Consider the following 576716-nt stretch of genomic DNA (forward strand, 5'->3'; position numbering starts at 1 on the left):
GCAAAATGCCTGAGAACTCGTCTGGAAAGGGATGAGGGCAGGAGCTGATGGCTGGGAAGGAGGGAATGAGAGACCTGGACAGCTGAGGTGTGAGGCAGCGTGGGATGGGTGAGCTCTGAGCAGCTTCACCTCATGGGGACGTGCCTGAGGCTGCCCATAAATTTGAAAAATAAATAAATTCCCTAGAAAAATAGCTAAACCAGGTACCTACACAAGACAAAGCAGGTTGGTGTGAGCACCCCTCATCTCCTTGGCAACAGAAGCAGGCAGGGAGTGTGGGAAAGGTTGTGTGTGATGGGTGAGTAGGGTCAGCTGGGTGGGCAGTGGCCCTGCAGGAGGTGAGGAAAGGACTCATCCCCCCCAGTGCCAATATCACATTCCTGAGATGGGAACTGCTGTCTTGGGGAATTTACAGGCCTGGTTGGATTCTTCTGTGACTTCAGCAAGGTGCTTTGTAAGTGTGGAGGAAGGTCAGGATGTGCTGGGAGCCCCTGGGGCTCTTCCTGGCATGGGGTGCCCCCCAAGGCACTGCCCCTGTCCCAGCCCACCTAATTTATGGACAGATACATGCACACATGGAATATATGTGTCTGTATGTATATATTATATATATTTGTATATAAATACATCATACACTATAGATATTTATAAAACTCTGCCTTATATGTATAAAGTCTCCTCTGCAGGGACACTCCTCTCTTCCTGCAGCGGGGCTGGCTCTGTGACCCACCAGATCTCCAGTATTTCTGGTCCTGACAAAAGCTGATTTTGCAGAACTGGGACGTGTAAGTGTCACCCAAAGCTCCTTGGAGGTGTAAGAGGGAATTGTTTTGTAATTGTGCAGCAAGGCCCACTTGGATGTTTCATGCTGGGCATGGAAACTGCAGTGGGATGCTCACTGAGAGGGTGGTGGTGCCAACAGCTACTTCGAGGAAAGCTCCTGGTTTTTCCACCCCCTGTATCCAGTGAACATTTCTGTTGCACAGTATTTTGTGGCTGGATTTGGAAAGGGAGTGGGGGGAGGAAGTGTGAGAAGCTGAGAGGAAAAAAAGAAATAGAAGTGTTGACAAAGTGGTTCAACACTCAGCGTGAGTTTAATGGCAGAGCCGGGGTCAGTGTGGAGCCAGGTGGGAGGGAGTAAAGAGGTCAGTGCTGGGCACTCCCTGCCCTATGGTTGGGGGAGAAGGAAATAATGATTTCTGGGGAAAAAAATGGATTGAAAAAGAGGAGGATCATGGAGGCAGCTGGTCCTTGCTGTCCCGTGCCTTCACCTGTCAGAGGGGATTAACACCGACCGCATCCCATCCCTGCCTCAGCTGAATTCCTGCTCAGGGAGCACGTGGGAACCCTCAGCAGGGAGACGGTAATTGGTGTTATGTCATTAATAAGGCACCGTATCCGTTTCTCCTGGCTCAGGGAAGGGCTAGGCTGGCTCACCTCAGCAGGCAGCAGATGGTGCTCTGAGCTTGGTTACGCCACGACAGAACCCTCCATCCCCGCTCCATCCCCACTCCATCCCCGCTCCATCCCCACTCCATCCCTCCTCAGGGAAACACAGCCCTGCCCAAACCACAGGCCGTGGTGGGGGCAATGCCCTTCTGTTTAATGCAAACTATAAATTATTTATTTGCTGAGTGTTAAATAATAGAAAGTGGGAAGGGGAGAAAAGCTTGGATGATGCAGCAGGAAAGAAAAAACAACCCAACCTCCAATTAAAAAAATAAATTTAAAAGAAAGGAACGAGGAGAGCCCCGTGTGCTTCAGCAGACTTTGATCAGAACGGCTGCCCTGGACTATTTATTTATGTATTTAAGTCTTTTTGGAGGGCAGAGTTGCTGAGTGGAGCAGATGTTGGTGAGCTTAGCAGTGCAAAGGCAGGTACAAGCAGGAGGAATTAGTGGAGGTGCAGAAGGAAGTGAAGCTGCCGATTAGAAACGTTTACAAACAGGACAGAGATGTTCAAAGGGGACTTCTGGCGATGGCAAGAGGAGAAAAAATCAGTATCAAAAAGCACTGTACACAAAGAGTCAACATTTTAACCACTGCCTCTTAATTTCCCTTCTTTCAAGTGCTGCAATTCCTACAAGTTACAAACCCGTAAGGTTCCACGAGAACTGTGTTTGGAGAGGGTGGAGATAAGCTGAGCCAGAGCTGTGGCTGCTGGAGGTAAAAAATCCCAAATATCCCAGTAATGTGTTTTGGGAGTGCTGTCAGGCTGTGGAATTGGGGGCTGTGGAGCAGGGTCTGTCCAGGCTCCTGTCACGACTGGGTTTGCTGCTGCCTCCTACCATTGTGGGATTTCCCAGCTGCCTGGATCCAGCCAGGATCCCTGTGGCTCTTGGCCCTAAATCCCAGTTAATCTGTGTTGAGCTGAGCTTTGGTGGGATTTCTCTCCCTTCATCCATCACCAGGGGATGCAGTGATGGAGAGAGATGGATGCAAGCCAGGCTGTGGGGTCGGCAGTGGGATGACCCTGCTTCCAAACCGTCCCTGCTCCTGGCCTGCCCCTTCTCCCAGCTCCCTGGGTGCCCAGGTCACTGCAGACCTCCAAGCTGCCCCCAGAGCCACACTGTAATGTCCCCATGTGTCTCAAGGGCTGGCCTGGCCCTGGCTGCCAGCGCTGTCATGTCCCAGCCCCGACTGCTGCATCGATTCCAGGTCAAACCACCCCACGGGCAGCGCCGTGCCAGGGAATCGCTGCGTTTCCAGGTCGTTAAGTCCTTTGCTCTTTAATTCTTTGCCTCCTGAACACCCCCAAGGTGTGTTATAATCACCCCAAAATGCAGCCACTAATTGTTTGGTGTCCCCGGGGGGGAGGAAGAGCAGAGTCACATTAAATCGCAATAATCAAGAGCTTCTGTAACAAATGAACTCGAACCTGCTTGACAGGAGGAAGCCGAGGTGGTGCCTCGTGCTCTGTGAAGGGCTGTGTTTAGTGGTAATCTTATTTGTAATCTAATCAATATGTTTACTGAAGGAGAGAATATCATCAAGTATTACTTTAAGACACTTAGAGGATGTGACACCTTTCACAACTCAAACACAAACACGTTTGTTGACTGCGTTTGCTCACAGGGAAAACACGCTGCGTTTTGGCGGGGCTGGCAGAGGGGATTATCTGGGGAGCAGAGGGGACCCCACCTGCTCAGGGTGGGCTGTGTCTGAGCCCCTCCTTGGCTCCCCATCCCACCATCTCCACGTGAGTGTCTTGGCCCTTTCCCAGGCTCATGGGCAGGCAGTTCCCTCCCTGCTGTGGCTGATGGTGATGACTGCCCTGAGCCAAGTCTGTCCCGTGAGACTTTTTCTGAGTGTGTGTGTTTTCAGGAAAGTTTGGAGGTTTTATTAAAAACTTAGAGGTCACCACATGACATCCATAACAATTAGGCTCTAATGCACCCTGTGGAGGAGTTTCCTCCTCGTCCCAGGCAGTTAGAAGGTGCCTTTTACCCTGAAACATGAGGGTTATATGTATAAAAGTGTATAATGTTTCCCTTATAAAATTTTTATCCTGTCTAATGTATCCCAAAGCTCTTTGAAAACTGAAAGCAGAAGCTCTGGAGGTTTGGCTGCATTTGTGGGGAAAGGGATGGCTGCTGAGTTCAACACAGCCCCTGCAGGCTGACAGTGAGCGGGGACATTGTGTCCTACCAGGGCAGAAACATCACCCAAGACTGGCAGGATGGGACCATTCTCAGGGGTCTTGACAAGATGTGCCAAACTCCTGAAGCATCTTTTGGGGGCCAGAGCCCATGGCATCACACAGGCATGCACCCAGCCCACCGCTGCAAAACCCCTCACATCTGAGCTGAACTGACAAGGAAGCTGGTAAGAAAATAAAAATGACACGAAAAATAAATGCTGCCTGTTTAATTATTTAAATTAGGACTTATTTGAAAGCTGTGTTTGCAGAAAACACCCCCCCTCCCCTTTACTTTTTAATGAGCTCTAGTGCATTGAAAGTGTGGGGGGGAACCAATAAACTCCCCCTTGCAGTTTCGTAACATGTTTAATTAAACAGGTAGGAAAAACCCCTTCATCCTCCACTTCCAGAACAGGCAGCATCAGCATTCCTTGCCAGGCACAGTATCCCCTGCTTATGGACAAAGCTCCAGGGGATTTCCAGTGGGGTTGGGGTAACCCAGGAGGGGTTTTGGATGCAGAGCAGAGAGCTCAAAGAGCTTCTGCTTGTGGAATCCAAGGGTCACTGCCAGCCCTGCTCATGTGAAGGTTTTCCTGCATCTCTAGCACTGATACTGCAGGGGAATGGGCTCCTCCCTTTCCTAGTCCAAAGGAGAAAGCTCACCACATCTCTCCCTGTATGGACCTCACAGGGTGAAACCCAGTCCTGGGGGAGCTGGAGGGCAGGACTCTGGGGCCAGCAGTGCCTCAGTGGGATTCCAGTGGTGGATGGACTGGGCTGGCACTTTCAGCCCAATCCCAGTGGCTCTCGGGCACTGCTGTGGCTGCAGGGGCTTGGCTCTGGTTTTCCAGCTGTGCAGCCAGTGAGAAACAATCCAGGAAGGTGGGAAGGACTGGATGAACCGGTCCAAGCATCCTTAAAATGGCATTTTTCCTGGTCAGAGGGAGGCTGTGGGGGCACAGGCACCTGGGCAGCGAGGCCATGGCCACCACCTGGGTGTCCATGCAGAGTGAATGTGGTTAAGCCTTGGAACAGGCTCCCCAGGGAAATGGTGGAGTCACCATCCCTGGAAGTGTTCAAAAAATGAGTGGATGTGGCACTTCACAACAGGGTTTAGTGGGCAGGGTGGTTTTTGGTCAAAGGTTGGACTTGATGGTTTGTTTTCCAACTCCAATTTGTGATTCTATAATTCTATGAATGCACCCACTGCTGTGCTGTGTGGAGCTGGCACTGGGCTCCTGAGGTGGCTTTTTGTGGGATTTTCATTATGGTGTGGTTGTTTTTTTTGTTTTTTTTTTTTTGAAGTGGAATAGGTTTTTTTGAATAGCATAAAGAGTGATTTAAAATAGAGCCCACTCATCGTAGATGGCAGGGTAGTTATAAAATCCAGTGTTTTAGGAGAGAAACGCCAACACAACAACCCGCAGGCAGTTGGAAAAGCCGGTGGATAAAGGGTGGGTGGCTGTGCTGGACTGGTGCCTGGCACCGTCCAGGGCTGGGAAGCTGCTTCCCCCTGCCAAGGAATGGGGGCAGGGGAGTAGGTGATGGCATTTCTGGCACAGGGAAGTGCGAGCCCAAGTGCCTTTGGCTGCCCAGCACGGGTGTGTGGGATGTGGACTGGGAGCAGAGGAGAACCAGGAGCTGTGGGTGGGTTCCCTCAGAGCACGCTGCAGGGATGCTCTGGGGCTGATGCCTCAGCCAGGGCATCCCCTGCCAGCTGCTGTCTCTCCAGAAAAGTTGGGTAAGTTGGCAGCTTGTCCACCTGAACACCCAGCTGCTGTTGCTGCATCAGAAAGCTTGGGGGTGCTGGTCCCTTAACTTAAGGGATACTGGAGGGGATAACACGGGAGAGGTGTGTTGTTTTGGGATGTTTTTCCAGTGGACCAGCTGGAGACAGGTAACTCCTTCCCCCATGCTGCCTCAGATATGCTCAAGGTCTCCAACCCCTTCAAACTGAGGCTCCCCGAGCTGGTGCAAGGGGGCCCTACAACCCCGAGGAATCCCTGAGGAGCCGCTGGCATCCCACGCAAGGCAACAGCACGGAGCTTGTGCTCCTGCTGCCTGCAGGCAGGGAGCAGTGTCCCCACGCTGGTTTCTCTGCAAACCTTCGGCTGCTGTGTGGTGACACTTCCACATCAGAAGCGCTGTCCCTGGATGCCCCGAGCCCTGTCCCTCTGTCCCTGCCCATCCTCGCAGCGCGGATGTTCTGCTGCTCCCGCACCCACTGACCGGGAGGAATTGATCAGGATCTGGTGTGTTCTCCTGTGCAGGGAGAGGGCTTTGCTTTCATTCTGTTATTATCAGAAAGATTGAGTCACACCAAGATAAATCCTGCAGATATTACAGCCTGTGTGTGCCTTAAAAAGATGTATGTGGATGTTAACACTGCCAGTTGTCACCGTGCTATGAGGGATGTTGTAGAAATAGAAATGGAGAAAATATAATAGATACTTCAGATTTGCAGCCTTAATAGCTTTACAGCACATCTAATTATTATATATCTATCACATCAATATACTGCAGCACTCGTGGTATTTTTATTTAGCTCCATCTGGTGTATGATAACACACTTCTGGTACCAAAACAAGCATGAATTGGAAAGGAATTTAGTGCACAGTTCTGCAGAGAAGTCCCTTAAAAGACATCATAAACCAAGCACGTGCCATGTGAAACCAATACTGCAGTTTGGACAGAGAAGGCACTTCTGGGTGAAAAGGAGGGATGGGAGCAATTGCAAGTACACTGGGATGGACACACTGCTCCAGGTTTCTTGCCTGAAGCCTCCAAATCCAATGTCAGTGCTGTGTTTGCTGATCTCTCGGCACTTAGCACGTTCTCTGGGGTACAGAAATGCAGAACGATTCAAGCATTCCTCTGGCTTTATGAGAGATACAGGGGTGAAAAGGACAGGCACAGGAGCACTGGAGACTGAGGGATGAGAGGGGAAGGGGCCAGCAAAGCCCCCTGTGGAGGTGGGAATGGTAGGATGGAGAAATACTGAGCAGCTAAAGAAATCCTGCTCACTGGGGGCTCCTTTGCCAAGAGTCTTTGACCTCCCGAGCTGTGTGGAAATGAAAAGGGCTTTACTTCAATGGCAAAACCAACAAAATAAATTCCCTGCTTGCTTCCTGCTCTGTTCCCCAGGCGAGGGGCAGCGGTGAGGGGATGTGCCAGCCTTGGTGGCCCCATTAACTGCAGATGGAACAACACTGGGGAGCATTGGAGAATTTATTTTAAGAGGGAGAAAGTGGCTTTGTGGGGGGTAAAATCCATTCCCAAGCAGTGTGGGGTGAAGGAGAAGATGCATATTCTGCCAGCATCCCTTGCTGGGAAAACCACCTGCAGAGCCCCGGGATGCATGAGCACCGAAACCCTCCTCCCTCCTGCTCTTGCAGAGATTCACCTTCGTTCTCCCAGACGAGCCCTAGAAAACATAATTGTATTGAACAACTCCGGTAATGAACTCCTGGGTCTGCAGAGAGTCGGTTTACAGCCGGGCTGGCAGTGAGCAGGTGTTAAATCCTTGGCTCCGCCTGGCCCCGGGTGCCCCTGGAGCACTTTGGCACAGTCCACGGACCCTCCGGGCTGTGGGACCGCTTGGATAGAAGCACTGAGCAAACAGGGGCTGTGTTTGTGCAGTCAGGGAACCACATGAGGCTTCGAGGGACAGCCCATGACACAAGGTGGGAGATGGAGGTGATACAGGCAGGTGAGCAAAGACCTCTCCATTTCGCCGTCTGTGAGTTCAAGTGGGATTTTCCAGGGAAATCTCACATCGATGGAAGCACAGACCCCAGCTTTAGGCTGGAAAGGACAGTTATATCACAAGCTCCTTTACAAAACTGACCTGTAGCTCAGTGCAGCTGGTCCCACACTGGAGGCAGAGACATGCTCGGCCATCCCACAGCAGATGATGGAGGGGCTGCTCTGTATTTACTACTGGATTACTTTTAATCATATGTTTTCCCCCAAACAAAGAATTACCAACTCGGTACTTAGAGATCAATGCGTTTTATTTATCATCTCCAGGCAGGCACTGTTTCCTATTAGCATTTTCCACACTTTACAGTCTAATTAAGGTCATTCGACCAGCAGAATGCTGCTGTGTGTGTTTTAAACTGCTATACCTAATTATTTCTTTCAAACCTTGTGTGGAGTAGCCTTTGTCAGACCAGCAAGTCCCTGATGCAGGCCAGAGGCTCAGCATCCAGCTCCCTCCTGCTCCTGGGCAGGAGTCAGCACAGGTGGGGACATTGCACATGGTCTCTGGTGATGTTTGTTTGTTTGTTTGTTTAATGGTTTGGGAGCTCAAAAAAAGCCCTGGAAACTGCTTGACATGTACACAGACTTTTAGCTGTGAGTGGCACCAGGGCTTCTTGCCATAGTGTGACCTCTGAGCAGTGGGAAGGTCCCACCTGAGCCCAGTCCAGACACACCTGGACAGTGGTGCATCTCCAGCAGTTTTCTTTGATGTCATCCCAACACTCTCAGCACCGGTGTCATTGAGCTTGGCTTGGTGTCACATCTGATTTCAGTGCAAATAACCTCAAAATCCTTTGAAAGGCACTGCTCCCCCTAAACAGACTGTGGGACCTGCACCTACCTGTCTGCTACCTTTAAATCAAACTTCTTTGAATACATTACACCACAGAGCCATATGTTCAGTGCCACTTCCCTCGGTGTGTCATGTATTTCACGGCTTTCTGAGATATATGGACCTTGCCAAAAAAAGAAACACTGGACAAGCTCTCCTCCCTTCAGCAGAAACACACTTTCAGCTGGCTGGGGAGGAGGGGGGTGAGAGTGGGCTTGAAAGGTAAACCACTAATGCAACACTCAACTGAATGAAGAAACTGGACTGCGTTGGGCAAAAGGCACAATAATAAATTTTTGCTGCCATGGGGGAACAAATGTGCTCCTTTCCCATCTGAGCAGAATAGGATCTGCCAAAGACCTGATAGGTTTCATCTTCATTAATATTAACAGACTTGACAGGGCCATCAGTTCCCTGTCACCATGATGGGGACAGTGGGTCCTGGTCTTCTCCCAGTGTCCCATCCTGGAATGAAACATAGAATAGTTTGGGTTGGAAGGGACATTTAGAGGTGAGGCCCTCCCAGGTTCTATTTTCCAGTGTCCTTTCTATCCCCCTTGGTTTTTTTCCACCCTCTGGCTGCAGCTGAGCGGGGCTGCCAGCCCCATGGGGGATGCAGGTTTTGGGGGGTGATTTTGGGGATGCTTGGTGTGTACAGAGGTGCTGCACCCCGGCACATCCATGGGGGCTGCCCTGGCTCTGCCTTGGCAGCGGCTCCAGGGCTGGCAGGGCCCTGCTGAACGGGCACCACCGAGTGCAATTACGGCTCTGCAATGCTCTTTCCTGTGAGTACGTTCCAGTACCAGCTAATATATGCTCTGATATTGGCACTGCTCTCGCTAATATTCCTGCCAGCGAATTCTCTGCTCTGCTTGAATATTCATGGGAAGTGAATGTGAGGAAAGGCACAGCCTAAATGAGGTGAGTTCGTTTAAAAATTCAGGCTCCGAATTCAGTGGCTATTTCTTGCAGCGCTCACCCAAGCGTTAGCTCCCACACTATTAATTTTAGCCTGTGTTTCGGACTTCTGAGCAAATTCTCTGTGTTTTTCCCTCATCGGATCTGCAAACTCTTCCCCCCTTGAGATCAGTAGCTTTGTACAAAAACAGCAACTCTCCTTGATGAACTTTACAGTCAAAGGATTTGGTTTCCCTGACTCTTACTTAAATTATTCTGCCTTCACCTCCCCGTGCATGGTTCAGAGCCTGTGGTGGCTCTGGGCTGGGACTGAAATGAGTCTTGCTTAGGCAAACTCTCATTTGGGCTTGTCAAAGGAATTTGGTGTGTTTGTAATTAAGTGCCTCTCACACCTTCTTTAACCTCACTTACACGAAGTCGAAGTGCTAGAAAAGCCTGTAAGAGACAGGAAAGGCTCATTTGCACCTTGAAATGCCCATGTTTTGGGAGATCAATGCTGTCTGTATGGAACAAAACCATAGGCAACTTTCAAGTGCTTTTTTTTGTGCAGTGCCTCTTTTGCATATTGGATTTATGTCTGATTATATGGTGACTAAGGTGCGAGATAATAGGAAGGCAGCCTCTAATGCATTAACTCCTTCACACGTGCAGTGGCTCGAGGACAGCTCAGCTGTGCTTTCTTGTGCTTCCTCCCTCCTAAATATAATCACACCCGACCGGATGATGGAAAAGAAACACTACTGTTACAAAGCCAAGCGTGGGAAGTTTAGACTGTATCAAAATTAGGGTAATTAGTGTTTGCATTAGGCTGTTTCTCAGCCATACAACTGGTTCCAGGCGCGGGAGCGGCAGGGAGGCAGGAGGGGCTGTGCTCTCCTCATCCTCCTGGGAGGTGACATCAAGGCAGGACGACCACCTGACCTTGTCCTTGCCCTCTGGCTCCGTGGTGGCCTGAACCATCCCTGGGTCCATGACAAGCTGGAAAAGAGCAATCCCACACTTTACCCAGCTGCCACTCTGCCTACAGCACTGCGGGGGTCAGAGGAAGCAGGTACCTCAGTAATCGTCCATGAGCCACTCCTGAAAAGCTGTGAAATTTCCAATTAGCCTGGAAAAAGTGTAGATAAGCATGTAATTTTCAGCCTAAATTAAATCAAGCATCCAGGCACGCTCTTCCCTCACTGCTGTGTTACATCCACCACCGCCATCTCCTCCCTGCATCCTTTGGCATAGCACATTTTTCTTTTTAATTGGTGGCAGACATTATCCTTGGAGTTAAAACTTTGCTAGCTGATGGAAGCAAGGGGCTGTTTCTTTACTTGATTTAGAGGAAGGTTTTGCTGTTGAGAGGATCTAATGCATCAGCTTTTGGGGGGTTTCATATCCACTCCCTGTCTGTGTCAGGCTGGCTTTGGTCTGACGCAGCAGAGGAAAGCGGGAAGCTTAGTTTGAGATACAGGGGGTGAGCCCTGGGCCTGGCTCATTTGGGAAGCTCTGCCATGGGGTTTGCATCAGAAACATGTTGATGCTGCTGAACATGGAAAACCGAGGGAATAATAATAATGTTCCATTTATTAAATATCTCAAAGTCCATTTAGGATCCTGTAGAGACTCCGAGTAAATTAAGAGTTCAGGAGGCAAACGCAACATGGAATTTGTGTGGCCAGCCTGCTGTGGTGAGGGACATCCCCTGCTGATGGGTGCCCATCAGGAGGGCCAGACCCCAGGATTCCTGTGCCTCTAATGGCTCCCAGATAGCTCAGGAGACGCTGGGCATGATACAAATTGGAAAACTTGCTACAAAAATAAATAAATGATGCATCAGGTCTCAGCTTGCCCCATTGGAGCAGTGTTTTGGGTGCTTGGAGGTGGCATTTATAGAGGTAGTGCCCACTGAAACTGTCCTCACTCAGCACAGAGTCATCCCAGTCCTTCCCACCTGGAGTAAGCATTTCCCAAGGATTCCTGATTTTTCTGCCTTTCAACAGTTAGCAAACAAAACCCAGAACAGATCCTTTTTTATTTAACTCTATCCCAATATAAAACTGAAAAATGCCCAAATCACAGGGATGTCCAGGGAGCCTGTTCCACCCCAGCTCAATTGCTTTCCCAGGACTGGGCTCATCCAAAGAAATACTGACCAATTATTTTTCTGTCTATGCAGCAATTGCTCCTAATTGCTGCCTCCATTGTGTGCCTTCTGGTTTGGAGCATGGTGAGGGAGAGATTTGTGCTTATCTTGAAAGGATGCCTGCTTTAATGATCGGAGAGAGCGTCAGTGAGCTGGAAGTTCACAAAGCAATACCCTTATTCTCTGATTTCCAGTGTGAACTTCTCCCATCTGCAGCTCCTGCAATTTAATACCGGGGGAAACCCAGAGCTGGGCAGAGAGATTGCAAGATGGATGGCAGTTCAGCTGGAAAACCATGGTGGGGATGTCAGAGCTGATTTTTGGGGACAAACAGTATTGCACAGGGGCTGCTGTTCATGGTCAAGTGCTTTGGGATGGTGCTTAGAAATCTGCCTGTAAAAAAACACGAGTCATGTGATGAGCTCAGCTTTCTGATGTACAGCAATCCCACCTCTGCATCTCACAGATCCACCAGCTTTTCCACAATGATGTATTAGCAACTACCAGGGCAGGTGGGAGAGTCAGGCAGACACACAAATCATAGACTCATAGAATTATCATGTTTGGAAAAGACCTCCAAGTCCAATCTTTGAACAAATCCCCCATGCCCACTAAACCATATCATGAAGTGAATGCTGATTGTGTACAGCAACGACGGGACAGGAGCTGGACTCCATGATCCCTGTGGGTCCCTTCCAACTCAGGATTTTCTATGATTCTCTGAGCCCATTGCTCCAGCACAAGCACAAGACAGCAGGATCTCCTCCCCTTGCTGCAGAGGCTCAGCTTTGCTTCAGTGTTTGTGTAACAGCAGGAGAAACCCAAACCTTGTGAGAATGTGCTCCGTGTTGCAAGGGAATTCAGCTTGGGCCAGGTGGGAGCAACTGATCCCTCTGTCCCACGGTGATGTTTGGCAGTGAAAACAAAGATTCTTGGAGGGACAGCCTGGTGAGACAGCCAGCAGAGATGGTTGTGGGCCATGGTGGGGATTCCAGGTGTTTTGTCTGGGTGGATTTGGACATGGTATTTTGGCCTGTGCTGCCTGTGGAGGGACAGCAAGAGGCTGGGAAGGGATGGAGGAAGGGAATGGTGCTCTTACCTGTGTGCAGGAGGGAAACACCACTCCTGCAGCCACACATCCTCATTTTCCTGTGTAATTCCATGGAAATGGGGATGATTGTCTGTGATTAGGTGGGTTTTGGTGGAGAGCTTTGATCCCGTCAGAAGAGTCAGCAGAGTGATGGAAAGAGAAGAGAGTGCAAAGAAAGGAGAGGGAAGGTGAGAAGCACTGCAGAGATGGTCCTGACAGATGGGGAGGAGGTGAGGGGAGTGGGGAGAGTTGTTTCCCACCACTGGTCAGACAGGCAGGGGGAGGGTGAGGGCTTGGTCTCTGTCTCAGAGAGAGCTTTCTCTTAAACCTAAGCTGTGATTTCCATTGGTACCATCCGATCAGCCCTGAAACACTGGCAGAAAGGGCAGTTTGACATCAATTACTGCAGTCCTGTCTCTGCCTGGTCTGGCAGCAGCCCGGGAGTGCACTTTGGAGACAGACGTGTTTGACTTGCAGACGTGATGTAGAGCAGAATATCAGGCAGTGCACTGGGTTTGGTGGTGCTCCGGGTGTTTCGGTGGGAACTAAGACCCCGAACATGCTGGATACAGTGACCTCAGCTAGTGATGCACTGCCCAAATCCCTCTTTGTGGGGCAGGGATCCACGCAGCCACAGGGAGCTCTGGAAGTCACGACTGGCAGCACTCAGAATGTGGGGACAGAGCAGGCAGGGGTGGCAGTGGGCAGGACCTGTCTCAAGGCCTTGTGCTTTATTGAATCCTCCCAAAACAAAGCATCAGATATCCATGGGCTCGTGGATGCTGGTAGTAGCTCCATGATAATTGCTGATAGGTGTACAATTCCCCTGGGAACTGAAGGATAAATAAACATAATGCAAGATAATTAATATCATCTCTCCCTTTTGACCTTCCTCTCTTTGCTGGGGAGAGCTGAGGAGTGCCGTGTGTGGGGTCTCACCTGCACCTTCCTCCAGCACAAAGCCAAGGGTTGTCCCAGACCTGTCACCACCCTGCCTCCCCCTTGGCTTCCCCATCCATGGTGGATCCCAGAGGATGAAGCAAAACTTGTCTGGATCAGTTCTTTTTGTAAACACAGCCCCGACACCCCCACGCTTTAATACAGCACTTCCTGTTCTCTGCTGGAGGTTTTGTAGTGGAGGCTTCTAAAAAAAGGAGAATTTCTGGCATTATTTACAGTTAAAAAGATTGGGTTTGACACATTTATGGCTGAGACAGTAAATATGACTTATGGCAAATCAATTTACTGCATTTGACTGTGACATCCGTGCTGCCAGGGATTTGATTGGGAATTGACGGGGTTATTTGCTGTAGGGCTGGGAGATGCCACTGCCGTCGGCATTGCGTCTGTCTGGGGTCTAGGCTGGAGAACCAGGGACTCTTGCAGAGTACTGAGAGCTCAGCCCATCCCTGCCATGCCTTTCCTGCTTTTCCCAAACCCTGGGAATCGCTGTCAGGGGCTGCAATGAGGCTGGTGCGGTCCCTCTGTGCTGAGTTGGCATTTTCTCAGCTTCGCCAAACTTTTGGGTTTGTTTTCCATCCCTCCCCCTTTTCCTCAGAGCCCATTTGGATGTCTGAAAACAGAGATGTTGAAAACTGAATTTATGCGACAAGGCAAAGTGGTATAGATAGAGGGGGGCGAGGGGGGAGCTGGAAAGGCAGCTTTTTTTTTTTTTTTTACATTTTTTTTGCTGATGGCAAGTGGTAAGCATGTTTTATTTATGTATTCACAGATCCGCCAACGTTATGTTTTTCTCCTGACTGATGCATTGGCTGCAGTGACAGCTTACACCGAGCAGGCTGTGCACGAGCCTTATTTACCCTCCACAGGCGCCTTCCCGAGATTGACAGCGAATTATTCTGCACCTTGAACTGCTACTCAGTTAATGCAATGCAAATTTGGCCTCTTTATTAAAAAATGATTGTTTTTTTTCAAATGTGCAGATTATTTTTTTCAATGAAAGGGGGCTCGAGGCTTTTCCGAGATGGAAGAAATAAAGCTATCTCAAAAAACTTTAGCAAACTCTGCCTTCCACGTGCCTTGTTCCCTGACTACGGTGGCAGTGGAGAGCCTGTGTTAGGTGAGAGCTGAAGGATGGTGATTTCTTTCTCCCTCCTTCTGCTGTTGGAGGAGAGGTGGTTTTACCTGTGAGAGCCACCCTGTGCTTTTCCAGTGCCTGCTCTCCTTTCCCATCACATCGGTGAAAACTCATTTGTCTGCTTCTCCCCAAAACACTTTTTTTGGGTGCTGGTGGCCAAAACCAGGTCAGAGCAAAGCTCAGGGTATAAAACTGGAGAGAAATGAGAGCGTGCTGCCAGGGCAGCTGCCAGGCTTTGTAGGAGATGTTCCTATACGTGTGTCCAGGAGCACACGTGTGTGTTTGGGAGAAACTTTTACCAGCAGGAAAGTTCCTGCCAAGGCCGTTTTGCTGGTGCCAGGCAGCTCTCCCTGGCGGAGCACGGCCTCGGCCCCGCTTCAATCCCAACTAGGAAACTACTTTGGCAAAAATCATCGCTAAACGAGGCTTTTAGCAGCGTGTGGTGTGGAAGGCATCCAGGATTGTGGTTTTCCAAGGTAACAGCCAAAGGAAAGAAAAAAATTAGGGGGGAAAAACAAAAAAAAAGAAGGTAAGACTGAGCTTTTGTTAAGTAATTAAAGAATTCCGACTCACTGGAAAGCCCCAGGGCTGTGCTTCTGCAGCTGATCGGAGTCTTTGTTTGCACGAGGCTGGTAAACAATTTGCAGTTCTTGGCAATAACCTGAATTATGTTGTATTAAAAAAAAAAAAAAAAAGGAAGAAGTTGGAAATGCTGGGTTTATATTGTTATTTCAGGGCAGGGAGAGGAATAAGGGAGGGAGTTCTGACGGTGCTGGTGTTCACTGAGGTCTCTGTGGAGAAGCCCTCACTTCTCTAGCTCTGTCCATGGGATGCTTTGAGGTAAAAAAATAAAGTTCAGCAAGAGCAGAGAGAGACCAGGATTACTCAGTGCTGGAGCTTCTTCCCTCAGATTGAGTCTTACCACTGCTTTTAAGCACAAAACATTAATATGCTCCGTATGTATCCTGGCTCTGTGCTCATAGCCGGGAGATTTGCATGCGAAATCTCTGCTCCTGGAGCCTCTACACCCACATCTTTAATTAGGCAATGCCCCATGTTCCTGCTCTATAGGATAAGTGAATGTATGCAACTCGAATGCACAGGAGAGAATTTTGCAGTGATTTTGCTGTTTGTTTAAGTGAGGAGGGAAGTTAACTCGGTGGGTTCGCCTGACCGCCAGCTACACTTGGGTGGAAAAATATGTAAATAAAGTGAGCTGCAATCTCCCAGCTGAGGTGAGCTGCCAAGATGGCTCCTTCATGGGCACATGGGGGAGAAGTGGGAGCATGGAGGCCTTAGCACTGCCCCCATCTCCTGCTGGCAGGACCAGCTGCTGTCTGGGCAGGGTTAACCCACACCCAGTGGTCGGCAAAGCTTTGGGCTGGGGTAAACTGAGGTGAAGGCAAGATGTGAAAGTTGAAATAAAACCAAAAAGCACATCTAACACATCCCCTGCCTTGCCCAACCATCCAAGGGTGAGGTTTGCAGTGGAGGCTGGGGGAGTGCATCCCCCCTGAGCTGGGGGCACTTGGTGTCCCAACCCCTCAGCTCCACGTCCCTGCATCACACTACACTGTCACTGCTGCCTGGCCTGCCTGCTATGGGGATCCTGCCTCAGGGATGGGATGGAAGGCAGGAGGATGCTCACTTAAATCCCCTTCAGTCCTGAAAATGAATTGAGAAAGTTTTGGGGGGAATCCTCCTAGGAGGAGCTGCTATTAGGAGAGTCTCTTTTAAACACTGTTGACTACCCAACCTTGGGTCAAGTGGTGTTTGATAGCGTGGTAAAGGACACATACTCCATGGCCTTTGCAAAGCCACAGGAGATATTTTTTTATTAGGCACAACCACTGAGACTCAAAAAAAGCTTCTAGAAGAGGCTCCACTCCTCACTGCGCTGCAGGAAAGATCATCTGAATTAACATGAGCTCCTTGGCTATTAAACGGAAATTTTAAATGGGGAGAAAATTCTGCAGTGACTGCTAAATTGTGTGTCAGCAGAAAGGGGAAAAAGCAACGTGTGTCATTCCTATTATCATCTTGAAATCCATCTTCCCTCTACACGCCATGACGGTGGATAATCCCCCAGACGATGCCTGCATCGCTAATATTTGCAGAGGCACAATTCCTGTTTTGGAAGCCTCTTGCTCTGCATATCTTATCCCCCACCTTGAAAACATGGTTTGAGATGATGGGAAATGCTGAACACACTGTTCCTGGGGGGATGAGTTTTGCCACTGGTGGCAGCAAACTGGCCTCTGAAGTCCAAGGAGTCAAGAGCTTATTGGAATGCTGAGGCAGTGCTGGCGTGCTGGGGTGTGAGCTGTCGTGTCCCTGCGTGCTGCGTGCCCGGCTGGGGGTTAGACCTGCTGCAAGGACAAGGGACATTTTCATAACAAGAAAATGGTGCTAAGCTCAGTCAGGGTGAGGGTGAAACGGCAAATGTGTGTGTACCCAGGGCTGCAGGAGTGCATCTTCAAAAGAAAAATAAAATCTGTGCTGCTGCTTTATTGCCTGTGGATGAGCACAGAGATCAGACAGGGATGCCAGGGCATGATAAATTTTGCAGCACCTGCGCTTTCTTTAACCCCTTGGTTGCACTGGATGTGATCAGGTGCTTTGCTGTGGTGGGTTTAGATGTGAAATGCATGAAGGTGGTGAAGGGGTCCCTGTTTCCAAGGTGGAGTTGCACCTCCCTCAGCAACTCCTCAGGGAGGGGACCCGGGGCTATTGGTGACACCTCAGTGGTGGGACAGCCCAGCTGCAGGGTAGTCTCACTGCTCTGTGGGGTTTATCATGATCATTAGCCAAGTGGCATGGGGTGGTGGATAGGCTCATGCTGGAGGGAATTTAAAGCAGTGTCACAAATAAGTGGTAATGCACAGTTTGTTAGCCTCGGGACTCAGCTGTGGTCCATCACAAGTCTGTTCTCCAGCAGATGTCCCAGGGGGTGGAGGGAAGCGATGGCTGCAATCTTGGCCACAGGTTTGGTTTTTCAGGCCAGGCTTTGGTGCTTTGATGGTAAAATGGGGCTGCCTGTGCCAGGTATCAGTCAGTGGGCAGATTTTGGAGACAGCTGTGTATGTTCAATGCCTTTGCATTGCTGTTCCCACAACAACTCATGGGCTATGGGAGAGGAACTGGGATGGGTTTGTTTGCAGTTGAAGAGTCAAGACATGGGAATGAAGTGAGTGGTGGAGAACTGGACCCTGTGTGTGCATATCTTTGTATATGGTACTGAAAAACTCTGGACCAACTCACTCCCTCAGAAAAATAACCTCAGCACTAAGAAATCTCTCCCTCCATGTCCCCATCCCGCTCTGCCTGACAGGGGACAGGAGCACAGGGATGCCCAGGAGGAGAAAAGTGCGGAGGGGAGGGTGATACAGGACAAAAAATAAACCAAGCTAATGATGTAGGCATTTGTGCAGAGGTTAAAAATGAAGCAATGAAACCTTTACACAAACCTCCAAATGCTTTGGCAGCTGCACACCGCGGCTCAGAGCGGGGAATAAATAAGGGAAGGCACAGACAGGCAGAGGGAGGCTGACAGAGCCATCACTCCTCCCCAGCGCAGCTTTAGCAGCAGCAGCATGAGAAATATGTCCCCACAGTGTCCCTGTGGCCCCCAAGACATGTGGCCTCTGCTCCCACTTCTGCTGACTGGAGGAACGGAGGCTTGGGGTGCCTCCTGATGGGTTTGGGCCATACTATGGGGAACAGGAGGGATGATGCATGAGCTGAGTTTACCAGGTGTCTGAGCTCACAGCCTGGCCAGCACAGCGCAGTGGGTTTATGTTTCCTGGCAGCCTGGCAAGAGGGGAATCAAAGCCTGTGTGTGGAATGAAGGACTTATTGACCTCCCTTTCAGAAAACCTCCAAGAGGAGGTCTTGGGTGAGAAGTAGGGTGGTGGGTGAAGGGTTCCCACCAAATCCCACTTGGATTTGAGGAAAGGTGGAAAGCCACCCACAAAGCCAAGCAGGATTCCTGGGCAGGGGGAAAAATGTTTGCACAGTTGTGGGTAAAAGCCCCATGAGCTGAATCCCAGAGCACGTGCTCCTGGAATCAAAGTAAGTAAATATGAGGGGAATTCCCACCCCTGTGCAACCACCATTATCTTTGAAATGGCTTTAAGTGGCTCAGTGTAATGGGACTGTTTTTATCCTCTTACTCTTTGCCTAGGGGAGGTTTGAGCTTTCTCCTGCCTTGTGAGCTGGAGAAATTTGTGTAGGTAACTTCCTAATCTTTGGGCTGACTTTCTTGCCTTTGCCAGCCTTCAGAAGATGTTTTTCCTTCATCATTTCCTTCCCTGTCACTGTGCTCTCCTGCCCTGAAAAGCTCCTGTCGTTGTTGTGCTGGAGGGGAGCAATGATGAAAAATGATGTTTCCTGAGCACATTCTCGTTACTAAGGCTGATGCACAGAGGATCCCTCAGCCCTGCCTTTGATTTGGCTGCGTCTGGAATAGGGGTGCTGTGGCAATGAGCTAAAGCCCAGTTAAAGCTCAGCATTTTGGTGGTCCACAGCAGCTCTGCATCGTGGACTCCTCCACAAAGATGTTACCCACATGGCAGGTGAGAGCAAGGAGCAACTCCTGGGAGGACAGGGATGATGCCACTTGCTATCTCCTGAGGCTCTCATGCAGTTTGCAGTGATATGAGGCTTTTATTAACTGTGTCTCTGATTAGAGGTGCTAAAGACACAGATAATTCATCATGAGTTTCCAAAGGCTGCCAGGAATGCAGTCGGACCTCCCTGGTGGGTGTAGCCTCCCACCTCCCATCCTGCTGGACTTCCTGAAGATGAACCAGCAGCCACAGACATTGCCAGTGCTACAGCAGCATGAGGATGCCCGGAGAAGGCAGGTGGGAAAAAAGGCTTTTTATCCAAGTGAGCTTCAACATAGGGTGTGTCTCTCTGTTCCCTGTGGAAAGTCCCTCTTGGTAAAGCAGGCAGGAGCACTGGGTCATCCTGCCCACAGCATGCTGGGGCTCCTGACCGTGAGCCACATCCAGCCACATCCATCTGCCTTATAAATGAGTGTGCAGAAGGAATGTGAGCATAACACAGCTTCCCAGGAAGCAATTCTGCAGCCTCTGCAGATGAACCCACCATGTCCTTAGCTTAAGGCCTGGGTAAAGAACTAATTATTTGGACCTAAGCTTAAATCTGTATCCACAAAGATGGATTTGTGACTCTTGCCAGTTTCCCCTAGAGGATTGCAACCTCATTTTGTTCCTCATGAACTTCTGCTGAGGTGTAAAATAACAACAATCTTGAGAACTAAAATCGCTGAAGGATGGATTAAATTATAATGCAATCAGTCCAAAAGACCTTCTGTCTGCAAGGAGCAGCATTAGTCTGTCCCGGAGCGGGCAGCTGAGCTCTGCCTGTGCAGGATTACCCAGCCTGGGCTGGCTGTTTTGTCTTCACCAAGAAACTGCATTTCCTGGGCAGAGTGATTTCGTTATCATCTGCTGAATGTTCCTCGGGAGCCTTGGCATCACCCTGCCCAGGCCAGGGCTCACTCTGAGAAGAGCTCCATAAACCCACGACAAAAAAAAAAGACAGATGGCAATGAATATTTTGAGGTCTGCAGCATATTCCTGCGGAAGGATTGCTTCCGACCTGCCATCTCCACGCAGACTTTAAATCACAACTTGAGCAGCAAGCTCGGTCTGGGGTCTGTTAATATGTGTTTGGAGAGGATTTAGCATAGCAGGGCTCCAATCCCCACTGAGACTTTCGAGAATAAGCTCCTATAAATAACTAGGACGGAGCCCTTGGGATGATTGTCAGGCATTTGAAATACCCTGGGCCATGGCCTCAGAGCCCTCACACAGCACGGGAAGCAGCTGGGAGAGCAGGAGCTGCCTGGTTGGGACTGACCCTGCCATGTCCTGCCCTGCTCCCTGTCCCACTAAGCCCCTCACCCCACTGTCCAAAACACTGCTTCTCCAGCTGCCCTGTGCCACCACATCTCTCTGTGGCAGGTGGAACAGGGTTCATTCCTCCAGCACCTGGTGGGATGTTGGACGGTGACCTTGTAGCAAACGAGGCATCCCACAAGTACCAATGCAAAGAGTTGGGTTCCTCATAATTCCTTGTAGCTGGCTGCAAAAGCTGTTGGAGGTTTTATCCCTATTTGGGGCAGGTGTAAGGTCTCCTTGCCAGGGAGACTTTTTTTTCCTATATAAATTCTTTTTTATCTGCTTGAACCAAGCACCTGAGCTGACAGAGCACTCCTTTGGCCCCTTATTTTTCACAAAAGGTAGAGAGATTTAATTATCTTTCTGGCTCTGTCCAATTTAGCTTCTCCTTTTCAACAAGTTCAACAGTCTGTGTGGAGCAGGAGGAAAAGCAGGGGAGGGCAATGCAGGCAGAGCACAAGCTACTTTTGTTTAAGAAGCCCTGCTAAAATGATATCTCCTTTCTGGAGATAACCCTGTGTTGCCCTCTGCTCCATGCTCAGCCCACTAAGGAGCCCCTGCATTGTTAGGCCACGCTTATTAGGATCCTTTGGGAAAAGTGATCCTTGAGAACCCTGCTCTGATACTCTCCTGCAGAAGGTAGGCTGAGCCTGGACTTGACCCTTTGGTTCTTCATCTGTGTTGTTCCCAGGTGATGAAATGCAGAGTTTCTCTTAAAAAAACACCTCTTCTGCTTGGGCTGAAGTCTATAGGTTTACTGCAGTCTGCTACAAGAACGAGGGAGCCCACACGATGGGGGCTGAGTTTCCATCTGCAGAGGCGTGGCATGGCCAGGGACTAATGACTGGATATCATTTCCAACATGTCTGAAGTCTCACTGTTTTTTTCTTTGCTACCTCTGGATGAAAATATTTTGATCTTTCTGTTTGTTTGTTTTAGGGCTGTTCCTCTTTATTTTTTTTTTTTTTTTTGTAAAGAGATTGCTGTGCTGAAATACTGTTTCCTTTGTGAAATGGCAAGTTGAGTGGGTCCCCCCCCGTTGCACGTGCAGTTGCCTCCGTGCCACCAGGGTCCTTCTGCAGCTGCAGAACCATAAGAACAAATGGGAGAGACAAAGCATGAACAGAGGCAGAACAAATGGAAAACCAAGATGCTGAGTGAAATATTTAGAGAAGCATTTTAAGCAAGGAAAAGGTTGTTCCTTTTCTATTTATTATATGGTTTGGAAGCCAGGCACTACCTGCTTGCAGGGGGCTGGGTACCTGCAGCAAAGCCCTGCTTTCTATTTGCACATTTCCTTGCATTAAGGCAGGGAAGATGATAAAATGCTTTTGATCAGAGGCACTTAAATAGCAGGATTCTCCTGTACAAGCACGTTTTCCTGCCCTGATGTACTTAGGAGCGTGTCTTAACGTGGGCTTGGGGGCTGTGGTGATGCACAGCACGTGGTCATGATGGCATCTCACACTGGGGCAGGAGGTAATGCAGATTTCGTGTCAGCCTTGTCCCAGGTCCCCTGAGCCATCACGGTCGTGGTACTGCAGTGATGTTTGCTTGTTCTGGGATATTTGCTCTTGTCTTCATGTCTTTTGCAAGAGCACAAATGTAATGCCAAAAGAAACCACTTTGGTAATGTACTTAAAAGTTAAATATTTTATACAGTACTATAGTAATGTGATGTATTGCCTTCCCGACACCGCTTTTTGCCTGAGGTCTGGAATTTTGGGTCATCTGTGGGGCTGGATTCCTTCATCGTCTCCTCTCCAGGGTTTCAAGTGCCTTTTTCACATAGTGCTGAATTTCTTTCTGTCGCTAAAAAACCACTCAGAGCAACTCAATCCCAGTTCCTGGTAAAACGTGGGTTCTGATTATCCGGTGGTTATTGTTGGAGTGATCAGGATCGACAGCACTATATTAAAGCAAGGTTCTTACTCCTTCTCGAGGCACAATGTGAAGGAAAATTCCTGATGAATGTATGTCAGCCTCTGTACTGGGTGCCAGGACCTCAGCTGGGGAACTGCCAGGAGACACAGGCCAGGGAGTCCTCACATAAACGTGTATATCTACATGTCTAATTTGCACTTACCAATACTCCAAATGTAGTAGTTGGATGATGAGCATCTGCCTTAGTGACTCCACAGGCGTTTGCAACGGTGCACTCTGGCAATCTTGAGCTGTACACCAACGTGTAAAAATACAAAATGCATCCCCCAGCTTCAAGCAATCAGCAAAGTGTTGGTCTTTGACCAAAACCAAAGCACACACACAGCACCAACATCACTGTCCTGTTGGCGCACGGCATCATCAGTGGTGTCTGGCACTGGATTTTATCCTGCCCCAAACATCTGCCTGGGGATATATATATAGATATATATCCATGGGATATAGCAGGACACCCCATCCTGCCCTGCCTGTGGCATGAGGGCTGATGATGGGCTGTTCAACACCTGAAGCAAAGGGCTGGGTGTTGCACAGAGAGCAGCGAGCGCTCACTGCACGCGTTAGCAGAGGACTATCGATGCTCTCTCCTCACCTGGCGGCTGTGTTCCAATCAATATGGTTTTCACAGACCAGGATTAGTTGTGTCACCCTTTGTACTCTGAGGCAACTCAAAGTGCTTCATAAAGTAATGAATTTAGCTATAGATAGCACAGGTTAATGGCATGGCCGTTATGTACTCGGTGATAAAGCTTCCAAGTGGCCTCAGATATTATAAATCTGGTTCATGAAGAATGGAAGTATTGATGGAGATCTGACCTCTGCCTTATTCCTTTTGCAGCCTCCTGGGAATTTTTGACAATCCATTTCTGTCAGTTTCCAGCACAGGTAGAGACTTTTACCTCTCAAAGGAAAACTGTTTTTTGGGGTGAAAATTAACCCATTATTTATATTTGCAAACATTTGTGAGTGTTTGGAGGTTAAAAGAGAGCCAGGATAAGCATACACCAGAGGGACTGTGCTACTTCTCCAAACCAAAATAGGTTTGAACTATTGTGAATGATGCTAACTGGACATGTCCAGTCCAGATATCCATCCTTCTCTTCTCATCTCCCAGTTGAGCATCATTCCCGGCTGCCCAGCTCAGTTCGGCAGCTGCTGAGCATTAAATGATGATTCTTCCATATTTTTATTACCAGATCTAAAGATAGATTTTTAAAGGTGCAAATGACAGGTCAGCACCCAGCACCAGGGAATCCCATGGCACTGGATCTTGCTCAGCAAGGCGAATGTATCAGGAGCCGCCTACACAAAGCAAATCAGTGACTGAAAATGCCCCGAGTTGCAGCTGCTGCTCTAAGTGAACTTCTTGTAAGGGTCAGTTTGTGGTTTGGGGTTCACTGCTCTGCACACAGCGAGACCCTGACCCCAGGGTGTGAATTCCCAATTAGCTGGGGAGGGACTGTTTCACTGCAGGTGGAAACAACCCTTCCTGAAGCCACTGGTCACTAATTAACACAAAACCACAGCGTTCCTTGAAGCAAGGTTTCCCTTCCAACCCTGTCAGCTGAGCACGGCTCACCAAAGCCTCCAGGCATTTCAGCAAAGGTTTGGGGTCATTTGGGTTAGGCTGGCATAAAAACCACCTTCCCAAGGAGGTGGGATGAAAGGTGTCAATGGAGATATCTCTCCTCCCACTCCTCTGAACTCCATGGAGAAGGGGCTGGATAAGGGCATCAGTGGGGAGAGCAAACCTGCCAGCAAGTCATGGCTTTTCAGAAAGCCCCAGGAGTAGCCAGAAGGGTAGATTAAAGTTTTATCTTTCAGCCCTGGATGTGGCATGAGGCCCTTGTCACCACATTGGAGGTGTCCTGGACTGCAGCCTGGTCCTCATGTCCCATCATGGGGACACTCTGCCATTACTCACAGCCACCCCTTGCTGCTGTGTGACCACTTACAAAGAGCATTGCAGCAAAAAAAAAATAGAAAAAAGAATATTTTCTCATTAAGAAAAGAAAGTGGAGAGGGGGAAGGTGAGGCGAGGAGCAGGAGAGATGGATTGTGCTGGGGCGCTGAGAGGAGTGCGGAGCAGCCCTACATTAATCATAGCGAGAGGGGAGGGGGGAAAATCCTACAGCTCTATCCAAAGTGTTTGCTGTTGGGAAACGATGCTGCTGCCCATGTCCAAGCTCTGCCTGGGAGCTGTTCCAGCCCTGCTGCTGGTGGGGAATTGCCAGTTGCCAGGCTCGAGTTCAGGCTGGGAGCACCCGACCCCCTCTGCTTGGCATCCCATACCCTCTCTCCTTTACACCAACATCCAAATCCTTAATGTCTCATTAACTCTCTTCTCCCATGCAGGATCTGCTGTGAATGGGAATGGAGAACACCATAAATAATAACCAGAGCATTGCTGGGGCCATCTGAGCAGAGGGCAGTGCCCATGTGGCTCCTGCTGAAACCTGTCCTCTTTGGGTGCCCTTGCTTGTCCTTGGCACCTTTCTGTTTGTTCCAGGATTTAGAAGGATGCTGCTGCTTTGGCTCATGAGTGCTCAGGGCATGGTGCTGCTGTTGCGGTGGCTGGAAGAAGTGCTGTTACTCTCAAGGTAAGAAGTGAAAGGGGCTACTTAGCTGGGCATGGGCTTCCCACAGGTTTCTGTGTGTTCCAGTGTCCCTTGTCTGTCCCTTCTTGGTCCTTTGCACCAGTTCTGACCTTACCACTACTAATAAATGTAGGAAAAAAGGCCAAAGCTCAGTCTCAGGGCTCCTGCTGGCACCTGTACACAAAAGCACGGGGCAGAAGGCATGTGCAGGCCAAGGGGTTGTGAAGGTGACAGTGCTCAGCTGTACCAAGGACCTCACCGTGCCATCAGAATAGCTGAGCACATTTTGCTTTATATGTGGAAGGAAACTGGAAAAAAAAAAACACACCAAAAAGAAAGATGGCATTGGATTATTTACATTTTTTTTTTTTTTTGAGACAAGGAGACTTGTCTCAAAAATAAAACCAGTGGTTAATAAAACATTTTGTCTTCCCAGTGCTTTTTCCGCCCCCACCCAGGAACTGTTTTGACAGTAGTGCAGTATGGCATATAGAGTTTGGGTGGGTCCTCTCTTTGTTTCAGCTTAATGTGTCTGTTAACTCAGTTTTTGGTTCAAAAATTGGTTCTGCATTGAAAAAATGTGGGAGAAAAAAGGTCTTGGTTAAGTAAAAGTTTTAGTCTGGAGAACAAAGAAGAGTTCAGTTATTTCACTTATTGAAAAAAAATCATAATCCCTGTGTGCTTTGGTTTGGTCTGAAGCAAATTCTATTTGAAACTCTGGTATTTGACTTGGGAGAAAAAAAACCAACCCAAGAGCCTATAATAATAACTGTAATAGTAATTGTTGTTATTTTTAATTTTGGTACAAAAGTCCCTGGATTTTGGGGAGGGCGGCTGTTTCCATCAGCTTAGTAAAACCATTCACATGGTCAAAGTTAAGCACGCAGCTAAATCATTTGAGGAACAAGACTTTCTGCAGGCAGATAAGAGTCTAATAACATGATGATGAGAGCCCAACCTTCCACTGATAGCAGAAACTAATATTTGTGATGCAACAGTCTTGCATTATTCAGTAGTTAAAGATAATTCTCAGAAACAGAACAGCTTGAGAATTAGCAAAACTAGCAATAAAATATTCTTAGCTGACTCCGGGGGGAAGTAAATTGCCATGTACAGGATTTGCATTCATCTTAATGTTTATTAAAAACGAGGCACCGCTGCTTTCCACGTGCTTGGCTGGAACGGCTCCATGGACCGCTGGAACCTCGTGTCCTCCCAGCCCCACTCGGCCCCAGGACCTGCTGAGGCCTTGCTACCTCATGGCATATGAGGGTTGGTGTTGGGGTGAGAGTGATGGAAACCCAGCTATCCGCTCAGGCCCTGCAAAAGTCCCAGGGGTGATGTGAGTGATGGCTGCCAGTGCTAATTGCTAATTGTATGCTCTGCACTTGCTGAGCTCAGCCTGGCACCCGGAGGTTGCCCCCTCTGAGGGCTCTCGGTGAAACCTCCAGGGAAAAGCAGGTCAAGAAAACAGGAATGGTGTCCCTGAAGGAGGTGCACACAGAGAGGTGCTGCTGTGCTCTGTGGAGGAGTTTGCACACTCTGCTATGTGCACAGCAACAGTTCCAATCATGGTTTTGCTCCTGCACAGGCAGAGGTGGAGAAATACAACTGGGAGAAGCAAGGTCAGGCTTCCCCTGCAGGGCATCAGCTGGGCCAGGGTGCTCAGTCATTCCTTAGACATTCCTGAACAATTCCCTGGTAGTAAAAAGGCTGGTGGTCAGAGCACCAGCCTTGGGACAGCGTGCAGGTGGAGAGGCTGGTCCCAATGCAGCAGTCAGGGGGTCACCAATGTGTTAGCAGCAAGTGAAGACCACTGAATGTGCTGGAACTCTGCTAAGGAACAAAGATCAGGTGTTGAAGAGTGAAATTGCACCCAGCTGATTTGCACCAACAGTTTGATGCAGTAAGAAACACACCCGCACTGGGATGGAGGAGGAACATGTACCACCTCATCCATCCTCAAAGAATTGTGGGCTGGGGAGGAGCCACACTCCTGCCTTTAATGAATGCAGATTTCTGCAGCAGCACCCAGGATCTCCAAAAATCCCACTGATGTCTGCATACCTGGCCCCATACCTGCAGCCAGGACACCCTTTACTGGCTCAACTGATATGAGCTGTGAGCAGTGACTGAGCTGGGGTGGGCACGTGGGGAAGGAAAATGAAATAAAACTCTAAAAATAATGATAGTAATAATTAAAAAAAGCAAATGAGACTATTCAAAAGGGGGACTTTATTTTTTTATTACACTGGAGCCAGGCGTCAGTGCGCCAGTTCAGCTTTGATACACAATAAATCAGCAAACCCGTCACTCAGTTTGGAAACCAAGATTGCAGTGGCACTAAAAACACATTGAAAACATTTACTTTCTTCCCTTTCTTTTTTTTTTTTTTTTTTTTCCCTCTTTTGTTTTTGGTACAAAAATGGTACAAACAACAATACAAAATATTTGTGCTGTTGACGGTTACAAAAAAAGGTTTTTGAACTGGGTTAACGGGCGCAAAAACTGCTTTTGCGCTTCAGCGTGAATACAGCAGAACAGCAGAAGTCTTCCTTGAGAACAACCACAGTCATGCGGGCTGCTACACAGCTTCTCCATCGTAAAGGAAACATGCAAAACCATTGCTCAAATTAAAAAAAAAAAAAGAAAAAAGAAAAAAAAAGAAAAAAAGAGAAAGTGCTCCAATTATACATCTATATGTTGTTTTTTTTTTTTCTTTTTTTCCCCTATCGATCTGTAGCTTCAAGCACTAACTACATTATGTACACTGTGTGTGAGCAGTTGTATGTGGGGTTGGTGTGTAGTGGAAAGAACTTTTATTTTCCCCATGAAACTGATTTGTGTGGGAGCCACCTACATTGTCTGGCTGCTGTTTTGAACCCACGCTTTCATCGTTATACGACATCCCCCCCTAATAATTTTTTCACACTTACAATGAAGAGCTCCAAAAGACATCACAAATAAAAGTCCCATATTTTACCTTTAATATGTTGTGTTTTTTTTTTTTTATTAAACAAAGTTGCAATCTTGGCATATTTTGTGGTGCAGACTCTGCACTGTCCATTACCATTCTCCCATGCCCGAGTGTCTGTGCTATGCGAAGCAGTTACAGGTGATACGGCCGCCTCCAAAGTCCCACTTACTTCCAGAGGCTGGATTTGGACCTGACTATCCCTAAAAACCCATGAGGAGAGAATTTCCCATCACTGCTGTAGAACCCCCAATGGCATCATCTGGTCCAACAAAAAAGGAAAAAAAAAGAAAAGGGAAAGGAACCACAAAATCCAAGTGGAACTATGCCTAGTGTGTAGGACACCCAGAACAGACTTGCCTATTTACTGTCACTAATTACCTGGTGAATCTCCTCCCTGCTTTGCAAAGCATTTCCATGCTGATGGTTGTCCCAGTTATTAGGCTACATGATAAACAGAGGGCTGTGGTCATGCTCTGCTGAGGTGGCTGTGGGTACAGCAGTGACATTGGACCTGCACAGTCTCTGGCTTAGGGATGTGCAATCCTCAACCTTAGGAGGTAGGGAGGCCACCAGGGGTGTCCAGCATGCCTCAATCTCCTGGGAACTCCCTCTCTCCATCCCTTAGACAGCAGGGAGAGCTGTGGTGGTGTGCCCTGGCAGTGCTACGGGGTACAGGATAACAGGGTGGGACAGCGGTGTTTCAGGGATGGGATCCCCTCCACGTGCCTGAAAACAAGTCCTTCCCCACAGCCTTGTGGTGTGAAAGAGGTGGGGACTTCTTTAACTAGTTTAATGCTTTAGGTTAGATTAGTCAGGGAACAAGGACTCTGGTCTCAATGCACTGATTATCTGTGGCCTGTAAGAATTAACAGCAACTGTACACCAGCCAAAGTGGTTGTTTGCCCACCCCAGCTCCTTGCAAGTCACTGCCACCTCCAGCTGCAATTGGCAATGCCGTGTCACATCCATGAGGATCAGAGGGGGACAGAGGGATGGTACAGTCACCTTCTCAATGGGACCCTTTGGATTAATGTAAGTTTTCTTAGCTGGGCTACAAAGCATCAGTAACACTAAGAAGCAAACAGGTTTGTAAAAAGCGATCTGTTTTCATTGCTGGATGTGCCCCTTGCTTACCTTCTGCCGGTCCCACTGCAAGGAGATGATGCTGCTCCCTGTGGGGCTGTAAAACTCAGTGGGGGAAGATGAAGGGAGGAGGAGGAGGAAGAGGAAGAGGAGGAGGAAAAGAAGGAGGAGGTCCTGCAGAGGGAGACTGAGCAGAACTGGGTCAAAACACAATAAAGTGGTTGGTTTGATTTATAGGCTCGTGGGGCTGGAATGGCTGGATTGCAAATGCTGCAGAAAAAATATCCGCTGATTTAAAAAAAAAAAAGTCGCCAACGGAAACAGGTTGGTTTATTTTTAATCACTCAAACAGTTCTGTTTGACTCAGGTTGCATAAATGTTTTTAAAAACCTGAAATGTTTATAGACAAGCTGAAGTCTGACAGCATCTCCTTTCACCGCACGGCAGGTCCCCTGGGGACAGTGGGACGATGGACACCGCTGATGGACCCGCAGCCGCTGTCCCGCACCTCTGCCAGCCCCTTCCCTACCTGGAATCCATCATCCAAGCCAAAGCTGCAGCAGATGTCACACACCAAGTGCTGTGGAGCAGGGATTTAGCTGCTGCTCCCAGGTAAGCCGTGCCAGGTGGACTGCAGGGCATAGCTTACAGCGGAGACCTGGCTGGCACTGCAGGATCCGCACGAGCACCCCAGGAGCTGCACAGGCAGCGGCAACAACCCAAGGGATGGAGAACCACTGGCATGACCCAGCCCTTGAGCTGATTCTTCTCCTGTGCTGGTGGCAAGGTTATGGTGACGGACACAACGCAGCAAGAAACACCAAGTGCATTTTTATTATTCACCACTGTTGTGCCTGGGCAGCTTCTGCGGAGGTGCAAAGCCCAGATGGTGAAATACTTCAAGCCTGTGGCTTTTCCAAAAGAAAAAGGGAAGAACCAAGAGTGCCATGGGTAAAGAGCAGAGGTTGTGGGGCCATGCAGCCTCTGTGCCAGGCTGCTGGGGATGAGAGCTGTGAGGACTGCCAAGAGTGGCCAGGAGGAGGGGGATGGCACATGGCAGGAACAAACTAAGACTTTCATAGTGGTCACACAAGACAACTGAGTTCACAGCTATGGAACACGAATTTGGAAAAGTGTCAGGTGCTGGCAGTTTGCCAGGCACTGCCCTTCATCCCGGCCAAGGAATGTGCTGCCAGCCCATGCCTGTGGCGTGATATCCTCGCCTTGCTGCTGCCATTGGTGCCATCCCTCTCCTGAGGTCCAAGCCATTGCCTCCTGGTTTCCTCAGGAAACTTGGGTGAGAGTGAGTTTGCTCTCCGAGCCGTGAAAGACAAACTGACCCATTGACTGACCAACTGACCGACCAAGACAGAAAGAAAGATCGCATCCTTGGTAGTTAATAACATACCAGTAACACCGGAGTCCCCTCGGGCAGACTTTTTACCACATTCCACTTCATACAAGACACATTTCAAATGCTCATTAATTTACAGAAATTGCATTTTATAGAAAATATGATACAATGAAATATAAAATGCACTAGGAGCATTTCAAAAATCTATAGAGACGATCTTGCAGCCCAGTATACCCTCTGAAAGGCGCCCACTCATCACCGCAAGCTCTCGTCCTCTCATTCTCGCTCTCGTGTGCACGCGCTCGCTCCCCCCGCCCCCCCTTTTAACTCTTAGCATTCAACTTGAGAATTAATAGAGATATCAAAAAAAGCATGATTATCCCCTGGATAATCACCTTCCAATACTGTGCACATTCTTGGATTTAAATGAAAATATATCTAAGCACTTTTACAAGTTTTAGCGAACCCACTGCAAAATCGTCTGCAGAATATAAAACACAGGTAATCCAAGATTTCATAGCACATTAATTAAGTGGCTCATAATCCATTAAATGTGGTTTATATTACACATCCATGCAGTCTAAATCATTTTACAAACATTAGACATAAACCCACTAGTCCAAATCAGTAAAGGAAAAATGTAATAAAAAAAGCTAATAACTATTTGTTATTGGTTAAACTGACCCTACATATAAACTAGGTAGTTTGCTACCATTTATAATACTGATGTTGAATTACGCCTGGATGCTGCGAAACCTCTTGCTTACTTGGCAATGCTTGAGCATATTAACCACAAGATACTTAATAGGCCCTTGTTGCACTTCTTCTCCAAAAAAACACATTTACTACAGATAGCAGCGCCTACCCATCGAATAGAAAGGACACACATTAGCTGAGTTACACGATGTTGTTGAGCTTTGGCTACTAATGCTCCAAGGCATTAACGTGATACTACACTAACTCCATACTTACGGATGGGAAAAGTGTGGATAACCTGTCCCTGTCCTTCGCACTGCCTCGGCCTCGAGCGGAGCCGCCACACAAAACCCTTGCCTCACCCCAGGAGAGCAGCACCAGTGTTGGGCATCCTCGGGGATGCGGGACACCACCACCTCACCCAGCTGGTACGGACATCACTCGAGAGGTCGTGGGAGCCAAAACACGGCGATAGCATAAAAACAAACAGATGGGCCTTTGGTCATGTCAGGATTTACTTTGTAGGGTTTAGGCAAGGGCTGTTGGAGATTTCTGTTGCAATAACCAAAGGCTTCATCAATGCTATAGTTCTATGCAGCTACATTGAGTGTGACCAGGGCCCAGCAGAGCCCCTGGTCGGTATTTTGCATCTGATAACACTGAATTATATACAACATGATGACTAGTTCACCACCTGCTGAGGCTTAAAGATGGCTGTTAAGATTTTGACTCAAAACATCTTCCCCCCTCCCCCCCTTCTTTTCCACCCCAGAATGAGTCACCCCCTTAAAAAAAAAAAAAAAAAAAAAAAAAAAGGCAAAAAAGAAACAATCTCCACAGTTCCTTTTTGTTAACTCCTTCCCAGCTAGAACTGGCTTAGGGTCACAGGGAGTGCTGCCCAGGATGGTTGTATGTTTGTTTTCATCACTCCTGAGATTGAAGGGAATCTGACACATGCACCAAAAGGCACTTTCAAATATATATATATATATATATTTTAAAAACAGTGCTTCTGTTCTAAGAAATTCAAGTTAAGACAGAGTGCCTTTCACTCTCTTTAGTCATAAAGCAGGTAAACGAGCAATATCCCAGCTGACATTAAAAAACCAAAACAACAAAAAGAAACCTGCAGCAGAGACAAGTGTTCATGCGAGACAGCTCAATATTCTAAGAAAAAAAAAATGGAAAGGAAAAAGAAAGAAAAAAAAAAGAAACCTCCTATATCACCACTAAAAATAACAATACAGTCAGCAGGGGATATTAATTAAAAAAGCTGCCACATCTGTACAGTTCTTGCTCCTGCATCGGCTCTTTTTGTTAACGTTGTCGTCTGTGGGTTTGTTGTGTTTTTTTTTTTTTCTCCTAAATTTTTTTCTTCTTCTTCTTCCTTTTTTTTTTTTGTTTCCTTTTTTTTTTTTTTTTAAATTTTTTTTTAAATTTTTTTAAATAAGATGAGGTCAGTTTAATCTTCCTCGCCTCCCCCGTACATGTCCGCCAGTTTCTTGAACCTGGGCCCCCAGTCATTAAGGTAGTCGTAGTCCTGGTCCCCGGAGCTGGAGGAGTTGAGGGAGCTGACGGAGCCGGCGGTGGAGCCGCTGCCCTCGTAGTCAAAGACGAGCAGGGAATCGTAGGGAGGGGCTGTGGGGTCGTTGTCTGCTGCCCGCAGGCCCTGGGGGGAGCAAACACACGGTGTTAATACCCACCATGTGGGTTTTATGGCGCTCAGGAAGGGTGTCTGGGCTGCTGGGATGTTGGAAAGCTTCCTGTTCTGGCCAGTGGGTCCTTTCTGGGGTTGCCTGTTGAGATTTCCAGTGAAAGAAGCAACAGCACACACTTTCTCTCCTACAATTACTTTAATTCTGATGGGTTTCTTTCCCTTAGGAAAACAAAATAAAAAAATCACTCCTAGCAAAATTCTGCGATTAGGACAGACACGGGTTGTGAGATCCTGGGCGGAGGGTTGGGAAGCATCGCTGCTCCTGTGCGCTGTGGGCAGCAGCGTAGGCAGGCCACGGAAATGGCCTCGGGATATGGAGAAAAAGAATTGCTTTTCTGCAGCCCAGCATCAGGAAAAGCCTGGTGGAATAGACCCACAATAAAGCAAAATGCTCCACGTTTCCACCTTCAGAACCCTCAGCCTCCGTGTGGGGAGACGGAGCTGGTTTCACTGCAGTGGAAAGAGTTGGGATGTGTGTACGAGCGAGTCTTCACGAGCATGGATGTGTGTAAGTGTGAGTGAAGGATGGGCAGGAACAAAGGAAGAAGGGGTTTTAATGACGAAAATGAGAAAAAGCACGGCAGGAAATGCATGTAATAATAGAATTAAATGGCTGTAACATTTATTTTTCTGGCTTTAGAAATGGATGGTATGCTTTGTCTCGGAGGAAATAATGCATTGATTGGTTTGTAACCACTCAATCACTCAAAACTAAAAATGAGATAAGAAAATACCAAATGGATAGATACTTTCTACAAGCAGATAAAGGAGCAGTAATCTAACATAAAATAAAGAAACCCTCTCTGATCTGAGATGAGCCTTTCTGTGCTGCAAACTCTTTGAGGCTTTACACCAAACAGAGCTTACAAGGAAGGCACAGACTGCTGAAATAATTACAAGTCCAGGAGCCACAAATGGTTCCTTCTGCCTGGATGCTGAAAAGCGTGGTGTTTGTGATATCCACAAGACAGAAATCTTGGGCCTTTTGCTTCCACTTTGGATTTTACACGTTCAAAGCCTTTATTAAGCCAAGTCCTTTGCTCGTGCCAATACTTCCCTGGCTTGCATCAGACTTCTGATGTGAGCAACAGCATCACTTGGTCCATGCAGTCAGGGAAACCTGACTTTAGTTGGCTGCTCAAGCTTTTAAGATGTGACACAGGACACCCTGCAGAACATACCTCATTAATAAAATCACCAATATCCCCTGGATGTGGGATTACTGGTCTGATAGGATACTGTGGTTCAGCACCAATAGGTCTTTCATCCACCCTTCTGACTCCGGGTGTCTTGTTCAGCACGTGATCCATGGTCTCTGGCTGCTGGAGCTGGCTTAAATCATAATCCTGTGACAAATAGGAAGGCACGGTGTGAAACCAAGGGCTTTTTATTCAGATCATCTACTCACCCAATGTGCAAACAAGTCGAGAGGTGTAATTCTGTTTCAGCTGAAGTTTGATGGCAAATCTTATCCACAGGCATGCAGCTCCTCTATCTAAATTACAGATGAACCTGAACTCTGAGTAGCTTATAAAACTGCCCTCCTAAGAGTGTATCTTGTAACATAAGTTAAATCAAGTATTTAAATATTTTCTTAATATTTCACACAGCATCTAAATATTTAGGACAAAAACCGGGCTTTTGTGTGCATGTGCAGAGGTGTATCCGTAACTTTTTGATGAAATACATAATATAATGTAGAGACACAGTGTTGGTAGACATATTATTGCAATTACATTTCTGCAGAAGCAAAAACATTAAAATGTGTATTGCATTTATGCATGTAGGCCTTTCAAAGTAATTATGCTCTTTTTGCTTGTGAAAAATCCCAACAGAATAGGTTTCTATCACGGAATAAGAACCAGGTAATATTTCATTAAAAATGTATTCATGTAGGTAATGGTGTTTTGCTGTTCTTCCTTTGCTGTTATTTTTAACGAATCCTTCCTAAAATATTTAAGCCTACAGTGTAGTTGCCTGACACCAGATACTTCAGCTAGTTGGAATGCTTATAACAGTACTTTGTTCCACTGGCAAAACTATCCCTGTGCTCAGACGGGGATGATTGAAACTCCAGGAGCAATATTTATAAATAACTTGACAGTGACAAGAAAAAAAGAAATGCTAATTGCGAGGATTTTTCTGAGGAATAAGAACTTCCCAAGGTTTGGCTAAGTCCCTGCCTCAGCTTGTCATGGCAGCTCTCACCAGGCTCACCCGTTTGCCTTCGGATACCACTGGGGCCTCCACGGCAGGATGTGCTGCAGTGGTTTCGTGGGCTCCTTGAGCACCAGCCCCAATCACTGACCTTGAACCACTTAGTCCAATTCAACAAGCAAGAATAAAGCCATTATATGATGCAGAGTCACACAATTTGCACGGCCATCATATCTGGGAGTGTCCCAAGCTCTTTACTGGTCTTAGGTAGGAGTAAAAAAACAGCGACTTAAACATGAGCTACCAAATGTTGCTATTTTAGCAGAGGAAATACATCAGTAGCAGTGGAAAAGCACACCCCAGGAGTGCAGGCCAGGGAAGTTTTTGTGCAACATCAGCCTCGGTGTCTGTGAGAAGCGGCACCGCAGAAAAGCTGACGTGTTCAGGCAGCCCGTGGCTCAGGGCTCTGTCACCCAGCAGAGCTTTGCCACCGCATGCTCCGTGGTGAAAGAGAAAATCCCCAGATCTGTTTGGACATTTCTCACAAACCACATCCAGAAATTAAAGGAAATTAAAGGCACATTAGAGATGACTAAGTAAATGCCGGGAAAACCCACAGAAGCTCAGGGTTCAAGCAAGCCAAGCGCCTGCAGCCACAAGGCTGGGGAGGGCGGTAACTGCTGGCTTTTTTTATGAAGGTCTCTGATGGGGAATGGTAAAATACAGTTTCAATGACTGAAATAACAGAAATACTATTTGAACATGAGTGTTAATGGACTGATTTACAGTCCTTCCTCCAGGAAGCTGCCCAGGGGGTAGAAAAATCCACGTGTGTTGCAAAAGAGTGGGGGGAACTGGATGCAGCATCACAATGTGCACCAGGCTCCTGGCATGGTCCTGCTTGCACAGGAAGGTGTCCCAGTGACATGCTGAATCTCCTGGACTTGCTGGCTCTCACCAATGTCCACACCACACTAGGGAGGCCAGTAAAGCTGCCTCATCATGAACAAGGAGACACAACCCTTTGAATGTGCTGTAGTGAAAATAACATGGTTTCTGCCTTTTTGAGCGTATAGATTGCACAGCTCCTCCTCAGCCACAACCCACAGGCTCCTCTCACCTGGTCTTCCTCTCCACCTCCCTCTTCGTCATACTTGAGGATGTTGTCCCTGACGTCGTCCTCGGGGTCGATGAGGAGCTGCTTGGTGTGACGCTCCTTCTCGCGGCGCTTCATCCACACCACGAACAGCAGGACCATGGCTGCAACGGGGAAGAAGGGGGGTGAGCTGGGACCTCCCGCACCACGAGGACAGGCTGGAGTGTCCCAGCACCTCACCTGCCCTTGTCCACTATGGAAAACCTCACTGGCTGCTGGTAGGAGGAATAAAATATTACTGTACTGCATGTTCTGATTTTTCAAAGAGAGATCAGTGAGAGATGTAAATGCTGTGACAGGTCTGCACTGCAAACATTTCTTGAAGATCCTGTCACCAACGCTGATTGAGATGATGTTTATCAGGAGTAAAACACACAATCAAAGGGAAAGAAAACAGAAAGTGTGAAAACCGCAGCTTTCTGAAAATATTCGATCTAAATCCTGAATTTTTAGGATTAGATTTCCACCTTTATTTTATTCAGGGGTATAAAATAAAGACAGAAGGAAGAGAGTTGCAGAGAAGGAAATGGGTACAGATACCCAACACCTGTGCACAAGGGGCTGTTCCAGCAGTGTGACACAGGTTCAGCCTGTTCAGGTCACAAGCCCTGAGTGTGACAGTCACTTTGCTACTGTCTACAGTTGGCCAGGCAAGACTGGTCTGGGAAGGTTGCACCACACTGGGTCCTATAATCCAATTTGGACTCCCTTATATTCTTCTTTGGTCCATGAGGGAAGCTCTTTAGACTTCCCAGATCACATTAGCCAGGACATTAGCTCGTGCATTTGGCCATCGACTTGCAAAGCAGATCTCAGATCATCTGAAATCCCTTCAGAAAGCAGGGACAGCTTTGCAGAACAAGGGAGAGCAAATCTGGTAGCACACAGCCAAGCTCCTCAGGCATCAGCATTTGCATGCCAGGCTTGGCTAATCTCTCTCAGTACAGTAACAGGGACAGATGATCAGTTCTTGAATCATGAGAAATTTTTTCCCTCCTTGAACAGCTTTACCCACAGGGAACACTGGCTCACTGCTCCACAATCTCACCCTCCAAAGGGCTTTCCACATCCCAGGGGCTGTGTTCTCCCTGGGAATTACTGCATGGAAGTTGATATGGGAACTTAAGTCTCCATTAACATAAGGCAGCCAGACAGTGTCTTCTTCAAGAACCTGTTAATATGTTCGTTTTCATTCTCGTACTCAGTAGCTGCAAATAATGTAATTACAAATGAAGTTAAGCCTGGGCAGCGGATGCAGTTACACCTCTCACCGTCTGCTTTACCCTCCATTTTCCATGCAAGCCCCACAACAAGCTGCAAAAGTGGCAGTCTGCAGGAGAAGGGAGCGATGGGTGGACAGTGGAAGTGGGAATGTGTGGCCCAGGCTCATTTCAACCTGAGTCAATCCTCAACTGTGCCAAGCCAATGCAGCCAACACAAGCAAACCCAGGCAGGATGTGAGATCCCAAACTTTGTGGTTCTCAGCTGAGACCAGACCCCTGGGGACAGGGCTGGGCAGCCCAGCTTGCAGCTCCTCCACGGGAGGAGGTGGTTAGGAGGATCCCAGCTGTTCCTCGCAGCACTGAAGTGTTTATACCCAACAGGAATTCAGGGAAGTGAGCAGAAAAGGACTGGACAGCTAATTACTGCCATTGTGTGCCAACTGGCGGCCATCCCCACCTGCCAGCCAACAGAATTGTTTCCAGATACTTTAGCATTTCTTTAAGGCTTATCTCACATCTATTCAAGACAGTAAAAAAGAAAAGGAAAGAAAATGTAACTCTTATCTGCAATATAAAACCTCAGCTATTTAGCAGACTATTGAAGTCCCTTGCTCGTTGTTCCTTTTCAAGTCTCTCACAACAAGATACCTGACTGGTCCACAAAGACAATATTATAATGGTTACTGAGGTTTATCTTTTTATTTCTTTTTTTTTTTTTTTAATGATACTTTTCTCATGCACTTGTGGAAAAACTGTGCCATTAACGCCTTTACAGCTACCTTGGAAAAAAAAAAAAAAGACCTTCAAAGTGTCAATGGTGGATGTAGTGCACTCTCCTTCCTTTTATTCACTCTGCAGAATGGGAAGTGCTATTACTGCTGTTAGACCCATTTTCACTCTGCATGTAGTTTTCCTTGAAATCTATTGTCTTCACCCTTCACAATTTTTTACTGCATTGCTCTTCTAAACGTGTTATTTGTGCAGCTAATACATCAGGTAGCAAGAAGAAGAAAAAACCCCTTTGAGCAAAGGTAAAGGCAGAAGCTTCCTTCACAGGAGCAATCTTGGATCTGTCCCCTTGCTGCTTCTTCCTTTTAAAGTTATCAAACTTTGACCTGCTGACTCTAAAATGGACAAATAGCACAAAAAAGTCCCACATCTGCCTTTTTCTAGGTTATTGTTTAGAGGTCATGATACGAAACAGATAGAAAGGAGGCCAAACACTGGGAGGATGTAACAGTAAAACTACTCATTGCAAATTACATTTTTCATCACTGATACAGTGCTTTGCAGCTCTTGAAGATAAAAGAAAAAGTCAATTAGAATTACAATGAATGTAAAAATAAGCTTTTGTAATAAAACCCGTAATTTAAAATGGGATAATGTATCTGAAAATGGAAAGAGGGATCTCTTAAATCAAATGTCCTTCAGCTGAAGTTAATTTCAGTCAACAGGATTTTCAACTGTTCTAAATCGTATTTTAGCACTGGATTTATACAAGAGCAGCAAAAAGAAGACCTGTGTTTAATCACTTCTGTGGCTCCAGTGCAAACTTCGAGCCCAGGGGTCCCATCACACCTGCACTCCCCAGTGTACTGGAGGTGGTGGGGCTGACGAAATTCGTGTCTTCATCTGATGTGCATTCACCATAAAACCCCCTCTGCTGAAGGGAGCAGCCAAAGCATTTTTCTACTGGGACCCCACACCCAACAAAGGACAGGAACTGAACATCATGGCATGCACAGGGATGGTTCCATGGGCTTGGCTGGGCTGGGTGAGGAGTGGGGTCTGCACAAACACCCTGTTTCTTGCTCAATCTCCAGCCTGATCCAGTAGATCAATTACAAACCAATACATTCCCATCACTGGCCCAGGAGGGTGGATGTTTGCCCAGGGATGACCCATTCTCTTAATGCACCGTATCATGTCCCCATTAGGTGACATTTGCAGCATACGTCGCTCTGTCTGCTCTCTGTTCAAACACACCGGGGGTAAATATTAAATGTGATTTAGCACCATAACTCCTATTAGCTTTAATGAGAGTCTCATGGATTCATCCTGTGTATCTTGATGAATATTTACCTCACTGTACATTTCAGCTCTTGTTTTTATCTATTCCTACTGTGCCAACTCCTGCTTGAAGTTATAATGATATCATTTTTATTTTTAAGTGTGTGCACACATGGCTATTGGTAATGCTCAGGACTGACAGCATTGCTGGGCAAAAGAGATGGTTTTGCCCCAAGCAAAGGGATGGTCACCCCTTCTCTGTGATCCACCCCCAGCCTTCCATTGCTCCTGACAAGCTGGGGATCCTACCTCTACAAACACTCACAATCCTCCATGATTAACCAATATCTGAGGTCATTTTACAGGCAATGGGAATACCTACTGTTCTTCTTCTCCTTGGAACAACCAGAAATCCACAATTCTGCACTGGCTCTGCCAGGGACTAGCCAGACTCTCATAACCAGTGGGAACCAGCATAACCATAGCCAGACAGGGACCTGAGAGCTATGGGGGAGTCTGCAACAGGATTTGGAAGAGTCCATCACCTTTTCCTGCAAAATGTGGAGAATCTTATCACACACACTCCCTACAAGTTGCTGTCAGGTATAATGAAGTTTGTAAAGCTACTGTAAGTCTTAGAAAGACAAGTCTGACACAGGCAGAGCTCATTTTGCTGATGCTGCAGGGAAGGAGGTTCGAATGCAGATGTATGAACCAACCCCACAGCCCAAAGCTCAGGCATCTGGCCTCTGCACGGAGCTTGAAAAATACCAGATATAGGAACAGGACAACAGGCAACAGGCTGGGAAACATGAAGGAGGATAGATTTAGAGTAGGTATTAGGAAGAAGTTCTTTACTGTGAAGGTGTGAGGCAGTAGCACAGGTTGCCCAGAGAATCTGTGGCTGCACCATCCCTAGAAATGTTCAAGGCCAGGCTGGATGAGGCTTGGAGCAACCTGGGCTAGTGGAAGGTGCCCCTGCCCATGGCAGGGGGTTGGAATGAGATGACCTTTAACCATTCTGGGATTCCATGCCAGCCCCTGTGGTACTTACTCAGTAAGATGATGATGCAGATCAAGATGGCAATGATGGCCCCCGTGCCCAGCCCTGCAGCGGCCACGGCCCCGATGGTGGTGCAGTCGCCGTTCTCGTCGCATGGACACACCTTCACCTTGATGACAGAGGTGTTGTACAAGGGGGGGTTTCCTGAGTCTGTCACGATGATGGGCACATCATACACACCCGCCTCCAGGTACATGATCCGTAAACTGAGCTGGGCGTAATCACCTGGAGAGACCCAGATGGACAGACAGATGACAGACACTCGTAGAGCCTTGCAGTCACACCTGTGCAGGCTCCTCTGCTAGACTAGAGTCCTGAAGAAGAGGCTCTCAACAACACACCCAGGCAGGACAGCTTCAGACTTTTGCCCTTACAGTCTGGTCAATAACCAGCCTGTGCTTTGCAAACTGCCGTGTGTTTTCACTGCTGCACTAACCTACCTCGGTGCCATTTGCAATTCCAGTTGCCCATGTTCAAAATGGCATCAAATGCAAATAGTAACACATGGATAATGCTCCCTGAGGCTGGGCTGCCCCTGGCCACTGTGGAGGCTATGGTTTCACCCACTCTCCCACCTCAGAATTTCTGGGAAGCCCACTGATGACATGCTCAGCCAGGTAATCCCACTGTGATACAGCAGGGATTGAGCCCTGAGCTGTGAGGGCACAAGCTGTTGCCCCTGGTCTGGCAAAGGGTGCCAGACCTCAGCAAGAGCAGCCAGTTACAAAGCCAAAACCAGCCCATAACTCCATGGTATTTTCCATCCTCTGCTGAAACTACCAATAAGCAGAGCAATTAGGGCAATTTGTGGTTGCACGCTGCAGTATAAAAATCCTTCACATACTGGTAATCTTCACACTTACCTAGCCCTCCTGGTTCCATGGTAAATTAAAAGGCTGCCTTTATGCAATTATGGTCAGAGAAATGAACATTGATCCTGATTGTGGCTTATGACAATTACACTGGAGGAACATAAGGAAGACTGATAATAGCTTTTTTCCCCTTGGCCATTATGGATGATTTATACTGTGTTCACCACTGATAACTGTTCATAATTATGAACTGCATTAAAAAAAGCCAAGTGCCAAGGCTCTTAGAGTTATGCTGCAGGTCTGATACAAATCATTCCTGATTAACTATCTTGTCTATAATGTCATCCATAATGTGCTTTGAAAAACAAAAATCGGATGAAAAAAAGTAGCGAAGTTTGGAAGTTGGAAACCGCACGTGGCCTCATTAGCGAACGAGAGCCCAAATGTCCTCAGGATTGCCTGCCCCATTTACCATTCAGCCGTGTTATGGTCCAGTTCTTCCTCACCGCAGATGGCACACTTGGCAGCTCGAAGACGAAGGGCCCGACGTTTGGATCGATGTCAGCGTCCGCGGCTGTGATGTTGATGACATTCAGGTTTGGCTTTTCACAGATCTGCGCCTCCTTTGGCAGGAGCTCGGGAGCGTTGTCGTTGATGTCGATTAGGTAGATCTGCAGAGTGCCCGTGCCGCTGGCGGGGGGGATACCTGCACGGGGGGAGGCAGAGCCAAACACGGACGACCCGTGGCCATCACTTGGGAAGCACCGGGATCAACGACACCACGGACCCGCCCCCTCTCTGCCTTCCCATTTCAATAAACCAGGCTATTCACCTTCCCTCCTTGGACCTTATTAGGGACATACTGCGCTTTCATGGTCCCTTGCTTTATGAGGTGTTATTAAGACTTCCCCAAGCCTCCTCCTAATGTTGTTTTTCGCTCCTGCAGAAAGTGGAGGTTGGGTCCTGTGGATCTGTAGCCTACAGTGATGTCCTTAGTCAAACTAAAGTTACAAGCAGGTGATGCCAAGCTGCTCCTGCAAATCTTGGTAATGGCTGTTTTGAAGAAGAAAAAAACATTAGCAAAATAGCTGACAAGAGGAAGAAGAGGGCTTGGAGGGGCAAAACCCCGAGTAGTATAAACTTTTGGTTGGCATTTACTGTAGCACCTGCTGGCCAGTTACAGATCTGCAGACCATTATACTGCTTTAAAGAAAGCCCAGCTCTTCAGCACGTCCTACATCCAGCTCCAGCTTTAGTGGTGAAAGGTCCTTGCTGGCAGCCTACAGTAAGAGTCAACTACCACTGAACATGTTGGGTGATGCAACTGACCCCTGACAGCAGCTGATGTCCCAACATACAGTTCTTCATCCTCTCTACGTCTGTCCCAACCAGCAGGGATTCTGCAGCACAGCAGTCCTGGTCCTCCAGCCCCTCCTTGATGGAGAGCCAAATTTGTCTGACTAACGACCACTTACACAAATAATACCTGTCCTGGCAGGAGAGAGCAGCCTTCCCAGAAAATGGCTCAGTATTTTTCATTTCTCTCCCCACACATTTCTCTGGCAGCTCTGTGTTGGCCTGCTCACTGCCTGCCTCCCTTCCCACAGTGTTGCTTCAGCAATTATTTTTTAAGTATGTATTTTCAGTCCTGGCTTTTCCTCCCAGTGCTGGATATAAAGCTACAAACACCACTTCCCCACCAGAATTCTGCTTCCACAGACTTTCCTTCCTATATTCCTTTCTCCATTTCCCAAGGGAGCCCTGAAAATTCTGAAGGAGCCCTGGAAATGCTTTTTTCATGGTTCCTACAGTTCTTCAATTACTGATCTCATCCTTTCATCTAGTAAACACGGGGGTAGGTGCTTACCCTCCAAAACAATGTCTTTTGATCAGCCTTGAAAGGTTCTGGAGAGACACACAGACCATCAGGACACTGGGGCTAAACATGAAAACTGACTTTCAGGATGAAGCAAAGTGATTTTAGTGCTTTCACATTACCCAGAATATCTTCTGGGATAAAAGCAAGGCCCCCACTGTAACCTCTGAGACAGACTGAACACAAACCCTCGGTCCTGAGAGGCACTAACTGGCACGTGGCTGAAATAACCTGCAATTGCTGCACATACAAATGCGATTTTGTGGGGCTACTGAGTATTGTTGGGCTCTGTGTCCTGGTACTTTTGTTTCTTTATGCTCCTGAGTGCAGTTCTGGGGCAGTTTCAGGAGAAATGAAAAGTAAACAATTTTTTAAATGGCCAAGTGGAACCATGGAACATTTCACATTATTTCAGCTGCCTTATGTGGAAAGAGCAAGGACACAGATAGGGCAGGTACCGATATAAAGTGAAGGATTCTTTGATTTTATGCTCAAGATGAGGACTACGACAGCATCCCTGACTCCAGTGGAGAAGTTGGTCTGCTCCCTGAAATTAAGACTGAAATACTAATGACAAAAGAAGGAGGAATACACAACCTCTACATCTACATTTAACTTTTGCATTCTCCTTCACTGCCTTTTTTACAGTGCCAGAGTCCACATTTCTGCAGAAAGGCATAAGCCAAGGTTTTCATGTTCAGCTGCAAGCAGGAGTCACTCATATCCTGCCTGTGCAAAAATTTCTAAGGAACTTGGGCCACTGTCCTGACAAATCATGGCAGAAATGAAGTAAGCTGTGCCTGTGGTTGACCAGCATCTTCCTGTCACTGAGTGCAGAGAAGCAGGAATGTACACTCAGCCTGTTTTCCCACAGTGCTGGGCCCCATAGGTGAATTCCCATGAGGTCCTCTGATATTGAGGAAGGGGCAGGAATGTCTTCCTTCAGAGACAGACTCTCTCTCCCCTAATCAGCTTCCTATTTCATGAAACCTGTTGGAATATGATACATTCAAGTTCTGTGAGCTTCACTGGGAGACTGGCTGAAAGGTTCAAACACTGCCAGGCTCCACACTTGTGTAGACACAGTGTGGTCCAAGAGACTCTCCTGGGAAACCAGGTTAAAACTGTGCTGTCAATTAGGATTCCCCTTTTACCCCCTTACACTGCAGCCAAGACTTTCCTAAAGCGAGTATCTTTGCACTTTAGCCCAGGGAAAGAAGGAAAACACGTCCAAGGAGTATTTGGCTAAACTTTTCCATGTACTGAGAAGCAAAAAGAACTTCAAGGAAAGAAGGCACTGCTGCTTCCTCCAGAAAGAAAGAAAAATCCCCACCAAAACCCTTGACCCAAACCCTTTCTTTGATGAGTACGTGATGCTGGAGAACCTGGAACTTGGGAGAAATGTGGTAAGAGTCTATTAGCCTAGATGAAACTTTAGCTGTTATCCTAAGCACTCTAGACAGAATTTTAAATAAGGTGTTGCTTTATGTGCATTTTAATGGCTGCAATATACCAGTGATAGATTAATTTTTCAGACTAAAGAGATTTATCTAGGTCCTCACTTTCTGAGCTGCTGAATGATGGATGGATGTGGAGGCGCTGATGCGCTGCAGCATCAGCACCGAAGCCAAGGAAAGGGGTTAACTCCACATCACATTGTAGTAAATGCCCAGGATTTGCAAGGTCAGATGGTGAGGATTTGGCTGATGGGTTCAAGCTCTACCAATGCTTTTGTGAACAGCCTTGGCCAACTCATTTGACCTGTTTTACCCTGTGGCTCTTGCAGGTGAACACCACTAGAGCAGCTTGAGAATATTTTAGATTTCGCTGTCCTGTCTGCCTTTGTGGAGGTGAAGCTTAAGACGGGGCAGTGGGACCAGTCCTACCATTCACAGCACAAAGAAGGGGTGAAATGCACTTCTTGGTACAGGTCCTCAGCCCTGGAACTCTTCCAGGAGTTTCCCTCGCCCCTGTGACCTGGGATGCAATGACTGAAGTGATCTGTGGAACCCCAGAGGGAGGAAGCTTTCAATAGCCCTGCGAGCACCACCATATCAGCTCATAATGGCCATGGCACCCCCAGCCTGAGGGACCACAAGATCTAACACAAACACTGCCCTGAAAAAACCTGCAGAGTTGGAGCAGTACACAAGGGTGCTCACAGCCAAGGCCAGACTTCACTGTGCTGCTGAAGGATGGCTCTGGTTTGAGTGAGTGCTCAGCACCCTGCAGCAGGAAGGAGAGGGTGGGAAAGGGGGAGGAAGGCCCTCTTGTTGCCCTGGGAAACTCCTGAGCCCTTGACAGAGCCTTTTCCAGTTGGAGGAAGTGATGAATGAAATACCAGCATGGCCACGTTTAGGTATGGTTAGCAAAAATCATCAGCTTCTCCTAAACAGAATTAGGAGGAGAAATACAGGGCAGCAGACACGGGCTGCTTGCCTTGAGTGAGGCCAGTGCTGAGGTCCTTAGTGCTAATTTGACCAAAACCACTGAGTGATCTTTAATGAGCAGAGAAGAACAAGCTTTAACAGGACTTCTCCAAGAGAGAAGACACTGACTGGCCTCAGTGGCTCTGGTGATAAAGCACACCAGCACCCAGATGGGCAAGAAAGTGATCAGCTCTGATGACAGACAGACAGACACACAGTTCAACAGCTGGGCTTAGATTTAATACCCTCCTGTCATCCCCCTACAATTATTTCTGGTTTCCTGATGGGAGGGCTTCCTGAGCTCTGATCAGCGCCTCTGGGATGATCCCCAGGACTGGTGTGCTCGGCAGCCCTTGGAGTGCCCATCCCTTTGACATTTTTTTAAGTTCAGGCTACACTGCTATACTGAACTCCCCAAATCGATTTTCCATTTGTCCTCCCTCTCCCTTAATAACACTCTCCGTATACTGTGCACATTTAATTTACTCCAGCAATTTCCCGTCCCACTTTCACATTTTTGACCATAAAAACCTGGGAAAAAAGATAACTTATACTGACAACTCTGTCAGGGCATCATTTCTCTTAATGCATCACATTAGAGTCTTATTGAAGCATGAACAATGTGAAGCCTGGGCTCACCGTTGTCAGCCGCCAAGAATGTGGCCTCGTAGACATTATTCTTAATGTAGTCTGACTCTCGATCAAGGACAGCAGCAGTAGTGATCTGACCATTTGTGGCATTAATGTTCAGCCAGTTTGCAGGATCTGACAGCTTAGAGTATCTACAGAGAAAGGAAATAAATACATGGTAGTCTTTTCACTGACATACCCTTAATATTGCTCGAGACATGGTTTTTCTGGACTCCTGACCTGTGATTCAAAGGACCTTTGGATAACTGGTTTTGTTGACAAACACAGCGCTTAATTGAGTATATGGTTTTTGACCTTTACAATTATTCAATTTCTTTCATTTTAAAGGTTTTCCTTTCCACTCTCTGCCACTTACACGCCAGTTTCCTGCTGCTAGGAGTGGTCACAGCCTGAGGTCTCTGCAGCCAAGGAGAAATGGGGTCTGCCATGACCATTGCATTTGTATGCCTGAGTTTGGGGATGGATCCCTGTGCTCTCCTTCTCCTGATCTTGCCCTTCCTAAAATAGGTATTGCTTTAAAGTCAAGGATATTCCTGTTTTCTGCCTATGAACAACAGTTTGGGAATACCACATTGGAAGGATGCCAGCTTTCAGGCCACGCTTTTGTATCAGAATTGCATCCTCATCAGCAATTGCCTTGGGGACACTAATCAGAACTCACAGCTGCACTGAGGTGTGGACTCAAGGGTGAAGTAGATTCAGGCCTGCTCTCCTGCAACATTTTTACATGTTCCTGAAATAGAAGGGAAGATGATCCCATGCTATTGGTCTGAAGAGAGCAGCAACAAGGAATTCCCTTGGCATTCCTCAGTATCCCCAGGGCTGGAAGGACTAGTTGCTTCCCAGCTACTCAGCCAACTCAGAGCCCATGTCTGTTCATGCCCTACAACTTTGAACGTGGTTTGTTTTGGGCAAACTTTTTCCGTGTTCTCCGCATCAATGTGTTCTGTTAATCTTTCTCACTTGTTTTCTTGCTTTATTCATTGCTCTTGATTTCTACCTCTCAGTTTTGTACAGTTTGAACTAGATGGACCATTGCTATCCAACTGGAAGCTAATAAATGGCTGAACTAATAAATGACTGAAGTAAGCAAACAAAAGCTGAGCTTATTTCATGGGTAACTCAGGCCTGCTGATAGTTTTATATAATTTTTTTGTAGTTAGATATGCAGGTGAGAGCACTAGTGGCTTCTGGTGAATATCCCTTTCCAGAAATGGGTTATTTGAAGTAAAAATTCACAGGGAAACTTGAGCTGCATCAAATGTGAGTGGGAAAGTAACACCCAGCTGCACAAGCCCCTGCCAAAGGAAAGAATTACATTTTATGGAGCTAGACTCTTTGGGATGTTTTCATTTCATTTTAATATCACTGTTGTGAGTCTCCTGCCCTTTCTCTGCTAAATGACCAGGAATCCAGTTTCAAAGCTGGCTTTGTGAATGTACCTGTGGCTAATGAGGATAACTTGAGGTGTGACAGTGGCCATGCCAAGCTGTGCCTCACTGGAGATGCTCCTGCTTCCTTATCTTCTATTTGTAAAAACTCTATTTCATCAAAGACTATTTAGAGAGAGACTGAAAACTGTATGCAAGGCTCTAGCAGCTGGATCAGTTCTGCAGAGTGCTTATCATGGATCTGTACAAGCTTAGCTTTTTGGGTATATTTTGTCCTAACTCACCAATGGCAACTGTGAAGTAAAAAATAAAATATCCTTTGCATAGCTCACAAAGACAGGACCCCAAAAATGCCCCACTGCTTCTTGCAGAGCCTGGGCATTGGTTGTCCTGATGCAAAGGGAGAGAGACTGTACTGGGTTTGGAAACAAAGGAAAGAAACAGTTCACGTAACTGGCTGTTCACATTCCCAGAAAGTCTTACAAGACCCTACATGTGCGATGACAGGAATGGTAGGCACTCGTTTGGATTACAGATCACCCACCTCCACCTTAGAGGGAGCACTCAATCAGAAAGGAGCTGCTCTCTCCTCTGAAAACCAGCCTTGGTACAGACATCAGGGAAATAAAGACCCTTCAAAGGCCAGTATTTCAAAAAGAACATAAGAAAAATGGGCTTGTTAGTTAGGACAGTCTCTCTCCTCCAAAGTCACAATACCTGTCTAAAGACAACAAGATGAGGCAGTGAATAAACTATCATTTTCTAGACCAGACAGCTCTGTGCCAGGTGAAATATTTCAAACTGTTCCTGACACAAAATGTCACAACTGATGTAAGTTTAAGTGGCCCCAGCTGTGGTCACATCATCTACTTAGGTTTTGCCAAAAATACTACAGCCCTTACAGGTTGGGAGTAAAAAAGAAAAAATTTCTATGGATACAGAAGTATCCAAAAGCAGGAAATGCCATTTCCCATCTGCACAGACAGAGCTGAAATAGTCGTGGAAGTGTCACAAGGACTCTCATTTTCACACACGCTTTTCTGCCAATTATTTCCCGGTGGGAAGGCCTGTGAGTCTCGTTCCTGGACTGTGGATTCAGTCCCCCGTCCGCCCAGGTGGGACAAACAGAGTGAGTGACACCCTCCCGGTCACAGAACAGACTAAAAATGCTCTTAAAACGCTTAGATCTGACTTCTACAAAGCTAAAATTTTGCCAGCTAAATCCCTTTCAAAGGGAAAGCAGCTAAGGAGGAGGTTGTGTTTGGCAGCTTGTCTGAGGAGAAAGGGAAGGTCAGAACGAATTGTACTTACTGAGAGCAGGGAAGGGCTGCTGGGGAGCGTTAGTGAGACACAGACCAAGTGCCAGTGGCCTGTGAATGGGCGTTTGACTGCTCAGGCAATACTGAACTATATGACACCTTAAAAGCCTGCCCAGCAGCTGTTTGTAACCTCCCCAGCCTTGCTCTGAACAGGGCTGACAGCTCTTCCCGCACTGCACTTTTAAGCCAGGCTGAACCTAAATCCTCTGAAAGCAACACAAGGCATGATTAAAAATCCCAGCCATTCCCTTCGAAAATCCAGGCCTAGCCCTTTCTGTGCCTCAGTTTCCCCACCTGTAAAACAGAAATAACAAAGCTGCCTTTTTCTAAACCTCTGTGTTATTGAAGTGCATGAACAACACAGGTCAGAGCATCCTGGGCAAGGCAGAGACAAAGGGTACAGTGCAGCCTTGACCTCTGTACCAACTCAGGAACCTCTTGTTATCACCTGCTTCATCTAAAGGTGTGATCTGCCCTATGGCAAGCCAATAACATGGGATCCAGCTCTGTCTGCCCCCCCAGACCCAGCTACTCACAGTCCGGTTTATCCGGAGCAGGCAGGATTGTGAGTTCACAGGCTTGGGGGATATTCTGCAAGCACTCAACTGCAGTCAGGCCCTGCCAAGCATTTTATTCATATCACATCAGTTAGTTTGGAAATTAGCTTTCAGCTGCTTGGCTCCCCAAACTTCTGCAGCTGAACCCCCCACCTGTACGGGAGCGCCCTGGGCTGCCTGGTGTCCCACCTTACTGCCTGCTGCATGAAGCGATCGGGATCCACCGCTGAAAACGTTGTCAGGACTGTTCCTGTTGGCACCCCTTCCTCCAGCCTGATTAACTTGTGGTTCGTTGGGAAATATGGTGCTTCGTTGACATCTGTGACTGAAATGGTGACTCCTGCTGTCGACTGGAAGGACATCTGGATGCCACTGGCCAGGGGAGCTTGGTTTGATACCATCACTGTCAGCATGAAAGCTCTGTTCATCTCGTAATCGACTGCCTAAAACAAACAAACAAGCAAGTACAGAGCCAAGCAGAGAATGAATTCTACCTTCTGGCTGAAAGCTGCAAGATTAGAAGGCAGATACCAAAATCGTTGCCTCATCTTGTTTTCTCCTGAGTTCAGTTCTTTTGAAGGTGCAAATCCAGACCAGCTTCAATCCAGTGGAGGTTCTGGCCTTCCAATGTTTGAATGTCAAATATTAAAAAAAATACACAAAGGAAAAATTGCCAACAGCAGGGAGGATTTGCCCTGTTTTTCGTTCCAATGCTAAGTGGTTTCCAAAAGAGAACCTTCCTGTGAGAGTGGAGTGGAGCATCAAATGAACAAACCCACCCAGGGCTGGTCTAATGCAACAGGTGAAGCCTCTTAAGAGGGATGGGACAGGTGCTTAGCAGTGCTATTAGCACTGAAAACTGCTGACTATGTAACTAGGACAGTCTATGTGGACTCATGAGCCTGAAGGGTTCTTTATTTTCCCCCTTAAATGAGTTTACAAGAAATGGTGGAGCTGCCAGGAACAACGCCTGGCCTGGTTAAGCAGGTGGTCCTTCCCGTGGGACCTCTGGTCCTCCTGCAAGGCACCTCCCTCATGCCCCGAGTTTTCCTGCACACTCCTGCAGCTGGGTATTGCTGCTGGGAGGTCACAGATCTCTTCTCAACAGGCACATGAAGAGGATGTGTCTCGGGAGCCAGACAGAGTGAAAAGCCTTTGCTGGCACGACTGACTGAACCCAGTATAATAATAATAATTTCTAAGCCATCCCACTAATTATTACGAGGGAAGTTGCTAATCATCTGCCAGGGAGCCTTGAGTTATGCAGGATCACACCTCTGCTTGTTAAAAAACGCTTTGCCGTGATTTATAAATTTAGAAGCATAACCACTCTCCTTAATACCTTCTCCAGCGCTGAGTCTGCAAAGCAAACACTCACGGTGTAAAACACCACTGACTTCGGCAGGGCTGGGCTCATTTACATCAGCAAGATCTGGCTGCCATGTCCTGTTTAATACCCAGTATCGTCAGGAGAGAAATCAAATCATAGGAGGCTACACGAGAGAAACAAATTCCAGGGGCAAGAGGTAAAACAGCGGAATCTCTATTCGATTGAAGTGCAAATGTTCCCATTGCTAAATGATTTCCTGACAGGCAGGGCCAACATTTAATAAATAAAAGGAAGCATAAAGATTCCCAGTACACCCACCCTTGCTGACTCACAGACTTGTACCGCATTCAAAAATGATGCATTGTAAAAGTTCCCAGTTAAACACTATTCAAGGCCTTGAAACAATTTGATTAATGCATTTCCTCAATTTCTTTTCACACCCCTCAAATTTATATTCCTACAATATTAATTCTTTATTTATTTATTTATTATTTATTTATTTATTTTTTTTTTTAAAATTTTTTTTTTTTTTAATGCTCACCTGTTTGCTAACTTGACCTCAGCCAATCTGTACCTCCACCTGTTCTGGCAGCATTTGTGCTATTGACCCCTGTGGGACAGCAGCCCCTTGAGGCAGACATAGTCCAGTCCTAAAACAGAAATTCTTTCACACCATAATAAGCAATTTCTACCTGAACAGTTCTTATTTCTGCTCCCTAAAACTGCCTCCCTCTGAGGATAATAGCACACAAAGCACTCTGTGTTCTTCACACCGCTCTAATCCCTTCTGCCTCCCTGTATCTCACTGAAAAAAGCTGCATATTGGTCATTCAACGTGGTTTTAGGGACACAGTGGACTTGGCATTGCTGGTTAACTGTTAGACTTGATGATCTTAGAAGTATTTTCCAACTAAAATGATTCTTTGATTCTATGACAACAGGATCCTGAAAAAGCCCCCAGACTGGCTGCATTTGGGACAAGGACTTGGACACTTGGGACAGTGTTGGGCTGTTGCCTGCTTTTTACTTTCATGTCCAAGAAGCACTTGACATGAAATTAAAAACAGCACTTCTGCAGATCCCTCCTTGCTGGATGTTTGTTATCTGATGTGGCACAGGCGGCTGTGAAATATCCCCCTGGAGATGCAGCACATCCTCCTCCTTCATGAGCATCTCCGACCTGGATGCAGCAGCGGGATGACGAGGGCTTGCCACGTGTCCTCCTTTTCTCAAGGTACTTTTAACTGAAGTGAACAAATTTGCCTGATGTTACAGCTGAGGCAAATAATAACTGAAGCTTCGGCAGGATCTCCATTAGAAATTCACAGCTCTGATCCATGCAGAGTTTATAATAACATTTTACTTAGCTGGCTGCCACAGGGCAGCCACTGCTGCTCTGGGAGATTGTCTTCAGACTCTGCAGTGTCTCATCTGAGTGGGAAGCTTCTCTCTCCCCTTGATCAAGGCTTTCTTTGAAGATTAGGGTCTTGCACAGTTATGGAAATGGTTTGGAAAGGCAAGAACAGAAAAGGGAAATGTTACATTTTTGGTGATCGGACTGGAGCTGCAGCTGGGGTTTTGCTGAGGGCAGCTGCAAAATGGCCCCCATGAGCATCATCGAACTCCAAAGGGCTTTTTGGTTTGGAAACATTTCTGGCCCTCCATTTCAGGCCCCCAAATGCTGGTGGAGTGGTGGGATTCTTCACAGAACACCTTTCTCTGCTCTGTTGCTGTGACTGCTGTGGCCCAGACATGAGCCCCTTTGCTTGCAGTAGTGAGGAGTTATATGTAAGCAGATTTAAAGAGCCACATTAAAATCCAGCCATGTAGGGTCTGTAAACAAATGGATCATCACTTGACTTAATTTTTTACCTGTGTTTTCAACCTACATCAGTAATCAAACCAGCCAGACACTGCTCCTAAACTGTGAAGAACAAGCTCTGACTGGCCACCCAGGCTGGTGCACGTACATCGCCCAGATCTTTAAGCATATTCACTTATTAACAGAGAACAAAATATTTCAAAGAAGAGGGTGGAATCCAAAGAGTCTTCCCTTCTTCACCATGAAAATTTAATCACAAGCAATTTCACTCATACTCCTTGCTGAAAATACACCAAAAAGCCTCCCGGCTTGACAGGGGTAGGAAACTCTGGGTGCCCAGGAGGATCAGGTGAGGTGAGATAGTGAAGACATCCAGTGCAATTTCAAGCTCTGAGCTCAGCTTGACAAGATGGGATTTTCATGTGGTTCTCTGCATTGTGATCACTGTGGGTTACACAGCAGTGGAAAGTCAACACCAACATCAGTGGTGTCTTGACAAATCTGCCTTGCGTTTTGCCTGCAAGTCCCGAATAAGGGATGGTTCATTATACACAAGTCCTTGTGCAGCAGTGATGATCATGCAAATCCCCTGTTGTTCACTTTGATATGCCTTTAAACTACAGTCCTGACACTTTGCTATATTAAAAATAAGGGGTCCTCCTCTGCTTGCAATGAAAACGTTGGCATTCTGATTTCAGACTGACTGCTGATGTCAATGGAAGCTAAATTCTAGCATTTTACTTTGTTGAATGTTTTCTGTTTAAGCAGAACATACAGAGATATGTGTACACTTACATATGCACCCACATACACGTGTCTAGAGCCACTGCTAAGCTTGAAGAGGATTCATAATGTTGTACCAGCTAAGGTTGTCAACCATTATTACAGAGCAATAAGGAGTGATAAATAAAAGGACCCTGCTGAAATACCATCTGGCAGGTAAGATGATGTCTCCCTTGAAGTTTCAGCAAAGCAACATCTGCAGACACACACACACACATAGCCTAAGGGTCAGACAACAGGACAGACTCACAAGCTCACACGTGTAACCTCACTGGCATTTCACTGATGTCATTTTTCCTAATACCCAAACTGTGCACATTAGGAATGACTGCAACTTGTTTAGCTAATAAGAAGGAAGCAGGGCTCTTTTTTCAACAAAGAGCTATTCTTAAATCACATTGCTCTTTAAACATTAGTACTTCATCCTAAGTTTGTGATTAAAACTTTTTGTTAGAGAAGGCCAGACTTCTCAGAAGGTGATGATGGCTTTATCCATCACAGTGGGTATTATCCTTCCCAGGTGCAGTGCACGGTGTTGTGCAGCTCTTACACATCACAACAGCCTAGGTGTGATGTCTTTGGTTTTTTCTGTAGTTAGAGGGAGCATCCACAGGCATCTTATCTGGGAAGGGCTTCAGTGAATGCTGAAGGGATCCAGTGATGTCCTGGCTGTGTGTAATGACTGCAGAAACGCTCCCTAGCCTCAGAAATCAAAAGGGAAGTGAATGCTCAAGTGAAGATAAAGTCATGTTCTTTGGAGGCAAGGAAGGAAACACAATCTGATACTTGCTGCAGATACCTTGAGGCTTCCAGCTCTTGTAGGAAATGGAGGGAAGCAGGGATGGTGGATATTTACAGTCTTATTTCTCAGAGTTTTTAGACAAGATCCTCTGCTGAGGATCTAACTTAGGGGGGTGGCTTTCACTTGAGTGGAGCTATCCTGAGCTGAGGGTTTGTCCCATGCTGTGTGTTTATCAATTAACACCAGGAAAAGGAAAATTTCTCTACATTTTTTTCCTTCCAAGCAACTCAATCAGAGGGAAAATCTCCTTTCCTTCTGTTACCAGAAAATTCACTCCTCCTGGTATCTCTCCTGTACTCCCTGCTGTCACAGAGGATCACTTGACTGAGCCCTGCAGTGAAACACTACCCTTGATTCACAGCAAATCAGGGGTTTTCTGGCTCAAGAAGGGCAGGGCTGCACAGCCCAGGTCTGTTCCCTCTTACAGTGCTCTAAGAGCTGTGGAAAAGCAGGAGGTGGAAGTCAGGCTTGGGTGCTAGGAACACCCTTCAGTATGTGAGGCTTTTTGAAAGCTGATTGTGAGCTGGGCTGAGGTGGGAAACAGAAACAGGGCCATATGCTTGAAGTGAGACTATTCAGGACTCCTGCACAGAGAGATGGGAAACAACAGATCCAAGCACTTATCTTTCCAGGTAGAGGAGGCAAGAAATAACTGCAGGCTCCTGGCAATCCCTGTAGCCTTAGGTAGCTGAAAGGGTGATAAACATGGATCTGCTTTGGCTTCCCCCTTACCTTCACCACGGTCACCATGCCCTCGTTGGTGACGGGGTCTGTCCGGATGGTGAAGTGTCCGGAGGGGTCCCCGCTGATGATGCGGTAGATGGCATTCCAGTTGGGGGAGTGAGGCTGGTCCCGGTCCATCACTGTCAGATTTGCCACCACAACCTCCACTCTATTCTCAGGAACCTCTCCTGAATACTGCAAATAAAAGACAGCAGTGGTCACGGTGGGAGCTTTCTGTCCGTCCCTGTGGCCACCTTCCCTCTCCCCTACATCACCAGGCTGACCGGAAAACCTGTCCCGTGGAGAGGACTGTGGGGTTATAGGTAATGAGCAACACATCTCCTTTTCACATCCCTTTTTTCTGATTTTTCTATTTTTTTAAACTATGAATACTTTTCCGAACCCTTCAAAGTCTAGTTTCACCTCTCAGCCCAAAGGAGAGCAAGCCTGCTATCACACAGTCACTGCACAAGCTTCAGCCGATGCTCCAAGGAAGTAAACAAAAAAATGTTCTTGATATGCTTGTTCAGTTACAGCAATGAGAGAGTTAATTGTCAACAGTAGGGGAAAATGGCAGACTAAAACATCTAAACTTTTTAGGATGACTATGTCTCTTTATCCCAAGGTATTTTGCCTCACTCAGATTCCAGTGATGTCATTTTATTGCTTCTTCGGTGATTCTACTTCATTTTCCTTCTTTCTTGCCCTTGATTTGATTTTGTCTCATTATTTGAAGTGTTTCTTATGATTTTGCCACAGCCTTTCCTAGTGCTTAATTCTCTCATTTAGTACTGATTTTTATGGAGCATGTCCTGTTCAGGCATATCCTGACACATTAGCTGCATTCTTTCCTGCTTTCCAGTCCCTGATTTATCACACTCCTGATCAGGGATCCTGGCCTGTGAATACTTCCAGTGTTTGGGGCTCAAAAGCTGCCAGTTAAGACACATTCCCAAATTTTCAACTGTCCTCATCTCTCAGCATTGCCTTTTAGCAGCACTTGCAAATCAACACTCTGATTGGCATATGGCAAATTAAACACTGGGGAAATGCTGGGAGCGGCTGGCTCGGAGTCTGTAACCGAAATCCTGGCCCCAAACTGCAGGAGCAGAGCACTTCTAAAATCTGGCCTTTGGTGTGCACAAATGCCAGGTTGTGTAAATGATAATAAATCATTCCTTTGTTAGCACAAGAGTCTGCTTCCCCTGTAACCCATCTCCATCCACTGGTATCTTCCAGTTATGGATGCTTATATTTAGTATATATTATTTCACCACTGACAGGAAAAATATTCAAGCTGCCTTATGCTAATGTAAATTTAAATTTGCCCTTTAGTGGTATCCTGGATGGCATCTTGCCCTCTTTTCTATTATGCACCTGTCCTAAACAAGTTTTCATTAGTGAATGCAGATGGCATCTCTTTCCAGCCATGCTGAGTGGTGGGAAAGAACAGTGGGAAGCTGCAGGATAATTCAAATTCCAGTGCCTGTTACAGCTCTTCTTTTCTCTTTATTTCCCATGATTTCACTTGTTCTTTACCCATTCTCTTGCCCAATTTGGAGTCTCTGCGGCACACAGCTTAAGCAGGGGAAATATATGGAAATTTATCAAAAGCCTCTTGAAACATCCATTAGATTATGTCATATGTACATTCTATTATCAACCTCGTTTGAAACCTGCTCCGAAGAACTGAAGGAGATTAGTTAAACAGGATAGTCTCTTCCTAAATCCACACTAGTCATTGCCCATTACATTAAATTAATGTTGTGACATGGCAGCAATGACAAGGTGATGAGCCCCTGATCTCTTGGAGGAGGTGGCTGCACTAATGACAACACAGTATCATATTGTAATTCCAAAGGAATTAAGGAATTTGTGAAACCATCTCAAATCTTTGACCCAGCATCTGTTTTATGCCCTGCAGAATTAACTCACCAAGAGTAAGGCATGGGGTGTATCTAAGATGTTTGAGAGGGCTAGTCCTACAGGCTGCTGAACACCTTTTGTACATCTGAGCCCAGGTGATGCCAATGGGTTTGGGTTACACGGAAAAGTCCCCCACAATCACCAACAGACTTTACAGCAGCTTCTCTAAGAGCCATCCCAGCACTTGTTTTCAGCCCATAGCTATGAAGCTTACATGACACATTTTAAATTATGAGGTATATTAAAAATCATAAATACACAAGCTCGTGCCAATATAAAGCCTGGAGGAAGATCACACCGGTCTGTAGAGGTTTTCCATTAGGGTAAATACCACAATGCTCAGTATATACTGGGCAATCCAGGAGTTCATCCACTTGTTGATCTCTATTAGGTATAGTCAGGAAATTATCAGTCCTAAGCACCACTGAGAGGGGACATTGCCTATTATGCTTACAAAGCAAAGTATTTTTCTGATGAGAACAGAGCATCTTCACTGGAATTAAAGGAGCCATCCAAAGCTACTCAGGGTAAGAAGGGAATCTTGGAGAGATGTGCTATGAAGAACAGAACAATTTTCATCAGGTACCGATAAGCAGCTACTGGGAATTCAAACCTGATCCTGAATTTCCGCCTTCTTACACTCCCCCACAACTATTATTAGAGGTAAATGCTGTAATGTGTATTGTCCACAATTGTCTTTACCTTTAATAAAATTAAGTAATGGCAGTAAATTACACCTGCTAAAGGAAGGATGGCAGCACAAAGCTACCCACACTTCTTTAATGTCATTCCCTCCCTACCCTGGAGTAATTCAGGATAATGAACATCTTTCACTATGCTGCTTTCCAGCATTTCCTCTGCTGTAAGTTCTCTTTCATAAGATTACAATTGATTTTCAAATAAAGAGAAGCATATCTATTCAAACAAGGTAAAACAATGGGCAACGGAGGAGCTGCTGGAGTAAACACAAGATTGATAAAGCAGTGCTTGACCTATACCTGTAGCATTTACTCATATTCCCCTGTATTTCATTTAGCTTCACTTTCAATGGTTGCATTTGAAGTCCTTAATTTCCAGAGTGCTTTCTAAAGACCATTCACCAGGATTTCTATGGCTGATTGTTACACACTTCGCTTCCCTTCTCAGATAAGGATTTGTTCTGAAACTGGCATGTTCTAAAATCCTTCAATTCTGTAGGGTCTTTTTTCCTCCCCTCCTATAAAAGCCTGTGCTGGCAAAAGTCCTTCTCCCACTCCTTGGGAGTTGGGCTGTCTGAAATCATGTCTTGCTGAAAAGGCAATAATTCATTCTGATTTTTGGTTTGGTACTAAAATTGGTTAATCCCAGAGTTTGTCTTTCATCTCACTCGGACCTGACAGCACATAAACACACAGACAAATATCATTCTAGAGGAGAAAGAGATTGATGTGGGGGACAAATGATGAATTCACACCATGACTTGACTTTGTGCAATAAATCTGGAGTCTGGGCCGTGAAGCCACGCACAGCCAAGTAAAACCAATTAGCTCACTGCAGCCACTCCCAGGGAGGTGTGGAATTGAGACAGATGAATATAAAGATTATTATTCAGGTTTCCTTCTAAAGGGAATTCCTTTTTTCCATTGTTCTTCCCCCTGCCCCCCCCAGCTGGTTTTGCTAAAAAGCTGTGAAAGCAAAGACCTGCTCACATGAATGTCTGCAGGAAAGATCTTTCTGTCATCTCCAAAATTTGCTAATGATGACGCAACATTTGTTCCAGGCAGCAGCAGTTTACGAAGGCAGAATTGCCTGGAGAAACAGTGTTTCATGACCTATAGCTATGGATTAACACAGAAGAATAAGGGCAGCTCAGTCCTCTTATTAGACTTTGAGCCCTTCCCCTGACAGCTCTGACTGCTGCAAAGTGCTGAATATTCTCTCTGGGTCCCTCAGGCTGAGAGAAACCAAAATGAGAGTGAAGGAGTGCACGTGGTGGTGAGGAGTTCCATCCCTCCCCAGTTTCTGCTCCCAGCACTCAGAGGGCCACACTTGCCCACGCCAACTGTGGGATCAGCACCCAGCCTGGATACAACCCCCAGCTCCTCACACTTCAGGGCATCCACCCAACCCCCTGCTGGCACTCCAGCCAAGGGTTTACCTTTTCTGCATGATATTTTTAACAAAGATGCTCGAATAGAAGGCAAGTTAATAAACAACTGCGGTCTGGTTGCAGCAATCTGTGTAAAATGGGGAAAAAAAAAAAGTGATGAAAATCTCCTAATAAATCATTAATTGTGATGTGCCTGCCCAGCCGCAGCACGGAAACAAGCAAATGCCATCCTAATTGATTGCTTCTTATTCCATCTTTATAGGCCTGCATTTTTTACTGTGGGGGTTGAATAAGCCCAGAGGTGTAAAAAACCTCTAGATTGTACTCTGTGTATCTGCCAACTTGATATTTAGATCAATAATCCTCTTTTTTCTCCCCCCTACTACTCCTACTACTGGTAATTTAGCTTTTCTTCCTAGCAGCCTAATTGCTGTTTTCTTAAGCCTTACTATCAATTCTCTGACCTTTAATTTCCAATATTGTTTGCTGTAAGGATCACTGTGCTGGGGCTGCAAGTTATCCCAGCCCCTCTGCACCGTTTGGGTCAGACTTGGCTCTGAGCTGCTGTGACAGCTGAACAAGGTGCCAGGTTCCCCCCTCCACTGCTGCCATTGTGCAGTAGAGACCAAAAGCTCTCTCAAATCTCTACAAAACCTCCATGAAGTCAACCTTATTTTGCAAATCAGGTTTTGAGATGCTCATTTTTTGTTTTATTAAAGAACTATTCGCTCTGGTGAGGTCTTGAGTGATGACCACCGATGCCCTCACTCCTTTTTGAGGCTGGTCTGCACTACACCAGCCAGCAGCCCCCTGTGAGCTTCTTTCCTGCTGTTTTTTCAGGCTCATGGCCACAACCTCCCCTGCACTGCAGCATCCCTGCTTCAGCTTCATGTCCACTTGGATCTACTCCACAATCCAACCATGTACACATTCATACTTCAGACTAGTTATATGGCATGTGGCAAACACTTCCCAAAACGTGATCTATAAAACCCAAGGTGCTCTTGCCAGCTCGCAGCTCTGCTCTGCTGGTACAAGGCCCAGCTGTCACAGAAAGCTCATTCAGAAAGGAGCTGCTTGGGCTGCAGGCACCGGCTCGTGGTGGTGGGGCAGGAGCCAGCCTTGCCCAGCCAAGCCAAGGGAAGCGGAGGACAACAAGCTCACCAGCTTTTAAAGGATGCTTTGGAAGTTCTGCCTTTGTCCTCAGCAGTTTGTGTTATTAAAACACCTCACCTGCCTGCGAAGGAGCCCTCTCTGCTCTGTGCATGGTGTGGTGGGGCCAGGGCACCCACTCGCTCACAGGGAGTTTGTGCAGGAACCTTGAGTGATGTTTGTGCTGGTTTCGCTGCTGCTGGGTGAGTCTGACAAACAACAGCAAGCCCTAAGTTTGGCATTTCTGAAGCTGATTTCATGATGGAGCACAGACAGCCTCCATCGTGCGCCTGCCATGGGTGACAGCCACGGGCTTTACGCTTTACTGCTGTGACTTTTTCAAAATCTCAGGTAATGTCTGGTTTTGGATTAATATACAAGTTTTACTCTTTGAATATGACGACAAAGCAGGAACAGAGGAGAATAAAGTAATACCCTCTCTTTCAGAAGCAGCAAAAGAAAACCCTCTCACTTCAGGCTCCGGTGTGTGGAAGGAACGTGCAGGTTTCACCTTGGTTCAAAGACTCTTGGAGTACTTGCCAGGAGTTCAGAGCACATAATAGTAAAAGGATATTAAAAAAAAAAAAAAAAAAAAGAAGTTTGCATGTCTGACAATGAAGACTAATTTTTTTTTCATTATCAGATGTTACATTCTTGTGACACTATGAAAAGATGCCACCAAAATGATGACACAAGACACCATTCTGCTGCAAGATAACCATTTCTAGATAAATATATCTTAAGAAACGAGGTTCAAAGTTTGCATAGAAATTTAGAATATTTTAAAAAAATGCATTACAACACAAAGAAGCTTTTTACAATGTTCATATGAAAGGTTTAAAAAAGAGATTAAAATTATGTCCTTGGGAAGGCATATATAGCCTTGTCAAGTAAAAAAAAATTCTACATTAACCCAGTGTAGGAAAGCTGTACTTTATCTGTATTTCAAAGCCTATAAAGAACCACTTTAATCAACCTACTTGACTTTGGGGACTTGCACATCTCACCGAAACTCGTGAAATCTGCCATAGTGTGGTTTCCAGAACACAAAAGCCTTTAATCTGTAAACCGACACTCTCATACATTCAAATCCTGATACTATCTCCTTGTTAGGAACTAAAATTGTGAATTTATCCAAAATGGGATCTCATCTCATCTAAATGATGTAGCCTTTGCAACAGTGACCTTTAACAGTGGTTATACTCAACAATGAAAGATTTTATGTCAGGAGCCAGTGGAAACAGTATAAGTTAGAATTCTGATCTGATAGCACAACCTTTTATTTTCCAGTTTTAGACAAGGATCCTTTGAACATTTCATTTGCTCTCTTGTCTAACGTACCTTTGTTTCTTGCCTACGGAATGAACAGCAGGAAAAGGTGGCTGATACTTTTCTGCAGACTGTTTGATTGTCAGGTGTAATTAGTAATGCTCTCTTTTAAATAGAGACATAGATTTTAAAGCAGCTGGAACTGCCTGAAAAGCCTCATTCTTAAAAAAGCCCTTATATACATACATTTATATAATGGAACATTTTTGCACAGATGCATCATGGCTTTACAGTGGTTGACAGCCCTATGCCTCCCTTCAGCTAAAGTGACTTGCCTGTCTCCTGAGCCAGTTGCAGAATGGGCTGGAGCCATGCTCTGTGCTGGGGCAGGATCCTGAGAACATCATTAATTCATGTGTTACTTGATAAATCCATTAGGTCAGCCTGGCTTAGTCTATTGATCTCCCCAGTGCATTGTCACGTAGCCCTGTGATCCTCACTGAGCTCCCGAGACAGAAAAGCTCCTGGATGGGAAGGCAGGCAGAGAACTCCGTGCTGGGATGAGCTGGATCACCAGCACAACTCTTCGCCAGCATTGCACCTGAACGGGATTGTGTGGCTGGGGAAAAACAGGCCAAAAGAACAACCAGTTGGGAAGCTCCACCACCTCAAAGGCCAACAACAATTTGGATACACTGACCTCGAAGTGCCAAGGCAGTGCCAGCACCTTGTGCATCTTCCCAGCACGGCAGGGAGAGTGTTCCGATGTAGAGCTCTCCCCTTCACCATTACTCTCTAAAATAACCATTTTCCTTAAGAGAGGATGAAATTCATCTCATTTGTTGCCATATCAAGCCTCACATTTCCTTTCTTCAAACTGCAAAGCACCAAAGAACTGCTCTGTTTCAAACAAAACTTTGAAAACCCACATTTTTCCTGATTTACATGTAAACCAGAGCGACAAAGACTGTGAGCTCAGCTCCTAAGTGAGCAAAACATGCTCCACAGGCCTGGCTTTGTATCTCTTGGTGAAATGTGTAGAGAAGAGGATGTTTCAATTCAGGCACCTGTAATAAAGTTTCATAAAGAAGGGCCTTAAGCTGATAAATCTGGTTTAGGATTTTCTTATTAACTGTCCACTCCTCATAATGAGTTTTTAATTTTTTTTTTTTTTTTTTTTCCCAGATTTTAAGGCATATAAAAGCTTCTCATGTACCACTGGGATCTGAAGATGGGTGTTTGGAAAAGGGAGAATTTTAAGAGTACTGAAACTGAATTTTTATGTACACCATAATTCTGGTATTGAGATTTTTAACAAGTTTCCTTCTCAGCCTGTCTGCACAGCGGCTCCTCCTCAAACCTCCTCTACACTGCAAATGAAATCTCTTGTTGTTTCCAGATAAGAATCAGCACAAAAGGGGCTTTTTTTTTTTTTAAGTGAGTAGATTAGAATTCCACAATCAAGCTCTGGAAAATGCACAAGGCTGGCCATAAACAGAGTTCCTGACTGGACAGGCATCCTTATAGGAGAAATCTACTAAAGCAGATGTTTTATTCTAAAAGTGTGGTTTATTCTGTAGTTTAAAGTGGTTTATATCTTCTGTGCTGGTGCCACAATGGACAGTTTTTTATGCCCCTACTGATGCTTAAAATGTAACAGCAATGCCTACCAGTGGTGTGAGAGCTTGTACCAACAGGAGATCTTTGTGTCAGGGTTTCTAAGGGAAGGGGTGGAGTCTCTTAAAATCTCAGAATCATAGAATGGTTTAAAGGTCACCTTGTCCAGCCCCCTGCCATGAGCAGGGACACCTTCAACTAGTTGAGAATCTGGCATTCCAGAGAAATGCCTGCCTGCCTGTTTATGGTAACTCAGAGCACTGAGAAGACTATATTAAATGCTGTGCAATTCATCAGACTTGCCATGAAAAAGCAACGTCTTGCTGAAATTTTGTTTACAACATTTCCTGTGGAATGGAGCAGAAAGATGTAGTGAGAAATGGGAGGATATTGGGTCAATGAAAAGATGGAGTCACTATATATTTGTAAATTTAGGAAAGTAAACAGTATTATTTCTTCTCTGTTATTTTTTAGCTATTAAAACCTGTTATTGCACTAAGCTGAACAGTATGAAAAACTCTTGCATGTTCAAGAAAACTATGTGAAACCTTTCAGCCATTCTCTCTGATTTTAACTCTGGCTGTTGTCTGCATTCTGACCCTTTCTTCCACAACCGGGAAGTGTTAAGACATCCTGGACAGTTAGAAATATTTGATAAGAGAAACCTCACAGCACTATCAAATCCTTTGCTAAATCTCATTTCTTCTTTCCCCCTCAGCATGTCACTAAAGATTTCATAAGTGAAATGTGCTTAATGAAATTCCAGATACATATCCTCTTAAAATGACATCCCTCAGAAGCAACTGTTTTTAAGGCAACAGAATATTGAAGAATTAAAAACCTGCCGACCCAAGGAAGTTAGCCAACCTCAGGAGGGGATTTATTTCAGTGCTTTACAATAATGGAGTTACTGAATGCATTTAAATTTCTCAGCCTCGCAGCAGTGCCTGAGATGCTGTGTACTTTTAAGATAATGAAATAATCCACCACAAATGGTGCATTTGCCTGGGACATCTGGCAGACGTGGAGATGGACCTGCCAGAGCTGTGTGGATGTCCAGCCTAACCAGGGACCTCGTAGGTGTCTATGTTTAGACAACTGGACTGGGCTCAGGAGGAGGATCTGGATATCTAACAAATATCCAAAAGCAGAAAGAGGCACAAAATCTAGAATAAACCAACAAAATTTGAGAAAAATGCTACAAGTGGATAAATGTCAGACAAGAAACACAGTGTGGGTAGATACATGATATAGGAGCATCAGTGTCTGATTTCTCCTTGAAATTTTAGCTTGACTGACACCCCAGAGATGATGGAACAGTGTCTAATCCACACACACGCATCTGGTGGTGGAGACCACAGCGATTTCCATCAGAGCACATCACAGAGAGTTCTCTAATAACACTTCCTTTGACTACAGAGACTCTGTCAGTGACACCAGTCTGTGTCACACCCTGCTGCACACAAGTATCACAGCTCCCCTGGAACCCCCTTCTCACTGGACAATTCCTCCACAGCACTAAGGGAAGCACAGGGTGGGGGTGTGGTCTGCAGCCTCCCCCTCCAGATATCCCATACAGATTAAACAGCGGAGGAGAAGCAGGAGAGAAGTCCCTGCTAAATGAGACATTGCACCAGGAGACAGCACTGCCAGATGCTGCAAATGAGCCAGTCCCTGACAAATGGGACATGGCAAGCGAGGGCTGACGGGTGCTGTGGTTCTCCTTGGGCTGGGGGTGGCCATGCCAGGGCACAGGTATTGTCTGTGCTTTCATAATATTAACCTGACTGCACAAACCAGCAGCTTAGAAACCCAAATGTGCGAAAGGAGCTGCTACATATCACCACAAAGCTGATGATGGATGTGCATGTGCCGCTCAGCCCCGGGAATGACAGCTCTGAGAGGACAGCCGAGCATCCTGCTGTATGCTGGAGGTGCACAGATGCATGAAGTACATGGGTACAGAAGCTGTGCTCTCTCTCCTGGCTATCAAGGACATGAGCAGCACTGTGGGCTCTGCCTCCTGTGTGGAGCTGCAGCTCTGGCTGAGATTGCTCTCCCCAGCATCGAGGGCAGGTTGTATCATTCTTGATTTTACACCAAGTAGTACACATGTCCAATCTGAGGGAGACCAATAGAGTATTTTTTTTAATAAACCCCCCCCTTTCTTTTTTTTTGTGACAGAAAATTGAAATTCGTAATGAAACTATCATTCTCATTTTTTTTTAATCACTGGTCTTCAGCAATTTTAAACTCTGAGGTCTGAAAAATTCATTACTACTAACTTCCATCAAGGGTGTTCCTGAAACCAAAATTACTTAATCAACTCAATTTAGCTTCTTGTGTAGACCTAATTCAGAAAAACTTTATCTTCTTGAATTGTTATTGCAATTAATTTCCCCCCCCTTCTTATTCTGCAGCAGACGACATTTCAGTAATTAGATATTTTATAAAAATGAGTTATTCATTCAGAATAGCTTCACTTTTATATTTGATTAATCATATTACCACTGAGGTCTGGGTTTTGTCTCCAAGGAAAGTTTAATGACCTCATTTTAATCCTTCTTTTAACCACCAGGCAGGTATCAATGAAGAGAAGTAAAATTATCTTCTTTTTTTCTTTTTATCTGCCTTTTATTTTTTTGCAATCTCAAGATTACATTTGATGCTTTTTCTGTGTGACTGACCCATTTACAAGGAAGAATCTAGCTGATTCCAATTAGGTTCAGGACAGAATCAGGCTAAACAGAGCCTTGAACTGTGCCTTAATAACTAATGCTCAGTGTAATGGAGAGGAACCAGAACTGCTTTACCACGTGGCAGCCAGTTTCAAGAACTGTACATGATTAATTTGGTGATAATTTGAAAATGAATGTGCTGAAAGGAAATAAACAAAAAAAAAAGCCACTGCAAATTTAGGGTTTGATTAATGGGGTCTATTAAGAAGAGACTTCTATCAAGGAGATGACATTTTTTTATATCAGTGCATGTGTGCCCACACAATGTAATGGAATAATTCATATAAACCACAATTTATCTGGAAGTAGAGACTTGGATATGATTGATGACTGTTTGCCTTACATCAGCATCTGTCTATGCTCTGGATCCAGCTATGTGCACATCTATATTTGTGTATTTATGCATATACATCTCTGTATCTCTATCCATTTTGCAGACTACAGTAAGCAGTCTCAAAGGCATTTCATCCTTTCTGTCACATGTTACACTGGTGTAAAGGCTTAACAGACATCACAGAAGAGGCTGATGCTTTTTTCATTAAGACATGAGGAATTATTGTTTTCTCATAAAGTGAGAAACATCTTTCATTTCAGATGAAAGAGGTGATAAAACAAAGCACAAAAGTTGAGTATCCACAAGAGAGCACGAAGCGTGTCTTGTGTTCCACAGCACTGCATTGAAAGAGACCTTCAGGCACTTGAAGATGCTGTGTCTGGGAAAGCTCACAGGGAACCTGCACCCTGAGCTGGGGATCACCCTCATTCTTTAACAGAATTAGACTGTGTAGACATCACACTTCCTAAGCTCCACGGGACAGGCTTTGTACTGAGGGAGGATCCATCTCCAAAGGTCAGCTGGACTCGAAAGACAGGTCAAGATGTAAATAATTTCTATCAAGACCTACATACTTTTCTTACCATGGTTAACCTGCATATCTGCCATGGTAAAGCCCCTGGAATTATTGCAGTGAGTTCTGCACAAGGCTGAGACAGGATGGGAAGAAAGAATATTATTTCTGCTTGTGCTCTGTTTGTTACTGCTACCTCTTGACCTAACATCCTTAATCTAATTCATTGTTCATGGCAAAGGTTTTCATCAGGACTTGCAACAAGAGGCAGAAAGCCCATTTCAGTTTAGAAACACTGCACTCTTATTTAGGAAAACTGGACTGATTTGCAGGTTTGAAGACTTCACCAACTACATATTTAATGGAAACGCACACAGAATTAGGTAGATGCTCATGTACCCAAATGCTACTGGGCATATTCAATTCACTTGAATACAATAATTTATTTCAGTTAGATGATGACAGTTCTGTAACAGCCCAAGCTTTACTGGGTAGTTGGGCTGAGCCTCGTTTGGATTGGAAAATCGTAAGTGAACACAGTCACTTGGGATTTTCCATGAAAGCACAATTGATTTTTAACAATAAAGCCTGTCTGCAGGACTGTACAGAACTCCTGGTTTGTCCTCAGCTGTTAAACCATGCAGTCCTGTACATTCTCTCACCGTGGTGTTCAGTCTCTCCCCTTGCCAGCTCTGACCCGTGCAATCAACTTGATTTCTGCCACTTGTGACAACTGCTGCTAAATTATGCCACAGGCATAGTTTTGATGACTTAAATATACTGTAGGACCCAGGCTAATCTACGTTCAAATGTCACTGTAGGCTTTCTGAATGGCACAGGTGTAGTGATGGCGACCGTGAGATCTGAATGGGCAAGTCCATATGCAACTTTAGACTACACACTGGCAAATCAGGTACACAGTGCTCAAGATTTAAGCCCTTGATCTTTTCCAGGGTCTAGGAATGGGGAGAAGGGAGACAGACACATACCCAGGCCCTGGCAGATAGCTAGCTACCCACCATTTCCACTAGTTTTTCCTGGAGCAGCCTGGTGAGATCTCTTTTTAGGAAGCCCTTGGCAGGCATCCTGGTCCAATTTTCTGTCTGCAGGAAATCCCACTGACATCCTGTTCCTGCTGGGCTCTCCCTTCACAGTGTAAGATTAATTTGTAAAACATGAGCATGCATGTAAAAGGGATGCCTTATAACACTCACATGTGCCCAATGCTTCCGGATACCTCTGCCTATAAATCTGTTTAGGAAACCCCAAGGCAGCTGACATGGATTCTGATTTTGGTTTCCTGCAACCATTAAACGTAATTTCTCCAAAGCAGACCTATTTACATCTTTTCATCACAGTCCTTTGGAAGTCACAATCTTTCAGCCTGAAGGAAAAGCTGAGGCTTTTTCCTGCTACTTTGCTGTTTTGGAGCTCACTGCTAAAAAACAGAGCTCAGCAGGATTCGACTCGGGGGGCTGGAGCCCAGGTAAAGCATTCATCCCAAGCTTTGCCACTTGCAAAAAAATCCACACTTTTACAGTTCACATCAGCTATTTCTGCAGCTCTGAGCAGTGCTGCATCCATCATAGGTCGATGCACAGCCATACTTTGTCCTCAAATAAACAATGAGCATAAGAACAAACATACAGAGAACAAGGAATACAATTTTGGATTATGCTTGTTTGCTTTTCCACAATTTTGGCAAGTTCACAGAGCAGGAGGCGAACTGAGGGCTACACCATGGCTGTGAAAAACGAAATACTAGTGCTCTAGTTCAAGGCACTGAAACTGGATTACTATATCCAAACTGGGTCAGAAGCAAGGAAACTGAGCAGACTGTGGAGCACAGCAGGGTTAGCGAGATAAACAGGGAATGGGAAGCTGTAAAGTAAAAGGGGTTGGAGGATCTCGGCTTGTTTTGTTTCACAAAATGATGCACATTAGTAAATCAGGGTGGAGATGGGAGGGAAAATGGGAAAGAAACACCAAAATGGAAAAGGGAGAACTATTTCTGGTAAAGGACAAGGCCAGCATGGTAGTGAAGCTCCAAGAGCGTGCCTCCCTCTCCAATTCCAAAGCACTTCTCAGAGTGGGCTCATTAGCATCTCCCACTGTACTCAGAGGAACCAGGATACCTGCACAGACACAGGTCAGACGTTTTTGGCAGTGTGGTGCCAAAAACTAAAAAGCCCTTTGAACTTGGATTTTTCTGTGTACTTTTGTTCAGGAAGTGCTGAGGCTCTCCACTGCAGATTCCGCTGCTGCCTGATCCAGCCCAGCACGAGCCAGGTCACTGCAGCAGCCAGAGATGGGTCTGGTCTGACAATATTAATTAAATTGGCCAGTTAAAATGTGGTTAGAACTGCTTTTCCTGAGGCACTTGCAACAAGGACCTCCACTGATTAGCCAAACCCACGTTGTAACCAGATTACCCTCACCCAGCAACACATCCCCTCCTGCTCCAGTACAGCATCTCTGAACACAGGCTACTCTGTACCAGCTACCCTGCTTTGAGTTGAGCCATTCTTTGGCCAGATGGCCATTGCCAGGCCAGCAAGAGCCACCACTGCCCAGGCACTGTGAGCTGGGGAGCACCCACACATGCCTGACAGTCCAATCCTAAACTTTTGCAGCTGTTCCTGGCTGGAGTCAGTGTCAGGATGAGCCGGCAAGGCAGCGCAGTGGGGAAGGGAATGCGGTCCTAGAGCTGCCTCTTTAAAACAGACTCCACTGGATTCAGCTTTGGAAGAGGAGATTCTCAAAGCAGTGCCAAAGGGCAAATTTTAAAGTAGCTTTAAATAAGACCTCCTAAGGCTCAGAAGCTTAAAGAACTTGAAAAGCCCAGTTTCTTTTTTTTTCCCTTTTTTTCCACATCACTCTTTTTTTTTTTTTCTTTTCTTTTCTTTTTTTTTAAGGAGATGTTGATTGCCAGGCAGGTTTTCCCAAGAATCCACAAGCTCAAGTACTCACGAGCACTTTAGCCCTGGGAAATAATATTTCCTTTACACGGGCTACTACAAAAACAAGTTCTGCACAGTAGGCAAATTTAAAATAACTTTTAATTAACATTTCAGACACAGAAGTCTGATCATGCAAATTCATCTGCGTCTCCTCTCTGCGCCTGATTGTTCCTGATTGAATACGATAAAAATAGACTTTGTATGAGTCAAGTGTAGGCACGGATTTCTTTCACTTCTCCTCCCCTCTGATTATGCATTTTCTTAGATAAAGTGGAAATCCTTGGATGGTTATTAACAGTATCATAGGTCAGACTGGAAAGGGCATCCTGCCTGAGAGGAGTTAAAGATTTCACTGGAATTAAAGGCGTTCCTTCTGTGAACAAAAAAGATGCTTCAATCTCACATAAAACCTCACCTGAGACTATCCAGCATTGTTCTGTCTCAGTTGACTTTTAATCTCTGAAACACCAACACTAATTTCATTGCACGCCCTGTATCTGAGGTGAGCATCTGGCCAGAGGCTACAGATCTATATTAATATGGAAAACCCACGACTCCCTCACACACAGGAGATAAATATTTGAAGGGAGGCTGAGGAATTTCCACGTAATTAAGACATGTCAGAGGACATGACCCTGTTATGAGTACAAGGGACTCTGGATAAGGGAGGGCACATTGATACCTGTTATCTTTTAACAGTAATGAAGCCAGTTTCCCAGTAAAACTTCCTGCAAAGCCTTTGTAACACAGTCCAGTTAAAATGCCAATGATTTGCCAGAAACAAAACCCACCAAAAATGAACGAGCACAGCTACCACTCTCTAAAAGCCATGGAAAACTTGGGCATGGAATATGTGGAGTTGGTGTTACCTCTGCTCTCTGGCAGAGGGAAGAACTGTCTCCCTCCGTTTATCTTTGCAAGCAACAATGTCACACGAAGAACACAACACAACCAGCAGGCTCAAGTCCCTTAGCTGGCCAGAAGAGCATTCCCTGGGTCACAGTCCTGCACTAAATCATTGAAATTGCTCCAAACAGCTGCCTGTGATGTTTAGGGCATTTGAGGGGATGTTTCACTTTCCTAGTGTCTCTAATGAGACACTTCCCCACTGTTGGCTGCTCTCTGATGCTTCTCAGCTCAGGCAGGTAGCACTGCAGATCAAGAAAACATTAATCATCACAAAAAAACAGAGCTGGAAAGGACTAGAGAGGCACCTCACCCTTGCTGTGCCCCAGTGCCTCATAGCTTGATGCAGAAAGTCCTGGACACAACTATGTGGACTGGCCATGACTCCTGCTGATGGAGACTGGACTTGGAGTTGACAGCAGACCTGAGCTCAAAATTGTTTCATCCAGAGACTGTGATTTCCTCCCTCCCATATAATTTCAGACTCCTTTGTATGGGAAAGTGGGGCTGCTTCTTCCCCAGCTGTTGTACAGGATCTTCCCCAGCCTTTCAGGTGATGGACCAAAGGGTGTGAAACCCACAGCAATCCATTTTCACAGAAGCACCCAAGCATTTTGGAGTTTTACTGAAGTGTCTTCATTCTTTACCTTTAAGGATCTTCCATGTGATTTTATTGCTCTTTTTCCCCTCCTCACCTAGCACTACATTTTGATGACAGCCCACTTGGTATTTTGGATGTCTGCAGGTCACCCACTCCAGTGGACGTGTCATTTTGGCATATCTGTGCCTGTCTGAACTTCCACATGGTCCATACACTCAGCTTCTCCCCCCCTGCACTGCGTGCTCCACTACAGACGTGACCTGACTTTCTCGGCCATCTCAGTGGCTGTTTTCTTCTCTCCCATCCCGTTGTTAAATTTTACACAGCAACATTAATTCCTGCTGCTGAATACATGAGCTGTGACACCAGCATGGTGCAGTGTCCTCCTGAGCTACATTCCTATCCAGAAACGATTAAGTCTAAAACCACCCTGGCTGAATGACAGGTAATTTAGGAGCGCTATAGGGTGGGCCTTTGTATCTGTCTGGGATGAACGCAGTTCCTGAGCTCCTCTCATCTGGCAGCTTTCCAAGGGCAAGCCACACTTTGAGTTATTCAGCCTATTTTGTTTTTACAACAGCATCTCAATACAAGTATTTAAAATAAAAATATACGGTATCTCTCCAAACAGTCCACAGACTTAAAAGAGACCATGGGCTTCCTTACCCTCTGAGGAGCTATAGATTTCCTGGAAAGCCATTTTTGCTACTTTTTTAGAGGTGTTAAAATGCAGATCAGACTATTTGAGGACAGCAAGGAGATTCAGCTCAGGTTTATAGAGACTGATGAGCCTGACACTGTTCTCTCTGCCAGTAAGGGAAAAACCATATTATACTTTCATACTCACACGGAATTCATCCTGACTTTACCCGGGACTACATCAAAGATATTTGTTTCCGTTGAATCAGAAAGTATTATTGTAAAACACCCTTGGTTTTCAAATCTTCAAAAGAAGTCCCATGTGCCACTGTGTAAAGCCCTTTGGCCCTTTCGAAACTCTTTCTTCGGTGATTGAAATTAGAGAAATAATGGTACACATCAACTCTGCTTAGAGCAAGAGCAGCATTTTCTAATCCATTTACCACAATTCTATGGGTAATTCTCTTGATGGTTTTTATTCCTTCTAGGTTTAACATGTACCGAGACATTAAATACTCAGAATTCACCTGAAAGCAAATTTCCATTATCCCACCTTCCAGCAGATTCAGCTTCGGAAAGCATTTTGGAAAGCCATTACAATATACCACATCTGGAGGGATGCTGCTCTCCAGAAGGCACTGATGTGCTCATACAACTAACCCTGACACAGCTCATCCCCCACTCCCAAAACCCCCCAACCTTCTAACTTGCATCTGGAGATAAGGACCAGGCAACCTGGGTCATCTGGACAACCTGTGCTGAGGTGACATGGCCACTAGATGTCATTCCTTTTTCACTCAAATGGAGGGGAAAGAAGTATTTACCTGGCAGAATAAGGCTGTGGCCCCCCTCCTGCTGTGGTGCAAGGTCCCATGGCCCCACAGACACAAACTTCTCTAAGACTGGCAGCTTTCCAGAGAGAACAACCCTGTCTTGGTAGGAGAAAGGACCACACAGCCCACGACCTGGGCCAGATTTTTATGGCTCTTTATAACTGTATGTATCATCCTGAAGGGAGATACTGAATCACAACTTTACAGCACAAAGCGTGGTGTATCCAGGATGGATAGGAAGCACAAGTGTGCTGTTACACCCACACTGTCCTCGCTGGAGCAGCAGCACAGCCTGCAGATTGATGCCCAGACCTGAAAACGTGCTGGGTGACCGTATTACTGTGACTCAGTAGGAATTCAGTGCCTTTCTTCTTCTGAGAATCCAGGTTCAAGCCACTTGGTCAGAAAATGCTGGCACTGTTTGGGAGCTGAGCAGCCCAGTCCTGATGGTGATGGGAGGACTCAGACTCTATAGCTGGCATGGAACTAATCTGGGTCCACGAGGGCATAAAGTGGGCTCTCCATGACCTCCTTGAGCTCTGCTACATATTTCCAGTTTGTAAGGGTATAACTCAGGGGAAACTTTGGTACTACATTAATAAATATTTAGAGACCCTTTAAGATGGAATGAAAATTCAGAATAATATAAATAATAAAAACGTCCCTCAAAGGATGTTCAGTGGCTTGAGCACAATGCAGTTAGACTTTCTGTATTTGTAAAGATTTGGTGCTCATTTAAGATACATCATTTAGTGCTCCTTGTTGACCCTCATATGAATACAGATGGGGGATGCACAAGGATTTCTCATTTTATTAGCATCTAGACCTCTGCACTGCGATTTCCAAAATTACTATGCATATTTCAGATGTTCTACATCTATGGATTATTAAGGCTGGAATGAACCAGACCACATCATTTCACCTTCCAATTCTTCATTTTTACAGTAAACAGCACTGAAAATTTGTCATTTGCATCTCTTTACTTTTTTCCCCCTTGCCTCCCAGTAATATCTTGGAGCACATGAGAACAGAATAGAGAAAGATTGCGCTAATATAAGAAAAATCTTAAACTGATTAAGACCAGATGTACTGAAGAATGTCTACACGTTTACTGCCAGCACACACAAATACATCTGTTAGAGCTATCAGGGAAATACAAATTTTACCAGTTACCTGTTACCACTCAGAGCACTTACTGCCTCCTTGAAATCATATCCCAGCTATAAAACCCAAATATCTTGTACTGCTCAGGTTCTCACTCATAAGTACTAATAACTCTGATACGTCTGCAGCCAATTGCTGTGAAACAACTGCATCCTCTTCGGTGCAATCAGACATGGTCTGTTTGCCACGTTATTTCAGCTCCTTTAGCACCTCGGAGAAATCGGTCACCAAAGAGTTTTGCTGCTTCATGAATCAATCTTCTTTTCCTTCTCCCTTTTTTCCTCCTCTTTCCCCCACCAAAAGTCTTTGTTCCAGTGTTATCCATCAAAGTTCCTCCTATCTGCCCAAACCAGCTCAGAGAGAGACAGTGGATATCAACATCCATGAGTTACGAACACGCTGTGTGTCCGCGCGTCCTCGTGCTGACGGATTGATACTCACAGTGCTGGTGGTGAATTCAGGGGGGTTGTCATTCACATCTGTCACCGTAATGATCGCTGTTGCCGTGTTTGAGAGACCATAGTTAAGATTTCCTTCCATATCCGTGGCTTGAACAATGACTATATACTGCTGAACTTTCTGGAGAAAAAAGAAAGAAAAGAGAAAGATGAGAAACAAAAAAAGGCATCCTGTAAAATGCCTTGATTTATTTTCCATATACAAGTGTGATCTTTAAGCAGACTCTTTAAAGAGTTAATTGGATTAAAAATGTTGGTAAAAAAAAGGCAGATAAAATTTTCTATCACGTTAGAAAGGACTTTTGCATATATTGGTGGACATCACCTGCTTTATGGGAAAATAAAAATCTTATGGGCAAAATTCCTTGCTTGAAGTTGATGCGTTTATTAATTTTTAAGCATTTCAGCAACATTAGTCTCTTTCTTCTGAAAACCAGTCAAAGTTTTGTGCATGTGTTCGCACTGAAAACATTGCTCAGAATATTATACCCCCAAAATTGACATCAACATCGCCTGGTTGCCTTTCAGCTCATTCTGCTCACACAGTTTGATGCCCACAAAGCATTTTGGCACTTAAAATGCTCTCCATGTTTCAATCCTTAACACAATCTCGGTAAATAAGGAGAATTTAAGACCAGTATGGAAGAAAAAATAATTCAGTGCAACAAACAGAAGTTCAGTGGAACTTATTTAAATTCCTGAGCACCTCCCACAACACGGCTCTCAGAGAAAAAAGCTTCACAGAGTCAGCCATAAAAATCACACAGTGAAGTTTTAAAAGATGCTGTACGTCAATGCAACTGGAAAAATAAACCTGAATAAAACAGAAGAGGCCATCTGATCTCGCATGTGGATACGTCTCCCTGGGATGTCTCTTTACTTGGGAATATCTGTCTGCACTGAGAAAAGTCTCCTAATCTGTAAAACTGTCCTTAACAATAAATTTTCATCTGGATCTGTAGAATTTACTGTTGATCTCAATGTGTGTCTTGCTCACAGAGCACTTCACAGGCAGATAGGAAAGCAAAGCTCCTCTCCTGAAACATGGGCAAAGGGATGCGCCGAGAAACATGGAGGGATCCAGCCAGAACCAAGAGGTGTGTAAACCAAGCGGAGGCACAACTTTATGCAGGAAAAGCTTTTTGTAAAGTGGAAGGACTTTGATGCAAGGAGAGACCAGCCACATGCTGGACTGCTCCTGCTCTCAGAACACAGCTCGGGTACTCGGGGCTGCTCCTTCCAGGTGCTGACGCTGCAGGCGTGTGGAAAATGTCAAATGTCCTCTGAAATTTCAAAGGGCAAGAATTAGGTCAATTAGATCTCTCAATTCCCATACATACATTCTCAAAGTGCTGTAATTGGCTCAATTCTTTAATTCTTCTGAGTTGCCAGAATAAGAGATCTGAATTTCAGCTTTATCTTGATTTCAGGACTTTTAATTGACCTGCTAAATTGACAAGACATCACACTCAGGGATCCATCAGCACCTTGCAACTGGAATATATTATGGAAATGCACTTTCATTATCTCTTCCTACCTTGTATAATAAAACATGAGGGAGAAACTATTGTTAGCCCTTGTTTTGCCTCATGCAAGAAGGTGCTGTTCATTACTCCATTTGTAAAGCACCAGGTAAGGCTGAAATGTCCTTATTAGTGAATGTAATTTCTATTTCATATTTAGCTTTTCCTTCCTTATTCTCCCTTATAGACAACTTGGGAGGTTGATTGAAGTATTCCCTAACAGGCCAAATACTTGTGAGCCAAATTAGGTTTAAACCATGTAAGGGGGGAAGATATTTAAAAAAAATAGCAGCAATCAGATTCCACATAAATTAGAAAAACAGTCTAGAGGCCCACATGAGAGACTCATTTCAGCAGTGCATTTAAATGGAAAAGGCACTTTTAATGTTCCTGGCTGCAGTGGGAGAGACCCATAACCCACATTGCTTCTGACCTGACAGGGTGGCTGTCACAAGTTCTTGTCAAAGCCTCAGTGCTTTGGCAGCAACTGCAGGAAAAAAAAGTCCCTTCTCTTCCGTCAGCTGAGAGCGTGATGGAACAGCTCCCATCAGCAAGTGCTTCTTCTTACCCTGGTGTTTCACCATTTTTCCATGTATTTGCAGAGCGACTCCTTCCCATCTCCCAGGTCCTGCTCCCACATGTGCCCACCACTGAGCCCCCAGCGATGGCATGGCAAAGGCAGCTCTGTCTGTGTCAAAAGCACTTCTGAAACCTGTGCAAACTTCAATCTGAACTCTGAGAATAAACCACAGACCTTGGCTAAGGTCATGCTCTGTCTGCACTTACTCATCCCAGGACCAGCCTGCACAACTCCCAACCCCCTTCAGCTCCTTTCAGCTGCTCAACCAGCACTTCCCTTGGAAAATGAATCCTCTTAAGAGATGGTAAGGAAGTTTAAAGTCTCATTTAAGCTTGGTTTACTTCTCCATTTTACTGTTTATTAAATTACACACACTGATGACATGTGCGTGTGTGTACTCACAGACCTCAGGTTTACAGCAGAGTTGTTTTATTTAACAAAATGCCATTCACTGAGCTCTGTAGCCCAGTGTTAATAAAAACCCCACACAAATCCAGAACACTGAATTAAAGAAGTTTAAAAGCCAGATGATATCAATCAGATCATACAACAGTAAGAAAAAAAACAAAAGGAAAATGACAGGAATTTAGTAATGTGCAAATGTACCAGTCACAAAGAGCTGGTGCAGAAGGATGGGAAGAGGGGAAGGATGGCAAAGGAGCACAGCACTCGTGCAGCAAGAGCAGGGAGTCCAAGCCTGGTGAGAAAATGTGAGGATCTCAAGTGGATGGAGTGACCAGACAGGACCATGTTGGGAGTGCACATGCTGGAAATGGGTGCTGCATCCCAGGATACCAGAGACAGCTGCAGCCATCAGGTAACACACCAGAAGTGAGCTGCTGATGGAATCTTAGAGACACCACCCAAGTTGCACTGATTTCCATCAGCTGAAGACAGAACTACTGTGTTTAGAGCAAAAGTGGAATCTGACATGGAGAATGGCCTTGATGGGTATGCAAAGTTGTAAAAGATTCAGACATAAGAAACCACAGAAACATTTAGGTTGGAAAACACCTTTAAGATCATTGAGTCCAGCCACAAAGCCAACACTGCCAAGTCCACCAAATGGAAATAGCCTGAGATCTGCCATTCACATCCAGTTCCATCTGAAAGGCTCGAGCACTGTGGGCATATAAGGGTGCTCCTTTTAAGTACCTAGTTTTAGTTTATAACTAATTCAATCTCCAGTGAGATTGGCCCCAGCAGATAACAAATTACTGATTTTTTTGTTTTTCTGTAGCTAATCTTTTTCCTTTTGTGCATTAAGCTGATTTTATTGAACTATTCAATCAATTTCAATTTCAGCATGTCCTTCCAATTTGTCACATCATCTCCAGGGGCATCTTAGTTTGTTTCCTAATAGTATTATTATTGTTACGACTATTAAAAAAAAAAAGGCAGTCTCATGCCCCCAAGCACGAGAGACATTTTCTCGATGGCATTTTGATAATACAGAATAATTCTCCTATTCTCTTTCTTTACAAAAATGACATTTTAAACAGCACAGGGCAGAAACTACAGCATAGAGGTAAACCAAAATGGTCCTAACATTTGCTATATGTTTGCTCTGATGGTGATGCTTAGGAACTAAGGAAATGAGCCTCTGCCCCAAGGGAGTCTAGACTAAACCCCCCTGAAGCCTTTAGGAGGTCCTGTGGCCAGTATTTTTAATAAATCTAACAAATCTTCATGCTATGGCAAAGTAAATGTGCTGCTTCTACTTAAGCCAAGGAAAAAAAGACCTCATCTTGATAAGTGCAGAGCTTTTAGTCTGACCTAAAAACTAAGAAGGATTCTTGAAGGAAAAATTATGAAGGAAGGAATAATTAAAGGAACTGTGGCAGATCTAATCTGTCTGCTCTTTTGTCAATCATCTGATACAGTGCCTCAAAGAAATACATCAGCTAAACTACAGAAGATGGGAATTAGTTGAAGAAATTGGTTAAGCTGGTTAATAGGAAGCTGGTCAAGGGCTTGGCTAAAAAGGTATCAGTGCCCTGTACAAGAGGAATGACAGCCTGGAAGAAGGGTAACCTGACAATTAGGAAACAGATGTGACTTAATAGCACCAAATACAGGATAATGCAGCAAGGGACCAATAACAAAACTTTTCTGGAAGTTGGTTTATGGGACACGGGAAAGGAGAACCATCACCACGCCCCACCAGCTCCCTGTTGCTGAGCAAGACCCAAACGCCGTCGGCAAACTCACTGCTTGCAGTATCAGCACTGCAGATACGGCACCACCGACTCCTTGTGCCAAGCACTGCGGGCTCATCGGGGTGCTGGGAGCAATCCAGGCCCTTGTACCCACTGCTGAGCAACCCAGATCCAACCAGGTGCTGGCAGTGAAGAGCCCATCACCGGAGAAGAGCCTAGAAGAGCTTGGCTTGTTTAGTCTAGCAAAATGAAGGCTGATAGCAGATATGATTACTGTCTATAAATACATCAGGAGGATAAACACTAGGAAGGCAAAGAAGCAATTTAAACTAAAGGACAATGTTGACACAAGAACAAATGGATATAAACTGGCCATGAATAAATTTAGGCTGGAAATTAGTAGGCCCTTCACCACTAAAGGAGTGAGATGCTGGAGCAATCTAATGTAGGGTCTGGGAGGCAAAAACATTCAAAAGAATGTATTAAATTAAGGCTAAAATCCTCTTGGTCTAGGTAGATATTATGACAACTTGAGCTAAAGCAGAAGCAGATCTCTCAGCATTCTCTGTATACAAACAACTTTTTGAAAAGAAAAAGAAGAAACCCCCTTTCAGTCCAAATACCACAGAATGTTTGTGTGGAAATGGGTTAAGGCCCAACACCGACTGCTACCACTGAACCAGCCCATTCCATTGGCACACACAAAGGAACAGGTGCCCTAAACAAAATTACAGCTATTGCAAGTGGCTCTTCCCATCAAGACAGAGTCTGGCATGAAAGGCACCGGCTCAAATCCCAGCTGAGCAGAGCATGGTCTTGCTGAGAGAGGTTATAAACAAAAGTAAATCATGTTCAGAGACAGAGTGGAAAAGAACAAAGTATTTTAAAATGATGTCCTAGTAATGAAGGGCTACCTGTGATCCCAATTTTCCAATGCACATGCACAGTGTTTGAGAAATATGGCTATTCCTGGTTTACACATGCAATTATTATACATCACACACAAGCTGGGTAGCTGTGCATTACGAAGTCCAGAAATGCAGTAATTATGTGATTAAATTAATCTGCATTACGGACAAGGGGTTTGCAAAATTAGGACCCGCATTTTCAAAGCTCTGTACAAATATTGTCCAATTAATTACCACTTCCTGGGAAATGTATGACTAGCTAATTTTAGCATCACGTCTGGTAAAGCAAATAAGGTTACCAGGATGTAGGATGTATTAGTAGGAAACTACTGGTGAAGGAGACAGAAAATCTAAATCCTATTTCCTCCCATGGCTATCCTCACATCTTCTTCTTATCTATGTGTTTTGTCATGTCCCCTTAATTGTGCAGTACTGATGAGAAGAACATGAGATTTTCTTCTGGTTTGTTCTTGAAATAATTTCTTTGCATGGTAGTGAAGTCTTGATGTTCACTTTTTTGGGTACCAGACAGTTGATGGTGAACATACCATTAATAAATACTGCACCAGAGCCAGGAAAGCCAATTTAAAAACAAATAAACAAACTCCCCCAAACATAAATTTGACTCCAGCAGAAATATTTTTCCCCAAAAAGACTTAACTAGCCACCATTTACACAAAGCCCACAGGCAGACCTTTCAAAGCATTTATCCCTTAATACTCCCTACTTAGCCACGGTTAATTCCGAACACAGATTCCCAGCAGAAAGCCCTGTTCTCAAAGCTCTGGGAAGAAAGCAGCTTGCACAGAACACCCAGAGCACACACCACCTTTCACAGCCCCCCCAGAGGTGGTGGTGAGTGAGCTCCATCCCTGTGCCAGATTTGAGCAGAGTCTTTCATATACCTTGACCTTTTTATTTCTTACACGTAACGCAGCATCACACCATGTCTGCAGCATCCTTGGCAAACATCAAAACCTGGACCTGTGAATCTTAATGTACAGGCTGTTTCCTGAGCTAAAATGATGCAGTTTTGCTCCATCTCAGCCTCGCTATGCAGGACCAGATACTACCAGAGGTGTTCATGTTTCTGATAAGACAAGTGTAAAACAAGGGAGGGGACCCAATCTTTAAAACTAACTGGGTTACTTGGTGCTGCACAGCCATGGACAGTGAAGCAAACAGCCAGGTTTATTTTCTCCACCTAGCTGGGGCTATATTGGCTTTTCTTCCAGCATGGCATGGTGTTCCCCACCCACAAGCCTCTGGTGTATTGGATTTTATGAGCTACTTGTGATTACAGAGCCCCCAAGCAGGGGCAGTGCTGGTCTATCTCTGTTCAGCAAGGCACAGTTTACTCCCCTGGAGACAGCAGGGTGTTCATCAAGCTGCCTCTCTTCCTTAGCAAAGGGGTTGTTGTGAATGCTCTGGCCCCTGACATGCTGGTCAGACCCCCTGTATTCCTCAGCCTGCCTGTCATCCAGCTATCAATAAATGCCTCCGTCTCAGGAAAAGCCTCATCCCACCACCCACAGCTCTCCCTCTCGTGCTCCGTATCACACTCCCACATACTGAGCTGGGCTTTAAGGAGGAGGCAGGGAGAGGATGACTTCTGGTGCCAACTCCCCACACAGCATAGGATTTCTGCCAGCATCACTGAGCCTGCCTGACTCAAAGAAGGGAAATATTTACCCAGGAGTTATTTTGTTGGCACTGTCAGTGCCTGCTCTGACTCACTGGCCAGAGCACCCACATCTCCAGTCTGCAAAAGCTGTTCCACACACCTTCAGAAACCAGCCTAACACATACCATGTTTTCTGAGACAAATGAAGGTCCAGAGGTCACAGGCCAACCTCAGTGAAAATCCTTAGCACTGCAGCTACATTGACATCCACCTTTAATGCTTCCTTCTTGGCTGCCTGATTACCAATCAGCAATTAAACTTATTAACACTTTCCCTCTCAGCACCTGAGACCTGTAACCAGTGGGATCTCCATCTTATACAACTCATTCTCTCTTAAGCTACTGCTCTTTAAGATAGTATATTAATGTGTTACAATTTACACCTTTTAACCCATTTGGAACCACCAGACATGTCACCAACATGCCATCCAGTTTCTGCCAGGGTGGGTGTTGAGTCTCCCACATAGGTGTCAATGGCACCTGCTCCAGCTTAGCAGCTATTTTCTCTTTTGTGTAGCAGCTTCTGAAAGACAAACAGCTTCAGGTGGTGGGTACAGCACTCAGCAACAGCGAGCTGAGCTTTCCTATGAAAGCACAAGGAAGTGCTTTAAAAGTTACCTGAAAGAAAGTGAATGTGATCTTTTTATCACACAGAGGTTACAACATCAAAGAACGCTGGAAAGCCTTTCAGGAGTCTACTCTGTTTGGCCTTTCAGTAGCGTGAGACCAAATAGTTCAGTGACTGTTGCCCCTGGCTGCCTTTTCTTGTGTTATTCAGACAGTGAAAGTGGTGAAGTGGAAACCTTTCCAAAGGACGCGCTCGGTACAGAGCAGACCCCAGCAGGCATCCCAAAAGCCTTCCAGCATCCTGGCCATATCTCCCTGGAGCCTCCTGAGCAGAAGATATGTGAACCAAACAGAATTGCTCATCCACCTCATCTCATGGTGAGAGCCAGGACGTTGCTGAACAGCCAGATCCAGGAGCAGGGGCTACTGACTGAGCATCTCAGCTCCGAGAGCGATCTGCCAGTTGTCAGGGATACACAGGGAAGCTCAGAAATAGAAACTCCAAGCACTAAAAAGCCCCGAAACAAAACCAACCCAACAGCAGACAAATAACTGAAAACGGTAGCACAGACTGGGGATCCTGATGGATCATTTTAATGATTTTCTTAGTAATGCCTGGTGCCAGCAATACTGTGCATAGGGTATTCAACAGGATCAGAGTTGCTGCAACCACATTCATCTAAGATACATATGTGTGTATATATATATATATTTTTTTTTTTTAGTTTAACCCTGAGGGATTAGACACTGAGCCTGGGCTATCAAGGTTGTGAAAAAACACCCAAGCTGAAACCCCACTGTGGTGGAATATCAGTGCAGCAGCTTCTGCCTGAAGAAAGGGACCTATAGGAAAATACACCACCAAAACAGCCTAAACACACCTTGCAGAGGGTTTGCCAGGCTCTGACCCCAGCTGGGCACCTCTGATTGCAACAGCATGTTTTGAAGTGTGTTGTGTGCAAGGTTAATAGCAGGGTAGGGTCTGTTATTAACCTGATACTTGTTCCAGATTTCAAGTCATGGAGTGTGGGCATCAGAGGTCACAACAGTTTTTATCTGATATTTGAGCACAGACATTTGTCAAAACTTGAATGTATTTGCTTAAAAAAACTTTTAAACCCAAGGAATGTTTTTCATATCTGAAATAGTGCTTTGAAATTGTCCTCATTCTTTAAAGCTCATCCAGAATATAAGCAGTACCTCTATATTTAAGACTGTGACAGTATTTTCTGGTTTGGGGAAATTTTATAACATGAACATAACATTTGTTGGGATTTTTTTTTTTTTTTAGACTGAGCCTTGGCAAATAAGACACCAAGCCTGGAGCAAACAGAAAATAAGGACTGGGCTGTTTTGAGAAGATAAGTGAGAAAAGAACACCACCACCAAAAAGAGACCAGCATTCTGCAGCATTTCTTTTCTAGTCTTGAAATACTTTATATACCAATGTACCACTTCAGGACTAGATAGATTTCCCCACCTCAAGAAGCCCCATAAAGGCACCTGAGTTGGGCACAGCAATATTGAAGCTATTGAGGTGTTATGAGCGCTGACTTCAAAATTATTCTCAGAAACTCTGCTGAAACAGTATCTCTGTCCTGGGATAGAATCAACCTTCCTGTTCAGAAAGACTGTCAGTTAATGAGCTTCTCATGTGGTTCTCTCATTTAATGCCAACATTAGAATGACAGAATCATTAGAAATTGGTTACATCTCTCTCTTCAGTGATCCAAACTACAGATCAAACATAAGTCCACAAGGAAGCTGAAGAGAAATGAGGAAAATTAATTCCATGCTTCTGACAGTCATGCAAGGGAGTGGCAGTGAGCTGGTATGAGCTACAGATAAATTTCATTAAAAAGAAGAGGTATGATGAGTGTCTTGGATAATGTATTTTGATTCTGACTACAGCCACTGTGCCAAAACAGAGGAGGGTTGTGATTAAGGCTGCAGGTGCAACTTGGAAGACCTGGAATTTTCCAGCATTTTCCCAAACCCTCCACAAGTGACCTTTAATAGCTCATTTAATTTTTCCGTGCCTCAAAGAAATTGAAAATAACACTTCAAAATTAAACTGAAATTCTTTCTTGTGTCACAGTGATATCATGAGAATAAAAATCCACTCATTGGCTGAAGCACTCAGACACTGGGATGAGGAGGTCTGTAGAGCATCTCCAGCACCCTTCCCTCTGCACAGGGAACTGGCACAGAGCTGGGATCCATCTGTATCCCATAAAAACAAGAACCAACTCCAACCCTGCTTTCAACTCCCGTCAATATTTTGCAGCCTTTGTGCCCCAGAGATGCCAGGTCATCTCACAAAGAGCCCTTAAAAGGAGACCCAAGGAACAAGCCTCCTAACTCTTGGCTGAAGCAATTTTTGTAAAACCATGAAATTACATTTGGCTTTTCTTGGGCAGGGAGAGACGAGCAATAGTTCAATGTCTGGGTGGTCACACAGCTGGAGAGAGGTGCCCTTTGGTAAATATGCCAGCATTAAATTGATGCTGCTTCCAGATTGTGTTTGCCACTTACTGACAAAAAGAGCGAGTGCTGTGACAGAAAAAGTCCAAAATCTCAAGGCAGACTGCAGAGAAGGGAAAGTAAACAACAACCTCAGAAACATTTTTTTTTTCTAATAAAAAACAACCTTCTTTGGACTTGTGCAAACCAAACTCTTCCTACAGCGTGTAACTTCTTGGTGATTACCCAAAGGCCAGGCTTTAGGATAAAAAAAATATCCTAGTTATGTCCATTGCACTCTTATAATCCACAAAAACCTTTGCTGTCAAATGCTGCCAGAGCAATTTAATAAACAGGGAGAATGCCTTAATGTATTCTGAAACCTGAAAACCACCCATCATTAGCCCCACATGCTGTTTTCCTACTTTTCCTGCTTTAAGCCATTTAGCTGTTACAGCTGTTTTTCTTGTAAGCCTGACTTCTGTTTTTATCAGCCTGATTTGTTTTCTGGTATATCACGCTTGATTAGAAAGAGGAAGAAAAACCTTTCACAATTCAGGTAAAACTGCCTTCTTAAGCTCTGTCAGGCTGGAAGCTTGAAAAAGATCATCAGGAAGATCAGTGTAGGTGAATAAATATTCATAATATTGCTCATTATTTATACTTGGTCTCATTTTTGCAGAAAGGCTTGAAATGCTACACTCACTCACTGCTATAGTCAGATCTTTTTATTCTGAGGAAGATGAGGGTTTTTAAAACCCATCAATGCAGCAATTAAAAAAATAAAATCAATGTAAAACATTCAAACCATTTCATCTAATCCTGTATGTATACATATGGTATGTACAATACAAGGATCCTGAATTTTAAAATTACTGGCAGTCAGGAGCACAACACAAGTCTCAGGAAATCTGTACTGTATTGACTCCTTATGGTCTGGATAAAATAAACTCATGTGCTGTCATTTGTTATTCTTTGGTGAGAATTGTTTTAAGAAAATAAGCTTGGCCAAGTCCCTGCTAGGTGCATATCATATGTGCCTTCACTGTTATGAATTGAAGGGAACATCCAAACAGTGAAGGAACAGGTTATAGCTGGAAAAGCAGCTGATTTAATTAAATTTGGCAGAATGAAAGGTTAGTGGAAAACAGTCAAATAATGGAGAAGAGATTAATGTGAGATGTTCCCTATTGTATTTCGCTTAAGAGCTGTGTTACCCAGTATGGGCAGGGTCACGTTGTGTCAATTTGCTGAGAGAGAATGTGATTGACAACTACTGGAAAAGAAATTTGGTTTGGCTGTGAAGTCAGAAATAATAATGGGGGCTTTTGTCCAAACCAGCTCTGCCTGCAAATGGCTTTGTTTCCCTGGCTTGGAAGGGGGCAACGCTCAATGCCCCAGTCATGATCAACTGCCCAGGCTGAGTCAGTGCAGGCTCAGCTGGAACTCCCTCCCATCTGAAAGCCATCGTGGGTACCACGCCTTGTACCACGCTGATGTTGGTCTGCTGGACCAGTGCTGGGGACTGAGCAACATGGGACATGCAGCAAAAAGTCCTCCCTGCCTCTTCCATCACCCTCCTCTGCAAACTCAAGAGTCATGGAAGTTTGCCAGCTCTTGAGTTGCTTTGTAGGGCACTGACCCAGCCCTGCTCTGGCTGCCCTGTGGATGGTAACCTGAGTTAATCTGCAAGACCTTCTAATTACAGGAAAGTCAATTTTTAGGTGCAAACAGGGGCAAAGGAAAAGATCTCCGAAAGATCTTCAAAGCAGTGAGAAAATTAACTTAAAGCTCATCCTGGGAGGGAAGTATTTTGAGCTGGGTGGAGGCCCATGACATGAAACAAAGACATTTGAACATGAGCAAGATTTGATCTTTTCCATTTTCTATACATCAATAATGCCAAAGATGTAACATACAGGAAATAAAACATGTAGTTGATTCAGTACTTGATTGTTGTGCTACATCTTGGTGTAGAAGAAGAGCTACAATTCAGACTGAATCTGACAGAGAAAGCACTTAAGTCCAGAGCAAAATATGGTAATAAACTTTGTGATAACTTACCAAGTGCTACACAGCTACAATCATCTCGATGGTACAAATCACTCACTGAACAAGATCTAGGATTAATGGAGGATAAAATGCTGTACTTTTCAGAATGAAGCATCTCAGATTTTTTTACAAGCTAATGAATGTAATGTTTATATCTAGCTGTATTAGAAAAATATAAAAGAAAGATTTTTTATTAAACATTTCATTAATGGATTTGAGTGAAGTCACAAATGGGCAATTATGTGTACTCTTACAAAAGAAAGGCCATCAAAATGAAGAAATATTTGCAGAGAGAGCAATCTTAATAGTGCAGAGCTTCCTGTGGAGCTTCCTGGTGGTTGTCAGCACTCACTGCTCTCTGGGGTACAGCATTTGGGGAGCAAGAAACAGAGCAATGCCAGAAAAATATTGACTGCTATATTGAGCAGTCATGGCCCTATTGCAATAGGAAGTGGCTGCAGGGCTTTTGGGCAAACCTAGTTTTGGTGATGCTGCATCCTTTGGGTTCAGTTGTACCCAAAGACTCAGCAGAGAAAGAGCATGATGGGCTCTGAGCCCCAACCTCTGGTGGCTCACAGGCTTTGGAGACGCCTTTCGAGGGTGCGACAGCAGCTCCAGCAGAGCTTCACTGCCCTCCAGAGTGCCTGCTCTCTGCTTTGGAGAGTGCAGACCTGTACAACTCAATACACTGCCTGCTCAGAGGGTTTCAGACAAGAGATAAAACTGGGGAAATGAGGAACAGGAACAAATGACTTCATGATAAACTGAAGAACTGCTGATAAATGAAATGACTGAGACGCCGGGCTGGCAGAGTGCCACTGTGAGAGCTCGCTGTGATGAACAGGGACGTTTTCCTTCCCATACTGGGCCTGTCAGCCTTAATCAGATCTCTGTTAGCAGAGTCCCTGTATGTCCAGGTGAGACTCCAAAGAGAGCAGTCACTACAACCCAGAGACAAACTGCTCCATGTCAGCAGCAGGAGAAAGTTCGGTCAGAGCAGTTTTCTAGAAAGTGCTCCAGAAGAGGCACACTGGTGTACAGAGTGTGAAACTAAATGCTGTGTTTATTAATTTGCAAGAGGAGGGAGCAGAACAAGAAGGATTTTTAATAATCCTAAACCATCCCAGCTGTACAGGGAGACCTTTGGGCCCTTTCTGGTGACCATGTGTGACAAGAGGATGGAGCAGCAGCCACAAGCCATTGCAATAATTGAAGGCACAATTTAATTTTCTCAGATCAGGGCCTTAATCAAGAAGCATTTAATTTCTATGCTTTTTGTCATCTAAGGGGTGTGCAGGATCTTTGCAAGTGTCAGAGGCCTTTAGGTTACCAGGAGCAGGTTCCATTGTAGCAGGGGAAATTTTATAAAGGAGTCGGCGCCACAGAGACCCCTTGACAACCTCCCAAGTTCCTGTAATCCAGAATTAACTTCACATTGCCACAAGGTATGAAAGAAGAACTTGCCAACCGTCTTTATGTGATAAAATGCAATTCTTGCAGTTACAAAATTGGAGGAATATAGCAGCTTCTTGGCTATTAGCTGCAAGAGGAAATTTCAGCACTTCAGTTCTCTCCAATTCTGGCTACATTTCCTCTTAAAAAACATTTACGTATGGGAGTGCTGAATTTCATACAAGAAGTAGAATGACCCTGAATTTAGCAGGCTACATTATCAAATACTCAAAAGTAACAGACTGAAATGAAAAATTGCAAAGCATAATTCTGCCAAGATAATTAATCCTTGTTAACCCATGACCTGATCATATATGATCCTGCTCTGACAAGCTTACTGAAATGCTATAAATAATTCCAGCATATTTTATTTTCTTTGTAGGCATAAATATTGACAAATTCATACTCATTAAACTTCCTCGAGCTGGGAATTATCCACGTTTCTCAAATGAGGAACATGCAGAGGAATTAAGACTCTTTTTTTCAGAGGCATTCATCAGTTTGGGGAGTCCAGCTGGAGATGCTGAATGCAGTTTTAAGCCTTATTTATGTGCATAAGTAAAACTGTATTGATCAAATCCACCCCCCCAACATTACTTCCTTTACCTCCACCCTCAGCTGAGACCTGTTTCTAAGTGCAAGAAAGTCCTTTTGCTGAGTTGCACCAGTTTCCTGAGCAGAATTACTGCAAAAAGAAGCTTTCTGCCCCTCTAACCAGATTGACAAGTTTTGGGCAGCAATTCATCCATTTTAGACTCTAGCCCAGCAAAACCTAACTTCAGACTACAGATATAGGTGCATAAAAAAAATTACTCTGAGACAAGCTGGGGTATGGATTTACAGTGCCTTAGTCATTCCACAGGATCTGCTTCATGCTACCTGCATTAAGTCTGGGATATCTTATCCCACTTCAGGCTACCATGTGCTACCTGTTATTTTTCATTGCAAACGATATCTTTATTCTGCTATTGATACTTTCTGACAATTACAAAGGAAAGAAGACATTGTGGGATAAAGAACTCCCTCAAACCTAACTATTTCTGCTTTAGTTGTGATGTGGAATTCAAATAAAACCATCTCAGCTGTCTGTGGTCCGTGTTCTAAAATCTCAGCTGCCTGAACAAGTCAAGGGAAATGTCTCCAAAACCGCATTAACTTTTTCTTCAGAATCCAGTTTAACCTCTTAGCCCTGTAGAAGATTTAGAAGGAGCTGATGAGATTCTAAGTTTAATACTCTCCAAAATACTGGTGAGATGTGCACTTCTGGAAAAGAAAATTAGTATTTATCCTACTCCTACAGCAGAATGTAATGTTAAGCTTCTGTAGAGCTGCTCACCTCAGGTTCCAGAGGTGGTGTATGATCTTACACTAAATTAATGTTGCACATGCTGTTTTATTTCCTCCACTTCTCAGACAAAACCATGCTGTGGAAGTAGAAGAACCAGAAGCTGAGATACTTCACTGTAAGCAAGAAGCAAGGCTGTAAGTCCAGGCTCCATGTGGACCTGGTGAGACCATCCTCTTCAGGCAGGATGTGAAGGGATTTAGGACTCTGGTCCTTGGTCTCTCCCAGAAGAAGCTGGAGGCTGTGGTAAGTATGTGTCAGGAATTTTGTGAGAAGGATTGACTCCCTGTGGGGAGTAAGGTGAGATCACGAAATGCGTTTAATTTTATCATAACTTGCACTCACATTTGGGTCCCAGAGGAGAAAAAGTTTTATCTCACCCCACTAACAGGAGTATTTACCTCTCCCTCGGTTAATGGGAGCTGTATGGATCTTTTATTTCTCTTTTCTCCTAGGAAATGTCAGAACAGTCCAGATTTAGAAATGTATTACTTGACAGCAGAAACAAAGTGCTACCTTGAACCAGCTGTAACAGGTCCTTATTTTTGAGTCATTAAGGTCTCTAACTAAGCCATTACCCCACACAGTCATTGATGGAGAGGACAGTTCTTGCCCCACAGTCAGCTCCGTCACTTTGAAGTGTGGAATACACAACACACATCAGAGAGATCCCATTTTCCCTGCCTTGTTTGAAACAGGAAAGACCATCCTGGGCTGGCACTTTCTCTGGCAGTAGGGGGTGTGGATGCAGGGTTTTATGGCTTTGCTTCTGGAGTGGCAGGTGGGGCTTGTACATTTGCCTGATGTTATTTTTCAGATTCTTTTCCAAGTGGAAGGGGATGCTCAGCCCTGCATGCCCAGTGCAGCTCCAGGGCCTGGGTGTGCAGCACCTGGCAGGACTGGGCCTCGGGATCTCCACAAAATGGAAGGAAAGCAAACAAACAAAATCAACAGATGGAAACCCTCAGATGGAAGGAGACACACTGGCTATTTATTTAAAGAGCTGTTAAGGTCTAATGGAAATTTTCAAGAAGCATTCCATTTAGAACCTAGCAGAGGTTTATTTAGCCCATATTTTCTGTTTGCTTTCAATCATTTTTCATGGCAAAGTACATTTGCTACCAGCGCTCATCCCAAGCATCTTCAATCGTGTATTCCCTACCATTACCCTGGTTGCTACGGAGACAGCTGAGATGCCACAAACAACAGAAAGCTCTTCTGGTGCGGGAACAGCGCTCCAAGGAGAGAAATAACCCTGGGAAACGTGATACCTTCCACACAGACATGGAAAATGGGTGAGACCTATGGGACAAACAATGTGCTGGACCCTGAGTCTAAACAAAGTGTCTCCCTAGAGCTGCTCCCCTGTTGCCAGCTGCTTTTCAAGCTGCACAAAAGCCACGATCCGTGTTCCTCTAGACTTGATGCTAAAGAACATTTTCTACCTGTATTTGAATAATGTGAATATATTAATTAAAGTTGATAATGGCTGATAATGATTTCCATCAGCAGTAGAATGTTGCTATATTTATCATTATCTATGAGATCACCGTATCCAACTGTAATTTATACAGAGAAGACTTCAACTAACGTGACTTGCCATCTTAACAACTTTTCTGATAACACCTTTAAAGCCACAGAATGCTGTCTTCTCAGACAATGTGACCATTGCTCAGTATGGGAAGGAAAGCAAAGAGAACAGATCAAGCCCCTCAGGTTTTGCTTTGAGCTGCTTGCCCTTGGAAAGGAGTTGACTTTGAGCCTGGCCACTGCACTGGCAAAAATGTAGGGACAATTTAGCACTTGAATATTTGTATTCAAGGGGGAAAAGGATCCAAGTAAGGAAGCCTCCAAATCCTCACACAGCGACGGATCATTAATGTCTACAACCCAGTGAGGCAAAACTCATAGGACTGCCCTGGTATTATATTGATCTGGATGGAGGAGGCATTTTTCCTGATGCTGCTCTGCCTGAGGTCAGTGGGGCTCCTGGTGGGAAAGAACCTTCCAGAAGAAAAATTAAGAGAGTCAGACACAATGTCAGGCAGTGACAGTGCTTTCATGGTAATATACCCTAAACCCAGCTAAACTACATCTGACTTTAAAATGTCTTTTTTATACCAGGTCACTGCATATAGACATGTAACTGAAAATTCTGGAAAAGAAAAAAAAAAACCTCAAAATAAGCATTTTCTATAAAATAGGTCTTAGTGATCTAAAATTCATAAAACATGAATTCATAAAATATGTAAACCAGATGCGCTTTTAGCTGGCACAGCCAAAACTCAGAAACATCAGTAACTGACAGACAGAGGTCAAACAGTTTGTGAAATGAAATAGGGAAAAAGACATCCAGGAACCTCAAATATCTCTCAAAGATGATGACATCACTGCTCTTGGTTTCAGCAGACAGAGGCTCAAAGACAAAACCACAGGAATCATCTTAAATATTTGTTGTTAAGGTAGATCTAAAGTGATTGTCTGGCACAATGTTAATTACATTGTACAGCAATCAAAACAGAGACGCCGAGTCTAATGAATCCCTACTCTCACCTTTGGAACCGAACTGGAGTGTCTTGTTCACCTCCTTATTAGCCCATAAATATTCTAATTAGGAAGCAACTCCAGATGAATAGGATTAGCAATAAGGACATTTTAGACTAGGTACACAAGAGATACTCAAAACTCTCATGTCTTATCTAAGGCTCTCCTGACATTTATAATCATGTAGAAACGCTAAATTTACATAGCTCTGCCTAATTAGACATGGTTGCAATTATGTTTGTGGGCTTCCTTTTTTTCCTGCCCAAGTATAACTTACACTGTCAACACAGGAAGCAGGAACTGAATAGAAGCTCAGCAAGAAATAAAAGTGTTTTCTGCTATTTATTTTTTGCTGGTTTTAATTTGAAATTCGTATTTCTAAGCCTTTTTCTTTTTTTTCCCCTAGATTCCAGGCAAGAAGTGGCTGTTACAGATCTGAGTCCAGATCACTGCTGCTTTACATGTAAAAATGTGCTTTTTTTAGCTCAGCAGCATCTCAAGAGCAGGCACTAAAGCAGGCCAAATTTTGCAAAAGGTGACACATGTTCTGCCTGTAGCAGGTGGGTCGCTCCTGCTCTGGTGAGAGCAAAAAACAAAGAAACTTGTTTCCTCTTAGGACTGTAAGTTCCCTGAAATTCTCACCCTGCCTATGGATTTTGCTACCTGCCCTGGGGTTTTTGGTTTTCAGTCTCCCTTGCCAGCCTGACATTTCTGCAAGAATCCTGTGTTTGTCTTCCTTGGCCTTCAGAAAGCCGGTGAGAAGCAGGTAATTCATCATGTCGTATTTCTGTGCAGCAAATGTTGGCATTATTGGGAAGTGATTTGATAAATGATGTGTACGTTATAAAACTGATTTTCAATATATTGTCTGTGATGTCTATAATCACAGATAAGAGTTCTTTCACCTTAGCTCAAACACAAATCAAGGTAAGTGATGTGAACTCAGTTCGACATGCTTACAAGTTTCTCTTTCAGAACTAAACCATAATCATGAAAGCTCACCCATGTCAGCAGAGTCACCTGCACGGAGCTCAGGCTGCAGCCAAGGCAGGTGGAGACACCCATACATATGTATAAACTCTCGGGATTGGGATATTAGGGAATTTCCAGGGCAAACATCCACAAATCCTTCTTACTAACGGCTTAACGTCTAATTCTCTCTACTCCTAAATACTTTGTTTATTAGAAAACCAGGATTTTATTTGATTCTCATGTCATGTTTAAAGCTCCATGCAAATGATCACAGAATCACAGAACGGCCTGGGTTGGAAGGGATCTTAAAGACCATCTTGTTCCAACCCCCTGCCAGGGGCAGCACCACCTTTCACCTGGCCTTGGACACTTGCAGGGATGGGGCAGCCACAGCTTCTCTGGGCAACCTGTGCCAGGGCCTCCCCACCCTCACAGTAAAGATCTTTTTCCTAATATCTATATAAACCTACTGCCTTTCAGTTTGAAGCCATTAAATGCCTCATGCCAGCAGAGTCACAGAGCCCGTGGAAGCCAGGCTGCCTGGTGGCAGAGGTCAGCGGCTCCAGGCATTAAAGAAAACTGTCTTAGTAAAGGCTCACGAGGAAAGAGAAAACAACCAAAGAACAGAATCAAAACCTCCTGTTTCCAGCTTGGAACGTGGGAGAGGTGGAAAAACAACAGTTCTGCTCCAGCAGCTTTATAAAAGCCAAAATTAATCAATAGGAAACCAAGTCTCTTCCTTCGGCAAACAGAAGCGAAGCAGATCACGCAGCAAAGTGACCCTCATGAGCACTCCAGGCTGTTCCTGCACAGCCCACATTGGTGACATCCACCAAGGGGCATCCCAAAAGCCCAGCTGCAGCCTTCCAATGAATGTTACACTCAGGCTCCACTGAGCTAAAGAGCTCAGAGCACATTCCTGAATATCTGCATCTCAAAGGATGCAACCAGCACGTTTCCCTTGGCTGGGACAAGCTTTCTTACCAAGCTTTCTGATCAAGGATTGCACTGGTCAAGACAATCGGATATGAAAGCCTACGATGACAGCCCAAGGAGCTGAAACAAAATCAATAACCATACAAACACCATCCCATCCTCTGCTCTGCTATATTTAAGATCAATCAATATGCATAAACGACTAGTGCCAGGCACATCTGCACTAGTCTAGCACATAATCAACTTTGTCTTGTCTCAGCTTAATATAATTTTCCACCATATTAGCAGTCTTTATGGTATCCTGTCTTTTCAAATAGACATAATTCAGAATCACTACATAGTTCAATTGGATTATTTGAGTCGCACACAGACCCAGACTCGCACACTCACACACAAATCCACTCTCGGTGACAACCTCTCTTCACTCCACTGCAGTTGGCATTACAACCATGTTTAAAGTGTTTGCAAGGAGGTGACAACCGAGGCCATAGCCAGCTTTTACCGATACCTCTGGCAGAAAAATGTCTGTGGATGTATACTTAGCAGACTGGGAAAAGAAATGAACAAACTTATCAAATGCCATGCTGAAGCATCCATTAAAAACTGCACACACTTTTAATGACTTGGGTGAGGGTTGCTGTTGCATAAATTTATTTAACGTTAATGTCCCTAGTTTGCTGTAAATTTCACACTGTGAAATTACCAGGGCAGTTCTAATGGAGCTGAAGCCTCCAGCTGCACTCTATGATAAAGGAGGAAATAATTATGAATTCCTCTGGGAAGCCAAAGAAAGTCAAAGATCTCCTTCGAAACTGCTCCCAGCTGAGCTGCTCATCAGCCAGCTGAGGAGGTGCAGAGCTGCTCCCAGCGCCGGGGGAAGCGGGATGAGCAGGACGCTCCCGCTGACGACGGCTCTGCCATCAACTGACATTTAATTTGGAAGGATTGAAAGCTGGTGTCTGCAACAACTTCTGCCAAGAAGCATTATGAACAGTCAAGACAGAGCATGGAAGTGGTTTTATGTTCCAAGTTCGGATGATACTGTGTAATTTTACATCTAATCACCTAGTGCGAGACGTAACCAGCACACACACAGCTCCAAGAGCTCGTGCCTGAAGCTCTGACAGATGCCTGTATCATGGGAGGATGCTGCACTGTGTGAGTTGTTCCATCTAGAATGGCATTCTCTATAACTCTTTGAATCCAGAGCTTACAGCCTTTGCCAGAGTTTACAACAAGAGTGAAAAAATGATAAAAACAGTAACTGCAGAAACTCCTTTGTGCCACTCTCCTTAATGTTCTATCCCTATAAATGTATCTTCCTTCCATTTATGTTTCTCCCTTGAATCTCCGTGTTCCTTCTCCCCATCACAGACTGCCCTGGACAATGGTGCTCTCCCTGCAGCGGGAGAGCCCACCTGGACATTGAGCAGCTGGGGAACACCTGGAGACCCCACCCCTGCCTCCTCCCCACCACCACGCTCCTTGCCTGGCAGTCAGCATCCTCCCTTTGGTCAGCTTTGAATTCAGACCCAGTCACGAGCAATCCAATAATGGCTCAGACTGCACCTCTGAAATGATAAAACACCTCATTCCTGGTAAAGGATTCAGAAAAATGTAAGAAACAAAACCACCTAATGGAGCAGACAGGCAGTATTTATTCAGTTGCTCCCTGTGCGTCACTCACAATAACATCTCACAGTGTACTTCAGGCTTGTTTCCCAAGAACAAATATAATTCTTATTTATAATGCAACAAAGGATAAAGCAGGTTTCCTGATTCTGATAAGCGACTCTCTGATTATTTCTTCAACAAAAACCGTCACGTCTTTCAGATTATTCTTTCATGTTTTATTCTGGTTTGGAACAGAGACGGCACAGACTCTGTGCCTTGAGTGGCTTCATTTATTTTCTTATTTATAAAACCAGGGACCCACCAGAGAACACTTCAGTGGTACTTAAGGACTTTTGAACACTGGATTGAACCTCGTGGACTGGACTTGCAGCTGGGTCTAACCAACGCAGGGCTACGGCGAGTGTCCCCTTTATCAGGTAACTGCATCCTGTGGGATGGAAACGTGCGGGTGGCGTTATCCCTGCGGATCATGACACAGTCCTCTCCTGGAATAGCAATCACACGGTTTTCCCAACAAGCACCAAACCAACGTGCTGCTGGGAAGCCTGTCAGCTCCTGATGCTGGCTTGATGCTCTGAAATGGGGTGAAAAACGTGAAACGAAATGTGATCGCCCGCCTGGACTTTCTGCTTGCCTTCAAATTTCTCTACAAACAAAAATGTGCCGTGTTATTTGCTGGGTCTTCTTTTAAGGTAGTTGTCACCATGAGATTTAGAAAATCCAAACGTACTAAGAATGGGATTTTCTGTGTCAAAATGTCCCATTGAAATTCAAACACCTCCTTCTCACAGTCTGTGCAACACTGCGAAGCAAACAGGACCTGGACCTTATTGGGAAAAAATCCCCAAACAAATGTTGTGTTTATGTAATGATGTATTTATTTAGGGCCACTTCAAACAGATACAGCTGGTTAGACTTGAAAATAACCGCATGTGAAAACGCAAACAATAATTTATGGAACTTCAAATGAGTTTTCACAAGACGTTTTGATGCGTTTTCCTTGAACGCTCCCCTGCACATCTGGTTATGAAGTCTGCAATTTAGCCTTCCTTATTTCCTACGGAAGTTGGATGGCAAGCACTGTGACTGTGTCCCTCTCCAAACTGCCCTGGTACAGCGTCTGGGGTCAGCAGAGTAAAGCAGAATCCATTTCTCAAACGTGTCAGTCAGCCTTTGAAGATGCTGCTACTGCAGGCAATGGTCACTCTGAGTTACATTAACAGCTCTTATTGCAAACAGTGGAATTAGTTTTCAGAAGAACATCCCTAAATACCCATTTTGATATGGTTGGATGACAGCAGTGGCAGAGACCATATAGAGAGCTGAAGGGGCCTGGGGATGAAAACTGGTGGAGAATTTTCTGACAAAGTGGGTTTTCATCAGAAGACGCTAAGAGTGAAACTGTTCCCAAGGACGGGCACTTGAAACCTCTCCCTCACTTGGAATTTATTTTTACATTGCAAAAGAGTTCCTTTTAAAATGGTTTTAATGGTCTGAGCTAACTGACGAAAATTGATCTTTTAAAATGTCAAACATCATTTTAAAAGACCAATATCAATATGACATTTTTGCAGCTATTAAAACAAAAATGCTGATTCTCTCCAGATTTTTTCTTTTTTTATGACTGGCAATTACAATTTTAAAAATTCATTATTTTATCCCAATCTTGTGGGGCATTTCCTGCCTAATCAGAATAATCTACATAAATGATTGCTGATGCTTCAATCTCTACTCCAATGGATATAGCTGAGAGATTCTGCAGCTTTCTACTTTAGGGGTTCTTAGGAACGTGCCAAAGGAGCTGCAGGTGGGCTACCTACCCAAAGAACCATCCAATGTCCTGCAGCTTTCCCTGGTCTTCAGGCTATTTTACCAGCACTAGTGGAGTTCGCTCAACTGCTTTGTCAAGAGCTGATACCCTGAAGTCACACAGGTGTCCTGTGCCTCTCCAACATGCTGTGGTGGAAGCTGCTCATCTGCAGGGCAGATTTTCTGAAGATGCAGAGCACCAGTAACCCTTCCAAATTTTCTCTTTCTGCTCAAATATGCTTTCTTTCAAACCACATCTAGCTGTTGATTTACAAGCAAATACTGTTCATTACCTTCTCTGTCAAATGTCTTCTGATATCAAGCATTAAGGATGGGGGGGGGAAATGCACATAATTTACAAACCTAGTAACGCATTTCCCATCACACTCCTGTGCATCGCCTTGGCCACAAAAAAGATGGGATCAGCCAAGATGAAAGCATTTTCAGGGCTGAAGTTTAATGGCTAAAATAATTGCAGAAACATACATATCTCCAAAACAAACCACTTCCAGAATGAATAATGCCTGGAGTATCCTCTCATCTCCTACTTCACATCAGTACAAGTTCCCCTGTGAGCAAAACACATGCAATATATGGTAGGGTATTTCAGCCACAGCAGATCTCTATGGCTGGGCCAGCTCCCCTCTGCTGCAAGCAAACCACAGGGTTTGCACAGAGCTCAAGAGAGAAAGATGCTGCTCTTCAGACCTCTCTGAAATTCACCTTCAGCAGGTGACCACACCACTTCCTAAGCAGGCATTTTATTTGGGATGTGGTGGGTGGCATCAAGCCCTCCCTTTAGAACAGCAGATCCTTACCAGAAAGGCTGTCCAGTTCTACAGGAGTCACTTGCTGTTGACTTGCAAACCCTGATTCATATCGTCAGGCAGCAGAAATCAGTCTGGCCAGTTTATCCCTGTTTGAGCATCTGCCCAAACCTTTAATTGTTAAAACAAGGTTTTTCCTCATAAACTCAGATGAATTCCATGTCAGTATGAATGTGAAACTACAATCTATTTATTTTTCAGAGAGCTGTATAAATAAGACTGGAAAGACCAACTTATTGAACGTCTGGATAACATGAGTCACTGCATTTTTATGCAATTAGTTCCCCTTCTAAATTTGAGCCATCAGATTTGAGGTCACTCAGTATGTGACCTGTTTACTTTAACTGAAAACTACATTTATTTTTCTAGAAAGGCATTTGGAACAGAAAGCATTTTAAGTGCAAAAAATGAATAGCTTGAATAAAACATGATTGTACTGACATGTACTCTACTTAATGAGGATTTCTTACATGAAATCCCCACAATCGTTTAAAAATTAGAATAACAGAACAACAATGAAAGGAAAATATTTAGCCTAAAAATTAGGACAAAAAAATGGTGGGGTTACCATGACAAAAGAACAAACTGCCTCACTGCTCTGGCTCTGCTGCTACAAGTTCCTAGATGCTTTAATGGGCAATTCTGGGAAAAATAACACACAGCTCTGTCCTGCCTGCACATGACACTTTGCTGGCCTTATCCACAAGACCCTCTCTCAACCTGCAGTGAGTGGAGAATAGCCCAAACCTCGGTACCTGAAGTTGTGATTATTTATAGCCACTCCAGCAATGCTCAGAGGTGTCTAACAAGAACAGTTCTGCCCTTCAAAGAGCCACCTCCTGCCACCTTTCTGGATACTAATTAGTACAGAACTCAAGGAAATAGATAGTATTCATGGTGCAGAACAGCAAACTCCCGCATTTTGGTCCCTGTGCACACATTTGTGTCTTTTTGGAAGTATTACATCCTCAGCAACTATATATTCCATGATCCTGACACTGTTCCAGATGGGAAGTACTATAAAGACATTAGATGTATCAGCGTTTAAATTACATTTTACAAAGCCTGTAATAGCCTCTCCATTGTTTACAATGACAACTATCTATTTTAAGAATATTTCAGAATACAAGGCTCTGTATCTGGTTTTCTGACAGTCACATTCCTTTGCATTTAAGCTGCCTTTTTCTTATGCTCAGTTAAGAAAAGTCACTGCTGCAGGCTGAAACATCCTGTAAACTCACTCATGCTGTGGTAAATGTGTCCATGATAATATTCAAGCAAGAAATGCAGCCAAAGATGCTCATAGGAATGAGCTCTGCTATGAAAAAAAGTGGTATTAGGTCTAAGAAGAAAGAGTTAACAAAATCTCTCTTTAAAATGCTAATAACAGACAATGGTTTGTGGATAAGTTAATTAGTGGAGCCAGCTTGTGTTTAATTATTTCACTTGACCTGGTGCTGATTTAGACAATAATCCCTTTAGAGAGGAGAAGGGGCTGTTGGAAAGTATGTGATGAAACAGAAGAAAAACTTTAAATCTGCCTGAGCTGAGCAGGTAGTCTTCTATCTGAAATTGGAATGATACACTCTTCTCCACTGTAAGACAAGCTCAAATAGAAAAAGAAATGCAGGTCTGAACCAGAGAGATTATGCTAAGGACCTGGTGAGCTTTCCACTCCGATACTTAACTTTTTTTTTCCTCCTCCCTATTCAGCTGGGATTTTACCATTGAATAATGTATAAACCAACCCCACAGTAGTCAGAGGTGGGATTTCAAGAGCAACTTGAAACAAGTGCAACCAGACTGTACCAGAACTCTCTGAACATATTAAAATGTGTGTGAAGAAACAAAAGTGACTACAGACTATTAGTATATGTGGAATTTTCTTATAGGAGAGGCTCTGAAGATTTACATATTTAAAAAAGGGAACTGATTAGGTGGGGTATCAGTCCTACTCTTGCTCAGGCTCTATAATTGGATCCAATGAAACTCAAAGCTTTGTTTAATCTGAGTAGTTCAACCCCAAATCACGAAGCTTTTCAATTTGGTAACATCTCCTCAATAGCTCACCCAAATATGAATAAGAAGTCATTACAGTGCCACATGTGAATCAGCACAATCTCCTCCAGAGGCTCCGGCATCGAAATGCTCACAATACTTAAAGGAAGCCAGGTGTGTAAAGAGAGTCTAAGCCAAATGGGATAAAGAATTAAAGAAACAAACTGGGAGCTACTCTGGCAGGCAGTAAATAGTGTCATATGCACTGCCTGAGTGGGAGGAAATTCTTTGTTTCAGCCAGGCTAGGACTCACTGGTGGTGGAATCAGATCCACAGGAGATAGAAACTGGCTGCAGGTTTACATTCACACCCCAGTTCTCTCTGTTGTGTGGTCAGAGTATCTTTCTGTCCTCTGCATCTTCAGAAAGGACACACAGTGTGCTGGGACTGCAGCTGAAAAACTGCACAGAACCACCAGACCAATAAAAGCAGCCCCATTGCTCTGTTTGTTCCTCTTCATTAAAAACATAACCTGATGGGGAATGAAATGCCCTAGGACAGGATGGGGGCAGGATGAGTGCAAGCTGCGCATCACAGATCCCACAGCTAGGCTGAGCTTACACAAAGCCACAGTCAACCTGCGCCAACACAGTCTCACAGTTTGTACAACCAGTTGATCTCCACCCCATTACACTTTTGTCCTGATCACCTTGCTGGTGAATTTTTTGGGGAGGTAAACACATGGCTGTTTTGCTGTCTATTCATAGGACTCCCACAGGTTACAAGCTATTACCAGCTTCTTTCTTTGGAAAGCTCTTTTATTCTTTAAAAGTTTCTCTTATCATCTCCAGATGCTATTTTTTTTTTTTTTTTTAAGTAAAACACATACTCATGCAATTCTCTTCCAAGGCCCATGGCTCAGAGCCCTTCCTCTATCTGTTTTACTGTCCATCTACTTATCAGGCTTTTTCAAAGGAAAAGTAATCAAAAAACACTTTGCATACACAGGAGCTCTAAAACTGATTAGCAGCTTTGCATTTAGACAGTTGCAGCAATCATGCAGAAGGTCAAAAGGTACAAATTGTTCTAGAAAATCCCATCAGAAAGAAACACAACCACTTATTTGAGAAACTCAGGGAGACATATTCCTTCCAGGAACTGTAAAAAGGCTTCAGAACCACCACTATTCCCTTCTTAATTGAAACAAAGGGTGTGATTTCTATGATAAGGCATCACTCACATCTTTCCCATCCTGCAACAAGGGCTATGAGGAATCCATTAAGCAGTGGTGAACCAACAGTGCTCAGAGCAGACTCAAGCCCTCCCCATCTGCTAACTTCTGGTATCTCAAATTACGACAAGTGGCCCTCCACTGAGTGCACAACACACTTCCAAAGGCACTAAACAGGGTTAATAAAATGAATCTTCTTCACTGATGAGTGGCAGTGCTCCTCACCATAATTTGCTGAAAAAGGTCATTCTTGTCTGTAATGAGAAAATGAAATGCATGCTGGAATGATGGAGCAAACTCAAATCAGTCCCACGTACAATGTAGAAACATAAACCAGAATCCAGCATAAATCTACTGGCTAAATTCAGCTTATGGCTAATCAGCTCTTCCTTTGACAGGATATGCTGCTGTGGAAATGGGATAATTTTATAACTGAATAATTTAACCAGTTTTATCTTTAAGTAATGATTTCAGGCATATTAATACATAAAGCTTCCAGTATTTACATTTTCGTTACATGGCCCTGTAAAATTACAAGGTATCAGGGATAAGGGAGTATTCAGTGATAAATGACACGTACAGAGTGGCTTTCATCCCTCAAGAGTGACTTTGTGCTCCACAAATCCCTGGCATGGCACGTGGCAGCCAGGCAGACAGCGAGGCCAGAGCACCAGGGCAGACTGCTCCTCAACAGCAGAGGTAAATTGTCACACACATCAGGGCCAAGGCTGGGAGGGACAAATAAAACACAGTCTGACAGACGATGCTGAAGTATTTTACCTGCTTATCCCTGCTAAGACTCTGGTAGTTTATGTCTGTCTCGAAGACATGCTCTACAAAGACTCCCAATCACTATGTGAACGCTGTGAGAAGTGGAAAAGCCACTTACCCCCAAAGTCTGTTACAGTCCTTCATCATCTCAGTCACTGGAAAACACTTGGGAGCCTGCAAGTCTGGAAGCTAAATACAGGGGCTTGTGGTCCAAGTTCATAGAAATGGATGTGCCTCACTGGCAAAATAATTACTAATCCCTCCCTCTTGTTCTTCTCCTTTGAGTTCAGCTGCAGAGGCATTTTTCTGCAAATGTTTTAATGCAGTGATACAGGAAGTTCATCTTTAAAAGCAAGATACTCAGCAGAATCTAACAACCTTGTTTTAGTTCTTCTCTGGAAGAAGTAATGAGAAGAACACGAAAACCAGAATCCCTCTCACTTTAAAGGACTCCTGTAATAGATACAAATAGCAAACACGGTGGATGCTTGATTGTGCTTGTCAGAAGGTGACATAGTCGTACCAATTCTGCATTACTCCTCACTGCTCCTTGGAGATGGCTAATCTGAGTGAGGAAAATGGGAACAGAAACTCTCAGGATGCAGTCAAGCCATTTAGATGTCACTTTCCCTCATTCTTTGCATTTTGTCAGTACACATACACGACTGATAATCTGCCCAGGTAAACTCATGTATCACTCGTACTGTGTGGGATCCTTCAGCCTCATGCTGCAGCAGATGTTCCTCCAGCCCTGCCCAGAGCAGGAGATGCAGCTTTGCAGAATATTACATTGATATTCAGTGAGGGGAAGTAATTAACACTGGCAATGGTAACAGAGAACAGAATAAATTCCTGTAGTTGTATTCCAGGGGTGGAAAAAGGATTGAAAGGTGCTGGACTATCCTGTCAGAGGAAGGTTTCCTGGTACAGAAAGCCAGACTCAGCCTGAGTTACCTGCTGGCTACACTTAGAGTACTGTCTGGTTGGAAAAGACAAACCCAGATAAAATCCACAGTATTTGGGCTATCTCAAACTAGTGGAATGCTCTCTATGGGAATGTTTCACAGCAGTCTCAATGGCTAAACTAATTCCTCTCACCAGTGCAATGCCTTGTTTACTCCCAGCCAACATCTGAATGAAGGCAAAAGGAGGTTTCGAAAAGCTATTGCAATGACCTGGAGATAAATGTCCCCAAAATAGTTACTGCAGATGGTAAAACCCAATCCCTACTCAGTGTTTGGAGAAGCAATGTCCAGCTGTTTATTTTTTTTTTTAACATAACATTTCGAATTTCTGATTTATCAGAAATGTCTAGTTGCACCAAAACCAGAGTGCTGGAAAATAAATCAACTGTCTCTGCTAATAAGAAGAACTTCTCCTCTTCTCCATAAAAATCCTGCCATTTCATTCATAAATAAAATAAGCCTCTAACTCAGTTGTTGGCAGGCTCTCCCTTTTATCTTTCACTCACTTGAGAAGGACTAGCAACATCATGCTTTCGGAAAGCCAAGTGCAGTAATCATAGAATCGGATTTCATGTATTTTTAAAAGCATTTGCAGCAGCAGAGATCCAATCACTTTTAAGAGAAATACAAACACAGAGAAATTTGGAAGGAGCAACTCAGAGCTCCTGAATGTCTTCATTTCTCCAACACCAGATGAATGTGCTGGGAAGGGACTCTTTTCTAAAGGACATCTCAAAAAGTTAGCAACATTACACTACAAGCACCGCAGAGCCAAAATACTTATTATCTCAAATAAGCCTGGATGACATTTGAGATGTCTCCACATTTATTGGTCTGCCAGCAGAGTGTGGGATCAACCACCCGCTTTTCTCTCATTCCTTTTTTTTCCCCTCCTGCTTGCTCAGAGTCTGTGTTCATAAAATATTTAGGGGAAGCTCTTCAGAGGATGATATTGCCTACACTATACCCCCAGTGCAGGTTTACTGTGCTACTGAGATGGATATTCTGCCACAGGAGAAATCAAAATTGGTGATGGAGTTGAATTACTGCACCAGGAGCACTGTCAGACTGACAGTCTGGGCTTGATCCCACCTGGGACACTGGGCTGAGAGGCAGAGGAGAGAAGAGAGCTGGTCCCTTATGCAAAGTTATAAGGAGAAATGTTACTTTTCAGAATGGAAATCAAAAACATGAATGTTCTGCCTGTTTCTGAGACCCTGCTGGGGTCAGCTGACCCTTTCTTAAGTCTTGTAATTTTTTTCCCAGTGGATGGCTAAATGAAGCCATCAGTCAGGCAGCATCTCCTGCAGTACCACCCATTTCTGCAGCAGCCTGACATAAATTAAGTCAGCTACCATGGTCCCTTCCTACCCTTGAACTTTGCCACGACCTGTTCATCTCATACGTTCACAGCCTTCCCTATTAATCCACATATTTTGTGCTCCCACCATCATATGATATTTCCCTCCTAATTTCATTAAATCAGCTACAGATTTCCTATGCTGCCCTGATGTTTTCCTGCATTACAGCAAGATTCTGCTTTCAACCTTCTCATTGAAGTCTGGATGCCCGAATGCACTTTTGAACCTCTGATGCCCTCTAAATCCCTGTCATTTTCCTTCTTAGTTCAAGGGATAGGTGTTCCTTTGTTCCACCTTTGGCATTTCTCACCCTTAGGCATCCAGGCTTACACCAGGCTGTTGCTAAACTGTCCTCCTTTAATAATTTTTATGAAGTGCAGTCCAATTATCTTTATCTTCCTTGGGGATCCATTCAATTAAGCACAGTCTTGATGAGTGAATGGACACAAAGCTTTGTAACCATATTTACACCCAGATTAATGGGAACCAGGTAAGATAACTTTAAAGCCATCAATATTTCAATACTTTGGCTTTTGATTGTGCTATCTTCAGTGCCAGGCACATTTAGGAGAGACCAGCACAATTTGAGAGGCTGAGTTTTTAATTTCCTCCTTGGTTTGTGGAAATGACGGTTTAGAAACAGCAGCAAAAACACATGACTATCTTAAAATAGTTTCCTTGCAGGTTAAACAAAACACTTCTCATGACACAAAACAATCTGGAACACTGCATCCAGTTTGTTCTTTCATGGACTGAAGGTAATGCAAACCAGCAAAGAACCAGTATTTTAAGTGGAGATGCTGAGAACATCAGGAAATCTCATTTAATGAGCATGCAACAGAAATGCTGAGTTAGAAGTAGCAGTTCTGAAGTGACTTTTCTCCCTTCTGAAAGAGAAATGCTGGATCTGGAACATGGACCTGTCTCTCAGATATGGAATAGCTCTGGCAATTATTTTCACACCTGCTTTGCATTGCAGGAACAAAGGAGAAGGGTCCAATGTAGACTGAAAACCTGCTCCTGTATCACCACAGCTTAACGTAATCGTGTCTCAGGCACTGATAAATGTGTCAATAAGCTTTTGGAGAAATAACTGGTATCCAGGGAATTTATCTTGGTTGTAGTAGTTTCAGCTGAATAGGTCAGATTTGTTAACATTTTAATTTACACAAATCTGCATTCCAAATACTGCTCTTCGGCTCCTTTTGCTAATGACAAGAAAATGTCAGCAGCAAACCCAAATTTACTCCTCTAATAGCTTTCTCAAGATTTTAGGAAAAACAAACAAAAACAAAAAAAACCAATCTGCGATACAGTAATGTGAGTGTTTAAACACATTTTTCAATTTAGATGCAATATAATTTTATGTTAATAACCCAGAAAGTTTTGCCAATTCCAGATGTAAACCTGATAGTAGCAGAGAGAGCTGGGAATGAGCATGTCCCATAGCTTCAGGGCAGCCCCAGGATTGTGCCCAGAGCTGGTTGTTTTGCCTCAATCCAAGTGTCCCTTGCCCAACCTTCTACTCAGCTTGGGACACTCAGCACCGTATTTCCATATCTAATGTGCCAGCTTCGATTTCCTGGACCCTGTGCACAGGGGAACCAACCATGAAGCACATGGTTCCCCTGCAAGTTTTCAAAATGCTTCAGATGCAATGAGAGAAACCTGAAAAAAGATGCTTATTCTGCCTTATCCTTTCCCCTTAATTATCACCTGCCTCTCTTTTCACTTGATTTGCTGAGATTAAAACCCATCTCCCACCAAGGTATCCCAATCTGTGTTTCTGAAATTATTATAAACCGGCGACCTTTCTCTACCCGTAAAGCCCTACGTTAACATGTTGGCCCCCACTGATGTCAGGGGGGCAATAATAGCTCTTTCATTTCCATAAAATCAGCATTTTCCTGCCAGAGTTCCAATTTCTCCTCTGAGTACTCTGCCACTGTCCCCCCGAGGGCTGCCAGCAATCTCTCCAGCACTTGCTTCTCCTCTTCGACTGCAAGCCCGCCGCAGGCTTCAGCACTGCTTGGGATAATCTACCTGCTTAAGATTCAGCTAACTTCTAAATAAAAAGAGTAGGGAAAGGTCAAATCTGCCCTAGGTTGTGCTTGCAGAATCTGCCACATCAGGTGGGAAGGAGCAGGCGCTGGTGCTCCTCCTGCTCCCCCAGCTCTGCTGCTTGTCTTCACATCTGGAAGGCTCTCTGCTTGCCTGACCTTCTCCTTGGAAGATCTTTCACACATTTTCTCCCCCTGGGTCAGCTCTCCCTGAAACAGTGCCGAGGGGAAGCCCCAAACCTGTGCCAGCCCCTGCTCCCATGTGGTCCCGCTGGCTGCCCCGGGGCTCACCGCGTGCTGCCGAGCTGCTGCCGGGGCTTTTATCTGCTCTCAGCAGCTGCCTTTGGGATTCCTCCCAAAGCTGCTCTGAAGCAAAAAAAGAGGCCCCAGAAGTGGGAATGAAAGGGGCACAAACCCTGGCAGAGAATGCCTGTTGACTGGAGCCTGGCAGAGCACTGAGCAGTGGGGCCAAAAGCCGCTGGGCTGATGGGGACAGGAAAAATCTCTAAGGTGCTGGAGGTTTCACCCCTCCGAGTTTAGGGTCCTAGACAGGAAAGCCATGCACCAGTCTGCATGTGGGGACTTCTGCTCATTCCATCCCTGCCATCAGGGATGAAAAGGAGAGAAAGGAGAAAAAACCCCAGTTTCTGGTGCCGCCCTCTCTCAGAAACACAGCATGCTGGGCTCTCCCAAAATGGGTTTTACTGGACCTGTTACCTGTGGGGACTGCTTGAACAAAAGATCCTTCCCATCATTTAGTTAACCAAGATTCCCCAGCTGCATCAAACAGGTGACAATCCCTGACCTGCACAGTCCAAAGGGGAATAAAACCAGAACTTAAGTTCTGGTGTTCTCTCCCTTCACACCCATTGACCCCTGTCCCCTCCTTCCCCACTCACTCCATCCCACCACTGATGCCCTGATTTTTGTTTAATGTGTGAGGTATAAATCGTTTGTCCTTGAGTTACACTCACAGCTAGAGGAGGCAGAGCTCTGGGAATCACACTATATGGCTTACACTGGCAGAGTACGGTTGTGTCAGTAAAAACGAAATTTCTTCTGCATTTGGAAAAACTGTACATCATAAAAGGCCAGGAAGAAGAGGTATTAAGGGCAGAGCCCCAGAGAAAACCAAAGTCACTGGAAAACATTTTCCTAGTTTGGAAGAGACACATGGATGCCAGCAGGAAACATGCAAAGTGTACTGAGTATAGGCTGTTACAGCTTTCAGAGATAACATGCAAGACAGGTCTAGAAAGGGCTATATGTGCCTGGCATTTATTGTCTCCCAACAGAAAGGGGACAAATGACAAGTTATTCATCCCCCTGCTCCTTCTGGAGTATTTTTTACCTCTTTGAGTTTTACAAATTTACGCAAGGAAAATATCAACGCCAGGAGTTTGAAGATTCTCCCAGGGTTTCATCGACCGATATGGATTAAGGCAAAAATATCACATCAAAGCCATGATGCCCCCACAACTGCTGCAGAAGCAAAGACCACGATCTCCGTGCTGCAACTCAAACTTTTTAGAGGCTCGGAATTCAAGACAGGGCTTGGGCTTTGCAAGTCAGCAACCCTCAGTAACAGGTCACCTGGTAAGATGGCTTCAAACTCACCTCTCTGTCGAGTCCGGCAGCCACGGTGACAATGTCTCCTGTCTCGCTGTTAATGGTAAACATGTTTTGTGATGGGCTCTGCGGGGTCTGAGTGACGATCCGGTACCTCACCATCCCGTTTGCTGTAGTAGCATCGTCTGCGTCATTTGCCGTCACCGTCATCACATAGGTACCTTGGAAGGGGAGAAGATGAACTATCAGGACTATCTCACAGCAGAGCAGATTGCGGTCCCATTGACTCGGGGGTCACGCATTGTGCTCAGAAATTCTATGCAGCAGACATCCCATTTCAATCCAGCCAGCCAGGCAAGGATTACGGAAATAGCAGCACTGCTGAGACTAGAGGATCTGGAAGGATACTGATTACACATAACTGGTAGACAGTGAGAAGTCATATGAGGGTATCTATGATTAAATTCTAATTCTTTCAGTGATTGTAAGTTTTAGGGCAGCATTTTTTGTCCTGCAATTTCACAGATTCTCTAAGGGGTTTTTTTTTTCCCCCCCCATCCAATCACTGCATCCACATGCATTCAGAAGTAGAATTTAATAGTAGAAAGCCCATCAGACTTCTCAGCAGCTTCAGAAGGACACCATCAACATGCCCATGCCTAGTGCAGAAAGTAACTGCCTGCTGCCTCCAGCTCTTTGAGAAACATCCACCTTTCTGGTGCCTCCTCTGCAGAGCAAATGGAACAGCTGCTGCCCAGCAGGACAGAAAAATCAATGGTTTGGTATGTGTGGCCAGTGATGTATTGAATTGTTGGTTTGTTTCTTGCTAATCACCAATGTCTTCATTTGCCTTGCAAAAAACAAGCTCTACTTTCTAGATACTGTTGGGAGTGCGCTGACAGACTCATTAGCACTGGAGTTTGGCAGCAGGGTGTTTTGCTAAAGTGGGAAATTATCATTATGAGGGTAAAAGATGTTACTTGATTGGATGGACTCCTGCAGCTGCATGGTCCTGTGACCCCCCAGAGCTCATGGGGCCCAGCTTTATGCTTGTTATACTGGTAGGAGAGAATGACTAGAAGGGCAGGCACACACTGCTCACAAAAAGCAATCTGCAACAGTGGATGAATCTAATGAGACCTGAAATGAGGAGTGGGAGGCAAAGGGAGACAGTGAAACCAGACATAACCTCGCTTAGTGACCACCAAACCCAACAGCATCAATGGAAAGGTGCCACTCAAACACTGCTCATTTGGGAAGTCTGAACAGACGGACTAACTTATGAGCCTTCTGTGCTGCAGAGATGCAAAGTGGTCCCAGTGACAACCTAAGCTGATTCGAGATGGAGCCACACATTCTTTTACAGAAAGAGCTGAGTTTGTTCTGCTCACGTGGTTAGATGTGAGCTGCTGGCAAGCTCGAGGACGTGTGGCTACATCCACATCCCACCGTCCCTCCTCTTGTACGCCCAGATCCTCAGCTTGGTCACAGAGCTACCAAGCTCCCAGTTCAGGGAAAGCAGAAAGCTCGAGAGCTTGCATCTGTTTGCAAATGACTTTAAAGATATCCCACGCTCTAAATGGGCAGCGTGCCCAAATTTTGTACTTTAGCCAAGTGTCTTTAAGCCACTTACCACAAAGGAAATCCCCCCAGTACCCTCCTCAACTTTGGGAAACCAATGTTTCTCACCACTGGCAAGAAAAGGCCTCAGAACTTTGTATTTTTGCACTGTGTGAAGTGCTTTGCTGATCTCCTTCCCTCTGCCTCCATTAGGCTCTTTTTGTTCTCAGTGGTGATATATATATTCCTGTGGGTTTTCTTAGTTCAATAAGAATTATAGATTAAAAAATAAATGAATGTGTAAAGCAAATCTTAATGATGAATACATCCTTGTCTTTCTGCAATAATCTTGATTCACATTTGTGAAATGAAAACAAACTATTCAACAACTTTAACATTTTTCTGATCAATAAACTTCAGAAGAGGGAAGGAATGCTGAATTGAAACAAGGCTGTGCAAGCAACAAATTTTCTCTATTTTCTCTTCAAGCATTCATTTTTTCCTCTTTTGCAAAACCAGTTATCATGAGACAACTGATACAAATAATGAAGCCAACCCTTAGATAACTACAGGGGAAATGTACAGAAGAAATTTAAATAGGAAATATGCTGAATGAGATGTTTGATTTGGAATTTATGTTATCTTAATGCATTCTATACTGAAAATATCTCTGAACAGAATGTCAAAACCTGGGGCTAATGAAAACAGAAGCGGAAGAGGAAAACAGAATCTATTTTAGGACATATGCAGTTTTAGGACGTATTTTGAAAAACAGGTGGTAGTTTGTGATGCACTTCCAGCACAAGAAACTGCTCTGAAAATTACTGGGACTACCAGGTTCAGATAATGGCATCCACAGCTGTGGTCCCTCCTCACGTGGGATCTCTTGGACTGCACTGCAGATTCCAAAATTCATCAGGACCTGTGTGAGGTGGTGGGTTCCCAACCTGCAGGGGAACCTGACAGGCTGCAGCCGTGGTGGGAGGGGGTGAGGGACAGCAGCTGTACTGTGGATGGACAGTACAGTAGGTCTCCTTCACTCTTTCCCTGACCTTTCTGCTTCCTTCCTGCAGTCCAGCATTGGACTGAGCACATCTGCTCTAGAAAAAAGGATTATTTCAAAAGCATTTGACCTACATCCCCATAAAGGGAGATGGGACTGGACAAATGTCTCTAAAGTCATGAACTGAGCACTAGGGAGCTGTATTTCAAGAGGCTATCTGCTCCCTATCTCCTATCTTTAATTTCGATTATGAAACCCAACCACAGATAAAATAGAGAGGAACTTGGCATTAATTACTATCCTGTAACTTAATAAAACACGCTCTGCACAGGGCCCTGTGTGACTGCAGCACTCTGCAGTGCCTGATGGAATTGCATCAACCACTTCCTTCCTGGCTCTCCCTGGGGCTGACCTCTCCCTGTCTGACCACAGTCTGCTCTAAACTGGCTGCAAATTACTTCTTCCTCTCTGCAGTCTCGATGGTGTCAGATATCTCTTCTCCCTTTCCTGTCTACACACTTTTCCCATCTGGCAGTGTTGCTCCAGGAGGGTGACAGCATCTCCTGTTACCCATGCTGAGGGTACCACTCCTCAGGAACGCTCACTGCTGAGGGACCAGCTGTTGTAACCTACATCACCATCTACATTCCACTTAGTTTTCTTTATATTTAGCCTGTTTTTAAGCAAGAAATATACTCTAGATAGCTGTGTGCTGCAGTGAACGGCATAAACATATATCTGCACACAAGAGTATTCAACAGAGCAATGTGGATATATGCTGCTCCAGTGTCAACATCTTCTGGGTGTTATATAAACTCTTTCCCTAAACTAAGATGGTTGGTAATGATTTACTTGCAATAAAAGTAAATAATGTCATGTTTCTATGTCCTTTGCATGGATATACATCTTCACATACTTTATATTAAACAAAGGAAATATATCCTCATATCCAGCCCCTAATACTACACAAATTAAGCGAAGATACAGAGGCAGAGTAAGTGCACAGCTCTAACACACTTGAGGATTGAAGCTGGTATTGTTTAGGGTTAAGTGACAAAGTACAGACTCCCTAATCTGGCCCACAGGATATGTGGATCCTTACCTCCCTATATCTACTCAAACAGAGACCACAGACCAGAAAAAATGACAAAACTCCTCCAACTCACATTCACACTGTACTCTGCCATTTTTGTGTCAGATCCTGACAGTGGTGATGAAGCCACAAGCTTATAGAATAAACAGGGAAAGAGGGACTTTACACTTTCAGTGTCTGAGAGAAGAATCACCTTCATTTTTCTGCTCTGCAGGGCTTGCAGAGCATCAGCATCAAAATGAATGCATCAAGTGCCAAAACCCAGGCCCAGTCTGTGCAGCGATTCACAGAACAAATACCCAGTCCAGACGGTCTCTGATGTAACTGCATTAAACTACACACCTGGCCTAACTCAGGTGCATAACCTGTTGAAAGAAAACCATTTCTCATCAAATAAGGCACATGGTATGTTAAATAAAACACCTAACCCAGTACATCATGTCAATATTAAATCAAATTTGTTGCATGTTGAACAGCTCTTCCGAGCAGCAGATTGAATTACCATGCACAGCTAGTGATGACAAGATTACTGTGCATTAGCTTTCATTAACTAATGTGCCGAGTTCATACATCACCTGAGTTAAAATTAATGGATGGCATGACGAAGATCTATCAATAAAAGGCAAGACCTCAAGAATCTGTACCTTCACAATGCATTCCCTTTGATTTCCCAGATGTTATTTTGTCAAACGAGATAGTTTTGTTTCTAACCACAAGACACATGAGAGAAATGCTTGACAGCACCCCTTATGGAAAATATTCCCATTAGATTAATTAAGGTTTCTACAGGATAGGTAAAATAACACCTTGCAGAATCTGAGGGGATGAAAGCAAAGGGAGATAATTTATACCTGTATATTCAGCTTTGTTTATCAACTTTAAAATGAATTGCATCTCCTTGTAAAAGACTGCAAAGAGATTTTGTTAGGTTCACTATATCTCATTTGATCTGTGTATGTTAAGTAAAAAGAACAAGAAAGATAACTGCCCTGAGTATGTGTAAGCAGATAAGCACACAGCTGTAAACAAATGTCCCCCCGAAATCACCGGAATCGGAGAATCAGCTCAATTCTTTCCAGCTCAGACAGTCCCAAAGCATGCCAAGCACTGATAATTCACATCACGTTGTCTGCAATCTCTGCTATCCCATCTATGCAACTTCATTTCTCCATAAAGATGGAGCTTTCATGGTTTTAAGGCAAACAAACAGTATCTTGGCATAGTTGTGCTCCCAAAGTCTTTGTTACAACTGCTTTATAATTGCCATTTTTCTAAGCTGGTTTGATATCCATTAGTTAGATTTAATGCATGTTAAAAGAAAGAGCTAATGGGCACTTATCAGGAATCCAAATAAAAAATAAAATAAAACCCTCTTTCACTTTGCCCTTAATACCACGTTGCTGTAAAACCACATAATCCTCTCTGTCTACTCCTGTGATATAAACAGAAAAAGCTAAAACTTCACCCAGTTTTTACTGACAATGCTGATTCTCTATCCAGCTTTATCTTACAGTTTATGTTTTTAAATGCCTGGTAAATGGCTGCAGAATCATTAAAGGTTGGTTAACCTTCTCAGTCTAATTCTGACCTACAAGACACTTAATTTAATCATTCCCCCATAGAAAAGGATTGAATCATTATGTGCAGACATGTGGTGATGGCCATATTACATTAGATCTTCATTAACCCAACTTAATAATGGCTTTGTACTAATGGAAACCTCCCCTTACTCCTCATTTTTTCCCCCCAAATTTGAAAGCTCACTTAGTGAATCCTCTGCATCCGATGCAAGATAGAGAGAAGGCAGTAATTGTTGCTGGAAAGATTAAATTCTGTAAAGTAGTGTAAAATTTACCATATTTCCTAAAACCAGAATTTTCCATTCAGTGGAGTTTCCTGACACTAGTTTCCTTCCCCACAGATGATGGGAATCTCATGCCCCTGCTCATGACATGTTTCACCCTTTAAGTGATTCCACTCATGGTTATGAGGTCTCGAGGACATAAAGGCACATTAGAAAAGCAAAGGCATCAAAACCAAGTTACAATGAGAAGTGTGATGGGATCCTGAACAAGTCCTCAGAGTACAACCACACACTGCTGCAGTGTTAAAGACAAACATCTCAGCTAACAAACCTGTATCCTCCAAATTAAATGTATTCCATTGGTGATGTGAAGCACTTTCACATACTCATTGCTAAGGGTTTCAAATGAAATTGGGGAGCAGACTCACCAGCAGTGCTGAGTGAAGTTACAGAGGTGAACAGGAACATGGACAAGACATCAAAATGACAGAAGTGCCTAAAACTCTATTGCAGATGTAATAAATTGTAAATATACTTAAATTAAACATCATTCCACATGCTCTAGATAAAAAACTAAATGAAAACAGCACTTCCCCTCTAAATGCTATTCCTCCTGTCATAACTGATAGCTCCTGTCATTCTCTTTCACCATTATTTCTGTAATCATTGGCAAATTCTGACCTTTCAAGCAGCTAACCTAATTCATAACGGATGCCACTTCCTAATTAGTGGAGACATCGGATTCTCAGCTTCAGACAAGGCAAGAGCCAACCTAATGAGAATAAAGAGAGTAAGTAGGTCTGGAGAGACAACTGAGCGAGTTGAAGAGGCTGCTGTCACCCAGAACAGAAATAATACCTTCTTATTGTTAAAAATGGAATAAACACCTCCGGAGGGAAAACGAGCGGATGCACTGACTGCAGCACATGCACAGGCCTGGGCAGATTTGGAGATCACTCCTGTCCAGCAGCCTGCAGCCTACTGAGACCCCTGTACTGCAGAGAAATCCCACCTGTAAAACTTCAGGATGGGCGAAAGCACATCCAGCCTCTGAGCAAAGAGTTTTGGCTGCATAAACTCACGAGGCTCAGCTCGGCTGAGTTCCTGCACACGAATCCTCCTGATTTCCAGGGCTAATTCAAAGAAGGGAGAAGGCGTGACTTAGGACAAGATATCCTGAACATCACCACTGAACTGTGCTCAACAGCACAGCCAGGTTTCATGCTGAACTGAAGGCACATGTGACTCCTGAAATCATGCAGACCCAGCTGCACAGAGACTGAGACTTTACACACCTGCAACAAGGCTTCAATCCAATCCTTAAATTTTGACACTATAATATAAGGTAATACAAGATAATATAAAGTGATGTAATAATATATATATATATATAATACTATGGTTTTTGTAACTGCTGGTTAAAAGGAGTCAGAGAGTGGGCTATTACAGTGCTGTTACTTCCTTTTAGGGCGGTGTCAGAACATGATTTCTACAGTTTTTTCTTTTCAATCAACTTGGTCACTGCTTTTGGAAGAAAAAAACATCAGTCTGGGGATTTGCATTTTTTTCTCACTTGCAGTCCTGTAATTCACTTCCTTGCTCTTGGGACTGGATGCTTCTGAAAAGGAAATTAGGAGCACAGATTTCATAACCACTCACCTCGAAAGAAAATGGAAAACACTACCACATGTGTCTGCAGAAAAACAATTTCTTATCTTACAATTGTGCTCGGCTGAGCAAAAGAACTTGAAAAAGAATATTGTGGATCCTAAGTCTGTGTGTAATGTGTGAGAGAACAGAGTTGGGTTGGACAAAACCATTTTTAATAGCATATGAAATGCAAGGGTAAGAGCAGCACCTGCCCAAGGTGCAGAAGATGGCACTACACTGATGATGCATTTCATTTTGTGATGTATCCAAAAGTAATGCACCCAACCTGTGAGGAGCTCTGGGATAAGTCAAAGAATCTGTTGAGATCTAGTCTTGCCCTGAAGATTTTACCTGTACATGACCCCTCTGAAACATTTGGAATTTACATTATTTTTAGCTTCCAGTGCTACCAACTGGAATGAGCACCCGGTGGTAGCTCCAGTCCATGAACCCGTTCAGGTGCTCTTTTAAATTTGTACCTTCCTAAGAGTTCTAAAATTAACTTCCAAGTTGGAAAAGAAAATTGAACATTGTCACTATGAGTAGAACTATGGCATTTTTAGAATGGGTTGTAATGGCAAAAGGGGGTTTCACTCTGTGTCCTATAAACTTTTAATAATGAAGCATCTTCTCGTCAGATCTCAGGTCCTGCTACCCAGTGACACCCGTTCTGTTCCTTCACTGAACAAACAACCTGCAGGACAAGAGGCATCTTTTCATGAATTGCACTGTCAGATTGGAGAAGATGAACAAGTCAGAACTGCAGAATCCAAATTCTCCCCAGGAATATATATACAAATGCAACTGTATGCCTTAAAAGATTAATTTCACAAGCCTTAAATTGCAGTTTAATTTGAAAACTAATTCAGCCTCATAATTGGCTTTCTGTTCAAATCACTGAGGCTAAAGATTTAAATTCTTAATATTCAGATGACTTTCGAGTTTCTGGCCCCATCTGTGCATTAGTCCATGGTGTTAATCTCTGAGGGAATCTCTGCTGGCATAGAAATAAAATAAACAAACTGGGACACTAGTAGAATAATCAGCTTTTAAAATCCTTGGATTTTTTATATACTGCATATTTTTTATGAGGCTTCTTTAACTCAATTTGCCACATATAGATTTGGCTCCCAGCTATTTCATTTTTCAAGTGGCATGTTATCAACAATTATTGTATCAGACTTCCATGAAATAAGGAGGAGATGGGGAAATATTAAATTACAACATCTCTCATGTAAGGAACACTAATATTCCTTTCTTTTGGGGGACTGTCCATACTTAGCACTCTTTCACACCCATCCCAGGGAGAGTGGTAGGAGTAAACTATCCTTCACAACTCCAGGAGAAAGAAGGAGCAGGATGAAACTTGGGTTTAAAAGAGGCCGATTGGACTTTTGCTATTGACTTGCAAGGGACCAAGATGTATCCAGAGAGTTAGTGAAGTGGAAAGGATGAATGGGAATGGAAAAGGCCAGTCTGACAGGAACAAATTGTTTTGGAGAGATGAGTTAATTTTTGACAATCTTTCTGTTAAAACAAAATAGATACAACCCAGAGCAAAGCACTCGAGTCGCTGCGGAGCATTTCACATTGACCTTTTCAGAACTGAACGCTTCAGTTAAGTAAGACATCCACATCCTTCCATAAGGAACATTTTGTGGTGGTTACAGCAAAACTAAGCTTCTGCAGAGATGGAAATAATCTTTCTCCATCACACCATTGTTTTGTGATTAAATTCCCTTTTTATTTTTGTGTTTAAGCATTTTCATTCTATCTTATTGAGCAATTTTTCTTTTGGGAACTGTAGAGTTTCTTTTGACAGAGCACTCCGCAAGGACACCCCCGGGATCCTGCACCCCCAGCGGTACAGGAGCAGGGACTGGGCTCCTGGCAGGCAGCCACTGGTGCTGTACAGAGGGGAAAATCCCACCTCAAGCCCCAGTTCCTTCTTGCTATAAGGCAGTGGAGCTTGTGTGAGGCTGCTCAGAGGTGTGGGCTGGGGAAAGGCAGCAGAACCCTGGCAGGGCAGGCAGCGCTGGGCAGCGAAGCTCTGCCACCCGTCCCGCTCTGTCAGCGCTTGAAAGGCAACTCCTGCAGCTCTGGGAGAGCTCTGCTGATTAAGGCTGCCAGAGGGAGCAGGGGAATTTCTGCTCCAGCTTGCAGCTGCATTTTTAAAACTTGGCTGTGTTCTTCATACAGACGCAAAGTTCAAAGAGGCAGAACATTATTCAACATGAGTAAAACATGGTCTTTTAAGATACACTTTCAAACAGTGGCACGTTAAATCAAAACAACTCATGGAGGGGGAGAGTAAGGAAGAAAGATGATCCTGTGGAGAAGGAAATCCTGCATCACTACTCCTGTTCTGCATTTTTGGAAGGGCCTGCATTTATGCATTTAAATTATCCACTGCTTGACCTGAGGCTAGATGAGCTAGAAATGCACTAAAGTGTTTCCCAGAGGGAATCAAAAAAAGGAAAGAGATGCAATTCAGTTTAAGAGCGAGGGAACATCTGAGGATGCACAGGAGCCAGCCTGTGATATCTATTCACAATACTGAAAACTTCACCAAGAGTGAGCTCCTGATTTCAAGAACACTATGGTACGGTGCAAGACACTATCTCAATTATTATAATCTTAACCAGCAACAACAACCTATTACAATTAATAATACTTGATGATTTCTTTTCTATTCCTGTCAAGGGTTGCTTCAAGGTGACTCACAGAGAGCACACTCCTTGGGAACCCAGGCTGAGTGCTCTGCAGACTGGGAAGCCCCTTCACTTAAACTCATCAGACTGTCTAATGAGTCTCTTCACATTGCTGCCAGTTTTTTTAGCTCTTGGACAATTTTATATATTTATATTTCAGGTTAAAGCAAACTTGCTTTTGTGGCAGGCTGAGTGCCCAGCAGTGTCACACCATGCTGCGGGCTGGAGTACGGCTCTTTCCCGCATTCCCATTTCCTTGGTTCACTCTACCCTCTTTTGGTTTATTCACTGTTGAGTCAGTAGGTCACAACCTTACTTGGCCACCCTCCATCCCCTGCTGTGGCCAGGCACAGTTTCCAGCTCCCTGACAGGGTCAGAGATGAAGCACCACACTCTGTTCCAGCTCAACGCACCCCGGCCCTAAGCGGGGACCACGCTGTGCTTTGTGGCACAGTGTCCCCCTGAGGCACGGCCCTGCCTGCTGTGCCCACACACCGTGGGCCTTGGCTTCACCCTGTACCCTGGGTGTGCTGTGACAGCACCACAGAGCCCTTTCCTGCTCACTGGAACGGGATCTGCTCTATTGATCCTGCTAAAGCCTTACCGGGGCTCTCCCTGCAGCTCAAGGTCACTGCGCCCTGCTCAGCCTGTGCCTAACAGCGGATTTTTGATGGTGTTGCTCTGCAAAATTTCAATTGGTAGAGATTGAGCTCCATATGTCCTTTTTCATCAGCTTGTGTTTGGGTTTATTTGGTTGGTTTTCTTTTTTTTTTTTTTTTATCTGTGCAAAATTCGGACTGACTCCAAACATTCACTGGCTGCTCACTCTAGTTGCCCTTAGAGTCAGCATTTATTTGGGACACTCTAATCCAGTTACTTTTCTCATCAGAGGTGTGCAAAATTATTAAGAACATTGCAGATACTGTCATAATCAAGTAATCCTGCATTTTTAATCACAGCCATTATAAATGGGCATATGGAATATGTGAAAAGTAACAATTGCACAGGGTATCCAGGGAAGTATTTTAGGTCCTCAGGCATAGTTCAACAGCAGTGAGCAGTGGAAAATGAGTGCTGAACTGCAACATATAATAAGATTTTTTAGTTTGCTTGAAGCATGGATATACACACATATGCAGATATATTTTTATAGATGCATATACATATCTAACTTCCTGTTGAACCAGTAATGAACACATCCCACTAAAAAGTTTCCAAATGTTTTCAAGATCTATGCCTAGCTAAATACATTGTCTAGACTTGTCTCTGCACAAAACAGGGACACACAACTGTGAGGCAAAGGAGATGCACTTGGATATCACCATGACCTCTCTATCACTTTCTCAAAGGCACAAGATCGTGTTTCTTGCCAAGTCCATGGAATGAGGGCCTCCGATACCCAAATTCCTAGGAGGCTCTACAAAAGCAAAGAACAGAAATTCAATACTAATACAAACCTATAAAAGAATACCGATTAAACAGGAAAGAGAGAAAAAGAACCCTCAACCAAATACATCAAAGACAAATGTAATTCCTTTTGAATAAAAACAGATTGCTTCCTACCTTCCTGCCTTAAAGGCAAGCACTCCAGCCTGGGATACAGAATACCAAAAATCACTGCTAGAAGCACAGGCACAAGTATTTTGTAGGCAAAGTTATCCTATTCTGATTTAATAGCTCAAAGGCTTATCTGGATTTCAGACAAGAAGAGGATGCAATTTACTGCTTGTTTCACACAGATGAACAGAGCTCGTTAAAACATTTGGGAACACTTTGAATATTGATCTGTCCTCGAATAAGATGTAAGAAATTTGTTTTGCTATGAAAATGTATCAATCTTCAAACCTTGATATGCCCCAAAGTGGCCTTCAAATGAAAGCCGGAAAATCCTCTGGGAAGATGCCATCAAAGCCATCAGCTCAGGGACGTTTCCCATCCCCTCCTCCAAGCAGGACTGGGATCAGGACTTTGAAGCTGGGACATCACCACCCAAAGCGAGCAGGGAGGGAGCTCTACACATTCTTTCCACAGAAATAATGTCACGTTCTGTTCCCACTCTGTGCCACCACAGCCTCCTGCTCCTCACGGTGCTGGAAGACAATCAATCACGGCTGCGAATCACCTTGTTAAAAACAGTGCCCACTGGAGACTTCCCCGTGACACCTCCGGCAGCAGAGACGCCGTGATAAATGTTTGCTGACACAAACCAAAGTCACAAGGTATTTAACCCCTCAGCTGGCAAACAACTGAGGATACAATGTGCCTAGGAAAAAAAATCTCGTTCGGATTTCAGGAGGCTTCCAATTGCACTGGTGCTACAGTACAATTTATGTTCAAAGAATGGATACACTCATATTAATTACACTCAGCAATGAGCTACAACAACCCTGCTACCATTTTGGAAATAAGAAATCAACTTTATAGTTGAAAACAGAACACTAAAGATCCTTATACCTCTATCTTTTTTCTAGCATATAAAGACGTCCATGTAAAAATCATCACCTTTCCACGTACAGCTTACACCAGCACTAATTTTTCACCCGTAAACCTTCTGAAATTGTATTTCAGGTTTTTCCCCATTTCACCCTCTGTTAGAAAAGTCTGTGGGAACAGAGCATGGGTCTGCAATTTCAGTGGAAATATTCTCCCTTCCATACGTCTGCATCAGGCCCCAAGTAAGAAAGTATTTTCTGCACACCTTGGGACACAGACCTATTTGGAGTCTGACTGGATGCCAGATATTGAGTTGGTAAATGACTGGATTAAATGTCATGGAGGCGGATATTCAGCATTTCAGACGCAGGGTCAGTGAAAGGCCACTGCTGGGCTGGCTTTCAGTGCTCTGAAATTAGAAAAACAGCCCTGTACAAGTGTAATGAGTGTATGAGAATGGCAACACAGAGCAGATCTCTGAAAAACTGCTGTTTTTACAAATTCCACAGCTAGAAGTGACAACCAGGACCTTGCCCCCAAACCAAGTCTGCACTTTCTCTTCAGAAAGAGACACAAGATACCTTCATCAGTCTTCCACAAAGAGCCAGGAAGAGCAGACCTTTCCCTCATCCCCTCTATTCCAAGAGGAGGCTAAGCCACCAAACCAGATGAGTGGTTGAAAGTTTGTGAAACTTTAAGACTTTTTTTGACTGTACCTGGTTTGGAGCCTTCATCAACAGATCCATTATACACTTGGTTGATGAACTCCGGTCTGTTGTCATTCATATCAATCACATAGATGTAAAGGTCAATAGGATTCTCCACCTTGTTTCCATTCATATCCACTGCATGAGCCCGGAGCTGGGAATAAGCACAATGAAAGCACAATATCAGCAATTGGATTTGTTGCACAATGAGAGACCATTTTGCAAGGATTGACTTTACCTCATAAATACTTTCTCAAAATTCAATGGAGCAGGTATCTAATTCCAGCAGAAAGCACTGACATAGTTTCCATCTAGGCTCTACCCACAGACAGATTTTCTGGGCTTAACATAATACTGAAATAATATTTTAAAACTGCCATTGTCAATGGAAACACTTTAACTCTGGTGCAGTGATGATATCTCCTTCACTGCTCACAGACCACTGTATTTTAATTTTTAAGCCACGGTGAACCTTGTCTGATGGCCTGAAAAGCAAATTTTGCTTAGTTCCAAATATGTCAAGGAAATGAGTTTGAATGAGACATTTCTTATGGGAACCTGCAGCCTTTCACACCCACAATAACAGGGATTAATAGTGAAGAGATTTCAGAATGACATTAGTAGTGTTTATTCTTTGTTTAATCATGGTTTCTAGGAACAGCAACAGCTACGGACCCCATGGCTCTGTGCACCAAAAGACATCTAAAAAGTCCCTTCCCTTCAAATAATGGGAGCCCCTGAGACACTAAGAATGAAATATTTTCCTCAGGCTTGACTAAAATACCCAGTGCTAAAGCATTTCAATAACCAAAGTCACAGTGTTAAGCCCTCAGTTAAAATGGAACTGCAGCTTTGTCTTATTAGCAATAACTATCAGTAATAATTCCCCAAAACAAGAGCATCTGTTTTCTGAACAAAAGAGACAGATACAGCATGTCAAAATGAGTAATTAATAATACAAAGCAATCAACAATACTCAGGAACAATCAGTAACCAGGTGAAAAAAATGGATAGCTTTCTCATTAAAGGGAACAGATGGCTACTCTGAATGGTGTGTGGCTGAATGCGCTGCCGACGCCGGCTTCGGGAAAACTCCGACAGCGAGGGAAGAGCTGCACAGCCCCTGATCATGGATGGCAGCAGGGAGGCACTGGCTGGCTGTGAGCACTGCAGATTTTGGCTATCATCCCTCTTCATTTTAGCCGCTGTGAGCACTGCTGAGCCTCCACCCTGCCCCAAATACCGGGGACAGCACTTGGGATGGCTGTGTGACATCCAGCAAGGCTCGTGGGCTGAAGAACAAAGGCTTCAGAGGACATCAGCTTCACAGAATCACAGAATGGTTTGGGTTGGAAAGGACCTAAAGCTCATCTAGTTCCAACCCTCTGTCACAGGCAGGGACACTTTCCACTAGACTAGGTTGCTCCAAACCCCGTCCAATCTGTCCTTGAACACTTCTAGGGATGGGGCAGCCTCAGCTTCTCTGGGCAACCTCTTTGTGCAAGGGCTGGTCGGGAGAGTGGGGCTGCAGGACAGGGGATGCACCAGCTTGTGCCATCCAGAGGGATGGAGGCCTCTGGTTACTCCCAGCAGTTCCCTGCACCATCGGGCTGCTGTGGGGAGTCAGAGCTGACGTGCCAAGGAGGTCTCAGCTCCTCTGATGACTGACAAATGAATGTGCTAATTGCATTAGCACTGGTTCCTGTCTTTTGCTCTCACTGTGTAGGTGATTGATGCAACTTTCTCCTTCATGTACGGTGCTCAGAAGTCCAGAGCTTTAACAAAAGAAACTGCACACCATTAGGATGGGCTGGATTAACATTTAATCAAGCAAAGAGAACAAACTGCCACGCGAAATGAGCTGAGAAAAAAACATTTTTTTTTAGAAGAAAGTTAAGCGGCACTTTTTCTTGAAAGCCTGAGGAAGTCCAGCTTTGCTTTCAATACAGGATGTACCATTTGTATTTCATGAGTTGCAATGCTCTTAATATCTGCATTTCTTGCCTGCATACGAACTGCTTTGGCTCCCACCTGTTGAGCAATCCTTCATCATGTCAGATGTAGCAATTCAATAACTTTACAGTCAGAGGTCAGACTGTCTTTGAAAAAAAGTAATTCGGAGCTAAAATTAAAGTTATTATCTTCAAACTGAGGCAGCACTGGGCCCTCTCTTACAGCATTTCCAGCAGCGGAAATGGTTCCATTCAGAGATAAAGCAGAGAGCAAAGCTGGTATCTCCCCCCTCAGATCTGACTCTCCCCCTGCAAATTTTTAATTAGATTTGATAGCTTTTGTTTGAAATCTCCAGGAGTAAGGGATTTCTCAGCAATGCACATCTATCTGCTTGTTGCACTCACTAAGCACATGTACCCATCTACGCATTGCTGCCTGCACTCAAGGAAAAAAAGATTCAATAAGCAAGACTGTAGGAATCTCATGAAACCTGTGGTGACATGCTCAAGTTTAACCTCTGTCCCGAGTCCTCAGCACTGGGTTGAGTCATGTGAGGGAGGGCAGTGCTGGGGCACACTGGTGTCCTGACTAACAGCATCTGGGGTGTCAGGAGGATGGCACATGTCCCCAAACCCAGTGCAGCAAAGCCTGTGCCTTTACAGCCTGGGTTATACAGGGGTCTGGGTGTCCACAGCTGCTCCTCTTCTGCCCTGAGTTGTTCCTGCCACCCTTTCTGCAAAAGTTCTATCTTCCTCTCCTGCTGTTTTTACCTGATTTCAATGAATGTTTCTACATTTTTCCTCTTGTTCCTGCTTACATTAATTCTCTCTATCCATACTCTTTTCACAGTTCTCATGTGCCAACACCTCCACAACACGTTGCTTCTCTGTGGCCAGTGCCAACCATGGCAGAGGGAGAAGGGAGTCCCGAGCCAGAGGGTTGAATTTCAACTCAGCTCAATGGGAAATCTTTTTAGAGACCATTCCTCATTAGACACCATCCTCAGCAGAGAGAGAAAACGAAGGAGGGACTCCAGGGGGGCAATCTGTCTACTGGGAAACTAGCTGGATCTCCAAGGCAGATCAGATACTCCATTTCCCTTCCTTAATTCATCTTCTCCCTTGTTCTCCTGTCCTCCTTTTTGTATTCATGAGGCATCCTCTAGCTGGAAAACACACATTGTTCTGGAGTCATTCTTCAGACACCGAGATGGGGCTCATTTCTGTGAGGCACAGTCTGAGTCCACGTGGCGCCCCACGACTCAGGCTGCCACCTGCTCCCAAGCAGGTATTTTGGTGGTAGAGTGATGGAGTGGGTGAAAAGCAGATGCATGTGAGTGCTTTGCAGCACTGGACAAAGCACAAAAGGTGATGACTGAGCTCCATCACGCACCACATGTCATTCTGAGACGGGAAACACACCAGTGAAAGGTCAGTGAGCATCACCTGGGCCATGGGACATGCCAGACACAGGTCATGCACGAGTATTCAAATGGGAGCTGGTGGCCAGCTGAAGAGACAGTTAAGAAACATTTATAAAAGTTGGTTTGAGGTATTTGCATTTTCCCCAAGAGGGAGAATACAACAGGAGTGAAGAAGGAATAAATAAAATCAAATTAAATACCTTGCAAAGGATTCTGAAAAATTAATACAGGTAGCCAGCTAATCTCTAGCTGACGCATCGCTCTGCTGTACACCAGCCAAGGAGCTGGCTCGATATTCTTTAACAAATATTGCTTAAAAGTATGACAATTATTGCTATCATATTCAGCAGCAGCTACCACAGGTCTCTGAGGTTTTCCTACCGACAGTTTCCAGTGTAAATGTAGCTGTTGGCATACAAATGATTCGGTATCATGATTATTGATTACACTGGAGGCTGGTGGTATCTGAAGGTAGTTAGTCAAAGTCAACACAGTGAATTGTGTTAAATATGAGTATTACTTACACACTAATACTACTAATACAAATATACATTATCAATCAGTGACAGAGCCTTTAAGGAATAAGCATACAATGCCACGCGTAATTTGTGTGCTCTTAATTGTGATTAAAAGTTCCATTTAGAGCACTGTGACACAAATGGCTGGCATTACTCAACATGGTTCAAAATACCAGAATTACCTCTTGTATCCCCTAATTTCTAGTAAACTTTGTCTCTTGGCATTTAAAACAACTCCTCCTCAGTCTATAACCCACCTGTTCTGCTCCAGCCACTCCTGAGGTAGTATTTCATCAGGTTTGATGCTGAAGGCGCACATGTGTCTGGGACTGGATTAGGAATTGCTTCAAAGTTTCCCTACAATGCACATTACTTGAGTATCATAAGCAATGACTACTTAGTGACACGTTTATGCTGATGTCTTTTGAAAACAGAGCTTGAAAAATGTCTTGGAAAACTAACCCACCAATTTTCTATCCCTTGTACTTGCCAGGCCTAACTGCAGCTTAATACGAAACCGGTGTCTGGATCAGAAAAGACATTCAGAGCCACTAATTCTGTCAGCAGCACAAGTGGGACTTTGGGAACGCAGTTAAATAAGGCCAAGAGAACTCATGCATATTAAATATTACTACCTGCTGAAACTTATTTGGCATGCAGGGAACATTAGGGGCTGACTGCGAGGGGAGATGCAACACACGCCTGTCGCAGTGAGATGGCACCAAGATGGGGCATGTGTCCCATGGCTGTGTGTCCCATGGCTGCGGGACCCAGGGTCCATCTCCAGCCACAGGCTGGGGTGGTTCCCACAGCAGCACTCAGTGCCACACGAGCAGTTCCCCACCCCAAGTGGCTGCAAAGCCCGTTTCATTTTTCTCCGCTCGTGTTTTCAGCTGACTCTGCGTCTGGGATTGTCTGCGAGGTCCCTGGAGAGTTTGTGCTCTGGTCTGTAGTGCAGACAAAAACAGATGAGGCCAAAATACAGCTGAACTTGCCATCACTGGGAGTGTCAGCACACACGGCACCTGGACAGGGGCCGGGAGTCCCAGAGGCACATACATCTCTGCATACATCAAACTCGGAATGATCCTCCCTAAAAGTTCAAGAATGATGTCAAAAACAGGAGAAGTTCTGCTGCAGAACTCCTGATCTAATTAGAAAAAAATCTGTTTCACCTTAGGGAACGAGGTAGGTTTCATCAGACAAATGGTTTGCTGAATGCGGGGGAGTTAAAACACTAGTATTTTAAAAATGGTAGTCCTGAAGCAATACAGATAATTATGCATAAGAAAATATGTGTTGAAAAATGTGGGAGTTAATGAAACAGAACCCTTCATATGTAGCCCCACAGTTGCAAATTATTGTTCTTTTCTTTTATAATTAGTTTTTAGATTACCTGGGAATGAAAATAGCAAGGACAACATTTGACAGTGACAGAAATGCTGAAAAGACTTAATTCTGTTCAGGACTACAGAAAACCTGAAGCTGTATAAATGCATCCACTGTCAGCCAGAGCAGCAAGCCTGTATTGGACACAGAGCCCATGAACTGGTGGGTAAGAGGGACCTGGAGTGGTGCCTTGCAGTTCCACTGACATTCTCTAATCCAGCTGAAGAGTTAAGCTACTAATCCAAGCTAAAGGAAACTACAGCACATGTCAAACTGATTTAAAGGTGGCCAAGCTCTACAGTTCAGATCCAAGCCTACACCTCAGTCACTGTTCCTCTAGCACTCACTTCAAGCCTGGCTCAATGTTGTCTTTCCTCTCAGGTAGAGCCTTGGCTATAGAAAGTGGCAAAAATTCATTGACTTTTTTAGAACTTCCACCAGCCAAGATTTTGGACTGTATCTTCTTTCTGGAAGCTGGTCAAATTTTTTCCAGTTTCCAGCACTATTCTCTCCTACTGCAAGTTTCTGCTCTAGTGTTTGGGTCATTGCTTTGCTCGTGGTATATTTATAAATGTTTTGTGAAGAGTTAGTAAATGAACAATTGATGATTCAATAAATCATCAATCCACTGCTACCAAGGCTGAAGGATCTAAAAGACATTTACAGCCACAACTTAAAACACCCTCCATCACCTTCTACTGTTCTTGCTAACAAAGGTTTTCTATCACTCACTATTCCTGTCTATAAGGCCTCATAACATACTTATCAGTTACTCACTCTATAAAATACATCTTCCTGTAACCTTCAGAGTGTGAATATGCTTATTTACATATAGATGTCACCAGTTCAAGGTTTCTGTAAGGAGCAGAAAAGGCTGCAAATCCTGTGGTATGTACAAGGCAGACTCATCCCATCACCTTTGACAAGGCGAGAATTCAATTTACTGAATTCACTGTAACTGGTAGGGTCAGTTCATTTTTAGGGGGTGCAGGATTTGTTGTGATGGAGGACAAAATCTTTTTCATCTCATGTTTTTGACTGAGGGTCTGATCACAGACTTCACAGCAGCTCCATCAAAAGTGTTAACTTGTGTATTGCATTATTGACTACGCTGATAATAACCCGGCACTGCTGAAACAATATCAACAACCCTGAGATGACACACACTTTATCTCAAATATTCCTTTTTCAAAACAACCTCTCTTCCTATTTTCCTAGGCACAACAAACGAAATAATTGTTCTTGTTCACAGAGGATAAAATAATTTTTCTTCAGATCTTCTCTTACCCACGGGAAATCTCTTTTTCCACCCAGCTAAAGAGGTAATCTATTTTCTTTATCCTTCCACCTTAGTCCAGAAGCTGTGTCAACATGGTTAACTGGATACCTGATAAAGCTGACAGAATGTGCCTCTCCGACGGCGCAGTTCGGAATATGGTGTCAGTGGAAGTGACCTGCGCCGCTTCACTGACATTAGAGCATCCCTGGAATGGCTATTACGGTGCCAGTAGATGTGGCTAAGGCTGATAGCAATCCATGAAACAACCTTTCACAACCACTCCAGGAGAGAACTAAAGCGTAGACGCAGAAAATGCTTGAAATTTTGCAGGGCTATCATGCAAGGGGCCATGTATTTTCTTTTTTAGCAATCTGTGGGACTCTGTCTGCTGTGCAATTACGCTGTGCAACAGAGGGGCTAGGATTTATATAAAAATGTAGCAACCAATTACACTCCAAGCATTCTGCAGGTAGAGCATTTTATGAACTAGGATAGCACAAGGCACCACTTCTGAGTGTAATTAATCTTAATTAATTCCCTCATATTTAGTATTAGCCTATCTGCGTATTTAAAAACCTATCTGACACACCCCCATCATACTGCCTGAACATCTCCTAGTGAATTAAAGTGAAAAATGACTATAGCAATTATTGCATGTTTAGCTGCAGTAATGATTCTTAAATTACTAATTTCCCAAGACGTGCTAATGTAGTGACTGGCTTCTTGTGGTTTTGGGTGGTTCAGTTTACACATAAATTTGCATGGATTTAACAAGCAGCGCAAAGTTGTGCCCTTTTCAACAAATGACTCTGACTTTACGTCTGAAAAGGACACCGGTGTGTCACCACTGTCATAGAATCACAGAATTGATTAAGTGGGAAAAGCCCTCTAAGATCCTTAAGTCCAGCACTGCCGAGCCCACTGCTAAACCACGTCCCCAGGTGAGGCCTCACCGGTGTGATTACAGGGGGAGTGTCACTGCCCTGGTCCTGCTGGCCACAGTACTGCTGACACAATCCAGGATGCCACTGGCCTTCCTGGCCACATGCTGGCCCCTGCTCAGCTGCCACCCACCACCACTCTGCACTGGTTCAGCTGATTCAGCGCGTCCCTTCTCAAGCCCAGCAGTTCCGGTGCTTTGAGCTTGTGAGCCCGGATAAAACTCCGGGTGTTTGATGCTTACGTGGTAGGAAGCTCTTTCCTCCCTGTCCATCGGGCGTGTCACGTACATCCTGCCAGACACAGGGTCAATGCTGAACACTTCCATGGGCGGCTGGTCGGCTCCCACTCCAGTGATGCTGTACCTGATATGGATCTCTTTGTCCTTATCGGAGCGAATCTGCGCGGAACAACAGAGACAGGGATCCATAAGTTCTGGACAAGAGCCATATGGATGTTTAAGCAACTTTAAAGAACTGAGCCTGAAAGCAGCACAGATGTAACACCACTGTCAATTCTGACAAGGGAGCTGAACGCCAAAGGTTTGGAGAGAAGCCACGAAAAGTGTATTCCACATAGTTTCAGCTATTTTACTCCTCTTTTATTCATGACTATTCTCTAGAAATCATTGAAATGGTGAGCTTTTGACTCACCCAAAATGCACAAAAACCACTGTTTATATATTACTGAAACCACAGTTTCCTTAAAGTGTCCAAATTTTTCAGCCACAGCCAGAGTCTCCCAGCCATTAATCACTTCTGAAAATGCTGTCTGCAAGCTCCCACATCGTATTCTCAGTCCCTGTGACCGTGCACACAAATACTCCCATGAAATTTGAAGAACAGGGCTGTTTGCTCCCTCTTAGTCCAATCCTGCTAGCTTGACAAGGCCAGGCTGAGAATCCACAGTGGGATATTAGCATTTCATGTGATTATTTGCTGAGGAGAATGATGTTTTGGACATTGTTTCTGAAAGTCCTTCCCTCCTATACCTTGCAAACAACACTGCAAACTGAGTACAGCACAACAAGTTACACGAACCTTGGAAACAGAGCCAAGGAGAAAAAGCAGGGAGGTTAATATGTTGTCCTGGCAACCCCGACTATCTCTTTAAAACACAAATTTAATTTTCTGATCAAATGCTGAAAGAAGTTCTTGCAACAGCATGACTATTCCCGAAAGAAAGTGCAAGGTACAAATAAATTACCACCCCCCGCACCATCACAAACTGTCTTGGCACTGCAAAAGCAATGTGCATAATTTTTTCCCTAACAGGTCTATGAATACAATGAAGTGGTGGGAAGATAACAGAACCCTAGTAGCTGAGTGCATGTTGTCACCTCTGCTGTGGCAGCTGCATGCTTGCAGTGCGCTCAGTGGGTGCAGGAGACCCTGAGTACGCCATACAGCCCCAGTTTGGGGAGCAAGGGTGGTTTCCCAAGGGAAGAGGAGGCTTTGCTTGTCAGGTAAAGGGATTGAGAGGGGCTGTGGGCTTTGCAATTCCCCCCACATGGGACCTACAAATACTCCTTCCTCTCCTGACCCAGGAGGCTGATGAGGTGCTGAACGTGTCGGTGCAGAGCAGTATCAGATCCCTGGCTCCGAGACTCTCCTTTGACACCTCTGTGCAGATCATCACCAAGTTTGTGCACTGTTTTCTTTGTACTGCCTCCACCAAACTGTCTGTTCCCGTTAACAGCTAATCATGTCAGTTATTACAGGACACTGCCAGGATTGATCCGTGCGGCACCTGCGCTGCTGGAGCTGAAGGTCAGGGAATAGAGGCAGTTTCATCTGTCTTTTCTCTGAAGGATTCACTGCTTGTTACACTATTAGTATCAAGGAAAACTGATTGGACTTTACACTGGTATAGTCACTTAAAAAAGGGGCTGGGAACACTGAAAGTGCCCTCATGTTGCACACAAGGTTATACAGGTTTTTGTGGGCCTAGTGGGTATTTGCAATAGAGACCCAGATAGGTAGGCATTAATCTAATTTCCATTAGCAAACTGTGGGTGAAGAAAGGTATATTAAAATCAAGCTTTGCTTTTACAACTGTAGTTCTAATGACAAAAGCCAACTCCCCAGCTCAATAACTGAAGACCACAGCCCCCATTTTCAGAAGGTCAGCCCTCACCCTGCAAGAGGAAAGGGCTGGAAATCAAACTGGTTTCAATATCTGTACAAATGCATAGCTCAAGTCAGGGAGTTCAAGATCCAAACCACTCTGTCCACATCTGTAGCTTAAAGTAAGTGATAATCTAGGAAGGCACTGTTGGACCTCCAGTTTTGAACCAGGGTGAGGTTCCCACCCTGGAAATTAAAAAGGGTAATGTGGGACACACAGTTGTGTGCCTTCATCACAGTGTGTCTGTCTGCACAGCTCCAAAGAATCCATAACGTAAATTTTTCCTTAACAAAGGTGGAAAAAACCTACAACAACCCAACCAAAGTACCTGCACTTTTCCTGCCTTTTTGCTCACTGGAACACGGAAACTGGGAGGGTCTCCCCATCCCCAGCCTGGCTCAGCTATGGCTGTACTTGAGCACAAGCACCAAAGAGCTAATCAGTCTCTCCAGAGAACCAAAATGGAAGCAGTTTTAACCCAAATCTCAGAAGAGGAGAGTCTGTTAGTTCTTCATGGACATTTTTCTGCTCTATTTCCTGTTGCATATAGTACTCAGATCCCATTGTGATAGAAGCATTAGAAATGCATAGAGAGAGACAGAAGCAGGGAAAAGGAGCCTGGATTTAAATATTCAGTGCTAAAGGCACTATATTTTATTTTCAGGAAACGCAGATAAACAGAAGCTCTCGAAGAAAGCTATGTACAGTTTAATAAAGTGTATGCTATAGGATGTCCTTGCAGCACTTTTATTAGCATTAATAGGGTCTAAGCTGTCTGTATGTAAATCATTGCAGATCTAGGAGATGGAATATATCATAAGACCCACACGAGTTACCAATTATACTGAGAGAAATCCATGAGCTAATTATACTGCACTGAGCAAAACAAAGATAGGGGGAAATATGCTGCAAATATTCAGCAGTGACTCGCTATTTGCTGTTAATTGTGATCATAATACAATGGTCTGCCTGTTACCTGTAAGAATACAAGGGTGTGAAGTGTTCAGAAAAAATCATGTAAGAAGTAGCACTTGTCACAGAAAGTTGCTAAGACCATTGACAATGAAGCATAGTACATATTACTACCAGGGAGATATTTATCACACACATGCTTTTTATATTGGAACATATAATTTTAGCACTCTTAATGAGATTTAAAATAAAAAAAGATTTTTCAGTAATCCTTTAACATTTTGACCAAAGGTTTCATTTGCCTAATTCCCAGGGTGCAATTTAGTAAATCTTGTTGAGAAGTTAAGAACATTATCTGAACACAATGTAAGGTTTACTTCTTTTGTTGAAACCATTCCTGGAGCAGTTTACCATGATAATAATAAGAAGAATAAAAACTCCTCTATTCCCAAGGAGCTTACTAGATCAGGAGAAAAAATTACTGACTGGGGGAATTTACTGGTGCAGAAGGGAGTTACTTTTTCCTTCATTTATGCCTGGGAACCGAGAAGATGGTAACAGATCCATATGATAATCTTCTGACTGGAGAACACACACATGAATTTTCCTTTCATTTATCTCTCCTTTTATAATGCAGTCAAGAGGTATGCAGGGCTCTGGGTTACAGAACAGATGGCAGAAGGATGGTTTTCCTTAGCTGCATTTATACATTTTTTACTCGGAGAACCCTTGGAGCTTTGAGCTTCTCCGGTGCCAGGCATGATACAACTCTGCATATGATGATGTGAGCAGGATGAATGATGATGGCTGATGACTGTCATAAGGGGAATTTGCTTGTAAAGCAGCTTTTATGCTCTAAAAAACCCCTCCGGGATGGAGCTTGGAGTGGATTGTTACACTGGTGAGGGAAAATGTCCCAGATCAAAAGGCAATTTATGTTGGAAGATGCAATCCCTTGTTCCTACCCTACCTCATGGACACAGGTGGCATTTTCCATGCAGGAAACCTTACCTACTCTGACAGATACAAATGGACCATCTGGGAAATGTGGGATCAGCCACCAAAGCCCCATAGGGAACGTGCAGCAGAGCCAGGCACTGCACTGGTGTTGCCAGCCCTCTGCTTGGCTGTGGCCAGCAAGGACAGGGTGGCCTTGCAGCCCAACAGTGAGTGGTTGGAGCTCAAAGCATTGATGCATCATCCAAAACAGAGCACAGGGGCTGCTGTCAATATTTGCAACTCAGAACCAGAACACCAAGAGTCTGACTCAGCCCTTGTTTCCATAGAGTATTCCCAGAAACAGAAGAAATGGTGTGATTTCACAGATGGGCATTTTCTACTGTGAGTTCTGATATAATAACCAAAATGTGTGAAAATGAACATTGCAACTCCTGAGATAATACAGGGCTAAGCCCTTCCGAGCTGGCTTTTTCCTCTGCAGCAATGTCACATTTAGATAGAAAAGCAGCCTGTGCTTGTAGCCCAGGACTGCATCCTGCTTTTACAGATAACATCTTAGGGTTTCTGCATCTCTGTCAGGATTTACTGGGCAGCTAAACCATTCCCACAAGTTTTAATGGTGAACAGAATTTCAAGTGATGAGCTCCTCTAAGGTACCAGATTTTGTTGCTGTTTTTCTCCTGTTGATCCATGTCCTTGTGCTCTCAGCACCTCCCTTTCTTGCCGAGGGGGTTTGAATTCACAAGCCCTCTCTTTCACCCTGGCAGATGACAGAAGCCACCACAGATCCCTGTAATGCTCCCATGCCAGGAGCAGGGGTGATACAGACTATGGAAAGCCATGTGGTCAGCAGATTGGAGGGCACCAGTGAGACCATAAATGGAGCATGACATTGCCAGAATAAAAAGTGTCCCGATGGATGCTGTTTAGATATCACTAAAGGAAATGCCTGGAGGCCTAGGAAATGGGGTGTGTAAGAAAAAGCTAAACAAACAAGGACAACTGAGCCTAAAGAAGAGGTGCCTGTAACAGCAGGGCTCCTGTACCTAAAAAACTATATTTAGAGAATTTCATGATCCCTACATGATCTTGGTTCTGTCCATCACCATGCAATGGTAATATAGGAGTGCCTGGAAATGTATCTGGAGAAAGCAAAGTAGGACATTTATTTTCTGCTGCATTTTCCTTCCACAGAGTAAATTAGAAAATAAATTTCCCGGTAAGTTCTTCATCTTGCTCTATAACATATGGAGTCCAGAATGCCCTTCAAAAAACATTTAGTTTCCCAAATCTCCCATAGAATACTATGCAACATTTGCACTAACATGACCTGGGGATACTTAGACTTGATTTTTTTGTTTTATAAAGCCCATTATAATTATTAATGAACACATAAAATAATGTAAATGATAAGCAGTGTCTTTTATTATTGAGCTCTTAGCTATTTTGCCCATTAAGAAAACCAAATTAAAATAATTGAAGACTATAATCTGTCATGCATTCAAAATGCTCCATAGAAATTCAGACAGGCAAACATATTCAAAGCCTTTAAAAGAGCACACTTAAGAGTCAGTCTAAGCATTCCAGGATTGGCTCATTAATTTTAGTGGAAATATTTTAATTCAACTACTCTTACTGCTTATTGAAATCTTTGCTAAGGACTTATTTATTTTTAACTGAATTTGCAATATGTTTAGGACTCATTTGTATAAAAGTTCTTAACTCTTATTTCACAGTTGTTTTAGAAGCCAGTAAAGAGACACATCTCTAGCCCTCTATTTCCAAACAAATTACTATGTGTTGCTGAAAGAATCACATATGGTTTCAATAAAAAGATGCAGAAGTCAAGCAGACAGAGAAAAACTAATACAGACTTAGAGACCCAGCCAGGTGAAGGTGACATTTATTAACTCCTGTCTCCTTTTATCACACTTGCCAATGATCCCAAGCTACGTCCCAGAAAGAAATGAAAAACAAACAAACAAACAAACAAACAGGAGATCCTCTAAAACATTTCCTTCGTCTTTGGAGAAAAAAGTCTCTTCAGTGCCTTGCAAAGAGGATGTTTGCACATGGCAAGGGCAGCTGCCATGTTTGAATAAAACCAGCAATTCCACCAACTCCAACACTGGGTTTAACAGCAGCCTGCCCTGCAAGTCTTCATCCCCCACTGGAAAAAATGAGTATTGACTGAGCTGAGTTTCCCATGGTAGTGGTGTTTGCAAACAAGGTTAATTGGGAAAGATCTCTATTGGCAAAGAAAGAAGGGATGGAATCGCACATTTGTACTTGTGGATTTTTCTTCCCCCTCAACTGGGACTGGTTTCATCTCACACAAGATTTTCTAAAAACTCTGTATCTTGTCCCAGATAAACAGAAGAGAAGCAAGCCTTTCCAGAATGAAATCTATCCTCCTGTCTTGAAGGCTTAAGTATACATCAAATTTCTTGGAAGAAGCAGTTTTCTCTTTCCACATATTCTCTCTCATAGAGAGAGAGAACCAAGGACTACACCTAAACTAGATACCCAATTTTCACATGATTGAGATTCACTGTGATTAACACCTTTCTTCCTGCAGTTACAAACAGCATTTCACTCCTATCATTGCTACTGTCCAAGAGCTTAAGTTTCTTCCTCTTCTTTAAAACACAAATCCAAAGCCAAACTACAAAACACTCCCTTTGACCCAACGGCTGGATCTCTCCTATCTCAGGTTAAATCTTCCTCTGCTCCACCTGAAACTTATGCAAACTGATTTACAACATATTTGTTTTGATAAGAGATTACAAGTAGCATGCCAGAAGGATTAAACCTGTCATTTATGTTATTGATGTACCTGATGATGCAGCCTGCATTAGAGAAAGAAACAAAACTATGAGATGTTTGAACCCAAAAGAGAAGAACCTCTCCTGCATGCCTGGCTTGCGCTCCACCACCTCCAGAGGAGCCTGTTCCCACTCAGCTCGTCTGCTCCTTACCAGGAGGATTTGCTTCCTCTGCACGGACACTGCGAGTGCTTGGCTAAGGTGCTGCACCAAATGTTCAGCTGCTGACAGCTTCCAGCATTTCCCAGGTCCTCTGGCTTCCATGTGGCTCCCTCTGTCCAAGGGCCCCTCTCCAACCCTGCTGCTCCCTTCAGGCCAATTACATCCACAGGGACACCCTTCTCCAGAGTCTTCCCTATGCCCATCGGCAGCTTTGAGAGTTTTCACTCCTCTCCCTTCCAAGTTTTTTTGAATTGTTTACTAGGATTTTTCTCCTCTACCTGGACAAAAACGTAACACTGAGCAGATGGAGAACAGCACATAAATCAAGTTCAATAAGGAGCTGGTAATGCAGTGGGAGAGGAGAATTTCTGCCTGTGACTCTGGCCAGTAACTGTGTGTGACCCCACACATAAGCACAGGATGAAATTGAACTTGTCACGCTCACAGTCTAATTCAAAACTACCATTATTCTGCTCGGATAAAAGCAAAATAACAATCCCTTTGCCCAGGAAACCGAATTTCCTACATGATCAGATGAGATGCTACGAGCACAGAACACCTGGTGTGCAGCAGCACATTCAGGCCAAGGGATGTGCTGCAGCTTAACTTTGCTTTCCTACCTGCTGAAACAGCAAAGAATTTATGTTTTAGTGTGAGTTGTCCTGACACAACAAGACTGAGTTCTGCAGGGCTCATGGGGCCAGTCTGCTCTCTCTGTAATGGCAGCTGGGCCAAAGTTTCTGAGTGGTGACTTGGGACTGTCAGCAGCTCAGATGATGGCAGACCTGCCAGGTCTCTGTCTCTACCAGTAAAAACACAGTAAACTGCAATTTGTTGCATGGTCTTCATGATTAAATAATTAAGTATTTTTCATTACTCGCTATTATGAAGGTCAAGAAGCCAATGTGTTCAGGAAGGGGCCAATGCTAATGGATCTTGCACAACTAATGGTAATTGATACAGTACAGCAACTTCTAAAGCAATATGTGCCTTTCTTTGGGCCTTTTGCAGCTGGTTCAGTTTTTAAGAACTCCACTGTGGAAAAGGCTTCAGACTGTAGCAAGGTGAGAGACAGGGAGGAGAGTGTCTCTGATGGGAAGAGAAGATTACAGTGGATCAGCAGAACACCTCCACGTGACCAACGCCTTATCACTGCCAGAACATTGATAGCAGAAGCAACAAAACTCATTTTTACTACTCTTTCCCTTATCTCTCTTACAAGAGAGCAGATTCTTCACTGCAGTGACTGAAGGCATCCCAGTGGAGCTGATGTGCTGCTATCAGGTGAATTTTGGCCCTGAAGAACTGAGGCTCGTTCATACTGTGCAAGATGCAAGTGGCTGATACCGACTGACTGGGATTTGAACCAGATGCACAAGCCCTCCTCTGCTGTAGAGGATGCTCCACGACAAAAGGTGAAAGGAAATGCCTCTGAGAGTTCAAAACACACTGCTCTTATTCCTGTGCCAGAGGAGTCGTGACAGGCAAGAGAAGACCATCCTTCATAATCTATTTATGAAGGGCTACACACTGTTTCTTTGCACAGGGTACCATCCTGCAGCACCTTCCCGCAGCTGACCCCACAGCTGTCTGCGATAGCTACGCCTAAATGAAGGCAAAGTCAAGAAAAATAAATCAGGGCAGTGGGAATTTGTCCTCATTTCTCTTTGAAGTGTATCTGTCCTGAAGCCTTATGTCATTACATCATGTCTGCCACAAAGCCAGCCTGGAAAAGAGAACCTGGCACCTTTCTGGGTAAAACTGAGCAGGAAACCTGAATGCCCAGTGAAGAAGATGAACAAGGGTAGCAACTACTGACCTACACAGGAGCAACCTGACCACTGTAACTAATGATCAAGGCCCTCAGCTGGTATAAATCAGTGTAGACTCACTAGCTTCAAACAGAGACATGCTAATTCATTTCAGCTGAAAATCTGGCCCATGGCATTTAAAAATTTAGCTGCACAGCAGAAGAACAAGTGAAGAATGATCTTCTTACAATGACACACAACAACTTAACACAAGCAGCATTCCTCCCATAGGACAGTGAGCTCGGACACAGGGAACAAGCATTCAGTGGAGAACAAACACACTGGTGTCCTCAGGGAGGGAGTTTTTCACAGAATCAAGGGGTATAATTGGTCTTAGTATGACCTTTGCTTTTGTAGTGAGCTCTGGCTTTTCCAGTCATATACAGGCATGCATTGAACTCACAATGGCAAGATGCCTACAGATATTACTGATCATGGACAAGTGATGCTGTGACATGATTGTGAATGCTGGTCTCAGCATAAAATAAAGCTTTTGGACCTGTCTGCAAATAGCTAACAATAGGAAACAACAAAACCCTCCAGTGTGTCTATTTTGGAGAACAAAATCTGCTGAGGCTCATGTTTGAGACACTACTTTGGGATGCTTGCAGAGCAGGATTTAAAGCTCTGCAGCTCTCAAAGTCTCTCTAAAAAGTTTAATTACAGGGAAAGCAAACCCTTTTGTTTGCTCTGTAGGGTAGATTACACAGCACAGCATACAGAGAGGTTATTTCAGTGGTCAGTAAAGGGAAACACCAACATGAGGAGGCAGGAAATGAAGTTCTTGCTATGCACTACAGGAGCAATGCCAATGGGCATCAGTGCCAGTCTCGACTCGGTGATCCTTAAGGGTCCCTTCCAACTTGAGACAGTCTATGATTCTATGACTTACTGCCCACTCAACAAGGCCAGTGTGAGATGACTTTGGTCCTGGTGCCTCGTGCATTAGGGACAGGAGATTGCCTGCATGGAAATTTCAAACCTGGCTGAACTCTGCTCCTTTAGAACAAATTCACAGGGCTTGGTTTCTGGCAACTTTTTCATTAACTCTGTTTCTGTGTGGGTTTGATCTAAGACCCCTGCTTGCTCTGACTTGAATTCATGTTAGACTTATTCATATGACTTATTGATGCACTTCCCATGCACACACTTTTAATGCAAGAGGTAGATAGGCCAGCTCGAGGACATGGTGCCATAGATTTAAAAAAAGGAAAAAAAGCGCAATATTTTCTGAGATGTTACAGAGCCTCCTCTTATCTCACTTCCATTCGTGGCACACTCTGCTTTTGGATTGAACCCTCCAAAGCCACTAACAGTCCTCAAAGGTCCCAAACACAAGCTTCCCACTCTGCCCAACCCCCAGTAACAACAACTTCATTCACTTCATCCTCCAATAAGGATGGTGGAGTCCAGTCTGGTCTGGGATGCTCATTCTCAACGGCCTTTTTAATTGCAGGTACTCTGATAGACATATTGAACTCCTTGTTTAATTTTTTCTTTTTTTTTTTTTTTAGTATTATTAATTGATAATTTAATTTCTGATCTGGTGAATTACATGCAATTCCTTCACCATCAGGGAAATGACAAGTTTAGAGCAGAATAGTTTAGGTAAGCAGATTGTCAGTGCTTATGGCTGTAAGACATAATTATGTACAGCCAACTGTGTAACGCGCTTGAAAAAATTATAAGCCTAGGCATAGAAATTAAAATTATTTCAAGATGAAGTTGTACAAATACAGCTGCAAAAATCTGCAAAATCCTATTAATTTATTCCAACTGTAGTGGGTAGTGCGGGGGGGATCCAGCCCCTGCCGTTCTGCCAAAAGAAGTTTAACTCCAAAACCCAGCAAATAAAGGGTTGGATGTTTAAATCTAAAACACAGCTCCAGAAGACTATTTCAGCTATTATTTATGTACTCATAAACTTGTGGGTATCAGCTGGTAACTTGGTATGATGACTCCTCAGCATCAGGGCAAACATTAAATGCTGAATTACCATATGTCAGCTTAGGGTAGTTAATAATTCTACAGCATCTTGGACAACTTAAAGGCTTTTCTGAAATTGCTGTCAAATAGAATCTTTCTTTCAATCAATAAAGCAGCACAATGAAATACACTATTTCTGGTGTTGAAAAGACTAGATTAGCAAAATATTGTAAACGCAACTGGCAGGGACAACAAACTGCACCTTTTAACCAGAGACGCGCAAAAAACACATCAGTACTTTCCTCGAGGTGAGCCATGCGAGGGAAAGGCACGTGTCTGTACATCACACACACCTGTGTCTCTGTTACCTGCACTTCTGGTTTGCCACCAAAGGCCTCCCAACCCCTGAGCTGTGCATTATCTGTGGATCTAACAGGCAGCAGGTAATTACGGGAGCGATGTTTGTTCTACGCCGCTGGGTCCATCAGTCGCAGCCGGAGGAGTGAAACAGAGAATGACTGCGAGCATGGGGAACCTGTCCCACCTCCTGCTTGTTTTCCAAGCTGTGTAATAGAGATATCCCTGGCACTGCTGAGGGTGAGGACCAGCAGCAATCTCTAGGAACAGCCAAATCAGGTAGGAAATGCAGAAATCTGCACACTGGGCTTCACTTAGAGGGATACTACCAACCCCTCGCACTTCTGCTGCTACTTTTACTCTCAGTCAAGCACAGCTACAACAAACACACACTACTACAGCAAGTAAAACAGATTGGAAGAAATGTTATTTCCTCTGTGCATTTGACAGCATCAATGACACATTTACAGATATTCAACACTAGCAAATCCAGACCAGATCCCCAGTGCAACCTGTGCTCCTGCCAAAGCACCTGAAACCTAAGTCAAATTATTCCTAGGGTTTCCTGCACGTTACCATGGCTATGCAGAATATCTGGCCCTGACTTCCCACAGTCCAGCCACAGGACACTGTGGCTTTTATGTGAGCCCTGGAAGAGATTTTTTCCTTAACACCAACTGAAAGCAAACGTGTTGCACTGCAGATGGCTTCGCTGTGCAGCACCCAGCCTGCTCCCCACTCCTGTGAGCAGCCCTCCAGGAACAGAGCTGGGAAACCCTGCTCCAGTTTCTTTTTCTGAAGCACAAACGAAACCTGAGCTCTTACAACATCTCTGTGTTTGTTGTGCTCTTTGATCTCTTCCCTATATTCACTGTTGTGTCAGATTTTATAGTTCAATTGTGAGTCAGAAATACGCTCTCTGGGTCTTACGGATCCATCCCATCCAGCACACATGCCTTTCCAAAGCCTTTATGGAGACTGCTGACAGTAGGAGTGGAGCTGAAACATAGTGGTCCCCAACAACCTTTAAAACTATCAGCAGTGAATAAACGAAAACCATTTCTTATAGCACATTTTTTGAGCATTTTGATTTTTGGTAATTCAGGTCACTGCATCCGATGTTCCGTTGCTGATAGATTTAGTTGTAGTGGTTGTTCTTAGGCTGCAGGGCCCTGAGAAAGTGATGTGGAAGTTGCTGGTGGCAGGAAATTGCCTTCATAATACTTTCAATTGAAAAAAAGTTGATAATGACGCAGGGAATAGGTCCTGTGGGAAAGAGTGAGGCTTGAAAATAATCCACCAGCAAAAGAATTGTGAACTGCTGACTTTCGGCATTTAATTGGGATGGAATTACAGGTCAGCTTCCTCCATCAATACTATGCGTACTCAAAAGGTGACAGTAAAAACAACAGATTATTATTATTTCCCACAGTATCTTTTTTTTTTGAATCAGAGGAAATTAAAAGAAAACAGTCTGCCACATACTCAAATCACTCAGCTGCTTTTAGCATGGCTTCTCTTAGTTCAGCTGCTTTACACCGACTTCCACTGGCTGCCAAGCTGACCCAGTATTTCTGTGGTGATTAGAGTGGGATATTGCTTCATGTTTATTCCTAGGAAAGCTCAAAGTTGGCTCTTGTGCCTTTGAGAAGCTGGATGTATGTGGGGAAATGATGTTTCGTCAAACTCTAAATCTTCAGGGCTTTTTCTCTCTTTTTAGTAAGAAGCAGGAGGAAGATTTCCTGACCCTCTGAACTATCCCTGGGTTTGAATACGCTACATGGCATGCCTGTAAACACAAGAAGAAAGCTCTTGTGTGAAACTTCTTAAACTGCAGAGGATGACGGACAGCAAATGGGATGCAAGCCAAGGAACATGACAATTAGCACAGAGAAAGTTTTCAGGGTTTATTCCATCAGTCAGCACTTAAAGAGGCTTTGAAGGGGAAAAAAAGATCCTTTTTATATTAATCCACTACTTCTGCACTTTCCCCCTATTCCATGGATTTAGTACTTAGCTGCTAAATATCTATATGCAGAGCTTTATTAAGAGGAGTTGGTTTACTTTTTGAAAGATTCCACATCCATTAGTTCACAGAGAGAAAAGAGGCAAAATCATTTTGCCTGCTGCAACACCCAGGGTTTAAATGACGATTTACTCTTCCCCAGCTTTTAGTACTTAAAGATGTGGATGAGAGAAGTGCCAGCATTTCTTGCAATGGTATTTCTGGTCATCTCCTTACTAAAGAGTTGGTTGTGCTACTGATGATAAAGCAACTCAGTGAAAAGCAGAGGGAAAATCCCTCCCCATTTCACCCCATTTCTGTTTTATCTTGGCAGACTTCACATCTGAAGAGGCACCTTACTGTTCCAAGAAAAAATATTTTCTTTTTTCTTTAAAAAGAAAAAGTTCTCTCAGGCAAGAACTTGGGCAACAGCAGGGGACAACACCATGCCAGTATTAATTAGTGAATTCCAAATGAATCATAGTTTGTGCTTAGCAGGGTATGCTTGAAAACCATGTGAACTTTCAAAACGCTGTACTGAGCATACAAGTTACAGCTCACTTTTTATAAGTGATAAGACTAACAAAGAAAGAGTTGCTTTGGAAGGGCATCTTATTCATTTCCTCCATGGCCCTGTTCCCAGACATTTGTGTTCTTGCCCATTTCTTTATTTGTAGGTTGACAATCCCCCCTCAGCTCATCCCTTTTGGTTCGGGGTCACTACTGGGGGACAGCATTTTTCCTCTAATTAAGAGGTGGCATGAGTGGTTGTCCCCACTACAACCAGAATCACCAAGCAGGGGGTGCACTGTGACATGCCACAATTGTCATCTCCGTGCCTCTTTGATCCTGAGCCCCCAGGACTCCAGGACGTGCCTTTCCTGCCGAGGAACGATGCTCCTGTCTCTCCGTGCCAGCAGGTCGGTGCTTCCATGCACTCAACTCCCTGCCTCAGCAAAGGAGGCAGAACCTGGCAGTGGGTACACATGGCAGCTACTGCAGTGACGGACTCTGATCTTAATTTCAGGATTATTTAGGTTGTGATTAAGCTGGGGCACCTGCCAGTGCAAGGCTCATCAATTCTCTTTGATTTGCAAGACTCTGCATCTGTGTCAGAACTTCAATTTCAATGCAGAGTCCATCGCTGTTTTTCCTCTCTTTCACTTCAATGTTGAGTTTAAAAGACACAGGAGCTGAGAGAAGAGACTGCTGCACTGGTCCAGGGTAAGCAGCTGTGGGAGCATTCACTCAGGTAGCATGCAAGGAGAAAAAGATGCCCTTGGCAAGCTAAGAAACGTGAGATTCCCAAGTCTCCTTACGCTTTCCCTTATCCTGCCAAACACAACTGAAAGTGCACAGAAGAGCTGGGGGCTATTGCAACCTAAAGAACAACTGCAGTGTCCACAGGGATCCAGAACATTCAGAGCTATTTTAATCAAATTACTATCGATTAGGGACAAACCAGAGTCTACTGAAGTTAATGGACACATTTCCATCGACTTCAAAGGGCTCCAAAACAGCCTGTAACACAGAAAACAAGCAAGTACCAAAATGAGAAAATGCATTTGAGTCTCTCCCTAATTGCATGAGATGAAAGAACTCTTTCAGATGAAACTTTTTGAAACTCTTCTGCCCGAGACAAATGTCAAACAGCTCAAATGGTCAAAATTCAGCACATCTATCAGAAATAAGGAGAGTCTGACAGCAGCAAATGTGGCCAGCTATGGGTACCAGAGACCTACAGAGAGATATTCAGCCCTACTGACAGTTCTGAAAGACCTTCACTAAATTATGCAGGAAAAAGCTTGGCAATTTTGTGTATGTATAGATATATACACTAATTTAGTTTTACTTTCCACTCAAATTTATTTTCTCTAAGAAAGAGATTTTTCTTCTTTCCCCCTGGAAGTGTTAGTGTGTTTAATTCCACACTACAAATGTATCATTTGTCCTTTTGTCTTCACAGGACTTAATCATTTTCTCTCAGGGATGAATATGAAATCATGACACAAGCAATTTGTTTAAAGTAGCCTCTCTTACTGTCTAGAACATTTCATTGTCTTTAAAGCTATATATTTATGTGACAGCCAGACATCCAATAAAACCCACAAATCTCAAGGCCTAAAAGGTATAAAAGGGATTTCTTTTAAATTTTAAGGGGAAAAAAATCAGGCCTGAATACTGGGGGTCATGACTTTACTGACCTTCACAATATTAGGTTCTTCCCAGAATTGGTGCAATTAAGTGTTGAGTCAGTGGAAGTCTTACTTAAGAAGCTAAATTGAGAGGGCATTTTAAACAGGTTGTAGGGAGCAGCAGCACCATATTCTTGACAACTCCAGCATTACCCTTCCCCAGCTTTTATTCATTCAAGAGCTTTACAGGTAAACAGATAAATCCCACTTGAGGCCACTTGTGCCATGCTGGAATGGCAGTGGAGGCTGCAGTGCCTTTCTTGATCACACAGTAGCTGAGAAAACTTGTGGCAGTAATTAAAGGAAGAAGATTTTGTGTTTAAATGTTCCATCCTGCCTAGTTCCCTCTTCCATCAACATTCAACAGGATGTTTTTGTCAAAGTGTATCACAATAAGTACCAGAATTTGCATTTATATATCTTTATATACATACATATATATATATTTATGGATGGATGAATATCCTAGCACCACTGTTACCAACCAGAGAAGAATTCAAACATCCAATAAACGTCCAGCTACCAGAGCCCTGACCAAAATCTCTTTTGGGAGAAAAAAAGACAGTCATCTCTCCACCAATGGCCCCAGTCCCAGCACTTTCCAGACAAACACTTCCTCCACAAAAACCCTGTGTGAAGAAGGGATGCAGATCCCAGCAGTAGCTTCTGGGAGCTCTTTTTTTCCAGCTATGCTGCCATGCCAGACCACAATGTTCAACCAGGGGAGATTCTGCTCATCACTTTCCTTCGTGTTGCTCCCAAGTGTCACCTCAGCGGTCACCTCGGAGTGTGTGACTGGAGCACTGGGCAAAGAGTGTCCAACCCCTATGCTGCTTCAGATACCCACAGTTGGGATGGAAAGACATGGTTCAAGCACCTCCTAATGTCCTATTATCTGTGGATCACCGACAGGGTTGATTATAACAGTTTGACACGGCTCCAAAGGAGCTGTTATGGTCTATTGTATCAAAGGTACCCAGGGAGCCTTTAATCCACACATGCATGTGGAACAACAGCATACTAAAAACACAGTGGTTTTTTTTTCTTAAAAGTTGCCATTGCTAAAGTAGTAAAAAGAAGCAAAAGTAATGCTCATTGTAGAAATAAAACCCCTGTCATTTTTTCCCATGACAAGAGCACAAAAAAGTCTGAAACCCAAGATTTTTCCCCTTACGGTTGTGATAGAAAAATGAACCAAAATGTTTACGCCAGGAGACAATTTGGAATGACTTGTTTTCCTGCTGGGCTATAATCTTGGTCAGCAGGAATGCTACTGATGTGACTCTAAATGTATTGCTGCTGTAGTGTGAAGGAAAGAAGGGGTGAACTGTCATAATTCTTAAATTAGCAGAAATGCTTTTTTGTGTATATGATGTGTGAAAGTACGAAAGCAAGCACAGGGGAAAACTGTTTGTTTTCCTTGGAAACTGGTAGTTGGATTTGATTAAGAAAAGGGTACTTCCATGTTAGGTTCTCACGAGGTTCCTGGATACTGCAGAGACAGGCACACGTACAGAGCCACTGAAATGGTGCACAGAATATACAATTATCACTTATGAAGTCATAGGCTCCTGCTTTTTACAAGCAGATTCTTTCAAAACACTGATTTGCTCAGTGAGGTCTATGAGATGCCACATACCCAGAGCACAGAGGCACTCAAATTTGCTTCCCTGGAAAACGCTGCTAAAAATGATTCACCTAATAAAGAATTCTGTTTACAAGCAAGGAGTTCGAAGATGCCTTGGAAACACCTGATTGCTCATTCTTTAAGCAGTACCTTTTAGCAGATATAATACAATTTTCAAAAAAAGTGTATGAGTTACATAAACATCGAGGATCTCTCATGAGAACATCACCGACTTTTCAGTCCTAGTGCCTTTTAATCCTGACAGAGAAACACAACCACTGGAAGTTTTGCAAGAGAATAAGCAAACATTTGTGATGCTACCAATTAAACCCTTACTTGTACAAGGGTCTTAATGTTTCCACTGACAGCCACGACAGAAGAGCAACATCACCTCCTGAGAATTTTAATAAAAAATCCTTGAATTCAGAACTGCCCTTGTGTGACTTGGCACACTTCAAACCAAGGTCTTCAGGGGGAAAAGAGGTTGGGTTGCAAAGCCTGTACCATCAAAAATTATCTGACAGTATGTTTCAAAACATTATTTAAATAGAGACTTCTGTTTCAAGTTATTAATGCTTTTAATATGGATTCTCATCTCCTCTCCTCCTTTTATTACTTTGTGTGTCTTTCTGGTTATTTAAGGGGTTGTGAAAAGAGCTGGTCAGCACTTCTGAGCTCCCACTGCTCACCAGTGACAGATGCTGACCATAAAGTTAAAGCCACATGCACAAAAAGAAATCAACCCAGAATTCTTTTTTCTCCTCTCAGGGGAAGGAAGGCAAATACATCCATTTCTCCCTGTCCTGCTCCTCACAACTTCCTACAAGAGAGCAACACTAGAGCCAGAACTCAGCTTGATGGTTGATTTTAACTAAGAATATGGGAGAACGAACTCTTCACAACTTTTAAGCACTGTATGACCTGGACCAAAACTGAAGTCCCATCAGGGAGCACTAAGAGAGTCCCAGGAGAGCATCCTGCATCCTCAGAAGCAGAATCTGCAGGTGCTTGAGCAGTGTGTGCCCCCTCCTCTCGTACCGCACTGTCCTTTCCTCGGGGCAACAGCTGGCTCTGACAGCCTGTGTGTTTGATGGTCTGGATATCACACACATGGGAAAAGGGTCACGGTTTCCAAATCATCTGGTGGAGTAATGGGAGGAGACAGCTCCCCAGCAGCACGAGCCAGAACATCTCTGAGCTCTGACATCGCATCAGGGCACCGGGACAGGCACAGGAAAAGCAGAGATCTCCTGTGTCCTGAAACATCTGGTCATCTACATCAGACCAGGGGTGGTGTCAGATCGTGCCAAAAGCATCTGGGCTTCTTTTTTTGCTTCATTTTCTGCACCTTCATTTTGAACTAATTCAAAGCACAGATCAGCTGGTGAATTTTTAGTGATCATGAAAGCTGGCATCATTAAACAGAGCAGAATAGGACAGGTACAGTCCAAAGGCAAAAAACTTCAGTCCTATCTTCTAACACACCCACCAGTGTAGTCTCAGCCTGTCCCAGTAACAGTTTCTTATCCTGACACGCTGAATGTTTAAGTAACATTTTCCACATTAACGGCACAGCAAGGAAATAAAGAGCCAGACGATTCATGTTCACGAGTAAACGATGTACACAAGGAGAGAAAGAGCCCTAATCCATTTGGAGTCTGAAATCAGACCTCCAGGGATGCTTTAGATTATTGCCCTACAGGGTGCCCAGAGTCTGCATCCAACTTAATGGCTTTCCTAATACCAAGATGCTCCTAATGAATAACAGGGCTGGATGGGAAAACTTTTATAAAGTCCCTTGCAACCGGATTAAGTGTATCAAGATGTTTTCTTTGATATTGTCTTGTCAGTTCATATCAAGTGACTCTTCCATGCTTTCATGTCAGGTAATTCCCAAGAAATTCACAGCTACAATCAAAAATAAATGTGTGACTTTCAAATCAGTGAGAGCTGAATGATAGGAATTTTAAATTGCTGGGATAAAACTGCTCGCTACTTCATAACACTCATGCTGCTTCCAGATTTAATACCTGCCTTTTCAAACACTATCAATTCACTTAATATGTCAGTGGGGAATAACATTACTTTATTTTATTTTCCTTTATAAGGATCATGAACCATTTTCTCTTGCAGAAATGTACCAATTACCCACATGCCAATTGTCTCAGCCACACTCTGATCTTGCAGCGTGGACATTCAGCTCAGGTGCACACAGAGCTTTCTGATGCTACAAAAGAACCACTGTGGGCTAAATTCCGGAGTGATGTAAGCAGGCAAATTTCTGCTGACATCAATGGAACTGCACTTCCCAATGCAGGTTCTGAGTTTTGCCCTCTGCCCTAAGAATCTGACAAATGCCGATGGAAGTGAGAAAGAAATCCTTCATGTGAAAAATACCTAATTTAAGGAATTAGCAGAGCAAAGCCACAGAAAGAGAGGGTAGAAATAAGAGACCATATTGTTCCATTTCTGCTGGGATAGGCAAGTTGGGTCTTACTCTGCCGGCTGGGACATTTGAGGATGGGGAATTACCACTGGGACACAGCAAGGGGTGTTGGTACCGCTCCCTGCTCCTGCAGGACTGCTTGGTATGAGGAGCACAACAGGAAAAAAGGGAGCCAATCTTCAGGAGAGGCTGTGTCCAAGAAAACACTGAGGGGTCAGGTAAGCAATAGGGTAGAGCTTGGCCACTCAGTGTGGGACATGGGTGCAGTGTCTGCAGGGCACAGCGAGCCAGTGCCAGCGCTGGAGGCCATGAGTCTGAGCCTGCTCTCGCTAATTGGCCCTGCTGAGGATTTGGGGGTGTCAGCCAGGGCACAGTGCCGTGCTAATAGAGCTGTACAGCTGCTGGAGCAGGGCTGGAGCTCTGCAGGGCACTGCCCTGTGCTGGGCAGGCCATCCCTGCTGCTCAAGGCACAGTGGCCACCTCACCTGTGCTGAGATTGCCCCAGCCGTGCCCTGGGGAGCTCTGCCTCCTGCCAGGGTACAACAGGCTCTGACCTGGGTAAAGGAGCTTCATGATTCCAAAGCTGCATCCACTGACCACATCCCAGAGCTACCAGCTTGCTCCACCTTTTGCTCCCCTGGAGGAGAGGGGGCACAGCTCTTCAACCCAGGCAAGAGCTGGCAACGCTGGGAGCTCTGCAGCAAGGCCCTGCCAATTTATTTGTGGAAATGGATTGTCCCACTGTTTCAGCACTGTTTACAGGGATTTATTCAGAGTATATCTGCATATATATTATACATGCAGCTCTCAGCAATGCTGGGTAGACCTTATTCTGCATTGATTGGGATGTGCTGGGAGATATGCCAAACACTGTTAGCAGAAAGTGTCACATTGTACTTGGAAGTCTTCACCTTGAACTTACCAATGGCTCTCAGCAAGGAAAACTCATCTTTCCTGCTCTTTTGAGAAATATGAATGAAACTCCAGTTTAGGACATTACCTGCTATTGATGCTAACGCTGGTTACAGACATAAATGCTATTCTCAACTGACTGATGAGCTCCCTGTGATATCCCAGGCACTGGGGGATATCAGCCAAAGAAACAGTGTTTTTTAGACTTGAAATGTTTGTGGGACCTAGGTAACATATTAAGAATTGAACTGCAGAAGCCAGCACTTCAAAACCAAAAGTGCTTTTCTCCCGGTGACTGGGAATTGTATGATATTCCCTACAGGTAGAGAAAACATGGGATGCTCAGCCCAAAGCCCTCACAAAGCTGTGGTTAAAGCTTTGGGATCACATGGTGCTCCTTAGCCCAGCAAGGAGTCCCTCATCTTACAGCCCATTTTTATGATATCTCAAGAACAAATGCTACTCATCTGTAAAATTTGCTTCAGTCAATTGAAAGGTTGAAAACAATTGGGCAGAATTTTTTAAGGAAGGGGGCTAAAACCAAATCACACTGACATTATTTGTCTGATTTCCAAATGTTCAGATGACTCCTGCTGACCAGCCTAGCTGAGCTGACAGTAAACTAGTGAGCACCTCTCCAAAATCTCACACTCCCAACTGTGCTGGAACACCTCTCACTGAGTCAATCTGACCCCCATTTGTGGGACTGGTGTAACCCTACAATAAGTCCATGGATCAAAATCATAACATGAGTCCAATACTGAACTAGGCTATACATTTGGGTGATGTTGTAGCAGGGAAAAATTAGGAAGAAGAGATGGGAAAGAAATCAGTTACACCTGCATGATAAAAGAGTAAAATCTCACTGTATCTGCAGACTGTAGTGTAAAACCTATACGAGCCAGTAGGAAAGATATTAATGAGCACCAGACAAATCTAAGAGGAGGTATCAAAAGCAGAGACCAAACAGGATGCAAATAATGAAAGAGAGAAAAACGTGCAGTAAGAATAACAAGACTAAAACCAGTTTTAAATCTCTTAGACCTCAAGTAACAATTTAATTTGCTCTGACCTTCAAGAAGCAGCCACAAATCTGATTTTAGATAAGGAGGCTGCAGTGTTAGTGCTCATTCACAGAGCAGAATTCTGCTCATTCCCTCTTAGCAGCACTGAGGACAAGGGATTGAGGGGGCAACCCCCTTGAGTTTTTTCAGCTGCTCTAAAGTTTTTCAGCTGCTCCTGGCAGAGCCAGGGCCAAGTGATAAACCCCACGGCACTGCAGGAGCCAGGGATGTGTTTCAGGGATGTGCCATGGCTGGCTTGTTCTCCTACAGCCCAGTGGTTTCATGGCATATTCCTCTTTTTAACAGGTTGCTCTAGTATTGATTCGAATCAGTGAGAGCTGTATTGATCCCCCAAAGGGTTTGACTGTTACATAGGAACAACATTTCAAAAGACCTGATCCTGCTTATTTTTCACTCTTATTCCCAAAGACGCAATAGGAGAGAGCTCAAGGCTTCCTCTGTATTCCTCCCTTTTACTGCTATACCTTAAAAACATTTCAAGAAGTGATCCTTGGTTGGCAGTAGCATATTGGGCAGCTGAATTTCTCCATGTAAAATCAGCTGGCGACTTCTCAGCGTGGCTTCCTTGGCTGAGTGCCCTCCAGGCAGGTTGGCAGCCCCCATGGCCAGCAGCCAATCTCCCAGGGCTCCTGCTTGGACAGGGCCCTTCTGTGTTTTATTGGCCTTCATTTCATTTTCATTTTAATGTGACAGTAAAATTTTTATCTGATAATCTAAACAAGGTAATAATTTTGTGCCATAAAAGTGCCTGTCTTGTGCTGTTACTGTCACCATCCTATATTGGAGAGTAATATTTGCGGCATTATACAAAATTGTTATTCTATTAAAATGATAAAACAGCAGAGGTTTTATTACATGAGTGATTTTCCAGGCACTGAGATGCCCTTTACTGCAGACAGGAATAATAAACACATTATTCACCAACACATTAGGGAACAATCCTGTGATTTTGGAAAACAGTGGTAACAAACAAGTAAGTTATTACAGTGACATGCTCAGGAAATGCAGCCCCAAATCTTATCTACTGTAACTAAATACTGCTAATAGCCAGGGACTCTGCCTGCTCTGCACTTCTGCACTGTGTTCCCAAGAAGTTGGCAAATCATAAGACAGACACTGAGAATTGTTCATGTACTTTTTGCAATCCCATCTAATCCAGGCCTTGGGATTTTAACCCTTTATTCCTACTGAAGTCTTAAGGATTTACCATCTGTCGCTGCAGAATCCGTGAAGATGAAGAAGGGGAGAGGATTAAATTAATTAACAAATTCTAATCCTGAAACAGTGTTGGTGATGTTAGGGCTCTTTGAATTCTAATGAGGATTTAAAGCAACGCTGACAACTTTCCCATTAAAAAGGAGGAAAATAATGTCACATTATAACATCGCCAGTCTCAGCCTACCCTGCACAGCACCCATGGAGCATTTTATCCATCAGGGACTATTACAGGGATTGTTCAGTTATCCAAGGCACCTTCCCAGCCAAGTCTGTAACCAGGAGCACAAACCCACGTACACAGATCAGAGCTATGTCAGGCTGTTGCTCGAGCACATTCTCCAGGGTCTGTATTTATTATTGTACATCCTCCAAGTTTTTACAACGTAATCCTAAACCAGGTAACACAACCAGGTATACCTGACTGGCCAACAGACTCGAGGCTTTACACCTTCTTCTCCAACTCCAATGGACTTGCATCCATTGCCATCAAGAACTGCTGACAGTCTGTGTCTGCAGGAGATGAACAGAAAGGTCAAAACTACATAAATACCCATGTTTGAGATGTCTCAGGTCACCAGTGACTCCACAATACCAGGGCACAGCAAACACAACACAGGAAGGTAAAGTTAAGCAGGGAGAGCTTCAGCAGGGACAACACAGAGTTCCCCTCCTAACGTGTTTTGATTTTTTTTCATAAAAAACCAAGCATGGGATGAAAATCAGACTGCACCTGATGCAGTGCAGTGATGTACAACGCGCCCTCTCTGCAGCAACGACATATGATGTGCAGTAGAAAAACAGCTCATGGCCCATATGCCATTTAAAGCTCAAGACTTCTCTGGAAAATTTAAGCCCTGTTGGGAAAGGAATTTCACCACGGGAGCTGGGCCCTTTGCGCTGGGAAGTAACTTTATATTTTCTGACACTGCCGTGAATTCAGAAAGGAAACATATGGAAACCAGATGACATATTTCACAAACTGCCAAGCAGATTTTGCGTGGTTTTAGAGAACATGTACTCCAGGGAGTGTCCACAGCAATTTGATGGTCCTGATGGCTAGCATTTGTTTTGCATCTTTATGCAGAAGAAGCGAGACATGACCATTCATCTGTCTCCTGTTTCTGTACAGGTGTGCGTTTCTCAGCCATTCTAGAAGGACAGATGTTGCTGGCAAATGCCTTTTAAAGGAAGAAAAATAACAGGAGGGAGGGGGAGAGCCTGCTGGAGTGGATCAGAGGCTCGCACTGCTCTCCCTCCCTGAGAGCCCCGCCGGGCAATGCAGATGCTCTGGCTGCAGCATCGCTCCTCGGAGCATGGGGTCTTTATGGAAACTCTACACTACACTGCAAACAAAATCAGCTCTCTTATTAGTCTCCATAGTGGAATAACAAACTGCAGAATTCATAATATCTAGAGACCAGTGGCTACATTTTGATTTTCAAGCTTTTGAAACCTCTGTGCGCAAACAAACTCTTCAAAACAAATGCAAATTTGGCAGTTTATGCAGCAGTGAAAGCCACTTGGGGGGATTAAAGGCTGATGTACTATCAGCTGAGGAAATGAGTAGCCCTGAAACATAGAACTAGAGCTCCTACATTTGTATATCGATCCTCTATAAACTAGTGCTGCAAGTAGATTCTGAAGGACACCAATTCCTCAGTTTTTAAGCCTTTTTTTTTTAAGTAGGAGGAAGCTGAAGAGATTTGACTGCTCGCATGTCGTGAATCTCATTTTCACAAGCAGACCCTGGGTTTTAGAAGCACAGCCTGTAGCACACAAGCTCCAGATGACACTATTAATATGTACCAATATCAAATCTACCAAAGCCAATGGGAGTTTCTGAGGCCCTGTCAAAAAGTATTTTATTTACATTTTGCTGCTTGCTTTAGAGGACTGATTCACTACACAACGTGATGCATTTGCAGATACTCCTCCATCTCTGCATCCTTAAAGAGGTAATGGGTGATAAAGTTGTCTGAATCCTGACCAAACAGCATATTTGTTCTTTATTAAGGATGGTTCACCTGCTCATCAGGATGAGAACTTGTAGCTACCAGTAAGCTAAAAACATTATTTCAGAAATTACAGAAAAACTGAGGCAACAGAAACCTGAACTCCATTCAAATTAGCCTGTCTCCTTCGAGACAGACTGCTAGCCTAGCAAGAATAAAAAACAACTTTCCCTTCTGTACATTGTGCTGCAGAATACTGTTATCTCTAAGACATTTTGTTCACTTCTTGAGAAGGCCTTATCAGGGAGGCACAGTGTGTTAGAAAGCCTAAGTAACCACGCTCCAAAATCGTGTGTGCATGTGTGTGGGTGCATATCCACTGGCAGGACTAAAATAGATTTAAAAATACTTCCACAGAGCCAAACAAAGCTGGAAGATGGGCTGGTAATTATATGTACATTCCGAGTAGACTACACACGGTGGGGGGTTTAAAGCATTCATATAAATTATACCAATCAGCACAGAAAGGAGGAAAAGAAAGACTGAGGACATCAAATATGACACTTCTCTATAACTGACACACACAAGTACTAAATCATGGCAAAATAGTGCCTTAGAAAACGAGGACTAAAATGTCATCCTAAAATGAGTCCCATCTACAGCTCCGCTGCCTCTGTAAATGCATCTGATCATTTTAATGATGTATTTTGAGGAGACATGATCAATCACAGAGTTAAAAGACCCCATGGAATGTGAATACATGTGGAGATTTTTCTTTTAGAGGAAAAATGGTATTGCAAATGAAGTGGGGTACTGCATATTGCACAGATTTTTCTGGGCTGTTTTTTTTTTTTTTTTTTAATTGTGTGGTTAAATGTGGAGGTTCAACAGCTCCTGGGGTGTGATAAGAAAATAGGTTTGCTGAATCTCTCCCTGCAAAGCAGAGTACAGGCTTTGGTGGTTCTGGAGTGCTTGACCTACATGCCAGCAGAGCCAGCACGACACTGTTTTGTTCAGAAATCTCCAGTCATGGTGCCTTGGGACAAGGGAATTAGAAAAAGAATTAGGATAATCTTTCCAGGCAGAAGATTTAAAGTCTGCTACAGTTATTCTCGATCGATCCCCAAAAGATTGCCAAGAAGTGTGTATCTTAAAACTGCTGCTAATTAGGAGGTTTTAAGACACTGTTATAAAACACCTTCTGCTTGGCTTGTAAGGGAAACCATTTAGACTAGTAGTATAGAGAACAAAACAGTCATAAAATGTTATTTGTAGCCTCTATTATATTACCATTACACTATATTATCACCAGCATAGTTACATACCTAACATAAAACCATTTAATGAAATGTTTGAACTTTCAGGAGATCTACTGGTAACCTTATTTTTAGCAATGGGGCTGACATTTGTTGTTTGCTGCAATGCAAACAATAATAATTACACATTGAGATGCTAATGGGGATGAAAACTAATATTTAGCGTTGCTGTCTGTTCATGACCACGCACACAAATACAGAGTCCAGGATTAGTAATTTCAGAGGGATTTTTTTTTTTAGTTGTTGTTGTTTGGGGTTAGTATTTATTTATTTCATTATTATTTTTTTCCCTGCATGGGATTTTTTAAGTTCAGCTTAGAAGTGGTGACAGACAGGCAAGGAGATGCTTGAATGAATGCACAAGGCCAGACTCAATTCTGCCACCCGGAGAACTCAAAGTTCTTTTCATTCCTGGAAGAATGGAACAACCTTTGAAAAGTTTTCATGATCAATTTGCACTCTGTGCATTATGGCTGTTCTAAAACATGTATTTGAAATGCTCTACATCTAAATGCAAGCCGTGATGTTGTCTGAACATTGATTTTATTAGCCTGTAAAGACGGCTAATCTTGCCTGGACAAACTGCATGACCTTTAACTATTTCTTAAATGGGAGCTACAGAAAGCCTGTCCCAGACAATTACTTGAGATGTCAATACTGAAAGGTGAAAGAATAATGAAAACATTCCCTAATTTTTTCATTCTTTTTTCTCCCCCTTTACCTTATTTGCACTTTTATCGTTGCTGCTTGTCTGGATTTCACTGGTGAGCCAAAGGCTTCTGCTTTTCAACTGTGACATCCAAACTCGAGCTCTGCAGGATTGTTACAGACTGCTCAACACACCAGATGTGAGAAAACAGTCAGAAAAAACGTAGAGAGTCCCAAGAATTGATTTGTGTGTGTATGTGTGTGTGTGTGGAAATTGTAGATGATTTATTCTATTTTAGGTTTGTTTGCTTGCAATGGCTCACAGAAATAGCTTTCTTAAGACTTCTGTAAATGGGGAAAAACATTGCAGGTTTAGGTAAACACAATTATGCCTGATCACAAGGCAATTACAACATCCCATTTCTAGCAAATGAAGAAGGTGCAGACAACAGGTCTGACTTGACTTTCCATTTGAAAGCTCGGCTGCTCTGATGTCTTTATTTCTCTTTTTTTTTTTTTTTTCATGTTTTCTCATGATAATTTAGGATTAGCAGCTTTGAGCATCAAAACCAAGAACAAAGTTTCTTGAGCTTAAATTTAATTCTGACTTGATTCTGATCCAATGCCTTTGTACACTCGCCAACTGTGCCATACAACATTACTGAGTAGAGGATCACTGAATGATCTTTTAGGTCCTGAAGGTTTTTTTCTTGTTGAAAAATGGGAAAAAGAAAAAAAAAAAGAAAAAAAAAGAAAAAAATAATTACGTTGCCTCAGCACATTTCAAAATATTTGACTAAGAGTTTAAATATTACAGGATTTATCCCTTAGATCCACTAAAGCGATTGTGTTTTAATACCGAATCCCTGAAATCATCTGGTATATCAGTGGGACCAGGTCAGCTCTTGGTCATGAAAGCTCAGTGAGACTGACACAGCATGTCAATTATTATTGCATGACCCTGACTTACAGGTGTGCCAGCTTTGCTCTAGAGAGCACTGGAGGACAAAAAAGAAAAAGACCACTAACAATAAAATAATAAAAAACAAAAGAAAGCACAGAGACTTATGTTAGTCAACCTAAATGCAATGATCTACTGATCAGTCATAAATTCTGGGGCAAACCTCTCCTCCATCCATTAGCATGTCCCATTCCCTCCTTTCCCTCCCACTTTGTGGCTATTTCCCACTATCTCTCCCAGGGGTGCTGTTTGCATTAGAAATGTCACTGCAGGCGACAGCTTATTCCACTTTCACAGTGAAATACTCCTCGAGGAGTGTCTGTGTGCAAATAATGAGGGTGCAGTAAATTCCCACCCCATCTTTCCACACGCTCCAATTTGATCTCTGTTAAGCTTTTAGACACAACATAGAAAAAAAATACTCAGAACAGCCAACCCCTCCCCTTTGAGAAACGACCAACTTGCTACAAGATGTGGACAAAGCTGCTCCCTCTGCAACCTGCCCAGATGCAACCTGCACCCCCCCAAGAGCACCATCCTCTGTCATCAAGCCCCCTGGAGCCCTGTGCTGCTATGTGTGAGCTGGGGATGGGTTATGACAAATGTGAGATGACTCTGATTTTGGGGCAGCTGGAGTTTAGAGGGAGATTCAAGCAAGAGCTGGGAGTCTACCTGAAGGAACCTATTTCAAGTTGGATCAAGGCTAACCCTACTCCCAATGCTTATGCACTGTAGCTCATATCACAGTAGAGAAGAAGAGAAAATAGCAGAGCCTCCTGGATCTGCTAGCAGGAGACACTGCTGTGTGTTAGGGGGAGGCCACAGGAGACAAATGGTGAAATTCAGAGGAAACACCAGCTTTCTATGAAAAGGATTAATGCAAGAAAGCCACGGGTTTAAAATAGCCTAATTGACCCAGGCATAATGTAGTTCACAGTCACGTGGTGAAAGTCAGGCAGTATTTGAATGCTTCCTCATCATTTAATATAACATTTCTGCTAATAGAATATTTAAATCCTATTTTATCAAAATCTCATCACTCAAGTGTAGGAGCCTTTTCCATTGCTGGAGCATACAGTGTTATAAATTCATGAAGGTCGTAATTATGAGCAGCTTCAACACTGAAAATGTGTTTGGCAAAGATATTATGCCCTTTCTAAACAAGATTTAAGCGACTACAGCCCACATTCAGAATTACAAGGTTTTGCTTTTAGGTGACTTGCAAGCAGCAGGATGTTCCCTTTTCACCAAGACTCCCACTTGGACAGAAATGTCCTATGGCCAGGAGGTCACCCCAAAACCACCACTACCACCTACCCCAAAGAGCAGGCACAGAGGAACAACCCTCCTTTCTCATGAAACTGGAAAAGTAGCATGCTCAAATCCTTATTTAATTCAGCCATTTCACAACTGGATAATTAGTCAGGCAGGAGATCATTTCCCAGGATACAAGGACTGACTACCTGTAAGTGCAACTCGAGCATCCCCAGCCCAGCACTGTAGGGAACTCGGTGGCCGCAGCACAACCCCAGCAAGATTTCCACCCTCTCAGGAGATAGCACTTTTTTTTCCCACTTTTCTTTCTTTGATAGGGAAACTGCTTCTCTGCCCAGATCTAAAATGAGGATGTCCCTCCAGGGCCACCGCTGAGCTCTCGATGTTTCAGGCAGAGCTCAGATCTGAGCCAACCTCGGTGTTCCTGGGTCCCTTCCTGTAACTGTCTGTTTAGTTCAACCCCTCTCTGTGGTGCTGGGATTGTGCAAGGCTCTGCTTAAAGCTGGACAAGTGAGCACTGCCCAAAACTCTGCAAAACACAGCACTTGTTACAGATTCTACAGAGGCCAGGTTTGCTTGCACGCTGCAACTGATGGTAATGCCAAGTGCACATATGGGCCACGGTTTCCTCTCTGGAACACCTGGGCAATCTAAAAATGACCCATTTTGGGCAGCTGAGCTGCTCTGTATTTACATTATAAGGAAGGAGATGTGACAGTTTTACACAGGGCTGGCTCTGAGCAAAGGTTGCTGCATGGGGAAGTGAGTTTGTGAGGCTGTGAGAAAACCAACTCTGCTCCCTCTGGCCTCATTCAGCGATTTCTAAGCCCTGGAAAACAGCCTGGCTGCAGTCACTGCTACCACAACAGAGAACAAAAAAATATAACTGTGAAATGGTCCTGCCAAAGCCCAGGGCAACCACTTCCATGCACATCCATCTCTCCCTGCAGGGACACAGCTCATCACCTTCCCAGCTCTCCATCCTCATCCCAGCTCCATCCTCTCTCCTGTGGTAGGAGCAATCAGCCACCTCAATGCACCCACGGTGTTGGGAAGCCTTGAGCTGGCTCTAGTTTTGAACCTGTGCAGGAATAAAAAGTTGTTCTCTGTGATCCAGGCCAGGTGAGCCAGCCAGTGGCTCCTTCACTGAGCACTCCCTTGGGGAATGTCACTCGGAAGCCTCTCAGAGATGCAATTTGACAAACTCCAGGGCAAACAGTAAATCTCTCCGTTTCATCTGGCGGGCACAGCTCTCGCTCTCTGCGTGGTGTTTTCTCTGTGCAGTTTGCACGCTGCAGCACATCTTGCTGCCCAGTGCTCATCACATCAAAATATAACATCACTGTACTGGTGAATATCATGAACAACAACGCCTCATTTCATGCTCAGGCAACCAAATTCACCCACCAGTTACACTGCCCTGTACGTGGGGTACACAAGAACAAAAAATACAAGCCCACATATCAGCTGAGAAGTTAATGTCTACTATTTAGCATTCCACATCTTCATAACCTATTTATTTTACCAGATTTTCCCTTTATGTTCAATAAAGACATGATTTTTATACAACCCCAATGGCAAATTCCAATGATTTTCCAATTCTACAACTGCTCTAAGACTACTGAAATCAGTGGCAATTTTCAAACAATCCTAACTGGATATTATTTCAAATGAACTGTTTTTATTTGAAAAGTCTCACTGCTAAATAAACCAAATATAGTAGGATTTGACTGATTTTCCTACTAGCATACCTAGCAAGCTTGTCACGGTACAGTGTCAGAGGTGAACACCCTTTCCATTCAGATCTTTGCTTTTGCACACAAGTGTCAGGTCTGTAACTTTTCTATTTCTACCATCAATGGTAAAATCTGTCATGAAACACAATGAGAAATCACATTTAAGATAAGAAGAATGTGCAGAAGCAAAAGGTAGCACACATAAAAGCTACTGCACTAGGTTTTTTCTTCATGGTCGTGACTTCTAGGTTGCTTTCCAGCAGGATATATCCTTAAAAGCCTTTTGTTCATACTCTTTATTCTCTTCTTACTTGCAAACACTCAAGAATCAAAGGCAACCAGCTACACAAAGAAATAGACAAAATGCTCAGATGCAAATAAAGGTTTGAGATATGTATTTTTTAATAATCAAAGCAAGCTTCTTGGATCTGAAGTACAAAATTCTAGAAGGAAAAAAATCTAAACCTTCGGTACCTAGCTATGAATGTCGGGCAAGGGGACACAGGCTGACAAGTAAATATTGAATTATACAGAGCCTTTGGTTAATATTTATGTTCACGCTCCAGATACTCTAATAGAATTGATCAGATCTGCACTTTAAGACAAAACTATGAACATGCTTTTCACAATTGGTCTATCTGCTAAAAAATGATGTGTAATGAAATGAAAATATTCCACAGTAACAGCATTTTGCTTACAGAAAAGTGTCCACAGTACTGAGCTCTTTAGTCACTTCTCGCCAGAGAGACAGGAAAACTCAGTCTAACAAAAAAATTCCTGATCAACTTGACCTTTTGATTGAAAAAAGGAATACTTGCACCCAACTTGGACTCCCCATTCCACATTCTGCCTGGCTCTTGGCACAGGCAGAGGCCCAAAGATGGATGGAAAACTGTGTGATGGGATGAAACAACTCAGGAGGGACTTGGAAAGGCAGAGAAGGTCTCTATTTAACTCCTTCTTTGTAAGCCACTACCTCCAGCCAGCACTAAGCACAACCACTGCAATTTGACTGTACTGTTAAAGTGGCTTTTGGAAGGCTTTTATATATATAAATGGTACCTGAAGAGAATTCCAAAGAAGGAAGTGTAAGTTGTTAAACTAACAAGACAAAAACCAACATAACCCACTGAGCTTTAGAAGCTGAAATCAATCAAAGCCTTTCCATTGACTTCAGTGAGCGGTGGATCAGGATTTAAAGAGATTACAATTCTGAAGTTCATCTCTGTTGCAGTTCAGAATTTTTCTTTTGTTTCACATCACATTAAAGATTCAGCATCTCTCTTCCTAATGCTCTGAAATACAGTGTGATCTATGAAAGAAGAGAAAACAGAACTAAAGGGGGAAAAAAAACCCCCTCCTACACCTCATTAAGATCTAAAGTTTGTCCTTAATGTGTGTATGAACTCAGAATGAGTGTCTAAATGGAGACATTTTTTTCTGCTACAGGGTAAAGTGATTACAAATGTCTCTGAGCAAAAGCTTAGTGGTATTTTATGCAGCTGGCACTGCAGAGTTTGAAACAAATCCAAGAAAGCAGATTGTATCTTTAAGGTTAGAAATCAAACTTTCCCTTGCTAGAGTGCACATTTGCTGGTAACAGGGTGAGCTCTGACACCAGCTATGCAAACAGGAGCTCTGCCACTGTTAAGTGTGTTACTGTCTGTATTCCCTATGGTCTTTTCATCTATTCATTCCACTCCCAAACCATCATTAAATGGACATTATAAAGTCCTTTTTGTAGTTTTCTGCTTTGTGTATTTACTTTTTTTTTTTTCCCTTCTAATAGCCATTCAGGAGTGTGCCAGACATCTTTTCCTTAAGCTTTTTAGCCTACATTCTCCTGTAGACCTGCAAACACCATTGGTGCCTTTCTCAATCAGCAAAAGCAGCAGCTTCAGTTTACAGGTAGAAATATCCCACACTGCTAAAACTCAGTTACAATAAACCTCACAAGAATAGACATATCCTCATCTACACACTGTGATTCTTCCCAGGCTCTGGAGGTATTTCAATGCAAAGCATACATTTTGTATACATTCTTTAAACATCATTGAATTCGGTCTCAAAAGCTTAAGAACCCCTAAATAACCATGTAATGACATCCCACCTTGCCTTCACTGCTAAACCCTGCCCTCACTCGGAGAGAGGGGTCTGGTCTGCAGGACTGCCGGGCACAGCGGAGCAGGCAGGTGGATTCCTGGGATGGAGCGGCCCCAGGAGCAAAGAGATTGCTCTCCACCCCTCAAGCAATCTGTGCTCAAACTGTGTAGGTTAAAAACAGCCTCTGGAGGTTCATTTGGCTCCCACGCAGTGGTGGGAGCCACAAAGTGGTCCGCTCTCCGCATGATGAACTACCCAACGACTGGCAGCTGTGTTCTAATTTAGCTCCTGACTAGTCCTAATGAATAACCTCATGTACAGCACGGGCCGCAGAGAAAGGATTTGTCTCCTATTCCTAGCTAGAGGCAGATGAGGAAAAATCCTATTTTTGGCTACAATTGCCATTTGATCTTTCACAAGCAGCCCTGCTTCTAATAAAACTCCACTCAACTGCGCTCAGTGGGGACACTGCGGTGAAGAGCGGAGGGCATGGAAGATGCAGGCTTGGAGAATGGCAAATGAGTCTGTGAAGCAGCTGGATTTATGACCCACAGTTTGATCCAAAGTGGTTTGTGGCCAGTAATTCCTGACGATACTGTACAGCACTGGTTTTCAGTTCGCTCCGTGCTACTCCTGCAGATGAAGGGAATCTATTCTTTCCAATATCTGTGACTGTGGCAGAGAAACTTGGGCTGTGCTGTCATCTCACCTCTAGAACTTGATCAGGTGTATCCAGCACGGGTACAAAAGAACATCTTCTGCTCTGGCACGTAGAGCAGGGAGAGATTATGCTCTTGCAGCGCACTGCCATTAGTATTCCTTACATATTTGTAAACGTCTGGGTTCAGAGAGTGTGTCAGGTTAATATGGAGCTCCGTGACTAATATCACCGGAGTCGATGGGAGCAGCTCTGTGATTACAGTCTGACTCAGCACAGGTACCAGAAGAGCAGCTGCACAGCCTGAATCCCTGGGATGCCCTGGCAGGAACATCCGTGGGGTGTACTGACCTCAGCACATCCTGTACTCCAGCATAAAACCAGCTCCATAAACTCAAGTTTCCCTGGAATACCCTAAGGGGAAAAACCAGCAGATAACCCTGCCAAGTTTGCCCACTTGGCCTACAACCCAGGGAAGGTGAGTGCAAATATACTGTATCTCCCTGTTGGCACAGTTCAGACCCACAGTCTCCTTTCACAGGTACCTGCTCAAACACCACCTTGACTCCATTTCTGGCAGATATGTGCCACTAATAACTGATAGACAAACAGACATATTTACTTGATGTTTACCTTTCTCTTTACCTCCACTGCACAGGCTAATGTGCAGAACCAGGCTCCCTGACTGCTTCTGCTGACTGCAGTAACCCTGTGGCCCTCATTAAAGACAAGCATTTTGAGAAACTGTATCCATCCCATTTTCTATCAGCAGTCCTTTGTGAAAGCTGGATTGAAAGCACCTTGGTGCTAAACCCACCTCTCCCAGAGGTAAAATGCAAAGAGCAGAGAATGATGCTCACCAGTAGAGAGAGGAAGTGATTAAAGGAGAGAGCAAGAGAACAGAGGATGAAATGTTGGCTTTAAGAGAAGATGCTCGGGATAAATATTGAAATTCTTCAATTTCAAAGAGATGCCTTTGTTTTGTTTTCTGCTTCAAGGAAATCAAGATCACTGCCCCTGAAAGCCACGTCATGAATTAGCCTGAGATCACCCGGCAATCAGAGACAGTGCTCTACTCACTGATGGTGGGAACTGCACTGATCCTCCAACTACATTTCAAATACCTGAATCTTCCTGTCATATTTTCTATTTGCATAAACTGATATTCTCCTCTTAAAAAAAAAGAAGAAAAAGGAAAGTGTTGTGGGGGGTAGCAAAGATTAAAGGCAGTCTGTCAGTCTGCCTCTGCCTGGTTTGTATTCTCACTCCAGCATATAAGTAATGCCTTTGATTGCTTCCACGATGGGGCTGGTGTCACCACAGCATTTGAATCACGGCACTTTCTCTTTGTATTGCTTCTGTCAGTCAGGAACAATAAAGAACTTTTTTGTTAAAGCCTTTAATTTCACGTAGTAATTACCTATTTGATCAGACAAAAGGTGTTGTGAATGAAAGTCATTTACTTGTTTGATGTGACTGAGACTGAGTGTCACTACAGCTGCAAGACTGTCAGAGAAAACACTAGTGGCTGATTAGATAAGCAGTCCTGCCCAGAAATAAAGGGTGAAAATGGAATGGGGGAGGAAAAGTCAAGTTCTACCTCATTTAAATACAAGGAAAATGAGAAAACCCTCAGAATATAATGAATGTAATTATCAGAAGATGCAACTTCTCTACAGCTTCACTGAGGTCAACTTTCCAGCCACCGGGTTAAACGCCCTCCTCGCTCCCTCCACTTCATCAGCCAAGGCCAATTTACAAAGCAACCAACGATCTGCTTGGCACTTGCTGAGCACCTGCTGCTGTTCACATGCACATTCACACCGCCACAGAAATCAGCTACAAGGACATGAAGAAGCATCATCTGCTTATGCCAATCTACTACTGTTGAGATGAAGTTTTGTGTTTGAAATCTGAGATGTTGTCTCCTTGCCAAGATGAGCCTTTAGGCACCTTCTGGGGCACAGAAGGAATTCCAGGACACAGTGGGGATGACTTCAGCTTGTAGAATCCTGCTGGACTCCCCCTATAAATTACTTCAAAAATGTGAAAATCTGTGAGGCTTAGCTGGACACCCAGCCCCCAGCCCTGAGAACCTCCCTCCCGTTTTCAGTTCTGGCTCTGGCATAGACCCAGCCACAGATGGGGGAGGGACTCTGATCCTGCCTTCAGAACCAGTGCCCTACCCCAATCACAGCCGTTTGCCTCCCAGTATCCATGCTGGGATCGTGTCTCATCTCTCTGCACAATAATCAGGATTTTAAGGAGGGAAGAATATTTTCTGGATGTGAAACTGATGAAACAGAACCTGCAGGATGAATTCACTCTTCAGATCATCTCGACTTCATGCCAGCAAAACCAATACTCGACAGCAGCAGAATCATCTCTTTCCCTTTGGTACACAGGAGCATACACAAAGCACTGGACTGGTGGCTCTAGCTCCCAAAAACTTTCTCATCCCTCCCTTTTCCCCTCCCCATCCTGCATGCAAACGAGGGGACTGTGATTTCCAGCAGTTCCTTACTGCTAAGGAGAAGGCTGAAATGCAGGCTCTCATCTGTGCTCGCTGCTGGCCTCTCTGCACCAGCTGGTTAGAGCTGCACATGTTTAAAACATTAACTGGAAATATTTTATTCTGTTGGATAACATATCAAACAACACTGCAATGAAACTTTCAAGGGCTTAGAAATTGTGCCTGGAGGTACTTGAGAGGTCTGATGGACTCTTTCAGGAGCACATTGCCAGAGTGCTGCAGCACAGCCCAGAAAAGCCCAGGATGTTTTCTTTTTTCTCCACATCTTTCAAGTGACTCAAGACAAGTGACTCATGTAGCATGGAGGCTGAATGCCTTAATTTCTCCTTCTATGCTCTCAGACAAGGCAGAAGGTGGAAGACAAAAGGAAAGCCCTCAGCTGGCTGACAATCTAATACTGTCTAGTGAGTCCTCAACTCCTGAAAGACTGCTGGTGTGATGTAGTGGCCCTGCTGAAGGAAGGGGTTCCTGTACTGGTCAGTGTCTCCTCAAACCACACATTCCCAGCCTTGACTGGGAATTGCTTTTGATGAGCTGCTTCTACACCATCTCCCAGGGAACAGCCCGAGAGCTACAGACACTCTCATAAAGGCAAAGCCAACACTGCAGGAGCAACAGTTCTCTAAAAAATCCAAATGGACTATTTCCCTTTACAGGCTGCTCTCAAAATCTAATTTCACAGCATGATCAGTTACTGCATTGGAATGGCTTGCTTTCTTATTCCAGTAGCATAAAAATGAACATATTAACAAATAATACTCATAAAATTCACTGGACAACACAATGGAAAGAATTACAATGCATGAAGAACTAGGTTACAGAAGTTACATCACCATTTCAGTTAGATGTAATATGCATCAACCTGGAGAGCCTGTACACAGAATTAAAGAAATCATTTAATTTTAAAGTAATATTTTATTCAGTGCATCCCTCAGTGCATGTAACTGCTAAATGAAATGCACTGCATGCTCTACAAACACATCACCACCTTGTAAATGAAATACTCATGATATTAAAACTGATATAACATTTATTAAAACCATTATGCAAAGAACAAGGTTGGATAGTTGAACTGCCGAAGGCAAGCGCCGGCTCTGGCCTCGCAGGCGTGCACACGCTAAGCAGCCCGTGGCTCTGAAACACTAACCAGAGATGTCTTTTCTGAAGGGTGAGAGTTCATTCAGCTAGAAACAAATCCACCTCTTCTTTCCCAAGATGAGTAAGGAAAATGTGTTGGACTCTTTGGCAGAGCCGTGCAGGAGGTGAGTGGGCGTGGGATCTAGGAGAAGTGACACTGCCCCGGTGCAGGGCACCAAGGTGTCTGCTCGGTTCCACATGAGGTCACTGTAAGAGCATGTTAAATCCTCCACAAAGCTGAGCTATTTGGTTTGATATTGTTTCTTCCTTCTAGACTAACAGTAAAGTTCAGCAGTAAGGTAATTCGGGATCAGACCGTGACCTGTTTTCTCAGGGCAGCAGAGGTTGGAGCACAGGGAGGATTTGGTCTCTTGCCCTTACAGACCTGACGTGATGGCCAAGGGATGTTACAATCCCCAGACAGAAAGTAAAGGAATCACCGATTTGAGAGTCCCAAAGTGGATAGGGAGGGGCTGAGCACATGCTGTGTGCCAAAGGGAACCCGTGCTGAACCCAAAAGGGTGATGCCACCTTCTCCAGAATGGGCCTGTGTGGCTCTGGACCATCCTCCCACTCCCTTGCCGAGTGTTCTTGCTGGTTATTCTCTCCATGTATTTTCAAGACATTTGACAAGTTTTTCAATGCAGCTACCTTTACCATCTTCTCCTTTTCAAAATCAAGCATTGTACTACTAATTAATCTGTAGGGGATAGGTCTGACTGCTTTAAAAGCACAGCTCTATTGTGAATAGTCGAAGCATATTTTTAAAGGAAAATCTCAGAAATTTACTTTATACTATTACTCCATTCTAGCCTATGACATTTTTAGCTTTTCACAAAGGATGCCTCTCTGCAGAACCCTGGCAGTTCAGCCGAGTTACACATTATAAAACCCCCCTATTTGTCAGTGCCTTCAAGCCTCTTCAAAATGAATCCTGGTTAGGATATGTGAATGTAAAATGCTCTTGTTTCCTAATGAAACGCTTTGAAACGCACCGTAGGAGAAGCTTGATTTTAGCCTTCCACAGGCACAAAGAGGAGTTCTTGCCTTTAAATGTTCTATCCTGAAAGATGAATTCACACAAACCACATAGAGCTCAGGCTGCCAAAAAGGGAAATACAAACTCTTCCCCATCCCTTTCAACAAATCTCAGTATAGAACAGAAAGAAACGAAGCATACATTCAGCAAAAAGGGATTAAAGGAAAGATGAAGGGAAAATCCTTTTTAATACTAATATTCACTGAAATTAATCTCCAATCACATCACAACAGAGACAGGTCCTTGCCAAAGAGAAACAAAAAAATGTACCTAAATATACTGCATCTTTCTCCAACCACTGTTCCAGGAACCTATAGGTATGTACCTGTACAAACTTATTGCCCAAACCCCAGTGCAAGATGTGATTTTGCTACATAAGTACCCTACACTGTGCTCCATGTCTGGGAATGGTAAACCTGGCCTCTCCACATTTATTATAAACTGGTTAGGGACCTAACAAGGCTAGAACCTGAGCTGGTTTCTTATTTCTAAGCAAGACTGACTAACAGAATTAAAACATCTCATTTGAGAGCACAGGTTTAAATTCAGGCACTGCATTCATAAAAGTATTATTTTTTTTTGACTTTCAAATATTTGAGCATTGGGAGATTACACCTTAGAAAATGTGCCTGACTTTTTTACTACCACCATCATTAACTGCTCCCTTTCATGAGTCACACACGACGCCCTGAAATGCTGGGGACTTTCTGGTCAGACATTTTTAATCTGATCAAGAGAACACTGTGACATTTCATATGGCAACACACTGATAAAAGTTCTCCCACACTTCATTACGTAAACAGGTATAGCTGCTAATTAATGAATTACAGTAGAGAAAGAAACTGTTGGCAAGGCTGGAAACTTGGCCCAGAATCTCCCCTGAGTAATGCTCAATCAAGTGAACTAAGCCCTATTAGTGCTTGCTGGCAGGTGCAGCTTTAGCACCTGCCGAAAAGAAAAAAAGTGGATTTTTCACAATATTCACATTTTTTTCCCCTTCCCGTTTCTCCCACTTACTAAGAATTTTTAAAACGACTTTGCTCTGCTGCCACGCAGCTGATACCGTGACGTAGGTGCAACAGCTTTCCACATCAGGCACCAAAACAAGGAGCTGAGGGTCAAAGAGCTCCTCCACGAAGAGGACACCTCCCCGCGCGGTGCCACCTTCTCCTCACCTCCTGCCATCCACACGCGGCAACGCGTTCAAAACACAGCGAAGCCGTGAAGGCAGCAAGCTGTTCAGACACGGCTTGGCTGCAGAGGAATCTCAAGGAAATTAAGACACTGTTTGGATTCAAGTAGAGCTTTCACCGTTTCCACGCAGGAGGCAGTGGGACAAATTTAGGAGGCCGCACGGAAATCTTTGGACGGTGGTAGGGAATACAAGCTTCTGTGCAATGGTGAAGTGTTAAAAAGCAAAGTATGAAAACTGAAACCCATGCTGGTCTGAAGAAGGAAAAAATGACTGTCTCTTAATCATACTCCAGGCTGCCTGGTTTTTATGGGATGCTATTCCCGTTTAGTTTAGCAGTACTGTTTTACACATGATGAGGATTTCAGAAGTGCAATTAAAGCTTTAGCATCAACATCAAAACCAGCACTAGACTTAAAAAATACTAAGTACTGTACTCTCACCAAGAGGAGAGTGGTTACATTTTCAGCACGTATAGCTTGGAAGCCTGGGCTGAATGAACGTGAGAATTACAAACCATTATTTCAGAAGCACCACTGAACTGTACTCAAAACAAAATATGTTTTGAAAGTGGGATTTTTCTTTATCTGCAGAAGATTAATGAAGAGCAAAACCTACAAAAAAATTAGACTCTTATTTTTACCAGAATAGAGTCATGTTGGAAAAACAAGGCTTCATTGATTATGAAAAGTATCACACTACCTGATAATATTAGGGAGTGTGAACACTCAAAATAAGTTTCAGTTTGGCTGAAAGTTATTTTTCAAACTAGATTTTGTAGAAATATCTATAAGCTCAAGTTACCACCAGCAACATCTTAACAACTCCAGAGTAAATGTATAAAAGGGTGGAGGGATTACTTGGGGGATTTGGGAGACTCTGCTCAGTTCTCAAATATTCCCTGGATTTTCTTTCTGACTTCTACAGAGTCATTTAGGCTCCCTCAGCATCAACAGCATTTGTGCCTGCAATTCAGTCGTGAACTGAAGTCTCAGACCATGTACTACTAAATATCTGAGAAGATAATCCAGGTGGCTAAAGCCACAGATTCAGCCACAATGCCATTTTTAAGTGAGAACTGGAGCCAGAGGAAGAGAGGCTGGACCTCAGCCTTTTTGGGTAATTTACTGCTTAATTTCTATCAGTTTCTTGTTTTAGATTTTACCAGGTGTCAGTAATAATTCAGCTGTGATTGGTTTTATTTACTTGTAGTAAGAATACACTACACCCCACTTACTGTTCAAGTGCAATAACATGGATTTATACAACATTTTTGCATACCTAACAAAAGCAGATAACTCACCAGGACGGTGAGCCAACCTATCCATTACAAAATAAACAAATCAGTTGTAAGTTCAGACTTCAAAAGGGAACCAATAAATGCCCCATGAAAATCTCTGTAGGCTGGGGTTTCCACAGAGCAGGAGCTGAGCAGCTCCATGGCAGCATCCTTGGGCAACACAATCATGGTCCTTGCCCAGTGCAGATTAATGAGTAGCAGGAATGGAAATGTTAATAATTAAGAAAAGGTTAAAATGTTCACACTGTGTGAGAATGATGCATAAAAGGATACAACTGCTAAAAACCACTGCAGCGATGAAGAATTTTTTTTTTTTTTTTAGAAAAACTAAATTCCAACTGGGAATATATTAAGAACAAGAAGAAAGAAATTCTCAGAGTAGAAAACTGATGCAAAACAGCAAGTGCAAACCAGTGAGCTCTGTGGCATGGAGGCACTACATGCACCACAAACTAAAGCTCCATCCTGAACCAAAAAGCCATTTGAAAAACAAATTCAGGGAAACATCCAGACACGACAAATCCCCAAATTACTATAAAAACCAGACATTTTTCCATATGAACAGTTTGTGTTCAAAGCAGCATTTGTCCCTTAAATAATAATTCAGAGTAAGAAACAGAGACAAATTTTCCAGGCAGGTGTTCAGTCTGACTAGTTACTGCAGCATCACAAGCACTCAAGTGGTCAGATCTGCATCAATCAAACCAGCCACTGCCATGGTCACTGGTCACAGCTTCCCCCTCATCACGCAGCCTTCGTGCAAAGGTCACTTTGCAGGCAAAATCTGACAAGTTTGGTCTCAGATCTCCTTATTCTTTTGAAACCCCTCGCCATTTCCAAAACAAGAAAAGGACTTAATTTTTCATTAAGTACATATAGAGGAAATTGAAAATACGCCTAGAAGAATTATTTCCAGGAGTCTGTCAAGGGGTTCCTCTTGCATTAAGAGCAGTCCAAACACAGCATTTAAGAAGGATGTGCTTGCCAAGGCCTCTCTGCTGTAGCACCAGCACCAGGGCAGGCTCTGTGCAGCCACAGCTACAGAGGTCCTTAGATTTGAACCCCAGCAGCCACTTTTTGCTGCAGATTAAGTCAGCTCTAGCTCCCAACCCTCACCTTGGAGGAGGATCTGACCCACTGTCCACAGGACAGACCTTCCTTCTTTGCAGCAGGCACAGAGACCAAAATGTTGGTGAATGTGTGAAAAATTCTCCTTTGCACCCCAAGGGTCAGGAGACCCTTCTGCCACCTCAAAGCAAGCACTTCAAGAGGAACAGTACCAGTCCCAGGCCCCTCTGTCTTTAGCCAGTGCCTGACACGCAACCCCACCCGTCCCTGCTTCTGACAGGCTGGGAAATATTTCCTTTGTCCACTTAAGGTGCATTTGAAAACAAAGAGAAGGTAAAATTACCCACTACTGATATCCTCTAAGCTGTTGGGTCAAAGCCCCAGCTCTGATCTTTGTCAGCAGGTCAAGACCTTTCAGCTACAGGAAAGAGAAAGAGGTCCTGGATCTTCAGACAGACCCTGTGCCACCCTCCACCTCCCAGTGACTCCTCCTCTTGGACCTGGACTGGTGGACCCGTTCCATCACCAGCTATAGCTCATGAGGTCTTGCACAATCACATGCCAACATGGTCTCCTCCACTGACCATGGCTGTCTTCAGATGTTTGATTTACATACAAATTTATTTCAAATCAATCCTCTCTACATACACATATACACACGCACACACATATTTCTATATAAAAATATATAATCACATATATGTATTTAGAGGTGGGATTTGTTGTATCTACAGGATTCACTTTAAACTAAGAGAGATCACTGCCTGCCAATTGTACCAGACCTCCCATCTTCACACTAGTTTATCCTCCAAAATTTGGCAGTCACATTCTGCTACCCATGAACTGCTTTTAGCAACATAATGTAAGGAAGGAACTTCCTGTAACTAGCAGAAAAGTAACACAAGGAAGAGTGATGGCCTTTCTTCAGACAGGGACATTGAGATTTTATTAGTATCTTTTGCTGACTATTGCTTTCATACACTTATCTGAGATTACATGCTTAGCCTAAAATTTCATTTTTACACACAATTTCTACTCTTACACTTAACAATTATTATTTGCAAACCAGCAGTCTTGAACATAGAAAACAGCATATAAAGATTTTTTCCTTAGAGATAATACTAGCACTGTACCAGAAAATACCTAAAAGGAGAGCAGAACCTGTAGAACGTGAGTTGTCCCCACCTGTCCAATAGATTCTGTCAGCAACTGGTTTCCTAATCACCACAGATTCATTTTCCATTTTCTCGCTGCAATTATGCTATTGAAACCTGCAGGTCTGGGTTTTTTTTTTCTTTCCCTCCCTTACTCTAAACAGAATTCATTTTTAATGTCTATTGCAGAAGGCCAATATGATATAAAAACCCCAAACATTTCACTACTCATGCACTCTTATTCATAATATCACATCAAATTGCTGAAGTAGTACCATATGGCGCTTGAGCACCACGCCAGAACAAGTTGTTCAGCTTGTCATAATCTCAAAAGCTGCATAAAACTTAAATAATTTCTCTATGAAGTGGAAGATCTTTGGGTTTAATATAACTCATCAGAAATGGATTCTGAATTTTCCTCCTATTATTTCCCATGTTTTCTCTGATTCACATTCCATTTTCCAGTGTAAGCTATCAGTATAAGTGGCTACAACTATGGAGCTGAAAGGCTTTAAAAGCATCCTGTCCATCCTTTCTTCTTGATCATTCATCTTCAAATTGAACAGATAAATATCTTTCTCAATCAGGCAGATATATAATTATAAATAAAAAAAGCTCAATCAGAAAGACTGAATGGAGAAGATTAATGAGATCTCCCACACTTTGATTCAGCCCTTCAAGCAATACCCTTGGTTGTGGAATGTCCACACTTCCACCCACGCTGTCCTGTAAGGAAACAGAGCAGCCTTTCAAGAAAACTGGAGTGGTGACATTTAACTGGTACATAAATCCATGGAGAGACAACAGTGGGAATGTTCCAGGTTTCATCACAGATTGCTCTGTATTTACATTCTCAATTTCTGGAGACACTGCAAGTTTGTGTGTTCAGGGTTTTTTTTTGATTGGTTTGGGGCTTTTTGTTTTTTTTGGTTTTGTTTTTTTTTTTTTTTAAATATTTTTTACTCTCATGCCTGAGAAGAAAGCTTTGGAGTGATGTAGGATTGGAACTGAAGGTGCAAGAACTAGAGACAGACAAGACTTCAGACAGTCTCACAGTTTTTGGGGATTGTGACTGACTCCTGATCCCAAACAGCTGAGCAGCAGCACAGGCACAACCTGAGATGGACAAAACACACAGGGAGATCTTCCCAGGAACACACTACAGCAAAAATTAAAATGTTAAGGTAGGGACCAAAACTGTGAAACAGGAGATGAGTAAGGGGGGTACTGGAAATGTGAAGACATGAGCAAGGGAGGTTTGTAGGCTGAGGTATTGCTCTGGAGGGCAGAGAAGGGCATTATGGAATTCCTCCAAGGGAAAGTTTATGTTAGCAGCTGCTTAAATCAATTGAACAACAAAAAGGACAGCACCAAATGAAGCAGAATTCCCTAACCCTTCCTAGCATATATGTTCAAGCCTCATTCACATATAGGATTAGGACAGGGAAGAACTGTAGGCTGGCACAGGAACTGCAGAGACAGCTATCACCCAGCCTTTGCTTAAAAATAAAGGAGAATGAGGACATGTCTTCTGGAGCTAGCATGGATTGGGAGTTTCTGGAAAAACATTTCTATAATGGTTACATATGTGATTGTTCTTTTTTTCTTAGCTATAAGGAGGAAAAAGTGGTTTGTCACCAGCCCAAAGGGAAAAGTACTTGGCTCCATTGAGGAAGACAGGATGTGTTGCATCTGTGGTTTCACAGAAGGAAAGAACAGCTCTCTAAAAAAAGGCAAGAAGCACAGAGAATATCTAGGATAAATAAATGAAAGGAATCTGTCCTTCCTCCTGGATGAAAAGATGATGTCAAAGTACCCAAAACTTTCACAACGCACAGGTGGTATCAGCTCAGAAAGGGAAGCAGCAGCCTTGGGTTGTGTATCCTGACACAGCAGAGAACAAACAGAGAACAGTCCTGAGCTACGAAGATCCACCTTTTAGGGGCAACTGGGCATGAGGCAGGATTTGCTAAGGCACCAGCTATCCAAATCCTCTCTGACCACGAGGGAATTTAAATCAACAAGGACTAATTCTTCACTGTGCCCAATCATCATCTGCACACCGCCTGAGGTAGAAATGGAGCTTCTCCAAGAACTAACAGTATTTTAGGTACAAAAAGGGTAAAACTGAGAAAACAGACTAAAATAATAACATGAGCTGCTTTGACATGACTTGGTGGAGATCCTCTATCCAAAGGGATGCTCCGAGCAGCTCATAGCAATATGGAGCCAGCTGACAGGGGGCTGACCAGCACCAAGAGCTCAGAAAACAACATTTTGGGTAATTTTAAATGTTGTGTTGAAAGCACCTTATCTCAGAGAAGAAAAAAGGAAATGAAAAAGCTGTTGTGTGCAATTAGCAGCTCCCTTTGATGAATCCTTTCCAGTGACACTACCTTTTTGCTAATACTTAGTTTCTTGGAGAATGATGTTGATGGTGCCAAAGCAGGCAGAACTTCAGAGCTGGATTATGAGAGAGAAGGTGACTTGTGAGTGACAGCACCCATTAACCTGGGCCAGAAAACTCAGTGCCAATCAGCATTAACTCCTCCAATTCCTGATCCACAGTTACAGCACAGACCAATGCAAAGGGAACCTCGAGTTTTCCTTAGTTTAAGATCACACCATTCAGCATTTATTCTCTTCTTTCCACAATATCCACACTCAGTGCTCAGTACTTATGAATACCCTCTATCCAATTAATACCCCATTAAGCCGCCCGCCCGCAGTGACTTTATCCTCAGACCACTGTATGGCAGCTTTTAACTCCATAATACCCCGGCATTATTACCATATTAGACTACAAGGGATTGATCCAAAGCTCACGGAGGTTAATGAGGGCTCATTAAACTTTGAATTGGGCCCTAACTGCTCAGCAAATACGAAGTGAAACAGTACGTGTCAGATGAGATGACAGAGGGTGTAGTAAACTTTCAGGCGAAATATTGAATGCTGATGGTGACAAAAGCAGGGAATTTGTGAGGAAAGCAGCTATGGGAGAGAATTATGATTATGTTACACTTGATATCAAGCAGGACAGATTTGTGCCTATATAAACAGATATGCCTGGTCTGACTCTGAGGTGATTTTTGTCATCATACGGTTAGACATAGCATAATATTGACACTATGGCTTTCCCTCAGATTTTAGTTTTGAATTTCAGCTGGAGAGTATGATACTGAAGACTTGAAATCAGTAGGACTCCTTCCCTAATTACTGATTAATCAAGAGCTAAGGTTGCCTACATAAAGATTCATGGGGAGAAGGAGGAAGTCTCATTAAGAACAAGAGGTTAAAAAAAAGAGGAAGGGAGGGGGACATTTAACAACTGAATGGATACAGAAGCAGTAGAAAAAGAGCTGATTTCCTAATAGCATGTTATAAGTGAATGTGAAATTTGGTATTCGTGTCTAATTAAAAAAATTAAAAGAAAATTGTTTAATACTTGTAGATACCACGGGTTATGGTCCAAAAGGAATTAAGAGAAAGTTGTTTTTTAATGACTTCAGAAATACATATATGTTGTGTCATTCTGTCCCTCTGGTACTCAAAAGACATAGCAGCTGTTTCATAAATTCTGAATTGCCTTTTCCTTTAGCATAAAAAAATCTCTGCTATAAACATAACACTGTCTGAAAAATATTTGGTAAACCCAGACAGTTGTTGGAAATGCTTCCTCCGATATTTAAATTCCTCTCTTAACAGGAGTTTCCCTGCAAAAACAGATGCTAACGAACAGTGTTTTTGCCATGGAGCTGAATGGGAATGCTTTGGTGCAGCATTTTCCTTTTTCCATGGAGACATTACAGGGTGCATTTCCCATGACTGAAAGAAAACTGCCACCTTGCTTCTCAATTCTTTGCTTTCAAATAATAAATAACTGCTATAATCTTCCATAAAGGATTTATGCTCTGATGATGTCTGATTCTTCTACTGTAATTTCTTTTTGTTAGAGGCAGTTGAATGCCACTTACTGGTAAGTAAATTGTGTCATCACTTCACTGCAAACCACACCACTGAAAATGTAAGCTGGCCAAACATTTATTTTTGTTTTCCAACTCACACAAATCCCTTCTGAGGGCTGTGGATTAACTAGCAACACTTTTTAGGGCAGATCCTTAATCTTAGTTTCCTTTCCTCTCTCTACTAATACACTCCCTTCCAGTGATGTTACTTCAGAAATAACTCCAAATAGCTCACAGGGTGGTCAGAAACTCTGCCTTTTAGCTGCACCACTTTTTTCAGTGACTTGGAAATACAGAAAATTGGCCATTTTCACTGATTTTTTTTTAGTCCTGCAGTAATGGGGGCACTGCAGCTCCACCTTTTCCCCAGAGGAGTTTAAGTATCAGAGAGGGCTGTTGGAGGACAAGGGACTGCAAATTCCCTGAAGGTTCAAACCAAGGGGGGGTCCATGTCCAATCTTCTCACAACAGAATCACGCTTTTCATTTGTAGACAGAAACAAGCCCACACAGCCTTTGTTCTTCCTTAAACTGCCCCCCTTTTTACAAGAAAATTAGCTTCTTTGCCTAAATAAATGTTACAGCTCTCAAAGCCTTGAAGCACAAATCAAACAAATAAATCAACTGCAAAACAGCCCAAAAGGGCTACAAACTCAAGCACAGATGCAAAAACCTCCTCAGGTCATGATGTTTTGATTAAAATGAGCAGAGATCATGAGTGGAAGAAGCAGTCAGGAAGGCAACCGTCCTGGGCAATGCCCACCAGCACTACCGCACTTAAGGGTCTGTTAATATTTCCACTAGGAACTTTTGGTTTTAGGGCTTTATAATTTGAGCCGTTAGAGGCTTAGCCCTGGTTTCCAAAACCCAATTACTAAAGGGGAATTACTAAAGAAAAGCTCTGCAAGGGGAGGGCACGCCCGGGTGGTTTGTTACGACCAGGACGAGTACGTGGCACAACTTGTTTTTCAGCTGTACACAGACATCCCAAAATCCATGCACAGACCTGAGGCAGAGACACCTCACACGTGTTATGTGAAAGGTTTCCAAAACATCATCTCACTGGAATAACAGCCCATGCTGAGCCATCGTGCCACAGCTGCCACATCCCAGCTTTGCCCTTCAGTGTCCAGGAACAGAGCAATGATGAGGCACAACCCCGTAAGAGCTGTGCCAGGCTGGGTGCAGCTCAGCAGCTCTCCAGCACTATAAAACAACACCACAAACCACACCAAATCCTCTCTCCACTCTTCTGCTGGCTTGCTCTATTCTGCACAGGACACCTAAGCTTTGGCCAACTTACAGCCACTTCTAGCCAAGCCCAGTGCCATGACTTGAAAGCCACTCACCTTGAAGTCCTTCATCAGCACATCTCCCTCCTCCTTCATGAAGCATTAGCAGCCCCTGCTCTTTCTAGAAGCTCTTTCCACAGCATACCCACAGTCAGGCTCAGCTGCAGTCAAACACACCTCATTTCTCCATGGCGAGGAAGACAAAACCTCCCACACCTGTGGCCAACCCTCTGTCCCTCCTAACGGGTGAGCTCACCTGCCTGGCAGCTGTGGGGGCTCTTAGGGGATGCACGAGTTTCTGGTGGTTTATGGAGGGAAAAGAAATTCAGATCTCTTTAACTAGTGCCAGAAACATGAAACCAAGGTCTACGGGGTGGCTCTTCAGGGCAGGTTCTGGTGTATATTAGGAGAAAAAGGACATATGCAAAGGCTGATGTGTGTGTACATCTGGAATTACGCTCTCTGTATGCTACCGAGAAATGTAATTAAAACTGTGAATCTAATGAAAATTATAAGCATGGCCAAAGAGGTCAATACTGCACAATGCTGGATGATTGATCTTAATCCAGTAAGGCACTATTTGTGCACCAAATAAATTCTGAAGAGCCACTGGAGTTGCTTAAAGGCTCAAATTTAGGCACATACTTAAAATCTCTGCTGAACAAGGGCCAAAATGTTCAGTACCACCATCTGCAGATATCCAATTTGCCTTGGGCAAAATGTTTCCCTTAACATAATCCAAGGTTTTGTTTGTTTGTTTTTAAGTTGTCTAACTGTTCAGATAGGAGGGAAATGTCCTTTAAATTAAGGAAATTAGCAACAAATATGAATGTTATGAAAAATATGGTAATTATTTAAAAATATGGTAAGAACTATGGGAAAGAAGAAACTGCAAAGAAATGGGGCCTTTAACGAAACTGCTAAACTATTAGCATCCACTCTTTGTTGCCCCATCATCTGACCATGGCTTATTCCTCTCATCAGCCTACATTAGAGACAGCTGAGAAAGGATTTGGATGGTGACACCTTTATCACTGAAAATCTCAGCTATTATAAATAAAACAATTAACCACAGCAGTGAGAGCTTAAAATTAGCCCAAGAGTAAATTCTCTAAAATTTTAAAAGCTGACATCTGAAATTCCAGAATGCTGAATGTAATTCTTCAGCAGTGCAGACCAGCAAGAAAATATGCAATAGTAGGGAAGTAAAAGGCATAGATGTGGGTTTTTTTATTCCTATCTCATTCCAGCCTGATACAGTGAATATCAGCCACAGCCTAGCTGTCAAGGTTATATCTGCACCATCATTCTGCAAATCCAAACTCACACCCACACAGCACCACTCTGTCTTTGGGACTCCATTTCAACAAATCAAGGAAGCCAAGTCCCACAGTCACCTGCTGTGGGTGATGGGAGTTAAAGAATGAACTCCTGCAGTAAAGAGGTAGATTGCATGTTCTTTGTCTGTTCCTGTCTCGGATTTTTTCATTATTATCGTTTTACTTTGGGAAAGCCATGAGCGAAACCAAATCTCTTTTCCAAGCAAATTAACCCTCTGTTTTTGTGTACACTCTGTCTTTACAGATTTTCAATAACCTAGCTGTGTACATTAGCTCTGACTATGCCTTCCTGCCTTTGCTTGTACTCATAATGACAGCCATACTGAGTGGCTATTACAGTTATCTCACTTTCTGGAGAGGATGGGAGGTAATGATATGTTGCAATATGTGCAATGGGGTATTATAGCTAAATACTCTTTGGAGTGACTGATGAACTCTTTTGCCTGGTATGCCTGGTATGACAGTTCGAGGCAAGGGGTACTTATCCTTCTGTATTTCCTACATTTCCTTCGAGCAGGAGCTAAAAGGTGTGGGCTGGATGGGGGTGGTGGTGGAGGAATTGATGGAGATGCAGCAGAGAGTGGGAGCTGCTGTTCAGTCCCCGGCTGTGGCCGAGAAGCACCTCTGCATCACTGTGAAAAACAAGCCTGTACTTTAGCAGACCCGATGCAGCAGCTGAACTCAGACACGGAATAATGTGAGTGACTATAACCATCAACAAATGATTTCTGAATACTATATTAAAACCCGAGTCCATTGTGAGATTCCTCAAATAACCCAAGGACAGGCCCAGATGCCAATAACTGGAGAGTGCTGCTCATGGCCATGGCAACAGCTCCGTGGTCTCAAACAAAGCCACTCACAGCTTCCCTGCCTTCCCTTACTTGGGAGAAAAAGACAATCCTCAGCTAAGAAAACAGGTTGAAGAAGTCAGATCCTGTACAGAAAAATACCTGAGCAAAGGCTGCATGGATCACGGTTGGACTCGATGATCTTAAAGGCCTTTTCCAACTGAACAATCCTATGATTCCATGACTCTAACTCACAATTTTTATTTAACCAGTAGTCACTGGTAGTGGGATCACAGATACCTGGTAGCATATCCCACCCCACTGCCTTAAGGGGAGGCTGAATGACTGCAAAACACACTGAAACATTGACCACAAGGTCAGGCCACAGGTCTGTTATCCCAGTCTCCTCTCAGTTTGACTTCCTGTACCCCAAAGTAACCGCCTGGGATTCTGCTTAAACTCGAAGAAAATCAGAAATATTTTTATCAATGGTTTTTGAGACTTCTGAAATGTCATTCTGACACTTCTCAGTCAGAGTGGGAGCAGTCTCACTGCTGCCAGTGGCTTCTGAGAATCTCAGTTTTTATGTTGTGTGAGAAATTAAAAATTGTTCCATTTCTTTTCATGCAACTGGGATGCTATATTTGATGGAGATTTATCACTTCCAAATCACATGGCATTTTATGATTTAGTGGGGTTTTTTTATGATTTACTGGGGTTTTTTATGATTTAGTGGGGCATTTTTCTGCTCATGTTACTATTCCCAAAGCATCTTAGAAAAAGGCAAAACCTGAAGGGCAGTTTTTTCAGCTGAACTGGGCAATAGGAGTCCTTGATAGCTGTCTACAAAGTGTCAATCACCTTTAAATCCCAACCTCACTTACGACGGTTCTCCTTGAGTAAGTGACAAGGCCAGGCTGGCAAAATGAAATTCTTCAGTAATACATTGACAAACTCAGAACCACAGAGCACCAAATTCCCCCTCAGTCTGGATTTGAATGCATAAATAAATAAGGCTCTTCCATTTATTTCTGCTAGAAGATTGCATTATTCCTTTCTGCAATTATTGAAAAATGCAGAGCACAGGCAAGATTTAGTGTCTGAGTTTTTGCTGCAAGACTTATGTCAGTAGAAAGGCGTTTTTGCTCTTGGGAATCAAAGTGAGATTCACCCATTTGTGGCAGGTGTTTTAAGCACTCAGCCTAACAACCTACCCACGCATGGCACTACAGCAATTCAATGACTAAATTAAATCTCTGAATATTAAATTAATGATGGAAATCTAAAATATTAATATATTCTAATTGAATATTCTCTGATAAATTATCTAGGCATTCTCAGCAATTTGATTTTACTTTCATTTCTTAAGGAACTTTCAGCTGCATAAATACAGCTATTAAAGCAATTCAAAAAGGGAACATTTTCTGCTCAGACAAGAGAACTCTAAACACAAAGAATCTAAAAATTTCTTTCATATGATTGATTAAATCATAGAGCCCAAGACAGCTGAATCATTAAATGACTGCTTTCCTTCAGTCCCTCTGGCTTTAGCAAGGACAATATAAATTCCCTATGGGTCTGAATACAAGGAAATACAATATGTATAATTACAGTATAGGCCTGAATGCTGTTGTAGGAGAATTTTAAATGGAGCATTTATGCTGTAGCTGCACTTTCCAATCCATAATGCTGTATGTGCGCGTGCATGGAAAGCCCATAAAACACTGGGCATCTGCTTCCTCCGACCTAGATTCCCAAATGGCTCACACTGGGGTAGCCCCACCAGCTTTGGCAGAGACTCGTGAATTTACATCAGGATCTGTCCTTCTCTTTCACAGAAAGCTGGAGACTAAGAATGGCATGGTGATACGCCAGGAGAACGCAAAAAAAGGGATGTCCTTTGAGGAGTGTATATGGTGTGGGATGTGTTTAGGAACTTGCTCGAAACTACATGTTTTAAAGAAATTTCAAATGGACATGTCAAAAAAGTAACAATGTGCTGTGTTTCCCTTTCTCCACTCATTCCATGAGTCATGTGCCGAGTCATGGTTTGGTCACATACACACAGGAGTTCAATTCCAGAGCCAAGACTCTGGCAACACAAACACTTAATGTACCATTTATTTTCCTGCTAATCTTTCTGTCTTCGGTTTCAGGTTGTCTTGTGGTGTGAAATTATAGTCAAGAGCCAAGAGCTGTCACAACCTACATCCTTGAAACAGCTTTCAAAGAAAGGCTGTGCCTCCACAGAGCAACACAACCTGCACAATGTCCCATTTCCTCTCCACCCTCTGGGCTTGCTCCTTCTTATCTCGGTCTGACTGTCGCAACAAAGACCAAATCTCCTCATCTCTGAATTTCAGCTGGTAATATTCACACGGGTACCAAAGGTGAGGTGCACTGAGAGCCACAACTAGCCATTTTTTTCAACTCTGCTTGTGTTTGGTAAGGCAAAAGAAACACCTGTTCCTGTGGAGAACAAGGAAGATCTAGGCCTATTTGTAATCAAGGCTGTCTGCATCTCTCTCAGGAAAAGTAAGGTCTGATGTCCTTTGGGAAGCATTTGCAAGGCCTTTTCTCAACAAACCTTCTCTCACCACAGACAGATGCCATCTGTCTTGCAGCTGGGAGCTAATGGATTCTGCACTGCCAATTTCACAGCAGTGAGCAACGCTGTGATAGAGGAGGCATGAGGGATTTCCTACAATAAAACTATTTAAAACAACTGCAAAAGCACATGCTGAACCAGCCATGATGAGCAAAGGAGATGGCAATATCGAGGGCTGATGGTCCAAGCCGGTGGGGATTTCACAGCTCAGTATGTCTTATGTATCTCCAATGCCAGGATTTTAGATTTTGGAGAACTGTCTCACTACACTGGTTTCCTGCTCCAGGATGGGCTGTGGAGCTCTAGAGTGTATTCAGTGTCACAGTACAGCCTAACATGTGCTAAACCCACCTCTGGGGTCTTCTAGTGTGTGAAGAGGAGCTCTCTGCACATGTTGCCACGGTCTTGGCTCTGGTATTGATCTCTCCTCTATGTGTATGTGTGTGTGTGAGACCATACCAGGATTTGGCTCATGACTCATGGAATGACTGGAGAAAGGGAAACAAGCCACCTTGCTAATTTTTTGACATGTACATTTGAAATTTCTTTAAAACATGCAGTTTAAAACAAGTTCCTAATGTGCTGCACTAAACCCGACCCACCGACGACATCTCTGCCAAGAAGCAATGCAAGAGTCTTCAGGTATATTATACTCTGCTAACTTTCCAAAAACTACTTCAAGACTTTCTGATTAAATTTACATAAAATGCATCCTTCCCTCTTATTTCCTGTTACTCACTTAGATTATTTCTAGTATTCTTGTGGCTGAGATCACCAGCGCTCGGATGTGAGAGCGCACGCTGTGCAATCAAGGGGGTTTGTAAGAGCACCAAGATCCTGTCTCGGTCATCCTCAGTGGATTTTCATGCTGGTGTAATGAGAATGAACAAGCTGTTTAACATAAGAGATCTAATGGGGAAATACCACATTTTTCAGTGCCAAGATAAATGAAGGCAAGCTGGAAAAATCAGGGTCTACGAAGTTCGAGACAGGAGGCTCTTAAGAGCTCTATGAAGATCCTGGAGATGATTTGGAAGTCTGGAGCCCTCATAAAGGTGAATATGGTTGCAGTGGTTGATAGAAGAGCCTGTCATGGCATGACCACAGACCAATCCTGAACAAGACTGTTTTTTTTAAAACCAAATTATTTTCATGCAGGCCATTGAGATGGACCAAGACTTGCCTTGAAAACTGATTCAAGATTCCTATTAGAAGCAGCTAGAGACTTGCACATGGATGCAAAACTGAGATTCTTTTTGAAGTTCAAAAGAGGATGAAATACAAGATAAGCTAATAGATAATTAGATAATAGATAATTAAGAATTAGCTATGCATGTAGCTAAAAAGGATGAGTCAGTGAGAAAATAGATGGTGCTCAGCAAGGGGGCAACTATTTAATATATTATCTTAGTTGATCAGTGTGCCTGCATGAGTCATTTGCTTGGAGAAGGAGGGGGATTTCACATTGTTTTTGTATTTTTAATAGGCATTTTTATGGACCTCATAGTTATAATAATGAGAGTACCTGACAATTAGTAATGAAATTATCCTCACTACAGAGAAACATTTCACAGCATGTACAATATTATTCCTAATACAAAGGTGGAAGTGAAGCACAAGGAAATTAAACAGAAGATTTTCATGAATGTTTGCAAAATAAATAAGCATATATCAATAAAATTTGATAACTGTTTTCTCAGCTCAAAGGCAAAAGCAAAATTTGCAAAACATTTTTTATACTAATAGAAAATATTTTTAGCTTATAAATATCAGATGTTTATTTAAACTCTTCGAAGAGTAAGTAAATCTTTTCAGCAGCCAAAACTAGTTAGAAATTCCTATTATTATTTTTTAGCTATCATTTTTCTGAAATACATTTCCTAGTTAGTGTGGTTGATGTATATGAACAGACACGGATGTTCCTTTGAAAGAAAAAACCCTGTAATTAACAGTGAGATTTTTTTTGACAGGGATAATGTTCCTTTTTTCTTTTTTTTTCCCTAAAAACTTTTCATTTAACGTATTTTATCAGAATGAAATGGTTTAATGAGCAGAGAATTACAGTTGATCCCAGCTGAACCAGATAGGGCTGCCTTTCGAGGTATGTGGCTCCCATCAAGCTGCATTCACCTTTGCTATGATTTAAACTTCATTCAGGCACAGCCTTGCTAAAAATACTGACAAGTAACCAATCAACTTCCATAAAATGGAATTTTTACCTTCACAATAGGAAGCAGGAGTAGGAGGGAACCTGAAAGATTTGCCTATGCATTTCAAATTAGTCTGACCTATAAAAACGCAAACAGCAAGTGGTACTATGACAATGAACTTCTGGTAGGGTTTTTTTGGTTTTTTAGTGTTCAGATTTTTCATGCCATCCCTTCCTCTCCTTGGAGGAAGCCCAGAACCAAAGATAGCACTACAGAGGGACTGGTTTCCATTAGTTATGCCTCAAAAGTGTAAGCTCAGGCAGGGCTTTCTGGACCAAAAAAAGGTCAGTGTCCAAGAACCTGCTGGTTCTGGGTTTGAGTGTTTTATATAAAGTAGCAGATAAAACTGTGACAGACCTGCCTCTGTACAAATGGGATCTGAGCTGGAACTTCACATGTGCACTTCTGGTTACAGTTTATGAGCAGATGGACACAAAAATATTCAGCGCCCAGTGAGCAAAAGCATAGGAAATCAGATCAAAACTGTTACCTAGATCTAGGAGACAGCAGAATGCTCCAGGGCAATCTGAGGGTTATGTGGATGGAAATAATCAGATAGTGCTGGTCTTTGAAGATGTTGATTTGTCCTATTCTGGTTAATTAAAGACACAGGGGAAGCTGTAACTCCTGCTAGGAATCACCCAAGCTTCACGTTCAGGTGCTGGCAAATGGGCCAGATGCTGCAGATGAGCAGGAACTCAACCCGAGCCTAAAACATCAGGGGTCTCACGCTTAATCAAGTCGCACTCTTTGTCTGATCTTCCCTGTCATTACGATGCTTTCTGTAAGTCAGGTGAAAAGGAAAGCAGCCCTTTGTAAGCCAATTCTTTCCCCCCTACCCCTCCCCCCCATTTTTACTTAATTTTCAGTGTTTCCTCCAGCTTCTGCATTCGAAAATTGCAATGGAATATATTGCTGAAAATCTGGGAGCTCTATGTTTCCATCAGCCAGGTTATCTTTCCAAGGTTACTCATAGTTTAAGTGATGAATATAAATTCTTCTGTAGCTATATAAAATTTATTATTTGCCATTTTTATTAATACTGGAATTTTGCACACTCGAGTCCTTCTGTTTCATCTCCAGACTGTAGGGGAAAAAGTGCCACAGAGATTTCAGTCCTTATAAATCAACAAATTTGCCATGGTAAGCTAGTGCCAAGTTGTCCTCTCTCTGTCTAGTCAAAGCTCAAAAGAAATCAGCAGGGAATGGGACAGGGCCCAAGTTCATTTTTCAAGTACTCCCCTTATTTTTCACAGGAATTCAAGATTTAATCTAAATTATTAATAGGATTTAGGAAGATATTTTTGACATATCAGGTTACTTTCCTCTTCAGATATTTCTTCCACTTAGTAGGACAACACATTAACAGATCACTCCATACCCAGCACCGCTGAGCACACAAAGACTCCTTGGCTTCCCTCCCTGTTTTTCCAGGACAGATATAAAAACATTTATCACCTGCTACTTTTGATTCCTTTTTGCACAAAGAAATGACACCAACAAGCTGAGTTTACCCAATATTGGTGAACTGGGAACATGCCCCTTCAGTCATTGCAGGAGTCATTGCAAAGTCCACCTGAGCTTCCAAAGGACTCAGCAAGTACCTTCCTTCCTCCCAGACATGGGCTGTGCAGAAGAAGATCAGCTAATCAGTGTGAAACAGGTCACGATGCAACTCGTGAATCCAGGCACTGTTTCAAGATGACTAGATGAACTTCCTGAGAAGGGATGCCAAGGACACACCACTGCTGCTCAAAATAACTTCAGAAATTTTATAATTGTCGTCATTTTCTTGCAAGGGAAGAACTGAAAGAGTCTGCCAAGGAACTTTATTTATGTTTTTTTTTTTTTTTTTACAGCTAATCATTCTACTGCTCCAAAAACTAAAACCAGCACCCACAAGAGGAACAGCAACATGTATTTGTACTTTGCTAACACCAACAGCAATAACGTATCAACCAAATGTCTCTGTAAAACACTCCTTTTCCCTTCTTTTTCTTTTCCTGTCATCCCATAATCATCACAGAAAACCACATGGGTAAACTTGATCTCAGAGATTATCCTTGTGAAGAAGGAAACCAGAAACACAGAGAGGATGCAAGATCCATCTGCAGCGGGGGCAGGCAGCCAACCTCCTCCAGGCCACCGCACATCTGCACCCGGGACCGGCGGAGGGAGGGGAGGACACAGCACCCCTCGTCGCTGGGTGCCACCAACCCAGCCTTACACCTGCAGCCGTTTTCTGGATGAGGGAGTGGGCAAAGGGCCATCTTGGCAGCAGTGCCAGAGCCTCTTGAGGGACTGGCTGGAAGGAGGTGATTAGGCTGCCGTCAGCTGGGGAGGAAAACTGGGGCAAGGCGCTTTGGAAAAGATGAGTTTCAGCAGCACGGAAAAGGCCACTATTCTTGCATGGGGGAGGAAGAGCAGAGAGCCTGTGCTTCGAGCCAGACTTCCCACTCCAGAAACTTGGACCACATCTACTGCTTCGCCAGACCAACTACGAGATGACCATTTATTATTACCACTATTATTACGATTTCTGTTTCTTATTTTCACTCACCCGAACCAGCTGCTGTGGAAAGGGTCCTCTGGAGTTCTCTGGCACGTTGATGGGTGGGATGACCCAGTCCCTCTTCTGCCTCCGCAGGCCGTTGGCGCTCTGATGCTGCCGCCACGGGAGCAGAGTGTCACTTTGCTGCTGCACCAGGTCTCCAGGCAGTGTCTTCCTGCCTTTTGGCTGTTTTGGAAACAAGAATGCAAAACCAGTTAAGCCTCTTCCTCACTTCTTAGGACTTGTCCCAGCAGCGGCGCTTCCCTGCGTGCAAACGGCCCCACGGAACAAAGACACAATATGCTTTGCTGGCAGCTCTGCTGCCACTTCATTTTCACAAATATATGGAGCTGTCACTCTCAAATCAAGATGCCTCCCAGAATGTATCATCTTCATTACACCAGCTGCAGGGAGATTTAGCAGAACACTGGAGTAAAGAAGTTTCTGCAAATTTCTAATAAATACAATCTACCAGAACACACACAAAAAAGGGAGAGGATTCCTTTACAGTCCATGTTATGGGGCCAGCTTTATAGTCTGGCACTGAGCACGAGCAAAGCTACAACAACCTGCAATCTGTGGTTCTGCAGACGTATTCTGCAATCCAACCAAACCCCAACCAGAGGGAGAGTCAGACCCATGGCTGCAAAGGTGCATTAGTTCAGATTCTTAGTGCTTCATGACACATTTTGCAAGGGCTGGGCTTTGAACATAAATCCCAAATACACATCTCCCCGCACTGCCTGCGAACTGGAACACATTTCAGGCAGTAAATTTTCATTATTTGGCATGCCTTTGAGTCCTCCTTTGTGATTTTTTTTTTTTCAATTGTGGATTCTGCCCACGGCATACTTTGGCACTGGAAATTTTACAATGCTGTGGTATAAAAATGGAAATGGTGAGACCCTGGTTTGGACTTAGAGAGACTGCCTCATTACTAGAAAAATTTCTGCTTTACAGAATGATGAATCACTGAAATGTAGATTTGGAAAGGATCTTCAGAGGTTATGCAGTCCCAATACTTAAATACTCTATGGCCTTCTAGGATTTCAGCAATTACTTCTGGAAAGTCTGCAGAAAAGATAACTAGCAAAGCTCTTGTTACCATATGGTGACCTGCACTCCCACCAGAAAATGTTTAAACTTTCATAAATCACAAAGACTGCAAGTCACATTCTCTTCATTTGAGGTAAGATCCAGTGGGAATACTGTTCTCTGAATTTTACAATTTTCAGTTATTTTGCTCTAAGAACTCCCACAAACCCAAAAAACCCATGCCCCCAAACACAAGTACAGTGTGGGAAAAACCTATCAAAGTATTTTCTGAGGCTCCTGCCATTTTAAGCCACACTCACTTTTTGTCTCGCTCCAAACATACAAACTCAAACATCCTACAAGTATTTATCTGTAGGCACTGACTTCAGTGGGAATCATTGCTTCAGGGCTCAGAGTTTGGTGTAAATCCATCTATTAGCACATTTCAATTCCTGATCTGGAAGCGCAAAGAAGCAGGCATTCACCTCAAGACTATATAATGTATGAAAACTAAACAGTCTATGAAAGGCAAACAGTATCTGAACTGAGAGGTGGCTCCAAAGCTGTGTGGCCCTTCTGGATCCTGCGAGCTGGGCACAGCAGACAGGAGCCCATTGTCACAGCTTGATCGTGGCTCTGATCTCTGTTACCTGTGGAGGGCAGACATCCACTGGCTGCAAGGACTGGAAGCATTTCTGCAAAAATGCAGCTATTTTTACACAGCCCTTAAAAATGAGCCCATTCTGGAGCTGAATTTTCACAGAACAGACAAATATGGTCTTTTCAGTCACACACAAAGGCACGTTTCTCAGGTCCTCTCACACACTCATGCCACCAAGGTGACTGCGGGGTTGTCTTCACCTAAGTGCTGTTTAAACACCTTCAACAAGCATCGTCACTAAGCTGCTACAAAATCACAGAACTGTGGCTCAGTATTTAGAAGTTGTTCTAAAAATACTCACTTAAGTGTGTAATGAACAAAGAAACAGAGTCACGATGCAGCAGTGGGAGACTTTCTTGTGAAAGTCAGGATACTTGTAGGCACTGCTGACCTCCTCCTTCCTCTGGGATGCAATATGTTATATGTGATAGAGTTTTCATCTAAAGAAGGTGTTATCACCAGAAAGGTATCTTTTCTGAACACTGACAAAAACAATGTTATCTAAAGAAGACACACAGAAATGCACGTCAACATGAAATAGGACTGTGAGACGTGAGTCACAGAAAAGTGGATATCCCCTATTTTTTTTAATTGGCTTGTGATTCCCAAATGAGGATCCTTTGAGAGCAGGTATTTGGATCAGTTTATATAATTGGCAAGTGAGCATTGGGACAGATTATGAAAGGATGGTCAAATAATTTGTGCTCTGCTGAGTTTACACAGTGGAATGAGTCTGAACTAAAGACAGACTTGAGAATTAACATGAATCCCAAAGCTCCATGTATACTGAAATAATTAGTGTCAGCTCAGCAAGGAAATACCAGCCTTTTTAGTCTGTATGAAATACTTGCTGGCAGGTGACTAGACAGTGACTAGCTTGCTTGTCACTCTTGATGATGTTTTCCTACATTAGAATAAATCATCAACATGACTCTGAATTTGATATGTAGAATTTCAAAAGCATCTTGCAACAACAATTTTTTTTTTTTTAAAGAACAGCTCTTTTTTATCTTCATTTGTTGACAATGCATTCTCATGACCTTAATTTCTCTGGTGTTGTTTAAATACGTTGTACATGTTTTCTGCTGTTTAAAAGCTGTGAGACAAATGCAGTAACAAAGTCTGGTGAGTATAAATGCCAGAACTATTCAGATCTTTGACTGAAACATCCAAGAACATCTCTGGAATAACAGCATCAACTAACAGCGAGCCCCAGAAAACTCTCCTGTGTTTTCAAGTTTACAAGAATCTAAAGTTCAAGTCAAAAGCAGAATGTGACACTAAATTCAATTAATTCTAAAATACAGCTTCCAATCCTGGTTTTGCTGAATAACAGTTTTCACTGAGATAACAACTGCTCCTTCTCTCATGGCCTCACAGGCCATATGCTTTCTGGAATTTCAAGACATTTGGAAAAGATAAAATATTATCACTACCTTTTGCAGTGTCACCAGAACAAAATCTGCCCATAGTCCTTCCCACAAACAAGTTGAGCACCTCTAGTGCTGCTGCTTTAGGGTGGTTTCCCTCCTGTTGTTTTTGTGAGGTGCCATCCCCTTCTTACATATGGCACAAGGGGGATGGGCACACGCAGTCTAAGAGAGGGTAATCCACGAAACATGTGCCCAGTGGAAAGTGAAGTCCACTCTCCATTCCAAAAATGACACGGTGACATTTATAATTCGTTACGACAGGATCAAACACCAAACATGGAACATGTGAGTATGGTCTCTGGTGATACGCAGATAATTAAAGGAGGATATAAAATAGTCAGATAATTCAGTAATTATGCCTGTCTATCACTTTAGGACACTGATAAGCTAGAGAAACACAGAGGAACCATAACAGATGAAAACCTTCAAGATCAAGGAGAAAAAGTAATTAAAAAGTGTGGGATGAAGAAAAACAACAGGAGAAAAGCCCATGCTGGGATATAAACTTGTTAGGAGAGTTTGGATTCAGTGGGATCTAATGCCTCAGTGTTCATACTGGGGCAGTGTCTTTCAGAGCTTGCCAAGGATGAGATGCAATGTGTGCTGGGGTGGTTGTATTATTTAAAGTCCACATTCTGCACGCATTCTGCAAGAAAAGGAAATTTCTTCTCACAGGTTGCTCCACAGAAGGTGTAGGGGTGTCTTGAAGTCTATCTCAATAACTTCAGTGGCATCTCACAGGAGTCATTTCCAGTTCCTTTTCAGTCTAGCCTCGCCTTTAACAATGGTGAATACAACCTGCTGTGTTCAGAACAGGACAGAGCTAAACCCCTAAAGGACTGCCAGACTTCAACCAGATTTAGGAAACCTTACTCCAAACTGGTGAGGTTGTAGGGTGCTTCAACTAACTCCACTTACACCGTGATTCTTGAGAGCTCAGGAACATCCCTTGTCTGCACTTGGCACCAGCAATAAAGGCAGAACTGCCATCTAGGAAGTCTACAAGCTCCTGTCAGTGTTGGTCTGTGGCTCGTCAGCCTTTCATTTGTTGGGAGACTCAGAGTAAACTCAACCTCTACTCACAAAAGAGGGCGAAAAACAACTGACTGACAGAACAGGGCACGTGGGATCCCCCCCAGCCCCTCAAGCCCCGTCCTGCTCGTGACAAGAGAGGCTGCGAGCCACTGACTTTTCAGTAGTGCACAGATAAAACCAGTGAGTGTGAAGGAACACCAGCTTTCACCTTCCGCTACACTTAGCAGTAGCCAGTCTCGCCAGCTGGCTCGTCTCCCCTCCCAGCCAACCTGCCTTTGATATCCGTCAGCCTCTGGCTACGGAGACATCTGGAAGTTATTATCCAGCAGAGCGTATCACAAACCCATTTACATAATATAATATCATATTTTGTGTTCCTGCTTAGCTGAACATTTTGGATCACTCGAATGTTTGGGTAAATAAGCCACCATTCCCTGCATATAAATAACAGTGAGTCTTAGGGTACGTTTGCTGGAGATTATTCCTTTTATGGGGCTCGGCCTGCAAAATGAAATGCTCTGGATTCAGCACTAAAATATATTATTCTTGCAATTGCAATAAGGAGTACCTGCAATTGGAGGAGAGGAAATAAGGCCTTTATTTCCCAAGTATCAAAATTATTTATGATTTAACCTGTTTTATTTATATGCCAGTCTTATTATTTTCATAGGATCTTTAACACTTCACACTAGACATATTTCAGAAAAGAAACAGTACTTGGCTCGCTTTGTTTCTAGTGTCACTCCTAGGGTTTAACTGTGGCAATGTGTTTTTAATATATTTTTACCAATACAAGGGGATACAAAGCCACCTTTAGTCCATTGCTCAAACATATTTCCCTTCAGCTCCTACATCAATATACATTTTGAAAACCGGTACCATTTTCTACCAGGGAGAAAAAAAAAATCTATTTAAAAATATTTAATCTGAAGCGTTTTTTGCTCGTTTCCATGGTAGCTGCAAAAAGGACAGGAGAAAATGATATTTACCAAACAGAAAATAAGACAATGAAAATAGAGCTTAGTTTTTTAACAAAGGGAACATGAGAGCACTGCAAAATAAACATTTGCATGAATTCTGTTCTAAGGAAACAACATTTTGCTGACATCAGGGACAGCAGTGGAGGACGAATGAGCCCTTTTTTCCCAAAATGCACCATTTCCCCAGTTTTTGATCTTTTAGTAGAGAAAGATATTTCATTTTGTGTTCTCATACAGAAGAATGAAAGGGTTGCAGAACAAACAGCAAATTTATTTACTTTAGGGTAATTGATTCCTTTTTTATTTAGGTCATTGCTGAATTTGCCAAAGTTGGAGAAGGGAAAAGAAGTAGTTTTAAAAAGATCAAACTTTTTATTTTAGACTTTCATTTATTACAGTCATGCTACGTGAAGGTATTATTTAGGAACTGGTAGGGAATCCATAATCTGTTTTCCTCCTTATCCACATTCTGGAACTCTGTGATGCCTATCTATATTAGCTCTATTTACTAATAGTTGTAAACTGTGGTAAATTTAATTAAAGATAGCTTCATGTCACATCCCATTACCATCATGGCATAAACTGCTATTCATGAATGATTTGTGTCAAAGTGCTCTGAAAACCAGTGTTTTAGCAGCAAGATGTTCCAAGATTCACAGTTCTTCAGCAGGGGCATTAAATTAATGTGTTTGCAGAGAAGCCACTAATTGACAATGAGATGTGATCTTGGCAGTAGACTTCCACTTTTAAGATAATGAACAGTGTTCAGACACAGAGAAGAACCTCCCCTGCTCCTAAAACTATAGCAATAATTTCTGGTGTAAACAGGAATAGAGGGAACCAATCCTGACAGGGCATTTCAAGCACCCAAGCAAGCTGTTTGATCATCACGACTTCCAAAAGCAAACAGTGGAATGGCAGCGTTCATGACCTTTATCAAGTCTGGCTACGTACAGTCAGGAATGTTATGTTTGGTTAGGAACTCATTAAACAAAATTACCTCTCCATTTATAGAAACCATACAAGTACAGTATAAAACATTTTAATTAAATCAGCTAGTTAAGCAAAAATTCATTACTTTTTGTTTTTATCAGCTAGCAGTGGGGCTGCATGGAGCAGTTCACATTAGAGTCAATTAGTAAGAAAAATTGTCAGATTTGGCAAGAGCATGAGCTTCCAGAACACATCAGCTGACAGGGAAGAAAAAGTTTGACTAAAAGCTAACCAAGTTACTGCCCTCAGAGGAGGAGAACGAGCCATGTAACACACAGACATGCATCAGCCATGCCAAACCCCCTCGTTCCCAAGGAGTCAGAGTCAAAGCTCTACATGCCCTGTTCCTTGAGAGCTGAAAAATGAGGCATGAATGCAAATTTAACGTTGTTAGGTAGCTGGCTGGCTTTGCAGGCTTAGGAAAATTTTATCTGATAGAACTAATGGAATGTGATCAGTGTGACTGAGGAATCAAAATGTTCCTTAGCGTTGTAGGGCTGCAAAGCAAGAAAAAAGCTGAAGAAGAGTAACAGGTAAAACCAGGGAAATTTTAAATAGGGAGAACACAACACATGGGCTTGGGAGTCAGGCAGAAGATCCCTTATTTGCAAAAGGTACAACAGGGCCCTGAGTGGGCAACTGTAATTAAATGCTAAGTCTGGACTCCAGAGAAAAGAGACACCCACCATCTCTGGGCATAACCCACGTGGTTGCCATAGAAGGCTCTTATTTAAAGAAAACAAATACATGTCATTGTCTTTGATCAGAAAACCTCACAAGGTTGGTGGCCCAGGTGAGGACCCCTTGGAACACACACACAGGCTGCAGGTCACACACACACATTTCCTTTGGGGCCAAAATGGGGACTTTTCAGGCAGCTGCTGACCAGGTGACCCTGCTGGGACAGGAGGTGTTGATTTCCCAGTACAATTGAATTGAAATTTAGACATCCCCTGAACTCATCTACACCTTTTGTTAGCCTAAACATTTGGTAGGCCATCACCAGTTTAAGTTGGAAGCTGGTAAGTCGTGGAACATTTCAGTAGGCTTCACTTCTGTGCTGCAGAGCAGGGCCACCTGCAGGCAGTGTGCTCCTGTTCATTACTGAGCAGACATGAAATGTGGACGGTGTCTCTAAGGTGAGGGAAGTTTTGACTGGGGTGGAGAGGCAGAGCTGCCTTCAAACTTATTCTACAGCACTGCACAGATGATTACAGGCACCTCCTGGCTGGCTCGCTGCTTTCAGGGTTTCAAATGCTCTTCCTTTTCCATTCCCTGGAAAAGTCACATACCAAAGCAGGCACACAAGAACTCCATCTGCCTTTGGTGGAATCTTTTATGGTTCCCACAGGTTTCCAGCACCTGTGGTACTCTTCTTGTCCTTGTCAGGCTTTGAATATTGCAAGAGTGTTCAACGAACAGAAGAAGATGACAAAGATGACATCATCCCCAAAGCACAGCTCTCGATGTACTTTTCTTTCTCATTTTAAGGCTTGAACATCTTATCCCAACATGAAAAGTTCTGATGAGGCTGTTTCCTTGCAAAGCTCCCCACATCAACTTGACCTTTTCACAATGCCTTTTGTAACATCTAATCTCGCAGTGCTTCTCAGGTAGGGTTGTTTAAGAAACATCTAAATTACTGTTGTACTCTCCCTTCTAGTGTTTACAAAATGCCACTTCTATCTTCAAGTTAATGTCATTCTCATAATTGGGAGAAGCCATACACAATGGCTTCAGAACTACAAGTGTTTCTCAAGAGCATGGCTATTAAATTACAAAACACTCATATACTTGTTACCTGTTCGGATACCCACAGGTCGGGAATAAAGGTGGTAGATCTTGTCACATATAATGTGGTAAAAACCTCTACTGCAGCTTCATCTTGCCCCTCTAATTCTGCACATATCTTGAGAAAAATGTATGAAATATCTGGGCTAGCAAGCTGAGTTCTTCCTCCCAGATAAAACTTGTAACAAATAATTTAAAACATAGTTCCAAAACACATTCCTTTTGCTTCTAGAAGTCACACTACTACAAGTGCTCTTCATCACAGAAAGCAGAGGGAGCAAGTCTGCTCCTTAACAAGCCTGTGAAAAATTTTAATCTCGTTTTATTTTTCTAAAGCCACGAGGTTCAAAAGATAACATGAATTAAAATAATCATAATGAATTAAATGTAACAATAGTACTTTCCTCAACAATGTTTGCAAGTACAAAGATCACAAGAGATTTAAGAGATCACAAGCACCACTGCTACTTTAGCACAAAGCAAAGTAATTCAGTCTGGTGCTTCTCCTCAGCGCTAGCGTGAGAATTTGCCCTTTCAAGTTATCCTTTGGTTATTTCAAGAGGCTCTTGAGAAAAGACTGTTCTTCTTTTATTCTCCAATTTCAGAGTGCACCTAAGCAAATGCTTAAATTTGACCATGAGAGCTCATTCCATTCATCTCCATTTGCAAGATGAAATTTAAGGGTGAGTTTTAAATGTTTTGCTGGATGGGGACAGTGTCTGAGATCCCACTGGCACCGCCAGGCCCTCAGCCCACCCTGGCCAGCTGGACACCCATCCCTGGATGCTCCTCCTCTCTCCTGCCACAGGGTCACCACCACATCCAGAAGGAGGGTGGGAGGAACCCAAACCCTTTTTCACACTGAGCTTGTACCTACCAAGCTGTCTCAGCTTGCTGAGCTAAGGGCAAGACACGTGGACACTCACAGCCCCTTAAACCAAGGTTTATTTTAATGGACTTGCCTGCATGAAGCAATTTTTATCTTTACTCAAACTCATGTTTACACCCAACTGTCCACGGATTATCACAGCGTCAGTGGTTTTTTTTTAGGATATTCAGTCCAAAATGTGTTTTTTTGAAGTGGCAGTCAGACTTCAGCAGTTACCAACAAAGAACACAAAATCAGAGGTCAAAAGCTTTGATCTCACAAGGGCAAGGCACACATCACAGGCAGGAGCACACAGCAGTCCAAGGGGTTTGTTTTATCAGAAAAAACTTATTTCTGGGTAGGCAGTTCAATCCTTAGGACTTCTTTTTGTTCGAAGGAAGACAGATCTGGAGTGAATTTCACTTATGGATGATCCTTCTAGCACAGCTTTGAGCCTGACCCTCGGTAAGATGCTGACTGCTTAAGAACTAAATGCAGCAAGTGCAGCGCTTGGAAACTTCCCGTAGTGGGCTGATTTTCCGAGGCAATGAGCACCTGTATGTCACATCTTATCCTGGCTTCAGCACAAGGCAATGGGATTCAACACACCTGAAAATCAGGCCAAGGAAGTTCACGTGTTTTCACAAACATCACTTTCGTCTCTGGCAATGATTACATGCGAGACGTTCAAGTTCACTTAAGCGTGAGGTCAGACAAGTTCACCAGATGCATCTTCATTAGACTTGCACAATTATCCTGAGCAGTCTCACTGGTAACAATTATATGATACTTATTTATTAGTCATCTGCTTTCTCATCTTTTCCACTGATCTGATTTGTTAAAACCCCAAACAGTGTCTCAGAAGTTACCTAAAGGAAACAGAAATCTCTGCATGTACCCACTCCAACTGATAAATCAAGGCCTTGCTTCACTGACGAGATACAGAAATAAAAGTTGTTCCAGATGCCATTTTGCTGGAATTAGTTACTGCCTTGGATCCCCTTCAGAGGCAGCCAATGAGGACAGCCCAGTACAATGACTCAGTCTTTAAAATATGCATCAACCTGGTCAGAAAAGGGCAGGATGACAAATACAGCTTCATTTCTTCAGCCCCTCTCTAGGGATAACACAGTTTGATGGGCAAACTCCCATCACCCTGATGCCATGGATAACATCTCATGCCCACGCAGGAGCAGGAAGGAGGAAAGGAAGGGAACAATTCTTTCCCCCATTTCTTCCAGATCCATCCACTTGAGAGCATCAGGGATATTGGGAGTCACTGGAAGCACAGTTCCTACTTAAGCTCTCATTTTCTTCCCTCAAGGGAAGGTTACATCTTCCTGTCTCCTCAGCCTCGTGCAGAGCATCCTGGCTGCACAATAACCCAGGTCATGAACAGGAGCAGTGCTGAATAAGCCTTTCCTTGCCCGGAGACCTTTGTGCTTGTGATCAGCAATAAAAGGCTGTACTGAAATTTAAAACCTTAGCCAGGTAAAATACCACAGATGATTATTTAAAGGCTTTAAATAATAATTAAAAAACCCCACACAAACTCTCTGGCTGTAAGAATCAGCTTTTCACATTCACATTGTATGGCTGTGGACTCATACCTGCTTTATGAAAAAAGCCCAAAATAAGATGAAACATAATAAAACACAAGCTGGGCTTAAGCAAGGATGGATTTCTGACAGCAGTTCTCAATGTTTTAAATACTAGCTGCAGACTCATATATTTCCAAGTTTAATTGCACAATTCCCAGTGACTTAACATTACAAAAATTTCCGTATTTCCATGCTCAGAATTTGAGAAGCTCAAACAATGAGGAACTTTGGTTGACATATAAATGATTCAAAGAAAACAGTATTTTTTTTTTTTTTTCCAAAAATAAGCCACTGGCAGCAGATGACTGACATCCTACATGTGCTGAATATATCCTCTACCTCCAAGCTCTAGTGCTGGGAATTCCTTTCTGAGTTGTATTTCTATGATCCTGATCCTAACTTATGAGCTGAGAAGTACAGAAAAATGGATACATATATAAATACAGAAGAAAATTTGCCAGATGTGCCTTAACATGCTTAGACACATGAAGGGATTGAAAAATAAAGAAAAAAATCAGTATTAGTGAGAGGACCAAAACTTCAGATGGGAGAAGCCAACCCAGGGAGTGGAGGAAGTTGATTACCAAGGAATGACGAGGAAGAGTCAGGACTGATGGACACAGAGGGCAGGGGGGGAGTGAAGCCCAAATGGCACAATTTAACTACTCATCTACTTGGGAAGACTTGAGTTTCTGCAACTAAAAAAGAGGACCCTCTGAAAACTGAAGTCCTCAGCAATGTCACTGTTCACTAACATGATCTTCACTTTTTGCCTTCTGGTTGAATCAATATAAAACTTCTCAAAATAATAGGATGCACTCTTAGAAAAGAAGACTGCTAATTCCAGATAAGTAAAGCTTGGCTTTATATTGTTTTCTTCTGGAGCATTATCCCACTCATGTTCATCTTTCATAAATGCTGACACAAGCCACAAAGAGTTTATATTATTTCATAAAATAGTTTTTTTTCTTCTTTTCTTTTTCTTTTTCTTTTCTTTTTCTTTTCTTTTCTTTTCTTTTCTTTTCTTTTCTTTTCTTTTCTTTTCTTTTCTTTTCTTTTCTTTTCTTTTCTTTTCTTTTCTTTTCTTTCCTTTCCTTTCCTTTTTTCTTTTCCTTCCTCTTCTCTTTTTTCTTTTCTTCTTTCCAAATTATACCCACAGCTCTGACTGATACTTTCAATTGCAAGAACAGGCAGCCAGACAAGAACAGTAGAAGAAACTTTATCTTAAGTATTTATTGTTATGCCAGAATATCACTCAGTTTCCTCTGGGGTAATTCAGCACTCCTGTGGGAAATATGTGACCTCATTTGCATTTTCTAATTGAATTGCTATCAGGTTTCCTGCAAGACTGAACAAAAAAGTTTCTGGAGTTACTAACATCACTTGTATTAACCAGAAAAAAAAGTTTACATCCAAGTGTTTGCTGAGGAGGAGGAGAAATGAATGCTTCATGTATCAAAAAATACATTTTTGAAGTATTTACCTTCTTTGCTATCATTTTTTCCTACTAGCATGACACTTTGCTGTAGTAGTTGGAATTCTTTCATTACAGTGGTTACCACTGAAATTGGCAGGTTTTCCCAGGTTATTCTAAAGCAATTAGCACATTTATAAGGCCAACCCTACGAAGGAGGAGAAACTGTCACTGTATTGGTTCACTCAACATTAAAATGTCAGCTTGCACCAAGAGCAACACACAGCTGAGGGATCTGAGGTGCAGGTACAGCCACCAAACCCTCTGATTTTGCAAAGAAAGCACACAAGGGGAGGACTGTCCTGACAAAAGCCATCCTGAACTAATCTCCCACCCTGGAACCACGCTGGCCACCACCAAAGCTCTTCCAAGCCCATTATGCAGATTTCCAGTCTTACATATTGTGACAAGAAAGGATCACAAATCCAAAGGATCATTTATTGAGGGTTTAATCCTCCATGGTCTCCTGGAAATTAGCTCAGTGCCTCCACTGTGCAGGCAGGCTCACTCCTGGCCTCCCAAAACCTCAGCCAGTATCCCAAAAACGCCGATTCCTCCTACAGCATTTATTTTGCATTATAACCTCCACAATAACCCAGATGTCTAATAATGGCCATTCCAGGAGGGCTGGTTTTCAGGAAGCTTTAATCCATGGATAATTGTGAACTAAATTCTGATTTATCCTTTCAGAGGTGGCTCAGAGGGACAGTGGTGCCGCCTTTGCTGGGGACCATCGCTCGTGGAGACACCCACAGGAACACAGAGGATGGGTGAGCAGGTGCCAACAAACAGCCACCAGCAGGTGTGGTAAGCAAACTTTATGCCAATTATTTCTAATGTCTGGGAACTGTTCATCGTTTTTCACGAAATCAGTCACAAATTTACAAAGTGAAATGGAAATGGATGGATGTGCCTCAACAGAGATCTCTCCCTCTCTCTCAGGTCACCTCCTCCTTTCTCTCCCATATTTGCCATCTCCATATCCTGAATATAACACAACAGTCTGAAATGTCTTAAAAAAAATTATGTAGCACTGCTTGAGACATATTACACTACATATACAAAACCAAATGTGAAATCTGCTTCTAGTAAAAGGCACAAAGCATATCAGGGTCACGGCCTGAAACATATTGAACTGGATATTGTTAGGTTTGGGGGGGTTTTTTCATCATAAAGACTATTATTTTTTTAAATAATCGCATAATCATATTTATTTCTTTACCAAACAAAGGATTACTTTGCTTCCAAAAACCACTAGCATTTAAATAAAACACAAGTCTGATGCCTGCTATAGCGACCCACCATGAAACTGCTTATGACCTTGTCATTAGTCTTGTTTTCTGTATTTTTTTGGCCTCAAACTACACACTAATAAGGCTTTTAGAAAGCAGGGATATGAATTTTAAGAAGCTTAGCTCTCTCTCTTTTCAACCAGAGTTCAGCTTACATTAACATTAGATGAATTTCCAAGCAAATATTCTGCTAAAACAGAAATGTGTGCTTATTTAGTTTTCTTTCTGCTACTCTGAGAAGAAATTTAAAGCAGTATATAAGACATCTTACTTTGTTCCTTCAATATTTAATTACTTTTAGAAAGAAGCAGTATTTCTTTGGTTAGAAAATGGCAAATAGAGTTGACATAACATACAGGGCTTAATTACATCTTGCACAAGCCCAAGCCTTACTGAAGAGCAGCAGAAGTGTATTTATGTGACTCTAAGCCATGCAAAAACTCAGGGGTCAGCCCACTGGGCAGCTGCAAGATTTAAGTCTGTCCAAGTCTTTTCCTTTTTGTTTCACATGTGGCAAAAATTCTCCCAAATGGCACAGACTCACAAGGTGAAGTTCTAACAATATGACATGGAAAGTCTTTCCCTCTTCCCCCATCCTGCCCTGCCCCTTCTGTCCAAGCACTGCAGAAAGGAGGAAAGGAGAGAGGCCAGTCTTGCTCTTTTGACCACTTCTGTGGTGCTTTAATCCCAAACCAAAACCACCACAATGAGATGGAAGAGGTAGAAAACAGACAGCTACTCAAGGGGCAGATCAGAAGAAATGCATTTTCATGGAGCAGCCCCCCCAGTTCCAATGGTTCTGTGCAGCCCACCACTGCATCGAACTGCGGGAACGCTGCTCTCAGACTGCCGGGCAGGGACAGACCCCTCCTGCTTTTCAGCTGCGTGTATGGAACTAAAGCAGAAAGAAACCATCTGTAACCTTCTGTCTGACATACTGAATGGCACTGGCTTTTCACTGTCAGGGCTGGGGAAGGGAAGGTGCTGGCACTGAGCAGAGGGGACATTTGGCACTGCGGTGCCACGTTGTGCTTCGCTGCCTGCACCACATGTGAGCATGTGTTCCTTATCAGGCAGCAGCAATGCTCCCTGTCCTTGCACTGGAAGGAACAAGCTCAAATCTCCCCTTTGGAAGCTGCAGGGCTATGCAGATGGCTCACAAGAGAAAGGAATAACTGTGAAAACCAGGGAGATGTCTCGGCAGCATGGCAGAGCAGCCAGTGCATGACTCCAGGTCTGTGCTGTCACAAAAGAAATCTGAGCTTACAATCACTAAGAAGATGGTTGACTTTGACTCTGCACTCTTCACTGGCAGGTTTTGCTTGAAGTCAAGAGAGACTGTTAGCAGTGGGATGCAAACATGATGTACACAACCTGTAGTGTACAATAGAGCCAAGCAGTCACTTAAAAATACAAAACTATGAACTTAAACACTTCCCTCACTGGTGACCTTAAATCGTTTCTGTCAGAGACGTTCAAGGATCATTTGCAAGAAATTTGATGCTGCTTGTGGCATCTCCTACCTGGACACTTCTTTATGAAGCACAGACCAGGCACCACAAACACTCTGATGCCACATACAACTTTGGGGCAAACGAAGAACGAAATAAGAACAAGAGCTTTGAAGAAACTCTTACCTTGTGTCCACTGTGCTGGGACTTCTCTGCCACCAGAAACTGGACCATGGCCTCCCACCGGCCCAGGGTCTGGGGATCCCACGCTGTCACCACCAGGATCAGCTGCTTCGAGGGCATTTGCACGTGGTGGGCAGCGAACAGGGTCCCATCCGCCCTCACCTTGAAGTCCAGGCTGTTGGTTTCATACCGAACTCCCTTGTTACCAGCACAGTTATTAAATTTTACTAGAACAGAGAGTAAGAGATGGAAGAAATGTGTGAGATTGGCGTGATAAGGAAAGCAATCAAATACAAGTTTCAGACATTTAATTTTCACTGATGTCTTCTATATCTCTAATAACCATCAAGGAAATGATTTAACTGTTTCTTCGACCTTTCAGGAGTGCTCTTGTGCTTTATCTCTGTTCCCCAGGGAAGGAGCTGTAAGCCATTTTTAAAGTATTTGATACAGTTTCATTAGATCTCAAACACAGCTGTTCCCCATTTCCACAAGTGGATTTCTCCCTTGTCGCCATTATCTTTTAAATTCAACTGGAGTCTATTACCCACACTGTGGGTATTTTTTTGCAGGAAATGTTCTCCATTTTCCTAACCCTTCAATAACCTACTTACCATATAGCCTATTTGCACATTCTTAACTGAAATTCAAAAGCCCATAACAATTCCATTATCAGAAATGTAAAAACAACAACAACAAAAAATTAAACACGGAAAAAAAATTGAAACCATTTTGGAGCATCCATCTGTTGCTGGAACTGGACCCCCACCCTGAGCTACATTCCCACTCTGGCTGACCCCTCACATGTTATAGCTACTGCGAAGAGGACCTGAAAAACTGAGCTTCATAAACCATAATGTGTCATTTAAAAGCCTGTTTTGTCAGATCAAAGCTCCCCAGTCGCTGATACTTTTATTTTCCTCTCTTTTTGGTTGAAGTCATTCACAGACTAGTTTGAAAACTATTTTTATTGGCATTATGAAACATGTCACATACATTAGGACAGAAAACAAAAACTCTATTATATGACAAAATTGACAAATCTAATCGAAATTGAACCTGCAGCTAATAACACAGGAAACAAAACACTTTCTGCCATTCGAGTAATCCACGGGGCGGAACACACATGTGGTGAAGGCAAACATATTGTACCCGTAAAAACATCTCAAGTGAGTGAGAATGGATGTACAGCGTTCCAGCTCGGATCGCTAGATGGTTCTCACGCTGCGGCTGCTGAGTGCTCGGCAGAGACGTTCCAGCCTGCCCCAAGACAAGGAAAAACCTGCTGGGCCAGGTCTGGTGGGGCTTCAGCAGGCACTTAATTCCTGCAGAAGAAGAGCTGGGCTGGACGGATCCTACCTAGACTGGCTGTGGTGGGAGAAGGGATGCAGTGGTTGGGGTACGAGTGTCCCAGGAGTCCAGGTGAGAAGAGTTCCTGGACACTTGTACCCCAATCATCCCTTTCCCCCAAACCACAACTGGCTCCTCTGCAGAGCTGCTTTGAGCTGAATCAAGGACTAATCTGTATTTAAATAAAAATCCAAGTGATGGCATAGTCTAAAGAAAAAAGCAGCCATGAAATTGCTCAACCCACCCCGCTGCCAAAGCCCCCCAGCACCAAGTAGGGAGAAACAAGGAGCAAATTATAGAGGAAGAAAAGAAAATCCTTTCTTCTCCTTCACCAAACTGCACCCCTCACTAACCAGGGTGTGATCATGTCATGACTGTACATCTTACAAAGGCTTTCTATGCTGTGTGTTTATTTAGATCCCATTTGTACATTTTTATGTGTGTGGTGGGAAGTGTTATTACCTAATGCTGCAGCAACTGCTGGGCACAAACTGCAAATGCCACACATTGATTTCTAAAAAATAAGGTGGATGAAGTTATCAAGTGTATAAAAAGCCTTAAAGCACCGGATGAGGTTAAACACACACGGTTTGGTGGCACCTACAAGAATTGGGATGGCCTCGGAGACGTGTGAGGGGAGATCCTCCTTCCCCCTGGGACCGCCCTGCTGGGAGATTGCCTTCATCTCTCAGGAATTTCTCCAAATCTCCCCTGCATTCACAGCGACAATAAATGTGTGCGAACACATCAAGTGCTTCGCTTCTAAAATGTTATTTATTTTCATCTCGATGCCATCAGCACTGTTGGAAACCTGGCATGTGAGCTGGTGCACTGCAGCACCCCTCTGCTGTACAATGGCCATGAGGAACACAGGTTCCACCCCTACCTCCCGAAGTACCCACGTACCATACACGGAAAGACATTTGAAGAAGAGAGAAAGGAGTGATAATGACTGCACATTAAAAACATTTCAGAGCTTACTTTGGTTTTATTGAGATTAAAAGAAAGCCCTACAGTGTACTAGTAGTCTAAGAGAAAAAAACCAACAACCTTCCTATACGTGTACGTGGTGATTTCAGTATTCAAAGTACTTAAACATCTGCTTAAGACACAGCGCGTGGCTCCAATATGCTGCTCTGGTGTCATATGTCACTGTGTCGACTTTTATGCTCCATTATCTAAAAATGGCTACCTCGTAGACAAAGTCCCTCTGTGACATGCTAATTACTTCCATTAGTTTAAAACAAACTTGACTAGAGACGGGGAAAATCCTGGGAGAAATTGTCTAATCTTTTTTTTTTTTTTTTCAGACACGCGCCGTCTCTGCTCCACATTGCTCCTCTCAGGTAGCACAGGTGGGTGAACGCTCAGCAATGAATTAGCACAGCCAGCTCCTCTCCTAAGAGCCTTTACGAACTGCAAGCACAGGAAGGGCTTCAAGGACATGAGGATTCCACAGTGTTGAGTCACTCTGCACGGCTCCCAGGGGCCGTGGCTCACCTGGGCAGCTCTGCAGGGGATTCCAAACACACAGGGATGACCGTGCTCAGCTGCTGTCAGGCAGAGCTGCTGCTCCTGCTCCAGGTATTGTTTATACACAGCAGAGAAAACACAGGATAGCTGAGCTGCTCACACTTCCATCTCAGGGCTGCAAGGACATGCCTTAGTGCTGGGTTGGCAGTGCTGGGTTAGAGTTGGACTCAACAATCTTGGAGATCTTTTATAACCTAAATGGTTCTGTGATTAGAAATCCTAAACCATTCTCCTTGCTGCTGTGTGAAAACTATTCCTTGGGATTTTACATGACTGGTGAGATGCACTGTTTTATACATACATATAGATATATGCACGCACAGAGATCCACATAATACACTATAAATATCTTATAAATAAATTCCTTATCTATACAAATTTATATATAAAATAATTTTCCCAGATATATGTGTATGGGAGGGGAATCAACCTATTGTTCTGTAATAAATAACATAGTTCAAGGAAAGGAGACTTCATCCCTATTTTCCAATTCCACCTCTTACCTCTACTCTTTGCTCTCATGGAGACTGAAATTAAAGTTTCATTCAGCAGCAGACAACTTTTCCTTTTTTTTCCTCTTCTCCTTTAGAAATCTCGGAGTCTACATAATTTGCAGTTGATGCAACTCTTGACTTTCAAATAATGTAATAAATAAACAAACAAACATTGGCTGTGTTTACTAGACTTGGAACTCTCTGTGGACACAAATCAATCTCTCTTTGACCAGTTTGAAGCCTAAAGAACACTGCATGAATTTAACATTTAAAAGCTGCAGCATCAGTAATTAGGATTTCAGATAAACAGCAGAGTCACACATCTATCATTTTTACAGGATGGTAAAAAACCCCAACTTTTTTAAAACACGCTGGATAAAATGTTCAGTGATGCTTATCGGAAGCTTATGCTGAAAGCAGCATCTAATGCCTGATGAAAGAAAAACCAAGAAGGCACCCTCATTAGCAGGCTTTTAGGTTTAACCCTTTACCCTCATCATTTTTAATTGCTTCGGTATGAAAGGAGGAAGTACAACAATTTGATACGTTGAAACAGGTACTGAGTGACGGGCAGGAAAGCTGCAGGAGTCTGCAGCAAACTGCTGGGCATCTGAGACAAAAAAAAAATATCTTACTTTTCTTCAAAAAAGACCCAGGGTGAAAAAAAAATTCAACAAGTTTTGCATTGTTCCCTTTTATTATTTAGCTTGTTAAGCTGGCTGGACAGAGTCAAATGATCAAGTGAGGATCTTGAAAGATGTACGAATACACTGAACTTCCTTGCCCCCCAAATGTCTGAGAAATATACTGAATTTAATGGGACTATAAATGGTATAAACCAAAGAATTCGCTTTTAGCCTTATCCTTCTAGATTCTCCTTTAACTTCTCCTAGTCCATTAAAAAGTGCCCCCTCTGGCAAGCTGCACAGGGTTGGAAGAGCAAGAGGGATAATACTCATTTATTAGGATGTACCCCCTGGCAGGACATCATCCCACAGTTCAGGAAACGGGTCCCTTCAGGACTCTGTTTTTCACCATGGTTTGGAGGATTATTGCTGCAAAGATGTTTCTCTCCTGATGAATTTTAAAGCAGCAAATGCACACCACCATTTCCAGCAGGATCCATCTGCTTTTCAAGCTGTGTCTCTTGACCAGCTCCTCTGCACCCAGAGCACTGGGATAAACCTAAGCTGCCAAAACCACCCCTCCTGTGAACACCATTAAGGTGAGCACGGCTTAGCTGTGACCTTTGGAAATTTCAGATGTCTGGGTAACCTGCAGAGTCTTCAGCATGTACGGAAACGTCCCTTTTGTGTGATCATGAGCAAATCACTTGTATTCCTGCCCTGGCGCTTCTGGCCCAATGCTCCCAAATGCCTGCACTCATCCGACTCCTCCGGCCTCTGCAGGGGGTTCAGTCCTGGCCAGCATTCCCCTGCATGTCCCCACATCAGAAATTAAAAAGACCCAAACATGTCCTTAGTGGATGGGAACTTGTCGTCTAAGAACAGGCATGAAACCATTCCGTTAACCACAAAAACGCACCCCGTGAGCACATCACAGCCTCACAAAGTGATTTCTCCATTAAGTGCTAATGGGAAGCAGAGCTCGCTGTGCCTTGTTGGAAAGCTGCATTTATTTGACAAAGTAAGTGCGTAGCGTAAAATTTTACACAGCCACATTTTCGAGGCGCCTTTCTTTATGTTCACGCAATCCCCTCTGTGATTCTGTGAGAAAACTGCTTTATAGCAGTGGGAACCAAGTGTAGTTGAGTGAATTCCCCGTGGCCACACTGGAAACCTCGAGCAAAGCTGGGATGTGAGTCCTGAAATTCAAACTGCCAGCTGACGCTGCCTCCATCGCCCACATACAAGGGACAAAAATCATAAATGGGGAAAACAGACCTTCACAGGCACTTCAAAAAGCAAACAGAGGCAGATCTTTATCCCTACAAACTGCTGTATATTTCCAAATTAGTGCCGGACAAAAAAATAATAAAAAATTAAGGAATGTCACACATTATTGCAATTGTCGTGTGAAACGGAGTCCCATGAACAAACATAAATCCATGGTGGAATTCTGTGACTAAAATATCTTGTCTGCAAAAGGGAAACGCTGAAAGAGAGGTAAGAAGATTTTCACAGACTCATGGAATCATTAAGGTTGGAATTGATCATTGAGTTTAACAATTAATCTAACACTGTTTGGCCCAATACTAAACCACATCCCCAAGTACCACGTCTACATGTTATCTGAACACTTCCATGGATGGTGATTCCATCACTTCCCTGGGCAGTCTGTTCCCATGCTTGACAACCCTTTCAGTGAAGAAATTTTTCCTTATATCCAACCTAAACCTCCCCTGATGCAACTTTAGGCTGTTCTCTCTTGTCCTACCTTGTCCTATTTTGTTTCTCTTGTATTAAAATGATGGATGTGCCCAGGTACCACAAGCATTTTGACCCCTCTGAAAGAACTCAGAGACGTTGCTGTTTCAAGTGTTTTGTGGAAATTAAAACTGACTTGAGCCATCACACTTACACACAATGCTACATAAGTCCAGAGTCCTGTTTCTATCCCACTCTTGCTTACAGTAAATCCCCTACTATCACACAATACACAACCAGATTTGCTTCCTGCAGTTAATAAAATGCTCAGAGCCCTTCTCCTTCTGTACAAGAAAAACAACACATAAATAGGAAAAAAGGATGGCTGTAAAACCTGATGGAGACAATGTGTAATTTTCATCCTCCCATTACTAACTTTATAGGTTACATTTTCAACCACGTCCTCATAAAAGATATCACACTAATAAACTCTTAGTGTCTTTATTTAATATTTATAGCACTGTAGGAGAACAAAACTCCTCTGGTAAAAGGTAAAGCCAGCAATTCAAACAGCTGCTTCAGAGACTAATAAACACATCTCTAGTGACGGAGTTTAAGAATATACAGCTCAAAAAAATGCTTTGATACAAAAACCTGTTGGAAATAAATGGATGTAATGTTGGTTGGTATATGAATGTGTATAAAAATGTGCACACTCACACTGTTGGCATTGATTATTCATTAAGTGTTCTTGAAGTAAAAAACAAAAATAATGAATGAGTTCGAAGAATTAATGAACTGCCCCACAGTCTATCATCTCCTGAAAACATTTAGCATGATTTAGCCTGTTCTTAATGTTATTTTCTTGCAATTAATAGCACAGGAATCTGCTGCAATTTTACCCATTTCTCATATCTCAGGTCAATGTGAAACATTACATCCAATTTTCCAGTGCATTATTTATGATCTCTAAGCTATGACTGCTAATATTTGCCTTGCTGGAATAATAGTAAATTACCATAACAATTTACCATATGTAATTATGTTAAACAAAATCTTTCTTTATTTATCTTCTTGTAATCTTCAGTTACAGTGAATCCTCCTATTTGGAATCTGCAGTAATACAACATCCACAACATTCCCAACCCATTACATGCTTGTTAGAAATCCCTCCATGTGCAAGTCAACTTGTGACACCTCAGAACTGGCAAACGAGCAGCAATCGATCTCCAGCAGAAACCAAGACAGGTTTCAAAAAGCACATGGAAGTATTTTACTTTTAAAAGCACATTCTGAATTTCCCCTCTCTAAATTCCAAAGTTCAAGCCCCTCCACGATCAAATTATCCATGCAGGTTTTAGGCTCACACTAGTGAACTGCTGACTGCCTCGTGTTCATCTGCAGCTGTTTTGCCTCCACAAAGCCAGGGCTGTAGGCTTTATGGGGAAAATGGCAAACCTTGTTCATGTATGAGTCATTTATTTTACAAAAATATTTCTGTGGGCTTGATGGAGCTACATGGGAAAGTCATCTTTTCATTTCCAGAGCCACCTAAATGCTTTTGACACCTTTTCCAGCTTTATATTCCCTTCTATCAGCGCTTGCTTACACAGAGTTTCTGTTTCCATGGCCAGATGAAAAGAAACGGAACAATACATTTCAATGGACTGAAATAGGAATCCTTTCAAAAGTCATTCTCTCACCTGTACAGTCAGCCAGTAGCAATGAGGAGTTGAGAGTATATTAAAAAAAAAGATCGAAATTTCATGCAAACAAACCCAAACCAGCCCTACAGTAAACAAAACCCAATTCCCAGACACTGACTGCCTCCTTCATATCCCCACCTGTGCTATTTTTCATTTACTGGAAGCCAATTCAACTAAAATACATGTTTTTAAGTAAGAAAAAATGAAGAAGTATGTTTCACTTTTGGTTTGGAATTGGAGGGGAGTACAGACCCCTGGAGAGAAGGACTGTAGAACATGATAGAAAAGACGAATCACTCTGGCAACAGCCAGCCAGCCATTAATTTTCAGCAAGCCAGGAGTTGGTCCAATTAAACCAGGCTCCTTTCTCTACATTAACATGCTTTACTCAGTTTTTTTCTGAAGCTAAAACATCAGCTCGAGACCCCAAAGGCTTTTCTATTTAGGATCAATCAATCTACCTTGCTGCACTGTAAAACATACACTGTCAGCTCTGAGGCGAGCTCAAAAAAAAGAGCAACAGTAGAAAAATTTGATAAATCGACATGTTCTGGCAGTTAGTAGAAGGATTCTTCCTACACTGTCACTTATTTTTATCTGATTAGAAACAAGTATTAGTAAAGGGAATATTCCCTTCTATTCTCGTCCTGGTATTTAGCATTGGGTTAAGAGGAGTCTTTTTATCCCCGGTTTTCTACATCCAAGCCAGAAGCTTCCTACCACAAAGGCACAGAGATACTACACAGATTTCAAAGGGCAGTGAGTTTCAATTGGATTTGCAGGATGTGCACTCACATTCAAGCATTTTCTTTAGCACAGGAACATGATCCTGCATCTATTGGTGCTCATGTTAAAGACATTTTTCACTGCTTTCCACGTTTTCATGCTCAGGGCTTTACTGTGGGTGTGCAACCTCACCTCTGGGTTTCCAGCATCTGCTTTGGCAAGGATTGCTTTATTCTGGATTTCATTGCCCATTTGAGATCCACTTACTCTTTCTCAACCCTACTGAGACACTTCAGGAATGGTTAACTAATCCATGAGCCAGGCACTGATGACAGAGGCTGTAAGAAGGACACTTAACATGGTCTGAAGTCCTCTGCAGAGAGGCACTCTGGGCTGGGCTAACTCTGAGGGTTACCCTTTTCTTTGGTAAATGCCATAGTGACTCCATGCTGTTCCCAGTAGACATTTTTATCTCTGGACAAAAAGCTGTCCTAGTAGTTTCAGTATGACAGTCCTCCTCTGTTTTCAACAGCAGTGTAGACTGAAGGCCACTGGGATGTGCAGCTGATGTGGCAGCTTCAGATTACATGGCAAACAAAGAGAGCTTGCCTCGTGTAATCCTGCAAATACCAACTGCACCACACGTTTTGGCAGATACTGAGCTTTTATGGGCAAACATCTTTCTTTGCTCTTCTTTAAATTCCATGTGTCTGCAGGACAGTACTGAGATTCACTATGGCACTAATGAGATCATTTTACAATTAAAGGCTAAGTAGAAACAAACCTCTCACCACTCTACAGGAGAGTTTGGGTTCTCTGATTAAGCAGCAGTAAATAAACTCATTTCACTCTCTGTCCTGGTGCATGGGCTTTCTATGATTAACTCTCCAAACAAGATGGACTGATTGACCCCATGGATTAATCAATGAGTTTCTCAGCTTCAGAGCAAAGTGCAAGTTGTGGGAGTTACCTGCAGCAGGATATATTCTAATTATTATTACCAGCACAGAGTACATAAATCCCAAGGCGCTTTATTGGGAGGTTTTACTCTTAGCGCTAATGATTTCCACAACCCTCTCATGTTTGTCAAACTACCTACGTGGGAAAAGATTCCAAACACCACTCTGCATTTCTTGAGGAAAAACTGGAGGTTGTATGGTGGCTTGGGGTGATAATTATAAAGGGAGGAGCCTGGGTAATGGTAGGGCAATCTCTAGGTTATAACAGCTGCCCACCCATCGTACCTTCATCCCTGGAAGAAGCTCTTGGGAGGCTGAGGCTGTATTGGAGGGAAACCCCATGTGATGCATGGATCACTCCCAGGCAGAGCAGAGAGCCCAGCCCTGCTGGTACCAGGAGCATCCTGACACTGGGAAGCAGGGGTGGGAAGTGGGAAGGACACACAGCTCATGCACAACCACCCCCACCAGCTCCCACCTGCCCCACCAACAGCAACCTGGCAGCCCTGCGGGTTTTCCTCTCTGTCACAGATCGCTTTTCAGCTTTCCAGAACTGTATTTGAAAGAAATGGGGAGCTGCAGGAAGATTTTTAGTGAGTTTAAAAAAAAAAGTGAACAGAGGCCATTTGCAGCCTTGGAAAATAAGTTGAAAGAGATGCTCCAACCGCAGCCGTGTCAGACAGCCTCGGGCTGCTCTCTCCTCACACTCTTCAAACAAACAAACTCTCAACACCTCGAAACAGAGGCTGCACATGTCAGGGGGAAAAAAAAATATCAGACACACCAGTGAAGACACTGAACTCCTTGTGGATTTGGCTTGTGTGTAAACACTGACAACTTTGGGTTTGGGTGTTCTCATCTCCCTCAGCCTGGCTTAGGTGTGAAGATATGCTGGTCCAGGCAGTCAGATCAGAGTGCATGAAATGAATAGATGTTTCAGGCAAGAATATTAGAAAAAGAAGACTTTGTTAACTGGAAGAATCAAGGCAGAGTAGCTATATTTAACTTGCAGCTGCTGTGCACCTCTGCTCTTCTGCCTGCACAAATAACAGCTGCAGTCCTTTACCTTCATCTGTAACCTACACAAGTCTGCAGGTTTCAAGAGAAATAAATAATACGTAGAATAAAACACTGCTTGGTACCTGATGGTCTCAAGTGCTTTGACATTTGGAGAAATTCAGAGAGTATTATTTACAGAGGGAGGATCCAGATTCTGATTCTGGCACTTGGTCAGAGGGAGCAGGATGAGAAAAAGTGGTCTCGATGCCCAAACTGTATTTGAGTGGGTAACAAACACTGGGCACGTTGAGAGATGGCAGGGCTGCAGAGAGCCAGAGAATCCTGCCCTGGGGCTGGGCTCCAGTGTCCACAGACTCCACAGGAAATTCACCCACAGAGCAGGAAATTAACTGGAAAAGCAAAATCACAATAAAACACAGATCCACGCGATCTGGTGGAGGTCATCACTGAACCCAAATGAACCTCCTGGCCCCTGCAGCCACCCTGGAACAGACCTCGTGCATTCCCGCAGGCATGGAGCTCAGCTGCTGCTGCTGCTGGAGTCATAGGGATGAGATTTAATGTAACTTCTCCTTTCCTCTTTCACATTCACCCGCTCTGCCCCTTCTTACTACCACGGTGTCCAAAAGAAAGGCATCCCTCCCCTTGCCTGAAGAACAACTTCAGGATTCAACTACCAACCTTAAATTTCATGAAGCACTTTTGCAGGGCTCAGTCCCTTCAATTAAAACTGAGAGAGACTGAAGCCAGTAAATTAGAGAACGTGACAAATGCAGCACAAAGCACTGAAGATCCCAGAAGGTATCAAATTTAGTGTTAAAGTAAAGAAACAATAGGGAAGTCCAAGACATTTCAGAGTGTAGTGAATCAAATTAAATTGCCTGAAATTCCACATGGAATACATTTGACAAATTTCTTTCCCCCTCTTCAGCTTTCTGTTTGAGATGAACTGTCGTCTGGCAGCTTCAAACGTCTGGCACAGCTTCAGCTTCAGTTTGCTGGGGCTGAATCCAAACACGAACCTGAACTTTACCAGTTCTGCTCTTTTTGTAAACATACTTGCTGTGGCTGCCAAATGCTTTCCAAAAGCACACAAAACCCAGAATCCAAAAGGAAAATATTGTCTTGCCGCAATGAAATTTGCATTTTGCCACCTATGGGCAGCATCCCGCGCGCAGAGCCGGCGGTCGGGCAGAGCCCACCTTGCCCTGTGTTTCCCCACCCACTCTGAAAGGGGACAACGAGTGGGGAGCTGCTGTGGGAGGGATGTGTCTCTCGTTCACCCAGTACAAGCCCATCCCACAGCACTCCAGCCCCGCCAGCGCCAGTGCCACTTCTTCCCCCAGGGCCGCACGGGCAGCTAATAACACAACAATTAGCAGCAGGATTCCTCAGACGTGCTGGATAAGACAAGCAGTAAAATGTCATTACACACGTGTCACTGATAGCGAAGACCAGTTTAGATTCCCCCAGTGAGTAGTCTCAGAACGAATTCATTTTAAGGTAGGGAACTTCAGCAGCGGAAGAGACGGATATAAAGAGGGTTATGATCAAATTGCTCCTGAGCGCAGATAGCATCAGCCTGGATATATCAGATTTTTTTTCTCCACTTTGCTTTTAAAACGTAATTGGTTTTGCAAAAGGCTTACAACAACGCACGCTTCTTTGGCACAGAGTGCCATTCTTCACCAGCAGCATCCCACTACCTGCGTGATTCTCTTTTATAAATTCTTTCTTCCTCCATTTTAAAGCTTTTTAAAACTCTCAAGCTCCATAAACTCTCCAGCTGCAGACGGCTAAACCAGAAGGGCTAAACCAAGCCCACCTTTAGGCTGAAGAGCAGCAAATGACAGAGGTGTGTGAGTTCTGGCACCAGGCAGGTGCTGTTAGCAAAGCATATTTTATTGTCCACAAAGTCTCGGCCTCACCTCTGAGAGCCACATGGAGTTCCACCACTGCCTAAAACAGACAACATCTGGTTCATATAAACTCTGATTTACTGCATGTCTTCACTCCCCTTGGGTTTTAATTATGAGTAGATCTTGTAACTATTATATTTGTATTTGTTTTATCCATCTAGATATTTTTCTACACTATTAACTACAAACTGAAAGCTCGTTCTAAAAATAGTACAAAAATATACTTAAAAATATGCACATGGTCTTTATTAAGGAAATCCCTATACTGAATTTTTAGATGAAGTAAAAACACCACTGAAACCACTGATTAGCAAGCAAGCCTTTACCTGATTTAGTATGAGGATAAAGAAGTTGCTTTCTATTACAGTAAAATCCTAAAGGAAACAGAGTATAGAATTGACTGCTGCCCCCCATCCTAACCAGTGTGGTGGCAGATAAAAATCCCTCATAACTGCACCACTCTGACTGCTCTCAGGGGCTTTTTGGGGGTTGTTGAGCCAATTTCAATAGTCAAGTGTCCTCATTTTAAAACACCTCTCTTCTTCAGCAGACAAGACAGAACCAGACTGTACCTAAAGAATAAAACATTTTTTTCTCCCCTGGGTAAGAGTAATACAATCAGGAATGCAATCATTGGAAGCCTTCCTCCTGAGACATTTTTTTGTCTAAGCTTTTTTATTTTTTTTCACCCCTAATGAAACTCTTGATCTTTCTGGGAATAAGTTGATTTAGAAGTGACTTTTTAATTTGTATGGTTGAATAACTACCACCACAACAGAACATACAGTGCAACAAATAAATACCTCTTGCAAACTTCAGAACTCTCTTCCTGGCGTCATCCATCATAACCAATATTGTTAAAAACAAGGGATGTGACAAACCCAACCAACCTTTCTCCCTCATCTTACAAAAAGACTGAAACTATTTCTTCAAATGTCCTAATGTTGCTATTAAAGGATGAGTCTTCTGAAAATGCTTAGTGGTCGTTCACAACACCCTCCAGGAGGAGCAGCAGACGTCATCTCCACAAGCCCAACACACTGAGTGGGCAGCTCAGGTCCAAGCACTGAGGCAGAATCCTGTCCCGCTCATGGCACAGAAGTTTTAGGAATATGATGGAAAACAGAAATTGCCCCAGATGTCTGAACTGCTGAAATTTGGAAAGCAAAGAGGGTCGATAGCTGAGTTTTCCCTCCCCCAGTGTCAGCACACAGTGTGACTTGCGTGCTGAACCATCTGCAGACCAACAAACCCTCCAGGTAGAGAAATAAAAATGTAAGAAATACCTTGGCTCTGTATCTGCTTTTTAATTAAAAAGTTTTGCATGTAAACAGATACCTTCTCTTCTCCCAAATCCACACTGACATCCACTACTCATCATTCTGAAGCAATTGCTGGGGGAAACATGATTAAAAAATACCATATTCCATGGCAGTGTTCTTAGTCTGCCCATCATTGTGCCGTCTGGTCCCCTTTCACACCAGCTCAGCTGTGAGAGTTTTAAGCTGAAATCCATAAGTCAGGTCATTTAAAGACATAAAAGTCAGTTATGAGGTTGCAATTTTATTTTTCATTTATTGATTGATGGGTTGAAAAGGAAACATCGACTGGTGATATCTTCTAAAGGTTAAACAAGTGTGATGAATGGTATCAGAGAAAGCCCTACCAAACCTTGATTCCCACTTTTACAAACTACAGGGATATCAAGGCTAAGTTGGGTGGGGTTTTAAGCAAGCTGGTATAGTGGAAGGTGTCCCTTCTCATGGCAGGGTGGGTGGAACAGGGTGATCTTAAAGGTCCCTTTCAACCCATGCTATTCTGTGATTCTATGAACAACATCCTAACGACACAACAACCCCAATGTAGCAACAGGGACCACAGAGGGATGAAGGCACATGAGCTGGAGACTCATCCTCTCCGTACAGATGTGGAGGGCGCAGCTGGCACCGACCCCAGGACACTGCACTGGCTCTTATGTCCTGCTACCACCACGGGTAGCAGCACTTCAACACTTTCCAGTCACACATTTGCAGGTTTTTTTCAAGATCAGGCCTCAGTAAGGACTGTCAGCCACCGCTGTCAGGGATGTCTAGCTCAGTGTAAACACTTCGTTAGTAACGTGATGAAATTACACCTTCAGGTTTATTCTAACTGCTAAAACAAATCTTTGCACAGAATAAGTGTGCATTCATTTATACTGCAGTGCTATGACCACAAGTTTTAATTTTTACTATTTAATTACTCATCCTGGATCAGGTCTCAATTTAAGCTAATATGCAAAGATGAGGAAGAATGGGCAGTTGTTTATCTCAGTTTTTTCCAATTAATTCAAGTTGTTCAGTAATCATATTACTTTTCTACTATGTGATAAGAAAGGAAAAAAACAACCAGCAACCATCCAAAGAACAAAAAAAGGCTCCCTTTATACAAGAATCAGGATATTCTACAAAATTTACTTGCATGGATAGACTCCAATAAATCTATTAAAATATTCATTTATAGGGATGGTTCATATTATTGACTGAGCCTGCAAGGGAAATTTTTATTCTTTTTTTGCCTTTAATGTCTATAATATTATGAGTGAATTGATCTCATAACAGATTATATGATGGAGATCGGCAGAGGTGTCCTGAAATTGTCCTGGAAATATGAAATTTTCCTCAATTTCCCTCTTGTTCCATATGGGCAGTGATAATATGTGGTACATCAACCAGCAAATTCACATCTATTACGTGGTGCTATACCTGAATTAATCAAAACCAAAACTTCCAACCCACCAAAATGTCTGCTAAAATTAACCGTCTCCTACCTTTTTTCAATAAAAAAACTTGAGAGAATTTGAAGCAAGAAACTTCAGTCTTGAAGAAACTTGCCAGTCCATAATTCATACAGTTTTAATGACATTTCTGACCTTTAAAACAAAAAGTATGAATAGCTCATCCAGACTATTGGGCAAATAGAAAAAGTAACAAGGAAAGCCAGCAAAGAAAAGAGGAGCTACCCAGGAGGAATCCTCTGCAGCTGCAATATACAACATTTCTACTCTGTAAAAATAAAATGCCACTAAAGCTTCACCAGCCACCGCCCTCACTTTGTCTGATGAGACTTTCTGTTGCTCACCCAGTTGTTCCTTTGATTACTCTGATGTCCAGAAGTTTCTGATAAATAGTCTTGTACTAAGGACGTATCACTGTTTGAAATGCAGTTGTCAGCACAGAATATTACTTTATTTCTCTTGCATGTAAATACCAACAAGAGTTCACACTCTGTCATCTGAATTACCTACTAAAAATCATCCAAAACCTCGAGGAGCCTTTCTGATCCAGGCTCACTGATACATCAACAACTTTATCGTGTCTGTATAGAAACACCAGGGTCCTGGGCTTTTAAAAGATATCACTGCTGAAATAGGTGGCCTTGATTATTTTTGTGCTCAAACATAGGCATCACCTGGAGAATAGTCCCTGCACTTATATATGCACAAATTAATTATGCTGAAAATTTTTCAATTAGCCATTTGCCATCGCCCTTGTCTGACTGGACTGGGGTGGTGACTCCATCTCACAGCCAGGTCATTACACAGAGGAGGGGACAGACACAGAGCTCCACTGAACCCCAACCAGCCACACCACCAGTTCCACATGCTTAACCTTCACTTCACTTTTCTAATGGTTATAAAAAAATCAAACAAAACCAAGCAAATCTTTTTGTTGAACCTGACTGCCACAGGCAAGTCCTTCTTCTCTACAGGACTCTCCCCTGTGAATGCACCTCCCAAAACACTGTGGGCCTTGATCTCATGTGGTGAAGATGATGGAGCTGCCCGAGGAGCCTCCACCACTGCACACAGATGGAGTCTGGGATGTGCAACAGTGCAATGCTGACGAGCTCCCCTCTGTGTGCATGTGGCCAGGACACCTGCACAGCACCAACCTGCAGCACGCTTGGCTCGACAACCACTTATTTCCTCCAGCACCAAAGGGACTGAAGCTCTAAAATGAAAAGGCAGTGGGGGAAGAATGCAGCCATCTAGGGAAGATCCACCCAACCAGCAGTTTCAGAATGAAAAATACAGGCTGTCTTGTTTAAAAGCACTGTTCTATGCTTAGGTAGCCCTCCCCCTCAGGTATCTGCACTCCACAACGCCCCTCTGGAGGGTGATATTACACGTTCACTCTCTACCCTGTTATTTCTGGCTGCTTAAGCAGCAAAGGACCAATATCCCGTTCAGTTATGCTCAGTTGGTGCAAAAGGAATCAGTGAGCGATCTCTCTGCAGCTCAATTCCCACACCTCGTGCTCGTGTGGCACTGCTGGTTTCTGACAATGATTGATGACTTGTACCAAGCCCCTGTTACCAGGAACCGAATAGGTATTTCTTCATGAGCTACCCGTTATCGTGCAAACTCTGTGAGCTTTAAGGGTAGAAAGCTTATCCTCTGGAACAGACTTTCCCATCTGAAACACCTCCTCCTTTCTCCTGTGATTTACCCGTTCATTTATCTTGACTGGAAAATTGGTCTTTCCGAGTTACAAACTGGAGATATGGGAGGCTCTCGTTTCTGGAAAAGCCAGCCATGGAAACCCAAGAAATGAAAAGCCAACACTCCCATGGGCATATTAGCTGGTTTTAGACCACAGTTAATGACTTGTCAATCATACATTATTTCACATGAAATTTTGTTTACGTTCAGGTCACAGTGGACTGAGCAGCGGTGTACATATCCATCACCCAGTTTCCAGCGACCATCAATATAATTAACAGCTTCTGTTCACCCTACAGGGGTGTTTTCCAAATCCAGATTGACATGTTTCAGGCAGACTGGCTCTCCAGACAGTATTTCCACAAAAACTAATTCACACCTGAAACACACAGCAGACATACTCTACTGTTACCTCCTGCCAGCTCCAAGCCTTACAACTTAAGCTAAACAGTATTTAGCGATTTACTCTGCTTAGCTCTAGCTCGCTAGATTACTAAAATATTATCTTCTGTCTTAGCAGTAAGGCAGGGTGTGGGTAGACAAGGTCAAATCATGTCTGTTTATGCCACCTTTTAATTTAGCTGATTTGGGTTGAAAGGATTGCATTAGAGATGAATTACTCCTTAAGAAGTTTCTTTAAAGCAAGGAATTTAAAAAAAATCTGAAACTCTGAAGGTCTCCTAATACATGTGACTATTTTGCTGCATTTCTGCCCTGAAAAAAAAAATTACTGAAGCAACAAAACCCTGTTTCTTCTAGTAATGAACAGTAAAAGCTTGTCTGGGGGAAAAAAACAATGATTAGATTGTGAATATGTGTTACTTCCAAATGTAAAGCCATTTTACTTGAAACAATATTAAGATGCTAAAATGCAATGTTTGATCATTAATTTTGGCTAACACTACACATTAGTGTTGCTGCAGTCTTAAGATTTTTTTCTTCTCCCCTGGTTTTAGACAGCCTTAATCATGCTTACAGCCGATCCTAATTGCTGAATCCTATCACTCTCCACCTTCTCTGAAACGCTCGGGGCAAAAGAAGTAGTGAAGATTAATGGCAGACGTGTAATTAGACGAAAACGTAAAGATCTCGTGTTAATCATTCAGAAATAATTTGATAAATATGAAATTCTGAAGAGCTCTCGGAGTAGGAGATGATAAAACTGGAGTGCTGTGGCACAAAGCTGAGCACATTTGTATGTGCCACACTCCTTGCGACTGGAACGGGAGAGCTCACGCCCGAGTGTGTGGGCATGCAAGGGAGGCTCTATTAACATAATGGGATTCAGCATGGAAGACCATCTGTTTTAATTGAGCCAGCTTATTCGTACAATGCTTTGCTCCACTAATCTTGTTTAGATTAATGTTAATGTTCTATTAAAAGGTAGTTTATCATCCCACAATACTGAGTTAAAGCGATCACACCCACCGTAATATTCTCAGCTCTCGTGGAGGCAGAGAGCTCGCTCATTACCAGGCTATTGATCAACTCACAGCACAATTATTAAGGCTGGGAACCTTGGTTAAAAGTAACCAGAGGTCCTTTGTCCAGTGAGCGTAAATGCACGGATAAATAGCTTTTATTTAATTAATTTAAAATACAAAAAGAACACGGCCTGCAAAATAATTCTCAATTATGCCTTCAGGGAACTACAGGAACGATGTTTTAACTATTACCACCTTTCAAGTTGTAACAGAGAGAGCAAGTGTCAAACTGGGATGGGTTTCTCTCAATTTCTTTTCTTCCTGTGACTCGTCTTCTCACCGTAACCCTTGGTCTGAATTTAGTGCTTCTTTTAATGAGAAAGCAGGAAGCCGAGTGCTCAGTTGGAAGCACACCTATCATTAAAAATGCAGACACAGGGCAAGACAAAATGTGCAACAAAGCACCTTTTGTATGTGGATCTAAAAATCCCAAATTGTAGGAGGCATTATTATATCCTGAAGGTCGAACTTTTTTTCCCCAAAATATGGCAGAATCTGAAAATGAACTTTTGTATCTTCCCTGGCTAGAGAATAACACACCTAAATGTTTTGGTTACTATTTTTAAAGGCTATATTTTTAAAAACAAAATCACATGCCAGCCAAGAAATGAATTATTCCATCATTGTTTGGGGGTTGGGTGTTTGAGTAGTAAAATGGATTACAACCTGCTATATTCACAACAAAAATAGGACTATCATCAGAAAAATAAATTCTACACTCATCTGAGTTTAGACTTCCCACTGCTTTCTTCCCTTCACCTTCATAAATGCCATCTTGAGCTGCTAGAGCCCAGGTTCAAGCCCTTGGTGAGGATCCCACCTTCTGGCTGTTCCTTCCACCAGTGTGGTCCCTGTTTTGTTTCCTTGGGTCCCTGGGTCCCCTTTCTCCACTGCACCCAGCAGCCTTCAGGGTCTGACCCCTCCAACACTTCTCCCCACTCCCACGTCACCAGAGCCTTGGCAATTGCTCCTCTTGTTCTCAGCCAAGCAGCTTTTCTCTTTTTCCCTTGCTGTTCCACCACTCTGGAAGAGCTCCTGCTGGAGCACCAGCAAGGGTACCTCCACATTTCCCTGCTGAAACATCTCTTTTGCCAGAGCAGACAGAGCTGGTGTGCTGGGCGACTGCTGCTCTTGTAGGAATTAGAATCACAGAATCATTTAGCTTGGAAAAGATTACTGTTGTCTTTCTTTCTGAAGACTCCCCCCTGCCCCATCTCATGTCATCAGTTTTGCCCTGTCTTACACCAAGATGGCAAACCCACACTGACAAGGATCAACATTTTGGTGTTTGTTTTTACAGCTCCTATTTTTAGGGTGTCTACAATGGCAGCTGCTCAATACCACTGCAGCACAAATAAAGTAACAAAAGAAGTAACAAGTGCAGCCCTCCCCCTCCTCCCCAAATTTCAAGTATGACTTGAAAGAGTCCACTTAGAATTTTTATTTCCTAAGGGAGTGTTTTATAATTACATTTTGGACATATGAACAAGGAAGATGAAGGATACCAAGACAAAATGAAATATATGTGAAGAAATTCTTCACATGCCATTCTAAAAACAATAATCTCACAAAGCAATAATTCAAGGGAGATTTCCTCCCCGAATACCCAAACATGCCAGTCATTAATTACAACTCAGAAAAGCTTCTCTGTGATACAAAAGCATCACCATTCCTCCTCTGCAAAATTAGGAACCTGAGAAGAATAAAAGTTAAATGGTTCATCCAAGAACACTCAGCTGACAGTTGCCAAACTGTAAAACACTGCAAGCAACATCAGATGCCTGTCCTCACCTTGGCTGTGTTGATGTCGGCAGCTCCTCACTTTAGCCTGGGGTAGGTTTTAAGTTTCCCAGTAAAACTAAACCTAAAATTAGTCCATGCACTGAACTTTTGAAAATCCCACCTGAGCAGACTCCAAAATACCTGAATTATGTCAGACACCAAGGCAATGCCTCATTAAAGAACCTCACTCCCAGATTAAATCCTCTCTGATTGGTGCACTCCAGAGAAAACATGCCCGGCTGAGGACATGTGTATGAGCCACAATTTTTCATGGGAATGCTGGAAGAGACTTAAATGAACCCCTTAATTTGCAGAGTGGAATTGTTAATGTTTCCCTTGGAAAGACAAGACGCATTTCTACCTCTAACGAGCGATATCCATCCATAGCTAACGAGCCACAGAACCTCCGAGCGAACACTGACAACTTCACGAGGGAGACGCACAAGCCACAGATTACACTGGAAAAGTTGATAGTGATCAGGGTTAGAAACCATTGATTTCCTGAGGATTTGTCAAGCACGGCTCCAGGCTGTGTCCAACACACAGAAATCGCGAGTGACAAAATAAAATTAAAATACCCAGACATCTCTGCCCCCATCTGTTATCACCACTTCTTGTCCTTTCCAAACAACTTCCTGTGTTGAGGCTGTGCCCCCCACAACCATCCCTACTGCAACTCTAGACCTTCCCCAGCTCTAGACTAGGGATGCAAGGGGCTTGTTTTTTATGGTATTTGCCACATTTTTTGGGCAGTTTTGGAGAGTAGCTGGGATCTGTATTGCACAAGGTCCTGCATGAAGTTATGAGGCTGCATCCAAGCACTTCGCCTTTTTGCACTGAACCCAAGACAGGACAAGTGGGAGAGGCAGTCAGGGAGTGTGAAAATGATGAGTAAGGGTGAAATTTCACGGGAAGTGTGAAAGGACAGGGACAACACTCACAGAATCACAGTTGGTAGACAATTAACTTCCATACATTATTGTATTCCATCATCAGCTGTATTGAACATTAATGTGATCAATCAGTTTGTTCTTTAGGCTGAAGTTACCCTGTGCAGTGTATTCTCAGCAGGGTGGGCATGGACCTGCCTGTCCTTCTGCTGGGCTCTGTGGGAGAGGAGAAATCACACAATCTACGATGTCAAACTACCTTTGCACCCTCCCTTAGATTTCCTGGCTACTTCCCACGTTTCCATGTACAGAGGGGAAAGACAGATGCTCCACCAATGCCAGCATTCTTGGGGTCACTCCTCTCCAGTGACAATGCTGAATGAGGTGCCTGTGGGCGGAGCAGGTGAGCATCTGTACTGACATAAAAGGCACAAACCTAAACACCTTCTTTGGTCAATAATGCAATGCAGAATGTGACTGGCTTTTTTTCCTCTCCAGACAGCTAAGAAATGCATTCAGGAACCTGTGCCTAAGCTGCATGGGCTGTTAGCCAACACGCTGTATCCACACATGACAAATTACGCATTCAGCCATTGTTTGAAAGTTTTGAATTCACTGTTGGTGGTAAACTTTTTACTAGAACACACAGATGGTCCTGCCTGATCTTGTTAATGAAAAACTCTCACACAGCTACAAAAACAGACGTGATCATCTGTTTTTCAACATTCTGAAAAAAACCTACAGAGGTGTAAGGTGCTGTACAAATGAGAATAATTAGCTTGTGCCATCTGTGGACATTAAAAAACCCAGAGTGTCTGTATTCCTATGTTTTATAATGATAAGCATTATGTCTCCAGCAAAGTACGTACTTAATAACTTTTCAATTTATTGTGACCTTCTGCTCCAATTTACTTAAGGAACTATAATACGAGCTGTGCCTCGCACCTTTCTCACCTTATAATTAGCAAGTAATAAAAAATGCTATTAAAAAGTAATAAGTCTGAAGCTCTCTGACAATTCACTGATTAATTCTTAAGATTTTGAAGTACGTTGGAACCTACTTAGCTAAAACATCAATTTTATCCAGTTTTCAGCACCGCTAACGAGTGTTGGTGCACGATCAGGCCTCTCAGCTCACTCATAAGTAATGGCTGCTGGAATTGCACCCCTTGGTGTTACACAGTTCAATGACGGGGTCACAATTCCAAGGTTTTTCCAACCCAAGTTTAGTGGTGAGCTCTGCTTTGTCCTTGTAGATGCAGTGCTGCATGCCTGGGCACAACACTGCAGCAGTTGGGACTGGATGCCCTCAGCATCCAGAGAGGAACAGCTTATATAGATGAGTGCCTTAGAGGGAAAACAGGAAAAACCATCAGCATCCAGGACTGGATTTCACCTGATTCTGTATAACATCCCCTGGAGGCATTTAAATGTGCTGAGGGCGCAGAACTTCTATTCCTCAGCCTCCAAAAATGGGAAGTGCCTAGGAAGGTTGGTCTTACAGCCTGTACTGGCTTTTTTCACAGCACTCCCACCGTGAGGGGAGCAATTACCATTATTGCCACAAAAGGAGTCAGGTCATTTGCATGACAGAATGAAGAGCATGTTAAACATCACTGCACAAGTTAAAGCTGCCCCCAAACTGGAGATCCAGGTAAGAAAGAGGAAACCCAGTGAAGAGGGCTCAGAGTGGAGCCCTCATTACACAGACCTTTGATGGATACCAGGACCACTCAGGGAAGCTGCTCCCCCAAGCCCACTCCCACCTCTCACAGCAGGCACTGGTGTGAAATTTATCCTCCACGTGCCATTCAGCTCCTCTCTCCGAGGTGTGTACTCAAACACTGTCACATTAATGGGTTTCATTTCATATTAAGTGAAAGCAAATAATGTGCAGTGGGCAAATGCTAATTCCACGGAGTGCTGGGAGCTGGAATGTTGTTCCCTTAGAGCCAAGCAGAGTATGCACTGCTGCCACTGCCATTCCTAGTGCTCTTCCACTCGTGAACTGCTCTTATAATTATTCACACGGAGAAAAAAAGCAGACAACTTTCAGCCTCCAACCCACTATGGAAACCTTTTCTCAACAACATTTCTCCACAGAAACAGACCTGAGCAGAGGGTCAGTGAATGCTATGTTTTATTTATTATTTCATGATTTATCGTTATTTTGTTAGATGCTGGTAGCAGACCCCAGGGGTACAATGCAAGATCCAGACCATAATCGCCATGCCCAGAGCAGCCTGACACCCAGAGAAGATTAAAACACGAAACACATCCTGTGCTCACCTCATAATCCTACCATGGAAACCTGTAGCTGCAAATATACAGATGCACAATCCTTACTTTCTTATCTGTTACATGTTTTAATATCAGCAAAGGTCTATCTCCATTCGTATTTGACTTGAAACCAGGACAGCCAAGTGAGGGAAGAGACAGTAGCCACTGAAAGCAATTTTTAATTGAGTAGCCCCCCACTCCTGACACAATTTTGGAGTGTAACTCATTTAAAAGCTACTCTGTACTTTGTTTTCACTCTTTTTTGATTTGTACTTTCTCGTTTGAGCCACTGCTACACTGACTCACTTAAAAGTATGTCTTTAAAACGTTCATGGGTTTACCTACTGCAGATGGTTAAGATTAAAAGTGTGAACAGGCCAGCCCAACTTTTATCACCAACTCTTTCTCACCCATTTTCTAAGTTTCTTAGGGACACAAGTGAGTTAGTTAGTCTTTGCTGTTAGTTCAAGGACTTGATGTTGTTTCACCTTCTAAACCTTGTTTCCTTCAATTGACCTGATTTCATCTCTATTACTGAAATATTTCCAATTTTCCCTCCTCTGATTCCATTTATTATGGCAAATGTCTGCTGAAGGTTTGAGAGTACCTGCCTTTACTTTTACTGCTGTATTCATTTAAGCTGCAGCATCTCCTAATTAATTTTAAATGGGTTTTTTCCAGACTTCCACTGGATAGAAAGTAGCATAGCTCTACTCTGAGATGACTTGGAAGAGCCTGCATGCATTGCTATCTCTTAAGTGCACTCTGAAGTCAAATCAATTCACAACGTCATGTTCACAAAATGGGAAATGATAAGAAAAGAATGAGTTCTGTTCTACAAATTACCAGCAATTCAGTGTGGTGCTTTAATGTCATTCCTGTTCTTCAAGGATGTCACTGAATGCAGCAGGCAAGTAAAATGCCCATATGAAATTAAGACACTAAAAGTAAATGTTTGCTCCTGTGTTTTAAAGAACCTCGTAAACGTCAGAGGTTTTTATTTCATGCACACCACAGCTTGTAGGGACGCAGGAAACATTTGGTTCTAATGGGAAACTGATGTTCCTTTCAGCACTGTGGTGCCCATTAGTACCTGTCTGAGTGATGTTCTCCTGCCAGTGTGAGCAGCCTGGCACACCAGCTGACCAGGACAGCACAGACGTTTATTTAAGTGCCAGGGGAAGAACAACTCACGTACTTCTCAAAAACACTGCGTGAGAATTCTTGTGGCCCTTAATGCTGTTACTCCACCAGTCAGACAAAGCCCTACTCGCTGTGTTACCACACGAAGCCCTGAGTCCCCCAACTTCTTCCCCTCTCCTCCACATCCTTCATTTCATTCCTGGCTACTCGACAGAAGTGTAACTTGGAATACAAGCACAGCCAGAAGATGAGAGGAGCTGGGAAAACACGTGCTTGGGGAACAGTGGATGACTGCAAGATGAAAAGAAAAGGGTGCTGAGGCTGGTGATTCATCACTCCTTTGCTCATTCCTAAAGTTTTAGGGTATACAAGTCATTTTGGGGTTTACTGAGTGCACTAAGATGAGCATAGAAGAATATCATTACCCTGCACTATGATTTAAGCTGGATATTGCCAGCATAACAAGGGTGTGTCATGTCTTCTCAGTATCTCCTGGTACCAAGCAATAAAAGCCCAGTGCAAACACATCAGGCTGGAGTGCCAAGAGAGACCAGAATCTCAGCAGTTCCTGCTGAAACACAGACAAAAAATTACTAAGGACATGGTATCAGAGATGCTCCATTCCCATTACACCACACCCAGACAGATGGTCAGCCCCCAGTGACTCAAACCTTGCTGCAAACCTGGTAACTTCATTAGGTGATTCAAAGGCAGCACCATCCTTCAAAACCTGGTTCAGCTATGAGAAGGCAACAACTGAGCAGCTGACCCCAGGCACCTCTGGAAATGGAGGTCGATCCCTTCTCACAATCCAGGCATTATCCTGGGAGAAAAGGAGTGGGGAAGCGCTCTGGCAGGAGCTCAGCCTGCTCAAAGGCAGACTCCCCTTAGGAAGAGGGAAGCATACGCTCAAGTGGTCTGTTTTTTTCACTCCTGGAAATGCTAAACAAGATTTTTGTGTTTGATTTTTGACTTTACATGAGTCAAATAAAAATTAAGGGATTTCCACGTGTGATACTGAACGCACACTTTTGCATAAGGGATTTGTGTTTTGTAAATTATACCCCTTAGCCATATCACTAGTCATTAACCCAATTTAAATTTCAATAAAGAGATCCTCCGTTTTTGTCATTAAAATTAACCAGCTCCTCACTGGGGCAGATACAATCAGGAGGGTGAGGTGAAGGGATATCAGCAACTCTGATTAAACCCACTTTTTATTCTGCAGCTCCCTGTACCCCCCTGCAGCGATACAAAAGCATTCCCCAAGCGACTTCCCCTCACTGGCGGGTAAAGGTGTCAGAGCATCCCTTTTGCAGTGTGTCAAAGGCCACTCCTGTGCCTGCTGTTCCTGCTAAGTGCTGTCTGCCGTGTGCCGTGGAGGTTTATACAGACACTGGGATCATCTCACAAGTGCCTTTCTGCACCGTGTTCAAATGCAGAAGGTCATTCCAGGAATTACCCCTTCCAGTAGCAAAGGTAATCCTTGGGAGCACTGTGTCAGCCTGTTGGGTATCCACGGTCTGAAGGGATGTGCTGCAGCTTGGGAAGAACTGAGCATAACAAATCAGGACAGGGAGAGGTCCAGCTCCTCTGTCAACTTGTACCCTGCATTTCCAGACCAGCAAGGCAGGAGCCAGAGGAATTTCCAGGCTTATTTGCCTCAGAGCTTATTATTCTGCAGTTCTTCCTTCCAGGAGTAGCTCTAGAGCCAGGAGTCAGCAGTAACAGCCAGCAGTGATTAACAAAGTGAGTGTTGAGGGAAAATACAAACATAAGACTTTTCTAGGGCTTCATCTAGAAAAAACTTCCACTCTACCAAAGGACATCCCAGAACTAACTGAAGTGACTCAGATTTTGTCGGTCCTGATGATGTAGTAGAAAATTAACAGGATTGTGTATTTCACAGAAAACAGGTAAGAGAACAGGCTGAAAAGAAATGTAACTTTAATTGGATTTTTTTGTTCTCTTGTTATCTTCAGCACCTCAACAATGCCTGCAGTACTTAAAACCTTCTGGGACTTAAGAAAGCTCCATTTCTTTGATTCCATTCTCATTTCAAACCTATATGAGCAACATTATTGGTATGCAAGAAAAAACATATATACATGAGTATGCAAAGGACACGGTACATAAAATGGTGGAGGGTAAACCCACACCACACAACCAGCAACAGATGTAACCTAAGAATTCTAAATTCCAATCAAATGAATCCAAAGATTAATTGCAAAATCCATTAAAGTACTGTGGGGAAAAATGGTAAACTGTACATAAACATTCAGGGACTTCTGCAAATTCCCATAGCCTATAATTAGATTTACTGAATGCCATCAAATCCGAGGCTCCAGTGCAAACACAGACAGTTTCTGTTGTTTTAAGATGCGTACACAGATACATGAAATGTGTCTAATTACCCACAGTTGTTTTGTTTCCCTGTTTAATTTCAGCAGCACAAATCCACTCAGTGCTAGAGTTTCACATACCCTGGAATAATTAACTGCAAAATCTAAATGTCTACAAAGTTAAAAAGTAAAAGACAAAAATGGAAAATAGTCCTAAGCACTTGATGAAGCTGTTTTGCCAGCAAACTCAGGGCAGGGATTGTGGTGTCTGCACCTCTCATATAATCTATATCCAGATTCATTAAATTCTCATCTTTACCTTTCTCATTACACAGAAATATAAACAAAAGCCCTTAATCCTGCAATTTCATCCAGGTGAAGAGTTTGCACAGAGCCCTTCCAGGTAGCCAGGCTCTGCCTGCAGCAGCTCTCTGAGGTCAAAACCAACACAGGCCATTTCCAGCCAAGTATCACCAATTTCCCTCAAATCCCTAAACCTCTTTGAGGAGTAGTTCTAAAGACGATTTTGGAAAGCAAATTCACCTTCCCATATGCACCCACATTACACAAACAGGATGTCTAAGTGACAAGGAGACAGCAGGGATGCTGCAATGCAGATCACACCCTGTGCTCAGCTCTGTGCTTTCCTATCAGAGAGGAATTCAACTCAGTCAGCATCTGCAACAGATGCTGAATTTACATCCAGAGCTCCAACAATGCAAGACTTGCTGCCTCCCATATGCAGTCCATGTCTGCATCCATGTATTGCAATAAATACATTAGTACCTCTAATAAACGCACAATTACATATCAGTTTAAGACTAAAGTCACAGGATGTTTAAATACAGACACCCACCCTCTAGACAATTTAGGAACAAAATTGTCGATGATATTCTTCACCCTTAACTGCTCTATGCAAAATATTTCCCAAACTTGAAGAAAGAAGACACTAATCTGTTTGGCAGCTGAAATAATTTTAGAATTAACCAGAACACTTTTTATTATTGTTGGTACTTGCATGTTTAATTTTAGAAGAGTAAATCATGTAATTGAAGCTTTGGCACAAGGAGTGATTACGTTCAAATGCAGCTTTCCATGCTATGAGAAAACACGGAGGGATGATTTCAGATTTCTGTATTTAAATAAAAAATACTCGCATTTTAGAAGCACACTACAGAATACTGTATAAAATGTCATTTTTCTGCAAGTGCAGGACCTTCCTGGTGCAGACACTGGAGAAGACAGTTCCCAAACATCAAACCTGCACCTGAGGTCTCCCATACAGAGGCCACACTCTGTGGACAGGGATGGGCAATGGCACTGGCCAGGACTGGCTTTGGGAGCTGGAGAATGTCACAGAAGCACAACAAAGAAGTCCTAGGGCCACGTAGTTTAGACTGAGACGCTCTCCAGCCCTAGAGCAATCCAGGATTGAAAAACTACAAACTACTTTAAGCCATTATAGCCATAAAAAACTTCTATACAGGATCTCTGTCTTCCAGAGGAGGATGACTAAATCTCCTCTCTAGTGCCAAACAGGTCTCAGTGCCAGGCAATTTCTGTTGCTTTCTCTTGCTCATCTTTTCTCCTTGTTGAAAAGAGTCAGCACTGCTGAGTTGGAGTAAACTGATAGCTACATGAGATAATTTTTTCTAAAACTTTTATAATTTCATATTGCATTAATAGGCTTAACATAATCTTTTAGACTTTGTTGGAAATTGGACCCTAAGGGAATTAAAAGCCTAACTCACCTTGACTTTCCATTGTATTTTGAGTCTAATTGGCTTAGCATCTTTTGAAAATTCTAGTTTTAATTATTTGTTACGTTAGTTCTTAAAGTTACAGCCGAGTAAGAAAAGTGAATGAAAAGCTGCTTATCCCACTTTCTTGGCAGGGTAACAACCTTGCAAGCACATCAGCTGAATCTCTTTTAGAGAAGCACTTCAGTTTCTCCATTTTCCAGGGGCTTGGAGCCATGACCAGGAGAATGCAGCTAATCAGGTGCTATTCCACAGATGTCTGAAGAAGTTTACCAGATTCACATCTGCCCCACTGCCTACAATCTTTACTGTACACATGTGACTTCAGATGTGCCCAGCACCCTGCACTTTCTACCAAGCACAAAAGACTGGCATTTACTTATCTATCACTGTTGGCAGGACACCAGGACCAGGCTGTAATTCAGTATAATCAATATTGCTTTTCTACTCCTTCTCCTGAAAGCATTTTCAAAGAGAGTCAAAATGAGAGTGGATCCCAGAGTGGTAGGTAAGGCGTAGGCACATCATAAAAAGTTTTAAAGAAATATCATGGGGTTGCCCCCAATTTTTTTCACAAACAAAAAGCTACACATAAAACCATTTCCAAGCAGATGGGATGAAGGGTGAAAGATGGAAAGGTTTGCATCACAGATAAGAACTGGATCTAGGATGTTAATGTGACTTACACCTGATTTGTTAAACTAAACCTTAGGATAGGGATCAGGTTGCAAACAACAGCACTGGGAAAAAATATTTTCCTCTTTATCTACTTAGTGAGAGCCAGCCTGGATCAGCAGGGAGTGAAAGCTGGTGCTGGGCGAGTCCCCTTTGATGGTGGCTGCCAATGTGGAATTACAGCTGGCTCCCACGGGCGGGCTTCCAAACTCGGCTGGAACTAACTGGCAACTTTGCAGGCAGTTTCATTTGCTCATAACATGCTAAGCAGAGAAATAATATGAATCAACTATACATAAATGAGGTGGGTTTTAAGCAAAAAGGAGAAATAAAAAGAGGAATACACTCAAAGGTGCCTGCCCCTTTGGGTTATTACAGCAAATAGCCAGGGCATGTGTCCATAAATGCAGCTGGAGCCTAATTTCAGTCTTGTCTTAAATAATAGCACATTCACAGATTTCACTGGCATTATTCCCAATTTACAGTCCAATAAACTGCAACATCTCCACTCCCTGTCTCCCTCCAGGAGAAGAGGTACCACAGGTTCAGGGCTCCAGAAATCCCTACAGAGGCTACACTTCTTTGGTCAGTCCTGTCTCTACACCTGGGAAAACAAATGCTGGCCTGAAGTACAGCTATGATCCATATGATCCATATGCATCGTGGCTACAGGGCAGAACTACTTTTGCAGAGGGGAGGAGAGGAAAAAACATGTTTGTCCCTAAAACTGGCAATTTAAAGCAGTCTCTCTGTTGATAGATTTTTGTACAAGCAGTGCTACAAGACCAAGGTAGAATGCATTTGGGGAATGTTTTAGGAGTACCTATGTTAGAAAGAATCCCTCTACATAAATTATTGCTATTATTATTGTTATTAGCCTCTAAAGTAGGTTCAATCCTGCAGAGACACTACCATAAGAAATCTGAAGTTTATTTTAAAGTGTAAACAGTTTGTTGAAATATTCACTACTCAAAAGAAAGCTAGAAGTCCATGAGAAAAGCAGAATAAATCTTCACGCAGAACTTCATACCTCTCATCACTACCTATGGCACAACTCTTAACATGGGGGGGGGCCAGATTTGTTCCCATTACAATCACGACATCAGGCTTTGAATGCTCCATACGTTTTCTGAACCACAGCATCAGGGTGCCCTGAGCTGAGCTTCTCAGTATTCTCTTCTTCCTCTGATTTGTTTGTCCCTGCCTGCAGCCTCAGTAACCTTTGTGGAAGCATGGAACGGTCACTCAGTTAACATGGAAAACACTGAGCAGGTCAAAGTGTGTCCTAGATGACCACATTTCACATAATAAATTCAAATACATCACTCATGCATTGTGATGAGAACATGCAAAACATAGCTATAAATATAATAATTTTCCAATATTCAGTGAAATGTAAATTCTTTTGGCCATGCTTTCAGAATATGACATTTCAAATAGCAATTCTGCTTCCAGAGGCAGCTGATTTCAACACTCAACAAAATGAGGTCTTTTACATTTGCATTTTCTATTGGGAATTTTCCCGCTGGGCGCTTCTGTCACCAACTTGCAGGTGAGAAGGAAATGTTACGTATTTAACTTGTTCTGAGTAACATTTTGAGGAGTTAAAATAAAGACTTGAACATCTATGTCAGAGAATTTTCCTTAAACTATATGGCAGAAACAAACAATATCCTTTGTCCCACTCTCACACCCTACAGCACTGGGTAAGGGGAGCTGGCACAAAGGTCAGTCTGTCCCACTGAGTACAAAATTAAGAGAACAGGCTGCAGATGGGCAGGGAGACATGGGTAAGGAAGGAGGCATGAAAAAGAGGATATATTTTATCTGTATGTCCTTTTCCCCCCCTTAATTCTTATAAAAACGACAATATAAAAGTGCTTATTTTCATGTTCTCTAGATTATCATTGCATATTTACATACTGGATTCCATGTTTGCCCGCTTACTTTGCCTCTAAACTTACAATAGCTGAGATTTCCTGAGAGAATAAACTGCATTGATCCTAAAATATACAGTTATGAATATAGTTTTTAGTAATATTGGCATCAGAGAACATCTGTTTACTTTGAGTTAATCAAGATTAATATTTTATCTTCTGTCTGGCTAAAACACCCACCTATGTGGAGCAATTTGCTTCAGCTGTAAGGATGCAATCTTAAAGCAACATAATATTAAGTACACACCAATTTTTTGACAGGTTGTATCACAGTAATGTATGATTAAGACTGACTGTTTTGCTTCACAGTCAATCCCATCTCCACATCCTGAAATAACTCAGGGGCTATGATAGGAACACACACAGCCATACATTTCCATCCTTTTACAGACAGACAGTGTGGCCTCATGGACACCTTCCAGTGATGTAAAGAAAAGTTGAGTCATATTTGGAACTTTCTCCCAACTCTCTATTTTACCAGTAAATATGGCACAAGGCAACTGAAGGCAGACATGGAACTCTCGTGGCCTCACTGACCTGTTTTCTTTCAAGCAGTCACGGCCAGGCTTATGGAGAATTCCATTAATTCCTCCAGGCAGGTACCCATCATTAATATGGGCAATCTGGAGGTACGATTTCAAAGCCCTAAATTCCTGCTCTTGGAAAACACGTCTGTTTTGATCTTTCTATGCAGCCAACCAGTGAAAATGTTGCACATATTTTCTGCACCTATCCAAAGAAATTTATCTTTCACACCCTACTTCATGCCATATGTTGGAAGCTGAAAGAATGAAGGATTTAGCTGTCAGTCTCTGAAGGCAGTACAGGCCCTCTTCCAACTGCACACGGCGTCAGATCTCAAAGTATGACATTTCACTTTAGCTTCTGTCAGCACTATCTGCAGTGTATCACTGGTGCACTGTTGAAAATATTCTTGATAGGCAGCTCATATGCGCTGGATAAAGTGCTCATTAATCTTGCCTTTTAAAGTATTGAGAAGTTGGGTGGTAAATTCTTAAGTGAGCGCGCTCGGCTCCTGCACGGAGGGATGTTCCCGCTGCATTTCCCAGCCAGCAAAGGGAGTCTTCAAAAAGCCGCCTCTGAAGCGATTCCAGCTCTGTTTGTTTGCTTTAGGTACGTTTTGGTTTTTTTTCCCTCATGGAAAAACCTCCTTCCTCCCAGTGGGTTTTGTGCTGCCAGTGGGGCACAGCCACCGCCGCCACGCGAGCGATGCTGCCGAGCACAAACCCCCGCCGGGTACCAGCTGGGGAAGGGTTTTACCATCCCCACGTCCCTTTGGAGCAGTGGCACCTGTGGCTGGTCACCAGCCTCGGGATACAACCCCGGCTCACAACAAACAGAATTAATCCTCTCACCCACGCAGTGGAGGTGGATTTTGAAAGAACGCTTTTGAACCGCCTCGAGAAACGCACGCATGGGGTGATCTTACAACTGCTCTTCCCTCCATGCTTGAATATTTTGGTGCTTAGCAGGAATAGTTCAGTCTGCAAGAACCTGGTTCTCTGACAAATATTTTAGAAATGTTTCCACAAAACAAGGACACTTCATGAAACATTTAATGAAAATATGGATTTTTGCTTGTTTTTAATCCCTTCCCTATTAATAAAAGATTGGGTTTTTTAAAGATTCACTATTTATTTTTCTCCCTCTGCAACCTAATACAGCAGAAGCAGATAGTAGGTGAGGCATTTGCCAACAGCAACAAGAAAACAATAAAATGAAACAGAATAATAGCCTGCCCCATCTGAACCACCCTGGGCAGAAAATGTATGATATGAAATTCATTTTGACAAGAGACTATCAATCACTTCCTCCAATTTGTTATTACCACTAAACTATTTTATGCTTATACTGGTATCCATATAAGAGAACCTGGCTGCACAGAACACACTAAATACTTCACTAATAGCTGAAAAGCTGCATTTCATAATAAAGCCAAACCCATGTTTTGGATGAAGTCTTCCAGTCTTTCAGCTTAATTCTATCAGGAATAAAAAGCCAAAGAAGAACTCAGAATCTTGAAGACACTAACCACTCTTTCTGAACACAGATTTATACTGTGAAACCAATAATAAAACAACTGAATGTCATTTATTTTAGCTCCATTAATCTTTGTACTCTGCAAATATCTCCACACTAGGCAGCTATGCTGGTTAAACCCTGGCACGCCCACTAGCCAAGCACCACACCAGAAAATGGCATAAACCTGCAATGATTGGTTGCAGTAGAACCTGCTGAAGGTTCAAAACCTCTTAATTTCAAATCAGGCTGGTAGGATAGTGGCTGCACCAACTCCAGGTCTACCTGAGGTCCTACAGGAGAGATGCAGAGAGATATTCTGTGATTCATTCACGGATAAGTATGAATGAATCAAAGGACTTACCCAGAAATGTTCCTCAGACTCCATTCATTCTTGTGAAACAGCAGCACAGGCTCAGCATCCCACTCTCACTAATTCCCATGCCTTCTTTTCCCATGATAAAGCAAGTTTTGGTCTACAGTCTCTGACTGTTCAAACATTATTAACATGCAAAAATGCCTACACCATGATTTCATATGAATATAAAATCCTAAATTTTATATTTCTGTGCTGTACTAGGGGACCTCTCTCAGCAATATCATTCAGCCACAAACTCTTACAGTTTAGTGTTAACTCCCCTCTGCCAATACCTTAGCACATATATCCTTCACAACCCATCTGCTTTGGAAAAATCTGGCAGAGGAGAAGTCCTGGCAGTGCCTATGAGCTATGCCCTACAGCACACAGAAGATACTGGGAATAAACCATGGACAGCAGGTTCTCCAACAGCAATGTCCTGTCCCCCTGTGCCAGCTGACTGACAGCTCAAGCCCTGTAGCTGTGCTGCAGCTCTACCAGGAGAAAAATGACCTCCAAGTCTTTGCTGAAAATCATCCTGTCTCCATTTCTATCTTCCCACAGTGATTTCCAGCTCCCAAGACCATATGGCAAGAATAATCACCGGGCTATCAACGGTGTCTCAAGTAGAAGGGGAAGCATGGACGGCCAAAACACACCTCCCTCGAGAAACCCACTGCAGGAAACCCGGTAATGAGCCCTAAAGCCCCAAAAACCTTTGATCACCACTAGCTTGAGAAAGAAGGCACACAAGCTCTGAAGGTGACAACCTGCTCAGTGAAATGGAGCTTTGCCATATTTATCAGCTGGCTGGGATCACAGGGAAGGAAGCGCGGCATTCCAGGAGTACCAACAGACAGGACCACGCTGGTCTGAAAGAACACTTTAGTGACAGGAAACATCTGCTAAGTCAATGTCCAATTATCACCCAATGATAATACTTGTGTATTCTGCCACGTGCAAGAGGCTCAGAGAAACCCCTGCGTGGTACATGGGAAGCAGAAAGTGAGACCTCACAATACATCTGTCTTCTGACTAAGTCCATAGAATGTCTGGAATTGGAATTTGGAACAAATACCATCTGATTTAGCCCTAGACAAAGTAGTAAGAAGCTTGTACAAAATGTTTTTTAAGTAAAACCTGCTGAAGCCTCAGACCTCCATATTAAGTCCTCGCACGCTCCATCTTACAAGGGTCAAACAACCAAGTGAGAACTCGACTGATGTATAAACTTAATGACAGATGCTCACGTACAATCAGCGTGTTCGTGCCAGAATGACTGTTCTGGGCATCAAACTGCCATTTGCACACAGAGGTTCCCTGAAATGATCACAACCCATGGATGCACAGCTGTGCAGGGACTTCTACCTGCAAATTTCTACACACACATCACAAAAAAGCAGAGCTTAAATAAACGTCCTCAGCGCTTTGCCCACGGTGTCTAGTTTTGTTTCTACCCAAACAGACGGCTAAATAGAGAGGACAAAACACCAGGAGATGATTGAGGAGTTCTCTGGAAAAGGCACCTGTGTGGTACATGCATACCAGGTGGGTCTAGCTTGCCTGAGACAGTTTAATTGTACCACACAAAATACTCTGCCATGTCAAAGCGTGTAGCTTCACTTATCAGCACCTAATGCCATTTTCGGTGAGGCAGAACTGATGTGTTTATGTGAAAGCTGCTTATGTGGCCAGCCACTTGAGAGCTCTCCCTTTAAAGTACCATGAAATAGGCCCACTATTATGGGAATTAGGGACATTTCTCATCAGAGGCCAGCTGGCAATCACAGGGAGACCGGATGCATCTTCAGTTGGATTCTGCATGTCTTACCCTGACCCATCACACATCTGGATAGACCCAGAGCATGATGAAGGTTTGGCTCCAAAGGCAAAGTCTCCTCTGTGAAGACCATAAGTTCAGTACCCTCGAAAGGGAGAGCCCTAGGGGACATTGGAACAATCTTGGGATGCTGGAGAATGTTTCATTAAGCTGTCTCATGTTTTTGATTCACCGCTCTCTTAGTAGACACATTTGGAAGTGTTAGAGCTTCCTCTGTGAAATTTAACTCACAGGGAAAGTCTCTCTTCCAACACATTACAAATTCCAATCAAAAAGTTGTAACTTTCTGCAAGTGCCACGTACAGTTTCCTATTAACCTTCCAGTGGCTGCCATCACAACGTGTTACACAAGAGAATCAGCTACATTTATTTCCCCAAGGAAGTATTCATACTACCACAAGAAGGTAAAGCTGGCTTGAAAAATTCTGAAAAGACCTGAAGTATAAATGTTGTGTGATAAAGCTGCTGTGAAGCATTCTGGCTTCACTGAGAACAAAACCTCACAGAAGGGATATTTAAATTTTTCTCGTTGACATTTTTTCAGACCAAAGATCACACGAGAAATTTCCGTGCCTTTTTTGGGGGTGAAATTCCAAAATCCCACTGAGTGTGAGACAGTTTTAAACCCCCTTGGTAACATCTCCACTAGGCCCATGCCAGCAGCTGTAAGGGTTTAGCCAGAGGCAGTGGGGACCTTCAGCGTGGAAGGCTTGGACATTTATCCCTCCCTCACTCTGCTGAGCTCCAGCTAGAACAGCTACTGCCTTATTTTCCAATAGGACTCACCACAAATCTAGCAGTGAACACAGCACAGACCCACTATTTAGAATGCTTGGCCTTATTTATCATTTCTGTTGTGTTTCATACGAATTTCTTTCCAGAATGTGGTGGGTATATTAATGATGGGGAAAGCTGCTGTTTTAGCAGCAATAGAGCATCCCAGTAACGCTTTTGTTTCCAAGTATTTTCATCTCAAGACTACAATTTCAGGCAATTAAACATTTCACCATCCCTGGGAAACAAGTAATTATTGTCACTTCCATTGAACAGACTGAGGATCTGGCAAACACCAGTTGCTGACTAAACCTAACCGGGAATGGGGTGTTGGGAGTTGCTGCACAGGATCAAACCTGGCAAACATCTCTCCCAGCACGCTGCTCCCTACCTGGGGCAGAGGAAGACGAGGGAAAACAGTGGGAAAACTGGGCAATTTATCCTGACCCTGGGAACTGCAGATCAGCTCAGTTCCAGGCAGTTTCAAGCTGTCTTTTATTTATCAAGTGTGGCATTTTGAAGCTGTGAACGCTTCTCAGCCATTTCAATGCCATGTTCCCTGTTGAAGATGCTCACTAAATTCTTAGTGTCAGTGACATCTTGTGGCAATGAACTCTTTGCTACAGCATATGGGAAATGCCAGCACAAAGGGGAGAGGCAGAAGCCCAGGGACAGGCAGAATTCTGGACTGATGGCCCCTCGTGCCCCTGTTTGTCCCAGGCAAAGCTCAACCCTGAGCAGTCCAAGTTTCTAACCCTGCTCAGCCTATAACTCATTATACAAAGGGCTATCCAAGAGAAAATTATATAAAAGGCTATACCAAACCCTGGAACTATACATGATTTTTCACATTTCTTGTCCTTTGTACCACTTGAATGCTTGGGCTTTCTGAAGTCCGTATGAATCATCCCAAAAGCTTCCCAGCTCGGAATGTAAATTGGGCATAAAATACATTTAAACAAATTGTTTGAGTTCATAAAGACTCGAATAATTTTGTTTTCTCTTTTTTCCCCGTTCTTTCTTTTGTAGAATAAGAAGGGATTAGTGCATGTCCAGCTATCTCAACCGAGCTTTTTCAAGAAAAAATGTTGACAAAGGAGAATGTATATTTTTATAGCTCTGAAATCCATGTAGAAAATAAGTACTTCTAAGATAAATACCGCAACTTCATAACTTCAAAAAGTATTTGATGAAACAAAATCAATTTTCTTTAGCTGCATTTCATTTCCTTCTGTTCTAATACTTCCTTTTGCAGACTTTCTTCTCCTCACTTGGTGTTGTGTTGGTCGAGTGAGACTAAAAAAACCCCCTGAAATGCCTATGGCTGATAATACACAGTCTGCTTAAGCAAGTGGGAATCTTCTTTACTCTCAGCAAATCTGAGGTCAAGCCCTTTGATAGCCTTACCCAGACGGGTATTTTTGCATTATGGGTGTTTCTCAAACACTCGCAACCCTCAGCTTATTTACACATCTCTGCACATGTCAGCACTTGCTGTCGGTGGGAATTCTGTATCTCAGCACTGCTACTGAGCTAACTTCCATCCAGGTTTCTCGCCTGGGATTTTAGAAGTTGGGGGAAAGAAGAATCCTGGCAAGAGGGATGCAAGGGAAGCCCAGCAAACCAGAGCAAGGTAATTGGGTATGTTCAGATTGCTGAAGGTCACAATAAACGACACGTCTCTGAAACACTGAGTGCACAAACCAGCCTTTTGCAGCCTGAGGAGGAAAAGGGTGGGAAAGGAGGGAATTTTAACAGGCAAACGGCACAGCATTAGATAGTTCTAAGTACCTCTTTTGTTTGGAAAATAATCTGAAAGGTCTGCTCAGCATCTGGCACATATTTTGGGCACTGGAAATCCCACTACTCTATGCTACAGACAAACAGAGATGGTACAGTCTAACTGCAGTCAAGGCACATGGAATCTTCTGGAAAAACACTGGACAAAACCAGAAGTTTTTGACAATTACTATTTAAACATTTGTTCAGCCTCCTGCCTACTCTCCTGATAAATGTTTTTCATTTAGACAAGTAATTAAAAAGCAATTGTGTTATTTCACACATGTTACCATCAATTTACTTTTCTACCGCCTATCTCAAAAACTGCAAAATGAAAGCACTTGAACCTGGATTTAAACAGCCAAAATTCCCCCTGTGTTCCACTTAGAGAGATATCTCTGCAGACCCAGCAACCAGGAGCCAAAAAGCCCAAAGCTGCCTGACTGTGGACCTCTGTGCAAGCACCTTGTTCCAAAACCACAGAATACAGAAGAGATTGAGTTAAAAGGGACCTTTTAAACACACCCTTATCTCTGAGGACCTGGCTCAGCCAAAGGGTTCCTGAGCAGGGGCATCGATTCCATACCCAGTATCAGTCAAGGTTAGTTCACCGACTGGATTTAAAGACAGGCTATTGATGATTTGTGTCATAAACAGGGGTATCAACTTCCTAAAGATATACATGTTTATCTATCCACAACCTGATCCAGAACTTCCCTGCAGCATCCGTAACGCTCAGTCCTTCATCTGACTCAAAGAAGGTTTTACACTAAACAGTTGTAAAATATGGCTTTAGGTAGGTCTCTTGTTGAAAAAAAACACTTAAGAACGGAACCTTGAGGTACAGATATCTGAACTAGATAAGGAAGAGTTTCTGAGTTCTGAGGGAAGTGTCTGATCTGCACTTATCAGAAAACATGAACGAATGTAATTCATCCCCAGAAGGGTTCTTAGCTCACAAAAGGCTGAAGATTAAATGTTGGTAACAGAAAACTGGAAGTCCCATGTCTTCAGAAAGCCAAAACTCTGTGAATGTTTGTCAATAAGACCTGGGCTTATTTCTATGCCAGATCATGTCTGTTTTGTATGTGTTCATACCAGGGCATGGATTGAAAAAGCCATACACCTGCACAGCCAGGTGACTCTGTGTGTGTACCAACTAAAACAAGACGGGTTCTTGACATCCGTGGCCTTTGGGAATGAATTTTGTAACGTCAGCACTGAGAGAATGTAAGCAAGAGGTTTGGAGTGTCTGCAGGGAGAGTGAACCTCAGCAACTCCAGGGATGTGCTGGAGCCAGGAACCAGCACACACTGGCTGCCTGGAGAACACCATGAATGTGTTAATTCTTCTTTTCTCACTCACTTTGATGAAAAGGGTGACAAGGAAGACGTTTCATCTGCTCACAGACAATAGCCAAGATCTGACCAGTGCACCAGTGTCAGAGAGAAACACAAAGCTCACACGTAACAGAGAGAAAAGCAGCGTCATCTCCTGAAGAATCCCAAATCCTGTGAAGTCACCTGCAAAGCCTTCCAGGAACAACTCAGATTCTACAGTCAAGGCAAGTGTGTTAGACTGGCTCAGTCATCTTCAAGAAGGCAAATCACTGTAATTCCTTTTCAAGGCACAACAATTTCAAACTCCCTTTCTGTCAGGCACCTGAGCACAAGTGGTCTTATTTCCAACAGTAGCAAGCACCAAGGCTCTCAAAAAGATGAATGGAAGCTGTGATTGCTCACCACTGCTGACAATCAGGTGGCTTGTAGTTAAGTGTCTACATCTGCAAAAGAAAACAGCTGGCTCACAGGCTTCATTTTCACTGCAAGTGCAAGCTGGGGTGTTTGAGTGCAGACAACAGCCTGAATGACTTCCTTGCAAAGTCTTGCAGCCTCCAGCAAAAAATACTAAAAGCAGTACATGGGTAATGCTCCTATTTGCAATTTGCAGTTGTACCTTGCTAAATATTTTAAAGGTTTGACATCAGTTGTAGGCTTAGGTACCCAAGAAACGTGTGCCTTCCGCACTGCGGGTTCCCGTGGGATCCTGGCATCAAGGCAGCTCTGTACTTACACTGCAGGGAATACTGCTGACTGAGGGCCATTTGCTGTGAAGGATGGACAAGAAACTAAAAATGTCTTTAAATAATTTCTTTTAAGTTGGATCCATTAGGCTGGAGCTCACTGAGGCTCTATATTCTTCCTGTATTTGGGGTGGGGCTCTGAGCTGTCAGGTATGCTTAGTAAATCTTTCCCCCATTTAGTCCATTTATTTTAAGAATCAGCTGCTCAGTAAAACACAGAGAAGGATCACTTCTCACCAGGAAAATAGAATCAGCATTCCTTGCTCTGAGATCCTGTCCTTCATGCACAGAAAAGAGTGCCCATAAATCTACAGTGGTGGATCTGAGAAGCTGAAATAGGATTTATCTGGATGCCTTCCACACACTGCAGCTCTGCTTCATAACCACTTGCAGTGCTCACTAAATTTTGATGTGGCTGCTCTTGAAAACACACTTTTCATGGAGGGGGAATAATTAACTGTGCACCTTCTACCCACTCAGGAAGTATCAGGTTGACTACATTTACAAGCAAGATGTGAAATCTGTTGCTACTGCACTGTAACTCTTCTGGATAGAGTTTAAAGTTCTAGGCATGATGGCATTTCAGAAATATTTAAAAACACAACCTGGACTCCTTTCTTTGCATTCTCACCAAGATCTCAGTTACCACGTTATCTCCCCATTCCCTGTCAATGTTTCTGCTTCTACACCCTCCAAAGGAGGAAGCATTATTCTGCGTGTAGGGTATGTCCTGACATCTTAATCGAGTCAAAGAAGAGGGGAAACAAAAATTTCTCTTTTAAAAATATTTTTTTTTTTGGGGAAAAAAGTAATAATTTCATCACCTACAGCACCATGTACCTGACCTCGAGGAAAGCAGGAAAGAAGAAAGCGAATATAGAGAAGGGTGTCAGCTGCTATGCCAGGGAGAAAAGAGATCCAAGTAATGAAGAGAAATTAGGCCTAAACATTAGGACAGAGGAGGAATTCGTCACAGAGGGGCTTCTTAATGCAGCACATCACTTCAATGCATGCTTTTTCCCTTATGGAAAGATTTACAATCTCTGGAAGTGTGAACTAGGTGCTTGACTTCCTAAGGCTTTTGAAAAGAATTAGATGCTCTCTCCTCTACGCCTTTCGAAGTTCTCTCCTCAGACCCTAACTAATCCTTATTCACTTCACTTGGTCCATTTCCAGGCTGAAAATTAAGCACTCAAGTGCTTTGCATAAGATTATGGGATGAGGTTGCAGAGGCAAGGCTGAAGTTCCACCATGTGGAACATTTCAAAGGACCGGCATCCTGATAAAGGCACCAGAGTGCCCAACCCATCCTGCTCTGCAGGGCAGCCTGGGAAGAGTTATCCAACCCCCTATTGTCCATTTCTGTGTCTTCCAACCCAAAATCTGGTTACGTAATGACAAGCCCGTAGTTTCAAAACAGAGCTGCAGCTTCTGTGAAAATTAGAAGTTTTTCCTAAAGGGAGGATTTTTTATGCTTGAAGTACAATAGATACTCATGTAACTATGAACCACCATTTTAATTTTTCTTTTTGCCTCATCAAGTACTTACTGAGCAGAAGGTACTACCTGTGATAAATGCTACCTGTCAAGACTTTACTTTGATCATGCTTTGAGAAGGAAGGATTTCCAAATCATTTGCTTGGAAATTTTTAATTCTTAAGTGGGTTGTTTGTTTGCCTCAAAGGAAGCACTAACCTATTTTACATTGTCAAAAATCTATTTTTAAACAAAACTTTCCTTTGTACTTTAAACATTCCCTAAAAATACTTCTTAGGCTCAATTAAAATGAAGTAGATGTTTAAACTACTGACTGATTCAGCAGCTCTGTCACTGTGCTTACCCAGTGCCTATGGAAGGATCAAATCTGGCCAATGGCTCTGTTCACCTGAATTAGGCTGTTGAGTTAATACTGTCATTTGTCATGGCACTGAAGTCCCTCTAACTGTGTCAAATCACAAACAGGAGAGATTCTGAGGTTCTCTTGAAATTCTTTTAAAAGTCACAAGCAGAGCACAACTATTACAGCCCTTTTACTGGCCCTTCCTATGGTTTATATTCACTGTCAAAAATAAAAGTAGGAGGCTTGGTGTGGGAGGTGGTTTAAAAGGTCACCTCTATAGCTTATAGAAAGGATTTGCTGTGCTTCACTAAGCCCCAGACACTGTACTTCAATTTTCCCAGTTAAATTTGACTTTGCAGGACTGGGAGGGAGGGCTGCAATTTATACAGTGTGGTCAGCACAATGCACAGAGATGCATCACTGGTGAGCAGCATCAGGATCCCTGGACTTGGCTCTGCAAGGGAGAACTTTGTAGGAGAAAAAACAAAGCTGCCTTTTTTTCTTGCAAAATGGTTTGGAAATACATTGATACCCTGAGCTGTCATGCTGTCAATGTCTGGTAGTCTTTTTACGGAACAAGACAAAAAAATAGCCAAGGTGCTGTTATAACCCAAACATCACCTGTTAACTGAGGGATTCTAGCACGAATATTGCCTATTTTACTGAACAGTAAAAGCAATGGAGACTTTGCTTTCTGCATTTGGAGGATGCTCTTTTCCACTCCTCCATCTCCTGTCTGAGGGAATCACTCACAGGAAACACAAGAACTAGAGCCCTTTGTTTTGCACTTGCTGCCGTTAGACTCGAGGATTTCATTAAAATCCTTTCACATTCAAAAATGGAAAATCTTTGAGGAAGGGAAAAAAATAAAGCTTTTTTCCCCATTTTATTTACAGACACTGCTAAGCCTCCTTAAGCTACTTTTGACTCGCTGTCTCATACCCCGATAAAGCAGATGTGAAGAAGGCAGATATATAACAGTACAGCACACACAGCAGGGCTGCCAACTGTCAATAAATTCATGAACAGTTTGGAGATCTACAGGAGTTTTGTGAAAATTTTTATTCTTTCAGTAAAAACTGGCAAGCTCTCCTTGATCTTGGCAAAAAACCCCATAAAATTACGATTTGGGAACATACTGGTCTACTTCCACCTGAAACACCCCCCTCCCCAAAACATAATCCTGATGTTGCTGGATCAGATCAATTCTGCATGGAGCTCTCTTTCAAATTCCTGTGATGCTGGAACGGATAACAGAGTTGCTGATGTTTAAAAGCAATTGGCAAATGAATTCTGCAGGATACTGAAAACTGTGCAACTGAACGTGAATGCCGTTTTGTTAACCACTAAAATAGAAATACTTTGTTTCAGAAATAACTTACTGACACTGGAGTTCTAAAAATAACCACCTAGAATTACTTTTATGACTAATCCCATGGGATAGTTCTCTTTCTGCCCCAAAACTGGGTAGGGGGGTATTCAAATGCTAATCGGTGCAAACAGCTACGAGCTCCACTTGCACCGATCGACTCGAATGTGCAAAATCTGTGCCTCCAAATGTAAAGGCTGTGCTGGAACTGTTTTGCATAACTGGGCTTAATATGCATGAAATTATAGGGGCATCCTACAAATTAGTCATCGCGGGCTTTGTGCTTGCACCTGGTTCAGTATCTGTAACCTGCCATTTGCCGGCTGTGGGGCCAGGGGCTGGAACCACCCCCAGCAGACACAAACCTCACTGCACAACCTGGTGCAGGTGTAATTACAGAGGTCAGCTCGCTACCCAAAGTCATTTACCACACCAGGCCCCGAGCTTCCTTGCTCCACAGCTGGATCCTAAATTCAGGTTTAGCCCCTCTCCACCTTTATGGGTTGCCGAGTTTTTGGTTTAGAGAAGTGCAGTGAGAGGAGAGGAGCCTTGCCTACAAATTTGTATTGTAACGGAGTTGAATTTATTCCAGCTGGCTTTCTGCAAATGCAAATAGGACAGCTAAAGATTTTTACGTTCAAGATTAGGCTGAATTTGAAAGGCAGGAAGCGTGTCTGCCTACAACAGCATCTCAGGAGGTTCCACATCTCTTACTTTGGTTGAAAAGATTATGAAGAAGCTACAAAATGTCCATTCTTCCCACTAGGTTTCCTAGTTCTACAGCCAGAAGTAAAAGATTTTGTGGGCTCATGCTATCTGTCAGGCTTCACAATCATTCTGAACACTTCAGCCACTAATCATGTGTTATCCATGTTATGTTTCTAACAGCTACTTTTATAAGCAATAAGTGTTCAAGGCCAGGTTGGATGGAGTTTTGAGCATCCTGGTCTAGTGGAAGGTGTCCCTGCCCATGGCAGGGCATTGGACTACATCACCTTTAAGGTCCCTTCCAACCCAAACCTTTCTGTGATTCTGTCAAGTACTTAATAAAATCAAATTAAGGAACTGAGATAATATCTTCATCTTCTTCCCTTTTTTGGTTTGGGTAATGATAAACCTGAGCCTTTCACAACTGTCTCTTTGTATTATTTTTGAAATGTGTTTAAAATGCATAAATTTGAATAGTACAGGTGAAATCAACTGAATCTGTTTCCTAGAATCCTGCACGTTCCCACCCAAGCTGGGGAGGGAAACAGAGAGAGCAAGAGCACACATACAAACCCAGACAATCATTCTGGTGGGAGAACAAAATTGCCTTGTATCAAACTGAGATTAAGTGAATTTCTGCAACTGCTGAATGACTTGGGAGCTCTATTCACTTTAATGTACTATGAGCTGTCATTCCCATCTTTACACAAAGACACTCAGTTTCTCAAAAGCAGCTTGCAAAAGTATTCAACATTTTCTCCAGCTTCTATATGTATTTTTTTCTTTTAAAATGATACTGCTGCTTGTTAGCAGGAATAACACAGGCCTCTTGGATCCCCCTCCTTTCTGTTTGTATATATTATTTATGGGGAGCACTGGCTCCAACCCTTGCATTTAGGCTAACACTTGCTATTATAAAATATTATTGTGACCTTTTTTGAGTTCCTAACACTGTATTTTTTTGCAGCTAGCCTCGGAAATTCAGAAAACGCCCTGAAGGCTTTTCCTTGGTCCATGAAATTTGTTTCAGATTTGAGGGGTAATGATTCGAAAATCTCCATTTTGCTCTCTCCCTTTGTCAGCAGCGTTTTGGCAGTCTCAGATAACATCTGGACACATGGAAGCAGCACCCACGGCAGCAGCACCGAGTGCAGGGGCTGCAGCACATTTAACTGCTGTGCAGGGGCTGGGATGGGAACTCCTGTCCGGGCCAGGTTTGGGAGCTGGTGTGGCACATCCTAAAGGGGCTCTCCAGCACAGCCACAGTCCCAGCCCCACACCGTGCCCTGGGACTGCTGAACTTGCTCTTCAGACAGACCCCTTGGAACTCCTGACTTCCCAATGCCATGCTGGGGTGTTCCATCTGACTTCCCACAACACACGTTAGCGGAGACCTCGGGAGAGCCGCTTTGCCTTTTGCCCATTTGTGCAACAGAACACACGGCAGAGCCCTCACAGCAGTTCAGCTCTGCGTGCTGGGGAGCCCCCAAATCCATGTCCTACCACCAGCACAGCATCCCCAGCTCCTGCACTGAGTGGGTCCAAGATGGAGCTGCAGCTGGGGCCGTGTCCAAGGGGCAGCCCGGGGGGAGCAGCCGTTTTGCAGCCGGCTGTACCTACGACAAGAACACTTTCAGCTCCAGTAATTCTCTTACACTGCAGTGGGGACAAGATGACAAATCTGATTATACTACAGTCCACTCTTTCACCCAGCTTTTCAGAATTTACAAGTTCACAATATGCTTTAATGGAAGAACAACTTGCCTTTCTTTTAGGTAACTATTGTTTCAGTTTTAATGGATTCAATCCCTTCATGCATGCACTGCCATGTATATTGAGCAGTCAGCTCCTTTATATTCATGGGCAACAGGCCTTTTGGCAAAACCCTGCACTGTGTGCCTGATGTCAGTCAGATAGTTAAATGATGTTTGCAAATGGGTCTTCTCTCTTTAGGGGCATTGGTACCTAAATTTTAAAAAACAATCAGATGTCTTTTTACTAATTGCATCCAATTAACATCAGAAACATATATATATACATAACTAAACACAGGGACGAGGAAGAAAGATAGATACACAGATAGATTGACAGATAGATTCTCTAATGTATTCTGCCACCTCACAATTTATCTATATTCCACTGTATCAGACTTTATTTTTTAATTTTTTTTTTTTTTAATTTCAGAGAAGACACATTGTTCAGTGTGTCAGTGAAAGAAAATTCACACTAGGTACTGCAAAAGCTACTTACTGGCACTATATATGATTTGTAGGTAGTTCACATTAAACTGTATCTCCCATTCCACTGTGTGGTACAGAACAGAAGATGTGCCTGCAAGAATGACAACGTAACATCTGCACAGAAATCTGTGAGTATTCTACAATAAGGCACGTTCTTCCCACATACCACTTGTGGAAATGTGGATGACCTAAATCAAGGGCCACATTTTTACACCGCTGATGTCAATGGGACATTGTCACCAAACAGGACAAAAGATGAATTTCTCTCCCAATTACACTGAATATAAAGCCATAAAATACCCTGGAAGGAAGGGTGGTGGAATTACTTTACTTTTTACTTTCTTTCCTTTTTTTATTTTTAGGAGGGTAAAATTATAGATCTATATAATTTTTTTTTTTTTCCTTCTGGTATGTGGGTGTCAGGATGTCACGGGTTCTTCTGCACCCCATGAAATATGATTTTGCTCATGTTTCCCTCACACTGTAACAAAAAGCCAAGTGGGTGGTATGTACTGCCTTCCAGAAGTGCAAAGTACCATTTATGTTTTGTATTAAATTCAAATGTGGTCTGGAGGAAATGAAAGACTTTATTCTGCAGAAGGGATGGATTTTTACTCCTCAGCATCAGTGTGCACACACCTGCACCTGTGCTCCCACACCCAGTAACACCAACCTGTGGAGGAACCCCAAAAGAAGCACAAAAAGCTGCAGGAACCACAATCCAGGAGAAAATTCTGGGGCATGTAGGTATGAGGCTATTTAAAGGATTGCCAAAAATGTCAAAATGTTAGCAGATTGTTTTTCTTCTTACACCTGCAAAGTGAGTGTTTGCAGGCACACAGTTTCCGACACATGTGGAGGCAGTGCTGAGGCACAGGTAAACATTCTGAGCCTGGGTAAACACTGGCTTTTTATTCCCTTCCTTATATAAAGACCAAAAAAAGAGTAGAATAGCACCTGATCAGAAGGACTTTTTAAAGAGCAAAAGCATGGAAGACAGAAGCAAAAATCCAGAGCAGTCTCTTGCATTAGTGAAACAGCCCTTCCCAGCACGAACAGCAAAGCCTTAAGTCATTCCAACAAATTTTCTCCTAGGAATATTTGGTCTAGAAAAGCAAATGAGAGACATCCACCCCCGGGTGGGCGGCACCCGCCCCATCACATCGACACTGGGGACTCTGCTGCAAAGGAATTACCGGTTCTCTCTGTCTCCCTGGAGAGAAGGAGGAAGAAAGAAGGATCCCCCCGGGAACGTGAGGAGGAATGTTGCCGTCAGCCCCCTCGCATGCAGGAGTGGGTCTGCGCTCCTGTAAGATTTAACAATGGCCATCTCAGCCCCCACCTGCAGCAAGGGTTTCCAAAGAGCCCTGTAAGCACCATCAGAGGAACAATCACAGCACAAGTGGAGTATTTTTTTAAGATGATTCTTTCCCTCACGCTCCTTTCATCAGATATGGAAAGATCAAATAAAACCCTAATTACAGTATGTGTATACATGCTGGCTCACACGTAACTAATCCCTATACTAACGAGTATTTTAACATCTTAATTCGAAGAATTCAAGTCTTTAGAGAGTTCTTCAAAAACACCAGCAGTTGGGGTGCCTGATGTTCCTCCTCCTGAGATTTTGTCACTTAGAAGATATATATAAAAATGCTCCTTCCCAAAGCAAGGCCCCAAATGAAATTTTTGCCCCTAAAACCATCCTCCATAATTTGCATGTAGTTAAACAGTTTCCATTTTCTGTCAATTTAAACATTATTTACAGTACAATGATGCCTAATTTTAATTGAATATTTAAATAAATGCCTTCTAATATATGAATACTCAGTGCCTGCAATATGAGGAGGCAACCTTGCTACAGATAATTATATCCTACTTTGGTTTGGAGTTTATTTCAATGATAAAATAACCAAAGGAATGTGTTTAGCCATGTTTACTCTTATATAATTAAGAAGGCCCATCTCTAACTTGCATCCAAACTCATCAGATGAATCTGTTTAGGCATGAACTAACATGCATAATTAATCTAAATGGACAAGTTACATCCTGTCAAAAATCCTACCCTTTGCCACATGATCCCCTCTAGCCCACTGCACCCATGTGCAACTTTTGCCAGGACATGTGGGAAGGCGGTCTTTTGGATGGAAAAAAAGGTCAGGTCCTATAAGGCAAATAAGTAAGAAGAATAAATTCCCTTATGCTTGAATATTAATTACTTATGTGTGAATAATAAACATGTCCCATGAGCCTAAATGATTCACTCATGTTTGTAAATGAGCTATCCATAGAGATTATTCCCACAGAAAGTTCTGAAGATCCAATCTTGCTGCTGCTGAAGTCAACAGTAACATCTCTATAAACCTCATTATGCTCTGCATTTGTCAGACCCGTAATAAAATATTACAGCCTTATCATTACGGGAATGCATTTCTCAAACTCCAAACTTGCTGTCAGTTTCTCTAAGCCATGGATACCCAAATCCATCCTTCCAGAAATGACGATTTCATCCATTCCTTTCAAAATACACACACACACACAACTGATTTTTGGGAGCTGCTCTCTCCAAGCCAATACCCAACACTAATCCATATGGATACATTCTCAAAACAGCTACCAGTGCATAGGAGAATTTCCAAATTATACTTGCTATGCAGCAGAACTCACAGAGGTTCCACCTCCCTTGAACCACTGCTGCTGCCAAATGAATAACACTTAAAACCTAAATGGTGCCACGCATTCCCAAGTTCACCACCGCTCCGCTTGCTGGAGCTGTGCAGATAATTAAAAGCCACTCTAAGTTACATAAGAAGATTATTTTTTTTTTCAGGAAACAGTGCTTTAAAGGCTTCAGTTTGCTTCCCCAGCACTTAGCCATTTGTTCTGTTTCTTAGAAATGTTTTATTTTAATAAGTGCAGTTTTATACGGGTTCTACTGCTTTAATGTAAAACACATGCATATGAATGTGCAGTATTTACAGGAGATTTCCCCCCTGCATGCTGCTCTATTTTGTCATATTGTCTGCAGTAGATATGTGATTTTTATTTTCCCTTTAGCAGTGAGGTAATTTGCCCATGTTATTTGCTCTGTGGGCATCCTCATAACACATTCTGAATTTATTTCGTGATGTCTCTTGAAAGCACTGTGAATCCAAGACATGCCGAATCAAACTAATGAAGTAATCCCTGCACTAACAAACCCTCCCTGTCTCAGCTCTGTTAGAAGCAAAAAGGACATAAGACTGATAGACAAATATTAAAGATATAATTCTTTTGGACTTGGTCCACATGTTCACAAGATAATGAGACCTTAACAAAGACACAGAGACTCATATGAAATATTAGATCTGACATTTCATTTGAGGTGAAAATCGCCAGTCCTCCTAATGACATCTTTTCTTACCAGGTACAAGAGAAAAAAAGGACTGAACTGTAAAAACTTGCTTTTTTACACAGCAGTGATTTGATCTTACCATGCCAATCTTCATTGAAGAATTTTAAAGTGAATACAATGAAAAGCTGGTAAGAAAAAAAACCAAAAACCACCACAACAAAGCAGGCTGCTGGTAACTCACTAAGAATTCCTTTAAATTTAAGAGATCAACACCATGAAACAACCTTACTGATATCCCCATTATTCCCTTATCTGTGGCTGGCTCAGGCCCCTAAGATTTAAAATGCTCTACAGGAAGCAGAGAGGCTGAATGTAAAGTGAGAATGTGCCTTCTCCAAGTCAGTGCTATTTATCTTGAAATACTGAGGGGGTTAAAACCGGTTTACATCAACCCAGACATTTCCATTCCTCAAGTTGCATCTTCAGCTCGGTCTGTGACCTTACAACATGATGTGTCAAAAAGAAGAGGCATCTGAATCTTTTATTCCAGCTGTAGTATTGCGTCCTGCATACATTTATACGTTTTGTTTATGCTGCGATGTCACATCCCATTCCACGTTGGTCACTCAAACACAGCTGCCAAAAGTTATTTTCATTAAAGCCTTTCAATGTGTTGGGAGGGGAAGGAGGTCACGTTCTGAGATGCCTTCTTTTTTTGTTTGCTTGCATTTTACTGTTGGGTTTTTTTTTGTTTTTTTTTTTTTTTCAGATGAGAAGAGAAAATATCAAGAATACAGAAGAAAGGAAAAGCTTCCCAGACAATACTGCAGAACAAGGGAACACTGTGGCAGGTATTCACCCCAGGAAGATAAAAGAGAAGTTCAAGTACAAAGTTCCATTTCACCTGTTTATTCTTAGCAAGAGATGAAGAGAGTTGTAAAGCAGTAATAGCAGTACCTTCACTAACTCAGCAGCTTTATCCCAGGAAAAGCACGGGTACCCCACTGGAAATGGTGTAGAAAGAGATGCTGAGGTGTCCTCCCAGCTGGATCTGTTCCTAATCCATAACCACACCCCTTAGGGTCTCCAAGATCATTCCTGAGGCTTTATTTCCAAAACCACTAAACACAATGGCCCGACCCAGATAGGATGCTAACAGTGAGTTTAATTTTAGTAATTGAATTAATATATCTGCAATTATTGGCTATATTCTTGCTTTTCTCTCCTCTTCACTCTTTCAGGGAAATTCCAAAGCATGGGCAAGCCTATGAGAGAGCTGGAGAGCGTTGACTTGCTTAGAGCAATCACATCAAGTTAACCCCCTGTCAGTGTTACCTGTCCATTCAAAAATAAAGCTCATGGTAAACTAGGATCACCTTGGAGGATACAGAGGGGGGAAAAAAAAGAAATAAAGAAGAAAGAGACAATGAAGGGGGAAAAGGAAAAATTACACAAGACAGTGCCAATTAAAAATCTCATCTTTGCACATGGCTTTAACATTGCCACACTCAAAGGTCTGGGACGCATTTGATGCTAAATGACCCCAGTGAACCATAAAGGAACCTTGCTCTCCTGGCCTACACAAGCTTTATGAAAGATGAATAAACATCAGCTGGTGTGCTATTGTGTGTTCAGAGTAATCTTGAGGTATTATTGTGAATCCTTCCAGACTGTCTAAGCCCCTACGAAGGGCATGTTATAAAAGGCATTCATCATCTGCTAAGAAGCTACATCTGGGACATTCCAGCTCCTAGGTAGTCACTAAAACCATTTAACAGGGAGAAATGGCAATCAGGAAGATAATCAACATGTATCACCCAAGAGAGAATTCACCCAATCCCTCTTTTGAACATTCATGTATTCTTAAGGAGATTAAAATCTGCAGTTATTTTTTAAGTAAAGCTACAGACAAAAGAGGGATAAAAATATTTTTTTTTAATTCTTCCAGAATATTAAAACACAATCTGGAACAATGAATACCAATAAGAACCCAAAGCAGTCTCATTGGTTATGAAAAAAAGGACTGTTACATGCTGAATTGGAGAGGTTAAAAACCCCTTATTTATAGCATCATTCCCTTGGTAGCTGTAAATAGCATCATTTTCACGGTTATAAAATGCACTGGCATGTGCTCTGATTCATTCAGCACAGGTCACTAGTTAGATCCAGGACAGCAGATAAGCACATGCTTTGAAAAGGGTGTATCTAAGTCCCAAAACATGGCCACTATAAACAGCAACACTGCTGATACACCTTAGGGTTTGAATAGTATCCTCTGCTTGAATAGAATTTCTTCTGCCCAGATATAACTGTGAATATACACTTCTTGACAACTCTGGTGATTTGTAATTATTTTAGTTGCTGTTAACATGCTGGACGTATTCCAGTGAATTCCACAGCCTAAAATGGAAGAACTGTTTATCCTAAATTATAAATTTTCATAGTGAACAGAAATATCGATCTAACAGCAGTAGCAATTTTATTTACTCAATATCCATAAGAGCAGGCTTACAGAAGTAATTTTAATTATTAAGTTTATGTTCAGCAGTTATATGTTATGAACGAATTTTGTTTCTTTTGTTAATTTTAATAAAAAAGTCCATTCCATGCCTGCTGTGTTCCTTTCCTACAAAGGCATTTAAAAGATTAGTCTTAATTATGGGTTCCAATACACAATGTGAGAAGGCAAAAAACAACAAACACCAACAATGATGGATGGACTGCATGGCTTTCTGCTAATTTCTCAGCAGGCACAACCCTCTGGCATTAAAAATACAGACGAAAAATGACTTCTAAAGTTACTGAGGGAAAAATATCAAAAAGCAAACTCACGTGCTATCTGTGTCACAGGCTAAATCTTGGAAATTTCCTACAGCTGCATATTAGATGGGGTTTTTTTGGTGGGTCAAGTTTTCAAAGAGCATTTTGCTGGTGCAAAGACTCAGCCCGGTGCCTCGCAACGAGTGAATTACGTACACAATCAGACTCATTTCACTGGGTGTTAGGGAGCCAACTGGTTTAGACATTTAGCAAATCCCACCAGGCACCTGCCTGCATCCTTGGGGAACCAAATCCCTCTAGACAGCCGGATGAACGCTAGAATTGCCTACACATCTGTGTAATTCAGACAAGGAGGAACGAACTCCCCACGGCGTGGGGACAAGGGAGCCCGTGTGAAACACAGCCCCGTTCTGGGGCTCACCCATCTGAGCAGATCAGCACCGCGGATCTTTGCGCACATCTGCAACCCTGTAACATTCCTCCACACTCTGGGAGATGACTAGTTAGAAACATTAACAAGAGATGTGGTGGTGACGGAGCTACATAAGCGCTACCCGGTTTCAAAGTTTTGCTGCTGCCACGTCCTTATCGCAGAGGAGCATCTGCAGCTGATGAACGTGAGAACACTCCAGCGTCCTGGGGACAGCTCAGGAAAGCAGCTCTCAGTTTTCCATCTCCAGCGCCCCGTTCCCCCCAGCCCAGCTCATTTTATGGGGCCCAGATGGACTTTCCTCACTGAGAAATGCTGCGTTATTGGCTCCTCATGCCAAGTCCCTCCGAGCTCAGCAGCCATCCTGCCTGCTGGAACTGAATGATTCATCAGCCCCTCTCTATTTGTCCAGGATCTCAATGTGCTCATTCTTTTCTTCTCCTCTCTGCCCTTTTTCTCCAGTTCAGCTCAGCCTGAATTTCATTACAGCCTTTCTTCCCGGTGCCTCAGTACATCCACATTCATCCACATTAACTCTGAATGGCAAAGTCTCACTATCTGTTGGGAATGCTGACAACAGATTGTTTCATAATTAATTGAAAGGCAAAACCTGGACATTCTCAATCAATGCTGATGGGAATTACTTTGTCCAGCTTCAGTAAATCAGCAGTGCATGGCACAGGGAAACCAATGCTCCAGTTAAATACTAGTTATTTCCCTGTGAGCTAAATATAAAATTTTAAATTTGTCCTTATTTTAAGAAACCTTTTAAAAGCACTGCTTCAGTGGTGAGTAGTGTAGACATTTGGGGGTAGATTATATCTGGTTAAATTAGCTAATATTTGCCTTTAAGCCAAGATTACATAATATTATAGCTTCCACTTTCAAAGTCAATGTGGATGTGCAACAGGGATCAGACATCCTGGATATACAACTATCCTAGAAGAAAGATGGAAAAAAGGCTCTGCTTTTTACAGCACCCCATAAAAATGTGAAGATCAAGTCAGTGCACGTGTAATCACCCTGGTGCCCATGGCTGTATCACATCTGTGACATCAAGGATGTGGTGCACAGTGCTTTGCACCCAAGCTGCTGTTCTACAAAGTACAGGCCAGGCTCTGCTTTGGGTAAAGCTCAAATAACTCTGTGTGAGGCCGTTCTACAGACACACTAATGCAGTTTATATTTGAGTGTACCACATGAACTGTAAGACAGAAATGGCCATTTGAGATGAGGCCAATGGTCTAGAACCTCCTCCTCGGTTTCAGTCCATCCCTGCGCTGCAGAGCCCATCCAACAACCTCCCAGCAGTCAGCTACCGATGGTATTAGCAGCACAAGGATGTTGCTCATTACTCCCTTAATTAGAGCTTGCTCCAAAGAACAAAGGTTTATAGTCTGCACTAATCCAACTCTGGCCATTTTTCCTACCTAAGTAATCAGGGCTCTCACAAATCTTACCAAGCTTTACATCCCCTGTGATTTAACACACTGGATCAGATCGAAGGTCCTGCTATGAATTAGATCTTAATCTGCCAATGGCCAGTATTAGATACTTCAGATGTATAATACAAAGGTACATAAACATATATATTTTCACCTGTACATGCATGTCAGTATCCAGTGCATACAACTATAGTGCATGTAATGCATATATATAAACAAAATTTCTAATAATGAGCAATTTTAACTCCTTCCAACACATGCAAAAAGCTGCCATCACACAGGGTTTTTTGTTTGTTTGTTTGGGGTTTTTTGTTTTTGTTTTGTTTTTTTCTAAAAAAGAAATTGGGGAGAAGAGCTATGTTTCACAAAGAAATTTATCCCATTTTTATCATTCTGAGAAGCTGATGGAGCAGCTATGTTTTCAAAAGGCATCAGCTTTTGTAAGGAACAAATTACTGAAATGTTTAACCATTTGAAAGGCTCCCTCTATCACAGTTTTGCTTCTTATGCTCTCACTTGACTGAACCATGGAAAGAAAAGGAAGTGTATTCTCTTAACACTGGGTCAAACCAAACTTTCACAGATTTCAACTAATACTTTTAAAATGCTCCCTTTATTCTGTTCAAGATACTTTATTAAAATACAAGTTAATCTTGCACTATATATTAGGGTATTGTACCTAGAGACAGTATAGTAAAGGATCTGTCAGGCTTTCCATTACAAAACCTTTTTCTAAGCCACAAAAAAAAAAATATCCCTCTGGGCTGAACCTTGGCATACAAGAAACTTGAAAGAAATCCATTTTGTGGCTTTTGAATTCTAAGAGCGCAAAGAAAATTGATTTAAAATGTTCAAGCGACTATGTTGTGCTTATGTAACCCAGAAAAGAAAATTTGTGTTTCTAAACAAAATCTTGCTAGTTTATTAATCTCTACCACAAGTCAGGCAGACTTGCGTTTTAAAAAAAGGTACCCCCCTCAAAATCAGAGATCTTCCACCCTTCCCAAATGTATTTGTTTATATAGAGAACTTGTACAAATGATGCATGATCTCCCACCAAAATCAGATGGGAGTCTTACAGAAAATATCCTCGATACACCGAGAATGTGCTCAAATGGGTAGACACAAGTGATTTAAAAACGACATGAAAGAAAATAACAGAAAAGGAAGAATAATGATGACAGCAACTCAGGAAACCATATGAAAACCATCTGATTTCTGCTGCTGAAGGAAGAAGGCACACTTACAGCGTGAGTGGTGGCTTCTCACCGCTTCTCTGTTTTGGACAAGGCTGACTGGGACTTGCAAAGCAATATTGTGCTCCTCACCACAGCAAGGCACTCAGCTCACCTTCCTGGTGCTTTTTGCTCACCACCAACATAGGCACAAAGCCCCACATAGTCCCTTTTCCTTCTCCATGCTGGAATTTCAACACCAGAGAACCACCACACCAGTAACTGCAGGAACTACTTCACAGAATCCCAGAATATGCTGGGTTGGAAGGGACCCACAAGGATCACTGAGTCCAACCCTTAGCCCTGCATACAACCATCTTTAAGAGTCACATCATGTGCCTGAGAGTATCATCCAAACACTTCTTGAACTCTTCCAGGTTTGGTGCTGTGACCACTCCTCTGTTCCAGTGCCCGACCACCCTTTGGATGAAGAACCCTTTTCTAATATCTCAACCTAAAACTCCCCTTTGCTGGTACATGCAGGTTGTCCCACGGCCCATCAAATCCTCATTCTCCTGTAAAGACCAAATGTCCTCACCATCCCTCCCTCTGCTCCTTTTAACTTTCTGTGTGCTGGAGCCAGCATAACCCCTGCCTCATGATCAAAGTCATCACAAAAACTGTGGTTGTTTCTTCCCTGAAGTTTTGAACTCCTGGATCGATGGGGCAGGTTAAAGGAGGCAGACATTGACTCCTGGCAGTGGACCGAGGGCTGGATCCTGACTCAGCCCTTGCACTGACACGCTCCTGCTGAACTCAATGGGAGTTAATCCGTAAAATGACTGGCTAGAAATTGAATCAGGATGTCAAAAGTCAGTTCTTTATCTTCACAATCCAAAATCTTTATTAAGTTCTCACTCAACCAAAACTTGGCAAAATCAATGGGGCAAATCTCAAAGTGCTTACTCGGTTTTTACAGTGTTAGGACTAAAGCAAATTTCTATTGACTCGAGTAGGAGCTTATTCAAGACAAGACTCAAGAAACAGAGTGAAAACTCTGTGAGGTAGCTCAAGAGTAATTTGAAGTTTTATTCCCAATACCTTTTCCTCTCTAGGATAAGCAAAATGGGATATTTGCATCTACAGAAAATACTTAGAGATGCGTTCTTGCCAAAAAGCTTCTGTAAAAACCTTAGTTCTTCCTTCAGCACCCTGTTTCCACCAGTGCTGTTGCTCAGCCATCTAACACCTTCTTTTCACCCCTTCCTACTGCATGAACAAATATTCCTCACATTCCTTAGCAGATTTTGGGGTAGGAGCAGAAAGGCTGAGAAATTCCTTGTAAGGCAGTTTTGTAGCTGGGACTGGTGCTCTTGTTTCTGATTTCCATGTTAGGTTAGCCAACTGCGCTCTCCCTCATTTACCCTTCCTGCCTCTGAGTTCTATGGTGCAGCATGATACCACGAGGGTTCTGTTTAGTTCCTCCCTCTGCAGTCAGGTTAGATTTTCTGTCTGCTGGTGATTGGGATTTTGGACTTTTTTGACTTTATCTTTTTTCAAGCTTATCAGTAAAAACCACTAACATTGCCAGACTAAATCCACGGGTACTAAAACTACTTCTAAACTACCTGGCAGGGCCATGGTGGAGTAGGCACAAAGGCACCTCTGGATCCTGCAGAGCTGTGATCTGGCTCCCACATTTTAGGTACAGTCCCTGAGTCCTCCAGCACAGTGTTTCTGCCTCACAATTTGTGAGAAGGCATGTAAGTGGCTATATCAAATTCTGTACCTTTGATACTACATTGGCAAAGGTGCTGGTAGGAGTTCAATTACTGAATCCCTTGTTCAGTATGTTTGCTCAAAGGACAACAACGTCTTTCTTCATCTTACAGGTTTATTTTACAGCTGTGAACAAGGTTGCAAGGTTTGGAACCGCTGAAATGGAATCTGTCCTAAATAATCACAAACTGCGCCCTTTGCAATTTAATAATCTTATAGAATAGGAGTATTTGTGTACACCCACTGAAATAAAATGGGAGCACAATCATCCCCTGGTATCATTACAGGGCTGATGGAAGTCATTCTTGAATTTAAAGGATATTTTATGCAGATAACTCTACTAAGTACATAAGGAATTTAGGCACATAATATCAACAGTTTTCCGAGACGAGAGTTCATTCTGAAGTGAAGCAGCTCATTTATCTCTCTCAGTAGTGCTCTTTGCACTATCCACTTTAATTTTCCAACAGAAAGGTGAATAATAGAATTATTCAGATAATCCTCCACAACCCCTCCCCCGGTCCCAAAATCAATACAAACTCTGATTTGCCTGGAATTCTCTCTCAAATGTACAATGAAGATGTAACTCAAATACTCCCAGGTATGCACACTTCATACAATATGCAGCATTAGTGCCTCACGTTGCCTTTGATTTGGCATTCTTTCAGCAACGTGGGAGCTGCCTGGATGCTCTTTCCAATGCAGACTAGGCAACAGGAGCTCCTACACTACCCACCTTCATTTACGAGATGATATTAAGAAAAGACAATCATTATTCTTTGTCTGGTTTCTAATTTATCCTGCAGCTGAAAAACTCATCCTAGCACAAAATTCTCCATCCAGTACAGATACAAAGAATGACTTGCAGGTTAAGCAAGAAGGAAATGTTTTAATCTGTGGATTGCTTAGTGTTTGTACATTTGTGCTCCGACAGATAATTGCTTTCTTTGATTAAAAAAAAACCCAAAACAATAACAACAAAAAAAACCCCAAAACAAAATAAAGGAGAAAACGAGCTGCACTATGGTGCTATTGGGCTTATTAAAAACCAGGACTAGGCGAGGCACTAAATTTCTCTGCGCCCCAACTTCCAGGATCCTGTATCATGATAGAGAGCTATTCTCCTGGCTTGCACTGTCAGCAAGACCAGATGGGTCTGATTAGTTCCAACCCAGAAATACAAATGGTTGACAGTCTGTACGAGACAACAGGGAACAGAGAATTCAGTGAAGTGAAATGCTAGAAACCTCCAACTGCACACAGATATTCGCTGCTCCTCAGGCTACAATAAAGGAAACGCCAGGAAACGAGTAAGTTTGGCCCACATTCAACAAGCATGCTGAGCTAAAAGTAGATGGCAATCCACTTACTGCATGATTTCCTTTGTCTAATACATCAGTTACTTAAATATAGTTTAAAAGCTAAATCCTGATGCTGTACAGACTGGAGAGAGGGGAGGAGTCCCCTGATCAATGATACGGGTGAAATTACACTCTCTGCTGTAGGCGGAGTTGAAAGCCCTTGAGGAATAAGGCAATTCTTTCGTTTATTTATTTTAGTGATGAACAAAATCAGTAGAAATGTGCACCTCGCATTTACAGAATCACACAGGAATTAGAGAGGTAAAAGATTAAGTCTGCTGAAACTGGTATTATGAGTGTGGCACCCTTCAAATTGCTGCAGTTCTGCAGAGCTGCTGAAATCCTTCCCTAGGATGGGCAGGATTATGAAAAGTAAACGATAGACTCTTAATAATTGTGGAATACTTGTTTTGTTTCATAGGCTTAAATTACTTCTAGAGTGTTGCACAAGAAGGAAGGCCCATCTGCCTCTGAATACAGCCACATGAATATTGCTTAGGATTCAGTGTATCAGAGTAGGTCTCAATTCCCCACTCTTCCAATCAGTCGCTGCCTCCCTGTGCCATCTCTGTTCTAGAGATGTACTGAAGATCAGTGCTCTGTATTGGAGATCACGTAAATACCTTAGAGAGGGGAAATATAATAATCTGTTTCAAAAGAAGAAAAAAAAAAAAGCTGCCTCAAGGACAGCCTGGGTAAGCTCTGTCTAGTTGATTTAGAAAACACTTTAAAGACTCTGATAAGCTCATTAGAACCAATGACTAGATATATGCATTCAAATTCCTGTAAATACAGGAGGGCAACATCATGGATAAATATCTGCCTTTATCTTTTTAATAAAGAGCTCCTAAGGACCACAGATTGCAGGATGTCTGGTTTCCTTCTGTGGTCCCTCAGTTGCCACATGAATGGACTGATTGTTGTTCCATTTATTCTTTCCTGGTAGAAAAGGAAATCCAGTTAGAGGAATGTGAGGGTGACACTGTCAAAAATCCCCATCTTTAGCAAAAATCCCCATCTTTTCTACAGCAAGGTTGTAGAAAACACAAACTAGGAGACAGGCACAGAGCAGCTCGAGCTGAGGAAGCAGCTGCAGAGAGATCAAGAGCTGCCACCAGATGCCCTTTCACAGGGACAAAAATCTCCACACCACACTGTGCTGCACATTAGTAAATGTAATTCCCACTCAATCATTAATTCCAGTAAGATTCATCCTCTCCACCTGAAAGAGTTTACATCAACAGGTCTGTCAGCTACAGAAATGCAAGGAACCCCTGGAGATGTGGTTCCTCCTCACTCAGCACACCCAGAGACCCAGACTAACCAACAGCTGAGCTGGCAATAGCCTGTGGGCAGAGAAAGGCTCACAGATATCCCTGTGGCAAGTAGAATAATTGCTTATTGCTTTCATCTTTCCAAGAAGTTTTAATCTACACGCATGGATTTAACAGGATTCTTTTAATAATCTATGGCAAACCACGAAACCTGGTATTTCTGCCATGACCAGCCCTAGAAATGATGTCAGCTCTACTCAGGAGACATGAGTGTCACACAAACCCTACCCAATCCAATGGCAGTATCTCTGCCATCTTCAGGAACACAGAATCCAGCCTGTGACTCCAAGTCTTGTGAAATTCTGTTAGCTTTTTGAGGGCCTCCAACCTCAGGAAAGATTTGACATCATTTCGTTGCTCATTAAAAGCAAAGAGGTTTTTAGTATTCCTCACTGTCAAGAAAACTTAAAAAAAAAGTCATCTCTCAAAGCTCTGAAACTAAGATGCAAACATAAACAACATTAAATGTGTCAGGTCCCTTCACATCACTCTCGGGTTTGGGGGTCTGATGCCTGTTTTCCATCGGCAACACTGGGGCGTGTTGTTATCTCCCATGCAAAAACTGCCTTAAAGTAATAACTACAATATTTACCTACTTCACAGGGGTGTTGTGAGAATGACTGCAAATGTTGCCACAGTGTTTTGAATAAGTAAAGTACATGTTTTAAATATTATTCTTATTTGCATATGACAATGCAAACAAGCTGTACCCTGGATCTCAATCAAAACGAGGTGAACAAAACCCCAAACCTTTAATTGAAGGGAGCCCCACTGGCAACAGCAACATTAATCTCAGTTTCAGTGCTGCCTCCTGCTTCAGATGGCCAACTAATATCTGCCTGCATATTCTACCTAATTATTTAAACGAACTCAAGGGTTTTCTGAAAGTGCAGGGAATTTGCCTCTCCAGCAATCCCAAACACCATCCCTGAATACTTGTGCCCACACACAAACGTAGCATTTCTCACTAAAAAGACAACAATGATTTGAAGAGCAAGGGCTTGTATCTAGCACATCAGTCATGGGAAAATATTGCAGAAGATCTTTTAAAATGCAGAAATGGTTCTTCTGGGTGACATTCTTCCTTCTTTAAATCATTAGGAATGGTTTAAAATGGGCTGCAGTTCATTGGCTGCCATTATTGGTATTCCATCGAGTGGTATCAGAGGCTGTTTAACCCTGTCACCCTGGAGGAGGATGAGTTAAGTTCTGTTCTCAGAACAAATAAAAAGAAAACATAAGAGGTCAGAAGACATTCGTGGACAAACAAAAGGCCTCACTCCTGCTTTTGGAGGTGTGCTTTCTGGGGAACCATCGGTAGGTACTTAAAGCTAAAAGATTTTTCCAAATCCTGGTATATGAATATATGTGTACACCAAAGGAAGAATCCTTGAGAGAGCTGTTTTATATTTAAATCACTTTTTTTTTTGACATTTTTAAAATCTTTTTATTAGATATACAGATAAAGGCCAGAGATGAACTAGAACTGTGGCTGCAAACTTTACACCTGGGCTGCCCTGCATTTATGGGTGGCTTTTATACAGAGCCCTGGTTTGGGTCTTGTTTTGAATTATTCAAGATAGAAGCACTGTACAAATCTGAGTCTAATAAAGCCAGGGGGATCTCTCTGCCATAACATCATTACCAACAGCACAAGAGATGGGGGGTTTGACTCGAATACAGAGATGGAGAAATGCCTGGAAGAAAACAGTAATTATTATAAAAGGTCCTAAAATGAGCTGCAGGAGTGCTTGTGGCTGCACAAAATGAAGTGTGCTGCCATAACCTGCAGCCCCTCCGAGTGCAGGAGCCACTTCAAAGGAGCTGGGCAAAGGTAGGAGGATGGCACGGAGTAAGGAATAGAAAAAGGACAGCCTGGGCCCTGGGCTGGGGCAATCCATAGTGGTGCTGAGCTGCCTGGTCCAGCCTGCAAAGCTTGGGAGGGTAAATTACCCCCAAACAGTTCTGATTCATCTGATCATGTCAGCAAGTTCTCATTTGTGTTTTACCACTCTTCCTTCCCGAAATCAAGGAGAGAAGTCACAACCCCACATTCTCACTCCTGCTGCCCTCTGCTCATGGGAAGGGAACAGAGGAAAATAAAAGCAGCTACATTTCACCCTGAAGTTGCAAAATCCTCCAGGCTACCAGGCAGACAAGTAGTTAGGTACCTGCCTTTGCAGAGGTCCCATAATGCTTAAACTCATTCATCCAACACAGCTCCTCCTGGCTGCTGAGACTCCCTGAGCACACTCAGGCCCTATTTCTGCCCCAGGTAGATCTTCAAACACCCTTTTCCCGCAGCTGGCACAATGCAGGCTGTGGATGCTACCTCCAGGCTGCACACGGATTTCTACACACTAAACCCAACGGTGCCAAGCAAGAGAAAAACAGAAGGGAGAAAAGAAACACTCGTTCCAAGAAACTACTTATCAAATACCCGTGGAACTGTGTGCTGGAGAGAAAAAACTGCCACCTGCACCTATTACCTGAAGCTTCATCCTGCAGGAGGAGAACAGGAAAAGAAAAGAGACGGTACAAGTAGAATGTTCAGGAAGAAGCAAAACTGCTGGGCTAAACCTGCAGTATCACCTGGGCTCTCTCCCTGCAACAGCCAAAAAGTCACCTTTGGAGAGTCTCTATCTGGACCAATCAAATATTGCATCCACGGGTCCAGAAACATCCCATGTATAGAACAGGTTTATCTTTAACCCTGGTGCTACCCATGAGCTGCCTTTGGTTGTGACACAAATTCAAATGCCCCCCTACGAGAAAGCAGGGAAGACAGATTTTGTGTTTGACCTCAACACAGTCACCCCCAATCCAATACTTCTGTTTTACAAACCTAACTGCACTTCAACTGCAAAGGAGAAAGATGGAATAATTAAATTTAATTCAGGAATCCAGAATGAGGAACAGAGGGATAAATCTTAATAGGAACATGGGATTAATATCTTAGCATAAATAATAGTCTCAGGAATCGCGTTTTGATGATTCAACAGTTCTGCTATAAATAATTCACATCAATAAAAGAGAGATAACATCAAATTCAGTTGGAACATTGGTTAATCTGAGCATAAAGTGAAGGACTTCACTCAAACTAAAGGACAGCTATAAGTAACTGCTCTACTGTATGGGAATCAGCACTGAGTATTTTCTGCACATTCACATGCGTTACAAATTGCTTTCCAAGGTTACAAAAGAGTAGATAAGGGGTGAAGAAGGATAAAAAAATCTGGCAGTGGATGGAGCTTAAATGCCTACACTGTGCAGCAGAAAATCAGCAAAGAACAAACAACTCTGCTGGATGAACCTTTGTGTGCAGCGTGAGAAATATTTAATAATTTCTAATTTAGAAAAATATCTATGTTGGTTTGTAAAGGGCAGTGACAAGAAGGGTATCATAAACCTGAGCCCACATATCAGGACTTTCTGGTTGCCTACTCCAACCTGTCTTCATGGTTTCCATCTCAACAGCACAAACAGAGAATAGGCCACCTACACTAAGAAGAAGCCCTTGTTCTGAAAAGCATAAAAACACATATTAAATAAGTCACGGAGCAAGGAAATCTGAGGGTGGGGTGGTGAGGCACAAAGGGATAAATGACTTGTCCAGTCTCATAGATGAGGTTGGGGTAGGGCTTGGCATCACACCCAGGTTTCCCAGTTACAACACAGACTGTCAGACTCACCTTCTCCCTGTCCCCGGTTTTGGATGTGATCAACAACGGGATCGATATTAATAATGTATCTGAAAGGCTTATTATTTTTCAATGCCGCTCTTCACCCCAGGGAGGTTTCCAAAGCACTTTAACAATTATTTATATATGAAAGTCAGTTTTCCCAAAGAAATGCAGCCATCCTTGTGATACAAAGTGGCAGCTGTGCCGCAGTGCAAAGCAAGAGCAAAACTGGCTGAGGCCAGAAACCAAGGGAAGAGACTGCACTGAGTAGGAACTGCGGGAAGTATTTAGGTAACAGACTGCAAGATTTAATTACACAAGTTGGAATCTGGCCAGCAGTCATGAACAAATGTTTTCAGTGTTGTGTTTAAATATTTTAATTCGCTTTTTTTTATAAATGTTACTGTAAAAATAATAAAAAATGGAAAAGGGTACTTGTTAGACAGAGAATTCCCGGCAAATGATAGAAGTTGGTATTTTTATCCCCCGAAACTCTGTAAAATATATAAAAAGTTCAACTCCTATTGAGATTTCCTCGAAAGAGAATATAGATGCTTTACTGCAAAACATAAAACTTCATCATCGGAAAAACAGGCACCACCATCACTGCCTGCAATGATTAGCAAAGATTTCATTCTTCTTTCTTTAACCATAATAAAACCCTCCTGGCTACCTTGACTTCAGCAGATCATGGCTCAGACCTATGTCCTCAGTTCATTCAGTAACTTCACTTGCAGATCTCTTTTTGCCCTCCAAGCTCTTCCAATACCTCTTTTTTAATGAGTTGCTGTTCAGCACGTCAGAGTACACCCTCCCTGTCCTCACCCACCTGTGTCCCTTCCACATGTGCAAGCAGAGCCAAGGTCACCAAGACATTAGAGATCTTAATTAGCACCCCGGGGCCCTCTGAGCTGACCAGACTATGTTCTGCTGTTCATCACATCCCTGAAATTACCCTTCATCTCCCAGGCTTATCAAGATCTGCAAGGCTGAATGTAGGAAGCTCCATGACAGACCATGCATCAAAGGCACACCCCCACGAGAACCAGCACCAGAACATCATCATGTACTACCTTGGAAATCCCTGCTCAGATTTAGCTATTTCCTCTTTGACTAAAAGCTGTTGTTTCCTGGCAGTGCTAGAATGGATTAGCTTGGAGAAAGACAGTTTAAGCTTTCTGTGGATTGGTATGAGGGCAATTAGAGATTCTCTGTGGAGATAGCAGTAAGTCATATCCCCATGGAGAGCAGAAACAGGCTGTATTTGGTACATTATGACTTAGTGGCAGATGAGGCTGCGATCAAACAATGTGCTAAGCATGCACAGAACACTTATTATTGAGTATTGGAACAATACCATATAATTATACACAAATAACATTTGTCATGGGTGATTGATAACACTTCAGCCCACCTACAAAAGACATGTGTTTTTTAAAGTTGGGCCAAATCACATCCCATAAATGACTTAAATAATTTGTTTGCTTTCAATTCTTAATCTCACACTTTGCATCCCCTTGACATCTGTCTGTCACTTCAGACTCAAAGAACTTCTTTAGGAAAAGCCTTTTTTGTGGTGAACTTCATTATACATCAATGGAATCATATCTGTTTAGTGTTTTGAACATCTTGGGGATAGGCTTGCAAAAATGTGGATGTGCCAGGATAAAAGTCAGGATATACTGTTAACCAGGCATGCAATGGGATAATTTAGTTTTTCTTGGTACTGTGCTGTGTTACAGTATTTTTATTTGCTTCAAAAAAATGCAAAGACAAAACTTAAACTTACACACTACCTACTGAAAAAAAACCCTATCTTTTGAAGGCATTTAGGTATTTTTTTACTTTTGCTTTTTTTCAAAAAATTTTCCTCACAGTTTATTTTATTATGGTCCATTCAGTGGACTGTTCAGTGCTCAGGCTGCTGAAAACTTTGATAAAGATAAAAAGAGTTATGTTAGAAACCAGAAATAACAACCCACTTGTGTGAGAAGCAACATGAAACATTCTGTTGCTGGTTCCTCAGTACATGTCACAGTTTTCATGGGATGTGGTACCCAACTAACATACACCTCTAATGTCCCAAAGTCAGCAGTCCTTTCAAACAAATGCACTGTTTAAAGAACAAATGGAGAGAACTGATTTCCAGGATCCGAATTTTCAGGATCTGTCACAGCTGAATGTCCTCCTGCTAGGTGCATGAGAAAGATCTCTCTGCCAGTGGCATTCCCAGGCACTTCCATCACCTTGGTTCATGCTCCCACTTTCAACTAAGCTTTAAGTCAGAAGGACAAGCCTGGACTTAGGTGATGTCAGCTGCACACAGAAGGTTTGGTAAACAAGACTTCACAGAATGACAGAATATGCTGAGTTGGAAGGGACCCATCAGGACCATTCCCCTCCTACCTCCTCCTTTGAGAAAAAAACGAGGAAATGAGAAGAAAAGGATGGTGGAACGACAGATGAGGGGAAAGCAGTAAGACTAGAGGAGACACCCAGCAGCTGGCAGCACAGCTCTACTGGTACCCACCTCCTCCTCTCTTGAGCACCTCTTGTTTTTGGTGCCTGTCCTACCTTCACCCATCCCAGCTCTCTCCCAAAAGATCAAACAGATGATGTGATGCATCTGATCCAACTCCCATTTGAATGAAAGGCGTTATTCCCTGGATGTCCTGCTTTTCTTGGTGCCACCTGGCAATCCCTGCCCGTTGAGTTGAGGCAAATCTCACCCCAGCTGTGGATGCAGGTCCATGGCTAAGGCAGAACAGGAACCATGGCCAGGGTACCACCACAGGGTCCCTATTCCAGCTCTGCTCTGTTCACAGCCCTCCTGCACAAACACACCACTGGGAGCACCTCCCATCTCCCTGAGAGTGGTTGTTTACTTCTGCTAATCTGGACCTGGACTATGAAATATTAAGATGATATTAGTGAGAATACAGAAAAGTCTCTGAAAATAGACCAGTCCTGTAGCCACAGCTTTCACTGTTCTTCATACATTAATCAATAGTTCATATTTAATTAATTAGCACCAAGTTCACTTGGTGATGAAAGTAGAATTTCCATGAATAGGAAAATAAATTAATGTGAAAATCCAGCTACCAGGCTGTTCTGAAGACTCTCTCCCACTGACTTACATGTGATAATGGATGTCCCTTCTTTATATTATTAGGCTTTTTGAGCTTTCTTTAATTTTATTTTTTCAGAGAGAAAGAAAAGAGTTCCCTCCGCCCTCCCCCCCCAGCTGGGCAAGAAATATCTTCAGCTCTTATTGCAGAAAAGCCACCTGCCTAATTTAGTTAGATGGTGAAAGCAATCTATGCATCACCAGGCTGTGGATCAGCACTGACTTAGGAGCACACTTTGGATGTGTGCATCTTAACTTCTCCAGACAGCACTCGAGTCTAAAAGCACAGAACATTTACCAATTAGAAAGCCAACCCAAAGCATTTATTTCCAACCAGGAATTTAATAAACTGCTTATATGCTATAAACACCTCTACTGCTGCCGAGCAAAGTGTGTTTAATATTCAGGATCTATCTGCAATGTTATCATGTTCTCTTCATTAGAGCATCAGTTTTGTTAATTAGCATTTGCTCATGTGAGGAGTCCCCTTGACTTTAATTGATCCATTTTCATGAATACGTAGAACATAATTTTATAGTTAAAGAATTCAGTTCCCAGTGAATGCAACCAGCCGCCGTTCTCAAAGTTTAATTCTTAGCGTAAGGAAATAAAAATGAGTACAACACTTTCCATCAGATAGAAGAGAAATGTGTGTAAGGCAGCAGTAGGAACAAGAATGAGTCCGAGACAAGACACCTGGCGATCACATCCACTTTCCTTGCTCCCTTACCACAGCAAAAGCGATGCTAAGAAACACAAAACACTTGGTTGGAGATAAGGTTGTCCCTGTTATAATGGCAACTCCTTCACTAGCACTGCTTGTGTCTTCTGAAAGGCCAGGAGGCAAATGCCCTTCAAATGTTTGGAGTTAACAGACCATGAGATGATCTGCTGAGAACTGAGGTTTTAGAAGAAAGAGAAACAGCACAAGCCCCATCTGTTTGCCAATGATTTTTCTCAAGCTCACACTTCTCATATCTGCTCTCTGCTTATCACTGAACCTTCTTGTTTATACTCCTTTTAGTCTTCAAACTAAAGGCTTCAAGGTGGATTAAGGAGTTTTTAAATGATTGCTAACAGTAAAATAGTTCAATAAAGGACTAGGGTTGGAAAGCTTTCTTAAAGAGGATAATTAAAGATGGAAGCCAGTGTTTTTCTTTCAGAACTTCTGATCACATTTCAAAAATATCAGATTACTGATGTAAACAGAGCTATGAGTTTGGATCACAGTAAACCCCTCCAGGCTGACAAGAGTGGGTGGGGGCACTAGATTAACCCCATCTGTAAGAATGTTGTTCACATTCCACCATGGGCTTTATGCCATTAATTTTGCCCTTAATCCAGACTGTGAGGACACAGAGCATAAGTTCACCAATAACTCTTTAAATTTATAAACTTAAAAGAAGTCTCTTTAAATAATTCAGAGAGATTTAATATGTTTCAGGAAGTAAGCCAATTTAGTGAGCTAATTGCTGTGTGTATTTTTTTAGAGGCTATCTTTGAAAAGGTGGCTGCAGTCGCCAGGTACCTTTAGAGTTTTCTCACATGACTGGTTAGAGCCACACATCTAATGGGCTGTAAATCCACAAAAGAGGAATGCTGGTCTTTCAGATTAACTGGATTTCCCAATTTTCATATGTAAAGTAATATTCTTTTAACAAAATATCTCTTAACATCAAATATCTAAAGGGACAGAATTGAAGCTATCTGAAATTGAAAAACAGAGGCCTCTTCAGTCAGCATCTGCACCTAATCTGGGTAACTCCATAAAATATCAGCCATTTTTTTCCAGAAAGGCATTTGTTTTCCAAGAGACTGACAGCTGTGGTGAGACAGCTGACCCAACAGCTGAAACAGCACAAAGATTATGGTCAGCATGTGAAACCTTTTCCAAACACACCAGGATTTTGATGCTTTAAAACTATTCCAATCCCTGCAAAGAGAAGAAAAGGAGAAAGCAGTCTAACAACTCTTTGAAGATTCACTACAAAGTTATTTCCTTTAGTTTGGTAAAGAGGTAACTAGCAGAGCAAACCAGGAAAGCAGTTCCTTTCATGTGACACGGATGAATGACCTACCAATTCTGTTTCAGACCACATTATGCTTTGATATATTAACTGTAACATAATATTTATCAGCTAGTGCTACAAATAGCTTTGAAGATGAAAAGCCCCACAAACCAGGTTTGGGTGGTTTTGAACACAATTTAAAAGATGCGTTTCGAAAACATTATTACCTGAAATGAAACTTATTAAAAAAGCCTGGCAGGGTGGCATTACAGGGGCTTTGGGGGTGGAGGTGTAGGGATGAGGGGAATGAGGCAGAGTTAGCAAATAACAATTGGCAAGAGCTGCTCCCTACCCACAGCAAGTTGGCAGTGGTCTGCTGTCAAGTTCCCAGCAATTAGCAGATATAACCTGATGCACGTGCTCCAGCACCTCTTTAGCTGGCACAGTCCCAGTGACCACCTTATGGAGAAAAACTCTACAGGATGGGCACTGCTCCATCACACAGCATCCCTCTGACACCCAGGAACTTTGCAGGTTCTCAACCTGCAGCACAGCTAAGTTGGAAACCAGAGTATACTTGGATTTGCTCAGACATCTCAGCAGCTGCTTCACGTTTATGTTTAAATTTATTATTGAATTTATCATATGTTATAATATCCTGCTCCTTGCCCTTCAAGGCCCAAACACTTCAATTACCACATCCTTTTTCTTTTGCCACAGTACAATGGTAAAGGCACAAAGTATTCCCTGAGAGAGAAAAATAGTAAAACACAGGAAATTATCTATATAGCCAATAAAGGGAATCAATTAATTCATTGAGACATATGATGCTAAATTACCACAAGAGTTGATGTAGCCAGTGGTTGTTATCAATAGCCTGTTGAGTCATTGCCTTTGCTGCTGCTGGAGTGGAATGTCACAGGATGCACACTACATAATTTAGACACTTTACAGTCTGGATCATAAACATATTGATTACATCAGCTAGGGGTCAGGTAGACAGATAATAAATCACTGCTGATCTAGCATATTTAGTTCATTGCTTTTGATGAACTCCATGAACAGTGTCCAAATCTCACAGACACAAGTATTTCTACTTGGGCATGTGCTGCATGTATATTATTTTTTTGGACAGCAAGATTCACTCTTGCTGTTTTGGTTTTTTTTTTGTTCATTATCAGTGGAGCCAGACTTGATGGTGTCACTGATGGGGAGGGGAAGGAGGGGGGAGTGCAGATATTGCAATCAACTTTACGCTGATGGTGATTTCCTTACCATAAAGGCTGAGAAAGTGCTTTGGTAGGTAGTAAAGTGGATGACCAAATACAGCGTGAAATTTGGATTACAACTGAATATACAAAAGGAAGTGGCAGCTGCAGCAGGAAAAGCAGAATTTCAGTTAGCTGAAGAACTGCAGAGGGAAAAGTTGAGCTTGCAAAAGTGGTTCTCTCCCACTGGGATACTAAAGACAGACCTCATGACAATGTGAAGACCTCCAGGAATATTCAGTCCTCACAGAACTGAGTTCTGTGTTGCTGTTTTTTTCCCAGTCACAGGAGGGGTGTAACGTTTCAGTGAGAGGATGATCACGTTCTCTATCTGTATCTCTTCCCAAGCATGAAAGTCATTCAGAAAAAGAAAAGCTCATCTGCAGCCCTCCCACTCTAACAGTTGTTCCCTGAATCCATACTGTCTTTTCTGGATGCTCTCTCCAACACTTGACTTCCTCCCAGAGAAACAGCTTCACCTATGATTGTTTTCCTGTTGTGGTGGGTTCTGTTGAGCTGAGGCATCTAAGGATCAATGAAGTAAATAACTAAGCAAAGTCCTACCTTTTTACATTCCTGCTACTAAATACACACATGTCACTGCACAGAGTTGTCACAGCAGAAACATCAACCCACCAAGTTGCTTTTAACCACTCAGCAGGGGTAAAAGTCTGGTCAGGGCTACCTGGAGCTCAGCTTAGGCTGGGCTCTCCCATGAGTTCAAATGTATGTATGCCTACTATTTTAAGAAATAGTTAGTAATCTCCTGCCTTTAATTATTTTTAAACAAAATCAGAAGAAGGATACTCTTTTGAGATTTTCCTCCTTTCCAGTGGAAGACTTGATTCTGATGGAGAGACAAAGAAAGAAAGAAAAAAGCCAGGAAAAGGAGTAAAAATTAGTTTGCTTCTATGTTTCCAGACCATTTTCTGGGGAAATGATCTAATGCCCACATCTCATTGTCTTGGAATGATTATGCAGCATATTTCAGCCCACTTTGGTTCACTGTGAATTCCATTTTGTCTGGCCCTGTGAACACCATCTCTCTTCCTACAGCCTTTCCTTTTCTAGAGTTTTACCAATAATGCTGTGAATCAAGCAAGAAGACAGTTTCTGTTACTTTGGCAAAGTTTTCCATTCCACTCACATTCTATTTTAGCTTCCCCAGGAAGCATTTTATTAGTTGGAGAACTCATCGTCTGAAGTAGAGGATAATCAGTTTAAAAGGAAGGGATGCAGACAAATGCCAAACTATGCACAGAGAATTTGAAATATCCATTAGACCAGGTACCTGAAAACGAAATGCTGAAACATCCTATTTATACTGGAGTCAAGCCACCAAAAGAATGGCAAAACCAGTAAGAAGAGTGGCAATTAATGCAATTCCTGCTATATTAGAGACTAACATTAATCAGTAGCAAGAAGAAACTATGGGTTTTTAAACATCCACTGCTTTCTCACAGAAAGGTAGTTAATATATGAACTATACAGCACGGTGATTTGTTTCTGCTTTTCTCTTTCACCACTTTCCTCCACTTCCTTTTCCATTATAAGAAACAATTGCACAGAAAACATCTGCTTTTTGCTGTTAGGTAAGAAAGTTACAGCAGAATTTTATGAGTCATTCTAAGAAGAGTTGGCAATTGATATTAATTCAACAGTGGCTTTGACTTTTTTTCCCCCAGGAATAAGATTTTAATGGGCAGAATACATTACTGATAAAAACAACTGACCAATCATTTAACAGGATGGCAAGCTACAGTTTGCCACGTGAGAGAAGGTATGAGAAAAAAAATCTTAACTGTTCCAAGTAACTCACAAAAGCCAAACTACAGAGCTACTCACAAAATATACGATCATGTGAGAATCCTGTATGATAGGGGGCTACAAGACCATCCACAGAGGTGCCAGAGGGAAATCTCTCATAATACACAGTGAGGGAGATGCAGCTTCAGCAGCTGAACAGGTCAGAAAGGCAAAAATGACCACTTGCATTAAAAAATGCAGCAAAACTAAAGTTAACTTGATTGTGCTTGTGCATGTCCACAGGAGCAAGGAAAAATATAACCAGAAATAAGTGTATGTGGTAGTGTGAAATCCAACATTCCAGGACCTGCTACAGGAGGTTCAGGAGGTTGTGGAATGCAGTGATCACAGACAAGCTCTCAGACATCCTGCCATGTCCTCCTCTGAATTAAATAGTTCAGCCACTGTCCTGAGAATGGGCATTAAAAACAAACTACCCCCCTTTGGATTCCTACTCTGGCAATATTAATACATTTATTACCTTCAGCATGAGTAACGTTTTCTCCAATTCCTGCAGTGAAATTCCTTTTCTCATGCAGAGAATTTTTTTATTTTCTCCTTCACATTTTCCTCATTTTTTGAATATTTTCCTTTATCGCTGCTGAAGAAAAACCAATATGGGGAAACAGAAATGAAAGGAAATACCTGTCAGAGAGAGAGTACAGAGGAGGAGAATTGTTATTGGACTCTCTTGTTTGGGTTTTGCTGGCATTCATGAAAGATAAAATGTTTTTAAACAGAATCTCTCTCACAATTACAAGGTGTGAAGAGTTAAAAGAGCTCACAGTGCAGGGCTGAGCTGTATCCACAGCTCTACCAGAGGGTAGTGAACGACCTTGCACACACCTTTCTGCCTCAGTTTCTCTAAGTGTAAAATAACTGCAACGATATTGACTTCCTGAAATGCCTCATTGCCTCAGAACATACTCATGAAAAATACTATTACAAGAGCTGAGCATAATTATCAGTTTCCGAGCTGTCTGCTGTAAGCTGGTGAGGTGAATCAGCTGACTCAGTAACGAAAAGCAACTTTTCCTCCTCAAGGTGTTAGATGAACGTGTTATCTCAAAGACTTAGGGCTTGACCTTCAAAAGAATTCAGCTCCCTGGAGTTCCAGTTCCTGGCCCATCTTTAGACATTCAGAAACAACTGCATTTCCAAGTGAGCTTCTCCCACCACAGATCCCAACATTCACCCAAAGGTTCTTCTACAACTCCCCCAACTCCACGGCTGGAACAGGGACTCGGCTTCTCCCAAGGACCCCTTCATCCCTCGTGAGCACCATGGAGCAGATTTCTGCATCTGAACCTGCACATTTTCACATAGAATAAAGACAGTACATGCCAAATTGCTCCACTTTTGCTCTAGAAAAAAGCCTGACCACAAGAAAAATGAGCATGGAGACTTCTGTCCTCCCCCTGTACCTGTTCTAATCCTACAGGCAACTCCAATTAGGGAAAGCTCTAACAACAAAAATCAATTATCACAGAAGACACAAGACCTCAGAGCAGAAAAAAAGCTTTTTTTTTTTTTTGACACACAGTGCCTGCAGGGTCTTATTTCAGCAATAAGGTGTTTTTACCCTGGAAGAGAAATGTAGTCTGAGGAAGGGAACAGTGTTTAGTCACTGTCTGGGTGTACAGGACGTGTGCGTGCCCATGTGAGTGTGTAAATCTGATGCTGTCAGCAAAACCTGCTGTCTTCTGACAGACACCCTGTGCAGCCTTCAAAACTCCTACAGTCAATCCTCTCACCTGTCAGCCTGAAAGATAACCTGGACTGCTCTTCCCTTTTCTTTCTCCACGAAAACACTAGCAGAGGTACAGTTCTGTCATTTGGAAATATGAAGATTCTGGTATTCTCCGGCACAGTCTCTCTCTGAGGGGTTATTTCAAACATTTTTATCTTCCAGCTCACTTAAAACTCTAACAAATAAAACTAAATGATGGTGTTAATTTTGTCTGCAGCTCCATGGATTGCTGCAGTCTTCAGTCTTCCACTGCGGTCCAGCCTCCAGCGGCGCAGGCAGCGGAGCTGGAGCGGTGGGCCCTGGCTGGCTTTACGAGATGCCTCAGCTAATAATCTGTCAATTTATCTTCCTCCACTGTTCTCTACTCCTTTCCACGGGGGGTAACAAAAAAATTTTCCCAAAGCCTTTTTTTTTTTTTCCCCTGCATATGTGTGTCTGTATAATTATCAAAGCAACACTTAACGTTCACTAAGACAGATCACGTCATTGAACAATTCATTTTCAACACCCCAGCCTGGTATGACTGGGCCTTTTGGCATAATTGAATCCAGACTACTGCTGTCAAAACAGAGAATTTATGAATAATAAATCGATTGTAGCCAGCAAAGCTAAGTCTGAGAGATAGCAGGTTATGTCAAGGAATAAGAAGAAATTTAAAAACGCAATAAAGATTAATTTAGAACCAAACCTTCAACTCTTCCACGGTGGACAATAAAAGCAAATAAAACTGTCATTCTTATATGACATAATCTATAGTGCCACAAAGTGCACGAGCTCACAGGCAGAAATAAGGGAAGCAAAACCATGCATACCTAAAACGTAAGTGCAAATATAAGAATTCAACACAGCGGTTGCTGTCGTGGCCCTGATGATTTCTAGGTTAGGTTATCACGGTTTATAGGAAGAGGTGATGTGTTTTATTTGATCAACTGATATGCTGAACAGCAGCAGGCAAGTGTTTTGGCATGGCATGTGTTTGTGAGATCTCTGACCTTGGAACAATCACAGTTCAAGGCTTCTGTGCCACCAAAAAGGTGAAAAGAGAGATACAAAGGAACTCCACCCAGCAAAGAAACAGCCGGAATTAATGGCCACGACTGAAGGCAGAAAATAAGCAGTAGGGTGCAACTGTCTTTACAGCAAAGGCACTTATGAGATGGAACAAAGGGTCAAAAGGAGGAACACGTTCCATATCTCACTGCTTTGAAGTCATGACGAGCTGCCTGTCTGGAAAGAGCGTTTTAACTGCACAGAAGTTACAGGAGCAATGGATCAGGGGGTAAAATCCTATAGCCTGTGATCTGCACAAGTCACTCAGTGCCCTCCCAGTCCCTCGGGGCCTCGGCCTGCGTTAACCTCTGCCTGTCCTGTGACCACCCAGGGCTGTGCAAGCCCAGGCTCCACACTGCAGTTCATCTGCTAACAGCAGCTAATTAAGGCAGCATGGCTGGTTCAAAGAGGGGACTCCAGCAATTTCTACTGCATCTCCTGTTACTCCTCTTGTCTGGGAGTTTCTCTTTCTCTTGCCTGGTCTTTCTCTTTAGTTTTCTCTAGTTCCTGGCTCTGATCTGCTACACTGAACAATCCCACTAAGCCTCCATAAGTGGCTGTTTCTGGATTCCTCGTGAATTCGTAACTGCTCTGATTTGATGATCTTCAGCCTCGTTTCAATCACTGTGCCCGAGAGTTTATCAGGGCAAACACCTCCAGCTTTCAACACTTGCTCTGCACGTGCTGGCCAAACTCCCACAGGTCAGAGCACAGGAATGCCGTGCATGGACTAACAGCAGCAGATGGTCCTCCAGCTTAATGGTTCCCAGGGAGCCCATGGACTCGATGAACTAATCATTAGCAACACATTATGTTGGTTTCATGACAAATTGTCCTCCAGGAGCGTAAAGTTAACACAGGATCACGACCTCTCTTCAGAAGTTGGCCATTAACAGCTGGTCAACTATTCTACTTTTGAATAAAATGAATATTTGTAACTGAACTCAATTTATACAAGCCACATAGAAAATTTCATAGCTGCCTCTAAATCATCCTTCATTTAAAACAAAAAGTTCAAATAACCTAAACAAGAAAAAAACGGCATGACCTGGAGCCACCTTCTTTCGCACAGGAAATTGAAAGTAACCACTTTCAACTCAGTGGATTTATGAAGATGGGTGCTAGAATAAGGGGGAAATACTGTTTGGATGAGGTCTTCTCTGGCACCACTACAGCATTAGTGACTTTTTAGCTGGGGCATGTCCTGATACCTAATATCCAGAATTCCAGCCCCTGTATTCCCAGCCTGGCACTGCAGTCACATCTGCAAAGCTTTGTAGAAACCCACTAAATCTACAAAGTTCTACATTTAAGCTGTGAATTTGAAAAAAAACCATCTACCATCTGCTAGTAAATGAAACCCTGGGTTTATTGGCAAGATTTTCAATAAGGAAATGGTTTTCAGGACAAGATTGATTCCAATGACAAGATACAGTAATTGGGGCAAACAAGGGTAAACTTTCAGAAACTACACTGCATTGACTACCTGCCCAAAAACATCTGTGGATTTGGAGACATTCAGGTCAATTCAAAGGGCAAAAGTCAGAATTTCAGGATAATTAAAATAGTAGAGGTTTTCTGCAAACCTCTGTTGACTTTGCTAAGAACACAAACTCTCAAAAAAGGAGACAGAGAGACCTGTCTACACATTTGTATGGATGTCTGGATGTCTGTATTCAGAAAAAAAAATTTCTCTGTGCCCTGACCTCTTAGCATTGCTCGTCTTATATTCTTTTTCAATTGTATCGAGTGGCTCTATCATTATTAATCAGACATGTTGATATGACATTAATAAGACAAGCTAAGTTCTCCCCCACAGCCTGACAGAATACAGAGTAGCTGATAGGCTTATGCTCTTCCAGAATGAATGGATTTTCTTATTCCCAAGTCTTTCCTCTGCCAACTGCTCTCTCTTCTCACCTAAGAGGACTGGAGAGAAGCAGGACAGCATGGATCAGGGATGGAGTTAAATGTTCCACAAATTTATCTTTACCCACCTTGTTCTCTCTTCCCTCCCACCCACTGTCAAACATCAGGATGAGGCAGTGACAAGGGACTCTGGATCCCAAGGAAGAGCTTTGTAACACTCTCCCCTTCAGCAGACTCTCTCTCTAACACACATATGTTTGACTTCACTGAAGAAACTGCCAGGGAACGCAGCCATGATGGAAAAGTAAATCTATTCAGGAGGAGGAATGATGCTTCCTTTCCAAGGCAGGACCAAAATAGTATTAAGTACACTTCCACCATCTTTTAGGAGTGGATATTAACAGTGCTTTGCAAACAAACAGCCTGCAGCATCTCTTAGGTGGTTAAGTACTGTTAATTTTCAAGGTCAAGCCTCACACTGTATCACAGGGATTAAAAAACCACAAATGCTCAAGAAACTCCCTCGCAGGCAGATGATTGCGATTTATTTTTTTCTCTCTTTTTCTGGTCCTCTCTTGGGGTGAACCTCAAATTTTGGGACAGAACGCAGTCACGCCCATCAACAAGCACTCGTGTACAAAACAACCTTCTATTCAGCAGTTCAGCAGCTTGCACAGGTACCTGTGGATCTATAGTCTTCAAAACAAAAAGGGACACTTTCAAGGAAACATTTCAAGGAACCTCTATTCTTCTCAGAACTAGCAAAAAGCTGCAGATGAAAGCTTTTTTTTTTTTTTTTTTTTTTGGATACTGTAATGTTCATCACATCTCAGCCCTTTATGTTTTGCAGCTCTGGATGTTACTGGTCAAATTTTACCATTTTCCACACTACAGTAAATCTAGGCTAAATCCACTGATTTAGCTGGAATTACCCGCGTTTCGAGCTCATCTCCTGAAGCATGAAAACGTTATTTGTGGAAAAATGAGTTACTGCCTTTTTCTCTCCATTAGCACTGATGTGTTTCACATAGGAAATACTGGAGGTAGTCACTCTGTGCACTACCAATGATGAGAGAAATCAGTAGAAGATCAGAACCTAATTGTTAAATGATCTTTCTGATTGTCAGAAAATTAATGGCACACTGTGGGCCATGTAGTGCATGCCTTGGAAATCTCAGTGCAAGTTCCCAACTCATTTAAATAATTTCAGTTCATACATTTAATTTGCTTTTAATGCAGACATTTAATTTGCTTTTGTTTTGTTTTTTAAAGCAAACCACCACGTATTAGGAATCTTTATGCACGCACATGTACATACACAATTTCCAAGAAAGTGCTATTTTCAAGCAAATTATATGAAATGTAAAATTAACAAAATGCAAATAATATAAACAATCCAAATTAAATATTAAAACAATGCCGTATTTGAATGACTGGATTTTATTTTCATAAGAAGCTAAACCATAAACCATTCTTACCAATGCAACACCCAGCTGTTTGGTGTTTAGCAGCGGAATAACATTATTCTAGTGCAGCTGCTGTTATTGTTTGCTGTATTTCTGCCAACTCGTGGAAGCCAGAGATGTTCGTCTCGCAGAGAGGGACAGCTCTGATGAAAGCTCCAGTTTGACAGATGCTCCCATCAACAACTTTGTTCCTCTGATTGACTACACGGTATTTTAGGCAAATTAACCTGTCCAAAAAAATTCTTTATTGCTGTGCTTGTGGCACAGATGGAAATATGAACTTGACAATTCCGGGTACTAGCTTAGCAATTAACTGAGATGTTTCAATAGACTAATGAACTTTCATTCAAAGCATGCTCCCTGTCAGGAGAAGAGACAGGCTGTTGTTTGAGGAAGTGTTGTAGAATGTCAAATAGATCTTGACAGTGATGCTACTATGAAATCTGAAATATTAGAAAGGCAGAGAAAGGAAGTCATTTAACACCTTTATAATCTCGGGAGATCTGAGATGAATCTTTATTATCAAAGTCTGAAACTCTATCGCATTCTGCAGTCCTTTTGCTGCAGTTCACACCCTGTATAATAACAGTTCTCAGTCACTACAGCTGTTCCACTTTGAGTGGTCACCAGTTATAGAGAGAAAAAAAATCAAACCATCATTCTTCCATTTTATGAAGATATTACCATCCAACTAAACAATTATCCAAGAAACTATTACAGGAAACTCATACTATCTGAAAGATTAAGCTAAGAAGAGAACTATGCATAATTATTATAGATAGATAAATATTAGAAGGATTTATTTGCTTGGGGAGAAATGAATGCAAGGTTCTAGGGTAGCCTGAAGAAAACACAGAAAAATGACTTTAAAACATGCATTTGATAAACTGAATTGACATTTCTGGGATCCAGCTTACACTGTGTATCTACAGCTCTTACTGCAGTAACTCTGGACAAATCATGTCCTCATTGTGACCCAATTCATGCACGTTGCCAGGACTGGGGACAAGCAGAGCGGGCCAGAGAGTACCATTCTGCTGGATCAGAACTGAAAATCTGATTGTTCTCCCAGGAATATTTCTCAATCCCATTTATTCAACACAGAAAATGTATTCTCTAATTTTTGACAGTCATATCATTTCTCTTCTGTTAGGGAGGAGCTAAACCTGTCCCGTCATAGCTGGGTACCCGACCTTGAGTGAAAACCTGCACTGTGACAAAATATAATCCACTTTTCCTACATACCTCGTAAACAGCTTGACTCTCATCATAAAATATTAAAGCCTAATATTGCAGTTGGTTCCTTCTGAGTATCAAGACTTGGAGTAGCCCCAAGCATGTCAAACAGGCATTGGAAATGCTACATTTTTAAAGCAAGGCAACTTGTTAACTGATACACTGCAATACTTAGTCTAAAAACCTTTGAACAGTTCTTAAAATTCTTTAAACCATTAACGATTTGATGACCTAAAAGTGTTAAAATTACCATTAAAATGTAAAGTGGGCTTTTTAAAAAGTTGACAATAAATAAAATAACATGAAGATACCGCTCTGTTGCTATATTTAATCCTACAACAGGAAAATTGCTTCTCCTCCTTTAACTGTAATATTCCCACTGGTTTCAAAGTAATTCCACATATTAGCTTGTAACTTGGACAAGTGCCATACTACAGTGGTTCTTTGAGCTGACAAATTAATAAAGCAGGTAAGACGGGCAAACAGCCCTGACCTGTGTCTCCCTTCACCTTTCAGGTGCACCAAGGGCAAGGCTGGATCTCCTGCTGCCATGCACTCACTGCTCCAGAGACAAGCCTCAATACAAACCACTGGATAAACATTTATCTTGATTCCTTTCTCAAACTGTTATATGCTGCTTACTTCTATTCCTCTTGAAATGATGCTCATAGCCATAGGTATCAAAATTAATTATGCAGATTATTATTGTACATGGCATACCTGTTTCTTACATTTAACCATCAGAGCGAGCTGTTTAGCTATGACAAATAGGAAGACATGTTTCCAGTGCTCTACTTCTTATTAAGGATAGAATCATAAAAAATAGGGTATTTCTGTCAACCAGAATCTTATAGGAATGCATTCCATCCACCACCTCATCGGTTCCTGCCAATATTTCCTGTTTCACACAATTTCCCAATATCTATTTATGAACATTTCTTTGTCTCTGGAGATATAATACAAAACCTGAGGCAGCCAGAGGGTGAACATCCATTTAAACATCTTTCAGCAGCTCTACACGATATTCACCAACACGTTCCTCACCTAAACCGCTTGCCCTGATTCCACAGGATCAAGTGATGAAACACCACAGTTCTGAGCTAAGGGGGACAATTCAAAGCATGTAGGGTTTGGGAAAGAGACCGTGTGAGGAATTACTGCAGCCAGTAGGGTGAAGGTAGGTTGAATCCCTCGAGAGGAACAGCAGCCCTGTTAGTGGCAAGTTGATGATCCACTGACACCCCTGCGAGGAGGCAAAAACAGGGATCTCTTTGTTTATAGGTGGTATTAGAGTAAAATGCTCTGAGGACCTTTGGCACCTGCTGAGATGAGTGCAGTATTTCTGTCTCAACGCACCTGTTTTAAGAAGTTCCCCAACACACAGAGGCTGGGTAGGGTGATGTCAGCCTGGAGCTCCCCAGAACTGCTCTGTCTGTGAAGGCTTTGTCATCCAACAGGGAGAAATGGGCAGACAACCTATTGAGTACACAAATCAATTCCTTTTGTTGTCCAGGCCCAGGAAACTCTGGCAAATTTTGGCACCAGTAAAATCATCCGAAATTCCCTTTTAACTTGAGGATGAGGTTTCCGGCTCTTTAAAGCAGCCTGCTCTGATAGCAGGCAATGCAAAGGCACTGCTGAAAGAAACACTGCAGGGAAAGGCCAAGAAAAGTTCTGTTTGCAGGAAAGGGGAGTTAAAAGGCTTGCCTCAGGAACTGTAATCAAACAGCCAGATTAAAGGCAGTGTTGGATCTCCTGAAGTCCACAGGAATTCTCAGGAAGGCCCCGCTCACGCCCTGAGAAGACAGTGAGTCAGTGGCTGCCCTCTCTGTTTGAAAAGCTTCCCTATTTCTCCCTCCATTTCATTTATATCACACCAAAGATGAAAGACCTGGTGACTGTCACATGCCTGGTACCTCCTGCAGCACGGGGTGCGTCAGAGGGCAGAGAAAAGAGATCCATAAAACAGGAGAGGAATAAAGCTGGGGGGGAGTGGTGAGGGACTGCTGATGTAACAGCAACAGTGCAGCCACATCTCCGGTAAACAATGGGACTAACCCTGTGTGGGGACGGATCTTGGATGCATTTATGATGCTTTGAAGTGATGGAAAGGGGAGGAGAAGGCAGTATTCCTTGAACGAGGAACATATCTACAGATATATAGACATAAACATATATACATCAAAATATTTACAGCCCCACGCATTCGTAAATCACTGCGCTGCCTTCAGTCTGCAAAACATTGCTGGTGATTTCAACAACTAATTACCTGGTATTTTCCCCCTCATTCTCCCAGTTCTTTATTCACTATAAAAATGACAGTTGTAACTCCTATAAAATGTTGATTCAATTCAAGACACTTGGTAAATTTACCATCACCAGTTCCAAAGCAAGATTAAGGAACGCCCTACCAACCTGTTCCTGGTTTATAAATAAACTGTACTTCCTGACGCAGAAATTAAATGTGTTGCTTGGGTAAGGTGGTGAACTGTAGCCAGAATTACATTTTATGGAAATCTGTGACAAACAGGCTAATAAGCATTCTTTATTTTTCATCACGTTTTTGATACCTCACCAATCTCGCCTTTGCAGTTGCTAATTCACAACATTTACCAAGTTCCATTTTTCTGTATGAACAATATACCCTGTAGAAGATGGCTTTGAGCCTTCCCCTGCAGATAAATCTGATATACACTCCCTTATTTACTATCGATTGGTCAAAACAAAATCAGCCCATTCTTACTTCAACCCTAAACAATCTTTTTCTTTCACTTTTCACATCAAAGCCTTTTACTTCCTTGAGACATTAAATTGACAACTGCAGTCCCATTTTGGCTGAAATGGTAAATACTGTTTCAGTGCTTGCTGCTGCCCAGTCATGATAATTGTGGGTGTAAAAGCTTGTTCTTGTCTCAGAACTGGGAGTTGGAGGCTGCACCCTGCCCATCATATTTAATTATCACCATAAGCTCACCTCCTCCTCATGCCTATTCCAGTGATGGATCATAGCTCATACTACACTGGTAAATTTTTCATGTAAGCACCATTTCCTTATTATGGTTTGCATTGTGCTTAGCACAGTAGGACTCTGTCCCTATGTGGCACCATAAAACAGTAAGCCTAAAATAATAGTAGTAATTATCAGTAGAAAATAATTAGATGAAAAAGACTGTGACCTCCCAGTGACAAATCACAATAAAACCCCAGTACATAAAGCATTCAGGATTCTTAAAAGCACCAGCACCAGTGGAAGTTGTGCTGGTGATAGAGACAAAGCAAGAAGCCACTGATGGAAATACTGTAATGCCCTCTGGGAGCATTTCCATCCGCTGCAGACATGTCTGTGCTCCTCTGTAATGGGGAAAGACAGGCTCACCTGGAAGTTGGTGAGTCACCCACAGAAGGAGCATCTCTGTCTGCACTGACTGCACAGAGAACAGCAGGGAAAGAACAGGGCTCTGATTTTGTCACCTCATTTGGAGACCAACACTAAGGAATTTCAGCCCTCCCCTTTGATAAATGGACAAGGACTGTGCGACAGGAGCTTCATAAGAAAGGTGGGTTTTATGCCATTAAACCCACAATGTTTTGCTCTGAACTTACTTCTGTTCAACCACAATTCAGTATTATTAGAGAGGTTTCTCAGTGATTCAGAAGATGACACATCAGGAAGCAGTGTGCATCTTGCAGAGCACTTAATGCTAAATATCAGAGACATTCAGAAGCAGAAGCTTTTCAGAGAGCCGACGATAAGCCCCAGCAGCCACCCAGAGTCCTGCCCAGATCCAATGGTGATGTCAGTCAACACAGCTCCACTGATTACAATCACAGCTAAATACTAGACTTGAGCTGAGGATCCATCTCATGGTTGCTTTTGTTCAGAGCTCTCTATATAGTTCTTTCTCATTTTTCAGCCAGGCAACATGAAAACATTAATAGAAAAGAAGCATCCCCGCGAAGGCGATAATGAGATGGTAAATCTAGCGATTCTCCTGGAGTTCCTGTAAGCAACAAAAAAGGAGCTGTTTGAAGTGGAGGTTTCCATCGGAAACACAGAGGGTAATCTTTTAAATACTGCATTTATTCAATAAAAATATTTTAGTGAAGCTGCACAGGCTGCAGTCTTGCAAGGGATCCTCTCCAATCCTCTGGGTAATGAGTCCACATTCCCAGTTACAGCCAGGAACTCCAGGATCACTCTGCATCTGTTCTACAGACAGAAGGTGCAGGAGGTTGGACTCCAGCAGTTCACATCCCTAGGGCAGGGGGCATATGTGGTTGTGCCACTGCTGAACAGCTTCCTCCATCTCCAAGACCTGGCTGTATATTAGCACTTTCTCTTTTCCCTGTAGTACCTAGAAATGACCTATTTATTTGATGCACAGCTCAGTGCCTTAATAAGTTTGCCATTATTGATGGAATTTGCATCCTTTCTGACGCTTGGACTGTGGAATTATCAAAAATACCATTAAAAATATTAATGATTCTGTCAGAAAATGGCACATTTTTAATGGCACCTACTGTATTAAACCAAGTATGCTGTGAGCAAAACGGATATTTATTGAAAAGTATGTTTAGTTTGCAAAGCTTGGGTGCTGTCCAGCCTGACTGGCTGTATGCATTAAGCAAATCCCTGTCTAGAGATTACAACACAATTTCCTCTCATTAGTGTAAAGTGAGTGACATTTTGAACTTTTGTGGGAAGACGTATTTCAAGAAATAAGAGAAGCTGGTGTCTGGAAGCTAAACCACCAGGTCATTACTGCCACAGCACTGGGTGATAACTCAATAGCAGCCACAAAAACTGACCTGCAAAAGCATCCATGGAAATGGTTCCTTCTCAGCAGTTACAGCACACCCTGAAAAATGTACTACGTAAGTTGGTATAGATGGAGACTGTTAACCAGCTCTGCTCTCTCCTGGCCATACCTTTCTATCCCCTTGTAAACTGAGAAGGTGGTAATGAACCTCTCTCCACGGGTACAAAAAATACCAAGTCCCTTTGCTGACTCCCCTCCTGATGACAGGAAGGAGATGGGTTTGTACAAGCCTGAGACTGCCCAAGTCTGTGGGTTCTGCTCTCGGAAGCAGCAGCTGGCTCACTCACTTCCAGTGCCTCGGAGGTATAATTCCCTTCATCATCTGGAAAGGGGAAAAAGCTTCCTCTCCTTACTCCTTTCTTTGAAAAAACTCCTACACAGAGTGCTATGTGGGGAGGACTGCTGGTACTCCACTGCTTCCCCAGAGCCCCTGAGCTGCTGTAACTCAGCTGAGCACCATCCACCGAAACAATCGTTTGTTTATATTAAATCTTACTTCAAACATTATAATGGTATCATTTTATATTTATACAGAGCTATTCATCCCAGAGGATCCCAAAATGTTTCAGCTACTTATGGGCAGCAGCTGTTTAATAGCGGATGGTACGACTGCACAGCAGTGCAGGGCAGAGGCAGGCGAGAGCTCTGCATCCAAGAGAAACTACAGGGGGAATTCAGGCAGGTGAAACAGAATTACCCAAATTGCAATTTAGCCAAGACGCCTGGGGCTAACATCTCTGTGCTCACAAAATGTTGCCCTTAACAATTCAGAGGGCATTCATCTGTTGACAAATAGAGAGAAATGTCTTTGGGTATTCATGCAGCTTGCTCCACTCAAAAGCAAATTGAAAATTATAATAAAGCCTGTTCCACATTCTTCATTCATTAAAGCTATGTTTGTGCCATGTTATTCCTGGGCACATTAGCATCTGCTGGGAAGAGCTCATTAAATGACCATTAGCCTGGTCTCCTCTCCTTCCAAGACAGTGCAGGAGCTGAAAAGTCTGTCCTTCCTTCATGGCACCACACACGGAAATGGCAACAGGGCAGAATTTAATTTTGGCAGGAAAGATAACAGAGAAACTTTTTTGTTGGAAGCAACTGTGAAATAGAAGGAAGAAAGTACAGGAGAAAAAGCTTCTGAATAGCAAGTTTAAGAAGAGGTACTGCCACAGTTATTGAGGAACAGCTGCCATCACCCACAAAAAAAACCAAACAGACAACCTTGGCCACTGATCCACAGGGACTTGCCTCATGTTCATGGAGACCTGGTCCATCAATAAGTCAACAGGCAACTCAGGGTGTTGGAATGACCCTTAAAATAACGGTGCCAAAGAGACATTTCATGGCCCCAGAACTTTCCCAGACCCTTCTGCAACCAGAACCTCATCTGCAGCAACTGGGGGTGGCACCAGAACCAATGGGCAAACCCTGCACTGCACTGCAGGATGAGCAGAACTTGTGGGAACAGCTGAATTGAGGAGAAAAAAATCAGATTTGACATAGGAAGCACCAAAACCCAAAGCAATTCTCAAGTTCTCATGGTTTCCCTGCTACAGACCAGCTCTGAGACAAGCTAGAGGTGACACATTTACATTGCTTTGCTTTTCTTTTTAAAACAAATTATTTCTCACTCCTACCAGCCCATCACAAAACATGAGAGCTGGAGTCAACAGATGCAAAAGTAATATTGAAACTGCAGAAATGAAAAGATGGGAAGAATCTTGCACTTCAAGAGTAAATAAAAGAAGTTGAGGGCTAAAAATTGTATTTGGGGACTTTCATTTTATGGAATGCTTTTCTGTTGGAGAGAGTGCATCAGGACACTGGTTTTATAGCTTGTAGAGATATCATTGCCTTTTATCTTCCCCCTCTTACTTTCTTCCCTATTATCCTTTCTGATTTACTGGAAATACTTGATTTGGAATTACAAAAATATTGATTTACATGGAATTACAAGGACTAATAAGGAGTAACAGAAATTGTCATACAGGATCAGGGCACTACAGTCATCTCCCTTCTTATCAAGTCTGTGACACTCTTTCAAAATATCTAATTTGGAGTTCAAAATAGCCAGGTTTTGGCAATCATGGACTAGTCTAGCAACTGTCCTTGTAACTACTAAATAAAATTTGCAGATTTATCAGCCCAGATTATGCCTTTCCCTGAAGGTGTGGCTGTTTGGTGCTTTAGCCTCATTTCTCAAGGAACCAACACTGAAGAATCTCTACATCTCTGTGCTCCCCTCACTCACTCCTCTTCAGAAGCTTCGAGCCCACTTCAGCTGACCTTGCCAGAAAGCCAGAGATCTCAAGAACTTATTTGTCCAACAAGTTCCAGAAAAAACCAGGCAGCTGTAGATAAACTGTATTAGTAACTCCACTGAGCAGAGCTGCAGTGCAAGCTCAGCTCCTGCCACCTTCCCAGGAATCTCCCTAGAACAAAGTTCCCAGAAATGCTCAGCTATGGGCAGCACTGGTGCCACAGCACAGGCTCTGGAGAAGGCAGCTCCAAGAGATGCCCCAGCAGGAATTCAGCAATTCACCTTCTTGTAACCGTTTGCTGATCTTTCCTGTCACAACTGCTCCGGCCAAGTAGGTTTTGGAAATTTCCCACCGATATTGTGTGTCAGTGAGCTGCACAGACTAATTAGACACTGCACAAAAGCTTTTCCTTCGGGGTGCCTTCCTTCCACCGTCTATCCCCGCCTTCCTTGCAACCCAGAAGGAATTAGATAGTCTACACCGCAGACAGTAATTACTATCACCTTCTCCTCTTAATTGATCTGGCTCCAGTGAGCAATAAGAAATTAAAATAATTAGCAGATATGCCTAGTGTTCCTGAAATCCCACCTACACTTAGTACTCTATTTACTTTGGAATCAGCTGGGTCCATCACTGTGCTGTGCTGCTGCACTGCTCTGGCTCACTGTGCTGCCTGACTCAACCAGGTTTGGAGATGTTTCCCAACTCCTCCCCAAAACCCAGCTGTAGCTGTTGGGATCAGCAAACACTCCATCACCAGCACTGCAGCTCTTTCTGAAGCCTCCTTTGGAAAGCAACGGAGGCTCAGTGCTCTCCTGTCCCCTGGAGAGACAGAGGATTACAGCGAGTTCTTCGTGCTGTCAACGTTTATACATTTGCTCCACTTTCACAGAGAAACACATACATCCGAGTTGGGATGAGAAGCTAAAGTCTTGGAATAAAAATAGCATATTTAAGGGATTAATTTCAGTTTTGTTCCTCGTGATTTCAGCGTTGCATTAATTAATGTTCCATCTTGACTGCTGAGCATGGACAGATTTATTTTATTTTAATAGGAGGAGAGAGCTTTGAGCACCATGTGGTTTTTCCCAAGCATTGCTCCTCCAGTAGCTAAATGTGGAGCTATCACTTGAAGTAAATTGTGCCCTCTCTCTGCCCTTAGCAAATAGTCAGTGATTTTGTTTTTTAATTTTTCCTTCTACGCACAAATAATCTGCATCTATTGCCCTCCTTTCAAGAAACAAGAGAAAATCCAGACCTCGGCAAAGTTCAATCTTCCCCTCCCTGCACTCTGTAAATTTAGTCAACAATATTAATCCACATCGAACAATTCTGCAGAGTACAACAACAAGCTGGTTACACAGACAGGGATGCATTCGGAATTTAAATGAGTTCCTGTTATTTTCATTCTCTTCAAGCCTGCACAGTGCTGAAGAAGCCTGTCTAATGTCTCTTAAACAGTGAAAAAAAAATCAATTTAAAATATTTTAAACTATTCTGCTAATACTATTGTCTGTACTCCTGAAGGAGAGTGTTTCTTGATTTGCTCTCCCTCCCCAATTAACAGCACTCATCAAAGACACACACTGCCCTGGTTGTCTTGACAATGTTTTATGATTAAAAGACTCAAACTCTTTCACCTTATCGTGCATTTAAAAACATAATGAAAAAAAAAAGAGTAATTTAACTTCCTTCAAGTTTGTTGTTTCTTCATTCCTTCTACTCTTAAATTCTTTCATTATTATGCTTTTTAATTTCTATTGCAATACTACTGATGAGTCCAACATAATTTGCTAGGAGCTGTACAAACAAAAATAATGATACAATATGCTACTTATTTAACCAGCATTCATACAATATATTCTCCCACCCTCAACATACTGTCTAATGGTTGGGCTAATGCTTATTGGGGAAATGGTGAATATTTGTGCCTATTTAAATCAAATCAAGTCACTGCCTGCTCTTCCTGCACAACATTCACTGAATTAAAACACACTATATTCCCTTGTCTTCTCTTCTCCAGCACATCAAGGGATTACTCAAAAAAAGAAAAGATCTTGGCTACCTTTCAAAGTAGGCTCATCTGTCTGTTTGTGTCCTCTTGAACAGCACCAGGTTGCATAAGTTAATGTGGACTGTACTCCTCCACTTCTGGCTTCAAAGCATCCCTTCCACCAAAGTGCTCATTAGGGAACTCTCCAACCCATCACCAATAATCTCTATTCCTTGCTCTCTTCTATCACTCCCTATAACCTCGAGTTCCATCCTGCTGTCTTTAACATTCAGGGAATCCTTTCTTCAGATCCACATGAACTGGACACATGAACAGGCATGTGTCTGACAGGCAGAAGTGCCCAGTGCCTGCAGTTTCCTTTCCCTGGGTCAGTCACAGAAGTGAAGGCTAATATTGAAAGAAATGTTGGAATACTGCATGAAATGCAACCAGCACTCGGGTTGAAAGATAAATTTCATCATTGGAGTCCCACCTTAGACAATACTGCAATCACACTCTGGTCCTATAACACTGTACCCCGAAACAAAACACCCTCCATAACTCAGAGTGGACATTTTCACAGGAGAAGCTGACTGTTATTTGTACATGGAATTGACTGTGACAAAGGAATGCAGTTGATTTCCAAGGTTTAAATATTAAATAGTATTTTCTCTGAAATCTTTGCTTGAGAAAAAAAAATCCCAGCTCTCATTTGAGCTAAAAATTTTCTTGGTGTTTTCTCCTGGGCTCTTAGAGCTCCTTTACGCATTTTATTGTAAAGAAAGAAGGAAGAATTATGGTAATTTAATGTTTATTCTTCTTTGTGAAGCACTCTCGGTTCTTCTGTATAAATAACTAAATGCTCTTATTAGTCCTAACATACTGAGAAATACATTCTATTTGAGTCTGCTCAGTGTGAAATCTATGGCAAACCAACTTCTGTCTCTTGCCCTTATTTTTTCAACAAGAGTTTGATATTTCCCTCTAGTTTTTTCTCACCTGCTGTTCCGACAGCAGCATCCCCCCAGGCATTAAGAACAGGGAAGGACAGGGAAGGACTGTGCTCTTACTGGGACAGCAATTTTCTATTCTATGATCAGACAATCCAGCCCTTACATTTATTTCTGCAGCGCGTGTCTGTCAGCAGACAGAATCTGCTCTACAGGCTCCACTGGGCTGGGCAGACACCAAGGGAACAACCAGCAGGATCAGGAGCACTGAATGCCACCATTCCCAGGGACTATTGCTAGAGAGGTTCCCAGGATCAACCCTCAGGAACTGCAAAGCCCTGGGATGCCCACATCACGTGGCCACACCTGTGCCGGTGGGGCAGCCACGGTGGGAATTGCACAGACATGGCACATTCCTCTTGTTTTAATTGAAATGAAAGGTTCAGGAAAGATTGTAATTTCTGGAGAAAACTTCACATCTCCAAATGTCTGTGATAGTACGTCAAACTGCAGTTTCTTCCCCCCCACCCCAAGTCTGAAATTTCCATGCACTTTAGGCTAAAACACTTTCAAAGGAGCAGAAGGACACAGAGGTTGCTTGTGAAGTCAAGGAAGAGAAAAACGGCAGTTCAAATTTTCAGCGGACTGAACTGCCCGGTGGACATATCTCTCACTTCTCACTAACGAGGTAGAAAGCTGAGAAGGAACTGTGCTCCTCACTCAAGTGAAAGAGAACATGAAAATTAAGTACAGCATCTGCTTCAGCATCGGCTCTGGAGACCTCAGCAGAGAGGAGCAGAGATCAAGCCAACCTGAATTTCAGCATCGTCTCTGAATGTACCTTTTTGCCATGGGGAAACTACATTTCTTCTCCTGCCATTTTATTTCCATCCCTAAAATGATGATGATAATATTAATTACCTATCTGAGGCAGTTAAGATGGGGTACAGATTTTATTTCCACATTATGGCACATTTCTGTAGAACTATAATAGCAGAAATGTTTGAGCTTTCCTAATCTCTCCCACATTACAGCTGCATTTGTAAGCACCCAGAGCTCAAATTGGCAAGTGTTTGTTCTCTATTCTCATATTGATTTCAATAGGACTTCTGAGCACTGAGTGTTTTCAGGAGCAGTTTACATGCACAGGTCTCAGAGTACCACACCGTCAGTGAATGGAAATAAATGCATGGTAAAGAATAACAGCTGCAAAACACAGGGGGATATTCTACGTCAGATGCAAAAATCCAAAAGCCTCAAAAGAAGAAAATAGTTCAGAAAAACGTAAGTTATTTTTCTATGAAGTATGGAGATTAGCAGACATTAAACACAAATGCATAATATTATACATGGATCTCTATAAACACATGATTTTCTGTCTTTCTAAAACTGTTCAAAATGGTAAGGAAAACTACACAAATGACTTGTTGATTGCACTGTGAATCTAAGAATTCTCTAATTATCGCTGCCATCTCCTCATAATTTCAGAAGCTAAGTTGTTTAAAAAAGGCAAATCAAATCCTGACACTAATAACTGTATCTTTCAAGTTATTTTTCCTCTCTCAGTTATTGTGTGCGCTAATATTCCTTTTTCATTTTTTTCTAATACTTTTACAAACAAATGCAAATATTGATGATGCAAAGAGGAGAAATAATTTTTCAGCAAGTACATAAACCTCTGGAAAAGAAAAGAGAAATGCTGGCCTTGAGTAGCACATGCTGGGGCCTCCATGCATTTTAAGAAACTTCCCGTGCATTTGAGGTGGGAAGGTTGGTTGTTGAGGACAGCCAAGCTCCACACTGCTGCCTGGGCCAGTTGAATTTGGGGGCTGCTCAGCTATAAACCATCCTGCCAGCACACCTATTTATGAAATCCCTCCTGGCCTGAGCCACCAGAACATGTAACACCAACTATAACCCGTAATCCTTGCAAGGCCAGTGGGCAGCACGGAGACGTCTCCTTCAGCCCATTTGGCAGTTTTGGAGGTCAAGACACTACACAGCATTAGTGGGAATGCAGGGATAATGATGAATGCCAATTGTTTGTCAGGCAAAGAGGTATTTAATATATGCCAGAACACAGCAGTGAGGAACACACACCATACTTCCTCCCTCAATGAAAGACACTCCTTTTCTTTCTTGCAAATCGGTTCTTAGCAAGAACCTTGCACAAAGAAAGGTGGCAGCATTCTTCCTTCCCACATTAAGGAGACTAAGCTCTGAATTCTCCTTTTGTGTAGTAGATTCCTTTAGGAAGGCAGTAACATCTTTTAAAGGGACATCATCCTGCAGAGCAGAGAGGTGAATTTGTATTGATGTTTACAAGGTGGTGCTACAGAAAAACTCCCCCAACTGGGCTTCTGCCCAGCAGAGTTAAACACTCCATCTTTTTGAAGGAGGCAGCTCCTCAAGAACATCACTGAGGCTGGATCACAGAAAGGGGAAATGACATGAACTTCCAGTCTTCAGGCTGATCAAAATGCAACTTGTGCAGAAGGGGTTGGATGAACCTCAAGTGCACAGCTGCTTGTTTTACAGTTTCATTTTTTACATTCTGAAAGTTTATGTGATCTAATTAGCCATTTTATTTCACAAAAATACATTTTGGCACTGTTGGACTTGGAACAACTCAAATGCAAGGGGTTTGCTTATGAGGGAGGCAGACGAGCACATGGGAAATAAGCATCATGCTTCCTTTTCAGAGACATTAGGATGGGGAAGCAGAGCTGAGCTACACTTGCATGGAGATTACTTCACCAATTTGAAGCTCTTAGGTGCTACAAATTTGTTTAAATCTAGCTAAGAAAAAACAGTCACAATGCCTAGTTGGAGTACCTAAGTATAATTCCATCGAAAAGAAAAGGCTAAGAAAGCAAGAGGTGGGAAAAACACTGTGTGCCCCTGGGTTATCTGCACTGCTGACCCCCAGCCCCACCACGACGAGCACCAGGGGATTTATCACAGGGCCATCTTGCTTCCCAAAGCCCTCTGGTTTCTCATCACACTGCCTGCCCTTTCCTGTAGCAGCTCCTCTGCCTCTGATTTTATCTGGTTACCCGAGAATGTGGATTATGATACTTCTCATTTCCAAGCAGAAGCACTGTTAAAGGGTTATCCAAGGTGTGTGTTTTGCCAGAGAAAACACAGCAATTAGGTTCCTGTATCCGTAGCTGTTCGGCAGCACGAACACCCCAGGGAAGACATCCTAGCCATGAAAATATCCAAGACATCTGGATAAACAAAAACATATAATCTCCGGAGCCAAATGTCAACCAGCCACTTCTAAACAGCACTGAGATAAAATATCCACCGGTGCTCAGAGAGCTGATACAGACCCGCTCACTACTTGACCCAAACCAGCTCTTAACCAGGAGCTAAGATTCATCCTGCTCCCACACAACTCTCTTCCGAGAAAAACTTTCTTCACAGCCGGAGGACAAAAATATGCCCCTTCCTCCCCTGCCTCATCTTTGTAACATGAAGGAAAACCACCCAAATTAAAACGCCTCAACTGAGACATTACCAGGAGATTTGGAAAACAAGACAGAGTCTCGTGTTAACATCTTACTCACTGTTTTCACGCCACCACTTGTGATAAAAGCAAAGTATTAAGGCATAAATTAGTCATAGAACAGCTGCATACTTAATACACACAGTCTACTTGAATTTAACTCCCAGGCTCTACCCGGAAAATCTCAAGTCCTAGATTCCTCACTGTGGGATAAAAAGTAACAGGGAAGGGCTGAATCTCCACAGTTGTTTTCATCCAAAATCAAATACCCTGACAACAAACAGGGCGGGTATCCTCTGGCTGTGAACCCCCACCAGGAATACAGGATAACCAGCACTTACTGCCATCACTTCCTGCATTACAAGAGCAATTTGAGTAACCTGAGGTGAATCATTACACTGCAGAACATCCTCAAAATGTTCGAGCAAGAAGCACTTTGTTTAAAGGATCTCTGAATGCAAACATGTCTAATCTACAGAAAACCTCCACCTCTTTCTGCTTGTCCTTGCTTTAATCCAACTCATGGGAAATGACATTTAGCTCCAACTGACAGGGACTGATAATAAGGATAAAATACCTTTTTACTTCAAATGCCCATCTATCACTACTGAAAATATGAATGTCCCTTGATGATGCAAGAAGGTGCATTTGTTTCTCTTGAAATGTTGATGGATTCATTTCTTTTCATTAAAAGAATAAATCTTAGAGTGTATCTTACTGCTAGCAGCAATATGATTGGCTCCCAACCTGGGTCAAGCCTCCCATGTTTGACAGCATACATATTTGATGAAAGACAGCTCTTACAGAACAACTGCCTGATCATGGGGAAATAGCAATACTTCACAGTCAAAAAAATGTGGCAAGGATAATAAATGATAGGGCTGTCAGAAAAATAACAACCTATGCACTTGAACATGCAGATGTAGAAGGGGATAGAACTTCTCCTAGTATTTGTCCAGCTTTTACAAGATGTGTTGGCTCCTAAATCTCAGCTTTCTTGGAAAACATATCAAATGTACAATCATTAGGCACCTTCTATGACCAAACATTAACTACACTTATCATTGCTAATTTACCTATGAACCAGTAATGCAGAAATAACTCAAGCATAGTGGCACAGGAATGCTGGTGTGCAGTGGGGCACATGCAACATCCATGGGCCCTGGGCATTTGTTAGGATATGTGATGATGTGCTGAAAGGGTTTTCACACTATTATTTGCTCTGATCTAAGACTTCTGACCAAGGAGGTTCTAATTTTCCTGTTCCATCAAGTGCCATGGGTTTTTCCTGCTTTACAAACTTAATGATCAATTCCCTTTTCCTTGCTCCCTTTTTAGCTAATTTTTTGGATAAAGTTTTCAGAAAGACAATGGAAATGAGCATTTTTTTTAAGGGATCAAAGATACTTAAAGTATTAAATAAACAAAGTCATTCTGAGTGAAGACCAAAAGGCTAATGCAGGACAGGGAAATTTTTGCTGAAGTCAGGATGTTCTTCAGCCACGCTGTGAGTGGTGATGGGTTACCTCGTGCTCCTCGCATGCCTGACTGCTGGAAAAGAGCTGCAAAATGAGGCCAACTTCCCAGCAGAGACAGGACATCAAACATACAATTAATTGCATGGGATGGTGTGCCAGGAGTTCAGCAGTCAGCTCTGGCCCATACAATCCCAGGCATTAGCTGGACTCTTGCCCCGTGTCTGGTAGGACAGCTTTCAGCAGCGAGTCCCACACGCTCCTACACAGCCACATGTATTTACACTGAAGGATGCAGCAATGAATGCTCAATCCCATAAACATGTTACTGCATGAAGACCTTCTCTGTTGTAATTCAGCTTAATCAATTGCCTTGATTTACTAAGCTTTACTGCTTTCTAAATGAGTAGCAATCCATAACACAGTTTTCAGCATGGTTTTAGAACCCTTGATCATTTACCCCATTAAATCAGAGGGAGAAACCCAGGCTGCTAGAGGGAAGCACGTGCTGATTTGATATGCAATTCTGTGACAGCAAAACACACTGCAAAAATGCATTTGCTGTTTCAGTTGACATATAACACAATACTCTGAAAGAAAATATTAGCCTTGCCACTGCTCCAGCGATTGATATGTCCCCTCAAATTTAGTACATGCAATAGGCTAGCGGATGAAAACATCCCAAAGATACCAGAAGAATTTATAAGTCAATGATCTGCTTATGAGGAATGGAGAGTGCTGATGCAAGCTGCAGCCTTACTGATAAAAAAATGGATTTTCCATAGCACTGCCAATAGCACTGGGAACTAATTGGCCTGGGTTTCCTCCTGCTGACTATCCTGTGTTCACTTGGGCTTGCTCTGGAGGACCCAATCAATCACAAGCCCAAGCTGCAGTTGACCCGTAGGCAACCACAATTAAAACTCAGTTCCTACTTACTTAAAGGTAGAAAGTGAATTTAACCTGATCTAAGTAAGGGAGAGAGTGCTTGAAACCTAAGATGTCCCTAAGATGTTCTATCACTTCAGACAACCCTTTTCCTTTTCAGCAGTGTTTTCACTGCCCACAGCCTTTAGAAGAGCTCACACACCATTTTTTACAGCTGGTTCCTCTGCCAGATGCAGGGGGGATACAGCAGGATGCTACAGAGGCTCAGGATCCTGAGGATCAGGCACACGGCTCTTAAGGAACTCACTGACTTTCTTTAATGAATGCTCTGCCTAAAACTAATGATGTGCTTTGGGCTCACTGCCCTTTCCCGGGCATTTGGCAATTTATTTGCCTAGGTGCTACAGAAAAGCAATGCACAAGAAAAAAACCCTCTTGGAATACGCCATGAGTTGCAATGCATTTAGAAGCAGGCCGTGCACATCCTTGGAAATGCAGACACAAGCACCTTGGATTGTGAATCTGTGTCTGCCCAGGTGCTTTGTGGAGAGACAGGTTCTACAGAGCTTTATAAAGATGGGGAAAGGCAGGTGGCAGAGGAAGAAGCAGCAATCCCAGCAACGTGGCTAGCACTTCACCCAGGACACAACAGGGGATATAAATGGACACATTACAGAGCTTTCACATCTCTGCTTCCAAGTGCTTCTTCTGGGACACAACATCCATGGCTGCCTGTCCATGGTGAGCCTATCTCAGCCTGGCATCTCATTCTTTTCCTGGCAAGAAACCAGCATTTGCTCATCTCACTGAGTCTCAATCTTAACCTCACTTTTCTCATATTGTGCAATTTAACTTTTAGGAATTTACAGCAGGATTAAATCTGGCTCAGTGGTTTCTAAATGTAGAGCATGTACACAAGACAGAAAGTGAACCTCTTTCGTGTCACAATTGCCTCTAGACAAAAGCTGTACTGAACATGGTAGGTCATAGGGAAGTCAACAAGAGTTACATAAAAAAACCATTATTAATAAATAAAACCATCTCACAATGGTTTGTATATACTAGTTCTTTTCAGAGTATATACTAGTATTTTTAGAGGCCTCATTTCAAAAAAAACAAACTATAAATAAGAAATTACTTTCAATGGATGCTGAATTTTTAAAACTTTGACCCCTTTACACTCAGCCAGGTACCCCCAAAATCTCTTCTCCTCTGATGTATTTTTCAGACTGCAGTTTTATCATTCAGAAAGTAGCACTGGTTTCCTCAAAAAGAATGAGTTAAGGGCAAAGCAAGTCATGTTTCAAGCTGCTCACATTTTTTGGTCAACTTCAGATCTCTTTGTACATTCTTGCCTGAGCTCTCTTCCCCACATACAGAAACACATGACTGATCAGGTTAGAGAGAACAACTGAACAGTCAAGAGTAAAGGGAAAAGTTCCCCTCTGAAACAGCAGGGATTTGCTCTGAATGACTATCAGTAACATATTTCTTTGCCTTAAATGGTTGTTTATGAAAAGTACTAGAATTTCGAAATACAGAAATTGGTATTTCACATTCAAACCAAAAAGATGCTAAAACACAGGATATACTGACCTCTTCACTGGATAATATTATTTATACGCATTTTCTCAGCACTGAAGTCCCTTCTCCTTTGTAACTGCCTAGAAAAAGGCTGCTTCCTGTAAACTGTAACATAGTTTTCTAGCATCAGGTGCTTATCCACTTTTTGGCTCCACTTTAGAAACACGGAGTGTTTCCTGCTCACAAAGTTACCTGATGAAAGTAATTTCCATTTAGATACAACAGGACAGGATGACAGCAATTCAATTGCTGCCCAGATCATAAGTTTTTCAATTCAGTCAAGCATTCATTCTCTGGTTTTGGTGACAGCTACTGTTGGGCAGAAAGCCCAACAAGGTTAACTGGGCAACAACTACAAACCAAACACTTATTATAATCAGAATTCTTTTAAAGTCAAGTTTCTGGGCCCTGTTACTTTCCCTGCAGAGTGAACATCTACAGAGTGCAAATACTGGAAAAGAATGCAAAAGACCAAACACTGAAGAAGACAAATCACTTCAATTTTTCAAAATTGTATTTCAATCATGAGCTGGAATGAAGTGAATAAACATCATTCAGGTTCTATTTCTTTTAGAAGTAAAAGGGACAGTAATTCTTGTTTCTTGGGAGAAGATACCATCCCCACTGTTCCTCTGCTATGTTGCACTTCCAGCAGACATCTGGTAAGTTGAGGTCCCCCACAAGAAAAAGGGCTGAGGATTATAAGACTTCTTACAGCTACTTACAGATTATTTTCCCTACCTCTTCATCCTGGTTGGGCAATCTACAGCAGACTCCCACAAGGATATCTGCCTTGTTGGCCTTCCCTGATTCTCACTCACAAACACTCTGCCTTATTGTCAGCATCATTAAACTCTGCTCAGTAGATCATTTAAAAGGAAGAAAATTCAGAAAAATTGTGGGGAAAAAACTGTCATCAGGATCTGCATTTAAAAAAATTCCAGCAGAGCAGTGGCAGAAACATGAGAGCTGAATTTCTGAGGACAACTGTCCTGTCTTTGGACCAGGACCTGCCACTGCAGCCACAGGCAGTGACAGCACATTCACTATTCCACCGCTGCCCAGGAGCAGACGTCTCGTTCTCATTTCTTGCTGCTTCTCCCTGCTTGGTGCAGACAGGTCTGGCTTTGTAATTGCCAGTCCCTTCAGGTCAGAGTCCCCACTCTGCTGTCAGGAGATGCAGGTGAGACAGAGCACACATCTAACAGCTTATCAAAAACAACACTCCGTTCTTCCAGCCCCGCTGCTCTTTCCATTAACAGGATTCTGTTTATTCCACTGTTCCTTGTGCTTAAATCCATAGGGCTCCCAAGGCATTGAAATCAAAAACAGCTTTGAGAGGTCTGGTTGGATGTACCATCTTATTACACCATATCTTTCTACAGATATGATATTGGAAACTCCAACACCTGAGGGTGCCACTCTCCTGGTCCCTGTCTGTGGCTCTTTCAGACCATTGGATTTTAAGCAGTACATGCCAGGAAAACAAACAAACAAAAAAAGGCTTTTTCTTCCTCCTCTTCTTCTTCATGTTTTAAGTTTCTTAATACTGCCACATCAAATCTCAATGCAAAGCGATGTGAAATGTCGTACACTAAAAATAATGTGTTGGAAATGGGTCAGTACTGAAATATTTGCACTGTCTACAAACTGGTCTATTATTTCCTCCAGTTTGAAGCTCTTTTAACCCAATTCTCAAGTATACCAACACAACAGGGAGTTAAATTCTGATGAATTTTAAGAGAAATACAGACAGAACTGAGTATTTAGGTCACGGTTAGTAAGTTATTTTGAGGGGATTTCATCATTTTTGTGGAAAATAATTAAAATGCTTGCCTTTGACTTCACCCCTCCAGTGCTCACGGCTGCAGAAAGCTGCTGAGGTGCCCACTAAGTACTCACAGTGAGAAGAGAGGCAGGAGGAGTGTGAGTGGAAGAGCACTACTGGACCCTTGATGTTGGAAGGGACTTTAGGAGGCCATCTGGCCCAACCTCCTGCTCAAAACAGGGAAAAAATGGAGTGGAAAAAAGGAGCAAGATGGCTTGCAAGTTTTTAACAACTGAGAAGGGAAACCGAAATGGCCAAGATTGCTTGGGAGGTAGAGAGGAGAACTGTGTAAAAGCTTCACCAGGTAAGTAACCAGCTGGCAGAAAGGACACAAAGACAAGGAGGGATGTGCTTCTCGCTGCCTTTAGGTAGAGAACAGACACACCAGCTTGGGGGGATTATCAAACAAGCAAATCGGTGGTGGGAAGATGTAGTTAATGATATCATATGCACTTCTGCCACATGCTGAGGTGCAGTAGTGGGAAAGCACCTCTGCTGCAGTTCACTGAACTAAACACCAGCCAGCAATGTCCAAAGAGCTGTCATCTCTTCAGTAAATAATTAACATGAAGCTGCAGTATTACTCCGGGAAGTAGCTGGCTTGGGCTTTGTTGGGTATTGAACAATGACACCCTCACAGCAAGGACAAATGCCCATTCCAAGTTATTTACTCCTCTACACTGAACACACACATCCTTCGAGGAATGGCTCCAATCCACCTGGCACCCAGAAACGTAGGAAACAGTGTCATAACATTTTAGAGTTTAAAGTGCAGGCACAATGTGCCAAATTGAGGTAACAGATGGAGATCCAAACATTGCTAAGTGCTACCTAGCAATGCAGCATATGCAGGGCCTGGAAATCGTGACATCATCTAATGAATGAAAAAGTCTTGCACCATTATTACAATTGAATACTTAATCCAGAGAAAAAAACAGAGACAAGCAAAGAAGAATGGTACCAAAGAAAGATAACAGTGCCAGGAACAGAGAAGATAACCACCCTGGTACCAGTGAGTGACAGAAGTGTGGATACTTTGCAGTCCTCATCTTTCCCTCTTTCTGCTTCAACAGCTTTTGGCACTTGGATAGAGACAACCTGTGAGATAGTTTTGTGTTGAGAGGTTTGGAAGGGTAGGCTTGTATCCAAGAATTTAAGATAAAAGCTATGCAGACTTGCAGAATATATCCACCTCCTGGGAGCACAACATGTACTCTACAATTGGAGGGTCATCAGTTGGATTATTTTTTTAATTGTTAGGCATGTATCAGTTTTACCTGATCTTTAATTTATATTATTTGGGAAGATTACAATGAAGAGAGAAATTGGTACAGAATGCTGAACACCCAGCTTGAAAATTCTGGCCTTTAGTAAGAAGATGAAAACACTTTTTACTGATTCAACTTTCATTCTAAACTCATGTAATTTAATCAGATATGTTCACAGTTAGAATTGCTGCATGCTGGAAATCCGTCCTGGCAATACAGAAGCTACTACTTTACCACTCCACAGATAATTTTCTCATTACATTATATACTACAGTTAGAAAAAGCTCAGTTATATTTACAAGCACATAGTTCAACCAGTGATTGTAAAAATATGCATAATGCATAGCTAGCTTGCCCGAGTAATTAATGTGATTATGCATGCAAAGCAGGTAAGTGCAATAATTGGGTTGCTGTGCAAGTGCATGCACAATTCTGCACACCTAATGTTTTGGGAGGTTTGCCCACTTGGGGAGATTCTGAAGCTCTGTTTTGCAATCAGAGCCTAGAAAATAAAAGTAAGATTATTTCCTGTGCCATAAACTGACCTAAGCACCAATGTTACTTTCCCAATATAATTAAATGTTAAAAGCCTTTAATTAAAGAATATAAATCAGAATGAATAATTTCAGACCAGAGCAGGCTCACCATACAGGCTGCATTCGTTGCTGAAAGTGGACGAGAACAAAGTCATAAAAATGCCATTCACACCTTTTAATTGGTACATTTGAGCATTCCTTTTATTGCTCTGCCAAACCAGCAATGGTACCACTTTACTTCTGAAAACATTTTCGCTCTCCAAACTTCAATCCAAGCGTTGATGATGACAAATGGTGGCCTCTGCTTCCCTCAAGTCCCACCCAGAACAAAACAATTCTTCGTCCTGAAGTGCCTGAAGCATACCTGGGCTTGGAATTTAATTCTCTTTCCTATTGTATTTCCTTCCATCTCAAGCTCTTAGATAGGGATTTTTATTTGTTTATGTATTTATTTTGGGGACAGAAAGTATTATTGGTTCCCTTGACGTGGCGTGTTATTGCCTGCTGAGACAGCGTGGGGAAGAAGCCACTGTGGATTCAAAGTGGGAAAGAGGGCTGCCCTTGTGCCTGCTGAGGGGCAGAATCAGCCCCCTCTCGCCTTCTCCTTCCCCCTCCGTGCTCTGAAATGCTGTTGTGCTCCCTGGCAGCAAAGTGATGGGTATCTCTATATCGCTGGCACAAGAATATATTTATGATTGTGGATACAGCAAACTACAGCAGGGTAAACGCAATCAGATTCAGAGATAAACCTGAGACCTCCGTAAATCTGGACTACAATGGAAATTAGAGTGAGATAGAGAATGGGGGAAAGGTTTCTAGAATTTGAAAGCTAACATTCAGATTCAGCTCAACAGTATTTACAAAGCTTTTGTTCCCACTTTCTACAAACAGCCAAGCATTCAGGCTTTGCAGCAAACTTTGCAGGAATACAGCAACAGATTTTGAGCTTGTAAATAATTTCCAACTGTGTATTCAATTCTAAATTTCAGTTTATACTGTGCTGGGTTATTGTGTAACAGTCAAATACAGAAATGGAAACTTAAGCACAGGATAATACAGAAATGCAGCACTACAAAATTCAGCAATAACTGAGATGCAAAAAGAAAACAAACCCCAGAATGATGCATCAAAGACTTTTACAAATAATTTCAAATGTGGAACCACTGTAAGGATTTTGTGGTCAAATCTTTAATACAGAAATCCTCAAAGGAAAATATTTGAATTATTTACTCAGCCCTGAGCAAGTGAATAGAGAATGAAGTAGATGAAAATAAGTAATCAGAAATATTTCCATTAAAGCTGTGTTCTAACAGTAGAATATTGCTAAATAATGGGAATTAATATCTTTATAACGGTAAACTATGGATAAACAAGCGTGCCAGCCCTCCCTCCAGCCCTGCAAGCACAATATGGGTTTACATCTGGTCTCAAGAAGCACCAGGCAGATCTCAGACAGTCTGGCTGTTCCGTTCAGAGAAGCGCCCAGGAACTCGGGTTCTCGGCCAAAGCTCACTCAACCTACCTGAACCTTCTGGGCCGGCAAAACGACACTGGCACTCTCAGCACAGGCATTTGCCTAACATTTCTGGCACTTACTGCTTCCAGTCAGGCTAGAGATACTGCAGGAATAATCCTTCTCTTCTGACATTCCCTATTGTCGCAGTGGCAGGAAGCTGGAAGTGTGGAGATGCACAATATGCAGAATCAAAGAGGAAAGCCTTTAAACAACCTGAAGCAGAGTTTGCAGGGAAAGCCTGGGAGCTCTTTGTCATCTTCCCATGGTGTTACAATGCAGAACCAAATATATATATATATATATTTTTAGTGCTTTTAATCCTTAGGAGATTATCACATAAACAAGTTGTTTCCCAATGGAAAGACTTGAGGGTCAAATAGTGCCTCTCTCCAGTGTTTGAGGGGTGCATCCCACCTGGCTCCCTGTTCACCCATATCAGCAGGGGGTGGATGGTGGCTGTGGGGAACCACCAGGATCTCCCCGCAAAGCAGAGGATGGAAAGGGTCTGCTACACTCGGGGGTCTCGCTGTACTGTGGAGAGCTGTGGTGTGAGGAGCCTGGGGAAGCTATCCTGATGGAAGCACCAGCTGATGGAGTCTTCCCTGGAATGGCAGGGGAGGAACATGTCTCAGGAGTGAGTTGGCAATTTAACTGGGGAAAAATGCAACTGTCTGTAACAGGAGGGGTTGGCCTTTTGAGCACAAAGTATCTCTGAAAAATGGCAGCTTCCTGTGTAAGACCAGGATTTGTGTCAGTATCTCCTGTGATGATATGGATGCACCACCCACCATTTGCAAAGCACCTGTTTACTGACCATAAGGCTATATAAGAACTGCTCCCCAGCCAGCCCGTGATTTCACACTAATGGCACGATGCAGAGAAGGCTTTCAGACAGTATGTGAACAAAGAGAGCTATTCCACACCTATGGACTTCCCTGGTAGTGCATAAATGATAAGGTATCCTTTATGATCAGGTAGGTAATTCTGGGAGGACTGGGGGAACCATCCGAAAAGCTGAGGTTAACAGTTAAAGCTAAATCAACAAATGAAAAACCCCAAAACAATGATTTGGTTGTGCTGAGAGCACAAGAGGTTTTCCTCTGGAGTTGAGAGACAAGCTTTTCTGGCTGGCAGAGCTGTGATGCAAGGGGCATGCATGAGCACACTGCTGGGCTGGGCAGCACTGTCCAGCCACCACGGGAGCCACCGTGAGCCAAGGACTCGCCAGCTCTAATCCAAGATCTGTCACCACTCACTGCACAGCCTTGGGCAAGTTACTTAACCTCCTTGTGTCTCGGTTTCACCATCTGTAGGACTGGGCTAACACTAACTTGGCCAGCAGATAGGGGCATTTCAGAGGTTTAATCAAGGATAGCTGGAGTGATTAAATTCCAGCTGTTTGGTTTGTGGCTGCGAACTCGCTGCCCAGCGTCAGGTCCCGGCACTGCGGCACACGGGCCGGGCACAGGGCCCTCGCAGGAGGGCAGGGAAGGAAGGCTCTGCCACAGCACAATATGTGGGTCAGCATCTTCCAACTCTAGCAGCCAGTGTGCTGACTTGGCATCACCCTCCTCCAAGCCCTTGGCTGAGGCACACCAGAGAAATCCCATCGCTCCCAGCCCGCTGGAGCTGGGAACAGAGCCAGGTCGTGCCTCCAGACAGAGCCCCAGCGAGAAATGAGTGGACTGCCCCTCCACACAAGGGAAACTGGAGCCAGGTACACTGTGCTCTGACTGTGAGCTACAAATGCTGATGGAAACACAGAGGCATGAGCGCTGTGCTCCATCTGCCCTGCTGAAGCACTGCTGACCAGCATCCAAGCACCCCTGGCCACAAGCCCTGGCAGGAGCTGAGCACAGCCCCAGCTCAGGCTGCCTGAGACTCCCTAAGGGAGCTGGCTGGTCAGTCCCACCCAGAAGTCAGTCATGGACTGGGGCCACCAGACAGCAGCAGAACTGGAAAACAGAGGGCTCCTGTATAAAATCCCTTGCCAGCTCCAGATCAGTTCTTCCTTATCCAGCCACATACCCCTGTTAGTCTTGAGCTCAGTGCCTGAATCCCATCACAGACATCTCCCCACTTCAGCTCACTGCATCTCTCCTCATCACTTGGATTCTGTCACACACCTCCCTCCTCCATGCATTCCCTCACTTTCTAGGCAGTTTACAGCAGATTTTTAGTGCTCATCAAGCATCTATAAAAGCAGAGTCCACCTTCCAGTTTTTCTCCTGAGATGGCCCATTTCAAAGAGTGTTAATGCCCTTTTCAGCATTTATAGGACTACTCAGGATAAGAGGACCCACATATAAATAAATAGGTAATAAGTACATCTTGGAATAAACGTCAAGGTACAAGTGATTGCACATGTTCCAAGGAGACTCTTTAACAGGAAAGAGAATCTATTTCACATGCAATCAGTAATCATGGCATCAACAAAGAATGAAAATAAGACACAGTAAAATAAGTCAACCCTATAAATCCATGAACCAACTTAATTTCCAAGATCCATGCCTCAAATTAGATGCCAGAAAATTAAGTTATACATAGATAAAGGAGTTTCTTTTTAAACTTTCTTTCCAGTACTCTAGTTCCTTCCTGGGACCTTTTTAGCATGACAAATCCATGCACACTTTCCAAAAACTGAACGTGGTCAGAAATGCACTTGCATCTAGAAAATAGAGTGCTTCCTACCTAGGAAATGGAGTGCTTTGATTTAGGAAAGACTAGAGAGTACTTGCCCACTACCTGCAACATATGTGGTGTAGGAATACGTATGGGCACTTCAGTCTTTCACATCACCAATATTCAAGTCGGTTCCTGCACAGGCTTTGCCCACTGGGAAGAAAAACTCCCAGGCGTGGCACACTGACCAAAGAAACTCCTGTTCAGAGATATTTGCCACCTTGTTTCTTTTTTATATAAACCCTTTACCATCCTACACTTTCGTTGGCTCTGAACCCCAGCAGGAGCCAGCCAGAGTTTTGCCAGAGCAAACACCAAGAGAGGATTGCAGTACTTGGCTCTGGGCTTACACAAACAACTTTATTTCTCCCTGTGTCCTCTGACCTAGGTAATGAAATAACATTTAAAACTCAATTAGGGCATCTCAAACACAGATCTCTGTTTTAACATGCAGACACTTGTGGTACCACAGATCTAATATGCTAATGACTGAACAGATGTTTAGGAAATTGTGTGCACTGGCAGATGCTGACTGACAAAGAATCCCTATTTCAGGTGTTTGGCTTCCATGGGTTTATACATGTCACAGCCAAAAAGTCTGCTTCCTGCTCAGAGTAACTACAGAAGCCCCTGTGCTTTGCCTCCATGGCAAATTAAGGAGTTGGATAAGTCAAAACTAAATCTCTCCTCCATATACAATGGTCTTCCATGCCCCAGCTTCTTTTCACTGTGGTGCACAGCTGCAACTACCACACCTTTCACTCTGAAGAAGTAACTCTGGACTTGCAGAATAAGTCAGATCAGAGCCTAGTCCAGGTAAGGCACGAAAACACACAAACTGTTTTTAAAACACTACAGCCTGTAACTTGACTTTCTTATCGAGTGATGCATGCCACTGGATTACAGGAGACTATTCCCATTAGGAAACGTAATTCAATACAACAAAGGTGGCAAAATTGAGCCCAGATTGATCAAGAAGATTTAACTTCAAATTGACAGTATTGCTGAGCAGTGAGGCAGGGAGCACAGGCATAATTTGGTTTCCTGCAGCTCCACTCCAAATGATGGCTATCAGTATTCCAATCAGTGGCTGATGGTTTTATTTCCCCCATGAGTTTCTCCAGGTCATCCCTGACAGTTAGAAAAGTGCTTAGTCGTTTGGGTTGCATTGAGCAGATGGTTCCTGATCAGAGATTAGTACCAGGGCTGGGGGTCAGCAGGCTGCCAAACAAACTCATCCACGGGCTGTCTGCTGCAGTCACCCCAGGGACAGCAGTTTGCTGACCACTACAGACAGGTGACACGCTCAGCAATGTTACTGTACATGCCCAGGTCTCTCTACAGTAGAGCCAGAGCTTGCCTGATATATAATTTATATCCCTGTGACTTCACTGCCTGGTGTTACAATCTCACTTTTGGCTTCGGGTCACACAGTATGGACTTCTGAAGGAAATGGAGGGCACACAGAGGTGGTGGGAGAGAATGATTAAAACCCAGTCCATCCCAGCTCTGCAAGAGCCCAGTCCTCACAAATGGGTTTCAGCCAACTCACATTTTTCAAACCTCAGATCTGCATGACAACAGCCACCTCTTTTCATAGGTTTATTATTGTTCAAAAAAAAAAAAAAGGAAAGCAAAATAAAAGAGAGTGGAAAGATGAAAAACAACAAAAAGCTGAAGGGTTTGCAGAAAAGTGGTATTTCAGGGCCAGGGCACTGGAGCTATTGCTATGCACAGAGCACAGCAGCTATTTTCTTTCTCCTGATGTGGTTCAAGGGTGAGGTTTTGCACTGACCTGACTATCATGGAATTTACGTGCATATAAATCAGAAACGAGTCCCCACCTTTAGAGTTGTGGACTCTCTGAGTGGTGCTTGTTTTTACTAAAACACAAGGACCAATTCTTTCTGAGCAATGTGTCTGTATTGATTTTGACTTGAGGTTTTCCCAATTTCAGCAGGGTTTTGCTGCCACAGCAGGAAGACAGTGATAATGTTATGCCATAAGATCCTTGGGCAAAAGTAAAGGTGATGAAGGAACAAAGCTGAGCTTTGCTGTCCCACTACAGTTAACTTTAAACATCGTTTCTTATCCTACTGCAGTACAGCAAGAACTATTCTAAGGACAAGAGACAAGCATACAGTACATACCACACAAACCAACCACAGGGAGCCATGCCCTCCACACCTGTGCCTGTACAGAGCAGAGGAAAAGAGGAGGGGAAAAAAAAGAAGGTGGCAGTAAGTTGCTGAAGGTAACTTGGAAAGTCACTAACAGTGAGAACTATGGTCTCTTGACCCCTGTTTTAGTGTCTTCAAAACCATCTGCACCATAAAAGCAAGCGACCGTTAGCAGTCACCTTGTTTCAGGGAGTTAAAAAAATGAAGGAAAATATATCAACCATTTTAAAACTTCTAAAGAAGACAATCTTATTTCCTCCAATTGCAGCATCCTATAAAGAACGGGTGCATGTTGCTTGGATACAGTACTACACATACAAAAATAGGTTCCTAACTGGTCTCAATTACACAACAGTATTTGTTTGGGGACACTTTTAAGTCTTGCTTACTTGATTCCATTTTAATCTATTTTCTCATCTGTGCTTTAATTTTTATATGCATTTGATGCTGCACTTCGGTGACAGAATTAAGTCAGATCTCAACCCTGCAAGCACTTACATGCATGGTTAACTTAACATACACACAGCCTCACTGTGAATTTATGGATGTCAAATTGGAATGATCGGGGTTTCATTGTTTCCCATTTATAGTGATGTTTGCCTCATTCATTCCTATTATTCTTCTATTCCATTGATTTGTTTTGACATTCATGCATTTATTTCCAAGCCAATACATCATCTGAATGTAAAAGATAAAACTCTTTCGGAATTTAATGCAATGAAAATGAGAGATCTGGACTTCTAAAACAGCAAAATTGGGAAGTTAGCCTCATATCAGAGAAGCACATTCAAACCTCAAAAAAATAACAAAAATTACATCCAACCTGCCTTGAGAACTATTTTATGGTCACAGCTTGAAATCTGTTTGGAATCACCATAATCATAGCTCCTCTCTTTGCAGTGCTATTTCTGTGTGCCTGATGGATCTCTGGGGTTTGGGTTCTGAACCACACCCTCTTAGTAACCTAAGCATGGACACCCTCCAGCATCTCCAGTAAGTAAAAATATTCAGGTATATTCAGAAAACCGGGGAAAAAAGGAATGTTACATATCACAGACAAGCTGTATTTTAATATTATAACCTGCTCTACTACCACAGCAGCAGTTGGTTTGGATTCTGAGTCCATGATGACACTTGCTGCTCCTGAGTCCTGAACCAGCAAAACAGCATCTCCCAACCAACACCTTCCCTGACGTGGAGCAACCTCGGTGCAAAAATCCTTGTCCGCTGCAAACAAACACGTCCAACTACATTTAGGACTCCAACTGTTTTCAAGTGTTGGGTACTGTGTCTTCAAGCAATTGCACAGAGCAATCTGCAGCAACTGGTCAGCAGGATTTCTTTGGAAAAATACCAACGAACTTTATTAGACAACATGCTGCACCAGCAGGGAAAGCACACACGTAGTTTGGAGACTCGAGAACAAGCTCAATTCCCAAGCACGTTCTCAATTCAGGCTTTGTACAAATGACTTGGTTCCCTGCAATCCTGGTGATACGGGAAACCTTCCCCATTTACTTCGGGCTCTCACTTCTTGCGTCAGTTATTAAATAACCCTCATCCTCCTCAACACATGGGCAATGCCTCCTGCACACCAGTTCTGCTTCCACCCACTGTTGGTACAGGTGACCCAGACCAGCTGTCACATTACATGGCAATAGCTAATGTCACGTTTTGTCCCGATAATTACCCAAAAAACTGCATTATTTCAGCAGCAACAACAAATAACCCAACCCCCAGCCCCAGCCAGAGGATTGTTGTGCTTTAAAGCTGCCATGTTTCTTTGCAGTTTTGCCCCAAAACGAGTATGTACACAAGCACTGCCCAGGAAGCAACAGCCCTACTACGTGTGTTCAGATAAACTGTCGAACACACAAGCCCCTAAGGATGAGCTTTCCTGTAATAAACTGATGGAGAAGGCTGGATGGATTTTGGACAGGAGGTCTGCTCACAGCTCTTGCACAGGAACTCCCACCAAGTGCCAGACATACAGAAAACTTGAAGCTGATTGGAAAAAAAATAATAAAAGAGACATCAAAAACCTCCTTGGACAAATCCACCGAGGCAGTAAAAGAAGGTGTGTGCACTCAAAGGGTGAGAAATGAAAGCCCTGTTGTGGTGTGCTAATTGGAGTAGGGCTGGGCTGCTTTCTCAGAGTGGTAGAACATTAAAGGAATTATTGATTTTTGTTTCATCAGATGGCCCTAAGAAATGACTTTGGTTTGTAGAAGAAGCCCCAAACGGTGCCTTTGTATACATCCAGAAAAATTCTTGAAATAACCACCACCACTAAGTACAAAGTGGGTGGAAAAAAGCTCCTCTCTTTCCAAATTCTACTTTTTGTAACATCACTGTGCTGCCTTTCCTTGTTCTGGTTACTCTGCTCTGATGGTTCATTTCATCACCAGACTCCTGAATGAGAACCCCCCAAAACCAGTAAGGCACAAAGTTCCCCTTTCCCAGAACTTTCACCTCTAGTTGGCTGCAGAAATGAAAAAATAAATCGTTACACATTTCTTTTTCCCAGTCTGAAGGTAAGTTTTTCAAGCCAAACCACATCATTACCTGTGTGTCAGGGGAAGGGTTTTATTGCAGTTAATAAAAATGTAGGTTCTAAAGCACAAGCTACAGCAAATAGAAAAAAGTATTTGTCCATGCACTACCATATACCAGCCAAAGCTGCCAATACATACCACTTGTTACAATTAGTACTCTGACTTTCCATCATTTATACCTTGAACTGTGTGTTGGTAACCTTTTAAAAAAGGATTTGTTTTTGTTCCCTAATCTCCAAAAGAGATTTCAAAGCAAACAAATTCCACTGATGCAAACACTTGAGCATTCAGGGAATTTTCCTCGAGTATTTACAAATGTTTTTCTTATTCATGAACCACCTTGTAAGCAAGAACTTGTTCGAACAAGTATTCCGGGAAAATGAAAAAAATAAGTTACAAATATGATTGTTCATTAATCCCATATGCAATATTCAAAGAGTTCTTCTTTCAAAGGTGTTTTGAGAATGATTTCATTCATTTGTGGAGCACTGCAGAGGTGTAAACTGCCATCTAAGTTTTAGGTATTATTACAGTGCCAGGGTCAAAACATGCTTATGGTCCCTCTTGCTTGTGCCTCTGAAAGGAGAAAGCAAAAGCAGCTGGGAAAAAGAGTGTTGAAAATCTGCCGAGCATAATTTTTCACCCAAATATTACTTTTAATGTATAATCAATCTTTATGGTCTGTTGCTGCAGGGAAGGTGTAATAGAATCAGGTTTTCATAAAATTGCAAGTTGTATGAATCTTTCAGAAACAAGATCCCGGCATTCTTCATTCCAAATCAATATCGATTATTCCTTAAGTTACATATAAATTGCTTTTAGTTGCAGACATTTCATGTCATGCAAACATAGTTAATAATGGGAAATATCCCTTCTACCACACTAACAATGCCATCCTACTCACTGGGCTCATCTAATGAGAAAGATTATTCCCTTCCTTTTCTCATATATTATTTGAAATATACTTTAGCCAGCCTGTGTATCCTATTTTACTCTCATTAGAGCTGATCTGTGCAGAACTTGCCAAGAATCAAAAACACAGCTTGCAGGTCCTGACCAAAAGCCCATTTCTTTTAAAGCTGGTATTTCCCTGCTGAAGGACTGAGCCCATCTGAAGAAACATTACTCAAATTCCCTCAGCAAGAAGCACAATTCAAATTATTTACACCAAGGAAGGAGTCATGAATCATGCAGGAAACAAGTCAGAAGAGGAGGCCCAACACTGGAAGTGCTGCATGGGTGGATTTCTATGAACGGCCCTGGAAATTCACACATGGGTTGAAAACATAAAAGTGAAATTCCTGTTCTGTTCCATCTTTCTGCTGGTTTCTCTCTATTTGCAAAATATACTTAAAATATAAATAAATAAAAGAAAGCACCATAACAGCGAAATTGATGTTCTCAACAGACTGGAGATAAGATAGAGGGTAAAGAGCTGGAAAAGTAGGAAGTCACTCGGATTAAAATTAGGAATCAGCAGATTCTGAATGGTGCCATGCACTGCATCTCTCCTGGTGTTCTGCCACTGCATTTTATACAGGGCCAACACAAGAGTCTTATCACTTATTAGAGTATTTCTGCAAAAGGAAAGGCAAAGTTCTCACTGCAATAAAATGTTTTTGCATTATCTTTCATGGCTTTAAACCACAAAATACTCCTTACATTTTATCTCAGCATTTAATGCTTTTTAGGTTTACATTTGAGCTGTGATGATTAACTTTAAGAAACAAAGTAAACTGCATGTGCTTTTTTAGCCCCTAAGGACAGTTATTGCTTCAGAATATAACTGTGAAGATATTTTTACATTGTAGGAAACCAACTATAATGTACATTACAGCTCATTTTCCAACACTGGATTGCATCATAAATATATTTTAAGCTGCCAGTGTTAAAATTATAGTGGAAAATTAAAACAAGCGTAACCCATATTATTTAAGATGAATTTTACAGCCAAGTAAGAACCAAAATGAAATAAAAACACACTATTTGCATCCAAGAAAATTTGGTAGAAATAATATAAAAAAACTGTTACGGCTAAAACCTACTTAGCGAAAAAAGGAGATGAAAACATTTGCCATCTGTTGAGAACATGGAACTGGTTTCCCCTATTACGAGCTGCAATCTTAAAGCCAGGGATTAATATCCATGGCAGTGTCACCTCCTGGAGCCCAAGTGGAGAGGTTGGAGCTCTGCTGATCCCCAGGAGCCTCCAGCCCCTTGCAGAGCCAGACACTGGCACTGCACCAGGACAAGCCTTTCCCCAGGAATCTGGCCTGGCCACAGATGGCTTTTCCTGCCCTCACTGGGCTGGGAGCAGAGCCTGCTAATCAGGAGGTGGAGATTCAAACGTCAACAAGTCTCTCCAGCTCACCCAGCATTGTGGAAGGGCAGAAATTGGCTGGAAACGGAGGGATTTGGGAGTTTGTTCTGGCTTGCTTGGTTGGGGTTTTTTTGTCCCTTAAAAGATGCAAATAATGATTCACCCCAAGCCCAAATTAATTGTTGTGGTTGACAGACCTAACAGGCAATGTGGTGAACTATGAAGGCTGAGGAATATTTCTTTTAAAACATGGATGCACTCTTGATCAACATTATATTGTCCTTCACAACTACACGCAGGTAACAGATTTATAAAAATCCTGATACTAATTACTGCCTACAATTAGAGCTCCTGCTCAGGGCTAACAGTGCATGAGCACATCACACAATGTGATTTTGTGCTTTGTGCCACGTTTGACCACAGGAGAGCAGAGAACACTGTCGTGATGAGGGATACATAATTAAAATACATTGGCCCTGTCTTATACGCTGATGTTGGTACCAAAGACCAGAACGAGGTAACGAGGACTTTGAGTCTCCAGACACAGAGTTTTAAGAACACTGAGGACTAACTCTGGCCAGAAGCTTGATTTTAAGTGGATAAATCTGCTTGCTGCAGGAGCAAAACAGAAAAGCCATAGATAGTTCAATACTTTGGGCAGAAAGATGGATTTCTGTCCAGACATCAAACTAAATAATTATTACCTAGTAACATATTATCAGGGTGAGTATTGTTTGCACTTTTCATCTACGTGTCCTTAGTAGTCAAATATATATTTTACTTTTTGCTATTCACTACACCTCCAAAATATCTTTGAAAAACTACCTGAATTTGCAGTGTGAGGTATAAATGGAATCAGATACTGAGATTTCACCATGGTGTAAATTATTACCAAAAAAAATTGACAGTATAAAATACTTGAACAAAGCACACATCTGCAATTAAACCTCAAAAATCATCAGTATGTCTCATACATAATAGTAATTTTTTGCTTCCATACTTATGCACTGTCTATAATACACTGGGTATGATCTTCAGATCCTGTAACTCAGGGTGGGTCCATCACTCCACACCAACTTCCAGCAGATTTTTCTGGCCATTTTGCTCTCCTGCCCTTACCATTCCTTGAAAGTGTGATGAAACCAGTTCTGTGAACAGCAGAGTTAACTAAGGGCACTGTACACTGCACACAACCAAGAAGATGTCATCACCCTTCCCCATCACACCAACAGTTAAGAGGCAATCTTTTTGGCCTCACTGCCTTTGAAAAGTCCATCAGCACAAGCAAGCAGCCATTGGGATGCTCACCAGGGTCGAAGGACCATGGGCTGTGGGTAACCTTTTCTTTCCTAAAAGACAATGTTAAACTCAATTCCAGCAAACCCTGAACTAACAGTTGCTCCAACCCCAGTGAAAGGGAACGCCGAAGTGGCACAGAACACCAGCTTCCTGCCAGGGATGCAAATGAGCCAAGCAGAGGCATTAAAATAGGCACCAAGACATTAATAATTAATTTAGAATTCACCGTAACAATACTAATTACGGTGTGTCATGTGGTATTATTGAGAACATAATATGTGCTTCTGCAGGAAATTAAATGTAATTCACCAATTAATGTGGTCTTAGGAAATGTGTTTTTACCAGTGCTGCCGGAATTTAAAAGCCGGAATTTAAATCTTCACCTCGGTGACATGTTTTCTGAAAGCACAAAGAGTTCAGAAGGATTTGACAGCAATTTTATCTACACAAGATACAGGGCTGAGCTTCTCAGCTAAGTAGCCTACAGGGAGAGGGACCAGAGTTTTGTTGGGTATTTCAGAGACTGTATGCGATTCCTCTGTAAGGCTTATCTCTCATCTCCTGGCTATACTACAGGATCTAAGAAATCCCTCTCATTCAAATCAAATATCAGTCCAACTCCTATTGTTCCTGTCCTTATTGGAGATGCAATCCCCTTGATAAAGAAGGATGTGTGGTGCTTCTTTAAGCACTTATCAATACTGCACCCGCAGCAGAGAGCAGGCTTGTCCAGGCTCTGCATCTCTGAGCAGCACGCTCTGACAGGGGCTGGAGAGCCTGCACTTATGAAAAACAAAATATTACTGCAAGGCTGAGGGTGGTTTTCAGCTACATTTTCAGTCCACAAAGTCAAATTCAGAGGCTTATCTGAGCAGGGAGTCTCATATCCCTGTCACACAGACATGCAGAAGCAGCAAATATCCTGTAGCAGGGCAGGAGATTTGATCAACATTTCCATACTCATTTACAACCCTCAGTACTTCTGATGTTCACCAGGTTGTTTTGAGTCCCTGATTCTCTGAGGCCTACACTGGACAGCATCTTCAAGACACCTCAGCTCTGAGCAGTCTCCATGTGGGTAAGGCAGGCAGGAGTCTGCACAGGAATGATGTTGCCTTAAAAGGTGCAGAGACACAGGTTCATTATTCAATTATCAGGGGAACATTAATACAAAATCAATTGTTCCTGGAGGCCTTTGCAGACACCAGGTAAAAGGAAAGGTCTCCAAGAAGGGGAGTGGTGATGTCCCTAACAGTGTCTTCTCCCTCTGGCAGAAGAGGTGAAGGATTCAAGGGCACACATGAATTGCCTGGCACATGAAGAGAGACTGCCCTGTGTCATGGTGCAGCAGAAGCACCTAACTCACACATACCATTCTTTTAAAAATGATTGATGGGAGACCTTAATAAATTTGTGGCTTTATTAAGCCCGACCCTTCCTTCTAAAATCCCATCTCTAATTCTCTTTCCAACTGCTCATATGTCTGGATCAAAGAAAAGATGGATGTTAGTGTATTTTAAAAACTGCTGAGCTTGGAAACTGTTCTTAAAAATTACTAATTGTGCCTAGCTAAAAAGCTGAATCACACTTTTATTTAAGTGGGGAAACAAGTCTCTTTCCCACCCCTAGAAATAGCAAGGAGGAGGAAACATGGAAACATTCATATCTCCAAACTTCAACCAGAGCAAAGCCCGCACAGCAAACAGAGGATGTTTTGTTATTTACCTCTTCATGCCCACAGACGGTTTTGTCAGGATAAAATCCCACCATTTTACCCCAGACTGCAGAAGCCTTCTGACCTCTGCCTGGCTTCCCCTCCCTCCCTTCAGCAGGTGCTCCAGCATCAAGAGATTCTGGGTCCCCACAGCTGGGGCAGCTCCAACCACTCCATCTCCATCTCGTGGAAAACAATATGGAGATGACAAAGTGAGCTGCTTCCTAAAATAGCCTGTAGGTAAAAAAATCTGCCCTCATGCCAACCAAACTCAACGTTCATTTCAATTACCAGATTTTCTCAACTACCTCTGCTAGCAAAAAAGTTGCCTCACCAGGTTTTTTTTTTTTTGGAGAATTTTCCTTCTCAGTTCCATCTTTCAGACAGGCACACTTATCATATTCAAGGCTAGACCTGCAAGCAGGATGTAAATCACTTTACCAGCTCAGCTGCCATGTATTTAATAACTTATTCACAGTTGCAGGAGGGAAAAAAGGTGAGATTATATGTGGGGGAGACAAAGAATGAATATAATTTCCAGGAGTTACACAGGACTTTTCATAAATACCTAAAGTATGACAGTGGAGAGAAGCCCCTTCACATTGCAGGGGCTAAACCTGGAGTCTGAATTAAATCACGTTGGAGGTGTTTGATGCCCCTTGGGCACGGGAGGGAATCGCTGCTTGTAAGCAAGAGCAAGAGAAGGGAGAGTCAGTCTGCTGGGGGAAAAAAAATAAAGAAAACAGGAAAAAAAAAGGTTTTGTTTGTCAGACAGGGCTGTACAATTGTCTGCAAATGCCAAGGAGGGCAGAACTCTCCGAAGACATGTCAAGCCCCTGATCCAGCTGTCAATTGTTCTCGTAGGCAGAAAATGAAGGATGACATGTGAGATGAATTCGTACAGTGGAGCCCTTCCTCTCCCTCCATCCAACCTCTCCACAGCCAGGGCTGGGAGGAGAGGGAATGTGTTATGCAGATTTCACTATTAGCATGATTGACCTAATATTGGATGACTCTGTACCCAAGTGCTTATGTGAAATAATAAGCCTGGCTACTGAGCAATTATTAAATACAAGGAATTGTTAAATCCTTGCATTGTACATATTCTAAAGGAAATTAATCATTTTGAACTCTGGAGAATACAGTTTTATAAGAAGAGAAGAAATAGCAAATACACAATAGGGTATTTAAATGCTAATACAGTCAAACAGTTTAAAGCATAGCATACATTTTAATATTGGTTTACTGAATACTAATTATGCTCTCCTAAGTAGCAGTAAGTAGCATTTATTATGATTTGTTGAAAGTATTGATCCAGAGGGTGACAAGTGCAATTTCCCTTTCTTGCAAATATCCTTAAAAATACATATTATCAGATTATCAAGTCTTTTTAAAATATGTTTTTCCTTGAATATTCTGCTCCAACTATCATTGGCAGCTTGCTATGTTCTAGCCCAGACTTATTTCAGCTCAATGGTGTGAGGTAAAAAGATATTGTTATCTGTGAGCCAAAATTTACCCTCCTTTACTGCTCAAGGCTGACAACTTTGCATGTGTTTTTTCATCTGGTCACACACTAGGCTCCACGGGATGGAGAAGAGTCTTCAACAGCCATTCCCTGTGTTTTGTCAGCAGAACAAACACTATTAAAACAAATGGCCCATCCTCTGGGATGTGTCTGAAACGGTGCTGAGCTCCCCACCGATCTGCCCTGCTCAGATCAGAGTGGTTAGGCAGGAGGGGCTCAGCCTAAGCTGTGCCCAGCTCAGTGCACCAAAATCCCCTGTGCAGTGACTACACACATACACAAAAACCTCCACAGCCTCAACAAGCCCCCTGTGCCCGTGCCCATGTTGAGAAGTGCCAGCCTGTGAGCCATCCACTGATTTTAATTAAAAGAAACTCTGCTAAACTATGTCAAACGAGCAAATTCAACCACACTGCTACAAAATCAAAGAAAGTTGGTTGGGATGGAAACTAGCACAGAATTTGTCCCCTGGCCTGTACTATAAGGCTCTTCCAAATACATCAAGCAACAGCTCTCATGAACGCAAAGCAATTAATTCTTATATTTTAATTGTAATCTTCAATTTGATTAACACACAATACCTGCTGCATTAAATGCAAATTAAATGTGCACTTAGTAAATTCAATTTAAAGCTTTTCTGTTTTCTTTTATCTGCTACATCAAAGATAGCAAAAAAGTAGTGGTTTTATTTTTTTCATGTTCTTCAAAAATATAATGGGAATAGAACTGACTTAACGGGAACATGAATGCAAAAGTAGATTCAACTCTATTAACTTTTACAATTTTGCTGCAGAAATTGTTTCTCTTGATATTTTAATTTCAACTTTGCTGATTGCAGAAAGAAGTAAGGTCAGGACCTCTGCTGCTGTTCCTCAGACTGCACAGGACCACTTTGCATAATTCAAGCAGTTGTAAAAAATTAGCACTGCATGGTATGATAAATGGGTTTGTGTTTGTCTCTCTAATGTAACAGGATTAGGGTAAAAGAAAGTACCATTTCTATAGTTCGGCTGAAATAAACATTAGGAAAGGCCAATTTACACTTCCAAGATTACTTGTAATGACACAATGCTTAAGAAATTCTTTCAGTCTAGCATTGTTCTGCCATAAAGCTGTAAGTAGGCCACTCACTAAAATATCTCAGCCGTTTTTCTTAGCAGCAACAAATCACAGATTTTTTACAATTTATTTTTATCACTAAAATTAAAGAGAATAGTGCTGTGTTTACACTGTCACAAGGGTAACGTATCATGGCTGTAACAAAGTAACAAAACAACCTGAAACCAATGAAATTAGCATCATCTTCCCTATTAAAACTTACTGCCAGAAACTTGACAATCCAAAACATCCACTTTTTTTATCCTCCAACTTGATACTAAAAAAGCCCCAAACCAAAGTGATTATAAATAGTTCTCTCATAATTTGCTGATTCCGATGAGGTGAAAATTCACACACCTCCCCTTTTTTATTCAGGTATACACAATTAACAAGTTACTTTGTGCAAGCAAAAATGGTCAAATCCCCTTCCTCCACTCCCAGTAACTCCTTTTGGAAGAGAACTTGGTCGTGGCAGGTGATGCACAGAGACAAAATGGTTTTCAAGAGACTGGCAAAGAGCTTTAAGCTGAATATCCTGTTTGATTACGACTATGTGCGAGTCAAGTGCTGCTGGAACGCTGCCAAAGCAATTAAGGTTGCTGACTTGGCCATGAAGCTGAGAATATATACAACAATTTTACACCCCATCATGCTGTGGTAATGGGTACTTGCACCCAGAGATGAGGGAGGAACACGTATGGACTAAATCAATGGATGGTGTATTTACCAAGAGCAAACGGCTTTCAAATGAAACGTGAAGCCCCTGCAACCAGACCAGCCCCAAAGCTGGGAAGGGCTCTGGGTCTTGCTGGGTCCAGGATAGGTGAATGTTGGCTGGGTTTCCCAGTTTTCCTTTCATGTGGAAGGTCCCCAGAAGGAGCAGGCACTAAAAGATGCAAGGCTGAGGCACAGCCTTCCAAATCTGGGGATGCTGATGTAGGAATGTGCACTCAGTTTACACATCTCCCAGCCCAGCTATGGAATGACAAGGGAAAGAAACAAGCAGGTGCTGTGGCAGCCTTTGGGAAGGGCTACAGGAACACAGCCACACACACACAATTATTGCACAGCTCATGATTGCTTTGGGCTATGTGACCACCCTGATGAGGGGACAGCACAAACATCTGCAAACACGTGAAGGGATGGATGTTCAGACTGAAGGGTACAGAGTTTACTGCAGCTCCAGGACAGCAGCAGAGCTCCTGCACCAGCCAGCAGCCTCTACATATTGCTTAATATAATTATCAATACATGGAGAAAAGAAAAAAAAAAAGGCAAGTAAATGAGGAGTTGCCATAGCAACTCTTACCTCCTAGGAATATGAAATATATGGGACCACCCTCACCAAGGGAATGTATTTATTTATTGTTTCCTATTTTGAATGTTCAGCAAAGTTATGCTGCTGGACACTGCTGTGCACACTGGCGACCTTTGCTGGGTAGCACTTGCATTTTGTTGGTGTGTTCTGCCTCGAGAGAGGGCCCTAATTTCCAGCCCTGAGAAGCAAGACCAAAGGCAAACTCTCCGATCAGCATGGCAACATCTGCTCCTAATTCAAGAGCCTGCTGATGGTCAGCACTTCCCCTGCTCAATTACAACATGCTCCCAATTTATAAACCATCTAAATAACTATTACAAGTAGAAAGAGAAATTCAGTCCCATCTTAGCAGTGGTAAGCATGTTAAACCCATGGGTTTTCCCCATTTGTTTGTGGATTTTTAACCAGGCACTGCTTTTGCCCTGAATCACCATTTCCCTGATAGTGAAGTTCCATGCCAAGTATTTTGTGGCACATGCCTAAAACACATTGGCATTAACAGGACAAAAAGCACATGTCAAAACACTGAGCTGTACAGAAATGGTGCCAAGTACATGATACAAGTATAAGCTTAACCTTTGAGGAATTCCAGCCTTTACACAGTCAGATTTAGGCACATGTACATTTAACAGTGTGACTGCTGCAGAGCTGATAAATTTGGATGTGGAGCAAGGGGCACAATACCACTAGTTCAAGATCCTGATCAGTTTACAGGACACAAAGGCACACCAAAAAGAAATGAACCCATGGCAGCTTCATTAATATAATAAAATACTGGGGATCATCTTCAGAGAACGTGGCATTTTGTAGAGACCCCATTGTTATGAATGGACCCCACAAGAGAAGGAAGTAAACATGAAACTGCAAAGATTTAATAGTAGCAGAAGCAGCAACAATAAAATAAAATAAATAAAAAGCTAACCTAAATTCCATGTAGCTGCCTCTATAAACCTAAATCATTTTCACTAACTCAGAAAATTATTTAATTTCTCACCTTGGCTGAGGCTAAGCTTTGTCTCTCTGACATCAGCAGACTGGTCCCTTTCTTCTCCATTTTTGACTGCATTTTATTTCTTTTTCAGTTCATGCATTTCCCTTTCTATTCCTGGTGTAGTGTTCTTTGGAGATGCACTGCTAATTATGCCAGCAGAGACAAGAGGTAGTTCATTCCCACCACTTATCATTTCCTTGAATAACAATCTAAATAATATTTCTAATCCACAGAGTAATATCACATTAGCACAGTGCAAACACACTTGCATGTAAACATGAAATACAAACTTCTAAAAAAAAATAAATCAATATTATCAGCTGGAAGTAGAAACAGCATGACAATGCTGAAACACAAAATAAAACAATAATTAAAAAATAAAAAAATAACAGCCTCCACTCTCCTGTGCATTTCATTAAATGAAGCAGACTGGATACAAATCAATCTAAGTCTATGCTAGCTTTAAAAAAAGAAAGCAAATATTCAAGCTTACTCTGTCTTTTGGATGCAGAGACACAGAATTCAAATTACCCTTCCAAAAAAAAATTCTCATTTTAGAAGTGTCATGTATTGAGCAGCGATATCTGAACAGCTGACAGTGGCAGTGCAACATTCACTTGGTTGGGTTATACCATATGAAAGAAAGAAATTCACCCTTATTTTTCTACCTTGAAAAATGGAGATTTTTCTTTTTCCTGCCTCACAAGATGCTTATTCAGTAACGTAATGGAACGAGACAGAAATTCTACGTGTGTGGAAGGGCAGTAACAACACAGCCCAGACGGCAGCGGCTCTGCCACCAACTCTGTTCTTCTTGAAGGAAGAGGGAGAGACAAGAAGCAGAAGTGTGAGGTAGGAGGGTGGGAGGGAGGAGGATGCATTACAGGACAGTCACACAACACACTCTTCCCTCCAGGCACAAGACGGCCAGCGAGGAGCAATAACAGCTTTGGCTGTGACAGCAGTTGTGGCAGTAGGAGCTGCAGCCTTAAAAAAGACACAGCCCCGTTTCCTCCTTTCCTAGTATTTCCTTTCCTAACTTTCTAGCTCGCTTTGCTGCCAAGGCTAAAATAGCACCGCTCTGTGCATCAAATCATCTCAGAGAGAGCTGTGAACTCCTGCGCTCGCCCGCCAGACGGGAGATGGGAGCCCGAGCGTGGCGCTGGGAAAACTCTTGGAAAAGGACTGAGAAATTGTCCCTTAAACACGGCTGAACTCCTGTCTCAGTCTCCAGTGCAGAATGGAATGGTTCCAAGGAGAGGTGCTCAACCCACTGAGACATGCCCAAACATAACCCACCCGACCCCAGAGCCTCTGCAGAGAGTATTTGATTATTTTATCTGGGCAGAACAGTGGCAGCAGGAGAAACCACCAGCATCCTCTGCTCCTCCCTGAACCTCAGGGATGTGGAAATCAGGGTGATCTCCCAGGACATGAGAGAGTTGAGCCCAGGATTCAAGGACTTAGAGGAGGAGAAGGGAAGGCGAGCCAGCAACTTTCACATTTTGAGCTCTGTGCTCGTAGGTGACACAGAGGACAAAGATCCTTCAAGCACAACATCCTTTCACAGCTCTGCTCCTCCCGTTTAGCACTTCACTGCTTCTCCCACAAGTGTCTGGAATGACTACCCTGTATGAGGAGTGATGGAAGGGCTTGTCTGACATAACTTTTTTTGTCCCACCCCAACAATTCTTTTTTGGCAAGTTTTGTTGATTTTGGCCTCTCCTCCCATTTGAAATGAGGAGAAAGAGAGATAGAGAAAAAAACTTTAGAAGCATGTCAACCCAAAGAAAGATATATTTCTGGTTTGGTTGCCAGCTTGGAAAATCAATTATTCAGCTTATTCCTGCAGTCAAACTTGTAGGCAGAAAGGGACTGTCAGCTGAACTTCCTGATGGGACACCACCAATGCCACACTGTCCCACAGACCCTTTAGCAAAGCCTACTGAACCCAGCTCTGGGCTCCATCAGGAATAACTTCTACCCACGTCCACGTCTGACATCTCCACGGATGCGCACGAGAAACTCTGCCCTGACAGATTCACACCTCTGAAGCGCTGCCACATGACACAAACAGGCAAAAAATTACTCAGGAAGGGAAGGAGGGCACATCCACGTCACCCCACCTTTACTTCAGCGTGGGACAGAGCTCCAAGCGACTGCAAGGCACAGCAACAACAGCAACAGTGAGAATTCTCAGTGCTCACACAGCCACGAGGTCTTTTTGATGTCAAGCACACTCAGTGACTGGTGATGGCAAAAGTGGGTGTGGGGAGAAGTTGTCAGGATTTGATGGTTTAAGTGAAAGACACTTCAAGGGAGAAGAAAATGTTCAAATTATAAAAAGCCCTATTTCACTCATGCACTTTAAAATGGCAGTAATCCATTTGATGCCAAAAAGAAGAAAGAAAGAAAAGAATCAAAGAACAATAAGAAAGATGCTCTGGCCAGTAATTGTACTCTCTCTTCTACAAAGTCTGCAGACCTTTTTCTTCCTCTTCTATCCTGAATCTTCCACAGCTGAAAAAGCCCTCAAGCTACAGACAGGTTTCAGTCCAGTAAGACTGTCTGTGGCTTATTACAGCTGAACATCCATGATGAAGGACTGAAATATCCTCAAGTTTGCACACTTGAACAACACTAGAGATAAGAACAAACTTTAAAATCCTGGATAATCCTCACTTTACTAATAAGCAATTTTATCTAAATCCTCCTTAAAAAAATCATGCTTCCCTGAGTGATACTAGGGGAAGGAAGTCACCACGTCCAATTTCCAGCTCTATTCAGCAAGTATTAACCTGAGCCACTGCCAAGTCATGAGGGCTCTTTGGTCCTCCTCATCACAGCTGCCAGGAGTTTCATCCTCATCCTTTCTCCTGACACTTGGAGGTTTAGCTCTCTCCAGGCTCCCTCCTGCATGGTTCCAGTTATCCTGCTCCCACTGGCCACCCCAATGCAGGCTGCCGTCTCACAGCACCCACCTGTGGTGTCACAACAATTATTCCCTCAACTCCCTTGGGAGGTAAAGAAGTGCAATGATGCTTTATTGGTTCTGAAACTGCAGCAAAGGAAGGTGATGGATTTGCAAAGGCACTTATATTTTGAGGTCCTCAGCACTGAAGTAAATCAGTTCCTTTTTCGGGTACCCAGAGCAGAATTCGCAATATCCAGTGAAACCCCAAGTCTCCCTTGTCTCCATTCACAAAGAAAGGCATTTTGGGACTAACATACTTGCACCGGGTGAGAACTGATCAGAATTCTTGAAGGAAGCAAAGCTTCATCCAAAATATGACAGTTAATTAATCAGCATGTTCTGAACCTTTCACTGAATGCAAAACACTTCCCAAAGGACCCTCCAGCAAGCATCGCCTCACAGCAGGACAAGCACACACAAAAGAAAGGCACTTTTTTCTTTATCTACACCCAAAGAAGTCTTCTGAGAGGCTTGTTCCATGATAAGATCCCCAGGAAAATACAGCTACTTGCAAACATCCAAACAAAACCTGTCACTGCCCATAATCAAAATCTGAGTCCAAGTGATGCATTTCTTCTAACAGGAGGAGCCAGAGCAGGTCTTGGAACCTAAGCCCAGAGCACCAATTCCAATAACAGAATGCAAAATTAGTAATCGAGAAATGAGCCCAAGAAGCAGCTGATTAGATATGTCTGACTGCTCCAAATTTTGCACAGGCAGACGCAACGACAGGGCAGCACAGCCACACTCACACATCTAACTTATTAAATCTCAACAGCACCAGAGGGATCTACCCTTTGGAAAGTGAGGGGAAAATGGGGCACCACACAGGTTGTCCTTTACAGGAAGCAAACAGGGGCCTTTTCCAAGGTGAGTCATTATTAAATTGACTCACGCTGTCGAGGTATGTATTGACCTGCAGGAGCTTCATTGTGTCGCTGCAGTGGCAACGCAGTTGTTCAAATGTTAGTTGGAGCACAACCACAGCTTGAAAACATTTTCATTGTGGAAACTCTGCCTGGCTTCAGTTTTAATTTCGTGCCCTTTTTAGAAGATTAACTGTGAACCACAGCACCGCATTCCAGCTGGCTCTGCTCTGACAAAGCCAATCCAGCAGCAATGCAGGATTTCTGATCAAACCAGGATCTCCTCGTGGCACGGAACGCTGGGTCCCCCCGTGGCTCACGGAGATGTGTCCCTAATTAGTGCAGCCACGTCAAAGGCAGGTTGCACACGTGGCTGGCAGGTGAGCTGGGGGGAGAAGAGCACCTCAGCAACGCCACGCACGCAAACCTCTGCCTGCTTATCTCTGCTCCCAGGTCTGGGCAGCACAAAACCAGTAAGCTGTAATTGTAATACACGGGATGAAAGACAACAATTAGTGCTGAAAATAAATTGAGTACAGTTAAACAATCTCCTTGCCGCAATCTTCAATTAAAAAAAATGAAAGGAAATGAGTGAATAATTCCTTTCCTCCTCAGGGAATAAGGGAAACCAGATCTTCAGAAATAGGGATTATAAACAGCAAGGCAAGATCTATTCCCAAACAAATTCATCTACAAGGCAAATACATTAGAAGTTTTTTTTTCCTTTAAAACATATTTGTTTCTCAGCTTATGAACCAAACAGAGCAAATTGCACATACATTTGAAATTCTACATTAAAAATGTGTGCAAACATTTCCAATAATCAAGATGACTGTGAAATGTTTGTGCCAAGTATTTCAATAGCTCTTCTTCATTTGAAGATGGTTCATATCCATCACATGGTATTGGTTCCAGGCCCAGTGTTTCAGCCTGAAGTACTCAAACATCATGAGTCAGTTCCCCTCAAAATCATTTCAGTGACTTAAAATGAGACACAACACACACGTAACTCTTGGGTTTGTTTGAAACTGTCTTTTATCTCACATGAATCTATATCACTCATTTTCAGGCTGCTTTTTTCTAACACTGAGAAGTTATGGGATTTATTACAAAAATTAATACATTAAGTGTGAAAAGGGCTATTTTCTCACACTCATGTTATTCAAGGAACTGGAGGGTTAAAACACCATTTATGATGAGGGAATCCTGAAGGTCAGTTTGCTGATCCTTGATTGTGAAGGTGATTTGAAACCTGCCTGACTCCCACCCAACTTATTTGATTGTAGGGGGTGAAACACAGCAGGCAGAGGACCAGTGTCCCCCACAATGACACTGGCACTCCATGGGACACTCTTCACCTTAAGTTACTGAGCTGCCAAGTAAATAATGCTCCCAGTAAGGGGAACAGATTCCTGCAACGTGGCATGTCAGAGTGTAAACACACCTGGGCAAGCTCCTATTTCTGCTTAATCGGTGTTATGCCTTTGCACCAATTTCTCTGTTTAAGATTCTAACTTGTTACTTTTAGGGCATTTTCTCAGCAGCCAGCACCCCTCCATCTCATGTCCAGCCTCACCAAGCTGTGGCAACTCCAGGCTGCCAGAGACAGCCACGCTGCCTAAACCTGCCAAACAGTAAAACTGAGAAATTTCAGCCTAAAAGGACGTTTCACAAGACTAAAACCCCCCACATCCAAAACCCAGCACAAAACCCCATCAACCCTCCAAAAAGAATGAAAAAGAAAGTTCCAAGTGTTCATCGTGTATAGGGAGTAAGTGGATGCAGAGTTCTGCAGGGGTTTTGTTTAGTTTTAAAGTCAAATGCTCTCTATCTCCTTGATAGACAGAACCTGTGGCTCTATCCTTCTAAATATCAGCATAAACAACATGAAAAGCTGCCCAGATATTTTTCCTTAATCTGAGCCTTAAGACAGCCTATTGTCACTTTGGTTTAAAGCCAGAGAAGCTCAGGATCAAAATATTCCAGCAAAGTAATGATTCTACAGCCTGTTGGTCAGCAGTGTTATAAAAAAGAAAATAAAAAAATCCCACCCTTACCCTCTCCAGAGTTCGTAGGGGAGCACTGCATAGAATTGTCACAATAAGTTAATATGACAGTATAAAAGCCAATACTCACCCTGGGATTACACAATAAATAGACTCCATTAAACTACTCTGTAAACTCTCCTGTGAGAAATTTCTCTTTGATCCAGAACTTAATAGGAATTATTTAATCATAATGAGATGGTAATAAAACAGCATCACCTGAATAAGCTATTTTATTACCTGTTTTATAATTAGCTCTTCTTCATTATAATTCCTTCAGATACTGGAAACTGTGCTAAGGCACAGGGAAAATACAGAGGTGATTGATGACAGCAAACGTGGCCTCATGAAGGGAAAATTGTGCCTGACAAATCTGGTGGCCTTAATACAATGGTGTTACTGTGATGGTGGATGAGGGAAGAACGACTGACATTGTCTACCTGGACTTGTGTAAAGCATCTGACCCCGCCCTGCACAACATCCTTGCCTCTAAATGGCCTGAGATGAGTTTGACAGGTGAGTTTGGGGATTTTTGCTGGGTTAATTTCCATTACCACGGCTACACAAGCACTCGTGACGGCACCACGGAAGCGACAGCAAAATCCAAGAAAAGCACCACCTACCCTGCCTGGTGTTTACAACCAAATCTGCTGTTTAACACACCTCTACTGATGATGTTAATACACTTTTTTCCCCCAAAGACCAGGAAAATTTGGTCAAACTTTTGTAAGAAAAAGCTGGTTCTTTGCTTTCTCCAACCTTGTGCCAAATGTGAAGTTCCTGCACCAAAGCAATGTTACGAAAGACTTAAAAACTGCAAAGACACGACACAACCCTGGAAAAACAGGATGTTTTTTCACCAAAGCACATTGTTGAGTACGACTGGGCAACTGTTACTGAAGCTTTCCAAAAAGTACCTGGTGCACACAGGCCCCCACCATGCAAAACACTCACGTGAAGGGTTTGTTTGCCAAAGTTACCGGCAACCAGAAAAGGTCTCGAAAGGGAAAGTGTTGAGAATCTATAACTGAAAATAAGGGTAGAGCATGTGCTATTTAAAAAGTAACGTGACATAATTAGATTCTACATTTCTGGAGAGGGTTTTTCATCACACAGACGTACAAGCAGAAGCCCTCACAGAGCATCCCACAAGTTTTAGCAATCATACACCCTGTTCAGCTGCACATCTCTTAAGTAAGGCAGTGTTTCACCCTTATTTTTCCTCTACTCCAAAGCTTTAAATAAAAGATATGAAATCTTGCCACTACTACGGATTTTTCTCCCTGTCCACACCTCCCTTGTGAGTATTTTCACGCAGATGCCGCAAAATTTAGGAGTATTAGAATAATTCTGTAACTTTTTGATATTGCTAATAATTTCCTTAAGTGTAATATGAAATCCATCAGACTCCTTTTTATTTTATTTTATTTTAGGGCTGTCTTTGAGACCTCAAAAAAACCATTAACAGATAACTTGACAAGCCTTTAAATGCTGTTGAGCTCATAATACAGAACTCGTGCCAGAAACCAAAGCCCTGGCTGTACATGGGAAGTGTTAGGCAAGTTTCACTCCAGTAAGAATGTAATTGGATTAAAACACATCATTTGATAATTTTGCAGTTAGTCACCGAAATAAGCATGTAAGTAATTTCAATTTTGCAGAAAACTAGTCATCTTAGTGGAGTTGTACAATTTGGTGGGGAATTATTTTTAGGAAATTTTGAAAGACAGCCCTATTTAAAATCCCGTCAAAGATGCAAGTGAAACAAACAACAAAATAAGTTGTACAAAATTCTGTCAATATCTCAATTTGTGAATTACCCAGCTCTTGATATTCAACTCTACTGGAGTGATTATGGGCTGGGGCCATGAAGGGGCATGTGTGATAAATATCTCTCTTTTTATGCCTGCATAAAATGCTCCTCTAATATGAATAATAAAAAAAAAAAGTAGACAAACAATCTGTGATGACAAACTAGCATTTAAAATTTCTAGGCTATCTAACCTCCTCTGCACGTACTCTGAACAAACACTAATAAAGTGTTCAGCACTACAATGTAGCTGTTTGGGTAGCTAAATAGTAATGGAGCAGATGCTTAATATCAGCCTTTAAGCCTCCAAATGTACAAATACAATTAATTGACAGCCCAATTTTGGAAGCTGAGTTGTTAGAAAAAGAAATGTCTTTGAAATTCTGACTGCAGGCAAAATCTTTTTTTGGAGGGGGGAGAGCAGTGAGTTATTTTAGCATAATTAAAACATTTTTAGTGCAAGTATCACCTTTACTGGTGCTCTTCTCACCCCATCCATCGGTATTGAATTCTACTTCTTTAGAGTCTTGTTGTTACATGGAGGAAGTCAAAGTGTGAGCAACCCGAATGGTCTTTTTTAAAAGGACAATTGCACTATTCAGCTCTTCCCAGTGTAAGCAATTTGAGGTTATCAGTCTGTTTGCATGTGTTTTCACTGTGCTCAGCACAATGAAACCCTGACCTTAATTACTGGCTATCATCATAAAACCACCACGGTTTGTACCCCCAGCACTGAGTCAGAGGCTTTGTTTTATACGTGATTACTAGACAGTGAACCTTCCCTGATCAAACTGAGCGAAGCAGTGCTGAAAATAAAATAGCCATTTAAAACAAAATCAGTTTTCATAAGTCTAAAGTGCTGCTGGAAATAGGACAATATGAGCTATTCGTTCCCGACACTGTTGCTGCGAGTACAATCTATGGTTTATAATTAACAGATATACAACACTTTTCCCCTGCTAACCCTTTTTTAAGCTCTCCTACATTTATGACTGTGCTAATTCCCAGTGGAAGTGCCTACACTGCAGTGCTGCTGAAACTCCCCTCGTAGCACGGTCCTGCTAATACATGGCATTGATCCAGCAGCAATTACTGGGTGGTAGAAAAGTTACACTCACTCATTCCATCTTTGTTTTCTCCCTGTGCTGAGAGGCATCCATTTCTGGGGCTGTGGGATGTGTGCAGCACCCGCTGCCAAGGCTGATGTGCTCCCATCACCGTGGGATGGCAATGCCAGGAGCAGGAGGGTCCAGGAATCTGCTCCCAGCTCTGCCTGATTTCCCTCCCTGTGACCCAGACTGGGGGCATCGTGGCCACACCTGCACCAAATCCAAGGCAGGGCAGCATTTCAAATGCACTGCTGATGCACCTGGATCCTGACCAGTCTTGTGCCCTCATGAAGCCCATTGGAGAGGGCAGGTATGAGAAAGAGCTTCTTCCCCCAGAGGGTGGTTGGCACTGAACAGGTTCCCCAGGGCAGTGGTCACAGCACCAAGGCTGCCAGAACTCAAGAAGTGTTTGGACAATGCTCTCAGGCACATGGTGTGATTTTTGGGGATGCAGGGCCAGGAGTTAGACTTGATGATCTTTGTGGGTCCCTTCCAATTCAGCATATTCTGTAATTCTGTGAGGTGATGCCACCCAAGCAAAAAAAATCCAACACAAAAACCTTATCAGATTTTAGGGAGATCTTTCCTATCCCTGCCCAGTCACACCTCTCAAGCAAGGAGAGGCAAAGAAAATACAAGAAAGCCAGGCAGGGTTGAATTACACTGTCACATTCATCACTCTGAACTCTATCAATTTCTTTATTTCTTCTGTACCATGAAGAGCAAAGTACACACCTTAATTTTGCTGACACTAACCCTGCTCAGTAAATAAGCATTCTGTATCAATATTTACTTCCCTCTGCACAAGGCAATAAACCACTGCTGGAATTCAAATCTTCATTGCTCCCTTTCAGAAGTCTCGGTTACCCTGAAAAAAATCAATCAGCTGTAGCAGGCACTCCTGAAGGGTTCATAATAGCTCAGCTCAGGCACTGGGCAAACCTGAAGATTATCAACCAAAAGCTACTTCCCTATGAATGCTGCCCACTACTACAAATTCTTCTTAAATTTATCACCAGCTACTTGGAACAGCATCAGTTGCTGTTCAGAGTATTTAAAAAGGTTCAAGGGAACACCCAGACACAACAGGCTCAAAGGCACCTCTGTCCAAACCACACAGAGCTCAGATGGCCACAGTCCGAGGGCATCAGCCAGAGCAGCCTTCCAGCTGGTGCTTCTTCAAGAAGTTCACCTCAAAACATGCTTTAAGCCCAACACAGAGTTGGTTGGGGGTCACCTGGGGAGAAAGGGAGTGCTGAGCAGCCCACAGGAGCAGCAGTCAGCCAGGGAGCCCACTACAGCAGCTCCTGCAGGCAGCAGCAGCAAAGACAACGGTGGAAGACACAGAAAACTCATGGCTTTCACTTATACCACTGTTTTGGGTTTTTTGTTTGTTTTTTTCTCTCTCAAACACAATCTTCAAGGGAAGCTTTGCCCCTGTCAGAAGGAGGGGGGAGAGCGATTCAATTAATAAAAACAGATTACCTTTTACCAAGTTAAATAAAAGCCAATAAAAATGAAATACCAAAGCACATGGAAGATTTATGCTAACCACTTCATTGCAAGAGAGAGACACCTGGGTATGATATTAAAAAAGATCAAATTAAACCTTAGTGACTGCAACAGCAGGTGACAGAGCAGTGCTTTCCCTTACAACATCTTGTGACTATAAAGTATATCCTTTCCTTCTCCTGAACCCACTTTTCAGGCAGCCCTTCTTGGGAAAAGTAAATGCTATTTTCTGCACTTCTCCATGTCCTTGCATGGAGAAGGGGAAGAGAGCTGACACCAAAACCAGTTCCCAAACACAGGAACTGTTTTTCAGGAGTACTTTAGACCGGATTACAGGGCTACAGTTTCCAAATAATGGGAAAATTTTGTTTTTGCAAAGTACCACTCTCTGCTGCAGCTGAAGTCGTGCTGTAATAATGTGTCTATAATGAAAACACAAAGCCACATAAGGAGCCTTTTGTTTAGACACTACGAACAGTTTGACATCTTCCATCATAGCCAGCACAACGTCAGAAATTCTTTTATTAGCAGAAGTCACAAAGATGCAGAAAACAGTAAGACCCCATATTATGTAAATGTTAACTGGGGACAAACAGCTTAATGCCTAACAACAACAGCAGGCACTATAAATCTAACTGCTTGGGGTGAAGGGTGTTTTGCTTATTATTTCTGAAAAGTCATTATTACTTCAACCTTATTTACACACACAACATACAGAGCCAAATGCATCGAATCCTTGTTTGTGCTATGCAGAAAACATTCCCTGGAAAGGAGAATTTCCCCTCTCTACCACAACACAGGATCAGTCCTCAAGGTTAAGATGGAGACAACCAACCAAAGGCCGCAGATCTGGGACCCAGGAAAACCTATGGAGTGCAGACAACCATGGAAGTTGTTGGATTTTTAGCAACCCACCATCAAAACATCCTGCGACACCACAGCGTGTGCCTGCACGGGCGCCCACTGATTCCCTGGGTGTTTACTACAAGAGTGGGGCCTCAGCATCAATGGAGGAGCCACTTCCCACCCCCGCCTCGATTTTGTGAAACATCTAAAATTCAATTAGTTATGCTTTCTCTCTTCTTCCACAGCCCATGCAGTTGATTTCACACTGTGACAAATGCAGCTTGGCTTTGAATTTCAGCACTGAAAGTTGACTGCCCAAATGCGTGCAGAAAGCAAAAAGCAAAGTGATGCAATCATGGCCAAGGTGAATTAATTTAAATTTTAAATCAACACATGTAAAGCAGTTTTTTTAACACTACTCACTTTGGCTTTCTGCCCTCCAGAAAGAAGCACCATTTTAAACGATCAGCAAATCCTCAATTTCACGTTTCTGGTTACGTACACAACATTCTATGTTTTATATCATCACATCACGGAGAATGTCAGAGATTAAGTGTCTATTTACCTTTCAGCACAGTGGTAGGACTGTTTAATTCCATGGCAGGATGTTCTAAATGACAAGCTGAGGATGAACAGTCCTTTGGCACATTGGGTACTTTAACGTGCAAAAGTTAAATGACTTCATGAGCAGGACGTGATCCCAGGAGTCTCCTTGCCATCCCAGCCTCACAAGATTGAGGAGATCAAGGACTTCCTGCTGACAGCACGGAGGAAGGACATCAAGTGTGAGTGGGGGTCCCTGAGGGACAGGGGTAGGATGGTCCAGCACAGGTCCCTGTGGACACTGAGCAGCTCCCGGGCTCAGGGGCACCGAGGGACAAGTGCTGGGGGTCTGTGGGTGACACAAAGTGGCTTTGGCTCCTTGTGGACCAAGGTCACCCCTGTGAACAGAAGGGCTTGGGGTCCAGGTGGGTCCCTCAAGGGTGTTCCCAGCACTCCTTGCCCCAGGGTGTTCTGCCAAGCCCCAGGTGCAGCTCCCTGGGACCATTCCCAAATAACCCCCCTACTCTGAAGAGCCCTAGGCTGTCAGGGAGCTCTGTCACGACAGAGGGTGGTCCTCAGGAGAGTTCTATTGCCAACACAAAAGTGACAATAATTGTAACATTTTCTGCACTGCAACCCAGCCAGAGCTCTGAAACTGCAATAAGGCCATGCATTTTCCCCCTGATTTAAGGGCTTTATACTGAAACACGCTGACCTCTCTTCATCTAACTTGGTATTGTAACAATACACACGTATCCTTTACTTTCCAACCACTTTCACTTTCTTAATGGTATTTCCCAGAGCTTGCGCATTAAAAGAACAAACTCAGGACAGCTGCAGGATGAAGAGGAAGGCAAAGTGATGCCTGCAAAGTCTTTGAGGACACAAGCACTGTGTTACTCATGCACAGCAGTCCGTCCACCCCACCCCCTATGCCCCAAACTGAAACTCATCAACACGCACTCGGCCCACGTAAACATGTTCTTTTCTTTCTCCCAAGATGAGGGACCAGATGAATTTCACTGCACTTACTGTCTCGTCTGAGGTTCAGCCAGGACTGAAGAGTGTTTAGTTGTGCCTGATTTATGCTACACTTAAACCTGAAATGTAGTTACAAGACCACCTGTACCACACCAGTTGCCATCTGCCCTCACGCTCCCACATGACACTTGACGGGGCATCTCAGGAGCCACAAAAATGGGCCACTTCAGTCTGAAGAGACTCAGCTCTATTTCTGGGGGTTGTGCCACGCTGTATGTGGATCAGTCCAGAGAGAAACACGCAGCAGTCTCACAAAGGGGTTACAGAAGGGATGCAGCTGGAGCACACCAAGCCAAGCCCTGGCAGTGCCTCCGACCACAGGCACCATCACCAGCAGGAGGGACCAACACAGACACAAGTGGAGACAAGCCACACTCATGGGTAACATGCCCAGATGTCCAAGGAAGGAGCAATCACTGCTTTGAACAGCTCTGCAAGGACACTCAAAAATCCTAAAGTGCTCCTCAACCACTTACAAAATCACAGACACAGTGAGCAGAGCAGGATGTGTGTCCTGGATGAACAGCAGTGCAATACTTCAGAGAGTGTCTGTGCCTGGAGAGCACGAGGTGCTGCTCTGGACTAATGCCCAGGAGGAAAAAAATTAGTAAACTCTAGCCCAATGTACAACCCAGCTTGCCAAAATCAGCGAGGTCCATTTGTCCAGAAGTGCTCCCTGTCTTCCCAGGCTCCCATTTCCCTGACTCTGTCCCTTACCAACACCATCTGCCCCAAAACTATCTGACACTTTCTAAGAGCAGCAGAGATTGGGTGGAATTTCTTTGTTATGGTCAAAAGCATAAGCCACTTTTATTTGCCTTCTGCTAGGAACTGGAAATAAAGCAAATCTACTTACAAAACCCAATGTAAAGTGCTAATGTATTGCTGCATTATCTGAAAGATGGTTATTATAATCAAGACAGTTCTGCTTTACTCTGCAATCTCCTAATGAGAGACACTGGTAAATGTTATTCCAGATTTTTTTTTTCTTTAAAAAAACCCCACCTTTCATTGTTTTTTTTTACTTCTTTATGTATAAACTGCATTACATACAAACCTGACACAGGTTTATTGGTTCTGCCTCTTGAGTAGAACAGGCACCTCTTACAAAGGGGGAGACGTTAAAAATGTTTTAATATGATACCATTACTGCTGTTTTTCTTGTTGAGATTGAAAACTGCTTGACTTACTGCTTCAGGAGCTATGCACAAAACTGTTCTGTGTTTAAGCAGTCACAAGCATTTGTCTCCTTAAACAAGACATTATAATCATTCCTTTTGTAGCTTACTAAAATAACATCCCAGAAAGACTCCTCTCTAAATAAGGATAAACAACATGGTGGCTTGATCACAGCATACTGCCAGAATAATCACACTTATAATCTTAGCACTGACAGCATATTTAGCAATCTCAGTTACAATTACTTGGGCTCATTTCACAATGTCCTCGGGATGATGATTCTGAGGATGTTAAGAAAGAATTCAGGAACTGTTTCCAGAGATACAAGCACAACTTGGCAGCACAGAACAAGAGAAGTCAAAAGAAGTCACTTTAAAAGAACAGTATTTTTGAATGAAATCTCCATTTTTTAAATGCTTATCTGTGAGCATTTTTTTCTCAATATCTACTTGGAAGAGCATAAGGGAGAAGTTGGAGGGCTCTCTGCAGAATTTGTGAAATGAAGCCATGAGGCTACATTACAAGCAGTAATACCAACCAATTTTCCTAATGTTTAGTCCTTATTTTTATGGCATATACATTTGCCACTAGTAAAAACTGCAGTGTCTGAGGTTCCCATGTCTCATTTCTGTCCTTTCAAATAAGAGCTCTTTCCAGTCTGGTAACCTGATGGGAAGTTTGGAGCATGATTTGTTAAACCAGATCAGAGCAATAGCTCCTACTTCAGTAGCAGTAATTTCTGAGACCAACGAAGGCAGATGCATGTTTTAAAATAATTTAAAAAGTGAAAATAGCCTGGCATCATATTTTTCTTAAGCAAAATATTCAAATATAAGCAATGAAGTCTGAGAAGCGTAATCAAAAAGAAACACCTTCTTCTACATTAGAAATGCTCCAAACTGCTGTCTGTGTTGTTTCATCATTTTTTCCATTAAATCAGACACTTCTTCTAAATCAAGCCCTTGGGGAGTAGGAGACAAAAGTGATGAGAATGCAATGTGTGAATATAAAAGTGGAGCATGTGTTTTATAACTAACTCTGTTCAGAGATCAAGGGAAATGTCACTGTTTATAGCCATCAGTAAAGAATCAATGTAATTATATTTGTAGTATCAATTCAGGTCAATATTCTAATACACACACCGTGAAGCCACAATTACAATTTACATCTGCATCGAACGGTGCACTTACCTCTTAACCTTAAGTAAGAAAAACAAAAAAGAAAGCTCTTGTTTTCCTTTCTCCCACACATACACCCTCTCATTATTTCAATCTTGAAACGAGATGTAGTTGAGCCACTTGGATTAAGTCAGAAAATAACAGAGTGCAACTGGATTTGCTCTGAAACCTCAGACATCTGGGTTCACGAGTGAGACCAGAGCACCAGCGCTTGAAGGCTTTGAGACCTGGATGCAGTAAAAACCTTCACTGAATTCCCAGACTTGGAGCAATTCCCACTTCAAAAAAATCTAAGAGTACTGGACCAGGATCCTTTTCTCCACTTGCTCATGCCAAGCACTGCCAGCTTGATACCTTTTGGGAGGGTTGAATTTCAGGGGAACCAATCTCTGCCACTGCCACACCAAGCTGCAAACTTGCAAACCAAGTTGTGTCCATGAAAAATGGTATGACAACCCATAATCCTCCCTCCATGTTTTTTACTATGAAGGCTGAAACTAAATATATTTACACAATAGTATTTCTGTAGCACCATCAAGGATTGGTTGAGATGAACAAGAGCCAGACATGTTTCTACATGCCCACAATTTAACAGGTAATGTGACTTTGTAGTCAACAACACGACAAAAAAACCCCACAAACCCCATATTACAAATGTGATTCTTGGTTCTACTCTATTCAGTCTTTACCTTCAGTCAGCCTCAGACTTGAATCTAAATTAAAAATCCATTTTGCATGTGAGTCTACCTCCTCCCTCAGGAGCCCACCAGCATTCATTTAGCATTCACAAAATGCACAGATAAAAACATTCTTACAAACTCAGAAAGGACAGCAAATCTGTGACAGATTTTACCAATAACTGAAGCTTAGGAGCTTTACTTGTTCCACAGGCATCCAACTTTTCAACATTCAGAGAACTTTCCTGCAGTTTCAGAATGGAGACACTTACCTAAGGAAAACAAAAGTAATAAAGGACACATTAGGCAGAGCTAAAACTTCTGGGAAAGTTTTGCTTTTTAAATGGTGAGATTGCGTTGGAAAAGTTTTCATTACAGATTAAAATTACATCTCATAAATACTTTATTATAGCAAGGTTTCATTGATAAACAGATATCAAGTATTAATACACCATTAATGCGTATTTTGCAGAATGGCTAACCGATTTTAAAAAGTTCAACAAAACTGGAAATTGCTGATGCTTATCACAACTTTCAGCAGGGATTTGTTAATACTCTCAATTTAGGTTTAATCAACCCCTTGCTCACCAGCTGGTAAAGCAAGCCCCAAGCCCAGACTTTTACAAACCCATATGCACCAGGCAAGCTGATATCAAAGCAAAACTTAAATATTAAGGTTCAAACTCAGGGTGCCACCCCATCCAATCATTTTCAAACAGCAGCTCCACCTCTGGAAGCAAGGAAGATCAGCACAAGCAGAAGCAACACCTGGAGCAAAGGCTGAGGGCAAAACTCACTGGAAAGAAGAGTGGGGGGAAATGTGGTAGGAAGGAAATGTATAAATCTGTTTTAATTATCTGTCAAACATGTTCATTTTCACCCTTGCCTGAGAAGAACTTCCCTGTAACACCACTTAGAGTGGATGTTTCATTCGCCCAAAAGTGTCCTTGTGATTAGAGCTGGTAGAAATCTGGGAGAGGAGCTCAGCATGTGTGGCTCCCAGTGCTTAATCCTCCTATTCCAGACAGGATTTTAGCACAGACTAAAGTCCCAGTGACTCAATTGGACTTATGCAGATACAGAAACCTGAACATCAGCTTAAGGGCTACCTGGAAGGAAAGTCTAATGGCTTACATCACTCTCACCCATTTCTCCACCAAACAAGGTAGCAATTCTAAGTTTAACAAAAAAAGAAAAAAAATGAAAGAGGAAGAAAAGGAAAAATAGAAAGTCTGCAGTGCTGTTTTGATCCTTCTAAGCCTTCAGGACAAATGCTTTACAGACCTTCTAGTCTTACAGAGTGCAATTTATAAAGATTAAAGATTAACATTTATAGAAAAATGCCTTTCCTTAATACTGTAGGGATGCCATAAAAAGTAATACTTTTCATTATAATACCACTTTATGGTACATGAGAGCTTTGGTACCCCACAGGTCTTTTCCTCCTCAGTATCTGGAGGGGAAAGAACACAGATTGCAAAAAGTAGATGCTTCTTTCTTTCTTTTTCCAGCTCAGCAAATATATATCATTACTTCAGTCCCTTCAAGGTGAGCTTTGTTGTGAAGAGAGATAAGGCCCAAAGCAGAGGCAAGGTTGGAACAAAATTAGTCATTGTATATGCATTTTTATCCGTTTTGACAATGTAGAATTTTAATGAAGGAATGCTACAAGGATTCTGCTCTGAAACAAGCAGTTTAATTCTCTCTGTAATTCGGAAAGCAAGTTTAAGTAATGACTTTATAATTCTTAATTATCACGGAAGAATCCTTTTTACATTCTCTTTTTCTTCATTACTCCAGTATACCCCACCAGAAATTTAATTTTCATTTTCAGCTTCGGCAATAATATTTTTCATTATTTGGCAAATAAAAAGCATTACAATGAACGAATTAGAGAGGGGCACATGCGTGAAATGGCATCCTCTAGATTATATTTGTCTCAGTTTTGCACCCAAGCAACTTTTAATTTTTTTTCCAGTGGTTGTAACAAGTGCTTTTCCAGCCTTTTTTCTCTTAACATGCCAGCCCTGCACTGTGCAGCCACCTCTGCCCCACTGACCCACTCAATGCTTCTCACGCTGCACTACAAGGGATTCCCGACTGTTTTATCCCCTCTGCCGCTCCCTAAAAACAAAACAAGAGTAGAAGTGACAGGATGGATTTACAGCCAGGTCAGTGGGGATGAGTATTTGTAAGGTCTGTTCTCATTCCTGCTCCCAGAGCTGTTGGGTGCCCCACACAGCCCACCCTGGTGCTGAAGACAGGTGGGAGTTGGGGAGATTTGCCTTGAAAAAGTGGTTCAACTTTTCCCAGTTCTACACCTGCTGCCCTACTAAATCCTGTGAACTCTGACACTGAGTTTGTACCCATTTGGCTGAAACTCCAGGAATAGACAGCAAACAGCTCTTCATCTCTGCCCATGTAGAAGTTAGAGTTTAGCACAATAAAATAAAATAAAATAAACCCAAACCCTCAGAACTAATTATCTGCAATATGTATTCTTATTTTTATATGATCTCGGCACTTGCCATCAAAATATCACGCTCATAAAAAATAGATTTGCCTCCTATACAGATGATCTATTACCACCACAGCTCGTGTTATTTCCTCAGAAGAAAATGAAAAGCTCCATTTGAAACTCGCTTAGCAGCTGGTTATTCTGCATTGCATACAGAAAGCAACACCCGTAAAGGTGAAAATGAATAATGATCCGTTTGCAAAGAAGTCACAAAAATTCAAATGCAGGACTTATCCAGAGCTTTGATACTCCAATCCTCTTAGAGAGTTTATAAAATAATGCTCTGTGCACTTAAAAAAAAAAAAAAAAAAAATCATTCCACCCACTGTACAAAACCAAAGGAAATTCGCTTTATAAAAGAAAAATGAATTAAACAAATTTGGAGGCCTGGTAGGCCTGTAATTCATTAGGAGCAGCCCTGGGGTCCCTCGGGAACAGCCTCAACACTCTGCAGAGTTGGGAAATGTGTAGTTAGAGACTGGAATCAGCTGAAAACTTGCAAATCCAAAGAACGGCTCTCTCTGTTTAATTCCTTTCATCACTTCAGTTGGCTTTGGCAGCTCTCTCCCCTCGTGCTCTGCACCCAGAAGTTTGCTCCACTCCTGTCCCTTCAATCAGACCAAGCCACTTCTCACTGAGCAGCCTGTTTTGACCTCCAGGGTGGCTCCAGCCCAGGCCACTCCATCCAGCCTCAGCCTCCTCCCACACACACCGTCCACCCACTGCAGCCCTGTCCACCTGGCAGTTCTGTGGGATATGTGATCCTACCAGACTGCAGAGCATGAGCTCCAACATCTGTGCCTCCCTAACACAGAGAGCCAAAACACACCACTCTGCAGCACAGTGAAAGAAAACAAAAAAAGGCAGAATGGACTTGGTCACCTCTCTGAACGGCAGGGGGTCAGAACTAGATGTTTTTTAAGGCCCCTTCCAACCCAAACTTTTGTAGGATTCTATAATTGAAACCAACCCCTCAAGGATGGCCAACCTGGTCAGCAGAGATTCAGCTACCCTCCTAAGGTAACCAAGCCTGTTAGAAGTGAGACGAGATACCAAAGTAACAGTGAAAGTGCGACAGTGCCAAAAGCTGTTGCGTTTTGTAGAAAAATTCTCTCCTCGATAAATATTTTGCCACGTCTTTACAGTTTTTTATAAAAAAGACTCAGGTCCACATTCAGAGTTTTTCTTCTTCAACAGAGCTTGACCACAGACTCAGAAGCAAAGAAACAAACACATCCTCGTCCAGCAGAGAAGCTGCTGTGCGTGAAGTTTTATTGAGACAAACTCCATCAGGGAAAGAAGTTGTGTGGAACAACGGCGGACTCGGGCTGGAAACACAGTGATAAACATCTGAGCTGAGTTTACAGTCCAGTGGCAGTACAAATGGTGCTGAACACCTCTCACAGATCTGCCTGGCCTAGCTCAAGCTTGTCAGACTGAGAACTTGCATAAGGATCTGTGTGCAGCATCCCAGATTACCCAGGAGATGCCAGAGCTACCACAGTGTGGGGTGGATTGCTGAAGTGGTGCAGCCAAGTTTAACGGGCAGGGACAGGAAAGCTTTCAGAGTGCAGACACACAAGTGTATGAAAGACACAACCCACCAGCAAAGGCTCATATTACCCCTTTATGTACGTACAATATGGAAAACACCAGTTGCATTTTAAATTTTTAATGCACTCCGAAGTTCACAGAATTTTTTTATTTTTGCTAAAAGGGAGCTTCTAGGCAATGTTGCTGCCAGTGCACCTTGAAACACGCCATCTCTTTTTTAACAGCTACAATGAATTGGGTGATGCACGTCAAGAAAGTTAGACTGCTTCGAGCTGCTGGGGTAAAATAGGTCAGGAGAGCAAGATACAAGCAGACTAACCCCCACTGACTGGAGTAACATCTAAAATTCTTGGCTGTACCCCACATTTTTCAAGCTGTCCTTCCATTAAAGCACCCAGTGCAGACAAGAAGTACAGAACAGCATGTGGTGCAGCTATAAAGGTGTTCTGGCATCTGAAAAAGGTGATAAAAGCACTAGGGGAAAGCAAAGCTTCGAGGCACCTCATTCTCAGCCAAAAAGGGAATCATCCTCTGAAATGAAATGAACTGATGAGGACAAATATGGTCAGGGTCAAGAGGAATGATCTGTATTAACTGCTGTCATGTCTGAAATGTTGTGGAGCACAATCCAAACAATGAGAACATGAAGACATGTGTGGATTCTATTGAAAACATGTTCCTGCCAGGAAACAAAGCACAAACTAACCCATTCTCTGAATATGCAGTGAACTTGAGGGAAAACAAATAGATCTTTAACCAATTTAACTCCTTAAATTCCTCTTCAGTAATGGTAAAGGCTTAGCAATTGTTACCAAAAAAATACTTAGGATTTGTGTCTGCCCTAAAAGATCTCCAGTCCCCAAAGGACAACCTGTACCAAGACAGGGTAAAGCCTAAAAGAGGGGTCCATTCCAGCAGCAATGCACTTTAGTCTCCTGTGCAAGATAATAAATGAGCTCAGGAGCATTTCACTACTGTATAAGAGCTGACATTTTACATGTAATGCCTGATTAATTTGTCCCTGAATCAGATAAAGACTTCTGGTCAGAAATGGGTCAGGTTGACCAGAATTAGCAGTTAGGAAGAAAAACGTGGTAGGAGGGATGAGTGAAAAACTGCAGCATCACAGGGAATCAGAGCCATGTGCTATTGTTCTCCTCCAGAGAACAATAAACTACTCAACAGGTACAAGATCACAATGTTCTGTCTAACCTACAAAAATCTTTCCTTTTTGCTTCAGAAATTATTAATTTTTCAACCTCCCATTAAGATATATATATAAAGGAGAATAAAACCCTGTCAGTCACAAACCCCACAGCATCTTCACCAGTACACCTTGGCAGACAACCTCCCAAGGAACATGCACACGTAGCAGACCCCTCTGTGACACCACACTGACACTCTGCAATAGCTACTCCCGCTGAAGCCCCAGAGATAAATGCTACAAAAACCAGTCAAATTACAATGGGACTCTGTATAGCAGGGCAACAGAACATACAATTACTGTAACCTTGCCCTGAGGCATTCACAGAGAGATTAAAAAAAAACTACCCTGCATTTAAGTATTTAACAGTTTTTTTCCTAAGAGGAGAAAAAGAAGAGGCTCATTTTCCTGCTCCTTCCAAAGCAGGCAGCATTGGGATGGACTGATCAGACAGAGGGAGACTGAATGATGGGTCTCCTTCATGAAGGACAGGTTTGTTGGGCAGATACTGCACACAGTGGGTTTGTTCTTGTTTGGGAAGGGAGAAGGACAGTGCAGAACTGCAGTAGCTTGTTAGTAAATGAGAGAGACAGATAAAGAGTGGAGAGAAAGCAGTCACTCCCTTAGTCCAGACAATGACCACACTCCAGTTTGGAGAATCTTTTAGGGTCTGCAGAAATTGGTTCCCTAAAGACTGTAGTAAAGACCTTGAATTATCCCTGACACCATCCCTGTGGTGTCTGCCCCTCAATCACAGCCAAGATTTGCAGCATATCCTGAAACACCTGTGCCTGAGGCATGACAAATGGATAGCACTTGGGTATTTATGTCAGCTAGTGAAGACTCCACAGCCCATTTCCAAACACCAAGGGAAACTAAAACGAGGCTGAAAAGACCAGGCAGAGCCTCCACGACTGGGTCTGCTCAGAACTAGTCTCTGTTGCAACAGAAAATCCTGCAGGATGTGAGGAGTGACATGGATTAACCTCTTAATAAAAATCTAATTTAGTTATTTCTCCTAAAAGAGACATGGAATCCTGTTCCCACCCAAATATAAAATGCTCAGTTATTAAGTTGAACTGGCTAATTCTTTGTAGGTATTTCAGTCTTGTTCAATAATATCCTCAACATCACCTTAACAGTTGAGCAACCAACCGAGAGAATGGCATTACTCCCAGGTACTGCTTAAGCAAAATAAATCTTTTATTTTGTTACTTCTTTTCTTTTAATTGGTAAAAAGGAACTTATCTCTATGGATCCTGTCTAGACAACCATCATAAAGTCTCTGCTATCCACCACTTTGCTTCATTACATGCCCAGGCGCACAAAAGCCTGTTTTTGAGAATATCAGACACAGAGAATACCACAATACTTTGTGCACATCTATGGGAGGTTAATGCCAAGTGAGGCTCTGGAGCATATGGCCAAAGCTTTGCAGCTTTGTGTTTGAAGCAGTAAGTGCCTGGGTTGATTGGGAGTACAACAACTTCATCCAGTTTTACTGGTGCCTTGCTGGCACTTCAGCTCCTGGAGCAAACACCCCTTAACTATGAGGCACATACACACGACTGTGTTCAGGGTTCCTGCCAGCCAGCAACACAGAAACAGGGCATCAAGTAGAGCAAGGCGAGCAATTAAATGCTTGCATTGACAGTCAAAGCCACGGAGACCCAAAGGGCTGGAGCAGGTAGGAAGTCAGCTTGGGACCCAGCAAAATGCAGGTTAGGTTTTGCATCTGAAACTTCAAGCCAACATCGGCTGTGTCAGGTAAAGATGCTTGTGAAGGATATGACAGTTCATGTGGAAACCACAGAGAACTCTGAACTGTATTTGGTGACCACAGCCCATGGACTCACCTGCAGCTACTTGGGATTGCTATTGATGCTGCAATTGAAAAGTGGACCCAAGAAACACACACTTGTGCACATCAGCCAAACCAAACAGCAAGAGGGAGAAAAAATAAAATGAAAAGCATCAAAATAAAACCCCTCTGACCCTTTGAATTAAAGTGATTCCCCTGTTTTCAGAGGAGGAGAGGAAGAACCAAATTATGGAACTGTGTTGCTGAGACATGTACCCCCCAAACTCACAGGTGTTCACTGCTCCAGAGTTAAATCTCTTCCCAAAGTTATCACACTAAAAATGAGTCTGGCCCGTTTCCCTCCATAACTGAGCTGCTCTTTGGGAGACTCCCAATCAACCCAGCTCTAACTGCAAAGAACCAGTCTGTGGAAAAACATTTACAAACAGTGCAGCATTAGCATAGATATCAGCTATTATTTCTTAAAAATAGGACTTTCTATTGCCCCACAGAGAAGCTCAAAGAAACATAAATCTTTCCTCCTTAAAGATCTGAAGACGAAGAACCCAAAACTCTGTGATACCTCATAATGCAGCCCAATCCTCCTCAAGAGCTATTTTATGCAGAAACAGGCTTTGATGCAAGAGGAATTAAAAGGACAATATTAACGAGAAAAATTGGATACTATTTCATCTCATTGTCTCCAATAGTGCCATTAGCGGCACTTAAAATAATGATAATTCAGGATTATTTTAATTATGTTTCACGCTATTTCAGGGCACACTAATGAAGGGCAGGGATAAAGGAGCAGTTCATTGTGGTGGGTGCTGTCAGTACTTCCCAGCACCCCACATCTGGGATGCAGAACTCAACTCCTCACCCTCGCTATTAATCCCCTGTTGACACCTCTAACTCAAGGGCTGTCAACTCCTAGAATCCTGGCCAAATTCCAACTGGATAATTAGATTGTGTCTAAAGTGCTTATTTATTCCCTGAGTTTTAATTGGATAAACACATACATTTTCTTTTCTGGATAGTCACGACTGTTGCTGAACATTTATCAGTCCTTTCAGAGTTTACTCCCCAGTTGACTGATGCTGCTCCAGGTCAGACCAACTCTATCATGTCCTAATTCTATGTTGGCTAATCGTCCCCAGATTTCTATCGACAGAAACACTACAACTAAAAAGAACAAAGGATTTCATCCTCCTTCAAAATTAGATCATAAAGCACTTCCAAATCAAATTTTCCCCCTCCATGTTTATTAATAATTTTGAAGCTTTTCTATCCTCAAACCTAGCAGCAAATTAATTCTTAGTGTACCACTTGCAAATTTCATGCATTATAACATAGCCTTCAGTTTAATAAAACCCACTTTCATATGCCAATTTTTTTTTTTGAGATTTCACTTTCATGTACCATAACAATGTTTCTTTTATCTCCACCATCAGCAAAACATTATTATTAATCATTTATGCTCCCATATGGACCCAAAGCTTGAAGAGGTGGCTTCAGACATGCAGGACAGCATTCACACCTTTTTATGGGGTGTGAAGTTGAGAGGCGTAGACAGGAACCCAAACTTCCACTTCACTACTGTAGTCTCTGCACGATGAGTCAGAGTCCTCAGAAAGCTTCCTGGACTATCTAAAGAACTTCAGTCCCCAACAGACTCCTGAATTAGATGCCTGTTTTGAGATGGTGTCTGTGTCTCCTGTTTTCTATTGGATTAACTGGAAAAAGTGAGTAAAGCTGCTGGATTTCTTAGGGGGGGAAAAACCACTTATTGTCTACTATTAATTTTTACAGGTTCACAATTTTTTCTGTAATCAGACAACTAAAACACTAGTTTCTGCATATTTTTATAACTTTGACAATTGCTTTAAAATAGGAATAAAACGCTCAACTTGAATTTTCCTATTCATAACACAGTAAGTATCTGAGGAAATCAAAAACTGATCCTTTGTGCAGCCAGTTTCATACTCATAATTAAAAAGCAGATTTTGATGTACAGTAAGCACATCAGACAGACACTTAATTGCCTTTATAGCACAGGGTACTCTGTTACAAACGTCTGTACCAAGAAAACTGAAGATACCGTTTCTACTGAGCATTACTAAACCCATTAGAAATACAACACAGCAGAGCACTTTTGCTGTCCCTCCCTACTCCCAAGTATCCTGCTGAGAATATATTTAGCCTGAGATGGCTAAAAACCATAAATGTTGAATCATCATCACATTCTGGATGATCTTCTTTTAACCTAATCAGCCTAAACTAGGAACTGAAAAGTGCATGGTACTGTAGTAGAGGCATCATCATGCACATCAGGTCCAGCAGATAAAAGGGCTCTGAGGCACAGCATTCTACAGGAAATGAAGCGTCAGTGATGAACATCGGTTTCTCATTTTAAATATTAAAACAGGCCACGGGACTTTGCCCTTTCTAACTGGGACTGAAGAGACAATTTGAAAGGTTAATTAAATGACTGACACGTAAGGGCGACACGGTGCAGGATCTGCAGAGTAAGGTCTGTCCATGGAAATCCGTGGCTGTGAGTCTGCAGGGCAGGACCAAGAGTCACAGCAACATAAGGACATTCGGGAAAGTTGAGGCAAATCCACTAATGGGGTGCAGCCACCGTGCAGGAGTCGCAGCACATTAAATCCCAGCAGGAGCATTCCCACGGGAGAGCACAGACACCCTCCTGGGTTTTAGCTTTCGAGCTGTTTTTCTCCTCAACGTCAACATCCACACACCACTTAATGTGCTTTAACTTGTGCTGCACAGCCACCACAGGAAAAGTTTGTGGCACTTCTCCAAGCAAACAAGGCTGGTGGTTTTACACCACACATATCTCACAACTGAAGCTTCTGTTTTCTCCACGTCCACATTTCACCTTGCAGATTATTTCCTTGTAGAGGTATTGCAGAGCATACAGCAGATGTGATGGAAAGCGGTTTGGTCGCACCATTCTGTCCCAAGAATCTGCAGCCCTTTCTGTCTCTCTGCAGTCCAGTCTCCACAGGCATCACTTCACAAAATTAAATAAAACATAGCAGAGCTTTTATGTTTTGCCTGACTCGGTCACAGGAGTGGTGAACAGCAGCAGAGCTGAAGATATGAACTCTGACTGGGCTTTTTTATATCTGCACCTTTGTCCTCATAAAATTCAACTTCTCCCTTATTATATCTCCATATATATTAGTGATTGATGTATAAACACCTGGAAGAATTTTTAGTGCCTCACACAGTTTTACATCACTTACACGAGTGACATCTATTTTAATAAGATTCAAGCCATCATCTCCAAGAAACTTTTTTCCTCTCCTCTTTTCTCTAAATTTTTCTTGCTTTTTTAAAGCAAGCTGGCCAAGAAACTGAAATCCACACAAAGAAGACTGAGATTTTTTTCATCCTAGTTATTCAGTAGGGAAAAAGAAATCCATACATTTATTGCAGCCTTCGATTCCTACTACAATGTCTTGAAGTGTTCAACAATTCCATAAAAGCTTTGTAGGGAGAACTAAAATCTGCCATTCCACTACTAAGACCTTCCTCTGTTTGTAACATGGGCCACAGGAGCAGTCCTTTGAAGCAGTAAACAAAAAATGCTCAAGGCATTAAAAATAATATTTTGAAAAAGAAAAATGAATTAAATGTTGGAAACAATCATAATTATGTTTTAAAGAGAGGGTTTGATTGTGTAACTTCAGTTACCTAGGGCACACTAAATACCAAATTCATAACTCTTCCCCATAAGAGAGAAAATGGAAAAGTCTTAATAATCTAAAATATATTACAGTATCTTTCTCTATTTGGAGTGAATCAATGATATTTATAGCCCCAGAGGTATTGAATTTCTTTTGTATCAGAGAACACCAATAATAATGTACAAGTCCATTATGGAAGTGCATCTCAAGAAAGTGAGCACTGACTAAAACTACAAAAAAGGGAAAAATCTAAACTCAGTATCTATGATCCCAAGAAAACATGTCAATCTTCTCCCACCAGATGCAACAATCAAATAATCTCAGGTGTTTGTTGCTCACCATAAAAAAATGGGATGAAAAATGGAGACTAGAAGCTATCAAGACATTTCACATAGTTTGACAGAAAAACTTTACAGCTTAACTTCACAAAAAAAAATATTCTAAGCAAATTAGAATTGCTTAAAAGACTGTGCATATATCTAAAAAAAAGAAACAGGAGACAAAAGAAACTGTGCACTGATTGTGGAATCTGAAATGATTCAGAGATACAAGCATTCTCTAGAAACAGAATGAGAAGGTATGACCAGGAAAGAGGAAAGCATCTGGCCTAGGAACTCCACAGACCTTCAGCTGAATGATTTTTTGCCTGCAAAAGGAGCAGTTCACTCTCTGGTTGCTCCCTGACACCTATGAAAAGTGTCCTCAGGCATCCAGCAGTTGTAGAAGGGACCGATGGGGAGTCCTTAAAGTAATTAGAGCTGCTGGAATGTCAGCAGCAGATGACGCCATGGAGGACAACACATCCCTGTCCTACTGTTAACAGGAGATGCTAATTTTGTGAAGTCTTTTCTTTTGTGTTCTGCTTTCTGCATTAACTATATAAAGCAGAGAAAAGACCCACAAAGAACTCGGCAAGAGGGGCATTGAAACAGAACTGGTTACTGTGGCATCAGCATCCAAGTTGCATCCCACTGCAAACTGCTGCACACCTTCTTTCAGGGGACTTTGAAATACTGGCTAAGGCAGCCAACCAACTGAAATAATGGGAATTTAAGCACATGGGAAGTTAGACTCAGCTTGCTTCTTTTGAAAAATCAGCACCTTCCTTGATTCCTGTTTTCAAGGATGAAAATACCTCCTCAACTTAAGGCTGTCAAGGGCATGATGCAAATTCCAGCCGGTGCTAAAATCAAGCTCAGCACACAGGTCTGACATCATCCCGGGGCAGTATGTTCCATGGAACCCACCATGGCTACTCAGCAGGGAGACAACCAAGACAAGAGTTCTCTCAAGGGTCTTAATAAAGAATAGATTTCCTATTTAAAGGAACAACAGATATTGGGCACAGCTAAGCAAAAAGTGCTGCTTATATTACCAAGAAGAATTAAAACGTTGTGCCCAGTGCACTCCAGATAGCCAAGGAGACAGTGTTCTTGCCCCCAGAATTTTCTGGGTCAAAGCATAAAGCAAGCACATGGAATGGAAATGAACACAACAAATCAGTACTTCATGAGCTGTAAGCAGCATTGCTGGCCTTCTAGAACAATAACTGATTATCGTGAAATTGTGAGAAGTCATTACACTGTAAAGGAAAAAAAGATCCTGGATATCAGAAAGGGCTCACGCTTAAATCTATATGCAATATGAATTCATTTTGTTTCTCTTTATACTTTGCTATTCTTAGACAGATAACGGCTTCATGAGACCTGATTTATTGTCCATATGTATCAAAATAGGAATGTGCTCTTAGGTTTCAAAGCATTAAATGAGATTTACTCCACAGTAACTTCATTCTGACTTACCGAAGCAGGATTTTCCATGCCCGGCACTTCTGCCACAATAGAAAATCTTCTCCAAGAAATGCAGAGCTTAGTGAAAAAGTTACTATTACCAGTGTCTTGATACTTAATATTGACAGCCCGGGCCAGCCAACGTAACTGTCTATGACTAGAACTGTCTGGAGGAAATAATGGATTAAAGGAGTGGAAACAGCAGAACACAGCTGAAAAGAGGTGAGTGCTGTCCTCAGTACACCCGAGGGCTTACAGAATCCCAGGCTGCTCCCTGCCCAGTGTCAGAGCAGGAGGTGATGGGCATGGGGCTGGTTTGGGCTGGGAGAGTTCATTTTCTTCATGATATGGGCCATGGTTTGGATTTGTGCTGAAAATGGTTTGATCACCCAGGGATATTTGGTCACTGCTGGGCAGGGCTTACACAGCATCAGGGCCTTTTCTGCTCCTCACCCCACCTGAGAGGAGGCTGGGGGTGCACAAGGAGTTTGGGGGATATTTCAGACCATGTGGTGTCATGCTCAGCATACAGAGCTGGGGCAAGACGGAGGAATTGGGGACGCTCAGAATTAGGGCATCTGTGTTCCCCAGTCACCATCACATGTGATGGAGTCCTGATTTCCTGAGGATAGCTAAACACCTGCTGATGGGAAGTGGTTAATGAACTCCTTATTTTGCTTTGCTGTGTGTGCACAACTTTTGCTTTCCCTGTTGAACTGTCTTTATCCAGGAGTTTCCTCACTTTTACCCTTCCCACTCTCTTCCCCATCCCACTGCAGGGGAGTGGGTGAGCAGCTGTGTGGGTTGAGCCACGGCCAGGGTTAAAACATCACAGGCACAAACTGAAATGCAGGAAACTCCATTGAAACATGACAAGAAACCACATGATCTCCACAGGTGGCGTCCAGTCTCAACTAATTCACGGGTTCTGTGACCTCCAACACGTTTGCTGTTCACGCACATGAGTATTACCAGCACAATATTTAATAACTATATCCTTAGCTACATATAGATTTTGAATCCAATTTAAGAGAATGATGAAACATTCTGGATTTTAATAGGTGGTCACAGTGACAGTCAGGTCAATACAACCCCTGATTCATTCCTCACGTTGCTTTGTTCTGTTCTCACAAAATAAATCATGCCAAAAGAACATGCAAGTGTTTGTAGCACTTTAACTGCTATATATAAAGTTATTTCATGACATTTCTGTGAAATAAAGAATATATTTTCCATATTAGAAAAATCAGAGAAACTCAGGGACAGCTTATAACATGATTTTCCAAGGGCTATGTATAGCTAGGTAATAACTGAAATATATTCATGAAAAAAATCTAAAATAGCACCAATAGGAAATCCTCCACACAGCACACACCCATGAAGTACTTTATGAGCTTTGGCCACTCTTCCAACAATTTATTCATAACCAAAGAGAAAATTCAGATTCTTATTCTGAATGCATGCACAGTCCAGACCCTTTGTCTGCATTTTGTGTCAGATGCTGCTCGGTACCCACTTGCCACTTGTTTGACTGCTCCATAAAGCTTTGCAATACTAAATTCTATGCAAATAGCTATAAAATTATGCAGTTGGAAGAAGAAATAAGCTGTGTCCATCACTTTAAAGATGTGCAGTCGTGAAGAGATACTGCTCTGTGCAAGTAGCGTTTCTGTTCTAATTCCCTCTTTTTTAGACAGTTAGGGATGGACCAGTACCTATTACAAGATACTCAAAACAACAGGTGAACATCTTCATGTTGCTCTGCTTTTTTTACTGCTCATCAAAGCTGCTTTTTCTCCAAATCCCAGCTCTGAGAGGTGAATGCTTAGCCTGTTACAACCAGACCCAGCAATGTTTGTCTTTATCCAACTGTTTTCTTCCTAATATTATTTTAAAGAGTTTACAGCATAACAAATGGACTGTTCAATATGTGCTTAATAATGGCTCAGGCAGCCTCTGACAGTGGGGTTATCACATCCATTTGATAAGTTCCACGGGAATCCATAACATTCCCCTGAACTGTCACCAAAGAACAGGTTGCGAGGGAATGAGGTCTTCCCGAGGAGCGTATTATAAAGGCAGCTTTTATGATACACATTAATGGAGGTCAGAGGCAAGGCTACTGTTCTCATTTATGAAGGGAAAACACTAGATCATAATGATGGCATGAGGATGGGGAGAATAATAAAGTCATTTCCCTGGTTCAGGAAAGATTAGCACATTTTGCCCAGTTAAGTCCTTTTCACTATAAAAGTACTGCCTAAAGGTGCCTTTAAGTATAGATTTGCAGACAGTTAGAATTAGGTGTGTGTGTCACATCAATTGCAGGAGGTGAGTTTTTGCCCAAAAGTTATTAGGAATAAATACCCCATTCAGAGCAGAAAATCGATTCAATGCTCGTGGCACTTCTTGATTGAGAAGACATTGGCTCTTCAGATCAGAGCAAACAAACAGCTCCAAAAGTAGACCAAAGACTAAACAACAGTCTGTTTTAATTCCTGGCTTATATTAGGAAATTTTCTATGGTATTAAAATGCACAGTGACAGTTCAAGTTTCTTTTTAAGCTTGTAGATACAAGCATTGACCCGTGCTTTTGAGGTTATGTTAACCACTGTTAAATGCATACTTGTTACTCATACAATTCTTCTCTAAATTACCTTAAGATAAAAGAAGCAAAAAAAGTAGCCAGGTAGACTCAAACATGACTGCTTCCTATTAAACTCCATCAGTTCCACCACATCTCACCAACCTTGGATCAAAGGCAGCCACACTTGGACACTTTTCCTTTAATAGCAGCATTCATGCCTGGGCAGTGCTGGGAACCTTTAGTTGTGTTCTGATGCTATCTCAGCACTTGAATGAGTCCTGCACATTGTACTTAAGTGTCTGTGGCTTTGTACCTTCATTCAGTTCTGAATGAATACTGAATAGTTGGTAGAGAACCACAAGTATATCTCAGGGAACACCTTTACAGCAGGTGGCAACCCCAAGTTTGCTGCCATTTAACTTTGGAAAGACAGAATGCAGGCACATCCAGTACTTAAAGACTTTTATAAAACTTGAGTATTCTCAATAAACTGCCCACAGTCCTACTCCCAGTGCCACCCCAGCTCAGAAATCCCATTTGAAACTGGTCAGAAGAGCCATTAGAGCAATCAGGTCTTAAATTCAGAGAAGCAGATTAAAGCTGTGTTAAACTCTAAGGTTTAACCAGGTAAAAGTAACCAGGTCACAACCGTGACCTAGAGCAGTGCAGCCACCAATGAACATCTGAAAAACTCTTCTTCAGTAAAAAGCAAAATTATTGCCCTAATTTAGAAAGGTTCTCAGCCCAGCAGAGGTACTTGCCAGCACTCAGCACTATCAGATAAGTGGATAGGAGAGCACCCCAGTGCATTCCAGACATATATACATTATTAACTTTTATCTAAGGCTATTAAAATTTGGAGGCCAGTATGCTGGGTTTTCCCATTTAAACAAAAAAGCCTGTCCCCTGAACATTCTTCCTGGGCATTCATTTCCGTGCTCCACGAGCGAACGCCCACGCTGCTCCCTCAGCAAACACCCCTGCCAACGTTCCGTGTCTGTGATCAAAGTTTCTCTTGGTTTTCAGTGGGGATTTGGAAGCACAACCTTTAGATGTAAAGGAGTGTTAAAAATAAAAAATAAAAAACCCCCAACACTGAAACCAAACCCCTCGTGTTTTGAAGACCTACAGTAATTCCAAAGACTCGCCTAATACATGCACCAAATCCTACATCTCCAGGCTTTAGCTTATTAAATAGGGAAAAAAATGTAAAAATGCATGACCTGGATGAAAGTATCATTCTTTTCTGCAGTGTTCCCAAGTTTTTGAAGTTGGGGACTTTGTTCTGAGCGAAACTACTTTGGTAGCAACTCTGTCTCCACTGGATGAAAATCTGTGTCAGGGAACTACCCGACCTAATTTGGATCCACTGTCCAGTTCTGCTCTAGAGAGAATCCTGATTAAACTCAGAGTTATTCTGCACTTCTTTTGAGGGTTGAGACATTCAAATTAGCTATTAGATCCTTAGCAAAGTGGGTATGAATATCTTGCAGCTCTTGTGCTAACTCAGACTAGTAGATGTATCAAGGACTATAATTTCTAGCACTATACAAACCAATTAACCTTTGCCAGAGGTTCACACTACAGAGAACTAAATATAATAAAACATTTTTAAAGTATAGTTTAATTCATACTCAGAGTGGTTTCTCAGAGGTAGATTTGCACTGAATCACAGCATGTTACTACGGTGCTCTGTGTTGCTCTATAAGGTTCAAATTAGACTCTCTCAGCTCCAAAAACCTGTATCTAAACCCTGGCTCTTGTTTCTCCTAGGTTAGTTAATTCTTCTGCAGACAAAGCCAACAAATAAGTATAGAGGACACATGGAGTTTCAAAAAATAAACTGACATCTTACAGAATTGTTCACTGAGCACATGTATATATTTATAAGTATTCAAAACATTACACATTTGGGGGTTAACAAAGTCTGTGTATCTTTAATGTTTGAGAAACTGGAAGGAAAGGTAGGTAGATGGATAGAAAACATGTGTGTTCAACAAATTCTATTCTCAGTTTCTGAGTTTGTAGACAAAGGCAAAGATGCCCACACAAGAGCCTCATGGGATTCTCCATGAAAGAAAAAGACACTTGGCAATACCAGATAAAATGTCTTATTTGTATGAGAACACTGTATTAATAAAAAGTGGGCAACCTACTTAATAACCAAAAGATGAAAACTATCAACCCTTAAATTTCTCTTTCTGTAAACACATCTTTGGAAGACACAGAAATACGTGAAGGCTGTTCAGACAGTCAAACACGAGGCTAACAACTCGCCAGGACCAGGAGGTGCACATTTGGTACAACTGATGGCAAACCTCCCCCAGAAGTTACACATTCCTGCAGAAGGCAGACTGGAGCCTGATGAACCAAGTGGGTATTTGAGCCAAGAGTTCATTAAAACAACCTGAAGTGTGTCAGCTCACAGATCTCGCCAGCGATGTCAGCACACAACCTAGAACAGATTTGTCAAAAGATTACCCACTTTCCTCCCTTTAACAAGTAAATTGGCTCATTGGCTCAATCGTGGTGATATTTTAGTGTCTTACTGAGGGTCTATTTAGGATGTCACTGTTCTTTAACCAAAAAAAAAAAAAAGTTTCCATCATGCTTCATCTCTGAGTGAAGAAACAAGTGCACTCTGTGTATGGATTGGATATTGAATTGCAGAAAGCTGATTTGAATTTTAAGATCTGATACAAATTATCTCCTGCATGCACAGACCTGCACGTAGCACTATCATCAATTATATGGGCACAGAATGTCACATGGAGAAATACCCAGTGCATAAACGGCACTTTTGGGTGTGTATATTTTTCCATATTAGCCTTGCTTTAATTGTCAGAGGGATTATCTTGCTTTAACAGTCTGTTCTGTTGGTTGCCTTGGTGTTTATCAGCTATGAAGTCAAATTCCAATCATCAAGTCTATTCAGCTTCCCAGGCCCTCCTCAAACTCTTCCCTCCCTTCGAAAAAGAACTGAGGGGAAAAATAAAAAGCTTCCAGCTGACCATCCAGGAGTACCTAATCTAACAGGAAAAGGTGAATCCTATATGACATGCATTTTGTGGTCGGGTTGATGGGAAGCCCGAGGGTGTGAAAAAGGCAGACCAAAATCCCTAACAAACCTATAAAGTGAAAAAAGCAACATCTGCCCATGGAAAAATAGGAAAAGCAGGGTCTAATACAGACTGACACATCATAACTAGTGTTTATGTATATTGCCAAAACCATTGCCCTCTGAAATTTCTAAGTAAGTTTCAGATTTGGTCTCTTAATCAGTTCAGCATTCTGCTCTTGTCCAAATGCCTTGTCAAAAGGCATTACCGTGACTTAAAAACTTTAAGTTCAGAGGAATGCTAGAGGAACTTAAGCAACATCTATGAAACATGGCACTTCTCATCTTAATTTTAAAACAGTTTTCACTTTCATGATACGAGGCACTATGTTCTGTGCCCTCAAAATTTACACCACCTCCCAGGGCTGAAATAAGAAAGCATGTTGAATAATTCCTCTCTTATCACTTACTACTGAAGTGTAAAGTAAATCTGTTGCTGTTCAATAAAATTCCTCCTTGAAATCACAAGTCTCTCAGTTACTCTTTCTGTCTCAGTGGCATTGAGTATTCCAGGTCAGTGCACAGGTTAAGTGAACAACCTCACAAATGCAGAAATAACACAAACTGAGATTGTTCCAATTTCCCCACAGTAGCACTTCGAAAAAAGAAAATAATCAGATCTACCATCTCCTTCCAGATCCGCACCCCGTGCCTTTTATTTATTTAAGATTTTCCTTCTTATGGCCTCCTTAATATGACTGGCTCTCCCTCAAGCATTCATTTTGTTCTCACCCACAGCATCCCCGCTCTCTCTGAGCATTCCTGTTGGGAAGTGCCTTCTCCCAGGGCCAGTCTGATCTCATCAGTGGTTGGTTAAAGCTCTCCCTGATAATGGATTTGCTGAGTTTTGACACTCAGTATTCTGACACATGGGGTTGTTCCCCCCACACGCACACTTTTTTCCCCCTCTGTACTCTAAGTAGTTCATTAACCCCACATAACTGCCAATTAAGAGATTTTTCTTCTCGAGAAGGAACATTCTCTCTATGAAACCCATTTAATTACAGAAAAATGCATAGCTTAAATATAACAACTTCCTCTCCTGTTAATTCAGCTCTGGTGAATTTTGCATGCTCTATTTTATCCTCTGGTTATGACAAAGGAATGTTGAAAAATACTTCTTTTTCTTTCCCTTTTTATCCACTTTAAAAAAAAATTACTTAAAAATTCCCGCAAGTTGGGTAAATCCTGATGGTTTCACTCCTTTGGGGATTATTCCCACAGAGATGAGAAAGCACAACCTTGGGAACTGCCAGAAGTGTGTATTTTAAGAGCATCTGTGGGTCTCATGACTGTACTAGCAGAATGTTCACCAACACTTCGTGTTTTTCTCCTAGACACATTCTTGTAGGAAGAAAAGTCATTTTCCATTTCCAGGATGACTGTGAGCTTAGGCTGTTCATCCAGGCTGACTCAGGACAGATGTGAACAGGTACAGGACCTAACCCTGGCTCATTCCTTGCAGGAAGCAAATGCTTTGGTACCCTGTTCCCAAACTCCTGGAGAGAGAGCCCCACAGTCCCAAAAGAGACTGTTCCTGTTGATCAGCAGATCTTCAAGGGACCAAGCAGGAGAAAGGAAGGGAAAAAAAATTCAGGCATCAAAAAGGATGCAAAGTATTATTACTGTGTTTTAGACACCACCACTTATTTGGTATAGTTTGACCAGATGCAATGGCAGAAAGGTGTGTGTGAAGCAGGGTTACCAAGGCAAAGCTAGTTTGGTTATGAGAGCATTTTTACAATACTAAAAAGCTACTGCCTTCTCAACTTTGCTTTCCAAGTCTGATTCTCAGCTGGTATAAATTGATAATGTTGCTCTGATGTAGATCTTTTTATGTCTGCTCTGCTCTCTGCTGCGTTCTTGGCACAAGGCACGGTGATCGCGGGGTCTGGTGCATGAAGAGAGAGAACCCCAGTGATGATATAAGATAAGCAGAGTAATTAAAACTCATATTTAAAGTTATGAACTCTGGAAAGAAATGTATGCAGATCAACAGTTCTCAAAACACAGCCTCTTATGAAAAGGGAAAAAAAAAAAAAAGGTGACGCCATTTGAACGTATTTATTCCCAGGCAGCAAAATTCATTCATTCATACACCTGTCCCTTGAGTGTAGAATCACACGGGACAGCCAACAGAAGGCATAAACAGGATTAGGTGCAAACTAATCCTTACCTTCCTGTTAGGTACTATATGGAAAATACACATCCAGGTATTGCACTGGCTGTTCATTTCCACAAAGCTTTCAGTATCCATCTCCTGTGCACACTTTCTTGGGCAATGACTCCTCCTCACAGCTGCCAGCAGGTAAGGAAAATTCAAAGTGCTGCTTGGTCAGCATGACCTCACTCAGGAGACGAAGCAAACGAGCTGAACACACCTGCCCAGCGTGTTCCCTGTCAGACAGAGCCCAAAGTAGCTCCCGAACTCGAGTTCCTACCGAGCAATGCAGCACACAAATCACCAGGTGTCCCTATTATGTAGCAGTCATTACCGGGGACAGCCCAGCCCTGCGCAAGCCCCGGCTTTTCATGCAGTGCAACGCGGCGTGATTATTTGAATGAAAATGTTTCCCATGGAGACAGCTCCCCGTGGCTTACACCTTGTTGGGGACAAAAGAAACGATCTGGAGATGCTGTTAACCTCTGGAAAGATGTGAGAAAAGGCTTGGTTGAAGACAGAAAAAGGAATGGTGGCGATGACTTCAGCACAGGATTCGTCGTGGTTATCAGTGCATAAATTCTGCCTTTGGGAAATTCATTTAGGGCATTTTCCCCTTCAGAGCCTGCAGTGGGATAACTAAGATGGGAACTGACCCTGTATGCAATTTGAAGGATGGCATCCCACGTTAAAACATAAAAATTATTCATACAATGTCTTCCCATTCATTTTACTGGCAACTGAAGCAATTTATTTCATATTTTTGGAAACCAGATTTTACCTCAAATACATGTGCATATAAGCAAAACTTCTGACTGTATATCACAAGTTTAACTGCCTGAAGCTTGAAGTTTCTACGAAACTATAGATGAACATCATAATTCCTATTCTTACAGCCCAATTAAAAGGAAACATATTTTCAATTACATTATCTGTCTCCTGTGGACCCAGTCACTAAAATGTGCAGCAAAAACAACTGGATTTACAGCCCTGGACTACTTAGGGACAAGTAGGTATGTACAAATGCAAGCAACAAATTACTTCAGAAGTGTCACCAGTACTAGGTTTTTATACTGTTAATTTACCTGCTCAGGTTAATGTGATCAGTCAGTGCATAAAGCTGAACATCTGTGTAAATCCTTGCTTGGTCAGGACTTGGTCAACAGTTGCAAAAGTAGCTGCCATAATTAATGTCAATCTTGAAAAAACAGGATTATGCACAGCTAAGGACCTTCTTCAGGCTGTAACACACCAACTTCATAAAGAAAAACCCATCCCTGGGTATTTTCAGATGTGCTACATCCAAGTCACTTGGCACACATTGCTAAGGTGAGCCAATTCCCCCAGAATCAGTAGGCACTGATGGAACACAAGCCCCTCTAACTAAAGAGGAAATCTCTGAGGGCCAGAGATTAAGCTCTATTTGCCTTAGGTCAAGAGATCTCCCCTGGTCCCCAGTGACCACTTGTGTACATCACACAGCCTTTGCACAGCTCAGCAAAACCAGCAGCCAGAGGAGACCTCAATGCTGGAATTCCACAGGGACTGCAAGTCAGAAGTGAGATGCTTTAGCTCAGATTAAAGAAGCTTCTCCCTCATTTGCCTGCAGCCTTCCTGTGTGAACCTGAAGCATTACATGGGCATCCAGGAACTGCACCAACAGCTAACAAGAAAACACCAAAACACCAATCTATTATTGCACACTCTTTTATGTCACAGGGTCCTTAGCAGAGCGGAGCATGGGATGTGTTTCAGTGCAAGGCTGGGTCTCCAAGTGAGCTTCCTGGATTACCAGCCAAGTCAGAATCCTGCCCTAAATCTATAAGATATAAATCAGTAATATTCTCTCATGTTACAGTGACATTTTAATTGCATTGCATATTTTAATATACTAGACTTGGGTCGTAGCTAAGTTGACTGTATTTCTTGATTTCTTTGTGGTACTTAGTCATTTATTATAAATTGTCATGGTTATTTCTCAAAGTTTCATTTGCATACCTTCATTTCCTTGCTTAATTTAGACCCAGAATTTGATGGACATTTGCAGATATACAGACATTTCCACAAACAGAAGACAGAACCATAACATCCAATGCAGATCTCAGTGTAGTAACACAAGAACCAGCATAAAAACAAAACCACAACTGTCATAAGAAAGTCTGCACTGCCCAGAGAAGATTCACCTCTTGCAGGTATACTGGTACTAGACCTTTCAGAATATGCATTATGACAGAAATCTTGCCTTTTGTATGCAAATGTTTCAACCACAAAAAAAAAAAAAAAAGGCATCTGTATGCAAGAAGTGGATGTCAATTCTGATGCATATGCTTTGTAAGAACATAAAATGAAAATGCACTGTGCTTGCTCTGCCCTGCAACACCTGTTAACACTCCCATCTCAGCAGTTATGAAAATCAAGCCCAGAGAAATAACCAATGATTTCCAAACCTTCACCTGAATAGAAAATAGCATTTCCTTACTTTTACACTGTAGTTTCTTGGATGTTTTTCTTGAACAACATGAAAAGAATAATGATCCTAGCAATGAAGAGCCCTTGTAATAACTGATTTCTACAGTTCAGAAAGCACTGCAAATTCAAGTTGGCATTTAAACATCAGGAGAAGCTGCTCACAGCCATACACGTTATCCCTCTAAGAGCACTATTCTTTAAATATCTTCCATTTGCATGTGAAGATATGAAAAGAAACCAGACTCTACTTGAAGTAGATGATCAACACCAATACCCAATGTGCATCAACCTACAGTATCCACTTGGTCATTTATTAATTGTCACTCCATCATTTCAGGCACTGCTCAAATGAAGTCACCCCCTCTCCCTCTTGTTTTCCATGCTGAATAAGGGCTGAAGTCCCCAGTAGGGATTAACAAACACAACTGCCTAGTCTGGGAAAACAAAGCTTAGGCCAAGCAATTTAAAAGCAAACAATATGGGACAGAACAGTTGTTACACAAAGAGCTGCTCATGTTCTGCAACTCAGTTAATGTAATGGGGGAAGAGAAAGGAAGCGGAAAATGGTCCCTGTCATAGTGCAGCTTGTCCTGCATAATGAGGTTAAAGTGGAAACTTGTGTAAGAGGGTATTTAAAGCTGTAATTAGTTCCTTTTCCTTCAGTCCAGTGGAATCCATGTGTAGCCATCGAACACGACCTGTGGTAAATCCCTCCTTCCCTCTTCCTGGCACAACATCTGCTCCTGTGCTGAAGCTTCCCAAGGAGCTCCAGCACTGCCAACATTAAGGCCCTTCACTCTCACAGTGTGTGAGCCAGGAACACTACACTGTAATAAAGCAATCCATCAGCACCCACAGCTCCCACCCCAGCTCTTCCAGTCCTCTTAATAAGCCCTTAGTGACAACCACTCCATGTGTCACATTCACAGCAAAGAGCAAATTACCAGGGATCAGAACATTTCTATTTGAACTCAGTGATTCCTAGGAAAAGTCATCATCTCCTCTCCCCTGCACTTAACTTTAAGTAAACCAAAAAGAGTCTTAAGGTTTGTCTGATGATTTTATCATACAAATCGTGGGTCGGGAAGCTGTTTAGATGCTCCAGTGTTCTTATACAAACTATTCCTATACAACATCTTCCTCCTATGGCTTGTTTGTTGTTGGGCTTATTATTTTCATTTTCATTTTGTAGTTCATTCTCAGGACATGCATATTCTCTTTGAATAACAACTTCAAAAATGGAAGTCTTCTGTTCGCAGCAGCAATCACAGCACATTCCATTAAAATAGAGCTTTTAACAATATCTGTGATTAAATCAATTTGGTTTGCCCTTTTTAAAATACTCTGGAACTCTCAGAAAACATACTGCATTCATTTATTTCCAAACCAATGTAGCAAGTACAATGAAAATAAAATGACATTATGTATTTGGGGAGATTAGACATGAAAAAAGCATATGTAATTAACTGTACCTAGCTGGACAGTAAATGGCAAATAACTCCAGCCTGCATTTGCAAATAGAACTCTTGATTTTCTATTTTGTGGAATGTCTCATATGAAATAACAGAATATTCATGAGAAACAAACAACATTGCTGCTGCACCAGAACCCAGGGTTGCCTACTGAAATAGCTCCCAAGGAAACAATTAAAACAGCAAGTATTTAATCTACCCAAGAAAAGACAAAATATTTTGAATCATGGTTAGCTGTAGCAACAGGTAGGTTTTTATGTCTTAGAAGTAAACTCTTCAGCTCAGGAGCCAGTGAGTTAGTTCATGTTTAACACTGAATTTGATAACCAATGCTAGACAATGAAGATGAGCAGGTGAAGAGAGTGAGAAACATCTCAGATTTTATATGACTGTTTGAGATTGTTACATATAGTAGAGCAGTAATATATTTATCTGCTTACAAAAGTGATTTACAAAGGAGGGATGACTAAAACATGACCAGCTGCTCTGAACAGCGCTCCTCAACCTGATGGAGTGGGATCAGACAGACAGGAATGGCACCTCCATGAGACAGCCAAAAAAAATCCCATCACCTCAACTGCCAAGAGTCAACACGGCAGATCTTTGCTCTAAATCAAATGACTCGGAGTCTTCAGATATTTTTATTTTAATAACCTCACCAGCAATGTCTTCTTTTGAAATTAATATATCTGCCTTAGTGGTTTTCAGTTTTCCTTGTAAAACAATGACAGCTAATAGGAAAGCACTGTCATGTATCCTGACTAAAGGTAATGTATATGTGACAGCTGTGTGATCATCAGTAGGAAAGTATTTCCAAAAGACAAAAAGAATAATTAAAATGAGCCTGCAGTCCTGGCTTTGGATTTAAATGTTTAAATGCTTTAATTTGAAAGAACAATGGCTCCTTGAAGCTCCTTCACAACCAGCTCTGACAGCCTGTCATCTCCTAACCAGCCCCAAGTAACAGTTGTGCAAGTCTGAGCACCAAACAGCAGATTATGCCTGATGATCCTTAAAACAGCAGCGATGCTTCCAAGAGAGCACCGGAGATGAACGAGGCTTTGCAACCTCTTGAAGCATTAATTCCAGTAACAAAGCCTCTTTGGAAGTAAAGTTAATAAGAACAACACAGTGAGCCTGGATTTTGTTTAACTCTCTTTCCACATGCAGTTTGTGGCACTGCACAGCAAAGCCCTGAGTGTGCAGCATCCTGCCCACTGTGTTTATGAGTGGACTAACAGCCTTTCCCACTGCTGATGGGCTCCCTTTTCCATCAGACAGTTCATCCAGAACACAGACTCACAGGCATAGGGATATACCTGTATTCACCACTGAGTCAAGTGCCCATCAATGGCAATAGATTTGCAGCTACAGCCAGACAAGAGTTTGTCACTGAAACACAAGGTTTCACTCAAGAAGCATCAAAACCACCTAAAAGTTTCACTTTTTCCCATAAAAACCTGACTTCTCCTTTCTGTGGAAGATTCTGCCAGAAAACAATTTGATTTATCTAGGTTAACAAAATATTTTAAAACAAAGAACTTTCTTTTCCCCTAAACAGCTCCAGGACAAATGAAAAAGGGTTCCTTTGCTGGTGAGCTGCTTCAAACACTTTGCAGCATTCCTCTGCCGCCTCCTCTTCTCTCTCTGAAGAGGATCATCCTCCCACTGAAGCTGGTGGCTTCACACAGGCACGAATATGCTTCAGATTAAGGGATTCTACATTTTCTCCTCTCTCTTTTGAGACAGACATATAATGAAACAGTAGTAGGATGGTAATTGTTTGCATTAAAGGAGAAACTCCAAGTCCCCATCACAAAAAACAAACGTGTGCACGTCTAAAGTGTCTCCCACTTAACTCCAAGGCAGAAGTCAACACTCACAGGATCAGACCCATCCTCAGACAGACCACAGTGCCCCATGAGAAAGCCTGGATAAATAGCATGGAAGATGGATGGGTTGATTGCATTTCAGTGACATCAGTGTCACAGGAAGAGCTGTTTCTGGGTCCTGCTTCTCCATTGCATCCTTTCACGATAAAGCAAAAGGAAACAGAACAACACAGGGTTTTAATATCACAGGTGGTTATTAGAGAAAGGCCAAGCATTCAAAGATTGAACCTTGTCAGCCAGCAAGGCAATGCATCACCTGGCTGAAACGAAATAAAACCTTCTACCCCTGCTGAACTGTCTTTAGCCACACAGCTAAAAGGGATTCTTTTTTTTATTTATTTATTTTAGATTATATGATTCCTAAAAGAAAACACTGCTGTAAATATTTCCTTTAAATAAATGCTTTTGGATTTGATGGACTTACTAACGGCTAAAAAGAAATCCATCACAGCAAAGTAAGAAGGGGAAATACCAATCAAAGTATTTTGCTGTGATTTGAGATTCTGTCTTCCTTCAGCTATTTTAATTTTTCTAGAGTCTGAATTATTTACTTCTTCTCCCCTTCAGGGCACGCACATCATGCTTCAAAAACAGTAAGAACTGCAATATCTTGTGTTGTTTGTTTGTTGTTCAACTAAAGGAGAAGCAGAGTCAGACCTTGGACAGCCTGGGAGGCAGCAGACGGAGTTGTCAGATGTGGGACAGGAGGTGCATCCACTGTAGCTTGGAAAGAAACCTTGAGGATGCAGCAAAGATCTGGGCTGGCACAATCCTGGCAGGGCCCTCAGGGTAACACATTGTCCCTGGATGAGCATCTGAGCACTTGGCTGTGCCCATCAACAGAAACACCATCAGCTCAAGCCAGAACCCCCACTCACTTTGTGGGTTAAGATTTCACCCTGAAGAGTTTTGCAGAAACCAATTTCTCTGCTTTTCCACATATATTGATCAATTCACAGGCCAGTATTTGCCTTCTGTTACTGCAGAGGATGGTTCCCTCTAATAAACATTCTCCAGATGTTATTGAAACACAGATACCCAGATCTGCAATAAATTCTGCGCTGAGGGTGATAAACCATAATCACAAGCCAGCATCAATGGAAAGCCAAGTTACTCTTACTCCAGACGTGCCACTTTGCAACTTTTCAAGTGTTCAATAAAATATAAAAGTCTCCCAAAGAGCGCTCCACACACGGAATGTTTTCCTCGTGCTGTAAAATGCATCTTATTGATTTATAATGTACTTTCAAGGAGAACAAAAGCTAGTCCATAAAACTAAAATTTAGGAGAAAGCATGACTGTTGTAAAGGAACTCCATACCATTAGTGAGGGGGATACATATTCTCATAATTTCTCTTGTTATACTGTTGTTTACTTCCCATAAATGGGAAATAAAACACAAAAAATGTAATTATAACTAAAAAATAATCAATACTTCTACTGTAATGCAAAAATGCAAACAAAGTTTTCTATTTAATAGATTGAAAGCTGCTAAACTGCATTTATTAAAAGTGCTAAAGAACAGGGATCTGAGCCTTAATTAAGCATAAGAGGAAACCAACTTGTTTGCTCTTCTTGAAACTGAATTTTTTTAATAATTTACCAAGTTTTCACAGGACTGTAATCAAGACTTGAACATGTTTAGAGCAGTATCCCTGCTTCTATTTCAATAAATCTTTGTTTAGAGAGTGTTTTATTGAGCTAAAGTGCAAGCAGCCACTCACAGATGGATATGGGGAAAACGTTTTTGATTCTTGTTATTCCATCAAAACAGCAACATTTATGTTTGTGCAAAGGAACAAAAATCATCTCTACCTTGGGACGAGATCTGGTGTTGATGTTGTTCAAGCCTACACTGTAACTGCATTTATTCTCATGATAACAGGGAAAAAATAATCTGTTACCACGTTTAGCAAACCACTACACCAGAAAGGGCTTTTATTGTAAAACATCGCAGAGAAATGCTGAAGAGAGCTTGTAGATAAAACAGCTCTGTTGTTCATTTGCTTAGGGAAGTTTACAGCTGTGATGTAAAGGACTAGCAAAACAATTACAAGTGAGAGACAGTCAAAGGCATGAAACATCACCCACCCATGTAAGTCTTGCCCTGTTATATACCAAGAAGATGCATGAGAATTCTAGAAAAGCTGCTGTTCCATTTACCCCTGCCATCCTCATCAGGCTGTACAGCCTCTGCTTTGCACGGTGATCCCATGCAAAATTCCATGGGAATTTTTTAGTTTTAAAAAGTTACAATTCAAAAGCACATCAATCCACAGCAACGCTCAATAGGTCAGATTAAGAATGCAAAGAACATCACTTTGTACTTGTTGGAGCAACAACTTTGCTAAATAATTATCATCGGAAAATGCTGCCAAAATTGGAGGCCTTTGAGTCTTAAGTACAGGGAAAGTTGGATCACCTACATCCTCTAATAGGAGACAGAAATGGAATGTCCCAGTTGAAGCAGGATTCCTCCACCAAATCAATTCCACTCAGCGCTTTCAGAGGTGGGTTGGGGTGTTTTGGTTTTTATTTTCCATTTAAAACACACATTTGCACAGTTAAATTCCCCTTAAACAGCATAAATTTCATAGTTGATAACATCTGTAATTAGACTTTGAAATTCACACTGCTATTAGCTGTCCTACATGGCACAAGTTTTGCCTGAAAACAACATTTAAGCTGTTTTCCTTTTCTCAAACTACCGAATTTGAAAGCCTATTAGATAGGATGAATTTTTCTTGAAGAATTAAACAAAATTGAGTTTATTTGAAAGATCAGACTCTAAGCACAAGATTGAAATAAATGTTCGGTTGCAACAAACGACCTGCTCTATAAATCAAGCTCAGAGAGGATATAAGCAAAGAACATGAACTAAAAAAAAAAAAAAAAAAAGGCAGACATTGATTCCACAGAGTCAGCCTAAAAAAATGAAAACCATAAGAAGGAACCTGCATGATTAAAAGCAAAGTGGTTGCAAGACAGCTGAGAAAGCATCAGCTAAAACACAGGTTTCCTTAGTCAAAATGCAGAACACAGAGGACAGCAAGTGAGGGATATCCCCCCCAGCTTCAGGTGTACACCACCATAGCACCAATATTGCTGCATTTATCACGGAGCAATTTAAATCTCACCTAAAGACATTCCAAGAGAACGGGTGCATCTTTGTCTTAGATGTTCTCCAAGAGCTGCACAAATCAGCATAAACAGCATCACTCTCCAGCACGAGCTGGAAATCTGAACCCTCCACCCAAAGGATGTGGCGATGTCGGTACTTTGGGGCGGAGGGTGCAAAAGAGATGCAGAGTTGTTTGTTTTTCATCCAGGACTGTGTCTTTGTGCCAGCTATGAAAAGTTTTGCTACTTCCCTAGCACAGTTTGCTGTCTACTGCTCCCTTCTGATGACTCCTGCGGCCTTTTGGCCAGCTCTGCCATAGATCCTGATACTCAGTTTAACGTTTTGCTTGCTGAGTAAACTTCCCAGGGTCTTTCACAGCCCATTGCATTGTGCTTTAAGAGGGAAGAGAAATAAACATAGACCCTAAATCTTAGTTGCAAATATTTGGTTTACAGTCCAAATGTGAATTTTCCGTGCCAGTTTTTCCACATGTAAGTAGCTTGTTGATACAGGGGTACTGCATTAGAAGCATTATCTACTTTAGTGTGTACGGGTGGACAACGTGTGCTGGTCCAAGAGTTGATTCCAACAGCTGGAACTACACACACACAGCAACACAAGCAGTAAATTATTCACAGGGTTCTTTTCCATGTAGTGAAGTGCTCAACAGAACAAGTACTAATTTGAATAATTAAAAAACCTTTTTCCTCTCTGCCCTGCAAGGCTGGATCCCATGTTTTTAGCTTGGACCCCCATTTCTCCTCCATATGGTATGTTCAATTACCATTAAGTTTTCAAGTGCTAATAGTGGCCCATAACTTCAAGTACTGCTATTCAGAGCCAGTGCCTTTTCCCTGATTAATTACTATGGAGAGATGATACCTCTGGGAATCAAATACATCGTGTGCTTAACTCCAGAATAGACAGTTCTTGTCAATAATGTATCCAAGCAGCTTAAAACTTCAATAGCCTGGTTTCTTATATACTGTAAGTGGTGCTGAATATTCAGTTTTATTTCTGTTTCCCTGCCAGTAGGAAATAAAGAACACACTTTTAGCTAAATGAGAACTGAAGTGCATTGGAAGAGTGCTATAAATTATATTCAGGCCACCAAATAAAATTCAATTTTCAGGTAATGTGAAGGTGTAATGCGTCTGGAGAAGCTGTTTTGCATATCACACAAGACAGCAGGCAATAAGGAGCAGGGAATGACTAAAACCTGATCTGTCACATGCAACTCTTTGATTGTTCCCCCTACTTTACCTACTCTAATCGCACTGTTGCAGTGTTGATTCAGAACACGGCGGCCCATGAAAAATGTCACCGTTCTGTCGATGTTGCGGATCCGCTGGCAATTTCAGCAAGCACTGGATGCACATAAAGGGTGATAAGGCACTATATCCTGCCATGCTCAGCAGGTTTTCCATTTCCTCCTGCAATTACACATCAAACTGTTTTAGCTTCACAAGCTTCGGCACTATAAATGGCCTCAAGGCAGGAGTCTGCTCCGCACACTGATGAGTCTATCTTCAAAGCAGAGTGCAAACTCAGGTTTTGGGGAGAGATTTTTTTTTTTTTTTTAATACCCTTTTTCCAGAGCTTTTAAGAGTTTACTTAGAGATTATACCTACCATTATCTCCATGTACTCCAATTAACAGGCAGTTTTATATCAACATTAACGGGAGCTGCCTCTAAGAGGAGATGAAAGCCTTGCATACACAAGAGCAAGTCACTGTGCAAGAAGCCTGTTCATGGAATTACATCTTTACATACTGGGATTTTTCTTCCCACACACCCCCCCCTTTCTTTTTTCCTACAAGGCTACCTGGAATTCCAGACTGATAACACGCAGAAGAATCTGTTTTTCAGATGCTCAAAACCTTGTCTCACACTACAGCAATGCTGCCAGAACCGTATCTTTCTCCTGTTGCTCCATTTAAAGCAAGTCATACATTCTGGTTACAGAGACTTCAAACAGTTTAATTTCACAGGTGTAACACCCTTTCCCCACCTCCTGCATGCCACTGCTTCATTTGTAAATGAGGGGAGGCAACTCCTTACCTACTCTGTGAAAAGCCAGAGGGTCCTTGGGGACAGGATGCTGCAGACCTTTTTCTGTCCTCATCAGTTTTGTCTCAGGAGATACCAACACACATCATACCTACAAGATTACTCTGACACTGCCAAAAAGTAAGTCATCCTCTGATTGCATACTTTCTCCTCAAGTGTGCTAACACTTTGAGACTATATATGAAAATCCTGCCTCCCTGACAGATTCCCTGAAATCTTTACAACATGATTGGTAGTATCTGAATTTTCAACATGTGAGCTGAAGGCTGGGACTGATGCTAAGAGGGAGACGAGGCAATGTTACAGTTCCTGCTCTGGAGTATTCTGGCACTGTGATTGGCTCAAATGCAGATATGTAACCACATAAAACCAAGGAATCCTGGGGTGAGCCAAACAAATGTAGTGGCATCCATGGACCTGGGCAGAGAACAAATCCCAGCTTTGACCTCCTCACACTTCTCACGTTGGCCATGGAAAGTGAGATGCAATATTATAGAAGTCAGAATTCATTGGACATAACCAAAACCTCCACCCACTTTTTGAGCTTCAGAGCCCTCAGAGGACCCCACCAAGCTCAAAGCCACAACAGCTGTTACGACACCTACAGCTCCTGTCATGCATATTGTCCCTCACACAGGTTCTCAACAGAAATTAAAACCAAGAAATTAAAAAACTCCTACAGGTGTTGCCAGCTGCAGGACATGCTTGTGGCTTCTCCCACAGCCCATCCCTGAGATACCATTAATGACATGTTGGGACTGAGACAGGAAAGCACCATTCCCACAGCTCACACGGTCCTCCACCCCTACCCATCCCCTCAGACAGCTGCACAGCAAGGATCTGATCTGAATTACACCCTTTGCTCAATGACAGCAGCAGCAATGAGACACAAGTCTTGGGACTGGCCTGAAATAATAGATGGTTTGTGTGCCCTCCACCTCTGTGAGACAGCATGACAAAAGGACTGTCAGGGAAAACGTGAAGCAGCAGCATTTAGCCACTGAAAATGAATAGGAACAAACAATTCCTTGCATGCCATTACTGACAGCTTGTTCCTCTGCCTCTCCAATGACCCTATCCATGAAGAACATGGACCTTTTATAATATGCCTCAGGGTGTGTTATCATTCATTCCCAACCTCTGAAAAGCTCAGCTGTCACTGCTGCCTAAAACGGGCTTTAGGTTCTTTTAAATAATAATAATAATTAAAAAAAAGACAAAATATTCTGAACTAATGATGTTTAGCATACACCTGCTTTTCTTATTAAATCAATTATCAAAGCATATGCAAGTGTGTCAGCCCTCCCAACCAGGATGCACCATATCCTCTGTAAAACATGTTTTAACTTCCTGAACAACAAAGACTTTCCGGGGGGAGTCAACAGCTTCAGGCAGCACATTCAAAGTAGCAGAATCATTACTCAGATGATCCGACTTCCGACTCCAAGCTGTCCATTTTTATGCACAGAGAGCACATCAAACACACACAGGGCTCCAGAATCACTGGCACTGCCAACCAAACTGATCCCACCAACAGGACATGGAGAGATGACAGCGAAGGAGGGCAGCAGAGGGTGTTCAATACTTGAATAAAACTTCATAAAGCTTTGAATATTCGTGTGTTGATAAGTAAAACACAAGACCAGTGAACCACGTCAGTAATGTGCCCAAATGAGAGAGGAACTGCTGGCATAGCAGGAACTTCAAGTAAACACAGGGATGATTTATCTACCTATTTGATGGTGATCTATGCCTTGGCAAGAGCTGCATCTGCCCTGGACGTTTATCATCACTGCTACCTGCATCTTTGACTCTACCTTTGACAAGATACTTCCCAACCCTCATACTACTGCAAACTCAGACATGGCACTGCTTGCTTCACTAACTTAAACACCTGCTGTTCATAATAAAATGACTATTTCCTTATTTCTTGGCATCTTCTCTTAGGTGGCATTGCTATAACACTTGCTGTAATTCCCAAGTGCCACTCCAGATTGAAATCTCATCAGGGATAGGAAAAACCTCTTAGAAATTCCAAAAATAAGCAACTATTTAAGTATGGCTGAGCTTTTGGTGATTCTTTTTGTTTGTTTTTTTAAATATGAAGATGTTTGCTGTTCCTTCCATTCAGAACTACAAAAAAGAGAATGAGAAAAGTGGGCGAAATGACGTGATGAGGCAGGTGCAGATGGAGGAGACCAATGTGAAATTAAGACCTACAAAAGGACTAAGTCTATCAAATTTCCTATATAATAACAGCTGTTTCTGCATAAAATACATTTGGAAGGAAACAAATCAGGACTCACTAATTAAATACTTGTTTAAAAAAGCCTCATGAAATGTTGCTTAATATTGGCTTCTCTAGCCAGTGCCAAAAGCAAACCCAATCCAATCACAACCACGCCGCCCCAAAAGTGTCTTCTGAATGTGAAGCAGGTCCAACCTTGTGAAGGAGATCTCAGTGCTGTTTACAGCACGTCCTCTCACAGTGAGCTTTGCTGATTAAGGACAAAGATTAAGCCCTGAATGTCTCCTCATGAACAGGAGCCCAAACAAGCTGTGGTGAGAATTTAAGTGGTCTGTACTAAACTTAGATTGTGTCACCCGTGAATAACCTCGCTCCGCCGCAGTTAATAGTGCGGTTGAGAGAAGCACATCTCGGGTGCTGCTGCAAGTTCTTTCAGCTGTGGATGCTGGTCAAGTTGGTATCAATCAGCACAAAAGCAAACGTCCATCTCCAGTTTTTCAGAAAAGCCATATCTCAAAGAGACTTTAATGGACTATTAAGTACAGAGGAAAACTGAACCGTGATCACTCACTTAACCAAGAAATGATGAGCATTTTCAAGCAAATCACTTCCCCATCCGCATCAGTAAGTGATTCCAGGGAGTATCTTTGTTCACGTTATTCTAATGTGAGCTTTCCACAATCCATCTGCAGTATATCTTGCCTGAGCAATTATGTCAAGCATAGGGAAACAAAGCTGGAAGGAGGGAGGGAGGAAGAGACAGTACGGACACAGCAGCCAGACGGGATGCGGAGTTACGGAAACAGCCCCATGTGAAAGTGCAGAGACGAACTACTAAATGTTCTGCAAAAGAGAATTATGTTTCTCAGATATATTAGAATTATTTGAAATTCAAGTACGTTTATGGAATAGTTCAGCTCCTGCACAGCATAAATTGCAAGAGATGATGTTCAAGTCATTTCTATTACCTTGACACTGTTGACAAACGCACCATTGAGCGACTTTATCACTGTACAAACTCATCATGACCATCAGCACAACACTGCTGGTAACGAAAAGCACTTTATAAAATGCCCTGTGTGAAATCTGAAATTTGATCTGCCTCCTGTCTGACAGCTATCATGCATTAAACTCACCTTTTAACTATGGTTAAAGCCAAGTGAGTACCCAAGTAGCCTTGGATACCTGCACTGAGAATAGCTGAGCAGATGGAGTTCAGAGAAGCTAAATAACACCAACATTTAGAGCATCTAAGTTCATCCAGTATATTTCCTCCAAGTACAACTTGCTATCTTCAGATGCATCATCAGCCATTTATATGAATCCCGACAGGCACTGAAGATTCATGTGCAGTGACACCTGAAAACAGGAATTAATGCGGGTGGTTTTCCTGTCTGAACGTATGTTTTGCAGGAAAGACACACAGCTCTTAATCCTGCTAAGTGCAGTACACAGTAACACCAAGAAATTATGGGTACACAGACATCTTTATGTTTTGCCTACTTGGCAATCTATGTTTTCTGTACACAGATTTATTTGTAAGTGATCCATATGCATACCATTTCCCAGAGTTTGGGTAAAGTCGTACTTCAACAGCAAACAAAATAAAATAAAATCATTGCGGGTGTGGTGAAGGGCAAAAAAGGGAAGGTTGGCACACGGTGTAATTCAGATTAAGAGCTCCAAGTGAATCTAAACTGCAAGAAATAATAGAATTGCCTCTGATATCTAACACAGCACTCAAAAATTGGGAGGTTTTTTTATTAGGCTTTTTTTAAAAATTATCATTATTTGGTTGTTTAAAAAAAACCAAAACAAACCAACCCAAAACAACACAAACAAACAAACACACTTCAGGTACTTTGTGCTGCTGAGCAGCCAACAAAATGGGCAAAGTTTGGATGTCTTCAGACCTGGCACTATTGGATACCTCCAGCTCCTCAGTTTGTGTTTCTCCCCTTCAGGACTCAATCACCTCTGTGCGAAGCAAGTTCTTTGTCTATAAGAACATCAAATCTACCTAAAGGTTATAAATGATAAAACAAGGAATCAAAATTCAGGTATTGCTGGATGAGTCAGGCAGTGGATCCAATTTGCATCCTGCAAGCAAACAAAACTTCAGCAAACTGGAGCCTGGAGAAACAACAATACCTTCAATGTGCACATTTCTTGCTGTTTAATCAGAATTGTTGTCTTTTATATTTTTGTGTATATTTGATACAATTACTGGAAAAGTTTTTAGCTTGTTATGCAGGTTGTCAGAATAGATGATCTAACAGTGCCTCCTGGCCTTAAAACCTACGAATCTTTGATATATTTCTTAGGAGCTGGAAAAATATTACCATTACTTTTAAAATGCCTAGGCATACACTTCTCTGGCAATCTGCAAGGTATTACTCACATTTCATTTACTTAATGCTCTACCTTCCCAATAATTTGAAATAAACTTTCCATGGGGGTGGCATGTCAGGGTATGCTCTCTAGTATTTCTTTGAAATTAAAGTCTAATTGCAGGGTGTTATCTGCATTGAACTGAACCTTTTAAACTGGAATATTTAAAATGTTTAAGTCTTGCTGAGATGAATCAGTGGTTGGTCCCTGCTTCCATCCATCCCAGCCTGGTTACACCAAGGGAATTTGTTGGGACTGACTGGATGTACCCAGGAGATGATCAAGCTCCTGATTCCACTTTCCCAGCCCTGGCAAACACCAAAGGCTGCAGCACACATGGCTTCACACCAGCATGTTTTCCTTCTGCCCACATACAGCAAGGATGCAGAGACAGGTTGGGACTGGAAGTTAAATAAAAAGTGGGAAAAGGGGAAAAAAGAGAAACCAAAACCAACCCACAAACATGTTTTGAAGCTTGTCTGAAGCTCTCATCTATTGAGAAAAAGCTGGTTTATAAAGCAGGGTCCAGTTCTTCTCAGTTCATAACACCACCACACCAAGAAATTTGCAAGTTAAAATGCATTTCTAGTGCACTGAAAACATATGCAAAGCCACATTTTTTAAGCCATTTCCTCTCCTATTTTCTCCATGTGTCAGCTCAGGGTTGCACTGCTACTATTTCATGGGCTTATTAATATTGCAGCTGCACTACAAGAATTACTATAACCAGCACCCCAACTGAAGCTACACATAAGGGGTCAGTTTGTCAAACTCCCAAAGAACAACATTTATAATGGCTGAATTAGAGCTGCCTTGAATACTTTCCTGCCAGCAGCAAGTCTCTGCCTTATTAACTATTGACTTTGTTCCAGAGTTGCCCAGTAAAACTGCCTTTTTAAACCTGATCTGCATCAACTGGGGGTATCCACAAGCAGAATAATTTTCTGACTACGGTATTGGAAGTAATGGAAATATTTCCTCCATGAGCACAATTAGACTTTCCTCTTGAAGTTAAGCTGCTTTCTGTGATCAGCAGCCACTTTGTGTAACTAATCATGATTTTTTTTCTATTCTATAAAAACCCAAAACATGCTGCTTCTCTGTATCTCATTCTAATAGCAATATGCTATAAAGATCCATCACTGAAAACATTTAAGTCTGAGATTCATTTCAAATGTAACCAGTGGCCAACTGGAGGTTAGTGACACTTCCAGGCTACCCTCAGGATTTATGCTTGTAAATCCATTGTTGGCATCTTTCCCACATTTGGTCAGTATTCATATCCCATAAAAAGCAGCAATCAAAAGCAGAAACAGGATGACATCACTGTAAACTATCTCCTGAAAGCCTTGCTCTGTTCCTACCAGAGTGAATCAAACTGTAGAATCTTCCTCCTTACTTAGAAGACCATAATTTTGTGAAGAGGCAATTTCTCATCTCTTAACCAGTCTTTCTTCCACTTGGAGTTTACAGATTGGGTAAACTGCTTAGCTTTAACCTCTTTTATTATCGCCATAGTTTGCTTGGAATAGTTCCAGAACAGATTCTTACCCTTCTTTGTTTTTTATGGGGGGGGAGACACTTTCAAGTTGAGTGATGGTGCTCAAAAGACATCCGAAAGTATGAGAAAGAAAATAAGAGTCGAGAGAAGCTACAGATGGAAAGGAGAAGGGTTTAAAATGGTTTGAGAGGGGAAAAAAAAAAAAAAAAAAAGATCTGCCACAGCTGCAGGCCCAAAAATGAGGTTCTCTTCTATCAGGAGGAACACCACACAACAAGCACTGGTTTTAATGCAAAGGCCCAGAAAGAGTGTGGTGTAAACCCAGCACTCCCCATTACACTTCCTTCCCCATAAAAGAATACCCTTCCTGAAAGAGATGATCCAGATTGTGGGCAAAGCAACACATATTTTCAATAGATCTTTCTCTTTTCATCATAAAAGCAAGCTACAGCAGCTCTCCCATGGAATTCACTGTGAAATAAAATTTGCAACCTGGCAGCAGCGTCTGATGAGCAATATACAATCCTTCCTGAAAGGCCCAGGAGGATTCTATTGTTTTGAGGCTTAATTTTCAATTTGCATCTTTAAAAAGGTATGATTTCATCCAAATTCACTGGTCTGCTCATTTATATTTATCTGTAAGAGACCACATTTTAGTTCCTTTGAGAAGAAACCCAGTAAAAAAATTTTACGTTCAAAATTATTCCAAGAGCACTACTCGTATTTCTTGTTTTTTTGCAATCTGCTTGGACAGAGATGTGACTAATTTATTTTGAAGGGCCTGATTCTGCAGGCACTCCACAGTCAGTAATCCCTTTGTGTTCTGTATGTAAAGCAGCAAAAGGAGGAGGTCAAGTAGCATCAGTCAGCAGAGTTTCATTGCAGTCAGAGGCTTTAGGCTGATTTACACCAAGAGAGGATAAAGCCCTACACGTCAGAATGAAAAATACAGAGGTATTTTGCCCCATGCTAAACAAGCCTCTCCTTAACAATGACAAGCTGAAAACCAACAGCAAGTGGAATCAATTAAAATTCAGCCCAAGCGTTGGTACCTTGCTTCAAACCAAACAAAAAGTTGTGCCTCGCAGCCTACAATATCTTGGGAATGTTCACGCCAGCTCCCTTCAGAAAAGGCTCTTGACTCTGTTTCTATAATGAACATCTTAAGAACTGTAAATGCAACATTAACTGGTGGTAAAACCTCCCGGATACACAATGATTTTGAAAGAGAGCAATTAAAAGGCGAGTTATTTTGAACCCGTGTCCCCGTTTAAACTATTTTCCTTGTAGTCCATCTGCCAGAGAGCCTTTAAGGCAGACAAGAAGATGCAATACCCATCACAGAAAGCTGCTGTTACACTAACATTTCCAAAAGCCCCACGATGTTGACTATCACGAGCCTCATTAAGAAAATGCAAGTTGCTCCACTATCCTTAAATATATTAGTTCCATGGGCATCGTGCACAGAAATGAGATGGAGCTCTTATAACAAACACAACCAGGAGCAGCATCACACTCTCCAGGCCTGCTGTTCTCCTTGTGAGTCTGGAGAAGAAGTTGAGGTCCTGCTGATGGAAACCCAGTCCCAACTTGGCCATTTATGAATTTTTTTCTTTTTTTTTTTTTTTGCATGGAAACTCTTGGATTTTAAACAAAGCAGAGAAGGAGGGATGAGGGAGGGAGGCCTTCACAGCTCTCTCAGCAGGAATGAAAAGTTTCTCCCTCATTCACGACTACCAGATGGCAAAACAAATTCCATGAGGAAGATGAATTTTAGGGTTGATATTTTTACTACACACGTTCCATAAAGTAAATAAAGAATGTGAAGAAATTTATGTAACTCAGAGGAGATTTTCTCAGCACGCAAAAATTCAGGAATGAATTTAATTGCTGTACCTGAAGGAAGAGGAGCTATAACTAAGGAAAATTCTTTATCCTACACAACGTTCACTTTATTCACCTCATTGGGAATATTGGACAGTATCAGCTATTTTCATCAAAGCTCAAAATACTCTGGGATGAAATCCTCACCTACTGGAAGCAATGGCAATGTGATAACTTTTATCTAGGCAGGATTACAACATATGGATTTGATGAGCTTACAAAGACTGATTACAGACTGACTTCTACTTGAAAACCCTCCCTCCTCACTGTTTCTATTTCCCCTACAACACTCTTTCCAACACGTTCATTGGCAATTCCTCTTCGTAAGCATAGAAAATCAAAAGGTCACAGCCTTAGTTTGTAGAAATCCTGGTGTGCACGAGTAAGAATGTACTGCTAACCCTGACATTTCAATAACTGATTACCCAACCTCACCTGGAAAGCAGCAAAAACAAGCAAACAAAATCAAGGAAAATTCACTTCGTGGTTAAGAGAATCACTGTTACAGTGACATCAAAAGGCCTGCAACATTTTTTTTTCTTCTTCTAAAAGCTGGAAATCAGGTTACTGGAAAAGTCTTCCTGTAAAGCAAATACATAAAATACAAAAAGCGCAACACAAAAGTTGGAAAACTGAAAATTATATCTAAGGTCCCTGAAACCAAGGAACAAACAAAGAACTTGAAAACCTATCTCCATCAGTCAGTCTCCCAAACATCTGGAGACTGACTCATGAGTTTTGGTTTGTTGGTTTTGTTTTGGTTTTTATTTTGAGGTTGGCACAACTCTGACGTAGTATGTTATGATTTGGCCAAATGAATCCTCTGGAGTAAAATATACCAAACACAATAAAACAGATTAGATAAATACCACTTTTTTGTGTTTCACTGACTTTCCCAGTCAACGCTGTATTTGTGAGACACTCCACACTGCAGTGTTTGAGCAGATCTCTAATGGAATGGCATTAAGTAAGTGAGAATTGAGCTAACAGAGCTGAAGTGTTCAGCAAAACCTATCACCGAGGCTGCTCCATCTGCTTTTACTTATTTAGGAAACAGCAGGTTTCACATATTTGAGATGAAACGAATGAGAAAACATTACAGCAACATAACTTCCTTCAACTGAAAATATCCACCTAACAGATTTTAAAACAGATTTCTAATACATGTAGGAAGGGTTCCCTGATTTTTTTTTTTTTAATTGGCTCAGTTAAGTACAAAGATGTTTCATTTCTCACAGGTTTACTTCTGTAACACTTATTTGTTTAACAGTTTTGCAGTGAAAACGGTGCTGCCAGCTCATGCTGCTTCTTCCCACATAATGCTGCTCGAATCCATCCTCTAAGAAAATAATAAATGGAGCGTGGGCCCCGCTGGTGTAAAGTGTTTATACGGGTGCTCAATCTTGCCCACGAGCGATGCCAAGGAGCAATTCCTCAGGTTCATTTGCCTTCCTGCCCTTCTGCAGCCCTCTCACACCTCTGAGCTCCTTGGCATCCATCCAGGTGTTGTTTCCCACCTCTCTGGCTACACCTGAGCTTCATTCCCAACAGATTTTGGATACTCTGACGCTGCATTCGCAGCACTGCAGACCCTGTCCTGCCCACAGCACCCCTGATAGTTCTCTCCAATACAGTGATTTGATGGTAAAAGCCAAGACATCAGCAGTCCTTCCTTCCCTAAGGTAACCATTCCCTTAGTACCACATATACACACACACAGATATATATATACATATAAATATAAACATAGAACTGTGCACTCACTTGAGCTGAACTGGGTCTTTTGACTTGAACTCAGCACAAACCGACTACAAAAGCTCCCCCTCAAATCTCACACATCCACAATATATTGCACACCATGGACTTTCTGAAACACCATAATCTCTGACTACATCTGTAGCTTTCTCTCTTAAGTGTACTATATACACATAAGGCACTTGAGAGATGATAAATTAAACAGTGAAACTACAAAACGGGAGGGAAAACATAAAGGAGCAAATTCTCCTTCAAGCCATCCCACACCTGACAGCATTTCCATTTCCCTGCGCAATCATCATCAAGAATCATCATGCAGCTTTTCTGCAACCATCATAATTACAATTAAGTTTCAAAGAATTACCTCTAAGCCAGGTGCTGTACACAGTTTTAATGTCACTGGTCATTTCTGAAATGCTGAGAAGCGTAAAATTTTTCTGATGTTTAATGTGACAGCAACCCACCATTGTGACAGAGCGTGCTAAGTGAAAATTAAATAAATTAGCTCAATCTTCCAAAGATGGTATTGTCAAGGATACACAAGGGTGGGGGAAGGAAACCTCACTTTTGAAAGCAAAATGGAATTCTCTTATTCTTACTGCTACACAGAAAATTGAGTCAAACGAATGGAATCAGGCAAAAGAATAAACCAGCAAATATCTCCTCATTGTCAGGCTGCCAATTTAAACCAGCTTGGTATTTGTCACAACTCCATAAGCTTTATGGTCAATAACAAATGAAAGCAGTACATATCCCTATCATTTTAATTTTCCATGGTTGCCAGTCATTTGTACACTTCAAGAAAATAATTAAAACAATGCATGACGATCTCCATAGTTTCTAAAGGTTATAAACATTCAGATTTTAGTTTAAAGAGCAAAACCAATAGCTGAGACAGTGTAAGCTTAAGTGAAGAGAACCAGTCTATGATGGAGGGAAAATCATCTGAAAAGTTTACCCATCCACCACAACCCCTTAACGAAAGGGCTGATGAGCTAAATTAATTTAAAAAGCAAGCAGAAATAATTTTCTTATTTAACAAACCAAAACCAATTGAAAAGTTGAATATTTAACCCGTAAGTAGATTGACATTTCAGAATTTATTCTACATTCTGAGAAGTTATTTGTGAAAATAAACTCTCACCTGAAGAGTTACACAGCAGAGTTTTCATTTTATATTATAAATCACAGAATAACAAGCATAAACCAGCAGTTTGTTCCAACAGGGTTCCAATCTTGTATTTTGATCAGGCTGAAACAAACACCTCTGTATTTTGTCAAGAGCATGCCAACAAATCATAACTCCTGTTCCACACTGATCCTGCCACAGCAAAATTTACTATTCAGTTTTACTGATCTTTTGACCATTTCTACAGAGCTATCTGGTTCTAATACAAGTCTGTAATAAAAAAAAAGCCAGTAGTGAAACCAAACAACTTTCCTACCTTAATAAAAGCATCAGTTCCCCCATCCTTCACAGCATAAATTCTCTCTCTCTGCCACTTCCAAGGAAAAACACTGTGACTATGGAAAACTGCACTGCACACCAGGAGGGATCAGCAAATAGGACCGACCTCCATCCTGGTACAGCTCTCAAAGGCTGATAAACACTCGAGTCCACATAGTCAAAAACCGAAAAAACCCCACCAATTAACTATCTGGAGTTTACAAAATACAGTGCTCGTTACTGGCAGCACATCCATGGGTTAGTCATGGCCAACATCTGATGCTCCTGTTGATGCTGATGCTCCTTCAGCACTGACAGTCCCAGGGAATTCCAGATGGGAGAATAAGAGAGGATGACTTCAGCCTCTAAATATGCCTGTGCTGGGGTCAAAGCTTCAGCACAGCTCCAAGCAGCTGTGAAATGCTCTATTTTCAACAAATTATCATCTCCCCAAGCCTCCCTGAGCCATCTGAGGCCTGCGAGGTGCACAGGAGTTGAAAAATCAAATGGCCAGACATCAGCTTTCATTAGCTGCACGTTGAGGAGCTACATCCCTCATGCCCCCTGCATACATAAAGGCAATACAACATCATCCAATTTTGTTTTGTCATTTTTCTGCATAACTTAGTGAGTTAAACATGTATTTATCTCCCTTTTTCACGTATCTCGCTAAAGGCTAAAGCTCATGTTTATTTGTACAGACAGAAGATACATCTCACAACTGAAAAACATGCTGGAGGTTCAAACAAATGCATTGGTAACAAGAAAAGGGCAATTGGTTGATAAATAAAATATTCTGTGTAACCCCTTTAATTGCTAAATACATTTTGCTCGGAAGAGGTGACATTAAAGGGATACAAAGGCAAAAGATGAACTGTATGTTATTTTTTCTGCCCTGCAACTCCAGTAAAATGTCTATCTCTTGTATAAGGCAACTCAGGATTTATTCTGGTGCATTCAGGTTGTCCCAAGGCACATAATATTATCAGACAGATCAGTAATATGTTAAATTTCATAATAAAGTCCAGAGTAAATTGTGCAACAGATCTGAGACTACAAATTTAACAGCAGCAGCTGCTACTGATGCTAATGCAAAACTTTATTTCATTTGGTAACAAAAGGGAAAATATAGGCAAAGAAAAGCCACAGTCAAACAGTCCAAAGGCAACCATTTTTACAAGACAAGTGATAGTTTAATTTACTGGCCATGGTGAGTCTTGCAGTGAAACACACTGCAATCTAATTACTTGCTGCAAAACAAGAGCTTGATTTGATTTTAGGAGAGGTTCTCTCTAATTCCCTGTTATTGTTTTGTCACTGTAAACTTAGATATTGCTACAGGGCCAGCAAGTTTAATTTTCAAATCAATCCTTGATTTACACACATCCTGCTTGGTGTGCATGTGAAATGTGTATGTCCCCAGGCAGGACTGATACACAAATACACATAACTGGAAAAACCCCCACCTCACTTCTACACACGTGGATCTGGGGGGTTAAAAATTGTGATTAAAGAAAGCCCTCAACCACCTGCCTAAGGAGAAAGTAGTACTGAAAACTCAGAGGCCCAGAGAATACAAAGCACATCAGCAAAAATGGAAATCTTAGATGCGAGCTACATCATTTCTAGAGTAGGACCAGCATCCCACACCACTGACAGGATCTCACCGTGAGCACAGGGAGCCCCCCTCCCAACTCTTCCTTGGACAGACCAACAGCACAGGACAACCACATCCAAGATTCATGGGAAATGTCAAATTTAACAGCATGAAGAAATGTCTTTTGAGTCAGAAGATGAGAACTCAGGGGAGTTAAATTAACAACATAGCACAACATTTTACCAAGTAATAGCACTATATTTTTTCTTTTATGGAGCACTGCTCGGGGCAATATTTAATCTCTTGAGTTTAATGAACTTTTAAAACTACTCAATAAATACTCAAGGCCATGACAAGTACAATCATAAGATAAATTTAGTCTTACTGCAGCGGACTATATCACTTTTTGTTATTAAAAAATGTTAATTTTAATATACTAGGGGACTTCATTTCTATAAAATAAGGTGTCAGGGTTTCTAAATTCATATCACATTGGTTAGTTTCCATTAAAGATGTTAAGTACGTTGTCATTTTTAATAAAAATACATGGTGAGCCCTTCTTTCTAGACTAATAATAGAACTTTGGATAAATAGTGCTATCTATAAAATGTTCCAGCTCTCAGCAAGGCTTCCTTTACTCACTATAGAGGTTAAGATTTTGTGAAATTACTTGATGAATTGAACTCATGTAGCTAAGGAATTTGTGATGGACCTCAAAGTGAAGACCTAGCTAATTATTGCATATTAATGTATAATGTATTATATGCATAATATAATATTACATACATAGTATTAATGTACTGTATTATGCATTTAATATATTAATATGCACATTAGAACAAACAAAAAGACATTACAGCTATGGGAACACTAAAATAAAATTACATTCAGAAATACACAGAATTCCCATTTCAAATGTGATTAAAAAAAAACCTCAAATAACTGAACTGAACCAGCATACCTGCAAGATCCTGGCATATGTACACTGAACACACTAAATCGTTTCATGGATTTGGAGGGATTGAAGACTGCAGGAGTTGGGCAAAATCACCGTCACGCTGAAGCCAACAGGAATTTGCCACTGTCTTTAGTGGGACCAAGACCTGAGGCCACACCCTTTTTCTGTCACCATTTATGCAAACAGAGCCATTCTCACAGTAATATCACTCACAAATAACACCTCCAAGTTCTGCTACTCCTGTCAGCATGCATCCTGAAGAAATGCATTTAAAAATGCAAGAATTTCAACGTGAAGTAGTCAAAAGGCAGGAGGCACTAAACTGAGGTAACCAATGTAGGCTGCCAGTCATCTCTAATTTCAAAGCATTTTTATTTAGCTCTACAAACAGTACCTGCCTGCGGTTGTTCAGAAGCAGCTCACAATTCTCTGCCTGCACCATCTCCTTTGTATCAAGGTGGCATATCAGAAAGGAAAATCAGAGGCTTTGTTAGTGGCATAACAGTATCAAAGAACAGAATTCAACATACACAGGTCACCACACTGTCACATCCCGACAGTGTTCAAGACAGAGCAGCCAAGGACACCATCCATGTTGCCTTCATACCTAAATACATCACTCCTCTAATGCCTTTAAAATTGACTACAGCTTTGTATATATGCTCTCTGAGTTATCTGACATGAAGGACTAAGTAGTCTTGCCATTTATTTTTCATTACCTCCCTAAAAAATGGAGAAAATCAACTGCTACAATTCTTTTTGAAATACATTTCAGAAAATCTGTATATTGATTTAACCTCTTTCATGCCACATTTCTTTCAATTCCCAGAAGTATGCCTTAGTAAAACATCCCTATTAGCTCGAAAGAGCAGCCAGGATGTACTCTGAGAGTTATGCAAGGATTCTTCTTGTGAGAACTACCTACCTCCAAAGCCACCAAATAACGTTGTCCTTAATTTAGCTTTGCATGCGTAAGAAACCATTACATTTCATCTTTCTCTGAGATAAAACTTAATAGGCTCTCTACAAAAAAAAAAATAAATAAATAAAGCCAGAACACATTCTATAGAATATCTGTATGAGATCTCACTACACACACAGAGACACTGCCTTGCCTTCACAAAGTTCTGTGTGGTGTCTCTCAAGCCGTCCGGGTAATTTGTACTGAAAACATCCATGAAAAGCATTCCGGGTTTCAGAGAACTCATTTCACTGCTTCCTAAATTTTTTTTTTCCCTCACTCTGATAAAGAGGTTTAACTGTTTTTATGGGACATAGAAGGTTGTCAATCTGGTCCAGCACAGGGAGTGACAGCAGTGCTGTGCCCAATCAGCCACCACCGAGAGCAGTGCTCTGCCAACAAGCCAGAGGGGCCCACGTGCCCACAACCTGGGCTGTCCTCATCACCTGCTATTGTCAGAGCTAAAACAAACAAACAAAAAAAACCACTATGTCTTTACCAAGTAAAATCCATTTTTTCCAATTTCAGATGGAGGTTTGCAGCCTCGTAGGAGTAACGGGACACAACCACTGACATTATAATTCAATAAAGGGAAAAGAAATCATATCTGTCAGTCCATCTTTAGATCACAGGGCCTCCTCCTTGTTCCTCCTAGCTGACCTCTGCAACAAAGCTGTCAGCTTGGAAGAGCTTAATATCTTGAGAAGATAACCCCCTTAAAATTTCTTCCCTGGCTCACTGACATTCTGTCAACTAGGAGAGAACCTGGCCCAAATTTGGGATCGCTGGGATTTCTTTCAGCTTGCTGAGCAGCATGCCAATGCTGTGTGCATCTGCCCAGGGTAAAGTCCTGAAGAGCCTGATCCTGCAAACTGTCAGGAGTCCAAGAACTTCACTAATGCCTCTTAGTAGCACACTCCTTATAAATTAGGAGAATTTTTTGGGCAGAGAAGGTTTAATACTATTTGGTCTTCTAAATCCGTAAGTAACATCATACTAGAAAACACCAGTGTCAGCCCACCTGCAACTCTCTGTCTCCAAACATTACTGGCATACTCATAAGAACAGGAATTTCACCGTCCTTTCCCAACTGGAAGGGCCTGTAGTTCTCCTGGACCAAAATGGGCAACTCCACCATTGGGTATGGAGCCGATTTCAACCTGACACTCTCACACACAGGAGGAAGTGAGATCTAAACTAAGGAGCCTGTGAATCTCAAAGGTTTTTCACTGTACTCTCAAAGATACAAAATCCCTATCAGTCACCCTGTCATTGGCACTTGGTAATCAGCATGTTTTTTAAATGCTTCTAATGGGCAAATCCAATCAGATTTATCGTAAGAGTAGAAGAATTTTAATTTCAACTGCCTGCTGTTGGTTCCATGAGGTGTTATGGCTTGTCTTTGCTTTGGAGGGGAAGTTATCAGAGGCTGATGGGTGTGCACTTTTTACTACCTTAAAATTCAATGTATTTCTGACAAGCTGCATGGAAATACCAAACCTTTTGTGGATCTAAGGACACCTGAGTAACCTGGTTACCAGTCTCTGGCATTAGGCTTTGCACACAGAGATGGGTAGATCATTACATCTCTATCATGGAATATGGCATTATAAACTTAAGCAAAGGAGTGGGATGAAGCAGAGACAACAATGATTAATGTATGAACAGTGTCCACCCAACCATTGAGGCAGTAATAAAGGTATTAATTTGACTGCAAACATTAAAATATGTACAGTAAGATGGATTTTTGAACAGTGCAGCGTGGCATAACCCTAAAATCATTCATTACAATGAATAAATAGCTTAATGAGATTTGAAACTTCCAGTACTCTCTGTGCAAGCGGGTGATGAAGTGAAGCCTGATATCGGCACCACTGCACATAAATTATGCAAAAGTAATACTTTTAATGTCATCTATTCACTGGTATTGTTGCTTTTGTTAAATATTCAAGTGTACATCTTTCCGGGATAATATCAAATTAGTCTGTACTGGAGTTTGTAACAAATTCCCCCACCAGAGCCTGATTTGCATAAAAGTAAATAAAACAAAAATATGCACACATAGTATAATTTCCTTTCATCGATTCTTTTTGTGAGGAAGAGAAATACATCTTATCAGGGGTAGAATGTCTCTTTTTTAGTTTGGTTGTGGTGTATCACTCCCAAAAAGTCAGTTGCCACACTAAACATGCTATTCCACGTCACACAGCAGGAGTATGTAACGTACCATGTTAAACTGCAGGGGTATAAGATGAACTGCTGGAGCACTTTTTCCCCCCTATTAATTTAAACAACTTATTAACAAATCAAGCCATTTAAATTAGGCGCCTAACCATGTAATTAGTTAAGCAAAACCACTTAGAGCACATTTTTCTTCCCATTTTAAACTGTGATGTTGGAGCTGTTATACGCTAAAGCAGAAAGAAAAGCAATTACTCTAACAATGATTTTTTTAAAGAGGTTGGTACACAGGTTCTGTGCAGCATAGACAGGGTTGTGGGTTTTGTTTAATGATCACTTAGTTCTTTGCTGTGTACAGACACAGCTCTGAGTTTTGGATTAATTTCAATAAATATAAAAATCTTTATTCTAACTGTTCCAAAGCACTTGTTATTTACATTTGGAAGTGCAGGATTACTCATGCATGGCTGCCTGTCAATTAATCCAATATCACCCTGTGGATTTTCCCATTTGTAATTGGAAAATAGAGCTTTTCTGGTTTTCTGCAGAAACAACAGCCATTTAACTACAGGTGGTGCTCGCAGTGGCAATGCACACATTTTTCAGTGTTTATATAGAAAATAAAAACCCTATTTCCTCCAGAGATAGTAAAAGCATTTTTGGGGGTTACTTTCCTGTCTCTAATGTTAAACTGAGTTTTTCTAAGTGACAGAACAGAAGGAAGAGTAGAAGCAATGGGTGAGAGAGAGTAACAACCTTCACAGCGTGCCGTGGTTTAACCCTGCCCTCTCTCTCACTCCCCCCCGAGTGGGATGGGGGAGAAAAATCAGAGGAATAACAGTGAGAAAAACCTGTGGGGTGAGATAAAGATGATTCTCAGCGGTGCATGAGAGCCACTGATCCCTCCTGCCTGCTCCCCACAGGTTCAGGAGCAGAGGGGAAGTGACCCAGCAGAGCGTTGGGCCAGGTCACCCCACGAGAGGTGGTGGCAGGGGGATCGGCTGACAGTCACACAGCCAGGCTGCATGAAATCAAATGGAAAAGCTGATGGATTACTGGGAACACTGGCTCCCAGAACTCCTACATATTCAATGCAAAAAAAGAAGGAATAAAGATTAACCCAGTGTGCATTCCCTGCGGTGTCCCAGAGAACTTGGGTTTTTACCAAGTTCAAAATCCAGTAAGTTTTACCACATGGCACCTATTCATCAGCTTCAAAGTGGCCTGGAGAAAGTTACCAGCGTGCCTTTTCCAGTCTCCCAAGTCTCTTGGATTCATAAGGTATTTATAGCCAATTATTTACATCCCTTTTTAAGCGATTTCCTAGAAAGGATTCACACAAACGTTTTAATCACTGGATATTTCCCCAGGGACTTTCAGTTTTACTGGATGCCATTCCACCAGTCACAGTGCTACAATGGCCTTGGTAGGAGCAATCATCCAAATTCAAGGGGGTTGTATTCAGCAGGAAAATACAACAGCTCTGATTGTCTGACTCTACTGGAGAGCAGTCCTTGACCAACAGCAGGTGGGGGATTTACTCTTAAGGAACACACAGCAGTGCATGTTGCATGCTCCAAAAAGCCAAATACAATTTAATGTACTAATTCATATGAAGTTTTTAAAAAAGTGACTCAGCACAAGACATTTAATTCCAAAAAAGTAATTCTGGGCGAGATAAAACCACAGAGTTCAACTCTGCTCAGGATAAATAGTTGTTTACCTTCATTCAGAGGCAGACCTCAGAGTGGAAGAGTAATCTCCACTACCACAACAGCATTAGCATCACCTAATTACTCATCAAACACAGGAGCAAAGCTTGCTGACCCAGCCAACATCTTTCTTTTCTTCCTCAAGGCTCCCTCTGTCCGTATCTCTGCAACACACGGCGAGACACAAAGGTGGCTCAGCAGCTGCCACAGCAGGGGCTGTGGGCCCGTGTTTGCTCAACACGTCCCAACCTGATTACACGCTCCAGCAGCCATCACTTCTCAGAACTCAATAGAAATTAATTTCTCAACAATGAAGGCAATTAAAAGGTCTGCATACTACAGAGTAAGGATACCTGCCGACACACCAGCCAAGTAAAGCTGTAAACAAACCTGAAAGCCGATGATATTAAGGGAGAGACATCAAACTCCCATGCTCTGATTATGGGATTGGTAATATGGTTAATGAAACAGTTACTAGTTTAATACAGTGTTAACTCCAGCACAGCTTGTGGTACAGTAAGTTACATGCAGCAACCTAATTTTGTCCTCTAATTAAAGGACTTAATGTGAAGTAAAAAAGAAAGCCTTCATTATATTTGTGGTAAAACATCATTGTTAAAAGGTCCTAAACAATCAATGCAATCAACAGTTCTTATTTGAGGTCTTGTTTTCACCACTCAATACGAGTTGCTTCAGCGCTCAACCATGCTTGAAATCTGAGCAAAAAATAATGGTCATAAAAAATATACCTATGAGCATATACCCATGTATGAGCACCTGTAGTGTCCGTGAAGCAGCAATTTTATGTCAGCAAGGTCAGGTAAACAGGGGCTGTTAGAAATAATTCAGGAAATTCAGGAATGCTGGGCTGATGCCCGAACAAAAATGGCACAGAAAGCCTTCCCTTTAACTAAATTTGATCAAAATTGAACAGTTACCTTTTTAGACCTCAGCAGCCAAATTATGGAGCAAAAGAAAGAGCAGTTTTGCTGGAAGTGGGCTGGAGTACCCAGGCACTGGGCACAGCTCCTGGTGACCATCACAAGTACTTGTTGCAAAACACTCTGGCCTATATAAATTCCAACGACGTGGCTTTTTTGGTGACAGAAGTTCCTTGTGCCCCAACCACACGTGTAAATTAAATTCCTACTCCAAATCAGCAGCGCCTGTGCTGTTGTAACTATTCCAGCAGGTAGAACAAACACAGGTACCTGCATTTAAATACCGAACACAGGATCTCCACAAAGGCAACATATTCTCCCTTCCCCAAAAACCTCCCCAAACTCCTCAATGCTCACACTGAACATCTTTTGGTATTGACGTATTTTCTCAGTCAGCTGCCTGAGAGCCCCAAAAAAAGCTCCCACTATAATGTGACAGAAATAAAAGAAGGATGACAAAGTGCCTTTCCTCGGCCCAACAGCTGGTTTTAACTAATTTTCAGTTATTGAACAAGCCAGCACAGGTGTGGAACGTTTGTGGGAAGCGGTGGCATGCAGATAAATAGGAATACCAGCTTCCTGCAGCTCACAATCATGCAGAATAGAGCCTGTGCCGGCTGCCACCGCCACCGTCACAACAGACACCGCGGGGTGTCATCAGAATTCAGGTGGAGTACGCATTTCCTTCCCATAATCACTTTATTAAGCAGTTTGCCAGATATCTAAGCTGCTGCTGTAACAGCCCACAGTCTGCATTGTCTTTGGCCACCCATTCCAGCATTAAATCAAAGGAAACTGTGTCAGATGAGAGTTATGATTTGGGGGGGCGTAATCATACTTAGGTTTCTTTTATTTCTGAAGAATGGAATAAGCAAATTGCACTGGTTTCGCTGAGCTCAGACACGTTACTGGCTTGGTCTGTCACATGTGACCCCCAGTCTTGATGCCACCACAGCTCAACTCTTTATTTGTTAGTGGAGCCGACCCACAAATCCATAATGGTATTACAGAAGAGGAAGGAAAGTCCGGTGGCTGCAAGTGAGAAATTCTCAGAGCCAAAGATCACTCTGGGAAGCTTCATGAAATAGGTGGGTTAAAATTCATACACATTTTTGCAAGAAGTGCTTGGAGTTATGTAGGAAATCAGAGCTCTGACATTTAACCTTCTTGTTGCAAAAGGTCCCAAACTCTGAATATTTGAATTGCAGTCTAACTCAGCAAAACCATCAGTCACCCAATGCAAAACAGGGTCCAGCAATTTCAGTGTCTAATCCAGACAACACAACACAACTGTCCACAGAACTGTCTGGGATGTAACTCCCATTTTCACTTATGAAAGTAAAGGAGTCTCTCTGAAACAGCTAAATCCAGATTTCACTTGCTAAAAATGGGTACAATTAAAGAAGCAATCTTTTCCCAGAAGCCAGCTGCAAGTTTATACTCTTTAGTTTGGTTAAGTTCAAAATTGAAGCAGATTTTTTTACTCTCTAGACCAACATGTGCTTCAAAACGTTCAACCAGGAGAAGTTCTGCATCAGGGACAGACACTCAACACACCAACTGGCTGGGCTTGGTGGCCATCCAGCCCCAGGCTCTGATAAATCCTCCTCACATCACTATCACAAAGGTACTCCCTGCTTTATTCACTGGGTCTTACTCTGCAAACACACACTTAAGAAATAATTAGGCTTGTAAGCTCTTATACTTAAAATGACTTTTTTTTTTTTTTTCAGTCTGAGTACAACTCCCGAAATTCCTTCTGGGACTAACTCCAATATCTCAGAGAATGCTGGAGATCTCAGTAAACAGGACTTTCTCCTAATAATTTGTAAGAAAACAGAAAAAAATTAAGAAATAAGCCTGATAGGAATGTCAGAGTCCTCAAAATTGAAGTGAGTGTCAGCTGACAGCAATCATCATTCCATTCCAGAAAAACTCCTTTACAGTTTAAACACCATGACACCTCTCTGCCCACAAAGGACATTCCAACACCTGCGTTTTCTTTTCATTTCATTCATCAGCTTTTTAATTTTTTTACTGATACACAGACACAACTAATTAAGTGCTAATAATCACAATGAAGGACTGGGCAAGACCAAAGGGCTACCTCAATATTCCCTGAGAGAAAAAGATCTCTTCAGGTCATCAAATTAGGTGAAAACTTGAGAGAGACAACTTCATATAAATTAAGAAGCGTGTTGCCATTCCAGGATCAGAGGGAAGCCCTGAGAGGAGATTCAGCTGCTGGTAAAACCACAGCATTGCTGTGACAAGACAACACACTGAACTCAATTGTTTCCACATTTTGCATTGCAGAATTAATGGAATACAAGATTATTTTTATTGTGTGCTAAAACAAAAATCCCAATTTCCTCTGGTCAGGGAAGGGTTTTTTAATAGGGTTTTTTATGAGGTTTTGCCTCAGTGTTCCAGCGTCAAACAAGGTATAAGATACAATAGAGATTTTTCCCTTTGGTAGAAGAATTTTCCTCTTATTCCCATCTATAACCCTTGCAGGAACTTTATTATTTTTGACACTTCTACTTCTTGCCAGCTGGAATGGGGTAGTGAATCCAGCCAGCTGGTTAAAAAGCTACTAGGAAGTCAATAAGGGAGAGAGACAAGGGGCACTTGAGCTCTGTCTCCTTAGAACAGGCTGAAAAGCTCTTGATGCAACTCTGCCTACTCAGAACTGCCAGAACACAAAGAAAATGAAATGCCAATTATTTATTTTACAGAGCTTTTCTAGACTAGACAATTAATATGAGCTTTAAAATCTTTTCTTTTCATGTTCAGCCTTTAATGACCCCACCTGCCTGTGCATTTAAAACAAGTTCTCTCCCCAAGATCCACCTTGACCTAAGATACTCTGGCCTAGGCAGCAGGAGAGCTGAATCCACTTATCTTTTATTTTTAATTAGTTTCTCCAGATTTCTACCATTCTTTCTTCTCAGTGGGACATAGACAAATCCATTTTTTTATGCTTGTCTGAACGGATGTCTCATAAAAACCATGCAAAGCTGGTTTGGTTCTCGGGTCAGGGGTGAGACAGCAGCAAGTTCTTTAGTTGACATTTCTAACACCAAAAAAAAGCCCAATATAAAAACAACCTGAAGAAGAGCAGTAACTCACTTCATTTGCAAGCACAAATCCTTAAATTGCCCACACAGCCCAGCCACACACACCTGGACATTTTTCACAAACTCAATTAAATGCTCCAGTGCTTTTCAATATTTTTCTACTTGTCAATGTAAGGAGACGGTGTGCCACAGAAACCTCTGCCTTTCAAGCAGCCTTTTTATCTCCCCCCATTACTTTAGAGACAGTGCTGTGTTTTGTGACATAACTGCCCAGTGCTACAGAAATGGCCATGATGAGCCACACTGTGCAGTTCCACGTTCTAAGGTATTATGGTTGGCTTTAAATTGGAATCTCACAGGTTTCCCCCAGTCCCTAATAGGGAAAGTCCCTCTCGAGACTTTTCATCTTTGAGATTATACCAAGAGGCTCCTAACATATGAAAACTACAAAATATCAAATCCAAAACTTAGTCTAGACTAAGCAAGATGACACTATTTTTCCTTCCTTAACAGAACTAGTTCACTAATACCAAGTGAAATCTGACTTGAGGTCTCTGACATTTCCCCTTCTTCCTCTGTTTTTTGTTAAAAGATCATCTGTGACAGGACTGCTTCGGTTTTGTTTCTCTTTTTTGAATTATTAAATAAAATTTCTGCTGTGGACCTCATTGTGCACTTCATTCAAATAAAACTACTGGCATGTTACACCAAAGCTCCTCTTTCACAAATGGGAAACTAAACCCAAAAGGAACTAGGTCTACACAATGAGATTATTAAGGAAACATTTGTTTTCAAACCACCTTAATTCCTCAGTTTGCTGCTGTACTGTAACACCAGGCTCATTGCTTTCCCTCTGCCTACCACGCAATAGGTTGTGTGAGTACCACGGGGACTAAAGTAAATTCTTTGTTATGTCTGCACAAAGTAGTAAATGAAGCATGCAGCTCAAACCTCTCCTGCAGTGGCCAGATCCTCAGTGCTTTTCCTTTTGGAGTGGGAGATTTAATGCTGTTTTCTTTTCCATAGGTTTCATCTTTCAGCTTTAGCATAAAAAGGAAAGGGAAAATCTGAAGGCTTCGTTTCACACTAACTGCTCCCTTCAGATTCTGAGGCGTGTCTTGATGAAAGCTCAGTTGTGAGGGAGCAAAATCAAAAGAGGAGGAAACTTCACCCCGTGAGATGATACTTAGAAATGTGGGGGGGAAAAAGACCTCGGAAAAAAGTTCTTTATTGAGTAATTAGCCATAATCTTAGATAAGACAACAGATCAAACAAGTTCTCTTAAAAGCGTTGCTGTGGGAAAGAGCAAGAGACTCTCAGTGAAGGTTCACAAAAAACACTAAAAAATTAAAAAGCAGAAACATTGGCAAAGTTTTCCATCAAAATTAAAACAAATCAGTTTATCTGCTCCATTTCAGAAAGCAAAATGGGCCTGGGAAAACTCCAGAGGAAAATGAGCTCTTCCCATTCCTCCCCAAACACCGAGCTCAAGGAGGCCTCTACTTTGCCAGGATTTCCTGCTACTTATTGTGAAGCTGCTATTCCAAGTTGGTCTGAGAAGGTGGAGCAGGGGACACAACCCAGAGGTCCAGAGTAGGTCCCCATGTGCTGCTCCTCAGCTTTAGGTTCACAGGACATCTCTTTGCCTCATCCCTCTGCTGACTCTTGCCACCCAATTAGAACAAGTAAGACTTCAAATTCTAACCAATTAAGAATTCTACATTTTCCCAACCATCACAGCATTGCAGGGGCAGTAATTTAGAAGGAACCTTTGTGTACTGTAATCTCCACTGCCCTAAGACCTGAGCCCACCTTAAGAGTCTCATTTCCACAAATGCCATATATGAATCACCGGGATGGAGGGTTCCCATGGACACCTGTGCCTATCAACTCTTAACAAACTCTGGAAAAGCAGCAGGATGAGCTGTGGATAAACCTGTTGGCCTGAATTAAGCCTTTCATTAAAAAAACACAAAAACAACAAACAAACAAACAAAAAAAACCCCTAAACTTGACATCCTCTTTTTAGCCACATCCCTCCTTGGATCCAACCATACTACATGTGAGTAACTCCCCAGTCCCAGAATAGTCACGCTCGATTCATGAGCTAACACTTACAGACCTGCCAGATGCTCTACCTCAGATGACAAATTTTGTTTTATATATGCAATGAAGGCTTAAAATCGAAAGCCCAACTATAAATATTTTGATGAGAGACTTTCTGTCACATTGTGAAAACCTAATTAAAGGGCTGGTTACATGTGAGAGTGAGTGCTGTCTAAATAAAGCTGGTGTTGTCTCGCCATGGGCTTCTTTTAAACCCAAACTAAGCATCCACCCCTATTCCCAACCCACATGTGGCTCTGTACCCTCTCCAAAGGCTGGGCTGGAGTGTCCCTGATGGGTCTGTCATGGTTTTCCTGGACAAGGAGCTCACTCAAGACTCTGAGAGCAGTGCACTCTCCATGGCCACTGGTGAACCCAACACAGGCTCCTCATGCAGTGGAAGGGCTGGTGATGCTGTGATGAATTGAGCAAAATCAAAACTGTTCGGGCTTTAGAGCAGATTGTTCTAACTCTCTGCAGTCTTTTTGCTTTGTAGTTTTATTTGTGTAACTTCTCAAACATCTAAAAACATTTCAGACAAAGAAATAAACGTGCACTCACTGGGATGGCAGTGGGTTTTTCTTCCCCAAAAAAATGTTTGTGAAAAGGTGCTTTCCCAATCACAAGAACAAAACATTACAGTTGTAATTTGTTCCTTGCCTTTCTTTTTTTTCATTAACAGATTTTTAAATCCTAACTCCAAAAAGACAATAAGCAAAACTATTACGTTTAAGTGCACACCTGACCTCCCTTATAAATGTTTTGCCCCTTTCATACAGGGCACTATTAAACTTTTCAGAGGTGATTTGGGAGTTTAAGGGCAGGATTCGCTGCCTGACCTTCTGGGCATCTGTTCAGAGTCATTCACCAGCCATGACATCCAGGGTGCCCTTCTCTTGTACAAAAGCACTGTGATACTGAGCAAGCAGTGACCCAGGCCATGGATCAATCCAGGGGCTCAAGCATCAAACCAGAAAAGATGAATTTTTGAAACATGTTTCCTCCAGATAGATCTTGACACACATTTTGTATTTTGTAGATTTATTACATGACTGGTTTCAGCTGTTATTTAAACGCTCCTACCTCTAGAATATTTTCATCAATACTGTTTTGTCCTTCACAGGAAATTAATTACCTATATGTTAAAGATGGGAAATACAATGCAAGTTATGAAACAAGAACTCTACTACCTATGTGATTAAATGGGATTAGGAACCCCAGGTCTGCTGCCTTAATCTAACTCCTCAAAAATGACGAGCTACACCACAGACCGAGGGGACCAAAGCAGCCTTTAGGTCGTTCTTTAACAACACTGCACATCATGGGAGAGGCAAGACAGGATTGTGCCAGTGACTGATGGTATAAGGTCTAAAACCAGAAATACACATCCACCCAGAACTAGTAACAAAACAGGTTTTGCACCACGGGAATGTATTTTCACATTTTTGCAAAGCTTTCATCTTACAGGCTTTCCTGAGAGAGGCAACACATGTCAGGACCCAGGAGTTATCACTCGACATGTCTTGTGTTTTTTTAATTGACTATACCTAGACCTGAAGCTCAGATTTTTCCAAGCTAAAAGGATTCACAGCAAAAAGGATTTGGCTAGTTGGAAGTGCAACTATTTTTTGCTGCATCAGAGGATGTTGTACACACATCAACAGGCACAGAACACATTTCAGCTCCAAGTTCCATACCTGGGAGCATCAGTGTTTGTTTACAGCAGAATTTTACACTATTTGCCATCAACGCAAATTCATATAAATGCAAAGCTGAAGCACACTGATATCTGGTACCTCTTCTCAGACAGATTGCAAATCCTTTAAAGGCAAAATACCCTTTAAGGGACTGAATGTCTGGATCTACAAAAAAATACGAGGATAACAACATGGGAATGAAAAGCAACTGATCCAGGTGATACCCTAATAACATTATTGCTCTTTAATGGCTTTTTTTTTTTATTATATAATTATGCCAGAAGCCTCACAGACATGGAAAATATATGTTCACTGGCACTTAATTGCTTTATCATCATGACTATAATCACAAATGAGGTCCTTCCAGAACTGAGAGCCAACTGAGGCTTTTACTCACTCAGCTCTACCTGTCACCATAATAAACACTCCCTGGAAATCTCCCATGTGCTGTATTTTAAAGTATTATGTATTGAAGAGCCTCACTCATGTATTTTGAGTGGGTGGTTGCTTTTGTACAAAACTGTTTCCCTTCCTCAGGGTGAAGTGCTCTGTGCAGAGGGATGAATGCAGATGCAGGTACTCCCACACAACTACCCATGGCACACACTTGGAAGGAAACTGCACATCCCATACACATCCAGGTGCCAGAGGAACTGTGTTACCTGTGCTACAGCATCTGCTTAGGCACCTTCTCAGCACAGATGAGCTGCCCAAGCAATGCCCTGTGTGCTGGTTGCTCATCCAGCTGCTCGTGCCCACCTTGGCAAGTGGTTCCCCATCTTCTCCTCATGCCTGAACACTGTTCCCATCCCACTGTGAGCATGGGCAGCAAGAACAAGTCCATGCAAGCCAATGACACTCAGGAGATATTGCTACCTCAGTAGAAATTTTGCATGCAGAGCATCTAAAAGACCAAATACAATATAAACAAAAAAACCAACCAAAAACCAAAACCACCACCACCAAAAAAAAAAGAAATGAAGCCCCTAAAAACCTTTAAAAACCCTTTAACAATAATGCCCTGAAAAAGACAGCATTACCTTTAAATTAAGTATGGCTTGCCTAAATAGTTGACAAAATTTCAGTTCAAACCCCACAATCTTGAAGAGCTCAGTCCTTGGAGTTAGATCCCACTTTGTGAAGCTTGTCCCTGAATATCAACTTTTCCTAGATGAGAAAACTGGGAGAACTCTTTTCAAGGCTATTTGAAGGTAACAATTATTTTGCATGAAAGCAACAATTAATTAGCACTCAGCAAGGTTCCCTCTACTCTATGCTGTGAAGTAAAAGCAGGTCACTTCTGCAGCCCCTCACACCTGTTACAGGTCACAGATCCCTACCTGAACACAGTATCTTATTTGCTGTTTCAGCACCTCAAGGTTAAAGCCTATTTTCCTTCCAAATACATTTTTTTTCTTTTTGAGTATGACTGCACCAAGGGATGGAATCAGAGATGCTTCTACTTGAGAGCTGAAAAAATACAAATCACCACTACGAAACTCGTACATTTTAAAAAACTAACCATTCGTGCCAAGTTCCACAGCCAGGCTCCAGATCTCAAGGCTGGTACAAGCCAGCACAGTGTTCTGTAAGGTTCAGTTTGTCCCTCTTCATATCCCTTTTCCTAGAGGGACACCTTTAACAGAAGGGCCACCACATCCACTCTTCTTGAAGGCTCTTTGCTTAAAGGAGATGAATTCTTCCCTGTCTTTACTGACTGAGACAGGGGGCAATCTCCATTTGATTAGTTCAGACGGCTGGCTGGCAGATGTAAATTATTTGTATATCAGTATTGATGCTGCTACACATTTAGTGTAAATGCAATTATCATTAGGGCACTCAGAGCCATCAACTGAGAGCACTTTGAGGAATGTCAACGCCTGAGCAGAAATAAATGCAGGCACACGCACACAGGTGGACTCAGAATAAATTCTTGGGCTCTTCCCTGCCCTTCCCCATCAAATTTCTCCTCTAGGTATCTCTGCTCTCATTTTCTCAGACTTCTTACAGCAAAAGCTACTTGGGAAAAGCAATCAAATCCATGTAAGACAAGCTTAAAATTTCACCCACCACCCTCCCTGGAGCTGTGATAGGTCTCGTGAGGTTAATAGTGTGCTCTGCTGGAGTGTCAGGAAAGGCTCCAGCCTCATTCCCATTAAGAACCCAAGAATCTTGGCTTTGTTTCTGGAAAGGAGCTCAGTCTGGGTCATCTCCACACTCCCCATGCCATAACTACACTGAACAGCTCTTACAAGGCTGGGTCAAAAGGCTTGAAAGGGTCTTCATGAGAAACCTGGAGCACAAATTTCCATGAAGAAAACAGAGAAGACCAGAGGGAATTTGAACTCTTTTGATGTTGCCCCTCAGGGAAAATGCAGTGACAGGGCTGCTCTGCTCAGGCACCAGCAAAATGAAGATTCACTGGCCAACACATCAAACCACAAAGTGCAAAAATAAAATGCAGGGCACTGGTCTAACAGACATTTCCTCTGTGACTCTGATATTTAGACTGTTCATCCTAAGCTCAGGTTATGAGAGGCTTGCACAGTCTCCACATCAACAAAGACATGCTCAAACCCCAACCACCAGGCATTTACAACTCCCTACCAGGAGAGGACAAACAGCACCCAGGGCTGACCAAGCACAGCTCACCAAACTGACACTGGCTACGTGCCTAAAACTTCTCATGGCAGTGCCAGAGGAGATCGATTCCTCAGCCAGGAAAACAGGGTCAAGAGTAGAGCCTGCCCCCAATGGAGCTGGGAGGCCAAGTGACACGGGATGGACGGGCTGCAGATTGAGAGAGCACTAAAAGAGGTTAGTGGGGCAGCTCTCCCTGGAGCACAAAGGCACTGCCAAGCTGTCTTCTGAAGAGGAGATTTCTTCCAAAGAAATAAAACCAGCAAAGGCTGAAACCAGATCCCACAAGCCGATTCCTTCTGCATGAATAACCTGGGTGAGAAGAACAAAGCAAAGCACCAACAAAACAACAAACCAAAACAAAGACTCCAAGCTTCCTCACTCTGCTCTAACACTTTAGTCAGGGAAGTGACAGCAAGCTGCTAACAGAAGATGATTTCCAGTTACAAAGAAAAAAAAATTACCCTGAAAAGCGAGAATTTAATAAAGCCACTGGAGCTTTTTTCATTGCACTATTAGTTAAGATTTTTGAATACATAAATGAGAATTATTTGACTGACGGCCTCTTTATCAATAGTATAATCAGCTTTCTACTGTTGGAATAAGTCATTTATTTCAACAGTAGAAACATTTATTTTAGCTGTAGAAATATAACCCTATTTATTTCCAATCTGCAAAAGTAACCCTTGGTAGTATAAACTAATTTAAAGAGAAAGGCGATTTCTTATCTGCAGAAAGCAGCAACAACACTAGCAAAGGACAATGGTCTGCATTTTTATTAATGCAAACATTAACCTTCCATTTCCACACTTGGATTTCTAGCCTCAGAACAATATTATTATCTACAAGGGAACTAAATTTATGGTAACCTAATTTTATCATACATTCTTTAAGTATCAGGACATTTATCTATTAATCTATCCTTTTTACCTCTTTAGTGTTAATATTCCCAGCCTGCTTACAACTTTCAAGGGCAAAGTCTGCTTCATCACCAGCTGTCATGGTTAAAAATTATTTCTTGTATTTATAAAGCAAATGTAAAGTAGGAAGCTATGTCACAAAAGCTAGACAGAGAACACACTTTTGCATACAGTCATGTGCTGATTCCTACTTGACTGAACACGATCATATTTTTAGGTTCTATAATTAATAGCTAACAGCTTTAAAAGTCTCACTAAATATTCATTATTAGAGAAAAAATTGAAGAGGTCTAATCCATTTTAAATGTCTCTGACAACTGCCATTAAAGCATCCTTGTGCAACCTGTCACAGATATTTATATTCAGGCAGCACTGAGATGGATCGTAGGAGTCCACATCCTGTGTTGTTCTTCCTCTCTTAAGTATGAGTGGAAGAAGTGTCAAATGTTATAAAAACACCTTACACACTTAACTCCTCTCCAAAAACACTGACATCTGTACTGGGAGTGACAGGGCTGCACCTTCTGCAATGGTCTGAGTTGGAAGGGACCTCTAAAGGTCATCCAGTCCAGCCCCCTGCCACGGCAGGGACATCTTCCCCTACCCCAGCTTGCTCCAAGTCCCATCCAACCTGGTCTTGGACACTTTAAGGAATGAGGCAGCCACAGCTTCTCTGGGCAACCTGTGCCAGGGCCTCCCCACACTCTGTAAAGAATTTCTTCCTTATATGTAGTACATGAAGTCCACGACTGCCAACCTTTAAGGTTGTAGCATACATCAGTTTTTTCATGCTGCCCACAGGGCCCTCAGGATGAGTGGAGAGAACACAGGAACACAGAGCCATCACTTCATTTATTGCTGCTTGACCAGGAGGGACCCTTCCCTCAGCTCAGGCAAAGCTGACCCCATCACAGCCTGAAGGTTGATTCTCCTAAAGGTCTAAGACACTGCTAATGTCAATCCTGCCCCTTAACAATAAAGCCCATGCTTTGCATTTTCATAACAATTAATACTTTTCCCTGTTGCTTAACGTGGTTTCAAAAGCCAAGGGTTTCAAAGTTCATTTTACAATTGACTGAGATGCTGTTTGGATCCAATAATAAGCTTTGCTTGAAATTGGTCACTCTCAAGTCTGACAAAAAAAACAACGTATATGATCTTTTTGGTATATATTTTTCAAGGATTACAATTCAATTTTATTCCTTTTCATGATTTTCATGAAATCACTTGGAAGTTATACTGCAAACCTCAAGCAATGCATACAGTTCCCATGAATCCAGGAGGCACAGGGTGCCTGGTACGAGCAGTTTAAGTGGCATGGGCAGCTCTTAAAAAAAAAATCAGCGCCTTCTCAGAAAGCTAAACCACAATTTTTCAGACTGAAATGCAAGACTGGCAGTAATCCATAATCCTGACACAGTGTCATGGGTGCCAAAGGGCCTCCAGTGAGTGCTGCCTTTGCATTTTTAAAAATGTTTTATAAGCTCAAGACCCCAGAATTAAGTATTTTCACTTTGCAAGCAACCTGCCATCTACTAATACTAGAGCAAAACCAAACCAAAGAGAAAAAAAAGAACAATCAAACACAGAACAAAGGATCTCTAACCCATAAGTAAAGTCTCTTTATCCCCAAATCCTCCACTTCAAGGGCTTGAGTGCTAAAAGCTAAGAGCTTTCAGCTTCATGCCATTACCATTTGCTCTTTTTTAGCTGCACCAAATCGCTTTTGTTGCAAATCAACATGGAAAAAAAAGAATAAGACAAACAGATGAGCCAACCACATGTACAGCTGATGCCTCACAAATGAGCAGGTTTCCTATTAAGGATATTGGAGAATTAAGCAATAAGGAGATATTTACAGGCCAGGCAAAAGATGGACTGTGTTATTGTGAATTAGGGCCCCAATCAATTTCCTAATTGCCAGACCGCAGTGTTTACTAACCTGACTCCAGAATTACTGCATTCCCTGCTCCAAATAAAAACATAAGACAGCCTATTGGTTATGTAAATAAGCTGATGCAGCTCCATTTAGCACAAGGGCATGATTTTTTTGTTTCTTTTCAAAGAATATGGAGGCATGGAGCTCCTTACCCAGAACTATCATCGTCACTGCCCTTCAGTCAGTACAGCAAAAGGGAACGCAAAAGGGCAAGGCTGGAACAGCCTAATTAGAATTCTTCTTCCCCAAATGCTGTCATAAAAATCAAACATTAGTTTTTAAAGAGAGTTTTGCTGTGATCCTGAATGGAGGAATACAGAGCTGGTCACAGCCAGCATTTCATTAACATTTCACAAGAACTGTGCTCTGGAACAATATCTCCAGGTAAAATCTGTACATGATTTTTCTTGAATAAGGTTATGGATACAAAAAAAAAAAAAAAAAAAAAAATTGTAGCACTGTATTGAGTTGTCCTCCCAGATGAAAAATTTTCAAAGTGATACACAGACACCTTACACATCTTTTTCCAAGCTTTGTAACCTTAGTATTTCTTTGAAAGAGATTAAAATCTCATCACACCAACTGAGCAAGTGAGCGAGGCTGAATTAGATCAATAGTTCTCCCAACACCACCTCGAGTGCCTCTGCTGAAGGCAAAGCAATGTCACAGCTTGTACTGGAACTGCTGTGCCTGCAGCAAGTGGTGCACAACACCTCAAAGTCCACACAACACCTGGAACACCACCAGCAGTGGGTCTTCCTCAAGCCCGTGGACACCTCAGCAGCAACAGAGAGGCTCCAGAAGGAGGTGGAGGAATCTACATGAACTTAGAGTCAGGCACATCAGTGTGCTGGTAGCTGTAAGCAGGGAGGACATCTCTAGAAACACAACCAACAGGTCAGCAGGACACGCTGGAAGCCTGGTGACCCACTGCAACTCTGCCACCAGTGAACTCACAGTGTTACCCCATCCTAGGAACAAACTGACCCTCCTTCTCCCAACCAGGTTTCACTCCCCTAGAGAGTGTAAGTGTCCAGTTCCCACAGTCGTACAAAACTTCAGGAGCTTTTCCCAACAGCACCCATGTTCATCATCATCATTGTCATTTTCAGAAACTGTGCACATAAAAGGTGCACCCCAACCTACATCTGCAATCCATATTCTCACTGTTTGCATTAACCATGAACCTCAACCTTGCAGACAACACAGAAGCAACACAGAAAGGGTGTGCAGAGGGGTGGGGGAGCTGACCCTTCTTGTTTAATCCAATTGAGAAGCTCTATAATGCAATTATGCCAAACCTGTGACCCAGCTGTAGTTCAGCCACTGTCTGCATTGCTGAGCAGGGGTGCTATGAGATGACCTCAAGGTCCTGTAGAACTTCAATTATTCTATGATCCCAGGTCTCAGCAGGATTGCATATCCTTGTAAAAGGAGTGCAGCTGCTCAGGGTTCCTCTGGGACAGTTTTTTCCCCACCTCTACTTTATTTTTCTGGCCCTTCCAAAGCCAGACACTGCGCAAAGGAAACTGAAACACTTAAGAATGCTGGAATTCTTAATTCCATTCTTCCAAGTGTTCTCTCGCAGCTCCAGGTATTGAAACTTCAAAGAAACCATGACTGGTGATTCTGTAGCTTACCAGGTAACACCAAAACTGACTGAATATTACTGGAAAGTGATTGTCTCAATTAGCTATCAACATTTAAAAATGAAGACCCAACAACACAGGAATTCACTCATTCCAGCTTTATCTCCTTTTCTTATGCCTTCCATCTGTTGGTATCCACATGACACCTCACAGTGGATTAGAGCTCCTTCAGTCCAGAGGCTACACATCTTTTTGGGTTTTTCTCCTGTGCTCAGCAATGACACTCTAAGGTGCTATTTCAACACAATGCTACATGGACTATTGTTGCTTAATATCAACACACTAAACCTGGAGGAAACTGATTAAAATTCTGTGTGTGCTACTGCCATTAAACAATTGCTACCACTCATCCCTCCCCTCGGGGTTAAATGTCTGTCCTGCTCTGCCTCAGGATCCCTTCAACATCCCAAAGTGACTTAGACTGGAACATCACAAAGCATGTTAATTTGGAAAAGAAGTGAGAAACACTTAAAAACAAGAATAATGAAGAACCAACTAAAATCAAGGATTAAATGCAAGAGGAGTGAAAAGTATTGGTCCCAGAGTAGAATTTATGAATGCTCTAGCAGCTGGCATGGGAAGTTTCTGCCCATTATCATTTTTAATATCCTAGCTACAATAAAATTAGAGAAATTAGAGGTAGGCAGGATAAATTAGGCCAAATAATCCATTCCCCACCAATACAGGATGGATATAAACTGTTCAAGAAAAAAGAGCATCCCAACAGACTATGGCAATACCCTTGACACTGACCTTTAAGTCCAGTTTTGTGAAAATTCTCAGTGTTGTAATTTACTTACAGAAAGACACGTAAAGAACTTCAACTGTTCTCTGTACTCAGGGATACATATTCAGAGGGATTTTAAATACGAAGGAAGCCCAGAATTTTCTGAAGTAAGTGATAATTCCACCAGCAAGGAAAAAAAGGAGTCACACACAGCCAAACTGCATTTGAAATTAAATTTACACATGAACTGTCATGAACTTATTGATCATAAACTGAGATGGCTACTTGGAAATGCTAGTCTGCCCCGTTCTCTAACACACTTCTAAGAGCTATTACTGAATATTGTGCTTAGACACATTCCTGTCTTCAAGGAAATGACAGTTCTACTGCAGATAATGTAAATGCCTGGAACTGAGGCTTCCTAACAAACTCCCACAAGTGACAACAAGTTGGGGATGTTTATCTTACACAATGCCTGTTCATCACTCCTCTCAAATGTCTGATAACCTTCTCTCAATGCTTTCATCAAACCAATGGGTTTGACCCCAAACCAGTTCACACATTTAAATTAACATGCAAATTATACACTTAGATCACCTAGAATCTGCCTTTGAGGGGAGGAAATCGTCTGACAAGCTTTATGATGACATTTCAAGAATGATGCAGCTTCTTGCAACAGGGCATTTGAGATGAGAGAAAGCAGCACTCAGCTACACAGTCATTCTGCCTGTGTTGATGTCTGGCTAAAACCTCATCCTGGGGGAAAAAAAGAAAGCCAATTTTTAATATCCAACTCCTCATCATTATCACCTGCTAGAACAAAAAAGTTTCAGGTGAAAATTATATTGTTAAGTCCAACAGCTGGCTTTGAAGCTTTCAGTAGCACCTTCAGCTGCAGAGATAATGGAACACCCTCGTGGAAGGCTCAGAAAGTTGTTTTTAACAATAGAAGCTCCACCAGCTTTTCTTCCAGGTGCCTCTTGACAGTTTCCCCAATAATTCAGGCCAGACAAAAGGCACTAGAATTTTGGACAAAAGTAACACAAACTGCCAGGAAAATTAGCCTCCTGAAAGAGCTGACAGACACAAGTGCACTGTGCAGATATCTCTAGCAGGTATCTGAATTTATGACAATCCCTCTCCGAAACACTTCTGGAGTCAGCAGCATGCAGCGTGACATCAGGCCTTTCAAGTCAACAGGGAGCAGGAGGCCCGGCTGAAAATAGTAATTTTTGTTTCGTTGTGCTCTGTCCCCACCCCAGGAGCCCGATATGCTGTGATTAGCACCGAGGGAAACGCTCCCTCCACATCAGCAACACCGTCCCCAGGGCTGGAACAGGCAGAGGATGCAGCTCAGGGCACCGAGCTCTGCACAGGCTCCGTGGAATTATTAAAACCTCTATTACTGCAGATCACTGGATATGCCAGAAGTGATCTGGATGTTTTACCTTAACAGTAACGGACTAAAATATGATGACTGAGGTAAGATTTTTAAGAATGATCTCACTTTTCTTTTTAAAGCATAGATCACACTGCTTAATTTCAGTGAATTTGCATGGACCAAAGCCCAAAGGAAAGCCACAGACTGCAGCCTCTTAATCACTGACACACAGCAGCAACAGGGCACAGCTACCAGGTCAACAGATCTGTACTCCAGAAAAAAAATACAGCTGCTCCATCTTCACTGAAGTTGTCCCGTTTTTTCAAGCTTGCCTAATTAAATCAATACAAATACCTATAAAGCTGGACTTATTTCAGCTACAATGCAATTATATTTCTTTTAACTTCACTTGAAAAAAACCCTGTCAAATAGATTAGATATATTTATTCCTCCAGTTAAATTAAACTTCAGGTAAACTGATGGAATAATTAATTTCAAATGGCAAGAAAACAATAGAAAATGTGTCACATTTATATGCAAAAGTAAGTCCTGCGGAGTCCTCAACTTAAAACTTCTGTTGAACATCTGGCTTAATACACAGTTAAAATTTCATGGTTACCAAAAATTTTGAATTCAAAATTTTCAGAGAATTTATTGTTTTGCATAATTAAAAAAAAGCATTACTTATAGCACCCTGGGGTAGACATGGGGATCCAGAGACAATCAGACTTTTAGGAGATTATGGGCTCCAGCTGTCTGCCTTGCCTGGTAATCTCCCTAAGGTGCTGTTTCCTCATGATACCAGTAATCACTTTTCATGGGTTTACATAAAAGGTGCTGTATATCATCAAATCAAAAAGCAGGTTATTGCTCTCTTCTTGTTATGCTGAATATGTGGCTTAGTGCTAAAACCAGAAAGCCAAAATAAAATGTGCATTTTTACATTACAACTGACCTACTGGTTGTTATTCAATATATATAAACAAGCACTGAAGTTGCCCATTAACAAATTGGCTTCAATATTTCATATCAAATCATGTAAATATATTCACATTTTCAGTAGCTGGGCTTGTCCAGTACTGCTGACGTTCAAGTTATAGCCAGGCTGAACAATACAAATCCATGACTTGTCAACATCCTTCATCTTATTAGTTTCACTCAACGACAATCTCAGTCATCATGTTTATTAAAATACAAATTGTTCTTGTATCCTGTTGAAAACTGTGGGAGATTTGCCATGGCAAAAATGCCTTGTAAGATCTTTTGAGGTTGGAGTGAAAGCTCAAGCATTTCCTATCTGTTTTCATTTTGTTTTTTGATAGAAATAAGCCTTTCATCACTCTTCTGAGGCACAGAAATAATCTACAGTTAACATATAGGCATGAAAAGAGCAGAAAACGAGAGGTTTTACTGGTTTTACTCTCCCCTGTTCCGCTGTCAGCAGCTTCTCTGGCTGGAGCATCTGAGCCACCGCCAGTTCACAACTGTGTGACCTTCACAACACTTGGAACTTGGGACTCTCAGAGCCTCCATAAGCCAAAATCAACCATTCTAAGCCAATTCCCCCTTTTTCCATCTGGAAACCTGAATTTCAATGAACTTCTGTTGACTTAGAGCAGAAAGGAAACTGAGTATCAGGAAGCACCAACCACAGAACCACAGAATGGTTTCCACTGGAAGGGACCTTAAAGATTACTCTTGGGCAATGAAAATCGTTTTGGGCACCAAAATCTAAATTAAAACCACCAGTGTCCTGTTGACAGGCAGTGCTCTGCAAAAACAAATTCCCCAGCAAACCACACCTCCCTCCTGCAGGAAAGCTGCATGTACAATATCAGTGGATCAGGCTTGACTGAAGTGCCACTGCTGTTCCTTCCAGACACAAGGAATTTTCAGCTATGGCTTATGGGAAATATTTATTGCTCCTTCTCAGAACTTTAATATCATTCAGAACATTTTATTATTGCAGCTTTGCTTATTTCAACGTTTCCTTTGTGATTTTTTTTTTTTTTTTTGGTAGGAGCTCAAAGATCCTTTTAAATATGAGAGTGCTAAAATAGGAAACCTGCAATCTAATACACAGACTGCCTGAAGGAGTGGAAAGGACAAAAAGAGAGTTTGGGTATAAAATCCAGGATATTCTGTGGTCTAAATAGGCTTTCACTGACAAGATTAACAGTAAATGCATGGCCAGACACTGTGAGGAACCTAAGATTCCAAAGGCATAGTAAAGAAAACGCACTGTTATTTACAAGGAAGATCTATTAGTATCTACAGGTAATAATTAAAACCACATCTAGTACTCTCCAATCAATGTTTAAAGCAATCCTTGTGAAAACACCCTATCAGCATGTACATAGGTCTTTTCTACTACTTGCACAAGCTTCTATTAACCCATGCCTAGGACAGGGATCATCATTAATGTCTCTAAACATTGATAACACTAATGAAGACACTGGAAGCACTGATCATGTGGTCCATGGGAGCTGGAGTAAAGCTCTCCAGGAGCAGTTGCTCAGACAGGAGTTCCTGTGGACATCTTAATAAAGATGAAGCCACACAACCCACGGTGAAGGTGCCAGAGAAGCCAGTGAGGACACAACTGGTAGCCCAAACACACGAGGCAGAAGTTCCTGACACAGGGCAGGAAGAGTGGGAAGAGCATGAACTGTGGCTGAGGAAACATGCTTGGTGTTCTGAACAAAGAGAATCAAGGAACATGGATTTTGTAATTTTGTATCTTCTATCCATCTATTTTAGCATAAATAACGATCCAGCTACAATCAATAAGGAGTCCTGTTGCTGACTGCAGCAGAGTCAAGGTTTTGCTCATGATGTCTAAGCACTACAAAATAAAATGCACATTTTAACTGTCGTAGGGTTTTCCCCCAATCACAAGGATTTACCAAGAATGAGCTTATACTCCTTGGATTTGACAAAGACAGCACACACAAATTCTGGACTAAGTTGAAAATTCATAAAACAAAACCAGCTGTCTTACATTGACAGATTACAATAGTTTTGTCATATAAATGTCTTCTGTGACAGCCACACAGGCCACATCCATCAGCAGCTCCTGAGAGAGCAGCCCAAGCACAGGAAGCCCTAAGGACCTGCCAAAGGCCCGCAAGCAGGAGCTGCAGAGGATAAAAGCTGATGCTGAGAGCATCAGTCCTAAATACTTAACAACCCTGACTCCAAAATGCCACCATCCCTGCCTTCACTGCCCTGCTAAAACAAGGGCAAGAAGTTTTGCAGCCATCAGGCCCATTACAGTGTCTTTTTAAACATACTTTGAAAGCAGCAGGGGGGAAAAAAAAAGCAAATAAACAAATAAAACCACTCACCATATTTGGTGTCAGTCTTTACTGTCAGTGCAACTAAAACTCTTCAAAATATGGAAAGCTCCACAAATGTTATTAGCAAAGATTTCACACTTTTTTAATGGATATTTACACTTGGAAGCAGTTTTTAATTACTTTTGTTATTTGCATCTGATGGCTTTGGGGAATGTTGAATTCAGATATGAGACTATCGAGGACCGCTGGATGAAGTCCAATAAAAAACTGAGATCAGACTAGTTAAATTAGCCATCTGTCCTAAATAAACACAAATCAGAACTACTTTTTAATACTCTTTCAACCCAATCTTAAGTGAAGCAAGAACTTCATAGAAGGCAGCAATTGTGTTAAGGTAGACCCCAAGGAAGTTTGCATCCATCTGGTTTGTAATGTATCTTACAACTTCAACTCTGGCTACAAAAAAATAAATGTCCTAGACATGGCATAAGAAGGCCACACGGTAACAGCCAGATTTCAGTCTTTAAATTGTCATAAAAATGAATTAATGAATTACGTTTGTAGCAGTTACTGTTCTAGTTAAATTATTACCAGGAGAGTGGATTTATAATGTGCTGGTTCCTGTTCTCATTACAATCCATTCTCACGAGAACTTATCATCAGAATTTTAATGCCTCGCTCGTTCTGTGAGAGATAGCTGTAAAAATATATTAATTTGACCTTTTCAAAATTTTGTTATTTGATTTGGTGCCTATTCTTATTTGCTCCTATCTGCAGCTCTTCCATTTGCTCATATCTATAAAAATTACTAGGAAATGGAAGTATGTCAGTAAGTCAGAAGACTTTTTGGTTTTTTTCTACCCAGGGTGAGGTGTGCAATCTCATGACACTCCTTCAACACCACACACAGGCCAAAGTCACTGCCTGAAGCCATCACTGCACTTTGAGCAATGTTCCATCAATGGTAAAGGAGCTGTGATACCCTCAAAGTACAGAGAGATACAATAAAACCCATTCTCAGGGGGCACAGCCAATGAGCCCCTCCAAGAGGCATTCCCAGAGGATGGCCCACAATGGGCACCCAGCTCGAGACAAAACCAGCCTCTCTGGAGGCTCTGCCCTCTCTGTACCATAACAGGAGCCTTGAAGACTCAGATTACAACATAAAGGTGGTTTTAATCCTCCTAATTGTCTCTGCTTGTGAAAACACGCCAAGAAAGCGAGCTCCCAGAGAGGACCTGGAATTAACCTGATCCACTTCTGCACTGAGACAGCCCCAACAACCTGTGCCTGATGGGAAGCAAGGAGCACATGCACAAAGATGACATTACAGTAGTAAAAGGAGTATTTTATCTCTTGCCAGCAGCCCACAGGGACTGCTCCCTCTTTGTGATCTATGCACAGGCTCAGAGTCACTATGTCAACCCTCTGCCCACCAAAATATTCCTTGATGACTTCATCTGAATTAATCTTAATTTCATAGCACACAGGGAGGTTAACAGAAAGCAGATTTATCAGACAGCAGAACTTGACCTTTATTCCACAGCAATCCTGTACAGTCAGACTCGCTGTTCTGTCTCTAGATCTGGCACTACCCTCCACAGCTCTGTGGTACCAGAGACAGGCTGAGGACAGTGTTCAGGTGCCATCCATCCTCCAGGCAAACTGATGAGCTGCATTTACAAGTTCTGGGTGTTTTACATGACACCAGACCCCAGATTTTTTTTTTTTTTTTTTAATTGGAGTCATAGCACCAAACAGAATAAATAGTATGTCACCTTTCAATCACTGATTTTATTAATCACTCCTTAGGGTTCTGCTTAGCCAGTGTACTATTAAAACTACACATAGCTAGTTAAGTGAGTGCTGTCCAGTAAACTGGCTATAAAATTCAACTGCTGTTCCACAGCATCTGCTGTAAACTAACAAGAAACAATATTTATCAGCAGCATGTCAGACAGGACCACCAGCCCACTCAGGACCCCAGAGCAAACCTCACAGAAGATCAGCACCATCCACTTTGGGAGGAAAAAAAAAAACAAACCCACAACTTGAGGTAAACTCTTATTTCTCATCTGGTGGAGTTTTCTGAGTCTACCCAACCTGCTCAATTAAACCCTTCTGTCCTCACAGCATCTGCAATTATGATTTTCCCTTTTTATGTACCTTGTGAGCAAAGGTTTCTTCTCCTGCATGGGAGAAGCTCTCTGTGATTGCAGATAAACACACACAAAAGGTAGTCAGGCAGAAATAGATATACAGATATATACACACACTTCTCTGGGTCCTGGGCTCAATTTCAGATGGAGCCAGGCACAACCCAAACCTGTGACAGAGTAACACTTTAGGCAGGCAGTGATGCAGGAACCTCAACTTCAGCGATTACACCACTGATGGATTTTTTTCCTGAATTGCTTGGGTACTTCTGAAAATTCCACCCGTAACACCTACCTCATCATTACAGGAATAAAAGTGGTTTGAGCCAGACCTGACAGCACTTCCCATCGTATCCATCAGCAGCTGACAACAACAACAGCAACGTTCAGCCCCAAACAAGGACAGCAGGTGAGACAGATACCTCCCTGTCTCCAGTGATTTGTTGCTCAGAGGGTTTTGGAGCTGCAAGTCACATCTTTTTACACAACACTGCTCAACAACCGAGCTCCTCTGGGTGGGAGCTGGAGGAACTGTGTACACACACCAGCTAAGAGAGCTCATGAACCTCCTTCTCTATGGCAAAGCCATCTCTAAGAAGTTTTTTTCCCCATGTTTCAGATGTTTCAGCTTTCATTTCAGATGAAATTCAAGTGTATGATTCTAAGAACACATTGGCATAGTTTGTTGTCTTTTATGCAGTCAATGAAAAATCCCTGGGAGTTGGAGTTGTGCTGTGCAGAGATGTTTCTGTTACCACGTTGCTGATCCAATGAAGGTAATAACAGACAGTGTTGTTACAGCAAAGCTGCTGCGACCTTGAAATGTTAATTCCCAGAGACACCAGGGATTGGAGATGTCAGCATGGCAATGTTTTTGGCTTCCACAGGGGATGGAGTGTGTTTGCAGCTCTGCTCTTACAGCAACCCCTACAGTTTAGTGCACAGAGTGGAACTGATGCCTGTCTCCATAGAGACCTCCTGTCCTGCTTTCAAAAACGGGAAGAAAATGGAAACTATGACAACAGACAAACCTGTGGGATGAGAAGGCATAAACAAGTCAGCAGGAAGCCCACGGTAGTACACTGGGGCCAAGCCTCGTGTTTTCCTTGTTATCCAGTATTAACATAAACAGATAACTAAAGTACTGGGGAGCTGAGCCTGCACCACCAGCAGTACCAAACCCACACCATCACCAAAGCACAGTGGCTGGGCACAGGGTTGGCTGCTGGCATTTGGACAGAGGAGAAAGCACCTCAATTTCCCTCCCATAAAAACCACAGTCCCAGTTCAGCAGTGCTATCACTGGTACCTTGCCATCACACAGAGGCCAAGACACAAACATTTAAGGTACCACTAGATTCATCACAACATCTTTACCTAAGATCATTTAGGTGGAGAAATTAAAGGGATGTAATTAGCTGAAGACAGAAAAAAAAAAAAATCTTGGTTTACCACACTTTCTTTAAGACAACTTAAACCAAAGCACTCAGACAACACTGCTCTTGTAGACAGCTCTAGACAGAAAACAGCCCTGCCTTCTTTGTATGAGCTATTCCTATACTCCTCACTGAACTGAAAAAGCTTTTCCACTTAAAGGCAGAAAAATATTCAAGACTTTTTAATAGAAGACATCCCTATCTAAAGAGCACCCTTGGTATTTGTAAAGCATTTTGCAAAAGTAATTTGCTTTAAGGATGATAAAGTCAGCTCTTCATTGTTTTATTAGAGAGCCTCCAGAAGGTCATTACCTCCAGCACACCGAGGGATCCATCTCCTGGATAGCAAGAGATGCCAACAGGCAGCTGTTCAGCAAGTCCTGGAAGAATTAGAGCCTGTAATCAACTTCTGGTCAGTTTTTGCAGACATAGGCTGGATGCACGGCCTCAAACATGGTGCTGGATCAGTTTGAACCTCATTTACTAAGAAGCAGTATAAAAAGATGTTTGGTTTTATATACACAGTATTTGTTCAATGACTTCTGACTTAAGACACCTACACCCTTTTCCTACCAAAGAAAAACCACAGCACCATCCCCAAGGTATGGCATACCCATCTCAGGGTGAGGTAGCCACCCAAAATAAAGCTCTCTGTATTAAAAAAACCCCACACTTCTTTACTGGAAGCACAGGACCTCTCCAAGTGAACAGTTTTTCTGTGCTATCTCTACATAAATATCAGTGCTTGATATTTGCTCTTTAGATGTTTAGCTATTTCACAGACTTTGCTCAATGAATTCATTAGCCTTTCACCAGTTTTCCCATCACACACACACACTCTCACTCATCCTCAGTTAAGGGGATTACCAGCCACTAACTCTTCCCAGCCTAATGTTGCAAAACCCAAGTTGCCCGGGTTTGAAGCAGCGCACTGTCCAGAACTGTGCGTGCAGAAACATTTCAGACTCGTTCCATTGTCAGTAATTAAATTTGCTGTTCCCATCTGGGACACAACCTTCCCTGAGTTTGCAACAGAATCTCTTTGTCTGACTGCACTGATAGATTGAGATGATGTTCTCCTCATAATTACACACTTCAGATAACAACTGAGATGGAAAGGGACTTCGGCCAACGAGGTCATATTTTCATACAACAAACAGTATATTGCATAAATATAGATTTATCAAATCATGACCTGGGATGCCCTTTTGTAGGTACATGCTACAGTGCAAGTACTATTTTACAGATTTAGGGATGGGAGGTTCATCAACTGCTAAAATAAATACTGTAATAGATCAACTTTTCTATGTGACCAGTGAAAGGAACTGGGCTGCACAACCTGCTACAAAGATACAATACAGTTCCTAATTTTAAAAGGAAGTCATGCAAATTTTTATTCCTTTTTTTTTTTTTAAACCACAGATGTTCAGGTTTGTACAGAACAAGATGTCTGTTCTGCAGATGTACAAGAACTGCTTTGTGAATGCTTTCACCAATCAGATCTTCACCCAGAGAAACAGGGAACAGTCAGACCCACAGATGGGCATTCCCAGGCTTGTTTAACAGCACCAGCAAGCAGGTACGTGGTGGTTGCCCCACAGAGCCATGTGTGAATTTATCCATGAAATGCCACAATGAGATAAGGAAGCTTTATCATCTCTGCTGCTTATGGAAGAACTGTACAAAGACCTCCTGTGGTCATACAGCATAATTTATAGACCCACGAAGACGGGGGTGCTCAGGGCAAGCCCGAGATCCCCACACAGCAAGAGCCTGAGAGGGGGTAATAGTGTGCAGCCAGGGAGAGATGCCATGATGAAGGAGGAACCCATTATCAGATCTGAGCCACATTCCAGAATGCACGTCAAAACACGAGTGGTAGATGGTCCATGACACAGACTCATTTTTCAGGGGTTCACAGATAAGGAGCTACTGAGGCAGACAGAGCACAGCAAGAATGTTTCTAATTTTGAAAGAAATGCTCTTTGTCTTGCAAGTCTTAGAGAGAGGCTGGGCATTTTGAGACCAAGCAGCTCCTCCCTCCCCACCTTTTTGTTTGTTATTAAAGGTCATGTTTATAGGCACAGTCATCAGCCAAACATCTGAAGGGCCTGAAAACCACACAACCAGCTGTAAGCACACCTGATTGCAACTAAAGTCAACTGCAAACAGTTTTAATCCTGTTCCGAAGTCTGTCAGAATCAGAGGCTCCTATGGATTGCAACAGGCATTTGATCAATCGCTTTTGACAGTGTTGAACAGATCAGGGAAAATAATTCAGTTACTCAGTTCTGTGTTTAATTTCATTTGTTAACAGGTTTATTTACTATGGAATCCATCAACAATGTAACTACCCTGCTAAATCATCATTGCCAAAGGCAGCCTGCTCTACCTTTAGCAAACACAGTGATTTATTTTCTCAAGAGATGGACTATTTCTCAATGAAAAAAGGAACTCAAGGAAAAAAAAACAAAACATAAAACCAAAAAACCCAAACAGCTGAGAAGGTGTTGAGTTTCCTTCCTCTTTCTCCCTTCCCCCTACTATGCACAAGCCAAAGATTTATTCAGTCTCACTTAAAATAAAAACTGTGCTTTGTCACCAGTGACTGTTTAGGAGAACTGCCCAAAAGACATGAATACAGCTGGACTGATTTCCTCCAAAATCATCTCAACTGTTGGGGTGGGAGGAATAAGTAAAAATCACAAGAGCATCAGTCATTCACAAGTTGGAAATGATCTGCATGAAGTTTTTGGTAAGATTCAGCTCAGGACACACCAAGAGTAAGATTCTATCACTCCCAAAAAAGTTAGAGTCTCTCTCAATTTTTGAGGTTCTCATCTCACCACCTGTTAATATACTTATCTGCAGAACAGGTGTGTGCCTGAATAATTTGTGATATGAATTCTGGGGCAAGTCAGCAGTGGAAAAATTTCAAACTATTTCTCTAACTCACGTAGGCAAAGGAATTTTCACTCCACAGTACATCTAATGATACTGAAATGTATTACAGGCCAATGCCAGCACTGCGAATATCTTAAGGGAAATGAGACTTGCACGTCCAACAGAGGAGAGACCAGAACAATGCAGTTGTTTCTGTTAATGAACAGTCCATCTCTTAACAGCCAGGACTTGTCTTACATGATTTATACCTGTTGATCTGTGATTAACCACCACCACCACCACTGAAAGATTTACTGCAGTTCATACTATAATTGGAAGTAAATTGGCTGCTTATAATAAAAAAACCCACTAAAAACTCTGCAGTAACGAGTATGGTATAGACTGCATTTCCTCAGAGCTTTTGGGAACAACACGCTTTTGTCTCATCAATCACAGAACTACATTTTCATGTCAATCAATCACCACATTAATGGGCTGCTCCATTTTCCACTGTAAACATGCATTTACTTGGTAGAGATGCTTACTGAAGGTGGGAAGGAGCACTCGCCTCTCTGAGGGTGCTGCTTGAACAACTGAGAAAGTCAATATTTATCTGATGAGAGGTAAAGAAGAAAAACTTGAGGTAAGTTTTCTCTTTAGTGGGGAGATGGCACAGTGAGCAGCTGGCTCGATGGCTTTGGCTCCCACTGCCACCTCCCTCAGGCACAGACTTCAGTCAGGAGCACCATTACACACGTTTAGTATTTGCACAAGCTGGTGCACATCAGAAACACCCTCAATCTACTCAGGATTTCTTTGCATCCAACCACACAGTCAGCTTAGCTGCAGGTTGTAGGTTCGTGCCTTACGGCCTCTCAGTAACTCTCCCCACTCTTCTAGATTCAAAATACTTACAAACCAAAGAAGTATAAAACAGGCTTGTGTGAGCAAATGGTGGAAAGCCTGCTCGCCTTAAGGAGCCAAGAAGACTGTTTATAATTAGCAGTAAATACATATACACTGTGTAACTGACAACTCTCTATCGAGGGGAAATCAAAGTGTAGTGCCAACAGCATTTGGAAGAAATAAATACCCTTTACAAAGTTCATACAGAAGAACCTCAGGATGCACATTTTTATATAAACATAGGTGTTGTTTTAGCAGCATTTAAATTCTTCGCAGCTCAGCCCTCTTTTATATAAGAGAAACAGCACATACTAAGAGGGGTGAACTCCACCAAGATGACTAATACACAAATGCAGCAAATTCCCAAATAAAATCAGAATAGCAGATAGGGAATCAACAACAATAGCTCATGTGTGTGTATGAAAGCAGCCCTAGGGCAGCTTCAGTTAACATCTCAGCAAGTTACACAGGGTTTCCATGACTATTTACTTTCCAAGTCAATAAAGCTTGAACAGTTACAGTACAGCAACAGCTCCTTCACCACATGCTCCACCTACACCTCAGTCCCAAGACAAAGAGCCCTTTCCCAGAGCCAGGCAGGTTTTTTCACTCTTCAGGATGGTGGAAGAAGCAGCAGCAGCACATTCACTACGGTCTCACCTGGTTGATATTGATGCTTTTGTGGTCAGCACTGCTACAAGCAAAGATCCCCCTATCATTGTCCACCATCCTCACCAAAAACAGCAGTGTCCCTTGTACATCTCAAAACCCTTGTTTGCTGTAATATTCCACAAAGGTCACACACAACAGCCCAGGGCATGTGCCAGCTCACTTGAAGCTGAGTTTTAGGTGCCACGTCTCAAAGGAAAGCAAAGCCACACAAGCCCTTCCTCACAGAAAATGGACATTTACACATCAAATACAGCTCAGGCAGCATGTTGGGCACCTCACCATTAAGAAATACCAAAAAACCCCGAGAATTCTGACTGCCTTATGGGTGTCCTCACCTGCTCCAGAGTCACAGCCCCACCAAGCACGCAGACTGGGTCCTGAGCTTTCCACAGCACTGGTTCCCAGCCCGCCCTGGCCTCCTTAAAAACGGGTCACACACGTGCAACCCATCATTCTGATGGCCCAGCTGCCCCCAGTTTGGGGGATGATGGTAGTTCCAGGTGCACATCAACACTCAGCCTTGGAGCAGAGGATCACTGCCCCTTGCCTGATTAAAGTTAGGGGGAGAAAGGGGGTTGTTACATCAGCCCCTTTTGCAGCTGAGGGGGAGAAAATAAAGTTCCTCTGGAGAGCTTTATGGTCTGCTGAGTAGAGGATGCTGGCAAGCATCAGGATGCAGAACTTAAGGAATTTTAGGATTAACTAAAATTTACTTGAGGAGGGAGAGGTGTCTCCTATAATTCTGAAATTACACTATTAAATTCTACCCCTATAGTTTATTGAGCTACCCATTACATGCCAGAAGGTCACCATCACTTCAAACACTTACAGAAAATGTGTATTTTAACCTCTTATTAATGTGTTCTTCTGTTCTTATAGGATTGAAATATGACTTAATTTGGAGTAATAGAGAGCTCATTCACGTGGGAAGCATCAATATCTTGTTATAATGGGCTTTTAATTAAGGAAACATTGCACAGCACTTGGTATGATAAAGTAAATGCTGATAATGTTTCCCCTACTATTGCCCCATCCTGCAAAGCATAATGCAGTCACAAAATCAACTGAGAAAATAACAACTTGATTGAATTTTCAAATTTATGAACAATAACAGACCCAAAGCTTTTATATGCCAGTAGATGGCAATCTTCAGATATCGTAAAAACGTGACATTAGAAAATGAAAAATTTCAAATTAAAACTGGATGAGAAAAAAAAATTCAATTTAAGGGTTGAATTTTGTCAGAAGTTATTCAGAATCACTCAAGTTTCACTTTATAAAAGAGAAAAGGAAGACAGAGAATGTCTTTTGTGTGGTTGGTTTTACTTTTCATCCTAAAAAATTTACTTTTTTTTTTTTTTAAATTTAAAAAAAGAGCAGTGTGGAGACCTACATTAGAATGGAAACTGAATCTTTTATTTTGGACAAGTGAAGTACTTAAGATGTTCATAAAACTCATGTTTCTGGTTCCCTTGAGAGCCCCTCACATGGCCACTTTTACTTGGGCAGATGTGGCCTAAAACCCACAACTGGGTACCCACCTCCTTAGGGAAAAGGTGGGGAAAACTGATGGAAATAAGAGAAGTTTGAATATTTCTTTACTATTAGGAAATCATTGTGTATTCAAACTCTGGTTTAAAATTCAACTGCATCTCCACCTCATTATATGTGGGCAATACATCACCAGGTGACCACTGTCACCAGGGTGCACTGGTCTCTATTTAATTCCTGCTCTTCAGAAGAGCTGCACTTGAAATTCTGCTTATTGTTGGCTCTTGATTTTTCTTTTAAGACCTCAGGACATCATGAAATGTGATCATACTCATAACAGCAGAGGAAAGCAAATAAACAGTTTCAATATCCAGGCTGATCCCAACTCGATGCAACCATGGAAGTGCTGGTAACTCATATGCCACTTGATTGTGTCCACTGACAAAAGAACACACTACAGCACATGCAACAAGAAAGTTCTTCCAATTTGACATCGCATTTTTAAATGAAAAAATAATCGTAGGGTGCAAGTTAAAATGTAAACATCGTTTACGCTGCTGAATTTAAATATTTGCATGAGATTTATTCCAAAGCAACTCCTCCCACGCTCACACAAAAGAACTTCTACTCAGTCCAGCTTGATTTGGGTTTTTTCATTTTATTCAGATATGGAATTCCACTCTTGTTGAGGAACTTTACTCCTCTTTTATATTCATAGAGGCAAGATCAATCAAGCCTAATCTAGTGCCAGTGCAGCTCTCAGGGCCACCCTTACTGACCACTGGCTCTGGTGGCCTCTTCAAAACTCTGCGTTTGACTTCTCTGAGAAGTCAGCTGCTGTCCCACATCACCAGGAGAACATCAAGCACTAGGTCAGCTCTGAGCAACTCCTGCTCTGCCAAAGGGAATATCCAAATGAAAATGGGTTCCCGCTATAGGATCCATACTGTGAGGTGGAATTACACCCAAAATTGTGTTTCTAAAAGAAGCTGCAAATTCACCACCTGTGATGTTTAAAAATGTAAAAATCATCCAGGCACAGCTCAGAACACAGGAACCCTCCAACCTGCTACCAGAACTCTCCAAAGGGAACTCTTGGCCTCCAGAGAACACAAGTGGGACAGTTTATCAGCTTTCCACAGAATGAGGGAAAAGGAAGCCAAAACAAAATCCGTAACAGCTGGAGCAATTTTCTTGGAATTAAAATTAAAAAGCCTGACAATGTCATAAAAATAAAAGACCTCAGAAAAAAAATGATGCAAAGGATGTTATTAAAGTAAGGTTTATGAAGTTTGAGAATAATTACAGATAATGTGTATTTATTACTCCTGTAGGATCAGTCTGTGGCACAGACTTTCATATCTGAAGCCAAACATACAGATACTTATCATGTCTGTAGTTATCTTTGCTCTCAACTCCCACTCATCTCCCTGGTGACACATTTACTGTTTCCATTTGTGATATATCAATACTTTTCATTTTATTTATTTCAGTTTTCTCTTTACAAGAGGGGAAAGGAAGCTTATTTTAATCTTTGATAACAACCCCTCCATTTCCAAAAGGACCTAAATCCAAGGAGTAAAAGCCCATGTCCAGAATTATCAGAGCAGACTACCTACATAATGGCTAATTCATTTTAAGATCAGATAATAAAACTCTAGAGTTAAAGAAATACCTCTAAAGACTCAATGTATTCTACAGGCAAGAGGAAAGAGCAGATTTTCTGCTCTTCTGAGGACACCTATCCCGGCACATAGCAGGGCAAATTAAGATCTCTGAAGCTGAAATACTGTATCTCTCACTGGGCTCAGCATTCACTTATGGAAGGTTATAGGCAGATTTCAATTTACTGAAGCCACGGGATCAGCTCCACACCAAAAATAACCTCAGCCCTGCTCCCCCTGGCACAGCCCAGCCTTGCTGGGCTTTGCCCCACAAGAGCTGTGCCAGGGAAGCTCCAGTGGCACAGCCAGCCAAGAGAGTTTCCTCTGCATGACCAAACCCTCCTGTACACACAGATAACACCTTCAGGCACCACTGCCTGGTCCTGCATTTCCCCCCAGCAATCCTGCCCAGGGAACTCAGCTGTGAGGTCCCCTCTGCAGAACGAGTACACAGCCCGAGACAGACGTCATTGATTTTTCAAGAGTATTAACTCTTGCAATCTACACACCTTGACTTCGCCTCTCAAATGAGAATGCAAGAGGCCTATTTCTAATTCTGAGACTACACTTTACCTTATTAAATAACTTGGAAGGCATCACTATTCAAAAGACAACATCCAAACGTGCAGGGGGAAGAAAACAACCATATACATATTTCTGCAAAGAAGTTTCCCTTCGTGTCAAATATGTAACTTCATGATAGTAACTTGCTTGAAAAATTAACTTACTTCCAGGGGATATCTGCATCCCTTTCCCTGGCATATGAAGAAGTTTCTGGGCACAAGTATAAAACAGGACAGCAGAACACTTTAGCTACCCTCTTGGCCAAAGGATGCTGAAGTCAAAGTTCACTTTCCTTTCCTGCTTCTCCACTTGTCTCTGGGTGACCAAGTCATGCATTTCCACTTGAAAAGCATGGCAGGGGTAGAGAGGGGGAAAAATGTTTGGTTTTTATATAAAGTTATATACGGAAGTAATCTTACACACTGGTTTTGCTTTGCAAGCGTGATTTTTTTTTTTAAAAAAAGGGAAAAGAAGAAAAAAGATCAAGTAGCCAGACAGACAAAACCTCACTGTTTTCGTTTGCTAAGAATAGCACTTTGATTCCCCATGACAAAAGTTAACACCAACTCCCCAAATGGGTTAAGAAATTTTGCTGCTGAACAGTTTCTTTTTATCATTATATCATTTAAATGTTAACTTGATCAAAACACACCATTTAAACACGTCCAGGCTGTCTCTAAGTCTTGTACCAATTATCCTGCAGCACTACACCTCTTCAGCATTTCCGAGAGAAACATCACCACCTTAAATACCCTCATGCCTTCTGAAAATATTCTTCCCTCCACATCCAACCGTGGCACCTGAGATCATTAGAACTGAATAATTAAAGAGAAAGAAACCCATTCCAGTCTGAAACTTTGAAAATTTAAACCAGCTAAGAACCTGACCCAGAGCTTTAAGTAGCAGATCCCCCAGTGCTGCCCCCGGCCCCTGTGGCACCTCCATCAGCACCCGGCTCTCCTTGGAAGTACAGCAGCATGACACCTATCCCATTATCCTGCAAAGAAAAAGTCAGTGTTCTTGTACACCATCAAATAACCAAATCTTCAGCCTTTTCAATGGCTGCTTCAAAACACAGAGCTGCTCTGCTCAATGCTGACACCTTTTATTTCGCTTCTTTAAATCAGCTGGTAGGCCGACCATGGGCAAACCTTTTTCATGGAAAATAGGAGAAAAGCATGGAAGAAGGGGAAAAAAAAAAAAAAGGTCTTTTTTTTCTACTTCTGAAAAACTTTTAGAAGAATTATTCTTGAGGAATTAATGGAAAGAAACTATTTTTTATACACAGTATTAAGTGATTAAAAGCTTGTTCATCACTTTGCTTAGTTTAATTTTAGAAAGGCCTACTTGCAGATTCTTTGAAATGCATAATTAATTGATAGCAGCGTGGTTACATCAGTACAGAATGGAACGATAGATGTGAAGTGGTTTTTCCACAAAAAAAACACAAGCAGTGCAGGGCACAATTACAGTATCCCATTCACTCCACCCTCCAATGAAGCCGTTTGATCTGCACATCTGATTGCACAACCAGCCATAAATATCCCTTGCATTAAAATTCTGACTGGTTTGCAACTCGTTTCGAACTCGTGCAAGATTCTTTTTTTGTCAATTGGATCTGACGGAAAAATTAAAATAATCCTCTTTTACCTCTGCATTATCCTTTAAGTACTTAAGTTTTAATTATATCTCAAGTCTACCTGAAGACATTTCGGGCAACTTCCAATAATGTGCATAAGCAGTTGAATACAGTGTAAAAGTGCATGTAATTTTCAAGTCCCCAGTTGTTAATGAAATCCCAAACATTCAGATTTTAATTGAACTAGATAAAGATTAAGAAGCTTAGCAGCAGCTGGCATTGCGAATTAGTTCTCAGCAGATTTTTATGTTGTACTCTAAATCATTGCTTTTGTAATCTTCCTAAATTGTCCTTTATCTTGCTAATGCAGATATGATTCTCAGAAAGCATTAGGCTTCCACTGTTCCCATTGCCTGTAAAATCTTGAACTGTAAAATCTTAATAGTCTTTTTTTAATAAGTATTATGATCTATACGTATAATGTGCATTCAATAAAATCTTACTGTAATTAGAAGAAAAGTTTTTAGGCTTTTTTTTTTTTTTTTTTAACGTGACCTGTTTTACAGATTAGATTTATTAAATAGCATAAACTGTTGGAGCTGCTTTAAGACCTGTTTTAGAGCCGTCTGGCATCTGATGAAGAAACACTGTCAGACCCAGCGCTCGGGGCTCGGCTTTCCGGGAGCTTCATTAGGAAGTTTCCTTCTCCTTCTGGTTCAGGGAGCTCGGCACAAACACTTCTGTTGCCTAAATGTCTGACACTGTATTATCAGCACTGATCAAAGAACATTTTCCTTGCAAGGAATTTCCAGCACTCAGAGGAAGGATTAACACCAGTGCCCATCAGCTGTTCCCCCTCTCAGTGCCCTCTCCCTCCACCCCAAGTCTGATGCTGGGAAGGGCCCTGCACACACAGAGTATGAACTCTGCAGAGAGGGTCTGTATTTGAAATAATCATGACAAATGCTCTCTCAGGACCTGTTTGTGCATTGTAACAGCTTTTAGGAGAGTTACAAGTGCAATTATTACTCACATAGTAAAAGGGGTTATATTTATGCATCTCAGTTGAGGATGTGCTGGTTTTACTCACATTAATATAAATAAAATCGGGGTTCCTGTCTTTAGGGGAGGGAAAAAATAAAAAAAAAAAGATAAATACTACTGCTACCACCATCATTAAGAAGCAAGTAACATTTCAGGTCATTTTTCTCCCTCATAAAAAATTCCAGCTATTTTTCCAGCTAAATGTATCGGCCTTTCAAGTCTGTTGGTAAATGACCAACTAATGCAGTTACATATGCACTGAAGAAGAAAATTATAAAGAGATAATGCAGCCAACTGGCAATAAAGTTTTGAACAGAATGGAATTTTAACAGTTCCACTTAGGTCTTTTATTATTAAGAATCTTGGCTGCTCCAATTTGCTTCCTAATAAAGGAAATGTTTGGCAGAATAACAAACACAAATGTCAGAAGAGGGGAAATATCTTCACCTGCACTTGATTATTATTTATTTATTTATTCACTGTAAGCATGGTGGTGTCCAGAATTACCAATGGCATTTCAGTGCATTTCAGAGCATTCAGCCTCTTCCCAACTGCGTTTTTCCTGCTCCTCCTGAGCTGAATTCCACAGCAGCACCAGCTGCCCAGCAGTCAGGATGCTCCAGTGCAGACACAGCAGCATCACAATGATGAGTAAAGCCATCATCAGTCCATACCTGTCTTCAAAGAATTATGTTTGGTTCAGCAAGCTTTGAGATCGTGGAACGAAGATGCTCTAAGTAGCGCTAAGCAATTTTCTCTCCCTCAAACCGAAATGAAGCTGCTGGTTCCTCCTGTCTCTTTAGGCCCCTTATTACTTGCCATTTCCCCTTAGCAATCTTCTCATTCCAAACACTGACATTCTGGCAGCCCAGCTATTTTCAGAAACTATTATCTAAGTTTGAAATTGTGATTTTTCTGCAGGGTCTTTTTTTTCCAAGGAAGCATTTTGCTATCTAAACTTTGGCAAAACTTTCAAGTAGATTCCTAGAAACAACTCTGCTTAACTGGGGTTTTTTGCCCTAAAACAAGGAGTTAACTTCACATGTTGACTTCTCATTTGAGCAGTCTTCTGAAGTACAGCTTTCAAAGTGACTTCTGTACTTTAGCCTCAATTTACTGAGCTTTTTATAAAATCTTGACAAATTTTTTTCCTACCATTAAATAACACATTCTTTGGATGTTCCAAGTTCACACAGGGTTTTTTGATGCCTGCTGCTGATTCCAAGGTGCCCTAAACTGAGCATTTGTTGAAAAGCCTGTTAAGAATTTCGTACTCCAAATTACTCCCATAGGAGCAAAGGAACTCAGCTCCCAAATTGCTTCCAAGGCTGAAGGGTTTCTCTTGCTTCAAGATAACCCATAAATGAGAACTTCAACCCAGTTTTGTTTCTTTTTTTTTTTTAAACAAAAAATGAATTATGCAAAAGAAACTGACACCAAAAGGAATTTTGTTATGGACTTTCTGACAACACGCTCAGTTCCAGCCCTGGGAGTCAATCATCCCTCCTGTGGCCTTATCCTGGAGTTTCTTCAAGATTTACCACCACACTTTCAGAACAAGAGAAGCGAAACCAGAAATATTGCATTTAGAACAAAAATGAAACATTTAATTTTCCTAAACATACCGAGAGGCACGCACAAGATTAATCATTCAACAAAATGTTTTTCTTATTGCACGAAAATACACAGGGTGGGAATGCAAACAAATTACAATTATTTGGACTCCTGTTAAACAGACTAGTGAGCCTTATAATTAGCAACATAATCACTTTAAGACAAATACACCAAATAAAATAATGGATCCTCAGCACTGCTCCACATAAAAATGCTAACAATTTCTGCTTTATTAATTAGCTTGTTGCTTCATCCAAGTTTGGAATTCGGAACCTCAGAGAGTTGCCATCTCCGTTGACATCACTCTTGGCTGAACAGAGATGCAAGAACAGAAAGGAACCTCCATAGAGTTCTAGCAGAGCTTTAAGACCTGCTCGTGGGACTGTTGATTATCCAGGACAATGGATCAATAGAATTCCTGTATTTCAATCCTCTCTTCCAAACACGCACCCACCAGCCCTAATTGATTTCTCTGCTGGCTAATGACCAACCCAGATGCTCACTGAGTTGAAAACCACTGACCAGCACTAAACAGTGTTGTGGCCATGTCCAATGAATGAAAGTGATTGAAAAGAGCTAGATAAGCTATTTTTCTGATATACAACGGCAGATGCAACTACTTCTATTCCTCAAATCACAAGAACGCTTCATCAAGTGACTGCCAGAGTTATTGGAATCAGCCCCTCAAGTGCCACTTGCAAGGATTAAAAATTCCTCACAAAATTTCACATTTAGGTGTGTTAATGTGTTGTCTTACACAGGAAAAAAAAAAAAAAGGAAAGAGGAAAAAAAGAGTCAGGAGCTGACACCATGACATAGGCGAGGAATGCCTGCAGCAGCTGTAAAGGGAAGTCAGAAGTGGGGCAGATCTGTGCCAGCCCGAGCAGTGCAGGCAGGAGCTTGGACAGCAGGAACAGGCTGAAGCAGAGAAGCTGCCACTTCAATCACCAACATGCAAACCAGTAAAGATAGTCCAGGATCAGAACTCATCACATGCCAGGGTCACTTCAGAGAACAGAAAAAAGGTTCAGTGACGATCTCACATTACAAGTCCATAAGCCCATCAGAGGAATTTACTAATGAAAATTATTTTATCCAAAGAGCTCTCCTAAGGCCAAGTAGAAATCACAGGTTTCAGTGAGTCTCCACAGAGCAGCAGAAAATTACATTTTAAAATACCACAGGAAGTTGAAGGATTTATGAGCAATATGGGGGTCCTTAACGTGGGGTCTCTCATGCACAGGGGCCATATGATAGCAGGGATGTGCAGAACTGGGATCTGCAAAAGGCTCGGGATCACTCAGAAAAGAACTGCTCAAAGAAGAGCAGGTTATTACAGCCTTTGATTGAACAGAAAGTTTTTAGAAGTGTTTGTGCCTTTTCCAAAGCATCACAGAATAGCCATGGTTGGAAGGGATGTCAAAAGATGAGCTGGTCTAACCTCAAAATTTTTATTTCTTGACAGCTCAGTAAATTGGTCTATGACTTCAATTAAAAACAAGCTCTGACTTGCATCCAGAGTTAAAGCTTTTGCTGGTTTCAGGAATACACATCACAAACACAGCATTCATTTTCTTAAGTGTAGGAATTAAGATTTTGTTGACTGTCAGCATAACTTTCATTAGAATAACTTTCTTCAAAAGGTCTTCAGAGCAAGTGCATCACCAGCAGATATTATTGCCCACATTACAACTGGAGTCAAACACTCCACCCCAGCATCCACACTACAAAAACCAGGTCCTCTCTGGATGAACACAAAGGCTTGATTTTTTTTTTTTTTTTAATATTAAATGAAAAAGAAAATCCTTTTCTACTGCTGTTTTGCTCTCCCTTCTATTATATGAAAACACTTTACCTGCTTTCAGGCTCTGGCTATGATTACTTTGTTTTCACTTCATCTGCATGCAATGAATAATCTCGGTCACGGCTACTGAGATAAAAGCCAAGAGAATTCATTTGTCGTTCCACGCAGCCACGAGATGTTGGTGACACCTGTACCATCAGCAATGTAACTGCACACCGAGAGTGCAGTCTGCTTCATTCAGGGACCCAAACACACCAGTCCCACTCTATTCATTTCCCTAATAATAGCAGCAGCTTTCTGGACAAATATATAATGTCGTAAGAACAGATCTATAGTGACAGCCAAGGCCAACTGTATAATGCTCGTCTAAGTGGCAATGAGATTCATTAATTAGGTTGCTGCTTTGGAGTGTTGTTCCCCTGCAGCTATATTCTGCTCAAGGGTATTTTCAATAGTATTGAATAGATGAAGCAATTACTAAGCAAAATCCACTAACTGATGGCCAGTGTCACATTCCTCAGGCCATACTTTCAAAGGGTATATATATATATATATACACACACATACATATATTTACTTGAATGAGCGATTGAATTTAAAGAGGGAAAAAAGCAAAGCAAAATCCCCAGTGAGACAGCTCAGGTGTTCTTCACTTTTAGAGGTGTGATCTTAAAAACAAAGCAGCAAAGCTCCCCATCCTGCAGACACAATTAGGATGTAGAGGGGCTACAGGACACTTACCTGCCTGATTGCACAGGCAAATGAGGTGGTTTGCTATCTAAAGGCACATACTTGCTCTCACAATTAATAGCAGGCAAACAGAGCTTTACCTACAATTATTTGCCCTCTTTACCAACAGCAATATAAAAGCAACTTGTAAAAATAGTCAAAGCTGGATTCCAGCTCAGTGTTTTCCTGTTCAGGTTTCTGACTTCCACGCTACTTACTGGTTTATTCCAGTAATACCATTTTTACAAGATGACATAGCCCTGAGCATTTAAATTAAATAAACACAGCACAAATATTTTGCCTTCACTGTAAACATGTGGAAAGATTTTCTTCTCGTGAATTGTCGGGTTGGTTTTTCTTCCCTTTCTGCTACTTCAGTTCCTGTGATGACTGCGCCTCATTAAAGTTGGGAGCAAAAGTAAAAGAGTTTTTCAGGCAGAAGAAATTTTTTTTTTCAAAGTTCAGGATATCTGTAATTCTAACTGATCTTCCACCTGGCATTAAATCTTCAAAGAATGTCAAAAAGTATCTTAGAAACTTGAGATGCCTGACTGTATACAGAGAAGGAACAGATGCACCTCTGTAATTTGCCCATAAATAAGTAAAAATGAACTCATCAACTTTTCAGGGACACTTGCATGCAAGCAGGTAAACACATTCCTTTTTTTTTTTAACTTTTCTTATGTTTTTGAGGGTTTTTTACAGTTTTGAAATATCTTCTGAACCAGACCTTACAGGGTGCTGGCAAAAAAGCTTTAAACACTGATGTGTTTGTTTTTAGAAACTTAGGATGCACAAGTGCCATCTTGTAACTCTCATCCTGAAATAAAACCTTCAGGCACTGCCTTTGGCCTCCAAATGCAGGGGGACCCATAGACAGCAGTAAACCAACCACACATGCACAAAATACATAATTTCTCCCCGAAAGAGTGAAAGCTCCGTCTGCAAGAGTTTCCTTTAAGGTCACAGCAAGTCAGCTGCTGAAGAGAAGTTATCATCATAAATTAAACTGTTCCTGAAACCCAGCAGACACCTCACTGAACTCTCCCAGTTTCCCCCACTCTTTTCATCTGCAGTTTTAGGCATGCCTAAAGTGCATACCCTTCTCTAGGCATTCACCTAGCTGAGCAAAGAAGGGAAAGAAGAGAAAAATCCATACATTTGAAAGACACTTGACTAAAGGTTTTAAATGGAGACAAGTTTCAAAAGCCAGATTTAAAAATCAAGTCGTGTGGCCAGTCCAAAATAATTTAGAGCACCCAACTTTGAAACTTCATCCTTATTCTTTACAGACTAATAAATATATTCTGAAATACTTATTTGTGACATGTCCCACTCCTCCTCCTTCCAACTGAATGGACCTATTTATCCAAAATGTAAACATGAATACCAAGGCAGGAGAAGTGGACTAAAGGACATGAATTTAAAGAAATCACTCAAAGCAACCTGTGCAGAAATGGCACACAATTTGTGCCTTGCAAATTCAAAATAAGTCAGCTGCAGAAGCACAGGTGAGGACCTCCCACAGCAGGAAATCCTTCAGGTTGATGGCATTCCCGAGCTCCACAAAAGCCTCTGGGTGGGTGATCAGATGGGCCATCATGCTGATGCTTTGTTCTTTTCAGGAGGCTGTGCTGGTTTCCGTAATGAGCCTGAACACTGATGTTTGAATAACACATCTATGAAGTAATCTTTTCATTCTCTTATCTAGAAGGAGCAGAATGAAAAGAAACAAAGAAATCAGCTGATTTCTGACTAAAAAGCTTCAGTGCCGATTATTAAGTTGAGAATGGAGTGAGATGTGCATCAGTAGCTGATGGCACATGAGCTCTGGTGTTGTACTATGTTATTTCCCAGTTATCTCATGTCATGATACTGCCACACTTCTTTCTGTTTTCCTTGGCATTTTCTAGTCCTCCTTCAGGACTACACGGTGAGACACTGAAAACTTCCAGAGCTACGGGAGCGGCTGTGCTGACCTCAGCAATGTCACCCAGCCAGCTCAGGTCACCTGTGCTGGTCTAAAGGCCACATGTGTGTGACCTCTGCCTCCCCTGTGCATCCAGAGAGGTGTAAGCTTCCATTTCTCTTTTATTCCTTTCTCCCATTCATAGATGTTCAAGTTGAAGAACCTTCTTTCTCAATTATTTAAGTCTAGAAATTGCCTTTCTTCTGCCTCACAGCCCTTTCTAAAAAAAAACCAAAAACAACCCCACATCCTTAAGCAAAACAACAACAAAAAAAAAACAAACCCCAAAAATATCACACCAAAGACTTCTGGACAGATTTCCATATCCCCCTGCTCTAAAACAGCATGTGAGCAGGATATTCAACAGCTACCCAAAGGCATCTCCTAATTGTTTTATTAATTATTCACTTCAAGATAAAAGCTGGCAGACTCCATACATGGCCAGGATCGCACTTTATCCCATGTGCCATTGTCTTTATAAACTCAGGTCAGGAAAAGGGTGATCACCACCTCAAAGATTATTTACAATCTAAGAAAAGATAAAGAGGTAGATACAGAGGAAGACAAGGGCCCAACTGAATCAGTATTAGTCAGTAAGTAAGAACATAAACCACGTTTAGTTTGTGGGTTTGTTTTAATTTGAAGGCGTTTATTTCTGTCACATCCTTAAAGAACTAACAGTAATCCATCACATGTACACCTGGAAGGGAGCAGGATGTCTGATACCTGGAAGACATTCATCACTTTGCCACCACCGAGGTTAGACAGAAGTCCCCCCGCTACAACAGAGGACGTATCTCACATCTGAATTTGAGGAAATCGGTATGAGCAGCATTTCCCTCCTCTAAGCTTTGATCAAGGAGACTCAAGAAATATGTTCTACCGAGCTTTGATTTCACTTGAGGGCTTTTTGTTATTTAAATAGTGAATAAAGATGACAGGCAAATAGTCTAATTAGCCCAAATATCTCGTTTCCTGAAACTTCCGGCAATTTTTAAACATCCATTGCTCAGTGTTATTATGATACTCTCCATTACCCACCCTGAGCTGCTGTGGATCTTTCCTCTGACACAGTTTTCTCTTCCATTTATAGAAGGAAACAAGGCATTCACACCTGCACCAGCCCTGACCTCCCACGTGAAAGGGCCCCAGCGTTCCCCAAGGCCAGCAGGACCCCTGGATGCTCTCACCTGCCACACACATTGCAGAGGGTCAATGGATTCTGTTTGGCTCAAGCACATCTGCTGGGAGTCACTCAATCCCCACTTGCGAAGTTCAAGGGTCAAACCATATTTCATTTCACTTGGGAGCTCCCTCCAAAGGCAAGTCCCCCACCTGTTAAAAAAATCCATCAGGACTCTTGCTCAAATTCGAGTGTTCTGGTCCTCTGAAAAACTCCTGGCATTCCCTTCTCCCAGAAGGAGACAACAATCATCAATATAGACCACAAAGAACCTCTGTGGGTCAGCAGGACTTTACAACAGGAAGTTTCTGAGCACATCAGAAGGAATCATGACAAACTGTATTCATGTATAAAAGCCACTGCTGCTGGACTTGCTGTCAGCCTGCAGCGTGAGGGGACAGAGTCCTCCCAGCCTCAAGTGCTTGGGATAACTGAAGTCTGAAAAAATTTCATAGGCAGCTAAAATACTGATTTATATGTAGGGAATATACTGAATTACCACAGATCGCACAGAAAGGGGCACTAGAACAACATTTGTGTATTTTGCTGTTGAACTTTTAGCTTAGCATTTGATGAAAGGCCATCTAGTTTTAACCTAGATAAGTTGGAAAGATTATTCACCTGATGTCTTCTCTGGAAGACTGCAGCCCTGGTGCTAATAAGGGAATTTAATTAGATGGACAAGCCTTGACAGCAATCCATTTCCAATGTACTTAGTATTGAAATAGGCCTGGGTGTTCCAGGATTTGTAGAAGAAATCCACTACTCAAGTTAACGTGGAAAAATATCTGAAAGTTTTGACTAACCAAGATGTAAGCTCTTGTTTTTCTGACTGCGTTTGTGTCATACATCACATTACAAACGATTGCACCGACAGACAAAACCCCTGTTCCAAATGCATATGCTATAAAATTTGAGCAGAATTGATTTTGCCCTCTGCATTAGTAAATCTCACTAATTCCCTGGAAATCAGCCGAGGACAACAGCCCATTCAGTGCTTCCAAGCAGGACCCTAACTGTTCCACCTTCCTCCAGCAGCACCCAAAACCCCAGGATGGAGGAACGCCGCTGAGCACGAGGGCACGGCACGAACTCTTCAGTGTGTACCAGACAAAGACACGCACACAAAACACACAGAATGGGGGAAAAAAATGTACAAAACCAGTACTTTCTAAAATTGTAGAGGGAACCAGCCTGCCAGCAGCTGATGGAACACTTGAGATAAAGTAGCATAATCAATAACAGTGTTGCACCTTTAAAAACAGCGAGTACAACGTGATCAATTCATATCTCGGGGAAGTAGCGCAATAAAAATCTGCGACTACAATGAGCTAATTTAATGATACTTTATCAAGCACTCACATTTCCAACTACTGTTGTTCACAGCAGAGTGAAGCCTGTGTAAAAATATGTCACAAGTCAATATGGCATTCTACTGAAGAGAAAAGACCCACATCATTAAAATCTTAAGTAAGCTTCCATTGAATAAAATACATGAAATTAGCTCCTGCAAAAGAATTTAATTAGGCAACGCACGCAGGTTAAACTCACAATCTGCCATTGTGGTCTTTTAAGCCACTCGTTTTCTTAGAGCTTTGCCACAAGAAGGGTATTTTTTTATTGTTATTATTTTTATAATATGGTTAGAAACCACGGTTGCTTTATGAAAAGGACAAAGTATCCCTTGCAAACAGCAAGGCACATTTCCATTGCTGCTGTATAGAGAGCACTGCCTTGTTAAGGCAATTTCAATCATTTTACGCATCTTCATTAAGTCAGAGATACGGTTCAGCTTTTCACAGAGAAAAACCTCAACAGCTGCAGAGAAAAGGAGGGACAACAGATTCTTAAACAGAAAAGAGAAATTACCAGTTATCTCGCTTGAAATGAAACCTCTGGGAAGCCCCATCTGCAGTCTCAGTCATTACAAATCACAATAATTACGTGAGCTCTCAGCCCATATATAAAATTTCAATACCTATGAAGAGCTGCAATACTGCAACGTCCACAACACAGGAACATTGCCAGCTCATTTTGTGAGGCTTCAGGCTACTTGTAACACCGAGAGAAGATGAATCAATAAAATGTTATCAGTAAAACAGTTTGATTCCTGCACAGTTAAGCGCACGGCCACTTCTATATTTCAATCCCCTCAGGTCAATATAATTTTACACAGTTACCCAATTCTCAGCAGTGAAATGATACTGTAGATGTTTCAGATATTCTAAAGCGCTTCTTTCTATATCGGGGAAAAAAAAAAAAAAAAAAAAAAAAAAAAAAAAGGACAAAGAAAAAGAAAAAGAGGGAACCCACCAACACGTGTTTCCTATCTAGTTCAAAGTTTCATCTTTAGGTCAGTCTTAAAGACAACTCTTTACCCCAGAACCAGCAAAGTCCCTCTCAACACTTCACTCAGCCAAATCCTGGGTGTCCCATTCACCCAGTGCTCAAATAGGCATTAAGAAAGAAGAACAAGTCAAATCTGGATTTGGCCTTTCATTTGAAATAAATCTGAGACATGAAATAAGATGTAATCTCTGCCTACTCACAAAAATCAAGCCCGTTTAAGCAAATTGAACTCTTCCTCAATAAATTCTGCTGGGTTACTCACCACAAGGGCTGAAGAAACTGTAAACACTGCTGACAAAGACTAACTGCACACTTAATACAACATTTTGCCTCATATCCACATAATTCTTCATGCATATTCTTAATTTCCAGCTTCCCACCTGGGTATGCAATAAAATAATGCCTCAGGTTAATCACAGACCTCCAGAGAGTGGCATTTTTTGCATAAATAGGAGCAACAAGTATGCTTCCAAGCCCAAGGAAGAAATAATCATCTCTAATAGACTACAATGCTCCAGAGACAGGGAATATTCACATGGATGCTCTTTTTAGATACAAGTTCACCTTCCTTGACTTAATTTGACAACACCCTAATGAAATGGTATAAACTTATTATTGGACCAGCCATGGGCACTGTGAAGTGAAAGGCATCTGATTTCAGCAAGACAGGATTGTAGTCCCAAAGAGGCAAAAATATCTCCATTTTATTTCATTTCACTTCCAATTGCATCTCATTCATTTGCTTCTTTAACTCCTGCACAGGCAACAGACAAAAGTGCCCTCAAAAGGAAAAACTACTTCTTGGTTTTTTTTATTGTACTACAAGACTGTTTACTCCTGTATTCAGTTCTCAGGAAAAGTAACGAGCATTTTAATAGATAGAAAATCCATAAAGCACCATCTACTCTCCTGCCATAGCTCTTTTAAAAGGTTTAGTTATCTTCAATACTTAAAGGATGCTGGAAATATCTGAAGGGCACAGTCCTTGGGTTTATATGGTGCGATTCCCTTGCCACATACATCTGCTTGGGAAATTACATGAATTTCCCAAATTCTGGCACTAAATTTTTTACTGGTTTAAAAATTAGCAGAAAAGGCCCAACTGCTAAGAAATAAAGAACATAAATTTATGGAAAGACAAAGCTGCACTAAACCATTAATTTTTATATTGTGTTATATCACCAAAACTGTTCTCATTACTTTTTTCTGAACATGTTTCATAATTGCAAATTCTCAGACAGTAAAACTTAAGTGATCTCCATACTCTGCTTTCCTCCTAAATAATGAACCAACCACCACACAGGAGGAAGAAACCTGCCTATTTCACTGGAAGAACTGAGTTCATGAAAATCCAACTGCATCAATCCTTCTTTTATTATTCTTTCAAACTTCCCAAATCAAATAACTTTCTTGAGCTTGGTTAGAGCCTTCTGAATAGAAATTCCACTGGGGAAAGAGGTTTTAGATTAACAGCACAATACATTCAGAAATCAATAGATAAACCCTCTGCACAGCAGCACTACCAGAGTCCATGAGACTGAACCAGGGCTCAGAAAATTGAACAAACCACTCAGAAACACATTTCCTAATCTGCCCCCTTTTGTTTTGGCACTGGAAGCAGCAACACGAATTTTTTCTCTGTATCACACCCAGGGAATTATTGCCTGATGTTCTGATTCAATAACACAAAGATGAACATACTTTTACAATTAAAAAGTATTAGAACTAGAAGGTTTTGTTTGGTGGTGCTTTTCATTTTTAAACTACAGAGATAAAGCTGAAAGGCCATAACACAACTCAAAGATAACCATAAGTGTGGGGTGCCAGTTCTGATATAATGCAAGCCCCTTAAAGTGAGAAAACAATGTGATGAGACAGTCAGGGGAGGGAGAGGGGATGGAATGAAACTTCTAAACTTCCTGTGAAAATTCTTTAGGCCTGGTCTCAAATTCACTCCAACACCTGACTTGGACAGGACCAGCTTCGATTGTTCCCTATGCAGGAAGCAGGATGGCTTTTACTTTTTGATCTGTTTGACCTTTTCTCCCCTCATTAACAGTTGTTTTCTCCATTTGCCAGAGTCCCTTTGGATGGATCAGGAGGATTGAAGGGGAAAGTGTAAATCTGAGCAACAGCAGCACTTGGCCAAAGAAAGCCGGACCAATTTCGCTGTGAGCTGCAGTCGTGAAGCCCAACTGCAGAGCACAGCAGAGCTGGCTATGCCTTTTAAATACACAAAGCCAGTAGTTGTCAGTGAACAGAAAACATGCTTTTGCCTCTACCCATGTGCCCATTATAGCAGTCACAGACATCCCACTTCTCAGCTCTGTAGGATGCGAACAAGACACAGCTCAACAGCGAGTGCATCCCACCGCTGCACCCCTTGGTTCAATTCCAACCCTGCTCACACCAGACAAGAAATGTACCTATGCTGAGACACAAAGGGAAATGGATGTCCCAAAATTTTGGTAAGCTTGAACAGCTCTAACGGCACAAGCCCCCAGGCTCAGGCAGGACACCTCCCTGTTGTGTTACATTCATTAAATCTTACATTCATTATTTATTATCCTGCAAATTCTATACGGCAAATCTAGAGTAACGTTGCCATGACAAACACACACAGAGGAGTTTTCACACTAAGCTGATCCCCGTGATGCCCCTTCCCTCCATTAACAGAACCCCACTTTATTATATCCCAACAAGACAATCAAAATATTTTCAGCACCGCTGCCGTCAGCCCCACAAAGGGGCCGCCCGCCAAACCCAGAAATCCTTCACAGCGAAGCAGAAGAGCTTTACCCACAGCCAGACCTCTCAGATGCCATGGGCTAGGATACCATGCTATAAGGCTGTAAAACTATGGCCTGTGGCTCCAGTCCAGCCTGCAGAGTAATTTAATCTAACTCACAAAGAAATGAGGAAAATGGCCTCTGCTGTGCTGAATCAGCAGTGCTGGAAGCCGTGCCACCCTCTATCAGCTCGTAAGAGAGTGCTTTGTCCACGGTGCCAACTCTGTGTAGAGCAACTACTGGGCAAAAGAAAGGACCAGCAGGAATATTATGTGCCAGATTTTCAGTAGATGTAAGTCAGGATAGTTCCAGTGACTTAAGGGGTTGCACTGATTTACATCATTTCAGGATTATAAGGATTTACATCCACTGGAAGTTTCACTTCTCTTTTTTTTTTTTTTGTCTTTTAATTAAAAGAATGGTGTAGACTTGGCAGCAGTACGAGCCTTCAACGGACTAAGATTTGGGAAGTATCCTGAAAAAGTTTTGTCAGGCTCAGGGAATGGCAATGAGCCATTTTTAGTTTATAAAGATACAGTGGCTAAATTAAAATTCAGAAGATGCATATAAATTCTGTTCTATACATGAGCAACATACATAAGAATATATTTTCACTCTTTACACTGGAGCTCCCTAAATATAACAATGGCAAAAGAACAGCAATAAATGAAGACTTTGTTCATTCAATCTGGTTATATATCATGAAAAACTATCAGCACAGATGTTATCCCTATTTATGAGTTACAACTAACACCAAAACAAATGCCAAGTATCACTTAATTTTTTTCTCCTAACTGTGAGTGCCAAAAAAATGACTGCCATTGGGATTAGGGAAAGACATACAAGTGGGAAAAACAAGGGGTACTGCTCAGGAGGAAGCCATCCCAAGTGGGCAAATTTTGGTTTGCTCTGATTTCCAAATAAACTCAGAATTAGTACCTTATGCCTCGTGACCTCTGAGCAGCTTCTGTTGCTTTCCTGCTCGCCTCTCAAAGAAAGATCCACAATAACATTTAAAAAAATGTGCCTACTACCCCCTCAGAAAGCTGCACGTATCTCATTTGTTTCCCCCAGATGACCAGGATGGGGAGAGAACAGAAGGAAAGTGAGAATCTGGTGCTTGAGATGCTTTAAAGGGCAACAGATTGATGCTTGGAGACCGAGAGTGAGCAGAACCCACAGGTATGGCCATGGGAAAAACTGCACACAGTTTGCTCTTCGCTGTTTCTGTGGCACAGTGACCCACTCCCAAACCAGCTGAGCCTTCAGAAACACTTAAAAATAGGTTTATAAATAAACAGGACACTGTTATTGGTGCAACTCAGCTCATGTGTTACACAAGAACTTAAAAATAAACCGTTTCAAAAGCCAACTAAGGAAAGAAAAACTTGACCCAAAATGCCTCTCTGCTGAAGAAATGCAGCCTCATTCCATCATATCTTTTCCACCCTTCACCTCTGAACAGGTCAGTGTTAAATCTCCTTCTTCCAATGAGTCCAATTTAAATGTGTTCTTCAAAGGCTTTTGCAATTTTAGGAGTATTAAATTTTATACCTCCTAAGCTATTTATTAGCTGGGGAAGAACTTAATTGACATTCACCAGATATTAACATTTTTGAGCACGTTACTGATTTTCACGTATAACCTTGAGGCTTTTTCTTTACTTTTTGTTGTTGGGTTTGTTGGTTTGTTATCTTTTTTTTTTTCCTTTTTCAGGACAACTCTCCCAAGAACAGGAGGTTTCTCAGTGTGTGGATTCCCTACCAATGTCTCCTGGAGGTGCAGGCAGAGATACTGCAATGAGAGGCTGTTCACAGGGGACACCAATGCAGATGAAGGATCAAGAAATCACTCAGACTTTTAAACTGTTGCAGAAATATTCTCTTTGCTTTAAGGCTCCATAATACTTCTGGCATTGTCCAGCCCCAACATGAACCATGGCCAGCAGTTTTGTGGGGTACCCAGGGCTCCAGGCACTCAACATTCCACATCTCTCCTTCCCACCCACCATTATTTTGATTTTCTTTTTTTTTTTTTTTTCCAGAACAGCCCCACTCCACAGATGTTAAACTCTCCCTTTTACAGCACTGCCAAAGGACACAACTGCTGCATTAACAGAACTTTGCTTTGTCATCATGTCTTCCCAGGCAATGAAACTTGCTGTATTATTGTATAGGTAAAACTGGCTGTGCCACTATTGCTCAGTTCTGCTGCTGTTTAGCAGGATAAAGCCAACATTATGTCTCAATTCACAGTAGAAAGGGAAAATAAAACTTTGTTTTATTGAAAATACTAGGAAAATTCATTCCAGTAAAATGCATCCTCTGCACTGAGCTCTGCCAAAACACCACAGTTAATTCACCACTCACAGAAATTCCCACAGTGTCATGCAGTGGGTATCCAGTGATCAGTGAGAGATTAAACCTCTACTAACATAAACCCAAACATTTCTAACTGCCCCCCGCCCCACATAACCCTTCTGGGTGGGTTTCACAGACACATAGAATTGTTTAGGTTGGAAAAGCCCTCCAAGATCAAGTCCAACCATTCCCCCAGCAGTGCCAAACACCACATCTACACATCTTTGAAATCCCTCTGGGGATGGTGCCTCCACTGCCCTGGGCAGCCTGTGCCAATGTTTAACAACCCTTTCGGTGAAGAAATTTTTCTGCTACCCAACCTAAACCTCCTCTACTTTCTTCTAGTCAGGAGGTATCCAAACCATGCTGTATAATTGGAGTAACCTGCTTGTTAGCAGATACAGCAACCAGCCTTTTAACTCTGAGTTTCTCTTATATCTGAGAATCCAGGCAAACAAAAAAAGAAAAAAGAAAAAAAAAAAAGAAAAAGAAAAATCTTTCAGTAAACTTTGCACAGAGATAATCAATCTGCTATTCAGCTATTTGAACAGGCATCTGGAGTTTAGCGTTCCAGAGCTCACTGAACTCCTCCTGATGAGGGTCTCTTCTTGTAGTTTGAACAGAGCACAGGGAAATCTTTGGGTGCAATCCAAACATTTTTGATAGTTGCAATCCTTGAATATTTCATCACTACAAATCTTGCCTTGACCTATAGTTTCTCCTTCATCCTATCAACCGTACACATATTTTTCTTCATCCTCAAGCTGTCCCTTCTCTCCACAGGCAAAGGAAAAATCCAAACAACATGAAAAATCCTTTTTTTAAAATGCCATTTACTCACATTTCTTTATCCTCTACAGAGGGTCAAAAGGAAGCACTGAATCAAATGAAAAATGTTCTGAAACCCGTGAAAAGATAAATAAATGGAAGTATAATTTCCCAAATAATTCAGGCACAAAATAAAAATATTTAAAGCTTCTGCAGATGAGCAAAACAGTTGCCTTTCATGTGTAATTGTGTAAACCTTCTGTTTTCAAGGGAGCTAAGCAACCAGCCAGCAACAATTAGGCTTCTAAAAGACAAGTAGCAAGGTACACAGGACCTGAAACCATGACTTTTTCTGACTCCCCGGGGAAGCACTTTCACTAGGAGCAAAATACTGGGAATCCTCTAGCCCTACTCTTTTTCCCCCTAAACTGAGATGCTCCAGAATGAGATCTTATCAGCAGAGGGATTCTCTTCCCCCAGCACAGGGAGCAGCAGGCATTTGGCTTTCTTCAGTTACCAAAAACACACAGGCGTGGTGGGCAAAATCGAAGACATATTAACCAGTAAAATAATTTAAGTGTGGGCTTGGCCTCCTAAAAAGCTCTGTGAATAATACCAACCTGATAAAAACACTGCAAAACCAAGCTGGTTTGGGTAGGGCAAACACCTTGCTTTCCACACTTCACAAGAAGAGATGGCCCCCAGGATGGGAACTGGGACAAGGCAAAAGTCAAAATCCTCAGCCATCAGGACAGTAGAAATAGGCTAAACCAGAGAGTCCCTACTCCACATACAGGTACAACACTCCACTTACTATTTTAGCTTTCATTTAATCCCGTTCTTTCACTCATGGTGAGATTAGTAACAGCTCTGTCAATAAAAATGTCTTCTACTGAGCACACCTCCAGCATCTTGAGGGAAGCCAGCCAGCAAATCTTGTCCTGTAGCCTGGACAGACCTCTGGTCTTGGGCATTTAAACAATCCAACTGAACAGAGAATTCCAGCAGTCCCTGTCCCAGGCTTTTAATCTGGGTTGCTTCTAGATGGCAAAAATTCAAAGATCTCAATGTTTGTAATTCTCATAAAAGTCAGAAGAGTACTGACAAACGAAGACATTTGGAACTGTGTTCCTACAGATCCCAGATACACAACATCGAGACATAAAATGCTCAGCTTACAAGCCCCCATTTAAATTTGGGTTCTCGAAATAACTACTCCACCCAGAGCATTTTTGGATGGCTCACGGTCAGAGCAGAAGGCTCCATCACATGGGTTCTGCCACAGCCTGTTTTGAACTGGGTTTGTTCAATGTGTTTATTAACAGAGCAGATAAAGGAATGCAGCATATGCTTGTTACATCTGCAAGCCATACGCAAGCAGGACGCAACTGCAACAACGTCGGAGGTCAAGATTCGAAGTCAAAACCATCCTAACAAGTCAGAGAAGCCTGATTGGAAAAAAAAAAAAAAAAGTCTAATTCAATAGAAGAAGAGCAAGGTAACATCATTCAGCAGGATTAATCAACTATACATATAGAAAATGACTGGGTAGGTAGCAGTTCATCAAAAAACGATGTGGGAGGTTATACTGGATCACAAGCTGAACATGAGTCAACAGTGTCATACTGTTAAGAAAAAAAGCAATCATCACATTAGATAAATCAACTGGAGTATTGCCTGCAAAACAGGCTAAGTAATGCTCAGTGTCTGCTCAGCACTGTGAGCCCTGGCTGGCACCACCACAGCGATGTGGAGCATCAAGTGAGTAACGAAGGTAAGGGCTCAGAGGAGCGAGCCAAGCATGACACATGAAAGGGAACAAATGAGGGGTTCAGCCTACAGAAGGCAAAAAAAAATATTTTCAAGAGTGTTGGGGGGAGAGGGGAAAACAAAAAGAATTCAGCAATTGTTTTCTGTGTCTGTGACAAATAGCAACAGGTTTAAATTGCATCGAGAGAGCTTCAGCTTAACCACAGAGGAAGGGAAGGGAAGCAATATCATATATTGGCTTTGGTCCCTACGAATGGATCTTCAGGACAACACCGGGGACAAACCTATTACAAAGGAGCTGCTTGTGCCCTGAGGAGGGAGAGCATCAGACACTCTCCTGAGCTCCTCCAGCCCTGCTTCTCTAGGAGGCTGTGACCAACACACAGGGCCAGGTAATATCACCAACAGCTCTCGGTGACATCAGCCAGACTCACTGGAAGGAGCTGCATGGCCAGAGGCACCTACAGGGCAGGTATCAAACACTCAGGGTTGATTTTTACAGTTAATCTGTTCACCCCCACTGGCTATATCAGGAACAAACAGTTTACCGAATTTGATGCTTTAAACTAGTCCTGATTTGCATTTCATCAGCTGTAGCAATTTATTTTCCAACATTTTTCCAAGCTTGTTTCTTGATGCTTTTCCTTTCTATACCAGTAATTCTAATATGCTTTTCCTGCTACATGGTGAAATAAGAGAAATTTCATTGACCTGCCTTTTATGATTCTCTAGACATGAACTGTCTAGAGCATAAGCTGATCCATAGCTTTGTGTGGAACAATTTTTGAAACCTTGACTATTTATCTTTGTATAATATTCATAATTAGCAATTATAAAGACAATTTCATTTAAAAAGAATTGAAATTACTACTAGACAAACTCAGTGTAACAAAATTTTAGACTAGGAGCGATTTTTGTGAGTAACCTATGAACTGCTAGAGAATTGTGATTTATAATAGGAACAGTAATAGCCTTTAATGACTGCAGTGCTTCTGGGTATCGATGAAACAGCCTGGCTCATTTCAAAGCAGAAAGGGCATCTATTTTGTTTTTTTCCTCCTTCATGGGTGGCCCATACATATCTTCAGGGTCCTTGGAGGAGCTTCCAACATCCCCACAGTGTGTTCCACGCAGTGGCTGCTATTTCCATGCTAATGTTAATAGGCTGTAGCTTATGTGACCCCTCCAAGCAGCAGCTCCTGCACAGCATAACGAGCAGAGAGCTGAGTTACTGCCACCAGCTCTCTATTACAAAACCCTGGCAAGTGGCGAGGAACAGTGGCAGGAAAGTAAAAAAATAATTAAAATTTCGTATTGGAAGGGAGCAGAAAGCAGGAATCTGCAGAGGCTGGCAGAGGGAGATGCTGGAGCCTGGGGTCACAAGGCATGGGGCAGCAAGCGTGGCTGAACGTCGCTGCTTCCAATGACAGTGCAGCCCATATGCCAGAACATTTGCCACTGCTCTCTCCCTCTGTGCAACTGCAATTCAAAATTAATATAGAAATTAGGGGTAATGAATATAAGCAAGAAAAATCGTAAGCCTGTGGCAAAAAAGAAATCTTGTTCAACCCAACTGTTTTTCATATTGCAGCAAACTTGCTTGAAAAACGTTCTCCTGAAAGGAGCGAAGGAGCCACTTCTAATGACAAATATTTTGGGAAAATGGGAACTCTGTATGTTCTCCTTTATTCTACTAAAAATAAAGAGGAAACCAAAAGCTTTTTCAATTTAAGTGTAACATTTCCTTATGCCAGGAGACAAACTATGCCTAGGTTAAGTCTGGACATTAATGGAAGCAAACAGCAGAGTGCTGGTCCCTGGTGTTTCAATTATTCTCTCTTTAGAGGTTACGCTTCCAAGAAATTAGAGAAACACAATTTCCCAGTAAGGATCGTGTTTTGCAGGGTGTTGCAATGTTTTTATTTAAAGCTGTGGGATTTGTGCTTGCAGAAAAGCTCAGTTCATCACTCTGCCTTCTCTTCTATTCACCTGCAAAGTGTTCCACAGGCTCAGAGCACAGAGGAGGCTGGACAGGCTCCTCTGTAGAGGTGGCCAGCACAGGGTCAGCCAGAGCAGGCTCCAGGACCATGTCCACTTGGGTTCAAGTATCTCCAAGGATGGAGACTTCATGACATCTCTGAGCTACCTCTTCCAGTGTCGACAACCCTCACACTGGGAGTTTCTTCCCACGTTTAAGTGCAAAGTCCTGCATATCTGTTTCTTTCTCTGTGCCCTACTGACAAGAACCTGGCTCTATCATCTTGACACACTCTCCCAAGGTATTTATAAACAATGATAAAGTCTCCCCCTGAGACTTCTCCTCTCCAGGCTAAACAATCTCAGGGCTCTCAGCCTGTCCTTTCAGAAATACTAATAAATAAACACTAAATCAAAATATCAGAAACAATATATCACAGCATACTGAACAGCAAGAAAACCCTCCAATGGCAGGGCTGGCCAAGGACACTTCTGGGTTTTACCTGGAAAAGCAACACTGGGGGGCTCATTCAGGCATCAAAAGAAAAATTGAATGTGAAGCCAAACCCTCTCCAAAACCTTTGGCTAGTGCACAAAGGGTTTACATACACAAAACCAAATACAGATGGAGTCCATCAAGCCAGCAGAGACTCCTCCTGCAGTGCTCCACATCAGGATCCTGCAGAAATCTGTCTCTAATCACTGCCACAGGTTCATCTCAAAGCTTTTGTCAAACCATTCAGAGGTGGAGTTCCCAGAGGCAAATACTGGTCTTTGTTTTTCAAACACCACTTTCTGGCCTTAGTTCTTACTGTTTCCATTTGCCTAAAAAGTCAGTTTGATACAGCAACAGCACCAATTCTGAATTTACCAGTAACCTCAAATCAAACAGCAACTCCCTTCTTTCCCTACGTTACTCAAATTCGTTCCATGAAAAAAAATATTAAGAAGCAGATTTCTAATGAAATCCTATCCTCTGTAGTTTTAATCTCTTCTTGCCCTTCAAATAAGACTTTTAAGTATTATCTTTATTGCTAAAATATTCTATGAGCTGTGCACATGGCCCATGCTGCTGTCGAACCAAGTACTTCCCCAGCTTGAGTTTGCAATGAAATAAACCACCTCTAAAAAAACATTACACTCATTTCCAGGGTAGAAATTAAGGCAGAAGGAGGCCTGCACATAAATATCAATGAAATTAGGCAATGAGAACTGGCATTAGGTCAATGAAAATTAAGCAAGAAAATATTTCACTGCTAGAATAAATAAGTTTCAATTGCCACATGCAAAAACCGTAATTTCCAGAATGCTTTCAGCATCTGCTCTGCAAGATCAGAGCTCATGAGCTCTGTCAGCGACAGTCAGTTCCTGTACAAAGAACTGCCTTTAAAATTAACATTTTATAACCTTAAAAGACCCAACATTATCAGTTTGGAGTTCAAAACAACAGGTATTTCACAATAAATAACAAATTGATACTGTTCCAGACATGGCTTATTTCCTAAAAGCCTAAGCATAAATAAAGAAATTAATAAATTATTCAACAGAAATTGTTGTTTCATTTTCTTCCTTAATACATATTTAGAGTGCCTAATTTGAAGCAGTGCAGTTCTTTACCAGACAAATCCCTGAAAATAGAGAGAAGCTTCAAGCCTGTTGTTGGAGAAGCAGATTTATTCTGATAAAAATCAGTTAACTCCCCAGAATGCAGAAAAAAGTAATTTTACTTGGGTTTGAGGAATTTGGTTCAAAGCTCTGAACTAGAAAGCAATATATACAGTTATTAAACAGTGTAAGGGGATTAACTCTACTGAGTGTTATTGACTACTCCAGTCTCATTAAGTGCAATTTTATTTAGATAAAAACGTCATCTTAAGCATCATTTTTGTGTCAGAACTTAGATCTGAAGAACAACATTAAAAATAAATAGGCATCAGCAGTTCCCCGATCTGCAGCAGCTCTTTCTGGGGCCTCCCCTGGAACTCATGACTGAAATTATGGTTTTGATTTGCAACTTGCCCATCACAAGAAACTGCTTTTAAAAGAAGTTGTCCTGCAGAATATGAGAAGTGTTTTTTTTTGAGAGGCAGCTCCACTGGAGCATGTACAGGCTTAACACAGAAAGCTGATGTCTGTCTGCCTCTTTTCCCTCCAAGAAAGGCATGAAGAAAGGTTAGGGAAAGAGTTCTGCATTCCCGGTGGACTTTCTCCTACTTTCAGATTTTATTAGGGAACTGTGAAGCTAATTACGTGTACGATAACTTCAATAACTGCTTTTCATGCAGAATCACAGAGCAGAAAATAATGAAAACATGAATGGAAAAGCCTCTCTGCTTTTTCAACTCAGAGCAGCTTGGAGAAGGCCCTGGCTATTTCAGGTTGCAGCAGAGGAACAGAAACCCTCGAGAGGTGCTCAAAAGCCCCACCAAACAGCAGAACAAAGCCCAGCATTCCCCATGGTCTTCCCTTTCCAGAAACACCTGTAAAACACACCAAGGGGCACTGAGAAGACATAAGCATGACCAGGGGCAGAAGAGGCCACACACCCTTCAGGGGCAGAGCTTGACCTGCAGAACACTGTGGGAACCAAGGTCCTACCAAAATGAACAGCAAATGGGTACTTGTGTATTTTTTGGACTCTAAACCAAGGAAAAGCGGGAAGCCTACACTATCTACTGTATCCCATGAAGATTGGGGATGCTGGGGTTCTTTGGTCTCTCTGTTTTATTCTTTCAAAACAGTATTCACAGCCTTCCTAAGCTTTAACATTGGATAGGAAGAGGGCTCAATAAGCTGGAGGTTTTGGAAGCTCAGTGGGAGAACAAAAAAGCTTTCAACCAAGAAGAACATCCTACCTTTAAAAAACTTAAAAGAGACAGCCTCCATACTGAATCTTTATTAAAAAACAGATATTTCAGTAAAGCTCCTATGCATTTTATTCGTTTCTAACACCAAATAAGACTAGTAAAAATTCTAGTATGGAAGCAATTACATTTTTATACATTTGCATGAGCTTGGCTACCTTTGGTTTCATACACTTGCTTAAAGCAGAACATGCTGGCAGAGTTTATTCATCTTCCCCTATGAAAATAAACTGTGCTTCCACACACTTTTACCCAAACGTAGCTGCCTACATAAGTGAAGTTATCCTGCTACAGCACTACAGGCACTGCTTGGGGTGGGCAACAGAAACATGAATCACTGCAGAGGAAGAGATGTACAGAGAAACCAAAGAGGGGCTGCACATCCCAGCTGCTTGTGCTGTCTCCTGGTGGTAGGTAAAGCTGTGAGCTCTTTGCTTTAGGTGTATCTGAGAGGTGATGTGCTGTACTGTGATGCTACTGCACTGGAGGAATAATGCATTTAACACCTTGATGCCATCCCACCCCCTCCCAGTTGCCACAGCCTCCCAGCACGCCAGCAAAACCTGGGCTTCTCATTTGGGAAAAAAAAAAAAAGAAAAAAAGGAAAAGGGCATAAACTCCCAAGAGTATCAGTCCCCCTGGATCACGTTGCACACCACTTTTAGCATCCCACTCCGTATTCTCTCTTTCCCCAAGAGGCCACTAGACATCATCACTCCCCTGCACCCGAGTTCACACTCAGGGATCAGATCCCTGGGGTCACTGCTGAACTGCCTTTGGTGCAGCACTGCATGTCGCTGCTCCCCACCCCTCAGGACCAATGTTCTCACCATGTTAAGTTCACATTAATAATTAACAAAGAGAAAAAGATACCCGTGCTGCAATCGTCCTCTGCCATACTGCAGGCTTTGAGATTTTCCCCTTAGGCTAAAGAAGAAGATAGTTAACAAACCTATTTTAAACATTATCGTGCATCAGTGATCAAGGCTAAGTTTATTATCCTGCAAACAAACACAAAGAGAAAAGAAATATAAGAGATTACACCCCAGTAACTTCCATTAAGAGATGCGGGGGCATTTCTAAGGAAGGCACTGGCTCCACAAATCACCTCAGTTAACACCCCATCATCAGGCCACAGGCCTGGCAGTGATGTGCAATATGTGGTATTTGTGGCACTGCTGGGGAAAACTATTTTAAGTCTAATTAACATGGAATTTTTAGAATGCAGATGCTTTTCATTTATACATAAAACAAAATGCCGTGACATTTCTCCCATCCATTTATCATAAACAAGTTAATTACTGTGTAACAAATAGCTCCTGCTAGAATCTGTATGTTTTGAGCATGTTAGAGAGCTGACTCAGGCAAATAAGATGAACCACAAAGTAGTAGCTAATAGCTTACGGCATACTTATAATAAAACAATGACTCTGTAAAAGCTCTTGTTGTCAAATTAAAGCTAAGCTATTTCCATTGGAATAAGCCAATTATAAGCAGTCATTATCTATTTAACTTGATTCAAACCTAGAATACTATAAACACTTTCATTTTGATACGTTCAGAACACTGCATACATTTCAGAGCTGGATTTTGCAAAGCTTAAAAAGGAGATGTTGGGTTTATTGCCACGCAGCTTATCCTGATCCATGCAACATCCAAACTTCCCTGGCTGGTGGAAGTTCATCACTGTGCTGAGCTCTACATACTCCCTGGTTTCTGATGAACAAGCCTTCAGGCAGTATAAACTGTCCCACATCTCCTTCCTCAGGACAAAGTGAGGATTATGCACCATAAAGACTTTACATTTGCTCACTGAAATCCCCCAAGAGCCATCTGAAATACATATACACTTTCCCCCTCCCTCCCAAATTCCATGAAAGCACTGACAGGTGAATTCCTGCCTCCTTTTTTTTTTTTTTTTTTCCAGGCAAACAGTCCCATTTGGCCTGAAGATGAATTACTGAATGCTGATGAATAAGATGGTGGTAGCTGGCAGCAAAGCTTTGCGTGGTAAGATGGTGTGAAACAGTACATATGTCAATCTATCAAACACGATAATGTAAGCAATCTGAACCCATTTTTGGTCTGAACTATTGTACAATACTTCACCCAGATGGAAGAAAGAGATAAACATTTTATGCTTCAGACACATCAAGTGTTAGGAAGTAAAATTAAACCTAAACTGGAAAACTACCAATTTTACATTCTAGAGTATATATATAAAAAACAACACATGCATGAAGAAGAATCTTCTTGCCCATTATTGTATAAATTAATTAGATATATTTGCTTCGTATGATAAACAACAGCATGTATTTGACTGTAGATTAAAAGGTGTAAAGATGATAGTTTACTTATTAGCAAACACAGCATTTGCACTTTTTTCTTCCTCCCTGGGTTGACAAAATGCTTACAAATCATGGAACTGGTGACAATGTTATCAGGTCATGAATCTTACAAGTGGGGCATGGATACATAATGTCCACAGGGTGAGTTCAGCCTTAAATCAGAGGCAGTTTTGCCATGACTAATGTAAAACTACAACTGGTCCCTAAAGGATAATATTCAATGGAAATATATTTTCATTCAAATCAACTTGACAGCCTATGTAAATATTATTTTTTCATATTTAAAAATTACCATTTAAAACTGAAGTGAAATGACAGCCACAGTGCTGTCTTGAAAGTCACTACCAGCTAATGCCTCTAAAGAGACCTTCTGCTCCATCCCTGTTGTCCACCTCCATAAACACACAGCACAATTTATCAAGCACTAAACTGCAAAAAAACACTCTTCTGAGCAAATATATTTATGATATTTCTGTCTACAGTACTTGGAGAACATTTTTTATCAAATAATTTCCAAAGCTAAAAAAGCATGAAATCTACTCAGTTTCCAGACTGACCTGTAAAACCAGTGTAAATCTTTGGGAAAAAATTGCTATTATGTGTGTAAACAATTGGTATTTGGTCTCTTCAATGTTGCTGTATTCCTGGGATTGTCTATGTCAGTTCCTTATTTGGTTACCTTTCAAACTAACAACAAACTCCCCAATGCCTACTAACTGATGCCAGGCCAGGCAAGAGAATTCCTAAACAGCAACAACTGGGCCCAGAAACAAAACGAATTGCCAGCTCATGTAGAGCAAAAATGTCCAGTCCTGGATTCTGCTGAAGCCAGAGAGAACACTGACAACTCTCCCTCTTTTCTGAGAAAAATCAAAGTAACAGAGCAGGTGTTTGCTCTGGAGGAAGACAGAAATCCCAGCTTTCTGGCAGAGAGATGCATGTGAGTAACTGTACTCACAGGAGAAAGCAGCAAAAGGTTTATAAACCCTTGAGTAGAGCATCGTTCTGATGTGCTCCCCAACTTCCTGGGGGTGCTTGGGGGGGGTGGGTTTTGATCTTCAAAAATTCTTTTGGAGTCAACCAGTATTTTTCTGTGTCATGCAAATATAAAGTTTAATTATTTTTAACTTGAAAGGGAGACAAATCAATACCCGGCATAATCTATTGTTATTTGGATTATGAAGACGTCTCAGAGTTTACAATCACAAAACTGGTTATAATCCCGCAATTACTACAAAGCTAATTGGTAGTTTCTTTTTGCCTATGTTTTCATGTTGTCAGTGGGGCAGTAATGAAAATGAATGCCACATTTGTGAACAGAATGTCTGTAGGCTTGTTTACCACATTTCCAACAACAACGTCTGCTTTATCATGCATTTCAAAGCAGGGATAATTTAGGGATCTTTGAATTTCATACATAAAAATACTTTCTAAAATATCCAGTGTAGAGCTCCTTCAGACAGGGTGGGAGTGGGAGACTTAAGAGTGAAGTGATGACCTCGCATACTACAGCAAACAATCCACCTGGAGCAGACAGCACACGGACTTCCAGTGATTCATCTGTATTCAAAACTGTGCTCAGGTAAACCACTTAGTGTTTCATCCTCCTACAAACATAATTCTGCAGACAATTTCACCATCAAAACCAGCATCTTTAAGCCTCCTTTCACCTCCTGAAAATACAGTTATTGCAGAAGCTATTAAGCTTTTTATTCCACTTACCTTTGAGTAACTTCTGCCCTTCCATGATGTTCTGGGAGACGAAGGCTGTGTAGTCGTGCTCTGAGAAGCCAGGTTTGCATGTGGGTCTAACTGTAAGATCCCCATTGTGTGCCTGCAAAAAACAAGGAAAATGCACACCATGACTTTTGTCATTTGAGAAAACAATTTGTTACCCAGTGATGAGGTGCTTCAGCCACGGGCAAACCTGCACAGTAAGGCAGTCTGCAAGTAGAAGCTGCTGGTGTTAGAGTGTCTATCTGTTGGAGTGGATCCATACTGTAGCTGCAAAAATAAAATGGGCCAGCAAGTAGTTGCCTGACTACAAGAGAGCATTGTTTGTAGGAAGGCTGGGATACTGGGCACTGTCAGAAGAGGGGAGGAAACAAAGAGCAGCAATTCATCAGGGCGAGCTGTGCTCGCACTGGAGACGCGGAAAGGCCTGATGTTGCAACATCCAAATCACTGAGGTTTGCTATTGAGAAACTGGGCAAACCACAGGACAGAAGGGGGAGAAACAGCCAGCTCACAGCAGGCTCAGGAACCTGAGACCAGGTAGAGACACCCTTCCTTCCCCTTCACCCTGCACCAGCCTCCAAGGCTCTGCCTGTTGCTGCCTCTGGGCCCCTCCAGGCTCCGCACTTGCCCCAGCAGTGGGAAAGGATGGAGGGGATCTCGATCAAAAACGTAACAATGCACAGTCTCATACACAGCGTGCCAGGATCCAGGGAGAAGCATCCAGCTAAACACTCAGCTGCAACTTTGGACTGCACAGAGGGGATCCAGCCCCTGTCACAGGGACAAAGTAGTTCAGTCACAACAGTCCAGGCTCCTTGGGATTCCCTGGCAAGGAAGGTCCCAGACCCCAACTCCAAGGAACTCGCTGACAGCACACAAGCCACTGATTTATGCCTAACGAGTGCCAGGTGATTTACGCACAAACAAGTGCTGGTGGCAGGGGATTTCTAACGCGCCCGGGCTGTCGGCAGAGCCAGCCAGAGCATCGCTTAGCGATGCCGGCTGCACCTCCGACGCCTCCAGTCCCAGCCGCGCAGGCTGAAGCCTGGGGACCGGGAGAGGCACTTCCCCGGGAAAGTGCAACTCCAGGCGTGCACCTGGCTCCCCTGGGGGAGCATCAGAGCTCCCCTGAGCCCCCCGAAACACTCCCGGACGCAGACGATGCTGCATTAGAGAGAGACAGAAGGGAAGCGGAGCGAAGGGTCCTTTCGGATGAGCTTAGTAAGCAGAACGCAAGCCAACGTACTCGGCTAAAAATCACGCTCGGGAGACGGATGCCAGCTACTGCATGGGAAGCGCAAGGAAGCGGCGGCTCTGTGGACTCTGACCGTCACTGGCAAGATGTTGCCATTAGGAAACATTTCAAAGGGTCTCGCTGAACATAACAGGCTTTGAATATGAAATCACCCCATTATTATAGCGGTGCTCGCTAGACGAGAGCGCACGGGGGCTATTCCTGCGCACCCAGCAGCCTCCCCAGGGCTCGGGACATCCTCACACATTCAACTTGGCACCGGGGATATCGAGGCAGAAAAATAAGCGGCTCTTGTTCCCGCAGCCAGTGCAGCCCGAAACCCAGCAGCCGCCCCGCTCGCTTTGTAACACTGCAGCCACGCGTCCAGGCGCTTGTTGGTGTTCTACAGAAAACCCTTCATTTCAGATGGGGTGGGAATAACACCCTAAAAATCCCAAACTTTTCAGACCATCACCACCCCCTCGCGAATACGGTCCGGGCCCACCCCGGTGGGTTTAGGGGCTTGCAAAGATAAAAGTTCCCGGCTGCTCCGCGGGGCGGGCGGCGGGGAGCGCAGCGCTGCGCGGCCGCGGGGGCTCCGCGGGGCTCGGCGGGCGGAGCGGCTCCGCGCCGGGACGCGCCGCTGCCCGCGAAGTTTCTCTCCGGCGAGGCGCAAGCACGGAGGGCAAGTTGCGCCCGCACCGCGGAGGCAGAGCGTAAAAACGAGATTTTTTTTAAAAAATTAACAATTAAACCCCGCAACGACGACGTTAAAAAGCGGGTGAAACAGAGGAGCGGCGACAGCAGCAGCATCACTCGCCACCCGAAAAGCGAAGTTGCGGCGGGGCGGCGCGGCGGCACCTCCGGGCGGTGCGCGGAGCACCCCCGAGGGAGGGGAACGGGTGATGCTCGCCCCGCTGTGCCCCCCCTCCATCCCCACCCCTTCCCCCGCCGCGGGGCGCCCCACTTACCGCCGCCGAGCCCCAGATGGGAAGGAGGAGCAGCAGCACCAGCAGCAGCCTCGAGCCGGTCCCCATGGCCCCGCCGGGCGGGGGGCGGTGGCCGCGCAGAGCCGGGGCCGGGGGTCTCCGCTGCCGCCCCGCTCGGCTCCGCTCCCGCCGCTCGCTGCCCGCTCCGGGCTGCAGGTGAAGCGCGCGCCGCCGACACGCCCCGCCCCGCCGCGCGCGGGCACGCGCCGCCTTAAAGGGGCAGGCACCGCCCCGCTGAGGGGAGGGGGCCGAGGGAGAGCGTGAGGGAAAATGGGAGTGGACGGTGATGGTTCGGTGTCGCCGCGACCCTCAGAGCCCTGCGGAGCCTCCGCGGGGAGCCTCGCCGGGGCGGAGAACGAACTGAAATGTGCGAAGGTAAAAAATTGACGTATTATGAGGAAAAAAAATAAAATAAATAAATACCCCGGCGCATGCAGAGGTGATGGAGACGCGGGGAAAAACAAAAACAAAAACAAAAAAAACCCCAACAACAACAACAAAAAACCCCAAACAAAACCCCAAAAACAAATACACAAAAACAAACAAACAAACAAAAACAACCCGAACCGGAGATGGAATCGTCAAGGCTGGAGGAGACCTTGGAGATCAGCAAGTCCAAGCGTTCAACCCTGCGCAGCCCAAACCACTGAAGCACATCACCCACCACCTCCCCGGGCAGCCCATTCCAATCCCTGCCCTCCCCGACAGTGCAAATGTGTTTTCTAATACCTACCTGGAATCTCGCCTGTCTCAGCTTAAGGCTATTACGTTACCTTAAGACATTTCCTCCAGTCCTCTCTACACGTGTCCATGAAGGAAGAAGAAGAACATCCACTGATCGGAAAAAGTGGCATATCCAGAGGAAGACTGATATATCCCTGGAAAAGTGTGCCCAGTGGGGAAAAAACTAATGTGTCCAGGTGAAAAGCAAGTGTATCTCGTGAGGAAAATGAGTGTGTCCATAGGAAAGACATATAACCAGGGGTTGGTTGAGTGTATGCCGTGAGGAGAGCAGAGCCCAGGCTCTGAGGAAAGGTGGCGTGAGAAGGGATTAGCATACTCTACAGGAAAAAATACCTACTGGGGAGGAAAAAATTAATATATCCAGAGATAAAAATCTGGAATACCTGGAGAAGAATGATAACGGAAAAAAACACAGCCCTGCTACGGCTGCTTCACCTGCAAAGGGCTTTGCTGGTGTCACCCCACTGTGATAGAAGAAGGTGCCTCCATGGCATCCCTCTGTGGGATGAGGGTCAGGATGGGCTCTGGGCAGGCAAGGATGGGGGTGCAGGTCCCTGAGCCCCCACTTCAGGCTCTGCACTCACTCGGGGGAGGGTGCAGCAGGTGCCTCTCCAGCAGAGAATAATTTCGGTGAGCATCAGGCTGAGGATCAGATAGAGAAATTGGTAGTGCCAGAAACAGCTCCTCAGCCGTGTCCGTGAGCCAGCCTGAGCCTGGTTCTGCTTTTCTTAGAGGAAAATAGGCTTGTCAGGCCTAATCCACATCCACATCAGTAGCAGAGAAAGCTAACTCCACTAAACTAGCGGTTTTCTGGTGTAAAAATAAAGGCAGATCAACGCAGGGCCAGAAAGTGAAACTCCAGTCAGTCTCACAGAAAACTGAGAGCAGAAAGCAGCGTTTTCAAGCTCCTGCGCTCTTCCTACAGCTTGACCCAAACACCATCCTTTCCCTCTCCCAATGCAACTCAATGCCACAAACAGGAGTTCCTGGGCATGTATATTTTGTGCATATAAATCCCCCAGCGATTTGCATAAATAGATGCACACTATCTGATGTACGTGCAAAATCAGACACTGCAGCTGAAAAATCTGGTCATTAAACTGTTCTGTGAGATTCTCACGTTTCTGAAGGAATGAGACACATAAATCCACTGACTGCATCTTTGGCTATTGAGTAGATTTAATAGCATTGTGTTAACACCTAGAGACGTTAGCGGAGAACTGAGGCCTCATTGTATTAAGCTCTGTAGACACGAATAATGAAAAGATTGTTCCAACCCCACCAATTTACGGTCTTAGTGGATTATGGGGTTTATTTTGTTTTTAAACAAGCATTTCTGAGTTTGTTATATAACATGAAATAAATCCCATCATTGTATTGAATTTAACGTAGACCCTTTTTTATGAAGCACTTTCACAGAGGGAGAAAGTCAAGTGACACTATCGTAGCAAAAATAAATCCTTATCATTATATATACATATATATATTTAAAAAAATATATTTTTTTTCTTTTATCTTTATCCTCAAAGTTTGGAGTAGGTTGTTCCAAGTTGAAGGGCAGTTGCTATTTAAATAAAACTACAAGTATTCTGGAGACTACTGGGAATGTTTTGGATTTGGGCAACTACAGTGTGAATGTTTCATTGTGAGCACCTGTGGCTGGTTATTTTGACTTTTGCTGGACTACAGCTGTTGCTATGCATGTGCTCGTTCTGTTTGATAACTTTGTTAATATGACAAGTTCTACAAGTATTGTCAAAATAAGTCTGACACCACAACAGATTGTGAAGAAAAGGCAGAGCACTAGTGGAAAAAAAAAAAAAAAGAATTCTTCAACATGTTTACAGTTGATTTCTAATCTGATGGCAAATTGATTTTTTTCCCAAACTAGTTTGCCATCCTTCTTTTCTAAGCTGTGGTAACAAACCCTGTGCTCAGGAAATGAGGCTGCAAATGGAGTGTTATGAGAGTCCCAGTTATGTTTCGAATAGCACTGGGCTGTGTGAGACAGTGGGTGCCTTCCCAAACTGAGGTGTTTCCAGAAGGGTCAGAGGAGAATACAGATCCAGCGTTCAGACACTGGAAATCACTGGTTTACCTGGGTGGTTTCTTTCACTCTACCATTTTCCTTCAACTCTTTACACTCCAATTAATTTTGGAAGGAATTACAGGTTTCCTAACTGATTAGCTACTATTTCAACTACCTCCTTGTTTAGAAGCACTTAACATGAAGTGCTTATAAAATATCTTCCTTCAGATCTTTAAGGAAAATTAAAATATGCCATTTACATTTTTGCACCTACTGAATTTTTCACAAAGTACTGCACTTAAGATTACGGGTCTGAGCTGGGCCTGAACATATGTTATTTGGGAGGGTTCGCTTCGGAGTCTCACTTCACTTGGAATCTGATGGGAGACTGGTTAGGAACTGGTGTTCTGGCACAAAATGGAAAGAGGAAGCTCTACTGTCTAACACACAAATGCTACAAGATGTGGGTTTGGCTGGATGAAGACATTTAAGAACCTGCACATGCACAGTAAATCAACTTGCTAAACACCTCAAGAACAAAACTGCTGATCCTAAGAGCCAACTTGCTGCACTGCACAACACTCAAGAGAATAAAAGGTTCCTAGATGAGACATCTACAGAGCTGACTGTGCCAGGATAATGAGGAGCGTGGAGAACACAAGGGATTTTTCCCTGCTTGATGCACACATGTAATTCCTATTGACAGCAGTGGGAGTTGCACATACATATCAAGGGGACAATAGAACCCTTAGTGGTGGAGATGAGTATCGGATGTGAGCTGTGTGACCACGGAGAGAGGAGGAGGGAGAGGGAGGTGTGATTGCTGAGGGACGGTACAACATACAATAAACTTGTCAAGCAGCCATCAAATATGTGAAAGCATGGGAGTAACAAATTAAATGGACAGGAGGTGAGAAAACAGCGTCTCAAGAGACTTTTGCCTTCCTAGCTTAGGGCTGATGTCTGAATTCCTTATTTGGGAGATATTCCCACTGGCTTAAACCATTTAATTCTCTGATAAGTAAATGTTTTCCTGTACTCGAGTAAATAGTTACAGCCTAGATGCCAAGGATAAAAACGGAGTTTATTAAAGAAGTGTGATAAACAAGAAGAAATGAAATTAATACAGTGTGCAGACCACACTTTAAGTTTCTTCTGCATGATCTAACTCTTGCTTCTCAAATAGAAGACAGCAATCTGACCAGTGATTTACAGAGTCATTATTAGTAATTTTGGTTTGTGTTAGAAGAATTAACAGAGGGCAGAACAGAGCAATGATAATAATTCTAGTTTGATAGGCAGTGGTAAATTATGTGTTTGTGTCAGTTCAAAAATTAGATGAATGAGGAATGCCTTCAGATTTAGTCCACATTTGGGATCTTTCAAGGATGTGTAGGGAAGAGGGGACAAGATGAAACTGAGCAGTAAAGGGAAAGGTAAATCTAAACTATGGAGAAATTATTGATCAGCAAAAGGCATAAATATCTACCAGATCTAACTGGAAACCAACAGAGAAAACAAAGGATGTTCCTGACTAGGAAGGCCACAACCACTGAAGGAAAATAACTAACAGTATAAGTCAGAGTTTGGTACATTTATGTAATTTTTTAAGCAACAGCAACTGGAACTACATGAATGGTTGGGCACAGCTCAACATTCTGGATTGCTTATGATCTGGCTCCAGTACAAAATCTAAAGACAAAACGATGAGTCACAGAGAGAAAGTGATTTGAAGAAAGAATCCCCAGGAAAAAGCAGCACTGAACAGGAATGGAATATACACTAGTCCAAGCTGCTTCTGTACCAGCCTGCACGTGTTCCCTGTGTGCTGGAATGGTGAGAATGACACAACCATCCTCCTGGTTAAACAGCTCTTTTGAAGTCCCATTTTCAGTCCTGCCAGACATGCTGCAATGCCAAGGAATTTGAACTTTCTCTCTTTTACGCTATCTACTCATCCGTACACTGTGGATCCAAGTGATTCTTCTGAGTTGGTCATGTGAATGGCAATGAGGAAAATGCAACTTCAGAGGCCCTGTACGAACCCTTCCTGCTCAGCTAATTACACTGACCAAGGGAGGCCAACTTTGGTGTAGTCTGACCTCCAATTATGAGACACTCTGTCGTCTCCTCACTGAACTGTGCAGGCATTAATGGCAGCATGCCAGCAATGGCTATATTAAAATCAATTTGAAGATCCCAATTCAGTGCCTCTTTCACCTTAGGTGAGGTAACACACCTTATAATAATGTAGCTCTTATAAAATATTGTAAAACAAAATTGACCTATATGAAACAATTGACAGTGCTACTTTTTCCCCCCATTTATTGTATTCTTGAAAAAAACAAAGGAAAAATGGAAAAGCAGCCTGGGAGGCTTAATAGGTCTGTGTCTTTGCAGTGGATGGCAGTTTAAAATAAAAAGGAAGCAGAAAAGCAGAATTAGGTTTGTTCTCGGAGTCACCAAGGAGAACAAACTGCAAGAGATCCCTAACACAGCAGGCAGGCAGCTCCCAGGCTGCTCTGTGAGGCAATGCTTGATATTCATGGAAACAATGAAACCCCACCAGATTTAGTAAAAAAGAGATGAGTAGCCAGTCTGTGATTTTACAAGCAGGAGGAAGGCCACAGATTCCCACTCTCCCCAAAGCCTCCACAAAGTTACTGATTTTAAGACACTCCTCAGATGAGTGTGTGTTTCATCATCAAACTGTGCCATCAGCTCAGAAACAGAGTTACCTGAAGTGTTCATCACCTGAAAGGGTCACACACAACTCAGGCTGTACCCTGGGACAGCAGTCTGAGAACTTTACCAAAGTAATACAAACCAAGTGATTCCCTCCCCAGCCTCTCCATGCACCTCCTCAGAGGTTACAGTTCTATAATTCTCACTCACCACACACCAGAAAACTCCAAATTAATATCAACGTAATTAATTATTTCTTATAGGGAGTGGTGAAGGAAAATGAGAACTTTTCAGACTTGCAGCTTGTGCTGTTATTATTGTTTACAGCAGCAATTCTCATAACTACTGCCTTTTTTTCCTCTTTTGGTGGACATGGCTCTATATACATTGAAACGTGCACAGTAATGTAATTTATTCCAGTCTAGATCTCAAAATAAGTTGCACTGCTACAAGCAGCAATATTAATAATTGAACACTCTTTTATCTAGAAAAATGTGAGGTCCAGATCAGTCTTTCTTATATTATTGACACTAAATGCTTTTCTTCTTTTTCAGAAAAATAAAAGTATGTTTTCCTCTGCACAGACTGGTAAAGCATAAACAGAAATGATATTCCGAGCTCTCTCTGCCTTTTGTGGCACCCAGCTTGTTTGTATTCCTCCCAAATACTTTTTCCTCCTGATATATCCAACGGTTTTAGCACCACTCTAAATTTTGTGTGTGTGCATGCTAAATGCTGAGGCAGAACTCCTCAGAGAAAGGCCCAGTTACCTCTTTAATATGAAGTAATTTTCTGGAGCTGTCAGCATTTTTGGTCCAAAACCACTTGGAAGACAAAGCACTTTACAAGAGACAGCTTTGACAGCCTATGGATTTCAATGGTAGAAACGAAAAGATAAGGAAAGGAAACTTGGAGGGAGGGGAGAGAGGGAGAGATGTGCTCTTGTAGGAGATTACTTTGTGACAGAGTATCACACACTCAAAGTAAGGCAGCATATTTCCAACTGGGAAAAGTAGTGAGACATTTACAGTGTTTGCCTCCTTACAACTTCCATCAAGTTCAAGATGTATATGGAATTTATTTGAATATCTAAATCTCTGACTTAGCTACAAATGAGGATAATGATATGAAGTTCTAATAATATTATTACATGGCTAAGTGAAATAAAGCCCAGAAATTAGAGGGAACTATTTAGGCACACTGTGTGCGTGGTCAGAATAATAGGGACTGACTGCAGGCCAAGAGTAATAAACCCCCAAATCCTCCACACATGCATAAACAGAAAGGAAGAGAAAGTGTGGAGTCACAAGGGTTAAATTTTGGTAACTACCATTGGTGGTTACCACCTGACAACTGCTTAACTGACACTCACTATTTTTTGATGTTGGTGGGGTGAGAGCCCAGAGAATTCTGTACACAAAGTAAGTGCTGCTTTTGCCAGTGCCTAGAAATATCTGAACTGCAAAGATGAATTTTTCAAGTTCATGCATTTATCTAACGAGATTATCTGCAGTTATCCCATTAACTCTGACCAGCAGATCCTGGGCTCTCACATCACCTAATCCATGCCCAACTGCACACAGGCTTTCAAGTCAGACTGGATCTGTGGCCAGGACACTAAAAATATTGGTATATCCAAGACTGGGTAACCCCCAGCTAAAAAGTGGGTTTGATCTCTGAGAGAGAGAAATACTATGGGAGATATTCCTGCACCATCTTCCAGCGTGAGCTACAGGCAGACATGTGGTTTAATAGAGCTTATTGTAAGTGACATTACTTCAGTGATTGTGATTGTGCTAATCCATCAGTAGGAAATGGCAGAGAATCACGTAGCAGGGTTTATTGTAGCCTGGAAGCAGCACAGGATTTAAATGGGACATTTTTATTAGATATTAAAAACTAATACAAATTATGTCTGGTGCAAGTTATGGGCTGAATGGGGTAACCTGGACTTCACCTATCCAGATATTTCAACAGAATGGTCATTTACAGAGCTGATCCTGAAGTGCTTTATGAGACATAAATCTAATAACCTTTCTGAGAAAACCTCAGCAGGATGCAGACACTGTAATAATCCATATGCAAGCTCCCATATTGTATTGTATGCTGTCAGACAACTCAATTATTTTCTTCCACATCTAACATAAGCTTCTGTTTAGTAAACATGATGAGAGTCAAACTTTTACATATATATATATATAAAGTGCTTAATTTGCATGCAAAATTGCCGTAAGTGTGTATGCAAATAGGAAAACTCATGCACAGATGACTAATTAAGTGCATTTATGTGAGAAATTACCCAATGCACGCATGGAATCTCAGTAATTGTACACACAACTCAGAAGTGTGAGTGTGTTTGCAATTTGGACACAGAACTGATTGAAAAAATTGTTCCTCAGTACTGGGTTGGAATAACTGATGTGGAGCACATGGTCAGAACTAGGACAACTGAGGGGGTTTGGAAAAGAACTGCAAAAGCTTGTGAGGAGCTTTACAGTAAGAACAGAATTTGCCACCTCTACCATTACTGTTTCCCTATTCACTAATGGCCATCCTGTGCTAATCTGTGGTTTGAAAGGAGTAATTTCTGTAACTCCCATAAAGAAACACTCAGGAAAATAAATTCTGTGCCATGGCACAAGACATGGTGTCGTTAAAATTAAACCTGAAGTCTGTAACCTGCTGTTGCCTGTCTGGGATGTGTTTTGGAAATAAAGAGCAAATTTTACTTCATGTGTTTTGATCAAGCCCCCTTTTATCTCGTGCAAGCAGGCTTTGTAGTATGGCAGCACAATATCCCTTTGGAAGGTTCAGTGAGTTTTGGTGAGAAAAGGCGTACCTGCCTCTTTTAATTTTTCAGGCACTGATGTTATTATGTGTTCCTTTATCCCTAAACACTGATCAGTTCTTTTTATGTCCCCAAAGTTAGAAAGTTCATGCTAACATTGTTAAAATTCAATACAGTGAACAAGGTCTTTCGATATGATATGATAAACATCCCTGACATCAATGTCCTGCAGAGAAAAATACCTGTCCAAATTGTTTCGATATGCTCTGGCTCCTGAAAGCAGGGAACATCCTCAGCCTGCTTTGTAGTGCTTTCCTATTTTCTGTTCATTGTGTTGCTATTGAGAACAACAGCAGGTAGGGGAGCACCTTTTTATTTACCCATGACACATAATTTGAGGTCAAACATTTCAATCAGCCGCTAACACAGGCACAAGATGTGTCTGCCTTTGTGGGCACAATCAAACATGAGGAACACGCACAAGGGAGTGGGAGGAAAGAAGCTGGAAAGGGATGTGCTGAGATCCCTTGGCTCGGAGCTGAAGGGACACTGTGCTGGAGGGACAGACTGGCAGCAGCCTTGGGAGGCTCCGAAAGTGAAAACTCAGGGAGGAGGGAAAAGGGATGTACTGTTTCAGGTCGGTTTGACTCAGAACTTACTTCCCCAGATTAGATTTCAGAAGGGAGCATTTGAAGTAGACTTCTGCCACTAAGTGGTGCTCTATGCAGTACAGCATCTTTAGGATACCACAATTTACGAGGAGGAGCAAACCAGAACACTGTCAGGCTGATCAGAGTGATGCAGACACTTAACAAGTGTCCATTATGCTGATTTAATCCTTCTGTGCCACTGGATAAATCAGGAGGAAGAACAGGCCAATCCAAAAGATTAAAGAAATCCAAAGATTGAACCCTGGCATACAGTATCTGAAACAGAGGATTACAGAAAACAATTCTAAATTTTAAAAGCTTTGTTTGGCTTCTTTCTGTTCCTTTTTAATTATTAGTATTGTTTTCTCCAAGTTTATGGTTGTTAGAACCTGGAGTACTTACCAAATAAAACTGAAGGAAAAAACCTTAATATCTGCAATTATTCCAGAACTTATTTTTTTAAAACAGATGCCCTATTTTATATGAATCGAAAAAAAAAACAAAGATAGAATGTGTTCTTTCTGGAGTACATACCTACATGTAGATTTAGTACCTCCCACCCTCCAAAAAAGATGCAATTTAATAAAAGGGTGGAAATTTGGAAGGAGAATGCAGGCTTGCAACTTCGGCTCTGCTCAGTCCCAGAGGAAGTGCAAATACAGCAGGCAGAGGAGCTCTTTTGACATTTTGACACCCATGTTGTTGCCTACAAAGTTGTATTTGTTACCCAGTGTGCAACAAGCCAATAACTGCACACTTGGGAGAGACACTGATCATTTATTTCAGAGTTGCACAAGCCTGGGTGATGGGTGGGATCTCACAAATCCAGCACGGCCACCAGACTTTTTGTGCTGGTATTTATACACAGAGGATTAAAAAAATACACAGAAATTCAAAGTTAGTGACTGTCCAAGTACAACCCCTGTGTTATGACTGGTTACTAATTTCCATACAAGTTACATAATTCCAGATAACTTCTACTCATGGGGAAGGCTCTTGACCTGGACAGGGTCTTTTTGGCATGTAGGTGCTATTTTAATATTATGATGAACCAAGTTCAGCTCTAGGATACATTGACCCTGAGTATTTTGCCAGGTTAGCAACGTACACATAGACATACCTCAACATCTTGATTTTATACATACATTTAGCCACAGGCCAGGACACAGCTTACTCCTCTTCTCTGCCATGGGTCTGCCCTAGGAAACAGGGAAAGAATGGAGAGAAAGGGTGGATCAGTGAACACCCACACAGTTTCCAGGGTCCCACATGGTCTGTTGGTGCATTCCTTGGCTCATGATGGAGCACACTCAGTGCTCTGTGCTTAGACACCCAGATAGATGGTGTGTCTGCAGCCAGATCCAGACACAGTCGGGGTGCCAGCAGATTTAAGGACCCTAAAACATTGCCTCCCACTCAAAACCAATGAATATCTGCCTATGTGAGTTGTTCTGCTGAGCAAAATCCATTGAAAAAAGAGGTGGAACTTCTGGGGAGAGGATTAGTGCCTTTTGTGAACTGTATTTGTGTGCAGGGTGCTGTTTTATTCACAACATTCCCAGAGAAGTGCTTTAAATCAAGAATCAAAAGCCGAAAGGGTATCAAAGCTGTACAGGAACTGATTACTACTATAAATTTTGCTGAAACAAGCTGATGCTTTGCTGATTCTTTGGTCTTTTTCTGGTAAAAATATGTCAGTGTTAACTCACAGCATTGACTTCTCCGTATTTTTCATTTTTGTTCCATGAGATTATTTTTAGCTGCTGTGCATTAGCTCTGCTTCTGAAAAATATTGATAGGTGAAGGTTTGAGGTTCTTCCTGAAAAAAACACCAAATGACTTATTGACAAAAATGATACATGGATATCCATAAAATTAATGTCATGTGTCCCCCAACCCCCCTGGTTTTGAATGAAGAGACAGATGCTAAAGACAGATGTGAATTTCTCAGGAGAGAAAGAAATATCATAGGTAAATCAGCTTTATATCAGAAAATCTGATAGAAATAACAGCTGAAAAATAAGTAAACTTTTAACAGCAGAATGAACCATTTTCAATTTTAAGGGAAATGGCCAAAATACCTAAAGTAACTTTGTAAGAGTTATTTATATCATAGAATAATTTCTGAGCCCCAAACAATAGCTGGATGCAAACACAGAGAAGGGAACAGTAGCTCTCTGGAATGTCCTCTAGAGAGAGCAGCAAAAATGCAAAATTAAAATGCCATGAACAGGGTCAGCTGCAGGTCCAGAAACAGTGGGATCCTTCTGAAATTTACATTTTTTAGGCATGCATTTACATATTTAGAAATAAATTTATAGTGGTCCAAACTGTCTCTGGGAAGCTTTTGAGTTTATCAGTAGCTTCACCATCAGAAACATGGAGCAGATCCTTGAACCCTCTGCAATCATCCTCAGGTTTCCCAGGGTTTAATCAGTGTATGTCATCATTAATATCTTTCTTGTGATGCAAGAATTTTACCATTCATTACATTTTTTCCAGTGTTACAATCCATCTTCCCAAGGCCAGCTCTGTGTTGTGGTATCAGCCCAGCTTTGTGCCTTTCCTGCTGTTCATGCACTTCCTTCTTTTGCTTTAACAGACTTTTTGATCAGAATAAATCCAGCTGTCAGCAAACTTTCTGAACTGATGAAATCTTGCTGTTGAACCTGCAAGAAAATACTACAAATTCAGTAGCAGTGACCTCAGTTCTTCAGCTGAGTTTCAGATTGTTAACTGACTTTCTGATGCTGATTTTCTTTATATTCTCTTACCTGAAAATTTGGCCTCGGAAAATTCTGGAAATGTGGCTTTGTGTTAGTTAGAGGCCAAGATTTCTCAGTGTTACTCTGATTCACTACAAACTTGTTTAAATGTTAGACATAATTCCTACAGTGATGGAAATGGATAAGGAACTCGAAAACTCCAGTTCAAACCTGCAAGAAGCTTTTTGCTAAGAAAAATAGGGATAATATATTTGCAATATAAATGAAGTACTGGGTAGGTTTTCACCCTGTAGAACATGTATGTGTATTAATCTGCGAACTGCAGACCAAATATTGATTACAATTTGAAATGAAATATAAAATGTCACTTATTCCAAGTATCACAAACAACCCGAGATCCTCTCATCTCTGAGAGTTTGTGAAGAATGGAGACAGTAGCATTTCCTCACAGAAACTCTAAAGAAGTTAAAGAGTAGAATCAATATCGTGAGAGGAACTTCTGGTTGCACACATCCACCTGAATTCCCAGCAATTTAAAAGGGAAATGTTTGTGTTGAACTCACTGCCTAGGGCTTGAAATTGCTGTATACTATCATGCATTACGGACTGTATTAATTACCTAATTGAGACATTTATATGGTCATCAGGCAAGTGGGGACCTGGAGAGAAATCCCTAATTAAGACTTTGGAGTTTGATAAGAGGCTGTTACTGAGCAGTGATAAAATACTATTTTTGTCTTATCTTATGAAAGTGTCAGGGCAGATTATGTTAAATGCTACCTACATGCATAATCAGATGACATATCTCTGGCAAGGCCCAGAGATAACAGTCTGCAAATGCACATTTATTATTTTACAGTTCAGAGTGTAAAAAGGAGAACAAAACCTGTAGATCCAGAGCTGCAGCACATCCACCTCGGCTGTGCCCGGTGTGTTTTTCCTTGGGACTTGGGGACAGAACGCGTGGTCTGGGCTGACAGTCGGAGCAGCTGGAAGTCTGTTCGTGTCCACGGCACCTGCAACCATTCTGTTTGCTCTGCAGTGCTGAACTCTCCAGGCATTCCCTTTCTGTTCCCTGACACGGTTTTTATGCAATAAACCATTGGTAGGTGGATTAAAGACACTGGAAATTTGATTATACCAAAGGAATCCCTGTCTGACTGCCCAGCTTAACCTTCGTCAGCCCCACAAAGAGAGGGGAGCAGGGCAAGGAACTAGCCCTTCAGCTTTCATTGTTCCACATCTCATTTAATTCAGATTACAATCCACATTTCTTGGCGTTATGAGTTTGTTGTGAATGCTGAATATGTAGTGCAAAAATACCAGCTCTGAAGAATTTTTTTTTCCTTGACAAGTTTTCTGGGAAAATTCAGAGCTGCTCTATTTTTCGCATGCAGCTTCCCCATCCTTCTTCTCAGCTGCAGGGTTGACTCGAACTGTAGCTTCACTTAAGGATCTCTTTCCTTATTAGATGCTTTGACATCCTGAGGAGGATGAACAGCTCTATCACTAAAGCAAGAGAAAGAAAATTCAGAGATAAAAATATACGTGACAATTGTTTTTAATATTTTTCCTCTTGGTGTGACCCAACACTGTTGATACCAATGGCAAAACTCCTGCCATATCTTCCAGTGCTGGGGCTTAGCAATTACTGAGGAAGGAAATGTTTACAATGTTTATAATTTGTATATATTCATAAAAATAAATAGATAATACATATATGTGTATATGTATTATATCCATGCATATAAACATTTATACACACACACTAAATTTGACAGTGTAATTATAATCTGGGATTATTCAAAGCCCACACTGTAAAACTTCCATGACCTTCTACCTGAATAATGTATTTTTTCATTTTCTGTTATTTACAAGTGTGCATAATACAAACTGACAAGTGTTATAGCTGCAGAAAAGAGGCGAGAAACAAGGACCAAAGGTCCTTGCTAAGTAGCAGGATGAAAGATGGCTTTGTGTAATTTTGTAGAAGGATTGAGTTTTGCAGATTTCCAAGCAAGAAATGTGGATATTTATGGGGGTTTGCCAACAGCAAGCTCAATAACAATGCCAGTCAATTAAAATATATAAAGTAATAATGTATTGTGCCTCAGTTTGTGTTTAAGGGGCTGTAGAGGCTACTGCCTAAATCACAGGAAAAAAAACCCCTCCTGGGCTCAAAATGTGCAGGTGTCATCCACTACCAACCAGCACATCACGAACATGCAAAATGTTCCCCCATATTTCCCAAAACACTGATTAGGTTCAAGCAAGAGGTTTAGGAGACCTGAGTTTAGGCAGCCCCTGTCTCTCTGGGAAGCCCAGGGAAATCTCAGCTCTGTCCTCTCGGCTCAGTGTCTCCTTCTCCCCATGCAAGCAGGGGCTGCAGGGCTCCGACGTGGCGTCAGGGTAAATCCATCACATTCTGAGGGACTGGATGCTGCCAAAACAAGGATCACTGAGGGCTGGAGCTGCTGATGTGCACCAGGTACACAGCTCTGTACCCTGGGAGCTTGGTAAACACGGGAGATGAACTGGAAGCACAACATAACTGTTCAAAAGCCACACAAACCTGGTTGAGGTGTAAGTCGTGAGCTTTCCCATTGTGATGGCCCAAGGATGGAAAAGACCTGGCCACAACAACTGATACATATCCAATGTAGAGATTTGAAGAAAAAGAAGAAAAACAACCACTTGTGAAAACTTTATGACCCCTCTGCAGTTTGTTTAACCTGATCGCTCCTACTAAAAATGATGGAATGAACATGACCCAACAGAAAGCCTCTGTGGGTTTGATTAATGGAGTGTCCCAAAGTAAAATAGTCATGCTGAAAAGCTGAAGAGAAATGCAAACTTTTAATAACATTTTCAAATTATTTAATCATACAATCAGGCCTGACCTTGTTCAATATGAAACTTCATTACAGCCTGGAATGTTAATATGGAGTTCCAAATGCATCATAAATTACTGGTTTCTTCAGTGATGCATGGGCCTGTCCTGCTGTGGCCAACTGCAATTTTAATATTTTCTTAAGAAATGAAGAAATGAAGGATTAGCAAATAATGGCATGATCCTGAAATTACTGTTCTAGGAATCACAGTTTATTAATCGGCTAAAAAGGGTAAAGACATTACTCACTTCCCTTAGATAAATGATGTAGCCAGTGGTTTGTGGGGTTTTTCTTTGTGGAAATAAACCCTAAATGCTTATTTTTGAATAGATCCTTGAATAGATCCATTAATAACCAATTCAACTGACCTACCTTTCTGTAGCATGACAGGTCTGACAGTCAATGAAGGAATTACTACGTGTAACTGGCAATTTTACCATCAGAAACATTATTTTGTGTACAACTAGTACCTTGTAACAACTTAAAAATGGTATTCACTGCTTGAAAAGGGCAAAATAAAAGCACTTGCAATGCTGACTGACAGAGATCCTTATTTAGAGCTTATTATTTAACAACAGAAGAAGAAAAGTGAGGGGAGTATTTGAATGTCTTGAGAAATCAGGGAAAGTGAGAGGCCACTGCATTTTTAGCTCAAAAATACATTTTGTAAATGATCTGCAGTAACTGCCCAGTTTCTGGAATTAAGAACAGAGTATTTCTAGAAGCTTGGGGGTCTTCAGGAATGCTCCAGTACAGTCACCCAGTACAGTCCTCCCGTTTAATGGTTCCATTGATTTCAATTATGACTGAATTGAAATATAATTTCCTCTCCTGAATCATTTATCAGGCATCATAACTGCACAGCAGTTCTGCTGTGGGTCAGACACTGGCCAAGGAAAGATTTCCCCTCACATATTAACATGCCTGTCTTCAATGAGGTCTGAAGGTCCATGTTGTGCCAAAGATGAGCTGTTGTTCAGTCAGCACTGAATAACAACAGCACAGTCTGGAAATAAAGCTAATCAAACATTCTGCAGCAATTAAAAAATAAAATTGCATTTTGTCATTTAATTTTCATATAATGAAAAGCATGAAAATGTGGAGACTCAAGCAGCTTGAATGCTCAATTAATAAATATTTCAGGATAAGTTCAATTATCATTATGACCAGCACCATGAACCTTTCCAAGCTCCCTTTCTTTCCCCCTAAATCTCTGTTTGTAACTTCTTCTTTCTTTTATAGCTGTACCAGATTCATTCTAAAGGCATTTAATGTAAATAAAATACACACAAAACAGTTGGGCTTTTTTCTAGGATACTCATCCAAAGCTTTGCTTGCCAAGAGGGAGCAATACTGAGCAATATTGTGCAGAAGACTATAATTTGCTTTATAATAATCTCAGTTTGCTTTGTTTTGTTTTATTTCTTCTGGCCATGAGACATGTCAGGAGTTTTGATGGGCAACCCATTGCCCAAAACTAATTGGTTGGAAATCACAGCAAGGGAAGAGTTTCATTGTTTTCAACCATAACATTAAACAACTATTTAGCACAGGGAGAGAATAATGAAGAACAATTAATAACTGAAGAAAACATTCCAAACACATGCAACATGGTAAAACAAACAATTAGGCCCAATTGTGCCAGTTCTGGGAGCGTTTTGCTCTGTCTGTAACCAAGTCCCATTTGAAAGCTCTGTTTTACATTGGGCAATGGTTCAAAACCCAGAGACACATCAGTCCCAGGCTCCCAGGGAAGTGCCAGACTGAATCTGACTGACAGCACTTCCCACTGCAATCTGGGTTTGTCTTGAGAACTTCTATTCAGCTCTGCTTCAGAGCAAACTTCCTTTAACTGAGCAATTCCAGCAAGGTCACAGCGCAGGATGCTCAGCCTGCAGACACCAGCAGTGCTTTAGTCTGCTGTCCAGTCACACACAGGACATTTAAAGAACCAAAATGCCAAATACCTTCTGTAGCAGCAACTCCATGGCACAGAATTGCCAAAACCATTGGGTTTGTAACTATTCAGTCATGCCACAGTCTGTTTGTAAAGACCACGACATGGGATTATGCACTTGCATTTATCTTAGTGCCAAAATATAACTGGAGGAACGAAGAGAAGGGAAAATACAGCTGGACAGTGCACTGTGGCAATTACAGAGCTGAGAATTAGAGCTAGAGAGAGAAAAAAAATGTGTTTTTGTGATGAAAGTCATCTCTAGAGTTACAATTAAGATGAAATTTATTGCCTCTGCTTAACATCAGTTTTATATTTATTCATTCTGATGAAAAATTATATCCTGGATCCAAAGCTTCAGCTTCCAAAGTTGCAGAATAAATGTTAATTAAATATTTGATATAAAGTCTTTTAAAAACCTACAAAAATTACTCAGTTTACTTAAAATAGGACCCAGCAAAATACAAAGCGTGGTATCAGATCCCATAATGAAGCCTTTCAGTCCCCTTGAACTCTCTGCATTTAATGTGAAATATAAAGGACTAACTTTTATATTTGTTTCCCTCTGGTATAAACAGACTGAGTAATGAGCTGCTGTGTGATAGGAACTGAATGTCACTCAAAAGGCAACACATTCACAGCTCACTGCTGGCTTTGCCCCCCTTAATCTTCACCTCATATCTGAGATGTTCTTTCCCTTTTTCATGGATGCTCATTATGTATCTGTTACTCATTCACTTTGCTGGGTTTGAATAAGTATGGACTTGTAGATATGACATAATCTACCAAAAACTACTAGAGAAGTGAATATTATTTGCTGAAAAGCCTCATGCTCCTGAACAGCTTGTCAGTCTGCTCGCTCCTCAGAGGTCTGTTTCCCCATTAGTGCACATTTCCCCAGTTGAAGATTTAAGGGTTTTTTTTTTTCCCACTGTCACAATAAAAAATAGAGGAAAAGGAAGCAGGTGGTGTCATTTGTAAAGTCCAAGAGTTTTTTTAATGATCATTCTCTATTTCTTCAAGTGCAGAAATTTCAATTCCGATTAAAATGAAAAAAATGACAAGCCATTACAGACAGACCTCCATTCTCCAAATGTTCCCCTCTGAATACACAATATGTTTTCCTATATAATGCATGCACCATATTTCAATATTAATTACATGCAGGTCTCTTTTGGGTCACATGCTAATTATATCTATTTAGAATTTATCATGCTACTTCCAATATAATGTGCTGTCATTGTGTCCTGTTGTTTTTCCTTGCCTGAGGCAGGAGGAAGCTACAATAAACCTGAAAATACTGGCAAGAAATGTTCATTTTAAAACATATGGGGGGGAAGGCTGCACTAAGGGCCCTGTCCAATGCTCATTGAAATCAGCAGGAATCATTATGTTAACCTCAAGGGAAAATGATTTGAACCTGTTAAATGTCTACAGTTCTATGTGAGGAGCTGTGTGCATCTCACAGGGGGATGAAATGGTTGTGCCATAACTGCCTGTAAATAATCAGCATCGTGTCAGGGAGGACGTGTAAGAGGGGTTTGAGCTGCCCTGATTCTGATGGGATTAGACTGGTACTAAATGGCCACAAGATAAAGAAGAATCAAACCCTCTGTTCCAAATCCTCTCAAGTTTGGTATGTTCATCCATCGCCTTGTGAGATCACTGGATCTGTGCATCAGGAAACAACACTGGGTTTTTTGTTAACTAACCACTGCTGTTGGATTCAAATGGCACATTTTTAAAATTCTGCAGTATTACAAACGATGAAGATATCAGCACATTTGCCAAACTCACTGACTGTGTTTACAATTTTCTTTCACCATGACTGCTGTAAGTCTTTAAGCATTTACCAACCCAAGGCATCTTCTCTGTGTGAGGAATCCTTAAATTTTCCAGCACAAGCCACAGCTGAAGTTAAAGAGTGCTTCCTTTATGCCACCAGCTTATGAACACAGAGCCAAATTTTCAGCAGAGAGCCTCAGCACACATATACAATCATTAATGCTGAAGGTTTGCATCTGCTTTCAAGAAATAGGTGCCTGTGGGATTAAGCAGGGATAATGCAGAGAAAAAATGCAGGCACCAAAGATAAGCATCTTGGCCTGAATTATGCCTCTCATGTTTCCTAAATTGTTAGTGCCACTTTGCTAGTCAGCAATGACACGAATCAGACAGTCAGTGACTCTACTCCAGTATGCAGGAGATTACCTCATCCAAATTTCCATGCATCCTTTTAACCCAGTTACTACCACTGTCAGTCCTTTTACCTTCTGTGCCTTTCTGGCTCATGAACACATCAGGACTGTTCCAAACACACCTCTCAGTACTTTGGTGCTGTCTGTGAGTAGCCTGACTCCTAGAAGTAAGATTCACAAGACACAAATATAAAATGGCATTTACATGTCTGTATCTCACTGTTATTACCTTTTTTTTTCTTAACCTATAATGAGATGTTTTCAGAATAAGAAGAAAACCGTTAACATCTAGCCCACTAACTGTATTTCTCTTGCTGATAGGTCTCAGCAGAGAGCAAACCGATATTCAGGCACAGAAAATGAATTATCTGGAGCCAAATGTAATTTTATTTTGGTGGGCCAACAATCAATAGAAGAAATGCACAGTCATTTCAGTAATTGCCACAGCTTCATGATAAATACTTACTAGAAACTCCTGGCTGGGTGATCTCAGCCTCCTGTGTTACAGAGGTGCTCAGGACGAGCAGCACTGGGGATCTGTAATGCTCAGATGTTCAGGGACACATGGAAATTAAGCAGGCATGTATGCAATTTTATTTTAATATCCAAGGTCACAAGTCACATTGTCTCATCTCGTGTAAAAACCTTATAATGGAAAAAGAAGTTCAAGTCTGAGAATTTCACTTTTCTTACCTACAGAAAAGGTAGCAAAGCCCATTAGGCTGATAAAACCACGTATGAGGACCTGAAGACACTCATCCCAAGATCTAAAGGCACAAGTCCACCTTCTCATGTGGAGCTGATTGCCCCCATTCCTGCAAGGGATGTAGGATCCCTACTGCAATTAGCTCTGCCTCGTGCAAGTGCCGCAGCAGCTGTAAATCCTGCTTTGATAAGTGCTGAGCAAAAGAGAGCTCCCCTCTGGGCTCTGCTGCTGCTCCCACACCTTCTGCTCTCTGGCTGAGCCCAGAGGACTCTGCTCAGCACAAAACACTGGGAGAATAGATGCAGCATTCCCAGCTGTAAATGAAGGAAGGGGGTTGTTATTACAACAGTGATCAGGAATCAGGCTGCCAAATTCATCAGTCCATCACTGAGCTCCCAAAGTTTGAGGGATTCTGGGCTGTGTCCTGGGGGAGCAGCTCAGGGTGTACAAAGGGGTTGGATAAAAATTTCTATGTCTGATGAGGTGAGGAAGAATTCAGACTTGGAAATGATGTGGGAGAGATGAAATGGCAGCAAGCTGCTTCACAATTCCAGAACCTCAAAGCTGGGCCCATAATATGAACCACGTGGGCAGCTCAGTGTGAAATGATCACTGGTTCTAACTTGGGTTCATTTTGGACCCTTTTGGAAGACTGAACACAGCCCTACTTGGGGAGCTCATGGCATTTTGAGGGACTTTTGAAGCTCAAGGAGACCTGATATAAGTCTATTTTTAAAATGCCTTTCAGGAAAAAAAGAGTGGTGCAATCACCAGTTGTGAGGAGGATTACAGAAGAAAAGAGTAAAAAGCACATTTTTCAAATCCATATAACTTATTAATCCACTTTCTCCTAATTTGCCACGAGAGGTGAAATCCTGTTTTACTTAGCTACTCTGGGATTTGTTTCCCAGTGGCTCTTTTTCTCAGTTTTCAGTGATGCAGATCAGACACCCGGGACACTGAGAACATCTTCATTTCCCTTTTTGTTCTGAAACAAGAAATATTCTTTATGGTATCTGAGGGAACCTCCAAAGTATAAGAGAGACTTTAGATTGCAATATTTCCTTCGAAGGAAAGCTATTCTTTTATACAAAGAAGAAAAAAGAAAAAAAAAAAGGAAACAAAACAACAAAACATTTGAAGAGTGTTCAATCAAAACAAACTTAGCCTTGAGTGGTGTTGTGAGAACAGAAATTTCTTCTGCCAGAAATCTTTCCTACAGGTAATGCCATCTTTAAGCATCCTCTTTAAAATGTAACAGAAAGTAAAGAGCAAGGTCCCTACTTGTAGTATAATTAGCAAATCTTGGAAGAAGAAAGGGAATAAAATATTCTACACGTGTTTTTGCAGGGTAGGAAGCGGAAAGGAGAAAAGAATTCTGTTGAAAAAAATCCCCGGCCCAGTCATATTGTACATTAAAGAAGCATTGGTGTGGTTCTGCCTGTACAGGAACAATGTGAGAGCCAAAGAAAGACACTGAGCTCATGGATTTGAAATAAGAATGAGAATACCTAAAGAGGGGCACATACCTTTGGGTAGCCAGTGACTGAAATTGTTCTCAAACCTCCCGCTGTGAATGTATAAATTCAGTTATAGACAATTCCTAACACCTAAACCAGGAGCAATGTCAGCTTGGTTCAAGGGGACAATGGGGAAATGCAGCCAGGATGCTCAGGTTTGCTCCTTGTTCACAGCTGAATCAACCTGTAGTGGTTATTTGAGTTGGCAGAGACTAAATCCAAAATATTCCTGCGAAACCCTTCCTTTAGTTCAGTCTGACAGCACGGTACCTTCAATAAACCAGCCTGTCTTCTGCTGCACTCAGCAGCAAGAGGGATCCTTTGGAATCTCTCCAGTTTGTGTCCTTGCCCAGCCACAAACTAACCCTGTGTTCTAGAATGAGCATCGTGGTGTCACCTCTGCCATCTTTTTCACACTTGCCTGATCTTCCTGCTCTTAGTGCTGATGGATCATCAACACCACAGGCCATGGGAAGGAAAGCTGGCAAACTGGCTGGGCTGGATGAATATCTGTAAGGGTTTGCTCCCCATTTGGGACAGTCTTGAAGGACCCAAGGGCAGTTTATACCTCTCCTATCTTATCTTTTAAGAGACAGAATATTTGTCCCCTCAGCTAATGACTGAGTCCACAAGAAAGTCTCAAGTTTCCTCTACCCACCACATTTCCTTATTCTGAATATATACACAAAATAAATAATAAAATGCACTAAGTACCCAAGTAGACATGCCTGCAACTCTGGGCTGAATAATTGTGTATAAGCTGAAACACAGCACTGTTCTGCACAACTATAGCTTTGTTTTGTTTTCTTAACCCATTCTTAGCTGAGATTCTTCATTCTACACTGTGAGCACAGCCTACCTTTGTTCTTGTTAATTAAACAGCATGACTAAAATGTATATTGCAAATATAATAACCTGACTGTTCTTTCCTGAAATGGTTGTTCTGTGTACCAAGGGAATTTAAATTAAAATTAAAAAAAAAAATCCAATCTAGTTGTATTTGGCCACATGTAGCCACACTAATTTAAAGAAGAACAAATAATGACTGATTAGCACTTATGTTTCCAAATTTTTTGTGATCTCCCTTTTCTCTGCTCCCAAGCTGCTGAGGTTGAATTGCTTCCCTACAAGCTTGTGCTTAGCAAAATATGAGTAAACATTTTCAGAATAGATCTCTCACCCTCAGGATCCACACTTGATTTTGATATAAAATGTTATTAACTCTAGCTCCTGGTACAAAAGGTCTTGATCAATAATTGTTTCTACCTGTCTATCTTATTTCTGTGTATCTTCTAAGACATTTTTGGGCTGCTGCCAATACATTTTGGTTTGTAAGCACATAACAGTGTATCATACACCTCAAACCTGTGTGGGTTTATCTTATCTTTTCATTAGGTAGAAGATGGGGTTTTTTATCTACATAGATTAGATTAGTTTAAGGTCACCTTGAGAAAAGAAAAAGAGAAGAGGAAGAGAAAGAGAAAAGAGAAAAGAGAAGAAGAGAGAAGAGAAGAGAAGAGAAGAGAAGAGAAGAGAAGAGAAGAGAAGAGAAGAGAAGAGAAGAGAAGAGAAGAGAAGAGAAGAGAAGAGAAGAGAAGAGAAGAGAAGAGAGAAGAGAAGAGAAGAGAAGAGAAGAGAAGAGAAGAGAAGAGAAGAGAAGAGAAGAGAAGAGAAGAGAAGAGAAGAGAAGAGAAGAGAAGAGAAGGATAAAGTAAGGGAAAAAGGGTAATGCCAACTGTTAGAAAATGGAACCCATATATTCTAATGTAAGTCATCCTATCACCACAACTATCACCTCTTCAAACCATTCTTACTAACTTTTAAGGTCTAGGAATAAAAGAAATGAAAACAGACAACTTAAAGGGGATCCTGTGAACACGTGTCCATTCACCACCTCTTGACAGTTCTTCAAATATATGTTGTCACCATTTGGCCATAATATTTAAAAGTTCAAATAATACAGCCAGATGATCCTAAATATCTCCTTCAGTGCTTAATTCCTGAAAAATCAAAATCACTGCATATTGTTTCACACTGGTAATACCATCAGGTGTGAAAACAGCAGAGACACAGGAGCTGGTATTTTCTGCTTCTGTAAGTTGACACACGAGTATACCAAATTAACTAAAGGGGGGCAGAAATTCACTTATTCTGTCAATAACTCAGTTAATATTAAGCCTGAAGGTAAGAAGTGCCAACTAAAGGGTGACAATAAGTAAGGCAACCCCTGTGAATTGCCCAATGACACCTTGCTGTCAGTGGGGATATTTAACACACCACTGCTAGCACAGCTTCAAAAGCAGTCATGGGACTGGGAATAGAACTGGGTTGAGAGAAAAGTGGCCACCAACATACTGAGAGGCCAAAGGTGTAAGTGGTTAAGTCCCCAAAGACTGGAAAATCATTAGAAAATAAGCATTCTGGCATGTTCAGTGGCTCTGTATCTCACCCATTCATTCAAGTCAGACTTCCAGATAGAACATTCTTGCTGCATTCTTTACTTGGTAAAAATCCTGAACTCAGTATATTTTCATCAGCCAGGGTGAGGCCACCACGTGAAAACTCAGCCCAGAGTACACATTTGCCAGTAGCTGTAATAACAAAACCACAACTTTCTGCAGCACTGTTAGGAATGTATCTTAAAAGAACTCTCCTTTGGTAGTGGAGAAAGAGCTGTGGGTGAGTGTCCACAGGTAAAGAAAGCAGATGCCCCTCTGCCACCTGCATCACTTTAAACTTTCATCTTGAAAGGACTGAGCAGGAACTCCAAAACAGAATAAATCACACACCACAGATCAAACATTTCTAAACTCATAAAATCTATTTCCTGGTACATGGTGCTTTTGCCACAGCTACATTTTAGCTAATTTCTGGGTGAATTATATTCTCCCAGTGATCTGCCTTCGGAGCATTAGTAAAACATTAAAAATTCTTGAGGGTAAAATAAAAATCAAAGGAGTTTTTGAATGTTTGGAAAATAGTACAGAATAGTACAGAAGTGGTAAAGAAGAAAGAGCAGCATGCCTGGAGGTAGCAGGGGAGGTAACTCTTCCCTATTCTGTTGATAAGGGAACACTCTCAGCGTTCATTCTCCTCATTTAACATTCGAGGCAACTTTCTGAGACAAAACATAACATGAGTCTTTGAACTCTTCATTGCTGGGAGTCAGTCTCTGCCTCACCAGAAAGGGCAAAGAGCTTCCTCATAAAAATGTTGCTATCAAGACACAAATATCATCAGCTGGCTAATTGGGTGGGAAGGGTGAAGGGAGCAGGCTCACACAGAAATCCTGCTCACAGCAAGGGCTGGCATTTCGTGTGTAGTGCCTTAACCACAGATTACACCAAAGAGATGGGAGCCCCTTCTGTAGCCAGTCATTCACGTCCTGGGTGACTCTTCAACCTGCAACCTCTAACTCAGGTTCAATGGCTTTAACTGGAACACTGCCCTAAACGATCATCCAGCATTGATACATTTTTATGACCATATATTTTTATGCTCAACACATCATATTTGAAAGAGGTTCTGAGAGGTTTGTGATTTCTGTTAGATTCTCCCTTCCTCATGATCTACATTGTTTCTCAAGCTCTGCGCTAAAGATGGAATTTTGGAGGCAGAGCGAGTGGGAGGCTATGAATAGTTTATTCAAAAAAAAAAAAGAAAAAGTTAATTAGAACTGAAATTATTCATCATTTTGAGTCAAACTTGGCAAATAACTGGGGCTGATTAAAAAAAGTAGGACATAGGTGACCATTCACAAAACTAGCAAGTCAGAGGAGTCTGGTTACCTTCATGTCTCGGTGGCATTCATCTCATACAGGGACATGTGGGTTCAAGTCTTCCTTCTGCTTGGTTCAGAGCAGGATTTGGGGAAGTGCATCTCCCATGGTCCAGGTGAATGCCTGACATCAGCAGCAATAAAGATTCATCTCTCTTATGAAAAAAAAAAGAAAAAAAAGAGTGGTATTTGGAATTTAAATATTTGACTGGTTGGTCTGAAACAAATTAAATATTCCAATTTTTGGGTTGTTGGTTTTTTTATTATTTTCAAGTGAAGCAATTTCACTCCCCCCTCTCCCTTAAACTTATACCTTATAAGCACTTACCTTCCTTTCCAGGATGAGTCTCTTAATTTCAACAAATGGACTTCTCGTTGTGGTCTTAAAGGGGATTCATCTCACCTAACTTAAGATCGTTATAATGGACAAAATATCTTTGAATTTAATCCTCCTTAGATCACTTATTCATCTAAGCTTTTCCACATATCTGCTATCCAAAAAGATGTATCCCATGTAGGTGGTTTAATTTCCCCAGCAGACCATCAGGGTGCATTTCCATGGTAGTTATCTGTACTTGGTGATGTGAATCCCATCCTTGATGGACTCTTTTCTCCCCACCTAAAATTGCTATTAAAAGCAAACACGAAACCCTTTCATAATCCTGTATCTTTGCTCTGATAGCAAGATACTTTAGAAAACAGACAAATTGGTAACTAGTTATTCTAGCCCTCCTTTTCATTTCATAAATGCAAATTAAAAATACTTATCTGCTGTATAAAGACTTGGCATGTTTAAATAACTATTATCCTTTAAATATATTCCAGTGATGTAGGAATCATTATTCTAACAGATAGAATAGGCATTAAATCCACAGGGGAGTCATTATAAGATGGCTATTTCTCTCTGTTTGACCGAAGCAGCAGTTGTAATGTATTTATTCAGGATTTAGCAAATGGAATTCAATTAGAACTGAAATGGTGTTAAATTGAGTAATTCCTATTGTATTTGTCTGACAGCAGGAGTGGCATGACCTGGAAAGTTAAAAGGAGCAGCATTCAGCCAGGATCTCTGTGTGCTGTAGCACTTGTTGACAGAATGTCACTGAACAGGGATATATCCTGCTTAACTTCTTAATCACCTGCTTAACACCTGCAGGAAAAACTAAGGACCAAACAGCATCTACAGACATTGTGTGATAAAGTCACACCTTCAGACAAATAATCGCCTTTAGTCACAGTGGCAGAAACAGAGCTTAATATTCGCTGTATTCCTCTCATGTTTGAATCAAGTGCTCTGATATAATTTCATTCCATACAATGACAAAAAATAAAGTATTACACAGTGTCTTGTGTCTCTGGAAGTTTTTACTCAGGGACAGTGTGATTTTTAGAAATGCAGCAAAATACTGTCTTTTTAAGGCCGTGTGAAGGCCTGAGCATTTACCACCTTCTGTCCACGTGTGTGCAGCTGCACACATCAAACACTGAACGCTCCAAGGACACACGGGATGAAGGTCGAACGCTGAATGTGATGTCACGAAACAAGGCAGGTATGTGACTCAAAACCTCTTCAGTAGGAACAGATGGGGCTGGGGTAGCATTTCCTGTGCTCACCCATGGGGAGTGCAGCCTGATGCCGTGGAACACCAGACTTCATCAGCTGCGACTTCATCAGCGGAGCTGCATCCGCTCCTGTGCTTGCCTGGCTGGCCCTCACGTGGAGCGTCTTTCACACACGCACACAAAAGTCAGCCTGGAAGTGACATCTGGCACGGGTTGAACGCAGAGGAAAATTACATGAGAAGGGCCTAGTCAATTGAAGAGCCTTGTTAAGGAAATTGCCCTGCTAACAATGCACTCAGGTGCTTTAGCTGCTCTCACATCTCCCACAGTAAGTCACTGCATTAGAGCGGAGTAATAATTTTTTAATAGTGGAAAGCAAACCACTTCTCTTGTTTTGGTCCTGAAACACAGAATGTGACCTCAGATGATGCAAATAATTGTATTTTATTTTTCTATTATTTCTATTCTTCAGATCTTTTTAGCCTTAAGCACCTCCAAGACTTCACTCACATTAGTATTCCTACCAGTTGTCAAATCTCTAACTCACCAAATAATACAGGTCATGCTTAAAATTGAGCATGTGCTTTACTGCTGGTGGCTGAAAGGGACTGGGATGTGAGTTAGACTTACAGGAAAGAAAATGTCAGTAGAATCCTCACCCAAGCCCCGCCGTGATCCTGACAAAAGGGTTCTGCTGTAATTAGCATGCAAGGAGCAGATTTTCACAGGAACAGAAGTTGCTCAATCAGGTCAATAGAATTCACAGTTGAATAAAGCTAGATTTTGTTTGTTCTTTTTAAAATGTAGATGTGATTGGTGATACTGAAAGGCATTTCTGAGAGCATTTTGGTGAGCAATTTTTAGGGGACCAAATCCAAAGCTCCCAATTCAGGAAATGGGTCCGTTGTTTGTCTAATTGAATGTATTTGCAAGGACTCTGAACCAAAAATTGCTTCTGATGAGTATACACTAAATAACCATTATTAAATATGGAAGGATAACATTTCTAAGAAGTACTTTACAACTTGAACCTCAATTTGCTGAAAATACATCCATGTGATTTTAATATCTAAAGAATGATGCTGTTTAGGAGCGAGAATTATGCCTTTAGCTGCTCTCTAAAATATTCAGATGTTCAGAAAAGGAGGCAAACATATGATAAAAATCCCACTGGACACCCCAGTCCCCTTTGGAGTCCTGGAAAGCAGATGGTGTCTTTAAAAAACATGACAAGATCAGTCTTACAAAAAAACAGATGCTTCCATTTTCCAGGAAAGATCACTGGCGAGTAAGAAGTTCACACAATAAACTTCTGCTGACTCAAGAAACATATTAAAGAGTTTGAAATAAAGAAAATTATCTAGAATATTTCAAGGGAGAAATAACCTGAGGCTCAATAAAATTATTTTTTTCCACAATTAGTATCATTCTCACATCAATCCAGACCTATTTCCAACAGGAAAGATGAAACTGTAAAAGTCCAAGGAGGTGAAAACATCACCTAGATATTTGGGAAAAGAAAGCAATAACTGTCCTAAAATCCTTAAATTAAAAACAAATCTGGAAGTATAAAAGACAAAAAAGTGCAAAGCATTAAGAGATGCAAATTTGGATACATAGATAGAGTTTAGTTATCACTAAGTCTGTAAGTTTAGGACCAGTTTCCAGGAGAGCTGCTGGATCCTATGCATGGAAATCATTCCTGATTTACAAACATTTACCTGTTTGTAAAATGCCACCTGTGACTCCACATGGAAAGCAACAGAACTGCTGGGATGTTGTTTCTATAGATTCAACATGATATCCCTTTGTTTTCCCCCCAATATATACTGAAAATTTAAAACCACATCTTTTTTTTTATCACACTTTTTTTTTTTTTTATAGGAATATATCAGTCTGTGTGGATTTCACTCAAGCACGAAAAAGCTCACAAACTCAAATTCTATAATTAGATTTTGTGAGGGAGAGTAAATTATGAGAGACTATGTAATGTAAATTTTGGAGACATTAAAGACATTTCTACTTACACATTCAGAAGGAGAGAAACCATAACTGTGAAAGTCATCTGATCCCAGCAGGAATGAATTTTCATTTGTTGTTTCCATATGCAGCCCTGGGTAATTGGCCACTTGTGTTATTGCAGGGGATGAATATTCCTCAAAAAAGTGAGATATGGACGTAATGCAGAAAATCCCCTGAGCAAAACACTCCACTGACCCACAGTGGTGCAGTTCCATTAATTCTGATACGGTAATTACGGTGCATATCATTTAAAAAGCATCCAAATTCTTACTTCCAAACACCAAAATGTACTGACATGTCACGAGTGGGTTGTCCTTGTCTTTGTAGCTGTCATTGACACGCAGCCAAGGTCTGAAAACAGCACACCAAGTATTAAAATGAGATGCAACACCTTCAGGAAGCATTTAGGGGTGGGGAGTTCTGCGGACTGCTGAATATTCCTGCTGTTCATGGAATGGCCCTCAATCTAAGCACCGTTTTTTCTGAGTTTTGTGGGTAGACTTCTACAAATAGTTCTGGAGTGTAAGAAAAAAAAAAAAAAAAGGAAGAGAATGTTCTATGACAAAAATCCAATTCCCAGTTCTTTTAATGTGACCTTGAGGAACTCGTAACTGTTATATGAGGGTAATAATAACAACAATGTAATGTTTACAGAGGGTTTATAAAAGAGAAAGTCTTAATGTGTGTGAAGTGCTCCAAGAACAGAAAGGTGGGGATGAACACTTAAGACGGGATATTTCTCAGGGCCATAGGCAATTCCTACAAACACAAACTAATAATGGTTAAAAAAAAAGAAAAAAAAAACACACAAAAGAAAAAAGAATGGACTTTTCACAGAAGCTTCCTGACTGCCACATTCCAGTCCTGCAAAAGTAATTTAAACTGAACATAATTTCCATTGTGAACCTTTCCCAAGCCTTTCACAGGGCTCGTTTTCGCTTCTTTCATAACAATTCTGCATTTGGCTCATCTTCCCCTCCCTTCTTTCTTTTAAATCACAGTCAAACTTAGATAATATAAGTTGAAAATAGAGAGATAAAGACTTTCTGTTACGTTTTTCTCATTCAGGTTAGAAGATAATTCTGTTTACTTGGTTCAGGTAATACTCCAGTTGCATTGCAAACTGCTGCCAAGGAATGAAAAATTGATTTCTCTTCTTGTAGAATACAGCCTACATGGGCACCTATAGTCTTTATACATTCACAGTGATTTTAAAAGAGGCCACACTGTACCTAAGCATGCTAAAACCATAAAATATCCTCCAGGCCCTGCTGTCTTTGGGCTTCTTTAAGCTGGAACATCTGCAAGCTCCCACGGACGGATCGGTGCTGCCGGCACCCATTGGAACCGCTGACAGGGATGGGGTGGATGCACACTAACCACTGGTGTTCTTGGGCACTCACAGCTTCTCCAGGAGGCCCAGAACTTAGAGAAATACATGGATTTTCACCTAGCTGTTCACATTTATGGTTGCTGTATTCTGTGTTAGTGCTTGTCTCAAAAGCAGAGACCCTGCAGACACAAATCTGCACCTTGAATCAGCTGCACATTTAATCAGCTCAGATCTTCGGATGGGAGATGAATTCTTCCTGCCCCAGAGAGCAGTGCTTTTCAGATCTGTTAATTTACACTTTTTCACCTGTTAGATCTGAATTTTCCTATTGAAAGAGTTACTCTGTGTTCCTCAGATTGTGGTTTCAGAGGTTCAGAGCCAAGCGTGTGAGGTGCTGGGAAAGAAGTGCTACATCTTTCCTTTTACCTCAATTGCTTCCCAGTCAACTGGGTTTCAAATTCAGCTTATTAAAACTCGAGTCATGAAAATTACTGACTCTTCACAAACACAAAGCTCTGAGTTAACTTTTTATTCACATGTCACGAAGACACTATTTATCAACTTAATTAAGGTGTAGGGAACATCAGACTCTCATTTTTCTTCCTAGCAAGCAGGTTAAAGAATGTTAAAAATTATATTAACACAATTGGAAAATATGCCAGAGTAAAATATGGGAACGGTGGGGTTGTTTAGTGTATTATAAACCCGAATGCATTTAAATGATATTTCCCACAGGGGCCTGAAACTTTTCTGCACCAAGTGCTGCAGCCTGAACGGCAACAGGGTTCATCATCTGGCTCTGCACCTCGACTGCAGCCCTGCAGAGCAAAATGCCACAGCCTGGGGCAGGGGCAGCAGGGCAGACCTGTGGCAGTGGGTCATCAAATCCTTTGGGGTTTGTCTTCACAGGCAAACTGTCCCCTGGGAACACAGCAGCGTGACTGTGACACCCGAGTCAGAGCTGTGGAGCTCCTCACGTGGAGAATCTTGTTCTGCACTCAGGGAGCCTTCTCTCTGGGTGGATTTTGGTGCTTTGAAAGGTGCAATTATAGCCATACAGTTACATTGATGAATTTCCCCATGCTGATGAGTCCTCACATAATGCCAGGCTCCTTTGTTTCCCAAGCAAGTATTACAGCTTTAAAACTATCATTGTTTCATTTACTTGTTTGGCATTTACCTTCCTTTTGATGTTGATATTGCTTGACATATTATTCAGTCAGTTGTTAGATAGAACAATTATTCCCCTTAACTGCTATTAGAAATGCCATCTATTTCCTTTTGTTAATCTCTTTGAGCTAAAGTTATTTACTATCCAATCAACTAATGTTGTAACTACTGCACATTTCACTGCTGAATGATCTGTATTTGCACCAAACATAAAAAGCAAACCCTGACTGTCTTTCCAGAGGCCAATCCTCTTCCCACCTCTTAGGATTATTTGCATCTTTTTCTTATTCTGTGCCCACATCTAAATGAATTAAAATAATTTGCTAAAGATACAGGTATTATATTATCAGAGAGCCCGTTATTTTTTTCATATTCTGTCAAGCATGAGTACAAAAGCAGGAGAAAAACCTTCAAACTCTGTAGGAACAATTTGAAGAATTTGCTTATAAACTACCCACGAAGATGGCACATGGCAAATGGTGACACAGATTGCCTGTGGCAGTGCCTTCCTTTAGTTCCCACTTGTTTCAGCAAATAAATATGGTAATATAAAAATCAGAGCTTGAAGGGGAACACTCCAAGCCTCTGTAAGCCATTTTATGTTTGGGTCACTACAGTATTTTAAATATTCTAAAAGGTGGGTTGTTGCAAGAGGTGTGAAAGGGGTTGAATAACCTATCAGGACCAAGCTCTCTTATGTCTTCTGCTGCTTTTCTAATATTAAATACTCAAAAGATATGGGGAGAAAGAGTAGACAGGTGGGAAGAGAAGAAGATGGCAAAGACAGAAAGAGCCCCAAATGAAGGAAGGAGTCAGTAAAAAAAGGGGGAAGGAAAGGCTGTAAAATAATTTCTTTAAAAATTGTTTAAGGACACCGACCCTCTGAGCTGTTTATTGGTCAAACACAAATTAAGCAACAAAAGTAAAAATTACTGAACATTTTGGAGAGATAAAGTCAACCCTACCCAAGAACCCACCTCCTGAAAAAACCTGTCCATCAGTTCCTTTTCAGAGGGACAGTTTCTCCAACTACCCCAAGCTTGATTGCCCCTAAGATTTTGTTCCTCTCTCCTGTGGACACTTGATCGGCCTTTCCACTTAAGCCCACTCCAGTTTTACCAAATATAACAAATACAATTTTCCTGTTTAGCAGTTCTCAGGACATCAGGGAATGCTGAGTTTCCTGGGAGCAAAGCAGCTGATGGCACAGGCTGCTCTTTCCACGGCTGGAGCTCAAGAGGCCAAGGCACAGCATGCTCTGCATCCCCCTTTACCCACTGAAATGTGCTGGGCACTCCTTAAAAGGAGCTGCTGCCCAAGACTGACCTGTCAAGTCTTACAGCAGGGTGAGGTAATGGAGAGGAGCACAGGAAGGGGGAAAATTTATCCTGCAAAACCCTGACATGTCCCCAAGCGTAATTTGATGGGATTTCCCAGACACTGCATAACCAGTTGTGCACTCTGGGCTGATCCACAGGAAGAGCAGCACAAACCCTGCATTAACAGAAGTGACAATGCAATCTCTTGTTTTTAAATCAGATGTCAAGAGGAAACTTCATCATGACAATGCAAAGAGACAGTGATGGACAGCCAGGTATTTACTGATTTTCACTACAAAAATTTTGTACTTTGTGTCTCAAAAGGTGTCTCAGTTACCCTGGAAAGGGAAACCTTTTGGGAAGCCCAGCTCTGCATGACCTGACCTTCCCTGTCCCTAACTGGATCTTTCAATATAAAGAAATGCTATATCCATTTTACAGCTTCAGCAAGGTGAGAAGTAACATCTTATGATTTACTGTCTGCCTTAGCAGTGAGGCATAACACAAGTGCCATCCATCTCTGGCACATGGACTGTAATATTTGCCCCAGCATGGATATGAATTCATGACCTTCTCTATACATTAAATAGTAGGAGTTCTTGAGTGTTACTGCACTTTGTCAAAATAAAATCATCTCCCCATAGGAAAGGGACATTGTAAATTAATAGGAAAATAAAGTTGCTCAGCAACTTTCACAAACTGGGATATGGTGACCAAAAAACTGTTTCTTATGAAGACAGAAAGACAAAATAATAGCCTCATTGCCTTCAAAGCACTAATGTAATCAAACAATAACTGCTGCTATTAAAGTGACTTGTCAGGTGCTCTTCCAAAGCTTATCAGCAAACCTGTGACAGGTTTTGCTGAGACTCTATTTAACACCTTAGTCACTCACTCTGTCATAATTTGCTTCTTACTTGTTACTGTAGGTGTTCCAACCTCTTGCACTTTGATGTTTCACAAACTTTGCCAGCAATATATTGGATTTGTCAACCAGTTCTAAACTTGTCAAGTTTCTGACTGTTAACTTAAACCTGCTTTTCCTCCCTCAACAGCAAAACCTAAGGAAAAAATAAAAAACCAACAAGCCCAAACTGAAACCCATCTCTGAAATGCAGCCAGTGGGTTCTGGGCAGCCTGGGGTGAATACTCAGCACTCCCTGCCAGCTCTCCCTGGAGGACCTGCTCCTCCAGATGTGGCACAGTTCTCAAAAACTTAGCAGCTGCTCAACCCTCCTGGAAATTCAAGCCCTTCTTTGGTGCCTGAGCAGAAATGTGAAATCCAGCTTTGATAAATGCATCTTCTCTGTCTTCCCTTACAATGTACTGGAGCACTTTAAACAAAGCATCTCCCATACCAGCCCTTACTCATCAGCAGTGTGCAGTTCCTGGGAATAATCTGGTTTAATTTGAAAGGCAAAAAATGGCCTAGAATGCACTAAAACCATGTTACACTTGGCACTTTCTGAGTGCCAGGGGCTGATCCATATCCATATCTGATATCCATATCAAGGTGAACTGAAAATATTCCACAGACCACACCCTGCATTTCAAATGTAATGAAGAAAGAACAAAGCAGAAGAGTAATTTGTCATTAATATATTCTCAGGTGGAGGGCACTTGGTCCAGGACTGGCTGGGAATCCCATGGCATAGAGATAACATGGCTTTTCTATTGGAATAGTATTTCACAAATGCCTTTGTGTTAAACAGAGTAATTAGTGCATTGGGAGCCCCAGCACTTCCTGTACAGTGGGACAAGTGCCTCTATTAGGGTATCATATCTGCTAAAATCCAATTGCATCTCGGGCTGCTGCCAACAGCTCCAGTCAGAGACCTTTCTCCCGAGGACCCTTTTCCATTCCTTTCATCTCGTTCAATGAAGATATTACTTCTTGGGTACTAATTATACATCACTGAGCTCTAAATTATCTTCTTTTTCTGCAAATGACAGAGAAAACTGAACTCTGCACCCCACAGTCCTGGGAGGTAATTTCCAGACAATATTGCACATTTTCTATGCAGCTTTTTTTTTTTTTTTCCCCAGGTGCTTCAGTACTGAAGAGTTGCAACACTGTGTAAATTGTAGTTTACAAATTAACGATGGGGATTTGCAGGGTGATTTAGAAGACAAAGAGTGTCCTGTGGAGAGAAGAGAGATGGAACAGGCTGAAGGCCACGTGAGGGGGCGGTAACTGGAGAAGCCAAATCTTAGGCTGGAATTATCAATTTTTTGTGTTCTAAGTCACAAAAAGGTTGAATATCACTAATGTAAGATGGTGTAAAATCTGCCCAATAAATGGAGCTTGAGGCAAAATATATCTCTTGTTTTGCTCATGTTCTTCAAATATAGTTTACAAATAAAAGGGAATATGTCAACAATTTATGCCCCTGTACGGAACCAGAAACTCCAAACAAACCCAAGGCTCTGGTTTGTGCCACTCCTTTAAACAACAGCACATGCAAGGAAAGGCAATGACTCTTGTTTATGAAGATTTATGTGACAAGAGAACCAAAGAGAGAAGGCAGAAGGAAGCACCACATACAGCTTAGGAGAACTGGCAGGCTAAGAAAAACTTAATGAGCAATTTGGGGCCAATTAATGACTGGAAACAGCCAGGAGTGATAAGCAAAAGAACTTTCCAGTGGGGATCACAAATGCTGCATGTTCTTTGTGGGGTAAAAAAAAGAAAGAAAGAAAGACTGCATCAACATAATCTGCATTCATCTGTTTCTTTTGCAAAATGAAATAATCTGCAGCATCTGAAACTAGATTAATCATTTAGGTAAAACAAAGGCCAGGGTCTCAGCACACCTCCACTTTTATATATGACCTCTGTGCCAGACCAAAATAGGTATTTATGGCATGAATTATGTATAAATATACACACATACATATGCATACATACATGTGTACAGGACTATGATTTATTCATTAATCTTCGACATTCTGGATAAAACAAGTGCAAACCAGTAGTGGAGGATGTGCATTTACACTGACAGAGTCAAAACTGACGCACATTATTTATGAAGCCTGTTCTGTCAAAGTGTGTTGGTTTTGATGATCCTTTTGGAGGCAATGCCACCCTCATCTGTCAAGTCAGACACACACCTATCTACTACTTCTCTGAGGGAGAAAAAAAAAGTGCTCCCCAAAAATGCACACCTTATTATAAATAAACACCACGCTCAGATAAAAAACCATCAGCCTGGGTATGTGTATGTTTTTAATTGGCACCAGACACAAAATGTACCCAGCGTGTGTGTGCACAATCCCAGAGCCACAGAGAATATTGGCAGTTTTTAAATCAAGGTTTATATTTTCGTTTCTGTTGGCAATGAAGAAGGCAGAGAAATAACTGTCAGAAAGCTGGAAAGCAGCAAAAGGAAAAGTAAAGATATTCTTCTTGTTTGTCAGAAAATAAGAAGTTCAGATGCATCTTGTCATCGAAACAGTTTTGTTCCTAATGCTTCATTTTTTCCTCCTTGTAGTTGAAAACTATTATAGAAACTAATAGAGGTGGGCAGCAATCTGATTTTCTGTTGTATGTGTCATTCTGAGATTTTGACAGGCTTTAGGTTTTTATAATTAAACAAAATAAAACCAGAACAGAAAAGAAGTTTATTGGGAACGAGAATCTGATTTGTGGGGAGTTGAAATGTGTCATTTGGGTTCCAGAGATTTACATTTCCTAACAAGATAATCCACTTTCGGTTCTTCTCAAAGAGAACGACCAGAGCTTGTTTTTCTGTGAAACATGTTATTTTGATTAATGAGAAAAAATGGAAAAAACATTCCACTGAAATATCTTTGTTGTGTAGAATTTAAATTTTGTGTCATGCAGGGACTCTGGCTCAGAGCACTGATATATAGCACTACAAAAATGAAGGAAGCTCCATGACAGCATTAAGTTAATTCTGGATTTACTCCCAAACCCCTAAGAGCAATATTTACTTCTACATTTTTAATAAGAAAAAATGTGCACAAGGTACAAAATACCCTCAGAATCACTAATAAGAAAGAAGAACAAACAGAAAAGAGGACTGAAAAATATTGCAGAAAGGGAAGGACCTACACATGAACCAACATTTTGCATGGAGTTTAATGAAGCAAACATTGGAGGTTTTAAGAGATGACAGCAAACATCCATTGCCTTTATTTGTACTCTCACAGTTTCTAAAGAATGTAACTGGAGATTTTCTCTGGACTGAGAAAATGTGTGACTGTTACAGCAGGAAAGGTAATTATTTTTTCCCTTCGAATTTGCAGGTGTTCTTAGAAAAAATTAAGTCCTCAAATGTAATTCTTTTGTATCAATGACAATCTTTCCCACAGCCATCCAGAGAAAGTGTTATTGGGGAGAGGGTTGTGTGTGAAAATCCAAATATTGTCTGTTTTCAGTCAAAAATAAATAGACTGAAAATGAAGATTAGTGAGTGTGGAAGCATTCAGGATTGCTTTATATTTTAAAGCTAGGGTTGTCCAGAAATGCTAAAAACCCATAGTGTAAAGATCTCATCTTAATTTTACGGTCAGAGATGTGCTCTCACCTCATGGCCCAGAGGTTACTGCAGTGGGCAGCTTCAGTGACTGCTAGGTCAGATCTCTTCTCCTCTCCCTTAAAACACCTCTTTTCACCCAAAGAAAATTTTATTAATGGGATTCAATTACAAAAAAAAAATTATATGCCTATTGGGAGCAAACGTGGCCTTCATTTTAAAGGGACTAAAATCAGCTGAGACTGTATCTGATGAAACTGGAGGAGCTGAGCAAGTATATCAGTGATTTACATGGCTAATGAAAAGAAAACTTATCATCTAGTGCCAGCTGTGAACAAAACCAAGCAATTATCACCTCTGGATTTAATAAAGAGAGAAAGAAAAGCAAAAAAAAATTGTGGATCTGTCCTTCCTGCCATTCCAATAACAACAACAACAACCCCCTGAAGTAGTTACCACGTATTCAGGAAACACTTTCATCCTTCACTGTAGCATTTGCAATAGTGTTTTTAAGTTTAAGCCTAAGCGTAATGTTAAATTTCAGAACCAGCAAATATCACTTTCCAATGGCATTCTCTCATTTATAGCATTTTCCTTTCTGTGTAGACTCAGAGAGGAAGCCAGAAATATTTACAGAAACTTCACCATGTGAGAAAAAATGTTGGGGAACAAGTGTAAAACATGAAGAAGAAGAATGTGAGTGTCTTTATAAAATACACCAAAGCTGTTAATTTTCTTATGGCCAAAAGGACTTGTAATGACTAGAGGGGAAAACTTCCCTAAAAATTAAGAGTTTTGCTGGAACAAGGAATTGATTTGTGTTTGCTAACTTGGAGTAATGAAAGCAACTGCCAGTCATGCTTGTTCCTAAGAAAATGGCTTGTAGAGGCTAAAATAGCACTAAAATGTTGAAAGGCAATTCAGTGCTCGGTGCTGTAGGTACGAGAATATGCTGCAGACATTGAGAAAAGCAGATAAAATGTGCCCCAAACCATCCCAGTTATAGTTAACGGAATGTCATTCGAGTCCACACTGTCACCTCCCACCCCCATCAGCACAGGGAGGGTCGGGATCTGTTTCATGCCCTCCCATCTCAGTCAATATTTATGATTTTATTATATTATTCTAACATTTCTGGGTTTATTTCACATTCCTGGGTTTCGAGCACAGACGCTGCCGAGCCAGCAGAGGCAGGGACATTACTGACCATGAACTGTGTGCCATCCATTACTGTAACTGCTGCTGCCACGTGACAGCGCTGGGAATGCTCTTCCAGGGAATGGCTGAGCAAATAAAAACAGCCAATAGGTGGAAAATTAGAATGGGACCACAGAGGATTTGCTGGAAATCTCTCATACAGCAGCAGGCAGTGAAGGCAACTCTTAACTGTAAGACAGGTTGCCTCGCTTGCTGCATTAGCCTTGGGACATTTAACAAGCATCTCATGCACTGAAGAGTTATATTTGTGTTTTGTTTGTTTAAACAAAGATTTTTTTAGTATTTTTTTTTTAAATGGATTACTTAGACCAGTTATTGTCATTATACTCAGTGATACCTGGTTTTACTGGAAGACTTTTACAATTCAGCGAGACTGGTCAGGCTGTGCTGAGTGGCACTAAAGATTTTTGTCTCATTCCAAATGAGAATTTTGATCAAATGTCCCGTTTCCCCCAACTACCCCATCCAGTCTGTCAGGAGCAGTCTAAGCACTCAGTTATTATAAAAACCCAGCCTGCATTAAAACCAGGAACCCTTCATGCACTCTCAAAAAATCAGGTTGGATGTTTTTATAGATGTTTTTCATGGAGTGCAGCAAACACCCCAGCATTTTATTTATCTCCTTGCTTCTAAGTTGCATTTTCCTCTCAGAGTTGTCAATAAAGGACTCACTTGTCATTCTTTGAACCTTATCCAAGCCCCTAATTGACCTCACTGGGTTACCCAGTCCCACATCATTGTGGACTCCCTTCATCCTTAACAGCCAGTGTTTCAACTCTGTGTTCTCTAATCATACACAGAGGTGCAGGGCCTTTACCAGGTTATATAAATCTTGTTCCCAATCCTGTTAGAATAAACAGAGGAAAAATTCTATTAAAAAAATATAAAAAAAGGTCCGTAATAGGTACCTTCAAGTGAGGAAAGCATCAGCTCAAAAAGAAATTGGTAGGAGGATGTGTGGAAAAGAATTTGCTTATTCTTGGATTGTGTATGATGCAGAAAAAAGCCCAAGGGACTAAATTGTTGAGTTGATCCTCTCCCTGCAAGTGGAGGAGCTGATGGAGCAGGGGAGGTTCCTGTTGGCCCAGGACTGAGACAGGAGTGGTTCCACACCCCCTGGAATGTACAACACAGCCCATGGCAATGGCAGTACAGGCTGCCACAAACCAACATCATTTCTGTAGATTTCTTTGGCAAATAAGTGATGAATAAAGATAGAAAAAACCTGGAAAACTTTCAGAATACATATTTCAAGTCATGTGTAAGAAAACCATGTTCAATAACTTGTGCAGCCCAGGTCAGCCCATGTTGAGCTGGAGGCTGTTTGAGTAAAGGCCACAGGAAATAAGTTCATATTTTCTAATGTACTGATACTCCTTCAACACAGGTTTTATACCAGATAACCAAAACTGTCAAGTTCTAGTCATTGAAGAATTAGGCCCTGTGGGTTCCAACTGTAGACAGGATTGGGACAACCTCCTCATCTAAGCCCAGAAACTTTAACCCTAGCAGGTAACAAAGTCAGAAGGAGAGTGCACTGTAAAGCTGAATTTCATTTCATAGTAACATATTTTCATACTGCATAACATTTTATGAGTTCCACTTGCTATTTCACTATTGAAAGGGTTTTTCTCCCCTTTCTTTCTTTCCTGATGCCACTGATAACTGCATTTGGCTTTTTTTTTTTACCCCAGTATGATAATTTTGCAGTAATCTTTCATAAATCTCAGCGTGTTCTCAGAAAGTAAATGATGGCATAATTTATCACTATTGAAAATGCATTTTGTGCCATGACAGTATAATTAGACATTCTTTTCAGGAGACATATTAAGTATATACCAATGTATTAAAGCTCCTGTGCTGCAGATCCATTTAGTTGATTTATTCCTTGTCTCTGGCTACCTTGCCTTATCATGATACCCACACAGTCGTGTGTTCTCATTGAAAGGGAAGGAAAAAAAAAAAGAAGCTCAGGCAAGGAAGCAACACATTGTAAGGAACAGTATCCGTAGGTTAACTAATTCAAGTGGGAACAGGATGCAATTTGGCTGCACTTTTGTACCAATTCAGAACGCATTAATTATGCAGTGATCAAAATAATTTCACATGCATAATGCTGACCTCATTCACTAGAGGGCAACAAAACCCCAGTTTAAAAAGCCTCCACCTTCTACTTCCAATGACAGAGCACTTTTAATAAGATACGGCATGGATTTCATAATGAACACCCGATTAATTTTACATAAGTGCAAAGTTGCTCCTGAAAAGCCAGTTAGGCTGCTGAATGCACTTGATGGAGCCTCCCAACAGGTGCCAGGAAGGTGTTCGTGGAGTCACATCCCCCAGCAGCAGATGGGGGGGTGTGTTCATTTCTTTGAGCATTATTGTCTGACCCGGGTTGTCCCACTGAGCTCCATCCCAAACACCCTCCCCCTTGAACGTTGTAGTGCTTTTGCAGATCAAAGCATGTGGGTTTATCTGGAGATCATAAAGATACCGATGCTCAAGCTACTTAAACTGTGGTAATGAAAACCTCTCATCCATCTGACTGGGCTTTGCTTTTGATCAGGGTGGTTTGGGGACAGTTTTCTGCCTGGCTCTGCCTCTTCTGACATTACCTTCTCATTCTGCCTACAGAGAATGCACATTTTCATGCTTAACTGGAATGCAATAGAAACCCTTTGGTTGTAATTTTTAAGGATGTTTGTAAGGCAGCCTGAAAGGGTTGATACCATCTCTGCCAACAGTCTAACAACTAATTAGTTTACTATGGGCCACCACGTTAGCTCTGCTAATTTAATTTTGAAAAGTTCACTCTGCATAATAAAATCTGGTTGCTGGATCTTCTCCTCGAGTTGTAAATAAGAAATAGCTATTACTGTTATGGTCTATTGAGAAAGGGCTTCATACACTGTGAAAAAATGATTACACAGACACAGACCCAACCAATTGAAAAATAATTATGTGAATTTGTCTTTCGTCCTTAGATGCAAATAATGGCTAATGCAAATAAACTGCCAGAGAAGTATTTTATGTGCTTTTTATAGTATGAATAAGAATACATTTAACCCATTTTTGATGAATAGCTGACTTTTTTTTTTTTTTTTTAACCAGTGGTTTTATTACAGAAGATGATTATTTAGGACCAGATGCAAACACCCATCTCTTAAAGCACTTGCTCCCAGAAACACATCCTCACCCTCTCCTTTAAAGGGGTTCATCCCAAGAGGTGACCAGATATACACAAATGCACTCTGGTGTTTCAGAGGAAGTGCAAAGATTAGGAAGGAGGGGGTGGGTTCAGAAGGGGAGATGTACAAATACATTTTCCTATTACACAGTTGACAGCCCCTTGGGAAAACAAGTCTAAGGAATGTGCAACCTTGAAATGTGTGCACGCTGCAAGGGATATTTTCAATGTGAACCCTGTGTTCTGATTTTCAGAGTCCTTAATCATTTGGCTCTGCTGTGGAAGAGGGATATGCTGAAGCTCCTAAAACAAACAGAAAGGTTTGATTTGGTTTCCTTCTCCTTGCAGGGAAGGCAGAGTGGGCTGTCCCTGCTGCACCATCTTGGCAGGGCACTGCAGCCTCCACACTTCATGCCTAGTTAGCAATATTCTCCTCTCCAAACAGTGCAGTCCCCCTTCCCACCAAAGTATTTAACAATTTCCTTTGAAATGCAACTCATTATACAAAAGCAGAACTAAATAAAAAATACTCCAGAGAGAGAACAGATTGCGAGATATAGATTAGATGTGCAGCCTAATCCTTCACAAGCATTAAATATTTAACATAATCACACCACAGGTGACAGGAAGATGTCTGCATTGTTTAATTAGACTTAATTAAACATAAGGAAAATCTAATACTAATTCAGGTCTAGCTTTTAAATTGATTACAAAACTCCTTTTTTAAAGTACTTTTGTACCCAGAAAAATGGAGTCTTTAGTTCATTAGCTGGGGAATCCTTGCCATGCAATGCTCAAAAGCCATGAAGAGACGATCTGTTGTGCTCAAAAGCCCATGGATGAGTCTAACTTTTCTCTGCTGGGTTAAGGACAAAGCCAGAGGACTTGGCACTTCCAGCAGGCTGTAAAGCTGAGCTCTTTTGGCCATATTTTGTATAAGCCATTACACTCGGGACATCATTTTTTTCTATTACCTCTTTTATGGTCTTATTGTTTACAAGAAAATAGATAGAGCATTTAATTATGAGATGGACTTAATGTTCTATAACAACTCCTGTACACAATACATTGCCTCTGGAACTCTGCTCACAACTCACATTAATGCAACAAATGAAAAAAAAGAAAACAGAACAGTGTAACAGAGAAGATGTGTTGCAAGAGGAGAGTGATACCCAATGCTATGAATCATTCCCTGACAATATTCCCACATCTCCCAGTTAAAGTTATGGTTCAGAACTTTATTTAAGCACAGGCAAAGACAACATGTATTGTCAAAGAACAATTTATGGAGCAATTTCTGACTTGCTGTTTTGTCCCAATCATTGTATTTAGTGACATTAAGTGGAATAGCCTGACAAGGGCCCACCCTAAAAGGAGTACCCTCATGACTGAATTAGAACTTCAAATATTCTTTCTCTACAAACTAAAAGTTAGAAAGGATTAAAGAAATCAAGCCATAACCTTCCTAGAAATGAATGAATCAATCCAGTGAGCCCCAGCTCTGCTGAGCAGCCATAACCAAAGTCAGTTCCAGAGACTACCACAATCATTACTGAGTGTTACTGTTGTGATGTTGTATATCACTGTGGTACCTTAGATGGAATAATTTATTGGTGCAATATTGCAACAAGAGTTCTCCAGCTCTAAGCTGCTGTTAACAGTTCATTTGTTCACCTGAAGCCACAGCTCCTTTCCTCTTCCTCTGGTTTCTGGGTGACTGCAACTAATTTCTTTGTGAGGGAGCTGGAGCTGCTGTCACCAACCTGAGCATCTCCTTAGGATGTGCTCATCTCACTTATAGGAACATGCAATAGGCTTTTGATCTGGATTTGTGGGACAGAACTTTAAGTCTTTTTGTTTTTTTCTTTAAAACAATTAGATCCACCTTGAATTGCTGCTGTAAGTTTGGAATGGACAGAACATCTCTCTCATGAAACAGCAGAACACCCGTAAAAGTGTGACAACAATAAATACCACAATGCAGGTAATTAACACACAAACTCCTGATCACACACAGACTATTTTTTTGCTGTTCTCTGGCAGAAAGAGGTTGAGGCTTTTTGCTTCTTGCTCAGCTAACCTTTGTCATGTGGTGCTGGTGAGTCACACACTACTTATCTTTCTGAGCCCTCAGTACATACAGCTGTGTGACATGTTTCTGTCTGCTTTGTTTGATAACACAGCTGATGAAAGCAATAACCATATTCATGGTGCAGGATCTTATTCACTATTGTCCCAGTCAAATTAGGGTTTATCTACAGAGAATAATTGGGTAGGCTCTGGAAATTGCCACACTTACAACAGAGAATAGATAATAAGCTTACAGGAAATACATTTTAAATGATGGGCAGAAATCAAGGGCAATTTCTATTTTAGGCAGTTTTGTTCCACGAACAGGAAAAAAAATAATGGAAACAGAATTCTACAAACAAAGAGGAAAATAAAGAATGCCAATCAAAGATAAAAAATCAGAGGGAAGTATTGTTACAGGAGGGCACTAATGGAAAGATTGAAAATGGGTGAGCAGCACAATCTTACCTATATGAAGCATATGGTATTTTAATTCTAGACAAAGGAAACAAAATGTTGTGAGTTGAGAACTTTTTCCTCACAGTAACTGGGAGACAGCTGGGAGCAGTAGCACCTGGTAGAGGGTATTCAGCACCTGAAGGGAGGGGATTAGACCCTGGGGGTGATTCATTCCCAGTTACACAAACTCAGCTCAAGGTTGAGCTAGTATATATATATTTTAGGGCTCTCCTCTATAGAAGGTACATTGATAAACTAGAGACACTCCTGAGGAGAGCAATAAAAATGATGAAGTGGACATAGTGCTTGTCCTGGGTAGTCAGGTTGAATGAAATGGATATGTGCCGTATGGGAAAGCAGTGACAAACAGGGCACGGGCAGGTTACTGGTGTATAAATAACTGAAGGTTAGTAACTGATACTCCAGTGAGAGATTGCTGCATTTTCAGGAGTTAAACCCAAATTCCAGAAGCCTGTGATTCAGTAGTAGCAGTCTCTAAGGGTGCTAAGAACATCCCACCAAAATCCCCTGAGTAAGATACTCCATAAATATATCACTGGCATTGCTTCCCGTGTGTCCTCCCCTCTGGAGAGAGGAGAGAGGCACTGATGCTCACCAGGAGGAATCCCTGGCTAATCCTCTCCTTCCCACACCTCACCACAAGGGGAAATTTGTACAGGAGGCAGCAGGGGAGGGACCTGCCCGTCCCTCCCAGCCCATGGAGGTGCATTCACAGCTCTGGCTCTACCAGCACATGCTAAAATGCCAAGTGCTGCCCACAGGGGAATGCAGGCAGCAAGGTTCCCTTCAGCAGGCCAGAACTCACAGTCCCACCCTGGGCTTGGTGTTGGGCCAGAAAAAGGAAAATGTACAGTAACAGGAAAACAACTTCATGCAAATTCCCTGTGATGGGTCCAGCCCCAGCAGACAGCAAGGGGCAGAAAGGCTGAGCAGCAGCACTGCAGAGACCTCCCACGTGCCAACAATTGGGATGCCTGTCCTCATTCGTGGCTGAAGTCCCAAATATCTCTGGCAATGTCCTGTTAGATAAGCTTGTATTACAAAAGGTACATAATCAACACCTTAATACAACGATTCAGCTCTCTGTTTTTCAGAATATGCCCCGATGTCTGGGGGTTTTTACCTGGTTTTTTACCCTGTGTCAGCATGAAGTCATCAGTGCAGAGCAAACTACAGGTAACGTTAACTGATCTTAGACAACCTTTCATAGGTTGGTTTCCACCAGTGTTTAGGTCTCAGCTCTACCACAGCCCTTCCCTGGAGGGCATCTGGAATCCTCAGCTTTGTACCAGAGTTTTGATAGGAGAATATTAATGTTTAAACTATAATGGGCCTGATTTAATCTGATTTCATTAACATTTTATTAACAACTGTGTCTAGGCAGTCATTTCAATCATTTAACTGTATTTTGGGCGTGGAGTGAGAGGGTTTGAGCAATTCAGGGGAAATGACAATTCAAAGTCAATGCAGATTTTGTCAAGCACAACTCAAGTGAAGGCAGTTGGCCCTTACCAGGACACAGCATGGGCTGTATAAATGTCTTCTGTACAGTCCTGCCCAGTGCAGGAATCAAAAAATGGCATATGCTGGGTCTGTGCTGAGCCCCACCAACATATAATCAACTATCATATTTATCATAAAACCCCAGAGCGCTACAGACTTCTGAGTTGTCAATAAAGACATTTTTGAGGCAAAAGTCCCAAGGCAGTAACATTTATCACAAAACTCTTATAAACGTGAAAAGATGCTTCAGCTGTTGATGAACTTCAAACTACTGAACTTTGTGTTGGCAGCAAGACCAGATGCAGATCCCTGTTCTTATAATTACTAAATCACAGACATCCAAACACTTGAAAAAGCCCCCTTAGGTTTTGGCTGTGGTTTGCAGACAGCTGTGATGCTCCGATGCCTCCCAGTAGAAGGCAGCGATGTGCAAACACTCCAGACACTCCAGAGCAGAGAAGCTGCTTCTTGCTGGCATCAGCCCCTGCCTTTAGCAGCTGCTTTTCAAACCACAACTCTGTGATACATGGGCCTGAGTGGAAGAGGAGAAAGTGAGCAACGTTTCCTTTTGGGTGCAATCCAGCTCCTTGCTCGGTGTGCAGTTTGCAAATGAGTGACAGAATTTCTCAACATCGTTGTTGCAAATAAAATCCAATAAAAAAAACCTCTAAGACACAACATACTTCAGCACTTCATACTTGAACTACCTCCAGTTATTCTGAACACAATCATTTCTGGATCACAAAGGGAAAAAATTGTGCTTATTATACAGCACGTATTATACATCCGATTCTGATGTTTTTAAGGACTAAAGGACTTGAGAAACAACTGTCCCCTCCTCCCTAAAGATAGAAAGAAACCACCAGAACTCAAACATAAAATTAAATACAGTTTATCTTCTCCATGGCATCTCTATTATATTCACCAGATTGGAAGAAGTTTACAATAACAACTTTCCCTCTCTAATATGATACTTATTTCAAACACTTGAAAGCAGAAAATAGCTCAGAACATTCTCGCTCTAAGCCTGAGTCCTCATTTCTCTTTAAATTCCAGCCTTAGTCATAATTCTTAGCCTGGTTTATTCAAGAGTGAGCACTCCATCTCCCACATAAATTCTTCTGGATTTCCAAGAAGCATGGATGGCAGCTGAATGTGACTGCAATAAGCAAACCGTGGGTTCAGTGAGAGGGTTCTGATACCACGGTGACTTAGTTTAAGCCTGGAACTGAGGAGCAATATGGTAAACTTGCAAAATGAAGCCTTCTCTGAAGCCTTCAATTTAACTGTTTGTTCAGGTAAACCGAATCAAATTGGTGCTTTGAGCTTTGTATTTTTGAGAACAAATTTTTCCAGTTGTCCCACTGCTCATAAATCAGAACAGAAATCCCAAAGAGCCAAGTTCTCCTTCCAGACACTTCAGCTCTCAAATCTACTCAGCAAATCACCTGATTATGATGTTCTCAGGTTTGCAAACACTCAGAGGACTCTGAGCTGAGGGATTCTGACCTGCACCCACCCAGTAAGTCAAGGGATGTTGTTACTGCTGCATCCTTACTGAGTTTAATGCAGCTTTGCTGCTCCACACACCTTTTAACAAGTACCACCACATATTAGTGGGATGTTGCCAACACTGTACACTGTCAAATTAACACTGTTAAACACAAGGTCTTTGTTTACAGTGTGAAAATAAGCTGTTGTTGAACAAATGAGTAGGTAAACATTTACAAAGCTGGAGAAAAGGCTGTGTAGTTAAAGCTGGGGTGAGGGTGCTGCATTCCTTTCTCCTTTAAGAAAAACTGGCACAAAATTATTCCAACGCAGTCACTGGAAGTAGAGTGACTTTTCACGGTTAGTTTTCTTCATGGGACTAAGTGAACTTGAGCAAAGCGCCAGAAGGAGCACTGCTTTCTGAAAATATTGAACTTGAAAGCAAAGATGCTCTTTGTACAGATAATGGGCTCATGGAACAGACATCCACATAACACATTTACACGAAGACTGGGCTGAATATAGCACAGCAAAAGAAGAGACAGCACATCCCCCTTGGAAGGAAGGTTTGGCTCCTTAACATCCCTACTCTCCTTCACATGAAATCCTCAGCAATGGTTCCCTGTGACACCTCCATGGAAGGAAAGCCTCACCTCACATCCCCAACAGGTATTAAAACCCTCCAGAGCAGCGTGACACAAAGGGACTGGGAGGCTCCACTGTGAGTGGGGTGACTCAGGGAGACTTAAAAGTAAGCTGGGTGGTGGGAAAGCTTGGGGCAACCCCACTTTTCATCACATCCTTGTGAGCCCCTTGGGTTGTTCTCAAGGCAGTGGTTTTATCTGGGCCTTACTCAAAGCAATTTTCTGTTGTGACCTCACTTAGGTCAATGGGACGTAAAGGAGCAAAGTAAAGCAAAAAATGTAGGAGCTGTATTTTTAACAGGCTGAACTCGGACCTCCTTTAGCCAACACGATTTTGGAATTCAAGTTCATCACAACAGACTGTCCATGGAGGATATTATTTTAAGAAATGAAGAGTCCTGTACTGCTTGTCATGACCTGAGCTTACTGTGCTGATAAAATTTATCCTGCCACAAAATACATCTGGAATTGGAAGTTATCATAAAACAGGTGAAACCCCAGAAATATACGTACTTTGTACAAAGCTTCATGGACAAATTGCAAAACACACCATTCACCCCTTTCATACCACAAAACTGGATTAAATTTAGTACCAGTCCTATTCCCAACCTGGAATTTCTTCTACTGTTGGCTGGACTACTTGGACAAACATCCCATCACAGTTTCGAAAAGCAGATGCTGACATTGCTGTGCTTGCTGCCATGAAGCACTTTAGCCTTGTGGATACTCTCATCCACAATTATTCATGAATGGGGCATTGAAAGTCCACACACATGAGGGTATTTTGTACAGATCAAATACAGAAAAAAAGGACATCAACATTGACTAAATCAATCACCTGGGCTCTACCAGAGCAGAGATTTTCTCACTGCCAGCCGAGGAATGAATGCTCCTTCAACTTCAGTCCCCTGCCTGCTGAAGGACATTGTCCCAGCTGAGGATGAGCTGGTCAATCCTTAAGAAAATGACTCCCTACCCACAGGTGAATTTTGGGCTACAACATCCAATTTTTTTATAGACAATAACTTACTGATATTTGTGTGTACAGAATACCATTAATATAAATCAGCTCATAATATTTTGGTAGTGATATCAGTCTAATTTGAATTTTATATTGCACAGTAGTATTGAATGCTAGACTTGATTTTTTTAAAGTAATTAATGAGCTAAGCTACCTGAGAGAAAAACAAAATGATGATTATAATTAGAAGTGTTCCATGGCTGCTACCGACTGTTTAGATGTACTTACAGGTAGCATTTCTAATTAAAACCCTCTTGATGCTCAGACATCTCTCTGTTCATTCGTTATTAAAAGAGTGGGATTTTTTTTTCTTGCATTAAGGAATCCCTTAATAGAAAAATAATAGAAAAAGTTACATGTAATTACATTCTCTGTGCTATTTGTGGTGAGCAGTTCCTACGAGAAAATGAGCTGCAGGTGTGTCAGAGTAAGAAGTGCCAGCACTGATTTCACTTGTTTGGAGTATTCCACCTGGAAAGAACTTGGAATTTAGGCTGGCATTTTCAAAGGAGCCCGAAAGGATTATGGGGGCTTCAGGGTGCCCAGCTCCTGAGGCTCTGGGAAAATGGTGTTATTTGGGGGAGAGAGGAGATAAAAAGAAATCACCCCAAGTTACTCCACTGAGAACTGTGAAATCACAGTGAGCTCCAAGCACAGTCCAGGGTTCCTGACTGTGAGCTGGGACATGTGAACATCTGACACAGAATCTGGCAGGGAGTAAGGTTGATCAATGTTTTCCCAGTCAAAATAGATTTCAAGCCACTGATTGCCAACAAAAATTCCAGTCATTCATGACAATGAAATCTGGAATGCTGCAGCAGTGTTCAGTTGGTTACCAGCCAAGACTCTGTGATTCATATGTCCAGTATCAGCTTAAATATCCTACATACAGGGGGAAAAAAGCAACTTCCAAACCCCATTTGCCAAATTTCAGGGCTGACAGTGGAAGTTTTGGTTATACCAAGGGGCTTTCTTTCCTTTCTGCTGCTGCCCTAACAAGGCTGAGTGTCTTTTCTCCCCCCACACTGAGCTCTGCCTCTCTCAGCTATGGGTGGCTGTCGCTGATCCTCACATTACTGGTGCAGTTTTGTTTATGATTCTCAAGCTGGTTAACTTGCAATCATGGAATGGACTGATGGAGTAGCCCTTCTGCAGATGCAAACTGTCACACTTTCACTGCCTTCACTCCACTGATGCTGGTTTATACCACGAGAGTCCCATCACAGACTTTGCATTGTTGTCCTTTGTGAGCAATAGCAGTCATGGTAATAAGCTCCAGCAGCAGTAAATTCTCCCTCCTGCTTTACATCACTGCCAAAAGGTGAAGAGGAGGCTGAAATAAGGTATAATTAAATCCAGAACTGGATGTTTGAAAGATGAATAGTTGCTTCAGATGATCTGAGGAGATGGAAATAATCCATTTCCCCACCAAAAGCCCTCTCCTGGCTGAGAATTTGGCTGTAAGTACAAAGGACACAAACCAGCCTTCTCTCCTTCTCCAGACTGTACTTTTATAAAACAGGGATTTGTGCACATTTGCTGTGCTCAGCCACTTCATGATCATTAGGTATGAAGTTTTTTTAAAAAAAAGAATGTTGAGGAAACATCTTAAAAGGCTTTTGGAACAACTGATGAAGCTGAGCCACAGAGTGCAGGATGTGCTCTCCTGTCTCCCAAACCACCAGGAACTTTGGAGCCACAAAAAACAACATCATGGTGGGAAGTGAATGGACCTGTTTGCTTTGTTAGCAGGTGCCTTGCTGTCCACAGTTTGCACACTGGGGAGTGTTGGGACAGGATCACATGTAATGAAGGGCCAGGAAAGTCAAAGTAAGAGAGAAGGGTTGGCAAAAAAGGAAAAGAAATGGGTGAAAAAAACCCAACAATATTGCTTGGTCGGGGGGGACAGGCTTCTGGAAAAAGAACAGTGAGTGAATAAAGCCACCCTGCTAAGTTTAAAGTGCTCTTTTGATGTCAAGTAGGCCACTTTCTCCTGTGGGAAGAATAAGGAAAGACACAGCTCTGTTGATTTCTTACTGATTTAGAAGGGTGGGGTTTGCAGCTTAATTATCTTGAGTTTTGGTTTTCTTCATAAATTACAGCATGTCAAAGCTGTTCTCAGTCACAACCACGAATCTGGGAGTTTGACCCAGGTCAGCATAACCCAGAAGAAGAACTACCTACCCTAGAATTTTTATTACTTCATCTAAAATGCTTTGCTTGCTGCTGGAATAGATGTAGAATGCTCGGACAGGTGCTTAGATTTATGTTTGTATTGACCACTTTTGACCTGGTTTTGACTAGTGAAATTGCAATATTCATAATGTGAAAGCCCTTGGCCTGATTTCTGAGATGCTCTCTCTTTCCAGTCACATGCAATATGCTCCCTTATTAATCTGGATCACAGTGACACTCAGTTTGCAAACAGAGCAGGAAGTTTCTGGCCTTCTCAGGGCTGGTTTGCTCAGGCACACCGAGCAGGGCACTCCCCCTCTCCTGTGCACACCCAGGCAGGGATGTGTGGCTCTGCAGTGTGGCAAGCAAAAGGCTGGAGTTAAATATCACAACTAATAAGGAAATACATTTATGTTGCTTATCTGAAAGCTGAGCAAATCTGATGGGAAAAAAACCTCGGGGTGCTCCGTTTAAACTGAACTGGTGTGCCAAATGCAACACGATCTCCCCACCATTTCCGTGCTGTGCAGTGCAAGCCCTTTGGAGACCTTAATTAGCCATGCATGACATTTATCTACTGATGTGTTGTCATAACAGTGTGATGCAGGTAAGATAACTTTTCACTAAACAGAGCTAAAATGTCCTGTCCAGCTGGTGAGTCAGTGGAACAGGTACCCACAATTTACAGCTGTTTGACACTCATCATCTCCCTGCTCTGAATTAGCTCTGCAGCATCTTCCAGCAGCCTGTGCAGCCTTGTTAAAGTGGTGCACTGTGTGTAACAACAGAGCTTATCTTTAATCCATACATCCTTCTCCAACCATTCCTCTGTTTCAGGTAGATGGCTTGAAACAGAGGAGTGATGCAGATAATTTACCATGTTAGAAAAAGAGAGGAAAAACTTCAGGCTGTAATGGTGGAATCAGATCTTTTGCAAATCCCAAGATCATGTTATGTACCCACCATGAATGGACTACAGGTTCAGTATGAGGAGGGAGACTTAATAAAAGGAAATGCCTGTTTCTGGGTCTCATTAGGACAGAGATATAAACTTTCCTGTTTCAGTTGTGCCAATAAAAACTTGACCAACATCTACATGTGCCAGAGATAAATGTGGGGTAATCATCTTCTACAGCTTTTTATATTCAGTTCCTTCCCTGCTTCCTGATGAAACAGAAAAATAAGAGAGAAGGAGATGTGAGCCACAAAGTGAGAGTGCAGCTCCAAAGCTTTCCCAAGCAGAAGGATCTGGCCTGGCTTATTACACAGGCTAAAAGTCATAAATTTTGAATGGACTCTCCAAGGTTAAAAGATGTTAAGTTTCAGGCCAATCTTTAGCAGAAGGGTTTCAAAGGCATCGAGGGAGGTTATGGGCCAGCAGGCAGTGGGTGAAGGAGAAGCTGTTGGATTATGCACTGTTCTGTTGCCAATCCCTCTCTGTCTCACTCTGCTTTTTCTCCCAAAGCACCTCCATCCCCAGGGCTGGGTGGGAGCAGGGGCAAAGGGCACAATGGCAGCTGCAGCTGCGAGTGCCAATCAACTACCAGAGCTTCACTCCTTGCTTCAGAGGGCACTGCACTGCTCATGCAAAGAAGCCTCTGTGACATTGAATCTATTCTGAACTTCACCACATGAAAAGGAGATTTTTTCCTCGGTCCTCCACATCACAGTCTTATCTCCATTGTCCATGAAATCCAGGGAAGCACACTGCCCTATTCAGACCAAAATGACAGCAAGTCATGCTTATGTTATCATCGAGATATTTGTACTGATTCCAACAAAAAATAGTCCTCTCTTTCTCTGCTAGTGGCCAGGTTTAAATTCAGGTCTGTTACACAAAAGCAATAGCAAATGTAAAATACCTTCTGCCTCCCACGGATGCTTCAGCTCACAGGTAACATATGCACCTGGTCCTGAACTTCAGAACTGCCTTTGTGGACACCTTTGAGGTTAAATAACCACACCACAAAAGACAACATAAACCTAAAGTTATTAAATATATGCCACAGAAATACTATTGCACACGTCATTCAATTTAACAAGGAACAAATTAAGTTCTGGAGAAATGATACAATTGAATCTGGTAAAGCAAGTTCAGTGTTCTGATAATCTGGGTGCAAGTCCAAGGTGAACACCAGCTCTTTCATTTTCTGTTCCTGAACCAGCTGAAATTCAGAGCCCTGATTTTCACAAGCAGACCTGAAGAAGTCAGCAAGAGGAACTTCCCTTTGAAATTATTTCTCATCTGAGGCAGCACTGAATTGTGTCTTCCACCCCACCACACAGCCATGTTAGCAACAGGATTCAGGGTGAGCTCCTGCACTGCTCATTTCCTGCAGACCTGCTCTCAGTGACAGTCAAGGTCCAAGCAGCAACAAAGGAGCATAAACTGGGTTTGTATTGCAGCTGATGAAACCTACAAACTATGCACTGTGATCTTAAGTGGATTTCTGAGACACATTGAGAAGTTCTTGGAGGGTAAATGAGGCATAACCCATCAGCCATGGTGACAGTACCCACCAGAACAGACCCCACAACCACACACACAGACAGAACTGGAAAGACAAAGCACTCACATGTCAGTTTTGTAAGGAAGGTGGAGTGGGATTTAAAACACTTATATGTTCAGTAATGAAGGAAAGCATTTTCTTGTCATCCACTGCATGACAGTTGCTGTCATGGGCATTGGAGAGCTCTGCCAGGAATTCCCAGAGTAAGGCAGGGAGGCACTACTCCTGCTGTGGGAAATGTCTGCAGTGGGAGAAGTTTTTCTTGGTTTGTCAATGTTTGCCTGATGTTGTCCACAAAATTAACTACAGGCAAAAAAATTTCACAGTGTGGGTACAACTAACACTGAGATCTGTGCACTCGGTCAGGCAGCTCCAGGCCCCAGGGTTTTCCCTGTGCAGCAGTGAAAGTGTGAATGATTTGCCAGGAGAAGAACATCCCAGCTAGCACTGTGACCAGACAAGCCCTCCTGCCAAAAGTAATGCTCCTTTATTAGAGGAAACTTGAGAAATGGGGAGTGAGAGGAGAGATGTCGCTGGGATATTCCTTCTTCAGGTGAGATTCATGGGCCTTGATATCTGGTTTGTTGGTTTTGTTTGGTTCCTTTTTTTCCGAATACTGGTTGAACTCATACAGGACATCAGCACTCCTTACAAGAACAGGAGTGTACTTTTCAAATCTTCTCATATTCTGCCAAGTGTCATCCCCTAAAATCTCAGCTCCCATGTGACCAATAAAAACTCGTCAGAGTTTGGCAACTAAAAATCTCGGATAATTCATCCTGTGCTGGCTTTACTCAATGCAGGAATATGCTGAGGGCTTTCATTCTTTCCTTGGCCTGGCTGCCAGGAACTACAGCAGCACAAAACACTAGATCTGAGAGAAGAAGTCCCTCTGGCAGAGCCCAAGTGGAACTGAGAGAAGGGAAGAGCCACAGTGGAATTCTCTGGGACAGGGAGCTGAGAAATATTAGGACCACAGGGGAAAAGGATGGGTTCTGATGTTGATCCCACTGAATCATCATTCAATAGACCTCTATGAGCCATTTGGAAACAGGACCTAAATATAAAAGAATACACAGTGTGGAGGTGATGAGTATGGTTTCAAATGGCATTTGTAAGCACACTGGAGCAGGTATTTTTCATACTAGAGTGGAGCACGGATTCTCTCTGTGTAGGTGCTCTGGGTGACATAAGTAACATTTCCAAAGGATCCAGGGAGACTTTCCTGAATACCATTTTATCTCCATCATCACCTGTATCAGGCCCCTAAAGCCTCAGCCACAGCTCCCAATCCCAAAGTGCAAAGCCTTGCACAAAGAGCCCGTGACAGCGCCGTGTCTGTGCTCACACAGCTGACAGCCTCAGCTGCAGATAAACACCCTCTCCCAGCTCTAATCTGGTTTGCAGACATTTCTACAGTACCATGACAAAGAGGTACAAGGAACTTTGTGCCACAATAGCAGGAGTTGCACCAGGAGGGCCCGCTGCCACTGCAAAAGGTTCAGATTAAGGCCTGATTGCACAATACAGAGTATACAAAAATCACAGGAGCTACCGAGGGGCAGGTTACACCCAGCAGCAGCAGAAGCCAGAACAAGCAGATTAGCAGCAGCAGCAGCATATATTGTAACATATCTCCCTTTTTTTTTGTCACTAAGCCATATGAAGCATTTGCTGTAGAATTATTCTTACATCTCTTCTGTTGATAAGCTACTTAGCAAGGTAGAGTTGAAGCTAATCTGAGTGCTGTATGAAAAACGGGATGTGCCATTTCACTGTGCTGCTGGTTGATATTTGGTCGCCTCTTTGCAGGTACTTTTTGTGAATTGCAGCTGCTATCTGAAAGCTAAATCCTTTGGCCCATGCACAGGTCATAAAAGGACCCTGAAAGTAGAAGCATCTCCTGAGCAGAAAGGTAACACAGTTTTTTCTTAGTTTGCATCTGAGAGTAAGGGAAGGAATTGGGGATCTTGAAACAAACTCCTTCAGAACTGCACAAGGAAGCAATAAGATTCTGCTGTGCTCAAGTTTGATAAATGACTTATTAATACACAAAATCTGTTTCTGAAGAAGAAAGTTTGTGTAAATATATCAGGCACCGCTTCTGTGGCCACATGACTGATATTCCACAGTGCAGCCAGTATCTTGCAATTATTTTCTACTGTAAATCTTTTGACAGTCTAAAATAACTCAATCAGGGGTTTTCAACCACTAAGTTTATAATTTCAAGGTTTTCCCCTCCTCTAATCAGCAGTTTTATAACCTACTGCTCTTCCTTCAGAAAGAGCTGGTGATGATCAGTGTTTATTCCAAACCATTTAAGAAGGCAGCTGTTTATTAAAGTGCCAACAGCTATGATTGATTTCTGATGCTCATGAGTGCATCTGTTTTCTAGTTAATGACATCATTGCAAGCAAACAGATACTACAAGCTGGGGCTCTAATGGAGAACTAAAGCAGCCATGCCTTCTCTATAAAAAATAAATTGATTTCAGTCAGAAAAAAAAATCTATTAATATGTCAAATGTTCAAGTTCCATTCCTGCCAATTGGCATTCTTATATGCAACTGGCATTTCCTCAAAAAGAATCTGTGGGTTAACGGTGTTTATATTAAAATCTTTAAAGAGGACATCTGTTAGTTGAAATTCCAAAAGTAGTGACTGATTTATGGTCTAGTAAATCACATCTGTACAGGGGGAAAAAAAAAGACTGAACTACAGCGAAAGTAACATCTGTCATCAGGCAAACAGACCTCGAGAGTGACTGAAAAATGGAAGTGCTGCAGGTTGGGAGAGTTCCCCCTTAATTCTCCCCTTTTTGTGGAGTTTGAGATAAGGAATAAAAATGAGTGTACTCCAAGCTCCACTGAAACTTGCAAAAGCAATAGCATTTTAAACCTCATTTCTTAGGACTGAATTCCCATCTGGTATAAACTAGCTCACTTTTTACTGGCTTTACCTTTTCCTGCCTCCTCAAGAATGCACTGTGGGCCTCAGTGTTGTCAAGAAAGCAATGATGTTATCTCCTTTTAAGAGTCTCTTTTTAATATAACTTTATTTTTTTCTTAAAGCAAATATAAAGAGCATACACAACTATTTCCTCTGCAGTTCCTTGTATCCATCAAAGAGGGGTGTGGAGCTAAGAGCACTGCTGCCCACCTACCTCCTCCTGGCAATCTCCAGGAAATGCTTTATATTTTATGACAAAGAGGATTTGATGTGCTCAGAGAACAAGGCCATGACTCAGGAACCCTGGATTTGAAGTGGCTGCCCTAGCAGAGCTTTAGCTGGGAGTGGGGGATGCAGTGGGAGCCTGGGAATGGAGCTCATCCTCACCAGGGGCTCTGCCTGAAGCTGCCACGTGCCTTAGAGCTGGCCCAGCTCCACCTCCTGGCATTTCCCTCAGAATTCCCTTCCCTGTCTGTCTCCTCACTTTGTGCCTCCCTTGGTGTGTGTGCATTTTGCCTGACTCTGCAATTTAAATTGAATGAGAGCCACTAGACCTTCAAAAGCGGCTCGTTTAAAAATCTGCGCTCGGGGAAAAAAAAAAAAAAAAAGGCTTTTTGAAAAACATCAGAAATAGTGAAATCACACTTTGAGACCTAAAATAAAGCCTTCAGATTTCTTGGCTTTTGAGTCCTTTTTTCTTCTTCCCTGGCTCTTGACCTGAGTATCAGCAGCTTCTGAAATCTGGAAACATTATTCAGTAGCAAGGCCTGCTTTCTCCCTCTTAAATCATTGCCTCTGCTTTTCTGTCCACCTGCATCCTCCCACAGGAGCACCAGGGAACATCACTGTTCTCCTCACAGAGAGCAGGAGATGACCTATTCAAAGCCTGATGAGTCCCCTCATTCAGGTTTAAATATTTAGCTTTGAGACTAAACCCTAACCAACCAGTTTTCATTCTTTGTTATTTTCTAACTTTTCTCTCATATAATAACCCTAACCCTAACTCTGCATCTCACATCCTTTCCTAACTTCACTCATAAATTCAATCCACTTACGAATAAAGAGTGTCATTCTCTATTTCCTCTTGTCTCCTTGCATCCTAAAATAATTAGTAAAGCATATTAGAAACAGCAGAAGGCACTGGCGAGTCACTTGGCTGCAATAAGGAACTCATGGCAAAGCCTGTCCGTGTTTGGATTTTTGGCTGAGACTGTAAATCCCTTCATTTTACCCAAAAGAGGCTTCTTGTGGCACAGTTTGACCCAAAAGTGGCAGAAGCACCAGAGAGCCTTGCACTGAGTCTTGTTATTGCTCTACGTAACAGTTTGAAATCTGCAGACCCCTGAACTTGTCCCATCAGTGGCTGCACATGATCATTCCCCATCAGTGGTGGGATAATAAAACTCCATTTCCTTCAGAGACAGACTTTGTGTAGTATTATTAATATTAAATGTAATCATCAGCCTTAGAATGAAATCCTTCCACATGGTCCACAGGTCCAACACCTGTAAGCCTGACTACTTATTTTAGTTTTCAAATAGGGAAATAAGCCTAGGGAAAGCTCACCTTGTACCTTCAGGGAGGTTTAAGACATGAAATAACCTTCTCTACAGTGAAAACATGAAGGGGAAATAATTATTTGGCAAAAGGTTTAGATAATTCATACTATCAAATCAATGGACTCATTTTGCAATGTTTGATACCATTTCATTAAATTAATTAGACAGCATATTCAATAATGAAAACAAGCTTCTTACAACTTTGGAACAAGAAAAAAAAAAAAAGAAGTCATGAGGAAACTACCCTAATTTTTTTTTCTAGCTATTTTTAATCTGCTCTTCATGAAACTTAGGGGAGAAATTCTAAACCTTGACCTTTCCCAGAGCAGCTTGGCGCGTTCCGCTGCCCTTACTCCACGGGTGAGTGCTTTTCTAAGCATCCCTGATGCTGAATTTGATATCCTAAACATTTTCATTAAGCTCATTTTTTTGGGCATGCATTATCACTTCAGGTAGCCGAGCAGCAAGTGCTGGTCCCGCTGTGATTGCACTCAGCGAGTCGGCCGATGCGCTCAGGATACACACGGCAATTATGCAAACGGAGCCCCGCTGAGGAAGCCCCCTCTGAAAGGTGGTTTGCAGGAACATATTGCACGAGTTATGACTGGGGAATTACCCAGCAGCAGAGAGAGCAGCAGCACCAAAGCTGATTAGGCCGTTTGAGGAATTACGCTGACAAGTTTTCGAGCCTGGTAATTTCGCTGCCGTCGTTTCTGAGCCGCCCCAAGGTGTGGTCTGTGGGTAATGTGCACAAAAAAGGGTTGCCACAGAGTGAGATCACAGAGTCACAGACTCAGTTAAGTTGGAAAAGACCTCTGAGATCAATCGAGTCTGACCTATGACCCAACACCACCAGGTCAACCAAGTGTCACATCCAGCCTTTCCTTACACACCTCCAGCTGACTGCACCAGCTCCCTGGGCAGCCCATTCCAATACCTAATCACCCTTTCCATGAAGAAATTCCTCTTAATGTCCAACCTAAACCTCTCCTGGTGCATCTTAAGATTATGTCCTCTTGTCCTACTGGCTGTTCCCTGGGAGAAGAGTCTGACCCCCACCTACATGTGCAGGAAGATGCTCCCACAGGTGAGTGCCCCTGCACAGGAAGGCTCTGCAGAGCAATGACAGGTGGTACATTTACACATGGCTTTCCCCAGTGGTGATCAACAGACTTAAAACACCAGAGGGACCAAAATGCCTTAAGGGGACTAAACTATAGAAAAACACATCCCACTAATTCTGCTGCTCAGAGAACAATTTAGGGTTTTCATTCATTTTTTGGCCTCATTCTCAGCTGGCATATGGTCATGGTTTCTGAATATAGCCTGCATTTAATCATTGACTGTATAAAGAGAAAACACTCCCATTATTTCAAAGCTTTAGGGAGGATAATTTAGCTGCCCTGCCCTGTTTCCTCTGATTTTGAGGTGGGGAATTGCCAACTGTCCTTAAGCAGCTGACCAGGATACCCGACAGATGCACTCAGCATTAGCACATTATATGCTTTCAATGCTGTTGCTTGAATAGGAAGGGATGTATTATTTCTTCAGCCATCAAATTAGTAATATCTTGTTGGTTTTGTTTGTTTTTTATTTTTCTTTAATTCCTAGTAAGGAGAACATAAAAGTTCAAGATGAGAAGCAAAATGTACAACAGGGTAAAGGTGTTAGTCTGATCCCTAAAGCACCCAGCACCATATGCACATGTTTGTCAGGGATTCTGCTTCACTGAACAACTCAAACAACACATAATTTCTCTGATCCTGGTTGATCCCTAGAGAAACACTTGCAGGTCGCTGTTTAAATGAGGAGAAAATTGGTTATAAATCAACCTAATTTTCAAATGTATTAATCCAAAGAGAACCCAATTTTGTGTGAAATGGTAGCATTTAGAAAGTAAAGTAAAGTAAAGTAAACCTCAGTAAGAAACTGCCTTGAGTTTAAGGTTAGCTTGAATCCAAATTATAAACTAAAATGATACTGCCTGTCTCACTCTTCAGGTCTCCAGATTTCAGCAGTGATACAGAACACAAAGGTATAATTAATCATAAACAAACTGTTTACATTTTAGTACACATAAGTATGATAGAATATTTCATATTCCCTTTCTTCTCTGGCTCTGGGCTAAAGCATGGTTTTTCAAGAATTGCTGTTATTTGCAGTTTCTGAGGCCTTGGAGTTCTTCTGAGAGGAGATGGTTTTCAATCAGAGCAAGGTGACATGGTTGCATTAATACCACAGTTCTTAACTAGCAAGAATAAAGGTTTGAATTTAATGATGCGTTTCTCTCTGTTCTGCCATGTGCCTACTGAACGAAAAACACACTTGCAATTGTGTCCTGCACTCACTGGCACACAGGAATTCTCACTTCACTCCTCTCCCCAGGAAACTTGATAATAGTTATACCTGTAAAAGCTTTTTGCTTACATCACAAAACCACCACACGGCTCATCACAACCTGGTTGTGCTCAAAAGAAAAAAGAGCTGCTTTGATCTGGCTGCAGAGCTGCTCCTTTCCACGGCTCGAGTGGAGAAGTAGAGAAAGTTTCCTAAGATCCGACATTTGTGTGTGCAGTTGTTGATGGAATTTTTCACGAGAAGAATTCACTGAGGGGGCTAATCCTGCAAAGCACTGGCTCTGCTGGAGTGCAGAGAGCTTGCCAGAGATGCTCAGCATCTCACAGCCCAGACTGCCCCTGACAGCGCAGGAACAAAATGACTCCAAGGTCAGAGAAATGCAGGGAACGTAAATCTCTGCCCGCCCCAGACATGGGCTCTGCACAGTGCCCATATTTCACATTAGAAGTTGCCACATCATTTTTATAACAATTTTTGGGAAGTAGAGAAATAAAAAAAAAAAAGCCAGACCAAAAACCAGTGAAGGCACAAAGCAAATAAGCTTCAAAGACAAGAAACTGAAGGTTTCAGAAAATATATATATAGTGAATCGTAGACAATTTGGACTCTGTGGTTTTCTCATTACCTGGAGGACAAATTCTCCTCTCTTATGCTGATGGAGCTGTTACAGAGTTAATGAGTAAGGTCTGATCCAACCAAGCCAGCACTTTTTTATATCAATATGTAGCATGCTGGCACTTAGCAATGTGCTTCTATCTCTAAACATGACAGGATCTTAAAGCATCCATAAACCAACCAACCAACCCCACCCCTATGGAAAATCCAGACCAGTCCTATAGGGGTGCAGGGCTGATCTCATTGGTAGTTGTCTCTTCCTAGGGGAAAGGGCCAGTGATTAAAGCCCACAAATAGGGCTGAACATCTCATCTCATCTCATCTCACCACTGATTTACTGTGTGACCCTCCCCACCTCCTTTCAAGCAAATTGTGTAGTTCCTTTCACTTTTTCTTTTACCACATGGTCAGGAAAATACTATTCCCATGTTTCTCCAGCCCACACAAATTGTGAGAACCAATTACCATTTGTGAAATGCTTTGAATGTGCATTGTCTGAGCACAACTAAGGAAAAGAATGGTAATTACTCATAGTTTTCATTTTCCAGCACATTTAAAACAATTTTCTGCGCCTCAGCTAAAGCCACCACACTCAAACCTGATGTCCCCTCAAACCCCTGCTTTCAACAGGCAAATATTACAGTGCAAATGTGTAAAACAGACCAGACAAGTCTGAGAGGCTTCAGCAAATGTGTTGCTGGTCAGATAAAATTAATTACAAAGTTATTCTCTTAACATTTAAATTTCCAACACTTTCATCTAGTTCAAGCCATTCCCATGCAGCTTGTGTAGTGTCCCTTGGATGATGATGAACCAAAGTGTGCTGAATGCTTGAAAAGTAAAGCTTTTCCTCCCTGGAGGAGAGGGAATTGGATATACATATACATTTAGACCCACTTATGTATAAAACACAGACAGATATATGTGAGTTTATAAAAACACAAGTGTTCCAGAGGAATCAGGTATCTATAGTAACAAGATGCTGGTATTCTAATGTCACTGTGCTTCCTCATAATAGGACCATTAATGAAATAGTTGTTTGATGTTCCATTGCATATAATGATAGCTTTTTGTGCTGTAAATAGACAGCTATACAGATGTGTGCAGATACATTGTTATTGCCAAAAAACTCCTCAGCAGGGCCATTAGAAAAACCCATCATTCCAGCCTCGCTTGCTTTGATTTATAGTGGAAATATTCCCAATCTACATTCAATAGCAAAACTACCTGCAATTTTAAGAATGCAATGGTTTCCTATGTGCTGCAATGCTAAAAAAAAAAAAAAAGTCATTAAAGTGATGGCAAGAATTCATTTGCAATATGGAATGAGAATTGTTGGATGAGGAAGGCAATATCCTATCACAACCGTGCTGATCCTGGAGTTCTCTCTCATTCCCTGGAAAATCTGTACTGCACTGGTATAAAATTATTTACATGATTTTTTAATCAGATAAGGAGATAGAGCATAGTTTTGGGTAAGGATTCACTACAGTATTTTTAATTCTCTTTTAATTGCTTTTGCTACTTCTTCCTATTTTTTCTTCAGCAGATCAAGCAAAATCCACTCACATTTGGACAAATATCCTTGACTGATCCGACTGTCTCATCCTTGACTGGCAGGAATTTACATGTTGCAACACAATTACTTTTCTCTCTTTCTTTTGGTTGTAATGTAGACAAAAGAACTCAAGTCTTAAAGTTTCAGATGTGAAGGTGAAATTTATACCAACACACATTAACAGAGTGTTTAAGACTGGACTCATTTTCACTTTTCTACACTCCAAGGCCCAATACTGCAATTTTTGATAGAGAAGGAGCTTCCTGCTGTTCCCAAGGCCTTCTGCTGAGGAACAGATCAGCTCATTGGGTATTTACAACAGCTTTTTCTGACATGGAAAGCATGGCAGCATCATATCCTCCTCTGCTGCTGGACCTAGAACTTCTGTGCCAGCCAGCAACTTGGTTGAAAGTCTTGTTACACGGATTTTTGGTCTGTTTTGAAAAAATGGGAGTTTGGAAAGAATGTTTACTGCAGATGGTGAATGATAAGGGGTCATGCACGTGATATAATAAACTGCTTTTAACAAACAAGTGATTTTTCTCCTATTTTCCTAACAGGTTTATAAGGAAGGCTTCAATCTGGCCCTGAAATTTTACTCTGTTTTTAAAAACTACTTCTCAGCAAGAGTAAAGCTTCCAGAAAAGAAAACAGCACCTTGGAAACAAAAGCCAACATACTCAGAAATCCATGCAAAGATAAAAACAAACACCTTAGAGACAGAACCAAGTGAGTGTGTACAATTCCTTCCAGTGTGTTCCAAGCAGAATGACAATTAAAGGAAGCACAGTGTGCAATGTCCCTTTCAGTCTCTAGGACAGCCTCAGAGATGCCACCCTGTTGTCCCTGGTATTGATGGCTCTTCCTCACCCACTTTGTAACTACAAAAACTTCTCAGTAAAATGGCTCTTTAATTTGGTGCCCTGAACAGCCTGATCAGCTCTCCCAGCAAGCAGGAGCATTAAACTTCCCCCAGCCCACACAGGATGATCTAAAACCAAAAGGGAGCCAAACAGATCCCAAAAACCTTATCCCTTCCCCATGACAGAAGGCCATGGAAGAGAAGTTTGTGTACCCAACCTCATAACCTCTTTCACTAACAGAGCTTGGGGATTAATGTCTGCAACACTTTCTGCTACGGTTCCCCAGGACTATCCTCACAAACGCTTCTTATTCTGTGTATTTTGCTCAGGAATTGTTCTGCTCTGTTTTTATTTGCTGGAAAAATTGATTGTGGAAGAGTTTTATAAATACTGGAATTAATGCTTATTATTTTTTTAAGGAGGACACACTTTTTATTCAATGTTCTGCTGTACATCTGCACATATTTCTGCAGCTAAAGGTAGTGACCATGTTGGCAAAGCAACAGTGGATGCAGGGCTTTTATAACGAAACAAAAGATGGATGCCTTGCTATGTAAAATACATCATCCTTACTGAGGACATTTTCACCTTGAATCCCATCAGCCCTCACTTTCAGACAAATTCTGTTATTGTTTGTGAGCACTTAAACAGCAAAGGATGCTTTACACAGCTACAGTCTTAGAACTGCCTGCCCTTGGCTGAGGCCCATTGGAATAAGCACAACGAGTAAACATCCTGCTCAAACACTGCACTTCTTTTGTTATCTGAGTTTAAGATGTAATGAGTCCATTTTTTTTTTTTTTTTCCCCTGAGTAATTACAAAGCATTCTCAGTTTTCCAACCTTTATGACATACAGCAAAATATGACTTACGGCACAGAAATAATAATAAAGGCTCTCGAAAAATTTATGGCTTCCTGGATGTTGTAAAAATGCCTCTCACATTCGTTATATCTCCCGCTAGAAAATTATTTCCATGGTATGTTTTAATGAATCTGGAGATGATTTCGACACCTAGGCTATTGAGAGGCAAAATTATTTTGTTTCCTATTGATAGATTGAGGCAAGCTTTGAGCCATTTAGTAGCAGGAACATCTTCAGACACAAAGCTGTCCTTTCTTTATAAAAAGGAAAAATTAAAGACATTGCACACTTGGTGCTAAATTTTGATTTTGCAAATACAGCTAACTGAGAAAAGGAAGGAGGGAGGTATGAAGAAAAGGCATGACCTGTCCAGAGCACTGAGGAGTGCAAAATTAATTTTAAATAGAGAACTATCTTCATAATAACATGAAATAATATTTTGTCCATAAGCCTGAAAACCATAGCAAAGGGTCTAATCAATACTAGCTCAAATTCGCTTATCCAAAAACTTATTTAATGCATTCACAGCTATTTTCCCCATCGGAATGTGCAAGGAGAGGAGCCTCAGTGCAGAGCAGAGCCCGGGGGTGCCCTTGCAGAGGAGCACTGGAGGTGCTGCAAAAACAGCTGCCACTTTTTCTGAACTGAGGGAGAAAGAAAAGAGAGTCAGAGGGACTGAGCTGAACTTCTCAGGGCACAGGTCTGTCTGACTCTGGTCACGGGTGACCAATCCTCCTGGCTGGCTGTGTCTTTCCTGCTCTCCAGGTCGTCCCCACAATTCCATGCAGACCATCAGCGTGAGGGTTACACTCAGTGTCATACCTGAAGGACACAGCTCATTGTAATGCCCAGGATGGAATTAAAGGGAGATACAAAAAAAGTGACAAAACTGGGTTGAAATAATTTGTTGCTTTTAGTTCCATTTGAAAAAGTTTTCATTTATTCTTAACATGTCGTAAAAGCAAATAAAATTCCCAAAGGGCAACTCTCATAGTGCATTTTTACTGCATAACAAAGAATTCCAGATTAATAACTTTGAGTTCAATTTGTTTCCTTCCATGTTTTCCTAAAAGCCTTAACACAGCTAATGGGTATTACAAGTATCTCTGTGGAGACTGTTATTAAGACTTTACTCCGTTCCATCGTGAAATGTAAATATTTTCTTTGAGTTAAACCAGAAGTAAATCACAAGCATAACATTTGATGTAATTTCCATGAGGTTTTTTTGTGACATCTTTGAATTGCATGGGGAATATAACACCAAAATGTTGTCTGAGAGTAGTTTACTGCTGTGAAGCTCCTCTTTGTATCTTTGTTTTCTGTTTCCAAACCTTTCTTTTTCTTTCAGAGAGCTAAATGATGTGATATGCAGAATCCTGCAGTCCAGCTTTTCAAACAGTGCTGCCTCTGGGCCCTTGCACGTTCCTCTGGGTGTCTGGTCTAACCTGGGCAGTGCTTCTTGCCCTTTTCCCAACGTTCTTGCCTAAGGCAGATCCCACATCCACCTGGAGATTGTTTGCAGATGCAAGCCAGATGTGTGCCCTGAAGAGCCACAGCTCACAGAAAGCAACAACAGAGCTCAGCTCCTGGCAAGGGAACTCGTAGTAGCCTGTGCTCCCAAGGCTGTTATCTCAAACAAATGATATTTCTCCCCATCAACATTATTAAAGCCTTTGTGTCCTCTGATCTATTTATCTCTGTCTGTCTTCCTTTTCTCATATCACACATCTTGGTCTAACCAAATTCTAAAGATTAAGCATCTCTCATGAGGCAGTGGTTACAGCCTTCCTGCCTTTTCTGGCTATACACAGATAATTAATAATAATAATAATAAATAGCTGTGTGCAGCTGGATGAATTATTCATAAATGGATATATCAAAATGCTTGACATTATCTTCATCTTCATATACATCCAAGAAAGATGACTATGTATCTTTCAAAGTCATTTTTCTATCAGATAGAAGGGTGAGGGGTTTGATGTGTGCTCAGTTAAGTACAGTCAAGTGAGTGTAATGCAAAGCAAAAACTCACCCAAACCCACACCCTTTCTGCCAGACCACAGAGCTGACTGTGCAAGCAGTGCCCACAAACACAGAGCCATTGCTAAAGCTGTGCAGATGTGCCCACTCCCATTTCTCCTTCCATACACGCTCCCCTGCCTGACAGTTTACCAAGGATTTTAAATATAACTATTCACTTCCCTCCTCTCTGCAGAACTGCAATTTTGGAAACTGCCTAAGTAAGTGAATTTTTTTTTCCTGCTTCCATTATACTGGGATCATTTTAACAGAGTAGAAGAAAATGCCACATAATACATTCTTCCTTATTCTGTCTTACTCTTTAAAATACAATTATAGGCAGAACGTGAATCTAAAAATGGACTCATGGGACCAAAGTCTCAGACACTGTAAACTGGCACAGATTCATTCTGTTCTGCAGAACTGGAGTCTACAGTTGAGAGTTTGACATAGTAGCTTTATATCAATGAACTCAGTTCAAGCTGCAGTAGTTTCCAAGGAAAGAGTTTTCCTGTTCACCAGCCCGATAAACAAACTTGTAAATTTAGTGTTAGTGTCCTTGATACTGTGTAAGCAGCTATAATGATTCTGTGGTCACAAGAATTAACTATGCTCTTATTGATATATGAACCAGATTTAAAGCTGACCCCCCCAGGTAAAAGTGCCTCCCATGTTTGCAGGACCTTGGTTTGTGCAGCAAACCATGCACAGGTAACACTGAACTCAGGCAGCAATTTACTCTGGTAAACCCCAAAATTTATCACTCATCTTATGGACTTGACTCTGGACCATAACTGTGCTTCATGAGTATTTATCCCTCATTTCTCTGGACTTAAAGAAGTATTTATTTATGCAGACCTCCTACAGTATTTATGGTTGTCCTCCAGGAAAGAAGATGGAAAGAAAAACTGAGCTCTTCCTGGGAGTGGCCATGACAGGAGAGAGCAGCACAGACACTGTATGATGGGATAGGTCTAAAATATAAACTATGTCCTTTTTTGGATCTGCTGGGCTGGTGGATAAAGCAGTCTGGCCACCAACCTGATGGAGGATAAGGGTCAGCTCAGGCTGGTTGAAGGATGTGGCTTTGACCCACCTCTGAGTAGATCTGAGCATCTCCAGTTCCAGCTTTCCAGCAAGGTGTGGCCAATAGCCAAGAACTCACACAGAACATCATCTGCTTTTTGTAAAGGTTTTTGACAGACACTTCAGTAGTAAGTTTCTAACTATCTTCTCAGCAATAGGAATGCAGAGAACAATGTATGTTAAATAAAGCAAGCTGAAAAAAGTCAAATACATTTTTACATCTCTCTCATTTCCAGAAAACAAGACCTACCTAGAACTCAAACACCTCTAGACTTCTAATAATAGACCTCTGACATCAGTACACAATAAAACCAGGGGGAAACACCTAAGCCAAATAATTTTCCATTGTACTTAAGTCTTACTAGTGATATCTTTAAGTGATATAAACTATTGCATCTCCACCAATGACAATGGTTGTGTAGGAAGCTGCGGGCTGTTACACCTCTCTGCCCTCACAGATCAGAGGATATGTTACCATTTCAAAACTCAACTGGTAGCTTGGAAAGCAACTGTACTCCTTTAGCACTGCTTTGCATTTCAGAAGCTCTCCTAACCTGACTTATCAAAGTGTTCTGTTTATTAGTATTTCCCCTAATTACTATAGAAACAAGCAGAAAAGCCAGAAATACCTGTACTTACTATTGCTAAAGTTCCAATGCATGACTGTGCTACTGAAGTAAATCCCTATGAATATTTGAAATATTATATAATTATCTCCAAAATGTGCTAATAGCCCTAAAGAAAATGGATTTTTATTTCATTTGTTACTTGTGACCTCTCAGCTCAATAATTCAGGAGAAGGTCACTGCAACCACTTTCAATCTAATGGAGGGGGTAAATGCTGCTTGATTTGTGGATATTTCTGCAATCTCAAATAATCATTTCTCTAAAACAGAGAAAGTGGTATGAGACACAAAGACTCACAAAGTATTGTGTAGCCACAGGAAAACATGAGATACTGCTCTGCTGCAAAGCAGAGACCCAAACCAAGAGTGAGAGCTCAGTGAGGAAAAGGGCTTTGCATATTCTTCAGAAAGAAAAAAACACCTGTCAGAGCAATACCTGATGTAATAATAACTGATAATCAATTCATAATTGATTTTTCTAATGGAAACAATTCAGAGAGGCCCAATCCCTAATTCCCACCTTAGCTGCACTAACAGGAACCGACACAGAACTGTGGCATTTGAAGGCTGGCCCAGCACACAAAATAATCCCCATGCTCACGATGGACTCTCACCATCCCCTCGCCTTGCAGCTCAAAACCTCCAGAGGAAATGAATGTGTTGTTCATTACAAAGACTGTTTTCCCTGTCCCTGCAAATTTCTGCTTCTATAAACTCCATCAAATAATATGGTTATTTTCAGCCTGCCTTTAAAGAAAAAAAAAAAAAAAAACAACCACAAGAAGACTGTGGTAATGGAGACCCCAGCTGACACCTCCCTTTGTAATGTGTTTCGTCTGCCCTCAGATCTTTTCATTAAACAATTCACTGTCTGAAGGGGGGAAGACAGGACAGGGAAGAAATTGATTTTAGAATTCATCATTAAATGCCCTTGGGTTTTTTTTTTCCCTTTTTTCCCTCTCTTTGTTTTTCTAATAACAGTATGGCATTGTCTGTGGACAGAATCAAAGAGAGAACATCAGAGAACCCAAATCATCGGAGGCTTGGTGTCTGTCTGTATGTTTTAATGCTTATAACTCTATTATATAAAGTATTTTCTGGGAACTCTTCATGGAAACTGATTTTTTTCAGTGCACAAAAATATCCACATGTTCACACACACACAAACCAGGGATTTTTTTTGTTAAGTGCTCTTGAAGTGCATGGGCTGGGATGGCCTTTTCATCTCCTTTGGTTGGCAGGTCAACTGCTTTACTGCAGCACTGCCATGGGCTCCTAAAAGCTTTTTCAGCTTTATGAACAAACTGATAGAAAACATGTTAAGTCTGACCCTGCAATTACATTGCATTGAGCAGGATCAGCACAGTTATTGCCTCTTCCAATCTTCCCTTTGTCGGTTCAAATGCAAAGAGCACTGATACACATTAATGGCAACCAAGTAATAGTTAAGCCTCAACTTTCATTTTTAACCCAACTGTTTTGGTGATAAGTCCATTTGAAGATAATGAGGCAGCTGTCAGTGGCAGGGATGGGTTGTAATCACTCCAAACTACACAGAGGACAGAGGAATTGGCAGAATGTCCAAGTTAATTCTATAAAGATCCCCGTCTCCTCCATTATGTGAAAAAAGTCTTGTGAGGAGCACTCACATTTCTTTTCTGCTTAGTGGAGTGTAAATAAAGAAACAAAACATGTAACTGTGTCCCATCGCAGAGATTACCTCATGTTTGTAATTTCAGAGAAACATTAGCAAGTGAATTAGTAAATATGGATAGGAAATGAAGGTTTTTTCCCATGGACAAAAGATTTGCCTGGAGAAATACCACCAGATTCTCCTTGAGAAGCAGCCCTTCAAAAAAGCCTGATCTGGCACATTCTGGGTCTCCTCTCCTGCAGCTGAAGGTAACTGCAGAGGGAACCAGGCAGGATCACCTGAGCCAGCTCCCTGCGGGTGAGCAGCAATTTTGGAATGACATCTAGAAGGGCCCTTCCAAACAGAAGGAATATTGTGACTCCAGTGCCACCAAAGCTGGAATTTACTCGGCAAGGAACATGTAGCAATTACAGGGAGCCTGTCAAAGTGTGCCTGGAGAATTACATGCATTGTGAATTTTGGGTTGGTTTACTCCTGTTTGCTAAATCATTAAGAACTAGTTCTGATCTCCCAAGAATACATTTTTAAATTGAAATGGTGCCACACAATTTCTGGTTTGTTTATGAGCCAGTGACATTTACTCTGGATACCACCTAATACAAGGCTTTTAAACTGAAAGCATATGCTTTGGAAAATTGCTTCTCAAAGCACAACACCCTTCATCTCCCACATCCCAGGGTACAAAGGTACAACTTTTCTCAGCGTCCAAGATTTGCAGACATTCATGAAGCATTACCTGCCTTCACACCTATCGGGATCATTGTGTTGGCAAATTTAAAGTTGTAATTTAACTTACACTTAGGGTGGTTATTGCATAGTTTAAAGACTTCATTAGCAAGATTCAAAAAGGCCATTAAACACCGTTTTTCAGCTGTGGGGAATAGAAAATCTAAGAAAAACCTTAAAGCTGGTTGTAAAATTAGAAAAATCTCCCGTGGCTGCTGATTCACGGTGATCATTCTTGTAAGTTTAAAATCAGTGATTATTGCAGGTTGGTCTATCAGGAAGTGGGATTTTTTGGCACTGCACACACGGTTACTGATGTGAGTCCTGCTTTGCTCTCCCCAGCTTTTCACTTAAGGTAATTCCCACAGGAAACCCTCCCAAAAACAAAGATCCAGGACACAAGGCTCTTGTGCACAGGACGTGACAGAAGCTCGATCGACTAAAACCTGCTCTTAGAAGAACCACTAGTTACTCAAATCCAAACCTATTAATCAGCTGCTTCCAGAATCTGATTTTCAATATTTCTTTTTCATATTTAAAACTAGCTCATGTGAGCTTGGAGGTGACAAACATTGCTACTGATGCAACCCTGAGCCTCTCAGTGCTGTTCCCTTATGGCTCAGCTCCTGGACCATGGAGAAGCCCACTCGAGCCATAACGCAATGCCACCTGAAAGGAAGGACTAGTTGCATATTTGGGTTCTAAAATTGAAAGCTGGGCCCTGCCCCTCCCCTGAGTGGTGTGGAGTTGCAGGTGAATGTCAGCACCGAACCCCTCCTGCTCGGCTGGCTGAGAGCTGGAAGTGTTTCCGCCGAGTCATCGCTCCCCGTGGAGGAGCAGGGGCAAAGAAATAGTTTTGCCATCTAAACCACTGCAACTCCAGCTCAAACAAGCCCCCTACCTGGTGGGTACGTTGGTAAATTGTCACTTACTGATCAGGTCCAGGACACAAAATCCCCTGGATCCCTTTCCCGGTAACGGGCAGGGTCTGTGTCCCTGGGTACAGGCACTAAACATCACTGAGCCCCAAGGCATCACTGATCTCTCTGCTGTGTCTCTGAGCCTCAACACTAACACAAAGGCTTTAAGATTTAGCCCCCACAGACCCCAATCACTTTGGGTTTTCTCAGAGAACTTTTCAAACTAAGAAGTGTAAAAGCATTTAAATCCTGTCTATGGTGTAGCTCGAGAGCTCTGAGTTATAATATTCCCTTACACTCTGTATATGTTTTGATCCATCTGTGGCAATGACAACAAACAGGGAGCCAACAGCTCCAGCTATAATTGGTGAGAGCTGTAGGTACAAATAAACACCAGTTTTTCTCTTTAGTATATACAACACGTGGAGCAGTGCTGTGGGTCAGCAGAATTATGTCTCAGTGTTCTGTGGGCAGGTTTCTGATAGAGGTTTTATTTTTTTGGTGTTGCAAGCTTTCAAGGAGTTATGACATTATTGTTTCTTTCCAGATTGCCTTGATTGAGATCAAAGTTCAGGAGTTGTATTATGCTACCCAAAGATTGCTTTGCTCCTGCTCTTTCCAAAGAATTGCAGGGATCTGCAGTGAGCAGCTTTAGAAGCAGGAAGCCTTGGCTTCGTTCTCACTTGCATTAATGAAAATCAGCACTAGCGAAACACAATTAGGTTCATGGAAAAGATAGGAGATTCCTTTCCTTGGCTTTCTCTCTTGTTGTTTACAGAGTGGCTAAAAAGGAGTTACTGAAGAGATACAACTTGTTTCAAACTGTTTTCATTGTTATATCCTGCTTTTCAGGGTAATTCGGACTTCAATGCCCTTTATACTTATCATATAACTCCACAAGGGAATTATTGTATGCAGTGGATAATTAAGCATCTTTGCTGATGGTAGGCTTTGACTATGGCAAGATTCTTACAGAACTAGTCTTATTTTCTGAACTATTTTGTCATTTGCTAATTAGAATCTGGCCTTAAGGTCTTTTAGAAACATTTTCCTGAACTCATCTTATTATCCAAAACTTTCCTCTGAGTTTTCCTAGGCAACATATAGCAGCTAATTGCTAATGTATATATTCACTTCCAACAGAACTTTTCTCCTCAGTGAGGAGTCCTTTCCTACTGCTTTCTTTTCCTCCAGTGAAAAGTTGAAACCTGTTGCCCTGAAACGGACAGAGAATGGATTTGTTGTCAAAAACAATGGTATTCTGCTGTTATTTCAGTGTCTGTAAACTTTATTCTGAGGATGCTCTATGGGAATATCCTGAAATCTCCTAGACAGGAGCTGAGATCTGAAATCAGGGGTTATACACGGCTGAGAACATGCGTGCTGTGAAATATAAAATCACTCCAAGGTGAAGTCATGACCTGGAAGCCTTGGAGCAAAATTCAGGAAAATGGAGCAAAATTAAGAGCTTGATTGTGTGAAGACTCTATTCTGTTTTACTTTACACACATGGATTTCCCTGTAAAGCTAAAGCACTACTTGAATATTTAAAATTAAGCACACAATTAAATGCTTTTCTGGATTCAAGCCAGGCTGCTCAGCAACTTGCTGTATTATCCCTCTGGAGAGCAGTTACTTTGTCTTTTGAAAGCCAATTTGTCCACCCTTAATGAATCACTTCTTGCCTCTGCCCCGTGTTTTATTTCATTGGTTTTTACATACATTTTTATGAGCTGAAACGACCATCCTGCCACCCTTCAAACACTTCTGACAACCCAAATACTCAGCCCAGGGCAGCACTGAATCCACGCTCACGGCAGGATGAAGATCCACAATGTTACCTCGGGAATACAAAGTGGGAAGTGCATAATCACAGTGCCTTTGCCAAACTCGAGCAGAAAAAGAAACCACAAAAGACTGAAGCTCAGGAGGATGGGAAGGGAAGCGAGTCAGCCACCAGCCCAGCGTTATCATGAGACAATATTTCTGTTCTGCTCCACAGAAATACAAACCACAAGAGAATAGCGAGAAAAACACATCACTAACAGCCTTATGTACTTGATAAACACACGGCTAAGAGAGCTGCAGCTCTGCAAACAACCTGCCCATGACTGACAAAGCATTTATTAAATCAAACAAGATGCTTTTGGCACTTCCAAACCCATTGAAATGAGAGGAGAAAGGATGAAACTGTCTCAGGTGAGGGTATCAAAAATACACAAGCCATAGGACTCTCTAGGTATTATTTTTCCTTATGGTCTAGCAATTTATTCTGCTTTAACAAAGGCATAAAAATTGATGGAAGCAAAACTTTCTTACCCACTAATTATTTCTCATGATAAAATACACACTGTACAGTTCTTAGTTCACCCCTTACTGCTCTAAAATGTCTGAAGCTGCAGGAAATAATCTGTGCACTGCTGAGAGGGAAAGGAAAAGTTTAGACAAACTAAAAAGCCTTTGACAGGATCGGGAAAATGGAATGGGGGAAAACATGGGCTCGATTAAAGCTGGAATGGGGGAAAGGCAGGACTGGATGGTGACCAGAATAAAGAATGGGGGAAAAGCTGGACTGGATCAGGATCAAAGTATGAAATGAGGGATTTAAAATTAGACCTGTAATCCAGCTGTTTGGGTTGACACTTCCAGTTCCCCTCTCTGGTCCTTCCCAGGGTGCTGAAGCTGATGAGAAGCACTGAGATGGGTTTTGCTCATTCCAGGCAAACTGGTAAATGAGAGATGACACAGTTCTGTACCTTGCAGCTTGAAAATTAGCTTTAAAAACTGCTGCTTGGCTTTCTGTAAAGCAATGCCACCACAAGATATGTCTTGCAGGAGAGGCATGTTTTTGGACTACGTTAAATCTGTGGGAGCCACAGAGATTCTGTCAAAACAAGGAAACCTTGTGCTTGTTTTACAGCAGTGGAACAACTTCTGAAACACCATGTGAAGCAGAAGGCTTCAGCTCATCAAATCTACATTATATGCATGACTACTCCCCAGAACAACAAAAATTAGCCTGTGGCTATGAAGAAAGTATAAGATGGCAAGGCAGATTTTATGCTTTTACTCACTACCTGACTTGTGGTGGAAGGACAAAGCAGCTGCTGTAAGGACCATACAGGGCCACACGTACAGTCTGGGAGAATCCATCCCAAGGGTGCAGATACAGCACAATGTCTCTCCTCGTTTAATAAATTTGGCTGTCTCCATTGGATAAATTTGGTTACCTGCAGGAGTTTTCACTCTGACAGCCTTTAGAATTAGCTGTGCTAGGAAAACTGCTGTAGGAAGTGTTAGGAGTGTATCCATAACTGAAATGGATACTGTAATAGTGAATGACATCTGATATTTTTGGCACAAAAACGGTACTTAGTTATTTCAAGCTATCGCATTGCACCATGCAATGGCAGAGGGAGCCAAGATGATAAAATACCAGCTACAAATCCTGAGGCCTATTCTGTCCATCTATTTTTAGGTATTCAGGTTGCTATCAGCTCTTATACCTTTGCTAGGGGAAGGAACATGACAGGCCAACAATTCAGTGGAGGGACTTAGAGCAACCTGTCAAGCTCAGGTTGTCAGAAAGACCCAGTTTGTTGGTATTCAAATTACTAGCAGGTTAGATGACCTGAATGTAGCTCAAAAGGCAAAAAAACAGAGAAACTTTAACAACCAAAGGGAAGTCATTGCAAGGGAGGTTTGTAGGAAAGTGAATACTCATGAAATTATCTTCTCCCTCTGTACAGTTACCCAATAAAATCAAAGTGATATTCAGGATATTGAATTCCAACAAGATACCCATCTCTACAGACTTCCCTATGATGAAACTAAAGAGCTAAAAAGTAACTCTGGAATTCTGTTTCTGCAGTTTCCAAATCAGACCATTTCATAATTGGATCTGTGACACCTGTGATCAGTTATGGCACTTAGAGCACATTCTGAAAACACACTGATTTTTTAGGGAACAAGAAGAAAACCTTTCCAGAGGTGAGCAGTAAAATAAAAGGAAGGAAATGGCTCTCAACCTACCTCAAAAATTGTATATATTAAAAAGTTCTGGCTCTCCCTCAGCACAAGTACACATAACCTTTAATACCTTCATTGTGAAGATTTGCCAGTTAAGAAAGTGCTATTATCTGTCTTTTATAGGTAGGGAACAGCACCCAGAGAGCCTGACTAACTTGTTCAGTGTCATAAAGGGATCACATAGTAGAGCTGAGAATTAAACTTTGTTCTCAGAGCTCTCAAATAAATGCCAGGAAAAAAGAGGAGGCAAGGGAAGAGCAGTATTTGATCACCAAAGAGTTGTAAGTGTTGGGAGGAACAAAACTCAATGCAATTTAATGTAGGAAAATGCTGTAAGGGACTTTTAACAAATAAATTAATCTGACCACAAAAAACTAAACCAACAAACAAAACCTAAGAGGGAGGACTATTTCCAGTTCTATATTTAAATGGAAAAGCATAATATATTTTCAATGTGAAGAAGAAAATCAAACATTATTAATTCCCTGATTATGTTGAAAATCATATAAAACTGCATCACCATAGCATTTAAAGGGGAGTTCTTCTGATTCAAACTTATCCAATCTACAATGTTCAAAGTGACCAGAAAATTCCACCACACCCGCATTTATTACGTTATCATTATCTATAATGAAAAAAGCTAATCAGTTTGGAGGTGCTCTGGGAGAATGCAAGGTTAAAGAGAGAGTGTTTTTCAGCCTGAAATAATCAATAATTTAGTTTTGATCAATTCTAATTTCTATGCAAATCAATGCCTTCACCCTGGCCCATCTATTCACTGAAGCCCACATGGAATGAACTTGGGTCACACAAGGACCCTCAATTAAAGTCAGGCCTGGAACTTGATACCAAAGTGAAAAACTACCTGTGATGGTCAAAAGCTGATGGTTGGACTCAGGGAATGAGGTAGCAGGAGTGGAGCCCACTGACAGCATCAGAAACTCTGAGATCCCAAGCGTGCCCCCAGAATCCCAGGAGCAGTGAACAGCACAGGGGGTGATGGAGCACTTTTTACAAAGATATTCTCTGCAATGTGCTAATTTCCATAAGAATTCTCTTACCCAGGGTGTGTTTATTTATGCACACCACACATTCATGCCTGTCAGGAGATGTCTGCATGAAGATTTACTTTAGTGGATATACTACAGTGTCCCTCCAAATGATGCCTCTTTTACTGGTGTTGAAACACAAACAGCAAAGCTCCCCATGCTTGAAAATCATCCCCATTAGCACGACCTTCCTAAGCAGTTAATTCCTGCTCTGGAATATATTTGTAGGGTGGCTGGTATATGGCTTAAGGTAAAAAAAAAAAATACTATAGAAATCTGCAATCTGGCCTGTCTTCAATTTTCCCTTCCAGCAAATATTTTCTGTTTGCCTCCTCATTATTCCTCAGTTGTGTAAATTCCTCATTCACACAGAATGGTTTATGTTTGTTGTTGTCTTGGAAGACGACAATTAAAATCTCTCACTGCTACTAAATATTGCCACAGTTGTGGGTTCACCCAACAAGCATTTTAAGTGAACAATGAGGAAGGAGCACACACAGACAGAAGAGAAAAGAACACAGAAAAACAATCCTGTGCACTTTCCTCCTTAAATCACAATAAAGATCATAAAACCCCCACGAAAACAAGGGAATAATCCTGAATAGCTGGGAGCTTACACTGACAAACTGCATGAAATCTTCCTTCTGGTGTTTCCTCTCCTTTAATTTAGTTGTAAACTGGCTTGGAATAAATTCTGGAGTCTCCAAATACGCATTAAAATGAGTATGGCACAGGGAAAAATCTGCTTAGAAATAATCTGCATGTAAGGCTGCATTGTTCAAGGAAGAATTTTTCCAAGCAATACTCTGACTACACGTCCCCATGAGACAGACTCCGTTCATCATCTAAAAGGCTGTAATTAATTGGGAAAAAAATAACTGAAAGCGATTACTGGGAAACACATGGGAGGTGAGATAGACTATTAAATTTATTTCCAAGAGGAGATGGGGAAAGTATTACATTTCCCTGTCCAAATAACCTTAGTTAATATACATTGATCAACCACCGCTTCAGATATAAGCACGGCTTATCAGTTTATCAACATCTCAAGGTTTCGTGCCAATTGTTCTGACATGTTCTCAATAAATATAATAATAGCAAAAGGCCAAAAAAAGGAAATGGGAAGATCCATCTTTCAGTGACTACTACCACCAGCTCAGTAGATCAATACATGTCATAACGTTCTTCTCATTTGGAAAACAGAAATCCTTTTATGGCAATCAAGCTTTAGTATTTTAGTTATTAATTTAGATGGGTCATGACAGACCCAGGAAATTTCACCCTGGCACAGCAAAACCACAGAATTAATCCAAATAATTTTGAAAAACATGTGATCTTAAGTGAAACTTCCACCTGTTAGGTGGGTTTAAGATTAATGTCCAGATTTTCAATTCCTAATTAAGGGGGCAGATTCTGATTTTACCTCATGATGGAATTCTGTAAAATAAGTTAAAATAAAACTAATGTGCTGTTTCATATTACTGTCAATGAAAGAATAATCAGATTCTGTTTTCTGGAACTGGAACATGAGAATTGTCATACCAAATATCACAATACTGCCAAATACAGGTTAGAATGTTGCTGCTCTAAGCAATGAGCACAAATAGCTGTTATAGCAGAAAGTGGTGAAGTTTTTGTAGGTTTTTCTGTGTTTGAAAACCCCAAATTCTCCTTTCTCAAAGGCAAAGAGAACTAGTTGTTTTAAGTGGGAGGGTTGATACTGCTGGAGGTTTAAATAGATCTAGTAGAACTGGATGTCATTATTATTATTATGCCTATAGCTGTCTGCAGCCACTGACAAATAAAATCCAGGTCATCTTGAAATTTAATATTGTAGCTCACTCAGCACTTTTGTAGAGTGATAAATGAGACATTTTTCCTTTAAAGATAAATTTAACTATTGGACTCGATGATCTTAAAGATCTTTTCCAACCTAAACAGTTCTGTGATTCTATGAATCTGTGCAGTTCAGCTGATTTTCCTGATTAGAGTAAGCATTGATAGTTACTGTCTGGTTGTGCTAAATAGTGATTGAGGCATTCCTGTCATTATTTGTCAATTCACACAGAACATCAACCAGGTTTTAAAAGCTACATACACACAATTCCTTTTGAGCCTACGAGCTGCTGCTTCGTCTGGGAAGGCTGGGGGAAAGCTCAGATATAAAAATTATATATAGAAAGCTTAGATATAAAAATTATATATAGGTTGTGTATGTTCATGAAAGAAAGATGGCATCAAACACCATCAGCTTTACTCTCACCCAAGGCTTGGAATTTATATAGGGCATATTTCAGGGGGAAGGCTGGGCTTGTATTTTATATTTGGCTGCACTACCACAATTCTAATCCTTGGCACAGGGGAAAACTGTCATGTCAGACAAACTCCAGCTGTCCACTGTGCCTGTCACTTCCTTCAGCTTCAAGTCTGCAGCAGAGGGATGGAGGGGTCTGTGAGCACGGTGTGAGGCTGAGGCAGTGGGGACCCCGGGGACACGAGCAGGAGGAGGAGGACAGGAGTTGGCTGAGCAGGGAGGAGGGATGGGCAGAGAGGGACAAGCACATTAGAAGTGAGAAAAGTCCTAAGAGAGGGTAGGATGGGCAGAGATTAAAAGCCCGGGCAGGGAATGGAAAGTGAACAAGACGATAAAGAGTAAAAAGCCACAGGACGTTCCCCAGGGTTGTTTGCTTTTTGGAGAGAAAGGGGAGTTGATGGACACAGGTTCTTTTAAGGTAAACCTGGATGGCTCTTGGTTGGCTGCCATGTCACTGAAACAATTCCTCCCTCAGAGTAATGACATCAGGACATGCATGATGGACTCCACCTGATGTCACTGTCTGTGGCTTCCAGCCATGTGGCTCTCGGGAAGCGCAAAGCCAAAATTTGTGGAAGGTTATTCATAGGGAAGAGCAAGAGACATTTACCTCTTGAATGTGAGACATTATCTCCTCCCACCCCCAAGGACACACATCTCGAGGTGAATAAAACCATACAAATCAACACCCAGGTGTGCTGGGTTCATTAACACCCACAATAACAGCAACAAAAAAGGAGGTTTAGATTTAGGATTACTTGTAAAGCCTTGGTACCAAGTTGATGAAAAATCTGGTTTGTGGGGGTTTCTCCAGTCACCTGGAATAGCCATGAACTGCTGACAGAGAAAATGGTCTGAGCACAGCGATGAAAGTGCAGTGAAATAATAAACTCTCTGCAGCACTTTATCATGACCTTGCTCTTGCTTGCAATGACCACTGGAAGGAAATCAAGAGCAAGTCATTGATGCTGGAACACTGAACATGGCAAGGGCTACCTGCAAGAGATTTTGGAGATGAGTGTTCCCACACTTCATTACAAGGGTAAGCATCAGTCCCCCCACAAAGACACTACCTCTTTATTAGGAAGAAGCCCTTTGAAAATGTATTTTCACTCATTATTCAGTCTAAAATACTTCTGAGAAGTGTTTTACCTGTGTTCAGATAGAGGTGGGTGTAACATCCATCCCCAATCGAGGGCATCTTCATCCAGAGATAATGGAACACAGAGCCCAGGGGCTGCCTTTCCCCTGCACTTCTTATCAGTGGTCCTGCAGCTGGTCTGGAGAAAAAAAAAAAAGAAGAGAAATAAAAAAACTTTGCTTGGCTTTGAGTATTAAACCACTGAACAGTGTTTGCAGCTTTATACTCAGTGTAGTATTTTCTATTTCTTTTAGTTTGATAAAACTTGGCTCTATAATTAAGCACCCCACAGTGTCACCCCAGTTTTCAGAGGTCTGGAATACATTGGCATGTGTCTTTTGGGGAATTTTGAAATTGCCTTCCAGTCTTTTGTCGGAAGTTGTATGTCCTATACCTCTAAAAATAATTTCTTTTCAGCATAAAAGATAATTTCTTAGAAAATAATAGTATCTATAATGTCATTTAATTTCCTTTCAAGAAGGGTCCTCCCCTCCAGTTTAGTTTTTGTTTAGCTTCTTAGAGCTGCACTTTAAGCTTTTCAGATTTGCAGATGTACAGTTTTGAAAGGCTGGTTCATTAATTTTTTTTTCCTCTCAATCATTTCATCAACTGATCATACAATGATTTATAATGAAACTCAGATTCCAAGGAACAAATGAAAACAACCAATAAAAATATGAAACTGCTAATCAAGAGCCAAATAAACCTACTCTCCAGTTCAAAAGAAAGCAGTGTGTTGTGCTTTTATAATTCTGTATTTCTGTTCTCTTTGCCAAGACAGGAGATTAATCTTGAAGGAGCAAATGGCCAACCCCATGGGCTGTTCTGTGAGGAGGCACAACAGGCTGAATAACACTGCAAAAAGAGGCACAAACAAAACAGAGCTGAATCTGCCTCATTCAAAACACCAGTGCAGGCTACAGGACTTTGGTATAATCACACATTTTTGCTAAAATAATGACAAGCAACTCTCTCCATATTTTTGTCACTCCTCTGAGAATTTGTGTCCGCAGTTAATTTTCAGCAGTTCCACAAAATCCCAAAGTAACTGGCTCTCTTCAGCAGTGTTTTAATTAAAATATCAGGTTCACATACAGAATATTTTAGCTAGTTTTAGGACACGTTCAGAGTACTTTTATTGAATTTCATTAAAGCTCACTGCAGGTGCATTAAAACTTTGCACTTTTAGTTTTGTCTGTTTTTTTTTTTCCATGAGTGATGTTTCAAGGGCATATCAGAAACGCACCAAATCATGAAAGATTCAATTCAGCAAAATTAAGCTTTTCCAGTGCTGAGCAATTAAAGCTCTGCAGGCTTCCATGGCTCTGTAAAGAGCTTAATCCTCACTGAAATTTAAAATCAAGACAAAATAAAATCTGTTTATCACCATTGCAGAAAGTCTTCATTAGCTTTGTACTCTTGACCCTATTCCCAAGAAGTCATTAGGAATCTGCACATGCAATGAGGGAAGGGGGGCTCGTGCTCAGAGTTCTGCCATGGCATTCAGAAGATAATTCTCCACATTCAGGGGACTGCCACATGTATTAGGGTTGACCTTTCCTCTCTCTATCCTAATTCTTAGTCATCAAAATAGGAATGATAATACCTTGCCAAGGTTCAGGCAGTTACAGAATGTCAAAAGGCCTGCAACCCATTGAAAAGGCAAAAAAACAACCTTTAACATATTGGTAGTATATCCAAAACCAGCTGCATATTCACTGAAAGGAGGCAACACCTTGAGGAACTGAGTTCTAGTCAGTCAAAATACCAAAGAATGCAAACAGTTAATGATTACCCTGGGAAACTGGATGTGGTGAGGTGACTGCATTTATTATGAAGCCTCTTTTATGTCTTCCTGTAGCATTTTCTAGCTTTGGTCTTGGCAATTCCGCCAAATGAAACTGTGCAGGCTGAGCTAAAGTCATTGCATGCAGTTAATATAGTTTAGTGTCTTGCAATATATGAAAAAAGCCCACGATTTCTCTTTCACAGGTTTTCATTTCTCCAAGTCTAAATTAAACTCCCAACATCGTGCTCTGAGTAGAGCCTGGAGCTTCCACTGATAGACCTGTTTCTACAGGAAGAAGCAATTGTTTCTCAAGAAATGATTGTGAAGCCAACACAAGAAAGAGAGTGGGGGTGAATTGGTAAGGATGGCATAAGTGGAACTGAGCCCTTTTTGCTGTATTCTGCTTTTCATTCTTGTGTCATGTCAAAGGTTAATAATCCACATACATTGCCAAAATATACTATTATGAAAATGGAAAAAACCCACTCCTGCTTCTCACACTTCCAGTAGGTTTTAGCAGACCCCAAATCAAGTGATGAACAGAAGTTAATACAAATCTGCCTTTGGGTGGTTTGTCCCTTGCAGTCAAACCCACACATTCTATAAACACAAACCAAACTGCAGCTGCTTCCCTGGTGGTGTCCAGTGCTGTCAGAATCTGCCCCATTCCAAGAGAGGACACTCATTAACAGCAAATATCGTGGAAAACCAGCACTTCCCTTCTCCTTGAGTCTCCACAGCAGCATCAGAACAACACACCAAATATGTGACCATGATTGCCAAACGAGGCACTGAAGCTGAGAGCGAATCTCCCCTGGCACAGGGGTGGGAGGGGAGCACAAGCACAAACACAAAGGTGTGACAGCACCAATAAACGTCTGTGAACTCGCCCCATTTGTGCAAGCCCTGCTTGCAGAAATGCTGCTAATTCAGTGCTGAGCACTGGCTGTGGAAATGGCTGGGTAAACAACACGTTACCAGATGTTTTGCTTTAATTTGGTCCAGCAGAGAAGGGAAGAGAGAGCCCAGACAATAAAGGAATCTCTGGATTAGTCACACGCTTTGTTCAAGCGCTGCCTCTGCTCAGTTAAACCTGCCCTCCCTGACCTGCCTTCGAGATGTGTTATCATATTTTCTCTGAGTATTATTCTGGAAAAAAAACAAGACAAGCAATTCTTTTTTATTGATTTCTTCTGCCAGGTTTCTTGATGCAGAAGTACATTTTATGATCAAACTTCACTCTTTACTTTTACGATGGTAAACAATATACAGTGCATTTTTTACTATTTTTTTTTTTTTTTAAAGAAGAGTGTGTGTACATTTGATGAAGGAGGTAGAAGAAATGGGTTGTTTCAAAGCATTCAAAGTTCAATTCCCTATATATTTCCTGTTCTGTTCCTTCAACCTACTTAACAAAAACCATCACTGGAGGTTCACAGTCCAGTATTGCCCAGAAGGCAAAAAAAAAAAAAAAAGTGGAAATCAACTTCTTCAAAACTTCCCTTCCTAATTGCCAATTAAATATTAATTAAGTCTTACTTAATACATACATCTGCAATGCAGCTGAATGCCACCAGAGCATGAGTCACAGCTCTGCTCACTGGCTAATGAAGTCACCGCTATGTCAGCCTCCACACGTGGCCATGCAAAAGTTTACAGCTCCCTGAAATTAATTCACAGTGCATTTGTCCCTTCTTGAAAAATTGCAAATAACCTTCCCATCCTGCCCTTTAGGATGTCTGCAGACATTACTGTGTCTCTCATGCTAAATGAGGGGTATGTATCCCTGGGGAGGTTTTGCAGGAGAAGGTCACGTGGTTTTCCACCCAGCTTTGAGAGAAAAGGACTGGCTAAAGCCCCAAAAGATGTAGCAGGTACCCACACTGCCACCTTTAACTAGGGACAGGTTTGATGTCTCCCAGAAGAATATTTAAGAGACTTATTTAAAGAAAAAAAAAAAAAAAGAAAAGAAAAATCTGCTCTTCTTTTAAGTGCTGGTCATATGTACTATAAAGGAGTTGAAACCAGTTAATATCTACTGACATATATATAAAATAAAGCTAAAAGAGAGTGGTTCTACTTTAACTCCAGCTTGTATTTTGTCAGAGAACAGGCACATATGGAAAAAACGATCATATGCAGCACCTGACTGCTCCAGAATGTGGAATCACAGCACTCATCCATAATTTACAAGTTACTGCAACAGTTCATATACAGCTACTTCATATGGTGTTCACCCCATCAGCCAGACTAATGCTGACAGAAGGCTTTCTGTCCTTCACTGAGTGGTGATGGTCATGAGCTATTTTTCTGAAAATTCTGAAAGAAATGCAAAAATATAGAAATAAAGCCCCTCAGACTTAGTAGGCAGCACTGACAGAATTACTGAAAGACCAGGGAATTCTTGTACTTTGTGTGTGGCAGTGATGGGGAAAGCAAAGAACCTGTTCAGACTGAAAAAGGGAGAAAACATGAAGCAAGATATAAACCCAGACGTTTTCCTCTGCACAAACCCAATGAAAATGCATTATTAAATCATCATTTTGTCTATCTTGATCTGCTTTTTAAAGAGAATTCTGAGTATTATTTTAGAGGAAACATGAATTAAAAAGCTGTTTATTCAAATGCTGGATTCTTTACTTGAGAGCAATTTGTGAGTGTCAAGAAACAACAAACCCCACACTGCTCATCACCCTGTGCTGGTTGCACACCCTGTCATTAGGGGGACACATAAACAGTGAGGAGTGTGTTTAATGCCTTTCCTCGTAAATGGAAAACCATAGATTTCCTCTAACAAATATCTGGGGAAAAGAAGCTTTGTGTTGTCAAATATTGAGCGACTTAATCAATATGCAACACCAAAGAAAGCTCAAGCACTCCAAAATACCACCACCTCAGCAGGTATGAAAAGCAAGAGTTCAACCTTGCAGGTTTTTAGGGTGGGGAAAATGCAGCAGGTTTAATTTTTCCTTTCACGAAAAGGACTGTCACAATAATAACTGGCCTCAGCAGAAGCCTGTATGTACAAGCAGAGAAAAATCATGGAAATACTGACTTAAATATCTGAAACCTGACTTGGAAAGTCCTCCGTTTTCTAGCTCAAAATAAAAACACCCTTCTATTTCTATAGACTTTCATGGTTTGGGAACATTTAGAAAAATTGCAAATATGCTATAAATACTGAGAAGAATTGTTATTACTTGTTTATGATACTTTGCTGGCTTGAAATTTGCATTTAATGTCATTTAAACAATGCAGAAGGAAATGGGGATGTCAGTTTTCACGGTTTTCTAGTTTTAAATACACATAGAATAATACAAACATTATGCTTTCTCTGGTTTCTCCACCACAAATGCAGTATATTCCCATTTCTTAGACCAAATCACAAGTGTTTCCATGACAGGTATTTTGCTGCATCTTCTGTTCAGTTCTGATTTTAGAATGTTTTTAGCTTGAATATATACATACATATGTGTATATATATATACATATGTATACACATACACTTTTTCTAGATCAAGGATCTCTATCTCAGTAATGAGGCCTTGCCAAGAAGCAGCAATCCAGCAAATAGTAAGACAAAATCTGCTCCCACTGCCAAAACTCCCAATTTCAGGACACGTGGAGTGCGTAAGGGAAGTGCAGAGCAGGCTGAGATCGTAGATCATACTTCCCACTTATCAGAGAGATGTATTCACCTAAGTGAAGTTAAGGGAAAAACATTCCCAAGTGCCATGAGATTTCCAAAAACATTCAGAGAGTTCCCAGCAGCCTTTCCCTTGGCTGCCTCTCTCTTTGAGGCAGGACTGAATTCTTGGCTCTTCTGCTATTCCAGCAGAGCATCTGTGGGTTGTTGAACACATGTGTTTCCTGCCCTTGCAGCAACTCTGGGTTCTGCTATTAAATGGCATCACAGCTCGACTTTGGTTTGCATTTTGATGCTTCTCCAAGGATTTTCATGGTGAGGAGACTTCAAGGTACCTGCTGATCAAGGAGGTCAAACGCAGGTTCTGCTTTGGGCCAGTGCTCGGGGTCACTGCTGCTGCAGCCCCCTGTCCCTGGGAAAGCAGGCAGAGAACTCCAGCACACACCAGGGCATGGAACTTTTCCAAAAGGACTTTGCCTTTAGACAGAATTAACCAAATGCTGGAGAACCAGCAAATTATTCAACAGGAGCAGTGACTCCAAAGACAAGGGGAAGGGACAGGGGTGTCTCTGACTTGCACCACGAGCAGCTTCCCAAACAACCGCCCTTGTTCCTGCCTACAAAGTGCAACCCCTCTACCAGCCAGCTCTAAACTCAGCACAGCTCTCGAAAGCAACACTTTTCTCCTCCACAAAGTCCCAAAAAGGACAAGACTCAACACGTGGTGCTGCAGCTGCAGCAAACCTGGCAGTCCATTTGTCCCACCCTGCGGGTGCCATCCCGGGACCTGCAGAGCTCTGGGCCTGCCTGGAGCCCCTGCAGGGGACTGGCAGCCCTTCTGGCAGCACGTGCACATGCTGTGTTTTCAAAAGCAATTGCAAGTTAGCCCGGGGGCCACTTGACCTGCCCTCCAACCAAATTATTGGTTGGTGAAAATTAAGATCCGAATCACTGGAGACTGCCAAATGGAAGGTGCAGGTCCCCACACACAGCAGTTTTTAAAGGCAGAAGACAAGCCAAATGCAAACTGAGGTTAATGCAATATATACAAGAAAGAGAAATAAGATTAGATGTGATGTATGTGCCAAGAGGCCTTCTGCAGGCAAGGGAAAAAAGAGAATAAGGTTAACATCTTTGATTTTTTTTCCCCCCTCCCCCTCTGCAAGAGCTGAGAGGAGTCTTCATAGCAGCAAGGTCAATTCTAATCTTATTTCCTTATTTCTCACAGTTATTTCATTACCTTCCTTCCCATTTTTTAAGCTTCACAGCAAAACATATTTTTTTTCCAGAAATCTCTGCAATCCAGGATCAGTTAGAGATCATAGCAGCTCATTTTAAATAATTAACAAGTACGAGATGTACAAAGAAACCTCTTTAAACAATAGCCACCTGCAACAAATATTCTAAGAAAATGCGCCCTTTTCTTCTTGGAATGATTGCTGCCTCTCATGAAAACATTAACATTTTGCACATACAAAAAAAAAGAAAAAAAGATGCAATTAGCAAGAACTTTCTCTATTTCTGTTCTCATTATTGCTGATTACCAGAAATTATCAGGCAAATAATGGCTGCTTTCTCTTCTTATGATCAATTTATTCACCCTCCATCTGATTTCTCTGGCGAGGAACAGAAATATGGGCTCTTGTGTCTATGGCACTTTGTGAGAGGAAGAAAATGGAGGGGGGGAGGGAGAGTGAGAGAGAAACCAAACACAGAACTCTGTATAAAGTGTCAGAAAGTATTTAAATTCTCTGTGCCAACTTCGAATTTTACTTCAAGCCCAAGAATTTTTATTTTTTTTTACATTTTGTTAAAATTACAGCTCCTAGACTCATCTGATTAAGCCAGACTTCATTTATTAATTGCAACAATAAATAAAACCAGCTTCTCACAGAGCAAAGAGATTGAAAGCACGTTCTTGCTATAAGTTTGAAATGACTAAGAGGCTTAAAAGCTCCAAATAAAGCCACTCCACCTCCCCCCCCCAAGAATCTTAAAAGAGAGACCCCAAATCTCATCATTTCAGAGACACTCCTAATTTTGGGGTGATAACATTCAGCTTCCAATAGTAGGGCAAGACTGTTACCATGGCAGCTGGCAAGAGGTGGGGGTTGCTTCCACTTGAATACCAAAGCACAGCCAAGTTTTTAGCAGTTGCAGCAAAAGCTATCTGGGAACATTGTTGGGGAAAAAAAAAAACCCACCCAAAAACCTGTACTGAGTTCTACATTGCCAGAGCTGTTGCTATTACTAGCCAAGTACCTAATTTAAATCTCCTTGGCAAACACCTCAGCAAGCTGCACTCAATCCTTGGGCTGTTGCATCGACACCCCTGTATTTTTGAGGAGGGATAGGAAAGGTTTCTCTTGCTTGAACCATTTCACCCCCTGTTGTTGAGGGTGCAGCTGAGCAGGCTCATCTCCTGCCTGGGAGGACACCCCCAGCCCCCCTCCAGGGAGCTCTTCCCTGAAGGCACAACTGCAGTTCCCATACTTAAGACCAGGCAAAATGATTTGCTTTTCAAAATGGAGAAAAAAAAATACTATTCTCAGCCTGAGACTTTGCATTTTAAGCTTTAGCCTGGAGCAAATTATTAAGGCAGAATTACTGTCTAAATCCCTGGAAATAGGGGTTTATAGTGAAAATACTGACAGATCCATAACTATAGCCATGCAAATACAGCAGATAAAAATATGTATAAATGATAATGTAATTTAATGGCTTAAAGATTTTTTACTGGGGAGGAGGGGAACGTCTGCTTTATTTTGACAGTGTAAAATGTCAGAGCAGAATCCAAGGATGTAGCAGAGTCATACTCTATACTTCTTGGGGATTATTTGACAAGAACAATTTCAGTGTTCTATTTAACGCACTTACGACAAATTTAAGTGATGAATTGATGCCTGAGAGACAGTGTGGTGAGAATTAGGAGAACAAATTTCCTTGTTATGGGAGCAGCTACAGGCCAGTTCAGCGCTCAAAGGCACAGGGAGAGTTAGGAAAGGAAATCTGCAAAGAGTATTCTGTCAGTGGAAGTGAAAGTGGAAAGCTATATATTTATTAAACCATAATGTCACCAGGTTATGCTTTGAAGTACCTCAGAGGCACTGACTCCTCAAAGTCTGTGGATACAAGAACAGGATCAAAGTCTTTTTTGGAAAAGCTGGTTGGCTAAGGGAAGCAAACATTGCTGTACAACTGCAGATGTCACTTTTAGTCAAATATATTATTTCATTGATCTCCTCTAATACGCAGTGAAATTGAGCAAACTGCTCTGTAAAAATGAACCTTCCCTTAATAACAGTGCAATGAAGTCAGGCATCATTCTAGAGGGCTCATTTCTGTAGCATTTTCCCTGCTCAGTAAATAGTTGCAGCCACTCTGAAGGCTGCAGTTCCTGCAGGTCTAATTCCACCGAGGGACACAGGGGGAAACACATCCATGAAGAACATTGTACGGAATGTTTTCAAAGCATAAAAGCTACATGCAAGAACCATTGTGCAGAACAACTTGAAAACTAACCAAGCGTTTTCTGGACAGAAATCTTCTCACTGGGGTTTCATCAACCTTACCAGAAGCACGAAGACATCTCCCACTGGTTTCCAGCACTGGTGAAGTGGTGACCTGCTTCTGGAGAACTGTGAGCTTTAGCTGAGAGACCACATTTGGTTTTTAGGATATAAAAGGTCTCCAGGATCTCAGTAAAGCAGCCATCAGTGACAGAGCTGATTTTGGGGTGGTGGGGCTTGCAGAATGAGTAGAATTTGCATGACTGTGCATTTTGAAGGAACTGGTTTAAATTATCATCCATGGCAAAGAAAACATTCTTACTCAGCACTGAAGAGCAAAATGTTCAGTGCTGCATCCCTGAGACTCAGCACAGCACTGGCATCAGCAGGGATTTAAATTAGGATAGAGCCCAGTGTGGGGAGAGAACTGAGAGGCACACTGCCTTCTCCCAGGTCTTTCAAAGAAGGAAGAAATGAGTAACGCTTGCTATTGAAACAGCATCTTGGCTATTTATAAGAGAAAAGTACACAAAAAACTGCTTCTCTCCTGTAGCAGATTTTATCATTAATAGCTTGGAATTCCACTATGGAATTCAGCTGAAAAATGAAAGCTGCTTCACCAAATACAAATTTTCAGAGAATAACAGGAAAAGCTGGAGTTCTGACTTTCCACCAGAGTTATTTGTTAGTGCCGAAAAATGTGGGGCTCAAACACAGGTGTAACTCTGCTCTCTTGAGATCAGATAAATGAGATCCACGAAATTTAGACAGAAAACCCTGTCCTGTTCACCCTGGACTGACCCTCAACCAATGGATAGCAAACACTGGTGCCTTCTCACACACTGAGTCCAGCCATTGCCTGTTGCCCTGATACATCAGGGTTTATAATTAGTGCAATTATGGCTCAGGCAGATTGTGCAGCACACCCTGGGAATGGTGATCATGGAGCCACTTGGCTGGTAAATACGAAGGGTGGAGCAACCTGAAATGCAGGGCTTGGAAAGTGCTGCCTCACAGTCACATTTGCAGAAAGTTATTGGAAAGATTTGTTTCTACATTTTTAGTATGTTAAGAGTTCTGCCAACCATAAGGACTTAGTAAATGCAAATAGAAAGAGTAGCTTCTCTTAATCCAGAAGAAAAGTGAACAATCAACAATCCAGGTACATCCCCATAAAATCCTGTTGTTGAGCCCATGGAATCTTCTAAACCATATTTATGCTCCTCCGTGTGCACTCATGGTCTGGCCTATTCTCTTCCACAGAGAAGTAAATTATGGCTCTACTTGACTTCAGGCCATTTTACCAACCTAAACCCAAGTTAGAATTGTATATACAAAATTTACTTGTTGACTTACTCTGTTTTCAACTATTGAATGTGCTGAACTGTTATGTGATGACTCCTGTCCCCAAGTCTAACCCAAAAATTAAAGCTCTGAGGATCAAGTTTGCTTCCAATTAGAGAAAAGATTGTTTCTCCATCACTAAAAACAGGTTACTTCCTATGAGATTTGGATTAACTAGGAAAATACACCCATGGCAAATCTAGAGTATAATGAAGTTGTTCTAGACCAAATCTTTCTCCTTTTTTATTTTATTGCCCTATTAACTTTATGGCCAGTTACCCAGCTTTGATGAATTTAAGAGAAAAAAATGGAAATTATGTATTGATTTCTTCCCACCTCCCTCTCTCTCCTACTGGCTACTCCCACTAACATTTAACTCTACCCACTAACATTATAGTCGATATTTATGCTGTTTGAAAAGAAAGGAGAACATGCCTGGCAATTTAAAATAAAACTCAAACCAGGAATTCTCCCAAATCACATTAATACTTATGGAGCTGAAGTCAGAAGCGAGAAGAACATTACCTTTACTGTTGTTTTCTTTTTTTTAATTTCCATATTGCTCTATTTTATCAAAAGCCACACACTAAGTGATCAAAATAATCTGAGGCATTTAGAACAAGGACCATGTGGCAGTTTACAAAGCATTGGTTGTTCACAATAATTTGGCCATGGCAAGTAGCCAAAGGACTGCTCACAAACATATGGTTATTTATTTCCCCTAAACAGGCACTAATACAGCCTGTTTGCTACATTACTTTATAAATATAACAGGTTTCAAAACCAAAAAGGACCACGAGTGCACAAAGCAATTAATGCAAAAACAGCCCCAAACAGCCTGTAGAACCACCAGCATCGGGAATCCCAGTGTGATTTGCTAAACTCTTTCTCACTATCACTCAACAAATCCCCAAAGACTGGCTCAAACTTAATGTGCCGGAACATGTTGGACTCCTTTGTTTAATCACATCTGAAATGGCGTCTGCTGGAGTGACACATCAGCTGAAAGAGTTTAACTGTTGTTCTCAAAACAGCATTGATCCGTGTTTTATTTTAGAGGCTGTCAGGGGTGTCTGTCTATGCAAAGAAAAAGTGAGGGTGCAAAGCCCGTGTAAGTGGTGAGAACAACAGGGTAAATTTATTTGAGGTGGAAAGAAATTCACTTTAAAATGGATTTCAAGGTTTAAATTCTTTCCGTGAATTTAGACTCTTTATGCCTTGCCAAGTGCCACAAAACAAATCCTTAGTTGCCCATGGAATGTTTGAAGCCAAACAAAATATTCAATTTTGAATGAAAATTATAGCAGAAAATATAGGAAAAAAAAAGTCTGTGTGTGGTTCTTGCCCATTATCCAAATCACACAGCCTTTGTTTACAGTTCCCAAAGCAATCCTGCAACTGCTGCTTCCCAGAGGCAGCCTGAGCTTCGAGGTGGACCCATCCAGATATTTTCCTTATTGTTAGCAAAAGCTTGTTTGATTTTAGAATGCAGACTGGGATGATTACACTTCTGCAACAGGGAAAAAACTGAAAAGCAAACCAGAAGAGATACAAAAAGTTCATAAGCAGCAATTTCCCCACCAGCTGTGCCCTTCCAGGGAAGCTCATTTCAAAAGCTGGGGCTTGGTCCCATCTGCTCTCTGGGAAACTTCTTCCACTGCCACGAGCTGTGGTGATGTAACTTACCTCCCTTCCCTCCTCTCATCCCTGCACATCATCCCAGATTATCTCCTGCTTCCAAAAGCCCTACTCCACCAAGGCATGGCTTTCCCAAAGGAGGGTGACACACGTGCTGAGGGCAAACAGGAGAGATGCTTTTTGGCTCACAGTCCAAAAACTTTAGAAGGCAAAACCCGAGGAAGTCAACACATTTAATGGCTCAGTTTTCCCAAGGCGACCGTGTAATCAAAGAAGGCAGGGCAGGAAGCCACCCCCTCTGCTGGGAAGCATCTTTTTGGACCAGCAGAGCGCACTGTCATGTTTTTGAACACACAAATCTTAGGTGAGAGGAGCAAGTGTTGAGTTACAGCCTTAAATAAGAGTAATTCCCCCTGATGGGATCTCACTGGGGATCATCAATAGCTCATCTGGAACCGCTGCTGCACAAATTACGGCCATCAGGGGCTCTGTTTTATGCTAATGAACAACACTGACCTCGCTGCTCAGTCAGTCAAGATGAAACAACATGATTTAGAATCACAAAATGCAGCTGAAAGGGTGCAGATTCTGAGGCTGCAACAGCAACAGAGTAATGTTTGGGTTTGGCATTCAGGGAGGATAAATGTTTAGGATAAACACAGGGAATAGGTTACAGGGTATTTTTTCTGTGTATAGAATAACTACACGATCTACAATGCCACAAGCATTTACTTCTTCAGCCTTTTACAATATACTAATATCTGCTAAGGAATAATGGCCAAATGCTTTCTTTTTAGTAGGAACAGATATTTTTCTGTTAGAGAAAAATAATCATGATAAATTGGTAAGCGAAATATTCTTTCACCTTCATCTAATGGAAAATAACTGAATGTCTTATAAATAGAATTTTATGAAGTATTCAGTCCTTGCCTGAATGTATAAAGGCAGAGCTTCCTCATAAATTGATCTATTTCCTGGAGTTTGAAGCTCCATCAAAAAAGTTTACTGGATAAGAGAACTGGCAGTAGTATAAATAATACTAATTAATTATACCAGAGGATATGCTGTCATTTTTGAATTTGCATATACAGAAGGCTTATTAACAGTGATTACTAACTTTCATTTATCAGCATTCCCTTAACAAGTGCCATGTCTTTTGGAAACGAGGAAATGAAGGCAAAAGAGAGAGGCAGGATATCACATTTCCAGCCCCATCAAGTAACGTTAGCAGGAAGAGCTAAATCCTCAGAAACACCCAGGTTACCCCACTGAGGGATGTGATTGCCCAGCTGTGGAAATACACGAGGCAACTTCTGGAGGATTGAACAGTGGACATGTGCCAAAGCTTCACAAAAGCAGGAGACACCCTGGAGAAGGAGAGGAAGGGGGGAAAAAAGGATACTTGGGCTGCCCAAGTGCCAACAATGTTTGTAAACTAAAGGCAGCATGGCAGGAACTCAGAGGAAATTCAAGGCACAATCAGAACAGTCAGTGACCTTCCTAAATTATTCATGATGTGTCATTTGTTTGCAGCCTGAACACTTACCTGAAACTCACAATCAAGATTTGAATCCCTCTTCTGGTTTTGGATAAATGAAAACGATTTTTCCGTGACCCATTGAGCCCAATTTGAATCTTGCTATGGAACTTGCCTAATTAACCCTTGGGGTATTTTCTTGCACTCTCTTTAAACCACTATTGATGTTTGTTTTAGTGCATCCTCACATGGGAGCACCAATCAGACCCTTCTTTGTTCGTGTAACGTGCAACAGTGAAACGACCAAATAAGTCTGATTTCAGCAGAACATTTTTTTCTTCTTGGAAAGGATGTGCCTCAAGTTGACACCTGAAAATCCCAACCATTCAATTTACTGTGTTAAAGCCATGGAAATGCAGATGCTAAAGATCAAAAGAAACCAGGACATGCAAAAGTCAAGATATTCTGACCACATGAAGATCTGGGCACCTCATGTGAAAAGCAAGGTCAGTTCTAGGACGTGCTCTTTTTGTCTCACCCTGATATCAAAGCAAGCACAGAAGCACTAATAACAATAATTTTCTGTACTTAAATTCCTCATTCCTTAAATTCAGCTGGTTTTTAGTTACCTTAATGATGCATGGAAGGTGTTTTCCCTCAGGGCCGTGGGTGGTGGAAAGCAGGTTGAGACTGATGGAACTCAGAAGACAGCTTGTGCTGCTGGTGACCTGCCACCTACTCTGCAAGAGCTCCCAAACATCAGGATCGTATCTTACTGAAAAACAAAACAGTTGTGACAGGTCAATATACATTAATATCCCTGAGTCTAAGGACTCTCAATAAACTGCATTTTTCAGGCCAAATAACTTCCTCATATCCAAATAAACTTGACTCCTCAGTGTTGCTGGTGGTGGTACCGAGTTACATCTTAATGTTTGCCACTTTAACCAAAGGCTAAACTGGAAGATTCTGAAGACAAGGAGACTTCACCTAAGAAAAGCCTCAGTAGTTGATTCTAATGACAAACTACCCTAAATTTGAGGGGCATTATTTCCAGTAACATAGCACATAAATGGGTATAACACCTCCCATCTCCTTGGCAATGATGGACTCAAATTGCCCACAAGAAAATGTCCCCAAAGCTTCAGCTATTCAAAGATCAGAATTCTACTTTCTCACCACCACATATTTGCACTTCTTTCAATTCAGTATTACAGGAATCTGTGACTGGAAAATATTGCAAATAACTTAAAGACTTTTTTTCCCCTCTGAGGTTTGTCAGTTTATACCTTTTTTTTACTAATTATCAACTATTAGCATGTTCATAAACATAATTTACCAAGATACCCACCTAACTTTCAAACCACAAATCCTGAATCACACATGTACAACATTTTATCACACATCAAGTTATAAGACAATTTTTTACCACTTCATTCTTTTATGCCAACTCCAAAATTCAATCCAAGCTTTCTCTGCCTTAAAAGGCACGATTAGTTTAAATTTCTGGAAGTGGGCTTTTTTCCATTATTCATATTTAAATTAAGTTCCCTTGAGATGGGAGAAAAGCAAGGAATTTTTATCAGGAGACTAATAATATAACCAGTGAAAAATCTGAGCATTTTTATATTGAATTTATAAATCATGCTAGCAGTAACCAAACTGTTTAAATAATATATAGAGTTTAACTATAACATACTTATTGGCATAAGTAATTTTAGTGCTTCTTAACGGAACAAATCACTCAGAAAATATTCTCAGTTAATCATTAGCATACTCAAGTCTAGAGAGAGGTATATGTATTGTTGCTTTTATAATTTGGTAGGAATGGCTGAGTCATAAAACCTCACACTCCATGCCACTTGATTTACAATTTCCTGAAGATGTTTGGGAACCCTGACAAAGTATCAATTTATCTCTGTGCTATAAGCCACTCTCTGCAGATAGAATAGCAGGTAATTAAACTCAGGAGCAGGAATTAATTAAAATATAGATGTCTGAGAGTGCAAAGACACGTATTTGTGTTTATAGAAACAGTAAAAAACACCCTCTGGCGCAGATATGTGTGAAATGAGCCTCTTCCACCGCGTCAGGATTTGCTGCTGTTTTATCACAAAGCCAGAAAAACTTCACAGTGGTGACTATAAAAAATTACTGGGGACAAAGGGGTGTGATTTTGGGCTGTGACTGAGTCAGGCAGTGATGCTGAGCTGATTTCACACTCTCATCCTGAACACGGAGCCACCCTTTGCCGACCCCCCAAAGTCCGCAGGGCCCCAGGAGCAGCAGCTCCACGATATTCAGAGGGCTGGGAGCTTGTCTTTGGAGTGTCCTTCCCACAGAGGAGCCACCCAAGGGTTACACAGTGTCTTTTCTGAACAATTAGGTGGAATCCACTGAGAGCCTTCAGTGTGAGGAGGGCCCAGAGCTCGGGGCGTTCAAACCAGCCCCACTCCATCGTCAGCCTCAGTTACGTGACACGACATTTTAATTAGAGGGGGTCAAAGCTGAGAAATTCATGTCAAGACCCAGATCTGAACTTTCTCAGATTACTATAGTAGTAAAAAGTTGAATTTGGTGCTTGTTTTACAGTCCCATCTCTCATTTTCATATTGGAAATACATCTCTATTAGCATTGCTATCAATATTCACCCTGTAAGTTCAAGGCATTTCCCTTAAAATTTCAGGCACCCACTCTGCTCTTCTTGCAGTTTCAGTGACAAATTCCTGTTCCACTGATGCAGTCACTGTACTAGAAAAGCACAGATCTTTGAGAAAACTATTATTTGGGGCTGATAATAACCCCAAACTAGGCTTCATTCCCTTCATCTCTTACTGAAAAATATCATTGATTTGCATTATAAGTTCTCATGGGCAGGAATACTTGTCTTGATTTTATTTTGAGGCCTCAGGGACACATGTGATGACCTACCAATAAATAACATCATAACCTTAAGTTCACATGGTCAGTAGCACTACGGGAACCGAAGGCAAAAGGGCAGTAGTTGAATAATTCCAACCCTTTTCATCTCACCCAACTGAAACACCAATATTTTTATTATATTTGTTATGTCATGCTTCAAAGACAAATTTTTGAACTGCCATCTTTTCTCCTTGGCTAGAAAAAATTATTGATGCCAACTGTGAATTTCCCCATCCTTCAAGTCACATCTGTGGCTCCAGCAAGCCCAGTCACTTTGTCCAAGTTGTTCAACTGTCATGTATTAATTTCAGTGTGATTGGAGGATACACTCAAAATATCTCAGAGGACTCTCATGACCTCGTTACATTAGCCCTTCAAATAGATATAAATTTTATTCCATGGTTCAGCAGACATGGGTTCTATTCTTGGTTCTGTGGTGTGATTCTAGGAAAAAAAACCAAAAAACAACAAAAAACCAGTGAGGGCCATGATTTTCCAAACTAGAAGCCTTAAGGAAATGTTTAAATCTCTGTGGGTCCTCCTGAAAAAGTGGCCAACAAGCAGTGCTTGTGTCTCCCTCCCACCAGTGAGAGCTGAAGGAGAACACGAGGGGCACCTTCTCAAGGCCCAGCTACACTGCTGAGTGCAGTGGGCTCCAAAAACCTTCCAGGCAGCTGTGGCCACATCTGTTGGATCCTTCATCTCTCTGAGTGGTGTGTGGAACAAGCCCTGCTGTATCCCAAAGTGTACAGTTTTGGATGTGAATGGCTCTGGCACTCTGGCAGCTTTCAGCTGTCTCATCTGGTTTGGTGGGAATGACAGCTGACAGGGATGACAGGGAAAACCACTCATTTTTACAGACAAATGCATCAAGGCCTCTAATAAATATTTCTTTGCTTGTCTTTGGAACAGAAGTCACTTGAAGCCTGTGATGAAGCAGCCACAACACAGATCTCTACAGTCAATAGTCCAGCTAAATCCACATCATGGAATGAAATCCTAAGCCTGATTTTCCAAAGACTCTGTTTTGGTTTAACTCAATACCTGCTGAACTCAAAAATAAACCCCTTACTCTTAGAGGGAGCAGTTTTAGGTCAACCCCCTTCATTTTCTCCCTGCATATTTCTCAAAAACACATCCAAATACCTTCCCACAAGCACATTTATAGCTCTTGTCTCCAGGACTGCATCCTAAAATCAGGGGAAATTTCTGTTTAAAGGACAGGAGAGATATTCTAAAGTCTTTCCTCTTCTGCTGCCTTGTGTGCAAGTACACGAAAGCTGGGGATAAAGGATTTACTACAAGCTAAAGAGGAACATTTTTGTTGGTGCCCTTTGACAAAAGGTACCAGCACTACACTGCATAGGGACAAAATAATACAATTTAGTCTATTGTGTTCTAGCAAAGGGAAAGGTTAAAGGGGAGATGGAGTTTTTGTGGCCATCTCAGAGGAAGGATTAGCAAGGAAATGTCGATACCCACTGAACAATATCTACAGTTGCTTTTTGAGCTGTATTAATTTCGAGCAACAGAACAGCAGACAGAAGGAATTTAAAAGCACAGTTGGACTCCTAAATGGCTGATAGCTCTGGAAGGTCCAGGAGATTGCCCACTGGGGATCACAGACACGCATTAAAGATGTTAATAGCAAACAAAATCCTTCCTGGAGCTGACCAGGTGGAGTCATTTTGCCTGGTCCGGTACCTGCAAACAGTCCCTGATAGGCAGAGATGTGTCTTGGGAAGGAACTGCTTAAGAGCTCAGCTCAAACTTCTGTGGGGCCTCTGTAGGTCTCAAAAGGCAGATATTCTTTAAGGACCGTCCTCTGCTGAGGTCCTTGGTTGCCACAAAAGATAGAAATCACTAATTTTGCATTAAAAGTTTTCCCACTGGCATGATGGGGCGATAAACTGCAGAGATCTGCAGTGAATATTTCAGGTTCTCCAGAAGGATAAAGAGGAAGGGAAAAGTAGCTGAGGACAAACCAACAGACACCACTCAAGGTGCAATCTTTTTTTTTTTTTAAATATAGTTTCTTGAGATAGCTTGAAAACACAAGTAGTGGGCACAGCCCAAATTACTACTGATTCTCAAAAATCATAGCCCAAGAGCATCAAAAGGGAAATGTAGTAATATGCTTAATAAGCTTAAGCAGAACACTTGTTTATGCATTTATCTTGTTGCAAGAAATTAGATTTCTAAAATATCTGCTATTGGCCATACAGTATTTTGCCTCCTCTGTTTCAGAAATTTAATTTAGTCCCATTGTGAAACGTTCAGCATGCATGATGGTTTATTTCCTAATCTACCATGTAAGAAACTCAGAAAAATATTTATATTTATCTGGTTTTTGTGTGTGAGGAAGGGAAGTAATCACTGCATTGTCTCTAATGCAGTTTCATGCTTTCCTTATAGGCATTATTAGATTAACTCGATAACTCTCGAACAAATTTTGCCACCAGTGATGATCCAAAGACATTTTCAATTATAACCTCCCAATATTATGCATATCATGATTGCTACTTAGCAGATGGAAGAACTGTGCAGTGATAGCGTTTGCTGAGGAAGTTTTCTCATATCAACATTGAACACATTTTCACCAAGATTGATTCAAAGCAGAAATTTCTGTGTCCTTGGTATTTTGCTATTGTCATTAGATAAAAATGCCTTGTTCTGCTGTTACGTTTATTCCTGTCAAGAAAACAATCTGTAAATTCTTTTGAAGTGCTTGGTTAATACCAAGCAGATTATGCCACATTGACCTGTTTCTTTCCTGGCAAGGCCAGGATCCAACCTTAATGTCTTTGCCTCAGCAAGACAACAGCTCCCAAAGTGTTGTGTGGTTGTTTTTCGTGCCACTCCGAGTTCTCTGCAGTGTTAAATTAACTGAGTGGGGTTTGTGAACAGAATCAGTGGAACAAGTTGTATTTTTCCTGCCAGCATGTTGGCCTTCTTACTTGTGAGCTTTAAGCAAGCTTGTGCTCAGGCTTTCTTTATTTCTCTCTCACCAGGCACAGGCTGATACCATGGTTGTTACTCGGTGTATTCCCACCTTTCTCCCTGAAAGGCTGGGGCTGGATGTTGGTAAGCAGCTCTGCCTGATGGATTCTCATTAAGCTGCAGCTTTTGTGAAGGTTTCACTGCAGCTGCCATTTATCTCACACCTGAAAGGATCCGCTGCCCGTAAGACGGGTGGATTTTAAGCCTCCTTTTTCTGTCTGCAGTGCTTTCACTCACTTGCTAAAAACTTGCAGCAGATACTGTAAGTTGTTAGGAGCACTCATCAAACACAGGGATATAGCAGGGTCTGCAGAGAGGCTTAAAAACCCAGGGCTGGCTACAGGAAGGTGCAGGGAGATGTAAACTCCCTTTGGTGTCAACAGAATTTGAGGACACTTGGTACCTCACAGAATCTGCTTCCTGAAGCAGGTCAGACTGAGAACACATTACTGTTCATCCTGGAGCAGGTGAAAACAAATCCCTTGCCTGCCTTGTGTGGTTTCAGCCTGTATTTTAGGCAAAACCCAGCAACTAATGTTTTTTGTTCAGAGCTGTAAAACTACAGAGAAAAAAAGCAAGACAAGCCAGTGTTCCTTGTTTGGAGCCCACTGAAATCCTGTAAGAAATCAGAATTGATCTGCAAAGCCTCCTTTTTTTTGGTGCTTTTCTCTTTATAACTCCCTCCAGCAAGCAAGGAAAAATAATGGGACAAAATTCAAGCAACAAATGGACATTTGAATTATAACTTAGGGACAGAAAGCACAATGCCAACATCATCTGCACCTATTTGACTATTTTTGCAATACATTTACAAAAGTTCAACTGCTCCTCTGACTTTAAATGTTAGAGAAACACATGTTTTAACTGTTATTAATGGAATTACAATGGACCCAGAGAATTCAAACCACCTTTATGCAGTTGTCAGCTGTAGCTCTCACCCTCCTGCTGAGGGCAGGCTTGTTGTGAAGCTGGACATGATATCCTCAGGTCTCAATGTTTTAAATTGAGGGAGATTCCCTCAATTTAAAAAGGTGGAAAAGAAGGTGGAAAAACCCTGCTCCCAGCAAAGCAAACATTAATTTGCAGCCATTGCAGCATAAACCTCGACGATGCAGCTGAAGCTGGAAATTGTCTCAGGGATCAAGGCCACAAACCCACAGAGGTTTATGCATATGCCTTATTTTATGAAATGTTAGTATTTCCCTTTGGCTTCAGTGGAAATATTCATAGTATAAAATCACACAGATGCCTAAATCTGTGCTGGACACATTCCCAAAAGCTGAACAAAGAAGCCAAGAAGATGGACCAATTGTGTAGTCCAGAATACACAATTCTAAAAGCCAGGAAAAGATTGTTTTGTAAGAAAATGTTCTTTCCTGTAGAATTTGAGAATGACCAGCACCTAACCATGTAAGACTCTGCAGACTTACAGGTTCTTACCTTGTTCACCTAAACCTGTTTGCTGCAGGACTCAAAACTGATCCACAAATTTTCACTGCCTTTCCCTGTTTTTTCCTCCTTTTCCCAGAGTATCACCAGTGATGGATGGGATATGGTGCAGAATAATTGCTTGCATTTAAAATGCACATTTTCAAATGCTGGGCTTTATTTTTGGGGGTACAAGTTATACCTCCATCTGCACATGAATTGCTGGTGCAAATATTACCATTTGAATGGGAAATGACCTGATTTATGAGCATGTGCCAGGCTGCCAGCTATGCAAGTGCTAAATCCATATCCTCATTTCTAAAGCTGTAGCTCTGCCAGGAGAGAAACATGTTCCTTAAATATCTCTACCCATCAATGGTGAGGTGCAATTCCAAAAGGCCAGGGATGGCTTCTTCTGAATAGAAATAATAGATGTTTGGTGCACAGGTATGTTATGAGCAATGCTTTGGCACTGCTTTTATTTCTGTATTTTTAATCAGAAGACAGAAAAAAAAACCAAACCCAGATTAAAAAGACAGGTTCAAAAACACAGGCATTCTCCATTCCAGAAAAAGGATTTTAACTGCCCTCTTATTGCAGTGTAGTTCAATTGCAGCTGACTTGTCTTCATGTTTAATCTGCCATTTACAACCCCTTGTCCTACAGCTCACACACACACTTTGGTTTTACACCAAGTCCTTCATCTCAAAAGTTCAGGGAACTTCACCAGTAAATAATCAGACTCTTCAGAGGAACAGTCACATTAAATAGAAAGGACAAACTAAGGCACGATGTGGAGAAATAAATTCTCTGTAGGGTTCAAAGGATAGGAGTCAGTATTTCTATTTCCATTTTCCTTTATTTTGGATTAATAAACTATAAGTGGGCAAAATATTTGCTTCTACAATTGAAAATAAAATTTACTAGGAAGTACAAATGTTATCCAGGGACCAAAGATTCTGAGGCAATGACATCTAAATTCCATCATTTAGGAAAGACAGAAAATTTGTGCTCTTTTTCAACTTGCCTGCAGTCCCTGGGCTAAAAGGCTAAAAATCTGCTGGAATGGAATAAAAAGGACAAAACGTAACATTAAACTTGAGGAAAAAAATTAACCAATTTCACAGCAGCAGAAAGACAGAAATCAGAAAGCACATTTGTGTATCAGCAGCTCGAGAAGGGTCTGAGATGTGCAGGAGTAAGAGCCAGATCTGTGATCAGTTAGGTTGTGTTCGGGGTTTGGGTCAAAATTGTCCTTGCAGTGAGTTCTGGATGCCCCCCTGGATTCATCATCCACCTGTCATGCTAACATGAATATCCTGACAGCTGGAAAAAACAGATACCACCACAAGGCTCACTCACATAGATAATCCAAAGAAACTCCCTTTACAGCCTTGATCCAAGGGGGCACAGGAAAGAGCAATTCCAGCAGTCTCCAGGATTCAGTACAGTGGGAACAGGGAAAGAAATGCTTTATCAGGATGCCAGAAAGTTGTCAGGAATATTCAAAACTACCAAGGAAAGAACACAACCTATATACAAACTTTTCCTATTACAGCAGATAGTACAAACTCTTCAATAAACCCATTTCCAATTAAACTTCCAAAGGAAAAGAAAAAATTACTAAGCCCATTTATCCAAATTTATTAAGATTATTTATGTGTTTGTTTCAAATATTACATTAATAAATGTTGACAGTTTTCCAATTAATAAATTAGAAGCCTGCCAATAAAAACAAACAAAGGGAAACAAAAGACAAGATTATGAGAAATCGTTTCCATAGCTCCTGAACACCTTTTAGAAGAGAATAAAGGCTATTATTATTGAGCAGTCAATCTGTACTGACTCAGAACAAGAAAAAACGGATGCACATCTCTTTTCTACTGGTTTGATATTCCCAATGTATTTTGGGGCTCCTTCTCCTTTCTAACAAACTATTTAACCTTGGCAGAACAGGCCAAGAACACAAAGGCTGAGGCAGGGCATTATTTAACTGCACATAAATTCAGGAAGGAATGATGATCGTTGCCAGTTTTCGTCAGTTCAGGTTTTTTGAGAGACATCTGATGCATATCATTAACAGTCCTTAGGAGGAATATGTGTTCACCCCAGGCAGTGTAACCCTAAAATGAACAATCACCACCTTGCTCACACCCAGAGAGCTCTAAAATGTAAAATTCCACGGATGAGGACACTTTATGCTGAAACATGTTCACTGAATCCTCGAGGGAGGCAGAGGGGAAACTTCCCTCCTGCTGAAGCAGGAAGGCTTTACTTAAACAGTGAAATACCTGATCTACATCATGTGCCCCCAAATAAAAGGGAAGGTGTTTCTCTCATGTAGGGCAGGGACAAGTTCTCCCAAGCACTGGCAGTCTGACTGGCCCCTCGATCACATTCCAAACAGAACCAGTAAAAATCTCTGCTGGGAAAGGCTTTGCCTGATGAATGAAATCCAGTGTGAACAGAATCCCCAAGGAGGTGTAGGGCAGCAGCTGGTACAGGGAGAGACACCTTTCAGATTTCATCTGGGTATTAACAGATTAAACGTGGTTTTCTCATCCTTTTCTCACCTGTGCCTTTAATTGTATTGCCTTTTATTGCTATTATATGCACATTATTTGCATTTTAGGCAGAGTTAAGAGCATCTTCAAAGAGACTTTGTAATTACCAGACATTCCTCATCTGTGAGTACCAGAAAGTCGTAAAGCAGAGAGCTGAGGCACCTCAACTCCTGATCCTGCTTCTCAACATGTTGGTTTGGGGGTTTTTGACATCCCCCAGGGGAAAAGGGTGTGCTCTTCATTCAGGTGCTGGCACCACAGAGATTAGAAACAGAAGAAATGTCTGTCAGTGATCAGGAACAAGTTGCAAGTTCTCATACACCGAGATACTGGGAGCTACAACTGAATCCTGTATTTAGGTACCCACACATTGAAATAAAATCCTTTTGTTCCATACAGTTCTCAGAGTATTTCTTGTTAAATCTGCAATTCATGGAGATAAACGAAATTTAAGGATATTGGAAAGTTTACTTCCTTTAAATACAGACTCTGTATTTCAAAAATATGGAGCTGCAGGAGGACTAAGGGATTTGCCAGAGAGAGAAAAGAAACATTATTGCCAGAAGTGAACCCAAACTGCTGTGTACAGGGCCTGTACTTCACCCCCAAACTTCATATTCTCTGTCTGTGATGCCAAACAATTTAAACACCCAAGATCTCACAAGATCTTTTCTTTGGTGTGAGTGAACATTATAGAAAAAGAAATAAAAAAGGTATTATTTATGTTCACAAGACTCTAAATGCATCATTTTTTATGCCTGAGGAGATCTGACACTTGATTAGGCTGAATCAGGTGATGCTGTCAGACAGACCTCCCCCCTACAAAGACAGCAGTCATGTACTGTGACTGTGCCCCAGTTAAAAGTTTTATGATCTCAGGGGTGTTGCGTTCCTGAGGTGAGTTGTGATGTTAATGAGAGCATCACAGCAGACACTGCAGTTCAAAGCTTGTGTCCTCCATGGAGCATTGGCTGTTTTCCCAACCAAAGACCAGGAGACCTGATCAGCTAAACACAAAGATTGTTTTGTCAAGTACCATTTATCAGAACTGAGATAATTTCAAAATTCTGACCTGAACAAATTGTGGAAATTATGTACCAATTATATCTCAGATATTTTGCAATACTTAATGTATGGACTGACTCATGAGAGGAAAGTGCCCATTCTTGGTTTAATCTTTTGTCTGAACAAGTACACTGAGATACAGCAGACTGAAATATTAATAAGGTAAATGCATGTATTTCCTCATATTTATAAGGAAACATGAAGATTTACACTGACAACTGACAGCTATAAAGTTAAAATGAACTACAGCATTAATGAAAATAACACAACCTACAAAATCCCCTGGTCAAACAAAACCTGCCCAGCTCTGACCTGCCAAGGTGAGCTCCCTTCCCCCAAAGTGCTGATGCAGTTCTCTGCTGACCCTGCAAAGCTCTGCCACAGACTGGCAGATTTTTTCATTGCCCTGAATTGACTACTGAAAACAACTTTTTTTTTTTTTTTTTCCCCTGTCAATTTGGTTCTTGGTTTCTCTCCTGAGGATTTCAACTCAGTGGGTAAATATTCCATAATTTTCTGGTGCATACACTTATTACCTGCCAACTTCTAGCAAGCCTTTTCACTACAGGCCACCAAAAGCCATGAAGATGATCCAGTAGAAAAAAAGTAGATCTTTCTTAACCCACCAAATGATGTAGGTGAATGTTTCAAACCAACCTGAACACCCCCACAACCTGTTCTGCTGCCATCCCATTATCAACAACTCATTCTTGGAGACTTGGGCAGCCTCACCCAGTTACATCAACAAATCTCACCGAGTCCCACTTGATTTGTTATTGATTTCCTGGAGGGTGTGCTTGAAACAGCAATTTTAGTGATCTTTGGAGTGGAAACACAGGGCAAAGAGAAAGCTTTGCTTATAGAGAAGGACTCAAGTGGTCACACTCCAATAAACCGAATCCAGGGGATTTTTCCAACTGAGGCAAGAAAATCTTTGCAGCAAATCTGCAGTTTTGGGGGAAAAAAATGCAAATAGTTTCAGACACATTATCTGCTTTACTAGAAATTTGAACTACTTCAAATTCCAGCACCTGACTGCTAGCAGATCTGAAAATAGGTATCTTATCTTAAACCTGGCATGTTTGTGACAGCTGTCATATTTGCTGACATACCAGAGATTGAAGTGGGGAGCTGTTGAAGCAAAAAAATGAAGCTGATACAACCCGAGCTAATAATCTGAGCTGCAAGCAGGTTCTTTCTAGGTAAGCCATAAAGCAAGGTACATGCTCAGTGTTAATACCAGATCTGGATTTGAGACATCTCCAGGAGAGAGACACTTTTAACGTTCCAGTTGAATGGAAAATTTCAGTGTACTCACACTCCTGGAGTATCATCAGAGGTGGTTGCTGCATAAACTGTGTTTTAGGATTGAACACAGCCTTTTAATCTGACTTCAGAAAAAGAAGAAAAGAAGCCTGGAGAGTCACCAGAATTGGTTACATGTTACAAAAAAGTCACGGTTACAGCAGAAACGGCCACTGGATGAGAACCAGGCAGAGATATAAAAGGAAGGATCCTTCCACTCATCACAAGAAATATCTGCCCTTTGAAAGGCTTCACCCAGAGCCTTTTATATATAAACCCATGATGTTTATTATGACTGCAAACAAATTGTATTCTTATATTAATGAAAAATGCATTACCTCTCAAGGACCTGTAAGTACAGACTTATACTGTGACCCCTAAAAATTCACTGAAATCAAGTTTTTCCCTAAGAAATCCCTTCCAACCCGATTCTCACACCACAGTTTAAGTCTTTGTTATTAGATTATACCTCCCACTATTTTTTGTGGACCAACATGAACATTTTTGCCCATGAAATCTGAAGTAAATGTGTAGCAGCATCAAACGTGCTGACTTCACGTCTAAGTTTATCTGTCAACAAAGATTGTGGGGCTGGGTTGCTTTCTTTTAGGAAAAGTTACATCTACTCTAAATCCACAAGGATTTTAGGTGGCAATCGTTCTAAGCTTTTGTAATCATCAATCCCTACACATTTGATATGCACTGATGCCTACTCTGAAATCCTCTGCAGTCAGAAAGAGCAACTCAGAAGAGCTTTGTAAAGCAAGAAATGAGTCACCTTTGCCCACTCTTCCTTTTCCCCCCTCCTCTCCACCCATTTGCTCGTGGCACCTCTGACAGTCACTGCCAAGAGGACACGGAGACACAACACATTTGTCCTTGTAAGTTTGTGTCAGCCCATTTCTAACATGAGAACCTGTTTTGTTTGATTAAAATGCATGAAAGTAGCTCTTAAAGCACATTGTACTATGAAGTTTAAACCTCCCTCAGCAGAACAGTGGAGATTGTTGCTGTTTACATTTGCCAGCGCTCCAAATAATCACTGTGCTTACATTTGGCTGAGATAAAATTCCTTGTCTCCTATTACTCGGCAATACTTTGGTATTTTTACAGGTTTTGAAGTTTTATAGAAGTTTCAAAACTAAGTCTTGAAAACCACACTGATTAATTTACCAAGCTTGGGAGAAAAGCTGCCATGACTGAGAGGGAATGCTTATCTTTGTATGTACAACACGAATTAGATAATGGAAAAGAAGTGGAAAACAGAGATTTTTGTGAATTTATTTTTTCAGTCATCTGGTAGGTCATGATTTCAGAGGCAATTTTCCCATTTGTATCGGTATGAAAAAGAAGGAAATAAAAAAAGTCAAGGCCATGCATCATTTTCAGACGCTCACCAAAGGTACAGAATATACAGTAACCAAAAATGAAAGTTAATACAATTTGGTACAGAGCTTTGCTTATTTCTTGTTACTTTAATAGAAGCTCTATTATCCTACAGTGCCCTACTTGTGACTATCAGTTCTTTAGACAGATGAAAAGGTCTTAATTTTTTTACCCCAGAAATCCCCCCCAGGATTTTTTGTTGGTGTATCTTCTCATTTCTTGACAAACACATATGTAATAAGCTGATACAAGAGTTGTAAATGAAAAAGTTTGTGATAATTACACAAATTCTATGACTCACTGAACTAACATTTTCAGTAATATTCATGATTTCTTTTTTAGAATGGAGGACAACATTTAATTAGACAAGTAATTTCGTGTTGCTACAGTATATAAGAGTGGAGGAATTTAGCCATCCATTTCTTGTGATGTGTAAAGACCTCTCAAAGCACAAAGAAAATCAGTGTGCACCTGCTCTCTCAGTGTTCTGTGAGAAACTTCAGCTTCCATTTCCCTAAGCTGATACTTTGAGATTTAAAATTGAATCACAGTAATTCTTAGTTGCAAAATGTGGATTTCACTGCTTCCTTCTAAGGACTTGAACTTCATATCAGTAACAATTATAAAGCCATTTATTGCAGGGAATTTACTCTTGGTTTGCAGGTGTGTGACTAAGATGAAGTTGAGTGTCTCAAAAAGAGTTTCAGAGTAAGAAAACAGCTTTGTTTTCTCCCTCAGTAAAACTGACTTCTAACGGATGCAATTCATTCAAAGCTGCCTCCCTCTTCCCAGAAAGTTTGAGTTTTAGGAATTTACAGCTTTGAGAAAAAAAATTAGCTCAGAATTATGGCTGAAAAATCACATTGTGGCATGTGATGTCAGGCTGCATCAGTCTGGCTTTATTCTGTGATACAATTCACCAGCAGTGACACAATCCAAAGTGACTTTGCACAGTACAACATGTCAGCTAAAAAGCTGAAACAAACTACTCTTACCAACATTATAGCTTAGACAAGTCCACTTTTACGGATGACAATTCACTGCCATCGAAAAGGAAGGGGGGAAAAAAGAGATAAAGGGATATGGCTAAAATGTTTATAAACCATACAAGAACAATATATTCACTGAAGACTCCAGGGATTTTATTACTACTCCATGTCATCTACACATTCTAGGGCAAAACTCCCACATTTCTGCCATCTGCCTTTGTACACACGAAGCCAAAGAAAATCCAATTCAGTAGAAACACAAGCACTCGTTGCCAACACACACGTGAATCCCCACTTTCCTAAACTGATCAAAAGCTGTTTTCCCACCCAGGACTGAGATCAAACCTCACCCCCAATCGCTCCTCTACTAATGGGGTTCCTACATTCCTTATACACAAAGGCTATTTGGAATTTCCACAATGGAGTTCGTTCTAATTTCTCTTGCTGTGCCAGGGCTTCTTGCTCAGTGATCTTTGAAATAGGGAGCTTACTTTTCTCTTATCTCTTTGGGACACTGCCTGGACTTTCATTAAGGTACCAGGCACAATGCAGAGAGGAGAAGAAAGTTCACAGGAGGGCTCTTCGGTCAAAACAGCAAGTCAAGCTACCTAGTTAAAAAGTTAATTGATGTATTATAACACTGCCCAAATATTTCTGTCCTTTTATTTCTCCTCATGCAAAGAGTTCCTTTGTGTCCTCCCTCCACCTAAACCCACAATTTCTCCAATTATAAAACCCAACTGAAGCAAAATTCAAAGTTTGTGTATTAGCACAGGCTGTGATTCCGTGGCAGGGAGGTGGAGTGGGCACTGGGTCAAATGTTGAGATGAATTGAGCTTGACATCTTTCAGGGACATTCTTGCACATCTGAATTGCAGAATGTGCTCTGTGCCAGCTTAATTCAATTGATAATGGAGGCTTCATAGTGACCACGACACATTTCACACGTACAATCATTTAAGCACAATGGGATTTTCTTCTCAGAACATTCCTGGAAACGTAATGACTTAGAGATTATATTAAGAGCGTAATACAATGCAAGGCTAAAATCTGAGTGTTATCTTTAGCTTTCTTGGGAAAAGAGCAATTTTAATGCATTTTAACCGGTCTTTCAGAATCATTCTTAAACTAGCAAAGTTATCTCCACGCTGCTGAGACACTAAATATATTCAGGAAGAGGCAGAATTTGCCAGATATTTAGATATGTACTCTATATGGGGAAACACAGGAAACAATTGAATCTTCCACAATCGATCTGGACTCAGTGGAAAATGTCCTACATAGCATCAAGAAATACTACTTGCTATTAGGACCTCAAATGCCAGCTATAATCAACACATCTGTAATCAGCCAATCAACACTTCCTTTTCATAGAAAAAGAAGATAAGAAACCATTTCCTACAAATAATCTAAAAATGAAAGCATTTAATTCTACAGAATCATATGCTTTTTAAATTGCTATCCCTAACTTTACTCCCACCTCTAAATCAAAAACTAGAAAAGGCATCACCAATATCTGAGGAGTCGCACCGTAAAAAATTTCAAATCAGATTAGAAAACACGGTTGCCATGGCACCTGAGAGCTACAGCTTCATGCAAAGCAATGTGACAGATGCAAAAGAATTGAACCTTACAGCAGGCACGGCTTTACTTTTAGATGAACTTCAAAAAAAGCTGTAAGGGTGTTTCCAGATGGCTGGATGGCTCCTCGTTCTGGATTTTGGGAAGCTGCATCTCTGCATCTGTAACTGCTTCAACCCCTCCCCAAGGGCTGAGATGTTCCTGCGGCGAAAACCTGATGTTTTTCGAGTCAATGGGGGTTTTGCCACTGACTTCAAACAAGACAAGGTTTGCCCTTGGCTCTTTGAAGTTGGATGGCAAACAGGACCATTGAGGGAGAGCAGCGGGGAGGTCACACCAAGGCACGGAGTGGCCTTGGTCCTTCTCTCTCAGCAAACCTTCCTGGAGCCTGTTCTTACAAAAACTGCTTCCCTGGATCCCCTGCATTAAAATTAAGGGGAAAAGGTTCCCAGATTAACGAGAATAATTTCTGTGATTGCAGGTGTTGCACACCTCATTTTCTTTGTCCAGGGGCACCGTTAAGGAGAGAGAAGAACAAAGAAAGAAACAACAGGAACGCTCGGGCAAATAGAAGTCAGAAATAATAGGGACTGAAAAAATATAGAGTTTTCCATGCAATTTTGTGCAAAAGAATGTCACCTTTTAGTGTTGCTCTTACAGGAGCATTGCACTGGAGAGCTCCTTCTCCTGACATCACTGAAATTTGATTCACTGAGACATCTAAGTTGCCCAAGAAAAATCTACTCCTTTGACTACTAAGAACCACCTTGACAGACTATTAAATTACTCTTCAGGAGTCTGGGCTAGGCTTTCAAATTGTTTAACACATACTATTTTCTGTTCTGGCAGCTGAATTAGTGGTCAGGAGAGCAAGCTGGTTATTTTTCCACATTTTTTTTTTCGACCCGGTCAAAAGACCAAAAGTTCAATGCTTTTTAAAACTTAGTCATTTCAGCATGACTAAATATTAGAAAGGTTTTTAAAAAAACCCTGTTCCCAGCAGTTTGCTCTGTGCAATTTATACATCTTGGCCTGTGAGCTCATTAATAGCAAAAGCTAAATGTGGAGATGAAAAACTGCCTCCTGTTTTGCTGTGCCACCAAGAGGCAGAGCTCTGCCTGCCACTGCTCTTCTCCATCCCCTGATTTCTGGGCTCATCCAGGAGGAGCAGATGTGGCCAACATGCAGCAAGAAAAGAGGGAATTGGCACCAGCTTCCTTCAATGCTTTAGTGGGATTATTTACTCTAAAAGGCACAGTCCTAAAAGCGCCTTCTGATCCTGTCGAGTGCCAGAGAGGGCTTTGTACACTGAACATTTCAGAGAAAAGCAAGCAACAAACAGGGAATGTGCCCCGGACAAGTGCCTTGATTGCTGTTATTCTGCAGCCCAATGGGATTGCTGAGCTAGAGAAAAGATAAAGGAGCCCTTTGTAGGCACTTGCAGTGACACAGCACACACGTATGCACATCATGTAACACCTTTCACTGCTTTATCTTTTGCTGCTGGGGTTTAGTTTTGAAGGAATTATCTCCCTTTGTAACACATAGGATTGCCAGTGGTTTCAGTGAGGCTTTTAGGTAGCTATAACTCCCTTTAAAAACAGTATTTTAAGAGATAGGAAAAAAAAAAAAATGTATATATATAAGATTCCTGCTCTCTCAATGGACAATTTAATTTTGCCAAGAAAAATGAGGTGCTGTATTGGAACAGCAGGACAGCTGTGAACTGCTGAGACAATATCCTGACACCAAACCTGAGGGGCCACACTCCTCACTGCTCAGATGTTCCCCTGCCTCTCTGCAGAGCCAGATCCCACAGAGCCACCTTCTGCTCATCCCTTCCTTCCTGTCAGGAGGCAGAAGGTGAGGAACAGAGACAGCCCCCTGAGCCCCCAGCAGCTGCAGTTGGGTTCATCAGAGCACACTGCACAGAAATCACCTTGTGGGAATCCTGCTTGCTGAGCCTGGAATGTGCTTTCCTCAAGGAAGCTTCACTTCCAGAGCTGACAGGGCCTTGCACGCTGCATCCAGTCCTGATCAGCAGCACACAAAAAACTTTGGAATTATAATTGATTTCTGGGTTGCAAGGAAAGAATTGTGGCCATCCCAGCCCCTGCCCATCCCTGCAAACTCAAAGGAGGGGATGTGGGAGGGGAATCCTTGACTGATGCTGGGAGAGTCCTCCTCTCTCAGGCTGTGTTCCAGCCTTTCCTTCTATCCTCAGCCTCTGCTGTGTCTGCACTTTAAAGGCCTCAGAAGTTCTGAGGAATCAGGAGCCAAGATCTTGGGCCAGTTCTTTCTTGGCAACACCTGGCTGAGGGGCTGCTCCTGCGTCATGGAGGATGGGATGGGGTTGTGAGAAGTGTCTGTTGCAAACAGACAACAGAAGTGTCTCATTTGCAGCAGAGCACGAGGATATCTCAGGGTTTTAAAGCACTATAAGAGTCTTCCATCACCCACAAGAGGAAAAGAAAGGGATAAAAAAGGCTGACTTATTTAGGAACTGAGCTGGAGAAGGAACAAAGTTTCTTGGATGCACCAGAACAGTTGAGATACCATGAGAATGTTTTCGAAGGGGTCACCTATTTTGGTGTTTGTCGGTTATTTTGACAGTTCTTCAAAACTTCTTCTTCTGGCAAATGAAGCAATTTGGGACAATGGAACTGCAGTAACATAACAGGATTTTCTTTGCTAACTTCTGGTGTGCTGATTTTGGCAGCACAAGACTTCCACTTGGAGCAGACGGGGAGAGCGACTGTGATGAGTCACAACAATGGAAGGATGTTGTCTGCAGCCCAGGCATTCCCCTTGTACTAAAACATCCATCTGTGCATTTCACTCGAGCCTCTGCTGTTTGTAAAGACAGAAAAAGGCTCAGCCTTACATTTCTGGTCCTAATTAACAAGGCTGGAATAGTGAGACACTTGGTTTTTAGGGAAAAGCTTAAAAACATTTCAATTTCTACTCCTCGTTTCATTGCTACCACTCAGCCTACTCAGAGAAGTTATATAAGGTTCAAGCTCTTTAATTCCATTTTGAAGGAAGCATTCAACAGCACTTTAAAAGTGATACCATTAGCTATTCATTTTATCCAATATGTTTCATATTAACAATAATCTATCATAGTGCAGGACGATTATTAAAATCTAAGCAACAGGAGCTTTAGAATAAATGAACTGGCACACTTGACTAACCTTGAAACCTGCTTTATAGATTAAAAGTGCTTTTTGCCATGAACACTTCAGTCACTCCACTTTCTTTATATTTTTCATATCTGAATTGTGTTTCATTCTTTCCCCTCATACACTTAATTCTATTCAAACAAGCCAAGTCATTTTGAAAGCACTGAATGTGCACCTGATCACGGAGTTTTCCTGCTTTTAGGTCATTGACAATGGGCTTGGACTTGCACTGAGGTTCTCAGTGCATGTGCAAAATCTGAGCTCATATAGACACTGAGAAATCTGCAATATATTTATGTAGCTGGTACACTTTAAAATTTTATCAAAACATGTTTACTACTCTTTTACTTAACCCCAATTTAAGTGCTGACCTCTAAGTTTAAAACTGACTAATTGAGTATTTATATTAAGGTATCACACCAAGGTATAATCAAAAGCTTATAATTTACAGGGCCCAGGAGAGAGATGTTAAAATGAGGATAAAATGGATGGGACAGGACAACAAATAACACAGTGATGAAAGAAAAGAAAGGGGTGAAGAAACGTTACAGAACTGAAAATAAACAGGCACCTTTGTGGTTTGTGTACACACACACAGCTGAAAGGTAAGCAACCAAAATGACAAGAAGAAACAACATAAAAGGGTATTTGAAACAAGATAACAAGCAAAATCAATGTAAAGCCTCTTCAAGTCCAAAAAAAAGTTGAAAAGGACTAAAATAAAAATCAATAGTATTTAAAAGGATTAAAAACAATAGGACATGCATAAAGCACCTTTCCCTTATGGTTTTTAATTGACTTTAACATCTAGAGTGAACAGCACAGGTCCCAGTGCTGCAGATGGCTGCACTGCAATTTTTTCCTATAAGGAAAGCTTTCAAATTTGTTAATTTGTCTCATTAGAAAAGCAAACAGCTTTATCTGAGATGAGCACAAAACCCTTTGACATTCTGTACCTGCACTGGTGTTGGGTGGCCAGAGCACAGACCCACAGTTCTCAGGCAGGGTGGGTGTGTTTGTTTGGAGATAAATGTTGTAGTACAAACAGGCAATAAGGGACCAAAACCCCTTCCTGCATGGAGCTGCATTAGTCATATTTGCAGGGAAAGAGGCCTTGGGAATCTCATCCTGATACACTACTCGTATCCACAAATGAGTGCATTCTTGCAAACACAGTTGGCTTTCCTTGCAAAGCAGGGAATGGCTCAAAGCAAGACATCCTTCTAGCCATAAACCTGCCATTTCTTTCTCTTTGCTGCTCTTCCACCTTCCCTGGCTGCTACTTCCCAGCTTGGCTGTGTGCTGGTGTTTGAGACAAGCAAAGGTGCACAGGATGACAACTCTGCTGTGCCATCTCTCTCCTCTGGGGCAGCTGCATTCTTGGGTCCAGCAGAAGTCAGAGCCTTTGGCCACTACGAGGTGTAGGATGAGAAGAGTTATTTTGACAAGAAAAAGGGAAATGAAATCACAGGAGGAAATGTCAGGGCTCATAGTTAAAAGCTACAGTTCTTCATGGATTCTTATTTTAGAGTATAAAATGATTCCCTCATGTTCAGAGATTCACACTGTGCCCTGGAAATAAATTTCCCTTTTATTCTACGCTAAGCCCCAGCTTATTTGCAAGTCCATGTAGGCAGCTGATTCCTGGCACTATCTGACCAAACAATGACTAATTGTTACTGACTTCCCAGATGGTCATTCTAATAACTGGAGAAGGGCAACCAACCCAGCAATCAGGTTTCATTTAGCTGAAGACAGCACAACAGCTGTCTTTTCCTTTCCTACACACTCAAGCAGAGCTTTCTGTTGTTCCAGTACTCTCTTGAGCATGCAGCAAACAGAGCTCCAATGAGCTGGAAAGTCCTGCTTTAGATGATGCTTTGCTGAGTTCTCAGCCCCTTCTCCCTCCACACTGCTCTGCATTCCTGTCCACTGCAGCTGCACAGCAACTTTGGACAGGGGAAGTGTTTTAAATGCCACTGCTACCCCCAGCCTATTCAAGGCATTTGTGTTCAAAGGCATCTTATGAGAGAGTAGCCAAAAATCCTACAGAATTCAGGGTCTTTGCAAACTGACAATTCAGTTCAGGCACTTCTCACCCAGCTCAGGACGAGCTGCTGAGTTCCTGCAGCTCTTGATCCCGTTCTGTAAGAAAGGTGCAGGCAGTTCAAATGGACAGACTTTTCCTGAGGAATATTACAGCACAGGAAAGCAAGAGAGGCCAAACCTTTGCCTGCTGCAAGCTCTTCTGGCTCAAAGGCCAAATGAGCCAGGGACAGTCTGGCACACGCTCTGATACAAACACTGAAACGGGGATGAGATTCCCTGCTACTGCCTTGGCTGCAGCAGAATTAAAACTCTTTCAACTGTGTGTTTGCACTTCAGCACAAAACCATTTCTATCCTAAATATATCTCTGAATGTGTTATGGTTCTCGACTTCCAGACTGGATACACTCCAGCTAAGTGCTAATCTCCCGTTATCAGCTACCAAGTCTAATATTATTTCAGGTGAGAAATCACATCTCCTCCACAGAGTTTTAATTTGTCACATTTCTATCCTTGGCTTTCCAGCCCAGCCTTTAGACAATGTATTTGGTCCAGTATTAGCCCAGGAGCAGCAGGTTTAACAGACCACATGTGTAGCAGGAGACAAAAGATGCAGACCTTGGAAAACTGAGGGAAGAGAAGATTCTTGAACTGAACCACCTGAACCAAGGAGCCAATTCCCGGTGGCACCAGCTGCAAAAGCCCATTCTGGCTGGATTACTCCCGAGGTAGGATTGGGATCAGCCTGCAAGGCTTGTAAGAGCAGAGCTCCTCTGCTAATCACATCATACAGCTCTACACTGGAAACCATTCCCGTAACAAGTCTCGTGTGACCTACCCTACATTAGCCATTTGCAGAACAATTACAGGAGTAAATGCTACAAACAGCTAATCCCAGCACAGCTTCCCCTTTGTTTCTTTTCCTCCTAAAAATATCAGAGCAGCCAAGTCAAGACTCGTAACAACAGAATTCCACAGTACTTCGTTCCTCGTAGCTTTTAATTGCCATCATGTTGGAAATACGTAAACTGCATTACAGATTGCTTCTGAAGCGCTTTCACTGGGAAATAATATTATCTAAATACCAAGAGATGAGTTTAGGAATAATAAAAGTTGATTGTGCACCCTCAGTTTTTAAACTAAGCCACAACCAGGTTTATTTTTTTGGTTGGTAAATCACTTTCTGGCCAGACACAATTTCTGCACATGTCCTATATCGGATTTCTGAGTGATTAATTTTCTACTGCTTTTTATAACCTGTATAACTTCTATACATATTCCTTTTTATGTATAGCATTTCCTTTGAAACCACATCAGTTCATTTCACTTGAGTACCAGAACTGGGATATCCTGAAGTATCCAAAATGATGGGATTCAGAAATTATTCCACATCTCTTCAGCAATTATCCAGAATTAAGAACAGATTTAGTATAACTCAGCGACTCTCAGTTAATAAAATAAAACATTCACTAATACAAAAAGTGAAAAATATTCACTGATCAGTGCTTTTATTTCCATTTGGCACCTTTATGCAAATATCAGTGGTGCTAAAGTGTCTCAGTTTGGGTCTGAAATGTTTCAGGTATGAGGATCCCAGGCTGGGAGAAGAACATAACCCGAGGGTATATGGATTTTCATCATGACTGGGACTGAATGTGAAATCCTCAACTTAGAACATGAACTTCAACTGACTGGGCAAAGAGTTTACACTCTGAGCATGGGAATGAAAAGCTTACACGTTAGACTGGCACAGAAAGGGCACTTAACACACTGTAGCAAGCAGTTGTGTTTAGGGAGACTGTTAATGCCCAATAAATATTTATTTCTGCAAAACCATCTCCAAGAAGGAGCCTAACTCAAACCAAACATCTCTGAATCTAAATATGAACATAACCTAATAAAATGTTTTCATTTTTAAATTATACATTGCATTCAGGATTTTAGAATACATCAAAAATTCTCTTTGTTAGCTTGGATTAATATTTTAAAGCTGGAAGTATGACAAGGAGACAAAAGGAGTATTGTAGCAGATTAAACAAAAAACACCCTTGCCACATTAAAGTAGCTTTTAGAAATAAAGGGACAGCTGTTCACAGGATGAAAAGAAGTTGGAATAAATGAAACAACTACATGATGTCTTGATAGCCTGATGTATACACTCCAATGCCACAGATCTCTCTTTGTACAATATTTATATTTGTTTCTCAGTAAGATTAACCGCGTTCTTATTATTCATTTGCATTTATGACTCGGTTTCAGAACAGCTCTCAGATTCCCTCCACATCTCAGTTTTGCCTCTAAGTATTATAGGAGAAGAAAAACAACACCTGTGCCCTGCAAAAGAACAGTGTTCCTGCAGAACACACACTAATGAGAGGTCAGGTCGCTTTGGAGAAATAGTCTGAGCATGAGCATATTTCCTAATTGTACTTCTACAACAAAGGAAAAGCCAAGATTTTCTGCAAGCTCCTTTGGATAAGTAAAAGAGCAAAAATTCTACCCTGTGACTGCATCTGATTGCCCAAGAGAATCCTACAAACCCTGGAATTCAAGGGAAGGATCGTTCCCAGCACAGAGGCCACAGCTCCATTAAAAGCAGACACAAGGGTGGATGCAACTGTGAGGCAGAGAGGAAAATTCGGGTATTTTCTGAAATGTAATTAGATCAAATATGAACCACCTTTTTCCCAGCTGGCTCGATAACTGGTTTGATTTTAGGGCTGGCAGTTCACCCCTGCAGCCTCCTCCAAATAGGTGTCCCTGTTTGCTCCAACTCCTGGGCTCGTCATACATGGGTGAGGGAAAGGAAAGTCGTATTGTCACTGCAGGAAAACCTGAAAGAGCCTGTCTGCTCCCCCCAGCTCAACTGCAACAGCGAGCACAGGGAAAGTGCCTTGCTAAAGCTGTCCCATGGCTCACAGAAACCTGCAAATGACCCTGATACCATCATGGAAAACCTCCAAAAACAGCCACAGCAGGTTCTCACTGGGCTCGTCCTTATTCTGCAATCACTGCATCTTATCCACAGAGCCATTCTGCACAGCAGGGCCCCAACACCACACTGCTGACAGAAACACTGCTAGACCTCCTCAGCACATGGAATTCCTCTTTCTGGAGTGCAGCTCTCAGGGGATTTTCCCACAGGAGGAAGGGAATTGCCTCTCCTCTCCCAGGCTCGGAGATTGCTCCTGTGTCAGCAGCTGACAGCGTGGAGCGGGGATGACCTGCCCTCCTCCTCAGTCCTTGTCCTTACAGGGGGGGAGCAGATCTTTAGCACAGCACTAGGACATTTTGAAGACAAAAGTATGACAAGACATGAACTATTTCAACTTCTGGAAATAGTTAAGGGCCTCAATTCCACGTCCAGCTGTACAATAAGAGAAGACGTTCAAAATACTTCAGGTTTTTATCTATTCACAGTGACCCGTGTTTCATTTGGGCAGTACAAGTGTACTGGCCCACATCATCTAATTCACAGTAAAAGGGACTCTATTCTGTCTCTGCTAACTAACATTTCATCAGTTTACCCTTCAGAAACATACCATTTTGTCTGCTTGCAAAATTACTCCTCAGAATATTGATCCATACAGGCAGCGTTTGGCTCTGAACTTATTCATTAGAGAAGGATTAAGGTGGGCAATAGAAAAAAAAAAACACAACAAAACAACACAACATTCTTTGGAGTACATAATCAGTGTGTTAGAAACTAAGCACCACGAAAGTGAGTCATGGGGTAGAACAGATCGATGGTAAAATTCAAATGAATGCACTTGCAGCTAACAAGTGATCCAGAAATGCTGATTCTCCCTGCAGGGCAAGTGCTGTGCTATAAAGGAAACAAAATAAAAATGAATTTATCATACTGTTCTTCACTTGAAGCAAAGTGTGAATACTTGATAAGAAAAATGTATAAAGTTGAAAAATAAGATTAATGTAAAACAATTTTCCTTTGCTTTTTGTCCTCTTGCTCACAGTGAGCGATGCTCTCTGCACATTCTTAGCCTGCTATAAAACGAGTAAAGTTTCAAGAGAAATCTCTAGAGAAGTCTTGAAGGCAGAATGGGAAAAAGAATCCCAAACAAACAACAAAGCTGATTTCCTGCCCTGCAGGCTGCTGGCCCAACGCTGTGTGCATGAATCATTAGAGCCTCCTCCAGCAGATGTGCCCATGTGCCAGGGAGGTCTGTGCAGTATCACCTCCTGAAGCTCCCAAAACAAAAATGAGAACAGAGTTCAGGCTGGTTTGGATTCCACCACGGGATAAACAGGCTAGAGACTGTCCCAAGTCTTGGGAGTCATAAAGGCAGCTCAAAGTCCCTGGGTTTTTAAATCTATTTTTGTTCTGCCTCCACTAGACGTGAGGACTGACTCCATCACTCAGTACTCTGTAGAACAACTTGGATGCATCTTCTTGGACATTGATTTTAATGTTTGGAACTGTCTTGCTCAAGGTCTCTCAGACAGTGTGTGCCAAAGCAAGAAGGATTCAATAACTGGTAGAAGCCTCCTGTTTACCTGAGAAATCAGCTCATGGCAGACCCAGATCTAAGAGCTTGCCATTTTTCTGATTATATATGCAACAGTTACTCAGGATTTAAGGCAGAACTGCAGATATTAGCAGAGCATGACGTGTGACTGGTCTCCCCCCACCATTTCGGTGTCACAGTCCTGCCACATTTTTGGGGGAGTAATTTGTTCCTAGTTGTGGTCCAATGTACGTGTGGCACTTACACCACACCTGGCACAGGAATCTCACTGAGTCAGGCCCTGCATGAGCAAGGGACACGTGAGGAACATAGCAGAGTTCTGGGCAGATTTGCTAACCAGGAAAGGCAGAATTGGTCTTTGTTGTTTTCAGATTAAGCTCTTTTTCCTCGACTCTGTTAGAAACAAACGGCAGAGACAAAACAAATCCCAGACTTTTCTGGCTGCATTTGCTTTTTTTCCACTGAATGATGAGAATGCAGTGCTTCCTTGGGGGTCTTATTCTGACTTGATGGTTTCCAGTAATACATTTCGTGTCACTTCTAGACTTGTCTGACAATTGTTCAAAAGCATTTTCAGAAAACTCAAAACAAGTTGAACTATTTATAAGGGTAATTTGGTTAAAAAGCAACAAAAAGAGAGACACGACTTGACTGTCTTGTGGGCAATTACACAAAGCAACTCTAATATGCAAACAGTTACATAAATTATATGAAAATTCTTTACCATAGATATGAATATAAAAATAAAAAGTTACAAAATATTAGATGTAGGGTTATAGCTAAGAGGGACCATTTTGGCTGTCCAAGGAAAATGAAGAATTATTCCCTCATCATGTCCACATCTCCTGATTTAGTTTGTGCATACTTGATTGCAACATAATGAAGAACCTGCAGCATCTGTGGGCACTTTGGAAGCTGCAAATTAAGATACCAGAATTTTTCTAGAGCCAATTGTCATTTGTTAGATCATACTCTTTTCTATTATTACTCAAGAGTATTTTTATAATGAAAAAATTATTTTCCCAGTTCCCCCCCCGAGACAGATATTTTTCTATTTAATGCTCAGTGTATGATTCAGCTTAAAAATCATTTGTACAAGTATACATAATATTATAAATAGCTTAGGAATGAATATTAGTATGAATCAAAATGTTACATGCAAGCACCTCCTAAACTAATATAATTCAAAAATCTGGAGTGCATTATAAACACTCTGTGGGCTATTTTTCAATGCTATTCATTCCTTTTCAGACAGAATGCCTTAATTACAGTCATTGAGCAGGAGACACTTAGGAGAGAAGGAAGGTGAGACACTAAATGAGTGATTAGTGCAGCCACTCTGACACGTAAGAAACAACACTTTAGATAAAGATGAAAGGAAACCATAAAAATGCTGTTACACAATATTTGTGACCCCTGATTTGCTGCATTACTGGGATTGTCCTGGAATTCTATATCCTGATTATCCCCAATTTTTAATGAGTGGTTTACTTATGAAGGGGCACAAACAAACCCATTGTAAACCAACAGACTTCAAAAAGGAGCATAGTTTGTCCAAAGAAAAGAATCTATGTCATATGTATTTTCAAAACTGAAAATAATAGAGCAGATACATTAAAGAAAATGTAACTGTAGTTCATATCCCTCTGGGCACCGTGATGTAAACACACTTGTTCTGCATCACAAATAACACATCCGATCAATGTGCAGCCTTTGAAACATCCTGAACAAAGTTTCTCTCAGAAGGATCAGAGGCAATCACACTGGGAGTTGCAGCTTAAAAGCTTTTACAAGCGTGTTCACACCAGATTTCACGTGGCTTGAATCCCTCCTGTGGTTACCCAGAAGTGTGGTGATGTTGCTGGATACATCCCGTGGATGTCTGGGTGACTGGGAAGCAGATACCAGCTCAGCTTCCCAGACTGCTGCTGGAGTGCCTCTGAGCAGGGCAATTTTAGGAGGAATGAAAGAGCAGCACTGGCCTAAGCAATTATGACAGAGAAGCCAACATCTACTAAATGAAATCTAAATATCTGGATTACAGAAGTAAGATCCAAGGGTTAATCTGGCAGTGCAGTAAACTCTGCCAGTGATGACCCTGATTACAGCACTGTCACATGAACCACCTACATGTTACAGAGGCTTCCTGAGCCCCTCAGGCAGGAGGAGCAGACTTTTCTGACAAATGGGTTTCATTTCTTTTGACAAACACTGAATCTGATGCCTTGGTTCCTTTACATTGCATAGGGAATTCTGTACACAAATACCAACACAGCACTCCTGCAGCTCCCCTTAAATCTAACCCTAAAGTATCTGCTGGCTCAGTACTCCCTCAGAGCCCAGCAGTGCTGGGTTTTGGAGGATGCCCAGTCTAAGCCTGCATTTATTAGGAAATCTGGCCACTCATCCCAAGCCTTCTTCTGAGATTTGCCAAACTAAGTTGACTTCAAATAAGCCCGATCAGCACTCACTCACTTTGTGCTGCTATAAAAGCAGGAGTCAGCTCTGTGATATTGCTGCAGTTGGTTCCTGCTGTAGTGCATAAAAATTATTGATCAATTTGCAGACCACTTGGAGAGGCAACCTGAACATCTGAGCAGGAGATACCCACAGAAAACATGACAGCTTCATGGATATTTTAATAGTGCACACGAAGATAAATAACCTGTGTGCAATATTAGGCAATGATTTAAATAGTATTTTCATTTTAATAATAAAGATGGTGTGTTCCTGGAAGAGACTTATCCTCAAATATCTTTCTGGTGAATAGGAAAAAAAAAAAATTACCAGAGACTGAGAAGGACCAAAAGAGACAAGAGATAAACCCTTTGTCATTTGGGCACAGACCTAGCAATTTCATCAGCTTCATCAAACCAGATAAGTCTTTAAGGCTTGTTGCCTTCTTTGGGGTTTTGGTCTCCGCTTGTGGGGATGTTCCCATGTTCCTCAACCTTCCCTATTCTTTCCCACTCCCACTCCCCACACTGAGCACATCTTCCAGCTGTGTGACAAGAGCACAGATGTGTCAGAAAATCACATCACAGAGGGCAAGGTCATAGAAAGAGAGACATTGCTGACAATATTTCACAGGTCAGAGCTCCCACACCAAGGTTTTAAATGCCCAAGTGAATCAGGTAAACATGTCTGACTTCCATCTGGGCTTTATAAAACCACAAAGTTTTGATACTAAAGCAAAGTAACTTCCTTAGCTTCAAATGCTCAGTAGCAAACACAAAGACCTGCATAAATAGCAGTGAGATGAGGATCAGACACTCTCAGTTGATTGTATCAGTAGAACAGAGAACACAGTGACACCAGATTTACTGTCACTGCTTAGGGATGAGCTCCTATAACCTACTGAACCCATGTTTTGGCTTTGCCATTTATGCATCACCATCCTCCTTCACAAGAAAAGGTAAAAATGCTTGGATACCTGTAGTTTTCTAGATAGAACCTATAACATTGTAAAAGAACTACTGTGTAATCTGAATAGGTAAAAGGGAAAAAACTAAAATAAATTGGTCTAGCAACATATAAATGATGGCAAATGTAAGTTTAATATAAAACCATATTAGAACAATTGAGAATCATGAGAGGCTGATTTATTATTTATATAGCACACTAAAAGTTATCTGTAAAGGAAATTGTGTAATATGCAGTAAATTAGACAAAGCTGCACTATAAATTGGGATTAAATCTTAAACTGGTTTTAATATTTAATATGCTATCATGACTCACATTTTCAATAACGGTTGTTCAAAGTTCAGGAAGAAGTGTCAAAGCAGGCAGAGGAGGAGCAGTTGCAAAACCTTGTCCCCTCATAATGTAAATTAAATCAGATCATCTCTTAATTGCCAAAACCAGACAAAACTAGCACACGTCCTCTGTGGAGAACCTGGTCCAAAACTCACCAGAGACACTGGAAAGACTCTCCTTAAACTCAGTAGAGTTGAGATCACATAATCTGCAAGTTACATAAAGATGAGGGCCAGACAAAGGACAACAATCAGGAATAAAGCAACTATAAAATTTTGGGTTTATTTTTAAAGATTACTCAAGTGGAACACTGTCCAAAGTTCATCTTTGATATGAGTAAGAATAATATGTTAGAAAACATAATTCTTCCAGAGGAGCAATGAGAATTCTGCTGTTTAACTTGAACAAAGTCAGAGCTGAAGTTCAAGAGCCCATTTGGATTCCAAACCTCACACCTAAGTGGGCACTGCCTGGGCATTAAGTGACAAGATCATATTTTCTTTGTAAGTGCACAGGGGTGCAAGAAGATGGTTCTTGTATTTACTAGAGTGTATTTCATAAGTTAAAACTACTTCATATATGGAGTTCCACTCAAGGTCATACAGAGCACTGGTTTGAAGTGTGTTGACCTGCACTGCTCAGTCCTGCCCCAGACATTTAGTATTTGCACTACTGTGAAAAAACAATTGTCTCACTTACAGTCTGTGGCCTTAACTCACCGGGCAAAGAAAATAAATCAAAGTCCTTGACCGAAAAGGTTTATAACTGAAGATGTCAAACAGGAGACAAACAAAAGCAGGGACAGTTCAAGGAAACCATGACACAGCTTTGGTCAGCACTTTAGGCAGTGATCTCAGCACATTGGCAGCCTGACTCCTGTCAGGGGAGCTTTAAAGAAGAAAATGGCTTTGTTTTGTGGAGGGTTATAGAGAGTCTCAAGGGCAACGTGGAAAAGGCACCAAAATTCTACACATGGTCTATGGGGCAACTGTCAGTGTGGGGACAGAAGTCAAGCTGTTGCTTCTTCATACAGAAGATGACAGAAGAAGTAGGATAAGGCTTTAGAGAAAGAAGATAATTAATATTTGTTCCAGTGGAGAAGACAATCACAGAATCTGAGGTGATATTTCAGCAGCAATAGCCTGAGTGGAAATGAGAAGTTGACATTATTGGTCAATGATTTCCTGAATAAAAGGATGTTGCACTGCTAATCAAGACACAAAGGGATACTCAAGACACAAAGTGATACTCTATCTGCACCATCCTTAACTTGTGGAGTGCTAAGAGAAATCTTATCACAGGTATGCTTTAGGAAATAACTGACAAAATATAAACATATTTATATCTGTGCACGCAAACAAAGAAAAGTCAGGGTAAAACCACTACATCCTTAACTCTTGTCTAACATATTAAAATGTCAGATGTCTAAATGTATCTGTGGATCAATAAACCGAATCACAATCTGGCCAGTCTGGCTGTCAGTGGCATAGCTGGACAGTTCTACATAAAAAAATATACTTGTTGCCCAGACAAATCCTCAGGAGTTCTGTTTGAATGTAGGGCCTTTGACAGTTTAACTCCTCTGCTTGATACCCACCATTCCCCCAAAAGCCACAAGAACTCTGAGTGGAGTAGATTTAAAAAGAAATGTTGCCATTTTCAGCTTAGACTTCGTTAATCTTTTTAAGGTTACTGTGTTCTGCACAAAAAAAACCCCCATATTTTGTTGTCTGGAATGCTTTGAACTGCTTAAAATGCCTAATTGTCACTTTGATGAATGTAAAATAGGCATAAGGCAGATAAATGTGGTCCACAGTGAATTAGTATTACAAATGATAGTGCTTCTCAGCATTGTCACTGCAAAAAATGTAGTTTTTATTTAATATTTTGCTTTAAAAGGTGTTGATTTGCACAGAAGTCTCCTTATCTGCCTGAATTCAGACTGGTGTGGTTGGAGGTTTCCTTTAAGGACAAAGGAGAGCCTGTGGTCACAACCCCCGTGGGGACACTGAGCTTGTTCCCTGGTCCCCTGGTTCTGGGGAACAGTTTCTATACTAAAAGATGCATCTGTCACACAGGGCAGATTCCTCCTTGAGTCCCTTCAGCTCTTGCAGTTTATTTCTTCATTAGCTCTAAAACTGATGCTTGTTCGTGGCTAGTTCTGATTCCAGTCAAATGTGACACTAATCCAAACTCCCAGTGTATCAGTAGAATGTACTTTTGCTTTCTGTCAAGCTCGATGGACACTGACTGGACACTCTTAATGCAACATCTGACACAGCTCTAAACAAACAGTGAGGGAAATGACACTACCCAGAAGGACAAAGATAGAGAAAAAAAGAACCAAACACCCTTGAATTCATGTATTTTGGGAACCAGCATTATTTTTTCCCCCTGACACCAGTTTAGACATTCATTAAGTACATTTATTCCCATTTATGACAGCCACTCTCTTTACAATTCCACCATAGTACAGCATCTGCATTGTATTTATATCTCTGAGTATCTCCCCTCCCAGCTTTAATTTATTTCCATCCCAGGTACAAATACCTGAAAGCAGCAGCAGTGTTTGGGAGTTGGCTCCTGTAAATGCCTGGCCTGATTAGGCTGCTTTTTATGATCCAGCAAAACTAGTAAAAGATGTCAGGATATTTTTAGTTCCCAAAACTATCTGGTCACTTTATCTGCTGTTAAAAGGAAAGTGACAAATTCTTGGTTCTTAAGGGAAAGGCAGATCAGGAAGTAAAGGTTTCCCTGGAAAGTCCACCATTCTCTTTCTGCACTATTAGAATCCATGTTTATCAGGAGCTATTTATCTGTGTATTTTCCCAAATAATAATGCAACTTGAGGGTTTATTGATTTCTGGAAAGTACAGTATGTTGCAGGCTATGAAAAATACTGCTGTATTTCTTTTTTTCTAAAGACATCTGATGTTCAGAAGGTAAGGGATTATAAATTAAAATTCCAGACATTTTCTGCACCTGCTGCCTCTGGACTCAGTCCCAGGATAATAACTAACTGAAATCATTGACAGCAATGAGGATGGGACCCACTTATCACTTAGACAACATCTCCCTCCATAAATAGCCATTTTAAAGGATATTCCTGCAGACTGGCATTCCTATCCAGCACCTCACCAGGTGCACAGGGCAACTGGACCATGCTCGTCACAGCTCCACTGACTTCCACATTTGGCCAGAAAAATCACACAGGCTGGAAATTGGGATGTAGCTGCACCTCTACTGGGCTACATTTGATGCACCAGAATAACCAGGAGCCTCTCCTGTGGGAGAAGAAACCCTGGGAATGCTTCTGAGTGGGCTTGTTCCCCAGACTAACACCTGTAAATCCCTCCCACTACAGATTGAGGATGACAGGATAGACAAGCAGCCCATTAAATTATTTTTAGGTTTGTATCTCTGTATATTCTCACCACCTGACAAAACACAGCTCAGAGAAATGTAAGGCAGTTCTGCTAGAGAACACTCTGAAATATATTTCTGGTGCTGATTATAAGCTAAGGATAATTTATTTTTAAAAAATTCTCAGCAAGAACATATCCAATCTTTATCATTATAAGAAAAAAACATTATGATATCCAGTTTGATATTACTTTTATGAGCTCCATTCTTTCTTAATACGAACTTGAATAAAAACCGGTCTGGCCAAACCTCGCTATTTTATTTCTTTTATTGTAACCATTAAATCAGCTTTCATTTCATTACTCTAATTGTGCCTGCGAGCAGCAACTGCCACCTTAAGGCACATAACCTAATTTAAAATGCTCACAGCTCATTCCACCTTAAAATATATTGCAGTACTTAGGATCAGCACAGCAGGTCAAGCTCTACAACAGCACTCTTGTGATCAGAGGACTTTTTGGCAGTTAAATCAGGAGAAAGACTGAGGCAATGTAAAAAAAAAAAGTAACATTTCTCTTGCTTAAAAGATACACAGCGGTTGACATAACCATTTTTTACTTGTACCTTAAGTGCCTCCAGAGGATTCTTATTTAGGCAGAGCTTTCTCACATAAGGAGCGTTTCTGGGCACAGCACACAAACATCTAATTCTCTTGGATGATTTTTACTGGGGGGATTATACATGTAAAGAGCCACCTTGCTGGGCTGTGAGGGGCAAATCCATAATGATGATATATATGTCTGTTTGTGCTGCTCATGTGGGCCCTTCTCCCGCTGTTTCCGAGTGTCTCTCAATCTTCATCCGTTCTTGGCCTCCCTGTAAATTGCATATTCCCTCCATTTTACTGACGGGGAGTTGAGACACAAAAATTAAGCAACTACCTAATGTTACATTGGGGTGCAAAGGCAGAGCTGGCATTTAAATTTCGGCCTCCTGCTTGCTGGGTGAGTGCTCCACAGAAAAGGTGCTGTTGTACCTCCTCTTTCTTTCTTTTCTCATTATATACTGAACAGACTCATTCCCTACAGGGTTGTTTATAAAGACTTCCCTCTGGCTGAGGGATTCCAGCTCCTGTAAACAAGACCATAAGCTAAGTATTCTGCTTGAGGAGACATGGGCAGATCTTCATTAGAAAAAAGTCCAATTACAAACCTAAGTCTTGGTATGAGGTGGAATAGAGGGGTAAATTAACATTTAGAGTCTTTAACATCTACAAATACCCCAGGAGCACCCACCTACTTTTGTGAACTGAAATCCCTGCCTCCAATATTTTGTAATTCAGTGCCTGGTCCCACTGGACCAAAAGAAGCAGGGGTGCCAGGAAGGAAACAGTAAATAGCTGCTCATTTCATGAGCTGAACAGGTAATTTTACCTCAAAGACAATGATAAAGGACCAAGCAGTCATTGGACTGGATACACACAGTGAATGATCCATTTCACTTCTGCAGTTGTTTTGGATATGAGAGATCAGGAGATACATCAGTGGATTATGACTGAAAAACCACAATAATCCCACTTTGACATGTCCTATGGTGTACCATCTTGCATAAACCTGTATTTACACATTTCTAGATATGCCCCACCCACCTCCAAAATAGATTCTGATGAAAAGAATCCAAACTTCTTTTTGGAAAAGACAAAACATACATTTCAAAATTTCTTCAAACCTTGTTTTTTCAGATATTTTTAAACAAGTTTTTTACCCTTCAAACAAATCAGCATATTTTTAAAATTCTTCAGTTGAAGTGTCATTGATGAAATACTCCAGGCTGGGGAGCTTCACTATGTGATAAGAATGACTTAGCTGGGAGCTCAGGCATCCCAAAATGACAGTTTTCAGAAAACCCTGATTCTGTTTTCATAATGTAAATCAGTTGATTGAGTGGTATATGGTTATCCTGTTGTTATGACATAGCGTGTGTATTTTCCCTGCATCAACAAAATTAGAACTTGAAAAAAGCACTCATTTCAATTGGAACATGAAAAAAAGCTCCTAATTTAAACACATCATACATATAACGTGCAGGGATAAATGCAGATGCATAAGCTTGATGCATAAGCTGATATGACTTTAACCTGCTTCAGAGGCAAGGAGAAAGCAGGTCACTGGAGACCCACAGTTGTTCCATCAGCGAAAGTGCTGCTCCAGTATCAGGTCACTCCACTGCAGGAAAAGGCCATCCTTCACAATATGGCATCAATTTATTGGAATTCCTGCTTATTAGGGGCCTGATTCTCAACTGTTTTTCGCTCTTTGAATTGTTATTCACAGTAGCGCCAAACTCAGTGAAAATATTTCCAATGGTTTCCTCAAATATTATTGATCCCACCTTCACATCCTCTGATCAATATTTAACTATTTTGACAAATAGCCACAGGTGATGGAAACACAAACCAGTTGCCTCCATAGGTGCTTCAGGGGCAGAGGTTCCAAACCTTGCTACAACTCTTCCACATCCCCATGGCTGCTGTGGTTTTGCTATCCAGCTGTGGGACACAGGGATCTCCTCCCTCCTATTTCCCTGTGCCCTCAGGGTGCTCAATACATGCAATTTTAAGAGAGAATCTGCAGCACTAAAACCAGTGGATCATTAATTTTGAGTGTCTTCCCTGGATACTTTATCCA

General features: G+C 42.2%; 1 protein-coding gene across 1 annotated transcript; it reads right to left on the bottom strand.

The window, feature by feature from the left end:
* Nucleotides 1–31867: 31867 nt before the first annotated feature.
* CDH4 (cadherin 4) lies at nt 31868–448460 on the bottom strand. Its single transcript, XM_050313859.1, has 16 exons — nt 448325–448460; nt 446105–446216; nt 200139–200362; nt 185348–185524; nt 128187–128342; nt 120451–120595; nt 107529–107701; nt 74054–74191; nt 54880–55065; nt 49600–49853; nt 46132–46274; nt 41660–41893; nt 40367–40600; nt 36044–36183; nt 33948–34112; nt 31868–32718 (listed from the first exon to the last, which is right to left on the bottom strand). The coding sequence occupies exons 1-16, from the start codon at nt 448388–448390 to the stop codon at nt 32512–32514; spliced, it is 2754 nt and encodes a 917-aa protein (XP_050169816.1). The 5' UTR covers nt 448391–448460; the 3' UTR covers nt 31868–32511.
* Between the last annotated feature and the right edge of the window lie 128256 nt (nt 448461–576716).

This window comes from Myiozetetes cayanensis, unplaced genomic scaffold (genome assembly GCF_022539395.1).
Source record: "Myiozetetes cayanensis isolate MyiCay16 unplaced genomic scaffold, myiCay2020 scf19, whole genome shotgun sequence".
Classification (NCBI taxonomy): Eukaryota; Metazoa; Chordata; class Aves; order Passeriformes; family Tyrannidae; genus Myiozetetes; species Myiozetetes cayanensis.

What these genes read in the sequence shown, in the direction of transcription:
- CDH4 (XM_050313859.1), bottom strand. Translation starts at nt 448,390, where the DNA reads ATGGGGACCGGCTCGAGGCTGCTGCTGGTGCTGCTGCTCCTCCTTCCC. An exon ending in CTGCCGGACTCGACAGAGAG is followed by an intron (nt 74,192 to 107,528) that starts GTGAGTTTGAAG and finishes TTTTTTCTCCAG; the next exon opens with AAAGTTCAGCAGTATATAGT. An exon ending in TTGGTGATTTTATTAATGAG is followed by an intron (nt 32,719 to 33,947) that starts GTATGTTCTGCA and finishes TGCTCCCCCCAG; the next exon opens with GGCCTGCGGGCAGCAGACAA.